This window comes from Microcebus murinus, chromosome 21 (genome assembly GCF_040939455.1).
Source record: "Microcebus murinus isolate Inina chromosome 21, M.murinus_Inina_mat1.0, whole genome shotgun sequence".
Classification (NCBI taxonomy): domain Eukaryota; kingdom Metazoa; phylum Chordata; class Mammalia; order Primates; family Cheirogaleidae; genus Microcebus; species Microcebus murinus.
The window spans coordinates 25,222,256-25,798,971 of NC_134124.1; the positions used below are offsets into that span (position 1 = coordinate 25,222,256).

General features: G+C 35.2%; 3 protein-coding genes across 6 annotated transcripts; 2 read left to right on the plus strand and 1 right to left on the minus strand.

Moving 5' to 3' along the window:
• Positions 1-21,098: 21,098 nt before the first annotated feature.
• Positions 21,099-263,156, minus strand: GABRB2 (gamma-aminobutyric acid type A receptor subunit beta2). 3 transcript variants are annotated; one of them, XM_020283723.2, is made up of 11 exons: positions 262,699-263,156; positions 261,353-261,580; positions 261,107-261,198; positions 260,000-260,067; positions 176,039-176,259; positions 140,485-140,567; positions 70,934-71,071; positions 69,059-69,211; positions 65,487-65,731; positions 60,620-60,733; positions 21,099-27,132 (listed from the first exon to the last, which is right to left on the minus strand). In XM_020283723.2, the coding sequence occupies exons 2-11, from the start codon at positions 261,427-261,429 to the stop codon at positions 26,785-26,787; spliced, it is 1,539 nt and encodes a 512-aa protein (XP_020139312.1). In that variant the 5' UTR covers positions 261,430-261,580; positions 262,699-263,156; the 3' UTR covers positions 21,099-26,784. The 3 variants fall into 3 exon arrangements, with proteins under 3 accessions (XP_020139312.1, XP_012596132.1, XP_020139313.1); XM_012740678.3 differs by lacking the exon at positions 262,699-263,156 and adding an exon at positions 262,258-262,477; XM_020283724.2 differs by lacking the exons at positions 60,620-60,733; positions 262,699-263,156 and adding an exon at positions 262,258-262,470.
• Positions 263,157-361,593: 98,437 nt separating this feature from the next.
• GABRA6 (gamma-aminobutyric acid type A receptor subunit alpha6) lies at positions 361,594-377,816 on the plus strand. Its single transcript, XM_012740668.3, has 9 exons — positions 361,594-362,027; positions 362,231-362,349; positions 362,948-363,015; positions 364,960-365,180; positions 365,265-365,347; positions 365,662-365,805; positions 366,224-366,376; positions 367,675-367,934; positions 376,720-377,816. Exons 1-9 carry the CDS (start codon positions 361,990-361,992, stop codon positions 376,993-376,995), a joined length of 1,362 nt encoding a protein of 453 aa, XP_012596122.2. The 5' UTR covers positions 361,594-361,989; the 3' UTR covers positions 376,996-377,816.
• Positions 377,817-508,380: 130,564 nt separating this feature from the next.
• GABRA1 (gamma-aminobutyric acid type A receptor subunit alpha1) lies at positions 508,381-560,056 on the plus strand. Of its 2 annotated transcripts, none has more exons than XM_012753007.3 (10): positions 508,381-508,805; positions 511,185-511,273; positions 514,598-514,710; positions 527,563-527,630; positions 533,973-534,193; positions 535,488-535,570; positions 541,627-541,770; positions 552,825-552,977; positions 557,758-557,960; positions 559,024-560,056. In XM_012753007.3, the coding sequence occupies exons 2-10, from the start codon at positions 511,200-511,202 to the stop codon at positions 559,333-559,335; spliced, it is 1,371 nt and encodes a 456-aa protein (XP_012608461.1). In that variant the 5' UTR covers positions 508,381-508,805; positions 511,185-511,199; the 3' UTR covers positions 559,336-560,056. The 2 variants fall into 2 exon arrangements, with proteins under 2 accessions (XP_012608461.1, XP_012608466.1); XM_012753012.3 differs by lacking the exon at positions 508,381-508,805 and adding an exon at positions 508,887-509,009.
• Positions 560,057-576,716: the final 16,660 nt, after the last annotated feature.

Consider the following 576,716-nt stretch of genomic DNA (forward strand, 5'->3'; position numbering starts at 1 on the left):
CAGGAGATGCCAGTGCTGCAGGTTGGGGGACCACACTTCGAAAAGCAAATCTTTCTATTCTTTGGAGAAGAGGCTGGCAGATGTCAGTGCCCACAAGGAAGTTTTTAGGCAGAATCACTTTTGTTTAATCTTAAGACTGAGATTTCACAGTTTGTGAAGTAGAGAGAAGAGCCAGGAGGAATGTACTAAGGAATGTAAGCAATACTAAGGAATCTAAGACCAATGTTAGGATTGGCCTAAGACTCAAATGACTAAAATCAGGAAAAAATCAGGTAAAATGGAAAGATTTTTAGAAAAACTCAAACTATCAAAACCAACTCTAGAAGAAATAGATATTCTGAGTAGATCTATAACAAGTAAAATATTGAATTAATAATCAAAATATTCCTATAAGGAAAGCCCAGGACCAACATTCAAAGAATAAATAATACAAATTCTCACAAACTCTTCCAAAAAATAGAAGAGGAAGCAACACTTCTTAACCTCATTCTATGAGGATAGTACTACCTTAATACCAAGGCAGACAAATACTTTACAAAATAAATAAATAAATAAAAACTACAAACCAATGTTTCTTATGATTACAGATGTAAAAATCCTCAAGAAAATACTAAAAAACTATATCCAATGATGTATAAATAGGATTATACACCATGATTAAGTGTTACTTATCCCTGGAATGCAAGGCTGGTTTAATGTACAAAAATCCATCAAGATTAGTACAGGAATTAAGCCATTAGTACATTTTCCAAAATTCATGAAAAGTTTTTAAGAAACTTCAAAGTCCAGAGTAATACTTTTTATGTATGTATGCATTCATTTTTCTTTAACTGGCAAATAAAAATTGTATATATTTATATATACAATTGATATTACAGATGATATATATACACATGATATTTTGATATATGTATACATTATGAAATGAATCAGTCAAGCCAGTTAACATATCCATTACATCACATTTTTTGTGTGTGATAAGCATATTTAAAATCTACTGTCTTAGCAATTTTCAAGTATACAATAGATTATTATTAACTGTAATGACCAGGTTGTATAACAGATCACTTGAACTTATTCCTCCTATCACTGGAATCTTTTTTTTAAATTATTTCTTTTTTAGATTAAAATTTTTTTGACACATAATAATTTTTACATATTCATGTGGTACATAGTGTTGTGATACAACTAATACATAGTGATCAGATCAGGGTAATGAGCATATCTATTATCTCAAACATATCATTTCTTTGTGTTAGGAAAATAAAATCTCCTTCTAGCTATTTGGAACTATATATTATTGTTAACTGTAGTCATCCTAGAGTGCTATACAACACTAGAACTTATTCCCCTTATATAGCTGTAATTTTATATCCTTTAACTGTTTTCCCTGTTTGTTGCTTCTGCCTGCTTTTCCCCAGCTTCTAGTATTCTCTGTTCTACTTTATACTCCTATGAGATCAACTCTTTTTTTTTTTTTTTTTTTTTTTTAGCTTCCATATATCAGTGAGAACATGTGGTGTTTAACTTCCGGTGCCTGGCTTATTTCACTTAACATAATGTCCTCTTTTTCCATCCCTCTTGTTGCAAATGACAGAATATCATCTATGGCTGAATAGTATTCCACTGTGTATATACACTACATTTTCTTTATCCATTCATTTTTCTTCTGTAACTGAAATTATACATCCTTTGACCAACATCTCCCCAGTCATTCATTCCCCTCCATCCAGCTCCTGATATCCACTATTCTACTCTGTGCTTCAAATTTTTTAGATCTGTATAGAAGTAAGATCATGTGGTATTTGCCTTCTGTGCTTGGCTTATTTCGCTTAGCATAATGCCCTCCAGATGCATCCATGATGTTGCAAATGGCAGGATTTACTTCTTTCTTAAAGCTGAATAGTATTTCATTGTGTATGTATACCACGTGTTCTTTATGTACATATCCATTGATGAATACTTGGGTTGATTTCCGATCCTGGCTATTCTGAATAGTGCTGTAATGAACCTGACAGTGCAGATATCTCTTCAACATACTGATTTCATTGACATCCAAAGAGTGATATTTCTTAAAGCTCCTTGTTTTCCATCCTATTTTTGTATTCTGTATGTCACACAGTAGCTGCCCCCAAACTGTCTCCTCCCACACAAGTCTTCCCAAATTGCCAACCCCCGAACTCAATCAAGGCAGGGTTGAATTGGCTCTTTTTTGTACTAGGTTTCTTTGTTTAATTTTCTTTTCACCTATTTCCTGGAATAAGGAGGCTCCTGAGGCTAACTTTCCATGGCAAGATTTGTTCCTCTTTGGATGTAGAGATGGAGGAGATGAGAATATCCCAGAGTTGAGTGGGGGCACTAGGAAATAGACATAAATAGAAATATGAAAAAAAAATCACATGGTGCTTTCTGTTGTTCTTTTAGGGCAATAATTATTCTACTTCATGAATGGCAGGACCTGGTCTTCAAAAGGGTGATAACTTACCCATGGTGCATAGTCAGAATAGTCTTTGACCTACACTAAAAGACTTCCTGGGAGATGGCACCTGCTTACTCCAGAAAGACCACGACCCTGTCTCCTGCTGCTCATCAGTTCTTCAGAGGCATGCAGGCTCATGGGAAATATTTTTTTTTTTATTTTAGCATATTGTGGGGGTACAAGTGTTAAGGTTATGTATATTGCCCATGCCCCTCCCTCCCTCCTCGAGTCAGAGCCTCAAGCGTGACCATCCCCCAAATGTTGCACATCTCACTCATTGCGTTTGTATGTACCCATCCCCTCCTCCCCCCTCCCACCTGCCCGACACCAGATATTATTCCTATATGTCCACTGAGGGAAATATTTTAATATCTCCTGCAGCCCATAATAATATAATAACTGGAAATAATAGCTACTATATGCCAGGATCTTTACTTAAAGGAATTTATTATTTCTCCCAGTTAGAGAAAATAAAACTGAGTTGCAAAGATCTTCAATGGATTATGTAAGTTTCCCATATAATAAGTGGTAGATTTTGATTCCGTGATACTGCATTCAAAGGTCTATGCTCATCTTACTATGTCTCACAAACTGGTGATTACAATTGAAAATGAAATTTTAATGTTGGACTCTGCCTTCAGAATTATCTAGTTCATGGTTGAGTGTGGTGGCTCATGCTTGTAACCCTAGGACTTTGGGAGGCCAAGGCAGTAGGATTGCTTAAAGCCAGGAGTTCAAGACCAGCCTGAGCAATATATGAAGACTCTGTCTCTACAAAAAACCTTTTAAAACTTAGCTGGGTGTTAGGATGCATGACTATAGTCTTAGCTACTCAGAAGGCCGAGGAGGGAGGATCACTGGAGCCCAGGAGCTTAAGGTTGCCATGAGCGAATGAGCTATGCTGATGCCACTGCTTTCTAGCTTGGGCAACAGAATAACACTCTGTCTCCAAAAGAAAAGAAAAAAAAAAGAATTATTTAGTCCTTTTTCAATGGCAAATTTAGCATCCCAGAGAGGGTAAATAGTTTGTTCATGGTCACATGAAAGTCAATAGCAGATCTGGAAGAATTTTCATCTGACTTCCTTACAAGTATTTTATACTAGTGTATGAGATATCTTTTGTTCTAGATAGAAATTATTTTCATCTGTGAGTCTCCTTCCTCAACAGGACTTCAAGATCTTTGAGGCAAGCATCACCTCTTACACTCTGCTCACTGTTCCCTTGCCATGCTCTTTCCCCACTATGTTTAGCTGCAAACATCCAGATGCAATTGGAATATTATTAATTAGCGTTTCCATGTTTCCATATTAGTTTTTAGTAGCGGTTCTCAGCCTTGACACTCTTTGACATCTGGTCCTCATTGCTCTTTGGTGTGTATGGACAAAAGGGGGCAGGACTGTCTTGTGCCTTGTTTAGCGGCATTCATGACCTTTACCCACTAGATGATAGTAGCACTTCCCTCACCAGTTGCAGCAACCAAAAGCATCTTTGGATCTTGCTAAATGTCTCCTGGGTGGAGGAGGTAGGAGGAAAATGCCTCCAATTGAGAACCCCTGCTTTCAGTTTGCAAAGGGTATTTAAAATGTTGTTTCTAGCCAAATCACACTTCTTACGCAGCCCCTGTCTTACAGGCAGCCCCTATAAGAGGAGATAGACTGTCACCATTTTATATGTCGCCATCCGCGTTTCTGGGAGACTAAGAGCAGGTGATATGTCAATTGACCCATAGGTTGTGGTTTTTCTCCTACTGATCTCCTACTATCACAAAGTTAAACACATAGAGGTTTCTGGGTAATATTATTTAACTTTAATAATAGCTAGTATCTAGTACAGTGTGTGGCACATAATTGGTGCTCCACAAATGATGAAGGAAATAAAGAAGAGAAGCAAGAAGGAAAATTGATATTTAAGATTCAAACCTAGATCCGTCTGGTTATTCTCTGTCTCCCTTGCCATTCTGCCTTACAATCTCCCCAAGGACTGTTGGCAGGGTCCTGGTGACCCAGGAGATAACTTCTGACAGGAAAAGTTTCAAGAATGGAAGGGCAGAGGCAGGAGGAAAGACACAACTTGGAAGTCCTCCACTTGGCCTGGCATCCAAAGAGGTTGCACAGCCTGTTCACTGGAGGAGGTCCAGTGAATCATCATTTGAGTTTGGAATGGGAGGAATTCCATTCAAATTGTAGGTGGGCTTTATAGCAACCTCAAGCTCCATTCCAATGGGTAGAAGGCTTGTGGTTTCTCTCATCAGGATCCCATCCTGAAAGCAGTGGGGATACACCCAAAGGCTCTGCCTTCTGGGACCCCTTGATCCCAAACTGTTGCTGGCAAACCTATTTCTGCAACTTCTTTTCTGGTAGATTCTCACTACTGCTGAGGCCAGCTGCTCACACAATATGCTTGTAGCAGCATTCCTGGCAGCCTCTTTCTCAGAAAGCCCGTCTGGTTTATGGCCTTTCCAGCTGACTGCATGCTCTCACTCTCACCCAGGCTTCAGAAGCAGGAGAAAACAAATGCCTGTAGGTATGCATCTCCAGGGTCAGGTCAAAATGAATGGGATAAAAAGCATCGTTATGACATTCATAGTTTCACATTAACACAACAATGATGACAGTAGCAGTAGCAACATCTTGGAACATTTTCCTAAAGCAGCAAACCATTGCTGAAGATCACTGAGTGAGCTGGCAGAAGTAAGGGATGTGGAAGGACACAGCTGGTTCCAGTTCTTGTTAACTCAACCTTGCAGACCAGTGAAGTCAGATGCTGGATCAAGTCAACTTAGCTCAAGCAGAAAAAGGGTATTTACTGACTCCTGTAACTGAAAAGTCTTGGGCTTTTGTAATAGCTGGACATAGGAACTAAACACTGCCATCAGGAATCTCTGTTTGCTGCCTGAGAAAGGAAAGATCTCTCTTCCAAATTCCATATCAGCCTCCTGAGAACTTCAAGTGGTGTGTGGGGGACATGTCCATCCCAGTGCAAATCACTGAGCTTAGAGAGATGGGTTGATTGCTCCACAAACTGCTATGGAGGTGAAGAATGTGAGGGCCTTGATTGATAGTCCCACCTAAACACTTGGAATAGAGGCTGTTAGGAGCCCTATTCAGTTGCTTACTCAAAGTGGAAAACCAGAGTTGAGTTGGGCCTCATAGCTTCACGGGAATCATTATAGAGCACTTTCCTCCAATTTTGTCATTAAAGGAGGGTCTTTTCCCTGGTCATTCTCTCCTATGGTTGTTACATCAATCATAGAGGCTTATTTTTCATTGTTTTTTTCCTCCTTTTAGGGACCACTCATTAGGAATAGTAGCTTTTTAAAAATTGGATCAACTATTTTTTCTTTGCAAGTGAAGGAAAATTTTAGTAAAGCAAAAAATTTCAATAACTTTGAGGCTAAGAAGCTTGCTTCCTTTGTTTCTTATCATGTTATCTGACATGAGGAAGAAGCTTTGATAGCCATTCTTGTTTCTCATCCTCCAGGCCAATAAAACCATAAACGGACCCATCAGACAATCCTATATTAAATAAGTAAAAGCTATGAATTACATGGCCCTGCATCTTGATGTTATGCCATATTTTTTGACATGGGACGTGAAGTATATTTTGATTAATCATTTCCTATCCTGGGCTGTAAGTATTTACTGAATGTTAGGAAATTTACAATAATTTTCAAATTTACAAAGAAGAATAAGTGTAAGACACATTTTACAGATAACAAAACTGGATTAGAAAGTTTTTGTTGTTCAGTTGAGGCCACAGAGCTAATAAGGAGAGAAGCTGGGATTCATATCCAATTCTGTCTGGCTCTAAGCCCATCTCGACTCTCAGGACACCACATTGCTTATTCATGAGACACTGTGTTCTTTATCATCTGTGCAACGATGTCTTTCAGTTGACTAGGTCTTATTAAAACAGCTAAGTGAAGGCACTCTTAAATAAAGAATGTTCTGTTTTTTTTTTTTTTGTTTTTTTTTGGAGAGACCAGGGAAAACTGTTCATCCAAATCTTCTGGATCATTAATAGTTAATTTGCTTCTGCAACCTGAATCTCTCACATTATGTTTTCCTTTCTCTCATTCTACTCAAATTAATGAGTGAATTAACATCATCAATGCATAAATACCACAGCTAAAACTATAGGAGGCTGAAATCAAATTTGAGTCATTCTAAAGCTTCCCCTCCCCTCAGAAAAGAGAGAGAGTCAATAATTAAATATCTTAGAGAACAGTACGCAACAGACCCTTGGGTGCTTGTTAAAAGAAAAAAAAATATGAAGCCTCTTTAGGTTCTAATCCCAGAGACCATAATTTGGTAGACAAGGAATGGGAACAGGCCAGGTGATTCAGATGCAAGTGATCCGCCAGCAGGCAACATTTTGGAAAAGTCTCTACTAACTTGATCCTTGTTAGTTATGGTCCCCCATGGCTTAATTGAAGATTGGTAATTATAGTCTATAATTGCTACATTGCATTGGAAAGGACACAGTGTAGTGATAGCAAACTGGATTAAGTGCCAAGCATTGATAGCATTCTTGTATGACTGTCGAATTTCTATTGAAAGAATTTTGACAGTAAACCAATTCTCTTTCCCCAGCTTTTCCCATTATTCCAAAACTCAAGGTGGGAATTTCAGTGCCCTCAGATACATACCTATAATATCTACATAAAATCTTTGGCAAAAGAACGATAAAGGACACCGACCGACAAAGATGAGCATGCTACTATTTTTGATCACTCCTTCGCAGGAGGAAAAAAGCAAAGTACTTTGCCAGAGGTAATTAGAAACTACAAATTTCCTTACATCTTTCAAGAAGGATCATTTGGGGGTACTGGTTTAATTGTAAGCTGCTTGTCATCTCACAGAGTTTAACCCGGTAGCCTAGAAATATGTCTGTTTTTAAATTTGCCATTTCTAGACAGCTCACAAAAGGAGAAATAAAAATGGGCAATACACATAGGAAGATACTTGATCTTCCTAAAAATCAAAGAAATGAGGTTGCTTTCTCATGAATAACAAATTGGAAAATGTTTTAAGATGAGCAAAATTGTAACAGCAGTGGAGAGAATTGGGTAAGCAGGTACCCTCATTTACAGATTATATAAGAAGCACAAAGTGGCAACGTGTATGAAATTCTCAAAATGTTCATATAATCTGATTTGGCAATTCCCTTTCTAGTAAAATACTGCAAATGTGAGTAAGCATTAACATGTTTAAGACTGATCTTCTGAGGCATGGTTGCCATCCCATTGAGGAGTTTGTTAGGAAGGAAAGCTCATGGAAAGGCTCTGTGAAAGGCACCTGTAGTCCAGTGCTTACAGCAATCAGTCCTGAGCAACTGTAAGGCTGGACTCCAGCCCCAATCATGTCAGAAGAGAGGTGTGTTTTCCCCAGTCACAAACATCAATGTAGTAAATTCTATTACATTAGTTGCTATACCACACACCTGCAAAATATGAAATTCTGAGATGCAAATTTTAGAGAAGAGGCTTTGACAGGAATATGATCAGTTAAGGAGCTCACTCTAGACCATAATCTTCTCAAGAGCAGAAAAAGGGACTGAGGTTATGCACCCTTCAATTTATAGTTCTATGAGGATATTGGCAAATGATACTGGTGATGATAATGATGATGGTATGAATTAATACCTATTGATTATTTCCCAGTGTCAGACATTCCATGTTAACTACTGCCAATAAATTCTGAGACTTTCTAAAAGCAGCAGGTGGGCTCCTCTTGTCTAATTGAACTCTCTCTTTTTACTTAAATGTATTGCCATTTATTTTGGTCTCTCAAACAATTGATTAACATCCTCCTAGCAATAATTATTAATATATCCTATACAAAGAATGTAATTTCATTACTTTCTTGTGGTTTTCCTATATTTCCTTTTCCCTCTTTCCACTCTTTAACATGCTGAATGGGACATAATTACTTTTATAAGAAATACAGGCCCCAGTGTGTATAGGATGGCCTCGTAGACAGTGTTGCTGTATAGTCACCAGTAAACATGGTCCTCTGCTATTTCACAATCAGAGCAATTAGTTTAACACCTCTGTCTCTGTTGAGCAAACGGAAGGCAAGTTAAAAGCATGGTAGACAGAGGAGAAGGGACAAAAGGATTTCTCCCTGTTACCTATACAAACAAATGAATTCTCTTCTTTGGCTTAAGCTAATTTGAGTTGGGTTTCTGTTACTTGCACCTTGAATCGCCCTAAATAATATAAAGATTGTAAAAGTTCTAAGATAAATGTTTAAGAAAGCAAACTCTAAGACTAACGACTAAGAGAGCATTAATTCTCATACAGAGTGTGCTAACTAGGAGAATGCAAAAGGAATAAAATCTGTTTTAGTATACTACAGCTGCCATAACAAGATACCATAGACTAAATAACTTAAATAACAGAAATTTATTTTCTTACAGTTCTGGAGGCTGGAATGTATAAGATCTAGATACCAGATGATTTGGTTCCTAGTGAGGGCTCTCTTCCTGGCTTGTAGATGGCTGTCTTCTCAACTATGTCCTTATACAGCCTTTTCGTGGTGCATGCATGGGGAGAACTTCTTCTTATAAAGCCGCCAAGCCAATCACAAGGGCCCCACCTTCATGAAATAACCTAACCCCCTAATTACTTCCCAAAGACCCCATAACCAAATACCATCACATTGGGGGGTATTTAACATTTGAATTTCAGGGAGACACAAGCATTCAGTTCATAACATGATCCGAACTAACTGTAATGAAACAGTAAATAACAACAGTAATAATACTAACTAGCATTTATTTGGTGCCCACTTTGTGTGCTGAATATTGTACATTAATTAAATCATATACTCCTTGGAAATAAATTCATAAAATTGGTAATGATGTTTATCATCCCTATTTACAAATGAAGAGAAGAAAATAAAAATTGGTTAGGTAATTTGCCCAAGAACTCATATCACCAGGGCTAGAACTTCAGTTCTAGGGGACTGTGGTGCTAAAGCATTGTTCTTAACCATGGCACTTTGTTTCTGTCGAAAATATTTTATATCCCCTGCCTGTCTTTGTCACTGAAGTTGTGGCAATGCTATAGAGCTCACACCATTCCATTTGAATAGCCAAGCTCCCCAAGCTTTTTCAATTTTTTTAAAATTTATTTTCTAAAATGGACACCTTGGATTTTTTAAAATGTATTTTCTGCCTTAAGAATGAATCTGAAAATGGTCGTTCAATTATTCATGTATTTATCTATTGAATACTGGTTGAGTTACTGCCTCTACCAGCCATAATGCTAGGCATCAAGAGTGCACACATAACCAGGGACTTTTTCATTGTAACTGTGCTTAGTCCTGCCAAAGTCCTAATTCTTTGGGAGAAATGCATTTCCATGAACAACAGTCATGGAGCTTATAGAAATTTAAGAAAGCATGATGCCATGAAGCTACAGGAAAAATTCTTTCCATCCTAGTGTATGGAAATGAGGGGTTATGAACTATTTAAATATCTACAATAAGATGTTGAATCACTAGATAAGGAAAAAGATGGCTATTAGGTAAAGCTGCTTCTTCTGGGAATGTCAGAGAAAACTTAAAGTGGATGACTGGGATGGAAAAAAAAACCCTAAAAGCCAAGGGAAAATACCTAGGTCAATGTAACAGCTTGCTTTTGTAAGTGTAATAATATGATACAGCAAACAACTCCTAATCCTTATGGCTTAAAACAGCAAATGTTTGTTCTTGGCTCATGGATCCGCTGGTCAGCTGAGGAAGTTCTGTTGCAGGCAGCGTGTTGAAGTCAGACCTTCTCCTTTTGCCTCTTTTTGGTATCAGTGGCTTCCAGGGACATGCCCTTCTCCTGGGGGTGGCAGGCCCAGGCTCTCTTTGAAGGCTTTAGGGAGGATCTTTCCTTGCTTCTTCCTAGCTTCTAAGTGGTTGCCAGATGTCCGTGACTTTTCTTAGCTTATAGCGGCATAGGCATAACTCCAGTCTCTGCCTCCATCTTCACTCTGTCTCTGTGTTCAAATTGGCTCTTCTTATAAGGACACCAGGGCCTGCCCAACTCAGTCTGACCTCATCATAACCTGATTACATTTATGAATGTAGTATCTCTCCTATCTCTCAGACTTCATAGTCACTCAGGCAGTTCCTCTTGCATGAAACACTTTCTCTGCTTATCTGCTGATTCCTCAAGGCCCGACTCACACTTTGCATCCTCCTTTACATTCTAAATCGATTATGGACAGGTTTTGGAAACTTGCACATTTCTCATTTTCTATACTACTTGGCGTTTTGGTGGATAGTCAAAAACAGTTTGTTGAATTTATTGAAATCAAGAAAAAATTTTTGTTCAGTTATTTCTCTGATATAGGATCAGCTATGTTGAATTTCAGTCATAAGAATTTCACCCTTTGCCATAATGTGCAGGAAACCATGTCTTTCCCTAGGAAAGCAGATGAAAGGGAAGTGGCATTGAAATAAAGAGCTCCTATTTAGAATTCTAATAAATGATGCTATTAGGTGTGATTTTTTTTTTGAAGATATCTCTAATTGGAGTCATGCCTTATTCAGAAGTGATTAAAGGTGTCATTTAGGTGAACAATCAAACTTCTCTTTTTGATTACATCTGTAATTAAAATGCATTAACAGAACAACTGTTAATACAGAAATCTCATGCTCTTTTGACATCAAAATGTAGTTGGAAATGCAATAAAAATGACTGAGCAGCCGTGGCAGCCAAAGTCATGTTAATTACCTTAGGATTTCCATATAGTCAATCCAGTGTCATAATGTGTTACAGAAATAGTGTTTTATAAGTTTAATTTATATGTTTTGGCAGGTGAATAAAGGTCCTTCTTCCACTTTGAAATCTGGACCAGTTTCCAAATCCCTACTGTGTATCAAGTTTACTGCCTGAGCTATGCTTGGAAACTTCTGGAGTTAGAAGAAAAGTTTAAATTACCCATCAGTCATATCTTTTACCTGTCTTACCTCTCCCTGTCTTCCTTTGCAGGTGGTGAAACTCAGGATCAGGAGTGAGTTGTATCTGGGCCTCAGGCTCCTTCCATTGACTGGACCACACTGCCCACTTAACACATGAACTAACGCTCGGCTAGCATGCCTCCCAGTGTCAATCAAAATCCTTTTAACAAAGCCTTTGGTCTTGGTTACCTTCTGAATGCAAGTGGTAAAAACACAGACATAAAACTAGCTTAGAACCTTTGTATTCTCGAAAGTCCCAGCACAGGTGTCTCTATGCGACCCAATGATGCTGTCTGGACATGGCCTCCCTCTTTTGATTTTTTTTTTTGCTTCTGCTTTCATTTATGTTGGCCCAGTTCCCCTCCTTGTACTGGCAGACAGCTGCCAGAAGTGTCACTCCTACATCCCACCCTATCCTCAAATCCAGCTCAAATAAAGATATTCCCTCCCACTGCACACAGAAGTCCCAGGATTGCATGCCATGGATTGGACCGACTTGGTCACTTATTTATCTTTCAACAAATCACTGTGGCCAGGTGGGCTAGAATAGATTAACAGGTTACATGTCCACTCTGCAGTCTGCAGGGGAATAAGGCCTAGAAATCACAAGGATTATGAGTGGAAGAGGGTAGTTGCCCTACGTGGGGGCAGAACAATGAGGAACTCTGTCCCAGTCAGGGGTACTATTTTATCTCTGACATTATTTATCATTGAGGTTTTATGGTGATGATAAAAAAAGACCAACTTTCAATGTTATTATTGTTTTTAAATTCTTTTTAGACAACAAATCCCCTTATTATCTACACCAGGGCCACCTCATGTCATGTCTTACCCCCAGTTTTGGTAAGCATTTGTCCTCAAGAAAGAATAGACAGAGTAATATAAGAAATGTTCATGATAAAGGTAGATCCAGAAAATGGAGATGAATATTTAATTATGCTGATATTATCTTAGCAGCATATACAGCACTTTACACTTTGCAGAATGCTTCCACGTAGATACCAGATGATTATCCCTCCTGTTTTTGGGAGGTCGGAACTGAGCTTCAGATAAATGAAGTTCTGAGGTCACATAGCAAGGTAAGGCCCACAGCTAGTTTTTCTGACTTAAGTTTTGAGCTTTTCTACGTGCACCCTAGATCAAACACCACAGATTCATCTTCATTGTTGGGCCCTTTCTTCTAATAGGTGTCAGGGTCAAAAGAAGAAAAAGTCATGAGTTGAAAATAAATAGGACACATGGAAAGGTGAGGCATAGGGTCAATAACTACCAGGATAAAATCTCTATAATGAAACAGTCTCCATTTTCAGAGAGAAATTAGAAGCATCTCCATTCTAGTAACTATGTATTTATGTTTAAATTTTTTCCATTAAGTGCTGCAGATTCCTAAGCATAATCTTTATTATTATTATTATAAAGGAGAATGGCTCAACAAATTTATTTTTCTCTGTCCAGGACACTCTCTATGTCAGCTGATGACTTACAGAGAGAATAAAATCTTTAACCAGAGCCCTAATGTGGCAACTCAGAGAGTTTTAAGAGGCACTGACATTGTTATAGTGAATCAGGACCTTGGGAGACTTTCACTATTTTGAAACCGTATTGATGACCATAACAATACTTAGATTGCTTATAAAAAAATATAGGTCACTGGACCCACCCTTTAACTAACTAAATTAGGTATTTTGCCAAGGCAGTATTCTTTTAATAAGCTACCTAATACTGGGCTTCATAACTTGGAAAGGTATACATTCAATAAATACTTGTAAAATACCTACTGTGTATATTTTTTGACATTAGGATATAGCAGTGAAGAAAGTAGATGGGACCCGTGCCCTTAAGGATGTACATTCTAACAGGGTAGACCAATGGCAAAAAAGGAGCATGATAAATAAGTTGACTATATGATAGCATGGATACATAAAATAATAGGTAGAACGGGGGTGAGGTCAGGAGTACCAGGGGTGTATAATTAGGGAGTAGAGGGCAGGTAACAATACTAAATAAGGTGGTAAGGCTAGGACTTATTGGAAGTCTAGAAAAGGGGTGAGGGAATTAAGCAGATTCTGGGGAGATGGTTCCAGACAGGGGGAACAGAGGGAAAGCCCTGGGCAGGAGCGTGTCTGGCTTGTTGAGTTGAACAACGAGGCCAGTGTGGCTGGAGCTCAGAGTCAGAGGGAGTCAGCATCAGGCAGCCAAGTGAGGGGGGCCCAGCTGTGTATGGACTTTGAGGCCATTTTAAAAAATGTTGTCTTTCACTCTGATTGACATGGTGAACTATCAAAGTATTTTGAACAGAACAATTCTGTGATCTGACTTGTCTTTTAAAGAGATCCCTCTGACTGCTGAGTTGTAAACAGTCTGGAGGGAAGCAGGAGCAGCTGGGAGAGCAGCTAGCAGGCTTCCTCATGTGCTGTTGATCAGATGACCAGAGAGGCATGCTTTCTCTCTCTGTATTGTCTTAGCTATAGTCAAAGGTTCAACCTATAATCTTGGGATGTAAAATAAAAAAACAAAAAAAAAAACATAATCTTCCACGTTGAGAGGTATTGGTTTTATAATTCAAAATTGTTGTAAGTGAAGACAGAGAAAAGATAACCCTATTTGAAGAGAGAGAAAGCAATCAAGAAAGTGAACTTCCAAAATTCTTTAGAAGATGTATTTAAATTACTCATTTGGTTTATGTAGACAGCCCTCTTCTGTCATCCAAATAAATTAAGGGGAATACTGGACTATTTCAAATTTGGCAGCTCTCAGCTTTTCAGTATAACATTTAAACATCTAAAATGATCAACATAAAAGATTTGGCCCTGTTTCTAACTTCAAGGGGTTGAGAAGTGGTCAGAGTCTTGATATATTTTGAAGTGATAAGCCACCATGACTTGCTGATGGATTAGATGAAAGGTGAGAGGAAAACAGGAAAAAAACAGGACTGCAAGTTTCTTGGCCAGAGTAACTGAAGTTGCCATCAACTTTGGGAGAAAGATTAGTTTTGAAAATTTTGTGTCTTGAATATTCATTAGACAGCTAAATCATAATCTTAATTATAATGCTTGAGGTTTAAGAGAGAGGTATGGAATGGAGATAAAAATCGGAGGCACTCCAGCATGAAGAGGTTGGGGAATAGGTTAGAACCTGTTGGGTACAATGAACACTGTCCTGGTGGCAGCCACACTAAAAACCTTCACTTCAGCATCATGGAGTGTATAAAAAAAATCTCTAAAAAAAGAATTCTGAGAAGGGGCAAAACTTAGAAAGTCCTAAGAAGATTGGTTTCATGAGAAAACATGCCCACTATTAAAAAGCATATGCTTCCATTTTTTTTCAGTGTTACATAGATATGTGATCAAATATTATTCTGAATGTTTTTGTGATGGTGTTTTTAGGATGAGATGTACATTTAAACAGGTGGGCTTTGAGTAAAGCAGATTGCTTGCCAAAATGTGTGTGGGCCACAGCCAATCAGTTGAAGGCCTGATTAGAACAGGTGACTGACCTCCCATGAGCAAGAAGGAATTCTGCCAGCAGACAGCTTTTGGACTGGAACCACAGCATCAGCTCTTCCCTGGGTCTGCAACATGCTGGTCTACCCTGCAGATTTTGGGCTTGCCAGCCGCCATAATCATGAAAGCAAATTCCTTATAATAAATCTCTCTATAGATGTACACACATCCCATTGGTTGTGTTTCTCTGGAGAACACTTACTAATACATCTGGGAAGGGGAGATTGAAAGCCAGAGGGCCTTCCAGGCTCTCGTGTTCTGTGTGGTCTTGGGAAACACCCCAAGCATTTGCTTTCCCCTGCTTACACCAAACCAGCGATCCCAAAGAGGCTGTCCCGAGTGCTCCAAGACTGCTCCTGGAACAAGAACCACGGCCAGGAGCCAGCATCCTTCCTATCTGCCAACGCTCAAGTGGGAAAAGCTCACTTCAAACTGGCGAGATCCCCTCTGTAATTAAATTTTAGATGAAGCTTCTTAAACATTTAAAAGTTTTTTTTATTTATTAATCATTTTGTACTTTGTATGCCTCAATAGTTTTGTTTTATATATTGTGCGAGGTTATCTAAATGTTCAAATGAATCCCTGGCAAGTAGAATGAGAGATTTAAAATGAATAAGTAAAGATTTGGCAAGCTGCTTCTGAAAGGTTGCCAACCTTGAATGGAGCTTTGATCCCTCCGAGGGTGTTCTCAAGCTTGTAAAGAAAGCTAGGCAAAGAAAAATTTCTTCCGTATTTTCCAGGCAGGTTTGGTTCACTCAGAGAATAAGAAATGTGGACTCTTCCCTAATCCGCCATTTTTGCTAACCCTTGCTAGGGAGAGGCAAAGATATAAAATGCAACCAAAATGTTCGTACTCTCATATTTTCTTAAAATAAATAAAAAAATAAAACGCAAAAACAGAAAGAAAAAAAAAGAAAGAAAGAAATGTGGACTCTACTCCAGGACACTCCTGTATGAATGCACCGTTTCCCTGCCACAGATCTCACACAACATTTGGGAGTAATTATTAACCTGCACATTCAGAAACTCACTTGCTCTCTTAGGAAGCTTCAGCTTCCTCATGTGCAGTTGATCAGATGACCGGAGAGGCATGCTTTCCCTCTCTTTATTGACTTAGCTATAAGCGAAAGGTTCAACCTCTAATCTTGGGATATAAAATAAAAAAACAAAACAAAAAAAAACCAAAACAAAAACAAACAAAAAAACAACATAACCTTCCACATTGAGAAGTATTGTTTTTATAATTCAAAATTGTTTTAAATGAAGGCAGAGAAAAGATTACCTTATTTAACGAGACAGAAAGCAACAAGAAAGTAAACTTCTCAAATTCTTTAGAAGTTGTATTTAAATTACTCATTTGGTTTATGTAGACAGCCCTCTTAAATAATAAATCAAGGGAAACACCAAAATATTTTAAATTTGGCAGTTCTCAGCTCTTCAGTATAACATTTAAAAATCTAAAACCATCAACATAAAATGGAAGATTAGAATAAACACTGTCTTCTTTTTCTCTTGAAGATTTGGCCTTGTTTCTAACTTCACTCTCAAGATACTATATCTCTAAAAGCTCTCCATTGAGTAGCAGTCAAGTAAAGGGGTTAAGGACCTGAGATTTGGAGTCAGCCCCCCAAGGGGCATATATAATGCTAATTGTTGCCATTTTATGTCCTCCATAGCAGAGATATGACAATAGGATAGTTCACACCCCACTCTATTGGGTGAATTAAATTCACAGTCCATTCTGGAGGGGTGGCGGATGTCAAGTGCTGAAAATATTTCTAAATTCCATTTTTCCCTCCTCCTTTTATTCCTTCCTGCCCTCCTTCCTTGTCTTCTCCCGGGACACTGAGGGTGGGACCAGGCTCCTCAGCCCGCCATTTTGAGCTAGTGATTTTCAAACTGTTTTGTTTATCAACTATATACATTTATTATTATCATCAGAACATTCTCCTTCCCATTAACAATCTTCCCTTCCCTCACTGCTGCTTCAACCCAGAAATTTCTGGGTAATTGTTTTATTACTTCTTCACCTCAGGTTCATTGGTAAACTCTAGTCTATGTGGGGTCTCTGGGGTGATGGAAATCTGTGAGTAGCTTCTGTTGCCAATTTAATCTGTGTTCCCATGCTCCTTCACCAGGGTTGCTGATGTGGTGATGAAATGCCCTCTTGAGGGACAGAGTGTCCCCTCAAGTCCTGCCCCCTGTCCCCCTCTGTCTCTTTCTATGCTGCCCCCAACAGTTCTGTGCCCCTTTGGAGACCCCCCCTGCTCCTCATCAAAGGCCTTCCTCTGAGGGTGGTTCTGTTACTGTAAGACCCCAAACTAGCCTAACCAGCTCTCTGCTTCTATAACCACGCTTGCTTTTAGAAAACCAAGACCCCACACCCCTTCCGCCCTTCCAGTAAATAGCTGTTATAGCTGTTACAAGTTCCCGGAACTAAGTGCAACCAGTTATACAAGACAAGACCAGTGAAATTTCCCCACCCTAAACTCCCTAACCACCGGCTGCGGTTTTAGCCTATAAAAACCCCCCCAAGCTTGAAAGTGGCGCAGCAACTCCCCTAGCTCGGTGATGCTGTTCGCCCCTGCGCTGCGCTGGAAATAAATCCTCCTGCTCTTTTGCATCAAGCCTCTGGACTCTGAGTCTTTTTGGGCGGTCGTCTCTCTCCCAAACGGGCTGTACATTTCTACGGCCCAACATTACTATCAGTCAGCCCCATGCCACTGCTGGGCGAGTCCAGGAAACACTGGGGAGGGCCAGGAGCTTCTGGTGCGGAAGACAGAAGAGAGAGACAAAGGCCCTCACGGTAAGCTCCTGAAAGCCCATCAGACTGTTCACATTGTGAAAATATCTGCTTGCAGTTTTCTGTACCTGTTTATACTAAAAATGTTTCTCTTTCTTGTCTTAAGAGAACACAAAAAGCCCCATTTGACTTTCTTACATGTGCAACATGTCAGCCTCCAGGAAAGAGAAGAAAACTGACCATGTCCCGGTTATAATGGCACAGAAGCTTGGTCAGTCTACAAACACGCTCCTGAGTTTCTAACACGCTCCCTCCTCAACCTCAGCCTGAGGATGGCAGCTATAGAATGTCAGCGTGGGCTGCTGGGTGTGGGACAAATGAATTTGTCAGTGTCTTCTCTGACCGTGCAGCACCTGCCTGAAAAGTGAAAGACCCAATGCTTTGGGGATTTCTTGCATTCTAAGATTAATCTGGCAATGCTAGCCTTGCAATTCCTCAAGGAAACAATTGGATAGGGCTCAATAGCGGCTAGTCCTTTAGATACAATGTGGCATCCCTGTTTCCTGTAGTTCCCAACATTCCCTATTGAGTGGCACAAGTATATTACTTTTTCACAATTCCTACTAAGCCCTCTGTATGCATTTGGGCTTGCAAGGTATAGAAAAAAAGGGATTTATTAATCCTCTACTGAAATTTCATGTCTCATCAGCCTCTGACTTTCAGAACTAGAGCCTAGCACCCCTGCCCCTTTGGATGTCTATTTCTAGGAAAAGCATATTAAATTTTGGTATCCAATTCATCCTGTTAATTCTCATATACTTTCTTGGAGTGGAAAGACCAAGAATCCAATAGGTCCCAGATGGGAATATAGTGGGGAGCTCAGCCTCTTAAACAAAGCCATATAGGAAGTACTACGTTTCTTTTTTGCTGAGTTGTCCCAGCCTATTTGATTCTTTTCCTTGTGGTCTTAGATGTATGCCTTGGGCAGTGCCCAGAACTGGCCCCCTAAGTGTCACTGTGCCATCTGCTCTGAGGGCTGCATTTCCCCAGGTCATTTCCACTGAGTAGAGTACACATCTCCACTGCCATGCAGCCTGCTGTCCTTCTTCCTCTTCCCAGTCTCGGAGCAATCACTGCTCCTCCTCACTCTTACTCTTAGAGACACTTAGAGACACTTTTGGAGCAGTGAGCTTCATCTCTGAATACACCGCAGCAGCTTCTCCTTTCTTCCCAATTAAAATCTTGGAAGTACAAAAACAAATACATAAATAAACTCGAATGACCTAGCTAGCTATTTGAAACGAGAGAGGAGAAACAACTAGAACATGCACAAATCAATACATTGATAAGACGACTAATTGTCCCAGGACTTGTGATCCCAAAATTGTTCCTTGGTTCCAGTGCACATGGTAGGGTGATGTTGTGGTGTAGGGGGCAGGGAAGGGCTTGCACATTTGGCCAATGCTCTGTCACAGAGATTTTAGTGAACATGAATGTGTTACACTATTTTGCTGCTTCCTGCTTTAGGTAATCATAGAATATGAACTGGCCATGCCCATTGTCATCCTGGAGAATTTTCCCCATTAAACTGGTATTATTCTGGGAGGGGAATTTCATGGCTCAGAGAAATATTCCACATGAAAGATACCATGGGATATTTCACAATTAGAACAAGTTTCAGAAGAGAGTAAGGATATCTAAAGTTGTGGTCCCCAGGCCCCAGGCTGTGGACTGGTCCTGGTCCTTGGCCTGTTAGGAACCAGGCTGCACAGCAGGAGGTGAATGGTAAGCTAGTGAAGCTTCATCTGTGTTTACAGCCACTCCCCATCACCCCCCCACCCCTGATTCCCCCAATCCTCCATCCAGGGAAAAATTGTCTTTTGTGAAAACTGGTCTCTGGTGCCAAAAATGTTGGGGACCACTGATCTGTAGGATCCTCTTTAGGAAATTATAATTGTTGGAATATGTGTGGGGGAATTTTCCCAACATCAATTGACCAGCTCTTTTAGGGGACAATATTTGGAAACTTTCCCTTCTCAAGGTAAGTAGTAGACCAGGAACCCCATCCACATTCTCTTGGACCTCTCACCTTCCCCCACACCTACATGGGCTTGTGTGCCACACACACACACACACACACACACACACACACACACCAAAACACACCACCACCAGTTATGTGAGCATGTGCCTTTGAGTTTACATGTGATCTCTTCGCTGAAGAGAAATGCTGACACTTAGCATGAGGGAGGTCAAGTGCAAATATAGGTATCTCACATTCCTACATTATACAATTTACAATGTAAGCTGATAACTAGCTTTTAACCATCCTGGAGGTGGGTCTTTTTGGCAGCATTTACTCCTGGGTGGCTATAACTCCCTTTAATTTGTGACTTTATTGAACAATTGTATTCTGAAAGGCTACCTGTCTCAGGTTAACAGAATCTACCAAAGTGCTGTTGGAACATTCCTAAGTCACCAAGGGTGAAAGACAATAGGCTTGCTGCCAAGTAATTCAGTGGACTCAGAAGAGTTCCCTGTGCCTTTGAGAGGTGCCACATAATCCAAGTGGGCAAGGACTTTGTGTGCTCACCTCTGTTTTCCCAATATTACCATGAGCTCTGGTAGATGGCAGGCACTCAACAAATTTTTCTCCCAAATGAGTTAGCATTGGAGAAGCCTACTCTCCCACTTTTAATGATAAGGTAAAAAGAAGTTTCAAGGATTTGTGGGTGAGTCCAGCATGGGTAGAAATCCAGGCTTTTCCATTCTCAATAGTAAAGTACTTATACTTCCAGAGCTTGAGTTTCTTCTACTTTGAGGAATACAGTAAGAGTTAAAGGAAGATCATTTGTGAAGTGATCAGCACAATGTCTTCAGCAGATATATGTGGAGTCTTAAATAAACATCTAATGTTTATCATATGTTTTCATGACTGAAACCAGATTCTTAATTATCATTAATATAAAATATCTAAATGAAGAGAACATTAACTAATTTCTGACATTTTGGATATGGTAATAGCATTTGTGAGATGTATGCTGAATCTTCTAGAATGATGGTAATTAAAAACAACAGTAGAATCTACTATTTATAGACCACTTACCATATACCTTGTACTGTGTTAAGGCCTTCTTACATGCTATTTAATTTCATTTTTACAATTACCAAATGAGAAAGGTATAATCATGTCTTTGCTTTATCGATAAGAAAACTGAGAGCCAGGTGGGTTTAGCAGCTACACAATCATAGCCTTAATAAGTGGCAAATCAGAGTTCAAACTCAACTTTGCCTGATAGTAGGTCCCAAGTTCCCAAGAATTTCTTTGGTTTTTACAAAAGCCATCATTCTGCAATATAACTCATACTAATAGTTCAAAAGTTAAATATTCTGAACACAATGAAACCACACACACTACTTTTTATTTTTATTTATATTTCTTAGTTCAAGAATTACACACTAGTCAACATTATTATGTATTTACATGCTGAAACTGGCTGCAATAAGTTTAAATTCAAGAAAATAATTCTTATGTGCTATTCATTTATAATCCTCATTTTTTTTACTGTCTCATGTATCCCAGAGATTTTAGTAGTCCTGTTTTTAGAAAGACATGAAAATAGATGCAATGATATCCACTTGTGTTTTGCATTTTCTAGCCATTGGAAAATGTGCATTATGTGCATATTAAGAAAGGCTACAAGGTAATTAGTAAGGCTGATAATCACTACATTGTGAACAAACTAGAATATCACATTTTATAAAAGGACGATTTAGAACTGTGCAGGGACAATATTCATAACAGAAATATTTAAACACCCATGCAAAGAAAAGTTAAAAATGTTATGGAATTTAAATTATAGGCAACTTTGTTTGAATTAATTACGTTTAAAATGATCATGGTTGAAGGCAAATCGTTGAACCAAAAAGAAAAAAAAAAAGATACAAGCTAATGAATTGTCCACTTGCTTCAAATAGTGCAAGGACACACACATGGGCATCAGATTAGAGGACATGTGACAGAGAAGTGACATTTGACTTTGGAACTCAAAGAACATAAAGTTTTATTTTTCATCATTTTGGATTATATTTATATTTATCACAAAAGAAACACTTCTCAAAGCAAATTAAAATTTGATATAAGAAGTTTGCATGTATCTACAGAAATGTTCGACTTCAATTTCTGAAAAAAATAAAACTCCTAACAGCTCTCATAAGAGTGCTACTTTTTAAAAATGATTTCTTTAGGGCAGTATCTTAATTTGTATTTTTTTCACTCTCTACTACTTTTCCCCATCTCCCTAGTGCATTTGGAAAATGTTTTGTAAACCTTTGGTGTGAAGCAATGTCCTTTCCCCCCCTCCACTTTCCCTCTTTTTTCCTTTTTTCTTTCCTTTTTTGTTTTTTTAATAATTCTGGAATCTTTGGTTAAAAGGAACAATACTATCTAAAGACAAAATGCTATTATTAAAAAAAGCTTGTAGAATGTATTGTGTGTAACATGTTTCTGGAGCTGGTATGAATAAACATTTTTATTTCCTGTAGTGCCATCTATACAAACTCTCACTCTTTGAGAATCGAGAGTTAAGTTGCAAACTTTGGTTTCTTGAACTCTGGCATATAAAAAAAAACCCTTTATTTCATTTTTGCTTTTCCCAATTGCCATTTCTAAGGCTGTCTCTTGGTTGTTACATTGACTACACAAACACTACAGTGTTTCCCATAGAGGGGGAGCCAGTGAGAGTGAGTGAGCAGGTGAGGCAAAGATGATTGTGTGTGTGTGTGTGTGTGTGTGTGTGTATGACTGTGTGTGACTGTGTGTGTGTGATAGCAAATTGAAACCCTTCTGTCTGGGATTCCCAAACCATTTATGCAAAAGGGTGTTTAAATTACTCTGCTGGGGCACTGCAGTAACCATACTTAGTAAAAAATAAATAAGAATTAAGAAGAAAAAAAAACTAAACAATTATTTGTATCTACTGACTATTCATTTACACCATGTTTAATTATTTACATATTATAACACAACAACTTAAGCCATAAACAGAATTTTCACATTGCCTTACCATAAAATACAAATTAGAAGTTAAAAATATTTAAGAAATCTGTTTTAATATTTACACACGCTTGGTGAAAGTTATGGTTGCTCACATTACATATATTCTGTACACTTAGCAAAATGGTATGATTGCTACAGTTGTAAGTATTTTGCCCTAACCAACGTGATGGGGGTTTCTTTTTTTTTTTTTTTTCCTCCTCCTAGAAGGAATTTTTATCATTTTCCATTTTCTTAAGACATTTTTGTTTTTATATCACCAATGGAGAATGTTATTTGTTTCCTTGAAAAAGAGAGCAATTAGACAAGCAATGTGACAACTACTTCATTTGTGATGTTCTGAGGTACAGTACTATGGTGGGGTCAAACTGTGCAATGGTTCATAAGAACTGTAGGCATTGATCTGCTGATAGAGAAATGCTCAGTACCCTGTATTATTTATTTCAATGTTGATTGTTGGCTGCCAAATTAATAATACTCATACACTGGTTTAATGAAGGAAATAAAACATATTAGCTTATTCCTTTTGTTTTCCAACATATGAATGCATATATATGTATGTATGTTTACATGAATCTGTATATACACATATATACATCTAGATATGTTGTAAGACATGTTTTTTGTTGATGTTGTTTTGCTGTTTTTGTTGCTGCATGTGAATTTCATCATAAAACTGGAACACAATTACCTACAGAAAATGGAAGTTGTCTTTGTTGCCAATTTAATGCAGGTCTTGCTTAAAATAAATGTGATTCTTTTCCCCATTATGCATTCTACCACTTTCTCTATGTGTTGTGCTTTTGTAAGCTGACAAATTTTTGTGTGTGTTCCTAATGCTAGAATGTAAAGTCTTTTGGTTCATAAACCACTTTTATTGTTATTATTATTATTTATTATTTTACTTAGCACTGCTTTTGAAGAAATGAGAAGAGAAAAGGTCTAGATGGCACTGCTTGAGTCTTTTCCCCTGTTATTAAATTTGAAGTAGAAAGAATTGTAACATTCCTTATGTTGCATGAGTTTTCAATTCTGAAGTGCATTTCATACCTACTAGCAGTCATGTACAATATATATATATACAGATTGAGATCAAAGAATTCATGTAGACTGTGTATTTTTGAGTCAGAATTTGTCTACGAATTTCACAAAGATGGAAAAACACCTTAATTGCTGGCTATCTGACTGTTTTGTAATCGAAAGAAAACTATACATATGTATAAACTGATAGTAATACCACATCAGAATTGCTGAAACACACCATTGTGGTCCTTCAGTTTAGCCACTGGATATCAAGCTAACGGGTCTCCCAAGACTTATTATTAGTCTAGCACCCTTCTCTCTGTCTGATGACCGCCTTCCAATTCAACTAGAGGAAACATATAGTTTAAGAACAAATTCTACATCTACTGTTATTTCTTGACAGGATGAGTCAGTTGTTTCTACTTGTGTGGTTACTGAGTGCCAATGTGTGGTTTTCACTCTAGGGCATGGGTTCCAAGGTCCCCTCTTTCCTCCTTTGCCTAGTTTCTTGTATCACTGAGAGCAGACATGAATTCCTGGTCATATGCTTCTGAGGCTCACGCTGTGAAGATCCTTCTCTCCGCTTTGATCTAGATTGCTCTGTTGACTTCCCCAGACATCCAAAATTCTGCTGTAACTATAAATGACAATGTCAAGGATTTTTTTTTTTTATGGCTTTTAGAGTAATTGCACATAAGAGCCCACTTCTAGACTTGGGCTCTGAGTTGTCTCTAGAAAAGCCTTTCCAGAATGGCATTTTAAAGTTGTGCCCCTGAGTTATTGGTATCCTCCTTCCTGATATTTTCCACTCAAACTTTATCCCCTGGTGACAAGGAGCAGGCACTTTATTAGTGTGATGCCCCAAAACGACTGCCTAGGAGTAAGTGTGTCCCTGGAGACACATGAGGAGTCTCTACTCCGAGCTTATTGGAAGAACCTGTGTCAGATTCTGCTCAAAGATTATACTCAGAGGTGTTCAAGTATGTAATCAAAATATAAGGGCCAGAGTTCCCTAGATGGTGGGGAAAAAAATACCACCCCATACTGGGCCAAATTCAGAAAGCTGAATGATGAACTTTTGTTGTTGCTGTTGTTCTCTGACAGCTGAGACGCAGGGCAACAGTGTTCTATCACATTCCAAGCTGCTGAATCACAAATACACATTTTTATCCATAGACAGATACTGGCTGCTATGCACAATTAGGGATGTTATTCTAAAAAGAAGAGGGTTTTCTGCTTTGTTTTGTTTTCAAAATAGACCATAGCAAAGTTATTGTCCAAGAAAAAGTTCAATCAAATTAAGCTTTGAGGAAAATTTAGCAATTCATTATTTTCTATAAGAAAAGCAAAATATGCACCTCACATTGATTGAAATAGAATACACTAGCTTATTCTCTTTCCTGTCCAGCAGATGAAAGCGTATGTCCAATTAGTATAGAAAGAAGCACAATGACGTAATTTAAAAATAGAATTAAAATAACACATTGTGCCTGCCTGATTATCAGTTATATATTTTTCTGCAATATCAACTCAGGCTCATAACGTTCATCATGTTAATGTGACTTTGTTGTTATCTTATTTTCCACTGTTTTTCATATTTTCCTTGATTAGGCAGATTGCAACATATACAACAAAAGCACCCTTAAAGAATCACACCCAATAAATCCCAAAATTACCTCTTCTTGTGCCCATACTTTCTGAAGTATTTTTTGCCTTGAAAAATACAACAGTGAATTTCATTGCACATAAGAAAATACTGTTCACTCAATCTCTCCAAAACCTTACTTTGTCAGTCTCCTAAGAATATAATCAGAATTTTGGAAGGAAGACAAGCTCGAGTGGACCATTAATTCCTTAAAGTGATGAACCCATCTTTCTTTTGAAATACCCTGTTAAATTCAGAAGTAAACTTATAAGGATGTGCCGCAGAAGCAGTTGACGTCTGAGATAAACAACCTGCTTGTTTAACTTTATGTTTTGTATTTGTATATTCGAATGACTACCAATGTAATCTGTACATCTAAGATGCTTCTAATTTCCCCAACTTTTCTATTTCATGGTTATCTTTTGATTAGATAAATGATAAAAACCTCTTTAGGTATACTGTCAAAAGCTTGTGAGGTTGAAAAAAAATTCCTCTTGCTCTACCCTTTGCCACGGGACATAGGATGTAGAGACCAGATGCTGTGTGGGCTGATAAGGGTTATGCTTGCTTGCCTGCTTGCTTTAATTTTGTTCCAACAGGCATTTCTGGATTTTCTACTCTGCTCTGTGTTGTTAACTCTTATTTTAATCACTTAGGAAATAGCTTTTTAGCGAAAATTTCTTTGGCCACCATGAATGATAATGTTCAGAAGTCTTCTAGTCTCTAAATGCTAAAATGAAAGACAGCGTAGGTGATTCCCTGTGCTAAAAAGCAAAGAGACTGGGCAAATTGGTTTCCTGAGTCTCTGTCTTGACTCTCCCTTATCCTGCTCCAACTAAATGAGAATCTTCTAGAATCCAGTGGGAATCATCTTCCCATGACACCATTATCACCTTCATAAGACAGGCATAGACCATCTTCAAGTGACGTGCTTGCATGGCACTGTAGATGATGTTCATAAGCACAGTGCCATCTCAGCAGCATGCCAATCGTAGAAATGAAGATGGATATCTAGATATGACCACTTCTCAGGGAAATGACTGACAATGCTATTGAGCCTCCCAAGAATATCTTCTAAGTAATTCCTCTCTGAGTAGGCTGCAAGCTAAACAGGTAAAGTAGAACACTCAGACTGAGTCTTGCCAGCATGTGTACAAATCACTTGCACTTTCTCTGGAAAACCACAAGGACCTTAGTGTATTCATTACTTAGCAGAAGCAACCCAAATGGTATGAAATGGACCACAGGATAGGCCAGCAACTAAGGTATTTTAGCATCACTTTTGTCCTGAATTGATGTGTTTTCCAAGTCCTACATCAGGCTGTACAACTGGTTTGAGGAGGGATCTAGTCTTTGCTTCCCAGGGGAGGCTATGTTTTAGTTCACATAGTAAAGCCAATAGACGATGTTGAAGAAGGAAAAAACCACTGGGAAGAATATGCGGGACCACCGATCTATGGCATTCACATCAGTCAAGTCGGGGATGGTGATTTTCAGTTGGGAAGCACGTCTCCTCAGGCGACTTTTCTTTTGTGCCACGTGTCGTTCCAGGGCATTCCTGCCAAAACTGTGCCTGGGCAATCCGGCTTTCCGGTACTGAATGCTGGAGGCATCGTAAGCCAGCATTGTGCTCCTGGGGTCTCCAAGTCCCATCACAGCCTCAGACGTGGCCATTTCATTTTTTATCTCGAGAGTGCTCAGTAAGATGTTCTCATGGGGGTCCATCTGCAAAGGAGAAGGATCAAAACAGTCAAAACAATGAGGCTTTATTTGAGCTATGCAACACACTACGATAGGCACTGAGGGTAGTATTTATACCAGTGGTAAAGAGAAAGTGGCTTTCTGATTGCATCACCTGAGTCTGAAATGTGGCTCTGCTGCTGTAAGCTATTTGAGGTTCAGTTTCCCTTTCTATGAAATGATATAAGACTCCAACCCTAAAGGATTGCTCTAATGATGCAATTATATAATAGACTGTTGCTAGTATAGTTTTCGTTATTTCTACTTAGGGCAGGCAGGAAATTGAAGGCATGACACTCTTTTAAAAAAAGTATAGTCTTGATATGCACACATAAAAAAATTAAACTGTACTAAGTATGGCATAGTGTTAGGAATTAATCACTGAATTGTGTTTATCATGGTAGCCTAGTTATAGATGAATTAATAACAAAACTAGAACTAAAAATAGTGGGTAACTATCAAGTACTTGCTATATATGCCAGGCACTTTTTTGTACAATTTCATTTAATTGATGATTCCTAACACCCATAGTTATGATATGTCACCTTAAATTTGCAATGTCAATATAAACAGGCTTAAGGAATAGTTTTGAAGAATATAAATCAGAGGGTACATATGACTTTCCAAAACACAAAAGAATTCTATAATATGAAGGAAGACGAGTCTAACAGCTGGATAGACTTTGGGTGATGGAGGTGTGAGTGGAGGATGGACTGAAAAGAGGGAAGGGAAGGGGCAAGGTTAGAGCAGAAAAGAGAATGTCTGGAGTTCACTGTGCTCACTTGAAGTCTGAGTCTCAAGACTACAATTAAGTGGCTGTACGGATAGTCAAATCATCTCTCTTGGATGATTTCTGCTTGCAAATCTAAAATTAAAAGATGAACACTGACATCATGATTCCCAAATATTACATTATTATATAATGTCTTTCTTGCATTAAGAAGGGGAGACTTGTGTGCTTTATTTTTAAGAGGCCTCAATTGCTACAGAGAGCAAAACCTAGCCACAACAAGTTATTCTTAATAACAAAGTACATTTATTTTGGTGGAGAATCAGGATATACTAATTTCCAGTAACATTTCTGAAATTATAAGAAACCAATGGTCAATGACAGGCACTGATAATACATGGAATTAAGATACATAACCACATGCTTAATTGGAAGATACAATGCTCTGAGCTTCATGAATTATGCAAAAGGCAAAAAAAATGTTGCTAAGGTTGTATATTAACAATTAGCTTTCAAATGTGGTTTAATGGCCCTGTATTACAAATTCAAATCTATAACCTTTTGAGCAATAGAAGCTATAAAATACACCAGGACATAATAATTGGCCAATTAATCTCTGCCCACTGATCACACTTTCTGTATGTTTGGTTTTGTACCATTTTGCTTAGTGGAAATACTAACCAAATATATTAATAAAATTAATTTCAAAAGTTTAAGATTTGGAAAGAAAACTAAATAAATGGGGAAATAAATCTGTCAAGATAGGGCCAGGCAATGCCTTTACTGATGGCTTTCCTCATCCTAGGGAAAGAAAGGAATGTTCAAAGGCTCCTGCTATATGCCAGCCCTTTGCTGCAACTGTTTCACTGAATGCTCACAACCACCCTGCAAAAAGGCAGGAGGTTACAGTTGGAGGCATTCATCAAGTTTCCCAAAGTCACACAGTTACTATGTGGTAGAGCTGGAATTCGAACCTTGAGTCCATTGGGGGAGAGTGGGGCCTTTCTAACACTCAAGGAAAGTGAAGCCAATGGAAATGGGAAACCTATTGTTCCCGTTATTTCACTAGCATGCTTATTTTCTATTCTTCTCTGAGTTCACTCTTCCTTTCACCACCTAGAAAACAGATTTTTAGGGAAATTTTGGGGCCACTATGCATGATATTGTTAAGGAGTTTCCCCTTCTCTAACTACCAGAATATTTCTTTTTCTGATGAGAAATTGCAAGAACAATTATGAGCTGACATCAGGACTGGCTGACATAAAAATGTAAAACAATAGTAACAACCATACTAAAAACTATCGGCAGCAATGGACTAATTATTATGAAGGGAAACTTGTTCTAAGTTTAAAACAAATTATCCTTAGATAATTCATTTAATCTTAGTGGGTTTCTATTTTGTTACTGAAAATTCAATAGTTGGATTAGATAGTTCCTGAAGCCTTATCATTTACTTATTTTTTCATTCATATATTTTTAAAACATTGATTGGACCCCCACTGTGTGTCTGGCACTGTGACCACTATTACACAGAGTCATGAGGAAGACAGAATTGCTGCTGGGTCCTCGTGATAGTCACAGTCTCCAGAAAAAAAATATTGAGGTAGGAGACAAAATATTGTAGTTATGACTCTTCCACCTGTTATTTTTGACATGAAAAAATTGCTTAATTCCTCTGAATCTAGGTTTCTTCAACTGTATTGGGGTCAAAGAATAGGATTTGAGAAGATTAACTGAAATAAAACATGAAAACTAGGGAGACTAAAGCACAATGCAAAGTTGTTATGACACGCTATAAATGAAGTAGGATATTTATGTACTGCAGTGACATGGCAAAAAACAATAAATAATTATGCCTAAAAGAAAAATAAGTATGTTGCCCTTGCAGTGTATAGATATGGGTAATGAGCTTTCTGTAGGTGAAACCAATCACCTCCACCCTACTAGAGACCCTGGCTCTAGTATAGTCTTGATAGAAACACATAAAAAAGTGGGAGGGCAGTGGTGGGTGAGGTATATTGGACACCTATATCAACTTACGAAGTGCTGCACTCCTTGATAATCTCTCATGTCCTTAGAATCCTTCAACCTTAAAATATGATTGCTTGAATAGACTTAATTAAGGCTTAATAGTCCAGGAATAAATTAACCTGAAGAAGAAAAATAGCATTGTTTTCCAGAAAATTCCTATCCATAACCATGGATCTGTGAAGCGGTGAGGGATAAAGTTTATAACCATCTTTATTTATACTTTAATTTCACTTGATTAACAGATACATGAAGGTTATAGTTCATTAGGTTGCACATCAGGGTGAGGCTGTAAGATACTGCTCCAATCACCCCATCATGTCCTTCTTTGAAGGATCAGTTTGCTCCACCACTTTTCCATAGTTTCTATGAAGCCTTCCATATATGCCAACCTTCTTCACTCTCCTGCTCAAAAATTAGCTTAATCCCTCCCGTGATGCCACAGCACAGTGTCCATTTGCCCCATTCTTGGGATCACCAAGACTTGAGCTTTCATTTGGGAGTGTGGAATGGTGGCTTCATCAACACCTGGAACTGTGTCTGTTCTCTGTAGCAGGGAACACATTGTGTAGTGTTTCCACGTTCTGATTCTGGACTCAATCAGGTTTTGATTCTGGGCTGAGCCACTCACCAGCTTTGAGACCTTGGGCAAATCGTTCAGCCTCTCTGAACTCAAGTTTTCCTATACTTAAAGTGGGAAAAATGCCAATACCAGTTTCCTGGGATTGTTTGAGAGGATTAAATAACACAGCACATGCAAAGCACTTAGCCCAGTTTGGTACATAGTAAGCACTCAAAAAATCATACCTGATCTTGTTACAAAAATGCAACATTCAATAAATTAATAAATTTGATTTTCTAGTGTAATTTATTTATATATTCTTTAAAATTTTTACTTTTTAGAGATGGGCATCCCACCATGTTGCCCAGGCTAGAGGCCAGTGGCTATTCATAGGTGCAATCATAGCTCAGTGTAGCCTCAAACTCCTGGGCTCAAGTGATCCTCCTGCCTCAGTCTTCCAAGTAGCTGGGACTACAGTTATGTGCCACCATACCAGGCTTTGTCATTTTTTAAAATTCCATGGCCTGGTTAACAAACCAGAACTTTGAAATGCATCAGATATTTTAATTTTGCTTTGATTAGTGGCTTCCGTAAAGTGCTGAGAACAATGCTTAGTACATAATAAATACTATACATTTTTGTTATGGTACTTAAGTAAATGTATTAAATATAATAAGTTTAGACTGAGTTATTTCCAAGTGCTCAAGCGAGATAAATAGAAGCTGCCTTTCATTTCATAAGGTGGAGAAGGAGCACTGGTTTCACAGACCTTACTACGCATCCCAGGTTCACAGACAGCCCACCAACAACCTCCTAACCACAGAGAGAAACAGAGCCCAAAGGCCAGGACCAAACAAAGAGACATATCCAGTGCTGATGTGGCGGAACAGGGAGCACCTGGCTTGCCTTTGCTGATGACACTTTGATATTCCAGTATAATGCTGGCCACAGCAATTATAATCATTCACTTTCTATCTGTGTTCTCCACCAGACTACACTTCTCGATGAGGACACAAGGTCTATCTCATCCATCATTGTATCCTTAAGCATTTGGCATGGGACCTGGCGCATAGTGGGTGCTTAACAAATAAATTCTGATTTATGAAATTAATTTTGCTACCCTTAGAAACTCACTGCACCTCTTCATGAGTCATTGATAAGATGGATTTAGTTTTGCACCACCAGTCTAAAGACTGGAACTTCATGGGGCCATGTCTTGAATTCCTTCCCTGCTCTAAGGCTTCTGCCTCTGTTTATACAGGTCTATTTCTAGAGCAGCATACTCCAGCCCCTGAAACCTGGAAACTACACTTCTCACACTGCCATTTCCATAACAGATGTCTCATTATTACACCAGAGAAGGAAACTTCTTGAGTAGTAACTAGAAGCCAGGACTGAGCATTTTCCATAGTGACCTTTCAGTTATCACGGTAGCACTCCCTGATCTCATGTTTGGAAAATAAAGCACAAAGAGTTTAAGAAAACACTGACACAAGATCACATAGTGAATAGGTGGCAGAGAAGGAATCAGAATCAGATTTCTTTTCATGTTGCCATGTTGAGGCACAGTGGCTGCTCAGACAAGCTCTGCAGCAGTCACAAAAGAAGGCTCTCTCAGCACATGGGTGGGGTAGTCATCCATCAGAAGGCTTGCAAAATTTTTTTTAATGAGGGGTGGATAAGAACATCTGGAGTTAGATCTGTCACTATAAGTGAGAGCTGTTGAAAAGTCAAGTTAACTGCAGCACTTCCAAGTAAGAAGAGTAGACATCTGTGCTTTGGCTACTCATCAAGGCACCAGTTATTCCAATTTCTGTCTGGGAAACCACACTTCCTCACTCTCAGTTTCTATGCCTCTGGTGTGGGTGTAAGCCAATCAGAGCCATCCTGACACCATGATTGGCTCAGTGATGGGCACATTGCCTTTTCTGAGACAACAGCATGCCGTAAGCATTCAGACAGGCAGACCAGAGTGAAGACTCTCAAACTTTTCCACTGGATTTGCAGCTAGAAGTGTCCCCAAATCTACAGAATCTGCTGAGATGTTTCAACTATATGAGGAGATCCTAAGTTGGAAAGGAGCCAAAAAGAGAGTTCATGAACTGATGCCACCTGTCTCTGTATCTGAACATGCCAGACTTGCTGACGCTAAGCAAAACAATATATTCCTTCTTCCTTTCTTTATTCCTTTCCTCCCTCTTCTTTCTCTTTCCCTCCTTCCCTCCCCCTCCTCTTGCTCCTCTTCTTCTTCCTTCCCGTCCTTCCTAATTCCCCACCTTTCTCTCTCCTGTCTTTCACAATAGCTGCAAAGAAAATAAAATACCTAGGGATATATTTAACCAAGGAGGTAAAAGATCTCTACAAAGAGAACTACCAATCACTGAAAAAATAATTTGCAGATGATGTAAACAAATGGAAAAACATATTATGCTCATGCATTGGTAGAATCAACATTGTTAAAATGTCCATACTACGCAAAGTGACTTACAGATTTGATACAATCTCCATCAAAATATCAACATCATTTTTCACAGATCTAGGAAAAGTAATTCTACTCTTTGTCTGGAACCAGAAAAGAGCCTGAATAGCCAAAGCAATCTTAAGCAAAAGGAACAAATCTGGAGGCATCCCCTTATCAGATTTTAAGCCACACTGCAAGTCAATAGTAACCATAACAGCAGGGTATTGGCACAAAAATAGAGACACAGACCAATGGAACAGAACAGAGAACCCAGATATAAAACCATCCATATATTGCCATGTGAGCTTTGGCAAAGCAGACAACAATATACACTGGGGAAAAGAATCCCTATTCAATAAATGGTGCCGGGAAAATTGGATAGCCACATGGAGAAGATTGAAACAGGATCAGTATCTTTCACCACTCACAAAAATTAATTCAAGATTGATAACAGAATTAAACCTAAGACATGAAACCATAAGAATTCTAGAAGAAAATGTTGGAAAAACTCTTCTAGATATCACCCAATGGCAATCACAGCAACACTAAAAATAAATAATGTGGACCTGATTAAATTAAAGAGTTTCTGCACAGCCAAGGAAACAATTAACAGAGTGAATAGACAACCTACATACTGAGAAAGAATATTCACATCCTATACATTCAATAAAGGGCTAATGATCAGAATCCTTCTCTCCTTCTGTCTTTCTTAAACTAGAATGAGTTGGGTTTCCTGTTTTTTGAGACCCAGAGGTTCCTACCTGAGATATAAATTCATCTCATTTAAAGGTCTCAATAACTCTATAATACAGTATAGGAAGGGCAGCACAAGAATTAAAGGCATTTCATTTGTAATAAAAATTTTCATAACCCAAATTAGGGCTCAGGAAATATATTAGAGTAATATCTTCAGCATGCAGAACACTGTTGGGTTTCAATCTTTTAGGCAGCTGCTAGATTTGAATGTCTGGCTGTTAAACTGGCTGCACTTCCCTTTCTTTTCCTTGTCTTGTTTATTCTTCTTTTTTTTCCTTTCAAAGAGCATGGACTATGTTGGGAGGAAAGTTACAATGTCAAGAGCAAAGGTACAGGAGATTGATAGGGTCTTTTGTGGTAAAAACACACCTATTACACCATAGCAGAACAGGATGCATATCCATTTGATAGGGCAGAAACTGAAGCTCAGAAAAATGAAGTGAGTTATTTAAAATCTTACTGCTAACAGGTAACAGAACAGTATATAACAATTCTAGGTTGTTGATGATTATCTCAATGCAATGATATGCCTTTCTGCCTCCAGCCTGTCTTATTATCAACCAGGGAAGACTGACTGAAGTAGTGGTTTGATGGGTGACAGTCTTATTTCAGTGGTTCCCAAACGTGAATGTGCATCAGCATCCCCTGGAGGCCTTGTTAAAACAGATCTCTGATACCAACATCCAGAGTTCATGAGTCATTAAGTCTGGTATGAATCTCATTAATCTGCATTTTTAACAAGTTCCCAGGTGAGGCTGGGCTACTGGTCTGGACAGCAGAAGAGGGGTATGACTTCAAATAAAAGAGCATCAGAGGCCAGAGAAATAAGGAAAAAGCTGAAGGTTCTGAACACAGTTCACAACATGGAGCTGAAGAGCAGCTTTCATAGAGATAGAACATATGTAGCTTCCATGGATTGAGTATTTACTGGAGCCAGGTATTGTACTGAAGGCTTTATACACTATCCTATTTAATCTTTTTTTAATTTCGGCATATTATGGGGGTACAGATTTTAAGGTTTCAATAAATGCCCTTCCCCCCCACCCCAACAAGTCCGAGTCTCCAGCATGACCATCCCCCAGATGGTGCACATCTCACTCATTATGTATGTATATACCCGCCCCCCTCCCCCCTGCCCAATACCCTATTACTGTAGCACCTATGTGTCCACTTAGGTGCTGCTCAGTTAATACCAGTTTGCTAGTGAGTATATGTGGTGCTTGTTTTTCCATTCTTGGGATATTTCACTTAGTAGTATGGGTTCCAGCTCTAACCAGGAAAATATAAAATGTGCTATATCCCATTGTTTCTTAAAGCTGAATAGTACTCCATGGTATACATACACCACATTTTATTAATCCATTCTTGGATTGATGGGCACTTGGGCTGTTTCCACAGCCTTGTAATTATGAATTGTGCTGCTATACCAAGGAGGTAAAAGACCTCTACAGGGAGAACTATGGAACACTGAGGAAGGAAATAGCAGAGGATGTAAACAGATGGAAATCCATACCATGCTCGTGGATTGGCAGACTCAACATCATTAAAATGTCTATACTACTCAAACTAATCTACAGATTCAATGCAATACCTATTAAAATTCCATCAGCATTCTTCACAGATACAGAAAAAATAATTTTACGCTTCGTATGGAACCAAAGAAGACCCTGAATATCAAGAGCGATTCTAGGCAACAAAAACAAAATGGGAGGTATTAATATCCCAGATATAAAACTATACTACAAAGCTGTAGTAATTAAAACAATCTTGTATTGGCACAAAAATAGGAATATTGACCAGTGGAACAGATCTGAGAATCCTGATATAAAACCATCCTCATATAGCCATCTAATCTTTGACAAAGCAGACAAAAACATATGCTGGGGAAAAGAATCCCTTTTCAATAAATGGTGCTGGGAAAACTGGATAGCCACTTGTAGAAGGCTAAAGCAGGACCCACACCTTTCACCTCTCACAAAAATCAACTCACGCTGGATAACAGACTTAAACCTATTTAATCTTAATCTTGGCAACCCTATGAAGGAGGTATTACTAATATTCCCATTTTAAAAAATATGGAGATTGGAAATTAAGGATAGTTAGTGATTTGCCCAGAGTTAGACAGTTACTAAGTAGTGGAGCTGATACTTAAACTGCTTGCTCCCAGATTTCTGTTTCTAGTTACCAAACTATCCAATAGCATATCTGGAGACTTTCCCAATTATAAGTTCTGTCTTGGAATGCCTTCTCAGTGTCAGGCTACACTTAAGTGATGACATTTTAGCAAAAGAAAGGCACAGCAATTGTCATATAAATTTAGCTAATCTTTAAAACTGAGTTTCTGCACTAGCCTTTCCAGACCTGTCCAAGTGGATTTCCTAATTGTCTTTCTCATCACTTGAGCAGTGGAGACACAAGAAAAACCACCAAACTCTCCTTTTCTTTTTTGATTAAGATATTAACAAGAGATAATTTCCCTTGAACTAATCAGAAGGGCCATGTGCCAATCTTTGTTGCCCTGGAAAACACATCAAAACATTTATCAAATGTTTCTGTCTTGGCATTTTCATCTATTTAAAGAGCCTTGAGAATTTTGTTGATAGTAGATGAAATATGGGAGAAAGGGAAGCAAGAGTAAATGAAGGGAAGTTGAAGGAAAAGACAGACTAGTGGATGAACTGCCATTCTCTGTAGATAAATTGCCTTTGCAAGAAGCTATGCTGCAGGCCTTGCTTTAGTTTTAGTATGAGGATATTTGCTTTCTAGTGTCAATCTTTAACTTGCGTGTCCTTTCCTGCCAATAAGGTTTTTTGGACTGGCTCTGTTAGGCAGACCAATGCTAACAAAGAAAGTCTCCTGTTTCCCATTCAACTATCTGCTTTGGAAATTATGCTTTACCTGGAGTTATTGTGCCTATCAATCATGAAGCAAATGCTGAAATGTTGGGGAACAGACTGATTTATTTGCACCAGCATTCCAGAGCCTCTTGTGAATGAGGGTAGTTTGCACACTGATTAAATCAGATGTTCTACTTGGTAGAGGGATGGACTTTTCTGCTGACTCGAGTTATTTTCCAGACTGACCTATGCGATGATGGTTCTAACAACAGCAAATTTGTGCTAAATATTTTGTATGAAGAGGTTTTCTTTTTCTTCTTCCTGTCCTCAACTGAACATTTTTCACAAAAAGGAAAGAAACATGCTTCGATAACAGAGTACCATTTTGCTTAAAAGTTACTGTATTAAACCCATAAAAGTGGGCCTTGTTTTTATATATTAATCAGTTAATTCTAAGTTTGGTTTCAAAATTACCTAGCATGAACTTAGTATTCTAAGAGGTGAAAGAAAGTTCACTCAATCAGAATACGAAATGGAGATTCTATGGGAGCAAGGGAAGGCCAACATCTTTGACTCTTTGAATCTCTGTACCAAAGAGAATGGTGAAATAGCAAACACAAATCTGCAAATAATTATGATTTTGATCCAGTGCTAGCATTTTTCCCCACCCTGTAGGGTATTGTCCAGTAAATTCTGCAGTTCCTTCCTTTCCTGCACCTTTCTTCATGATAGGTACACGCTCTGGAGGGTTGCCCTTGTTATAATCTATAGTCTACAGAAAATCCTCACTTGGAAAGGAGCCAACACAAAAAGAGAGAGAGTCCATGATCTGATGCCACCTTGCCTCTGTATCTGGGCATGCTCTGGTATATAGTCTGGAGGGATGTCCTTGTTATAATCTATAGTCACATACAGAACAACAAATCAAATTCCTGAGCAACCTAACAAAATCATATGTTTACCTTGAGAAGGGAGAATGGGGCTATCTTAAATCCCAGTGCTCTGCCCCACTCATATCATCAAGAGAAGAGGGAGAAATTGTAAAAACCCAAGAAATCCTAACTGTACTATTTCCAATTACTGTGACTAGTGAGTGGGTAGAAGATCCTGTTTTATCTTCCACAAAATGACACTGTGACCTGAGTGACTTGAAATGCTAAGGCAATGAACTGTTAACCACCTGGGAATATCCAAAGCACTCTTTCCAAAGGAAAAACACTCCAAAATTACCTAGCATGAACTTAGTATTCTAAGAGGTGAAAGAAAGTTCACTCAATCAGAATATGAAATGGAGATTCTATGGGAGCAAGGGAAGGCCAACATCTTTGACTCTTTGAATCTCTGTACCAAAGAGAATGGTGAAATAGCAAACAAAAATCTGCAATTGATTATGACTTTGATCCAGTGCTAGCATTTTTCCCCACCCTGTAGGGTATTGTCCAGTAAATTCTGCAGTATTCCTCCGCACTGGAAACTCCTAAATGACCTTCCGAATTTTTTGTGGTTTGGTGTCTTCCATCCCTTTTATTCTTGCAGTATCAAATTAATTTCTCTTGGAAAATGATTCCTTTATATATATGTGTTAATTCATGTGGATTTCATTATGAATGATATATGAACTATAGATCACTGATTTATTTATTTAAAGAATAATATTTGGATTGAGATAGGAAGATGAATGTTATATTTAGGGGAGAGGAGAGTACATTCAAATCACTACATTTAATATTATTAAAGCACAATTAGCATGCATGATGAATTGAATAATTTCTTTTAGAAGGTTAGTAGAATTCTTTCTGGGTGTCTCCTTTTAATTTAATAAAGTACAAGCTACTAGTTTCAATTACAGTTGAAAGTAGGGATTCATCTTCATTTGATGGAGAAAAAAGAGATCAAAATAACAACCTCTGAAGGAGGAAAAAGTGAAGAATACTATATTTATGATATATCGATTTTAACAGACATTCCTTACATTCAAAAGAGGTGCTGGCTTCAAATTATTACAGATCCTTAGGAAGTATGGAATGGAGCTATGTTTGACAATGAGCTTACCTAAATACAAAATCCTATTTTTGACAAGTTTCAGGAAGGTGGGTGTGAGAATCTGCCTACCCAACCCTGGTAACTCAAAGAAATTTGAACACCTGGGAGCTTACATCCTGAGAGGTAAAGGCTTGTTCTAGTTTAATTTTCATCTGGCATATTGACTTAAGTCCCAAGCTGGAAAGAGACAATTGATCTACTCTTTTCATTAGCTGGTTCAGCCAACTCAAAGTATTATGGGCGATGACTTGCTAAAGATTTTTATACACACCATCTAACTAGTAATTCACAATTTCACAACCCATTTTCAACCACTTCGGTTGGGTGCTCACCAGCCGTGAAACCTTGCCCACAGCCAGCACTCACTCATAGTCTGCACGATAGTTTGTGCTGTGCATTTTGCTCTTGTGTGATGAGGAAAGCTTTAAAGCACTGAAAGCTTGTTTTACTTTACAGGTAGCTTTACTTGTAATGTAAATCAGAATAGGCAACATATATGTTTTTATTATGTTATTTTTAAATGTTCACAATTTTATTTTGATAAATGAAAAATCAGAAAAGTCATATCACAGCTGTCGGCTAAAGTCGACGCTCGGCTGTGCACGCTCATCTGTGGCTGTCGACTACAGTCGACACTGGTCCTGAAGTGGTTAAGTAACACCACAGAGGACATTTGTTTTAGCTTCCTTCTGCAAGGCTGGAAACATTCCAGTCAACCATTTCTAATGCGCAGGGGTGGGGAAGAACAGCTAACTGCTAGAAGAGGAGCTATCTTTTTCCCTGAGACTAATGCATGTTGTCCAAGATGAGGACAGTGCACATCACTAAGGGGGAAAGGAGTGCCAGCCACACACCCCTCCCCTTCATAATCTGCCAAAACCTATGACAGTGAGTTTAAACATGGAAGCAGATCAAGCTGAATTTCAAGATTTACTGGCAGGTCATGACTGACATAAATGCTGTCATCAAATCTGCTTGGGTCACTGCAAGACTTGGGGTTTTCTACTGTTCACGAGTTTTAAAACTGACCCCCATTTTGTCCCATAAGGTAATATGGATGGATCTGGACATACAAAACTACCTATTGCCTCAGTTCTGGGTGAGAGGGAAGTTATAAAGCTGAAAGCTAGAAGCAGAGGAGCCAATGTTTGGTTTTTGTGCCCCTAAGCAAGGCATCAATGTTTAAATCCACCTAAAAATCTAATAACATATTCCCCCTGGAAGATATTGTAGGCTAAGAAAAAGGGAATTTCTCATCCTATACACTCCAAAAACCCCATATAGGCTATAATCAGCTCCACTAACAGGAATCAGAGACACTCTCTCTATATAACCTTATTCCTACATCCTATTGTTTTTCATTTAATTTGGCCAGGAAAACAGAAGGCTGACCTAATGCAAACCATATGGACAGGACTCCTGTGAACACAGAACAAAAATGGTAACAGAAAGATGTAGCAGAGTTAGCATCCACAGGCATGCCGAGAACACAGCCAAAGAACTTCCCTGGTATAGAGGCCGAGTCTCCTTTGGTCCTCAAATGGCAGAGGCACAAGGGCAGGGCCTTTTAAAATAGATCTCTTGAACAGGGATGGCTTGGATGGGGAGGGTACATGGAATCATGTGGATTACTGAATCCTGTGAGTAAACATTTAGACACATGTTTAATACTCAACTTGCACTTGATCCAGTAGCTGTGTTTTAAAAAAAAGTGCTGAGGGAAACTGACTCAGCAGTAATTAACAACATGATATTGTCCAAACAACTTAGAATGCATACTGGTAAGCATGTGCCCATTGTGTACAGCAAAGAAAAATAACTGATGCTAAGGGCAGTGTGATTACAGAACAAATATGAATGGCCGATAGCTAATTACAAAAAGTAATTTATAAACTCTAGATAATTTCTTAATAGAACATTATTGATACTGAATAATATGTAGCTGTTTGAATGGAACCAAGGAATTTTTAACATTTGCTCTGTCATAAAATTGAGAGTAGGAACATCCACATGCATCCTTCTTTAGTCTTACAACATCTCTCATCAGTTCAATGTTCGCAGTTCAAATGTTCTTTCTATCGGGGAGTCTTCCTGGATCTTGCTCTTATTTTATCAGGTCCCCTATTACGTGCTATCATAGCAATACAGACACTTTTTTCACTGCTCTTATTTCCATCTACAATTACTTATTATTTCTACAGGTATTTGTTTAAGGTGTGTCTTCTCATTAGGATGTGGTCTCTGTGAGGGCGAGGTGCATGTTTGCTAAGGATTCAAGAAATATCTGCAGAAACAGCTGTTAATACCATTATTCAATATTTAGTAGGCATGCATACAACATTCCAGGCACAGTTATAAGCAGTCTCTACGGATTACTGCATCTGTTACTCACCACAATCCTCTGCAGTAGGTACACTGATTAGCTCTCATATCATAGATGAACAAGCTGAGACTCTAAAAAATTAAATCACTTGCTGAAAGTAGCACTGTGAATAAATAAGGGATCTGAGATTTGTACCCAGATAGTTTGATTTCAGAGTCCTCACCCTTAAGACTGATGCTGCACTGCCTCCTAGGACTTTTTATATGTCCTCTTAAAAGAGTGAAATGTCCTATTGCTTTGAGGGGAAGCCATTTAGGAAACATGAACATCCACCATGCAGCTGTAGGAACAGTGGCAGGCAGAGTACGGGAGCAGTGGGCAAGGCAGCCAGAGAACATGGCCTGGGCACAGAGAGTCCCTGGGATTTCTAAAGATAGGGTCAGAGGGAAGGTAAAGGTAGGACTGGTCAGTCTCGGGAAAAGTAAAGGTAAGATCGAGGGAGCCCCCATGTCCGCACCTACACGGAATCAGAGACACTCTCTGTATACAACCTTATTCCTACATTCTTTTGTTTTTCATTTAATTTGGCCAGGAAAACAGAAGGCTGACCTAATGCAAGTTAAGTGCCAAGTTAGAAAACTTGAGTGCTCTTATCTTTTCCTTTTGGATCTTTTCTGCTAACTTTGTCAGACTACATTTTAGGAAGAGCCACTTTGTGAAATGAGAGGGCCCTATGCTAGAACAGTCTTTACCTCTAGACTGCAGGAACTCTCAGGGTGACCCTATAAAAAGTCACATTCTTTTGGGCTGAAGCAGTAGTATCCTGCTTAAGAACATAGGTGCTAAAGCCAGGCTAGTCAGGCTAAAAGCAGCCTGAGATAAAGGTAAGGTCACAAAACTGTGATCGTAGGTAAGATATTGAACCTTTGTGGGCTTTGGTTACCTCAACTGTAAAATAGGTATAATAGTATCTGTCTTATTAGATTGTTGTGAGGATTATTGAGATAACTCACATCTAATAAAAACCCAAGGAATATTAGCTTTTATTACTATAGAAGTATGGGGATGGAGGAATTGAACTTGTGATATGTCACAATCAGAAGAGGTTTGGGATGGTAAACCAGTTCCCAACTAAATAGCTGTAGACATGGCGACAGGGTGACACACAGCAGGTGCTCAACCTCTCTTTACAAGACAAATAAATGCATCAGTCCAGATGGGCTTCTTTTAGCTACAGCCCTCTGGCAGGGAGCTTCCTCTAGATCTTCTTAGGCTGTATGAATCTTCTAGTTTCAGTATTTCAGGAAAGTGTCTAAAGTTGAGACCTCATTATTCATCAGCCTATGAAAAGAGATTATGAATAATGTTTCTTCCTGATGCTTAATTTGGGGACCCTGTTTATTTGTTTTTATCCTTATAGAGGGCAGAGACAATAAGTAACTAAAAAATTCCATTTTGTTATATGCCAGCAGGATCAAAGTTTGGGAGGGGAGAGCTTCCACCCATCAACAGAACAAAGTTTTCAAACTTATTTCCACCTGTACTTATGTATAGGAAATAAGTCTCTCATCCTCCAAATTAAATGCATTCAGAAAGAGAATTTCATTATGATGATACTGATAATAAAAGAATCACATTGTTATATGGTCTTTTACATTAGTATTCTGAAGATTCAAAAGTCCAGTGTAAATAAGACCATTTATACAGTTACTTGAGTCTTGAAGACATGTACTTTGGAATCAGCTTTGAATTCTAGCTCCTCTACTGATCAGCTATTTGACCATGGGTAGATTCCATAGCCTACTTGAGCCTCAGTTTCTTCACCTTTAAACTTAAGCTACATCACTTCACCTTAAAAATGAAATTACATGATTTGGAGGGGCTGTTTAAAGATTGAGATAAGATATTTAAGGAGCTTACCATCATGTCTGACATATCTAACTAGGTATGTAACTATGTATGTATGTTTGTAACAAAAGGGAACCGTCACTATGATACTTGCAACTTAAAACTACAACTAGGAGAGAAGATACAAATTCACTGATTTATATAAGCAGGACTAATTCTTTATATTTTCTCTCTAGCCCCTGGCAGTGGATGCTGCGACTGAATCTATCCCATCCTTTGTAATAAAAGGAGAGACAGATGCCCTGCTCCAGATGTGACTGCTCTCAAGCCAATCTTTGTACTCCTCTTCCCTTTCTAGAGACTGGTTCAGGAATGGGAAGAATTAAGTCAACTGAGTCAGTTAAATAAAGGAAAGGTTTGTTAAAGGCTTTGAGTAAAAGCAGACCCCCATCTCTCATTATGGACATGAATGGAGAAACACAGAGCCTTGTTGCTACCAAAAGCCATCTTAATCTTGAACAAGATGCCATCAACGAAATGTTGGCTGGCTTGCTCTTTCTCTTTCTCTCTCTCTTGTCCCATGCCTATGCATCCTTTTCATAGGCCAAACACATTAAAGGTGAGCAGAAAAATCAAAAGAGGTTCATTAATAAAAATTCAAAATAGTAATTTGTAATCATTTCAGCTAAAATTCACCCTAGGACCATGACAAGGTTTTGTGTGTATGTGTATATATGTATTCTTTTCCATAAACAACAATCTTGTAAAGAAAGGTTAATATTATCCTACAGAAATTTTAACAAAAAATGCCCTCCATTTATTCAAATCCTTTATGTTTTGTCAAAGTGGTTTCCTATCTTTTACCTCATAGCTCTGTACAACATTAGAGTAAATTCAAAAGACCAGGCATGGACTTCCTCATCTCACGGATAAAAAAATCTAAGGCCCAGAGAAGTTCTTTTCCAAAAGTTGCAGAGCTCTTCAGAGGCTGAGCTAGGCTGAGTACCCTTGGTTTCCTAAATCTAAATTGGATTCTGTGCCTGGTTCTGCCAATTATAGAATGGAGGAGAGATATTTTAAAACAGTTTTTCATCTAATCTGTGATTCAAATATGCAACACACAGAGAGAAATCTAGGCTTACATTCCAGCTTTATTTAGTCCTGGATCCTCCACTAGCTAGCTTATGTGACCCTGAGCAAGTCACTGAAATTTCTGGGCTTCGGTTTCTGCATGCCAAAGGGAGACATTTGTTGAAGTAGGTTTCCTATTCTTAAGCCTGTGATAATCTCAGCTAATTAACCAGCTGGTTCCAGATGCAACTACAGAATCCTCAGTACCTTCTCCAGGCAGCAACCGTGAATCATTGTGAGTGGGTACTCAAGCTATAGCTCATTTGCATTCCCTGGGCTAGGTCCTCCCTAGCTAGTGTGGCCCATGGATCAGCCACTTTGGCATCCCTGGAAGGTCTGTTAGAAATGCAGAATCTCAAGCCTCACCCTAGACCAACTGAATAAGAACCTGCATTTTAAGAAGATTCCTAGGTCACTTTTACGCATGTGAAACACTGAAAAGCACTGGCTAGGTGATATCCTAAATCTCTTAAAGTTCTAAAAGTCAGTAACTATAGGATTTTAAAAATGGGGGAGGATTTTTCTAAGAAACTTGGATAGCTGTACAAGTCTGCTAAATGGAGCCTTCATCCTCTAATTGGTAAATAGCAGAGCAGTTAATTGGTAATATTTTTGTGCTCCTCATGCTGAATCACAATCACAAAGGTGCTGACTAAATCTTTAGGGGAAGACTAAGCTGTGGAGGGAACTAGGAAACCCACCTCAGCCAGGGATCCCTTGTCCAGCTACAGTCTGGTGGCTTCTGTACATTTGGCCAATTACACGGTAAATCACTCCAGTGAGCATTTGTCAAATGCACCATCCACCCTCGGTCCTCAACTCTCTTGTTAGAACTGCTGTTAATTTGACACAGCCTTGTCAAATATCTCTCTGCTCCATTCGAACACCAAATTATCCTTGGCTCTGAGATCTGGAGACGACGGCAGACAGTGAAAGGTGCTAAACTTTACAAGACATAGGCTGCAAGTTGAGTTGGGAAGTGAAGAAAATTATGAATCCAGGAAAGCAGGAAAGACTATCAAGCCCAGCTGACAATCCAATGCTCTGCTAAATAATAAAATTTCTCAGCTAGATTGTGGGTCAAGTATCGAAAACCCTCAAAACACAGCAAACCAACAAACAGCAGCAAAACAAACAAACAAACCTGGGTTCAAGTCCCAGGTTAGCCACTAACTAGCTGTGTGACTTTGAATATGTTACTTCTCTCTGGGCTTCAGCTTTTGTCATCTGTAAAATTTTAGATGACTATGAGAGTATCTAGTAAATCAGCAAGCTTTAAACTTTTGTGAGCACCAGAATCAATTGGGGAATTTGCTAGAATTTATATATTGGGGTGATCAGAGGTTTCGATTCAGTAAATCCAGGGTGGGGCTAGAGCTCTTCACTCTGTACTGGTATTGTGGTCTGAGGATGCCCCTCTATAAAATGCAGTCATGGAGCAGTGTATGGTAAGAGATAATGCCACTAGAGTACTTGGCTAGCTCCTGGCTTTATGTAAGCTCTTGGTAAATGCAAGCTTTAAAAGATATCATTAGCAATTCAGCTAGAGGAAGTGACTTGCTCAGTGTTACACAGTGTGGACCAGCAGGTTTAGAACCCTTTTCCACTACGCCAGAATGGTTTCCTATGCACTCACATTTTTCAGAGCTACTTTATTGGAACAATGCAAGGGACTGAGGAAAGATGCAGGTCAAGCTATTAACATACTGTCAAGTCAAGGAATGAAAGGCAGTGCTGCCCAGTGGGCAGGTTATTCTAGAGAACTGGGGTACAGTCTTGTTTTGTTATAAAACTGCTGTTGACCTAAGACTAGTCACCCTCCCTGTCTGGTATTAGTTTCTTCATTCATAAAAATGAGGGGATCCTTGAAACCTGTTTCCAGGGTTAAATTACAGTTATTCTATGGTAGATGTGTACATCCTGGCTGGACGGAGTATCTCCTTGCTCCCTTTTTATTGACATGGAATGTACCTTTTACTCTGTGAAGTTTTTCTTGAATATACAACTCAAGGTAACTTCTCCCTCCTTTGAAACTCAGTAGCATGTATTATCTGTACCATAGGCTGCCCATTCTGATTATCTTGTACTATGAAAAAGAATACCATATAGGCAGTGGACTATTCCATCAGAGAGAGAGACAATGCTACTGATTTAGAAAGGAATCTTAAGAAACAGGAAAAGTCAGCGTTCTGCCTTTGTGATTCATTTCATGGTAGACACCAACATCATGTTACTGCTCACAAATGTCAGCCACTGTTCTAAGTACTTCCTCTATACTTCCTCCTGTAATCCTTAAAACCATCTTTTCAGGGTGGAACTGTAAGCCCCGTTTTACAAATGAAAAATCTGAAGCTCAGAGAGCTTTGTCCGTGTTCATACGGAGAATGAGAGTCAGTCTTGGGGCTTGGACTCTAGGCTGTCTCCATTCCAAAATCAAGTAGGTTTGATTCAGCCAATGACTGCTAGTGCTAGTCTCTTCTCTGGAAGCATTAATTTGATACATACTTGCTGGATAATTGAAACGTTTGTGATGTTCCTTCCCAATCTGTGCCCCTTGTGAGACATATTTCATGTTATCCTGCAGCTGGTTACTATAAGGGAAGCAAAAGTGTAGCTGAAAGATTCTCAGAGGAATATAGCCTATGTCTTTGGCTTCAGGGGCCAACATTCGCAACTGTTAAACTAAATGATCCCTGATCGTGGGCTGAGGACACTTGAAATGCCCCATAAAGCAGTGCTTACACATGAGGGCTCATTATGACAGTGTATTTTCAAGAGGGGGGGGCTGGGGTTAGCAGGCTTGCCCTCCCATGACCCAGAGATGCTTAACCCGAACCCCTCTTTAGGGTACCACAGCAGGGACCTCTGAGTCAGGGCAGGAAGCCTGCTGTGGTGTCCTTGAAGCCCTTCCAGCTTCCAGAAATTTCCCGCAGTACAAGTTAGCAAAAGTGTTGAGAGGCAAAGAGACAGCTTGTTTATTGCTGAGGGAGATTTCAAAATTATGTCAAGGCCCATTTTTGTTATATCTCCCTAGGTGCCCTTTGCCAAGATTAAATAAGCATCAAGTCATCCTGCAAACCTCTTCTCAGCAGAAGCAATAAAAAATTCCTAATTTCTTTAGGAACATAACAAGACTTGCTGGAGGTATTGTACTTGTTTTGTTTTTACAAAATAATTTAATATTCACAAAAAGATGGTTAATAAAAATTTAATGCCAGCCCTTGATTCCCAAATCTGCCCATGGAAAATAGCTTTCTCTCTCTCTCTCTCTCTCTCTCTCATTTCCTTCCTTCCTTATTTTCTTCCTCTCTCCCACCCTCCCTCCTTCCCTTTCTCCCTTCCTTCCTTCCCTCCTTTCTTTTTTAAACAAACAGTTAATAATCAGTCCAGAGATTTCCCAGTAAGCACTGCTTTCATGATACTAAAACTGTTACTAAATTTCCTAAAATATGAGATTTTATCAACTGTAAAATATGCCATCAATGTATCAACAGATAGAAATGAAATAAGGAAAGAAATCAAATGTCATAGTATATGTAAGTCTTTCACTAAATTCAGGAGCTTTAGAAAGTATACTTTTGTCATAAAATTGAAAACTATTGCACATTTTTCCTAAAAACTGTCAATAATTCACTACAGATGGGTTTGACTTCCAGTAGTGATCTAGTAAATGGTAGACCTATGTTAGTGGTGTTATATTTCACATTCTAGAATGGAAATTGAGCACACAAAGAGGCAAAGTATTATTACTTGTTTGAAAAACCACACAGTATTGTATATAAACTTTTTCTGTAGTTTATTAAATTTGGCTTGTGGGTGACCTAAGTATTCTGACAGAATGAATATGTTTTCAAAATTTAACTCAATGGTTGTGGTTCTCATTCTTGGAAAAAAAGCCCAATTGAAAGAACACGAGTCATACTTAAGTCTCTGCCTCTGTAGGGCTGGAGAAGACCAGGTTCACTGAATCAGAAGGGACTCAAGAGAAACTGACCATGCAAAGGAAAAGGAAATGCAGGAAGTTTCAAGGGGCTTTGGTCCTGGGAGCCTGTTTCATCAATGACTTCCTAAGGGTCTGTTTCCACTTTCTCATCTATGAAATGGGAATTACATCTACCCTCTACATGTCTGGTTGTTACTGAGATAAATAAACACTATGCCAGGATCCATTATTATTATAATCTAATAGAGCCTGCTTGTTTGGTTACTTACTACTTACTATGCAACTTACAGAACTATTTAATTTACATTCTAAATTATCCAGTATAAGAAGCATATATTTTTATTATTTTTGTTTATTTTTTATTGCTACATACTAATTGTACCTATTTATGGGGTATGTGTGATATTTTGTTACATACATACAATGTGTAATGATTACATCAACATACTTAGGATATCCACCTATTTTTTTTGTTGGGAACATTCCGGATCTTCTCTTCTAGCTATTTCAAAAATATACAACAAGTATCATAGAAGAGTCATTTTTAGGAGAGAAATTGGGTTCAAAGTACTTTAGGTATTGCTAATGCAGGAAATTATAATATTTCTCTCTATGGACTTTTTCACGTTTCCTAAAAGAAACTTGTAAAGCAAAATCATCTTTAAGTAACAGTAAGATATATACTCTGTGTAAGTGTATACAAATTGTAAATTAATTAGCAATGGCTTGCAGTAGAAATAAATGAAAGTAGATTTAATGAAAGGAGGTAATGGGACTAATGAAACCCAGTAAAGAAGAGTCGATGAGAGTTCTAGAACTATGTGGTTTTTACAGTAGATGAGATCTTGGAGAGTGACTTTTCTGATATATACGTATTGCTTTTTAAGTGTCAGAGTTGAGAGAGTGTAATCCCAGGTCTCCTGAGCCTCTGCCTACTACACTGACTTAATTTTTTTTTTTACTTGCTTTTTTTTTTTTTTTTTTTTTGTATCTGCAGAGAGCCATGAGCAGTGTTGCCATAGGTATGTACAAGATTGGAAAAATATTACTCATTGTGTAAGTGTGTCACTAGAATCTTGAATCTCTGGTAACAACATTGACAAGAAAGGTGATCAGCAAGGGCTTGCCTATGCTCAGGGCAGGACAGCTTCTGTTCAGGCTGGACCATTTTTTCTCTCTTTACTTTTTCCTTCCTTCCTGCCTTCCTTCCTCCCTCTTGCCTCTTTGACTCTCTTCACTCCTTTCTCCTTCCTTCTCTCTCTCTTTCTTTCTTTCTTTCTTTCTTTCTTTCTTTCTTTCTTTCTTTCTTTCTTTCTTTCTTTCTTTCTTTCTTTCTTTCTTTCTTTCTTTCTTTCAGTCTTTCTTGACAGAAATAATCATTAGAAATCATTAGAAATATGCAATGTGTTATTTAGATGAGGCTGTAATTATCTTGGGTTATTCTGGTTACATGATATATGAATTGGAAAAAGTAGGAATTTTGTCTGTGTGTGGTGTGTCTGTGTGTGGTAGGCATGGTGAGTGCGTGTTTCACACAAGCAGAGAGACAATGTAATGAAAAGGTTACACTGGCAAATGAGGTGAGGCTGTGTATACACACACGCTCACACACTTCCTTAAGTTTCAAAAGTGATAACTATTAATTGTAATTGTTCAAACACTACATAAACATGTAAAGTGAAAAACAAAAGTGCCCCTACCACCCCATGCCACTCTCCATATGTGACCTATGAAAAAACAGATTCGTATCTAGAAAACCCCAAGGATTCAACCAAGAAACTCCTGGAACTGATCAATGAATTTAGTAAAGTCTCAGGATACAAAATCAATACACAGAAATCAGAGGCATTCATATACGCCAACAACAATCTAATTGAGAACCAAATCAAAGACTCAATTCCCTTCACAATAGCAACAAAGAAATTAAAGTACCTAGGAATATATTTAACCAAAGAGGTAAAAGACCTCTACAGGGAGAACTATGAAACACTGAGGAAGGAAATAGCAGAGGATGTAAACAGATGGAAATCCATACCATGCTCGTGGATCGGCAGACTCAATATCGTCAAAATGTCTATACTACCCAAACTGATCTACAGATTCAATGCAATACCTATTAAAATCCCATCAGCATTCTTCACAGATATAGAAAAAATAATTTTACGCTTCGTATGGAACCAAAGAAGACCCCGAATATCAAGAGCAATTCTAGGCAACAAAAACAAAATGGGAGGCATTAATATGCCAGATATCAAACTATACTACAAAGCTGTAGTCATTAAAACAATATGGTATTGGCACAAAAACAGGAATATTGACCAGTGGAACAGATGTGAGAATCCTGATATAAAACCATCCTCATATAGCCATCTCATCTTTGACAAAGCAGACAAAAACATACGCTGGGGAAAAGAATCCCTCTTCAATAAATGGTGCTGGGAAAACTGGATAGCCACCTGTAGAAGGCTAAAACAGGACCCACACCTTTCACCTCTCCCAAAAACCAACTCACGCTGGATAACAGACTTAAACCTAAGATATGAAACTATTAGAACTCTAGAGGAAAAAGTTGGAAACACTCTCCTAGACATCGGCCTGGGCAAAGAGTTTATGAAGAAGTCCCCAAAGGCAATCACAGCAGCAACAAAAATAAATAAATGGGACATGATCAAACTACAAAGCTTCTGCACAGCCAAAGAAATAGTCATGAAAGTAAACAGACAACCTACAGAATGGGAGAAAATTTTTGCATCCTATGCATCCGATAAGGGACTGATAACTAGAATATACTTAGAACTCACGAAAATTAGGAAGAAAAAATCAAATAACCCCATTAAAAAGTGGGCAAAGGACTTGAACAGAAATTTTTCTATAGAAGACAGAAGAATGGCCAACAAACATATGAAGAAATGCTCAACATCTCTAATCATCAGGGAAATGCAAATCAAAACCACAATGAGATATCACTTAACCCCAGTGAGAATGGCCTTTATCAAAAAATCTCCAAACAATAAATGCTGGCGTGGTTGCGGAGAGAGAGGAACACTCCTACACTGCTGGTGGGACTGCAAACTAGTTCAACCTCTGTGGAAAGCAATATGGAGATACCTTAAAGCGATACAAGTGAATCTACCATTTGATCCAGCAATCCCATTGCTGGGCATCTACCCAAATGATCCAGTGACACTCTACAAAAAAGACACCTGCACTCGAATGTTTATAGCAGCACAATTCATAATTGCAAGGCTGTGGAAACAGCCCAAGTGCCCATCAATCAAAGAATGGATTAATAAAATGTGGTATATGTACACCATGGAGTACTATTCAGCTCTAAGAAACAATGGTGATATAGCACACCTTATATTTTCCTGGTTAGAGCTGGAACCCATACTACTAAGTGAAGTATCCCAAGAATGGAGAAACAAGCACCAGATATATTCTCCAGCAAACTGGTATTAACTGAGTAGCACCTAAGTGGACACATAGGTGCTACAGTAATAGGGTATTGGGCAGGTGGGAGGGGGGAGGGGGGCGGGTATATACATACATAGTGAGTGAGATGTGCACCATCTGGGGGATGGTCATGATGGAGACTCAGACTTTTGGGGGGAGGGGGGGAAATGGGCATTTATTGAAACCTTAAAATCTGTACCCCCATAATATGCCAAAATAAAAAAAAATAATTAAAAAAAAAATAAAGGGAACAACTAAACCAACTAAAAAAAAAAAAAAAAGAAAAAACAGATTCAATAAATAAATAAATAATGTTGGTGCTACTTGTTTTATCTCTGGAAAATATAAAATTGAACAATCCTACATTAATAATAATACATTATTCAAGATGAATTAAATGTAAACCATGAAACACTGAATTAAGTATTGAAAAAAAACAAAAAAGAAACTCCCAGAAAAATTTAGAAGACCAGATGCTTAACCTGGAATTTCAAGAGGAATTTAGTCATTACAGAATACCTACAGTTTACAAAAGTACAAATAACTGGACAATATAAATACTTGGGAGGCTGAGGCGGGCATATTGCAATTAACCCAGGAGTCTGAGTCCAGCCTGGGCAATAGAGCAAGACCCTGTCTCAAAATAAATAAATAAAGTAACAACAATTACAAACTTGTTATGATATGAATGAGAGCTTGGGGGAAATATCTGAAATGTACATACTAATAAATTACTAATATCTTTATTATATGTAAAACTGTTGAAACTGAAAACAAAAAATTCTTAATAAAAATGGATAAGAATAAGAACAGGCAATTCACATGGAAGCTAATTCAAACAGTACATAAAGATATTGAAAAGATGCCCAACTGTTTAAGAAATGTGAACAATACAAATTAAAATAACAAGATTATACCCATTATTAACTGCAAAAAGCAATGAATAACCAGTGCTGCTGAAGGAAAATGGGAATGAAGGTAATATACAGGCATAAATACATATATTAAAAATATATGAGAAAACACATTAGAAAATATCACTGGTGGTTTTCTTTTCTCAGGAAAACAGTGGGATTCAGATGGGTTTTACTTTATCATATTTTAACCATGTGCTTCAAAAAATGTTATTAGAAATAAGACAAAAATCTTGTAGATCATTATAGAAAGGAAAGGTTGACCTGGTAAGAATGGTAAAAGAGAAAAATAAAAATATAGAAATTAAATATTTCTACAAGGTCAAATACACTATCATTCTTTTCTGGATTCTGTATTTTCTGTCATGTTTTACTTAATCCATGTTTATTAAAACATTTATACATGATTTCTTGCCTTTTACTCTTTTTTAGAAAAATATTTAGATCTTTGACCTACCTAAAATTTAATTTGGAGGAAGAGGTAGTTTGGCTATGTGGTACTGCATTTAAATATTTCCACATGGTTTCTGTTCTTTTAAATGCATAATTCACATATTCCCAATGATATGTGTGTGTGTGTATATATATATATATATATTTTTTTTTTCTTTTCCTGAGACAGAGTGTCTCTTTTGCCCAGGCTAGAGTGCCGTGGCATCAGGCTAGGTCACAGAAATCTCAAATTTCTGGGTCCAAGTGATCCTCCTACCTCATCCTCCCAAGTACCTGGGATTACAGGTGTGTGCCACCATGCCTAGATATATTTTTCTATTTTTAGTCACCTAGTTAATTTTTTTTATTTTTAGTAGAGACAGAGTCTTATTCTTGCTCAGGTTGGTTTCAAACTCCCAGAGTTTAGCCTCCCAGAGTGCTAGGATTACAGGTGTGAGCCACTGTGCTCAGCCTCCAATGATATTAATTATACTTTTATTAAGAACATACTTTTCTTATGTTTCCAAGTTAATTTCTTTTCTTTTACTCTTTGTATAGAGTATACTGGGCCAATGCTATGTTGCATTAATTGCTATGGTTTTATAACTCATTTATACTTCTAGTAGAGATATTGTTCTCTTATTATTTTTCATTTTCTTGATTCTTCATATATATTTTTTATTTCAAATAAACATAAGAATTATTGTTTCAAATTTCTAAAACAAAACACCAAAGCAATCAAAACCAGAATAAAACCAGAATATCCAATGAAATTACACTAAACTCAGAATACTTTATAAAGAGCTGATCTCTTTAAAATGAGATTTTTTAAAAAAATAAAGTCTTTTTTTTAAAAAAAAAACCCAAGGTTTTCTTTTATTAAAAGTTATTATTGGTAAAAGGGGCTCTTCTTCGTCACTTCCATTATGTTTTTTGTTAGTGTTTATAAACTTTTTTTTTTTTTTTTTGAGACAGAGTCTCACTTTGTTGCCCAGGCTAGAGTGAGTGCCATGGCGTCAGCCTAGCTTACAGCAACCTCACACTCTTGGGCTCAAGCGATCCTCCTGCCTCAGCCTCCCGAGTAGCTGGGACTACAGGCATGCACCACCATGCCTGGCTAATTTTTTGTATATATTTTTAGTTGGCCAATTAATTTCTTTCCATTTATAGTAGAGACGGGGTCTCGCTCTTGCTCAGGCTGGTTTTGAACTCCTGAACTCGAACAATCCGCCCGCCTCGGCCTCAGAGTGCTAGGATTACAGGCATGAGCCACCGCACCCAGCTTGTTTATAAACTTTTTATATAGGAAAGCTATGAGAACTTCCCTAACTTCTCATATTGTTTCTAAAGGTTTTTCCCAGTTAATTCCTTTATATTTTGCTTGAATAATTTTATTTTGTTTGTTTAACAATGAAATTATTTCTCCTCCCTTTCCTACATTCCTTATTTTCTCTCATGTAATTGCACTGGCCGATAGTTTTTTTTAGAAGTTAAGTAACAGTGGTGGTGGTGGGCATCCACATCCAAATCATGTTCCAGCCTTTACTGCTCCATCCTAAGGCAAGAGGCCAGAGATGGAGCTTTTGGTTAGATAGCTAGAGACAGAAAAATAGAGAGAGAGACCCATGGCAAGGAAATATTCATTGCTTCTAGATTTCCTAAGGGACTTTAAATTTATAACCAAGAATTAATACTGAATTTTTATTGCTAGCCCTTTTAGTATCTATTGAAAGGGTAAAAAGTTTCAAACTTTTATAAGATATATATGTTCCTTGTATACTTGAACCTTTGTAAATATATTTGAGAAAAAAAGGTTTTTCACTCTTTCAACTTATATACTAAGATAGATAATATTATCCTTATATTTTGAAACTTTACTATACACTTACAGTTTCATTTTCATATTCTCTGGATTCAAGTTGCTACATTTATTTAAAGAATTTCCCCTGTTGATATTCACTAGTGAAGTGGACCCACTATTTCCTTCACGTACTTTTGCTTTTTAAAATATAGTTTTTGTACCTTAATTATCGTATGTGACTTTCTAAATCACTGGAAGTTTTTCCTTCTCTCTGCTATGATCTGCAAGAGTTCAAATACCCCTTGAAGTATTTGAATTGTTCATATTTGATAGGATTATTATTGTTGAAACCTCTGGGCCACTTCTCTTGGAGTGGGAGTTATATTTTCCTGTCAATTTTCTTAAGTTTATCTTTGGTTATTGGTTTGTTTTTCTTTGCTATTTCTCCAAGGGTCAGTTTGCTAATTTATATTTTCTAAGGATGTCATGTATTTTATTCACATTTTCTAAGATATGTGCACAGTTTTCTTTTAATTTCTCCTTTCTCAATAATTACCATGCTTTTACAAAAATTACTACTGTAGTGTATTCATATTGTCTTCCTTTTTGCTTCTTAAATAAGCCATTTCTTGACAATTATTTCTCTATTTTACTTCAATGTTTTAAAAGCACTAACTTTGATTTATTTGTGGGTTAATTAATTTTCTAATTTGTTGACTTATAATTGACCTTGATGATTTATTTTCTTCTGTTTCCTGAGATATTTTGCTGTTCTTTTTCTAACTTCTTGAATTATGTTTATTTCCATTTTTAAATTACTTGTTAGAAATGTGTTTGAAGCTACTTTGACAATTTTAACTATTTTCACCACATCCTTGAGGATTAATTATGTAGTATTTTAAATTACCATTATTTTATTCAATTTAATTTTTATTGCATCTTTGACACAAGTTATACATTAAAGTTTATACAAATGATAAATATTCTAGATATACTACTTAATGTGTCCATCATTTCTTCTTTTGACTTCCTAACATTTTAACTCACTTGGATGATATTTTGATTTGAATCATATTGATTTAAAGTGATTATATCTTTATTTTGTATTATAATTATTATAATTATAACAATATCTCTTGGTCTTGACTTTTTTACCTTCAATTCATTGTTGTATAGCAATAATAATAAATTCTTAGCTTTCTTTGGATTTGGATTTGCCTCATTTGTTTCTGCATGTGACTTTAATTAGAATGATTCCCAATACCTTTACTTTAGACGAATCTCTAATAAAACGCATTTTGCTGGGTTAGTGCCTTGATTCAATCTGAGAATCTTATTCTCTTGATAGGTGGGTTGATACATAAACTAGTTTAGAAAGATAAGCTTGGTCTTAATTTTGTCATCTTGATTTCTGCTCTACATTTTCTTTTCAGTCATCCTTATCCTTATTTCTGACATTAGATTGAACTACATCATCTTTATCTTTCTTTACTTTATTTCCTTTAGGTTATGCAAGATTTTTGTAAGATGTATTGCCAGCTTTTGATTCTTCTGCCATAAATGTCCTCAGGCTTTCATGCTTTAGTGTAAACCACAAAAATATGAGGGAATAAAACACAATTTTCTCAGCTTTCCTCACTAAAAATTTTTATGTATGATGGCTAAGTTAGAACCTACTTTTAAGGAAGCATCCCAGGTGACTCTTATGTAGGTTGTCTATGTAATACCCCTTGAGAAACACTGTCATAAAAGTTATCTATGTTAATTTTAACCATATCTTTAATCTTCTATTTCTTGATTCACAGACTCTAAAAATAAAAAAATAAACACTAACTCCTTGTTATGAATGAGCAAATACTTCCTCTTTCCTCAATAACCTCTATCCATAATTTTGATTTACATTTTAAGATTATTTTTCTCATTTATTATTTTTACACATTTTCAGTATCTAGCTTTTAAAAATATTTCAGTTATTTTTTATTCAGAAACCTTAATTCCTGGAGTTGTAAAGTTGTAAATGCCATCCTTAGTTCTAACTGCTAGCATGCTGGTTTTTCCTATTCTGAAGTTTGTTGTTTTGACTACCCTTTACTGGGTGCTAGGTTGTTGTATTAAGACATTATTTCTTAAAAATAAAGACTCATGGATGCTATAGTCCCTCAAACTTTATATATTTAGGACAGAGTATCCTTCTTTTGTTTTTATACTGATAATTATATTCCTAGGTTTCATATTCTCCCCCTTGGAAACCTATAAACATTTTTCTGCTGTCTTATGAAGTTTGATACTGCTATACAGTAGTTTGATACCTATCTTTTCTCTTTTCTCTTCATTGTAGGTCAATCACTTTTTCTTACTGAAAGTTTAGTGATTTCAGAGGAATATAATAAGGTATTAACAAGATTGCATAATTTTTATCTTGGAACTCAGTGTGTTCTTTTGGAATTTATACATATCCATAATATAATTATGGGATTAATGAATTTAATTACAGGGATGTACAAATATATAATGTATCATTAAGAAAGAAGCTTCTGTAGTTGTATTTTCTATTTAACCACTGCTTGGCTATCTAACCTTGAGCAAGTTAATAATGTTCTCTGGGTCTCAGCTCATCATCTATAAAATTAGAACTATAAACAACATGGGGTAATAATGAAGACTACATGGAATAACAAAATATATGTAGGTATCTAAGCATATAAACATATAATAGACATTCAAGAAGTGTTTATTATTATCATCATTATAATTAGTTACTGGCATTAGACTCAAATATTTTTTTCTATTCCATTTTTTCCACTCTATACTTCACTAACATTAAGGTTCTGAATGTTTAACCTATGGTACCTGTCCTGTATATTTATTATGTTTCCCCTAAGTGATTTTTATCTCTACATCTTTTTTCCTCTGCATTTGGCATGAGTTTATACAACTTGGATTTTTTCTTTTTTTACCACATCGATTCTCTTACTGTTTTAGATTGATTTATTAGCTTCTGTACAGATTGCTTTGCCTTCATTTTCTCCCTTTTAATCTCCATTTATTTAATATCTCATGCTTGACCTTTTGTTTCATACATTCTTTTAATTTTTGGTGAGAAAAAATTTTGTTATGGAAAATTTTTGTTTATCCTGGAATATATATCAATAAAAGGGCCATCATAGGTCTTAGGCACATTGAGTTCTTCCCTCCCCGTGTGGTGGTTTTCTCACATTGTTGCCTCGCTGTTTCTGTGTTTAGACAGATGATTCATCTTGATGGAGACACTGTTACTGGGTTTTGCCATTTGTGCAAAGATAGCTTGGGTAGATTTCTCTGGAGTCTGCGTGCATTGATTACTGGCCCTACCTATGCATCTTTGCCTCTTTGCAGTCTCTCAATTTGAGTTTGGTGTTGATTGTTTTTGTTTTGTTTTTCTATTGTCTCTATGGCTTTTGGATGGAGAGGAGAGAAACTACACTGGATTTTTGGATTCTTCCATCTCTCCAAGTTGCCAACACTTTTCACAAGTGGGCATTTTTAAACATGTTTTCTGTTTCTTCCTCATTGCGCGGGCAGGGGACTGTGTGCATGCATTGTGTGTGTATGTGTTTGTGTGTATACGTGTGTACTGCCACATTCTCAGTGCTGTAGTCAACTACAGCAGAACTTCTCTAGGGAAAAAACTCACAATATATATCACCATGTTAAAGGCACATACTTTTGGACACAGTAATACCATTTTAAGAAATGTATTAGAAACAATAGGGTGTGAATATGTCAGCATGCTTATTTTAGACTGTTTATAATGGAAAACCACTTAGAAACAATATAACCATCTAATAACAGGTGCTCATTAAATAAATTATGATAAATATTGAACAAATAATGAGTATTGAATAAATTATATTCAATTAAATATCTTATAGCTATGAAGTATAGTTATACTTAAACATATGAAAAGGTAAGTGGAAAAAATCATACAATAGTAGTATATGATTATTTACATAAAAGTATGTCACTAAATGTGAATAGAAGGCAATATTAGCAATGATTATAGCTACGCGATTATGCGCAGGTGGTTTTCACTTTTGCACACATTTTTAAGAATGATCATTAATTTTATAATCATAAAGATAGTCATAGACCTAAAAACCTAAAAAGATATACACTGACTGCCAAGATCTCCAGAATAATTTAAAGTATTAATTGAATGCTCTTTTCCTAGTACTGAGAAAGGACCTTAAAATAATTATATCATTTAATCCTCTCAGCTGCTTCATAAGACAGAAATTAATGTTTTTTATTTTTAGTTGAGGAACTTAAAGATTGGAAAAGGTTAAATATGTCCAATGTCACACAGCTTATAAAAGACAATGCCTAAATGTGAACCCAGTTCATGACTCTAAAATCTATCAATCTTCCCAGTGCCTCTTGGGATTATTACATACATCTTGATGCTTATACAGGTTACAAGTTTAATAGAGAGCCCATTATATGGACTTTTAAATACTAGTCTTTGTCTTATAGTCTAAGTATGAACTTAAAAGAGGACTCAAAGGACAGAGTAAAGACACACCCAACAGAGAAAAGTAGCAGAAAACATGAAAATTCATATATCCATGTATAAAATTCAATTTCATTAGCATTCTCTTTGACATAATATTTTATAAAATAGAGGAAGAGTTCTTGACCAACAAGGGTTTAAAATATGGTATCAGAGAGCATGAACTCTTTCAACTCATCAACTGAAAAATTTAATTCACCAATTTCGCACGCTTTTTTCAAAATATACTCATGGTCTGAGGATATTATGAATTTTCATGGGACTTTACCCAGTCATTAGACCAATCACACAGCATGCTTTGATTTTTGTTTTGAAAAATACAACATTCTTCAATGATTTTCATCATAAATCCAAACTCCAACTTTCAAACATGTTTTCTTTTGCATGATTAACAGTCTACTCAGAATGATGCCCAATCAAATCAGTCTACTTTAATCTCAACAAGAGTTAAAAAAATATAAGAACAGCAGCAACAACATAAATGATGTAACCTGAGAGCACAGACATAATAGATGTTGGATGTTTAGGGGATTAGGACTGAAGTAGTGATTAACAATGTTTCAAACATCTCTTCTCCTGGAATCTATTACCATTTATCAGAGACTGTTACTATATAACAGAACAAGTAATAAAGTTGAAAAGTAATAAAATGCCCAATGCCAAAACAAAGTAGCCATTCAACAGGTTATGCATACCAGCCCCCTACCCCAAAGGCAACAACAAAGAGGTATGCAAGGGCTCTGCAGTTAGAGCAATAAAATTAAGGAAGAGCATGACACGTAGAAGATATCATAATGGAAGCTCATCTGGCATCAAGTCCTCATAGGAAAGATTCACCAACATTCCATATAATTCACTGCCTTAGCAAGAAATAGAAATTTAAAAACTGGAGTTGGACAAATAGTGGAAGATAAGGTGGAATGGTAACAATTATCATCTATCTTCCTCCTCCTTCTCCAATTTGGAGGGCAATACAAATGACAATTTGTGAATTAGTATCATAAAACATGAGGATTCAGAAAATAAAGTGTAAGTCTTAGCCAAAAATAGGCTTTTTTTAAAATTGGAGTTCGCTTAAGTCAAGAGTTTTGATAAGAAACAGTCTAAATTATTGCCCCTTATCTATCATTATAATAGTGCCAGGCCTACCAAAAACTACTTATTGGTAAAATAAATAATAAACCAACAAGGACTTGATGCAGGTATAATATTCTTGGACACAAATAATCTAAATATGTTCCTGAATTCTGAGTCAACCAATAGAATAAATGTCTAATTTTCCACCTACTCAACCTAAATAAATAAACAAACAAGCTCCCCAAATCAGACAAAACAACAAAACTAACAAATAATGATACTCTATCCTCTCAGTATAAATGAAAAGCAATCTCAAAATGGCCCATTTAGTTTCTTTCTCTAGCACAACAACAATTCCTGAATTGAAACTAAGGCTTAGGCTCACCATTGCTATATTGATAAAACAAACCTGGGAAAACCCAACTAGAGCCTCACAAAAAAATTTTAACTTGTCCCCACGTCTCTGTGGGATACATGTCCATAGGTTATCTGCAAAGTCACCATACATTATTTTAAAGGGAACAGCTAAACAAATTGGCTCCAACAGAAATACAAATAAATGGATTAAAAACTGGCTATCTAACCGTATACAGAGAGAAATCGTAATTGGTAGTCCGTCTAGTTGGGGAGAGGTTTCCAGTAGGGTCCCACAAGGATCGATATTGGGTCCCATTTTGTTTAATATCTTTATAAAAAATCTGGAAGACAAAGTAGAGAACGTGCTAATTAAGTCGACTGATGCCACTGGATTAGGACTGATGGTCAAAGTAAATTGGATATAGATAAATGCTACCGGTCTTTAGAAAACATTGGTCTTTCCAGACCAATGTTAACAGAGAATAAAATTCTAATAAGTTGTTTTTTCATAAGTGTATTATTTTTAAAAAATCAATTCCAGGCACTAGGAATAAATAGATTGAAAGAACCTTAGTGGCTTTGCATAACAAAAGAATAGACACAATGAATAAAGACAACACACAGAATTTCATGAATGCAGAATAAAGAACACCCTCCAATGGAGATCTCTTTGGTATAGCTTTATTTAGAAAACTGGTGGTTTTAGGTTTCTTGATGCAATAGGAATATTGGAGGCATTTCAGATATGCAAGAACCAAGGTGATGAATAGACAAAAATAACTAGATTCTCAAGTACGCATATACTCAGTAATTAGCAGAAAAGTAAACAGAGACACAAAATCAAGCTTAAAAGAAAAATAAAGAGAGTTGAAAATTTGAATTCTGAGCAAGAATAGTGGGTGAAATCAATCAAAGGCAAATTCTACTAGGACACACACACACACACACACATACACACACGCATGCACAAATAGAAGAATGCAAAGGATAACAGGAAGGACTCTCTTAACACTAGGATAGAAATTATATTTTTTTAACTACTCCAGAGAAAAAATTATTCAGTAGACCTCACGTTGGCTTGATGTTTGTTTTTTAAAATGTTAGTACTTTACAACTTAATTTGTCATGGGAAGGCAACTGTTTAAGTGACACTTGCTTATGAACTTTTATGTGCAGGTAGATGGGATTTTTCAGAGAAACTGAGCTGAATACATGGACTAATGTGGAATCAGCTTATAAGTTTTATTTCATTCCTCTCATTGGTTAGCACAGCGGAATCTACACTGGATATGTACAGGAAAACCCAGGTCACATCCCAGAATATTTGTTAACTTTGCTATGCAATCTTGGCTATTGCACCTTCTCCAAGAGGCTTAGTTTTTGCATCCATCAAATGACAGGGCAGGAATTATTTGTAAGAGCTACAAATTCCCTTCTTAAAACAAAAACTTAAGGGAAATTAGTACACAAGAGAGAATGGAAAAATGTGGAAGTACTCATTGAGTCAACATGGGCAAGCATCCCATTTTCATCCCTCCCTGACCTCAGGACAAAGCACAGTTTAAAAATCACTTTAGATGATCTGACACACTACTTCCGTTCCTAGGAAACCATCAAGTGAAGGTGAAAAATTCAATCCCTCTCCTAGTGACTGATTTTTCCAGAGCAGCCAACAATACTTAGCTGATTCTATGTGCCTGATCTTTGAAAAACAAAAATAACTTCAGAATTACAGTTGAAAAGAAGGGACATTCTTGATAAGAAATAGACCAGCATTATTCATGATATGCGGACACAAAAGAAAGCATTGTGTAATCAGAACGCAACGTGAATCTCCTCTAACCTTTCATACTTGGTAAAAAAAAAGAAATTGTGGGAATCTAGAATGTTAGCTGGCCACTTTGTTTTGTTTTAATCTAGTCAAAATGGCTTGTAGGTATTCTGTCCTAAGAAATAATTGATAAAATTTGACATAGTTGGTTTGCCATAGATTTTTACAGCTGAAACTCATTTTTGATTTCCTTGATTTGACTTTAAAACTTCTTACATACAATATTCCTCTCTAAATAACACTCTCCTTTAAGGGTACAATTGCATCCTACATGCTAACAGAGCACGTAAAAGATACAAGGAAGCATCACCAGTCTGGAGATGATAAATTTTATTTTAAAAAACTAATAATGACTAATATTTTAATATTTAATTAATATTTACCAGTTACTGAGTGTTTACCATGTACTGAGAACTATGTTGCCCTCTTTACACATTATCACTATAACCTTCATAAGAACCTTACTAGAGAGGAATTAACCTCATTTTATATATGAGGAAACTGAAGGGTCAGAGAGGCTGATTATTTTTTTTTTATGTTCATTGTCACACAACTATTAAATGAGAGGGTAAAATCGAAAAACACATTATCACTATTATCTTCATAATAACCTTACAAGAGAGGAATTAACCTCATTTTACAGATGAGGAAAGGGTCTCTCTGAAGGGTCAGAGAGGCTGATTTTTTTTTTTTTTATGTTTGTTGTCGTACAACTATTAAATGGAAGGGTAAATATTGAATTTGACTGACTCCAAAATATTTGTTCAGAGCCACTGTGCTAAATCATAACTCCTGATGTCTTGATCCTTACACATGCTGGTCAAAGAAAATGGAGATACCAATTTTGTTAAAGAGTATTCAGAACAGGACAAGCATATTATTTTGGGAGGCTTCAATTTCTTGTGCTTGAAACCATAGAGCTAGATTTGGGCTGGATGACTCTTTGTTATAGGCAGGCTATCCTGTGCACCACAGAATGGTTGGCAGCATCCCGGGCTTCTACACACTAGATACGTAATCAGAACGCAATGTAGATCTATCTCCTTTAACCTTTTATGCTGGGTTTTAACCACCAAAAATGTCTTCAGACCTTGCCAAAAATCCTCTGGGAGACAAAATTGTCCTGTTTTGAGAACTACTGCACTAGAAAATCTCTAGGTATTTTTTTTTTATCTCTCACTTGATTTGTGGATCTACCTGTAGCCAAGAGGATGGACTTTCACCACTAGGGAGTACCTGCCTAGTGAACCTTTCTCTACCTCCATCTCAGTACAATGCAATTTAAAACCATCTGAAGCGCTCCAGGCTCAGTTTGTATAAAATTTCCACTCCTCAGTCCTTAAATTTATCATTTAAATGCAAATTGGTAAAAAAAAAAAAAGAGTAGATGAAAGTGAAAAGAGATCAGATGTTATCTTATCTTATTAAGTCAGCCTTACATTATGCAATTGATTTAGACTCATTTCAAACTGCAGTACTATGAGATAGTATTGTTTATTTATTAATTCCCTTTTCTTTACTAAGACTACCATATCAAGAAAATTAGAAAAGGCACTCTTTCATTTGACAGCCTGAAAGAGCCATATGGAAGGTTGGAATCTATTGACAGATTGCAGTAAGTGAAATATTCAGCATGGGAAAGAAATTGACAATTTCTTAGATCCATGGTTCTTTGGCTTTCAAGGGCCATATTTAAAATTTGCATCATTGTGAATATCATCTTTGAGAAAGAATTGCCTTTGATTAGAGAATAGTCCAAAACCAACTATCAGACCTATGGATATGTGGAAAACATCACTGAGTTAGAAGCTTCTATAAGGTTTGTTTCAAATAAAAACCAATGGTAGAGATTATTTATGGTGTGCTATCCTCAGAATTAACTTGAAATTAGAAATGTTAAAATGCCAATGAAATAACCAATTATCATTATGGTTAATAATTCCAGATGGTTTAAAAATATCACTGTTTTCCAAGTGCCATCACTATTGACCACAGGGTGTCCCAAAAGTTTGCCATAGGCAGGGAAAATGGGAAATTATAGCCAAATATACTTTTACTTATAAAATATTCATTACAAAATTATAGTTTCCTATGTAATTTCACACTATATTTACTGAATCCATCACACTACACACTACTGTATAAACATGATTTAGGGGAAATATTAAAACCAGACTTTATTTTCTTTGCCTATTTCTAAGAGCCTAAATTTGAACTATGGGGAAATAGACACATATTTTCTATTAGTGCAGAGAGTTCTGTAACAGGCAGCCAGGTGAAGTTAATCGTGAGAGTAAAGAGGGATAACTCTACCGGGACTGCCATTGAATGCCTCAAAGTGGTGATTCTCAAACTTGGCTGCAAATCAGAGTAACCTGGGGAACTTTTAAAAATTATGATGCTCAGTCATACTCTAAGACAATCAAATCAGAATTTCTGGGAAAGGGGACCAGGCTTAACTATTTTTAATTCTTTGGAGGTCATTCCACTGGGAACCCAAGGTTGAAAACAACTGACTTAAGGAAAAAACTGAGTTTAAAACCGTGTGGGAATTCTTTGATTATGCCCTACTTAAGCAAGATGGTGGCCTGGTATAGTCCAGTACTGCAATGATAAGTGGTATATGTGCACAGCATTAAGTGTCACTTAAGGGGAAAGTTATTTCTCTTTTTTGCCCTACACTTCTCTCTGTCTGATTACTTCAAGTAGAAAGTCTCGGTTTGTTGCTGATGGGTCTGTAATATCTCTCTGTACTTGCTTATCTCCCTTTTAAAGTCAAGCAGAATGCAGATTTCATATCCAGAGCCAGTCTCTATCATAACCAAGAATTTAATAGCATGGTATTTATTTATTTATATTTAAGGTTATTAAGGTTATTGTCTAGCAAGTAATACTGACTGGACCTATATGAAGTTTACTTTTTAAATCATTTTAAATAAAATGAGTAAATTTAAAGAAATATAAAGTGCATAACAGTAGATGTTATACTCATATGTGAAAAAAAATTATAAAAGTGGTTCTCAGAAAGATAACTGAAGTTTGGGCAACCCTACTATGAGCAGAAAGGACATCCAAATCTTGCATCTTGAGTTTGGGCCCTAATTGTGCCTCCATCACTAATTATCTGTGTGATTTGGGGAAACTGAACCATTCCCTTCCCCAAGGCCTTGGTTTCCTTATTTGCTAAACAAGGCCATTGACCTATATTGCTAGCATTCTTCTATGAGCTTAAAAAGCAAGGAGAGCTTGCCATCCAAATTTACCTTGTTGACATCCAGGCGCATCTTCTCGTTGTTGGCACTAGCAGCCTTCTCAGCTGCCTTCTTTTGGCGCTGGGGGCCCCTTCCAAAGAAGATATAGTTGACCAAAGCATATTCCAGAAGGGCCATGAAAACGAAGACAAAGCACCCCATCAGGTACATGTCAATGGCCTTCACATACGGGATTTTAGGAAGAGTTTCCCGGAGGTGGGTATTGATCGTGGTCATTGTCAGGACAGTTGTGATTCCTGAAAAAAAAAAAAAAATGAGAGTGTTAAAGTAATAACGTTGCTATCTTCTTTCTTCTCTCATAATAGCTGGAAAGGTTAACTGTACTCATTTACTCATTCGTATAGGCTATAATATATTTATGGGACATTTATTATATACCAGCCCTATCACAGGCTAAGAAGATAGGCATACATTAACTTAGAGCAAATATTGATCACTTTGGAACATTTCCTTTAACTATATCTTTATATTTATAGTTATATATCCAGAGTAGGGCTAGAAATTGAATTAAATGCTATGACAGACACGTGTTTAAGGTGAGAGTTGAGAATATTAATATATGGAAGACCCTAGTTCAGCTCCGTGATGTTTCAGGGAAAAGATCGGGAATTGGAAACTTTTGAGGTGAATCCTGAAGAATGAGAGTTATTCAGGCAACCAGGGACAGAGTGGTCAAAAGTTTTGGTAGACCTAAGGGCACTGGTGGTGGAAAGAGCTTTTTATACAAAGGTTGGCTCTGGGGGACAGTACACAGCCCATTAAAAGGATCTTAGGAAAACCACTGTACTGTGGGTACATTACACAACATGATGGGAAGAATCATGAGAAAAGTGGATGTTAAATAAGGGCTTCATAATAGGGAGCCACATACACACAGCCTAAGGGGAAGTTTGAACTAAAAATTGAAAGCAATGTGGAGCACTGGCCAGCTTCAAGCAGGGAGGCATGTGGACAAACTGTATTTAGGACAATCACTCGGGCAGCAGTGTGGAGGATGGGGGAGAAGCACGTAAGGCAGGAATAACAGTGAAGAGATTTTCAGAATACTCCAAATAAATGATAAAGAGTAAGTGAATTATTATAAAACAATAGCAATGGTGCCAAAAGCAATGGCTACACGAGACAGATGATAGAAATGAAGGACTATAAATATTTGGAAATCGGATGGAGAAGCAGGAGTCATAGTCCTCCTGTTTCCCGATTGGATAATTAGGCATACAATGCCCAGATAAATAACACAGAAGTATTTCAAGATTCTTCATGGGAAATGCCATACTTGGTCAGGCTACAATTGTTCATCCAGTTGAGTGGGGGTACCTCTGAGAGTGGGGAGTAGTTGAAGGTAACAGCACAGTGAGCCCAGAGTCCTGAGTATGATAAAGTTCAGCTTGGTACTAAAATAATGATGTGAAAATAGACAAAGTTCAGGGGTCAAGATCCCACAGATGGAAAGTTGTAGAGTTGTCTCTGAACTGGAATCTTTCTTAACCAGGAACTTATACCCTTAAACACTATCCACACCACTTCCTGAAAGTTAAACCTCATTTCTATGATTTTTTTAGGAGACATAGTTATCTGATTTAATTTTCTCCCCTGATAATATTGTAATTTTAATTTCATTTTTATACATCCTCATAAAACAACTACAGAAAAAATAAATGTGAACATTTGATTCTGAGCATGCCCAGAAAAGCCTTGGCCTTGCTTTAGATATAAGTGTCTTATATTTTTTATGTCTTCTTTATAGTAATCATTTTGAAACATTTTCCAGTTTCATTTTTTTCTTCATCAGTTCAACCACAGATTATCCTGTACCATGAGTATATAGTAAATCTGTCAATGCTGATTTCACTTCTTACCGAAATCTCATCTTAAAGTATTTCTGAACCTAATAATACATTGCTCACATAAAAAAGACATTTTAAAAATTTCTTTTAAAAAGTCAATAAATTAATTATTGTTCTTCTAATAGATAGAAAATAGACAACAGATTTTAACTTTGGAAAAATAGGATATTTCCAAATTTTAGTGATTCCTTCATTCAGAAAATATTTACTAAGCACCACTCCCCTATGCAAGACACCAGATTATAAAACCAGGTATGGACCTTTCCCCACTGGATCTTTCAGTGCTGTGGGAGAAAAGGATACCACATAACTAAATAAATATAAATTATGACTATGGTTGGTCTACACATGGGAGTTCTATGGTATTGTAAGAGTATATATCACAGGGACTTTATTCTGTCTGGAAGGTCATTCCTTCTTTCTTCCACCCTTGAGTCACCATAATTTAATATTAGCACAGCAGTCCAAGCGATCTCTTTAAAACCGAAATCAAATCATGTCACTTCTCTGCTCAATGGCTCTCTACTTCACTCAGAATAAAAGCGAAGCCTTTACCATAGCTGAAGAACCCCTTTGTGGTCTTTTGGTCCTCTTTTCCCAATATTATCCTCACTACTTCCCCTGAACTCACTCTGCGCTGCCCTCCCACTGACAATGCTGGGCTTGTTCCTGCCCTAGGGTCTTTGTAGTAGCCAGGAATATTATCACCCAGATATCTACACGGCTCTTCATCTTTAAGTCTTTGTTCTCAGGACAACCTCTGAGTGAGATCTGCCCTGATTATTCTAAGCGTCACCCTTGGCATATCCAAGCCCCCTTCCCTTATTTATTTCCCTATATAGATTTGCCACATTATAGAATTTGCATGGTTATTATATTTATTGTCTATCTTCTGCTAGATATGACTTTTTGGAGAGGACTGCTGCATCTCCACTGCTTAGCTTGGTTAGCTCATATTATGTGTTCCACAAATATTTGTTGAATGAACCAATGACTGTTCTAAGAAAGTAATGATTGAATTGAGGTCTCATGGTATAGAATTTAAAGACTCAACACTTTAAAGAAAATGGAACACAAAATAATAAAGATGTGTGAAAGGCCCTATATTTGTTTCATCTGGAGTTAAAATATTCATGAAATATAGTTTGTCCTCCTCCTCTGGTGTTAGAAAAAGAATCAGGCATAAGATGAGTAATGCTGTGGATGATTTCCCAACTTTTCACTTTGCTGTCTCCTGTCTCAGCCATGCTACTCCAATATGTTAATACCACTTTAGAATTATTCCTGCTTATCCATTCACTAAACAAATCTCCTTGTCTCTTTCTCGGGGATGGGGGGGGGTGAATGAAAGGGAAAAAAACAAAACAAAATGAAAGGGCACTTTTCTAAGGTAAAGAAGCAAAGTTACAAATTTAGCAATTATGCAAGCAGTACTACATGAAATATGTTTCAATAAAAATATCAAACTGATGCAACTAATTTCATTATCAACAGCTATACAGTTAACTAATTCTGACACGGAAGAGTTTTAATTTGTGTTTAACTGATTTAATGCTGAAGCAGATCATCCAAAGTCTCATGGCTATACTCTTGTAACGTGCAAGGTTCAGTCTCATGGCGCATCATAAATTTCAGGATAAAGGAAGCACGTGCATGCACGTACATTCAAGCACACACACAGACTCAAACTCCACGAGCAGTTGGAAAACAGCCTACCTAATGCCACTCTTGCAGCTGAGGCATCGTAATTAATCCAGAAGGAGACCCAGGAGAGGATGGTAATCAGGATGGAAGGCATGTACGTTTGCAGGATAAAGTAGCCAATGTTTCTTTTAAGCTTAAAGCTGAGGGACAACCTGGGATAGGAACCTAGGAAGACAATTTTAGAACATCGTCATTATCAATCAACATTTATAGGACACCTTTCTCTAAAGGTACATAAACAGTATTCATATCATCCTTAAATTCAATTTCAGCTCTTGGTAAAGGACACTTTCTTCTGCAAAAGTAGTCTGTGAGCAGTGACTTTTTAATTAGAAGGAGTTACTGTGTGGAATGCATCTTGGACTCACCTGTAATTAAAAGAATTCCAGGTCTTCCCTGCTCAGCCTCATATACTGGATCAAAGACACTCATTCTCTGCAATTGTGATGACAAGATGATGTGGGGCAGTTCCTTTGTTCACACTCTCAATTATTTCTCAGTAAGTTCATCCTCTAAGTTTTGTCTTACACAAGAACAAGGCTGCATGTTTTGAGTAAAAGAAAGCTTGCCAAGCCACAGGATGCATTTTAAGTCTGTGATCCATGGCAGGGCTTCAAGAACTGCAAGTTTGTGTAGGTTTTTATGTGTTTTATGTGTATGCATTCTTTCCTTTTCTTAATAGCTTCATTGTTTCCATCAGAATTCTAAAGGGACCTCTGACCCATCAAAAGGTAGAGAATCACTTCTTCTGAGCAATATTTGTGGCAGGTACAACTAAAGAGCCAGAGACCTAAATCTAGGTCCTTTGATTGCAGCGATCTGTGGAATTACTCTTTAGACAAGATAAATAACACAGCACAGCCTTAAAATATAAAAAGTTCACATTGATAAATAGGGAGAAGACAGAAAGCCTTGACTAGTCTTCTTGGGCTAAGCCAAGTATCTTAATGTGAAAGTAAGAATATTTTATGGAGGAACATTTCCATAGAGTTTCATGGATTTAGAGGACCTTAAAGTTAGGAAAAAGTTTCTGTTGTTTGTTGTTATCTTATTTTTTAAGCTCTAGGAAACTTGGCATTTTTTACTAAGTCACACGGCCTCCTTGAAGTGGTTTACAGGGACACAAAGTATCCAAATCCTTGGTGAAAGGGTAATTACAGTATTAGTATTTCTGTGCCTGCAGGATTCATTTCAATAAGAAAAACATAAAGAAGGATATTACTGTGGGTTTGCTATTTTTCTCCCCTAAATGAGTGTCTAGCAAATAATTACTTTCTGAGGCTTTTCTATTTCAAAAAAATGTAAAATTGTGCTTATGAAATCCAGTGTGACGGTCTAAAATCTCAGTGCTGGACAGGTAAAGACGATGAAGGCATTAGGATACTCTTAACATCTGAAACAGCTTTTAGCCTCAACAGGAGGTAAAACTGTATAAAGAAATTGTTACCCTTTGAGGAAAATGTGAAATTTTCCTACTGTCTATAGAGAATTTCATTGTGGTTAGACTTGAATGAACTGCAACTTGGCTCTCCCCAGTATGTTTCAAAGGATTAAGATCAATGCTGTGGGAGGCATAAAGTTGGGGACACTTATGACTCAGGTCTTCATTTCTGTCTCTGTCCCTAAAATTAGTTCCTTCTGTGGCAAATGAGAGACGTAGAGATGACCCTCTCAGCTCTGCTGGTGGAGCCTTCTGGAAAATACTGGTATTGGTTCCAAATGGAGCAAAATGCTTGATGGGAAACTGAGGGTTTTCAGCAGATTTAAGACATCTAGAGTCACTGTCATGCCCTGGGCCACAGCTCTGATATAAGTGAGTTTTTTTTTTCTTTTTAACAAAATATGGATGAACATTCTTTTCCCTTAATCCTCCTCCCTGATACAAACCTGTGGAAAAAACGACCTTCTTGGTGATGAGTTTGTAATCTACGATAGAGAACTGTGGAAGCTCAATCTTTGTTACTCCTGTCACTGCGTTATCATCCCCACGCCAGTAAAACTCAATGTCGTCAGTTGTGTATCCATCTGTAAAAGCAAACACACACACACATACAAATACACAGAACAGAAAGAATATCTGTTTAGAATATGAACCATATAAATAATATAAAACTACAGCTAAGGCGTTTATGTGTTAGGAACCATACTAAGCATTTGATGTCTATTACCACATTTAATCCTCACAACAATCTCATTAGGGAAGTATAATTAGGCCCACGTGGGACAACGAAAGCTTAGAGAAATTAACAGCATGCATTCTCTTGCAACTGGGAAGTGGTACAGTTGGGTCTTAAACCCAGGTTTATCTGATTACAAATCTCATTTTATCAAACATTATCACATTACACATAATGTTATCACATAATCCTAGACTCTACTCTCATATAAAATAAGAGAAAAATCATTTAGATTATCAGTGTAGGGCTGAATTCTGTTAAACTCTCCCCCAATATAAAATATTTAAATTGCAATATGCAAGGGTTTTAAGTCAGAAGTGATTATGAAGAAATGAGTTATTTTTTATAATTCATATATATTATTTCAAAATTTGATGTTTTAACATATCTGTTTTCATAAAACCTTTCCAAAACAAAAGTCAAAACATTAACTCCAACAGTTTTGAGGGGTAGGTCTAAATTTATAGTATACATTATACATATACATTGCATTTAGGAAGCATGCTTCCATGCCTTCAACAATTATTTATCAAACACCTTCAATGCACAGTGATTGGGGATAGGATTTTGTATAATAAAGACATACTCTCTGTTATAATGATACTTTCAACCCACAGGGAAGAGTAGAATTTTACCAAATGAGCATGCATATAATCCTAACTAGTAAGTAAACATATAACTGCAATAAATAAGCACATATTAAATTATAAACAGCAATATGCAGGGAAGCATGCCATGAAATCCAGTGAATATTAACCATATTTTACAAATTCACCCTCAAAAATCCCTCAAATAAAAAGCATACATTGCCTTTGTATATACTACATATGAAGAGAGATTACATTTGTGTCTTCAAAGAACTCTTGCATCTGGATAGCTGAATTTTTACAAATCTAGGGGGTAATGGGCATTGCTCCTTCAATTTCAAAACCAACAAAATACATTAAAAAGACTGCTTAAGTCCTTTGCCTTTAAACATGTGACTAGTTAATGTGACAGGGATAGCTAGAATATCAATTTTTTTACTCTTAGCTCCAGATGATTTTCAATAAACCATCTCTCTTTCCTCCAAAGCAAGGGAATTCAGTATCTAAAAGAAGTGGAAACAAATTATTTTTTCAAAGAAGTAGGATACTCTAAATGTGAGAATCTATATCAACCATAGCATAGTTCAGGCCATGACTGAACTTTCTGAGAAATTTGTAGTTCTGCTTATTCATAAGAACATGCATCTTTATGTGATGCATGTGATGCAGAATCACATTGATTTTTTTAAAGAGTTATTGAGCATATGAACTTCTAATACAATCACTATAGGCTTTTAGATAACAGTTAATGATTTTTAAAAAGCTTGTTTATTTGCAAACACCATAAACTAGACCAGAATCAAAATCTCGGAGTTTTAACTGATTATTATACACCACCAACACTTTATTAGCATGATGTAATCTAGAGGCATTTGTTTTGCTAGAGTATCCTTGTTCACATAAAACTCTGATTTTAAAGTGAATTTCAGGCTCATAATCTTAAAGTACATTACTGGTATTAAGTAAATAGCACAATAAACAAATTCTAAGAAAACAGCTCCCTCTTCCCATTAATAGTCTCTACTCAATTAAAGACATGAGGTGACTATTCCAAAGGATAACTGCACTTTTTCCATGGTTTCTACTTTTCTAATATGGCCATGGAAACCCTGAGTCCAGGCCTCCATTTCAAATGCAATCTAATTTCTCATTGGTTCTTTGTACAGACCTCTCAGTTATGAAATAGTTCTGTCAATGACAATCCTACCTTTGGTTAAATCAGTTTAAAATGACAAAAGAAGAGCAATAGCTCCTAGAATCAAACTAAGTACTTGGAAATGCTTTGTACAATTGTAGCATATAAACATGAAAAAGGGTATCTATGAAACAGAAGGTGATCATTTCCCATGAAAGCACTCCTAACCAAGATTCTCCCTGGTTTTTCAGACATAATAATATACAGTTTATTATATAATAGAAACCGCCACTTATTGAGTCAGTCAATAGTATGTTCTAGGCACTGTGTTAGCCAGATACCACCCCTTTTATACAGAGAATTAAATCCTCAAAACCAGGGACACTGGGTTTCCTCATTTAATGTACCTAAGAAACCATTCGAGACTCTTATTTAGCTAGTCAGGGATTGGCTGGAGATCTGTTTTTTTGTGTTTTCTTTTTTTTGTTGTTTTTTTTACACAAGCATCCAGATAATTCTATGTAGGTGGCATTTAAAAACACTCAGAACCACTTGTCTAGTAAATGAAGATGATGATGATAGCAATTAAAATAACCACAGTCATTTATTGGGTGTTGCCTTTCAACTTCTATTAAGCACTTCACTTTCATTATCTCATTTAATCTTAGCAATCATTTTATAGGTGAGCAGCATTTATATACATTATTTTAATTATTGAGCACCTATACTGCAAGTTAGTGATTTTTACCTTCATTTCATGGTTGAGGAAACTCAGAGAGATTAAATAAGTTGCTAAAAATCACACATCCGGTAAGTGATTGAGTAGTGAATTAACATTTTATCTATGTGACTGACCCCTAAAATAGCATTTTTCCACTGCAGCCCCCTTTCTCCACTGCTAGGGAATATAAAACATGTACTATGTTCAAGAAACTAAATGTCCATCTTTGTACAACCAAATGCATCCATCTTCAAAAGAAGAGAATGAGAAAAAGGTCAACTCTCACTATTTCTCATAAAGGATTGTGTCTAAACTACTAGAAAGTATTTCTGGTCCTCCAGCTTCCTTTCCTCCTTACCTTCTTCAGTATTTACCTTCTTTTGCCATCACTATAAATCTTATAAAAGAAGCTATCTGTAGGCAGAGGAATGGGAATATCTATGGCATTTCAACAAGGTTGTATAGGAGATGCCTATTAGTTATCCAACACACAGAAACATAGTAAGAACTATCTAGTCAAAATGCCAGATATTTGACTATGTTTGCTAGGCAATAGTTGGTAGGGAATAGGCTTTCAGCAAATATTACTGAATTAATAAAATAATTATTTAATGCACATGTGAATTTGGGCTGGTGGTTGTTTATGCAAATGCTTTAGTCAGATGTGTACCCACTGTTAAGGTATACACTGTGCTTATACCTCTGTCTTTTGGTTCTAGCATGGTGCCTGGAACATAGCTGGCACTAATAAACATTTCGTGAGTGAGTAGGAAAACACACAGTAAGAGAGCTGTTAAGAATTGTCCAACAGTTCTTCAATATATACTTCTCCTCAAATATCATTTCTTCCTATTTTACCGTACCTCTGTTTGTACTTTATATTTTCCATCTGTAAATTTGGATAATAATAATAACAGTTGCTTCACAGAACTGTCATGCAGAAAATAAAAATTGTAAAACGCTTGAAACAGTACATGGTGGATAGTGACAACAAAATTAAACTGGTAGTTTTTAAAATAAAAATTATTAAAAATAAATGAAAAACGTATTTAGCTGCATACCATTTTGTTGACATTAAATGAACATACATAAGCCATTTGCACAATGAAATCTTAGCTGTTCAACCACACAGTCACACTTATAGAACCCTCCAAATGTTTGGAAATCGATGATAAAGCATTTGAAGGTTACTTTGATGGAAGGTTTTGGAATCTGACACAATGGAGCAGCATATTGTATATGCTTCTTGGTTACTACTAGTCTTAAAAAAACCCAATCTTCTTGACTTCATTTTGGGCTACCCAAGCACAGAATACTGCAAATGGAAAGCAAATGTATGCTCTTGCAGCTTCGGTTTCTGAAGATGAAAAGACCAACAGTCCATGACAGTGCAAGGATCGTCAAGTTCAAAGGCCAGCTCAATATATTACATAGAATTAGCTTAAAGCAGACCTAGTTTTCTTCTTTTCTTTGAATTGTCCCTGGAGAAATATTTAGCAGTCTCTCAAAATGATTAAAAACTAAAATAAAACACATGCAAATATATATGACCTGGCTTTTACAGCTTTCATAATAATAATGAGTAAAAAATAATTAGATTTCTTTTAAAAGATATCAGAAGGAAGAAATGCACTGAAGCTCTTCATTAAAGTATTGCAAATTAAACTCAACTTTCATATTTTATTCATGGGATTCCAGAAACTGAGTCATTAAATTATTTTGTATTGTTATTATCAAAAACATAACCCACATAATAAATTCAGATGGCCTGAACAAACCAAAATACAAATTCACTGGCATTCACTTGAAGGAATTAGAGCTATTTGAAATGTTACAAGCCTCTGATCAGAAAGAAAAAATATGAATATTTATAAATCTATATAAGATCTAAACAATATACATCCTTTTCCAAATATTGGTAAAAGCATGTACTGCATGAGATCCAAGGAGTAGGAATCTCATTTTAAAAACATTCTCATAATAACTAAACATGTTCTCACAATTGTGGCATTACCTCATTACATACTATGGTATTTTTTAAAGTTTTTTTTCTCTTTTTACTGTCAGTCTACATGTCCATTTTGTTATCTACTAAGTAAATATTTCATTTTAGAATAATTTTCTTGGACAAAAACATGCAACAGTGCTAAGATTAAACAGTGCTTATTAAACGGTGGGGACCAATGAGAATATATAGAAAAGGAGAATTATCAGTGCCAAAAAAATTGTTTACTTTTATAGTAGAAAACTAAAGTGACATCGTTCTCTCATTACTTATTTAAGCTCTGTTCCTCAATTGTATTGGTAAATGTTCTAGGAAAATTATCTTCCACTATAACCAACATAACAACTATCATATAACGCCTGTTTTAACCTGTTAATTCTCAGTCACCATAACCAGTTGGCACTGAATGAAAATTATAGGTCAATGTCATTGGGATAGTTCACACTGGTCACGGGTGGATTCAATTCTTTAAGAACCATCTTATCTCAAATCTTATGTCCTTTATGTGTATATCATAGCATTTTATGTACTTTTTGAATCAAACGCCTCATTGTAAAAAAGTTAGCATGTACCTCACATTAGTATTTTAAATTTTATGTGGTTGCTATCATTAGTCTTTATGTAACTATTAATAAAACCTGATTTCTGTTCTAAGAAACACTAATCCTGTAATGTGCTTCATGGAAAAGAGTTCCCTAATCAATATATTAATATTTGGGAGTAACTGCACATTTTGTCCGCCTCTTATAGAGTCACAAAACATTTACCACAGTAAAGTTTAGGAAATTCTGCAATAAAGAATCTGTTTAATTTTACTTACTTCTGTCACATCCTAAACCTATTTAACCAGATAAAAGTTTTAGCATATAAAAATACCAACACAGGTATAATCATTCCATAAAACGTTGGACTGTTTAATTATTCCCACATTTTATACACAGCTTATACACAGTGCTCTTTGGTTACGCCCCCCTAAAAAACCAGAGAAGCATGTGAGAAGGCCCATAATCCCTCAGAACCATATCTTGCTTTTTTAGTGGATTAAACACTTTTTCTCCAAAAAAAAAATTTCCAGGAGAAAAGAAAACATTTGCAATAATATGGAGACAGAGGGCAGAAGAACATTTCAGGGAAGCAGCATGACTGAAGAATGTTCAGCCAGAAGCAAGCATTCTTATGATGACCTTGACTGACCATAATTGGGAGTCTATCCGGCCACAATAAGAGAAGACTCCACTACATGCAGAAGCCCGTATGCTCTGCAAAGGTACAGGACTGAGTACGGTCAATGCCAGTGAGAAGTCATTGGGATTTTTCAAGAGGCAGAGAGAGAGGCACTTGTCAGCCGCAACTCTTACAATTCAACAAGGAAAGTGTTCCAAAGACACTCTGAGTGATTGCTCTGACTCCTTAATTGCATCTTATTCTTCACTCCACTCTTTAGATGGACTGCTAGACACAAATGTTCTGCTGTCAAATCATTTCTAGACTTCAGGCAGCTCAAAATAATCGACCTAGGAGAGGTCAGGCTTGATTACCTAGTGGTATCTTTAGTAAGGACACCATCAAGGAAGTCATGGCCCAGCATTCATCCTGCATTGAAGATGACCTATTTTTTGTGTAATTACCATTTTTTAAAATTCAAATCTTATGACACAAGAGAATAGGAAATCTATAATAATCAAGTGAAATGTCAGATTTGGGGCTTTAAAGATCATATCTCCATTCAAATTCAAAACTTTGAAGACCACATCTCCATTTCAATGCAAAACTCTGTGCTTGTCTCTGTATGGAGGCACAGTAATGGTGGCTGTTTTCACAAGTTTAACTTCATGATAAATTTCTTAAATTTCATTTCTTCTTTTAGAAAGAGTAACCGATTAATCTAATGGTCCAGATAGAAGAAAAAAATTAAAAAAAAATAATAAAAGTTGCCATGATGACAACAATAACAACAGCAGCTACCAATTATGGAGCCCTACATACCAGGCACTGCTTAAGCTCTTTATATGGTTATTTCTCTACAAAGAACTGAAGTGGGTTATGGTTATCAGGATTCTTCCCGTTCACCCAACTCTGATTTGTCCATATGCAGGGGCCCTATGTCCTGAAGTACATCATAGAGAACACAGAGAGCAGGCCAGTATTTCTCAAACTTGATGTGCATAGAAATCATCTAGAAATCTTATAAAAATGCAGATTCTGATTTAGCAGATGAAGCCTCAGATTCTGCAGTTCTAACAAACTCCTAGGTGATGCTGATGCTGTTTGTCCACAGACCATCCTTAGCACAGCAAAGGAATAGAGATTAGGGATTAGGAGATTTTGCTGAGTGAAAGTTGTCATGCCATAAGAGTGAGGCAAGGAATATCTTGGATCTAGCCAGATCTAGAGAAGAGCAATATTTATTTTAAACAAAGCCTTTATAAGCTCCAAAATTAAAATAACTTTTCCTAGTTCTACCTCTGTTATGAGGCACAAGAGAAGAGGTTTCTGATGCTGTCTGTAGCCAGGGACTTGGTTTCCTTTAATAGTCTATGACCCACAATCACCAATAAGCAATGCTAGCTGAGAATAGGGATATGGGGCTGGGTCCAAAATTTTTCTGCAAATTTGTATTCGTGCCAGTTTTATTTAAATATTTAGCCTTAGTTGGGACTAAGAATACCATGCTCTGGCATCAGAATTCTGCATCTTTTATTTATATTCCTCAGTAGACTAGTCAGCAACCTTTTAGCTTTCCCCCTTCCTTCAACTTAGGCTAAGCATGCCACTACTATTACTTTGTCTAAGAACAGTTGGTGATGCTACTTCTATGCTTTAAAAAAAAAGGCTGGGCACGGTGGCTCACACCTGTAATCTTAGCACTCTGGGAGGCCAAGGCAGGAGGATTGCTCAAGGTCAGGAGTTCGATACCAGCCTGAGCAAGAGCGAGACCCCATCTCTACTAAAAATAGAAAGAAATTAATTGGCCAACTAAAATATATATAGAAAAAATTAGCCAGGCATGGTGGCGCATGCCTGTAGTCCCAGCAACTTGGGAGGCTGAGGCAGAAGGATCGCTTGAGCCCAGGAGTTTGAGGTTGCTGTGAGCTAGGCTGATGCCATGGCATTCTAGTCCAGGCAACAGACTGAGACTCTGTCAAAAATAAATAAATAAATAAATAAAATAAAAATGAAAAACAAAAGTACAGAAGACTTCTTCATGGCCTTCCCAGTTGATCTCAAATTAAATGTAAACTCTTCAGTCAGGCAGGCATTCCAAACTCCATCATGTGGCCTCCACCTGCAGCCTCATCTTCTATTACACTTCTTCCTCTTCCAAATCTGTCATTTTCTGCCCATACTCTTCAGTAAACCCTCAGTAATCCTTTGGCCTCCAGGTCCTGGTTCAAGTTATTTCAGCAATATGAAATACTTCCCCCTCTCGTATCAAATGTGTACGCCCTTTAAGGATTCTTCTCAACTCCATTTCTCCCAAGACACTATCTCATTTTCCTTTAGTTGAGATTCTTCTCTCTTTCTTCCCTTGACGTTTTCACAGCACTCTAGTTGAATTTCTACTACTAGACTTCTCACAGCCAGTTTTGCATTAGAGGATTTGTGGATGTGTGGGTCTTAGCCACTAGACGATCCTTCTGGAGGATGAAGAACCACCTCTCTAGTCCTTTTCTGTAGCTCTTCTCCCCGCTAATACAGGCCTTAACTCAGGGTAGCACTCAGACAGCTTGCTGAAGTGTCAACATGCCAATCACTTTTCTGTGGTTCATCAGATCCACCTCTGAGAGTGTAATGATGAGCAGATGCCATTTGCTGAATTGCAAGGTGGTAGGATTGCAAGACTGAATATCATTAGTGGTTTGGGATGTGGAATTCCCATCCACCAACCTTGGAGTCATTAAAATGAAGGCAACTCTGGTACTACCAGTCTATAATAGGAGCTACCATGTTGAAGCAAAGACCCTTATGTTGAAGGAAATCTCTTAATGTTGCTGACTTTTAATGCATATTGTCATTCTTGAGGTGAACGAAAGTATCCTTTGAGTGGCAATGGTCCTCTGATAATGACTTTCTCGGGCCTGATAGATTTTGGAAACCAATCTGCCACAGTAGTCTTCAGATGTGGCTGATACCTACAGCTCAAATGGAATAATGCTTCTTGGTGAAGAGTGGATAGAGGCACACTCTTGTTAGCTCAGGAGTGATAATGGAAGATGTTTAAATTAACAAGGTCAATTGAATGGCCAAGAAGATATGCACAGCTGTGCAATAAAATGCCACCAACTATTACACCAATCCATCTGCTTTTTAATAAGGGGTGGCAGAGGAAGCAGAGGCCTAGCTGACTGATTTGGGAACTAATCTGGACCTCTCCATCTTAACCCATTTTTTTTTTTTTTTTTCAGATCTTCTCTTGGACAGGAGGTCAGCTGAGGACTTGCTTATTTAAGGGATGGCAGGCAGGATGCTCTTGCAGAAAAAAAAAATTAGTCTAAAAAAGTTGCTGCTGTGTGATATGGACTGTTAGCATGTATCTTGACTAATAAGAAAAATTTTCATATTGTCCCTAAACTCCAGAGATGAGCCCCTATCTGTGCTTATGTAATATTCCCTATTGGTACTCAATATATTTAATTTATAGTATCTCTGGCAAGGATTCTATCTTCTTAACTCAGCTGTGAGTTCTTATTTAAACAGAGAACATACATTCTTTAAATATGTAACCACGGCTTGAAGCGGGAAGGAGGCAAATATCGGATATTTAGTACATGCTTACTGAGGGGGACTGGAATTGTGTTTGGAGAGAGGGTTATGTAAACAGCAGGAAGGAAGCCTTGGAGGTGGATGGCAGACCTGCTGCTCATGCAGACATAAATGCATGGCTAAACATGGCGTTGATATTTTGTCTTGGAGGTGTCCGGAAGAATTCACTGAACTGAGCTAGAGCACGTGCTTTTAAAAATGGCCACTCGCCAATATTTTTCAAACATTTCCTGCGTGAAGCCAAGTGCTTCGCAAGCATTACCTCATCTAATCAACAGAACCCTTTGATGTACAAAGTATTTTCCTCATCTTACAGATGAAAGACCTAATATTTAAAGAAGGTGAGCGACTTGTCCAAATGCCAGAAGAATTGAACTCAATCTTCTTTAACAGTAGAATTCACACCATTAGTATTTCACACTATTATTATTTCATACTGTTAATTGAAAGCCATATTTATGAATTATTCTGTAAAATTACAGAAACATTTCTGGAATTATATCCCTCTTGGTATCTATGCCCCTTTGTAATGTGACTTGACAGCTCCTCCCACGCAGAAGAAAAATATATCCCCATACTTTGAATCTGAGCTGCCCTCGCTCACTGCTTTAATCAAAAAAAGTAATGTCAGCGTCTTTCTGACCTTAGGCTGCAGTCTGAGCTTAGGGTGCAGGAGGCTCAGCAGCTTCCTTTTACTCTTTTGGAATTCTGCAACCACCATGTAAACAGGCCTTGAATAGCCTGTTGGATGACAAGGGACCTACGACCTGGTTACACTTTCATCATAGCAGCCTGTCAACCAATACCCAAAATGCTCATCATCTCTAATCATCAGGGAAATGCAAATCAAAACTACAATGAGATATCACTTAACTCCAGTGAGGATGGCCTTTATCAAAAAGTCTCCAAATAACAAATGCTGGCGTGGATGTGGAGAGAGAGGAACACTCCTACACTGCTGATGGGACTGCAAACTAGTTCAACCTCTGTGGAAAGCAATATGGAGATACCTTAAAGCAATACAAGTGAATCTACCATTTGATCCAGCAATCCCATTGCTGGGCATCTACCCAAATGATCCAATGACACTCTACAAAAAAGACACCTGCACTCGAATGTTTATAGCAGCACAATTCATAATCGCAAGGCTGTGGAAACAGCCCAAGTGCCCATCAATCCAAGAATGGATTAATAAAATGTGGTATATGTATACCATGGAGTACTATTCAGCTCTAAGAAACAATGGTGATATAGCACATCTTATATTTTCCTGGTTAGAGCTGGAACCCATATTACTAAGTGAAGTATCCCAAGAATGGAGAAACAAGCACCAGATATATTCTCCAGCAAACTGGTATTAACTGAATAGCACCTAAGTGGACACATAGGTACTATAGTAATAGGGTATTGGGGAGGGGGGGGCGGGCATATACATACATAACGAGTGATATGCGCACCATCTGAGGGATGGTCATGCTGGAAACTCAGACTTGTAGGGGGAGGGGGGGAAGGGCATTTATTGAAACCTTAAAATCTGTACCCCCATATGCCGAAAAAAAAAATACCCAGCCTACCTGTGTGAGGACCACAGATGCATGCCTGAGCCCAGCTAAAATGAGCTTAGATTAGCAGAAACTCCCAGCAGACCTACCTGTAGCCTTCTGAGCAATAAGTGGTTTTTCATTTAATATACTAGGTTTGGGGTTAGTTTGTTAAGTAGCAAAAGCTATTGGCAAACATTAGGTTCTGTAGAAAACAGAACTTTTTTTTTTTCTTTTACTGAATGGTATGTATAGCTTTACTTCCAGGATAACATTTATAATCACAGCAAGGCACTGCTTCAGAGACTCTCCACCAGATTTTATGAATATTATAGGCTGAACCAAATGGCATATCACAAATCAGAAGCCCTATCCAGGTTCCTGTCCCAGTCCTGTCATATATGAGCTGTGAAATTTTGAGTAAATCATATATTCTTTATAGAGCTCAGTTTCTACATCTGAAAAATAAAGTTGTACTAAAATAGCAGTCCTCAAATTTTTGGTCTCAAAACCCCTTTAAACTGCAAAATTATTGAAGACTAAGAAGAGCTTTTGTTTTTATGGGTTACAGGTCTTGATATTTATCATGCTAAAAATTAAAACATAGGTTTAAAAATATTTTATTAATTAACTGAAACCAACAATAAGTATCCTCTTACATACTAATATAAATAAAATTTTTTACGAGGAATAACTGTATCTTCCAAAACAAAAAAATTGAGGAGAGTCTATTGTTTTAAATTTCTGTAAATCTCTTTAAGGTTAATGATTTAACAGAAGATAGCTGGATTCCCATATTTGCTTCTTCATTCAGTTGCAATAACTTGTTTCATACATCTTCCAGAAAACATGTACATTATACTCCATAGCAAAAAGTTGAAAGCTTTTTATCTATGATCAGGAACAAGACAATGATGTCCACTTCTGTCACTTATATTCGACATAGTACTGGAAGTCCTAGTCAGAGCAATTACGCAAGAGAAAGATATAAGAGGCATCCAAATTAGAAAGGAAGAAATTACACTGTCTCTGTTTTCAGATGACATGATTACACAATATCAACATAGAAAAATCAGGAGGGATCCTATACACACAAAACAAACAATCCAAAAAAGAAATCAAGAAAACAAATTCATTTACAACAGCTGCAAAATGAAAACAAAACAAAACAAAACAAAACTTAATAAATTGAACCAACGAGGTGAAAGACCTGTACACTAAAAACTATAAAATACTAATGAAAGAAATTGCAGATGACCTAAAGAAATGGCAAGGCAGCTCATTTTCATGCATTGAATATATTAAAATTGTTAAAATGTCCCTAGTACCCAAAGCGATTTACAGATTCCATACATTTCCTATCAAAATTCCAATGACATTCTTTACAGAAATAGAAATAACAATCCGAAAGTTTTCATGAAATAACAATCCTAAAGTTTGTCTGGAACCACAAAAGGCCCTGAATAGCCAAAGCAATTTTGAGGAAAAAATAACAAAGCTGGAGGCATCACTCTATTTGGCCTCAAAATATACTACAAGCATATAGTAAGCAAAACAACAAAATATCATGGTTCTGGAATAAGAACAGACACATAGACCAATAGAACATAATAAAAAGCCCACAAACAAATGCACACATTTATACTCAATTGACTTTTAACAAAGATGCCAAGAGGACACAATGGCACTTTCTTCAATAAATAATGTTGGAACAACTGGATATACATATACAAAAAAATGAAATTTGACCCTTATTCACACTGTACACAAAAATAAGTTCAAAATGGGTTAAAGACTTAAATGTAAGATCTAAAACTGTAAAATTACTGGAAGAAAACATAGGGAAAATGCTCCATGACATTGGTTTAAGCAATGATTTTTTTAAATGACCCCAAAACCACAGGCAACAAAAGAGAAAATAGACAAACAGGATCACATCTAACTAAAAAGCTTCTGCTGGCCAGGCATGGTGACTCATGCCTGTAATCCTAGCACTCTGAAAGGCTGAGGCTGGAAGATTGCTTGAGGTTAGGAGTTCGAGACCAGACTGAGCAAGAGTGAGACCCTGTCTCCACGAAAAATAGAAAAAATGAGCTGGGTGTGGTGGCACGCACCTGTAGTCCCAGCTACTTGGGAGGGAGAGGCAGGAGAATTGCTTCAGCCCAGGAGTTTGAGATTTCACTGAGCCAGGCTGACGCCATGACAATCTAACTAGGGTGACAGAGTGAGACTCTGTCTCAAAAATAAATAAATAAATAAAAACATTTAAAAAAATAAAAAGCTTCTGCACAGAAAAGGAGATTATCAACAGGCTGAACAGACAACTTACAAAATGGAAGAATATATTTGCAAACAATACATTTAATAAAGAGTTAATATCAAAATATATAAAGAACTCAAACAACTCAATACCAACAAAATAACTAACCCAATTAAAAGAGTTAATAACCCTTACAGGATCCTATAAATACCTGAATAGACATTTCACAAAAGAAAATATACAAATGACCAACAGGTATATTAAAATATGCATACTCAAAATAACCAATCATCAGGTAAATGCAAACTAAAACCAAATGGTATATCACTTTGTACCTATTAGAAGGGCTACTATCAAAAGGACAAAGAATAACAAGTGTTGGCAAGGATGTGGAGAAAAGGGAACCCTTGTATACTGTGGTGGGAATGCAATTAGTATAGCCATTATGGAAAAGAGTAGGAAAGTTCCTAAAAATATTAAAAATAAAACTACCTATATATGATCCAGCAATGCCACTACTGGGGATATATCTAAAAGAAATGAAATCAGTATGTCAAAGAGATAAATGTACTTCCATGTTCATTGTAGCACTATTCATAATAGCCAAGATATGGTAATAATGTAAGTGTCCATGGTTAGATAAATGGATAAAGAAAATGTATTATATATATACAATGGAATACTGTACATCTATAAAAAATAACAAAGTTCTATCACTTGTGACAACATGCATGAAACCGGAGGGCATTATGTTAAGTGAAATAAGCCAGGAACAGAAAGATAAATACTGCATAATTTCACTTATATGGGGAATCTAAAAAAATCTAAAAACTCTTAGAAGGGGATAGGCTCTCAGGGGTGAGACTCAGGAGACTATAGTCAAAAGATACAGTTTCAGTTAGATAGGAGGAATAAGTTAAAGAAATCTATTGTAAGACACTGCGACTATAGTTAATAACAATGCATGATGTTCCTGAAAATTGTTAAGAGTAGATTTTAAGTGTTCTCATCACAAAAAATAAGTATGTGGGAATATGCATATGTTAATTAGCTCTACTGAGTTATCTCACAATGTGTACATATTTCAAAACATTATGTTGTGCTTGATAAATCTATACAATTTTTGTCAATTAAAATGTTAATTAATAAAAAATGAATAAACCTGCTATCTTGGAAATAGCCACCTGGTCTAGTAGAAAAAACACTATTTTGAGAGTCAGGTGGATTTTCATTCAAATTCTGTCTTCTTTCTATTATGTCACCAAAGATTAATGCCTTTAAAAAGCCAATAATGCCACCTATATTTACATGTTGTTTTAAGAACTAGACAAAATGCTTGCAAAGCAATTAGCACACTATCTTAATGATTACTAGCTATTATTATTCTGATTACTTATATTTATAGCTAAGGTCAAGTTTCTGATTTTTATTTTACATAGTTTGACAAGCTTCCAATGCAACTTTTAGGTTCAGTTCAAATTAGAAAACAATTATTCATTTACCATTCACAAGCTACTAAGTGCTTACCTGGGGATTCAGAATTGGGTAAATAACTCAGTCTTCATTGTCAATAAATACTAAGCACATTCTATAATAACTGATAATTCTTCTTCTTCTTGGAAGGTTTGGACAGATTAGCAAAGGAAGGAAAATTTATGTAATGGGTATTTGCCTCACACAATCAGCTCCTGGGTTAAATCCTTTGGTAGTCAAATCAGGGCTGAGATTCCCAAATAATTTTAAAAGGCCAAATAAATTAGGTAATATATAAGGCAATAAGAAGTCCTGAGGACAGTGGTAGACTGGAGACTGAATCCCCCTATTTGAAATAATTGAAATTCAAATACTAACTCCAGAAATAATAATTTTATTTTGGTCAAAAAAATGTATATTCTAGATAAATCTGTCACCTGAACCCATGAGTTTATATTCCAAGAAGCACCAAAGCACATTTCCTTACAGAAATATTAAAAACTGATAGTCACCTCTGTGACTAAATTTCCAAATATTGAGTGAAACCAATCTAGTTGGAAATTTGGAATCCCTTTCCTTCCACCACTTGTTATTGACAGACACAACAGCGTTGCACTTACCCCAACTTAAAAGTATTTAGGTCGGTAATTTCAAAACAACAAATATCAAAAGCAAGCTCATAATTGTCAAGATGGTGAGGTGGTTAGGTGAGATGTGCAAGCTGTTTCTGGCCTCCTGAATTGAAACTTTGGTATTTATACTTTGAACATTTGCAACCCAGCTTGTCTAAGACAAGTTGCTTAAATGTCTAAATATAAGTAAGGCAATATCTTTGATTTGTCACCAGATAAGTTCAATGTACATAGTGCCTTTGTGCTAGTCCTACCAATCTAAATCAATGTTTTTATTAGTAGTTTTCTATATAAAACTTGGATATTTGGGGGGCCCAACTCGGTGGCTCATGTCTGTAATCCTAGCACTTTGAGAAGTTGAGGCAGCATGATTGTTTCAGGCCAGGAGTTTGAGACCAGCCTGAGCAACACTGTAAGATGCCATCTCTACTAAAAATTAAAAGATTAGCCAGGTGCAGTAGTGCATGCCTGTGGTCCCCGCTACTCAAGAGGTTGAGGCAGAAGGATCATTTAAGCTTAGGAATTTGAGGCTACAGTAAGCTATGATGACACCACTGTACTTTAAACCCAAGGGACAGGGTAAAAGTAAAACCCAGTCTCAAAACAAAACAAAAGAAAACAAACAAACAAAAAAACACCCCTTGGATATTCTTTAGTATTAAACATTAAAGCAAACTAGCCACAGCGATTTAATAAAGCAAAATAAAGAACTCAAAGTGCTAAAATTTCTTTATTTAGTCCCTAAGGATTCTGCAATTCCAGATAATAGTGAGGTTTTCAAATGAAGCAAAACTCAATTGATTTTCAAATCCAAGAGGCAGTTTTCTCCAAACCACATTATCTTTATAGAACTATGGTTTTACATTTAAATTGTTTCTATGATGAGAGGGACAAATAGAGGACTAATATTACCAAGACAGCAAACTGGTATTTAAAACAGTAGCTCTAGGATTTAATGAATGATTCACCTTTATAGTGTCCTCAAATTTTATTGGGCCAACAAATCACCTCTAGGACCTGTAAAATATGTTTATTCCTGGGCCCTACCCTAGGAGACTCTAACCAGGTAGCCCTGAGGTTGGACATAGGTGGCTTCATATTTAATACATGTATCAGCTTATTATGATACATGGATTACATTTCCATGCATACAGAGACAATCTGCTCTAGAGTTTGAAAAATTTCTTAAAAAATTTAAGAATGCTCTAGTATGTATATATATTTATACATATATTTATATTTACTGAGATCTGGGGTATCCTGGGACTATGGGACTGTATAATCTTGGAATCTCTCTCTCTCTGCAAATATGACACTTCACATGTCCAAAAGAAAATTCCAGCAACTTCTTTGAGCTCCACCTACAAAATGTATACACTTAACTCTCTCCATCTCCAACTACTAACATTATAGACCATGGCTACATCATCTCATGCCTGAAAAACTGTCATAGCTGCCTAAGTGGTTCCCTTGCTTCCACTTTTTCATCCCCCTACCACGTATAGTGGACTGTCAGCTTTAAAAGAATAACTCTAACCACGTTATCCTGCTCAAAGCCTTCTGATGGCTTCCCATTGTACTACATAAATAAAACAAACAAACCTCCTTACATGATCTGACTTTGGTCCTGCCTTCCTCTTTGAAGTCATCTACTACTACTTTCCCTTGCTCTTTAGCCAAACTATACTGACCTCTTTTCTCTTTAAACACAGAGAGCTTCTTGCTGACTATAGGCCTTAGCACTTGCTTTGCAGTCCCTTCATGAAGATCTCTACAGGGATGTCTCTCATTCCTCATTTAGGTTTCAGCTTCAATGACCTCTGCAGAAAGACTATCTTATGCTGAGCTGTCCCCCAAATCCCCCATGATAATTGATTTCTATAATATCATCTTGTTTTATTTTCTTTATAGTTGATCATTCAGGAATAATAGTCTCTATCTTGTTTATTCCATTATTTGTCCCCTGAACTAAATATAAGTTCCCATAGGGCATAAATGTGTCTAGTTCGTTCACCGTGGTATATATAGCATCTATGACACTGCTTGCTACATAGTAGGTGCACCATAAATGTTTTTGAATAAGTAAACCCTGCTGATGAATATCTATGCCACACATAAAAATGGCCTCATCATCTGTTACATGTTCAAAACAAACCAAAAACATCTTGAGTAGGTATGTAGTTTAAAAATCTATGAGAATAATAACTGACTTTTAAAAATGTATTGGACTCAAACCATATCAAACATATATAAATATACAGATAGGAAGATATCCTCATGGTTCTTTATTTAGATGGGAGGTTTGTCATTTTATAATACATACAAGAGTGTTTGAAGGCTTACTTACTATTCATCCTACAAAGGAATAGGTCCTCTCAGTTTATCCTCTATACAACAGGGGTGATGATACATTGATAAAGTCTTGTATTTATATCACAAAAATATCTTAATCAGAAAATGAACTTCTGTTATTAATATGCTGATATACCAGCTTTAGTTATTATTCCTTATTCTGTGATCAACCTCAAGTCCCTCCAGCATTACAAGGCACAGTGGTAAACATGCAGTTTTAACAAATAAAAGGAGTGAAGGTGAGATAAATTAAATTTGAAGCCATAGTTTTGAGTCAAACACATACACACAAATAGAATCAGGCAAGGCAAAGGTACATTGCTGTTTTGCTACAGTTTTTCAGATTTGCAAATTTACCCAAATTTAAGCAAATAGCTGCTTAAATAGGCTAAATGGACACCATATTTTATAATTTATTGCAATAAGGAATCACTAGAATAATTTAATGTCTTTTTTTAAATAACAACATGATGATCCACAAGGTCCTATATGATCTGAATCTGGCTTCTATCCATCCTGGCAATTTATGCTAGAGATACGGCATATGAAAAAGGATGACTACATTGGATAAATTTAGATTTCTCTGCCCATCCGGGGCCAACCTCGTTGGCACTGTTTCTCTCCACACGCCCTGCTGAAGTCCTGGACTATTCGCTGGTCCCCACCATGGCTGATTACACTTGTGTGTCAATACATACAAACAAAAAAAAATGAAGTGCAGATGCCATGGAAAAATGTGCTTTGGACTCCTGAGAAAGTCAGAAAAGCAGAGGAAAACATACACAGAATCAGTACTCTGGTTCTCAAACCCTGGTTTAGGCCCTGGTTCCCAAAGAATCCTGGATATCCTTATAATTCTGGATTTTCCCATAGAACCTTGGACATCTTTTCTTGGGATGTCTCTGATATTGCTTGCTCTGTTCTTATTCAATAAATATTTATTGAGTGCCTACTATGTGTCAGCCACTGTTCTTGGCACTTATGGCGTTTTGGTTAAAAAACAAACAAAACAATAACAAAATCCCCATAACAAAAAACAAATAATAAAAAACAAATAACAAAAACAAACAAAGAAAAAAACACATGAAAAACATTTGCCCTCATTGAGAGTACATTTTAGCAGGGGGAGACAGACAAGAGATAAAAGTCATAACAAGCAGGTAAATTATATACTATGTTGGAAAGTAATATGAGTTATATGTGCTTTGAGCATGAAAAAGTAAAGCAAGGTGAGAAGCATGTGGAGTCTTGGGAGGGCACAGAGGCTGTAATTTTAAATAGGATGCAGGCATCACTGGAGAGCTGACATATGAATAAAATCTTAAAAACCAATGAAGGACTTAGTCATGAGCCTATCTGTGAAAAAAACATTACAGGTAGTGAGAATAGCTGGTGCAAAGCACCAAAGCCAGGATCACATGTGGTATACTTGGGGGGACAATGAAACATCTAGAACAGAAGGCAGAGGGAGAAGGAGTGGGAGATGAGGTTAGAGGGGTTCTGGGGAAGGGGTCACATCATACCGAATCTTGTAGGCTATTGTTTAAATTTGGCTTCTAATCTGAGTGGAGACTTTGAGCAAAGAAATGACATGATCTGGCAAGTGTGTTAAGAAGATTATTCTAAGCTTTTAATCTGAGCATGTTCTACATGGGGGTTGGTAAAGGTTGAAGAAAGGAAACCAGTCAGAAGACTCTTGGATTAATCCAAATAAGAGATAATGGTGCCTTAGAGCAGGGTGGAAGCAAAAGAAATGGTGAGAAGTGTTAGAATTTTAGAAATATTCTGAAGTTATAGATAATAGGATTGGCAAGTAGGGTGTAAAAGAAGGAGAATGGACCATTATGACCCTAAGGTTCCTGTCCTGAGCAAAGGGAAGGATAGAGTTGGCATCAAGGGAGACAGGAAAGGGTGCATGCATTACAGGTTTGGGGAGAAGTTAAAGAGTTCCAATTTGGACACGCAAAGTTGAATATACATTGTCTGGTATTTGGGACAGATGTTGGGATTGGAGATAAATATTTGAGTGTAACCAACATAACTGATGATATTTAAAGCCATGCAAGTTTATGAGATAGCCCAAAGAAGTGAATGACAATTATGGAAGAAGATGGAGAACTAAGTCCTGGTGTACTCATATTAAGAATTCAGTTCGAAAGAGAAGGAGCCCGAAAAGAAGACTGAGAAAAAATTATAAGTAATGTAAGCAGGAAACCTAGAAAGAGGTTAAATTAAAAGAGGGAAATGCATTAAGAAGTGAGTAACAAACAGTATCAAACGCTCCTGCTAAAACAGGTCATGCAAGATGGGACCTGGAGTTTTCACTTGCCTTGGCAATGCAGAGATCACTGGCAAGCATGAAAAGCACAGTTTTGCTGTCATGGTGGAAGGGAAAGGCATCCTGGAATAGCTTTATAATAAAATGGAGACTAGATGACTAAAGTAATCTTGCTATAAAAGGGAACAAAGAAGTGGCATGGTAGCTAGCAGGATTGGTAGAAGGAAGTCTGCCATCCTCTTGAGTGAGCAAGATAGAGGAATTATATTTAGGTGGAAGCATGACAACAGCAGGGACAAGGCACAGTGTGTGGGTGTGGATGCTGGTAGGTGGGTAGATGTAGGGTGGGAGTATTCTAAGTTCTGTCATGATGATTCAGTTTTCTTAGTGAGGTAGGAGGCAAGGCCATTAGCTGAAGAGTGAGAATGGGAGAGGAGGTGTTGAGAAAGTAAGAAGAGAGGAAAGAAAGTCTGAAATAGCTGTTTAGGAGAGAGGGAGACTGAATGGACCAGGCAGGTATAATATTATTTTCCAGCAGCATTAAAGGCTTAGTTGAAGTTTGTGGTCATGAATTTAAAGTAAGACCAGTAACTAGCCTTTACTTGAGCTGGTTTAGGTGGGCTTTTTACTTGCATCCCAAAAGCCTTGACCAGAAAACAGCTTTGCCTCCTGGGAAATCTGTGGGTGGTAACTTTTTATTTTGATGTTTTAGTGTTGAAAATCTAGGGCACCACACTATGTGTGACTGTCTTGTTTTTTGCATGGAGAGGGAGAAAAACCCTAACTCATTTTAGCACATCCAAGCACATCTAAGCATACTTAGTCCAAACTTTTAAGGATTCATGGGAAAGATGTACCAGAAAAAATAGGTATTCAAACCTCAAAAAGATGATTTTCAAAGTATTTGCTTTTTTGTCTCACTTATGTCATTTTTTTGTCCCTCACTATTATGCAGAGTTGACAACATAATGTATAGTTTTAGGACCTCTATAAAACATTAATAAACCTCTATAAACCTCAGATTTGTCTAATCATTTTAAATAGCTTTTGTATCAGCATCACCTTTCTTTCCAAAAAATAAATAAATAAATAAATAAATAGCTTTTGTAGATCAGTTTGAAATGAAATATCCTTCAAGAGTGCAAGCTTGAATGATATACACACACACACACACACACACACACATATACACTCACACAGTTTCTGAAGACATATGATCCCCCCCCTCCCCAGAATATAAGGATGGAAACAGGGTGGGTATGTTGTTACAGTAATATTGATATTGATGATAAATAACAGAAGTCTATCTTTGAAATTTTACCATATGCCAAATACTATGAAATGCTTTTAATTATCTCTTAATACAAGGACACTACAAATGAGTTATTTTTATCCCCATCTTGATTTATAAACTATGAGAAATAACTGGGATTATTTGATAATTAGGATTTTTATTATACAAGAAAAGAGCTACAGATGAAAGATCAATGAAGTCTGTAAGAACTTATCCTATACTTTACCTTTAAAGAAATAAAAAAGAGTTTACATATTTCATGGAGTAGTTAGGCCTCAGAAAAGGACTCAGAAAAGGACTCAGAAATGGCCAATTCTGTAGCAATGGACATCTCTGTTGCCTAGATTGTGATCTGTGACTATTGTTCCCACTAAAAGCAAGCACAGCTACTTAGAAAAGAATGGCTGAATCCCAGTCTTGGGCAGGAAAATTATAAGATGAGCCTAGAATATCTCATCATATTAGAAGGCAAAAAAGAAACCCACTAATACTAGCGTTGTATATAAAAGGCTCAAGTGTCAATGTAAAGAGATTCCCACTAGAAAAAAGAAGGGGATAATTTGGACATCAATAAAAAATGGTATCCATAATGAATTGAAATACTTCTAATATGTTTAAATCTACAAGTTGTACACACACACACACACACACACACACACACACACATCCTTCAATGATCTACACTGGAAAATAATAAGGAACCAATTGACTATTTTGAAAACTGATAAAGAGAAAGAATTAAGCCTTATCTATTTTCAGAATAATAAAATGGATGATATGAGGGGAATTGGTTTTCTATAGAAATATTTCCAGCTAAATAAATTAAGAAAGAACAATAGAATAAAAATATGACCATTTTGCAAGCTGTAATGAAGAAATAAGTTTAGGACACTAACACTACTAAAAGAGAGGCACCCAAATATTATATATATTTTGGTGCAAAGACAATTCTCACTATAAAGTATTTTTGCCCAAAAATACAAGAACCTGAATCTAATTAAGCTTTTTGACCTAAAACAAATCAGAAAAGTAAAACATTCTGGGAAACTGAAAAAAAAAAAAAAAAAAAAAAAAAAAAAGATGAGATGGCATGCTAAAAGATACTATACCACAAAAATGCAATCATTATTCTTTCAGAACGTGGAAAACTCTAAAGAAAAATATGATTCAGTTTTTTCAACAATAAAAACTATACAAAAAAAAAAGAGAAAGAGAAGAAGGCAAAAAAGCATACATTAAAAGTTAGTTAAGAGGCAATTACAACTGTATGGACTTCATTTGGATTTAATTTCAACAACCAAATTATTTTTAAAAATAACAAAATTAAATACATATGAACCTTGACTGAATTTTTGATAATATTAAGAAATTATTTTTAATTGTTAGGTGTAACAATGGTATTTATTTGAGCCTTAAAAAGAATCCATATCTTTTGGTGTTATGGATACAATTACATGTTGTCTGTATTATTGTCATTGCCTGGAATGTTGCCTAGCACATAGTAGGTTTGTTTTTTTTTTTTTTTTTGAGAAAGAGTCTCACTCTGTTGCCCGGGTTAGAGTACTATGGCGTCAGCCTAGCTCACAGCAACCTCAAACTCCTGGACTCAAGCGATCCTTCTGCCTCAGCCTCCCAAGTAGCTGGGACTACAGGCATGCGCCACCATGCCCAGCTAATTTTTTCTATATATATTTTTAATCGGCCAATTAATTTCTTTCTATTTTTAGTAGAGATGCGGTCTTGCTCTTGCTCAGACTGGTTTCAAACTCCTGACCTTGAGCAATCCGCCTGCCTAGGCCTCCCAGAGTGCTAGCATTACAGGCGTGAGCCACCGCTCCCAGCCAAATTCTTAATAAAAGCAGAATGAATGAATACTGAATTCTCTATGCTGAATTTTTAAATGATGACATCTAAAAATATTCACACATAGAACGACCACTTAAATATAAAATTTTGGATTTAAAGAAATCTTAAAATGTATATATTCCATCTATCCCTTTCATATTTGGTTGTACTTTCTCTCTCTCTCTCTCTCTCTCTCTCTCTCTCTCTCTCTCTCTATGTATACACACATACACACACACACACACACACACACTCAAAGAATACCTTAAGGTGAGAAATAGAAAAATGATTTACGATGTAGTTTTACCTCAAATATTTACACGAGATCCTGCTGGCTGACTAATAACAAGGCACTTATATCATCCTAAAGAAAAAAAAAATCTAACAATCTATTTAAGTGTTTCTTCCTTCAGTGCAATTCCTAATTTCCATTGCAAATGTGTAGTGAACATACAAGAAGTACTAGTCACTATAATTATTGCATTCCATAAGACAGATTTCTTGAAAATTCATTTTAAGTTACAGAATATTTTTATATTATTTAAAAGACTCTTCAATTATATGATAAATGACTTGCCCAGAAGAACCATTCAATAAGTACTTTTAAAAATGGTTGACCAAGAAAGCCTTTCTTGGTTTTACTATAGAATTCCTTCACAACCAAATCTCACTCCCATGGATTCCCCCTCCAGTCCTTAGTCATTATCAAAAGGGTATGCTTTTTCAGATAAAAATAGGGTTAGACATGTTAAGACAAATTACTGTTACTAAGAGAGGCTCAAGCAGTAGCTAAAGGGAAACTTTTCAAAGAAGAATTAGTAGGAAGAGAAGACCAATGCTCTTCACCATAGACTTATGATTAGATAGCGTAGGTTTATGTCCTTGCTTTGCCTGACTCTAAGATATACTCCACTGTACAGAAAAGAAAAACACAAAGTGTCAATAAATGTCTTTTCTCACATATAAAACTTTTGGGCCCCAGATTAAATGGCTTCTCATAGGAATATTTTCTATCTCTAATCTACATTAAGTTCCCTCTTTCCTGAATAATTTTAAAAGAAAATTTGGCTTTTTTAAATAAAGTATTTCAATTTGTTTGATATTTATTTCATGCCAGTTGACCCTATTTTTTAAATATACATTTTAATAAAGTAATGCTATATGTCCAAGTTATTTGTAATATGTATATTACATATACTTAATTAAATATACTTCACTAATATCACTAGATATACTTCACTAATACTAGATATACTTCACCACCACCACCACCATGATTTTGTTTTAATTGACACATAATAATTGTAGATATTTATGAGCACATAGTAATGTTCAGTACATATATGATATAGTGATTGGATCAGGCTAATCAGCATTATCTATATCTCAAACATTTATTTGTGTTGGGAACTTTCATTTTTTATGTGCATTAAGTAACCCTGTTAGAAAATATTATTATCACAGATTTGCAGATGAAGAATTAGAAACACAAAAAGGGCAAGACATTTGCTCCAATAAACTAGTAAGTAGCAGAGCCATGATTTATGATTCTTTCCTTTGCCTGTTTATCTCCAAATTATCTTTGTATTCACTGTGCTTTGGAGCAGGCGTCCTCAAACTACTGCCTGTGGGCCACATGCGAGTGTTTTTGCCCATTTGCTTTTTACTTCAAAATAAAATATGTGCAGTGTGCACAGGAATTTGTTCACGGTTTTTTTTAAACTATAGTCCAGTCCTCCAATGGTCTGAGGGACAGTGAACTGATCCCGTTTAAAAAGTTTGAGGACCCCTGCTTTGGAGCATCTCTTGTTAACTTTCTTATATACCAGTGTAGAGAAAACTTAGATACCAGTGTAAAGAAGACTTTGCTAGCTACTAAAGTTGTCATTTTATTTCTATTCTTGTTGCACAATTGGACTTTGGACTCTGCTCTTCTTTCTGCCTCTGAAATCTGACGGTGTTACGCAACTGGGGACACCCAGGTCTGGTGTTATGCTCAGGTGGGGCTTCCACCTGCACCTGGCACGTACTATGTACTTCAAATGTCCAATGAGTTGACATTAAAAGTTCTCAACTCATCTAGATGAATTCTGTAAAGCCAGCTAAGTTGGCACTTTTATGTCAGGGAGCATTTTGTTCTGCCCAATTCCCCAGAGATTCAATGTTATAAAAAGTAACCTAGATTTTACAGAATACAATAAACCATTTCTAAAGGAAATGACAATCATAGAATGGGAACCTCTTTCAAAACTGCATCTAAAATGAAAAATATGACTGGCACAGCTAGCTCCAAGGCAGAATACTGCTGATGAAGCAATGACCAGAGAATACCTATTATCTCTCCATCATCTAAGGGTTTCTTATGTTTCCATTCCTCTTAGCTATGAAATAGGCAAGTGATTGTTCTCCATATTTAGATACTTGAATCTCATTCAACTAAATGTGCACAAAGGACTATAAATTTAGAAACAATCATTTGACATTATCTGAACAAAATCAGCAGAGATCTAATTTAACAACAAAAAAATTTCTACGCAAATGCCAGTCATCTGGGTACCTGAGAGCAGAAATAACACTCACCATTGTTCTTCTTAGCACATGGTAAGTGCTCACTTAACTCTTAACTGAGAGAATGCATGTGAGAATGCATGAATGGTGCTCTATTTTTAATAGAAATGTCAGAGCACAGTAGAATGAAACAGTCATTATCCACTCTGTTGTTGATACAGATTACTAAAATATTATTTAAAGAAAAATCTACCCTTTTAGAAATTTAGATATTGTTCTAATATATTCTGCTGATGAGGTAAATAGTATCAGAGAGACGATAATAAACACATTTCCTAATTTATGAATCATTCAAGGTCCTTATTAGAAACCTTTTGATATCTATAGTCCATGTTAAGTTCCAAATTTTATTCTTTAAATTTCTTCCAATCACCATTTTGCATTTTTGTAAAACTATTCCGAATTATACACATGGAAAAAAATTCTGTGTATGCTTTTAAAAACAAATTAAAATGCTACAACTTAATTCAAATATATGGGATTGTTGTGCAGATAAATGGGATAATCCATATGAAAATGCTCTGCATGAGGCCTGACATATATTAAAAGATTAATCAATGTTAAATATTATTGTTCTCATTGAAACTTTAAATAAAATTATAAAAACAGTCAATCTCATATTTTGAATCTGCTTAACTATTAATAAGTTAACATTTTTTCTCTCTAAAAGCAGAGAGTAGGAATTATATTTTTTTCCTTTCCAATTTGTACTTTAGAATGTCTGGCTTGCCATATTTAACTCAATTGTTCCCCTTCATTTTCTACTAACAGCGCAATTCATATGCACATACACATTTGTTACATGTTGAATCTTCCTCAATTGCACTATTTAAAGCCTAATTTTTTCTTATCTCCAAAATACCCCAAGAAATGTCACTGTGTGTGTCAGGAAATGTTACCATGTGTTTCAAAGTTCAGTGAGAATCACATACACATTCAAAGACCAAGTTTAGCTTCACAACATTAACACCAGAAAAGAGTCAACAGAATTTCACAGCATTAAATGTCTCTTTCAAAGATAAAGAGCCATTTAATTGGGAGATTTTCAAGACTTATCTGGAATAAAACTTCCAAAGTCTATCTGCAGTCATGTAACACATCAGAGATTCAGCTAACTGTACACATCGCCCGTGGAAACCTTAAATCTATTATCTAATATGCAAGGGTAAGTCCAAGTGTCACCCACAACTGTGACTTAACTTTGTGACCTCATTTAATACAAATATTCTGTTTAATTTATGATCCAATTCATACACACACACACACACACACACACACACACACACTCCACCATCACCAACACTACACTTCCATCCCGCAAAATATTTTAAAAAGCAAAGTATAGAGAAAAAAATATCAGGAAAGGTAGAAAAATTAGAGTTCTCCCAACCAAAGATAAAAACAACCACAAGATATTAATATTTTTCTTGAATTAATTTCTGAAATGTCTACTTAAGTGATGTGACAGTGAATGGCTAATAATAGGACAGTGATTTGAATAGAGACCTGTGTGTCACTGGTTAGGTGTTATAGGTTAGGGAATGGAATGGCAAACACAGCAGAAGTCTATGGTGCCCACAGTGTCTGTCTTCGCAGAACTGGCAAAGCAAAATTTCTCCAAGACTAGGATTTGGGAAACAAGTATATCAGTTCAGATTCAACTACTGATTAATAAAACTGTGGCTTTAGACAAGTCACAATCTCTTCAATACACCTTCCTCATACACAAAACAGGGATCTCAATACTTGTCCCAACTCATAAGGCTACTGCAAATATTAAATGAGAAAATGCATGTCAAATTTCTTTTAAATTGAAAAACACTACTATCACAATGCTAACTATACTGAATTTTCTGCCTATCCTAAACTTCCAAATCTTTCAGTTCAAGTTTTTCTTGCCTAAATTTAGGAGATGCATTAACTGTGCCTACAAAGTTAATTCTTAATCCCATATCATAACCAGTGCCTGAAAGCCATCCCAGACAATTAGTAGGTCAACTACATAACTGCATAAGTCACCATGTCACAAAAGCAGAAGCCTGTAAGCCTTCCATAGGTTCTGGATCACTTATTGGTCAAATCTCATATAATTTTAAGATCAAAACACACTTAGGTGTTTGGGACAGTAGTTCTGGTTTGATGTTGTCTGTTGGCCATGAAAATTATCTTAAGTTTGTAAGCAACAAGGTATGATAAAAAGCAGAGTTTTAGAACGATTTATCTCACAATGAAACTACAGGTTTAGCTTGGCCTACAGACATTACTTAATATTAACACTTAGCAACTGGAGTATTTCTAATTTTTCTTAGGGGGAAAAAGAAACACTAGATATGATGGCATTACATTCCTAGAGTTGAGTAGAGGCTGCCTGCTATAAATGTTGCCTACTCTCCACACCTGGTCTAATTGACTTATTAACACAAAGTACTTGATATTTGGAGACATTTCATTTTTCAGAGCCAGTCTAAGAAGCAATAGTGGTTTAAACAAGACATGTCAAAGGCTTAGACTAGAGAAGTGTTTGTGGGGTCGGACAAGGAGAGAAGCCAAGAGTGAGATATAATTTTAGTTAATTGTCCTTTAAGTCCTTCTAGGCTGACAGACTGGTTGGTTATTCCATTTCTATTTGAGGTAAAGGTTTCACATTTAGAAAGGTGTTTGATTGTATAATGAAGGGTCCTGCAGAGCAACTTTTACTTTTATAACGTAATCAATGTCATCACTTTTTGTTTTTTGTAGAGAAGCTAGAAATCGATCCAATTATAAATGTTGACAACTAAGTAATGCCTTTGGGCCCCACTGGATCTACATTTGGCAACTTCTAATCCTACAGTTTCCTATCTTTGGATTCCTTTAGATCTTATTATTAGAACAACTTGCCTTAGAAATTCTGATAAAAGTTCTCGTTTTCTCTCATGTGGCTGTGAGCAGATTAGCATGCCCAAATCCATACTGCAAAATAGACTTCCTGCAGGGAAACTGGCAGCTCCTGCTGTGAGACCATTGAATAGTTCTCAATTAGGGAGTTTTAAGAACAACATTTTTTTTTCTAAAAATAATATTTTAAATGGCAGTTCTATTTTTGACCCTGTAGATAAGAATATGCATTAGAATATGCATAAGTGAAGATTTCTCATACATATGAGTGAATACTTTCCCTCCTTCCTTTATAAAGATAAAATTTATATGAAATAGACTTAAACTTTTCTTTTAAACTAATAAGAAAAAAATGCTTTCTCGGGGAAGGGAAGAGAGAATGAATGAAAACCACAGTCTTTGATATGGGGATAATTAAATTCATCAAGATGCCACTGGAAATTAGAGAGCTGATATACTTAAGGGTGAGGTTTTTTTCAACCTTGGAAATGAATATGCCAAGCTACATAGAGAATTTTTATTACAGGTTTGCTATATTTGCCAGCAAGTAGAATTTAGTCATGCTAATATTGATCTGAAAACTTTCATACAACATTCTTCAGTATATTTACCTGTTTTCTTATTCATCTTTCTTCAGAGTTTAACATTAAATGGTGAATTTCTGATTGGGAACCTAATTTGAAAAGGTAATTAGTTATATCAAGGAAGTACATTAAGAAGTAGGTAGGTTTAACTATTCATCACAGTGCTGATAAATCTGAATTTACCTTCAGTTTTCAGGGATCTGGCTTGTGTAGAAGCAGAGTTGAAAATAATTCTGGGAGAACTACATGACTTGGGATGGCCTATCTAGAAAGAGGAATGTGAACAGACCTACCATCTCCATTTGTCAAAATGTGCCACTGGCTTTGCAGCCAAACTCTGTAAATCAGTCATTTTGCCTAGAGGAAACTGTGCTCTGTGACTTCCCATAGGCCGTGGATCATCCTCAAAACCTGCTCTCCTTTTTTAGTTCCAGCATTCAATTAGGCATTTTGGCAAGACCAGGTACTCAGTGTCTTCTAGCCAGGGATGAAATCTTCTGCTACTTGTAAATAAAGTAAACAATTCAGTAGTCTATACACTTTAAAAATCCTCCTGCCATAGAGGAGGCAATAAAATGTAAGTCAACAGGTAGCAGCCACCTTAATTCCTCACTGGAAAATCTAACCTGGAAGAGGAGCGAACTGGCCATTAAAAATGTCCCCTCAATTACTAGGTTGGTGGAAGAGCCACTGGTGTGAACAAGAAATGCCAGATGTCAGCTTTTGGGAAAGTCAGCACCTACTCTGCTATAAATTTCCTGGAGTGCAATAAATAATGTACTCAAGCCTATTTTCAGAAAAACCATGTACAAGTATATTGATATTATTTAAGAGTCCTGAGGTTAGTATTCCCACACTTTTTCTCACTTCTTCCTCCTCTGAGCTCTGACAGCTGGTCAGACTGGGCACCAAAGGAGTGTTGAACCATTCTTGCCTCCAAGCCTCTCTCTGACAAGAATCAATCGCCAGCTGGATACTGTTATTACAAGACAATTCTTTGTTTCTCAGCCATGATCTGGGCAGAAACTCTCTTGAAGACATCAAAGTTAAAGGACAGAATACAAATAATAACCATTCATTTAAACATATGTTTAAACCATAGACAAAGAATAGTCTTATAATAATGTCTATATGTGTACATATGTATATATGTACCTGTCATCTATTTCCATCTATTTTGGGCAATTTCTAAAATAAGTATCTAAAGAGAAGATCAGACACAGTCCCAAATCTCTTTTAATCACCTTTAATGCATGCTTGGACCAGAAATAAAAAAAAGTATATTGGTTTGAAGGTCAATGAAAAGAAAGTGCTAATGGGATGACAGGTCACAGAACCCCGATCAGCCTGTGCAATGGACACTTATCTCAGAGCTGATTGTCAGGGACAAGGGTAAGAGCAGGTAATAACTTTTCAGTGAGATATTGAGGAAGAGGAACATACATATTAATGCTGAGTCTAAGAGGGGTGGGTGGGGAGGGTGTCCCAAAAGTCTTGTTGCTAGAACCAAAGGAAAGCCAAATCTATGGTTCATAAAAATGTTTTATAATGAGATAAATTCAATAATAAGCTAGTTTACTATAGTTTTTGGTCTGTTAAATTTTTATTATTGCCATTTTACCCAGGGGTGGCCAACAGGTCAAATCAGACTTGCAGATGTGTTGTTCCAGACCACCTACAACATTTTATTTATTTATTTATTTTTAGTTACTTGGCAAACATTTCAGATACTAATATCCTATAACTGAATTTGCAAGTTTTCTTTGAAAGATTAGCAAGTGTGGCCCCACTGGGACTGTGTCCTTGCACAGGATGCTCCTGCATGGCCACAAGCATCTGCAGCAGATGCTCCCTGCTGACTTCAGGAAGGAGAAGGGTAATGTGCCCTTCTAATTCCCCCTTATTCCCTATCACCCCTTTGTTGTATGCTTGGTAAGTTTTACTTTCTTTAACTCCCTAACTTCCATAAGTATTTGAGGTTGTAATCCCTATTTTGGGCCATTTCTAAAATATGGCCTCATGTTTGGGAAACATTTTCATTTATATCTTCCTTAAGATGTAGAATAACTTGACCTCCCCTAAGGTATCATCATCTTCATAGCTCCCCCATTTTCTTATACTCTTCTGCACTGTAAGGGAAGCATTTATGCCGCTGTCTTCTATCAACACTATGTAGATAATGCTAATAGCAACAAAAGTAGTTAATATTTACTGAATATTTACTCTGATCTAGATACTATTCTAAGCATGTTACAGAATTCATTCATTCATTCATTCATTCATTCATTCATTCATTCATTCATTCATTTAAAACTCACATCACTTCTAGCTGGGTATTATAATTCCCCTTTTCTCACATGAAGCAACTAAGGAACCACTTACGAAAGCAGAGGCAGAGCCAGGCTCTGTGCCTGGCAGTGTTGCTCCAGACCCTACCCAACACTCTACTGTGCTGCATGCACTAAGATTTCCTGCATTAAAATCATTGCAATAGTGTCCCCTATTCAGGAAATGAGTAGTTCCCAGCACGTTTAGAAAGAAAGCACTAATACAGAACACTTAATTACAGGGAAAGTCAATACAATGAAGTGCTGGAGTATCAAATATTCCAAACCAAAACACTTGCTGTTCTACAGGTTGATGCCTATATGTTTCTTTTCCTTCTTGGGAATTCTTAACTATATGCAAATGTGTGTCTCACAAAGACATTCCTTGGGCATCCAACTGTAATAACTATGGGTACATAATCATTAAAAGCAAAAAAAAAAAAAAAAAAAAAGATCCAAGTAACAGTACCTTCTCATACACAAGAGAGGTATCAGTCACAGACACACAAGTTCCACCTTTCTGGGCTACATGTCCCCACAGATTCCTGCTGATTCTGTGCCTTACAGAAACATTTCAAACAGAAAACATATTTCAAGGGCATCAACCTCAGTTGAGTTCCATGTCAAACGATAAATAATACATACAACAACACCGATACTCACATTAATTCTGGAACTGTGTTTTGTTGGGGGGTCACATCCAAAGAGAACTTCATTTGAAAAATCCACCTCTCATCCATGGTTACATCGATAGAATCCGTTTTATCAGCCATTGTGTTCTAACCCTTTCTACTCTTGTGCTGCAACATTTCTCTCTCTCTCTCGTACAAATAACAATCTCCATCATTCCATAACTAAAAATGGCTTATGAAAACACAATATTGCAGCAGATAAAAGCGAAACTTTTTGAGTCAAATAGGCTTGGTTTCTAGTATCATTCCAATTACTTCTGGCTGTGGGGCTAGGGTAACTTTTACTTAAAATCTATAAAACTCAGTTTTTTCATATGTAAAACAAGAGTAACACAAGGACATCAGAAAATTTAAATGAGATGATCACTCTAACTAGTCTGGCATTTTATAATACTCAATGTGCTAGCTATGATGTCAATCATGAGGAAGATGATATTGATTATAACGATTAGTATGACGACTGGTTTTTGACCAAGCAGAAAAAAAAAATCCTACTGTGTTTAGCTTATCATTAGAAAGTACAATCATTGCTTTGGGTTCTATCATTGACCATATGATTTAGGTTCTATCATCGACACTAACCTTTCTGTTTCTGCTTCTATTTAATCCATAGTCAAGACGAAATATCTAAAAGTGTGCATCTTGATTTTTATTTTACTCTTTTCTCCATCAAATCCTCAGGATTTAGCCACTTTGGAAAAAATTCATTAAAGAATAATAATTAAATGACTCTGCATTCATCATTAAAAATTCAATCAAATCTAAAAATCTGAAGCCATTTATTGGCTATCACAAAGACACAGCCTTAATCATCTTTGAAGAAGAAATAGAAAAGGAAAAGGGGAGAAATAAAGCCTCTTTTAGATATTGAGAAATAAAATTAAAATCCTAAGTCCCCCATAAGACTGAACAGACTCCCCTCTTGGTCAGAGGAGCCCAGAGAAACCTAAAAATTAAGTTTCTGGCCATGATGTGAAGGGAGGTCCAACACATCTCCTTATACTCCCTCCCTTGTTAACCACAACTAGACTTTCTTCCTTAAGGGTTAAACAGAAACCAGCCCTTTGGAAAGACTTGCTCTAATGCTGATTTCAATAAATCGCCTAATACTGCTCCTCCCTTTTTATGATTTCCACAAACTGGCCAGCATTCTTTCCTGATAAGAAACCAATGACCATGGAGTAGTTTTGACCAGTCTATGGACACTGTGCTCACAGGGCTTTCTTGTCCTCTATTTCACCTTTTGATGTCAGAGAGCCAACAACTCCACCCTGTGATCATGCTAACACTGTCGTTACTGAACATGGGTCCCATGAAGGGGCATAAAGCTCAATTGCACGTGTGTATGTTTCTCCTTTCATAAATATTCATGACTCCTCCTGTAGCTTATTAAATATGTATATTTGGCTACCCTGCTTAGTATAAGTTTCTGTTGCTTTTGCCCCTCCCTTGAAGGGCCTGTTTTGGCTTCTAGCCAGAGGATTTGCTTCCAAACCTGGCAGAAGAGCTGCTACAGACTGTACCCCTTATGAGAAATAAAGCTCTACTTTCTAAATTTATGAGCCTTGTTATTCTTCAGTTGATAATACAAGCAATAGATTGATGGACAGAACATTAGTTTATGCTAGTAATAGAGATGATGGTAATGGAGCCAACTTTCCATATATGAAAATGGCTGAATTAGAATTAGTCATGGTATAGAGAATGCTAGGATATAGGTCAATTTTAACTTTGTAAGATCTGACCTAATGCATGGCTAATAAAGCCCAACAGAGGTAAATGTGGGAAACAAAGCCTATATGTAAAAAGATGAGAAAGAATGCTTCTTTCCTAAGTTGACTATAGTTTAGAACCAGAATAAAAGAAGATGTTAAGGAAATACGCGAGGAGTTAGGTTGCAGAAATCCTTAAACTTTTGGTCTCATTGTTATGTCTGTAAGGATACTAATAGTACTGCTGAATTTTGTAAGGAATTAACCAATAAGTTAATTGAGTATACATATATAATTATATATAACTAATGTGTAATACAGCATAATATTTCCTTGCCTAACATTAACCAATAATAAGAATATTATCAATATCATGAATGTTCACAAAACAATATAAACTTCTATGCCCTAATCCCTGCACACATTTTAATTGCTACTGTAATCATGGTCAGTTCCATGGCATGTCCAACATAAATGGGTTATGTGATAAAAGTGGAGGAAAATAAATATGTTCTGTGCATTTTAAAATGTGGAAAAAGGTAGCTTTGGTATGCATAGCAAGAAGACTTTGTATATGAACATTGTGAATGAGCAGTGAGGAAAAGGACAAAAAACAGAGAAAGAAGAATAAGAAGTACATGTGGAACCTAGACCAGCTAAGAAAAGTTATTTAAATAGACTTGTTTATGTAACAACACTCAAAAAGCTTTGCCTAAATTAAGAGAAATTGTATTTTATCTATTCCTGCTCTGTATATGAAATATAGCATTTTTTAAATTGTAAATCACAATTGGCAAGCTTTAAAGTTTTGGTAACTGATCTTTTAAAAATATATATGGTCATAAAAATCATTTAATGGATTTTGAGTGTCTAGAGAGTAAGCCTTTGTAGCCCAACGGTGTTTTTAAAAACCCCAATAGAGGAACCAGGTCTCTGTTTCTTGAGTCTGCCTCCTAAAGTTAATAACCATGGCTCATCTTTAGGAATTAGTCATAAATCTTCACAGTAAGCTTTTCATTTTCATAGAGAATGTTTATTGTGGGAGAAATATAACACATGATTCCCTTACTGAGAGATTAAACCTGTATCACAGAGAAAAGAGTATTCTCAGCAATAAAAGCAGTTGAAATCACTATACCTGACAAGAATTTTTATGCTATTTAGCTATTTGACATCTTAACAAAATTTTTTTATTATTATGTTTTCTTTTCTTCTTTCTTTTTTAAATTTCAGAATATTATGGACGTACAAATGTTTTGGTTACATGGATTGCTTTTGTACTGCTTAAGTCAAAGTTATATTTGAAGTTTTTATAAAAAGAAACAAAAACAGAGCTGCTAATACCTGCCAAAAAGAAATGAACAAGAATTGTTCTAGACTGCAAGTTCTTTGGTGGCAGGAGTCAGTTTAAGCTAGAAAGCAATTTATACAATGTTCCAGGATAAGAGCTCAATATGTTATTAAATTCCTTATTTTGGCTAAATTAAGTGTGCTGTGGGAGCCTAGAGAACTCAGTACTTATTTTTTCCCCCTTATAAAAAATCCCTCATTAAATTTATAATCCAGCTATTTGGTATGTGAAACTCATTGTCACCCATAAAATTCAGAGTGGCTACATTTCCAGATCAACATATAGAATCCTTTTAACTCATATTTTGTCTGAATATGGAATTAAAAATTACTACTAAGTATTTGACTAACATGTATAATGCTACTGAGATTGGAAATCCCATCAGAATTTCCTTCTTGCAATTCCTGTTTATATTTTATACTACACCTTATTTCTTTGGGGCTGAGAACTCTGCAAAGTGTGAAACTAAATATTTAAGACAACAGGTTTACTTGCTTTATGACCTTGAAAATTTTATTTAACTTTTTGGAAACTGTGCTTCATCATCTGTAAATTGGAAGGATAATCATAGTTAATACCATGTTGTTGCATAGTATAAGTAAGCTAAATTATATAACTGGGTAGCACATAGTGAATATAGAATAAAAGTTGTTAGTACTAATCATAAGAGTAAAAATATTCAGTCTTAAGTATACTAAAATATAAGCTATCTGAGGGAAGAAGCCATTAGTTATATATCAATCTTAATTTCCTAAAATACTTACAATTAAATATATTCCCAATGAAATTACTCCAGTCCTTAAAAATGAGCTGACGGTAAGACATATTTGATTTGAGGTAATGTGATTTTTTTTAAACATTTCTAGAAACAAACACGTTTTCACTAACTGGCTATTTCTGGCTTCAAGGTAATTGTGATCATGGTGATGTGTTTACCTCGTTGTGCAGGTATAATAGCAGTTATAAGAATTTCTGAGACTAAATAAAAGGCATTTCCCTAAACTATTCCTAATTTGTTAAAAATAACACTTGATATTAAAAGATTATAATTACTCTGGCTTGAAAGGTACAGCTATTAGTGGTAAGATACCACAAATATGTCTCAATAACACAATAAATAGTACAGTTAAAAAGCACATCTTAAAAATCTGAAGCAAAAGTAAGAGCTATTAAAATGGAATCAGTTGCAGTTTAATTTGAGCAGGTGTGCCTCATGGGATCTTGAACATATGTGCAAAAGAGCTCACAGGGCCCAGGAGAGCTGGTCAGACATCATATTTTAAGGCAATCCAGAGAAGTGGCTTTTTAAAGTGATTCAACTAGACTAGAAATTTGGTCTCCTCATTCTTACCACTCTTCACTAAATCACCCTCCTCTTACGTTCTGGTTTAAAGTACCTTGAAAAATGACATTAATTATCATTTTAACTGAAACATATAAAATGCACTTTTAGTCTTTCTAAGCCATAGAAGTAAAAACAAAATTGTGGACAAAGTTGGGCTATAATATTGTGGCCTTGATACTCATTTCCAAGCTATAGAGCTTATAGAGCTTATAATGAGCTACAAACATAATTCCTTAATATTTCAAAAATAATCACTACTGCAGGGTATGTGTGTATGTGTTTGAATGTCTTTAGTTTTAAGAATGTACTTCCCCCCCCCCCCCGATATGTGTGTGCTTGTATTTGTAAATATTTCAAATACTTAAGCAATAATAAATAATCACACAGCAATCACAATATACCTCCGAGGTGATAGCTAGCTATTAAGATACCTGAAATGATACATTCTCAAATATCACTTCATTCTTATTACATTGATTCTTCTCTTCCAGGTGCTAAAGTATTCTGGCTAATGAGTCAAAACTCTCAGGCCATAGAGCAGATTTTCATACACTAATTCTTCTATCTACTAGAATAAGACTTTACCGACTACCACTTCCAATTATCTTTTCTCTCTGGTTCAACTCAAATTGCACTATTAGAGCTTCATTCCTTTGGTTGAAATGAAGCTTGGGGTATAACACATGTTAAACTGTAAATGCAGCTTCTAGAAAGGGGAACCCTTGAAACCATGGTTAGTTATCCGTGTCACCGTGTGAAATAGCCCGGTGAACTCTTCGCAAAGTATAAGACTTGGGGAACAATCCTGCAGGAGGAAAGGGGCAAGGTGTATAAACAGAGGCAAAGGACATAATTTGCTATAGTAATAGACCAAGTGCTCAATACCTGCCAGCTTTATGGAGTTTACCTCATTTAATTACCTTACAAAGGATGTATCTTTCTGTCTTTAAATTGTTTTGCTTGGGTCCCTACCTGCACAGAATATGATTCACTAAGCTTGAAGTATGGTCCAGAAGTCTGCATTTTAAGAAAATATCCCAGGTCATTTTGACCAAATGGTCCAAAGATCACACATTAATAAACATACCCTCTGAAATATTAATATAATCTATTATTATTGGTATTCATTCTGCCTTATTCTACAAATCTCTAATAACAAAGTTACCTTCCACAAAATTTTACCTTGTCAGGGACTTAATTTACTACTGAGGGTGTGAACTGTCCCCTGAGCACTGGAAAGCAATTTTATTATTTTACGAAAAGCCAGATCACCTTCATTGTAGCTTATAAAAATTATAGACTTTACAATTTCTCGTCTCTTTCTTCTTCTTAATGACACACTCACATCTCTATTTAGAAACCAATTGTACCAAGTTTGCACCCAACTGCATTCGCAAGTAACAACTACTGATATCAGGTGTTGGAAATTGAGCTGCACCGTGACTGTCAGGGCCAATTAGCTTCCTGTGCAAAGTTTCGGGAGCAATGCTGAGTCACTAACCTTTCTGTTTAGAGCATGCAGTGCTCTTATGAAAAAAGAACCTGACTTTTTAAAATTAGAAAGCAGAGTGTTTCTGGAGCTGACTTCAATCAGGTTTTAAGTAAGGCAGAAACTTTTGCCAACACGACTGCTGTTAGCATAAGGGCAAACACTTATCCCATGGAACCAGAGTGCGGGACTGTGTAGTGAGGTGGAAACAAAATGGCTATGTGATTGGTACAACACAATGTGACAGAGATCAATGGTTCTCAAGATTTCACAATGGCAAAAAGAAATAGGCTTTACTGAATGTGGGGGTAAGAGGGGTCCAAAAGAAAGGTATAAAAATATGGTTCTAAAATTAACAGATCTCTACCTGACTTCCTATCTCCTTTCATGAAGCTTCAGAATAAAAAAAGACAGGAAGACAGATGCTTATACACAAATGACCCTCAACTTTCCCTGTACATATACTTATTCCCATTTTACTCTTTTTCAGTAGAGGAAACAAAAGCTTTGAAATCATGTAGTTCTGGGTTCAAATGCTAGCATTTGCATTTACCAAATTGAGCGAGCATGCTTAAACTTTCTGAGCCTCAGTTTCTACATCTGTAAAATGGAGATCATAATAACCACTGTTGGGACTGCTGTAAATGTGGTAAGTTCTGAGTATAGCTCCATGGAAGTATTAGGTATTCAATAAATGGAAACCACCACCACCACCACCAGCACTACCACCATGGCAGCATTATCATCATAAGGCTTTAGGATGATGAAAAAGATATGCAGTCAACTTGTGCCCTCCTCTGCAGCTAAGACAAGAGAAGTAGCCAGGGTAGGGGACCAAGGGTGGAAGGATAGTCTGCAGGTGATTGTATTGATTATCCATTTCTTATGTGCAGAGATGTATTCTGACATGGTTGATGGGTTGATGTCTTAGGATGAGGTCACATTCTTATGGGAAGGGACAGGCCTTGTTCTGAAGGGGGTGAGTGGATATTCAGGGTTTTCTTTATAAAAGGGAGGAAAAAAAAAAGAAAACCCTCTGCTGCTTGGAGGCAGGTCAGGAGCCAGCTAGGGTGATACTCTCTATGTGTCTCCTACCTGAAATAGTAAAAGTATATTAAGTGATTAAGAGCATGAGTTTTGGAGTGCATAATCTGAGATTCAAATCTGGTCTCCATTGTCTTTTAGCTTTTTTAGCAATTTAGACCAAAAGATTAACTTCTCTGAGCTCTGTTTTCTCATCTATTCAATGAGAATAATATATATTTCCTAAGTCTGATATGCAGATCAAGTAAGATAATATTTATATACACAATATAGCATTAGATCTGCATTATATTTTCAACCTATATTAATCCTTTAATATTATGAACAAGTTATATTATCTGGCTGCATCTCATGCTTCCTGTTCGTTTCCATTTTGCTGTCATCACACCTTCAGTGAAGTGCTCTTGAAACAGTCAATCTAATTTCACCCTTGCTGTGCAAATGAAGAAAATATCTCTTTTGTCCATACTTGATCAAAGACATTGAGGAGGGAAGAAGGGTCAAAGAAGGAAAGAAGGGGGAAGAGTGGGGAGATGACCCTCCCATTGGCAGAGGACAGCATATGCCAGGCCTATGTGGTTCAGCTCCCTCCAGCCCCAGGAAGAGTTCTATCCCCTCATATCAGTGCATGATGCTGGATCAACAGTTCTGCTGTTAGGAAGAAGCCGTGTATCCCAAGTCCTTTCCTCACTGGGAAAATGCACATTTAGATAGCACGCTGATTCCACGTGTCCTCTTTTACCTTTGGTTATTGTTTAAATCATCTGTCTGTCCCCTTTGATCAACATCTCCCCACTTCCCTCTCTTCCCGGCCCCTACAAACCACTGTTCTACTCTGTTTCTATAATATGATTTTGACTATTTTAGATTCCACATGTCAATGAGATCATGCTATATTTGTCTTCCTGTTTTTTTTTTTTTCAATTTTCTTAAATTTTTATTATGAACTGTTCCAAACATATCATCCAGAAAATGGTGTATATAAGGCATGTTCCTATCATCTAGCTTTAAGTATCATCAGGTCACGCCAATTGTTTATCTGTTTCTGTGCTGTCCGGTACGGTAATTACTTGTCACTTATTAATTAAAATAAATTGATTAAATTAAATAAGATAAAAATTCAGTTCTCAGCTGTATTAGCCATACTTCAAGTGCTCAGTGGGCACATGTGGTAAGCCACTTTTGGACAATGAAGTGCTACAAAACAGCTGAACACTTTTATTATCACAGAACTACTTTATTGGTGCTAAGGCATATCTACTAAACCTCTTCTCCAACCACAGATTATTTTGAAACAAATCCCAGGTAATATATTATGTCATCTAAACATAACACCAAGAAATTAACAATAATTTTTTAATAACACCAAATATGCAGTTGGTATTAAAATTTCCTCATTATAATCAAGTTTCTTAACTTGGGATACAATAAAAGCTCATATGCAAACATCAGTTAAAATATATACATGCATTTTTTTCTGGGGAGATGGTTTATGGTGGCTCTCAAATTCTGATAAAGGTCAATTTATCCAAAGTCAAGAACCATTCCCTTAGAAAGATATGTTGTCAACTACTTAAGCAAAGAGATGATGTACTTTTATTGCAAATGCCACTGTAAAACTAAGCTTATAAATATGGAATAAGGAATTTATGGATGAGATAAATTCTTGTACACATCTTATTTTCTTTAACTTGTTAGAATGTAGATGGTTGTCTGGATTTTTCATTTGTCATATGGTAGCGTGTAATTGTAGAAGGTGTGGAGTAGAGTGGGATATATTTCCCAATTTATCTTTGAAATAATTAAGTAAAGACTACCTTACAAAAGTAGAGTTTGCCCCATGCTTCATTAATAGTAACTATTTAAGTGTTAAACTTCATTCATTTATTCAGCCATTCATTTATCCAACACTTACTTACTAATAGTACCATTCATGTGCCAGAAATATGATAAATTTTCACTTTGGATATGGACAAGAGATGATCTCACCTCTTAGTGAACACTCACCTGGAATGCAAATTTGGTTTTTGGGACCATCAGTATCACTGAGGATAACTGTGCCAAAACCCAAGGACAAGAGAAGAGAAGACAGTTTTCTTAACAACAAATATTTGTCCAGTTTTACAATAAGGCAGGCCCTGTACCAGGTGAACCTGACAGATGTAGTCCTTTCCTCACAACAATTATATATATGCATATATGCTTCCTTTCCATCCTCCCAACATCCCCATTCTGAGAGTTGAGGGGAGAACTGTCTCTTGAGTATAGTATTTGAAGTGGTAAGAATGAGAAGTTAGGATTATATATCTTAGATTTGCTATAACTCTTCTTCTTTCATCCTCTGCCATCCTCTCAAAATGACAGCTTATCTATTATCCCTTTCCATAATCTCTCTGGGACCACAGCCCAGGCACCTGTGAAGTTGACTGCAGAATGAGCAATTTCGGCTGCAGATGCAATTTCCTTGGTGAGCATCCCTGACCTCGTCCAAAAAGTGCGGAGTTTCTGATTTCCTCTGGTATTTCTTTAAGCTAAGAACCTCCACCACAAGAGCTAGGATGAGTATACCCTTCCACTCCAGATGCAAATATCTGCCAAATTTATCGGTATCTCTACACACTCTACACATACTCCCCACGGAATTCTAGAACATCACATCATTTTTTGAAGTGTTTAGGGCAATATCTTTCATGAATATTTCTCTGTGAAACGTTTTCCAGAGAACTTTTCTTTCCTCTCTTTTATCTCAGTGGTGGTAACGTGGAGAGGCCCTCTCATTTGGAAAATTCTTTTGGAACAAACAGAATCAGTCTCGGTTACTGATGTGTAAAAACTGCCACTCTGCATTTTCCTTAATATTTCAAATTTGTTTTCAGGTGGGGACAAGAGCTTCTGGGTAGTGAATTGGGAGACAGGGAAATTGATCTTAGCTTGTTAGCATTCAGTGGTTTAAGAATCCTTATTCTCACAAAATCTGAAAGCACAAATTCTTTTATGAAGTCAAAAAATATTAATATTAGTTGACCATTAACCCTGTGGCATGCCCTGTGCTAACCACTAGATATGAAATATTGAGTGACATGCAAATTGTCCTTGCTCTTGTGTCACTGATATTTGTATAAGTACCTGAGTAAAATCATAAGCTTAGTCCTTCAATGATGTATTCCAATAAAAAGGCAGGGGAATTAACAAGACAGAAGGTAAGTCTAAAGAGGCTTGGTGTAAAAAACAAATTTTAAGCATGACGCGAGGTAAGTCAAGCAAAGCATTTAAAATATTTGTGACAGTACATGCCACATAATGAGCTTTTAATAACTTACCTATTGCACTGTGTGTCATATAATATGTGGAAATACATATTTAGAAGGTGAGAGTATCCTCTGGATTTCAATGACTATTTTTTGAGCACTCCCAACTCAAATTATTTCTTTTCTGCTGTTCTCCTTTCATGTCCAAATTATTCAGCTAAAATGACCACTAGAGAACCTCCATGAATTTATGCTTTCATGCAATGCACCCAATCATCATTTTTGCTCATCTGAGGTTTGCATTTATCCTAAGTGGCCCTCATAGATTTATTTAAGCTGGCCATCTCTGCCAACATTTTAAATAGTGACATGATTTCTCCCACACAATCTCCCGGTGTAGAGGACCTTTATTATGATTTAATGCTACAGGAACCACTTAAATCATTTTCAGTATTACTCAATTATCTTTACAGTAAAGACAGTGAAAATATGAAATTAGCTTTGTACCCTGACACTCGACAAATTTAGACTGCCAGCTCCTCACATTCCTTCAAGAGTACACAGACCTTATTCCTTATACATCCTGAGAAGCTGACTGGCATTTAGAATCCTGTTAAAGAACTTAAGGAGCTCAACTTGTTATGGAAATGTTGGGTTATATCAACATATTGGAAGAATATTTATAATTGTATAAGAAAATATTTTTATTATGTTGGGGTAGGAAACATCATAAGAAAAACACAAAACCCGAAAATCAAAAGGCAAAAGAGAAGCTTATTAGAACACATAAAAATATAACTTCTCTCTGATGAAATTCACAATAAACCAAATGAAAAGACAAATGATAAACATTCCTCACATAGAAAGAATAAAAAAATTAAAGAGTAAAAATTAGCAAATTATTGGCCAAAACTGATAGGAAAAAATATCCATACTAACGAATATTTGAAGAGATGCTCAAATTTACTAGTGGTTAGAGAAGAATCAGGTTAATTAAAGAAAAGGCAATAAAATCTCAAAATAATGATAAAATACACTGTGAGTTTGCAATGTACACATTCCTTTAAAGATTAATCTGGTAGTATCTGTAAAATTTTAAATGGGAATACCCCATTCAGTCAGTAATTCCAGTTCTTTTAATCTAATATCCTACAAAATACAAGAGAGTACAAAAATGGGTATACAGAGCTTTCATTGCTCCTCTGTATATGACAGTGAAAACTTGGAGAAAACCTAAAAGTTCATCAACAGGATAATGCTTAAGCAATTCATGGGCACATCTATACAATGCAATACTGTGTAAGTGGTGAAAAGAGTGAGTGGTATCTATTAGTGCTGACTGTCATGGAAGTCCGTGATACCTGCAGCATTGGTGGGAGTTCGGAGGTAAAGAAGAATGTGCATAGGATACAGTTCTTAAGGCATGTGATCTATCAGCACTGGTCATCCCTGATGAAAGGGAGACATGATAAAGAGATGTTACATTTCATATTTATATATCATGAACAAATACAAATGTAGTATTTTATAATTAAAATGAATGAATTGTCCATTTTCTAATCCTGTGGCAGGTGCTGATTGGGTCTGCCATGTTCCCTCTGTCCTAGGCCTTGTGAATTACTGACTTTGCATACCGGCAGACTGGTGGTCCTAACAAAGTTGATTTATGTTGGCGTTGCTGGTCTATGAGGCTTGTTCATCCCCATGTGGGGCTTCCTGTGTCCTGGCAGGCTTCCACTGGAGAAAGACCCAACACCAGCAAATCTCCCACGGGGACCTGAGAGGCTGTATCCACTAAAGCAATCCCCGAAGCAAATACCTTCTAGTTTTCTCTGTTGACAATGCATCCTTGGAGATTATCAGAGCACCTGAAACTTTTCTAAGGTTTACGTGTCAAATTTTAATTTTTTGTCAAACCCAGTCCTCTGGATTTCATAGAATCAAAGAGCATGCACATTAAAATTGCCGGTGTATATGTAGAGAGTACAGGGTTTGTACCACACAGAATTTATCTACTACCTAATGCCAATAACTGTTCATATTTTTCTGTTTTCATGCTGAAATAGATAATAAACCTCATGTAATAAATCTGAGTGACCCCATTTTTCACGTAAACCTGTTTCTTTAGGAAATAACTATATAGCATAACTTAATACTTAAAGCTAGTAAAGCTAAAATCAAATACAATATTATATAATAAATATATATTTATATATAAATTATATATATATTTATATATATAAATAAATATGTGAACAACTAAAGACTAACACAACTAGAGATTTTAAAAAATGTTATGCTAATTAAAAATAAACTGGACGTAATTAAATCTGGGAATATATTAATACACAAATCCTAACAGCTACAAGGATTTAATTTCCACTAAACCTTCTAAAACTGGCACACAAAGCCAATAGCAGGTTTTGAAGGACAAAGTCCTTCACTCCCCGCCCCCCAAAAAAGGTTGGTTGGAATACAGACAATAAAACTATGATTTTGGATCACAAATTAAGTACGTGTTTTTTTCAATTCAATGTTGTTCTTGGTTCACTTGAAGCAAACTTGCTGACCAAAACACTAAGAATGCATGGGAAGAATAAAGATAGTGGAAAATTGTTTCAGTACAAATTTCTCTAAAGTGATTTTATTAGGTAGACAAAAGACCTATAGATATCACATAGATGAGCTGCGTTCCCCTTGATTTCAACCTGTGAAAACATTTCTGAAAGATTCAACAGAAAAGATATTCAAAACAACATTCATCGGAGCTGTCAATAGAAGAAGGCTTTAAAAATTCTGTTAATGTATTAAAAATAACCATTTAAGGATGTATTATTCCACAAATTTATTATTTATAGCCCATCCACATTTTTCAAACTGAGAGGTATAATTTGCTTGTGATGCTGCCTTTTTATTATACAAACCACGTTTTGTTGGCACAAAAGCTGTCTCATGGAAGTACATAAATTCTTGATTAATTTTAACTCTAGGAGATGGATAACATGAAATGTTTTGGCTAGTACGCATTTAATAACTCTTAGGCCACACAACATCCTCCATTAAATCAGATGTTTTAAGGTTTAATGTTTTGAGGTTTTGTTGGTTTTTTTTTTTGTTTGTTTGTTTGGTTTTTGTTTTTTTAGATTTTTACTGTCAATATACTAACATAAAGTTTACTACATCACCAAATCTTTAGACATCTTCATATTCTCATTTGTCTTCAATAGCAACATGTTGATTAATTACTCTATTTCAAAATATAATAGCTTTGCTTTATTTTTGGTAAAAATGAAAAATATCACATACAATACCCATATGGATAATTTCTTTTTTATAATCAGATGTGAAAAATAAATATAATTGAAAAACTTTATTTTAACCAATACCTAACTTATTTTCTTCCAGATTCACAGAATATCAAGGAGGAAGAGACTTTTAACATAGATGTTCTAGCCTGAATTCTGTTATTAACCAGATCAATGACCTTGAAATATTGATTACTTATCTGTAAAATTGGATTGCTGAATTAGACAATATGTAATTCTCAATTCAGTGCACCTTCTTCTTGTAACACATCATAGGAATAACTCCAGAATTTGATGCACCCAAGTTGAAGTTTGAACCATTAGAAGTTATAGTTTTAATAGTCTGAAAGCATCCAGATGGTTCAATTTAGCAGGTGCACCCGATTTGATCTTAGCTAATTTATCATATCTAAACTATAGATAATTAAACTTCTAAAATATACTACCCAAAGTCTTTCTTCTATGACACATATTAAAAGTGTGAAAAAAATTGGACTTTGACCAATATCATCTTGGTACTGAATCATAAAACATTTCAACAATTAATGAGATTTGTTTTAAAAATACACTCCTTTATATATCTCATATTCAGTATTATATTTGAAGATAGATAAGTACACACACACACACGTGTGTCTGTGTATGTGTGTCTCTGTGTGTGTGTAGTTAGAGAAAGAGAGATGAGAAAAAGACAGAGGAGAGAAGACAAGGGGGATTAAGAAACTGGGAATATGCTTTTACCAATATTAAGGAAAGGAATCTTATTTCAAAGTTTTCACCAATATAATGACAGTAACTGGGGATAACTAAAAAGCTTCTAGAATACACTTTGATTATAATATTTTACATGAGCTCTTCTCAGCAAAGAAGGAAAAAATTACACAGGACCAAAAGTATTCAGCTTAATGAATAAATAGTATGTATGGGCTTAGGAGTCAGAAAGATTTAGGTTTAAGGATGCTTTCCATGGGCAGCATGAGCTGTGCAACTAGAAACTTCACTAAATTTTTCCTGAGCTTGAATTTCCTTAACTCCAAGATGAGAATAATAATAATGATAATGTTAATATTAATAATAGTAACACCTACTTCTTAAGAGTTGTTTGACAATAAAACAGCAATGTATAAAGCATAGTACCTGGCACATATTACTTGGCGTTATTTTCCTTTCAAGAAAGTGTGAAATAAATTTGCATATGATAAATTTACAATTCATGTTTAAACTAATAGATAATTAGACCAGTTTAATCATATTGGCCTTTACATGTTCAAATAAAAATATCTCTGCTACACCCTGCCCTCAAGTCTGCTCTGATGAATTTTGTATACTTTCCTTAAGAAGTGGACTAAAGGCCGGGCGTGGTGGCTCACGCCTGTAATCCTAGCACGCTGGGAGGCTGAGGCGGGCGGATCACTCAATGTCAGGAGTTCGAAACCAGCCAGAGCAAGAGCAAGACCATGTCTCTACTAAAAATAGAAAGAAATTAATTGGCCAACTAAAAAATATATATATAATATATATATATTTCATATATATAAATTAGCCGGGCATGGTGGCGCATGCCTGTAGTCCCAGCTTCTCGGGAGGCTGAGGCAGGAGGATCTCTTGAGCCCAGGAGTTTGAAGTTGCTGTGAGCTAGGCTGACGCCACGGTACTCTAGCCAGGGCAACAAAGTGAGACTGTGTCTCAAAAAAAAAAAAAAAAAAAAGAAGTGGATTAAAAATTTGTGGATACCAGCCTAATTACAACAAAGCAACAGACACATTGAAGTTGAGTGACATTCTAAGAAATAATTAACCACTACTTTGACAAACTGCAAAGTCATGAAACAAAAAGAAAGACTGAAAAATTCACATGTTCAAGGAGACCAACAAGGCATGACAACTAAATGCAACATCTTGGACGGAATTTTTGAACAAAGAAAGACTGGATTCCATTAGTGGAAAACCTGGAGAAATCTGGATAAAGACCAGTTTCGTTAACAGGATTTACCAATGTTGATTTCTTAGTTTTGATAACTGCACCATGGTTATGTAAAATGTTAACATTAGGGAAGGCCAGGTACAGAACACGAGGGAACTCTCTGCACTATCTTGGCAACCCTCCGAAAACCTGACGTCATTTCAAAATAGGAAAGTTAAGAAACAACTGGGTGGAATCTGCAGGCTAACACTTCCTATATGTGATCAGGCCTTTATTAATAGTTACCATGTCCTTTATTCCAATCTTTTTTGTTTTAATTTTCTTTTTAATTTCAGAGTATTACGGAGGTACACATGCTTTGGTTACATATATTGCCCTTGCACCGCCCAAGTCAGAACTACAGGCGTGCCCATCCCTCAGACGGTGTGCACCATGCCCGATATGTGCACATCCCCTCATCCCACCTCCCCCCTGCCAAACACCCAGTGAATGTTACTTCCACATGCGCACCTAAGTGTTGATCAATTAGTACCAATTTAATGGTGAGTATATGTGGTATTTGTTTTTCCATTCTTGTGATACTTCACTTTAAAGAATGGACTCCAGCTCCATCCAGGATAATACAATAGGTGGTTTGCTACTTTTTTATGGCTGAGTAGTACTCCATGGTGTATATATATATACACCCCATATATATATATATATATATATATATATATACCACATTTTATTAATCCACTCATGAACTGATGGGCACTTGGGTTGTTCCACATTTTTGCAATTATGAACCATGCTGCTATAAACACTCGAATACAGATATTTTTTTATAGAACATTTTTTTTCCCCTCTGGGTAGATACCCAGTAGTGGGATTGCTGGATCAAATGGAAGTTTTACTTTTAAGTTTTTGAAGTACTGCCATACTACTTTCCATAGAGGTTGTAATAGTTTGCAGTACCACTAACAGTGTATAACTGTTCCTATCTCTCCACATCTATTCCAACATTTATTGTTTGGGGACTTTTTGAAAAAAGTCATTTTCACTGGAGTTAAATGATGTCTTATTGTGGTTTTTATTTACATTTCCCTGACCATTAGTGACGTTGGACATTTTTTCATATGTTTGTTATCCATTAGTCTATCTTCTTTGACAAAGCAGACGAAAATATACTCTGGGGAAAAGAATCCCTAATTCAGGAAATGGTGCTGGGAAAGCTGGATAGCCACATGTAGAAAACTGAAACAGGATCCACACCTCTCACCACTCACAAAAATCAACTCATGGTAGATAACAGACTTAAACCTAAGGCATGAAACCATAAGTATTTAGAAGAAATGTTAGAAAATCTCTCATAGACATCAGCCTAGGCAAGAAATTTACGAAGAAGTCCCCAAAAGCAATCACAGCAACAACAAAAATAAATAAATGGGACCTGATCAAATTAAAAGCTTCTGCACAGCCAAGGAAACTATCACGAGAGTAAACAGACAACCTCCAGAATGGGAGACAATATTTGCATGCTACACATTTGATAAAGGGCTGGTAACTAGAATCTATATAGAACTCAGGAAAATCAGCAAGAAAAAAATCAAACAACCCCATTAAAAAGTGGACAAAGGACATGAACAGAAACTCTATCAATATTTTACAGCTAGAATTCTCCCATAACAACCCTTTAGCAGTGTCTCAAACTCATCTATGTTCTTGAATCCACACCGGTATTTCAGGTAAAATTGTCAAAAAATATACCTGCATTTAACCATGTGCATCTTGTAAAGTTTCAAATAAGTGGCAAAAATAGAAAATTTACAGTTCAGGGCCATCAGTGTTCTTGGACAGAATTCATTCTAGCTAAATTCTAAGAGCACAGCATCTTCTATTACCCTAATAAATTAACCGGCAATGACAGTTTTGTGGCAATTAGGTTATATAAACTTGTTACCATAAAGACACATCATTAGGTTATATTTTTAAACCTCCATATGTCATCTGAACTTAGGCAGAAAGAAACATGCAATGCAATCTTTATGACAGATTTTCTTAAATTCACCAGTTTTCCCCTTTCTCCTGACATTTTGTGGAAATTTTAATACACTACACTTTGGCATTTGACAGGTTTGCTTCAACTAACTTTGTGAAGCAGGAGCATATGCTTTAAAATGACAAACCATGCTCCTCCCTTTTTTTGTAAGAACGGTGGGTCAGTTCAACAAGAGAGTTTTAAAAAGTCTGTGATATCAAAGAAGTGTTAGCAGGTTATACTCTTTGCAAAGCAATTTCTATTTAGTTTCTTTAATCTCTGAGATACTCTCCTGGGGTGGAGTGGAGAAGCAAGAGCTTGAATAAGCTGAATGTGAAATAGCTTCATGGGTGGAATGGGCCTTGTTCTATCTGAAATCCCGACTCTGAATTCTCACATGGGCTAGAAAGCATAACGGTGTAGCTGACAAATAATACACAACGTTAGCATTAGGAATCATTCCCAGGGAGAAGGTGGGAACAACACATTAAAAAATGTCTCTTTTTCTCTTTTCCTACATGCAAGATCTAGGAAACATGTTTAATTATTTCTCCAAATAGAAAGATAACAGGTACTGACCCACAGAAGTTGGCTGTGAATATCAACACGATAATAACGGAAAATCCTGCTCTTACAGAGTATAAAAGGCAAGAAACAAAAGAGAACAAACCACCAAACCAAGAGATTCAGCATTCACTGATGGTTCCTTAGTTGTCTCTACGAAGTGACTGACTCACAGACTGTCCCCACACTAGGGAGCATCTCCTAGCCCTACCTCCTATGAGAAGCCTTATGCTGCCTATGCAGCATCTCCAGACCACAGCAGAAGGAATGAGAGCAGGATTGGTGACATAATTTGTGAAGTGAAAGATTAAAATGTGGGGTCCCTTGCTCACAAATGATTAAGGATTTCAGAATCATGACAACAGAATATTACATTAGTGTGAGGCCCTTCTATTGATGGCCTCTGCATGCCTGATCAAATCATGCCCATGAAGCCAACCCTGATAAAAGTTTAACTCTGGGAACAGACAGAGCTGAGCTTAAAGCCCATTTCTGTACTTACCCCAACACAAAAATGTTCATCTAGGACCTTGAAAAAAGATTTATGTGATAGTATTTATGATTCTTCTTACAACATCTTCATAGAGAAATGATCAGATATCTAAGTAAATGAGAATAATCATAATATTTTGAACAAAAAGAACATCTATTATCTGGTCTAACTCCTCCATTCTATGAAGAATTTAATTGATGCCTGGCACCAGTTAATGACACTAAGGTCTCCTGACCCCAGATACAATGCTCTTGCAGTAACATCATGGGGCAAGAGTGGTTGTTGATGGCTCAGGCTTTGGAACTAAACAGCTTGGGTCCAAATTCTGACTCCATTACTCTGTGTAACCTTGGGCAAGTTGCTTAACTTCTCTATGCTTCACTTTCCTCATCTGAAAATGGCAATACTAATAGTACTTTAAGGATTAAATTAACTACTTCATATAACTAATTCAAAACACTGACTTGGTATATAAAGAATGTTTAAGAAATATTAACTATTAATATTTCATGCTTCACCTCCAGAAACATTTTTGTTTGAAGGCCTATAGATAATCATATTGATTAGTACATGAAATGAAAGCTAAATTAGAGTTAAGTACATTTACAGCTAATTGAATAACTGTATAAAACAAATTTTTATTAATAAGTTTATGTGTATGTGGCAGGGTTATTGTGTATCATTCAAGTTTTTTATTAACATTCAGAAAAAAATTGATTTTATATAGTTATAAAATTTGTTAATAGCATGATTCTGAAATTTTTTTTTTTTCAGAATTGGGATGCAGAAATGACTCACAAAAGAGAGGACTAAAGTAAATAAGATTAATTTTATAAGGTGACCTTTTTAATGAAAAAAATATAAAAGGTACTGAATTGAAAAGTAGACTGTACAATAAATCAATACACTCCATTAATATGATATCTGGTGAAGAAAAGAGTAAAAAGTGGTCAAATTTTACTGTCATTTTACAGTGGGGTCAAAGGAATTATTAGGGTCTAAATTTTCTCAATATACTCCTTTCACAACTCTTTAAAAATGTAGGAAAGAAACATTTTTAGCCTATGAGTAGTTCAACAAGACCATGGGCTGGATTTAGTCCCCGAGCTGTAGTTTGCCTACCATGATCTAAACATTCTCATCCAACTAAAAAGCAGAGATTGTCAAAGCATATAAAAATAAGTACCCTACTGTGTGGGGCCTATAAGAAACCACTTTAAATATAAATATATAGCTACATTGAATATAAATAATAGAAAAGGATTTATCGTGCAAAAAGCATGAAAATGTTACAAGGGCTCCATTAATATCAAATAAAATATACTTTGAGATAAATAATATAACCATAGATAAAAATTTCATAATGAAAATGATGAAATTTCATTTCATAATGATGAAAGGGAAAATTCATAAGGAAGATGTAATAATTATCAATGTGTAGGCCATGAATAATAGTCTTAATATACATGAAACAAACACAGAATCAAAGAAGAAACTAAAAATTACACAAATGTAGCACACATTATTCATACTCTTTTCTCCCAGTATTTGAAAGAATTAGAAAAATGTTAATAAAAACATATAAGATGTGAACAACCCTGTTAACCATGTTGATCTAATTGTCATGTATAGAACAGTATATCTTTCAGCTGCAGTGTACACGTTTTTAAGTGCACATGATATATTTACCCAAGATAGACAATTATCCATAAATATTTGAAGGATAGTAACTATGAGAAACCACAACAGTATTGAATTAGAAATTACTAATATTATTATATCTAGGAAAACCCCAATATAACTGGAAGTAGAACAATAACCTATAAGGTAAAAATGAAATCACAAAGTGGAAAAGATTTTGAAAAGAATGCCCATAAAAATACATTAACATTTTAGGAAAGCAAATAAAGCAGGGCTACCCATCCTACCCATCCAATCATTCTTCCATTCATTCATCAGTCAACAAATAGAAACTTGTATCTCTAAGCTCTAATATTAGAATAGAAGCAAAATTTCCAATCAGTGGCCCAAGCTTTCATCTAAAAAAATCTAGAAAAAAAATGAGTAAACACAAAGTAAAGGAACAAAAAAACTAAGAGCAGAAATCAACTAAATAGAAAATAGAGAGAAAAAGGAGAAAACTCACAGATGCAAAAAATGATTCTTTGAAAATACTAACAAAATTGAGAAACATCTAGAAAAATTGATCAACAAGAACGCACATCACCCATATCAACAATGCAAAAGGATTATCACTATGGATGTTATGGATATTTAAAATGATGATACGAAAATACTATGAACAACTTTATGCCAAATTTTACCATCATAGAAGAAATGGAAAATATTCTTGAGAAACTCAAATTACCAAATTTGACACAAGAAGAAACAGAAAGCCTGATCTATTAAAACTTTGTATCTATTAAAAATATTGAATTTCTTTAAAAACTTCCACACACATATACACACAAAAAACCCTCCAGGCACAGATGACTTTACTTGCAAATTCTATAAAACATTCAAGAAAGAAAATAACACCAAGCTTACAGAAACATTTTCAGAAAATAGAGGACAATCACTGTCCCCACTCAGTTTTTGCAGCCAGCATATCTCTAGTACCAAATTTTAACAAAAGCATTTTCCAAAAAGAAAAAGTTACAGTGCAATATCTCTTATGATGCAAAAATCTTTAACAAAACATTAGAATGTTATGTGCAACAATATGTAAAAATGGCCATGCATCGTGACAAGTAAGATTCATCCCAAGGATGCAAGGTTGGTTTATTATTTAAAACCCAATACTATAATCTATTAACATAATGAAGAAGAAAAGACATGATCATCCATGGAAGGGACTAGTTATTCTCCATCTTTGATAAGGTTGAGAAAGAAGCCAGCTGATAGCTGGAACCCAATTTCCTTATAATGCAATATACTTTACATTCTTAGAGTTTCTAGTCTTATGAAACACAATAGCTTCATTTTTCCTTCCTTTTAAGTCTCTTGATAGTTTGAGGAGCTAGAGATGGTCCAAGTTGGAGGGTAAAAATGAAGAGAGTCCCTTAATATAGCAAACAAACATGGTTTGGGCTGACTATTCCTACCCATCCAATCATCCATCCATTCATTAGTCAACAAATAGTTCTAAGTTTTACAATGCTTTACACTCAGCATTTTGGATGTAATGATAATGAAAATAACCACGGCACTCTCCTCATACAGCTTATGGCAAACAGCAGGCATTTATTATAAAATGACACAAATAAATATTTCAATTGTGAAAAATGCTATGAAGAGGTGGTACATGTATTTAGAAATTAAGGAAGGCTTTGCTAAGAAATGAATTTTGACTTTAGATGTGAATTCCATAGCTAAGGCAAAAAGAGGGAAAAAAAACTTTCTTTGTGTGGGAATTTTAAACAATCATTTTCTGTGTAGCATATTGAGCTTCAGAAGTTGTTTCAGATATTTTTGAGTTATAGATGCACGCAAACAATGATTAACCAAAAAGCTTAAAATACCAGAAACTGGGCCTAGAAGAGTGATAATTTAGAATAGCCCCATAAGGAAGCAGAAGAACATAATGAGCCCAAGTAAATTCCATCCATTCCTCCCAGGTAAGCATTAGACCATGGCCCACTGGGACTTTAATATGTTAGTGCACAGTGATTAGAGGGACTGAAGATTCATCATTGCTCCAGGAATGTCATTCATCTCCTACTGGCAATGGAGAATTGGGCAGATTAAATGTCTTTTTCTTTCTGGAAAAACTGATACAACATTTCTCATTGTCTCAGATTTCCCAGAAGAGAGAGGTCATTAACATGAGAATCACAAACCCTCTTTTGCTATAATAAATCTCTTCCTTGGCTCTTGAAAGAATCTTTTTCACAAGAATCTTGAAAGAATTCTTTCCACAGTTTCACAAGCCTAGTAAGGTATCGGTAAGTATGTGTTAGTTAAATTGAATATTGGCTATAGTTGATTGTTCTTAAGCCTGTATTGTTTTTAATAACTAAATGAACAAGCACCACTAGCATGGTTAAATTACCAGACTCTGGGTGTGTGACAGTCATTTCACAATGTAGACATTGTGCATGGTAAATATATTCATTTTTTTAGTTGTCAATTATACTTTAATAAAGTTGAAAAAAAGTTCTAAAAATTGCCAGACTCTATAATTAGACTTTCAGGATTAAATTAATTTCAATCTCAACACTTCCAGATGTGCTTTAAATGCTTTCAGTTTCCCCGTTGTAAAACAGGGATGATACTATACGTATCAAAGGGGCTGTTGTTAAGATTAAATAAGATGATCAATTTAAAAGGCTTAGCTAAATGGCACAGCACAAAATGGTATTCCAAGTGGTAGCTATTGCTAGGTATTGAATATATTTCTTCAAAACTTAAAAGAGTTTTTTTAGTTAAATTTTAAGGAAATGTTTTGTCAATGTATCTTCACAATCAAAAAATTGTATCCAGTCAGATGACCTTTACTTAATGTACTAATAAGAGAGGAATTGGAAAGACATAGTCAAATAACACTTTTTTTGCATATATAAGTCATTTATAATACTCTGTCTTCTGCTGATATATTAAAGTGATTCTGATATAATTATAAATCAAACAGCCACAATTATTCAATTCAAGGCCAGGCTATCCTTATTTTTCCCATTTCAGTTCATCCACCTTTACCATTTGGCAGTTATTTTGATTAAATTTATACTCAAGTAGCACTTTCTGTAAGAGATTTCAGTATGCACAGGATGTCTCAGAATGTATAACCATGATAAATATTCATTTCTAAAGGTAGTGAAAAGAGGCATTTGAAATAATTTAATCTAACAATGAGAGTGGCTTTGTCTTAGTGAGAAATATATCTTTTTAAAAAATTTCCTGTTTATCAGAAATAAATTTACAGAAACAAAGTGACTAGCAGTGATTTAAAAGATTCTTAACCCATTTATGAATATGATAATACTAAGATACCCATACTGACAAAGTATAAATACTTCTCTTAATAACAAGGGATGAAAGGGACTAGAGTCACTTCATATCTTAGAATAGTTTAACATCTTAATGCCCAGTTTTGCCACTAGTGTTCACATGACTTAAGTTTCATCTTTCCTGGTAGACCTTTAAAGCAGATATGGCTTGGTAGTATGCTGATTGAGAGCATGATTCCTGGGGGTAGACTGACTGGGATTGAATCCTGACTCTACATTTTATTAGCTGTGTGACCTTTACTTAATCTCTTTGTGCCTTATTTTATTCTCATAGAGTTGATACAGTAAAATGAGACAAGGAACATCAGACTAATTTAGTACATAGTAAGTGGTAAGTGATCAATAAATTATGGATAGACAGCTAGGTAGATATAGATATATAAATGTGGTGATAGGAAAATTCACATAAAGTACCTAATATTTTCATTTAAGTGGCCTGAAATCACTTATCAAATGGCTTGTTGGCAGGAAGGGAGATAAATCCCAGCAGAGAGGCATATTCATTAAAGGATTCCTAATTCTCCTATTTCGTATTTTCCTTTGGGAGGACCTATATGTACAGTAATCTTTAGCAGAAACAAATGAATTAAATTGATGAATTTCTTGACTGCCTGTAATATATACAGCAGTAGAGGAGATAAAATGTAATACAGGACATAACCTTTTCTTCAAGAAGCATAGCAGTCAAGGTACTTAGCCACAATCAACAGAAACCGACTTGGGCTAAATAAATTAAATAGAAAAGGCATCCACTGAACTGATAATGAACAACTAGTAGAAAGCAAGAGAGTAGGTGTGGAAGCAACACAGTCAGCAAAAATGCCCAAACTTACAGAGCAGAACTGATGTGGTGAAGTTATCACTGCGGCTTCCACTGGGCAGAGATATTATATTTGCCACTGGACATGGCCACGCATCCACCAGCATGGCAGCTGGACATTTCCAGAGTCACTGGTTCTTATGGCACCAAAATTGGTGGTGCCTTGGTCTTACATGGCATCCCTGTTTAGCAAATCAAACCCACCTTTTAGTGGCAAGGGAGGCTGAGAGGATTAGTGTTTGGCTTTTTCAGCTTCTGTTATGGGGGATGGACTCTGTCTCATAAGGTAGGGGGATTCTTCACATATAGTGTTCAGCTGTGGGGCAAGAAAAATAACGAGTGTCTACAGAAGGCATATAGTTCAGTAGGTAGGATTTGATAAAAATTATTTATCATGCAATGAGGAATGTGTTAATCATATGGTATATAAACAAGGAAACAATATGTACAATGATTAGAGACATGGGCTGACCGAATCAGACTGGCCTGGGTTCAAATCCCAGCATCGCTGCTCTGCTAGATACTGGATACTGACTCAATAAAACTGCACTCCTCGGGCTCACTTTTGTCTACACTACTAAATGTGATCCAGGCTCTGCAAATCAAATGCACTTGCTGGAAACGTGAATTCAGGACTAGATTGAGTGGAGACAGAAGTATGGTACAAAGTATCTACTGTATTAACACAGACTACCTGAGAAGCAGTGTAGTTTTGCTCTTACTAGTGGCCACTTTATTTAGCAGATGATCACAACATCCTGGCAGGAGCAGTGGCTGGCTAGGCAATACAGGTCTGGGATATCATTTGGAGTCAAATCTAAAAGCTTAGCCTTAGAGTCTCTTTCTTCAGTCCTCCCAAGAATTCTGTAAGGCAAATAAATTCCTTCTGTTTAAACCAGCTACATTGGATTCTGCTTTCTTCAACTAAACCTTCATCAATACATTCACTTGCTAATAACATGTGTGGCCTTTTGTGAGTTATGCAACTTCTCTAAGGTCTTATGTTCTCATCTGCAAAAAGGAAATAGTAGCTGCCACATGAGAGAATTAGGAGAGATTGTGTGTGCCAGAGCACAAGCTCTGGCACAAAGTAAGCATTTAATAAATGGCATTTACTACTGGTAACGGTAAGGATGATCATGATGATCATAATATAATAACCATGGTGCTGGCTGCAGGGGAAGTACGAGCAGGGGTAGAGAGTAGGCTCATTTCCTGAAGAAAGAGGTTTATGATTTGCAAAAACTACCCAGCATTATTGGAAGGGAAATATCTTCCAGCAGGAACACAGGGACCCAAGTTCAGGATCTGAGAAACGTCAGTCTGTGCTGCAGTTCAATGGACTGCAACTATCAAACAAAAACAACAGGAGTCTTCTGGAAATGCTTCAGGGAAGGTATGTGGGTGTATTTATGCCTCTGGCTGGTGATGTTCACATCAAGTTTCACAAAGTGCTCTCCAGCCTTCCCTAAAACTGCTAAGAAATCCACCGATGTGTTATTTTTCACCTAATTAGGATCAAGTATAAAATGAAATGCAGCCAAGAAGAGAGTTTTTGCAGGATGATGACATTGCTGGCACCTTTCCTGAGCCTAAAAGAAAATGAAATAATCAAGTTTGTACTCCCACCACCCTCCCCTTATAAAATTTGCCATGGAGAGATTGGTAATATGCTGTGAGGACATAAACTGCCTTTTCAGATCTAATGGGAAATTTCAAAGCAGGGGAAAGATTAGCATTAAAAACTTAAAAGAAGGTGGCCGTCACCTTCAGAAAGGTAAATACACACAAATGTGGAGTTTTGAGTGGAGCCTCATCAAACACTCCCGTATCCTGAGACTGAGGAAATCATTTAGTCATTAGGAAAATGCTTCACCTTCAAGAACCCATAATGGGAAGCAGTATCCTTATAATTGCTCCTTGCTGTTCTTGGAGTCAAAAGCTGAGTGTTGTGCCAATATATTCCTAAGCTTCGCAGCTGTGCTCACCACATGGCCACAAGGTTGAGTTGCTTTCAGGCTCTGGGTTCATTTCCTTACCAAGTTGGCTTATTCCAGGTGAGACACGCAAGCCAGGAGGTTCAACTTACCCAGGTTTCGCACAGATTTATTTTGAAGTTCTTTCAGTGTTACCAGGGTAAGAATTTAACGGGGGATTGTGTCTATTGCTAAAAAGATTTCTCCCCAACTTCTCCCCAATCTCTCTGTATCTAAAATTCTAGACTCCAAAAGGTACCTATTGATCCATGTGAATGTCTTGACCACCACCAGGATAATGTCGTTTCCCACAGGCTGCCGTTTGGACTAGCAGTTATCACAGCACACGCATGGGCTTCACACACTGTGTACACCATTCACTGTGTACACCATCTCAAACACAGTCTGGTGTTGTGTTCAGGGAACTGAACCGAGCAGGTGGACTTTCACTTGTGAGTGTGGAAGATACTAATTTAATAGCACTATGAATTGTGCTCTTTTTTGGTTGTGTACTTAGGAATAATAAAATAATGATTTTTTTTTGCAAGTATGAAACTAACTAGTAAATACTTCAATTCAAATGCATTTTGGATACCCTTTTACTTTTTAAGTTTTTGAAATCAGGATTTATCTACCAAGAGATGAGTATATTCAATGTAGAATTTTATTATGCTTATTAATGTAGTGGTGAATCTTACAACTGATAGTAGTTAAGAGTAGAAAATAATTATTTGCCAGATAGTGATACCTTATAAAATAGATATCCTGCACTGGTATCATATTTGTTTGTGGCTGACCTGTAGTTTATACAATAATTCTAATACACCTTAAGTATTACATTTTTTCTGCACTTAGCTCATTCACTTTACTGTCCATGCAACCTGTAAGTCTCACCAAATGTCAGCACGAATGTAAACCAAGTGTGAAAAAATGATAGCATAGAACTCTCATCCTAAAAGTCTAAGCAGGTACTTTCCTACTAAGAAATATTTAAAATTTTATATTTTCTATGATGTGGCAATTCAAATTCTATGAATTCATCTTATATATCAGTGTTATTCAATAGATTTTTCTGAGATGATGGAAATGTTTTATCTTCACTGTCCAATATGGCAGCCACTAGCTACATGTGGCAACTGAATGAAAATATGTCTATTGTGACTGAGGAATTGAATTTGTAATTTAATTTTAATTAATTTAAATTGATCTTCACAAACCATGTTGAACATAGTTACATATTATATACATATATAAAAATACATATATGTACACATACAGATATACATACAAAATCATGGTTGTATTTAACGACACATCCCCAATCACATACAAATCATAACATTTAAAATAGCAACACAGTAGAAATAATGTATGTTCTACAATAGGCAACTGGTTAAATAAATTATGGGTCATCCAAATGCAGTACAGTAGGCAGGCACTATAAATTATACTATAAAATAACGTTTCAGATAATAAGATATTTGTGATATGTTCTAATTTTTTAAATGAAGTTAAATAGCATATGTGTAGTTACACACTAATGTGTGTAAGAAAGAGGAAAGATCCAGTATAAAACAGAACATTTACCTTTCCTACTCTACTCCATCCAACCTCACAGCAATAACTAAAAGGAAGGAACAGCGATTATTAAACAAGAAAGTATGTCATCAATGGGCCAGAACTTTTGAAAACTGTATAGAAGTTAGAATGTAAATGAGGTTATGTAGGCTTACAAAAAAATATATCAATAACAGAGAAGCTTCAACCTAAAACAGGGCTCAGATGGGGCAGGGCTAAGGAGTGTGAACTAAAATAAAATCTTAAGGCTCCCCCACTCCCCCACACCGGTTGACTGAATAGACCCCATCTTGGCCAAGGGGATATCCTAAAACTGAATTGCTTGCCAGGAGGAGGAAGGCCAGACATGCCTCATCATCCGCCCCCCATCTTCTTTTGAGACATCTTTTGTAACACATAAACAGGCCTAAGGGTATGCAAGACAAACCTGCACAACAAATACATGTCCAGTGGCTTGTCTCTGATTAACAGACCTCCCATATCTTAAAAAATTCCAATCCTTTAGGCAAAGCTTCATGTCTCATGTCTTCACCCAATTACAACTCAAAGAATCTTTAAATCTACCTATAACCTGCAAGCACCCCCTCCCCCAACACTTTGAGGTGGCCCATATTTTCAGGCCAAACTAATGTACACCTTCCATGTACTGATATATGACTTTTCCTGTAACCTCTCCCTGAAATATATAAAACCGAACCCTAACCCAGCTGCAGTGAGTCCACTTGGTCAAGGCTTCTTGGGTGTGGCTCTGGGTCATGGTCCTCAAAATTGGCTCAGAATAAATCATTTAAAATTATTTTACAGAGTTTGGCTTCTTTTCCTTTGAGAGGAGAGAGCCAATCTTCCCATCAAAGTCCCAAGGCAGTGACTGTCACAGCAGGTTCCCTGCACCAGCAGCATTAACCATTAGCATGACCCAGGAACTTGTTATAATACAAGTTCTCAGGCCTTACCCAGACCCACTGAGTTAGAAACCCTGGAGATGGGAACCCAGCAACCTGAGTTTTAACAAGCCTTTTAGAAGCTTCTCCTGCTCACTGAAATGGGAGAACCATGCCTAGAGCACTCATTCCCAATTTTGGCTGTGTATTGCAGTCACCCGAAGAGCTTCTAAAATTACTAATTCAACAGGTCTGTGGTGTGGTGTGGTGTAGCCTGATCATTTGGATGTTCAAAAAAACATCCCCAGTGATCTAATACACAGCAAGGTTCAGAACCTCTTCCCTAGCGAATTTCCAAACTCAGTCAGCAAGTTCACAGAGTGGGAATTTGTCGGAGGAGCCACCAGACTAGTTTTCTTCCTCTCCTAAAACTGGATGTGGTGATTGCACCCCGCATAACACTGTAAGAAAGCCCTTTAAACAAAGTGGGTGCTGCCTGGGTTCCTTAGTTAGATAAATTAGACTGAAGAGAGAATCAAGAACAGAGCCCCAGAAAGTCCTGGGCACCTCTACAAATAGAGAAAAAAAAAATGAATTGCAGTTCTATTTGTTTCTCTTAAGAGTGAAAGAGTGAAATAACGGGAAGTGGCGCAGCCTCAGATGGAAGTCTTGGTTACCTGGGAAAGGTCCCAGCCCACTCTCCTAAAGAGAGAGGCAGGTGCCTGTGCCCACTTCTCCCCTTGCCACGTCCTTTTCAGCACAGAGACTGGCTGTGGGAACAAGCAGATGACAGTGCTGAGGAAACCCACATCAATCTGAAGACCTATATACCCTACTTGTTCTGATCAAACTAGTTAGTCCTTTATTTACAAACATGAATTGACTTCAGAGATCAGCAGACATCTGAGGAAAATCATCTGGATGAAAAACAAGGACCCAGGTAAACAAACATATCATCACAAAAGGAAACAGAAAGAGGAAGGGAACAGATGAGAACTTGTAAAATAACTTCAATATTCTTAAAGTCAAAAGGACATTTCATATGGGAGCGAATGACTATGAAAAGTGAGTAATCAAATAATAAAGAAGAGTTCTTAGAAACTTAAAACATAACTGCCAAAACAAAATATTAACTAATAATAATTTCCTTAAAAATATTAATAATAGTACTCTCAAAGATAAAAGTCTACAAACTTTAGTTCAGATCCATGGTGGATAGATGTAAGAGACCCTAAATCTATCTAGTGGGAATCTCAGAAGGAGAAAATGGAGAGGATAAAAAGGGGAAATAGAAAAAATTATTTCTCTTTACTGGGGGGAAGTGAGGGAACTCATTTGACCAAAAAGGTTTACTAGTTTTATTCTTCATGCTCAATATTAAGACACAACCTTTATATCCAAGTTACTGCTTTACTTTCTAACGACAGAAGAATTGAAGGGGTAGTCTTCAAGTTAAAATATATATCAAGGTCAGCAATAGTCTCTGCAGGAGGTGCCAGAGGTTCTAAATACACATCCAGGCACTTGTCTATGGTCACCAGCCACTAATAATTGTTAAACCAAGATCACATTTCAACAAAGAATCTTCACACAGAAAGGATGGGAAGATAAATCCCTCACTTCCACAACGCTGCATGTAATTCAAGAAAATACCAAAATAGCAAAGCAATGCAAATTAAATTTGTATACAATGATACCATGGAGCATTTGCAATGCTCTTTGCTCTTTTTCTCAATAAATAATTATGACTAAGCCTCATCGGAGTTTCACAGGAATATTTTTCTGATTTGAAATAATTCTGGGATCACCTAAAATATTTGGTAGCTTTATTATTTGACACCTCTGCTTTATACTTCCCTTCCACACACAAACCTGCACAAACGCATGAATGCATAACCTTCTCTTCTGTTGAATCTTAAGAAGATCAAAAGACTCAAGAAGGTTTAGGTTATTTAAAAAGACAGGAAAATGTTAGAGTCTGAACCTTATTCCTCACAGGCATAACTGTAAGAATTCCTATAAGGAAAATCTAAGAAAAGAAAGATTGCCACCTAATAACAACAGGTCATCAGCAAAACATATACATATTGTTCTACTTTAAATTTTTGCAGCAATGTGATTTTCATCTTTTCCTAAATAGCACTGCTCCCAGAGGTATATGCACATGGGCTCTGCATCCACATATAATCCAGTGCTTGCTTAACTGTCCTTTAATGTAAGTCCTACATATTTTTGCTGGTACCAAGTAACCCTCAACACACAACTACTTAACACATTAACTGCCATGAGAGTTGTATTTAACTCACCTTACTTTTGATCCTGGGGCTGTGTGAAACATATATAATATCTTGTTGATGTTCTTATTGTTACAATTAATATTGACAATTTAATTCTAAAAACGTGGATTAAATGAATTTTCTATTTATGTTGATCTTTAAATTACACTCTAAGTTTTTATTCTATTTTCATAATAAAACACTGTGGCCCCAACAAAAAGTTTCTGGGTGTGTTTGTTTGTGTGTGTGTGTGTGTGTGTGTGTGTGTGTGTGTGTGGTAGTCAATGTGTTAAAAATCTTAGAATCTCATCAATTGCTTAGTGAAAGTATTGCTTCATTCCCAGAAAATGGTTTTACAGAATATGCCAACCCATCTGATTTTTCACCAGCTATAATTGCTATGAACTCTTTCTTTCTCTTATCTTTCAGTCTAAAATTGCCTTTTGGCATCTTTTACCATTAGTCTACTTTTGCCCTTAGGGTAGACGTAGTCCTTCTTAAGAGGAAATTCTGCAGTTACCTTAAAATAGCTATCCTGTTCAAACACTGCCACCCTTCCTACCCTGTTTCCCCTCCTCAAGGTAAATGTGTCTCCCCCACTCCAGTTTCTTCTGCTGGTTCTTCAAACTCCATGTTGTATGTATCATTCACATTTTGGTTGTTCTGATTCCTCAATATCCCTCTTAAAATGGTGTAACCCTAATTAAGCACAATATTCCAGGTATACTTTGATAATGATTATGCTTTAATGACATCAACTGCTACTTATGGAAATACCAGTACCAAGCATTACATAAAGATCTCTATCTTGGTTATGTCATTACCTATACAAATCACAATATTGTACACATGAGAAACCATAGCTTGAAGAAGCTAAGTGACCTGTTTAGTTAGCTTGAGAAGCATATACTAAACAGGTATGTCTGTATTTAAAAATATCTTCTTATCCTCTATACCACATTAGCATGAGCCCTTCCTACTCACCCCTTCCTCTATTACAAGTATTTTGAGTCCACTGTCATACTGTAAGGTGCTAATGATGCTCACTTTGGGGTAGAGGAACATGATATGCTCTTCTTTTTTTCTAAATTCTTAAAAATACTGTATTTATATTTACTGAAATGTTAGCCCATACATAGCATAACCTGGATCCACAATATATTAACTCTTTGATATAGTAAATTTGGATTCAATACCTCAAATGCTTAAATGTATACTGATCTCTTCAATAAGGATGATTCAGAATAAAATTGTTGAATAAAGAAAATACAGCCCTGATTCCAGCAATAACCCAACAGTAAATTGTCTTTATATAATATCCAAGTTGGAATTTAGTAAGACAACAGCAGGCTCATTTCTGCTTATTGCTTTCCTAAAGCATGGTGAATATCTCTAACAAGAAGAGATGCCAGTACCAAAAATCTCTTATACACTCACAGGGACCTTTTGCTACATCATTCATATAGGTGGTCACCAGGTGATAATGGCCAATTTAAATGTTAACAAAACCATGCATGGGGTATATTGACAAATTGACTGCACTTTCACTTAAGCCAAGTATAAATATCAAGGCACTTTTAAATCTCCATCTTTGGATTTTGAACCTAGTCATTAATTTTATTCCCTGTAGCATAAGTAAAATAAGTTAATTTGCATTTTATACTGTAGGCACAGCTGGCTGAAACATTCTGTGAGGAAGTAGACACCACTACAGATAATGACACTTGAATGTTAAAGCAATGGCTGGAATAAAATCAACAAAAGTTAGGAAGGGCAATGCTGTACTATGGGTCTCTCTTTGGCTAGATTTACTAGATCTCATAATTAGTATGAAATCTGTGGCAGTATTGGACTTTTTAAATATAATACTCAAAATCAGTATTATTATAGTAATAATTATTATTAATTACTTAAGCTGCTGTTTATTAGATGTCTACCACATACCAAGCAATATTCTAGATCCTTTATCTAAATTATTTCACATATTTCTCATAACAACCTTTATGGTAGATCTTATTATCCCCATTTTATCCATGAGAAAACTGAGGCTCAGAGAAGTAGGGTGACTTTCCCAACGCCACTTAGGTAACCAAGAACAGGAGTCTGAATGGTGTCACAAAAAGCAGTGTGTAGGATTTTATTTTATTTTATTTTAGATCTTAAAAGAAGATGCCTAACTGATCGTCTCAGTAAACTTTGTGTAGCCCTGTGAAGTTGCTTATGAAAGAGGTGCTGAGATGTTCTATATCTTCTAATTCCCTGTAGATCCCGGAGGATGATATTAACTGGAAAAAAACATCTATGTTAAGAATGGGAGTGCTAAACTCATTCTCGGAGACACTGAGGCTGGCAAGTCCAATGCACCCAGAGATATAATGAGAAAAAAGCACACACATGCACAAAAAAGGAGTCTTTGGGTTTTTAGTAACTTGAGCATCTTAGTAATGGGCACAACTGAGAGAATTCCATGTTCCCTTTTGGACAAGCAGTTCACATGTCCCAAATGGAGAACCAGGAACCAGAGGGAAGACTGTTTAAAGCAGCCTTATTCTCCTGAGGGAGGTAGGAGAACAAAGAGGCCATGCAGCTGATACTAGCACCATGCAGTGGAGCTGGCACAGCATATAAAAGAGTAGCTCCATGAATATTCCAATTTCAAAGATATATAAAATTACCACCACCCCCTTTCCACTATTTTTCATTTCTGGATGGGAAATACTAAGTGGCCTCACGGTATGATGGAATGCTGAGTTCTTGTGACAATGTGATTGAAACGTCATATGTTTTTTAAAACAGAGAAATCTTTGACTTCTACTAGTCTGAAATTATATTTGGCAGCATCATTTTTCCAAAGCATTGGCACACCTGGGACAATTCATTATTTCTGTACTATAACTCACTCCTAAATAGCAAGAATATTCAAAAGAAGAACTTTGTTTATTTAGGCTCGTGCATAGCTTTATTATTTGGTGCATTTCCCTAGAAAAACAGGCAAGTATTCCAGTGTCCCTTTCCCAACCTATACAGAGAGTTTCAGAGAAAGAAATAGACAAAATATATACATGGATGTGCATACATACATGCTATGTATGTAGACGAAATATGATGAGTTGCCTCTGACCACACGGATGACAGGAACATGTGGGTAAAAGGTGGCTTTTAGAGACAGGATTGGGAACGCCTAGGAATGGATTTCTCTTTTTAATTTTGGCAGTTAAGTTCCATAGTCTGCAGGGTGATAAATATTATCAGAGCCCATTTAGTTCTGCAAATCCCATTAATTCTCTGGAACATCTCTCTCTCTCTTTAAATTTAAGGAAAGTTATGAGTTAGCATAGTCCATACTAACATTTTAGAATTCTTAACACTTTATTTCAAGGCTTGCTTTAAATAGCCTTTTAGAAAAGATCTTATAGAGCTAAACACTTCATCTTGGCAGCACTTTTCACTAATGCAATTTTACATTCATATATGTATTTATTTAAATTAGAGGTTAAGTATCCCTAATCTGAAAATCTAAAATCAGAAATGCTCCAAAATCAGAAACTTTTTGAGCACTGACATGATGTTCACAGGAAATGCTCATTGGAGCGTGTCAGGTTTTCGATTAGGGATGCTCAACTGTTATGTATGGTAATATATTACTTATAAATATACTTCAAATATTCCAAAATCTGAAAAAGTCCAAAATTAGAAACAGGTTGAGTATTCTTGTACCAAGCATGTTGGACTAGGACTACTCAACCTGTATGACTCCCTCATCTTAAAAAAGGAGGCCAGGGATGTTGTACATTGTTGTTCACCATTATATCTTTAGAGATTATTACAGCACATGGTAAATAATTAGTGCTCAATAAATATTTAATGACCTAGTAAATTCTTGAGTGAACGAATGAACAATAAGCTCAATCTTAATGTTCCCTCACTCCAAGCTGCCCAGAATCAGGTTATGTTATCCTCTCTTGCTTGAACTGAACCAATGTATAATTATTTTTCATAAGTTAACAAGGTGTTGTTAATGATTTAGCAATGCCATAGTTAAGGTAATTTTCATTTGAGAGTGAGAAGGAAGAAGGGATGGAGGCAGATAAAGAAGGGAGGTATGAAGAGAGGGAAGAAGGAGAAAGGGAGAGAGAAATGGAAACACAGAGATGGAGAGGGAGAATGAGAGAATGAGAATGAATGAATGCCTAGGGTTTGCTTAAAGGAAGGGAATGGATGAATAAGGTGGAATGTCAGGCATCAACTGGGGATCTAGTGGTTTAAGGAATGGGATCCTAAACTCATTTCAACATGCTTAGTTAGTAAACAATCCTTTTATAATAACAGAGCCTGGATATCATGTACATTATTAATATAACACTATTATTTAATTCTCTATTGCAATGATTTGCTACCTTTCTAAATATGAACAAGTCCCAATTTCCCTTAAGGCCAGACTCTTTTCCTGCTTTTTCAACTAGGGGGCTTTAGTATTGGGGTCTTACAATCTGATCCCTCCAAAATCAGTGCCTTCATTACCACATCAGCACAAAGCCACGGTGCCACAAAGTGGCTAATGATCTTGGGCAAATCACTTTACCTCTTTGAGTTCCTCTCTCTAGTTGTAAAGATGGCAATACTAGTATCTACCTTATTTAACAGGGCAATGGTGAATTAAAAAGAGATATGTAAAATTGAATAATTATCATGTTAACTTTTACACATTCATGTCAAAATTATAATTTAAAAACATGAAACACTTGGAAAGTTGTCTGTGTCCTTAGACATCAGTTATTTAAAATTAAAAAAAAGTATTTGTTTACTTATATGAAATGGCTTTGGAAGGCTCAAATGAACTAACATCAGTGAAAGTGTTTCATCCACCTACAACTATGATTATTTCAAATCCCAATAAAATTTTATCTCAACAAATACTCTTATGCTTACTTTGGCAGCATATATACCAAAATTGGAACAAAAAATGCTCTTACCACAAACATTTATGAGTGGTACACCACAGCAACATAATCTATTTCAAAATGGCCTTACATCAATAATTTTAAATTATGAAAGAATTTGAACTTCAAAGAACATTATTATATTCTCTAAATTGTAATGTAAGTTAAGACAATGCAGCATGCAATATCGTCACAAAAATATTTATGTAAAATTAATCATCGAAATCCTATGGATCGATTTTATTAAGTAGTTCTATAAGGCAAAGATCTAATTTGAAAATGATGATGATTTGGACTACAAGCCTGCAATCAATTTCTTCAAAAATACATGTGAATTTAATTATCCCTGGAAACTATCTTTTGAAATGGGCAAAAATATCCACAATGTATCATAAGTGCCATACTTCTGCTCAGATTTGAGTCACGCTGCTTGCCACAGCTAAAATTTCTCACAAAGGCTGAGAGTATCCTCACAGCAGTGCAGTTACTCATTATCTCGAATCCTGGATATAAAATTGTCAGCTTCCAATTATTTGGTGGAATAAAGTATGAAAACATGGCGAAGAAGTGACAGAGAAAAGAAATTCAAAATGCTCTTCCACCTGAAACCACTTCCCTGTGTTACTTCTGATATGGAGATGGGTTATAAAATCAACATTTTAGCCCACCCAACAAGATAGGAGACTGAAATCATCAACATGGAAACTAAAACCATGGCCTAGAAAAGCAACCACATTGCAAAACAAGTCAGCACATTAAATAGCGCGCGCACACACACACACACGCACACATGTGCATGCGTACATACACACCAACCTTGCTCATCATATGGCCTTCAGCAAAGATATAAACTTTAGACACTAAAAATAGTCCCTTCAAACAAAAAAAAATCATTCTATTAAACCATACTCTATGAATGTTTTAACTAATCTGGAAGGCCACATTTATTTTACAATTACAAAAAGAGAAAGTTGATGAGACGCGAAGACAATGAGGGCATCTTGTGACACCCTGCCACCACCACCTATTCTTCCGAGCTTGCTGTAGCTGTTTGCAGCAATTCCATATTTTACATGCCTGAAATAGCCCTTGGTCTCCTTCCATGTTCTTAGCATTCTCCTTTTACTGCCAGATTATTTCTTCCCTGAACATCTCTCCCCAAAATTTAAAGACAAGACTAAGAGGCTAAAGGCACTATTGAGGGAAGGTGCGGAGAGTGCCTCCCTCCACCAACGTTAGTGTTCTAGCAGAGTCTCTGCAGGACCTCTGGTCTGAACATAACCTGGATAAGACTCCCTGCCTAAGGAGAACCTTAAAGCATAGTTCAATCTAGCAGAATTTTCAGAAAGACTTACAGCTTTCAATTTCCAAGGTGCAGTTTTGTTCATCCAGTGGGTACCGCCTTAGGTCCATCATGCAGGCAGCTGTGGTTGTGATTCTAGAAAAGAAATAGCAATAATATATGTTGGTAGTAGGTCTATAATTGGAATCAGAAATTTAAATCCAAGCATCAAAGAGGAGACTATGATTTAGCCTAAGCTCTAATGAAAAAGACTGATGCAACTTTGGATAACCATTTTCTTTTCTGTGTATCATGTTGATTTATAAAATAAAGAGATTGGACTAAATCAGCATTTCCCAAAGTATGGTCCATTAATTATTGGTAACAAAATCACCTCAGAGTGTTCACCAGGCAGTTGTCATGCTTCCAGAATGTGTTGAGGTGAGTTGTTCCCAGTACTCTATTTTACAAGCATAGCTGTGACTGAGAACATGGGCAAAGATTTACTCCTCTTCCTCTCCCATTTGTTTTCTCATTCCTTTCTCAATACCCTAAAATCTAATCTTCTGTCAATCTTAGCTCTGACCCATCATTTTTCACCTTTCTATTCATAGTATATACTATTAATACTTTACCAGTGCTTTAACACAACACAAAATCAGCCTTTTATCTACTACCTGATTTGTTCTGCCTTGAGTAATCTGATATTCTCATGACCCTTTAGAGAATTTCCTCCTATGGGCTGGCAGAGTTATATATTTAGAACTCTTGGTACCTTTATTATTTTATCACAGAAAAATTAAGTATGTTCTTTCAATTTATCTTTATGTTTCTCTGTCATCATTTTTCACTAATCTCTCTATTGAAGACCTTCTAGGAACAGCAAAAAAAACCAAACATATAGTTCTAAAAGATTTATCAATGTATGTTTTCTGATCAATAAGACAGCATAATGTTATGAAAGAACACAAGTTTTAGAACACAATTGATGCAGGTATAAATTCTAACTTTATGTAAAGAATCTAACAGAGTACCTGGCACATAGTAAACTCTTTAAAAATTTACATTCCCTGAAAGAAACTAAGAGCACAAGTTAATGATGAATTTGACCAACTTAGGCTTACTCTACTGTGAAGGGTATTATATACTACGTTTTGGGAACACAGGGATAACACATATTAATAGCTCCAGCTTTGGAGAAACTGTCTACAGATAGATCTTTTTTTATTAAAAAAATCTTAGACAAAGCTTAAACCAGTAAACCAGGTAGACTGAGTCTATGGAATTCCTCAAGTAGGTGTGAGAATCTGACCCCTCAATTGTAGAATGAAAATATGTGATTAACTTAATGTAAATAGTTCTTGCCTCTTTATTTTGATTCCTGTTTCATTAAGGTTTGTGATCTGTGAATTTTGTTTTCCTTTTTTATGGTAACTATCCTAGGGCTGATGTTGATACGATTCATTTATTTCTTTCACCAAGTCCTGCTGGCTACTCTGCATCAATTCCTGACCATTGCCACTGCCTCTCTCGGAGAACTATGTTGCCTCTCCCGCACACTCAAGTCACTGCAGTTGCTTGGTCTCCCAGCCTCTCCATGTGCCTGGCTATAATCCACCATCCACACAACAGAAAATCTTTCTTTTAAAAGCATAAATTAAATTTTATAACTCCCCAGCTTCAAATTTTCATTGGCTCTTACAAGAAAATCTAAAGTCCTGGTTATCACCTACTATGCCTTAAATATTCTGCTCCTTTTCTTCCTTCCCAGCATCATCTCATACCATGTTCCCACTCAGTATCTTTTAGGCCTCACGTTTGCTCCCTCTGCCCAGAACATCCATCTCCCTGATCTGCCCAGAGCCGTCTTCTTCTGATCCTTCAGCTCAAAAGCCTGAGAAGGCTCTTTCCAAACAACACACCCAAAGCAATTGCCTTAACTAATACTCCATGCTATCTTTCTGTTTATTTCTTTCAAGCAGTTATCACAATCCGAATTCATCTTGCTTAACTTTTTTAAGAACTGTCTATTTTTCCCAATAAAGTTTAAGCTGCTTAAAGAGCACAGACTCTGTTAAGGCACCCAACAAATATCCATTAAATGAAAAAATACATGATTTAATAAAAAGGCTAACAGTTGGCCTTACTTGTCATAAGCCTTTCCATTTTGAGGATTATTTTTATCGCATTATTTCTCTTCTTTTTATTAATTTAAAATTATAGTGTATCTTAGGTTGTAGAGGTTCGTTTTATATTTTAACAATAGACACATTTTAATCCATTTAATTAACATTACATAAACTCTAACCAGACTTTATCTTGTTATCAAATTGTTTGCTTCTGCTTTTATTGGGATTTACCAGATTCTTATCTTCTATAAATTCTATTAAAATTAATGTTCACATTTCACTCTTTACTCAGGGTTAAAAAATAATAATCTATTTTAACTCTCTGACCCCTGGCTGGATGTTTAACTGGTCCACTGATGTTTTTTATTTGTTTGTTTGCTTTTCCATGTGGATACAATCTGAATTGCCACTAACATACAGAGACCTATACTACACGCAACAGAAATTTTCAATGGAAATAAAATTAGATTCATGATAGGTATACCAAACACCAGTGCTATTAATGTAAAATGGCAGAAATAATCCCTGTCTTGAGAAATTTGAGCAAGTTAACTTCATCTGACAACATGGATATAAAAGACATGAAAGTTACAAGGGCACACACACAACAAAAAAAGAGAGAGCCAAATACAGAAGGCCTGACTGTGTAAATGAGTAAAATTTTCAATTGCTTACTAGATTGTGGTTCACACTTGCTGCTGATACCTATTCATGGCAACTAACATCTGCGAACTAGTGCTGTAAACACCAAGAACAATAATTTGGCTAATGCTATCCCAGGAGCAATGAGTTATATTCATGTTTTAAAAATAAAGTAGAAGGAACTGTTTTTATCACAATATTCCTACTTAGGTCAGCATTTTACTGGTTTTCTAAAATGGTATAATATACTTCATAAAGCTAGAACATATTCTAAATGCCTTCTAGTCAATATTTACAAACCATTTGTACATGTCTCCTATTGGATCAAAATAGGAACTTTGGAGCCATTTGAAACCATGATCATATACACAAGGATGAGTGACCTTAGATAAGTCACTTATATTTTTTTACACTTGCTAGCCCCATCTTGAAAGTTTCAATTAAAAACCATCCTAATTCATTGAGAGATTAAAAAAAAATAGGAAGAGATTTATAACATAAAATGTTCTGTAGCCTTTGTTATAGTTATTACTACATGTTATTGAGTAGACATAGTGATGATTCATTTTATCAAAAGTTATTTAGTAGTGTATGTGTTTATATACATGAAGACACATAGACATGTAGAATACGTTCCTCTAAAAGCACAACTTAATCCAATTACAAAGATTAAAAGCATCCTCTAACATTAGCAGGCATCATTATTAGATAAAAATAAAAATGCTACAAAGGTCAATTATCAAAAAATATATGAATATATATTTTTGCAAGCTATAAAACGAAACCAATTTAAAAACTTGCAGCTGGGGGAAGGATCCAAATACTGAATTTAAGCATTAGTGTGTGAAACGAAATTTTACAAAGTTCTAAAGAGCTCATTCAAATCTTTTCCTCCCGCAATGGTAAAATTAAAAATTAAAAAAGTTTGCTTTTATATTCTCCAAAAAGGCTTGTTGTTATTCTGTGTTTCACAGTCATTTTAGATGGGAAACTAAATTAATTTCTTGTTCATATCTGTCTTATAATCTGCTCTTACTTTTTGTAGAGTAGGTATAACATTGCTGTAGGAGTTAGGTGACTTTCACTTTGGTGTTCTCACTAATAACAAACATACCTCATATTAGTTGACCACTCACTAAGTCCCAGACACCAAATAGCATCATTGGAAATATATCATCTCATTTAATGCGAAGTCAGTCCTATTAGCATTCCCATTTCATAGATGACAAAATTGAAACACAGAAAGATAGAATTACTTTCTCCAAGTGTCAAAGAGTGAGTGATGGAACTGGAATTTGAATCTAGGATGTTTGACTCCAGAGTCCACACACTTAACTAGTACGCTATAACTAACTAGCTAGTTGAGCTTGATAAAGTCATTTAGCTTCTCTGGGGCACACTGGTTGACTTCTCATATAACAAACAAGCTTAGAAATTCTATGATCCCATGAAAATACATTACATGTTCTGTGACCTTGTGTATTTTGTAATTTTGTTTTACCCACACATTCAAATGCTGTATTTCACAGCTGTTCATTCTGTTTTAGTCAATTATGTAGATTAGCCCACCCCAGACATGCAAATACAGGCCTCTCCCCAAGGAGTCTACTTAATATTTTCCCCTGATTGAAGGTCTCCCTCAGCATTTTTCACCATTCTACCCTCTTCATTTACCTCTACAGAGGCCTTCTACTCAAATTAAAATCTCCAAGACTCATGCATAATTGTTTTTAAAAGCTCTTTAAAAGTCCTCATATAGAGTCACATGCACTACTAACGCTCAACTTTGTAATCACCAAAAAAAGTAAGATTGCTAGCAATCATGTTCCCATTTGATAAATCATGCATTTCAGATTAGAGCTATTTGTACTCTTCTGCAGCTGTTTGGCCTTCTGTGACTCTTTGGTTTTCTGGAATCTTATCCTCTGCAAAGATACTGTGACTATTAAAGGGCTACAAAGGTTTATGCCACAAATGCAGGCATAATTATGAAAGACATTCCCTTAAATAGCATGCCTGTGGAATCCAAACAGCAGTATATAAAAAAATCTCATTTTGTGAGTATATAAATACTACTCGATCAAAAATATTAATAGATACAGACATATCAACGTCTTTATTATTCTTCTATCGTCAGTCCCATGTTGACTAAGCTTTCTTATACTGCATTTCTGGTGGTCTAACCTACAAATCCTATGCTTATCTCAGGAGTTAGAATATCCTATTTTTTTTTTTTTTTTTTTTTTTTTTTGAGACAGAGTCTCACTTTGTTGTCCAGGCTAGAGTGAGTGCCGTGGCGTCAGCCTAGCTCACAGCAACCTCAAACTCCTGGGCTTGAGTGATCCTTCTGCCTCAGCCTCCCGAGTAGCTGGGACTACAGGCATGTGCCACCATGCCCGGCTAATTTTTTTTTATATATATATCAGTTGGCCAATTAATTTCTTTCTATTTATAGTAGAGACGGGGTCTCGCTCTTGCTCAGGCTGGTTTTGAACTCCTGACCTTGAGCAATCCGCCCGCCTCGGCCTCCCAAGAGCTAGGATTACAGGCGTGAGCCACAGCGCCCGGCCAGAATATCCTATTTTTTATCTAAGTTATGTCTTAAAGGAAATCTGAGACCTTGAGAATAAGTAATCTATTTTTGACTCATAATCTAACAACTGAAATCTGCCTTCAGATCATGATAAGAGATTTAATTGAACCAGAATCTCTTACGGACTAGAAAGATATATAAAAAAGAGCTGGCACCCTCTGGTTATTTCAAAAGTGATTATATTTTTACCATGTAAACAATGTTTCAATAGGTTGGATACTTTTTATTGCATTCATTAAAACATATCTCCAATATTTTATTTTGATGTGTGACACATCAGAGATTCATACCATTTTAGGACAAGTTCATCAGTTTTATCTGTCTTTTAATTTTTTTACAACAAATTTTAAAAAGTGGCTTGCAGATGTTGATGTGCAGCTGGCCAGTGACAGACTAAGTTACAACCTCAGCTGGGTCTCTTCACTTCTTTCAAATCCTTTCTAAATATTATTTTAAAATATAAACTGCACATGCTGATGTCCTTCTTTGCTCCCAACCCCCCAGTTCCACCTTCTACCCTTAACCACCATGCTCTGTGCCCCTGAAGATTGAGCTCTTTAGAATTCCAAACTGGCTCCGTGGATGTGGCCAATGAGGAGCAGAGGAGGAGTTTGGGGACAAGGGCAGAGTGAGATCAGTGTTGGCTTCCTGCCTACACAACCTGTTTCCAGGCTCCCCTACCCATTTTCTCCTCTTCCTCCTTCAAGGCTAGAAGACCAGTGAGCTGATGGTGACCTACACATACCATCTGCGAGAGAGAGGGAGTGCTGTTCTTCTCTTTGCAAATAGCCCTTTTATTGCACTCTCCTCAAGCTACCAGATTTGCAGCATGCCACCTGTTTCCTGTCAGGTCCCTGACTGATAGAATACATTACAGAAATGTATTTAAACAAGAGGTTCTTCTAGTTAGACTGCCAAAAAAAAATTAGAACCATTTCATTCCTGGGTCCTTTGTCTTGGGATTTGGGGGATGAGGAAATGGAGGTTCCCTCTGTTGTAAATGAATGCTCCTTTCTTATTATTCTGGTCTCAGCTCATCATAGCCCACCTAAGAAGGCTTCTCCCAACATCCTAGAGAAAGCAGCTTCCCCACCCGCCACTGTCTCACCCTCAGTTTTATTTTCTTCATCATATTTGTGGCTATTTGAAATTATCCTATGTATGTATTTGCTTAATTGTTATTTTCTGTCTCCCCTAGTAGATTCAAGGTCTAAGACTGCCTTCTCCGGAAGCAGACCCTAAAGGATGTTTATTAAGGCTCATCACCTGTGAAAGAAAAGGAGCCCTCGAAGTGCCCTGCAACATGCAAGGCTGGTGGACCCTAAGCCGTCCCAGCAATGAAATTCTGGCAGGAGTACTGCCACGAGGGTGACCTCATTGGACTGAAATAGATTTTATACCCCATCCTTTCCCTGTCAGCACATATTCACATGCCTTCCTGGGGCAGGCAGCATCAGGAAAAATGCAGAGGAAAAAATATACATGAAGAATTGTTATCTCTTTCTTGAGGTAGAGCACTTGCTGGGAGTCCAGGGGGCATGGTTTTCAGTGGTTGATCCAGCCTCTAACATGCTCTCCTATGTATGTTCCCTGCAGTATGTGCCTGCAACTGTGATACCCTTCACCACTCGAGAAAAAATAGGTTTTATTATTGTTGTTACTGCTGCTGTTATTTTTTAAACATGAAAAATAAATTACTTAGAGTTTCCTCCTGTCACATACTGTCAGTTCAGGGTGCACTTCTGACTCTGGCAAAATCCACAAATGCTGCAGTATCTGGCCTTTTTGCCACTCTGATATCTAATGGCAAATGATTTCCATCTAAATGGCGTTTTTTGCTAGTTAAGAGTTATGTCCTTTACAGAAAACAGGCAGTAAATATGTGAAAAAATGCTTAATGCCATTAGAAACCACAAATTTGCATTAGAAGTACAAATTAAACCATGACAATTATTGCTTATATAATCAGCAAAAAATTAGAGAAATTATAATATCCAGTACAACAGATTCTGCAGGGAAATAGATCCTTTTGCACATGTTGCTGGTAGGACTGAAAATTGGTTTAAACTTTCTGGAGAGCAAGTAATAAAAACCATTAATCAAAAGCCACTGAGTGTGCAAACTTTTGCTCATAAAATTCCACTTTAAGATATTAATGTGAAGACAAAATGATGCAAAACCATATACAAGGATTTTAACTTTATAATTGGGCAAAAAGGAAACATTCGATATAATTGAGAGATAAATAAATACCTAATATATAAGGGTATTTAAATGAATTTTGATCTGGTCTCAAGATGCAATAAAAACCCACCAAGAAGAGTGAGGACATAGGAAAGTTTTTTCTTGATAAGAGAAAAAAGATATTAGAAAGCCAATTATGCAATATGATATTACATTTAATTAAAAGGCATATTGAACGTATAGTTGAGTGATTAAAACATACTAAAATAAGCAGTGGAAGCAGAGTTAATTTTTATTTTCTTATATTTTTCTATAGTTTTGATGCTTCTATAATGAATACATATTGTTTTTCTCTCTGAAACATGCTTCTAAGAGAATTTTCCTTGCATTAGTTTCCACCAAGACTACACATCACCACTAACTTATTCTATTTGCAGTAGCATGTGTTCTCTATATGAGAACACGTGATAATGTTTGGGATACTTATATTCCATGAGTTGGAAATGTTGGTCCGCATAACTGTCTCAAATACAGGCACTTCAATACACTGGATGTGCCATTTAAATGTTGGTGGAAATATCATCATTTAAATACAGGTTCTCAAAGTTGAAAAGATGATTAAATGATACCTACACAAATATCTTTCTGATGATTTAATTCCTTCTGTAGGATTTCTATAATTATTGTTCTAGTAAATCTCTTCAGTGATTTGGAACTCAGTCTCCCCCTAAAAGGAGCCCATTCCATCTTTGAAAAGCTATAATTACCAGAAAGTTTTCTCTATATTTGACAGTTCAATTTTTAATTGAAAATTATTTATTCATATACTTGAAGTGTACAAATAAATGACTGTATAATTTTGTGTCTGGAGAATGTCTTTTTTCTTTAGTGATTAATGAGAATTTTTGATATTTTTTGTCATCAAAGCTATTGATCATTTAACTTTTTTTCTTAAACTCTTTCTGTGTCAGCAAAATCCTTCTTTGTCCTGAGATAAGATAAATATTTCACTACAGGCATTCCTCCTTTTATTATGTTTCACTTTATTGCACTTTGCAGATATTGCATTTTTTACAAATTGAAGGTTGTTGCAACCTTACGTCTAGCAAGACTGTCAAGCACCCATTTTTCCAACAGTGTGCACTCACTTCATGTCTCTGTGTTACATTTTGGTAATTCTCACAACATTTCAGTTTTTTCATTATTATTATGTCAGTTACAGTGATCTGTGATCAGTGATTTTTAATGTTACTATTGCAGTTGTTTTGAGGCACCGTGAACCACACTCATATGAGACAGCAAATTCAGTGAATAAATGTCACATGTGTTCTGACTGTTCTACCAACCATTAAGAACATTTCCCCATCTCTCTCCCTCTCCCTATTCCTTGGGACACAACATTGAAATTAGGCCATTTAATAACTCTACAATGGCCTCTATGTATTCAAGTGAAATGAAGACTCTCAGGTGTCTTGGTTTTTTAAATCAAAAACTAGAAATGATTAAGCTTAGTGAGGAAGGCATGTCAAGACTCGAAACAGGTTGAAGGCTAGGTCTCTTGAACCAGACAGGTAGCCAAGTTGTGAATGCAAAGGAAAAGTTCTTGAAGGAAATTAACTGTGCTACTCCAGTGAGCACAGGAATGACCCGAAAGTGAAACAACCTAAGAGCTGATAAGGAGAAAGTTTTAGTGATCTAAATAGAATAGCCACAAGATTTCCTTAAGCCAAAGCCTAATCTAGATAAAAGCCCTAACTCTGTTCAATTCTATGAAGGCTGAGAGTGGTGAGGAAGCTAGAAGAAAAGTTTGAAGCTAGTGAGTTTAATGAGGTTTAAGGAAAGAAGCTATCTCCATAACATAAAAGCGTAATGTGAAGCAGCAAGTGCCAATGGAGAGGCTGCAGCAAATTATAGAGAAGATCTAGTTAAGACCACTGATAAAGGTAGCTACACTAAACAACAGAGTTTTGTTGTGGATAAAACAATCTTATATTGGAAGAAGATGCTTTCCAGGCCTTCCATAGCTTGAGAGAAGTCAATGCCTGGATTCAAAGCTTCGAAGCACAGGCTGACTCTCTTGCTCGGGGCTAATGCAGCCGTTAACTTTAAGCTGAAGACGATGCTCATTTATCATTCCCAAAATACTAGGGACTTTAAGAACTATGCTAAATCTACTCTGCTCATGTTTTATAAACGGAAGAACAAAGCCTGGATTACAGAACATCTGTTTATAGCATGGTTTACTAAATATTTTAAGCCCACTGTTGAGACCTACTGCTCAAAAAAAAAAAAAAGTTATCTTGAAAATATTAGTGTTCATTGACAATGCACCTGGTCATCCAAGAGTTCTGATGGAGAGACGTGCAAGGAGATTATTGTTTTCATGCCTGATAACAAAACATCCATTCTGCAGCCAATGGTTTAAGAATTAATTTGGATTTAAAGTCTTATTTGTTAAGAAATACATTTTGTAAGGCTATAGCTTCCACGAATAATGATTCCTCTCATGGATCTGGGCAAGGTACATTGAAAACCTTCTAAAAAGGATTTACAATTCTAGATGTCTTTGGGAACATCTGTGATTCAGGGGAGGAGGTTAATGTAGCAATATTAACAGGAATTTGGAAGAAGTTGATTATAACTCTCACGGATAACGCTGAGAAGTTGAAGACTTCAGTAAAGGAAGTCACTGCAGATGTGGTGGAAACAGTAAAAGAACTAGGATTAGAAGTGGAGCCTGAAGATGTGATTGAACTGCTACAATCACATGATAAAATTTGCATAGATGAGAATGAGCAGAGAAAGTAGTTTCTTGAGACAGAATCTACTCCTGGTGAAGATGCTGTGAAACACTGCTAAAATGACAATCAAGGGTTTAGAATATTACATAAACTTAGTTGATAAAGTAGTGGCAAAATCTGAGAAGATGGCCTTCAATTTTGAAAGAAATTCTACCGTGGGTAAAATTTTATCAAACAGCATTGCATGGGGCCAAGCACGGTGGTTCACGCCTGTAATCCTAGCACTCTGGGAAGCCAAGGCGGGTGGATCTCTCAAGGTCAGGAGTTCAAAACCAGCCTGAGCAAGAGGGAGATGCCATCTCTACTAAAAATAGGAAGAAATTAGCTGGACAACTAAAAATATATAGAAAAAATTAACCAGGCATGGTGGTGCATGTCTGTAGTCCCAGTTACTCGGGAGGCTGAGGCAGTAGGATTGCTTGAGCCCAGGAGTTTGAGGTTGCTGTGAGCTAGGCTGATGTCACAGCACTCTAGCCTGGGCAACAGAGTGAGACTCTGTCAAAAACAGACAAACAAAAAAATCCAGCATTGCATGGTACAGAGAAATTTTCATGAAATGAAGAGTCAATTGATGCCATAAGCTTCATTGTTCTTATTTTAAGAAACTGTCAAAGCCACTCAACCTTCAGCAACCACCACCCTCATCAGTCAGCAGCCTTCAATCAATATTGAGGCAAAAACTTTCACTGGCAAAAAGATTGTGACTTGCTGAAGGCTCAGATGACCATTAGTATTTTTAGCAATGAAGTATTTTTAAACTACAATATGTGCATTTTAAAAACACAGTGCTATCACACACTAAATGCACTGTGGTATCATGTAAACATAACTTTTATTTGCAATAGAAAACCAAAAAATGTGTGTGACTCACTTTATTGTGATATTTGCTTTATTGCAGTGGTCTGAAACCAAACCTGCAATATCTCTGAGGTATGTCTGCATATTTCTGTCTATTTTACAGTTTCAAAATTTATATTTAATTCTTAAATACATCATGGATTGATATTGAAATATTTATGCACTGAGGGTATAGCCTACATTTTTCATAGAAACAATGGGGTACCATCTTTCTCCTAGCAAATTATCAATTTTTTTTCCAAATGTGCTGCATGATGGTAAGGGTGTGAATAAACTGAGGTTCTCATAATTGCTCCCACACAGGCCCAGTGGTCAAGAACAGAGTTGCTAGAATCACGCAGCGCTGGACTCAGGTCCCGATTATGCCTCTTGCTGAGTGACCTTGAGACAACATATAAAGAGGAGCCGCTGATATATAAAAGGTCTTTTTGAACTCCATAAAAATTATTTATTCAGAATTCTATGGAAGCAGAATCTTGAGAATCTCACTAAAACACAATAGGAATAACTTTCTTCTGACTCATGGAAATCATTTAGTTTCCCCAGAAGCTTTTAATTACTTAGATAGAACGGGATTTAGAAGTGTGCAGTGGAGGGTGCCACATGTGAGTCAGAGCAACTAAAAACTGAAACTGAGAGAGTCCCTTACAAATGAAGACCAACTAAAACAAAAACATCTAGAAAATGAAATCTACTTGATTAAAAATTTCCTCCAGAAACACATCTGTAATGTAGGATTGCTTAAAAACACAAGAGGAAAAGGAAAAGAAATAAAATCATCGTCAACCCAAATGATCACACATTTAGTAATAAGTTTAGTTGACTAGATAAAGAATTAAAACAGAATGAAATGAATCATAGTAAAAAGAAACTGGGGCTCCTTTAAAAGAAAAGAATTCCAAAGAAACAGAAAAGGCTCACAAAAAAGACCATAAATGCTTATGATGAAAATTACACACAATTTACAAGATAGGTCACTAAAATATTATGATAGCACATTTGCCTTTTAAGGCAAGGATGAAAACAACCCCACCTGATTCCTGGCTGAAAAAAGAAAATGGGTAACTGACATATCAGGAGGGAAAATGCATGTGACACTGTTTTCATATAAACAAGTTCATTTCATCCAAGCTGGGAGATGGGAACAAGGTTTGAAAGAATGAGGGGATGGTCAACCAAGTTAAAGAATAGTCACATTGTGATTATTTTCCATAATTTCCCATCTTGGTCTCTGTCTTTTCTCTATCTTTCTAAAAAAAAAGGTGGGGAGGGTAAAATGGCTTCATAACTCAGTAAAATGTTACTGGGGATTAAAATCTGACAATTAATTCTTTTAATAAATGGCTGGATGAGCTCTCTCGACTGTTGTAACAAGAGAAGAAAGAGGAGACTGATGGATGTAATAGTAGCCCCCATTTATATGGAGGACTCAAGTGAGTGATGATTAGCTGTTCACATTTTCTGCTATGGTCCAAACAGGAAGCTTTGGTCATAAATTCTAGCACTAACATGAAAGACAAGCAGGATTTTGGTTAAACAGAAAGATGACATGGCTGATAATGAGAGCTATAAAATAATGAAATGGCTCTCCAGGGTAGATGGTAGATTTTGCTTTCTGGAGATGATGTGTAAAGAATAGGCTCATCTGTCAGGATGATGTAGGCAGGGCCTACCCCCAGCACGAGCGTGGTCTCAGTGGTGGTCTGTACTTTCTGGTTCACTAAAGCAGCTTCTATCTTTAACTCCCAGCAATTGAAGCAAATACTAAATCCTTTGCAGCCTCAGCACACCTTTGTTAATTTGGCTTGTAATGGATTTTAGTTTAATAAAACAGATGATAACTTTAGGGATTGCTAAATGTAATTCTATAACTAAAGAGTTGTAATACAGCCTATAAACATTAAAATATTTCAACGCATGCCTAATGACAACAAGAGCTAGGTAAAGATACATTTCTGCCAGGTAATTATTGATAAAATGGTCTAGGAGTATTCTCAGAGCACTGGGATGCAACATTACATGTTGGATATAATTTTCATGCTCAGTGTTCCCATTAGTTAAGGCATTTGCAGTGGTGTAACACTACAATGTTGCTAATGAGTAATTATTTCTAGAGCAATTATTTTTAAGTGATTAAGATGCATTGTACCACTGTGACATAACTAATGGTACATTTGCTTTCTCAATAGCCTCCTTGTCTCCCCTCTGAGTCCAAAGCATACTAGACTCTGTTTTTTCCTGGGAGGAAAAAAGATAGACTAATACGTACCAAATGCATGCATTCCCTGAGAGAAATACAATGCAATAAGCTAATAGCTGCTAAATCTTTTTGTTTTGTTTGTTTTTTTAGTTGTAACTTTGTCTCTATATTTGAGGTTTGCAACATGATATTATGGGATGCTTGCAAACAGTAAAATGATTATGATAGTGATAAAATTAGCATATCTATCAACCATCTCAGATAGTGACTTTGTATGTGTATGTGACAAGAGAAACTAAAATGTACTTATGTAACAAAAATTCCTAATTCAATTTTATTAACTATCGTTCACATGTTGTACATTAGCTCTTTAGATGGGGTCAGTCTACATATCTGCTACTTTGTATCCTTTGTTCTACATTTCTTCATTTCCCCTTCCCCCTCCCCTCCCAGAAAACCTCTGTTTATTCTCTACCATTAGGAAGTTCAAGTGGGTATAAGGATTTTGAGTTGGATAACCTGTAAGTTTATGACCTAAAATTATCATAACTTGATCAATGAATTTCAGAAAGCATTAAGCTTCTGAATTGTAATATGCCTAAATGACAATAAAAGTTAACTGGTATCAATCTATTCATACAGAACCTTTATTCTGCATGGTGCTTGCTAAGCCCTGTAGAAGGCATGTGACAAAATTATTATTATTTTTAAATTTAAATGTTTAATAAAAGTGGGATGTTTGAGGACCAATTGTATCATCTGCCAGTATTGTTTCATTATGAATTTTTTAATGTATTATGGGGGTACAAGTGTTAAGATTATATATATTGCCCATGCCCCACCCTTCAAGTAAGAGCTTCAAGCGTGTCCATCCCCCAAATGTTGCACATCTTACTTGTTGTGGTTGTATACACTCATCCCCTACTTCCCCCAAAATTATTAAGATGTCGTATTTGACCTTAAGAACCTTAAAAGTAAAACCTAAATACAAGATAAACTGATATAAGAAGATATTAGCTTTGTAACCTTGGATACATTATTTAACATCTCTGAGCTTCAATAATAATAACAGCATGACGACAATACTGGTAAACCCATCTACCTCTAACTGTGGATGTAAACACCAATATAATGCACAAAAATTGTTTAGCATGGAATAAGCATTCCTACAAACTTTAGGTGTGTATGTAAAATAAGTATTTATTTTTTGTCTATGTTTATTATTATTAGGCATCACATGTTAATTACCAATAATTTGTATTATAAGATCTGCAATAAGGAAGGTGATTGTAAGACGAAGTAGCCATTGCTGAGAAAATGAGTGCGAGCCCATGACCAGGGCCAGGAAATCTTAGCAAAATGGATAGAGAAACTCGAATGGTAAGCAAATTCATTGGGATTTAAACCTGGTAAAAGATGGATGAGGGCTGACCTTAAGTTCTAGGCTTACTAGTTTATATTTTATCCACTGGAAAATGCAGAGCATGGTTATGGCATAATAAAGAATAAAAAATTCTAAAATTACAAGGTACTTAAGTCTAATCAAGGAATCCAAAACTCAAGATGCCTAGAGGATCAGGTTTATGGCCGCTGTAGTATGAAAAGTAGGCTCAACATGTGCGCGTGTGTGTGTATAGTTACCAACTTAGAAATTAAAAAAAAAGACAAAATCCCAACAGCATACTTGAAGAATGTAATACTCAGAAACTCTCAGTGCTTCCTCATGGTTTCTAATAAGATTTTTTATTATTGTTATTATTATTATTATTGGTTTTTTTTAAGGGTTTGGGGGTGGGGCAGGGTCTTTTATTTATTCTTTTCCTCTGAAATAAAGAAGCGATATTTTTAAACGAGAAAAAAAAAAAGACAAAAGGGAATGGTTGGGACTAAGGTGAACTGGAAAAAACATTATCTAAACAAGGTATCACTTTCCAGCTTTAGCTTATTAATGCATATGGGCAAGAAGGCCTAGTGTTCCTGATCTTTATATTTTTAAAAAGATAATTAGGAAATACAAATTTTAAAATGAAATGTTCTAATTTTAAAAATACCATGTTTGTCCGACAAAACACTTCTATGAATTGAATCTGTACTGAGGGCTCATGTTAAGCAGCCCTTGATATAATATGTAATTTATAAATGAGGTAAACAAGCTTCTGAGAAACTAAGTGATTTACCCTGACACCAAAAAGCAGTGAGAGGTTACCAACAGTAGCTCTATCCAAGACCGAACTAAAACTCACTGGAGGTTAAGGCTCTATTCCATTTAGTGTGGAACAGTGCGAGCACATGCCCGAGCTAGGGTATCTGTGAGGTTTCAGTGCCAACTTTCAGTTTACTAATACAATATATGCCTTTGAATTTTAAATCATTTTTCATTGCAGCCTCAAAGTGAAAAAATGTAGCCGATGAACACTGGACCAAAAAAAAATTTTTTTTTTTTTTTTGCGAGTGCTAGTCCTCTTTTTTTGGTATCAGTTCAGTAGAGAGGAAAGAACAAGTCCTGGGAAACTATTTTTTCATTTAGACTTGGACACAAACACCAATGTTTACATTCTCCTGCCATGTAACTGAAGGACGTCAGTTTGCTTCTCTCTAAAATGGAATTAATGATGTCTAGCAAGCATAAAGAATTGCAGTGAGTATATCATGGAACCAAATAGCTTGATGACATGCTGTCACTGCCAGTTGAGTGACAAGGTCATAAACCTTGGTTAAAAATCATTGATTTAAGAAAGTCTGGAAAGGAAAATTTGATTTAAGGATCAGGAAAGGATGGTCTGATATGAGCATTTATGTTCAAGTTCACTGGTAAGTATAATTTAAAATCCAACCATGATAACGACTGATTAAATTACTAATGAAGTACTCTCCCCTTCACCTAATATAGGTAGGTGAAAAATTCAGACCATATTAAAGAAGAAATAAGTAAGAATAGGTTACACATACTATTATTAAATTGCTTTATAATGCATGAAAGGGTAGAACAGTTGTGAGTTTAAGTCAATTTTCACAGTTAAAGGAAATAAGCTGAGTTACTACAAATTTTCAAGAAAATTGATGAGGTGGGGAAATAAGAAAGATTTGTAACAGGAGAGTTCTCCTGTATTTACAATTGCATTTCCAAAAAACACAGACTTAGCATTTTTGAGAAGAGGTGGGATAATATTTGGAAACAATTTTAGATTTAAACCTGGACCTGGCATTTCCATCTCTGTGACACTGGGGATATTATTAATTCATCTAACTCTCACAGTTTGCTTTTGCATAAAATGTAGATAGAAATGCCTATTTTATATCAGTGTCCGTGAGAAATCAAACAAGATGAGGTTTAGAGGCACCTAGAACAATCACTTTCAAATCCTGAATGTTTGATATATATTAACTGCTCTTACCATCACTGCTATAATCTATTTTAACACTCTGAGCTCAAGAATATGGTACATTATTTTTTAAAGAAAGAAAAGAAGCAATAAGGTAATTAAAGTACTATTGCAATTAATACTTGGGGCACATATATGCACAGATGGTATGATGACTTTTTATATCAAAAGTATAAAATTTATGACAGGTCTATAATAGAATATTCATATTTATGCCTTCTTTTTAAATAATTACCAGGAACACTCTGTCAAACAGTAGCCTCTGTAATAACAGGTAACATATTAAGTACATACACCTTTTGTACTTGTCCTAACAATAAACTATCCAACAAAAAACTAGGTAGATGAAGCTTTTAAAAATATAGAGTAGTTTCTAGATTTCCCCTGCATAATCTTTGTATTTCTTTCTCCAATGTTTTTTAAAGAAAAAAATGCAAAACACAACGAGAGATATTTAATATAACAGTTCCATCCTCAGATTCATGTGAAAATACATATATAAGATTAGTAATTTCCTAAGGTGGTTGTTTAATCAATTTTCCCAATTATGGATAACATGATTTTATATTTAAAGCATAATTAGTATAAAATTTAATTTAAGCAGATATTGAACTGGTACCATTTATAAGGCTGATATTCATTAATTATGAAATGTTCAATGAAACTTGGGGAGTACATTATCTGTCTGAAGAATTAAATCATGTGCAACAAGTTATATAAAGGTTAGGTATGTATAGAATAATATGTTGTAGAGGTCAAAGTACTGGACCACAGGCTGAATTTATCCAAGAACTTACTTCAACTGGTCAGCACATTTCTTTAAAAATGTGAGCCTCAATACCTTTCAGAAGGACATGGCTTGTCCATTTTCTCTAAGTCTCCATCCTTTTCCTCCTACCTTTCCGGACTCTCCTCACTTTGTAATCTAACAAGCCCCAGTGGGGTCTGAGTCTGTAACTCCTGCCCACGAGATACTTGATCTGCCTCGTCACAGACATCTGCAGTCATGGAGAAGAGTCAGTACAGGGTTTTGAACACACTGGTCTGATCATTGCTCTTTTTCATAGGAACATAAGAATATATCGGAATTAGACTAACACAATTTATACTGTGACCTTTTTAGCTCTTTATTGAAATATAACCTTTTAAAAACTTTTTCAAAACGTATGTCTAGAAAATGCTCCATTTACAAGTGTACAGCTGGATGAGGGTGGGGGACCCCATGAAGAAGAGCATTATTTACAGCACCCAGAGCCCTCACCATGGGCCTTGCAGTCACTACTGCTCCCCCGAGAGGCCCCACGCCACTGACTCCCATCACCTTAGATTTGCTTTGCCTATTTTTGTGCTTCCTATAAAAGGAATATCAAAGCATGCTCACTTTTTGTGTCTGTTTTCTGTTGTTGTTCAACATTATTTTTGAGATCCATGCATGTATATATGGGGATATGGTGGTGGGCATACCATGTGGTTACAGAGCCAAGTCATCTGACATGATGTGCTGAGGGCTCTAACAATGTGCCCACAGGGACTCACTGTCTGTACGCTCTTCTCTATGCATTGGCCAATCTGGAGGGGCAATAGTAGAAACCAGAAAGTAAGAAAATCTGTAGATATAAGCCATAACAGGTATTATGTGTTAAGAAGTAGTACTTCAGGGAAAAAAAAAATGTCAAAGATTTCTTCAACCATGGATATATGCATTAAGAAAACAGTTATAACATCCAGGGTGTTGAAGTAAAATCATTTTTACTAATTCATATGGAATTTCCAGCAATTCTTTGACAGATGTCACCTTTGACCATAAAAAAATAGTCAGAATTATGCTTATTACTTTCTTAATTGCCCTCTTCCCATCAGTTCCTGATTAGTTACCAATTAAACATTTCTTCAACTTTATTAAAATTGTTCCCAAAATACATTATTAATTTATTTGTAGATTTTTTTTATTTGAAGAGCCTTGTGGCGTGATTCTCTGTTGACACTCAAATATTGAAAAAATAATTTCTAATGGAATTATTTATCTTCCTATATGCTTATATGGAAGTATCATTCATGTATTTGTCAATCCTTTACAAAATACGGTTAAAGTTCATAGAAAAAGTTATAGATTTCTTTAAAACATATGCCATATCTCTATTCAAGTACTTGATATTTATTCTGATAAAAATATTACCGAGCTGTCTCAACTATCTTTTCCTATATATTTAAATTGTAGTAAGATATTTTAAAGAAGAGCCCCATGGAAGAATTTCTAAATATAAAGGAAGCATGTTGTGGATTTAGGCAAAAAGTACATCTGAATTTTCCTCTGATACAAACCTCAGAGCTAAATTCAGGTAACAAACTGAGACAATTTTAATATTATAACGTAAAAATGCTTACATCTATTATTTTATCAATGACAGTGTAACTAACACTTCAGAAAATTTTCAGTGCAGTAAGAAATGCTATTTGTAGTCAAGACCCTGAGAACTCAAAAATTCTAAATTGTCTTTTGAGTTATAACAAGGATGAGTAAATGCAAATTTGATCAGGTAACTTCTCTGATTAAAATTCTCAATGGCTTCTCTTACCCTGAAGATAAAGTCCAAGCTTATAAAAATTATCAGCCAAAAGCTTTTCTCTCTCTAACCCAACTCATTCCTCACAGTTCCCCACCTCATAGCCCACGTTCTAGCCATTCTGAAATTTTTAAATTTACCTTTCTTCATTACTCTCATTCATCATACAAGATGCTTCCTTTACCTAGAATTCCCTTCCCTCTGTTCTTTCCCACACTCTCTGTCATCCGAGTAACTCTAAGTCTTCTCCTTTGTCTCAGTTTATTGTCACTTCATTTCCCTGCATCCATACACACAAGCTGATTACTTAGAAAATATTTTTTATAATTCTTCATCTGATAGGAACTAGGTGCCCAGGTAGCCGTGTATCCTGGAGGCAGATAAGATATTATAACTATGTTACAAATGAGGCAACAGTGGCCCAATGAAATCAGATGACTTTGCATGAAGGAGCTAGAAATTAGGTTACCAGCCCATTAAATTCAGAGCAGTACAAAATTCTCTTCATATTGCCTCTCTGATTTGATCAACAAGCATATCATTCTCTAAGTGGATTGGAAGTCAGTTTACTACCATTATTATAGTGTGGTGTTACAGACAGGTCTGTGTATCAAGAGCCTAAAATGTTCACACACTTTAACTTGGTAATACCTGTTCTCGTTATTATTGTAGACTTTTTCTCTCATCTTAAAAATAGCACTTTTTCCTTATGAAAACTACATAAATTTTGGAAAATCTAGTAAATATAAAAAATGGAAAATCAATATAAAAGATATTAATGACAGCACTAAAGTAGTGAAAAGTTGAAACCCACCTAAATAAATATTCCAAAGTACAGAGTCTGCAATAAATACAGCATTACACACAAATACGATAGATTATGTAGCCTTAATAATACTGCAGAAAAATAAAGGTACATTCACATAATATTCATGTAATATTACATGAATAAAGCATAGTACAAAATGAACATAGAACATAATTATAATTTTCTGTAAAAAAATTTCAAAGAATGCTGAAGGAAAAATCCTGCCTAACCTGTTAATGATGAGGATCTCTGAAGGTATAATTATAGGTTATATTTTCTTTTAACATTAAATATTTTTTAATTCTTTACCTTCTAAATTTTCTATGATGAATATGTGTTATTTAGGTAACCAGAAAACAAACTCTTACTGTTATTAAAAGGAAGTGGGGGACAGAAAGAGAGATAGAGAGCGAGAGAGAGAGAGAGAAAGAGAGAGAAAATAAATTCATACATGATGGTGGGAAGAAGACAAAATAATTTTTCAACCTCTGGTGCCTTATATTTTTATAAACACATAATTTAACAATAATGCCAACAATCATGCTGCCAACACTGTAAGCCCATATAGTCTGTAGATACGGCAGACATGGAACAGTGATGTCCTAAATTGAATAAATATATGAGCAAAATTTCTTGGCTATAAAATATGTGGCTTGAGTTTAAACTTATGGATTTTCTTTCCTACAACACAGGAGTTATAGCTAAGGAAGCAGATCATTCACACATTCTGTACTTTCAATTATAAAGACTAATTTCTTGGTTAATTATAAGTCATGTCTTCATAGAAAGATGAAAGTGAAAGGGGCAAGACAGAGGAATTGTTATAATTCCAGAAATGAAAGAGACATGGATCTAGCATTAAGTTTCTATCACGGCCAGCTGCATGACTTTAGACACATTACTTAACCTTTTTGGGATTCACTTTCCTCTTGTGTAAAAATCCCCACCTCATTGAGTGAAAGCACATAGCACATCTATTAATAGTACCGTGACTGGCACAAAATAACTACTCAATAAATGTGAGTTAAAATGGATGACAGAAAGAACACATGAACAAATGGAAAAACTAAAGAAACAGGCAAGCAAAAAAAAAAAAAAAAAATACCATGAGTAAAGGCATCCCTTTTGCTGGCCAGCGGCCTCATGGAAAGCATAATGGAAACCCAGCCATGCTAGCCTCCATGGGGATCTCCTCTGGTCAGCACAGAGAAATGGATGTATGTGCCCATTCCTAGTACTGATCAATCTGCCTGCAGCACCACAGGTAGGACATCACTGTCCGGGGCCCCTGGGATTCCACAGATGGCAGCCATTCAGCGACTGGTGCCTGGCTCAGATTGCAAAGGATTCCCGTCCAGTGATACTTACTCTGCTTTACCCCGCCATTGCATTCCCTTTTCATTTCTCTTCTTCTTTTGATCTAGGAATCCCCCTCTATCCTTGTGACAAGTTTCCACATCTGTTCATGCAAATAGTGTTATCCAGAGATGTCGACAAGTCTAGTGTCCCCAAATCTCTCTTCATTCAGTTGGTTGTCTTTACCAGAGAGCAGTGGCATAAATTAATAAGGAAATGGAAACCACATTTTGAAGCATACATTCATGTCCAGTACCTGGTTTGAAGTGAATACTGTCTACATAGGTAGTCCTTACCCTGAAATTCTCCTGAACACCAAACTGTGTCTGCAATAGCTGACATCATCTGAGACAAAGAACCGCACCCTCCACTCCCACCTTTTCTCCCCCATCAAATCTTCATGGTCAGCAGCTACAATAATGATCTATTGTAAACTTGGTTCCATGTATATTTTATATTCTGTTCTATCCATGCCCACAGAAACAGAAAACTTGCAAGGATGAAGTAGCTTTTTGCAATTTAAAGATGTCTGTACTGAATAATGATTATTTGATTTTTCAGAGTTTTAAAATACTATGAAGAATGAAGTTGAGCTAAGCACCCCATTTATGATAAAAAAAAACAGAAGCTTGAGCATCAAACTAAAAGAATAAAATCACAATAAAGAAAAGTAGCTTGGAGATACAGCGTCTTCCTTGTCTAAGGTGTCCGGGATTTTTGCAATAAAATAAATATTAAAACTAAAACCTATTCAGTGACATAGACTTAATTCAGCTCTACAGGTGATTCCAGAACTTGAGGTTTCCCAGATCAGAATGTCTCATACTTCATATTATTTAGAACTCATCTCAGAATAAAAGCCTTCTTTTGCCTAGAATTTAGAAGTCCATTTCATACCTGTGTTTATTTTCCTCTTTGTTCTTTCAGCGCATATTTCTGTCCAGCCCCTGACCACCCAAGCAGCACACACAGAATTTTCCTCATCCAGGTTGTAACTCCACCTACCACAAGGTCAAGGCATGAGGTATGTCTCATCCAACCATCAGAGGTGGTGCTTGACTGTTTAGAACAGGCATCCTCAAACTACAGCACATGCACCCTGCTGAGGACATTTATCCCGCCTGCCAGGTGTTTTTGCTGTGCTGCCTGTCCTGCTTAGCAGCCGACTCATCCCGGGCCCACAGTGTACATTCTCCAACGATCTGAAGGACAGTGAACTGGCCTCCTGTTTAAAAAGTTAGAGGACCCCTGGTTTAGAGATTAAAGAACTTAACAAGGCTTCATGAATTAACCCTTAATCAATCATATTGGTGTAGTAGTTTGAGTCACATCATGAGCCTCTTCACGATGGTATAAGACTGAACCTCATGTTCTTTGTATCTAATTTCCCAAAGGGAAAATTAACCCAGGAGTCCAGCCAAATAGGTTCAAATACTTAAGATTTGGGGAAAAAATACTATTCTGGGCAAATGTATTTTTTCCCTGACATGGTAGTCTCTCTTCACTCCTCCCATTGTCCGTCATTCCCCCATGACAGACAAACACATCCTTGTGCATATACACAACACACAGACACAAACACACTCACGCACACTCTGAAGTACAGGCAAGATAGTCCAAATAACATAAAGACATACCCTATGCTAGGCAAAGAATATGATATCTCTGCTCTGCATTCAGTCAGAAACTATATACATTTTAGTCACATAATATTTGAGTATCATGAATAAAAGAGAACATCCCCTTGAACTTAGCTGTAATGAATTTTCTGGGACCTGTGTCTGAAAGCCCTAGCTCTCATTAGAAAATGTTTTCTCACTGACTCATTCTATTCTAAGAGGCTCATACGGGTCACCTAAATTTCACCTCAGTGCAGTTCTCTACTCCTTGGCATCTCTGTATATCTTTTAAAATATTGTACTGATTGCAAATGATAAAGCAACATAAGAAAATATCATGCCAATGGAAATTTCTACACAGTCAACTCATATTTGCATTTAAGTCACAATTTCAGAAACTGAATTCATGACAATTGCTGATCCTATCTTTGTCTTCAAAATGATTTCTTATCATCTGTTGAAATCGACATCACCTGAAGCACAATCTCACTGCCAGTGTAGTTTTCCTCACCAATAAAGGGGAATGCCACACATTGTCTACTAAACAAGACAATTGGATTTTTTCACGTCATTTGAACATAATCATCTCTGATAATTTGGTTCCAAATGATTATCAGTTTGATTTTACGCTTCTCTTTCTACTCCTCTTAATTTGCCTCAGTGTGCAAATCCATTGTTAGACCCTATTTTGCATGAATTGACTGCATGAGAGACAGTGATAAATCAATTTGAGGAAAAATCCTACAGAGGCTGCCACAGATCCCATTTAACTGATAAATAGAATCAGGTAGTTAGGCTGATAAAAATAGAAGTGCTGTAGAGAAATGGCAATTACTCATCCAACAATACACATATGCCTTCAACAGATATTTTCTAATCTACTGTTGTGGGAGTGGCACTCCTCATGATACTAGGATACCACCATTGGGGAACAAAACAGAGGTCCCTGCTCTCATAGAGCTTATATTCTAGTTGTCACAGGCTAGTAAGAATAATATTACTAAACAAATAAATAATGCATTTAGTTATACAGAACAAAAAAGGCAGTGATGTGAAAGAGAGGGAACAGAAAGTTCTGGGTAAAGTAGCACTACTTTACCTTCTTCCTGTGAACACATGAGTTTTCTCTGCCCTCGGGACTACTGTACTTCTGTTCCTAACTGGAACACTCATTCCTCAGATCTCTGCCTGTATGGCCTTTAGTAATAACATCTTGATTCAAATGTCACCTTTTTTTTTTTTTTTTGCCTTAAATATTTATTTATTTATTTATTTATTTTTTTTATTTTGGCATATTATGGGGGTACAGATTTTAAGGTTTCAATAAATGCCCATTTCCCCCCCTCCCCCCAAAAGTCTGAGTCTCCATCATGACCATCCCCCAGATGGTGCACATCTCACTCATTATGTATGTATATACCCGCCCCCCTCCCCCCTCCCACCTCCCCAATACCCTATTACTGTAGCACCTGTGTGTCCACTTAGATGCTACTCAGTTAATACCAGTTTGCTGGAGAATATATCTGGTGCTTGTTTTTCCATTCTTGGGATACTTCACTTAGTAGTATGGGTTCCAGCTCTAACCAGGAAAATATAAGATGTGCTATATCACTGTTGTTTCTTAGAGCTGAATAGTACTCCATGGTATACATATACCACATTTTATTAATCCATTCTTGGACCTTTGAAGGTAGCATTCTACCCCTCTCCTCCAGTCACTTTTTATCAGATAACCATGTCTCATTTTCTTCATAAAATTCATCACAATTTTTAAGCCTCATGTTTATCACTCAATATTCCTTTAGCCATTTCTTTATGTGTTTCCATAGCTAAGTATAAACTTCTGGAGTTAGGGACTGTTATCTGGCTTATTGACTCCTGCACCCCCTGTCTCCCACCTAGAGCAACAAGAGATGCTCTCTCAGTAATTGACTGCATGGGCTGATGCATAAATGAATTAAAGATTAAAAAATTCATTTAACTATAATACCTGCTTCACTAAACATAAATTAGAGTTACTAATATTTTTTCCAGTTTCTTTTTGGAACACTACAAAGACATTCCTAATATTTAGGTAGTCAAGATGAACAATCACATCCAGCTATTAGTCTTATGAAAATTTTGAGTATGTCCCTGCCTGCTCTGTCACCTTCTAGTCCATGCTCAGGGTCATTTCTCTGCATTAAACTCCTTACAACACCATAAAGGACACACAGGCTCTGGAGTCAAACAGACTTGGAATCTATCCTCAGCTTTGATGTGCATAATTGTGCCACTTTGAACGAGTTACTGAATTTGTCTAAGCCTCAGTTCCCTTTTCTTTAAAAATTAAATGGCTCATCATTTACTTTTGACCACATTTGTAAAAGCAAAATGATATTATTATTTTTCATTTAGAGTTAGTTGACTTACAAAAAGACCCAACGCCAGTAGGACCACCTCCCATGCCTGACTCCAGAGTTTGACCCTTACTTACTTACCCTATCCTACCTACCTCTCTTCATCTCTCTGTTACATTATTTTCTTCCCTTCCTAACCTCCAAGTTTTTGAGTCATGAAGATTGAATGTCTCATTTGTCTTTGTGTATCCCTAACACCTGGCACAAGGATTTACCACCACCATCCCCTCTTGCCACAAATCATCCCCCACTTAACATGATGGACAACAGCAGAACGGGTCAAGGCTAGGTGCATGCAGTGGTGCTACTAAAGCAACCCATCTTTATAAACAATGTATCATGTGCCAGGTACTTTACTAAATGTTGGACATCATTTCTTTTCACTTAATCTCCCCAATGATCCTATAAGTTAGGTACTCTTAAGCTCTAGTTTACTGATGACAGAGCTGAAGCTCAAAAAGAGGGGCCCCAGCTACTTTGTGACAAAGACCTTAACACAAAGCAGTCAGACCCCCAACTCATGTGCTGCACACTCTGTAATGCTGCTATTCCAATGGTTCTGTGTTCTTTGGCCTCATTACGCAATGATGTAAAATGCACAGATGCCTCCTAGTATTTTAATGCCAGAAGCATCTTTGGTCTTTATCCTTGTCTTTTCAGTAAGTTTCCCTTAGTTGTTAGCCTATTACAGCTACTAAAATATAAAGTCCTAATTATTTTCTCCATTATGGCTAGTGGGAACAATCCAACACGGAATTAGTGTCTTCCTCTAAGGATTGATGGCCATTTAGCATCTTGTTGCCTTTTATTCTGTCCATAAGAGTGCAGATAATGAGCTACTTCTAAGAAGGAAAATAGCTTGAGCATTTCATAAAATGGTGAATGTGATTTGAGTCATTAACCTATTATACTTGTTTGGTTTCCAAAGGGAAAGCTTGCTTTATGTCCTCCAAAATAAAGAGGTAGAGAAGGGCTAGAAATCTTCCCCTATCACCTATTTAGCAAAGCAAATAACTAAAACTTTTACCAAGAATCTTTTAACAATTTTTTTTAGGATATAATTTCCATAGATTAGGTAATTTGTTATCTTTTTCCTTTCTTTCCCCCAATGGGGAATAAGGCTGCAACAAATACCTATTATTTGTTCCAGAAAACAAATATAGATTTTCTTTGGTGTACTTTATGATCTTCCCCAATTGTCTGGTAGACAAAGGTTCTCTTCCAGTTACCTGAAAGTTGTAGGCATGACTGTTGCCTCACTACCCTTTGCTCTTCCAGACTGAGTATTGTCGCTAGAGTTAGACTCCAGAAGCTCAAAGTGACAGTGATGTCTGCACAGCCTGAAAGTGATAGTGTACAGGTTATTTGGATCATTTCTTCCTGAATTACAAAGGAAGAATTGAGTTTCTTCAATCCAGCCGAAAAACCTGTGAGCAAGGTAATTTTCAGGTGGCCTCTGTAGTCTCTGGGAGCCTTTGAAGTTGCACTGTAGACCACACACCAAGGGGCCTCCTTACTTCCAGTAAGGTTTGGCATACTTGGCTAATTAAACTAAGTCTTAATCTAATCTTATAGTGATCATGTTTCCCTGGTGTGTAGCCCTCTTGAAACGTCACAATATGGCTATAAAACTGTGAAATAGAACAGAATTTCAAAATTTTTATACTTCAAATTACAAACTGTGGTGCATGTAGTTTTTCTTTAAACTTGGGTGTTCAGAAAAGCGAAACAAAAATGACCGCCCATGCTTAAGTACTTGCATAAGAGAAAGCCCTTTAAGAATAAAGGATGAAAGGAGAGATGAAATTTAGTTACACCTGAAGAATACGCTGTCTATGCTGTATTGATGAGAAAAGGCCTGGGCTAGCCACCAAAAACAGTGCACAGGTCTCTATTGTGGAGTCCTCTTAAAAAGTGGCAGAGCCCTATTCATCCATTTACAAACATGATTAAGATATCTCTTTAGAGAGGAGATGAATGACTACTTAAAGTTCCTTTCAGGAGCCTTGGGAACTTAGGCTTTTCATTCTTCTCCATCCATCAATGTTTTCAGGGCCTGCTTTCTCAAGTGTTTTGCATTCATCAACCTGGAAGAGACTGCATTCTTTGGAACTCAGGGAAGGGGACTGACTGAGGTTATGGGCTTGGATTTCAATCTGAACTCCTCCGAATAGCAAGTTACATCCTTCCCAAAGCCTCAGTCTCCTCCAGTATAAAATGGAGATAACCACATCTTGCCTTCTCAAAATCGTTTAATGTAAATGAGATAATTCAAGGCTTGATGCATATAAAGTACTCAATGAATGTTACTACTACCACTATGACTATCTCAATTAAACAAGTGTTCACTTACATCTCCTCTGAACAGGGCTTTTTCTGATTAAAACTCTGTCAAAATTGAAATCACAAAATATAGAGTTCTAGTCTAACTCTATATTGCCCATTTGCCAACAAAATTCACTGATTTAGTAAAATCAGAGTGGTGCAAAAGTTACTCCAAATGTGACTGGAGAAAACCTAATCTTTAAACTAATGCTAAGAGCAATCTGCATTGTTTCAAGGTTCAATTTGTGGAAAGTCATTCTGTTGTTCTTCAGTCTTAATGTAAGACAAACAGGAAAACAATGTTGTTGCTATGGGTATTTGTATACACACACACACACACACACACATATACGTATACATGTATACAGACAGACATATACACCTATATCTCTACCTATAAATGGAGACATATACATATACATGCACACAATGGCAACAATTTTAAATATCTGCTGGGAAATGCTTTGCTCAAAATAAAACCGTATCAAACAAAATAAAATAAAGATCTGGCTTCTTTCCATATTCACATTATTCTGGTGACTCGGAGAGTTCACTCCTAATGAAATCAGAAATATGCAAGTCCTGTCTCTAAACGCGCTATGCTATGTATACTGATGCTATAAATAGATATTTTCACAAGCCTGTGAATAAAATGTCCTCAATGAATTTCAATGCTTCTCTTCTTTGTAGACAAGGTCTACTTTAATGCCACTACTGTATTCGGCTTTCGGGCCTGCCAAGATCTTGTCCTTCCTTGAGAATGCAGCTGGTGGCTTCCCTTCTTCTGAACCCCAGGAGTCTCTGGCCATTCCTCTTTGCTACAGCAGTCCCCTTCACACTTTTGGTTTCAGTGCTGCCACAGCCAGCTTTCACTTGAGAGAAATCAAAAGACAGGAGGACAACTAGGGAGGGACCCATCTAGCTGGAGGAAAGGAGAGATCCACTGACTACTGGGACATGATGAGTCAGCAATATTTAAGGGGAAAAAAAAAGATGGGAAAACTTGCTTTTCTTCTTTAAATGTTTTTTTTTTTTTTTTTTTTTTTTTTTTTTTATCTAAAATCCAGCAAAAGGTTGCAACTAAAAGAGCCCTGGATTATTTTCTATGGTTGCAAAATACATCCTGTCTCTCCATTTCTAAAGTCTGAGGAATGATGTATTTCTGATCCTACTGTTGTTGATTTAGATTTGAATTATTTACTAATGTTGGTCAGACAATGATGACTCCAAGTATAATTTTATAGGAAATTTTAATTATAATTTTATAGGAAAAATTATGGGAAAGAAATTTCTATTAAATATGAATTGCAGTTCTTTAAACAGGATGCGTTCTATAATGCTCCACCACATGTATCTTTTTCCACACAGGTGGAGGCAGGTGAGGGTGATGTGATTTCTGCATTGAAGACTGGGAAAATTTCGAGAATAGGTTGTCATACTCTGGCCAGCAGGACTAATATTCTTGATAAAAATCTCTCTTGTTCTGTTTGACACACTACATTCGCCCAATATCTCTATGAAAATGAATGAGGAAATCCAAGTTAAAAATTGATACATTAATGTTTGATGAACTACATTTCAGTGTGGGATGGCTACTCAGTCATCCTGTGGTAAAACTTCAGGAGGAGAGGGAGAGGGTGAAATTAATAAAAACCTGCCTGTCTAACTTCATTACAGGCTAACATTATCCTTTGCCATTTTCCCAATGACAGAACATACATAGCAGGAGGTGGTTGAATTGCCTTCTGCTTCCTGCTGAATCTTTCTTTAAGAATGTGAACCTTTAATCAGAAGTGACAAGTTTCTGATCTAATGTTACATATGGGAGGTGTGCAGACATTTGAAGTCATGTCCTCCCCACTCACATTAAAAGACAAACAGCTATTTTTAGATGGGACAGCCGCCACTGAACGAGTAAAAAAGCTGTTCCTCCCATAAGAACTAGTCTAACAAAATCAGCACCAGTGCATCTCCTCAGCCATTTCTTTAACTAATGAGACTATTGAATTACGACAGCATAACTGTAAGATTATAAAATTGCACTGCAAATAGCTTTGCCTGTTTCTTATCAAAATACTAGTAAATTTTAAATAACAGTCCTGAATTTTATAGCAACAACCAAGTATTTCACCTTATATCAAATCCTACATTGGATAAAGAAATATATCTTATATATGTCCTATAATGGTTAAAGAATGATGATGATGAGGGTTTTATTGACATGGCAAATATGTTTATGATGTTTTCACTGTTAAAGAAAAAAAATCAGATCACAAAACAGTATAATATGAATGTTTTTTATAAAAAAACTACATACACACTGCTAAAAATAAAAATATCTGAAGGATGATACAATAAGGCACAGGTAGTGGTTATCTCTGGGTGGAAGAATTAAGGGTAATTTTATTTTTATAGAATTATAGTTTCTAAATATTCAATTAGAAATGTATCATTTCATAACTGGACAAGTACTTTTATTGTGCTTTCTGAAGAGTTTTGAATGTGATAAAGTACTTATAATGATTTGGAATAAGTAATACAGAGCCCAATTTGGATTTAGATTCCAAGTTTGGATAAAAATATACACCGTTATGCTCATGAAAAAATGCCATCAATTGATAATTCAGGTTGACTTCTGCCTTACGTACCTGAATGTAATGATGTTTTAGATTTCTTAATGAATTAGATTGCCAAAGCACTGAAATATGTTAAATATTGCTATACACATAATGGGAGTCCTAAAAGGATATATATCATACATTAGCAAAATCACAGAATTATGGACTTTGGGGAACTAGAATAATCATTTAGAAATCATTTAAATGAGTGATTAGAAGCATCACTACTTTCAGACAAGAATGCAGGTCTCCTGAGTCCATGTCCATGTAATTATTCATTAGTTTTTGAAATCTAACAAATATCATATTTTAAGTAAATAATGGTCTGAATTATATCTATATAGCCTTATTTATGGTCATATCAACATCAGACATCAGACTAAAACTGAGTTTTACCTGCTCGTGCTTTAGCTGGGTTCATTGATAGAAATTCTATATTTTCTATGTCATTTTTCTTTGAAGTGTTGTGAAAATGACCCAATTGGCCCAATTGGGCCAATGTAATTTTGGAATAGAATACATTTCCAATCTGTTTGAAACATATGCTTTTTAAATTGCTAGGAATTCTTCTCCTTAGTTAACTAAAAAGTCTTTTGTTGCCAAATCTATAGCTGGACTACTCCCAAGAAAACTATTCTTCCCCATATCTGGCCTTATCTCTTGACAGAAATCTCTAAATAATGTAGTAAAATACAGAAAGTATTTGATTTTATGATCAAATTGGAATAAATGAGTTATCATCAACTATGACCAAGAATGAAGTTGAGTGGGATGGTCTGAATGTCTGTATGCCCCAAATTCATGAGTTGAACCTAATCACCAATGTAAAAGTATTGGGAGATGGGCCTTTCAGGAGGTGATTATTTCCTGAGGGCAGAGCCCTCACAAATGGGATTAGTACCCTCATAAAGAGTCCCAGGAGAGCCTACTTGTCCCTTTCACCTGCCGAAGACACAGGGAGAAGGTGTCTTCTATAAACCAGGAAAGAGGCCCTCGTCAGACCCCAAAACTGTCAGTGCCTTCATCTTGGACTGCCCTAGCCTTCATAATTGTAAGCAATAAATTTCTGTTGCTTATAAAGCCACTCAGTTTATGATATTATGTTATAGCAACCCAAATATACTAATGTGTAGACTCAGATCTCTTGCTGTACACAATCAGAAGCAATGGACATGCTCTTGCAGAAGGAAACTTTCACAAGGTTAGCAAGGTTGTAGCAGAAGAGCCTCTCTGGACTATGGCTTAGTGTGGGTATAGGTGGTCATAGATCTCACACCCTGAGCCGCACATCCTCTGGGATGAGAGGACTTCATCTTCAGACACAGCTACTCAAAGCAGATGTGTGTATATGATTCTCTACCTCCAAGAGATCAGAAATATCATGCTTTGGTTGCAGATCTTTTAAATCTTGAGTGCTATTTACTAGATAATAGACCCAGGGATATCTACACCTCTGAAATATATCTTTTTTTTCTTTTCCAAATTTCATTGGAAATTATTCAAACATACAGACAAGTTGAGAGAACAACACAATGAATACCTACATACCCACCATGCAATTCAACTGGGATATATTTTGCTATACTGCTTTCTCTCTTTATTACATTTTAATACCCAAAAAGTTCACTAAGGAAAACCCTAGGAAAGAAACTCACTCAGATCCTGTGAATGACTGGCCCTCCCTCACCCTCCAGCCAACCTTTGTTTGTCTCCATGAGAAGGGAGTTTAAGTTAGGTGTTGCCTTGAATTCGCAAGACATTCAGCTCAGAGGCGTTGTTCTACCCAATTTTTGGTCACTGCCCTGATATTTAAAGCGTTCCCTGTGCTCTCCTTCTACATCCAGGTTTCATGGTTGCCTTTCAATTTGCCTCATCCAGAATGATAAACTTTGCCACTACCTAGTTCTCTACAATGATCTTGCCTGTGCCCCAGAAATCCACCCAACAGAAATCACTCCCTAGTACAGTGTAACTGATATGAACCTCAGGACCTAAAGATGTACCTTCCATAGAACACTCAGGCCTACTTTTCTGTAGGGCCTTACTCTATCAATCAAGAATAAAGTCTGTATCTATGGACTCAATAAAAGTTGTTTCCATCTAACTTTTCTAATCCTGTTTTCCTGTGTGTGATCTCAAGTGATTCCTCCAATTCTTTATTCCCACCTTGCCAGCACATAAAGAGCAAGACGGAATGGAGAAAAGCAACATCTTTGCATTCAGACAACTAAGCTCAACTACGCTCTCTTGCACAATGGCTGTGGAACTTGCTACACAAGTTTCTTCACTTCTGCAGGTAAGATGCACAAAATAATAACTCATTTTGTAAGGCTAAAGTTAATATTGGATGAGATAATATATGCCAATTTCTGGCAAAGCGACAAGTGCATGCTAAGTCCTTTAATCAGTACTAGCTACTGATATTAATATTACTAATATTTTAAGTTTTGTTTCAATGCAGCCACTATTGAATACAGATGCAGTATAAATTTCTTACTAGACTGTCACCGAGAGAAAATGACTAGGGTGGGGGGTGGATAAATAGAGGAGGGCCCAAGTATTGTTGAACCAACTTTGACATGTTAATTTTAACTGAATTCTTTTTGCTTATTGTAAATGAACCTGCCTAAGTTGAGAAAGGAATATCTAGTCCGCATTAAATTTCTAGCCAAGAAACAAAGTGCTCTACTATTTATCCATTAAAACTGCACAGAGGGAAGTAAAACTCAGTGGCTGGTGAAAATCTGGTGAAAATCTAGGTGAAAATCTACCTAATGATTACAATGAACACCACCATATGGGTGATTGGCACACTTTATAACCTTGACTCTAGCATAACAAAAGCGATCTATAGAACCACAAACATTTGTACCCCTGTAATATTTTGAAATAATAAAAAACAATTTAAGGAAAAAAATGGAATGTACATTTATAATTTTCCTGAAACACCTTCCTATCAATTCTACCTTCAGAATTAACAATCTAAGTGGGAGAACAATCACAATTCATGAGCCTGCTCCATGCAGATGTGTTAATTTGATGCACGTGAGACGTGTTCAGAAATCTGCACAATCTGTCAACAGCCCTTGTTGGAAGTGGGAATGGAAAAATGATCATTTCCTACTGTCAGGAGATAAAGGCACAGCAATGGTGTCCAGGTGGTCTTACTGCTAAGAATGAGTGGTCATTACTTTTCTGTCTGATTAATGACTTAATGACATAAAGAAGCCAATATATCATCCATATCGGTCCTCTCTTTTGTCTTTGAATTCCAAAGACATTCTGATTGCTGATTTTCCCGTCCTCTCAGCTTTGCATATATGCATTCATAAATTCATTCTCAACCTTTACTGAGCTGCTATTTACGGTGCAGGTGCTTTGTTCGTGTAAGATATGCAAAGAAGAATAAGATGTGTTCTCTGCCCTAAAGATGTATATCCTAGTGAAACAGGGAGAGCTGATTTCTGCATCATTCCTGTAAAGGTGAAATGAAATGATGGGCAAAATGCATCAAGCACTGGGTCTGCTCTGGGTAACTTATCATTTTTATGTCTCCTGCCTTCTTCTAGACTTTTACACTTTTCTCTGTGCTTAACTTTTAAAAACTTTAAACTACAACCTCTTCCATTCCCCTGTTTTCCACTGTCCACATAGTCATCCTTTTCATTAAGGTCTTTGTGAAACCTTATGTTTTGTAGTTGATTCCAAGTACTAAGTTTAGTACCATGTATCCGTTGAACACAGTTCTTTCCATTACTGCTTTCAAAGTCCACCACTTTGATGGAATCTTTTTCAGACTTTACCGGTCAACTTATTTTCTTTCTCCTCTGATTCCTTCTTTCCTAAGGCATGTACGTGAGCAGTGCTGGTGTCTAATTTCTCTCCTTACCACTAGTGCCTGACACAGAGTAACAAACGTGCTCTCTCTCTCTCTGCCTCTCTTGTTCCTCCCTCCTTTGACAGCCAAATGTCTTTTTCTCTACAAATGTGATGAACAAAAAAAGCTGATTCTAAGGATCTAAGAAAACACATCAGTTAGCTCTGAACATAGCAGAAAATTAAAATGAGATAGAATAGATAAGCAAACTGCGGGAGTGGAGGATTCCCTATTAAGCGCTTGGGGGTTCTGGCTCTGAACAATGAATTGGGTTCGAATTCCATCTCCAAAGATTACTTTCTTTGTGAACTTGTGCAAGTTGCATCAGCTTCTGTTTCTTCATTTGAAAATAAAGATAACAGCAGTTCCTAATGTATGAAGTTGTTGAAAGGACTGACTATGATAATGCATGGAAAGCACTTAGCCCAATGTCTGATCTCTAACAAGTGTTCAATAAATGAATAATACTATTATTATCATCACTATTAAGAAAAGGCAAACACATATTTATGTAAAACAGAAAGCAACTGAAAGGCAACTGAAAAATGTCAGAATTTAGAATCTCTCCCCCAAAATGCAGATAAATCCTTTAAATTGTAATGTTATCAGAGTAAGATAGATACATTTTTTTTATTTTTTCCAGAAAACCATCTATTGCTTTTGATACAAAATAAACTTTAAAAGAAGAAGGTGTTTGATTTTACAAATTATTCTCACCCAAATAACAAAGCACCACAATTTTTTTCTGACATAGAGGTACATTTAAGAGTGTACATTCATATTAATAAACATGAGACAACTACTTCAATCATTTGCAAGTCTGATTGCTCCTTAGAGAGTGCAAGGGGACAATAAGCTTTCCCATCATCAGAGGACCATGACCCAGTTCAGGCAGCTCAAGAAGCAATTTATAAAACCCAGCATCTGCCGCATTCAAACAATTATTTGGCATTCATAATTTTTTTCCATACCAAAGAAACCTTGTCTCTCAGCTATTTTTATATTGTTTATCTCCACTCCTTAAAGAAAGCAGCTTTAGGATCAGCAGCTGATATTGGAAGATAATTCACTAAAACTTAGTCTTAGCTGCGGCTAAGTCCCTTTGTAAGCACGCTACCTTAAGCTCTCAGATGTCTACTGGATAGGAGGTTTAACTCCTTCTCAGTAAAATGGAAGAAACAGTAAGAAAAACAGCACAGTATTTCCCTCCAATAATAAGCAATAGCTATTTTGTTCAGGAAAAGTGATATTTTGACATGGGCACTACAGACCTGAGTCCATAAAGGACTGTGCCATCAGGATGCAGGCGGATCATGCGGTTCTTGACAGTCACTCCGTGCACAAATGACTTCTTATCATTCAGGAAGTAGGTGTCGGGCACCCAGAGCTGGTCTGCCACTCTGTTGTCCAGAGTCAAGTTTAAAGGTATTACATTATAGGACAGCCTCTTATCTCTCCAGGCTTGCTGAAAGTACATTGTCAAGGTATAATCCTGTGAATGTAAAAAGAAAAATGGTTACTCTGTATCCAAACAGGCTTGAGAGATAAGCAAACACCTCAATATTTATAAGAAAAAATTATATATGTGGCCGCATCGTATAAATATATCCTAGTCACATGTAGACAAATATTAATTTATTAAACCCATTCTTACTAAGCACTTACTATATGCCAGGTACCATGGTAGGTACTATTAATATGAATACAGAAGTGAAGAGAATATATTCACATGAAGTTTATTATATATTTCCCAGGAAAGATGTAAGGAATAATGCTTAATAATTAATTTGTGTTGCCCAAAGTAGAATATATAGGAGTGTTTTAGGTGATACCTAAACACAGTTTAATAAATAGTCATGTATTTGTTTTCATGTGTACTAAAAAATTAACTAGCACATCAAACCTAAGAGTTCATGAATACATTGTTGCAGTCATTCATTCAATAAATGTTTAATTTGTGCCTAATACTCGACAGGTATACTGTTGAAGTGCTGGGATGAAAGTAGTAAAAAAGACAGATCAAATGCCTGTTCTCTGGCAATTTATAAACAAAGCATAGATAAGTCAAGAGAATGTCAAATAATGCTACATTCTATGAAGCAAATAAAGCAAGCTATGAAATATCTAGCTGGAATGGTGAAGAAAAACCTCTCTAAGGAGTTGGCATTGTGCTGAGACCAGATAAGGAGCCCAAACCATTGGCTCTAAGGAGAACACCCCAAGCAGAGGAGCATCTGCAAATACCCTAAGACAGACATGAGCTTGGCATGTCTGAAGAACAGAAAATTAATCTGCTTGTTAGAGCTTAGTAATTAATATACAGGGAGAGTAAATAGCAGTCAAGAAAATTAGCTTCATAGAATTTACAGCTTACTAAGGAAAGCATGTTTAAAATAGTTTGTTGCAAAATAATTGATTTATTGCTGTAGTAATTGTAAAGGTTTGTGAGAACTTGATCAGTCCAATCAAGGTGAGTTTCCCAGGGCAGGTGACATTTACACTGAGGCTTACGTACATAAACAATATTAACTCAGTCAGTATATCATGATAATTTTAATGGCAGAATTTTGGATCAGCAGGCTGGGCTTTCAGCTTTTCAGAAATAGCAGGCTGGTATAAAGTGAGCACTGCTCTTCAAGTCCCAACTCTACCTTTCTCAACTCTGTTTCTAGGATGTAAAATTACATACCTTTTTTATGCTTCAGTTCCATTAACTATAATGGAGTTTTTAATACATGCCTGATCTAATCAGAAGATTATTATGAAAATTAAATGTACAACTGAGATGTAATCTGTAAACTACAAAAAGCTATATATTTTCAATACAGCATTTACGTATCTAGTGTGACATATTCTATCCATTAGAGGCCTATGGGTACAATGTAATTGCTCTCTCGCCCTTATTTGAATGAATAAATGAAGGTACAAATATCCATCTGAAAAGGATAATTACAGTTCTATTTTAAAACTAGTTCACAATGCCCTCTTTTAGGGCTTTAAAAAAATCTAGAATCATTATGTCTGCAACCTGAGAGGCTAGCGCAGTGCCTAGGACATAAATAGTGAGCAAATGAATGAATGAATGTCCGATAAGGTATGTATGCCTATTGGATTTCCGCACATATCTGGATAATTTTTTGGATAAAAATATACTTCAGTCAATAGATTCCTGAGTGTTCCTAATCTTTTTTGAGATCTATACATTCTAATTTGGTTATGTCATTTAAAAATATGACTCATAAGATATTATCTGTTATTAACACTGAACAGTTTTCATAGCAAAAATATAATCCCTCTGTAAAAAAGTAAATATTTTCCCTAGCTTCACAAACATACATTTTGACCTCATTCTGAAGTCAATGTAAAAACTTCTAAATTTATAATCAAATTTCTATTCTAACAAAAGATATAATAATATCCTAAAGGTATATTAAACAATTGTTAAAATTGTTAGTGCAATTCACTTTAGTGGATTATTTTAATGAGTGCTTTGGACTGTTCTGCAGCACTATGCTTTAGTAAACAATTAGTCTGAGGATCACTAGAGGAGTATCTTAATTTGTAATAAAAGCAACCTTGAAGATTATGTAACTAGAAAACAGTAAAAGGACTAGATATATTTTTTGCATGCATTACAAATAACCTAAAAATAGGACATAAAAAATAAAATAAGCAATTAATATTGTGCTTCAGAGTATAAATTTAGTGATATCCAATTCTTCCAGATAAAACGGGAAATTTTATTACTAACTCTATTAGAAGATGAAGCTACTTGTATTTCTTTAATAAGCCTTTTAGAGATTTAGGAGAAATAATGCTGTTTGGAAGGTGCTGAAGCTTATCAATCAGCTGAGATGTGTTTGGACACAGGAAATTATATTCTCTTTTGGGCTAAATAAATGGTAATATTGTGAGACACTGCATTACATGTTACCTCCTGTTCCTCGTCAGCATGGCAGTGCCTGCTAAGAAATGCTCCCAGACAGACCCTGGTGATTCTGCAAACTGTCACATCAATTTTCATTTCATTTATTTTTAAATTACACATCATGACACTGTCAAGAAAGGAAGAAGCTCCTGAACCTAAATAAATGTTACTGGACATAAAAGGAAAGAGTAGTCCTATGGTCAACCCTTACCCCTCGGCTCCAATCCACCTTCGAACTTTCATATCGTAAGCATATCCTGTACATTTAACAACTCCACCTTCAGGAAGCTGTCTCAGAGTTGGTTTGTTCAAACTGAAAAACCCTAAATAAACCAATTCTGGGTGCTCTACAATCCATGTCATCACCATATAAGAAAGATTTACGTAATCAAATCTAAAGCCTGCGGCAAAGGCAATATATGTAACCTAAACATTTGTACCTCCATAATATACTGAAATAAAAAAAATTAAAAAAAATTAAAACTAAAGACACTGATTTTCAATACCAAACATGATGGAGTAAGCCCACTATGATTATTGCTTCCACTAATTATAACTGAAAATTCTGGAAGTAATAAAAAAGCAAGGACCTGAGGACTTTGCAAAATATAAAATAGTAGGCAGACTGAGTATGAATCAAAATGTGAAATAGAACACTATGACACTGGGTTACATGTTTGTGTTTTTTTTCTCCTTCTTTTATCTCCTTAAAGTAACATGCATGTACACACAGACACACACACCCCACCCCAAAGCATAAAATGCTTAATAGAGAGATATGTGATCTGCCCATATTAAAATAGTGCAATATTCTTAAGATGTCAATATTCCCAAAATTGACCTATAGATAAAACTTGATCCCAGTCAAACTCCTACCTAGCAATTTTTTTTGTAAATATTGACAAAGGTGATCCTAAAATTTACATGGGGGTGGGGGGGGGGAAGGAATAGCCAAAACAATTTTGAAAGGGAAGAACAAGGCTGGAGCACTCACACTATCTCATTTCAAAAGTCACTATTAAGCTACACTAAAACAGTGTGGTAGTACTGACAGAAATGTAGATTGATAAAAGAATCTAAAAATAAACCTACACACCCATATGTTCAACTGATTTCTGACAAAGATATAAAGGCAGTAAATTGGAGAAACTATAATCTTTGCAACAAATGGTCTGGACCAACTGGAACAACTATATCCAAATAAATAGATAGATGACATACAGATAGATAAGACAGATACCCATAGTTGATACCATCCACAAAAATTATTGAAAGTTCAAATGACTCGGAGACTTAAATGTAAAATGTAAAGCTATATAACCTTGAGAAGAAAACGGGAGAAATTTTCCATGACTTTGGGTTAGACAAAGCCTTCTTAGATACAAATTCAAAAGTACAAGCAATGAAACAAAAACTTAGTAAATTGGACCTCAACAAAATTTAAAATCTTTTCTCTAAGAAAGACACTATTAAGAGAGTGAAAATACAAACCATGGACTGGGAGAAAATATTTGCAAATCACGTATCTAACAAAGGACTTGTATCCAGAATATAAAAATCTATAAAGAATTCTCACAACTCAACAAACAATGCAATAAAAATAGGCAAAATATGTGAACAGACACTTAACCAAAGCAGATACACAAATGGTGAATAAGCACATGAAGTGCTTCTCAACATTACTAATCACTGTGGAAAAACAAATTAAAAACCACAATGAGATCTTACTACACACCCTTAGAAAAGCTCAAATATAAACACCAAAAACAATCGACAAATCCAAGTGCTGGTAATAATGCACAGCAACTGAAAGTCTTATATATTGCAAGTAGGAATACAAAATTATCAGCCACTTGGAAAACACTTTGACAGTTTCCTATAAATTTAGCATACTTGGAAAACAATTTGACAGTTTCTTATACAGTTAACATATATTTGACACGTGACCTAGCAATCTCACTCCCGTATGCAAACGTTCACAGCAGCTCCATTTTAATTGCCCAAACTAGATTCCATCAGAATGCTCTTCAGCTGATGGAGGGATAATCAAACTATAGTGTATCCATAAAACAGAATACTGCTCAGCAATGAAAATGAACAACTATCAGCAATGGTTTTCAAATACAGAAAGTTAAGTGAAAGAAGCCAGATTCAAAAGAATACATATTATATGATTTCATTGGTGTAACATTCTGGAAAATGTAAAACTATTAGAGACAGAAAACAGATGAGCACTTCCTTGGGATTCAAGATGGGAGAGCAGTTATCTATAAAAGGCCAGCATGAGAAAATGATTTTGGATAATAGAATTATTCTGCATCTCAACTGTAGTGGTGCTTACATTACTGTAGGCATCTGTCAAAAGACAGAACTGTACACCACAATGAGTATATTTTTCTGTAGGTAAATTTTAAAAATGTTAAAACTTCTTAACAACAACAAAAAATCATGGTCTCTGGGGTCGGACACACACAGGTTCATATTCCAGTACTTTCATGTCTCTGTGGTGTGACCTTGAGTGAATCCTTTCAAGTCTCAGCCTGCTTCCAGCTGGAAAAACTATAGCTCATTAACTTGGGAATTGGAGGAAACAAAAGCTACTTTGACATCTGGAGGGGGTAAAAAAAGCAGAGTTGTGCTACAAATTAAGTCTCCTCTATGCATACAGGGGGACATATGTCCCCACCAGGATATGCTGACAAGACCACCCTGAGGCACTTAGACTAGATGGTCTTCCAAAGCTACTTCTAGGGGTAAAATAATTCCATTCTAGGAAATGCTCTGCTGTCCTTATAATCAAATACATGTTGTCATTTACAAATCCTCCAACTGTCTAAAATAATTTTTGTTTTACTCCCTTTATTGTTTTCTAATACCAATATTTAATTTTTCCTCTCTCTTTGGCCCGTTGTTCTAGAAAATAGTAATAATAATGATTTGTGTGTTTCTTAAGTTTATTATTTTGTGAATTGCCTATTCATGCTCTTCAAACTTTTCTACTTGGGTATTTATTCCTGTTATTGGGTTATTAGAATATATAGACACACACATATATATGAAATAGTATTTCCCTTTTTTATTGTCTTTTAACTTTCTTTTTTCACTTATTTTAACTTTATGATTCAAAATGAAAAAATAGTAGAGAGTTCCTATATACTTTTTACACACCATCCTCTAAGATTAGTATTTTGCATAACCATAGAACAATATCAAACCAAGATATTAACATTAATATAATATTTACTAAACTCCAGAGGTTATTAGAATATCACTTGTTTATTCAATAATGTCCTTTTTTAGTTACAAAATCCAATCCATGATTCCATTTTACACTATGTTCTTAAGCTCATTAACCTCCATCAACCTGTGATAGTTCCTCAATATTTCCTTGTTTTTGATGACATCAATGCTTTTGAAGAGTACTGGTCAGCTATTTGTTGGAATGTCTCTCAGTTTGGCTTTGTCTGATGTGTTCTTATGATTAGAGCTATATTTTTACAGTTGGCCAGGATATCACCTAAGCAATGTTATATCCAAGGAGTACATAATATCAAAAATGTCTTACTACTGGTGATCTTAATCTTGAATAGTTCGTTAAGGTAATATCTACTGGGCTTCTCCACTGTGAAGTTCTATTCTCCTTTGTAATTAATAGATACCTTGGAGTAGATGTTTTAGCATTATAGAAAGCAAAAATATTAATAGGCTGATATCTATTAATATAATCACTGTGTGTGTGTGTGTGTGTGCGTGTGTATGTGTGTGTGTGTGTGTGTGTGTGTGTGTGTGTGTGTGTTTGGAATGCTCTCCAAGTTTCTATATGTTTTCTTCATTCACCTGAAGCTGAATTCATATTTTCACTGTGTGTGTGTGTGTGTGTGTGTGTTTGGAATGCTATCCAAGTTTCTATATGTTTTCTTCATTCACCTGAAGCTGAATTCATATTTTCACTCAGTTGACAATGTTTAACTATTAATATGACAAACCAAATGAAGTAAACACCACCAAAAGCCATTGAAGGTGTTTTATCATTAAAAATTAGAACTATCTCCTTGAGGATCACTTTCCATTTACCCTAACTTCCCAGACAGCTCTAGCTTTTCATTTTGAATGTATGATGCAGCATCTTCCCCTGGCTTCAAGCTTGCAGTCTGCACATGGGTGGCCTCCATCCCTACCTGGATCTGAGTCACATCCAGCCACAAAGCTTCAGCCTTTCCCTTACCTCTCTCATTTATCTTTATGATTTTCCATATGCTTTTTTTTTTCTCTAGAGACCTCAGCATTTCTAATCTATGGAGCTTTTTCCAAAGCATATGGGAAAAATTATCAATAAAATTATGTCTTTTCCCCTACCATTTCTCTATTTGTGGAGAAGACTGTAGGATAAAGGGTTGGTTTCACATGTGTTTGGTCTGCAATTTGGCACCTAACATGTTTCTTTTTTTAATGATCAGAGTTTAAAGTGATAAGGTATAGGTTCTCTAATTTGCTTTACCTGTTGGAATTACATTTTCTAAGCTCTGAAAATTGTTGTTACTGTGCTAAAATCTTAAGCTTTGGTGATTAATCTTGTTTGTTGAGTTCTTGTAGATAATAGCTTTGTCTCCAAAATTATATGTTTTCAGAGAAATACCACTCTCTGCTTTATAATTATAGGCTTTTATAATTTTAAAAGAAAAAAATTCTTCTTAATTACCCTTGCTGAAAGAACAACTATGTCTAATATATTATCATTTATTACTTTCCTTTAACTTATACTAGATCAACATTGAGGTTTTGAGCTGAGAATCTGAGTTTCTGGCTTTTGTAAGAAATGGCAAATGTATTTAAGGAAGTAAAAATCTATGATATACAAACTGAGTCCAAGTTTACTTTAATTTAAATGTTATACAAGTTTCAGTGGACAAAACTCCATGATTGTTCAACATAGCATACCTTTAATGTCATTCTAGGCATAGTGTTTTAATTTGAGGCATGTTTAGAAAAGTCTTTCAGTTTTTCTGTATGGTATTTCCATTTTTGAAAAATGTGACACAACAGGACTGAATTCTAAAGATTAGAACACCAAACTATTTCACAATTAAAAACTTACAGTTTCCACCTCATGAGAGAATATACATTACATCTGCTGGATAAATTATTACCTAAATAATACCATCAGAAGACCTAACTTATACAGTGCATGTGTTCTTAACATCATAGTCTGTGACTTCCTTGAGAGTAAACATTTTACTTTATTCATGTGTATAATATTTAGCACACTTTCTGGTAAAGAGTATGAACTATTAATACAATTGCTAGTTACATGGTGTAAATTTCCTTTGGAACACTTGGAAATATGTAACGAGATCTCTAATATGTGCTTACACTTTTGTCTGATATATGCATTTGCATTATTAGAAATGTTTATAGAATATAACTAAATGGTAAATTTTGACAATTTTACTTCCAAATATTGTCACAAATCTCTTACTAATAATGTGGCTTAAGGCACTACCCTAATGCCATCATTACTGTCTCCTTTAGTCTAGCCCTTTCCCCCTACAGTGTAGTAGAAACTTAAAGCAGATCATATGTTTTTGTTGATTAATATGGTCCAAAGGCTTCTTTGCATTTACAATAAAACACAAGTTTATTACTTTCTTATTTCAAAATATTATGGGGGTACAAATGTTGAAGTTATATATATTGCCTTTGCACCATTCCAGTCATAGCTACAAACATGCTCATGCCGAGACAGTGGGCACTGTGCTCATTAGGTGTGAATTTACCCATTCCCTCCTCCCCCTCCTTCCTGCCCAACACCTGATGAATGCTACTTGCACTTAAGTGTTGATCAATTAGTAGCAATCTGATAGTGAGTACATGTGTGCTTGTTTTTCCATTTTTGGATACTTCACTTAGAAAAATGGGCTCTGGCACCATCCAGGATAATATAAGAGGTGTTACTGCACCATTGTTTTTTGTTGCCAAATAGTACTCTATGGTACACATATTCTACATTTTATTAATCCACTCATGTTTTGATGGACACTTGGGTTGTTTCCACATCTTTGCAATTGTGAACTGTGCTGCTATAAACATTCGAATGCAGACGTCTTTATTGTAGGATGACTTTTTTTTCTTTGGATAGATGCCTAGTAGTGGGACTGCTGAATCAAAAGGTAGTTCTACTTTTAGCTCTTTGAGGTATCTCTATATTGCTCTCCATAGAGGTTGTACTAGTTTGCAGTCCCACCAGCACTGTATGAGTGTTCCTATCTCTCTCCAACCATGATAACATTTGTTGTTTGGGGACTTTTTGATAAAAACCATCTCACTGGAGTTAAATGATAACTCCTTGTGGTTTTGATTTGCATTTCCCTGATGATTAGAGATGTTGAGCATTTTTTTCATATGCTTCTTGGCCATTGGTCTGTCTTCTTCTGAAAAATTTGTGTTCATATCCTTTGCCCACTTTTTAATGAGGTTGTTTGATTTTTTTCTTATGGATTTTCCTGAGTTCTATATAAATTCTAGTTATCTGCCCTTTATCAGATGTATAGCATACAACTATTTTCTCCCATTCTGTAGATTGCCTATTCACTCTAGTGATAGTTTCTTTGGCTGTGCAGAACCTTTTTAAGTTGATCAGGTCCCATTTATTTATTTTTGTTGTTGCTATGATTGCTTTTGGGATCTTCTTCATAAATTCTTTGCCTAGACCTATGTCTCTAACAGTTTTTCCAACATTTTCTTTCAGAAGTCTTATGGTTTCATGCCTTAGGTTTAAGTCTGTTATCAATTGTGAGTTTGTTTGTGTGTGTGTGTGTGTGTGTGTGTGTGAGTGAGTGCGTGAGAGAAAGAGAGATAGAGAGAGAGACAGAGAGAGAGTTAAGAGGTGTGGATCCTGTTTCAATATTATACATGTGGCTATCCAATTTTCTCAGCACCATTTATTGAATAGGAATTCTTTTCCTAAGGTTCTTGTCTACGTTGTCAAAAATCAAATTGCTATACAACAGTGATTTTATATCTGCATTCTCAGTCGTGTTCCATTGGTCTATGTCTCTGTTCTTGTGCCAGTGGCATATTGTTTTGTTTACTATAGCCTTGTAGTATAGCTTGAAGTCTGGTAACTTGATGCCTCCCCATTTTTTTTTTTTTTTTTTTTTTTGCTTAAGGTTGCTTTGGCTATACAGAGTATTCTCTGGTTCTATATGAAGCACAAAATTATTTTTTTTTCTAGATCTTTGAAAAATGATGTTGGTATTTTCATAGGGATTGCATCAAATCTGCAGATGACTTTGGGTAATATAGACATTTTAATAATGTTGATTCTGACAATCCATGAGTATTGTATCGTTTTCCACCTGTTTACGTTGTTTGCTATTTCCTTTCTCAGTTTTTCATAATTCCCCTTGTAAAGGTCCTTCACCTCCTTAGTTAAATATTTTCTTAGGTATTTTATTTTCTTCATTGCTATTATGAAATGTATTGATTGAGTCTTTGATTTGGTTCTCAAATGTTCTCAGATTGACTGCTGTTGGCATATATGTATGCTACTGATTGGTGTACATTAATTTTGTAACCTGAGACTTTCTGAACTCAGTTTATTAATTCCAATATGATCTTATCTCCTATTTCCTCTCCTTTTCCCTCACCTCCACTGCTCACTAAAACCATCCATGTAGGTCCTTCCTCTGTTTTGCAAATACCTCAAGCTCTTTCAGCCTTTAAAAACATTGTCTTAAGAACGGACTGAAAATTTAACTGAAGAGTTAAATAGCCCGAAGTGTGGCTGGCTCCTGCCTGGGACTCAGAGCTCAACTTGAAGGGACAAACCTACTCAGTACGCTCTTCCCTTATTCTCAAGCTTAGCAATCCACATCACATCTCTCATTTTTATAATGTTCACAGCACTTACCATTTTGTTTTAACTATTCATTTTCATATGTGGTTTTACTCATGTATTTTTCAACTCCCCCAACTAAAGAATAATTTCCATGAGAATGAGAAGCTTTCTCAGCCTTATTCACCATTGTATCCCCATGCCTAAAAGAGAGCTTTGATATAGTGGCAATAAAGAAAAAACTATCGATAGATATGAAAGAGTGAATGAAAGACAACACACAGACATTCATCCCCCCAAAATACTTATAATTATATTAATATTAGCAATAAAATAAAAATGAGTAAAGGCCCAAATGTTTATCAACATAAAGTTAAGCAAATAAAACATTGTACAAACATATAATGAAATACATAAAGCATAAAAATAATATTATAAAAATATTTATTGACATGAATAGATATTCTTAATATATAATTGAACGCATTCTTTTATCTTTTTATAAAGAGGTCTGTAAAAATAATATGCACTATATGACCCAATTTTGGAAATATACATGTATATAGAGAAAATGTGTCTAAAAGAAAGTATGTCTAAATATTAATAGTTGGTATCTCTGTGTAGTGCGATGTCGAATGATTTTAATTTTCTTATTGTGAATCTGTATTTCTTGTTGTTTTATGTTTATAAATTATTTCTGTAACAAAACTAAAAGAATTTTTAAATTAAATTATAAAAGTAGTATCTAACCTTACAAATATGTCTTTATTCTTTGCATATTTCAGAGGTTGGCATAAAGAAAAAGAAATGTACTCATAGTCACAAATAAATGAGAAGCCTCAACCTTTAGGCTTGCTATTAATGATGCATAAATCTCTTTTACATTGATCAAGGGGTTTATCTAGAATCACATAAGAAGAGTGCAAAGTGACAATCATTTTCTTTTTCCAAGGAAGTTCACATATAAGCCATCATTAATCAGTGAAAATCCATTACTATTTTTCCTACTAAACACCAAAAACAAAAAAGATCCCTCTGGCAGTAACGTCCATTTTCTTCACCTCACTGTTAGGAAATTTTATTTTATTTAAAAAGTAAGCCTTCACATCTGTTTCTTGCCTAATACTCAGAGGGGATGAAAACACACCAACACACATGTGCACACACACTGACTTTTTCATTTAAGTTTTAAGTCTAAAACAACCTCTGTACTGCAGCAGAAGTTTAAATCAATGGATTCTTGTGCAAAAGCTTTTAAAGAAATCCTACTGTCATATAATCCAAACTCTTTACAACTCTCCTCACTTCACTCCTCTTCATCTCTGTTTTCTCATCCAAAGTTAGCAATCTGAGACTGCATGGACCATCCCTGTTCAAGAGGATCAGATATCCTTGAGTCTCTGTCGCTACTCTTATTTTCAATCATCTTCTTGAACTTCCTGCTTGAATTAAACTTTTCTATCCCTGTAAGCAAATCTTTTACTTTCCTTTCACTCTTTATTTTTATTATGGAAAATGTGCTGCCCCTCCTCTCTCCTACTCAAACCCTACCTATTCTTCAGGTTTCCATGAGGTCTCTTTCATCCCCCAACCCCCACAAAATCTATGTTGACCCTCCTCATCCTTCAGTGCATGATCTGCAGTATCTCAAGCACTACTGAACTGAGCTGTTACTTCTATTATTGTTATTAGATAATGGGGATTATCTCCCCAATTATACTACTGTAGTCCCCCTCTATCCGGGAGGATACGTTTGCACAGCCCCAATGGATGACTGAAACCACAGATAGCACAGAACCCTATACGTAGACATATACCTATGATGAAATTTAACTTATAAATTAGGCACAGTGAATGATTAAAAACAATAACCATTAAGAAAACAGAACAATCATAACAATCTGCCAGCATCACTACTCTGTCAGCAGCACCACCCCAGTGCATTGTGGCTGTTATCAAGTAAAATAAGGGTGACTTGAACACAAGCATTGTGATACCATGACAGCTGATCTGATAACCAAGAGGGCCACTAAGGGACCAATGGGCAGGGAACATATATAGTGTGGAAAAGTTGGACAAACGGTGATCCACGTCCCAGACTGGGCAGAGTGGGAAAGTGTGAGATTTCATGAAGCTATTCAGAATGGCACTCAATTTAAAATTCATGAATTATTTATATCTGGAATTTTCCATTTAATATTTGTGGACTATGGTTGACCACTGGGAACTAAAACTGTGGAAACTGAAACCTCGGATTAGGGGGGGGACAACTGTACTGTGATCTTTGAAATCAGAAACCATGTCATCATTTCTTTATAGAGCAACCTAGCTATCTTAGGAGCTTTATGAAAATTTTTTCACAGACACAATAAAGCTTCTTCTCACTTCTTTGTGCTTCCTAGCATGGGTTCCAAATTTTGATTCTTTAATCACCTTTAACAATTATTATTCCTGAATACTCCAAAGAATTTGTTCTCCCCATCCACTGGCTTTTGAGAGTTAGTTTTCATTTTTTCCCTTTCATATCTGTTTGAAACTCCTTCAGAGCTACTAGTGTTCTCTCTGTTTTTCCTAGCTGCTCTAATTCTACCAAGAAAGGTCCCAGGGCTGAGGATAAGGATTTCTGAAGGGCACAATTTTTCTGTCAGAAGAAAAAGGAACTCAGGGAGGAATGCAAATATTTCCACAAAATTGTTTCTACACCCCAAGCCCTTTAAAATGCTCTATCTTCCACATCTGAGCCCACAAATTGCTGATCCAATTATAGGTCACGGTAATATTTTCGCATTTTCACCCTTCTAAACTAGAATGTAATGGAGTAAAACTCAGCTCCCCCTGAATAGAAGCCATCACACCAGATGTTCAATTGCAGCATTTTGGAAGAAGCACATGGTAGCAGCCCTGACTAATTGCTAGAGACACATTCGGGACATGGAAGCTGCACCTAAGATCACCCATAAGGGAGATCCAAGTTCAGAAGTGACTAATTATTTTCTTGTATGTGAAAGTAAAATACACATGGTCAAGGCAATGAGTTTTTCCACTATGCTGCTTAGTTCATTTTGCATCTTATTATAGACTTATCTTCTCAATGATAATGGGACTAGTTCTAAGGGTGGCTACAAAATTCAGCCAGTATAACTGGCCATCTCTGTGTCTTATCTTAATATGTAATATGCCCAGCAGGGGACTCAGTTCACCTTGAGATAATCAGTATTAAAAGTATACTTTGTATGTATGATTTATTCTCTATGAATTTATGCTTTTTATTACTCTATAATTTATCTCAAATTGCTTTAGAGTATTTTGTCTTCTAATTAGTCTGTACCCAATTTTAATACCTAACATTGTCCCTGGGCTCATGCTTTTTACATGAATTATTTCATTAATTGTCACAATAGCATTATAAATTATATATCAGATTAACCACTGACTAGCTGCTGTAAGGCCTTGTGCATGCTATCTAACCTCCTTGAGACATCTTGCTCTGTAAAACAAGGGGAATCATAGTTCCTATAGTAAGTAAGTTAACCCAAGGAATGTCATTAGTAGAATGCCTGGCTCAGATTAAGTGTTCTGCAAACAATTGTTATTATTATTAACATTATTTTCATTATTTCCATTTTCAAAGTAACACATCTCAGAGACAGGGTGGTAAGGGACAATTCTAATGTCACTCAGTCAATAATTTTCTAAGCCTTGATTTGGCTGTGGGGTTCTCTGACCATGGAGCCCATGTTCTTAGCACTTCAACTGCTAGTTTTGATTATGACCCATTATTTACCAACATTGCTTCTATTCTCCACCTTCCTCAAAAAAGCAAGGAAGAAAAAATATATATATACACTCACACAGAGCCATATCCAGCAACAACAACAACAACAAAAAATCAGAACAATTTCGGACAGACATAAACTATTTCTTGGCAGGGAAGGGTAAAAGATTAATGTCAGTCCCTGAGAATTGTAATTTCTCAGGGACTGACATTTGTGATTTGAATGCTGAAGTTTTGCATATATGCACATGTTCCTGAACACATATGATTTTACTCAAAAGGTGATTGCATCAACTCACTTTGTGCAAAAAAATTAAAACATATGTGATGTTGACAGAATGTATACCTTACCACTGAGAGGCCTAAATTAACTAGAGGGATATACAGTGCTACCTGGAATAATGCACTCATTCAAAAGTAATTCAATCGGAAAAATATTTCCAACACACTAAAACATGCTCAGCTTAGGTTCGCATCACTTCAGAAAGTTGTTTTCAGTAGAATAGTGACAATTATTACTTAACTCTTAGGTTGAACCATAAAAAATTAATCTTTTCTTGGTCAGTTAAATAATATTTGAGTTTTAGCAATTTCGTGGTTCAACCTATACATGGTAGCTACTATAAGGGTAAAGTTAATATGCTTATTTGATTATAATTAATACTCTCAGGTTCTAAACAATTGGTAAGACAGTATTAATTTTAAAAATAAAAAGCTTATTATTTTAATAATTGAGTTTTTAAATGGCTCTGCAATTTGTATTCAGAGTGAGAAGGAAACTCCAATTATATCCTAATGCATAGGGAATTTACCAAATTCTCTGTTAAACATTTTGCTTTGATAAAGTAACAATATCAAAGCTATGTAGATTGTGTTTCCTTTGAATGCAAACATCCTAAAGAGAAACTCAGCAGATTCTTCTAAATTCTTCTTATTATTCTTCTTATTATTCTAAATTCTTCTTATTATTATTCTAATAATAACTATCTATATAACCAACTTATTACAAAATGTGAGAAGTTAGTCAACTATGTCATGATTCAAGCTGAGGAAAAAGTATAAATATGGTAGTATTAGTTTCATGAATATAAAACATTAATACAACAACAACAACTTTTCCTGCCAAGAGAATAGGAACAAAAGTTAAAGATTTCATTTATTTCATGTGTAAGACACCAAGTTTGGAGTAATTTTTATTAAAGGAAAAAAACATAATTGAATAAGAGCTTGATTTCACTTAAAAATCAAAATGAATTTCTCTGCTTAATTTGGTGGATTCTTAGGAAAAATGGACAGTGTCATCCTCTTATCTCCTGCTGCTCTTATATGTATTGCATTAATACATTTTTATCATCCATAGAAAAATAATGACTGAATATCATCAGCCATTGTAGGCACCCTAGCTGTGTTAAAGTTGACAAATGATACCTCAGTATTTGTTGACTTTTTAAGATGTAGAGTCAAGTAAAATTTCCTGTGTTTCCATTGTGGGCTGAGGAATGTGCTAACGGCTAGATAACTCAGAGTGCAAGACAACCAGAGTCCTTGCTTTCACCAGACATCAGTCTAGTAGGAGGGAAAGATTATAAAGGAGTAAACAGAAAGGGTAGTTGAGGAAATAACCTCCAATGGGGTGATATTTGAGCAGGAAGGTGAATGCATAGAAAAACCTAACCATGCAAAATATGAATAAAGAGAGTCCTGATCCTGGGAAACAGCCAGGGCGAAAGCTCCAAAGCAGGGATGGCTTGGAGAAGAGACTGGCTCTAAGCAGGTTATAACACACTTATGGAGCATCTGCTCCTCCTTCTCAGAGGTTGGGGAAGGTCTAAAGACTGGCAAATAGATCTTGCGAGGCCAGCCTTCCAAAGACCATTAGGAGTCCTTTCCATCTCTTTTTTTTTTTATCTTGGAGATGAAGTAAAGTTAGCCACAACATTCATTCAGTCAGGATGTTTTGTTCAGTTTCCCTCAGAACTTTACTAACTAGGAAACCCTAAATGGGTTTTCTTGCTTCCCTGTGTTTCCCAGTCTTTCTGTGTCTCTGGTTTTATACTGCAGGGTATAATATTACAAACGAGATAATTTTCTTTTGCTAGTTTTTAATGTAAGGAAATGTCATAATTTAGCTTTTTCAATGCTTCAGAATCATTGCTATTTTTAGGAACACACCACTGTCTGTACACAAAAGGCAGCACTGCAAATTATTAATTCTTTTTATTATTATTTTAAATCTAGTATAAACATATTTTCAGAATAAGTGTCTGCTATTCTCCATTTGCCTTTTTGCCCTCTCTTAGAAGCATTTAGTGATTGCATTTTCCTTTTAAAAGAAACTTATTACTGAAAGAAAATTACATTAATATACAGGGGATACTATACCAGAGTCCTTAAAACATTTGTCTTTTTCCCTACCTATGCTCCAAATTAACTGTTTTCTAATCTCTTCTTAACTTAATGGTATAATCAATTATACGTCTCAAAATCCTTTTTTATTAGTACTTAATTTTATTTCCCTGGGTCCACTACTATAAAAGCAATCTCTTGGGATGCACCTGATTTTAATGTCTCTGAGAACTGATTATTCTAGACCAAAAATTGGCTGCTGGAACTCATGTTGATTTCTGTTATGCATTCAGAGAAAGCAAAGTGTCAAGGTACCAGCTGGAGAGGGTCAGAGGGTGCAATGGAAAGAATACTGAATTGGAAAGTCAGAAGCATGCTTGAGGGCTACCTTCACCACTTACTACCTGATGGTCTCCATGAAGTAGTTTACTGACTCTAAGCTTCAGGTTTGGCTTCTGTGAGATGGGATTACCACTACCTCTGTAACATGCACCTTGTAACTCTGTCCCAAGACACATACCACACATGATATGTGAAAGTTCTCTTTAATGTCTATATGCAAGAAGGCAGTATAGCCTAGTGTTCAAGTACATGGTCTGTGGAGTCCAGTGTGCTGGCTTGAAATCTAATCTCCACTATTTACAACCTGTGTAATACTGGGCATGTTATTTAATATCTCAAAGCTTGAGTTTCCTTAGCTATGAAACAACATTAACTAGCTTACTGGCTGCTGGTAAGAACAAATGAAACAATATAAATCCAAACCCTGTTGATGGCGGCACTCAATAAGTAGGCAAGTAGGTTGTGCATTCCATTAAAGCATTCATTTAAGAGTACTGATTTTTATCAACTGTCCATGAAAAAGTTAAAGAAAACACCAAGAGGAATGACTGCCTTGCTAACTTTGCTTAAAGATAACAATGATTCCCCACTTTATAGTTGAATGAATGAAATTATCATACATAAATATAATGATATAAAAAGTACATTAGGGATATTTCAGTAAGTAAAAGCTAAGGACCAGATGACTTCACTGGTTAATTCTACCACACAGGTAAAAAATTAACACCAATCTTACCCAAACTCTTCCAAAAATCTGGAGGGGAGGGAACACTTCCAAACTCATTTTATGAGGCTAGCATTATTCTAAGTCAAAAGTTAGACAAAGACACTAAAAGAAAAGAAAACTAGAGAGCAATGTTCTTGATGAATATTGATGCAAAAATTCTCAACAAAATACTAGCAAACAGAATCCAACAGTACTCAAAACAATTATACACCATGACAAAATACAGTTTATTCCTGGAATACAAAGACGGTTCAATATATGAAAATCAATGTAATATACCACACTAACAAAATGAAGAAAAAAAATCACAATTGATGCAGAAAAAAGCATTTGCAAAATTCAACAATCTTTCATGATAAAAAAATTAACAAACCAAAAATAAAACTTAACATAATGAAAGCCATAAACAGAAAGCCCACAGCTAACATCATACTCAATGATTAAAGACTGAAACCTTTTTATTATAAGGTCAAAGACAAGACAAAGATGTCTGCTCTCACCACTTCTATTTAACATAGTACTAGAAGTCCTACCCAGAGCAGCTAGACAAGAAAAAGAATGAAAAGGCATACAAATTGGAAACCAAAAGTAAAATAATCTGTATTTCCAGGTGACATGATTCTATATGTGGAAAACCCTAAATATTCCCTCCAAATACTGTTAGAACTAATAAATAAATCCAGAAAATTTTCAGGATACAAAATCAACACTCAAAAATCAGTTAAATTTATATAAACTAACAATGAAAAATATGAAAAGGAAATCAACAAAATAACTTTATTTATAATAGTATCAAAAGAATAAAATGCTTAGGAATAAACTTAAGCAAGGTAGTGAAAAACGTATACTCTGCAAGCTAATATATAATATTATGCTGAAAGAAATGAAGCAAGGCACAAATAAATATAAATATACTCCATATTAATGGATTGGAAGGCTTAATATTGTTAAGCTATCAATATAAATTACAAAGTAATCTACAGTTTTAATGTAATCCTTATCAAAATCCCAGTGCCACTTTTAGCAGAAAGAAAAATCTATCCTAAAATTCATAAAGAACTTCAGTGAACCCCAAATAGACAAAATAATTTTGAAAAAAAAATAAAGCAGGAAGTCTCAGACCTGATGTCTTATTACAAACTTATTACAAAGCTACAGTAATCAAAACAGTATGGTAGGACCATAAAGACAGGTATATAGCCAATGGAATAGAATAGACAGCCCAGAAATAAACTTTCACAAATATTAAAAATGTTCTTAAGCAAGAGTGTTGAGACTACTCAGTAGAGAAGGGACAGTCTCTTCAATAAATTGTATTCAGAAAATTGGATAAAAATATGCAGAAGAATGAAGGTAGAATTTTATCTTAGACCTCATTAAAAAAAATAATTCAAAATGGATTAAACACTAAAGGTAGGACCTAACACTATAAAACCCATAGAAAAAAGATAGGAGGAAAGTTTCATGACATTGGATTTAGCAACAATTTCTTGGATATAATCAATAGCTTGAGCAACAAAAGCAAAAATAGATAAATGGGAATACCTCAAACTTAAAAATGTTTGCATATCAAAGGAAACAATCAGTATAGTGAAGGAGCAATCTAAAGAATGGGAGAAAATATGTGAAAATATGTGAAAATCTGATAAAGTGTTAACATCCAGAATATATAAAGAACTCCTATAACTCAACAACAACAAAAAAAACAAATAGCCCAATTTAAAAATGGGCCAAGGACTTGAATACATTTCTTCAAAAGATGACATACAAATGGCCAGTAAGCATATGAAAAGATGGTAAACATCACTAATTATTACAGAAATGCAAATCTAAACTACAATGAGATATCACCTCACACATATTAAGACAGCTACTACAGACAAACAAACAAAGAAACACAAAAGCAAAAAGCAAAACAAAACCAGAAAAATAAGTGTTGATGAGGATGTGGAAAAACTGGAATCCTTGTACTGTTGGTAGGAATATAAAATGGTGCAGCAACTGCAGAAAACAGTATGGTAGTTCTTTAAAAAAAATTAAAACAGAATTACCATATGATCTAGTGATCCCACTTCTGGATATATATCCAAAAGAACTGAAAGCAGGACCTCAAAGAGATAGTTACATACCCGCGTTCATAATGGTATTATTAACAATAGTCAAGAGAAGGAAGTAACTCAAACATCCATGAGTGAATGAAAAGATAAACAAATTGGGGTATATACATATAGTGGAATGTTATTCAGTCTTAAAAAGAAAGGAAATACTGATACATGCAAAAACATGGATGAACCTTGAGGACATAATGCTAAGTGAAATAGGCCAGTGACAAAATGATTACTGTAGAAAGTATCTAGAGTCATCAAATTCATACAGACAGAAAGTAAAACAGTAGTTTTCAGGAGCTGGACAAGACGGGAAATGGAAAATTGTTGTTTAACGGGTACATAATTTGTTTTGCAAGAGGAAAATAGTTCTGAAGATTGGTAGCACACAATGTGAATGTAATAACACTACTGAACTGTTCACTTAAAAAAAAGTATATTAGGGACATTTGTTATTTAAGGTATTATGCGTAGTAAAGAAGCATTGCGCAAAGCAACAATCACTTGTTTTATAAGTTTGGACTTCTAGATAGTTATTTAGAAAACTTTCCTATTTCTTTTTCTCTATTTTTTAATTTTTTTTTAATTTCGGCATATTATGGGGGTACAGATTTTAAGGTTTCAATAAATGTATTTCGTTAAAGAGGCATTGTTGTAAAAATATAATAAAAGCTGGAGCTATTCTTTCCTTCTCCTTTTGCACAAATGCGCTGAATAAAAAAAAGTATTATCACAAAGTCTCAGTTGCCACAGGGAGCCAAGAAATTGGTTTGATTAAAGTGAAAAGTTAACTTGGGACACATATATTCTCCAGGAAAAGAAGAAATGCAAGGAAAAATGCATTTATGGCTCTCTGCCATGAAATTATTAAGTTATTTTGAAAACTTCACCTTGAATAACAGAGGTTGCACACATACCGCCATTCTATTTTCAACCCAAATAAACTCACCGAGTGATCACTGACGTAAACTGCTACTTTGACCAGATATGGACCATCTGATGATGGTGGTTTCAAAAGTGATCTTTCAAATCTGTGCCACCAAGTTTTAAGAATCTATTTTTGCTTATAGCATACTGGCCAAAAGCACATCTTAATATTAAGTACATCAAAACGAAATTATGGAGTTTCCTACAATGATCCCTTAATCTGCTAGTTACAAAAGAAATATTTTGCAAGAGATATTGGGAAAGAAGTGGGTAGACAAATGAATATCCTACACAGATTTCCACGAGCATCTCTCATAGTTAAGTACAATGCATACCATATTATATTAGGTGACCTTCTTTCAAATACATTTGTCTTACCTTATTTAAGCATACTTGCGATGGACAAAGTCCATCCCATCTTAATTTTTTTATTCAATTTTTTTATTGAAAAAATTATTTTTTTGTTTTATTTTTTATTCAATTCTAAACAGTGATTTTATAGGTAAAGTGAAAAAGTGTGAGAGAACTGACAGGGAGAGACAAGAAGTGCTATGTAGATAGACCCTTTTCAATATTTTAGATGCTTATTTTCATTCTGCTCAGCATGGGCTGGGCTCATTCTCTCTGAAGCAGCAGCCTCTGAAAAGATTTGACAGTATTATAAAAAAAGGACATTTTAAAATAAGTACATATCCCTGCTTTCATATTTTTGACAAGCCTGTAGAAGCCAAGAAGAAGGCCAATTTACAGACTCAGGCTGGAGCCAAAAAATGAAAAAAAAAATGCTTAGTCAATGCTTCCAAGAGAATACCTGAGGGCCCAAGATGATACTTAAATGTGCACAGCTTACCTCCCACAAGTGCAAAGTCAGCATTACAAAATCCTTCTTAACCTGTGCACCCTAATCCTCTCACTCTGGTCCTGTGCCTGGATGACACACAGACGTGACTCTCAGTAGCTTTTAAAAATGATGCTTATCCATTTTTATTATTATGCAATCATTACTAAAAATTTGAATACTACAAAAATAATACAAAGAAAACCACACAGTAACCATGAACATGCTGAACGCTTCCTTTATGTAACTCTGTCAACGCAGTGCTCTCAGTATTACAAATTTATGATTTTATACCACGTGAGTATATACCTGTGTGCACACGCACACACACAAACAACTTTATAACCCCTGTATTCTATAAAACCACCACGCCTGAGGCTATTTTTCCCAGGATTTCTCCACACCCACCTCCACCCCTGCCTCCATGTTATCTTTCTGAGGCCATCAAATGCCAGACCGCACAGTGTGTCACTTTCAGACTGTGATAGTCCTCTTCCTTTCCATGACCCTGAAGAATGACACAGCCCCAGAATGGAAGGAACGAGTCCCTGAGTCACAGCACAGAGGAAAGCTGCCTGCTAAAAAAAAGGAACAACTTCACTGGTCTGTTCAATGAGTGAAAAATAATCTTTTATTGTGTTAAGTCACAAAAATTTGGGGGTTGGTTACAGAAGCCAATGTTACTCTAATACCGTAAATGTTAATAAATTCACCAGATATTTATTTATTAAATGTATGGTTCATGATAGAACTAGATTTTCAATGACTAGATTACTAACTTCCTATGTGGCCTCCAATAAGGAGAATCCTGAAGTCTCATCTGCAAACTGAGAAAATGCCTACATTGTAAGATTTTTGCTATAATTAAAGATCACATGTAAGTGCTTCAGTGCCTGGTAAAAAGTTAAGTGTTTGCTATGGGTGGCTATTATTTAAACAAGTAAGTAAAATAAATCAAAACCATTCTTAAAGAGATAGCTATTGTCTTTCTTATATTAAACCAAAGAAACATATTAGCATTCCTTTAGCATTTAGCATTACTTTATATTTTGGACCTCACCTGTTTCTCAAGATGATTTGAGTCAGTTAATTTAAAAATATGTTTATTAGGAACCAGTGTTGAAGCAAATCAGATATAACTGAAAGGCTACACCTGGCCAACTCAGGGACATGAGCGCACTTCATAAAATTTGTAAAAGTGTTGCTTTTATTCATTAAGAAATGCATAAAAACTTATAGTTTGATGGTGAATGTGATAATGCTTCACCTTTCAGCATACTTAAAGGAAAACTATGGGAAAACATTCCCATTGTCAACTAAGTTAAAGGATCCTAAATTCGAGTTTTTAAATCAACAGTAAACTTATACTCTCTTTTTTGTCTCACAGATATACCACAGATGAAAAACAAACATGAACACTATGTAACTATTTAATAACATAAATATACGTCGACTTAAGCAACAAATGCATTTAACCAAGTATGTGGCTACCTGCCATGTGCAATACCAAGTGTGGTACACAGGCCCGGTTTTCAAGTGTAGTATTGCATAAAATCTAAAACTACTGCATAAAACTAAATCTAGTTTTCTCTGAAAACACTGATGAAAGGCAACTCTGTGAACAGAATCCCATGTTAAATATGGTCCTATAAGTGGAGAAGACTATTGGCAGAGTCTTTGTAATGATTAGAGGCAATATATATAAAGGCCCTGGCACAGAATAGGAACTCAATTCATGATCACTACTGTCATTTTCAGTACTTTCTCTCCAATAAGTCTCCTTCTAATAACTGTACTTACTTCTGAAAAGAAATTGCCATAGATAGATGTTCCAGGACCCATGGTAAGTAGAGTTGTTCCTTACACCAAAATGAATTTCTGTCTTCCCCAAAGTGAAGCTGTAACTGCTATAAATGACAACTTTAAAGTATGTTATCCACTTCTATACATGGCAAAAATATCACTTAGAATAGCCTTCTTTTATGAATTACTTTTCTGCAAAGAATAATAGTATCTAACCTTACCAAAAGCAGAAGCATTTTAATAATGTATAGTTTATTCCATCCAAGAACCTGGCATAGTTTTAATCTGTTCAAAAATTAATAATAAAAATATGGTAAGACTCTTATAAAAAGTTTGTGTATATCCTGATCCATGAGCTTTGAGGGAATAGTCATCAATGTGCTTTCATTACTTAATAACAAACTGAAAATTCATGGTCTATAACTAGAATGACTTAGCCAAAGGAAACATTCATTTTTCACAGGCTCCAGAGCAAATCATCCAGAAAGTATCTGAATCCCTGAGTCATCACAGGGAATCCAATTCTTAGAGCTGGAAGGTCTTTACACAGTTGAAAGTCCAATCCTTTCAATTTACAGAAGAGAAAACTGAAATCCTAAAACTTGTAGCTTGCCCTAAGATCACATAGTCACTTAAAGGCTGGCTGGAGACAGACTCCAAGGTGTAGTATCACTCAACTAAACACCCTCCAAGTTCTCAGCTTCATCATGAACAGTAAGCTTTGCTACTTTCAAATTTTCCCATGCAACATTAAAATACTTTCCAGGGATGTGGGTGGGCAAGTGGCAAGGAAAACACTTCCCTCATAAGGTGTGCACCTGTGCCTTGGTTTCAGAGATATAGAAAATGGAAGTACACGCTTTCTACAAAGGAAGACCTGTCAAAACTATTCAGTTAAATCTATTCAGCTGTCATTCCTGTTATCTTCTGTGGTTCCATGTAGTAGAGTTGGTTCTTTATTGAAAGCATTCAGATGACTTTGTAGCAAGGTAGTTACCTGTGACAATTTTTAAAGTCCAACATCATTTCTTCTCCCTTTAATTCTTCTCTTTCAAGATTGAATCAGAGGCTGTCTCGTGGCAGACAAGAGCATCTTTAAAGTCTGTTAATACTGAAGCTCCTTTTTCTATACGAGTTAAGTTGATCTTTGGGCCATTGTCAAACCTAGCTAGAGCACAGTAACTCTCTTCTATTCAGTGTTAAATCCACAAATTCTAGTCTTAAAAAAGTGGTACCTCAGGAGCATAGGCATGATCATATAATTTATTTTAAAATATATACTTTGTAAATCTGTATGTAAATCTGTATCTAAAAATTCCCCCTGGCATACAAGCCTATCGATGAAGTCTGCCCTACATAACACAGAAGTTTGCAAAGACTATTTCATTATGAGTTTGGTATTTACCTCCATGTTTAACTGTTACAAAAAGTTCTGAAAACTACGCAGCAATTATTCTATTTGACTTTCTAGTCAGTAGACATTCCTAGAATATTTCCTACCTGCCTGTGCTAGGAATTTTACATACATCATCAGCCTAGACAAAATGTGTTCCACATAATAATTCTATTAACATGTTTCTCAAGAAATGTGTGCTATGATCAAATATGTCAGGAAAACACTATATGCTTCCCATAGTTTTTCCTTAGAGATTTACCATGCACATTATTTTAATGGCTTTGAGAAGTCCTACATTAAACAAATTTCTTAACTTTGTTTAACCGAGCATTTCTCAAACTCATTTGACTATGCAATGATTAGGAACTAGTGGAATTAGAGTTCTTCAAAACACATCTTTAGAAATGGTAACACATTGTAACAAACCCATTCCCAGTCTTGCTCCTATGTATATGTGGTATCTCTATTTTATGTAGGAAGAACAAATTGGTTCTTATTTCTTCTTAGCCTGCAAGCTATACCAAGACAAGTTCCTCTGTGTTTAGCATGCTGCGTTATTCTCAGGGATGAATACAGAACTTAACACATGGTTGCCCCTTAAAAAATAATTCTTATGAATAAATGAAAGGATTCTCTTCTTTAAAAAATTAAGGTGCAACCCGCGGTAGGGGATGAAAAACAAAACAGTAGGTGAAATATTTTGTTAGGACTATTGGCCTGATCTCCTTATTGAATCAATGTTATAAAAAAGGGATTGAACTAAATTTAAATAGACTTAAGGTGAATAATTCTCAGATGCATGTTGTAATCCTGGATTCAGAATTCTGGTTCAGAAAAGACCAGAAGACTATTTAAAAAAAAAAAAAAAAAAAAACTTTGAGGAAATTTTAATGTAGTATGTTGTAAGAACAAATATATTATAATAGAAAGATAAAAATCACTACTAGTTTAAAACACAACAGAAATAGCATAAAATACATGTATTTATGGTTTTGATTAAAATCTGAATGAAAATGTTAAAAGTGATAGGATTATTATGATTTTATTTTCTTTTTTCAATCTTTCTCTTTAATGACAAAATCCTTTCTCCCAAATCCCTGACAGATGGTAACCCAAATTATGCTTGGATACTTCCAGTAACAAAAATCTCTACCTGGCAAGGCTGGTATTGCACTTTTGGATGATTACAATTGTAATACATATGCTTCCTTGTGATTTTCACCCATTGGTATACTAAGGCTGATTCTATCTTTAAAATATGTAACTAACTGATCTGGGGTTTGAGAAATGTGCCATAAATTAAAGATCAAAGACAAAGGGAATACACACACACAAAAAGGCATAGCTTTATTTTATTTGAACATGTTCTATGTCCCACCTGATTATGAATGACTATGTCTATCTTAACTGCTTTAATCCTTCAATTTATTTTTTATGGATGGCTTCAGTGACCATTGCAGGTGCTTTATAACCACTTCTAGATTAAGAACATCAGAATAGAATTATCTATAGAGATATATTTATTTCCTAGAGACATCCACATGTATTGACCATTCATTCACTCCTATAGTTAAAAAGAAGTCATTACGTTGTATTCATTTCTTCTCTTTCAGGAAGTTTTTCTTACTAACCTCCCTTCTCTGGCATGCCCTAGACTAACTGTGGCTAACTATAACTGGACACTTCTCCATCGAGAAATGACCCACCTTCCAAGTACAACAGAGGGGCAAAAATTAGATAGTCCTAGACTTGCTGGGGAGAAGGACCTCTAAAGGAATAAGTGTTAGTCCATAAATGATTCCTCCTCCTCCATTTCCACTCTAAGGAAACTAAAAATGATACTCATTGTTTTTATTATTTTATAGAAATACTAGGTTATGTAAAAAACTATGTAAGAATATCCAACTAATTTACTTTACTTTAATTCAGTGTACACAATGAATTCCCTTGTCTCTATCCCACAGCCCCCACTGTGTTTAGGCTGCTATCATGTCTCATCTGGACATGGAGCAAGGAACTGATAACACTGGTTGGGAATGCATCAAGGTAAAAAGAAAAAGGTGATCACCACACTTATCTTTGCTGGGCTGGATGTCACTCTTTTTAAGGCACACATGGGATTTCTTCCTCAGATTTCAGCTTATATATATATCACTTCTGTGAGATCTGCTCTGACCTCTATTGAATAAACAAATCCTCTAGTTATATAATACCTTAACCCCTTGTACTAATAAATTCATTTTATAGGACCTGTCCAAAGACATCCATTTCTAGTTATAGCATTCCAGTGATTCCCTTGGGAAATCAGCCCTCTCCCACACCGTGTTCATGTCCTTCAGACGGTACTGACCTCCTGCTCCTGAGATGTTCATGTGCCATATACCCGGCTAGATTGTTTTATCCTCCTGATTCATAGACGGTCATGCAATTCAAACTAAGTCAGTAAGACTTAATCCTACAACTTCTGTTTTAACAATTTGGAAAAAGAATCTGTTTTTTGTTTTTTTTGTTTTTTTTTTTTTTATTCCCTAGAATTTGGGGGAGGGAGGACACCATTTGGAAAGCACCTGCCTGGGAATAAAGGCAACACAAAGGGCGGGTATAGCCAACAGATGGAAAAAGGCTGATTCCTGATGATACTGTTGGAACACCTAGACTCATCTATGTCTGAAACCAAAATAATCCCTAGTTCATTTTACTTACTGAGATAACACATTCCCTCTTTGCTTAAGCCTCCTTATGTTTTCTTTCTGTTGTTGGCTATTTAAGTGAACTGTAACTGATGCATGGAACACTTACTTAAGGATAGGGTAATCACAGATGGATCCAAGCTTAACTTTGAAGAATAGATAGGATTAACAGGGAAAAAGCGAAGGGGAAAAGTCTTCCTCTATAGTTACACAAATATTTCTTAAACACCCATCCTCCCCTAGATCCCCTGATTGGAAATAGGCATCATAATATTAATAAGCCATTATCCCTGCCCTCAGAGGTCTCAGAGTTTGGCCTGTACATTTTATTCATTGCAATTGAACAGTCTCCAGACCTAAACATATTACCCACTAACTCTAAATTCCTGGAAAATGCACACTGGAAGGCACTTTGTCAAGAATGATGGATTACATTTTAATCTCCTACACATATCACTGAAAAAGATTCTCATCCCATCTATGATACACTCCAGCCTGGTTCACACAGGCACACTGCAGTAGCCTGAGCACACAACAGGTTAGCCTGGAAGGACGGCACATTGATTTGAAGTGCATCAGTTTGTGGCATGTGAAGTCAGCCGTGTAATGCATAAATTTATACATCAGCTTGGTAACTTTCTTTATGCCACCCTGAAAAAGACAGATTTGCTTTTTCCTCCCATTCAGTTCTATCCTCCTATGACTCCTCCTCAATGGCTGGAGATAATAAATATTCATTTCAGAGAGGCTGCAGCTCAACACTGGCACTCTACCATCTTCCAAATGCCAGAAAGGTCACTTTGATGAACTACTCGACACAAATAATTCTTGACGTCATTGTTGACAGCTCACACAGTTCACGTGCCCCTAGCTTTTCAGTATGCTTTGAATTTCAGATAGGGAGAGAATCTACCAAATCTACCAACAAGGAAGCAGAAATGAGATCTTCAATTCAGCAATAAGACTGGATAGTCCCTAAACAAAATTCAAGCACCTTGTTCCATAGTTTGTCTTCGTGCTCTCCAAAAGCCAAGAAATTGATAACTCTTTCTTGGTCTGCCTAAATTAGTGGCCCCACGGGTTCTGAAAAGGTTCCTCTCCCAATTTCCTTCGTAAAAACTACCATCCTTTGCCCCTTGCTCTCCTGTTGGATAACAAAATAATCAGAGAAATTACTCAAAGTTTGGTCTTTTTAGCTTATGATAGCCAAAAAAAAAAAAAAAAATTAAATATATATCATTTTCCTAGATAAATTATCACACAAATCTCTAATATTTTTCCCAACATGATATAATGATACAAATTGAACTGGAGCAGGTAATAAGAGAGATTTGGAAAAAGAAGTCACTGTTTGTATTCCCTGTTCCCCACACTCTTATTATTTCCAGGGGAAAATGCAATGCATGTTAAATTGTAACTATCTTACTATTTAGGTTGAAAACTATTAAACTTGAATGTTTGAAAGGGAAACACTGAAACAGTTAAGACATATGGAGTCCAATAGAAAAGTTTTGGAAAGGATCTTAAATGTGAGGAAAGTGCTTCCGATCACTTTGTTATAAGCATTTTGGAAGGTCTCTAGCAAGGGGGAAACACATGTATGGGTATGGAACTCAGGCCTGGCTCTGCTCCTTTTTAAATGGCATGAATTTGAGCTGGTCATGTATCCTATCAGTTTCCTCATCTGTAAAATAGTAACATTAATGCCCAATGCACAAGGAAGCTATGAAGATTAGACAAAATATCATGTACAAAGCACTTACCCTAGGGCCTGGTACACAGTAAGCAAAGAGAATTCTCCCACTTTTGTGTTTCTAAATTCTCGCGTTATAGTACTTTCACCATCTAAGTGTTGCAGGAGTTTTGCTATTCCTAAAACTGTAAAATTATTGACTTACCCAGTGGCATACATTAAAAATTCCTTAAGAACTAGAAGAGAACAGGGTATGCCCACCTCTATTAAAATGCATGTGAACATTTTTCATATATCTTCATGCACAAGAATAACTGACCAGCTGGAAAAAATGAACAAATTAATCTCTGTTCCTCCTCTCTGTCTATTAATAGAACTACTTCCTTAAGAGTCACAGTGGTTTAGGTGAAAAGTAGAGGGCTCTAGAGAGAGTGGAAGAGAAAAACCTGGCTTCACACAAGTGGGTAGGATTTTTGCTTTTAGTTTTGTTTTTTTTTTTACTTTCTTCTAAGGACCTTAAGACTCCAATTGCTTCAAGAGACCCTAACAAGTCATATACTGATGTGGACATTTAGGTTCAGTCCTATGAGTAATTTCAGGCCCAGTGAACCTTGTTCCTCAGCCTATCCTGAGGAAGGATGTACTATTTCTCTCATTGTGATCTTTATTATTCCTAACCTATGGCTCATTATCTCACTTGAACAGTGCAGTTTTGATGAGAAATGACTGTATAAATATGTTTTTATGGCTGGAAAGATACTTATGAAACCTTTAGGGTGGGGAAAAAAGTTATTGCCTCTTACTATTTTATGATTATTGGCTTTTGATTATGGAATGTTTTAAAGAAATCTCCCAGTTGTAAAAATGGCTGATTTTGCACATTACGGTTATCTTTTTATTATCCCCAGTGCTAAAATTAATTTCTCTTCTAAATTCTTGTAAAATCCATTCGATATTCATAGCACCAAAAAAGCTCCTCTCCAGCCTAAAGCAAAACATGTTTATCTATTTCTTTGTTACAAATTTTATGTGGTTCCTCCCCAGAACAAAATATTTACAAAAGCTATAGATTGATGTCATAGCTGTACAAAATAGGTATCATTCTGAGCTAGAAAAAAGTACTTAGCAAGCTCATGAATCAAAAATCTTTTTCATGGTTGTATTGCAAAGACCATTATTTTTTTATTAATACATTATGTTAAGTGCTTATATTTTGATTTTGTGTCAAGAGGTAAATACATTATTTGAGACCAGCGATGCCTTTGAAAGAAACGCAAGATATACTGAAATTAAGACTGACCATCATGTGATGATTGAAACCATGGACTCTAATGAAGCAGCCACCATTTTTCAAATAGATGATTAGGGCTGAGTATAGATGGGTGCTGAGTAACAAAGCTATAAGTAATAGGCTTTCTAATCACAGTTTCTTCCCTGCAGAGAAGATCACCCCAGTTTTAGTTTAAACTATTTATTATGTCATAATATGAGTACAGTAGAAGATAGAACGATCTTCCAAATTATGTGTAAAGCATTTATAGTAGCCCATGAAAAAAGACAAACAATATAAATGAGGCAGTTAATAATAGGTAACATTTATTAAGCATGCATTCTGTGCCAGGTAATTTACATAAATTATATCACTTAATCTAATTTTCACTAACGATGTTATGAGGTGGATATTATAATACTATCACGTTCCTGTCTTACACATGAGGAAAACAGAAGGCAAACACAGTAAATAAATTTGTCACGGTAGGAAATGAGGGAATCTGAACTCAAACTCAGGCATTTAGACTAAGGAGCTGAAGACTTCATTGGAACAGCATCTTAGTGAAATTGCTGTCACAGGCTACAGTGAAAAAGCTCTATCAGGTCATGTGGTTGAGCAACATTTTAGCTGCTGTATAGGTCTTTTTCTATGTACCAGATTAAACAAACTGCACTGAATGATTATGTGGTCAACAGGCTGCCCTTTGAGAAACAAAGAAAAAATGCTACCCAAAAAATGTTTAGCCTTAGGCTTATTAAGAATCACTACTTACATTAAGATTAATCGAAACCACAATGAGACATCACTTAACTCCATGAGAATGGCCTTTATCAAAAAGTCCCCAAACAATAAATGTTGGCGTGGATGTGGAGAGATAGGAACACTCCTACATGGCTGGTGGGACTGCAAATTAGTTCAACCTCTGTGGAAAGCAATATGGAGATACCTTAAAGTGATACAAGTAGATCTACCATTTGATCCAGCAATTCAACTACTGGGCATCTACCCAAAAGATCAAATGACACTCTACAAAAAAGACACCTGCACTCGAATGTTTATAGCAGCACAATTCACAATTGCAAAGTTGTGGAAACAACCCAAGTGTCCATCAATACATGAGTGGATTAATAAAATGTGGTATATGTATACCATGGAGTACTATTCAGCTTTAAGAAACAATGGTGATATAGCACCTCTTGTATTTTCCTGGATAGAGCTGGAACCCATTCTACTAAGTGAAGTATCTCAAGAATGGAAAAACAAGCACCACATGTACTCACTAGCAAATTGGTATTAACGGATTAATACCTCAGTGGACATGTGGGAATAACATTTATCGGGTGTCGGGCAGGTGGAAGAAGGGAGAGGGATGGGTATATACAAACACAATTAGTGAGATGTGCAACGTTTGGGGGATGGACACGCTTGAGGCTCTGACTCGAGGGGGGTATGGGCAATATACGTAACCTTAACACTTGTACCCCTATAATACGCTAAAATAAAAAAAAATAAAAAATAAAAATAAAGCTAAAAAAAGATTAAGAGCCTTAGACTTATTAGAGTCACCACTTGATCACTATAAGAATACAAGCTCCTTCTTTTTAAGAAACTGTACTGCTTTTACAGACTTAAATCCAAAGTTTAATCAAATGCCTTCCTAAAGCATACCAATGGGTTTCAAATTATGGAATATTTAGAGAGGGATAGGGAAAATGGTTTGTATAGCGGGTCAGAAAATCCGATGTTTGTGCAGTAATCATGGAAGATGATTACTAGACTTCAGAGGAAAAAAATCAGTTCCACCAATAAATGTTTTCAGCCGATACTAGGAAAAAATATTTTCTAAGCTGTAAATGTGTTCAGTTATATAACCATTGAAGTCACTTACCTATACTTACTGTCTCTGGCTAGGAGGGTTTTTTTATTAATCAATTTCACAACTTAATTATCACAATTTGTCTTAGATTCCAGGTGCCGTGTTTAAAAACAGTTGTAAAAATATAAACTCTATGTTCAGAATTTTAAGAGATATAATAAATATAAATCTCCAAAATATAAAAGTCCAAAGAAATCACCTATGGAAACATTTTAGAATACTGGTTGAGAGTTCAGGTTTAGAGCAAGGCAAACATGGTCCACAAGGGTGGTTTATATGGTATATATCAGCAATGTGAAATGGGCTAAGTCACATAGGCACTTCCTAAAACCTTTCATCAATTGTAAAATAGGGATGATCAACTCTACTTGTTAGAACCCTTGAGGCTTAGTTGAGATACTACTCATTAAGCATTTAGCACACTACCCAGAACAACATGAGTGCTCAACAACTATCCAGAATTGTTACTACCTGCCCATCATCCTACAATTTATCTCAATTTTACAGAAGAGGAAACATGGGTCTAAAATTAGTGAGTAACTTGATAGAGACTCCATAGCAAACATTTATAGTGTTTGACTCCAAACATTTATAGTGTATGACTCCAAACATTTATAGTGTTTGTCATATAAAAAGTTCACAATACATTTTGATAAAGAACTAACAGAATCTAAAACACAGACTTATTTTGGCGAACTTTTTCTTCAATATAGTCTCAAACTGTATATCTAGAACAAGATAGCCTTTCCTACATGCTTATGGTTCATAAGTTATTTCTAAAAAATCCTTTCTTCCGGGTCTTTCTCCAAATGGTAGTCAGAAACTGTCTCCCTCACTCTAGAATTCTCTTGCTGTTCTGAGAGGATTCTTAATACTATCACCAGCCATCAGCCCCTCCCTGATTGGTAAATCTTCCAGCATAAAAGATAAACGTTTTTAGATGGTAGAGAAAGCTAGCATTATAAAACAAAACTAATACTTCCCAAATTTACCCATGACATCAAAATTGATTTTAAAAAAAGCATAATTGTTGGTCTTGTAATTCACATAAAAGGCGGGAAAATAATAATAAATAATAATAAAAGAAAACAAGTTTCATATGTAAGAGTTTCAGCAAATTACTTAATGGTAGAAAATTGTTGTTATGTGTATAACAAAAATAAGAACTGAATGAATAGTTGTTAGACCAAAGTTGTTTCCTATGAGACTGAAGTCAATGACTCATGCATGACTCGTCATTAGTTAGTATCCCTTAAGAAAGAAATGTATTTATTTATAGTTCGTGTTCTCAATACGAAACTTCTCAGGTGCAAATGTATTCACGGAAACTAAGTGAATTAAATATTAAAATAATTAAATAAAAGCAACTATTTCCATCATCTGATAAAAAAGAGATTAGTCTTTTGAAGCTTCTGAAGCTGTCATTTGGAATCTTTTCTAAGACCCCATCAGTACTGCAAGGGATTTTCTTCATTTGGGAAGATATGTGCAAATGGAAGAGCACAGTGGGAAGCATCCCTTTCAGAACCTTCAAAACCAAGGAGGCCTGGTCTTCCAGGGATTCTTAATTATAAAGGTAAGAGAAGTACGGCTACTGAATCCTCAGCTTAAGATTTCTATTCCATATAGAGCTTGTCTTAGAGCAAGTTAAGTAAAATGACATTCTCATCACATACACATTGCATTTTGTCTGTAAAACAGCAGCTGTTTTAACTTTCGATATTGTTCAGCCTCATGACCTGAACAAGAATACCAACAGACAGTGACATATCTATCAATTCTTAATCACGTGAACAGCATCGTGTGAAGTGATTAATAAAGAAAGTGGTGTGCTACGAGGGTGATTCCCCACAACCCAGATGCAAAAACAGATTAATAACTAGGTTAATGTTCCTAGTAGAGAAAAATGTGTAGTAGGTTTGTGGATTCTATCTGATTACACTCCATATTTCAATCTTGATTTTTAAGTAAGAATTTATGCCTTCACTGCAAGACCTCAGAAAATACAAGTCATTTGTATTTCAGAACTTTCTTCAAACTGATTGTTCTTGATTTTTCACACCAGGTAGTCAGTCTCGCAAAATACCTTTTATTATACCTAGAATCCAGGCAATAGAGTATTAATTTATTAATTTTAAAAAAAAATAACCTCAAGGTGTGATACCTGGACGCTGTTGTCAGCACTTCTCTGTCTCTTCCTCACTGTATATAATCACAGTGATTCTGTCTTCTAAATATCTACAGAATGTAGTCCCTTTTCCTCATTCTAGTCCCTACTCCATAAATGATCATCTATGCCTTGAATTACTGACAGCACTCCCAAAAGTCAGTCTTTGAACCCATGCTTGCTCCACACATGGTTATCAGGGTCTATGACTTTGAATTTCCTTTCTTTTATTCTTCCTCTGGAATCTGTTTGTTGTAAGTTAGTAACAAATACTGACTGTCATAAATTCCCACAATGAAGTATATAATGTAAAAAAGGAAATGTTCTGTCGTTACCAATTTTACACTCACACTCCAAAAGGTAGCCACTGAAAAACAGCTTAATGTATGTATATCTAATGGAATCATACGACACATTTATCTTCAACAGGTATTTTCAGTTTATGATCTATCTCAGACATCTGTCAAATGAATACATGTAAATTTATTGTTTTTATTTCTACTTCATATTCTATTCTATCGGTTTACAAAGATGTATACATTCTTTCCCCCATTGATAGACTTTTATGTTGTTTTCAATGTTTTTATTTTTCTTATTACAAATTATGCTGGAACAAATATCATTGCAAATATATATTTTTTCACTAATGCTAGTATTTGAATGATTGATTTCTGAAAATAAGATAGCTATATCAACTGATATGTATATTTTTAATTTTGAAAGATACTATTAAATGGCAAGGAATAATATTTGAACTGTTTAGAATACTAATGATATTTTAATGTCTTCCAAAAAATAAGGTGGTATCTATTATTTTAATGTATAATTGCTTTAACTATTATTAAGGCTGAGGAACATTTCACAATGCCTACTCTCATTTTTTCACATTTTCCTTATTGATACAAATGAGATGCTTAAATATTAGAGATACTTCGTCCTAAGTAGGTTTTTCCCCTCAATTCTAGAAAAGAAGTAGGAGAAAAAATTCTTCTAATTTATTAATTCCAAGTTTTACCACATAGCCATTTATCATTTTAAGTATTTAATCTTTTTTCCATTGATTTGAAATGTCATTTTTTCATATGCTAGGTTTCACTGAGCTACTTAATTCACAAATTTATTCTTTCAGATGAAAAACTGTCTCTTAAAAAAATCCCATTGAGATTTTAATGAAAATTCCATTGTGTTTTCAAATCAGTTTGGGAGAACTGAGGTCTTTATAACATTGGTTTTAATGAAATAAGAAAATGTATGTGTATAAAATTATTCAGGTTCAGTTTGCTCTTTCTTCATAAATAACCATGCATGTTTCAAGGTATATTTCTATTCCATTATAATGGATTATTTCTGGTACGAGAGAAACTACCAACCTAATACACTTACATGTATCTGACCATCTTAATGAACTATTTTTTTGGTATCTAATGGATATTTTTTTGCCTTGAATCTATTAATATAGTGAATTACCTAATACATTTGTTCATGTGGAAGCATTCTTGGTTTATAAAACCCTACTAGATGTGAGGTAATGTATATTATACACAATAAATGTATACATATCTTTATTTGACAAAAATTAAATTAAAAAATCCTACTTGATATGGCATATCCTCTAACCACACTGATAAATATATATCTATAGCTACAAAAAAACCACAACCATATAAAAAGATCTCAAACTCAAGCATTTTAGGTAATGAGGTAAGGCCAAAATTGCAAAAAAACACGGCCTCTTTTAGAGTTTATAATCTAATCAGAAAAAATAATGAAAACATTACGTGAGATACTAGATTGTAACATACTATTCTAAGACTGTCTACATTTGATCACACAAAAAGAAGAAGAGTTTGGGAATGCTTACTGGATTATGCAATAGATGAGAAAAGATTGTGAGAGATGACTTAATTTCTCCTTGACTGCCTTAGTTCCAACATAAATGTAAATCATGGGTATTTTATCATATCTCAGTGAGTTGACTCACAAATTTACATTAACAATTCAAAAGGCAGTGGAGATATATTTACTGACATGTTTGTATGTGTCTGCATGTAAGATGACAGAAAACTGGTAACATTTCCAGGAGCTGCTGAGGTATAAAGAGTAAATCAACTTTACTATGAAGAGAAGCATTAAACGTGAAGGGTTTTCTAAAGTGATACCAAACTTTGCACTATAAAATACACCAGATACTTCTCCTTCTCCAGGCAGGCAATAATGTTCACAGTGGAATACTGTATATTTTCAAACTTGAAATACCACTTGGAATCTTGTTTGTTTTTGTTTTTTTAATTCTATTTAAAGAAAGTTCAGATCAGTAAGGAAATATCCCATCAACACTGGTCATGATGCTTCTTCATCAACGAGATTATATTCCATTACTTGGAAATTCTCTCTCTTTGTAAGGAGTAAAAGCTTAAAAAACTAGTCTATACAAAGTTCACTTTATTATTTTTAGCTCTATAACTATCTTTCCTGGCAGTTTGACATCTGAAATTTTAATTGGTTTACAAAATATACCTTGTTTAAGGTGATTGCTGTTGTTAATGTTGTTTTTAGTTAACACAATAAACCACAAGATGCTTAGTCACAAATTAACATCTAGTTATTCACAAAGTTATAATTTTCACCTTTTGGAAACTTTAAAATTTAACTCCCAAGTATTACTCTGTTTTTGTATGATTCCATGTTAGATTATTCAAACACTCTTATAATAGGAAAACTTTTCCTGAATATACCGTACCTTATATACTCATGAAAATTATCTATTATTTATGATATTCACAGTTATTTTAATAAGTTTGTTTAAAAAATATATAAAATAATAAAGAAATATCAATTATTATTCCATAAAAAATACTATAGGGAAAAAAACCAAACTGATTAATATAGTAAAATAACTTGAAAATAAATGAATGGTTTAATCCAGCAGTCCCCAACCTTTTTGGCACCAGGGGCCAGTTTCATGGAAGACAATTTTTCCATGGACGGAGGTGGGGGAGCGGGTGGGTTTGGGATGATTCAAGTGCATCCTATTTATTGTTCTATCAAACCTCTCTACTAATGATAATCTAAATTTCCAGTAGCTTCCCAGCACTAGCATCACTGCCTCAGCTAACCTCAGATCATCAGGCATTATATGTTCTCATAAGGAGTGCACAACCTAGATCCCTTGCATGCACAGTTTACAGTAAGGGTCACACTCCTATGAGAATGTAATGCCCCTGCTGATATGAAAGGAGGCAGATCTCAGGCAGTGATATGAGCAATGGGGAGTGGCTGTAAATACAGATAAAGATTCACTCACTCTTCCACTGCTCACCTTCTGCTGTGTAATCAGGTTCCTAACAGACCACAGACCAGTACCAGTCCATGGCCTGGGGGTTGGGGACCGCAGGCTTAATGTTATTAGGCTCTTTAAAAAAGAAATTTCCAAAATAATAATGATAATAAAGAGAAAGGCACCATTTTAATTCTGAAAGAGATGGGAACATAGCATACACTCCCTAGATGGTCCTTCCTGATGTCTTTGTTATTGACAATTGAACTTTGTTATTGACAATTGAACAATTTATCCTTAATAAAAAAAATATTTATTAGAAAAAAAAGAAGTTTCTATGTCACTCATTTTAAAGTGTTTAATGCTTTATTTTCCTGTAGAAAAATATGAACATTATTGCCCTAAATCACCCTGAATTTTCCCTATATCAAGTTACCCTGGAGAAATTAAACATCAACAACTCAAAATAGTAGATTCTGTACTCCAGAGGCCGAATGGTATTCAAGGCTCAATGATTAAAATTATGGCCATAAATGGAAAACTTCTTTGCTAGTATTTATGGGTTTTCAAGCATGTTATTAGTTGAACCAGAAATAAAGTCAGGGGCAACTCCAAAAAGAAATGTACTACTCTAAAATAGAGGCTATGTGAGATCCTCATGCGTTGGTAGCACCACAAGGAAAGGATATCATAGCTCCATATCCTTTTGTCTTCTATTAATATGAGTTGGAAAAATTAAAATACATTGAAGCAGATATAAGCTGACATATATCCTTTAATCCACTACTGCAAACCTTCAAATTACATTTTTGTGTAACCAAACAAGACTTCGCATTTCCATTCCTAACCAGACTCAGGAGAAGGCATGAACATTGCTCAACCCATATAGGAAAGTTGAAGTGTTAAGGAAGACTACTAGCAATGGTGACTACCACCATCATCCCTTTCTGAGGTTGACAAGCCATGGGCAACAGGCTACCAAACTGCCTTCAGTGAGGCAATGTGTTCACAGCAGAAAGATTCAGAGAAACCCGGAAATAATCCCTGATTCTATTCCTTACCAGCTATGTGATTTGACTTTGGACTGGTTATGCAACCTCTCTGATTCTTTTTTCCTATCTATAAAATAGTGACGATAATACCTCTATAGAGGATTTTAGGGAGGGTTAAATGAATCACACTATTGTATTGGATAGTATTTTTCTTTTCCTCTTTAGGCTTTTTCTACTTATATTGATAACTCTGAAAGGTACATCCTTAAATATTACATCTTTACACACTTGGCCAAATATTTCTTTCTTTAGGAACTAGTTTAACCACATATACACATACATTAAACTATTATATATATATTTATATATATGAATTTGATAAAATGATTACATAAGATGGCTGTATTTCCCATTAGACTCATGCCTCTCAGCTGCCTTTTGTTTTTTTCCTATTCAAAAAGTGCAAAACTCAATAATAGCTAACATTTACGGGGAGGCACCCCTTATCCTCACTTTAGAAGTTTTATATGCTAAGTGTGAAATGCTTAAAAACTGAGTTCAATGTTATTGAACCTCCCAAGACAAGTTTTAACTCAGTGAGCCCATGTATTACAGTGTAGATCTAGAACATATTGCTTAAAGTTCACAGGTGATTTTGACATAATTGCATCTCATCTTTTAGAACACAAGAGCTTCTGCACAGCTAAGGAAATCACCAACAGAGCAAATAGACAACCTGCAAATTGGGAGAAAATATTCACAAACTATATATCCAATAAAGGGCTATAATACAGAATTCGCAAAGAACTCAAACAAATCAGCAAGAAAAAAACATTAAAAAGTGGGCAAAAGACATGAACATAAGCTTTTCAAAAGAAGACAGACGAATGACAAACCTATGAAGAAATGCTCAACAATACTACCTGCCAGGGAAATGCAAATTTAAAACGAAATGAGATATCATCTTATCCCTGTTAGAATGACTTTTGTTAAAAACTCCAACAACAATAGATGCTGGCGTGGATGCAGAGCGAAAGGAATTGCTTATGCACTATTAGTGGGACTACAATTAGTACAATCTCTATGGAAATAAGTATGCAGATAACTCAAAGAACTAAAAGTTGACCTACCATTCGATCCAGTAATCCCACTACTGGGTATTTACCCAAAGAAAAATAAGTAATTTTGTCAAAAAGACAACTGCACTTGAATGTTCATTACAGCACACAATTCACAATTGCAAAGATGTGGAATCAACCCAAGTGCATATCAATTCAAGAAAGGATTAACGAAATGTTGTATATGTATACCATGGAGTACTACTCAGGTCACAAAAAAGGATGAATTAATGCTTTTTGCAACAATTTGGATGGAACTGGAGACCATTAACCTAAGTGAAGTGTCTAAAGAATGGAAAAATAAACACCACATGTACTCTCTATTAAACTGGAACTAACTGATGAGCACACATGTGCACAAGAGGAAAGTAAAACTCAGTTGCAATCAAGCAGGTGGAAGTGGGAAGGATCTACCTAACAGGTAAAATGAACACTATCTGGGTGATGGGCACACTTGTAGCCATGACTCAAACATTGCAAAAATGATCCATGTAACCAGAAACACTTGAACACCTTTAATATTTTGAAATATAAAAAAGTACACAAGGCAGCAGAGTCCCTTACAAATGGTTAGCTTAACATCTTGGAAACCTCTCCCTAATCCTGACCCTTGAAGGTTGCTATAAGACTAAACCTGAAGGACAGAGCCCAGTGTAGTGACGGTCATTAGCACTGCTCAAGAAGAAAGCACCACTGAGCCCCATGGCATTGGGATTGCCAAAGTGTTCTATCTAATAGACAGAATCTAATCTGAACTCGGCAGGGCATAATCATGGATCCTATGGAGATTCAAGCATAAATGCAGTCTTTTTATTTCATTTTTTTTAGCAATGACTAGAAATTCTCAGGGAGCCTGCGCTGGATTCAGCCAATCTGTGATAAGATCTGTGAGGCCGGGAATATGAGACAGCATAATCAAGACAATAATACCAACTTCATTCTTTTTACAAAATCCCGTTATAACCTGACAGCTCAAAGCCCTCTGGACACATTACACAAGCTAGTTCTATTGCAACCTTTCAAATTATTAATACTTGGTAGAGGGGGCAGAAAACTCATGGACAGCCATGGAAAGTCATAGAAGGTCAACTCTCATTTCATCTCCAGCTGGGATGCTGGCCTGTCCTATCCTCAAACCCGAATTGACACAAGAAGCTTCTGGTGACTCTGCCCGTTCTTAAAGTGCAGCTACCACTTGCCTATATTATTCAAGTGAAAATCTCCCTTACTTGGGTTTTTTGATCAAATGCAAAATTATTTAAAATTTTCTTGACTGGTATCAGTATGAGATATTGGGATGTTCCTTGGAGAAACATTTGGAAATAATTAACTTTAAGAAATAAAGAGAGTATAGCTTCATCCACAATTTTTGTTGAAAAGCTGCCACACAACATTGTGCAGTCATAAAAATAATACTTTATTGCATGCAGTTTAGAAGGCTTTGCATAAATCTTTCCGTCGTGTTTCAGACCCAAAGGATGCAAATGCAGAAAGAGAAAGGTGCTTGAAATAGATGCCTGAACATATATCAGAACTGGGCCTTGTACATATTCAAATATCAAAAGTGTGTAAGTGTCATATAACTGTATTAAGTTAACTCTACTGGAAATCTTTGAAGAGTCATTCCTCTTCCTTTAAAGGAGTTAAGATAGATTCAGATTCTTTTGTTTTGTTTTATGTCTTCTAACCATACTTAAAATGACACCAATACCACTGGATTTTAAAATTAATTATGGGCCAAAAATATCACATTCCTGTTTCTTTATTGACTCTGATACCCTAAAACTACAATGACCTTCTATGTTGGTTGAAAAACCAAGATCTACTTACCAAATCATTAACAGTAATCTATTAAATTCTTTTTATTGTCACCCTTCTCAAAAGCTTATGCATTCATTCTTTCCTCTAATACTAGCTTATCAATCAGTATATTTCAAAAATAATTCAAAATAAGGAAATATATATTAGTTCTCTAAAGAGAGAGAGAGAGAAAGCATGTACCCCTTCCTGAGGCCCAACTATGACCAATAATAGGCAAACATGAGAAGAGAGCACTGAGAGTCAAAATGACCTTAGGCAAGTCACTCTCTTTACTGGAGTTCATTTACTCATCTGCAAAACAAGGAAAACATACTAAACAAATTAATCTTCCGCATGCCCTTGTCAGCTGTGAAAGTTTATGGCCTTCCCCCTAAATATTCCAGGGTTCAAAATGTCAATGGACAGCTGAAATTAGTAAAATGTACAAAATGTAACTATCTCTAAATAATGGAATTATCAGCTCCTCTCTAGATAAGACCAATTTCATGCCTGCTAATGACTATGCAGAATTTTGAAAATAATCAACTAAACAAAAAATTAAAATACAACAAAAACATTTTTTCTTCTAATATGAGAACAATCCAGGTAAATATTTTCAAGCCATTTATCAAAATCACCACTGGATAGATTGGATAAACGAGAAGTATGGAAAGGCCAAACATTTTGTCCCCACTCTGAGGGTTGAGGTAGAGGGGGAAAAAAACCACAGAGAACCTAAATGCTCACTAAATTTCCTTGCTTGTCTCTATTAATAATTTTTTTAGAGAAAATACTATATCCTGTGGCCCTTCACACTCTATGGTGGGGAAAATTGATTTCATGGTTCAAATACCAAGCCTACTGGCTAGGGAGAGCAATGAAAAAAAGGAGTCATTCAAAAACAATAAAAGAAAGCAAGTGGTTTGAAGCCTCCAGGTTGTGAGGTCTCCCCTTTTGGTGCAAAACTGCAGCTTTTTAAAATTTGAATATGTGGTTTCTCTCTGAGTTCATTTACCACTCTGAGGATAATGCCACTGAGGCTGCTACAGAGGAAAGCATTGAGGATATTCAAGATCGAATACTCAGGCTATTACTTACTTACTGTGTGTCCTTAAGTATTAGCTAAGTACCTCCATCTTTCTGGGACTCAGTTTTGTTTTTTTGTGTTTGGTTGGTTCTTTTCTTTTTTTCATTCTTTCTATCCCATCCCACCCCCCAAACAAAAGTCAACATGGAATAATGGAAAAAACATGAGTATAGGAATCCAGTAAATGGGGCTCCATTTGTAAAATGGATATCATAGGATTGTTGTAGCAATAAAATGTATATAAAGTGCCCATTATTTTGTGTAATCTTTAATGGGCAGTTGATTAATGGATTTTTTGGATTGCTTGTTTCTTATTGCTGCTGTTGTCCTTGTTTTATTTTCCCTTCTCTTAGTTTATAATCCCTTTTCAAGTAAAGACTGAACTACTAACATGGATTTCCCTTATACCTTCAATGAATAGACTCTTGTATATAATATTCTTTTCATTGTGAAAGTAAAAATTCATTTACTTGAAGGGAGATTATTGGCATTTCATTGACATTTTAGGTTTTATATCATTTAAAAATGTTTCCAAACATATCAAGCAAGATCAAAATTTCCCCACATGTTTTGAACTCAAATTATTCTTCTTACTCAAATCATGCTTGATATTTTTAAATGGGCATGTATCATGTAGTTAAAGAAATGTTTTAAATAATAAACTTTCTGCCCTTAGTGAAACACCTGAAAAGATCTTGAATAAATTGCTGTATTAAAAAAACACACATTATAAACTCATTGAACAAATTATAAAACTATCTTGAAATAAGGAAACACAAAGAGCTATGCACATGTATGAGATGTGCTTTCCAAAGGAAGTCTGTACTTCTTTTTAAGAAATGTATTTTGTGTCAAGTCTTTGTTAAAAAAAAAAAAAAAAAAAAGTGCTGTAAGCAGTATTCAAAGCATGGGGAAATAATTTGCCTTTAGCAAGGTGGAATTAATTACCTTTCAACCACAGATCTTTAAACAGACAGTTGTGATTTTCCATTATCCATTTTAAATTGCAATAGCCTTTTGAGTACTTTATTTTTGAAACTATTAACTATGCTATCTTTCCTTTTGACAGTTTAAAAGACACTGACCTAATTATGCTTTTGTTTTTCAATGTTAATGGCACAGTTTTAGAGATCCACCAGCTTAAGTGTCTGGTCTTCAGTTACTACTATACTTTTTCAAAATTACACAGATTTTCCTAATACATTTTCCAAGAATAATCTAGTAAAATGTATTTGACATTGAAATTGATTTTCTTTTAAGTGTATTGTGTGTATATCTATATTTAAATATACTTCTTCCTCTCTACAGAAAAAAAAGAAAGAGTAATATGTTAGATAACTAAAATACATAAAATATAACAATAAATATTATTTTATTATTAGTTATTTTATATACACATATAAGATATATAAAATAAATACAAAATAATTTCACATACTTTAAATAATTATCATTACTTTACAAATTTATTTTATATTTAAATTTCATACTTATATATGAATTTTATATACTTGATATAAAATATTTATATTATCTTACTTAAATAGCTTATGTATTATAAAATTTATAAAATTGTTTCTACATTTCCATTATGTTATATAAACAAATGTAACTTCATTGTACTGATGGAGAAAACATAATCTAAATCAGAATATAAAATAAGGTAAAAAAAAGTTGTTTTCATACAATGAATCCCATTACAGTATAGATTTATATATATCCCAGCATAAACAATGATAAACAAAAGTATGTAGATTGTTTAAAATATCAGTACTTTCATTATTTAATATAATCACCATAAAGGAGACAAGTTGTTTATAAGAATAGTATAGAACACATATATATGTGTGCAAATGTATCAACTGAATGATCTACAAATCAAAAGTTATCTTGGATAAGCAACATGAAATGAAAACATATTTCTAACTTCTGGGTCTGCATATGAGTACTAATGAGCATTAGACTTATATTGCCAATCCTCATGTCCTTCCTCCCTTTAATGTCTGCTATAAACAATCTATCAAATTGCATAAAATATATGAATCAACTATGTTTAATACTGCACATTAGACAGCCCGGGGCTGCAATCTTTAGAAGAAAGGAAACACAGTAAGTGAGGTTCATAAGTACAACAACCTCCTGCCTGGGAGCACTATCCAAAGCACAGCAATGGAAAATGTGCCTTAAACAGGGCACAATAGTTTGGCTAGGCAAAAGAAATACAGATCCAGATTTGGGGTTAATGAGGTAGCTGAAATTCATGAGGCAAGGTATTGGGCAGGATACTGAAGAGTAGAGAGTTGCACAGAAAAGAAACTCCAGAAATCTCCACAAAGGTTTTCCACTTTGATATAGCCAAATACTAAGCAGTGCTAGAACGGGTCACAACTTTACAAAGCCTTGCCAAAAACAATTTCTGGAGATCTGTGAGTTGAATAGGAATTCCACAGGCCACACAGTGTGTGCAGAGGACAAAACAAAACAGAGGACAAAAGATATCAGAGGAACTCCTAGACTAGAAGCAGTAAAATGTGACTGATAGGCAGGAAAGAAAAGAGTCAGTGAAAGAAGACCAAGAGGTTTTTGTTGTTGTTGTTTGTTTGTTTCTAGAAATTTTGGTATTCTTAGATAAAGACTTAATGATCTAGAATTTACCTTAAGGAATTATAAAAAGAAATGCAAATTAAGCACAAACTAGAAAGAAGAAAATAATAAATATGAGTAAGAAACAATAAAATGCAAAACAGTTGAAAAATCAATGAAACCAAAAACAGATTCCTTAAACGTATCTATAAATTGATAAACCCTTAATCTCACTGGTGAGGGGGAAGGAAAAACTAACAGAAAAAATACAAACTACCAATATCTGGAATTTAAAAAAGGAATATCAGCACAGAGCCTAAAGGAATTTAAAAAATAAGAAATACTATGAACAAATTTATATTAACAAATTTTACAAATTAGATGAAAGGGGACAAATTCATTTAGAGAGACAACTCACAAAACTGACATAAGAAGAAATAATATATATGAATTGGCCAATAACTATAAAATAAATATGTTCTCCAATGAAAACCCCAATAAATCTGGCACAGTGGCTCATGCCTGTAATCTCAGGTACTACAGAAGCTGAGGTGGGAGGATCTCTTGAGGCAATGAGTTTTGGACTAGCCTGGGCAAGATAGCAAGACCCCGCCTCTATAAATAAATAAATACATAAATACAAATTTTAAAAATTAGCCTGGCATAGTGGTATGTGGAATGGAATGGAGCAGATTATACATACCGTGGAGTACTATAAAAAAAATAAAGCAGTGTGACAGACCATACATACCATGGAGTACTACTCTGCCATAAAACAGAATGAAATAATGCCTTTTGCAGCAATTTGGATGGAATCAGAGAACATTATCTAAGTGAAATATCCCAGGAATGGAAAAACAAACACCACATGTTCTCACTAACAAGTGAGAACTCACTAACAAGCCAAATGATGGGTATACATGGTCATACAGTGGTGTAAAAGATATTGGAAACTAAGAAGGACATTGGAAACATAGTATTTCTTATTTTTTAAATTCCTTTAGGCTCTGTACTGATATTCCTTTTTTAAATTCCAGAAGGAGAGGGGTGGATACAACGTACACTATTCTAGTGACAGGCACACTAAAAACCTGACTTCAGCATTATTCAACTCACCCATGTAACAAAACAACTCATACCCCCTTAATATTTGATTTTTTTAAAAAAAAAGATAATTTGATCAAAGGCAAAAAAAAATAGAATCCAGACACATACCCACACTCACATACTTTCATTTTCAACAAATGAACAAAGCAATACAATGAGAAAAGGTCAGTCTTTTTAAATAAATGTTGGAAAACTAGTCATCCATAAAGGAAAAAATGACTCCTTAGTTCAATCCATAGAAAAAAATTAATTCAAATTGGTTCATAAACTTAAACATAAAAGCAAAAACTATAAAACTTCTTGAAGGTAACAGTAGAATATCTTCATAACCTTTGGATGGTGAACGATTTTTTGAATAGGACATAGAAAGCCCTAACTGGGTAAGAAAACATTGATAAATGGAACTCCATAAAAATCTTCAAATTTCTGATCATCAAAATGCTGTTAACCCCAAAGGGATGCTCTATATAATACCTGACCAGAACTCTGAAAAGTTGTCAAGGTCATGAAAGGCAAGGAAAACCTGAGAAATTGTCATAGAATGGAGTAGACTAAGGACACATGAAAACTAAATGCAATGTGGTACCCTGGATTGAATCCTGAATTGGATCCTGGAACAGAAAAAGAACATTGGTAGAAAAATTAGGAAAATTTGAATGAAGTCTCTTATTTAACAGTAAATAGTAAGGTAGGCTATTAAATAATGTTGCACCAATGTTAATTTCTTAATTTTAATAAATGTACCATGGTTATATAAGATGTTAACATCAGAGGAAGCTAAGTGAAGGGTATTTGGGAACTCTCTGTACTATCTTTGCACCTCTTCTGTAAATCTAAAATTATATTGAAATAAAAGTACTGAGGGGAAAATAAAGGGCTGTTATGAAAGTGAGTAGGAAAGTTACAGACGAAAAGAACATTTATCTCTATATGAAAAATATATGTGTCTTGTAAGAGACTGTACCCAGAATGTGTACATAACTGCTACAATTCAATAATAAAATGACACACAACTCAATTAAAAATGAGCAAAAGACTAAAACAGACACTTCCCAAAAAGAAGATATGCAAACTGGCCAATAAGCACATGAAAAATTGCTCAACAGCATTAGTCATCAGAAAAAAATGCAAATTAAACCACAATGAGATACCACTACACTCCCACTAGAATGGCTAAATTTATAAAGAACACCACCAACTGTTGTCAAGGATGTAGAGCAACCCAAATTTCCATACACTGCCGTTGGGGTTGAAAATGAAATAACCACTTTGAAGCACAGTTTGAGAGTGTCTTATAAAGTTAAACCGATACATACACCAAGATCCAGTAATCCCACTTCTACATATTTATCCAAGAGGAATACAAACACTAAGAACACAAAAAAAACTTGAACAAAAATGTTCAAATGCTATTTTATTGTAGTTACTAGTTATTAAATAAAAATGTTTATATTAGTAAGTTCCTGTTCTGTTATTGGTACTATGCTAAGAGCTTTGTAGATATCAACCTATTTACCCCTCGCTAAAACCCTATCTAACTACAGATGGTGTGTATTAATTCATTTATTCCACAAATATTTATTAAAAGCTTATGGTGTGCCAAGTAGTGTTTTAGGCACTGGAGACATAGTAAAACAGATGTCAAGTTCCCTGTTCTCTCATAAACTTGCAGACTGGATGGGGAGACAGGTATAAATCCATTAAGACAACACTGACATGGGTATCAAGTTATCCCAATTGTATAGATGAAGCTTGTGAGATGGAGGATGGGATTTGAAACCAGTTTTTTTGACACAAGATCCAGATCCCTCGACCGCTATGCTATACTACCATACCAAAAAGAGTACCATATTTCTTGTCCCTCAACACCATGTCCCTCCTCTCTAGTTCTTGTCACTTTAACAAGTATTAATAGATGGGCATAAAAAACTTACATAAGCAATTGTTTTAAATCAAATTTGTGCTAAGGAAAATAAGCTGTCCAGGTTTCTAAAGGGCAAATAAGACTGTGTCTATGGTTTCCATGAGGAAGAGACAATTAAGCAGAGATCTGAAGTACAGAGTGGGATATACAAAAGCATGAATGCATAGTATTTTCCCTGACATTGATTCAGAATAGCGTAGGACAAATATTCTCCCCCTGTATTCTAATTGGCTTCATATGTCATGTAGATGATTATTCTTGTTCATGACCTCAGAATCATATTCTGCCAATATTATGAAAATCTGTAAATCAGCATACCATAAGGTAGAAGTAATTTGCCAGAACAACCCAATTTCTTGTACGTTATTTCGTATGTAGCGAGGCTCCATGGCTCCTTTTTTAACTAGCAATACTAAATTCCATTATAGACAGCTATATAAAGAAATGAGGCAACACTACATAAATGGAGTACCAGATCTCTCTTACTTCATTCACTTTGAATTAGTTTCAAAATAATAGATGTAAAACACGACATGGAAAATTTACCCTTTGATTAAAGTACCCCAACAACCAATATAGAATTATATACAACGCACATGCTAAATATGACTAGGTGAATAAACTTTAATGATTACTATTTACTCCAATATAAGATAAAATAGCTTTCCAGTAATATCTTTTCCAGTAATACCATTTCTTCATATTTTTTACATTATAATCCAGCAATATTGATATGTAGACGGTTGAAAATCACACTCAGTTTTAATACTTTTCACATAGGGCATACGCTATTTCTTTTGTCTGAAAAGCACTTACACAATTTTTTGCATGAAGAAAACCAGCTGAGGCATTACATCCTCTGAAAAGTCTTTTCTGACATCCTCAGTGGTAATCCTTGATCTCTTGGAATCAGCTCTATACCTTACACATCTTCATGTCCATTCCTGTACTCAGAGAATGGTATTGCATCATTTGTTTACATGTCTATCCTTTTGACTCTGTCTCATAAATATTTCTCCATCCTCCCTTTACATCACCTCCTCTCAGGAGTCATATTCAATATATTTAACACCACGAATTGTATGCAAACTGACCTAAAAGAACGAACACTGGCCTTATACAACCAGCACAGCTCTAGCAAGTGAACATGAACCCTTCACTCCACGACCCACTGCCACTATAATGGAAGCCGACATTATCTCTGCTTTGCCTCTTGAAATACTTCCCTAAAACCTACTCACCTCTAGTTTCACCCCCTTCAATTTCCTCTTTGCATTGTGAGCTACATGATCTTTCCATAAAATATGACGACTCCCCTGAGATTAGGATTGAGTTGCACCTTCTCAGAAAGTTCTTCTTTTACATAGATCAATCGTAAGAACAAAGATCTCCCACTACATCTTTTAAAAACTTCTCTTTCACTACATAGAATTTATGAATTTTAATTGTTTAAGCCTGGATTTCCATGATAGCCTTGAGAACAATGAATGGGTCTTTTTATTTGCTTACCTAAATGCCTAACATAATTATCTGACATTTAGACTTCATTTAAAAAAACATTATGGAAAAAAGGCAAGAAGAAAAAACTTTATATTCCATGATGATTTGAATGTCCCCAATTTTTTGCATCTTCTACCTCTATTCTTTCATCCCTTGAAGTTATGTTCATAGTTGCTAAAGGCTATAAACCATATTATTTCTATACAATAGTAAAGACAATGATGATCAGATTATGGGAACAATCATGATACTAACGGTATTTTGACTATTTGTACCCATATGGTAATTGACCACAGCATAGTTTCAAAGAAAATGATATGCTTACAATAACTTAGAAAGTAGAAATTTCACATATGTACTGAATACATCATTATATGAGTATTTCTCATTAATAGATTTAGTTTGATAGCAAATGTGATAGTACTATCCCACATCAAATCAGAGAAGGAGAGATTAAAAAGACTGATTGGAGCAACAAAAGAATCTTGCTATTTTCTTCAATAAACTGCATAGGACTATTTTATTTTTATATTTTAAAGTTTATCCTTAAATTGTTCTTTTCAGCCTGTGAAATATACAATCTTTGAAAAAAACTGAGAAATACGGAGAAGTATACAAACTAAATATGCATAAATCCCTATTTCCCAGTTCTACTTTACATAAGCTGTTCTTATTACGCTAGTAATTAAGACAAAACAAAACTTGTTCATCACTCAAACTGAAGATGCAAAATAATAATATTCTTGGATAAGGAATACATTCAAATTCCATTTTTAACCATATGTGTATTATATATCTCTTGTGTTCGTAAAATGATGGTTATATTAGTTTGCTACATATAAGCTACATAAGTACTACATATAAGCTGGGTGACTTAGGCAAAAGAGATTTATTGCCTCACAGTCCTGGGGGCATGAAGTTCAAAATCAAGGTATCTGCAGGCTGGGTTCCCTCTAAGGGTTGTGAGGGAAGGATCTGTTCCAGACCTTTCTCCTAGGCTTGGAGATGGCTGTCTCTCCCTATATCTCTTCATGTTGCCTTCCCTCTCTTGAGTGTCTCTGTGCCCAAACATCCCCTTTCTATAGGACACTAATCATACTGGATTAGGACCTACCCTCTTAACTTCACTTTAATTTGATTACCTCTGTAAAGACCTTATTTCTAAATAAGGTCACATTCAGAGGTACTGGGAGTTAGGACTACAACATACACATTTTAAGACACACAATTCAACCCATAACAATGGTTAATATCAAGACAAATTTCAACTGCAAAACAGAATTTTATAACAATAGGCTTGGGTTTTAGTAAAGTTCTTCTCCTGTGATTTCCTGTAAGAAAGTATCCATAGAACTCAAATAAAACTGACCATTAATAGAAATTGCAAATGAAATTATACGCAGTGGAAATGCTAACTACAATGAGGCGGGAGATGAGCTATAATATTACTAAAATTTAGCTTCCTCGTCATTTTGTAGCTTTTTCAAAAACAAATTTATTTCAAAGTCAGGCATTTTTGGCCACATTTCACTTGAAGCAAGAAAGCAGATGTTTTTCGTATAGTTGTACTCGTCCCATGCCAAAAATATCAGCTAAGTGTGATTTCATTTCAGAACTTCATGATCACAGCTCTAGGGAGCACAGTGATATGCTCATCACCTGACTTTTGTTTGAATGGTTAGAAATATGTTTGCTGATTATCTGACCAGAGTGCAGACACTCTTCTCTCACCTCTTCCCAAGGGTGTTTCCCTCCCATCCTTCCCAGCCTGGCTCAAATGCAACCTCTTCAAAATGCCAACCCCTTATTCTAAAACAGTCCCTCCACCTCTAAGTTACTCTTTCATGCATCTACCTGTTTAGTTCCTGCAAAGAATACTGTAATTTTCTTAACTGCATGTTGACTTGATTATTATTTGTCTCCTGCACTAAAATAAGCATCATAAGAGAAAACATCTGGTCTGTCTTATTCATCTTTTTATCTCCAGATATATTGTCTGCCCTAGAGCAAATGCTTAATGAGTCTTTGTTGAATAAATAAATGAAAACAAGAATGAGACTTGTCTCTTCCTAGCCTTAAATGTACATATATTTTAATGGAGTCATTCTTATAAGGTGTATTGCCCAAAAATGGTCCACACTGTGCATGTGAAATGATGTGCACTAATTATGAGACATGCACAGTGACTCCACAGTTACAGGAGATTCATGGCCTTTAGACAGCTCTGTAGTGCTCTGAATCTAAATCTATCTCCCAGATTCCTCAGCCAAGATTAATGTCTACACACCACTTCAAATTCCAGTCATCTCAAACCTGTGCTTGAATTTTGAATCAAACCAGTCTCCTCCATTTATGATACGCTAGAGTTTAGGAGATTGCTTACTTTTTCTAATCTGTACTTTCTTCACATTAAAATATACTTTCCTCTCAGAATTGTTAATGACTTTTAAAAGAGAAAATGTGCTCATTTAAGGAGTAGCTATAATATCATTCATCAATATTTGTCAATATTGTCATGCATAATAATGCACAACAGTATATACAGGTCAGTTAATGTCAACTGCTAATGAGTTCACTTGAAATATGGCTTACATAGGTAGGGAAAAGGATCATGTTATACAAGATTGACTCAGTTTCTAAAGTTAATGTCTTTGTTGAGTGACCTTTTTAAATTAAAATATCCTTATCATTTTTGCATTAAAATTTTCAACAGATTTCTTTAAAATTGCATTGAACATTTTGACTAAATATAAATAGAAGGGGAATTAAAAGTTTTTAATAATCAAAAGAAAAAAACTGATTTGTTTTCAGCAATATGCGTCTATTATTGGAAAATATGTTCTTTTTTACCTAGGCAATAATTTGCAAAACAGATCCTTTTAATTTGGAAAATGAAATGAGTACATTATTGCATACAACTGTAGCTGTTAGAAACTCAATTTTACTAGAGAATTTTCTGTTTTTATTTTTCCTGCGCACTTTAATTAGCTAAAAAGAAAAAAAAAAGATGCTTAAGTTCTGGTATGCTTCACATATCCCATTAATTCCACAGTAGATTTAATTTCCTTTAAACATCACTAAATTTTAATTACCATGCAAATGTATTAACTAAAGCTTCTTAGAGTTAAAGGTTAGAAGCACATGTAGAAGAGCTGATAAAAGAAATTTCCCCCTTTCCTGTTAATAACAAAAAATAATTTATGAATTGCTACTGTGTGGCTGGAGCTCTTTAAGATTATTTCCAATACACAAAAAATGTAATTCTCAAATAGCTTCACAAGATACTCATTAGCATATTCATTTGAGAGGTAAGAAAGTATGTTCAGTTTCAGTCGATGAACCACACAGGTATCAAAACAGACATAGTGATATCGGTGGGACAAAAAGACAAGCAGCATTCAGTATTAGAAAGGTATGTGAAGAAGTCAGAGGCAGGATTAACCTGACATACAAAGGTCAGCAGATTCCATGGCCACTTTTCTGCCTGCTACATTAGGGAGATTTGTGAAGTGGCAGCTGGTGTAGAAAATGAGTATGAACTTTGGCGTATCACTCGCAAACCTTTAAGTCTCGACTCTGACATTTACTAGTTGAGTCTCCATAAATATTTTACGTTATCTCTCATCCTCATTTTCTTCATCTGCAAAATAACACCTCCTAGAAAATCTGAATATAGTAGGACTCAAATAAATTAAGGACTTTTTTATTGTTGTTGATTAATCTTAGCTCCTTTGGCCATTTATATTGGCTATCAATATTTTAGCTGTATTTGTTGAGTGTTCAGTATATACCTGAAACTGTGCTAAGGGCTTTGTATAGATTCTTCTTTTATTTAATGTTCAGATTTATTTATTTACCAACCCCATGTAGAAGGTATTATTGCCAGCCCTGCTTTGCAGATGAAGAAACTATTTGAACTGGCCTTGCTCGCAGAGTTGGTAAGTGACTGCTTACCGACCATGTAAGCTGCAATATAAGCTTCTGAAAAGGACACCTGATTTCCTTACAGCAACTGCAGGTTATCACTTCTATGCCCACATTATAGAAGAAAGGTAAGAAAGGAAGAGAAACTTCCTCAAAGATAAATAATAAGGCACTAAAAAAATTTTTAACTTGACATTTTATGACTTCAAGAGTAATGCTGTCTCTAATATGCCATATGCTCCTAAGACATGTGCTATAGGGTTTGCAAAGAAAGTGCAGATCTGTTTCTGGTCTTGGAGGAAGTTTTTAATGGCAATGGATTTTATTATTTTGAGTGCCACTGCCCAGAACATTTCATCAAATGTTCATATGGAGAAATTGTGAATTTATTTTGTCCAAAAATTGTTTTGTTCAATCTATGTTTAAACAAGCAAAAAGAGTACAATGGACTCCTACGAACAGCCCAAGTGACAGGAAATAAGTTGGAAATGAAGCTATGAGCCAGGAAACTAAAAAATATTTGTAGCCATGACTATTACTTCCTAGTCCTTCAATCCACACTTTACTTAGAAAGAATTAGTAAACATCTCACTTCTTTCGTGTCTTTAAGGCAATGCAAATTCATCAGATAGGCCCCTATGCCCTGCTCTGCTTTTTTACTGTATTTTGATGGCTCAGGGAGTTCCTATGGTATGAATATATGAATTACCAGGACAGATAATGTCATGATGAAGGATATTATACAGAATATTCATTAGGTGTTTGGGACCCAAATCTTTTACGAAGACAGCTGTGATCAAGGTGAAATTGGGGCAAGATGAATAATGTCAACTGTATATGATTGTAACTATGATATCTTTGGGAGGAATAAAAACTCCTCTCTTATATTTCTCCTGGGGTTTCCATTAGTGACCCAGAGGAAAGATCTCACATCATTCTGGGAGAAATAAAATGGTCACACATGCCAAAGGCATCATGAAACACATGTGATCTGACAGGATATACTGGTTCCTCTGGGCTGGGGTTAATTCAGATTTGAGTTTTCCTCTGAAAATAAATTTGTGTAGCAAACAAAAAGTAAGGTCATTTCAAAATGAATGTGAGTTAAATTTATAAGGGTTCATCTTGGGAAGAGAACTTTATACAACCCTTCCTCCACTATGTGTGTAAAGCTTATTATTTTCTTAACAGTTTATACAAAATAAAAAGTCTAAATAGAAAGAATCCCTTTGAGAATAGGCAAAAGCAGTCATTTTTCAGAATTCCTGATTTATTATAAAAAATGAATTATAAAGAAAATAAAGATCTAGTTTTAATCCATATGGTAGCCTCATGCAAACCTCTGCAATTACTAGCATTACCATTTCCTGTTGACATAACTTAACTGAAAAACAGGTGGTCTGGATTGACTTCTAATGCTTCATATGGTAAATTAAAATCCTCTGATTATCCTTGACTTTTATAAAAGTTTATAGTAAAAAAGTCATATTTGACTGTAAAAATGAGACATATACCTATTATTATGATCCCATCACAAAACAATCTTTTATACGTAATGCTACTAGACTATACAATTTTTCTTGATTATTGAGAGTTGAACATTGATAAATACCGCCTCCTGCATAAGTCAAAGATGTTTAAAAACTGCTCTACATATACCCACATATCAGAGAAATGGTTTGATTCATGTAGGGTAACAGAAAAGAGACATTGATAAAGTCACCAAGTATATTGAGAAGTCACCTTAAAGCAAGCTCACTATTTTCAAATGTAGAAAAAGATGCTGCCAACTGCAATTTATAAATTAAAATCTGAACATTTTGTGTCATACCTATAACACAAGCTACTGAATTAAACTCTAATATGGAATTTTAGCTCAAAGTGGAATTTATTAACTCTTGAAAACAAACTGCAGTAGAAAGCAATAGTGGCACCAAAATAATAACAGATACCTTTAGAGTTTTATAAGGTTAACAAAGAACAGTAAGTAGCTTCAGGGCAGAGTTTATGAAGTGGTAATGAACATGTTCAGTGGCCATTTCAGAAGCTGTAAAGAAAGGTTAAGTTTCAATGTCACTATTTTAAACACCACTATGCCCTTTAGCAGATACTAGAAAAGAGATGAACAGGCAGGTCAGAGGTTCCCTTGTGGGGACTATGAGCCACAGCTGAGCTGATAATACATTGGAAAGCGAATAGGAATCGATCCACGCACATATATAGACTCACAGAATGCAATGACCATGTGTTCATTATGTTCGTTTCAATTATCTTGCGGTTGAAAACTGCATTTGTTTGGAAGTATAGTAATTACATTTGGCCTGCACTAAGGCATTATCCCTTGTTCGAACAGAAACTATCTTCCAGAAACACACCCATGAATTTATGCAGAAGGCTCTATGGAGCTCTCCTCTAACTCCTTACCATTCTAAGAATCATTCTACCATTACAGGTGGCCACACAATCTGCCGATGAAGGGAAAATCAACAAAGCCTCACATTGAAGCTTTTAGGATTTAACGAAGGTACTTAAAATAAAAAGATTTTCACATTAGAGAAGCTATTTTTGGAGAATCTTGTTACATGCAAGTGTCATTAAAGATTGAGGTATTTAAATGAAATGTACAGACCATTGACAAATGGCTCATAATTACTAAAAGGAATGCAAATAAAATAGACAGGACTAAATTCAGAAAAAAATCCCAGTGGCATTTTTATAGGAAACTAAAATAAAACCTTAGGTGTGAAACTATTAGAATTCTAGAGGAAAATGTTGGAAGTACTCTTCTAGACACTGGCCTAGGCAAAGAATTTATGAAGAAGACCCCAAAGGCAATCGTAACAGCAACAAAACTAAACAAATTGGACCTGATCAAATTAAAAAGCTTCTGTACAGCCAAAGAAACTGTCAAGAGAGCAAACAGACAACCCACAGAATGGGAGAAAAATTTTGCAAGCTACACATCTGATAAAGGGCTGATAACTAGAATCTATTTAGAACTCAGGAAAATCAGCAAGAAAAAATCAAACAACCCTATCAAAAAATGGGCAAAGGACATGAACAGAAATTTCTCAAAAGAAGACAGAATAATGGCCAACAGACATATGAAAAAATGTTCAACATCTCTAATCATCAGGGAAATGCAAATCAAAACCACAATGAGATATCACTTAACTCCATTGAGAACAGCCTTTATCAAAAAGTCCCCAAACAACAAATGCTGGCGTGGATGCGGAGAGAAAGGAAGACTCTTACACTGCTGGTGGGACTACAAACTAGTTCAACCTCTGTGGAAAGCAATATGGAGATATCTCAAAGTGATACAAGTAGACCTACCATTTGATCCAGCAATTCCACTGATCTACCCAAAAGATCAAAAGTCACTTTATGAAAAAGACACCTGCACTCGAATGTTTATAGCAGCATAATTCACAATTGCAAAGGTGTGGAAACAATCCAAGTGCCCATCAATTCATGAGTGGATTAATAAAATGTGGTATATGTATACCATGGAATACTACTCAGCTTTAAGAAACAATGGTGATATAGCACCTCTTGTATTTTCCTGGATAGAGCTGGAACCCATTCTACTAAGTGAAGTATCTCAAGAATGGAAAAATCAGCACCACATGTACTCACCAGCAAATTGGTATTAACGGATCAACACCTAAGTGGACATGTAGGAGTAACATTTATCGGGAGGGTGGGGGGGAGAGGCATGGGTATATACAACCACAACGTAAGATGTGCAACATTTGGGGGATGGACACGCTTGAAGCTCTGACTCGAGGGGGGAAGGGGGTATGGACAATATATGTAACCTTAACACTTGTACCCCATAATATGCTAAAATAAAGAAGAATTAAAAATAAAGGAAAAAAAGACTACAAAAAAAAAAAGATTTATACTGAGCAAAGGTGAGGAAAGACGAAATTTTGCAAGTCATTCTGCAGTTTTTTTAATCTACATATTTTTTTATATAAAATTTAAGTCGAAGAAGGCATTACAACAAGCAAAGCAAGGTCAAAGTGGAATAGAAAATATATTTTGATTTTTAAAATGACATCTAACACCATGATCATTTGTTCTTTTTCTGATTCTCTTTTCCAATGTTGGTTTTCCCTCGTTAGCCAATGTGGATACTGTATTAGATTTTGCATTAAAATAGAGTATAAAAAGGGCCATGGGTACTTTCTTTTAAGATAATATAATGCCAAGTGAAATATAAGAACATTAAAGGTAAAAGGAAAAAAGTTCATAGCAACTTAAAAAAAAATCCATACATTCCAAACAGACATGAGATTACATGAGTTGTATTAATATACATTGTATAATAGACTAATAAATAAACTGCTAGATATCAGAGTGCTTGTCTTGTGTTACCTATAACCTTGAACCTTTAGCTGACACTCAGTTATTTTGTCGTAAAATAAAGGTATTCAAACTTGGTGAACTTATAAGATGCCTTTTACTTTAATAATAATTATTTGTAGACTTTAATAAGAACAAATCTTCATGAAACTATGAGTTATAAAATAAAAGGGTTTCCTTATTTATTTTAGTCTGTTCAACTTCTTAATATTCAATTACTGGCTACTCACTATTTCATCTCTTTTTTCAACTTCTCTGGGAATGGTGTCCCTTTTGACATAATGAAATACCATTCATAGGCATCAAAGCTTATTTTTAATGAATGCTTATTGTACACAGGAAATATTCTAAAAACTATGGATATTATCATATTTAATCTTCCATTAGCTCCAGGAGGGAGATTTACTTCATTTTGTGGTTGAGGAAATTAGGGTTCCTAGATATTTAGAATTATCACCTAAATTCACATGTGCTTGAGCTGGCCGTCTGGGTTCAGACCACGTAATACTGTGAAACTGGTTCACAATAGTACATATAACCTATGCCAGTTGGTACTCTGGTTAATTCTGGAGAAGAAGTTCTGTTGTTTCGGTGTGGCTCTAATACTATGGATAAAGCATATTTGCTTTTGTGAAAGGAATGAAAAAGGAGCAAAATTTCTCAGCACAATTTGCTGCATTAGAGAGCTCAATGATCAATAAAGCTTGCCAAACAATCAATAGCTGCTGCAATACGTTGCCTCAGGAAACAGATATAAAAATCATATTTACTGATTTTTAGGGTTATCTGCAGGAGATCTATGTCTTGGCTGTGACTAAGAACATCTACTATTTCTTATGTAATGCTGGATTAAGTGTACCAATTCTTCAAACCTAGACAAATCTCCTGTGGACAGACAAGCTGGAGGACCATTGGTTTTACTGGTTTCCCGAGTTTACCCAAGACATTAAAATGAAATGATGCTTAGCAGGTCTATGCTGGCCCTTTAGGATTTAGTATTTAGGTTTCTCAGCTCTTTAAAGGAATGTATTTGGAGCTTGCTCCATGTACCTTATCCATGATCACCAAACCCTCCAGCACTCCTTAACCTTTAAAACAATTTTTTTTACCTTGATTATACTCCCAATAACTTGCTTCCTGAATTAGTAAGTAGAGCAGAAGATTTTGGTTTATAAAATCAGAATTTAAGTTGAAATTCTACTATTTAGTAACCATGTAACTTTAAGTATTAGGAAAGCACTTATCTCTGGATTTTATTTTTGAAAAAGAAAAAAGGAAAAGAAGAAGGAAGGAAAGTAGGGAGGATGGGAGGGAGGGAGGGAGAGAAGAAACACAAACACTAGTTATGTTCATCTCCCAGAAATGTTGGGAGGATCAAGTGAAGTAGATTATATTGAGATAATTTTTAAATCCTCAAATGTGGTAAAAATATTAATGCAGTATTATCATTATTGGAAGTATTTATACTCAATCAGGAAATAGCATTGGTAAAACATAATAAAGTTCAAAAAGGGATGAGTCTTAAAGCACAGCAAAAGACCACATCTAACCCAAATTATGGTGGTTGAGATCAGACAATTTTTTTACAATGTCAAAGTTATAAATCTCTGCCTCAATAATGCAGGTAAATCAAATTTCGAAAGTAGAAAGGGCCATGTCTTCTGAACATTTGGATTTTATTATACTATTTGTCACACTCTGAGAATGACCTTGACAACTACTTCCGAACGAATTCGAGAAGACTGAGTTGCCTTTCTAGCATTACTCAGCTGCACAATCAGTTCTTTTATTTTTCCTTTATCATAGAAGTCAAATAGAAGGTATAAAGCCATGTATTATGGCATCTGCATTTCCCTAGGTGAAATCCCACGCTATTTATAGTAAGAAGAGTGTCATTTTCTGTACGTGAACTTTGGATCTTTGCCTTTTGAATATAAAGTTCTTGATAGCCTGATGTACATTTAATAGCCCCCTAGGTGGTATCACACTTTTAAGATTAGACACATTTCAAACAGAAACAAAACTATCTCTGGAAAGAGCTAAGAGTAGTCAGTGCCCTGTTTCACATTTAGCTTTTCAATAAAATTCTTCTCCAATATATGAACAGAGATTAGTGTATAGAAATATTAACATCTAAAAACCCTACTGCAGACTCCTGCAGGCACAACACCTTGAAAGGATTATTCTCCTAAAGCTCTACAGAGTGAGCAAAGTACTTAATGCTGAAAAACAATTGCAAAATATTTGGATGGAAAGAAGCACACTTTCTGATACACAACACAACTCCTGTTTGTCAGCTCTTTTTCTAGCCTAATAAGCAATGATCTTTTTTTTTTTCCCCTAGTTCTTTCCAACTTTGGTTGCAGATTTAGAAATAAAAGTCTTATGTTGTTGTTTTTTTTTTAATCTCAAAGATTTTCAGGATTTAATAACTGGGAAGATATATTAACCCAATCGTTTTCTTCTCCCCACTGAAATGGAACTAGGTGCTAGAAGGTAGAAAATAAAGAAATTAAAAAGATTTACTCAAGGTCACACACTAGTGAGTGGGTGTCTGATTGAGAATTTATGCCTCCTGAATCCTAGCCTAGTATTCTAGGATTCTTGTTTAATACGCAGCTTTTCTGAACATATTTACTGTTCTGACCATATTTAATTTTCATGTGCTTTTTAAAGTTATCATTACCTTTGAATTGGTTTCGTTCTATACAAACAGAGGTCATGAGTGTGTCAGAGGTTGTGTGGCATGAGGCAAAATGAAATGTGTTAATATTATTAACAGATATTATTTACTGAGATTTATTACATGCAGAGAACTTTAATAAGCCTTCTACATATATTAAATCATTTAATTTTTGGTATAATATTTTGAAGTTGATGCCATTACTATTCATGGTGTATAAATGAGAAAAATGATTTAATAAAAATTTAGACCACATTATGTAGGTAGTAAGTGGCACAGCCAAGATTCCATGGCCCAGATCTTCAATCACTATGAAATGTTATTAGTGATTATAAAAACAAAGAAAGGAAAAGTGTGCACCCTACAAATTTCCCAAGTAAACCTGTTTTTATCGGTCTTAAGAAAGAAAACTTCATTTCCACCAGTTGGAGAAGTAACAACCAAAATCATTTAGTACTAATCAAGCAGTAAAAACTAGATTGTGTTGCATTCTAGTTTTTAAATACATTTCAACCAATTTCAAAGACATTCAATGTTAAAAGATGTTCAACTCAACTCCATCTCATAGGATAAATTACTTCATTGAGGACTCCCCTTGCTTTTCTTACATCTGAAATATTATGGCACATTTCCTAATTGTTAAGTCACAACAATAAACACCTCATTTTATGTACAATCTGGTACTCCTGCTTAGCTCTGCTCTTTGGTTTAGTTTTTAATCATAGCCATATTTTAGTCTACAAACTACTGTCTGCTTACAGAAATCAAGTTGCATCAGCTGGCCAAGAAAAAAAATAATCATTCTTTGAGGAGTCCCGCATATTCTCCTGTCACCCCTATTGATGTGTAGATCCTTACATATCAGCACTACTGTGATACAATACAATACAAGCAATACAAAGGCTTCCAGAGAAAATTTCAAAAATCAACAGAAACATCCTTGAGTAAAAACTACAGGTTGAATGGAAGCAATGATATAAATTTATGAACACAACTATGATTTTGTTATACTATAACTTCTTTTTTATTTTTTTTTTTTTTTTTTTTTTTTTTTTTTTTTTTTTTTCACCCTCGCCTTCTGCTGTGTAAATAACTTCTTAAATGGAAGAAATACTATTGAAAAAAATTAAAATTATTCTAATTCTTTTCCTATGTAACTACCACAAGTCAGACCATTTTTGAGCTGTACCTGCCGGTGTTTGAAAACAGTCAAGAAAACAATGGTCCTGACCTCCTGAAACATAGTCTAATGGGCTATGGGATTATCCTATAGAACAAAATTTCTAAGGAACAAGAGTAGAAAAGATTTTATGAATTCTAATTCTTAATCAAAATATTAATCTTCCCCAAAGCATTATTAGGTCATACAACTTCATAGTTTACTACAAATCAAACTGGAACACAAGGTACAATCACTGTACAGCAGAATGGTGAGCATAGTACATGCAGCACTCTTCAAAGCATGGTTCTTATTTGTTGGCCAGCAGATGCAACCTGACATCTTTAAACTGAAAACATTCATTTCTGAAGTTCATACATAGAAATTTTGGCTAAACCAAAGGGGAGAGCTAAGCAAGAGAACAGTTTGTACATACAATGAGGTCTAAATGTTGAGACTTAAAAGTTAGTAAATGTACAATGTGTTAGATGTAAATATAAGGGAAGCAGAAAAGTTAATAACGAATGAATTCAACCTATCAAATAAAGTCAAGTTTTATCTGCAATCTTTGAGTGTCTTTATTAATACAGTATGCCTTTGAAATTGGTTAAAATGTATTTATATTTCAGTATTGAAAATCTCAGACTAATTAATATAAGGCAAAGAGTCTTGTGTTATTTTCTATAATTCTTCCACTTTTAATACTAATGATGTTTTGCTTCTTATACTTTCTGTAACATTAATTAATAAAATGTATTTCACTATGAAATCACATACTTTCAACACAATTCTTATTTAATTTAAACAATTTCTCATTCATATAGTCATAGCAGATATATAAGCAAGAAAACCAAGTAATAATATGCAATTTAATATGCTACATTTTCTATTTCTGGTTTACATGCAGAGTACTTCATCTTTTATTCAGTACTTACTGCTACAAAAAAAAAAAAAAAAAAAAAAAAGACTAGAAAATTGTTTTCTGTAATGACCAGGCAGTAAATATTTTGGTCTTTTCAGGCCCTATGGTCTCTCTTTGGCTAGTCAACTCTGCCTTGACAGTACAAAGAGCAGACATAGACAATATATAACCAAATGGGCAATGAGTGTGTTCCAACAAAAGTTTATTTATCAAAACAGGCAAGTGGCCAGATTTGGCTGGCCTCTGCTCTAAAACATCAATAACATTTTGGCCAACATTACTCAAGTAAAGATGAGCATGATAATCAAAATCATATCCTGCTGAAATCCAGTTTAAAAAATAAAATATAATGTATTAATGTGCCTTTGAAGATAAAATTCCATAATTATATTTTAGAAGGAGAAATAAAACCTATAGACTACTAAGAATCAAATAGTCTTTAAATTGTGATTTTGTAAGTATTCTATTTATGAGAATTTTGTATTTATAATTTTTTATGAAAATATTAAGATACAATTGTCAAAAGACCAAGCTTCTCTCGACACATCAAATCAGAAACTTAAAATCGTTCAAGTATAGTGCATCAATTCTTTAATACAAAATCATCAATCTAGTATGGATATTTCACTTTGCATGAAAAAAATGTATATTCAGTAAACTCATGCATAATAGCATAGAATGCCAGCTTCATTCTAATTGGCCTAGACTGAATTACAGAGAGCACATTTTCTTGTCCAAGGACATAGTCTCTTCAAGCTGAACATGCCAGTCTCTTCAGCTGGCATTTTTATTTCACATTATATCTCATTCTACTAATGAGGCTAACTTAAGTGTACCAGTTTTATTTCAACATGAGGGTAGTTAGTTCTTATTTAAACAGAAAAAAAACATTTCATACTCCATTATGTGTGTGTGTTTGCATGCATGCACACATGTCTATGTAACTGCATGCTGTTGGCAACGCTGCACTAGTTTATACAAATTCTTTTCTTCTACAATTTCTTCTACAATTTTTCTCTTTTTCTCAAAGGCACATTTGTCTTAACTAACACAAAAATTAAAATTCAACTAAAGAGTTTCTAAATCCCCTTAAATGTATATGGTAGATTTTCTCTAAACTTCAGTAACATATTTTGAGATATTTTCTAGAAATCTTGAACTTCATGCACAATAGAACCATTCTTTGCTGAATGAATGCAAATAATTAAAAGTGTTCAGTAGAAGTGATTGACAAATCTATGTATTCAAAACTGTCAAACCAATTATTAACTGAGGCTATTATAACAGGAGAGCTTTTATGGTCCTCAACCTTTAGGTGATCAAGTCTCTGGATATAAGTCACGTTCTGATTTAGTATGGAATCCAGCCAAGTGTCACCCTGAAATGGGTATATGAGGCAATAACCACACACAGTGTGTTGGTTACACTGTTTTATTCTTTGGCTATAACTTCTCCCAACGATAAATATCTCTTCTTTATTATTGGGAGTTAAATCATTCACACTTCAAGTGATGGACAACAGAGTTTAGACACAGCATGTGACGACAATTTGGCTTACTACATTCAAAAAAGTTTTCCCATTTTTGTAAGGTTTATAATGTGCAAGATAAAAATGGAATAGCCAAAGCAGGGACTACTGCTTTAAATCTAAATTTTACTGGATAAAGTTAAAGGAATATAAGGGAGCCTCAAGACTATGCCCTCAGTGGTAATTCATGTTGGTCCTTGGGGCCAAGTAAGTAAATCCTATGCAGGAAAAAACTGAAATTGAAATAAAAAAACCACTTTTTACATGTTTAAAGTGCTCAGCAATATTTAAAAAAAACTTCAAAAATTATAAAATGTTTCTATGTATTTTAAGTATGTGAGTGATAGCAAAAATACCTCATACATATATTGAAACAGAAATGGTCACCTAAGCTGTAAAGTTCTAAGACAACCATATTCAGATGGTTATATAACATTTGTTCATTTGACCAAGAATCAAAAATAATCATTGAATATAAAAATCCCATTCACAATAACCATTAAAATTGTAAAGTACTGAGGAACAAGTTTAACAAGAATTATGTAAGGCCTATGGGAATAAATTTAATAAGAAATGTGCAAGACCTACATGAAGAAAACTGTAAAATTTTACTGAAGAGCATAAAAGAATATGTATAAATGGGGAAACATGTCATGTCCTTCAATAGAAAGAACCAATCTTGTTGGGAAGTAAATTTCCTTCTATATTCTTAAATAAATTTCAGAGCAATTACAACAAAAATAGTAGTAGCATGTCTTTTACTTGCCAAAATTTAAAGATTGCATGAAAATATAACTATTTCATAATGGTTAAGTATAATTAAGTGGAAACATAATCAGAAGAGATTTGTCTTATATTTAACATTAGAGTAATTAAAACCACATGGTGCTGGCACAAAAATATAGCAATATATTAAGAAGCAAATTACAGAGTAAAAACACATATCTAAGGGCATATGAGATTTCCTATATGGCAAAGATCTTTTCAAATCATTAGCAAGAAGGATGGATCATTTTCATTAAATTTTATTGTGACAATTATCTGTCAATCAATTTACCTACCTACCTATTAATGTTTCTGCTTTAGAAATTACCCCAAAATACATTTCAACTGGATTCAATTTTTATGTTGAAAAGTTCCATACAATACTGTAAGAACACTGGAATATTTATTTTTTAAAAATCTTGTGCACAAGACTTTACAAAGTCTGAAAAGCGAGATCAAAAAGCCATAAAGTAAAAGATGAACATATTTTAGTATATACAAACATAATGCCTCTGGACAATAAAAGATACTATTCACAAAGTTATTACATAAGGAAATATGTGTGTAATATACAAAAAAGGCAAAATAGCCTTAATATGTAAGGCTTTCTAACAAATCAGTAAGAAACAAATGAATCTTCCAATAGAAGGGAAAAAAATCAGTAAATGACATGAAAAGACAATTCAGAGAGAAAGAATACAAATGGCCTATAAACACAAAAAGGTGTTTGAGATGGTTCACTGGCAATAAAAGTTAATTAATCCACAGAAATAATCAATTTTACCTATCAGATTAGTAAAGGTGGAAAGAAGGTATGTACTGAGAAAGATACCCAGGACTGATTGGTGTGTGTGCAAATGGAACTCTCATACACTGGTGTGACGATAAATTAGCACATGTTTAAAGAAGCACAGAATGTATATGGCTTTTGGGTCCAGTAATCCAGCTCCTAAGAATTTATAAGGGGAAATAATTTCACAAGTACATCAAATATTAACATACAAGAGTACTTAACATATTTTAAATTCATAATAGCAAATATCCCCCAAATGATTAAAATGTCCACTAACATTGGACATTGGACAGAGGATTGATTTAATAAATATGATGCATTCATACAATGAAATTCTATGCAGCCATTAGAAGAATTATAGATGGCATCAAAAGATGTTCACAAAATATTAAGTGCAAAAATCATATTTCAAAACATGATGTATGATACTACCCTACTTAATTTCATGTTCATGCATGTGAATTACCATGTAGTCTGAAGATTTTGTGTTCACTTTGCTAACAGCACTAAGTGATGACATTAATAGAGATCTTAAATTTTCATTATAGTTTATTATATTTACTGATTTTTCTATAATGGATAGAAAGAAGTAATAATTCTGTCAAAAACATCTCAGAATATTAAGAAAATTGTATGACAGAGAAATTCACCTGCTTTACAAAGTAAATATAACAAACAGCTGGAAGCTACCTTATATCTTGCATTTAATTTCCTTAACTTCTGAACATAGAAACTTCTTTCCATAACTTAAGAAATTTGTATAAGACTTAAATGTTATCAGTAACAGATCCAGGACAAAGCCAGGGCTGCCCACTCTCCTGCTTTTGATATGAATATTGACCCTTTAACAATAACTATAGAAATAATATATTAAAAATGGAATAGCATCATTTAACCTAAGGATTTTTTCCTTTCAGCAGAAATACAGAACTTGGTAATTATTTGAAAACAATGTACATATATAGTATTACATATACCTAGCATAATTTTATTCTTAATTTTTGTTAACTCAATTGAATATCTGATAAAGTTAAAAAAAAGACATTAGAAACATTTTGTTTGAACAAATTTTTCCCAAATTTGAAGAACATAAGTATATTCAAACTAAAGTCTTTTAAATTCACCTTGAAACACACCACAGTTATTATTTCACACAAATGTTAATCATCAGTTTACTCAGTATTCTGAGATAGGTACCACCTCATTAAAATAGCAAGTGTCACATGAAGGACTGATATTTTCTAGGTTATAAAAGTCTCTTATAACCTTTAATCAAAATATAATTTTGCTCTTAATTCTCGGGATTAGTATAAACTTTTTTTCAGAGCAGATTTTTGTTTTGAGCAAGAATTGAATTCATTCCCTGGTAATGAAAGATGACTTACAACAACCAAGAGAAGAGAAGATCATAATTTTCAGTCTATCCAGAAATTCTAATGATGCTTAAACAGTTTTAATTACTAGATAAATTGATCTCTAAATGACTTTGTCTACCTTTCCAATATTACAGATTTTATTATTTATGTTCTATTTGGTTATTTTGAGTTTCACAAGTTAACTGCGAAGCTCAAATGTGGACTATTAACACTTGGGAGATTACAATCAAGGCAGGCCCACTTGACTTTTCAAATTCTCCTTGCTTTAACTTCAGAAGAACACAAAATAAATGGAATAGGAGAAAAATGGGACTCTAATCCCAGTTTCAGCACTTTCTGGCAGTACCATAAGGAATTTTGATTGCCTTGGTTCTAATAGGTTCTAGCTTCACAGATACCTTTTACCTCTCAGTTTACCCATTTGCAAAATGTGATAATGCTTCTTATTTCATGGAGTTTTTGAGAATAAAATGTGAAATGATTTAAAACTTACACTTCATAGAAGTTTCTCTATAAATGGTGGTAATTTTCAGTAGTGTTAGTAATTATAATCCAGTATATCCCAGTTATATGTCAAAGTTATGATGAGATTTTTCAAAACCTGTTTTTCATTGACCCTTTTAAATTAAAATGTTTGTTTACAAACTATTAAATGCTTCAAAGAACAGAGAGAATTCACATGTACTTTGATATTTTTGAATCTATATCATCTAAATTCAAAAGAATGGTACATTCTTTTGGTACATATTTTCACATGGTAAATCCTTGTTATTTACTTTTAATATTCTTTTATACTAAACAAAACCCAGTACATTGTAAAATAGACCTCCTGCTATTTCTCAAATATTGAAGACACATTACATACTCCTCAAGCGTAGGTACCACATTTATCCATCCCTCTCTCCATCGCCCACTCTGGGCCTCTCTGTTTCTGTCTCTCTTTAAAGTCCAACAATATAAGCAGTGTTTGATTTAATCAGGTTTATTCCTACCTTGAGTATACTATGCATTAAAACAACAACAAAACAGGAAACCCAGAGCTCCAGGATTATGGCCATTTTTAAAAATTAGAACATGAACAATTAAGAGGTATTTCATCCAAATCTGGGAATTTTAAAACCAGGATATATTTATCATATTTACCACTTTGACTAAGGCAACTTAATTAAAGAAGTTCCATTAAACAACAAATTTATACCAAACTGGACTACCTGGGGATGATGATAAGAGCTAATGACAAAGTAACAAGATAGAGCCATTTAAAAAAAAACATGGTTCTCAAAACAGGTCCATTAACTAGAAAGGAAGAGATTTCCAATCTCTTAGAACATGTGCAATTAAGATATTAAAACAACAGTTGATCTTTCCAAATAACCAGTGATATTAATTAATATATTCACCAGAAAATATTACTCTATAATATGCAAAAGCAACTGGCATATTATGTTTATTCTGATTTCTTCTAGAATAAATCTTGAACTCTAAAACTTCAAGTCTGAGATAAAGCATCCCCCAAAATATGAAAGAAATAAAGAAATTTTTGTTTTCTTGTGGTCCATAATCTTATACCTCTTCAATCTGTAAACTTAGTGAAGACTTAAAATACTATGACTTTTAAAATGACAAAGGTGTTATTCTTCAGTGAATTCCGTTTAAAAAAAAATGGCTTGGCACACGGGTATATTAATGGAATTCAAGTAAACATCTGTGAGCATTCTTCCAACACGTACCCCACAAGCAAATGCACACAGCCTCCCAGATCAGCCCCACCAGCACCAAAGCAAGCTGGCTTAAACAGTGCATAAAAGAGGACTGTGCACCCAGCCCTTCAGAGAACACTTCGAGAGATCTTGGTCTGTTAACTCAAATATTTATTTGGCAAAAGAATCGGAAATACACATTGGCAAAATAAGTACCAAGGTTTCTTTGTCTGTAAGCCAAGGAAAACAAAAAGAAAACAAAACAAAACAAAACACATTTCATCTTGTGGAGTATGGTGGCTTCAACAATAATAGGCACACAGAAATGGTGATTAGATTTTACTACCTCATAATTGGCACCTGCTCACATATATTTAAAACTCTTTGACAACCCTCTAATTCTTATTTTATGTTATTCTTTAAAATGATGCATAAATCCTTTCATTCAAGATTAATGTTAAAAAGTGTTACTTGAGAAAACTACAGTTGATGAAAAGTCAATACCCTTACAAAAAACTGACAATTTTAAAAGATGACCTTTGTATATTTGTTTAAAAGCCAGCTGTCCAATTATATAGTCCTTTGGTCAATTTGGTTTACATGCTGTCCCAAGAAGCAGGAGAATTCAATACTTATTTTAAAACAAACATTCCCTCCTGAGAATGTTTTTACTATGCTGATGCTTTAGAGGTTTCAAGAATAAATGTGACTATATTCATAGAAAATAGCAATCATCTTTGAATCATTTATATTAAAAGCCTTATGATCCAATATTCCTGATTAGCAGAATAATATAAAGAACAAAACAGACTTTACTTTTCCATTATTATTCACTCTATTCTTACTTTAATAAGACATGGAAAACTCTAAACCAGTGTCAAAATGAGTATAAGATGAAAATATTACAATGTGTTTTCTTTTTATTAAATTCTCTTTAAATTTCTATTTTGAATATGTTTGATAATGTACATTACATATTACCACATACATAAATAAACAAACATCGAGCAGGTCAAGTAGACTGAGGCTCAAGTCTGAGCAATGCAAGTATGTGACCTTGAACAAGTTAACTACTAAAACCCTAGTTTGCTCATGTCTAAAATGGGAACGGTAAGAGTCGTTAAGTTATAGAGTTAATGTGAGGTTTAAGTTTTACCTAAAATGTGGTATACATCTTGACACAGGGTAGTTAGCACAAGGTGAAAGATTGACAGCAATTAGCTATTCCTAGACACATACAGGGATGGATGTTTGAGAGGTCAAAATTATTAATTATTTTTCACACTTTTGGTTCACAAATCAGAAACATATATGTAACACACTCTAGGTACATAAGAATTTGAACACGTGTGCCTATATGTATTATATATGTATATATGTGCATACCTGTGCATATATATGAAACATATCTATTTGTCTGTATGTGTATATTTGTATGTATACATATAAACACACATACATGTATATATACATACCTATACACATATGCACATATAGATGAGAGTTACTTATAAAATGAGGAGGCTTACTTATAAAACTGTTATATTCCACTAAAAGACAAATATTAGCTGTGATTTTTACATGAAGCACATTTTCATGACACTACATTGTAAAATGGATTTTAAAAAAATTTTGTTACTACATAAGATGCAAAGCTCAAATAAATATCATGGGTCAAATCTTCCTATATATCTAAAGTGATTGGGTCAAAATAATAGGATGTATTAAATAGACTTATATTTATATAACCTTTATAATATATGCCATTAATATATGCATCAATATATTAGTATATATTGCATATAACAAATGCATAATTAACAAATAGATTTGTCTCTCTAAGGAGCTTCAGTCAACAAAAAGTCAAAATAACAGGATCTAGATAGAAAAACATCATTTTAATCTAAATTTAAAAATAAAACAGCAGAGTGAAAATTGACATTTAGAGACTACCTATTTAATTAAAAGGGTTGGCCAAATCATATAATCCTAATGTGCATACTAAAATGTCAGCATTTCCTTATATTTTTCAGACATCTTAAACTAAATAGCTGATGCGGCTACTATTTATATTCATTCACAGTACCAAACACTTTGCTATGTGTTCATTCCTCCCCCTATGTCACCAGCTTTACTGAACCTTTCTAAATTTAGGATTATGAGTATTTTCAACATCTGTGTCAAAAAATTAGTGTGGATATTCTAAATGGTACTTTGAAAAATAACAATAGGAGCTGGAAAATGTTTTTCGTCCTTCTTATGCTTGCCATTAGTAAGTGTCCCCTGCCTCCTATTTTATTCCTTGTGAAGATGATTAAGACACTTGCATCACGTCATAGCATCCACGGTCTCTAAATGTCTCCTCTGCACAGCTCTCAAGGTACTAGACAATTAAGCTTCGCCCTACATATGCATCTTACCATTTCTGTCCACTTATTAGCTGTGCAATCTTAGGAATTATATAACCTCTCTAGTCCTTAGCTTCTAGATTTGTAAAAGGGAATACTGCTACCTAGATCATAGGATTTTTTGTGAGCATGAAGTGAGATAGTCATACACATCCTAAATTTTCATCTTTCCAACATTATTATTGCTACCATGTAATGGCTTTCTTCATGCTGTCCATGCCCCACTGCACTCTCCCACGGGACTGTTCTTATTTTCCATCCATTCAAATTGTACTGCTACTTCTTGCCTAGTTCAAGCTCTCTCTCCTCCATCAAACCTACCCACCCAGGCCACTTGGATCCTACCCACCGAGTCCACTTGGATCTATATTGTTGCAAAAGCTCATATTGTAACTAGAGATTGGTCAACTGTTGTCCAATTCCTTTATCAGTGATGATATTAGCTTTTAACTTCACTATGAAACTAGTGTCCCTAAAACAGTTCTCTCTCAGGAAGTACCTGTGTCAGTCACCTAGAGAGCTTTTAAACACACAAAGTCCTGAATCTCACCCCAGACCCAATGAATGAGATTCTGGGAATACCTAGGCTTAGAAATATGAATATTAACCACTGCAGAGTCAAGTTTTGAGAATTACTGTAAAAATGCAATTCTTAACCTTTTATTTCAAGTCCTCTATTAAGGGACACAACATTCTCCTGAAACATTCTCACCATCAACCTTTCATTTCTCCCCTCAGGCAATTAAAATTAATCATTCTAGATTCTAAAGAAAGCCTTAACCCCTGTGTAAGAACTGTCTGGTATCATTCTACTATACAGTCTAATTGTTATTTGACAGTTAATTTAGCACTTGATAAATATTTCCTGGTAGACTGATATCTGACAGTCCTTCAACTACTCCTCCAACAAATTCATTCCATATTTATTGAGCATCTACTAATTGTCAGACATGTGCTAGCCACTGGGGATGCATGCAAGCACTGGCCACACATTTGTGCACCTCAAAAATCTCTGCTCTTCCCCTGTGGCTGATTCCTGTATTGCTTTACTAAGATACATGCAGATTCACCCTAAAAATTTTCATTAATTTAATGGTTGCTATTACGTTAAGAAAGAAGTTATTTCATCTTCGCCCAAGCAATTACTTCTAAGTTAAGACCTCTTGGCAGGTAAATAGGCAGTGGGTGCCAAGTCATAGAGCAAGGAAATCAAACTTGGCAATAGATATACGGATAGAATGTTAACAAAAAGAACACCAGCAAGAGCCAACGGGCTAAACATATCCTTCATGTTTTTCCATATAAATCACAGCATGGTATTACAAACTCATTTCTCTCCTTATTTAATAAAATATATATTTTGAAAATAAAATGCACTACTGGAAGGAACATATAAATCTTGTTTTTGCATCTTTTAAAACTCATAAGCATCTTATTTCTTCTTCCTCTTTTAAGAGTCTCCTTCACAGTATTTTTATGTCATCCAAAAAATGTAAAGTGATTTTGGAAAAACTAAGTAATATCAGGATAGAAACAGAGTAAAGAGTAGCTGTGTAAATATGAGTGAAATTAATATATAAAACTTAAAAATAGATTTTGATGTATATGCCATTTAGACTGTTTGCTATTTTGCATATAATATCCATATTATTGGTAGTGGTGCATAAGTAAAAGTAAATAATGTGTTCCTTTATTTCTAATTAGTCTGTAGCTAAAATTTTGGCTAATAATTTACAAACTGTATTTAATAGGATTCCTTTCTTGAAAAAATACATAATGAATAAAAAAGAAATTGTTAATATGCTCATATGTCTGTTTATGTTTGTAAGATCATAGAAAGGGCACAGGAAAAACACACAACACTTCATGTTGGTGGTGGGCCCACTATGCATTTTTTAAAAATAAAACTATAAAAATATTCATGGCCTGTTAAGTGAAAATGTAGACTATAATATTCTGCCTACAAAATAACTAAAGCAATGTGTAAAATATGAATAAGGAAATAGACAAGAATTAGAAGGTAATACAGGGAAATTAAAACAGTTTTAATGATGTGATAGGGATGTGAATAATATTTGCCTTTGATGTTTGTTGGTATTTTAAAATTGTTTTTCCCACAATGTGCCACTAAACAAATGAAAATGGCAATTAAGCACAAAAACCATTACTCAATATGAAAATCTCCTTTTCCCTACTTACGTGGAGACAAACGCCTAACACAGTTCTTTACAACAGTGATTTTCAACCTGGGACAATTTTGCCCCCAGGGTGCATTTGGCAATTTCTGGAGACATTTTTAGTTTTTACCACTCTGTAGGTGCCACCAACATCTAGCAGGTAGAAGCACGGGATACTCTTAAACATCTTACAAGGCACAAGACAGTGCCCTACAAGACAGAATCATCTGGCCCAAAATGACAATAGCTTCAAGGTTAAGAAATTCTGCTATAGAATGACCATAAAACAAGTCAGCGCCTCTCTCACCAAAATGAAGCCATCCTCCCCAAGAAACATACCTTCTCTGACTCACTTCCAGGGAAGAGAGTTAAAATACACAAGATTCATTTCATCTCTAAAATATGAAGCTAAAATACATGATATGTTTCCTTTCCAAAATATGAAACTTATCAACCTCACTTGCTTTAACTCTTGCAGGGTAAGCACATAGTCAGGTCATTACTTCATGTCACAGCTGAGCAAGAACATTGTTGAAGGTAAAAAGCAACACTAAGGAATTTTCTCTAAGAATTAACCAAGAGAAACTGGCACTATCAAGTGGGTATTGTTTAAAAATAGATGAAGCAATTCTTCTAGAGATGTAATCTGTATAATGAACTGCATTTAGATTATGTTGGGGTGGAGGTAGGAAAGATTGGGGAAGAAAAAAAGAAATTCAGAAAAGAAAAAAAACTCAGCCACCTTTAAAAGAATTATTTGCAGAAGCAATTTATCAGTAAACATAAATATTCATTCTATAAAAAAAAGTTCCATCAAAAATAAGGTTTTGATAATATAAGGACAAAAAGAGAGGAGGACAAAGGGTGTGGTCTCTTCACATAGTGCCTGCCCACAACCTAAAACCATTGAGATAGTTTATAGTTCTTGACATACACCAAGGCAACCCTGCCTAATAACTGCCTGTTATAAATTATTGGCCTTAACGGTTACCTGACAGATTTTGTTGAAGCAATGGAAAATTATTAGACAAGCTAACAAATGGCATCCATTCACAACGAAAGAAATCATGACACAAGCAACATCTTCAACTCTTCAAGAGCTTATATAAATCTTCCTTTATTGCTTGGTTTAAATTGTGCTCATAGATGTATTATAAAATATAAGTTTCTCAAGGACAGGAAACATATCTTATATTTAATACATACTGACTGAAGTATCTACTGGAAAAATTCATTTTAATAAAATTAAGATTTTTTTCCAAGTGGAGTAGAGAAACAGTAATAACTCATGAAGGATTCATTTATTTGATCCACCCACTGTTTCCAAAAAAAAAAAAAAGAAGAAGAAGAAGAATAAAAACAAAACAGGGTATTCATGGAATGGAAACAATTCAAAAATGTGACTTTGCCACATTTAAAAGCGTAGTATATCCAGATGGCTCTAAGATTGAGAGATGTGCAAGCAGCCATTTGCTAGCTGTGTAACCTTGAACAAGTCACTTAACCTCTCTGTGCCTCGGGTTCCCCTTTAGCAAATAGATGGACAGTGGCTATCTCAGTCTGTATAGGAGGATTGGTCGACATAATGCACATTAACACACACAAAAAAATACCTACACAAGTTAAGTACTCAACAAACAGTACTGCTATGATTTGGATGTTTGTTCCCTCCAAACCTCATGTTGAAATGTGATTTCCAATGTGGCAATGTTGGGAGGTGTTTTGGTCATGGAGACTGTTTCTTCATAAATAAATGCCCTTCTTTGGGGGAGGGGTAAGTTCTCACTGTTAGTTCCAGGGAGGCTTGGTTGTTAAAAGGAACCTGGCGTCTTCCCCTCTCTTGCCAAATGATCTCTCTCCGCACATGCTGCAGTTTCTCTTTCCACTCTGTGCCCTAAGTTGAAGCAGCCTGAGTCCCTCAACTGAGTAGATGCCTGATCTTGAACTTTCCAGCCATCAGAATAAACCTCATTTCATTATAAACGACCCAATCTTAGGTAGTCTGTTGCAGCAACACGAAACGGACTATGACAAGTAGCTATAATTATTTTATTAGTTTATTATGGTGATGATGATGGAGAATGTTGAACACGGCAAGAGGGAAGGAGGAGGAGGAGATGGAGAGGGGAAAGAGAAAGAGGAAAAGGAGAAGGAGGAAACAACAGCTTGCTAAAACTGAGCAGGAGAGCTTCTAAGTATAATTTGTTTAGAATTAAACCTGCCTGTGGTCACTAAGCGTTCACAGCCCTTCACCCTGTTTCATGCTTCCTGACCTCACCTACTCTCCACAGCAACCAATTTTACCCTCTAATCTCAATAGGATGTGTCTTCTACATCACAGAGAATACACAGGTATTCAGGCAAGAAAGCCTTTAGCTTCTGTCATGCTACCCTGACCCCACCTCTCCCTTTGTATTTTCGATCTACTCCCTTCTAAATATTATCTCTCCTCCAAACTAAAAATCCCCACCCACCCACCCACCCTTTTTTTTTTTTTTTTTTTTTTTTTTACAATTTCCCTCTCCCTAGTTCCCATCAGATCCAAACGTTACAAAAGCATAGTCTTCAACCATTAAAAGACTCCTCGTGCTTCATTATTTCCAGTGAGCTGCAGATACTGTATCTGGGAGACGAGTCTCACAACTTACTTCAATTGAACACTGTGGCATTCAACCAAGCTGACCATTTGCTTCTCTTTTAACCCCTCTTGTGTCTCAGCTTCTAAGACATTATTACCAGAGGTCTCACACTAACTCCCTGACTGCTGCTTACACATCTCTTCCGTGGGCTCCTTTTCTGTTTTCCAGCAATTACATTCCAGCCCTCACCAGATCTCCATTTTGGCTGTCTTCTCATTTTTCATCTTTCATTGTATCTATTCATACAATTATAAGCACCACGCATACACTGACAACGTTCAAGTCCATCTCTAGCCCTGACTTCTTCCTCAGCTGTACACCTGTATTTTCCAATCGCCCACTGGTTATCTCCACCAGGAGATTCCGTGTGTATAGAAAAATCAACGTTTTCCAAACTGAATTTACCGTCTGCCCACTTGCATCACCTCCCATGGCCCTGCTGCCCTCCTTCTCTTCCCATATCAGTAAATGGCACTATCAGAAACTTAGAGTTCACCAAGTTCTGTTACTTTCATTTTGTAAATACGCTGATTTTGTGTCTTATCTTTTACATTCCTGACTTGTTTTGTCAATTCTTCCTGCAGTTTTGCCATTGGTTTTCATCTCATCTCCCAACCTTTGGTTTTGCTCCACTTCAATCCACCCCACACACTTCAAAACCATAGGAGGTGTGAATGTATTCAGGCAATTCTATTGACATCCTTTTATGGGTCTCTGTCGCTTTGGGGACAAAAATGAAGTTCTTGAGCAAGACATAAAAATGGTCTTCATGATTCAATCACCACTTTTGGCTTCAACACCAACATGAGACCTTCCTCACTCCCACTCTAGCCTCTCTAAGCTACTTGCAAACCCCTAACACTATTTATTTTGCCTATGTAGCACCCTCCTATATGCCATTTTTTTTTCTAGTTGGAACATCTATGCACACACCTTTAACTCCCTTCTTTACCTGGAGAATCTCTATGTAACACATCAGTATTCTGTATTCCCACTACACCCCGTGTATTTCCTCCTTCGAAGCACTTAGAACCTGACATTGTGATTCTTTCTCCATTTGTTAGTTTAAATGGTGAGTGCCTTAATGTTGTGGATGATGGTTCTAGGCTCTGTTTCCCTACATATATCATATAATGTGTAGTGAATAACAATAAATTACTGCTATGGAAATGAATTCTTCACGTGTAGCATTCATCAGGAGTCAAATATCCATACAACCATTTGTATATGGAGCAAAACCATGCAGGCTGAGACACTATGACCTTGTCTAGATGTAATTTATAAATATGACAGAGGAAGACAGAATAAATATGTAAAATGTGAGACAACTGGAAATACCAAATGAATGATGAAATCAACAAGTGGACAAAGGAACTTAGAGGAGACAGAGACCACAAGGCACTTCCTTGGCTACTCAGAAAAGGTGTTAAAGAAAAGATAAGGCATACACTAGGCATAAGTGCAGTAAGAACCTGACATAGAATTTGAGAATAGTGAACACCTAGGTATTAAGTTTCGTGAGGTTAGGAGACAGGGTGGTCTTATTCACTGCTATGTCCTTAAAGCCTAACACATGCCTGGATCATAGTAACTGCTAAATAAGTATTTGTTGAATGGAATTTTAAACTGTGCAGCTGGTGATTCAAGAAAACATCTGTTTAAAAAAAAAAAAAAAAGCACTTTTCTCCATTTGCCATTCCACAAAAAGGTAATTTGTGTATGTGTTTACTAGAACTCTTTCCTCAAAAGTGAAATATTGCTTCACTCTTTGGTTGGCAAATGTGTTGTTTTATGATGGAGAAGAATCTGCTTTAAATGAAGCGAAATCTATTTCAGTCCATAATCCTCAGAGCCAAATTTGAATCTTAAAACGCACTTTTCATCAAAGAATCTTAACAAAAAGATTCCTGCCAATTTAACCAAGACATCTAAAAATATTTCATTCTGAAGCCAAGCTTTCTGCTCAGGAGCATTTTTATTGAGATCACATTTTTCCAAAGATCTTCTATTGGGCTGATAGTCACCTGAGTACATGGCACGGACACCATCACTACCTTCAAAAGCACTCACAACTGTATGTCATTTAGGAATTATGCATTTTCCTCATGGTTTTCTAGATTTACAAGTGTTCCTGGATATTCTTTTTATGAAACAGAGCTACTATAACAAACCAAGCCAGAGATAGGAACTTTTGAGTTGGAAGCCAACTACACGTGCCCCTTCTCATTTCAAACACATTGAAACTGAGACCTAGAAATTTAAATTACCAACCCAAGCACACTCAGGAAAGCAACTGGAGTGCACATTGGGTGCTTGAGTGCTAGCCTGGTTGGTATTCAGTCTTCACTCAGTATGTTCATAGAACACACATGCGTCTACATACAGGCATTCCTTAGCGATACAGCTGATTCAATTCAAGCCCACCACAATAAAGTAAATATTGTACCAAAGCATGTCACACGAATTTTGGGTTTCCAAGTGCATATAAAAGTTATGTTTACACTATACTGTATCTATTGAGTGTGCAATAGCATTGTGATAAAAATGTACATTCTTTGATTTAAAAATACTTTATTGCTAAAAAATGCTAACCATCGTCTGAGCCTTAAGTGAATTATAATCTTTTTGTGAGTGGAGGCTGTTGCCTCAACATTGATAGCTGCTGACTAATCAAGTTGTGATTGCTGAAGCCTGGGGTAGCTGTGGCAATTTCTTAAATAAGACAACAATGAAATCTGCCAAATCAATTGACTATTCCTTTCATGAAAGATTTCTCTATAGCATATGATGCTGGTGGATAGCATTTTATCAACAGCAAAACTTCTTTCAAAATTGAAGCCAATCCTCTCAAACCACTGCTTTACCAACTAAGTTTATGTAATACTCTGAATCCTTTCCTGTCATTTCTACAATGTCCATAGCATCTTCCCCAGTTGTAGATTCCATCTCAAGAAACTCCTTTCTTTGCTCATTTACAAGGAGCAACTTCTCAAGCATTCAAGTTGTATGAGATTGCAGCAAGTCAGTCATATCTTCAGGCTCCACTTCTAATTTTAGTTCTTTTACTATTTATACTACATCTGCAGTGACTTCCTCCCCTGAATTCTTCAACTCTACTGTCATACATGAGGGTTGGAATCAACTTCTTCCAAACTCCTGTAAATGTTGATATTTAGCCTCCTCCCATGAATCATGAATGGCATCTAAAATGGTGAATCCTTTCCAGAGGTTTTCAACTGACTGTCTAGATCCATCAGAGGAATCACTATCTAAGGCAGCTACAGCCTTACAAAATATATTTCTTACATAATAAGAATTGAAAGTCAAAATTACTTCTTGAAACATGGGCTGCAGAATATTGTGTTAGAAACATGAAAATATTAATCTCCTTCTAATATCCATTGGAACTCTTGGGTGGCCATATGCATTGTCAATGAGGCATAATACTTTGAAAGGAATCTTTTCTGAGCAGTAGGTCTCAACAGTGGGCTTAATATAGTCAGTAAACTGTGCTATAAAAGGATGTACTGACAACCAGGCTTTGTTGTTCCATTTATAGAACACAGGGAGAGTGGATTTAGCATAATCTCAAGGGCCCTAGAATTTTGGTATGATAAACGAGCATTGGCTTCAACTTAAAGTCACCAGCTGCACTAGCTGTACTTTCCCCAGTGAGAGAGTGAAGCTTTGAAGCCAGACATTGACTTTTCCTCTCTACCTATGAAAGTCTTCAATAGCATCTTCTACCAATATATAGGGTTGTTTGGTTCACAATGGTTGTTTTGTCCACATTGCAAATATGTTATTTAGTGTAGCCACCTTCATCAATTTTCTTAGCTAGATATTCTGGATAAATTTCACAGCTTCTGTAGCAGCACTTACTGCTTCACCTTGCACTTTTATGTTATAGAGATGCTTCTTTCCTTAACCCTCATGAAACAACCTCTGCTAGCTTCAAATTTTTCTTCTGCAACTTCCTCACCTCTCTCTGCCTTCTTAGAATTGAATAGTTAGGGCCTTGCTCTGGCAATCTGGCTTTGGCTTAAGGAAATGTTGTGGCTGGTTTGATCTCCTTTTCAGACCACTCAAACTTTCCCATATAATAAGACTGTTTTGCTTTCTTATCTTTCATGTGTTCACTGGAGCACATTTAATTACCTTCAAGAACTTTACCTTTGCATTTACAACTTGGCTAACTATTTGATGCAAGAGGCCTAGCTTTCAACCTATCTCAGCTTTTGACATGCCTTCCTCACTAAGCTTAATCATTCCTAGCTTTTGATTTAATGTAAGAGACATGTGACTCTTCCTTTCATTCAAAGACTTAGAGGCCAATGTAGGGTTATGAATTGGCCTAATTTCAACATCATTGTGTCTCACGGAATAAGGAGGCCTAATGAGAGGTAGAGTGACCAGGAAACAGCCAATCAGTTGACCAGTCAGAAAGCAAAAGACATTTATCAATTAAGTTTGCTATCTTGTATAAGCACAGTTCACGGCTCATGTTACACAGTAATATTAAAAGATCAACGATCACAGATCACCATAACAGATATAATAAAAATGAAAAAGTTTGAAATATTGCAAGAATTATCAAAATATGTCACAGAGATATGAAGTGAGCACGTGCTGTTGGAAAAATGGCACTTATAGACTTGCTCAATGAAGAGTTGCCACAAATCTTCAATTTGTAAAAAAAAAAAAATGCATTATCTCCAAAGCAAAATAAAGCAATAATAAAATAAAGCAATAAAATAATAAAATAAATAATAAAAAATTTAAAAATAATAAAATAAAGCAATAAAAATGGGGTATGACTGTTATCATTCTAATAATTTTGGTAGTCATCTGAGATAGGTTAAAATGAGACTCTTAATCCCCTTTATCAAGTAAGGATGTTGAGTCCGTCTGAATACCCTCAGGGTGAACTAAGTATCAGAAGCAGAACTAGCATCTAAGACTCTTGATTCAGTTTAAGGTCTTTCCATTGTTGTCTTTTATCAGGAGCATCACATTGACATGGATATTTATTCATTCAGTACAAATGAGTCAATGACAATTTAAATGGTCTGGGCCTACCACTCTTCAAAGCAAGGTGTGCTAATTAAGAGAAAGTTACAATTACCAGAGGCTGCAGTCCACAAAGGGAAATGAGGCAAAGACTTGTCTGCTAATCAATTGAGAAGTTTCACTTAAATAATCAATCAACCGTTCTTTCAGAACTGAATCTAATCAAAAGATCTTAACACTTTTAGGCCTTTATACCTGGAATAACGTACCATAAACATTTTCTTCTTTTATTTAGAGATCAGTGATGGAATTTCCCATCTGTTGCTCCAAAACAAGTAACCATCTTTTCAAAAACACAACAACAACATACATCATGAAAAATTTTCTTTGAAGGATTAAGTTTAGGTCATTAAGATTGCTAGCTGAAATAAATGTTCATTTTTCAACAAGTCAAAATGTGGCTTGGCAAATCCATGGGTGTTAGCATTAGGCTAAGAAAGGAATCTGGCTCGGAATTTTCAACACTTGGTTCTTCTAATCACTAATGCTGCAATGCTGTCCCATTTACAACCTGACATTTATTTTTGCACTTTCAACATCCCATGATTTTTCAGTAACAGTAAATAGCTTTAAGTGATGACACCTTGCCTTAGCTGGATCTATATTTTGACTAGCAGGTCTTGGCATTGTGTCCACCTCAGACACCTCTCAAAAATGTTGCATGTGGGTAAAAATGAACAAAATTTAAAGGAAAAGAAAACAAAATCTCTACCACTCTAAACAGCTTTAGGATATAATACACCTAAGTTCTTAGCTAACCTATTATAGCACAACCTCTAGCCATCTCATGATTGTATCTTAGGATTCTAATTTTTTTTTCCCCACAAAATCCCATTTTTGTGACACTCTAAAGAAGGAGGCGGTAAAATAAAACTTGGGACGAGGAGAAGAGTATAAATAAAGCAAAATGCAAAAGAGAACAGTTTGATTCAATCACATGTAGGACACACAGAATCACCCCTGATTACTGCATTACTTTGTTTTCAACAACAGAATGTAGATTCAAGTTCCTAGGACTTAGGAGTTACCCACATTGGAGAATTTTTTATTTTTATGCTGAAATTCAAAATATAAACTAATGAAAGGCCTCTAAAATTCCACAAAAGTGAATATTTGCCTATGTGAGGAATTAAATAAGAAAGAAATTCTCAATCACAGGATTGTCAATCCACATAGGGTATTTTCATAATGTGAGGAAAATCTATAGTTCTGAAACATCCACTACTATCTTTAGACTGTGTTTTTATCCCATATGATAGAAACTTTCCCAAAACTGGAATAAAGGAAGATTCGTATCACTCAAACATTACTGAAATCATTGAATATTATCTTGAGTATTCATGAGGTATAAGTATTCATATGCTTTAGAATCTTCTGATACCTCAAGATTATCACTTATCTCTGGCCACAGAGTAGAAGGACTATGCTGGTTATTGAGCTTTCTTTTGGTTTGAATTCTGGGAATATGGAAATTTGTGTAATGTTGACAGCTAACTTTCCTGCCCCTGCTGGCTGGCTTAGAAGTGTTTTGCATAAAAGCTTACACACTATACTTCCTTCATTAATAATTTATCCAATTTCTAGACAGAACTATGCCATAACACAATCTTCTAAAATGTACTGTGTGCTATAAGAATTCAAAGTGGCACTGGAGTTTTACATTCAAATGTAGTCTATCTAGAGGAAATTTTCCAGGGGGTAAAATGTTAAAAATACAGAGTAAGATAGTCACTGGAGAAATGTCCCAAGTAAGTGGGGGTATCTGGAACACTTGCCATAGTCTTGCATGTCTGCAGTGCTTCAATATGGGCAGCAGGGGTCGCTCCTGCACGAAGCAAACCCCCTACACGTGTTTCCTGGTTGGGAACACACAAGCTTTTTCTCTTAGCACTTGCCCAAAGTCCAAGGAGGTAGCCACTAAGGAGTGCTGCTGTCAATAAATTGTACAACTTAGGACATGAGGTGAATACCACTGCTGAAGTAACCAGAGATGACACATGGATCTGAGCCTACCTCTTGGAAACTGGGTAGTCAATTTTTATTTTATTTTGGTGGCAAGAGGGTTAAAAGAGGCAGCAAGTAATGGGGCTGGGACATGGAGGGGAAGAGTGCCATTAACTGTAAAGACGTGATCTCCCAAAGCAACAAGTCAGCATCAGTATTCCAGGGTCTGTTAGTTTAGTTTGTAGGTTATGTTCTCTTAAATGTCAAATCAAAATCCTCCCCTCTTCTCCTGACTTGACCCCAAACCCAGAAAATCACGTGATGAACTGAGTTTCCCATTATGCCTTAGGAAATGTGGCTTCTGCCAGGGTCTCCTGCACGTGGCTGCATTTTACACATGAATGTGTGATGCATTTACTCCCTCTATGCCAAGTCCCAAGTATGTGAACCAGGCTGAAAAAAAAAATCATTAGGAACAAGAAATAGCCTTCTCTGTAACCTCAAACAAAAAAATCTTGCCAGGGGATTCCAAGGCAAAATCCTCTGCTCTAGCCCCCACCTCATACACATACTCACACATACCCTACTCCAACAGCTGGCTCCCTCCTCTTCCCTGTCCCCAAATGAAGGTCTGCAGAAACAAAGGCATAAACCACAATACTCACCATATTCACTTCAGAAACCATATCGATGCTGGCAATGTCTATGTTCATTCCCACAGCCACTGGAGGACCTGCAAACCAAGTCAGCCACGTGATTCCTCAGAACTTCATTCATTCTTTGCAAGAGTTGTCCCTGGGCATAGGACACTCTGTCCAAAACCCCTCTGCATTGCTCACACTCAAATGCTTCAATTTCCTGATCATTTGTATAAAAGGTGGCAAGCACTCACTCCTCTAGGAAATGCTCTATTGAATATGCACACACGTGTGCTGATAGAAAAGGGATTCCAGCTCAGTCTACATTATATATATGTTTCAGCATGTGAATACATACAACACACAGAAGCACAAGAATCTTTCTAACCCAAGGGACTTTAATACATTGTTTATGTGTTGCTCTGCAACCCCCTCCTCCTCATTCTTTCTCATCCGCCCGCCCTCTGCGTTCAGGTTTTAACTCTTTGAGCTTCAGAAGAGAATGAAGCAAAATTAAATTAGTCTGTCAGCATATCTAGGGCTGCAGCCAGAGGTCCTTCTCTTCTCTCTTCGGTTCCCCTCTCTCCCTTCCCATTTTTCCCCCTAAACTCCCATTCCCCCATCCTCCCCTCTTCTGTGAGGCTTGGAGAACTGGATAAGATCCAGACATGAGCCACTTTAAACCGTGGACAGAAGTACTCTTCCAAAGTAGGCGGGCACAGGGGGTTAATGCCACCTCTCAACCAATTGCCTGCACATCTTGTCCTTAAAAATGTTCAGGATGGCCTTCTGTAAGGCAGGTTCTCTCTGCACACCATTAACTAAACTTAAGAGGTTTATATCTCAAGGAAGCACAAAACAGTGAAGCTAAGGATTTATAATAGTGAAGCTGAAAGACAACAGTCACCAAATTTGAGTACGCCCTAAGAGGGGCGCCTTGAAAGACCACCCAAGTGCTGGATAGTAACAAACCAGCTTAAGTTTGGGTCAGTTTCTCCATATGGCAAAACAGAGACACATTCAGTTCACCACATGCGCCCACAACTAGGGAGAGGGAGGAGAGCGCGCACAGAGCTCCAAAGACAGCTTCGGCTATAGCTGGACCGTTTCTTATTTACAAGGCAATCCCATTACCTCCAAAATCCGGTCTCAGACGAATGTCATAGCCTTTCAGGAGTCTATCCACCGTCTCTTTAACCAGCGACATATTACTAGGGTCATTGACACTAAAGAAAGAAATGACAATAAACAGGCATCAATAAGAAAGCCGGCGCAGCGTCTTCAACATCTAATCCCTACTACATTTCCCTGCTCACAGAGGTATGCAGAGAGCCCTTCAAAATGAGAAAGGAAGAAAGAGAAACGCTGAACACCACTTACCTCTGCGCACAGACAGCGGCGATTATCAAGGGGAATGACCAAATCCCAAAGTAGCCTCTTTTCCGGACTCTCCACATCCCTTTAGTTTTTGATGGGATTGAGGGTTTCACTGAAGAGAGGAGATCCAACTTAGTCTGCCCAGTGCAGTAATTCTAATGTGAGGCGCATGCGCACGGCGTACCAAAACATCAAAGGGGAAGCGCGGCTGCCAGAGACCGAGCAGATATCCTTGTTTAAAAAAAAAAAAAAAAATTAAAGGGGAAAAAGGAAAGGCATATATATGTATAAAACATACATATTTGAGTCATATAGAAAAGTAACCCCACAGGAGCATCTAGAGTATATTCTTTGTTGTCCTCCCGTTAAGACAAAAACAACTACAGCGTCTGGTAAGTTTCGGTAGTTGCAGGACGCAGTTTTGCACCTCGCGGGTTGTGGGTTTTTGGGTGTGTGTGTGTGTGTGTGTGTCCTCTTAAATATGCAAAACCAGATTAGGATTTTAAGGAGAGCAGGTGTGGGGTGCGAGCGGAAGATGGGTGCCGGGAAACCCACTTCTGGTCTCAGCGGGAGACCGGGCAGGGAGTTTGAACTTTATTTCCTCGGCCAACAGCATCCCCTGCCTGGGGCAAGACGGGGACGGGGGTGGCAGGGGTTGGGGGCAGCGGTGGTGCGGCGAGGCGCGGGGGAGGGGACTTTGCAGGAGTAGCGGGGGGAGGAAGGGAGAAAACCAATGGGAGGAGTGCTGAGCAACCCGTTGGATTTGGGGCGGGGGGGGGGGGGTGGAGAGGCGGGTGGAGAATAAGAACGAAACGGAAAAATAAAAAAAGAAGAAAGGAAAAGAAAAGAATAAAATGATTCCTGGTCCTTTTTAGGAGTCAAGGAGCAAGCTTTTCTTCACTACTCACGAGCAATTTCTTTCTCCTCTCCTCACCCTTTTTGCCCCCTATTCCCAGAGCAGAAGACCTCGGGGTCCTGGTCTCTCGCCATGTGACGTTCCTGACCCGCTAGTCAGGGTTATTTATAGCAGGGGGGAGGGGGAGCGGCGAGGGGAGCAAGAAGGCAACGCCGTCTCTCTCCAGGTTTCGGTCTGATTCTGCAGTGGGGAATTATCAGTGGGCAGGGTGGGGTTCGGACGAGGGGGAGACGACGGGACGCGGAGGCGCGAGAGACGCGAGTGGCGAGCGCCCCGGCACAGGTGCAGGGGACGAGAGGGCGTGGGCGGCCGCGCGGCGCAGGCAGGGCAGGTGGCCGGGTGGGACGCGCCCCGGCCGGGCCCCCCACGCCCCCTCGGCCGCACGCGCCCCCGCGCGCGCACACACGTGCCGGCCCCTCCCGCCCCTCCTTACCTCGCGGGCCCGCGCTCGCCGCCCACTCCCGCCGCGCGCCGAGCTGGCCCCCGGCCCCCGGCCAGGGCAGGGGAGCGGACGCGCGGCCGTTCCGGGGTTGCGCCTCTGGATACCGGCCCGAGCGAGCGGCCCCTAGAAGGCAGGCGAAATGAGGGGCCCCCGCGGCCGGCAGGGCACCGTGTTCTCCCGCGGTCTCCGCGCCACCTCGTCCTCTCTTCCTTCTCCCGAGCCCGGGGGGACTCGCGCTCCCGGAGGCTTCCTTTCCCCGCCCGCTCGAGGCTCCGGCCGGCTCTCCCGGCACCGGAACCCGGAGGAGGCTGCAAGCCTGGGCTGGAGGGCGGCTGGGGGGGGCGGGGGAGATGCTCGATTCACAAAAGAAATCTTTCCTCCGCTGGAGGGAAAAAGAAGTGCCACTGGCGCTGGGAGGTGCTACGAGGTTGGGGGCACCCGGGTCGTCCCGAGGAGCCGGATCCCCAGCGAATCTCCGGGTGCTACCGAGTTTATCTCCGCACGCGGGAAGGGGGTGTAGGGCAGGTACTCCCGCCGCCCCAACCCCCAACCCCCCCTCCACCCCCGGTGGAGAACTGGGAAGGCGAGAGCTCAAATCTTTATTCTCGGCACCAATGCTTAGCCTGTAACCACTACTACTAATAATCATTGTCACCATTAACTGAGCGCCTACTATGTGCCGGAGTGCCGCATCAATTTAATCTTACAACAGTAGCAGCATTTAGCTATCACTTGGGTGCCCCCTTTTATGGATTTAGAAATTGGTGCACTGAATCTAAAGCACTTGCCCAAGGTCACTCAGGTGGCAAGAGGTGAAACAAGGCTTGCACTTCAAAGCCAGCGAGCCTAACCACTGGAGGGGACAGCCTGGGCTCCGGACACCACCGCGCCCCCGACCTCGCCCGCTTCCAGCTTCTCGCCGCGGCGGGCCGAGCTCTCCGAGCCCGCGGCAGCTGCGGGCGGAGCGGGCGCGCACGGAGCACGAGGCTCGTCCCGGCCGATGTCTACGGAGAGGAGGGACGGCCAGCCGGCAGGGTCGGTGGCAGGCGGCGGGCGTCGCTCCGCGGGCTCCGAAGCACCCGGGGCTCTTTGGGGTCGCGGCTGCACTGGTGACCCACTTACCTTCCAGTGACCTTCCCTCCCCCCACCCCCGGCCTTGGTCAGAGGGTCATTCTGGGGCAGCTTGGGGGACGGGGGCGTGATTGGAGGCGGGAAGTGTGGAGGCGGGAGGGCTGCGAGGGGGAGAATCCGACAGCTCCCCTGGGGTGGATGACAAGCGGGAGGGGAAAGCTACGTGCCTTCTCCGACCAGGGGAGTTTCTAGGTTAGAGGCAGGTAAAACACAGCACCATAAACACAGTGCAGAGCTACATCGTGGCGTCTTACCCGACTCCGAGGCTCATATGAGCCCATCCAAAGTCTCTCTGCCTCTCTCTCTCTCTCTCTCACACACACACACACACAGACACACACACACACACACACACACACACACGGTGGTGGGGAGGGAAAGATCTATAAGTCTCCCATCTGTGGTTACTCAGGTCGAGTTACAGGCATTGGAATATAGACTTATGACCACGGAAAACTGCTCGTTTTCTTATCTTTTTCTTTACTCTTACACACGATCGGAATCTTTTGCACAAGCAGGGGGAAAAAAAAGTTTAGATTATTATCATTGTACTTAAAGGATTTCCAAAGCAGTTTGAGGCACTAGTAACCAAATGATGAAGCCCTAGAAAGGTCCTCTCAACCTGGAAAACGTCTCAAAACAGGGTTTTCCTTCTGACCTAGTTACCCATGTTGTACTTTCTGAACTACCAGCCCCTGTCTACTTAGGCCCATGTCAGTGTGATTTGAGAGAACAGAACGCAGTAAACAGAACAGACCACAAATACCGTCACCCATCTAGAATAATAATAATAGCCCAGTGAATGATTAAACAATGATTTATCGAAGGCGTATTAAATACAGGAGATTAAAGAAGAGAAAGGCGAAGAGTTAAAATAAAAGTAGCATCCATCTCAGCAAGTAAAATGGCATAGTTCAAACTGAGTGCATAGAGGAAGGGAGGTAATCCTTTTGAGTTCAAAGTCCAGCTCAAATACTTAGTAACTTTGTAACTTGGATAAGCCATTTAACCTCTCTAAGCCTCAATTTCCTTTTCTGGAAAAAGGAGAAGAAAAATGGTACCTTTTCCATGGGATTGTAGTAGAATAAAGTAAATTTATGTGTAGCATTTGACATGTGATTAATACCTATTAGCAATCTTTTAATGAATAAGCCACAATGAATGGACAGAAAAGGAAACAAGGTGTAGTGGCATTCGATTATGAAGATGGAGTAAATATAAATTTGGTGCAATTATTATAGATTAGCCTAAGAAGAAAGGAACAAGAATTCAAGGAAATTAAGGTAAGGTTAAGAAGGAGCTTTATTAAAGACCAAAGCAGCAATCAAAATGAGAAGAGATGTGAAAGAATACTTGTTTTCTCTATGCAGTAACATCTCAGAAATATCTCTTACCAATAATTGTCACTTACATAATTAAAAATATATTCCTTCTAGTTACGAAACCTAAGATCAACTTATGCTTAAAGTGGGTTTATATTGTATAGCAGAATCAACACTGGACATGACTCTGGAAGAATTTGCTGATAAGGTTGCCTAGTGCAAAATCAGAAAAATAATATAGAATCTGGAGGATTGTCTGTTCCTGGAAAGCACTCTAAAGATCCCAAATGTACATTGGGAAAACAAAATGTAAGTCCTCTTAAGGGATCATATTTCAAAGTTATCTCTTAATATGAAACATATAAATGCAAAGTAAAAAGTCACCAACCATCTCCCATTAGTCTTTACAATAATATTTATTTATTATTCTGTAAATATGATAGTGGGTCCCTACTCTTTGTCAAACATTATTGGATAAGCATAAGCATTGGGGATGATATGTTGAAACGGCAGGCATGTGGTCCTTATCCTCTTGGAATTTACACTGTAGTGTGGGAAAGAGCCATCACAGAAGCAATTACATGTGTAGCAAGCAAAGTGGGAAAGATTGGAGATTATGGAATCCGTACATGTGGTAAATAACTCAATTTGAGGATTTGGATGAAATGATACTTCAGCTGAGATCTAAAAACTAGGATAGACTGAAGAGTTGGGGGAAGAATGGTCCAGAGGAAATATGTGCAAATATCCTGGGCCAAGAGAGAATGGCATACATGAAGAATGAAGGAAGAACAGTCAGCCTAGAAGACGGGCGAGCATGACTGTTGCCATAGTTGAAGACCTGGGCTGGAGCCATTGCGGCCATTGATGGGTTGAAGCAGGAGAGCATCAGGTTGAATTTTGATCACACTGGTGGAGGACAGGAATGGCTGTAACGGACCTGGTAGAAAGCTATTGCAGGAATCCAGGTTAGGATGATGTAAGCCTGAATGAAGATAGTGAGAACAGTGAAGATGAAGAGAAGTGACCACAGTTGGGTGGAAGAACTGGCTAACCTTTGTGACAGATATGATACAGACAATGAGAGAGAAGAAGGATTTAAGGATAACTCATACATTTATGGTTTGAGCAACTAGGTGGAAGTGATAAAATAAAGTTAATGGGGATGATACATCCAGTTTGGATCCTATTGAGTTTAAGGTGTCTGCTCGCTATCCAGGGTATGCTGCATGTTTTGATATATACACCTGAAACTCAAAACTGAGAGCTGGGCTGGGGCCAGTCCAAAATCTCTGTGTTCTCCCCTGACATTATATTTCCCTTTCTTAATTTAATTTTTGTCTTTAGAACTTATAACCATGTAATCATAACCATATTTTACCCATTTCATTTTCATTTTCCTGCATAGAAAGAAAGTTAAAAAATTGTAAGTTTTGTCTGCTGTGCTCATTGCTGTATTCTAGTACATAGTGCTGGATACCTAATACATATGTTTTGAGTAAATGAATATATATTTGATGATCCTGACGGTGCAAGCAACTTAAATCACAGGAGTATATGAGACTAGTCCCTGGAGGATGAAAAAGGTGAGAAGGCTGGAAGATCTAGATGAGAAATTTGTAGAAAAGGACAGTTATAATCATTGGAAGACTCAAATCGAGATTGACCTCAATGATTGTGGGAAAACCAGTGTGGTGTGATCAAAGCCAAGGAAAGAGAATATTCTGATAATGGAAGGACTAGTTAACCATTCAATTCTTTCAAAAGTTTTTGAATTTTTGGATAGGTATTACATGTTTATGGTATAAAATCCAAACAGTAAATCACTCTGTCTGTCTGCATTCATGATTCTCTCCCTAGAAACTTACACAATTTTTTTTTTTTTTTGCGAGGAGAGGGGAGTAATGAGCTATTCTATGCCACAGCCTTTCCTGTGTTGATGAACAAGTATGAAATATGTTCACAGGTGCCAGAAAGACTTCTCTGTCCTCCTGCTACTGAGTGATGATGATTTTGGAGGAGGTTCTCATGGAAGGTGGGTTACCTGTTTTGCCAAATTGTTTAAACTTTTGAATTTTTAATTTTTTAAAAAACGAGTAAAGGATCTCTTAGCTTTGAATATTGATTGTGGTCTTTGGAAATAGTGTGCAGAAAATCCAGTAGTATTGAAAAGTGGGGAGAAAATCTGAAATAACACATAAAAAGAAAATATATGTTTATTACCTTCAATACATACAACAGTGCAAATTTGACAATTATTAATAAAATGCTGTCAGGAATATGGCATCCTGGACATATCATAATATACAAGTAAGAACTCTTTTAAATAACTTTTTCATATATCTTATATATAAATGCATCTTTATTAATTTTTATATACCAAAGGATATGCCTAGAGTAGTTTAAATTTTATTAAATATTGTCCCTTAGGCTGGTCAAAAATACCCTTTATTTATTTGTCTGGCAAAACTTGCCTTCACAAATACTAGAAAAGAAAATTCTCATTAATTACTGTAAATTTCATGTTACAGGCTTACAGGTTAATGAGATTTTACTGTGCAGAATTAGATGTGTGAATTTCATGCCCACTGAGTCCTGTTTCTCCTTCAGTATGTAAAACTAATAATAAACCAGAGTTTCTGTAAAATTTTTGGCCACAGTAAACCTTATAACATATCAATCAATTTAAATTATTTAACTAAAAATAAATATTAGTAATAATATTAATAATAAAATAAGATCAATCTGTCAGACACTGTTCCAAATGCTTTATACATAGTATTCTATTTAATTCTCACAACATACCTATAATAATGTTCATCATTTTATCCTACTTTATGTATAAGGAAATAGAAGTAGAAATTAAGTAGCTCCAAGCTCACATAGTTTATTGAAAAATGTTAAAGGGCTCAGGCCTTTCCTGATAACTCTGTGACTTTGTAAGTGAAACTCCTATAGATTTGTCTCCTCTACATTCTCAGCTTGTCTCATTTACTGAGTTAATATCATAGAAATAAAATCTCTGCCCAGGCAGAGGATCTCTGCACTTTAACAATCAAATGACTAATAGGAAATTTTGAGACTTGAGTTACTGGATGTCTTTTGAAGGAAGCCCTGCATCAGATTAATCGATCTTCAAGAGTATAGAAAGAAAAATGTTCCTCAAACTACAAAATGAAATTAGTGATGCTTCAAATGGAGGTAAAATTGTTATATGAGGAAATTACCTGTGTTCTGACACCATGGGGGTACTAATTATATTCGCACACAGTCTCGGCAGTAATAAAACACCATATCCCCTGTGCTATAAGAGAATAAAATGGGAAGAAAGCCGTCTTCACCAAGTACTTCTCACAACCTGAAGGGGGAGAAGAGGTGAACCTCATCAATGTAAGGAAATGAGCAAGACGGATGTATGAACAGACATGTGGAAAAGCTTAAGGAAGAACTTCTTAAATTCTCTTTGAGGTTGGTTTCTTAGGAATGGCCATTGAAAGATGACCAAAGATAAGTCACCCCATGTGTAAAACAGAGTTTTTCAGAATGTGGGTTACACTTCTCCCAGGCCTTTCCCACTGTTCCTTTACCAGAATTATTAATATTTATCCACTTAGATACCATAGTTATAGAGTCTAGGGTTTATAAGCCTTTCTAGGGTCTATAAATATTGAAATTCCAAAAAAAATGTACCCATTGGCTCTACATTTTAAAAAACAAACTGTAATGTTGAAATTAATTAAATGTCTATAAAATGTAATACTATGTCTATAGTTATACAAAATTAAATTTAACACAGGAAAGACATATTTTAATATGCTTTATATTGTGTGTCAAGGGGCCTCCAAAAGTTAGAGGACTTGGATATGTGATAGTTTGTTTTAAAAAGCCCCAGGTATCTACAGCCTCAGGCAAAGTTAATCTCTTCTGACTTTTGTACATCTAAAGCCAATTGCAGTGTTTTGTTCTTTCTTTTTTTTTTAAGTCCCCTTTGGAGGTATGTCCTTTGCTAATTCTACAAGATAGATGACTGTGTTTTACTCTTGTTTTTCATTATTCAAAGTAGTATATACAGTCCATTTACCTAACTTGTATTAGGTTCTCCATAATTGATAAATTACAGTTATAATTATTATTTATAGGAAATACTGAGTGCTTGCTTGCTTGCTCTGCGATGAATACCACAGCTCATTACTCATCTAATTCTTCAAAGATTATGTATAGTGCAGTATTTGGTGCTTTGGGGGCTGTCAGTGACAGAAATCAAACTCAAACTTCCTTAGGCAAGTGAACACTAGGTCAAGTAACTGAAAAGTCAAAGATGTCCCAGCTTTCCTTACGGGTGGATTCAGAAGCTTAAACTATTTTGTTTCTCAGTTCTGTTTTATGAAAGTAGGCTTCATTCTTAGGCGGGGTCTCTTCAAAGATGACCAGCTGTTCCCTTTTAGCAATCTTGAGAGGATAAACAATTTAGTAACTCCAAAATCACAACATACGATCCTCTGTGAGGGGTTGGATCATAGTCCTGTCTTCCACCAATCCCCTGCTCTGGTTGGTGGGCTTGTGCCCACCCCTGGTCCTGACGCTTGGAGTAAACCATGCCCAGACTATGTGGACTGAGAGTGGTTGAGGTGTGATTACCCAAAGAAAGATCATTAACATGCTGTTACCAGAAAGAGGAGGAACGGATGCTGAACGGCAAAAGCCACAGATGTCTACTATGGATAGAATATTATCCATATTAGTCATTATTAACCACATCTTTTTGATCAAAAAAATTGTGATATAGGGACTTGAATATAACTCAAAGAGACACTCAAACTCATCATATCCATCTTATAAGAATGTCATGGTAACTGGCCAAAAAGAATGAATGGATGAATGAATGAACACATCAATCTAGGACTTCTGAGATCTCATATTCATGTCAAGTGTGCATAATTGCTACTTACATTTTAGCAATTCACATAGTCATGCGCGAACCAATCACTCTGAAGTCTGTCTGAAAATAGTCATGGTATAACTGAATAAATATAAGTAAATATATGCAGGAATTCCTAGAAAAATTTAATAATGTTATTTGCAAGAATGACTAGGGATAGAATACCCAATAATTGAACATTCTAGTAACTGAGAACTATTAATAAAGTATAATAATGTTAATGTTACTAATAAATAATTACATTAACTGCACTTCTTATGTAATAAGACTTTAAATATTGTTGAATAAGTGAACTTTTGAATGAATTAATTCACAAGAAACTGTTTTACTCTCTAAGCATTTAAGTAAAATATGTCTCATATTAAAAATCATAGGATAGTTTCCAAATTTTTAGCATATGATTTCTCCTTAATAAAAATGTAGCATGGTATATAATATTTAACATGTAAGTCATTGCTGATACGAAATGACCTCTTCTGATACTTATGCTCTCACCTTGCTACACTTCATTTAATTCTCATAAAATACTGTGAAGTAAGTTCTAATATTATCTGCATTTCACAATATTCTAAAAGTGTTAAAGGTTTTGTGATTAAGAAAAGCTTCACTTCGGAAAAGGAAGAATGAAGAATAACTAGTCAAAGTCTGTCAGGATGAAAATTTTCTTTAATTGGAAACCTAATGAGTAGGTGATAATAACTACTATTTTCTTTCATTTGTTTTAGCATCATTCTCCCATAATAGAAACTGCATGAAGACATGTTTTGTTCCTAGTTCCTGAGAAGATGAATTTGGCTTTAGCTTCAAATAAATGATTAAGAGCTGTAAGTAGAAGTGTTCTTCCTGCAATGTGGTATGTCCTGCCATAGAGCAAAGTCACCGGTCGATGAGATAATGTCTCTTTCAGGCAAGCAAACCCAACAACCAATTTTTACCAGTGTTTATTTTTTTAAATGTAATTTGTATTAATGGGAGTTAAGAATTAAGTGATAAGCTGTTGGAACCATTGATACATCAACAAGAAGCAATGTGTGATTTGGAGCTTTGTTTTGGTCCAACCATGCATTTTATCCAAAATTGGGTATGTGGATCACTGATGGTTCAAGAGATGATTTTGAATATTACATGGATATGTGTTATAAATTTAAGGAAAATAGATGAAGCAGCAAAAAATGTGGTACTTGGGTTTGACAAAATAATTTATGTGGTATGCAAACACTTGGGAATCTTTGACTAAACAATTGAGGCAGGAATTATTGGCCAAAGTTCTGTAGGGGAAATTTTCATAGTTTAAACTGAAATGAGGGCCTTATAACTCTTAAATATCTGTGATCACTACAAGTCACCAGTGTGGGTGATGAACAGTCAGGATATGTAAGGTGAACCTGCACATCTTCAGACAACAGGGCATCTTTCTGATATGGCTATCAAATCTAATTCAGCCATTCAATGAATATACTGAGCCTCAATGTATGTGAAAATATTGTGCAGGGAGTCAAAAGATGAATTCGATAATACTTTTTCCTTCAAGGAGCTTAATTATAGTATGGGGAAGAAGATAACAAAAATAATTAAGCAACAGAATATTAATGACACAAGAAAGGCATAAACTAATAAAAGCATAATCCAAAGGGATTGCAGGAAAAAAGATCAGAGCTGGTTGGAAGTAAATGGGAAAGCCATTACTAAAAACATGCTATTTGAAATGGACTTCAAAGGATGGGCAAGATATTATTACAGTTATTAGTGGGTGACAGGAAAGTTTGAGATAAGTTTCTGCACAAATGTAGCATCTGCCTAAAGTAAAAAAGATAAGCAGCTACAAAGTTGGCCAACTTGTGGATATCTTTGATATCAGGAGGAGGATTTCAAATTATGTAAATACATGCAGAATACCCTGGGATCCAGTCTTCCTTCCAACATTGATCAGCTGTGTTGTAATTGTTACATCATTTTGATCAGTGATCAGCAGAATTTTATGATAATATATATTTTAGGCTTTGCAGGGTACTCAGATTTGCAGTGGTAGTTTGAAAGCAGCCATGGACAAATCTAAACCATAAAAGTGAGTCCTGTTTTAAGGAACAATAGAGAAGAAAAAAAAAAAGACATTACTAGAAAAATCTAGTATTTTACCAGGAAAGAAAACAAACAAGCAAACAAGCAAAACACTTCTCATATAATGTAAACAGGCCTTAATGATTTGAGAGGGTCTTTAAAATCATCTCCATAATAAAAGGGGCATAACAGGATCTGGAAAGAATGGTGTGGCATCATAAATCATTTTAATCTTCTTATGAAGTTGAAGTGACTGGAGGAAGAAATCTTAGATCTCAAATTCTTTTTAAAATTAGACTGGAAAAGCACTTAAGAATTTACAGTAAGGAACCTGAAGAGTAAGATGGATGTTTATCCAATTGTTTTATTTTCTTGTCTTGAGAGCTGGGGGTATGAAGTACCCACAAAGAAGCTGCCTGCCCCCTTCCATTCTTCTATAGGAAGAGGAAAGTATAAATGGGAAAGGAGAAAAGAAAACTACTAAGATGTTATTTCAAGTAAAATTGAATTTCTACTAGTTCTTGGGAGAGTAATGGTAAAAAAGAATAAAAGCTAAGATTTAAAGATTTAAATAAATCATGTATCAAATAAAACAACTTTTGAAGACAGCAAATCAAACTCATAGATTTGGAAAAACTCTCAAGCAACCATTGATATACTAAGGTAAAAACAAAATTTATATGAACCTTCATAGATAAAACAAAAAACTTCAAATAGAAATTTAGGTTGCAGCAGGAGCCTCTGATCTATACTTTTAAACAGGTTAAGCTATGTAATGTTTTCTGTTATTAAGGGAATGCAGAAGACTGTTAGTATAGCCTCTTAGGATGCCCATTACTAATAATTATAAGATGAAGAATAGCACAATTCTTAAGAAACTTACACTCCAGAGTTCAATCATAGGATCAGACTCAGACCTACCCTCTGCATGGCTTTTTCTTGAAATCTCCTCTTTCTTGGCTTCCTCCTTTCCCTGTCTTTTCTTTAACTGCTTATCATTTGCACAGGAGTCCTTCTCTGAAGATCTGCTTCTGGGAACTGAACCTAACACCACCAATGGAAAGTCTGAGTTACTTTCTAGGGGAAACCTTTATTTTTGGGAAATAAAACATCATTATTGAAGCTCTGCAGATAAGAATGATACCATGATTTGTATAAGAACAATAGTTGTGGCAGGGTGCAATGGCTCATGCTTGTAATCTTAGCAATCTGGGAGGCCGAGACGGGAGAATTCCTTGATGTCAGGAGTTTGAGACCAGCCTAAGCAAGATTGAGACCCTGTCTCTACTAAAAATAGAAAAAATTAGCCAGGCATGGTGTAGTCCCAGTTGCTCTGGAGGCTGAGGCAGGAGGATCACTTGAGCCCAGAAGGTTGAGGTTGCTGTGAGCTAGGCTGATACCATGGCCCTCTAGCCCAGGTGACAGAGTTAGACTTTGTCTCAAAAAAACATAGCTGTATTTTTCTTATTGTTGTTGTTTAATGCTAGCTGTATAATTTTTTTTTTTTTTGGTGGAGGGGCAGTGGAAGTTACATCCTGTTCCTTACTTTCAGTTGTCTCAAATGTAAAATGAGGGTGTCAAACTAGGTAATCGCTAAAGCCCCTTGCAGATGGAAAAATTCTATGATATAAATCAGGGGTTGGCAAATTACAGACCACTGGCCAAATCTACCCTTGCCTACTGTTATATTAATAAAATTTTATTGGAACACAACACTGCTTATTAGTTTAAGTATTCTTTATGCCTATTTTCATGCTACAGCTGCACAACTGAGTAGCCTATGCTACTCTGCAACCTTATGAAATACATATCATTATCATTCTCAACCTTTTTTAAACTGGTGTGGAAATTGTGGCAAAACACATTCAAATAACTTGCCCAAGTTCACAGGAAGAGTAATGGCAGAGCTAAGATTCATATTCAGCCAATTTGTCTCTGGAATTGGTACTTTTAACCACAATGCTAACCTGCCCTGATTTGGAAAGCCCACAATGAAAATGGATGTTAAAACCTTCTGACTCATAGTAACTACGTTGTGTTTGTTTTGTTTTTAGTAGTGAGGTTAACATTAACAGGAACATATGTAGAAGCATGAATGGAGGATGGCAGGAGGGAATCTGCAAGATCAACAGAGTTAGAAAATAACACCGACAATAAGATATAGCCTGCTTATTTTTTTACCGTCACATGCAGTCCTAAAGTGTGGTTTCTTGTTCCCTTCATTTTTCCTCATGGTGCAAATCACAGACACATTTACAAACAAATTCACAGCTAAGATGCTTGACTCGGTCCTCAGCACGCCAGCATCCTGCGTCTGTGGAGCAGAACTAATCATTTTATGTCACTTCTCACTTCTCATCCCCTTCCCACTTCCTTCGAGATTGCAATTCTGCTTAGGCAATGTGAGGAATGACAATGCCAAAAGCAGATAAATTTGCTTTTAACAATCCACAGTGTTGTAGTACATCAGCACAATGTTTTGTAATATTTTTGGGGTTTTAGTTCCCATTGACATTAATCTCCTCAAAATATATTTGTGTGTCCTTTTCCACTGAGGTGAAGACTCATTCAGATGGAACAAGTTCTTATGCTAACGTGAATTGAAGAAGGAGGAAACATCTCAAAGAGGAAAGAATGGAGAAGTAATTTTCAATCTATTTTCCTTAAATTATAACTAGAATTAAGATCATAAAGGAGTAGGGATAGCTAATATAAATTCCTGTTCTTTTCTTTTTCTATTTTCCTTTGTTTTTTGGTAAGTATTTTGTCACAATGTTTTAACAATCACACACCATATGAACTCATCCCAAGTTATTTTTCTTCTCCTAATGCATGTAAAGTGGCTGATAAATTTATTATTCCGCACAGGTCAGACTTCCTAACATTACCATTTTTAGCAATAGTTGGATCTGTGATAAGATTGAACTAATCTTTCTCTGTCTGTCTCTCTCTGTTATATATTGCCATTATTGCCTGAATTCTTAATTGTGCTAGCCACTGTGCTTAATACTTAATATGCCTTACTTCATTCAACCTTCACATTAAACTCTGAGTTTAGGATTACTATCTACTATTTTCTGATGAGGAAACTAAAGCTGTAAAAAGTTAAAGGACTTGCCCAAGGTCACACAACTATAATAAGAATAATAGATTATTATATTAATATAATCATAATAATGATACAGTCAAAATTCCAACTCAGATCAGTCTGACTGCAGGTGGTAACCTTAAACACTGTACAAACCTCCCCCCCCCAGAACACTGTACAAAAATTCAAATAGTAAAAGTTCAGAAATCCTCAAACATTAACGTGAATCAAGAAAGCTCTAGGTTGCCAAGTAGAGACCAGACATGGATGATTCTAGATCAGCAGGGTGAAGGTGAAGAACAGACTGATGATATTAGTCATCCAAGTAGTTAGAGAAATAAACCTTTAACTTAACCAGGACTTGATAGAGGTCAGAGATTTGGGATAGTTGTCTGATGCCCCGAATAGTACTTGGGTTAGAAACCAGGGCAGAAGAACCTGTAACTGCAGAACCTTTTATTATCTCATAAGAGATAGAGAAACCTGGCTCTGAGGCAGACATTTTCTGAACTTGGAAAGGTAATCAACAATTAATAAGTACCTACTCTGTGTTGAGCATGATGCATAGACTAATATATGTCAGCGTATTTAATGTTCTTCACAACCATACAGGAAACAGAGACCAAAGAGGTCAATTGTTTGTCTATAGCTGCACAGGCAGCAAGACAGAATGTGCATATGGGTAGCATTGGGAAGCTTGTTTGCACATGACTATGAACTAAAAAAAAAAAATAGTCATTATATGGTGATACTATAAGCTTATAAAAAAGAATTTTGATAACTGCAAAAAGTTCGAAAGTTTTGTTTATTCTTGTAAATTAAAGGGGAGTGGGGAAACAGTATCATGGTTTTGAAAAACACTTCCATTTATTATTTAAATAATATTTACCTTGAAAGACATGTATACTGTTCTTCATCAACATTTTAATGCTTTGTATATTTTTTAATCTAGGCATATAAACCACTGAATCTGCCAGGGACTGGAAAAATGTAAGGAAAATCTGTAAAGGAAAAAGAAAAAATAACTCTAATATCTCTTGATGAGTAATGTAAAAAGTTAAAAACAGGCTGTATAAAAATATAAATTGTGCCTCCCTAATACTTTATTTTTAGGAGGCTTCTCCATGAAGAATATAATGCAGTTAGAATCTAACCTGATTTGTCAAAAAATTTTCACTAAGGTTTGACCAAAAGGAAAACTGAATCCAAAATGAAGAAATAAGCCCTGGAAGGTGTTAGAATTGGTGATGAATTCCTGTTGACAGTCCACAGGTACCTTTTAAGAAAAACTAGTAACTATGGCATCCAATTCCCTTTGCTTAAATCTAAACCACTATTCTGAAAATTTTTACAAATGATGCCTTTATATTTCAGCCAGGCTCATTTTTATTTGTCACGTTTTTAGGCTGGTGTTTCTTTCTTCTTTGGTGGTGAATTTACTTGTGTTTTCTTCCTGCTCAAATTTGGGGAATGTAGCATGTCATCTAATAAAATCCTTTTGCTCCCTGGTCTTCTAGACACTGTACATTACTCCTGGAATCGCACTTGGTTCACTATCTCCCTCCATCACTACATTCCATCAACACTGGCCATCCACACCAAGCAGGCTACTCTGACCCACTCTGGAACTCTGTTCACCCTGATCTTCCTGGATCTAGTTGCATATCCAAGTCTCATCTCACGTATGACCTACTCAGAGGGGCCAACCCTTTGCCTTCCCCTCTGCCTTCCCAGTATTGCTCTATTACGTTACAGCCTTTCAACGTCTTCTTCACTGAGCAGTATTTTTTAATGTGTTTATTGGTTGTCTTCTCCCATTAAAATATAGACTTCAAAAAATTGTGTCAACATTAGTATCCAAAGGATCTGACTATAATAGATCTAAAAGAAAATTTATATTGAATCAACTACTAAATTTCAAATCTCTCTTTCCATGAATCTTTCTTCTTTGACTGAATATTGTTGTTTTCTTCCTCTAACCAGCCATAAGAGTTACACATTTTTGAGAATGATTATGTGAGACATTTTGCATCTATTATATATTTTTATCCCTACAGAAACTCAGTGGGATAACTACTAATATCCCCATGGAAACCAACAAAGGTAATAAAAATCAGAACCAGATTCCAACAAAGGTCAGATAATTTCAAAGCTGATTGTCTCGTCATTAAGCCATGTGACTATTTGCTATCTGAATATTAAAGTGAGACTCTTGATTGTGCTTAGTAACTAACTTTATCACATGCAGTGTCATCAGATTTTCTACCCCTCCCATCCCTTACCTAACTGTGGGTTTAATTTTTATAATCTGGATATGATTGGGAGTTCCTTGGATACTTTGTTATGAGTTTCTTTTGCATTGCAACAGCAACAGAACTCGTGTAAGGCACAGTTTTAGACATGTTATCAGTGCTTGCTGAGTTGACTTGATTAAATAGATAGGTGGCACAAATAAGGAAAATTTAGGAAGCTCTTGAAAGTGCATGATTGTTCTTCAGTGAATGGAATCTACAGTCCAAGCAAATGTGGAGTTGGAGTCATCACTGTATATCCTTTAAAAAGAAACACTGGAAAAGTACAGTTATATGTAAAAATTAACAAGCCTATTCAAAATTCACTGAAGGAAATTGACTTCAGATAAAGTATTTCCCTCCTGGATAATAGGTCATATCACAAAACTCTCATCTCAGAATTAACTCTTATCCTCAGGTTACTTTCAGCTTTGGGGAAATTTTATTGAATTTACATTGATTCTCAGTGACTTCTTGCAGGTAAATGGCTTTCCAAAAAACTAGTAGGTTATTGAATGGGAACCGTGCACATTGTGTTGGTTATTTATTTTTAAGCATCAGTTGAAAACACTGAAGTGAGGAAAAGCAACAATTATATGTGCGTTAGATAACTTAGTAAGAATGAGAATTAGGAAAAACCAATGTATTCTTTTGGAATTAAAGCATCTTATACTTAAAAACACTTAACATTCAGTGCTTTTAATGAGCATCTACTATGTGTTAGGAACTTTTTAGGCGCAAGAAATGAAGTGGCAAACAAACATTATTTCTTTGTTCAAGAAAGACACATTTTAATGGGAAATCAGTTAGTGAATAAATAAAACTACAAATAGATACATTGTAAATTGTGATATGGTGTTTTAAGAACAGAAGGAGTTGTGAGGGAAAATTGCCAGGGCTGGGGGAGGCAGTGGTAGAGTAGGGTGGTGGAGTTAGAGGTCAAGATAATGATCCACCAAGAAATTACATTTAAGTTGAGATCTGAAGTGTTCCCCAGGCATAAGGTGGTAGTGATGGTGTTCTGGTGGAAGGAGATGAGTAGAGTAAGGGGGAGATAATTCTAGAGGAGGGAACAGCAAGTGTGACATCCTCTCCCATTCTGAGATAGGAAAAAAGACTGAATTGAACAATTCCAGTAAAGTGAGTATAATGAGCATGTAAAGTGTGCATAAGACCTCAAATAAAGAGAGTGGTCCACATTTGGTGGGCAACCCAAATGAGGTAGAGTGATTGACAATGGCTGTTAAATATCTTGTCATGTGTGCTTCTCAGTGATAGGCCTGCTTTAATCACATGACTTGTTTTCTTTTACACACTCCTCATGAATTCACTTATTTCGTTATTTAAAAAGACATTACCAAATGCCTGCTATAAGCAAAACACCACGATATACACTGATGGCATCTAGAAATGACCAATCACACTAAAGCAAGTTTGAACATTTCCAAACTGAGTCACAGAATATATTATTTTCGAAACATTAAAAATACTGTGTATTCAATAGCTTTGGGTTACCATAGAAAGGATGAATGAATCCACAAATTATTCTCAGAATTTGTGATTTTGACCAAGTACCAGGCTGTATGTCTCACTCTCTTAGGTTGAATCTTGGCTTGATTACTTCCTAATTTTGTAAGCGTGGCCAAGTGCATTTCTTCTGTTGAAGTGCATTTCTTCAGTTTACTGTTTCATGAAGGGAAGATAGTGCTAAAAATCTTACCTAACACTCAGGTTATCTATGGTGAAATGTGGAGAAGGGGTGGCTAAATAGATAATGCACGTGAAACACAGGTTCAGTGTTTGGCACATAACACAGACTTAATAAGTAGTAACCATTATATTTTACTCCACACAAAGAACCAGAAAAGTTTTTTATTGTAATTCTCAGTTTGGGGGCATGTGCTTGACTCTTGTCATATCTGTCTGATTGTTGGAAATACCAGAAATAATCATTTGATTGGTCTGGGGATATGGCTGGGCAGCTGCTCCCCAGGTGATTCTAATGCACAGCGATGCTTGCAAACCACTGACCTAAAGGCTGTTGGAGGAAGATGACAACATCCTGCTCTGCTCTGCAGGCTGACCTACCTCAGGTAAGAATTCAAATAAGTGATGAAATTGCCAAAGGGCAGGTGAAAGAAGGCACAGGCTGTGGTGTTAAGGAACCTGAAATATTCATATAATGTGCTCTCAAGGCCTTGTTTGCACTACATTTTCTGTTTGTTTGGTGACAGTTTCTAACTGGCGATGAACATTCAGTTTCTCTCATCCCTGGGATTCTAGTTCACACTACCTCTTTGCAGAGGCCAGTGACACCAAGAGCTAAAATTACTCTTTAAAGTCATTAATAAGAACATCTTTGCATCATAAGGTATTAGTGCATTTAATAGTCTCCCAATGGCTTGAAAAAGTCTATATATTTCTGAAAATCTCTGATGGACTTAAAGGAGTATCTTACAGAGATTTGAGACTTTAGATGCCTGTGCTCTTTCACAAATATTCCCTTTCCCCACTGTTGCTGGATAGATCTTCCTAAACCATCCCATTGGTGATGTCATTCACCAGCTTGAAAATGTTTCCAGTGGCTCTCCACAACTACAGGAAAACACCTATTCCCTTGAAAATGATGTTCAAGTCTCTTGACTTTCTAGACCAGCCATCATTTATAGACACGTCAACATTTTTCTCTTGCACAAACCCTGTGCTTTAGTCGAATGATCATTTACTGTACTCTGAACATACTTTGTGCTTTTTAACCTCTATTACTGTGGTTCTCAAACTTTCATATGCATACAAATAACCTGGGAATCATGGTGAAATACATTCTTGTTTGCATTAGTCAGGGGTGGAAGCACAAGGAGTTTCTTCATTCCTAACAAACTCCCAGGTATCTGGTGCTGTTGCCAGGATTCTCCTGGGGAAGTGAGGCTCTACACATAGGCTAATCCAGTGTCTCAAGTGAACTAGAATACGTTATCTTCTCTTTGCCTATTTTATTCCTATTTGTTTTCTTTTCTTTTCTTTCTTTCTTTTTTTTTTTTGAGACAGAGTCTTGCTCTGTTGCCCAGGCTAGAGTGCCATGGTGTCAGCCTAGCTCACAGCAACCCCAAACTCCTGGGCTCAAGCAATCCTTCTGCCTCAGCCTTCCAAGTAGCTGGGACTACCAGCATGCACCACCATGTCTGGCTCATATTTTGTATGTATCTTTAGTTATCTGGCTGGTTTCTTTCTATTTTAGTAGAGACAGGGTCTTGCTCTTGCTCAAACTGGTCTCAAACTCCTGATCTCGAGCAATTTTTCTGCCCCAGCCTCCCAGAGTGCTAGGATTACAGGTGTGAGCCACCATACCCAGCCGATCCTATTTGTTTTCAATGTTTACATCACTGAGTTATTCCTTGAGATAATATTATCTTTTTCCCCTCAAGGTGTCTCTCCTTTCCCATCCATCCCACAAAGATACATGGTCTTGTGTGATACCTACCTTATCTCAGGAGAGATTTGAGTTTCTGGGCCACAAGGAACGCGGCTTGCAAGATACATACTAGTCTGGTTTTTATTTTCCTATAGCCTAAGCCATTGAAAAAAATTGTGCTGAAGTTTCTGTGGAAGAAGAAATAGCCTGGCTCTTTGAGGAGCAGCCAGCAGTGAGGAGAATTCCCTGCTTGTGAAAGAAATGGAGGTCTAAGGAGGCCACACCACTGAGGAGAGGGCCGTGTGAGGAGATGGCTTAGGGTACTGGAGCCCTAAGAACATGGCCCTCCACCATGCCATAGAAGCAGGCACCCCAGGCTTGACACATAAACTAGAGAATCTTGGGCACCTGAGGAGGGAAGCTGCTTCCTCCCTGTTTTAATGCATACTCAGAACCTCTGTACAAAATATGGTGAACTAAAAAATGACGATATTAGATGGCCCACATACTGGGGAATTGGAACAGATTTTATGTTGATTTATAGAGAATAAAGTTACACTATTTTTAAGGCTCAATATTTGAATTAGGGTTCATATATGTTAAACTTATTTCTGACCCAGTGTTACTCTGAAGCCTACTTTGGTGTACATAAGGGCATCATGACTGAGGGAAGCGGCACTAACTTTGGAATCCAGTGAGTCTAGGTTTTAATTTGGGGTGCATGTGGGCATCAGATTTCTCATTTGCAAAAATGTGCCTAATGAAACTTATTTCACTGAATTTTTTAGAGGACTAGAAAAAATGTTATTTTGTTTTGTTTTGTTTTTACCATGTGGCATGTAGTGTATAGTCAGTAAATGCTATTCTTATGCTTACTGCTTCTGCTACTGTTACTACTACCAGTAACACTTTTACTTTATCAAGTTAGCATTTTATTCTCACAGTTTGAAATGCTCAAAATTCCTAAAACTGTACTGTGTACATCATTAATTTGAATCTTATTCAGAATCCTGTATAGCGAGCAGGCACTAAATAATACACCCTTAATCATAATGATGCTTGTGAATGTATTACCTACTCTCAATTCTTATTTTCCTATTCAGGTCAGTGCCACACCTGTGACATAAACTCTGAAGGCAGAGATCATCATTTGTACTTCTTGGTAACTCATTAGTGATTAGTCCAGTGTTTCATAAATAGTAGATACTCAGCAAATACTTGGCAACTGGATGTTGCAAAATTATGGGTTGTGACAATTTAGAAGAATAGTAGGATACAAAATTTTTCAATATAATTTTGCCAATCCGGGGCTAAAGGATTGCATTTTAATCTGCATTACCCCCACATTGCTGGAAGAACTACAGCACATTCCCATTCTGAAGCAAGTGAGCGCCAAGCTTCATCATATCCAAAGCAGCTTATGTTTTGTTGCTTACCAAGTAGGCTGAATATAAGGTACATGAAACTATGGAAACCAGAGTGGGGACAAACAGACCAATGACACTTTTTCTTCATCTGTTATATAAATATTTTTTGCAAAGATTTTGAATCCAGAGTATCAAGGCAGAAACCATGATGCTTTCGGATCAGTTAAATAGCTCGTCTTTCTGACATGTCCTGAGGTACATGTCAGCAAAATATAACACAGAATCAATGTCTTAGAATTCAGTTAGCTAAGGGTTAAATTCTACCCCAGCAACAGAAACGTTACAGCTGCTGTCAGAAATACAGTAATTACTCTGGTCAACATTCTCCAAGAAACTCCAGCTGTCTTATCAAGCTTGCTTTGTCAGAACGACTCCTTTCCTGTTAGAGGGCATGAGTTGTAGAATAACCATGATGGTGCCGTGAAAGAGTGGAAAAAAATGTTCCCTACTTGAATTTAAGATTCTGATAATATCTACTGTGCTTTTAGACAACCTTCTACTTAATTTTAAAGAGACTGCAAAAAATGACAAGTTTTTTTCTTTGAGACCAAATCCTTAGAAATCAATGTTAACAATGTCTTTCAATGCAAATCTCAATCCACCCAACAGAAGTGAAGATAGCAGTAATGTATATCCTGTATCCTCTGAGACTTTGTCACCGCAATGTCATATCCTCTAAATTGGAGCTTAGCTCTAGACCTAGTAAAAAGTCAAGAATAATTCATTTTATCCATGTAAGCATTCATAGAAGTTCTCATCATTCATGGAGCCAGGGTTATTCAGAGATGACTTTTAGTTCCTCCAATTACTTATCATGGCATTTCCCCTTTTCTCCTGTGGGGGAAGATTTAGGAAGGAGGAAGCTGGGACTAATGAACCTACATTCAGTTGATAAGGAAGGGATATGTGAGGAAAGCAGAGGGAAGGGTTGATGTCAATGGGATTGATTAAAGTACAATTAGAGTCTACACCAGGGGTCCTTAGACTACGGGCACGGGCCACATGCAGCCCGCCGGCCCACAGGGTGTTTTTGCTGCTGCTGCCTGTCCTGCTTAGCAGCCAACCTGTCCTGGGCCCACAGTGCTCATGGGTGGAATGTGCGCTGCACCCTCCAACGACCCTCCAATGGTCTGAGGGACAGTGAACTGGCCCCCTGTTTAAAAAGTGTGAGGACCTCTGGTCTACACCTGATGTTATGGCACTTAGCAGTGGAATGTTCCAGTGGAAAACAAATACTGCTTATCATTATTCCCATTTTACCTAGAATAAAACCCAAACTCTTTGTCATGACTGACTCTCCAAGTTAAGGTGCCTTAACACTTTTCCAACATCATCTCATACACTCTTTGTTTTGCATGCCATGCTTAGAAAATGAGACTTTTTGATTCTCAAACTTACCAAACCTGTTCCTAGCTTAGGGACTTTGTACTGGCTGTTCCTTCTGCTTGCACTGCCATTCCCTCTGCCTGTGTTGTCACCTCCTGATCCTTGGATGGCTGGCTTCTGCTTATGGTTGCAATTTCAGCTTAAATGTTCCTTCTCTGAGCAATCTCCCTTGATTGTCATACGTAAGGTAGTCATGCACGGTTTTTCTATCTACTTTGATTATTTGTTTGACACTTAACATTACCTGCTGGGTTTTTTTTTATTATTATTTTTTTATTTCAAGATATTATGAGGGTACAAACATTTTGGTTATATTTTATGACTTTGCCTCACCCAAGTGAGGATTAGAGGCATGTCCTTCCCCTCTACAATGCTCACCACATCCATTAGTTGTGACTTTACCACCCACCCTCACCCCTCTAATCCCTGGAGAATATTACTACCGTGTGAGCACCGTAGTGTTGATCAGTTAGTGCCAATTTGATGGCAAGTACATGTGGAGCCTATTCTTCCATTCTTTTGATACCTCACTTTGGGCATGGGCTCAAGCTCTATCCAGGAAAATATAAGAGGTGCTAGATCACTGTTGTTTCTTATAATTGAGGAATATTCCATTGTATACATATACCAAATTTTAATAATCCACTCATGAATTGACAAGCACTTGGGTTTTTTCTACATCCTTGCAATAGTGAATTGTGCTGCCATAAACATTCGGGTGCAGATGTCTTTATTATAGAACGCCTTTTGATCTTTTGGGTAGATGCCTAATAGTGCTATTGCTGGATCAAATGATATTTCTTTTTTTATTATTTATTTTTTTCAGCATATTATGGGGGTACAAATGTTAAGATTAAGTATATTGCCCTTGCCCCCATCCCCCCTCAAGTCACAGCTTCAGTGCGCACCAACAAGGGGATGGACACATTTGAAGCAAATGGTATTTCTATTTTTAGCTCTTTGAGGTATCTCCAAATTCTTTTCCACAGAGGTTGCATTAATTTTCAGTCCCACCAGCAGTGTAAAAGTGTTCCTGTCTGTCTACATCCTCGCCAGCATTTGTTGTTTGGGGATTTTTTAATAGAGGCAAATCTCACTGGGGTTAGGTGATATGCTATTTTTTTAAAAAAGCATTTTATTCTCATCTTCCTCTACCTGAAGACAAGCTCCACAGTGCAAGGATCTGGTTGGTTTTACTCACTCTGATGTCATCAGGAATTATGATGATGCCAGGTATCAGTAGACACTAGACTTTTTTTAAAGAAGCAAATGAACTTAAGAACAGAAGTTACCTTAGATATTCTTAGTCAAGGGATCCTTAAATTGAAATCCATAGATTATATGAATATTTTCATATGAATGATTTTGTTTTCTAAAGATAAACCATGGTTTTCAGTAGATTCTCAAAGGAACTCTGATTCCCCAGAAGTGGTTCTGGGATGAGAATTCATGTGAAAGTGATATATTTTGAAGTGTTTCTGGGGAAAACAGGTTGTCAAGTAGGAAGATTAGGAAGGGGAGGAGGCCAGGCAAGGATGAGGTATCAGAACAATTCTTATAAAGGAGCTCTGGGGACTGAGTAGGCCTCACTCAGAGTTGTGGGTATCGAGGGCCTGAGAAGCTAAAAATGTTTGCACCTCTACATCCTTAGTCATAGTTTCCCTGGAAGAGGGGAGCATATAATTCTGGCTCCTTCAGCCTGCAGGGAAAGCTGTCTCAGGAAGGCAGAGGGCAGCTCTCCAGTGAAGGGAGGCAGGTTGTAGCCATTGGGAATCAAACACCTGGGATCTCACATTCATGGAAGTGGTAAAGAGATTCAGGGGATGTAGATGGAGTACTCCCAGTATCTGCTACAGCTCCTTCAAAAAAGGAAAAAAGTTTAATAATTGTCAATCAATCTATTCTAATTCCCTCATTTTACAGATTGTGAAAATAAGGCCTACAGAGATGAGGTGGTTTTCTAATAGTTACATAATTAGTTGGTGAAATTTGTTTGGATCTGGTCCAAGATTGAAAGATTAGCAGCATATTTAGATATTCATTTTTTAAAATTAAATAAATAATTATATGTATTAATATATATACAAACATATATACCTATATATGTACATGTTATTAATGTAAGATTCTCTCCCTGAAGGTATGGAAAATACAAATATGAATAAATTATTACCTCTGTTCAAAGTGATTCTATAGTATAGTAGAAGATAAAAGATGTGTATCAACAAGGAACACTATAAATATAACATAAGAAAGAATACATTTTTAGGTAGACTCAGAGCAGAGGTAATCACTTCCAGTTTAGGGACTCAAGGAAGATTTCATTGAAGTTGAGACATTTGACCTCAGTGTATCTTTCTTGTTAAAAGAAAATATGTTCACTCATTTAGAGATATTTATATTAGTATCTACTCTGTTCTAGATGTTATAAGCAGTGAGAATATAGTGGCGAATGAAAAAGGCAAAATTCCTATGCTCATCTAATTTTTATTCTATTTGGGTAAATACCAATGATAACTAGAAAGAGTAACCAATAAATAAGATAATGTCAAATACTGGTAAGTACTATGAAGACCATGAAGCAAAGATAAATGAAGACAAGTGAAAAGAGGAAAGTTGAAGCTAGTTTAGATGTAGTTATTAGAAAAGACTACATCTGACATTTGAAATTTGATTTGAGACCTGTAGGATGAAATGAGCCAGAACCAGAGAGGAAGACACTCAGGAAAAGCAAAATTCAATCAAAATGAAGGGCAAGTGCAAAGGCTCTGAGGCATGAACAAGCTTGGAATAGTCACAAAATAAAAATGACAGAAAGTTTTGACATCAAGAATCAAAGGGCAATGTGGTATGAGATTATTTTAGGGAGATTGACTGGGTCTTGTAGGCCAGACTGAGGAGTTTGCATTTCAAGTGCAGTGATTAGACGTGACATTGCTTATGTTTTAAAACTTACTATGTGTACCACTCATAAGAAATTTGAATTTGAAATTTTAAAAATGCTATTTAATTAGCATTAAAATAGTAATTAGTTAATTATAAGTCTAACAAAATATGTACAAGATATGTAGGTGGAAAACTGAAAAACATTGATGAAAGAATCAAAGATCTTGATAAATCCAGAGGTTTGATGTGTTCATAGAACAGAAGAGTCAATGTTGTTAAGATGTTAATTTTTCCCAACTTGCTCCATGCTACCCTAATTGAAATTCTAGCAAGCTATTTTGCAAATATCAACTAACTGATTCTAAAATTTATATACAAATGCAAAGTACATAGAATGGTCAACACAATATGAAGATGAAAAACAAAATTGGGGGAATAACACTACTTTAAAACTTACTATAAAGCTACAGTAATCACAACACCTTGTTATTGGTGAAAGAATAGATACATAGATCAATGTAAAAAAAAATCTCAGAAACAGACTCACACAAATTTTGTTACCTTATTTTTAACAATGCAAAAAGTCAATTCAATAGAGAAAAGATAATCTTTTTCAACAAATGGTGCTGGAACAATTGAATGTCCATATATAAAATATGGACTTAATCATATATGTTACACCTTACACAAAAATTAATTTAAAATTGACTATAAACTTAAATGTAAAATGAAAAAATGTACAACTTCTAGGAGTAAACATAGGAGACAAATCTGAGTGATTTGGTGATGACTTTGTAGCTACAACTCCAAAAGCATAATTCATAAAAAATGATTAATTAGACTTTATTAAAGTTAAAAAACTTTCACTCTGCAAAAGAACCAGAAGAGCTTACAGAAGCTCTTGGTTTCTAATATTGTTCTCTAGTAAAAAGATACAGGGATCTTTGAATTCAAAAGCCAGATTATAGGGCTAGAGAAAAGCATAATCAAAACTATCCTGGAGCATACTCTAGTGCCACAAAGTAAGGAAGTGCTAAACACAAAATGTCCTACCCAATGATGGAGTATGCCAAAGGGCACAGAGGCCAACTGAATAAGCTCCCAGTGGCCACAGCTAGATCAATTTCAGGGGCAAAATAAATAACATAGTATTAGATTATAATACAAAATATAAAATAAATATCAATGAACCCATATTTACATAAATAAGTGATCACATAGATAAATGAATGAAGAAGAAGAGATATATTTCTCCTGCAGATGAATTCCAAATAATTCATGTAGATAAATGCTGTAAATACCTGTGCAAATTGACCTCCCTGTCAGTAGGTGGTGCTTGCTGGAAGGCAAAAAACTGCATTGTTGTTTCTAGGACCTGTTACTGGCTCTATCCCATCAGGAAGAGCACTTGAATGCCCCAGGTGGTGAGTGGGGCCCTGGAACTTTGAGATGAGTCTTTATTATCCACCACAGCAGAGATGGGTGGGGGAATGAGGCTGGGAATCATACAGAGTGTGGTTGATTCTTACCCACAAGCACCACTTACTGTCTCAGAGATTAAACTAGGCATGCCAATACAACTCACACTGTTAAGAAGACAACAGGGTGGGGAAAGAGTGGGGAAAGAGAAAGGATCTCAAGACCTCCATGTTCTCTCATCAAAGAGAAATAGGCAATCTGCCCACACACATAGCTCACCACTGCTACAGCCTACAAATACTTAGCAACTGAGAAAACAATCACACTAAGGGTACCTATAACCAAGAATCCATCTGGAACCTAGACCTCCATCAAAGCACCCACAAGCAAAGCCATAGATTTTACCCAACATATGCTACAGACACTCCCTTATGAGTGAGGGGGGAGAGGAAAAAAAGCCCCATCTAAACAAAAGAAAATCCCAAAATAAGAAGTGACAGCTGCCTCAGATGAGAAGGAATCAGCAAAAGAACTCTGGAAGTATGAAAAATCAGAGTGAAATGACACCCCCAAAAGGAACACCAGCTCTCTAGTAGTGGATACGATCAAAATGAAAATATTGAAATGATGGATAAAAAACTCCAAATATGGATTGTAGGGAAGCTCAATGAAATCCAAAAGAAAATGGAAAACCAAGTTAAATAAACAAGAAAAACAATTCAGGAAATTAATGAAAAATTCACCAAAGAGATGGACACATTTTTTTTTTTTTTTTTTTTTTGAGACAGAGTCTCGCTTTGTTGCCCAGGCTAGAGTGAGTGCCATGGCGTCAGCCTAGCTCACAGCAACCTCAAACTCCTGGGCTCGAGTGATCCTTCTGCCTCAGCCTCCCGGGTAGCTGGGACTACAGGCATGCGCCACCATGCCCAGCTAATTTTTTATATATATATCAGTTGGCCAATTAATTTCTTTCTATTTATAGTAGAGACGGGGTCTCGCTCTTGCTCAGGCTGGTTTTGAACTCCTGACCTTGAGCAATCTGCCCGCCTCGGCCTCCCAAGAGCTAGGATTACAGGCGTGAGCCACAGCGCCCGGCCGACACATTTTTAAAAAATAAAATTTTTGGAAATGAAAAATTCATTTAAGTAAATATAAAACACAGTGGAAAGTTTTAAGAATAAACTAGACCAGGCAGAAGAAATAATCTCAGAGCTTAAAGACAAATCTTTCAAATTAGTTAGTCAATAATAAAGAACAAAGAATTAAGAGAAATGAACAAAGCCTATAAGGAATATGAGATTATGCAAAACAGCCAAATATAAGAATAATAGGTATCCTTGAGGGTGAAGAGGAAAATGCACAAGGGCTGGAAAATATATTTGAGGGAATAATTGAGGAAAACTTCCCTGGTCTTGCTACAGATTTAGAAATCCAAGTACAAGAAGCTCAGTGGACACCTGGGAGATTCATTGCAAAGAGGCAATCACCAAAATATATAGTCATCAGACTGGCCAAAGTCAACATGAAGGAGAAACTCCTGTGAGGTGAAAACATCAAGTAAAGGAAAACCCATAAAGCTAACTACAGTCTTCTCAACTGAGACCTTATTAGCCAGAAGGGATTCAGGCCCTGACCTGAGTCTTCCTAAAAAGAACAATTGCCAGCCTAGAATTTTGTATGCTGCAAAACTATGTTTTATATATGAAGGAAAAATAAAGACTTTTCCAGATGAGGAAACATTGAGGGAATTTGTCAAGACCAGGCTGCCCTGCAGGAAATATTCAGAACTGCATTATACATGGTTCAGCACAATAGACACCCACCAGAGTAAAAACACATAAAAAACTAAAGCTCTGATTTCATATAAAACAATAGCACAAGAGGTAAAAGAAAGCAATGATGTACTACCCAGCAGGATAAATAGAACAGCATCCCACATATCAATGCTATCAATCAATGTGAATGGTCTGAATGCCCCACTCAAGAGACACGGGGTGGCTGAATGGAGGACAAAATACAACTGAAGTATCTGTTTTCTCCAAGAAGCATATCTAACATACAAGGACTCATACAGACTCAAGGTGAAGGAATGGAAAAAAATATTCCATGCAAATAGAAACCAAAAGAAATCTGGTGTAGCCATTCTCATATCAGATCAAATTGGCTGTAAATAAACAGTATTAAATAAAAACAAAGATGACCATTATATAATGGTAAAGGGATCAATTCAACATGAAGGCATAACAGTCATAAATATTTATGCACTTAACAAGGAGCACCCAGATTCATAAAGCAAACCCTGCTAGATCTAAGCAAAGAGATAAACAGCAGCATCTTAATTGCCATGGACTTCAAAAGCACACTGACAGAACCGGACAAATCATTTAAGCAAAAAGTAAATGAAACATGGGACTTAAATGGTACTGTACAACAAATGAGCCTAACAGACATTTATAGAACATTTTACCCAAAAACTATTGAATATATATTCTTCCCATCAGCACATGGAATATTCTCCAAGACTGATTATATCTCAGGCCACAAATCATGTCTCAATAAATTTTAAAAAATCATATTATATATCTTCTCAGACCACAGTGAAATAAAACTAGAAATCAACTTCAACAGAAACACTCAATTCTATACAAAGTCATGAAAATTAAATAAGCTACTGCTAAAATATTATTGGGTAAATAATGAAATTAAGATGGAAATCAAAAGATTCCTTGAACTGGATGACAAAGGAGACACAAGCTACCAAAACCTATTGGATTCAGCAAAAGCAATCCTAAAGGGAAAATTCATACAGTAAGATCACAAATTAACAATCTAATGACAAGTCTCAAGGAACTAGAAAAGGAAGAGCAAATCAAATGCAAAGCCAGAATAAGAAAAAAAAGTAACTGAGGTCAGGGCCGACTAAATGAAATGGGAAAAAAAATACAAATGATCAAAGAAACAAAATGTTGGTTTTTTTTTAAAAGACAAACAAAATTGATAGACCTCCTGAAGAACAGAAGGACCCAAATAAGCTCAATAAGAAATGAAAAAGGGGATATTACAACTAATACCACAGAAACACAAAATATTATCTGTGAATACCATGAAAATCTTCAGGCACATAAACTCAAAAATGTAGAAAAAATGGACAGAATCCTCAAAACACACAACATCTCAAGACTCAATCAGTAAGAAATAGAACTTTTGAGCAGACCAATAATGAACATCATGACTAAAGCAGTAATAAAAATCTTCCAACCAAAAATAAGCCCCAAACCAGATGGATTCACAGCCAAATTTTACCAGATCTATAAAGAAGGGCTGGTACTCATTTTGTAGAAATTATTCCATAACAAGAAGGAGGGAATCCTCCTCAGCTCATTCTACAAAGCCAGTATCACCTTGATACCAAGCCAGAAAAGAACAAAACATAAAAGAAATCTACAGACCAATATCCCTTAGAAATAGAGATTCAAAGCTCCACAATAAAATACTAGCAAACTTAATTCAACAGCACATCAAAAAAATAATCCTCCATGACCAAATGGTCTTCATCCCAGGGATGCAAGGATGGTTCAACATACATAAACCAAAAAATGTGATTCACCACATAAACAGAAGCAAAAGCAAAGATCATGTGATCATTTCAATTGATGCCAAGGAAGCATTTAGCAAAATTCAGCACACTTTTATGATAAAAACCCTGAATAAACTAGGCATAGGAGGAACATATTTCAAGTTTATAAAAGCCATATATAACAAACCCACAGCCAATAACATACTGAATGGGGAAAAGTTGAAAGCCTGCCCTCTAAGAACTGGAACAAAACAAGGGTGCTCACTGACACCCCTTCTATTTGACATAGTGCTGGAAATTCTAGCCAGAACAATCAGGCAAGAGAAATAAATAAAGCATATCGAAATCAGGAAATAGGTGGTCAAACTATCTGTTTTTGCGGACCATATGATGTTATATCTATAAAACCTCAAACACTCCACCCAGAGACTAATGGAATTGGTTAGTAAATTCAGCAAAGTCTCAGGTTACAAAATCTAATGTACACAGATCAGTAGCATTTCAATATACCAATAACAGTCAAGCTGAGAGTCAACTTGAAGACTCAATATCATTCACAATGGCTAGAAGAAAATAAAATACATAAGAATATTCTTAACCAAGAAGGTGAAACATCTCTACAAAGATAACAATGAAACACTGAGGAAAGAAATTGCAGATGACATAAACAAGTAAAAACATATTATGCTCATAGATTGGTAGAATCAACATTGTTAAAATGTCCATACTACCAAAAGTAATTTACAGATTCAGTGCAATCGCCATCATAATACTAATGTCATATTTCACAGACCTAGAAAAAATATTAATGATAGTATGCTTTGTTTGGAACTAGAAAAGAGCCTGAATAGCCAATGCAATCTTAAGCAAAAAGAAAAACAAAACTGGAGGCATCACATTACCAGACTTCAAACTCTGATACAAGGCTACTGTAACCAAATCAGAATAGTATTGGCACAAAAATAGAAACATAGACCATTGGAGCAGAACAGTAAACCCAGATTTAAACCATCCACATACTGCCAACTGATCCTTGACAAAGCAGACAACAATATATATTGAGGAAAAGAAGCACTATTCAATAAATGGTACTAGAAAAATTGAATAGCCACATGCAGAAGACTGAAACAGGATCCATATCTTTCATCACTCAAAAAAATGAATTCAATATGGATAAAATTCTTAAGTGTAAGGCATGAAATCCTAAGAATTCTAGAAGAAAATGTTATGAAAATTCTTCTAGATATTGGCTGAGGCAAAGAATTTAGGAAGAAGACCCCAATGGCAATCACAGCAACAACAAAAATAAATAAATGTAACCTTATTAAATTAAAAAGCTTCTGAATAGCTAAGGAATTAATCAACAAAGCAAACAGACAAATTACAGAATGGGAGAAAATATTCACAAGCTATATATTTGATAAAGGGCTAATAAACAGAATCCACAAAGAACTCAAGTTAATCAGCAAGGAAAAACAAACAACCCCATTAACAAGTGTACAAAAGACATGAACAGAAGCTTTTCAAAAGAAGATAGACAAATGGCCAATAAACAGATGAAAAAAATGCTCAATGTCACTAATTATAAGGGAAATGTAAATTAAAACCTCAATGAGTTATCACCCTACCCCAGTTAGATTGGCTTTTATTAAAAAGTCCAAAAACAATGGATGCTGGTGTGGATGTAGAGAGAAGGGAACCCTTATACACTGTTGGCAGGACTGCAAATTAGTACAACCTTGTGGAAAATAGTATTTAGATTCCTCAAGACACTAAAAGCAAACCTATTATGTGATCCAGAAATTCCACTACTTAGTATTCAACAGAAAAGAAGTCATTACTCAACAGAAAAGAAGTCATTTTGTCAAATACGCATTTGAATGTCTATTGCAGCACAATTAACATTTGTAAAGATGGGAAATCAACACAAGTGTCCATCATTTCATGAGTAGATTAAAAAATTGTGGTATATGTATACTCTAGAATGCTACTTGGCCATGAAGAAGGATGAATTAGGGCCTTTTGCAACGATTTTGATGGAACTAAGACCATTATCCAAAATGAAGTATCTAAAGAATGGAAAAACAGACATCACATGTACTCACTATTAAAACTGGAACTAACTGATGAGCACGCATGTGCACAGAAGGAAGTAAAACTCAGTGGAAATTAACAGGTGGGTGAGGGGATGAGGGTTCATTGTACCTAACACATACAATGAACACTATCTGAGTGACAGGCACACTTATAACCCTGACTAAAGCCTAACAAAATCGATATGTGCAACCAAAAACATTTTACCCCCTTGACATTTTTAAATAAAAACCAAGTTATGTAAATATTCCACTTAAATATTATTACTTAAGACTATTAAAATACCTCTTAAATATTAGCTGTGCATGGTTACTTCCTTCCAAAATGTACAGTACACTATAGAAGTGAGGAAAAATAGGACATTTATGATGAATAAACATGATAGACCATTCCTCAGCCAGGTAATCATGGTTTATGCCCACAGGGATGTCATGTTGGTAGTATGAACCCTTGCCATGGTGTGAGGTCTTCTGTAGTCCTTACTGCTGTAGTCCTTTTCCCCAAAACCCACAACTCCTGTTGAATCATAAGGAAAAAAAATAAGACACTCCAATTCAGAGTTATTCTACAAAATTCCTCTCCAATACTCCCCAAAACCCTCAATGTCATCAAGAACAAGAAAAGTTTGAGATACCCACAGCAACTAAATGTTGATCCTGGATAGAATCCTGGAACTAACAATAGGTAAACTGTAAAGAAATTGAAATAAAATATGAACTTTAGGTAGCAATTGGTTTAGTTGTTATGGTTTAGTTGCAATTGGTTTAGTTGTTATGACAAATCCCCATACCAAGATGTTAATGATAGGGGAAACTGGATGTGGTCATATGAGAACACTTCACTATCTTCACACCTCTTCTGTAATTCTGAATGAAACTCTTCTAAAAGAAGACTTACTAAAAACTTACTCTGTCATTATAACCAAATTAGGAAATAGCTCAAAAGTCCATCAAAAAGTAAAATGTATAAACAAATTTAAGTCCGTTATGACTTAATTCCATATGTCATTATTATGGAATTAATTCCATAATTACATTTATGACTTAAATTCCATAATTTAAGCTTATTATGGAATATTACACTGAACAAACACTGAAGTTTGTTAAAAATAACAAACTTCCGATGCATGCAAAACTATGGATGCATTTCAAAAATATTTTATTGAAGAAAGAAGCCAGAATGATAAGAGTACATACTGCATGATTTCATTTATATAAAATTCAAGAACAAACAAAGGCAATCTATATGAAATAAAACAAAATAGTGGTTGCCTCTGAGGGGTGGGTATTGAAATAAGGTTGAGAGAAATTTCTGGAGTGTTGGAAACATTCTACATCTCAATTTCAGTAGTAGTTGATGAAGGATTAATGTATTTTTATCAAAACTCATGGAATTATAATTTTACAATCTGTGCCTTTCATGGCATGTGAATTTTACTTTATGCTTACATTAAAACTTTTAAAATGTACTTGGCTACTGTGGGAAGAAAGACTTGTAGGGAGCAAGATCATTGTCAAGGAGACTATTCCGAAAATTAGTGCAGAAATCTGTAGGAGAATTGATGGTGGCTTGACACAAGTGATAGAGTATGAGAAAAATATATGGTTTTATGGATATATTTTGGAGCTGGAGGCAACCAAGACATGCTATTTTATTAGAAGTGGAAAGTTCTTATGGAAAGAACACTGAATGTAAACAGCAAATACATATGTGAGTTTCAGCTTCACTATTTTTCACTTGTGTGGTCACACATAAATAGCTTAATCTAGCTTAGCCTTTACTATCTCATTTTTTAAATAAGCTAATTGGACTCAACCTACCTAGCTTGCAGGTTGCAGAAAGAATTTAATGAACTAATGTATGTGGAAGCAGTTTATAAATTTTAATATATTGCATATATTACAATTATTATTAAGTACATTATATAAGGAATGCTTCAGTACTGGAAAATATATCATGAGAAATTCAATCAACCACAAGCAGATTAAATATTCTGGCTTAATAAACAGCTCTACTTCTCTGCTAGGATATCACAATTAAAAATCTCAAATATGAACATTAAATTAAGAATCTGACATTATAAGTCAGAAAATAATTTTGAATATGTGGGAGGAAATTGAGGTTGTAGTACTGAGAATATTTTGTTATATGGTGTCTAGTAGAAGAGGCTTCAGAATTCCACACACAGATATTACTGAAACAATATGACACCTCAAACTCAGTATAGTTTGAGTCTGCTTGCAAATAAGCACAGAGAGAATTGTTGCATCTTCAGAACAAGTTATCTAGGGCTATGCTACCCTAACTCTATGCTCAGAACTCTCATGATAAGTTCAAGATGACAGCCAATCAAATATTAGTCTACTAAGGTTTCCTAGGCAACTGACACACAGCTAGAGAAGTGGATTGCACACAGTTGAGAAAAAAAATTCTGCAGCAATTTCACCTTAATGATACTTTTCACACACACACACACACACACACACACACACACACACACACACACACACGTAGGACTAGTTTAAAAAAAAAAAAAAACAGAGCAGCAGTAAGGATGAGGATAACAGTAAGGCAAAGGGCCCAAGCATCCTTTTTAGAATCTATGAATACTATTGTCTTCTAAAATATGGTCCAGATGACAATATTGCAAATAGCGATATGAGTTGCAAAATGTATTTAACCTCTTAGGAAAGATTTTTGGGATGACATCCTCATTCTATCCTCAGTGTAAACTTAGAATTGTTTACATTAAATTTGTCCAAAAACCTGATTGGGTGGGTATTCTGAAGCATATATTTCATTTGTAGAGTGTAGAACATGTTCAAAACACAGTAGGTGCTCAATAATGACTGATTGCTCTGAAAGAGAGAAAGCATTGAATTTGCTGATTTTATCATGGCCCTGTTCTGTCCTCAACTCAAGGCACACTCTTGAGTAGCACAGTGGGACACCAGCATGTATCAGTATTAGAAGGCAAAGCAGTAGTTCTCAGCCATTTTCCCTTTTCTAATTTCTCTCCACTGTCTGCATAACTAGGATGCAATCATTATGTCTAGCTAAGGTCCAAGTAGACAAAATGAATCCTTTCCTCTCTCCTTGATATTCCAGTATGTGGCTTTAGCACTTTAAGAAGAGGTGGACCCAAGTAATGAATTCATTTAACAAACATTCGTTAAGTACTTACTAAGTGCCAGGTACTAGAAATGCTGAATGGTATCCTAACTAATTTTGAACAAATACCTACCACCTAAAAATTCATTGGAAATTGGGCCTATCGAAATATAACAGATTTTATATCTGGAGAAGAACTGTGTTGGCAGGTGGCCAGATTCAGGATTTCAAGTTTATGTGTACGTATAATACAGTGCCAAATCATCAGCAGCCGCCACAATAGATTAGAAACTAAGTGATGCAGAAAACAAGCAAGACATATGCATTTTCTTTATCACTAGCCATGCTTTAATTCTAAATCCTACCTGTTTGACCGTGTGCCCTGGTATACCACAGGTGTGCCTCGAGAATTTCTAAAATTAGCCTGAATTACTTTCAGATATAGACTAGAGGATAGTTGAAATCACCAAAATATAAGTGTCATTACGTGGAGTTCATATCTGCTTGTTTACCTCTATGTCTTGAGTGCCTAGCATTGAAGCAGAGCTTGATTAAGTTTTGCTGGGTGAGGGAATGATGATGAGCTGCTTCCTACCTCTTTCTCCCATGATCCCATTTTAGGAGGCCATGGGAGTAGGGGGAGGGTGGAATTTGAGAAAAAGCCCTGACCTCCAAGAAGGGATTAGATAAATTCACTAAGATTCAGGAGTCATTTATTGTAATTCCTTCACTGAATAGACACAAATATAATGAATTCTAGAAAAGGGTAACATTTGCTGAAGGTCATATGTCTAGTTAGAGGGAGCATTTCTAAGCTTGTTCCATCTTCCTACTGTGCCTCAGCGTGATTGGAAGGAATTAATGGACTGATTGTTGGATGATGAAACTCAGTGCAGCCCCCTTAGAAGCAAATACAGTTGATACTTCAGAGGGCATGGTCTGGACCACTGAGAGTAATCGTCTGCCTTGTAATGATAATACAACTGAAGAAAAACAAAACACTCATTCTTAGGATTTTTAAATCACACTACGCTTCCAAATGGTCTGTGGATCCCATATTTGAAAGTTTTCTGTATATGAAAATGTAGGGAGAAATATATAGAGTGATCTAGATCACTCTGTCAGAGTGTCAGTGCTGTCAGAGATCTGCAGGTAGCAGAACTTTTGGTCATCACAGAATTATTGAACGACGAAGTTGATTCTATGACCATACTCCACAACACGTCCACTACTTGTATGAGGTCTAAGATAAATATATGAACATACATCCTTATGCTGAGTTTATGTATAAGTATAACACAGTGCCTGGTATATAGCAGGTGTTTGATGCATTTTTAGAATGCTTTCTATATAATTAGGCAGATACACAAGTATTTATGCACATATACAAACAAGCTGTTTATGATTGATGGTGTTTCCTTCAGGGGTTTGGGTTTTTATGAAACCTCAAATCTTTTCTGTGGTTTTATGCCTGCATAGAACGATATCCCAAGCTGAATACTCTGAAAGGGAAAACAAGCCTGCAGATGAAAAGGAAGGCAGGCCTGCTTCCCTTCCGAGTATAGCTCACCAACGCAAAAATCACCAAAGTAATTTTAGTTTTGATTATTGTCTTTAAACTGTCAAAATATTCAATTCCAAATACATTCTATTTTCCCCTGTTTGAGGGTAGCCAGAGATAGAGGAAAAAAGATAGAAAGAAATACTGCCCCAAACAGCTATTCTTAGATGATTCTCTCAGGTGGTTAATCACCAGGATTAATTAGCAAGCAGCTACTGTGAGAACTTGATCTTTTTCCTTGATTCGTAGTCTTACATCACCAGGTACTTTCTAAAATCAGCCTGAGCACGTCCATAAATTAAGTGTTGAAGCTTGCCCCTGAGGAAGGGATGCTCACAGGTACCCATTCTGACGGTAGGAGTCGCGCTCTGTGTGCTGAGCGAGCCGCTGACTCGAAAAATACATTTGTTCCCACCCACACCTCTCCCACTGACAAATGCTGTGCCTCTCAGGGCCAGAATTCTTTAATTCTATTCCAACAAATAAATTTACAAAAAAAAAAAAAAAAAAAAAGAAGAAGAAAGAAAGGAAAGAAAAGAGGAAAATAAAATTTAAAAAAACGGGCTATCAGAGATGTAACACCTGCCTGAAATTGAATATCTAATTGATTTCCACCCTCTACCCCAAAATAGTACTCTCTAAAGTAGCCAAGTGTTGCTGTCTTAAAACCAGGGCACGTGTCTAAATGGACGCATATAGTTAAACACATCTGTTCATGGGGCTGGTAGACAAGGCAATATGAAAACACTTGCTGGAACTGAATAAAATATCCATTCTTTTATAACTCCAAATGCTCAGCTGGTTAAGAATACCACCTACTTTCTGCCACCCCAATCTGGAGCATCATATTCAAGAAACTTGCCTAGACTTTCAACACATACGAACTAGATACCTGAGTTGGTATTAAAACACCACCATGGTTTTGTTTTGTTTGTCTTTTTTAGAGACAGGGTCTTGCTATGCTGCCCAGGCTGGAGTGCAGTGGCTATTTGCAGGCGTGATCATAGTGCACCACTGCCTGAAACTCCTGGGCTGAAGTGATCCCCCTGTCTCAGTCTCCTGAGAAGCTAAAACTACAGGTCTGGGGGCATCATTTGCTTCTTAATAAACATTTTGAAGACTGTGCTGGAGCTGTGTGGAGGGGGTGAGGGAATGAGAGATGTGGCAGGCACTACCAAATAAATGTGACTCATTTCTTATATCATGCATCTTACAGTGAAATAAATTCATTATTTTTTATATAATATTATTAATGTATATATTCATGCTATTGTACAGGATACCTTCATATTGGATATAAAAAATACAGAGCCTGGATATTCATTCTTACATGATTTTTAAAAGCCTGAATAATTAACATCAAATTAAAAAAAATAATGGAGTACTGAAAGACAAACTAAGAGGTAATATTCACACCACCTAACTAAGAAGAAACAGACAGTGAGTGCATATGTACAAGTAACTGTGCGAGTTACTCTGTGAGAGCGTTTGTTTTCCCCATTATTTCTTCCTCTGACTTGCTTATCTGTAATTGTCATCCGGATTAGAAACTTGGATATTTTTGGGATCACAGAGAGTCAACCTGAATCACAGTCTTCATGAAGAATGGAAGAACAGTCAGAGGGCTTCCAGGGAAAGAACACAAAGTCATTTAAAAAGCAAGATCTGTTTGCAAGTTTTATTCCTTTTTAGAGGCATCGGGAATGATGGCTCTGGGGTAGTTCTCAATAAAATAGATTCAATCTGTGTTATACATGTATCTAGATACTCAAAGTGCTTGGCAATCATCGTATAGTATTTTCACATAGTCACAATATTTCTTTTTGCTATTTTTAAGGGAGAAAATAAGTATTTAAGGAGGAGAGAAATTATTATCCTGTATCACAGAATAACTTAAGCAATCAAGTTTCTGTTAGATTTTCCGTCCCTCTGCTTCATTTACCAAGGTATTGAAAGTGTAGGTTATGAAAACCTCTACATTATTTTGGGGTTTAAAACACAAGCTAACTGAAATAATGATAGTACAACATAAAAAAAAATCATCGTTGAATCTTTAATATATTTGCCAGACACTTGTGACCAACATTTTATATTTATGTAATTGTGACAATAATTAGGGCTGTCCTTCAAATATTTCTAAATCTCCTCCAAGACATATGATTGGATTATATTCTTCTGCCCCCTCTTGAAGTTGGGCAAGGCCATATGACTTTCTTTGGCTCCTGAAATATGAGCAGTTAAAGCTGAGTCAGGGCACAATTAATTATTCTCACTTTTCCTCTGCCCTCGTGATCAACAACATTTTATATGGTGGCTACTCTATCAGCAAAGACCCCTGATTGAGAAGAAATAGAGCAGAGGACATATAGCATGAGTGAGAGGGAAAGAAACAAACTAAGCTTTGTTGTATAGACCTCCACAATTTTGGAATTGTTTGTTACCACAGTGTAACCTGTACTAACCAATCCTAAAGGATATGTTATCAAATAGATATTATCTGCATTTACTGATGAGAAATTGAAAGCTCAAGTGAATTTTTATTTTGTTCCAGGTCAAATAGTCAATAAAAGAGATAACTGTGATTTGGACCCAATTCTTTCTGACCTTAGAGTCCAACTCCTACCATTACACTTATTTCACTAATTTTGTGCGTAATACATTTACTTTTATGAGATCTTTCTTAGAGTTAGTGGTTCTAGTGTTTTTGGTACTGTTTCTTTGAAATATATTTTTAAGGCTAAATCAAAATACTAAAAAAATTCTTCTATGGAATTTTATGATTTACAAAACATTTTCACATATATTAACCCATTATGTCCTCACACTAAAACTGTGACTTAGGACAGGTATTATCATCCCATTGTTACAGATGAAGAAAATCTAGGCCCAGAAAAATCAATAGTCAGTTGACATGCTTAAGGTCATATAGTTAGGCAATGACAAATTCTGGGACAAGAATTCCTGTCTCAAGAATTATTCTCCAATGACAGCAGCAGGAGGGAGGTCTGTAGAGAGCGATTCCTGGCAAAATAGAGAGAAGCCTGTTGTTAAACTCAGCTCTGTAAACAATTTGCAATTTTATTTTGCAATCAGGATCTTTGATAATGTCTTCAAATCATTTGTCATTGCAATCAGATCTAAAAATAGAACTGATGACAATTCAAGTTTAGGTTGCAAGATGATATCAATTAGGAAAACAACCCCAACCAAGTGATCCAAGAGAAAATACTTCAAAATAGTTTATTTCAGATACTTTAAATATCACTTTGAAATTTCTACAAGAAAGATTATCAAGAAGGAAAAACTTAAAATTGTCAAGAAAACTTGCTGGATCTATGTGTAAAAGAAAACATGCCAGCAATTTGGCAATATACAATTGGCACCGTGCAAACAAGTTTAGGTTTACTTCAACTTAATAAAAGCAATTTGTTTCCTGTTGATAATAATTTTAAAGTTTTATCTCAATAGAGATTTATTGATCACTCATTGAGAATATGCTTGATTATATATTTCTTTTCATAACTTCATGTTATTTTTATTTTTTGTGGTTAGGACAAATTTTTTCAGCCTTCAGTTTTTCAATGTGGTATAATAAAAATTTCTGAAAGTGGCACATCAACATAGGCTCATTTCATCATGAGGGTGCTTATCCTTTTGTAGAAAGCCCACAGAATAATTTTTATAAGTGTTATCTGGAAGGGAAATGAGAGGTTTTTAGGGAGTTTGGGGAGAGGAGGGTTCTTGACCCTTTATTTTAACCAAGAGGAAATGAGCAAACGATATTGTTTCACTAGGGTAACTTTGCACAGCAAGTAGCTGAGCCAGGGCTAGAACTCAGAACTATTTACTCAAAATATGAGCTTCCCTGTCATTGCAGCTCACACTTTCAAATGGTCATCTGTCTCTTATATTAGGATGCCATGGCTTACCAGACCATCAAGATAGTTGTCAACATTTAGTCTTACATGTTAGAGGAAGAAGGCCAGAATACTTTATGTAACAACCTCATTTTGCTGCACCAGTGGAATTTCAAATATCATCTGAAGACACAATCAGATTAGATCCGGAGATAGCAAAAACTTAGCTCTGAGGCACATATTTTGCAATTCTCTTGAATAAGGAAGTTTGTATCCAAATTTCAAGTGTCAGACACGTTGCTAATTCTGATTTTAGCACATCTCTGACAGAGGGAGTATAATAACTCTGGTAGATGCTTTGAACTCATATGTTGCATGATTTTCCTTGGCATCTTCGGATTTGCAAAAGTCTTAGTATTCAGGGCTTTTGACCTTGTTTTTGACCTATTTTTAAAAGACATTTTGAGCCTTCATTTATATTCTTAAATCTATATTCTTAAATGCATGTGTTTTTATATATATCTATATGTCTATGGACCTAGCTAATCTATATCTACATCTCTATCTATATCTTTATTTATATATAAATACGGATCTATATACATATATACACAGCTATTATATATAGATATATAAATATAGATATCTAGATATAGTTCTATATCCGTAGATATATACATCTGTATACTTACAGAGACGTATAAGGACACAGTATGTGGATGTGAGACACTGGAAGTAAATATCTTGAATTAAATATCTTCCATCTCTCAAAGAATACCTCAAATACTAAATCCCTCTAAAACATCCCTTCTACACGTGAAAATTGTTGCCGCCCCCCTTGAACCTCACAACAGCATATTCTTCCCAGGAAACTTTTCTCAGTCAACCTTGGGATAATAATGAGAGCTCACAAGAGTTGATGTGCCAAATGGTACCTAATGAACTCAATCTCCAACTCAAGTTTGAGAAGTAGCTATTATTCTCTTCATTTTAAAGAGGGGATAACAAGACAGAGAAGTTGAGACAGAGAAGATCAAATACAAAAGAATATATAGAGGAGATATCTGAAGTAAAGTCTATCTGACTCCAATGCCTCATGTTTGGTTTAGTCTCATTTATTCATTAATTTCACAATATTTATTGATGCTTCAGTTAGTAAGAGATATATCCACATGGCAGGCATTCTAACATGAAGCCAACACCAGAGGCCTTGAATTCATCTATAGCACGAGTTAAAACTCAACCAGAAACTCAGGAAGTTATTGATTAAAATTATTATTATGTTTCTTGGGGGGTGACTCCAGCAGCTAATAAAGTGAAACAGGAAATCTCTGAAAGAAAAGTTACGAGGATGTGTCCCCAAATCTGCATATGGCCTTCAACCAACTGTCTGGCTAGCCATTAACTATGCATGTGTGGAGGAGAATCTAAGCTTACCAACTAGGATAAATGAACTGAACAGAGATTTCAGAGATAGCAGTGTTTAGAATTTGAGTATAGTAACCTGATTTTTTTAAAAAAGTAATCATTCTTGAGAATAGAGAGCATAATAGAATCCACAGTCTCCACAACAAATTATTGACAATATCTGGGATATAATCCAAAGTACAACATATAAATAAATTGGAAAACTTGTCCCGTATTTAAGACAAAGGACAATCAATGGAGATTGAGCTTAGATGACCCAGAATTTGGAATTAGCAAACATTTTAAATTAGCTATTATAACTATAGATATAAATGAAAATAAGATTATAAAAGACATAAAATTTCATCAGAAAAATAGAAACTGTAAAAAGAATTAAATGGTAATTTGAGGAATGTAAAATACAATATCTTAATTACATAATTAACTGAATATATTTAACAGTAGTTTTGATATGATAGAAGAGTCAGTTAAGATATATCAATAGATATTATTCAAGCTAAAAAACAGAGAGAAAAAATATTGAAAAATGATGAGAAGGAGCTCAGAGATTTGTGAAGTAATACCAAAAGGTCTAACATATGTTTAATTGGAGTACTAGACAGGGAGAAGTGAGAGAATAAAGCAAGAGAAATATTTATCAAATTTGATGAAAGGCAGAAATTAAGTTCTTTAAAAGCTCAGGAAACTCTAAGAAGTATAAATACAAAGAAAACTGTATTTGTCATATCCTAGTTAAATTACTGAAAAACAAAGATGAAAAAAATATTTAAAGCAGCTAGAGAAAAATGACACATTATATACAAGAGAACAATAATACAAATTATTGCTGAAATTGTATCAGAAACAATAGTGTTCAGAAAACAGAGGAATAATATATTTAAAGTGCTAGAGAAGGAAAAATCTCTTACCCAGAAATTTATATCTATGAAAAATATCACTACAGAAGCAATATGAAATAAAAACGTTATCAGATAAGTGAAACTGTATATATTACTTGCAGACAGGCACAAGAAATACTGAAGGAAGTTCTGGCTAAAAGGAAATGATTCTAGATGAAACTTAGATCTTAAGAAAACATTAAAGATCACTATGAGTGATAAATATGCAAGTATAAAACACTGTATTTTATATTTCTCCTAATTTCTTAAAATTCAGATAACTGTTTAAGTCAAGGATATAACATTGCATTGTGGTGTTTATAGAATATGTAGACATAATACATAGGACAACTATATCATAAAAATGGAAAAAAATAACATTATATGATACATGGAACTTATATTTTACATAAATTAGTATAATGCCACCTTCAATTAGATTGTGAAATTTTAAAAATATACATTGTAATCTCTGGAGGAACTATTAAAATAATAGTAATATTAAAATGAGGAACAGCTAAAATCCAATAGAGAAACTGAGATAAAAATAAACCCAAAGAAAGGCAAGAAAGCAGAAACAGACGGGGAAAAACAAAGGATAGGACACACAGAAAGAAATAGCAAAATAGCATACTTAAATACAACCATACCATTAATTACATTAAATGTAGATGGACTAAACATTTTCATTAAAGGCAGAGACTGTCAAGCTGAATAAAAAAGCAAGACATTACTTTATGCTTTCTACAAGCATTTCATATTAAATGTTAAGACATAGGTCAGTTGGAAGTAAAAATATAACAAAAGATACATGATGCCAACATTGATCATAAAAAAAGCTAGCCCAGCTATGTTAATTAACTCCAGGTATAATAGATTTCATGACAAAGTGTGCTACTATAGATGAAGGAAGACATTTTAAATCAATCAAAGTGTCAATTTATTGGCAAAACATAACAATCCTATGGTAGATGCATGTAGTAACAAAGCTTCAAAATACATAAGGCAACCTTTGACAGAATTAAAGGGATAAATAGATAAACACACTTGGAGATTTAACACCTATATCAGTAATTGAAAAAGCAGTGAGACAAAATCAGTAAGGGCATAGAAGTTCTGAACAACACTATGGACCACACTGAGTTAATCGACATGTATAGAATACTATGCCCAAGACCTTCAACATACACACTCTTTTCAAGGACACATGGCACAGTCACCGAAATCCTAGTGACTATAATGGCTAACACCATGAAATTTAATTAGAAATTAATAACAATAAGATATCTAGAAAATCTCCAAATATTTGAAAATTTAGCAACACCAGACACTGTTATGAAAATAATGATGCAAAAACATATATCTGACAAAACACAAAGAAATTCTAAATTCAGTAATAAGAAGATAAGCAATTCAATGAAAAGTAGGTAAAAGGTATGGATATATGAATTGCCAAAAGCACAAAAACAAGTGCTGAACATTCTTAGTTATGAGGGAAATGTAAGTTAAACTACAATGAGACACTACTACACAACCCAGCAGAATGGCTAAGGTTAATAAAAATTTGACACCTCCAAATGTGGTGACAATGTGAGGCAACTAGAACTCTTATACATTTTTAATGTGAGAATAAAACATGACAACTACTTTGGGAAGATGCCTGATAGTTTTATATAAAACTAAACAAACACCTACTATATCCATCAATTCTGTTTCTGGATAGTTAAACAAGAAAAATCATAATATGTTGCACAAAAAGACTTGTACAATAATATTTACAGCATCTTTATTCACAATAGACAAAGACCGAAAACAATCTGGGTACCCACCAACAGAGTGATTTAAACACAAACACATACACACACACATGCACACACACACACACACACACACTGACATACGCATATAATGGAACACCATTCAACATTAAAAAGAAAGGGACTGCTGATATATTCAAAAACATGGATGAGTCTCAAAAAAAAAAATACGCTGCATGAAAGAAGTCTTACCCAGAAGAGTACATACTGAATGATTTAATTTACATAACATTTTAAAGCAGGCAAAATTAATCTTGGTGCAAAGTAATCAGAAAGGAGGTTGCCTCTAGGGGTGACAGGAACAAGATTGATTAAGAAAGAACATGAAGAACTCTTCTGAGGTGATGGAAATGAAGTATACTTTGTTATGATTTGGATTCTGTGGGTGTCATTATTCGCTAAAACATACTGAATGGTACGCTTAGGGTGAGCGTTGTTGTAGGAGGATGCCTTCTCTGTGATAACAGACGAGAAGGAGGGTATTGAACTGTTTCTCTTTTATGCAGTAATGTTCAGGGATTGTATTTCATTCAATTTTGATTCCTCATCATTGTGGACAGAGTGCTCTCAGATACATCTTCCTTAGTGACTGTTAGTTAAATTGATATGTTTCTGTGATTCCCTCTTGCTGTTTTGTTCTTTGTTAAATAGTTTTTAAACTACAGTCACAGTGAACTCATTTATACCATTGTCAAATATTTTAATAGACACATTAGTTTTAATTCTCCCCACATGTATGTGGTTCACGTGACACACAGTCCCAGCTATATAGCTTAAAGAAGGTGAAATCAATAGCTTACACTCTCTACTTGCTCACATGAAGAATTGTGATAATGAAACACAAGGTCTGAATGAGAGTTTCCTTGATCTGATTTCCACCTATTAATTAAAACAATATCAGTCTGGTCTTCTGCAAATGATCATATTTAGTAGCTATATGAACCCAAGTAGCTTTGCGAAGGAATTTGAATGTGTTATTTCCTGAAGCAACTGTTTTTAAAGTCAGCAAACTGGCCATAGAAACATCTATTTTAAAAAATAACAAATAAGGGCAAAGATGGGGAGAAAAAGGAACCCTAGTACATAGTTGGTGGGAATGTAGATTGGTACAGCCGTCATGGAAAACAGTATGTAGGATCCTAAAGAAATTAAAAGTAGAGCCACCATCTGACTCAGTAATATTTCTTCTGGATATATACCAAAAGGAGCCAAAATCACCACTTTGGAAATATATCTGCACTCCTATGTTCATTACATCATTATGCACAATAGCTAAGATACAGAAATAACCTAAGTTCCAATCTATGAACAAATGGATAAAGAAATTGTGGTATATATATGAAATGGAACATTATTCAGCCTTAAAAAAGGAGATCCTGCTGTTCACAACACATAAATGGACCTGGAGAACATTACGCTTAATGAAATAAGCCAGACACACACACAAAATATTGTAAAATCTCACTTTATGTGGAATATATGCATATAGAGAAAATGAATGTAATTACATGCTAAAACATACTGAATGATACACTTAAAATGAGTGTACCATTAAATCAGAGAACTCTTGAGATGGAGAATGGAATAGCGGCTACCATATTCAGGGAGTGAGCTGGGGGTGGGGGCTAGGGAGAGGAAATGGGAAGATATAGGTAAAAAAAATACAAAATAGCAGATATGTAAGATGAACAAGTTTAAATATCTAATGTATAACATGAGGACTAAAGTTAATAAAATTGTTTTGTACTAGGGATTTTTGTTAAATAAGTAGATTTTAGCTACTCTTATCACAAATATAGTAACCGTGAGATGATAGATATGTTAATCTACTTCACAGTAGTAAAAATTTTTCTATTTATATGTGTCCTATAACATCATATCATCAGGTGGTATACCTCAATGTACACAGTAAAAGTTATTCAAATGAAAAAAGAAAGCCTAATCATTGTAACAATAGAAGCTAACAAAAGCAAGGAAAAACCAGCTGACACAGCTCCTTGCTTTAAATTCCCCTGCCTGATGCCCTCTTTGGGAAGTTGTCCAGGAAAGATGATAAATCATTCCAGATCCTCATCAAGAAAGGTGTTTGGGTTGGAACATGATTTTCCTTGCTTTCACCAAACTCCCAACCAAATGAAGTGAAATATGTATAAAAATAAGAATCGACAGATCTTCACTTCAAATATTTGTTTGTACATTCAAAATGACAGTAACTCTGACTGTAGGATCTAATTTGTTGTCATGTACTAACTGATAAATCTTGTCCCCACATTCTTCATCTATAAAATATAAAACCTTTCTTTTGTGTATGACCTCTCTGGGCCCCCTACATTTTATGCATTTAGCTTTATTTCTATGCCTATTCTCAGAAATCACACTTGAGGATCACTCCTGTTTCAGGTATACTTAGAAATAGGGAAATAAAGTGACTTTTGATCTTTTGGGTAGATGCCCAGTAGTGGAATTGCTGGATCAAACGGTAGATCTACTTGTATCACTTTGAGGTATCTCCATATTGCTTTCCACAGAGGTTGAACTGGTTTGCAGTCCCACCAGCAGGGCAGGAGTGTTCCTATAAATACATCCATGCCAGCATTTATTGTTTGGGGACTTTGTGATAAAGGCCATTCTTACTGGAGATAGGTGATATCTATTGCAGTTTTGATTTGCATTTCACTGATGATTAGAGATGTTGAGCATTTTTTCATATGCTTGTTGGCCATTATTCTGTCTTCTTTTGAAAAATTTCTGTTCATGTCCTTTGCCCATTTTTTGATAGAGTTGTTTGACTTTTCCTTGCTGATTTTCTTGAGTTCTAAATAAATTCTAGTTATCAGCCCTTTATTGGAAGTGTAGCTCGTGGAAATTTTCTCCCATTCTGTGGGTTGTCTGCTTGGTCTCTTGACAGTGCACTCGAATGTTCATAGCAGCACAGTTCAGAATTGCAAAGTTGTGGAAACAACCCAAGTGCCCATCAATTCATGAGTGGATTAATAAAATGTGGTATATGTATACCATGGAGTACTATTCAGCTTTAAGAAACAATGGTGATATAGCACCTCTTGTATTTTCCTGGATAGAGCTGGAACCCATTCTACTAAGTGAAGTATCTCAAGAATGGAGAAACAAGCACCAAATGTACTCACCAGCAAATTGGTATTAACAGATCAATACCTCAGTGGACATAAAGGAATAACATTTATCAGGTGTCAGGCAGGTAGGAGAGGGGAGGAGGGGATGGGTATATACAAACACAATGGGTGAGATGTGGAACGTTTAGGGGATGGACACGCTTTGAGACTCTCACTCAAGGGTGGAGGGGCACATAGGCAATATACGTAACCTTGACATTTATACCCCCATAATATGCTGAAATAAAAAAAGAACAGTAAAAAAAAAAAAAGAAATAGGGAAATAAGACACCATTTATATCTCAGACTTGACACTTTCAAATTGCAAATTAAAATCAAATCAGGTCTAGAAAATTTCCACAGGTGAAACAAACTCAGGCAGTATGAACTGAGCCAGCAATTTCTAATTTTAAGGTTTCTGAAGCTGTGTTTGTACCTGTTTGTGCTTGCGTGTGAGTGTTTTGTTGTAATCAGGGTGACTCAGCCATAAATTGCATCATACTTTGTCATTGGATCAATTTAGCTTTATTCTTTAAAAAAAAAATTGTTTTCAAAAGAAACTATGTTACAAACCTAGATTCCTGGACTAGTTTTAATAAAGCTCTTATTCTTTAGCATTATTTCAGTAAATATAATAGTCTATACATTTGTGTCTTAAAGATGAGGGCATTGTTAGCACCAGTGCTATAGGTTGAATTGCACCCTCCCCTTTAATATGTTGAAGTGCAAACCCCCAATACCTCAGAATGTGATTTTACTTGGAAATATGGTACTTAGATATGTAGCCAGTTAAGATGAAGTCATACTTAGAGTGGCTCCTAATCTAATATGAATGGTGTCCTTATAAAAGGGGAAATCTGAACATAGACACACATATATGGGAACAATATCACATGAACATAAAGACAGATTTTGGTTAAGGAAGGCCAAAGATTGCGAGCAAACCACCAGGAGCTAGGAGAGGGGCAGGGTAAAGGTCTTCCCTCATGGTCTTCAGGCACAACCAAACCTGCCAACACCTTGATTTCGGACTTCTAGCTTCCATAATTATTAGACAATTAATTTTTGTGGTTTTAAGCTACCAGCTGGTGGTACAGCAGCCCTAGGAAACAAATACTCAGAGAAATAAAAAGATCAGTTACAAAGTGACCAGGAACTGGGGGAAAAGAAGTTAGATCCAAAGAGAGGAGTGATTGTTGATTTTTGCCAAGATTGGTGATTTTTGCCAAGTCTGTCCTGAATCTTGCTGACAAGCCACTTCACCAATGAGAAATGCTACCTGCACATGTCTGTGTAAATGGCCTTTGCTCTTAGTATTTTCAGGTCTCTCTCTCAGCTGGTACTGTACGTGCCGCCACCACGCCTGGTTGTTAGAAACTTAGAATGATCTCTGCAAGAGGATTCCCAAGTCTGCAAAGACATTGGACAGCAAGGAAATCCTGGATAATGTTGGTTTAGGGTTTTTAGTGACTTAAGTTTCTGAAGTAAGGAATTTGGGGCTATTTCCACCTGATGAAAACTCTTCTATTTTATTAATACATCCCTCTCTCCCTTAACACTTCTCTAAGCATCAAACTTTGATTCCTACAATTAATTAAGACTTGATGTCTTCTGTTGCTCTTGCCATTTTTCCTGATCTGCACGACCCTGAGATATTCTGAATAATTTAATTGTGTCGTTTGGAATTTAGGTTTGTTTTTTTTTTTGCTTTTACAAGTGGCAGAAAATCCAACTTAAATAAACCTTTATTTAAAAATGTAAAATGGCCAGGTTGTCATGATGGATTCAGAAATGTCTTGGTCCAAAAATTTAAATAACATTGAAAGAGGATTGTGTCTACGTCTCAGCTCTGCCTTTTCTCAGGTGGGAGTTTTAAAGCAATTGGGAAGCATAGTGAGAAGCCCCTCCTCCTCTTGGTTGCTCTTTAGAAAGTCCTGGCATTCACTCTGATTGAACCAACGTGGGTCATGTGCCCATTTGTGAACCAGTCACTGTGCAAATTGTTCATACTGGCTTGGGCTTAGGTTACACATACTTATCTGAAGTTCTGATGGAGCATGGATTAGAAGTCAGGGGCAGATGCTTTCCCAAAGAAGTTAAGGGGCTGTAATCAGAATAATGGGTAAATGATTCTATGCTATTAAATATAACAGAATTCTATTTAGCTTATTCAGTAAAAAAAAAAAAAAAAGGCTAACATGAACTACTACTCTGTGGGAAGTATCATGCAAGGTACTGAGTATTCAGAGTTAAATAAGACATACTACTACTTTTAAGAGATTTATAGTCTACCAGAAAGATAATTGTATAAGCCAGTAAATATACTAATGTGTCATGTGTTGTGTAAAGGAAGCAGGAGTGAAGTGTTTACTAAGAGAGAGGAGGTAAGAATCTTATACTTGGTCTGTTGGGGGCATGGCATATCTTGGAGTAGGTGGAGGGGATATTTGAAAAGACTCCATAGAATGAATTGTTTGAACTGGACTGGAGAGATAAATAAGGAGAGGGAGAAGTATTTAAGCAGCAGAGCAAAGTATTTCTCCCAAATATAAACAAGAGATATAGCTTTTATGAGCCTAACTTGCCATCTCTGAACTAAAATGATCAGACTTTAAATCTTGACTTTAAATCAGACTTTAAATCTCTGGCAGTTTGTGTGCCTGTCCAATCCATAGCTCATGGCTCAGTTTTCTTTGCTTCTTTTTCTTTTTTTTGAAGAATTATAATCATATATAATTATGAAGCATATTACTTATTGTAGGGGAGTAGTTAAAACTGGAGTCTGACAGAACAAATATGTCTACCGGAACAGGAATTATCTCATTTAATACTTACAACAAAGCTTTCTCATGAAAACATACAGAATAATTAATTTTACCCTAATGCCATTTTGTGGTTCTATATTATTTCTGCTTCATGTCTGTGGGAACATCACTTTTTTGTAGGAAAACACTCAAATTCACTGGAACCTTGAGATTTTAAGTGGACAGTCCTATTCATATTTTGATAATGTAGTAGTTAATGGAAGTACCTTTAAACCAGATGAGCTTGTGTTTGAATCTTGGATCCCCAACACCAACTATGGGATCCTGCAAAATTACTTAAATTCTCCGAGCCTCTGCTCTATCTTAAGGTGATTATAATAGTATAATTCCTTATAATTTTATCATGATTTAAGGAGATAATCTATACAAAGTGCTTAGTAGAATCTCTGGCACAAAATAAATGTTTAATAAATGTAACTGTTGGAATGACAATAAAAACGATTTGATGGTTTAATAATGAAATCCCTTCTGAGAAGGATTAGCATACACCCGGTTTGTCCAGAAATCTGATCTTTAGTATCCTAATTAAAGGTGGTACGGTCATATGATCCCATTTTAAAAACCAATTTTTACTTCCAGAGCCTTGTTCATAGGATTAGTTGTAACAGGGTCCCAATCTTAGTTCTGTCATGATTAGCTTGAGGCTGGGCAGGAAACCCAAGCTTACTCTCAAGACTTTAGTTTTTGCATTTGTAAAATGAAATCAATGACCTCTATTGCCTTCCAACTAAAAAATTCTAAAATTTTGATAACGTAAGGGGTCCTTTATAATAGCCCTTCTTGCTCATCAGTCTGTAGTTTTATCAAAAAAATTTTGCTACATATAGTATATTCAAGCATTAAATTGGAATATGAAATGTTGATTCAGCAAATGTGTTATAGTTCCATTTTATGATGATGCATTTTATGGAGATATGTGCATTAAACGTCAAGTACAGCATGCACATGCCCATTTAGGTGTAAATATATGTGTATGTGACATTTATAATCCTATAAATAAGCCAATGGAATATACAAAAAGCAAAATATATTTAAATATTTATTTTCTAAGCCTGGCTCCAAAAGATTTCACTTCCAAGCACCATGAGCCTGTCAGACAAATTCTGGCCTAAACTAAAAACTTTGAAACGTGTTTTGGGAGACAGGAGATTTTGATTTTATAGCAAAGATACAGTGGGCCAATGTCAATGTAGTTCTCCTTTCAGGCTGCTTTCATTACTGTGGTCAATTTTCAGGTATGATTCTGATGACATTACCTAAGCTGAAAGGGATACTTTTCCTATAATGCACGATCAATCCAAATGCTTTTGATAGTCTTCACAAAAGAAGAGCCAAGCACATTAAACAGAGTGAGTAGCTGGGAATTCAGGAATGTCTTCTAGTTTAAATTCATTAAGAGGCTGTCTGAGGACAATGTTAAATTTCAACGGCTTTTGTACATTCCAACAGAAGCTACTACTCTAGTATCCTGGCAGACGTGTATATTTAGTTTTGATGCTGATATATATCATTCGTTATTATCCATCAGTGGACAAAAGGATTAGATACCACTAGTGTACAACATCATCAAAAAATAAAAACAACAAAAGAAAAACCTATTTTACTCAAAGGTTATCTGAACTCAGTATATTTTAAAGGAAGAACACAGAAACTTAATACCCTGGAAGTGCTATTAAAGTATGGCCTAAGTGTTGTGAGGGAAGTTCTGCCATAGTTGGTGAAGGACTAAAGATGGACACAGGGTAGGTACTAGGAAAATTCTGATTACCTGAGGTACTCAAAGGAATAGGAACAGAATGTAAATCAGTACACCATTTAGAAAAGACCCCTGAACAATGAACTGGCTGACCCAAGATGAAGCTCTGAATTCTCCACTAATTATCCAAAACTTTGGCCAATTCATTTAATCTCCAAATTCTTTGAAGATCAATCTTCAATCAATCTCCAAAAACTTTGGCCAATTCATTTAATCTCTCAGAGATTCTTGGATAAAAGGGAATCTTCTGCATTTGTCTAGCCTACCCCATATTATTATGACACAAACTATATAATGTGTTTAAGTGTTTTTTAAACTTTGTTAATTCAAACTTTAATTCTTCCACATCCATGAGGACCTAAAACACAGCAAGGAATAATCAGATAGAAGACAAGTTATCTTTCTTCAAATTCTTCCAGTGTAGTTTACAGAGAAATCACATGAACAAATCAGGTAGAGCATGAGAAAGTATGAGTTGTGATATCTTTTCAACTATTTATACATAGTAGCTAAAAGCATTGAGTATGTTTATTGAGTTTTATTTTCCCCTTTTATCAGCATTTTCTCCCTGGACTTTTGTTTGGCTCCACTTTCAATAGCTTTTTATATAAATGTTCTTCAAAGCTTTCTACCAACCCTCTTTGCTGAATCCTTTCCCACTGGATGAATAACTTTCCCATCAATGCAAGGTGGATTTTGAAGGGGTCTACACTGGTATAATTAAGCCAGGTACTTAGCAGCCAGCAAGTGTTTTGATTGTCCAATGCCCACACCTTATTGCTGATTGCCTGCGCCATACTAATTTTTAACTGTTATATTTGCACTGGATAACCTCTGTCCACATGTCCATCCTCCTTTTCAAAAACTGCACCTGGAAGTCTCACCAACTTGTCAAACATTGTCGCTAAACCTTAACACGTCACATCGTCTGCTTTCCTGAAGTTGGCTTTCTTCCCACTAGTGCTTACTTGCATATATAGCATGACGATGTTCTTTCCACTGAGGCTTGAAAAGTTGAGTTTATTTTTTTTAGCTGTCTTTCTTTATCCAATACTCTTTAATTGCTCTGTCTTGTTATTTCCATTTTGTAATACCTTTTGTACATTCCTTTTTTCAATTCTCACTTCCTGTACCTGAGTTGAGGGCCATTTGCCTGAATCATTGCACTTATATTCTTGCTCCCAGTTCATCTTCCCTCCATTTCTCTTTCACAGCAACATCTCCAGATTAACCCTGAGTATATCATTGTTTATTAAAAAAACTCCTTCAATGCTATTTCACTATTTAACAAAATCATTATTCAAAGGGCTTCCTGTTCTGAGCCCAGTATACTTTCTCTTTCATATTTTCATTCATACACTCCATGCTGTGCTCAAATGCACTGAGATTATATTCCACTGTGTTGAATAAGAAGCTACCTTATGAAAGAAATAGTGTTTGATAAGTATCAGGACCCCTGCTTTCTGCTGAACAGATCTCTCATAATACTATTGTCATCACTAGATTGAGTTTCCAAACCCACCCACCTCTGTGGTGCCTTTTCTGATTTCCACACAGTGGAATGCAACTTTCTCCGTTTGGAAACTTTATAGTATTTTGTTCTTGTTTAAATGTGACTTACTACTTTCTTTATAGTGACTTTTCATTATAGTGACTTTTTGTACTTGTCATTCTCCCTTATTAGATTTCAAGCTCTTTGAGAATAGGGACTTTATTTATCTTTGATTCTCTGCAGTATGTTCATTCAATATCCATTGAATTGAAAGATTACAACAGGCAAAGCATGCTTGTTTTGATTCTCATTTCCAAGACTATAATTAAGATAAAAACATGAAACACTATATATGATATCCATTATAAATAAATATATCCTTACAACCACTGAGTCAATTATCTGAATGAATTTTTCCTCTTATAAATAAATTTAGAAGTGATAATTGCTACTAGTTGTATTTTCTTGTCTGACATATTTTAATATATTTTATTTCATTGGCAAGTAAAATCAATGCTTCTATGGAAATGAAATTTTCTTTCTCCTTCCTTTCTTTCTTTCTTTCTTTCTTTCTTTCTTTCTTTCTTTCTTTCTTTCTTTCTTTCTTTCTTTCTCTCGCTTGCTGAAAGACACTTAATAGGGCTGTCAATTCACAAACTTCTCTCTCTGAAAATAATATGGCAATTTTCCCAAGAGATGGTGTTTCTGTAGCTGTTTAAATCCAGTTAAAATTTTATGTGCGATAATAGAGTCTATCAATCATTTTAAAAGACAGTCACTTTAAAAGACAAAACTGTTAAATGAGAATAAGCATGATAGTGCTTCATCAGTACATAGAGTGAAACCAGAGGTCTCTGAAATATGTCTCCACCCACAGAGGTCACTAACATGAAGATAAACTATCTTCCTTTCCCACAAGATGGCCCTTGGTGACACTGTCTGAACCAAGATATAATAATGGATACATCTGAGAAGTAAATTATCATGAATTCAATTTTAATATCCATTTATTCTTCTACAAAATTGTATTAAGTGGCCACAATGTCCTGGGGATTGTATGAGAGGCCAAACCTATAGAAAATAATTTTTCTAAATGTATTGTACCAAATATTTACTGTAATAGATGCTGTTTGGGGGAAAATAAGGTCCTCTGTTCAAATAATGTTGGAAAATGTCTCTCTGCCTCCCTCAGAAATGTAGATGCATATTAGCATTTTAAGATTTCAGATAATTGTAGCACAGAAAACTTTGCTTGACTTTGTGTAAGATAGCTTCTCCCATACTTTTTAGACCTAGAAATTTTTTTATGCTCCCTCTTTTCTAGTTATATCAGTTACCAATCAATAATACTCTGTATAAACCTATAGGACATGTCATCACCCCAAGATAGCTCATAAAGTCTTGAATAGACACTGACATACACATCTCATAGGAGAATTGTGCCCTGTTTGGAGGATGATTGGGATTTCAGTTTTCACCCTCTCTCACAGTCTATCTTTGAGAAAGTCTCTTCACTCTCTGGGCCAAATTATTGCCATTCCATTGCATAAAAGTGAAATAACAATGGATTTGCATTCTCCAGGTGAGGAGCAGAACTTATGATTGCTCTTATGATGATATCATGACCTTATGATGCTATCATTGCCAACTTTGAGAATGGGGATGTATGCTTATAATAGTAAAAGGGTAAAATATAAACTATAGAGTACCTAACAAGTTATGAACATGTGTTTGACAAGTGAACACATGTTGGGTGTGGCTAACATCCAACTCATATAGTTTATTGAAAGAGATAGGGCTCTCCCAAAGAGACATCTGGAAATTTTTAGTGACTTTTAGTTTTCACCAATATAGCACCAATAGGCTATTACCTTTTGGTTATGTGTTATTGGATTTGGCTATGTGTGTTGCTTAAACAGTTGGCAAAGAAAATACATGATTGACTTGAGCAATTGAAAGAATGTATAATTTAATAATAAAGAAAAGTTGTTAGATATATATTTAAGAATCCAGTGAACCAAGGGAAAATTGAATGATATGATGATTTAATGTAAATTTGATCGAAGAGACCCATTTTTTGGAAACTCAATGAATTAACACAATTTCAAAGTTTAAAATGACAAGGGCAAGAGATTTCTGCTACTTTAAGAATAGTCTTTTTTATACTTTCCCACTTTCTTTTTAATATAAGAATGAGTTTTTAAAAATTACAAACAGAGGTAAATTAGTTACATGGGTTCTAAATCTGCCACTAAAGAGATGTATGACATTAGACGATGTCACATTATTTCTGTGGTCCTCATGTTTTTTACATACACAGTAAAAGGTTATGTATATTTTCAGGGGTGAAGTCTTTTATCCTATGAAAGAATGCAGACATGTCAGATGGAACTATGATGATAATGAAGGTGAGTCAATCCAACACATATTTTCTACTTGCCCTAGTAGAAAATGTGCCTTTAGTGTGAGGTTATTTGAGAATACCAATCACAGGTAAACTCAGTGTATAAGCCACTTTGGGTTAAGATTCTTTGAGGAAGTGAACAATTAAAATTATATTAAATGTATATTTGAGAGATTGTCATAATCTGATGAATTACTGTCTATAAGGAAGTCACAAAAAGACATTATTTCTCAAGTGGTACAAAAATGCAGTTGTGTGGCACTTCAGAAGAGCAAAAAGAAATGTCCCGTTGAAAATCTTATAGAAAAGTTTGTATTCGAGCCCAAGAAATAATAAAATAGGTATGTTTTTAATCACCTTCTGATAGTAAAGGATAGATCCAATATACAATGGTCATTAAAATCCCAGGCCAGTGGCCTAGCTTTTACCTCCACCACTACTACCTCATGGGCATTCCTTTCAGTTACACGCTTTGTGGAAGAAACCCTCATTATCTTTGCTTCGGTTTTCTCATCTGAAAAATAGAAATGATAATAGTAAGTATTTTATAAGACTTTTCTGGAAAATAAATTTTAAAAATGTATGCAAAACATAGTACCTGGATCTTATAAAAATGTTTAATTAGCAATATTTCAAGTTAATACTCAAAAGTTCTGATTTCAATTAAGGTAGAATAGCTTGATTCATACTAATCATTCTGCTAATAACAATTGCAATGTGACCTTAACCCAATGGGACAGTCTGAATTGTTTCCTAAAAAAAATAAAATTATGTTTAAAAAATAAATAAATAAACTTTGAATGATTATTAAAACAACTACTTTGAATAATAGAAAACATTGTTCCTTTAATAGATTATTCATATACTGAAACACAGAATAAAAATATAAAAATAAAAATCAGAACACAGCTTTTGAAACCTGTATCATAATACCAAATAATAATATGTAATTGTGATCCATCAATCACAGGAAAGAGAGAATAGGAAAGAAAATAAATATTTGAAGAGATAATAGTCAAACTATTTCTAAAATTGATGGAAGACATTAAACCTCAGAACCCAAAATCTCAGCAAATCCTAAGCAAAACAAACAAACAAACAAACAAACAAGAAACAACAACAAACAAGAAAAAACACACCTGTGGGCATTATAGTCAGACTGTTAATTAGCAAGATACAGTCTGGGCATGGTGGCTCATACCTGTAATCCTAGCACTCTGGAAGGCTGGGGTAGGAGGATCTCTTGAGATCTGGAGTTCCAGACCAGACTAAGCAAGAGTGAGATCCAGTCTCTACAAAATTGGCCAGGCTTTCTAGCACATGCCTGTAGTCCCAGCTACTCAGGAGACTGAGGCAGGAGGATTACTTGAGCCCAGGAGTTTGAGGTTGTTGTGAGCTAGGCTGATGCCAGGGCACTCTAGCCTGGGCAACAGAGCAAGACTCTTGTCTCAAAACAACAACAAACAAAAAACTGAAGACACAGAAAAAACGCTTAGAAACAATAGAATACAATGTTGCTTTCCATTTAACAATAATAGGAGTTATGACTCACTTGTTATGGGGGGGGGAGGGAATGAAAGCCAGAAGAGAATAGAAATATCTCTTCTAAGAACTAGACAGGAGATAACTGTGAACTTAGGGTTCTATATGCCCTCTCCAAATATCTTTTATAAAAGGACCATAAATCAGCATTTGGGGGAGAGGAGGGAAAAAAAAAACTGAAATAACTTTTCATGAAAGAGCTAATGAAATTTCTTCAAGTGGAAGAAAAGTAATCCACTAAGGAAACCGAGATGCAAGAAAATATTAAGACAACTGTAAAAGGTAAATATGTGTGAATATAAATATATATGAAATGGGTGATTATCTTTATTTTTATTTAAAAAAATGTCTATTGACTAAAGCAATAAATGATATTAATAGAAGTTAAAAATATGATAATATTAGCAGAATGGGCTAATGAAACTGTACATATTAAGGTATAATATTAATTTGATAATTGAAAATTAATGATTCAGTGTAACCATTGAAAAATAAAACAAAGAAGTGTAAATCAGCAGTCCCCAAGCTCTTGGGCACAAGGGACGAATTTCATGGAGGATAAGTTTTCCACAGACTAGGGATGAGAGAGAGATGGTTTGGGGATGATTCAAGCACATTACATTTGTTTGCAGTCGAACCTCTCTGCTAATTATAATGTTTATTTGCAGCTGCTCCCTAGTGCTAGCTTCACCACCTCAGCTCCATCTCAGATCATCAGGCATTAGATTCTCATAAGAAGGTGCAACCTAGACCCCTGGCATGCACAGTTTACAGTAGGGTTTGAGCTCCTATGAGAATCTAATGCCCTGGCTGATCTGACAGGAGGTAGAGCATATGCGGTGATGCAAGCAATGGGGAGCAGCTATAAATACAGATAAAGCTCTATATGCTCACCCATGGCTCACCTCCTGCTGTGCAGCTGGATTTCTAACAGGCCACAACTGATACTGGTCCATGACCATGGGGTTGGGGTCCACAGGTGTAACTTATAGATTGCAAAGGCAAATAAAATGAAGTAATATAAAATACTCAACTAGTACAAAAGAAGGAAGAATAAAACAAAGTATCGGACAAGACACATAGAAAACACGTTACCAGAAGATAGACTTAAGCCCAGTATATCAATAATGTCATTTGATGTGTATGTACTGAACATTCCAATTAACAAAAAGAGATTGTCACACTGGGTTTAGTAATGAGTCATACTAAAATTATATATTAAGATATAGGTTGAAAATGAAAGGATGGGTAAAGATAGACAAAGCACACCTAATCACAAAAAAAAGTCATATTGATAGCAGACAAACTGGGTTTCAGGAAAATGAATATTATCAGAGGTAACGAACATTTTATAATGATAATTATTTCTCAAACATTAATAGAACACAGAGAAAAATATCAGTAAGGATGTAGAAAATTTGGGAAATAGTAGTAACCAATGTGACTAAATTGACATTTACAAAATACTCCGTGGAACATATTTGGATATGTATTCATTTTAGGTTCACATAAAACATTTACTAAAATAGACCATATACTATAAATCAAGCTTCAGTTGATTCAAGATTGAAAACATATAGCATGTATTCTCAGATCTTAATGAAATGAAATTAAAAATAAATAACAAGAAAATTAGAAAATTTTGAAATATATGAAATTAAGCAACACAATTGTGAATAGTCCATGGACCTAAGATGAGATAACAAAAGAAATTAGAAAATATTTTGACATATTATATAAAAACTTTAAAAATCAGGTTGAGAGGAAAATTTATAGCCTTAATTTCATACATTAGAAAAGATCAAAGGTTTGAATTAAGGTGATAATTCAAGAAGAATTAAAAAGATGAGCAACTAAATCCAACCAGAAGAAAGTAAAGCAAATAAAAATAATAGCACGGTGCTAGCATAAAAACAGACACATAGATCAATAAGAACAGAATAGAAAGCCCAGAAATAATTCTATGCATTTATAGCCCTCTGTTTTTCAACAAGGACACCAAGAACACACATTGGGGGAAAACCATGTCTTCAATAAATGGTGCTGGGAAAACTGGATGTCTATATTCAGTAAAATGAAACTAGATCACCTATCTCTCACCATATACAAAACTAACTCTAAATGAATTAAAAACTTAAATGTAAGACCCCAAACTATGAAACTACCAGAATAAAACATAAGGGAAATACTTCATGAATTTCAATTGGGCAAGGATGTTTTAATAAGACCTCATAAGCACAGGCAACAAAAGCAAAAATATAAAATGGGATTACCTAAAACCAAAAAGCTTCTCCACAGAAAATAAAGCAATCAACAGGGTGAACAGGCAACCTACAGAATGGGAGAAAATATTTGCAAACTATGCATCTGGAGTGTGATTAATATCTGGACTATCTGAGGAACTCAAATAATTCAATAGTAGAAAACCAAATAATCTAATTAAAAATGGACAAAATACTTAATAGAGATTTGTCAAAAGAAGACATATAAATGGCCAATGCATATATAAAACAAACCTCTCAATATCACTTTTTGTCAGGAAAATGCAAATCAAAACCACAATGAGACTGTACCCCAGTTAGGATGCCTATTATCAAAGACAAAACATAACAAATGCTGGTGAAGATACAGAGAAAGAAAAACTCTTATGCACAGTTGGTGGGAATGTAAATTAGTATGGCTATTATGAAAAACAATATAAAGTTTCCTCAAAAATTAAAAATAGAACTACCATGTGATCCAAAACTCATTATTAGGTATATATCCAAAGAAAATGAAATCAGTATGTCAAATAGATATCTGTACTCCCATGTTTATTGCAGCACTATTCACAATAGCCAAGATTTGGAATCAAACTAAATGCCCATCTACAGATGAATAGATAAAGAAAATGTGGTTCATAATAAACACATGCGTGTATACACACACACACACACACATACACACACACACACTGGAATACTATTCAGACACAAAAAAGAATGAAGTCCTATCATTTATGGCAATATCTGTAAACCTGGAGAACATTATGCTAAGTGAAATAAGGCAGGTACAAAAAGACAAATACCACATAGTTTTACCCCTACATGGAATATAAAATAGTTTATTTCCTAGAAGTGGAGAGTAGAATAGTGGTTACCAGAAGGTGGGGAGGGTTGGGGAATAGGGGACTAGGAGATGTTGGTCAAAGGATACAAAGTTATAGTTAGATAGGAAAAAATAAATTCTGGTGTTCTATTACACAATATTGTGACTATACCTAATATCAATGTAGCGTATATTTCAAAAATAGAAAAGATTTAAATGGAGAAAAACAGAGAAAATTAATAAACCAAAAGATTAAAAAAAATAATAAAATTAATGAAAGCAATAGCAAGACTTATGGAGAAAAAAGAAGGAAGAAATACAAATTACCAATATCCACAAAGAAATAGGGAGCATGACTACATAGCTTGCAGAGATTAAAAGAATAATGAAGGGATATTATAAAAAATGTTAGCCTAATAAATTAAATGATTTATATGACATGGACAATATCCTTCAAAATCTAAGTAATTTAAGTTGTGTACTTAAATTTTGATGTTAAAGACTCTAGATTTCTTTTTAAACTTTTCTCCACGCTGTAGAAGTATTCAGGATATATTTAGTGACAAATTTACAAAGTTTTCAAAATAGTATTTAGGTGTCAGAAAGAAAACCATTTATCCATGTACAAAATGAAATCAGAGCAGTGTGTGCTTCATATGTATGGTCCTGACATTTTATGTCTATTAGTCTGAGTTATTAAAGCAGATATTTGCATCATAGCACAGTTGTAACCATTATTTTATTTTCTCATTGCCTATACTTTGCTCAGCACTGGATTAGGTGATTTCACGTATTTGATAAATATAAAATACTCAACTAGTACATTTAGTTTAAGAAGAATTTTGCAGAATACTCCAGTTCTGGCCATCACTTAGCAGTTATTTTCTTGTCTTATGTCTTCCACTCATGTGGCATATAAGCTTTAATAAACTTTTTTCCTGTCTAATTATTAGTATTAGTTTTCCCATTCCTCAACTATAGACAGAGATACTGTATCCTTGTTTCAAAGCTGAATCTCCATTTTATAGTGCAATGTCTGGAGTGCAGAAGGTGATTAGTAAAACTTTGCTGATTACATGGATAATACAATGAATTCAAAAGCTCTTCTTCACCTTAAAGCCTTTGCTAGTAATTCAGCACTGACCTCTTCTTGCTCTAATCACCAATGGTAAAATTACAGGTTTTGAATAGCAGTTTTGTTCTAATAATTCTATTAGATGCTTTACATATATTATTTGTTCTTCATAACCTTATGAGGGTCAAAATTTCTTTCATTATATATGTGACTCTATTTTCTACTCCTGCCAAAAAAAAATACATTAGAAAATGATTTCTTTTAAAACATCTTGAAATTTGTGGATCATAAAATGAATGCTATGTTACTTATAAATGATAATTTTGCATGCCCAATTAAACAAAAGTGCTGTGCAAATAAAAATCCTATATTAGTGCAAATAATATCTATGTTTCTAATGAACATTTTTGAAGACTTACAGATTGATGTTATTTTACTGCCAGTTATGATTTTTAGCACAATTAAATTCAAGATAGTTTCTACTATAGTACAAATGTAATTATTTTGGGGTGGCTAAAGCTAAAATAAATTAGTAACATTGATTTATATTACAGTTAACTCCAGGGACAAATAATTCCAGTCATAATTATTTGTCAAAACTACAATGCTTTCAGCATTCATTATACAAATCATTTTTCACATGTTTTCATAATTTAACCATATTTACTCATCTAAATGACTATAAAATACATGGACAATAATCAGGAAAAAATGCTTTATTTTAATATGTTCATAGATATATTCATGAAGTTGTGGCACATGTTATATTAATCTATAATAACATAAACTTCTGTAAATCAAAATTATTTTTATCAGTGTAATTTTCTTGGAATATTATTTAATAATGCCATTATCATGTTCTTTCCAGATTACTAGACCTAGACTAGGAGCATAATGTTTTAATTTACAACCCAAGATTATTATTTGTTTGTTTTTAATTGGCTCCGGGAGAGTTGTTTCTATTGTGACATAATGTTCTTTCCACTAATAAACTTCCTTTTCAATTGCAAAAGTCAGATTTCCTGCAAATCGCCCCCGACAAGATTTTTAAGCAGTTTTAATCCCATAAGCAATAATTATTGTGCCATTTATAAATAGGGAGTCATGGAATAATAGAGTATGGTGGTAAAATACCATCCCACTTCCCACTCTATAGTTTGTTAGAATAAAGATGTTATAAGTTAATTTCTTCTAATTAAGTCAGAGTATATGCTCCTCCCAAGAACAAAGTATTAGTCACTTTTTACAGTATCACAGTTGTTAGAAGGGAAGGAACTGCAAGTGGCAATATATTGTAGTGTCTTTTAAAAGGTAAGATATTTTGGTTTATACATAATAGAGGCTACATTTGAAGCTCAGAGGAGTGTTACATGCTGGAACTAGCAACATAGCTAGTAAAGAGCTAGTGCCCATGTTCCTGGATTTAGAGCAAAGTTATGTTATTATATTAAGTCAATTTGTTAGAGGAAATGCTTGTTCCCTTCCATTTTTGTGCTTCTGGAGAGAGGAAGAGACTTTCTTTCCTAAGGAAGAGTATGAGTCCACACATTTCCAGCTCCTCTCCTCAGCTCCTCACTTCCCCCTTTCCATGGAGTCATCAAACAATCTAAGGAGGAACGTTAACAATAGGTTTCTCAAATGGAAGGTAGATAGAATTCGGTATATTTTTCTTTGCTACATTCTCCAATTCTGCTTTACAGTAATATTGAGAACTCTGCTTCATTTGACTAATTAAGTCTATTTATCAATGTGTTAGAAATATTAGGAGAGGAGGAATGAATCTACATCTCCAACAATTCGAAGAAAAATTCACCCATTAATTTACCCTACCAATCCAGATTCTAGGGTGCTTCCCCATCCTTGCCACATATAAAATGTTATTCTTTGGCACACTAAGGTAAACAGAGAAGGCTGCCTGACAACAGGCAGAAGAGGAAGCTGGCTGCCCTCGACCTGGACCCCTGGACCATTCTTTCCCAGCTACAGACTCTCTCTTATTGCATATTTACTAAATTATTTCTTTTTCTTTTCTCTTTTCTTTTTTTCCTTTTCTTTCTTTTCTTTTCTTTTCTCTCTCGTTCTTCTTTCTTTCTTTCTTTCTTTCTTTCTTTCTTTCTTTCTTTCTTTCTTTCTTTCTTTCTTTCTTTCCTTCCTTCCTTCCTTCCTTCCTTCCTTCCTTCCTTCCTTCCTTCCTTCCTTCCTTCCTTCTTTCTTTCTTTCATTCCTTCTTTCTTTCTTTCTCACAGGTGCTAAACAGTAGTAATATTAAGGGAAAGGTACTGTCATTTCATGCACCCCAAAGATAGTCATGGTGAACTAAAATCCAGCCTATTTTAGTGTTAATACTAATAAAGGCCAAGTATACTTAACTGGTAATTTGATATGCCAGTTATAGCTATTTTTGTATCTTCCTTAAAACAGACTTCCACTAGGTAACATTAGAGAAGGGTAAGATGTTGCCATTACTTGTCTACTTTTAATAAATAGTACTTTATATTTTAAAACATCTATATCTCAAATGAGTCCTAATTAGACTGAAAACATAAGAGAAAACAGGCCTGTCTTCTGATTGTTTATTCATTTGAAAAGCCTTTTGTCATTTACTCAGAAGGAAATGTTTCCTTTTTGCTTTGCTTCTATCCTCCTCTTCCAATTAAGTTATCAAGTATTGATTGATTCAGTTGAAAATGTATTATGGACTCTCCGTGAGCCTCTATAATTCAGTGTATGACCTTGGTAAGTCAGGGTCATGATGTCTTGGTTTCCTTGGTCCAGAAGAATGTGAATAGTGAGGCTTTGGAACTATGGAAACTCAAGGCAGAAAGTTCTAAGTAAGCATCTAAACCACTGATTGGCAAACTTTTTCTGCAAAGTGTCAGATGAGAGGCACTTTTCAGCATTGCTGATTAAACAGGTCAATCTTGGGACTACTCGGTTCTGCTGTGGCAGGGCAGTCAGGAAGGTACAGTGTCTGAATAAATGGGCGTGGCTGAATTTGGCCCATGGACTGGAGTTTGCCAACCTGTGATCTAAATTTGCCTCCATTTGTAGGTAGGATATGACTTGTCTGTAATTTCAGATTCATGGCAGGAAGCCAGGATTCTAGGTCTCCTACCTTCCAACTGTTCACTCTGTGTGTGCTATCATATTACTTCCTCTTGAGGCCCTAACTAGGGAAGCAGATGGCACTAAAATGATAAACGGTGTTTTATTTTTGGTATGTGAATATAAAAAAAATTAAACAGGAAAATACTACTAGCTAATATTTATTTATACAGTGCTATATATTACATGATATGCTAAATTTTTACATATACTTTCTTATTTAAACTATACCCAAATGTATGAGGTAGATACTTTTATTATCTCTAGTTTGTGCATAGGAAACTGAAGCTCAGAGATTTTAGATAAATTGCTGAGGCTGTAAAGTTTGTGAGAGGCACAGCTAAGATTCCAAAGCTGATACACTTACCCATATCCTATTGCCTCTGTTTATAAATACGGCGAATGTGATGGACATTTATTGTTTAGGACCACTGAGCTCCCATTTTATATTGTTTGGTAACTGGGATAAGTTTATAATAGACACACAAAGACATCCATTCCTAATTCTTAGAACATGTAAATTATATCGTATTTGAAAAAAGGATCTTTGCAAATGAAATCAACTTAACGCTTTTGAGATGAAAATATTACCCTGGACTGTCTGGTTGGGACCTAAATAAGTGTACAGGTATCCTAATATGAAAAAAGCAAAAGGAGTTCAGAGAGAAACAGAAGAGAGGAAACAATGTGACTATAGGGCAGACATCGGAGTGATGCAGCCACAAACCAAGGAGTATCTGGACCATCAAAATGTGAGGGAGGCCCAGATCCCATTTTTTCACTAAAGCCCCTGGAGAAAGAGGGCTCATCCCAGATTTTGGACTTCTTGCTGCCAGAACTGTGAAAGAATAAATTTTTGTTGTTGTAAACCACCCTTAAAATTGTCTCAGGAATAAACACATAGCCTAGGCATCCAATTAAAGTGAGTTATGAAGTTCATAGCTACTAGAAATACTTTATCTTTCCTGCCAGATTGAAGGAAAACAATAGGGCATGTAGTTTTATTACTTGGAAGCCATCCTACAAGCATGACAGAAGAGATTGCTTAATTATGGCAGCAATCAGAAGATGTCAATCCAGAGATAGGTAGATTTGAGTTCAAGTGGTTTCTTTTGAGCCCATGCGTGAAGCCTGTAGTAATATTAATAAAAGCCCTACTATTGGACTTTCTGATTACATGAGCCAATCATTCTCTTTTATGAAAACAAAGGTAGATAGAACTGGGTTTTCTATCATCATAGAGACTTCTAATATACAATGGGCTGAACTTTTTAGAAAGTTCCTTTAAGGCCAAATTTATGTTAGCTCACGAAATACTTATTTCATAACTTTAAGAAAAATCTCATCAAAAATGTGGAATCCACGAGATAAATATTTGGCATGTTAAAATATTTTGTGTCAAGACCTAGTTGATATTTTATGATAGTGCCCTCGGCAGAGGGAAACAGACTATGGTTCCTTTTCATTCTTCATTCTTTATCTAACTGCTGAAGTGGTATCACTACTTTAAAATCATTTTTATCACTTTCTTCATATAGCAATTTATTACCAAAATGATATCTCTTCATAGTTAGGATACAACTAACAACTTAAAGCCAACTGAAAATGTTCATTCTGCAAGTCTGAATCTTTTTAATCCAAATCATCTTTTGCTGTATGGAACAGCACATTCAAGAGGGCTTTTTCTTATTTAATAAATGTCAACTGGTAGTCTATAATTAAACAACTCAGTTTAATTAATTTTCCAAAATTTAAATGTTTCCAAGTTTGTTTAAAAAATTTTTTTTCAACCCCTAAATGTAGTTGAACAAATGACATAAACCTTAAAAAAATGAAATGAAACAATACAGGCATTGGATATGCAAATATGACAATAATTATAGTATAGTGCCTTCTTTCATTTAATTGGTGTTTGAGTTGTTTGCTAAGAAAATTACTGAACATAGGAAGTTTCTCAAAGAGACAGCAGAAAAGCAATGAATAAATTAAAAACGCTTTGTGGTATTTGGCATACCCATATTGTCATGTAAAGTAAAATTGACTGCTTCATAATATAGCATGCTTGGGTTTCCTTACATCTAAAAAATGTCATCACAGCTATTGCTAATGCACGAAAGAAATTGAAAACATGATATAATATGACTATATAAAATATAAGAAGTTGAAAACTTTGGGTAATTTGATCATGTAAAACATGATTCCCTGATGCATTTGCTAGGTTGTACACATGGTGGCTGAGCTAATTGTGTGTGTCATGGTGCTCATCATTTTATGCACAGCTGACTGAGTTGATTCTCTGGTAAATTTTGCTTGATTGTTTCTATGTCCAAATCACCACATCCAGAATTGTTCTGAATTTCAGATTTCCATGTGGAAATGTGGTTGAATTCATTGTTTTGGGGTCAAAACATTTTATAAGGCTCCTTGGAATATTCATCAGGATGGAGAATTGACAGCACATTAGTGGTGGCAAACTGGATAATGCTTTTGCACTGACATATTCCCCATTCCTGTTTTACAACCCCTGTCCTGAAATCTGGCTCTCTGGGATTAAGCTCAGAAACCAACAAGACTGGGATTTGAATCAGGCTAGCTAATTAATATGCCTAATCGTCAGTTTCTTTATCTGCAAAAGAATGATAGAATTTTTGTGAGTTTAATGTGATAATATTATAAATAGTAAGTGTAAAATAAAAACTAGTGACAACTTTTAAAGAACAGGCCGGTCAAGAATTGGAAAGTAAAAATAAAGCCCTTTTATATCATGGATACTTAAATTGCAGTAAGATATATTTAGATTATACTCAAAATACTGTTAATTAGAGGCTTCACATAAAGAAGCTGATAAAACCATAAATGTCTGTTGTCATTCATGACTGTTGGAATTATTTGCCAGATAGAAAAAAATCAAACTGATACAAATGCAAAAAAAATTTACCACCGATCATTTTCATTTCTTGTCTACTGTGTATTATAATCCTTATTATTAATAATATCAATAAAATAGAGTCGATGAACAAGAATGCTGTCTTCTCTATGTTAGGATTTACTTAGTAAATTCATTTGTTAAGGTTCCTCACCCCACCAATATCCCTAACATCCCTTAGGGCAAGTTCAACATCTCTAGATGGACATATTGGCAATATTTTTGCAGGTGCTAGAGAAATATGTGATTGATACCCACTAAAATATTTTTTCTGTGCTCTTTCAGTTTCACTTGTTTATAAGAACCATAGAATAACTCTTAAAATTGATGTTTGGTTACTTATTAGGTGGCCTTTGTAAAAAAATAATAAAATTTCATTTTTGATGTAGAAAATATTTTCTAAGGACAACTAAAATAATGCTTCTAGTTCTTTGTCATATTGAGTATACATTTATTTCTATTTGCTATAATATTTATTTCTCCTACTCTCAAAGCACGATATGCTTATAGACAGTGCTAAAGCACATAAGACTCAGAAGATATATCAAAGAAGATTTATAGATTTGGTTCCGTAAGTTATTCCACCATATCCATTCACTTTTCTCAATGATGTGTTCAATTGCTAATTTGTCTCTAAGTAAATTATAGTTTTTGTTAACGTGTCCTAAATTCCATATTTATCATTTTCTGCTAAGTTTCTACTTTTTGGTTACAAAGATGTTAAAAATGATTATAGCACTTTTTGGATGCAGCAGACTAATAAAAAGATTGTTGAATTTACTTGACTTCATAGTTCATGAGTATGGAACTTGCAACCAAAATAACTTCAGATCTGAGACCAAGCGCAGAACAATAATTTTGTGCTGGCCTTTTGCTGGTCTATTGAATTTTCTTTTCATTTGTGCTTTGAAACTTAAATCTTTTCATAATTCTGTTGGTAAAGAATGGTATCTACATTTTTACATACATTGTTGCTCATAAAGTTTTAAATCAGTTATCTAGATAAGTAGAGTAATATAGACTTACAATCCAGACTTTGATGAACAATTTGTATGTATGTCATTGAAAAAATGGACTAAATTTTCTCTCTTCTATGAATTTATTTTCCTATGAATTCAGCATATACTTGCATGCTATAAAATTCCAGCCATTATTCAAATATTTCCATATAGAAGGAAGTAATTTTATGTACTTTAAACTCATCAGACTTAATTTTTATGTTGGATGAATGATTTTATGAAAGTATCATAAACAATATCCAGACCGAACACTGTTGTCATGATTCCCATATAGGGATCAACATTTTAACATACCAAGGGTTCGTTTTGTTGTCAGCTCATCTTCATCAACAATATTACACAGGATATTACAGTCTTATGAAATGCATATTTTTCTTTCTTTCAATAATAATCAGCCCACTGAGACAAAGTCCATATGGTCAAAGATACAGAAGAGAAAAACATCCATTGACTGTTGGACATTTCAGTTCCTATCTTCAAAGACACAAAAACCACACAGAAAGTCAATATAAAGCAGTTAATTTGATGTCATGTTTTATAAGAGGTTATGTGGAAATTGCCAGTATGAAAACTTATAGGTGCAGAACTGAGCAGTGAAATCTACATCTTAAGAAATTGCTTAACCATAAATTCCTCCTTTGTCTTGCCTTCCAAGGGACTTCTTTAAAAGAGATATTCCTTTTTAGAACTTCAGTTGGCCATTTTACTGTCAAACAATAGTCATCGACAAGCCAGAGTTGGGCTGTGAGGTGTGAAAGTGGAGTGATAGCTGTAAAGAAAAGTACTCCTAAATATTTATGCAGGTGTTAACTCAGCAGTATTAGAGGAGTACTGGTCTCCTTTTACACTTTGGTGATACCTCCTTAGAATGTATGTCCAGTATCAAGGGCTATTCCTTATCAAGGACATCTTTGGATCAAACTTAAGTTGGGTGACATGCTTCAGGCTGCACAGATCTGTTAAGATGACATTTTCAGGAACAGGAAGAGCACTGGAATTTGAGGTTCTGAGATGAGAATCTATTTCTCATGCTTTCAATACTCAAAGGACACAGACTGTACTGAAATATCTCAAGTGTCATCACTTCCTGGAGACACTGGCATGCATTTCAGTGATTCTAGACATTACTAAGACACTTCTCTTGATGGAATTACGTGGGTGAAATTAATGGAGAATCTAGTTTTTCTCATGTAAAAATCTCATTTTAAAATCAACGTCTTTTCTCAAGTGCAAAAGAAAGAAGTTTTCTAGCCAAAACACATCCAAAAGTAGAGTGAGGACAAATCAAGTGACAGAGTGCAGAAATTCCTCTTTTTCATCCTTTACACTCTTTCTTTTCACACAACTTTCCTTTCCTATGGCTTTCTTCTGAGGCAAGCAGCTTCCTTGAGATATTGGCAAGAATTCTCCTCAAAACTACTGTGAACTAGAAAAAAATGGGATTTGTAGATATTTCAAAAGTATCACTCACCTCTCTGCCAGACCAAATGTGTCTCTTTCCTTCCAATTTGATTTCCATCCAAGTAGAATGAAGAACTATATGCCAAACTGCTCCAGGCTGATTTACCTGAGCTGCCTCATTGTAATCAGTTCCCCAAAGCTTTTTCAATGTCAAGCATACAAACTGTTTAATTGCTACCAGGTAAAAGATGTTGTATTTGTTGTTAAGATCTGGGAGAAAAGTACCGAGTAACTGAAATATATTTTACAAGGGTTTGGGAAATAGATCTATTTGAATGCAATTTAAAATACATAGGTACCCTAGTGATGCTTATCACATAACTCTAAAAGAATACTATATTATTAGTAAATTTTGTTTAAAAAAAAAAGAAGAAAATGCATTCAACCTGAAGGAAGGAAATGGTTTGGTATTGAATTCTGACAGCTGAAACACTGAATTTGCAAGGAAGCACATACCTGTTATAGGTAAAGAAAATAGCCTTTTTTTCTCTCTGTTTTCCTGTAGGTAGAGAAAATAGACTTTTTTTTTCTCTCTGTTTTCTAGAACAGATAGTATGTGGCCTGTAGGCAAGTGGGAAAATTATTCACTGGCTGTATTTTTTTCCTCTTTTCTTTGCCCATCCAAATAGCAGTGATATGATTTGAATTAAATTCTGGAAAATTTGCATCTCTGCTTTCTGCATTTGAAACTGCCAATTAAAAATACCTCAATTGAATTTATTTTTCTTGTTAGGCTTTGACCTAAGAATTCATTTATTGTTATCTTCCAAGATAGACAGCTAATACTTGTTTAAATTATGGGATAGAATTTAACGGAACAAAACTGTATGGTAGTTAAAAAGCATGATAGAATATAAAGTAATGAATTTAGGAATTGCCAGTAGGTTTTGTTTCTTTTTCTTTCCTTTTGTTTTCTTTTATTTTCTTTGTTTTTTGGCTTTCTAAGACTTAAGAGTGATAAGATATAAAAAGGTAGTTGCAAAAAAAATCTTTTTTTACACATGACAATCTATTATATTGGATAATCTCTTATCATGTTACTATCAACATTAAAGAACCTTGGAAACGTACTTAGGAGAGAAGGAGGTGAGGGGAAGGTCACCCAAGGAGGGTGCAACAAACTCTAATAAAAAAAGGATCAAAATGATTTCTAGTCCACTGAGAGACTATATCCCAGCAATTTCACTACTAGATATATATTCAAAAGAGGAGAATTCAGTGTATCGAAAAGATACCTGCACTCCTACATTTATTGCAGCACTATTCACAATAGCCAAGATTCAGAATCAACCTAAGTGTCCATCAATGGATAAATGGATAAAGAAATTGTGATAAATATGCATAATGGAATATTATATAGCCACAAAGAGAAAAGAAATCTTGCTACTTCCAACAATAGGGATGGAACTAGAGAACATGGTTGAGTGAAATAAGCCAAGCACAGCAAGACAACTCTCATATGTTCTCACTCACATATGGGACTTAAATATTAAAAACAATTGATCTCATGGAGACAGAGTAGAATGGTGGTTACCAGAGGCTGGGAGGTATAGCAGGGAGAGGGGAATAAAATGGGGATGGCTAATGGTTGCAAAAATATAGTTAGATGGTTAGATAGAGTGAATAATATTTGATAGCACAACAAAGTGACTAAAATCAACAATAAGTTAGGGTATACTTTATTCTTTTTTTAGTTTTTTAAAAATTAATTAATTAATTTTTTTAAAAGAGGTGGCAGCTGAGGGTGCCAGGACTCAACCATGCAACACACCCCACCAGCAAAATGACTAAAAGAATGGAATTGGGATGCTCCTAACACAAAAAAAAAGTGATAGGTGCTTGAGGTGGATAGCCTAATTATCCTGACTTGATTAATTTATGTTGTATGCCTGTATGAAAACATCACATGTGCCTTATAAAGGTATACAACTATTATGTGTCAATAACAATTAAAAATAAAAAAAATAAAAAAATAAAAATAAAGATCTATATACATAAGAATTAAATTCGGTTTAATATGGTATACAATCTATAATTCATGGATCAGGTAAGATGCTCCCATGCTAAATATAAAATAGCAATTTTCATAGCCATAATAGAAACTTGTTTCTGTCCTATTTTATTGTCTAACCATAGATGTTAAAAACAATAAAGTTTAAATTTTAGTCATGCAAAATATTGTCAAAGAACTGAATATTACTTCTAGCAATCCGAGTACTTTCAAGGAATGTAGGACACCTGAATGGTTTGAGGAAGTTGCTTAATTTTTTTTTCACATCTGGATATCGTATTTCCAAAGTAATCAATCAAATGATAAGCAGGAACAGCTTTTGACAATAACTTTTAAAAAACATTTTTTCTCACAGTTTCCCCCTTTTCATCTTTTTCTATTTTCTTGTTAAGTAAATAGAGAATAAAATAAACTTACAAAAAATCCAACTACTTAATCATCCAACAATCAACAGGTTTGCTGTTTTAAGTGATTTTATAAGTAGTTTTAATTATATTGAAAGGTACATATATCATGTAGCAAAACATTATCATTATTTTTCATTTGGTTTTCTTTTATCAATTTTTATGCCAAGAATATTTGTAATTACTCCTCACTAATTTATTACATAGTCATTTACTTATCTATTTACTTAGATATTTATGTATCCTTATTTTGTATCAATGGAAAAAGAAGAATTTTGATTTAGAAGATTAATTAAAAATATAACTATTATTTAATGTTTTCCTATGTAGTTTCTTTTAAAATCTCATTTTAATAGATAAGATAAACTTACTTATTTGACCTTTCACTCTTCCTTAAAACTGTTACTATAAATGAACGTACCTTTTTGTTGCTATGGAAAGATTTAATTATGAATGTATTCTCTTTTGCTAAAATGAATCACAATTTTACAAATGCAACTAAAATTAATTGGCATTTTGTTAACATTATTTTTTTATTTTTACATTTTACAGTTTCAATCTTGCAAAATTAGAATATTACCCATTAAAAGCTCTCATTTAGAAGACATAATAAAGAGAAAAATGATAACAGCTTCTTTCCAGAATAATTCATATAATACAAAAAAAGAATGAGTTTGGTTATTTGCCTAGGTAATCTTTATTCACTTAATTTATGAAACTCATATTCATTGTATTATAGTATGTTACAATGATTATGTTGCATTGCAAATTGGTCTTAAATTATTTCAGTGGAAGAAAGCTTTTATGGACTATAAAGTATTAAATTCACAAATACAATTTTTTGCCATGCAAAACACTGAAGGTACTTTTATAGACATAGTGATAGTGCTATGGTAAGAAAAAATTATCAGTTGGTTTCTTGGAAATGACTAAAACAAACATTTTTTTTTGCTCTTTAAGCCACACAGGTTTGAATTTCTTGGTCTGCTCAGTCCTGGAGTTTTGCTGGCAGCATAGCTCCTAACCATAAACATCATACCTAAAATATAAATAGCAATAAGAATAGGCTATACAATGTTAAAAATATAGCCTTTTATTAAGAAATCTTTTCTACATTTTAAGATTTTAGATGACAACCCTAGCACCATTGCCAATTATGGGATCTCAGACAAGTCAATTCTTAATTTTGAGTTTCAACTTATGTATCTACAAAGGAAGAAATGGAGCACCTATTTTTTAAGGAGAGACAAACAATATTGCAAAGTTGTAAGATTAAGATTAATTTGTAGTCAGGCTGATCTGAGAGTGAAACCTAACTTTCAGTTTGTGAAGCAGCATGATTTTGGTCAATGTACTTTACCCCTGTAAACTGTAACTTTATCTGTAAAATGGGGATAATTATATTTGCCACACTAGGTAAAGAGCTAATGCAACAAAACATAATGTCTTGTACCTAATGTAGGGGCTGGGCCTAGATGAAAGGATGGACGGATGGATAATGGATGGAAAGAATGTGAGCAAGGTGAATGAAGGGTCATGCAAAACGCCTGCCTGAAGTTGCTTGTTTGCTGAGTGCAAAAGTCAGCTGAAAACATACTGAATGAGCCATACTGAATGAGGGAAAGTTGAAAGCATTCCCCCTAAGAACTGAAACTAGACAAGGATGCCCACTCTTACCACTCCTATTCAACATAGTACTGGAAGTCTTAACCAGGACAATCAGACAAAAGAAGAATATTAAAGGTATCCAAATTGGAAAAGAAGAGGTAAAAGTATCACTCTTCACTGATGATATGATCTTGTATCTAGAAAACCCCAAAGATTCCACCAAGAGTGTCTGGAATTGATAAATAAATTCAGCATTCTCAGGATACAAAATCAATGTACTTTAATCAGTAGCATTTCTATATACTAATAATAGTCAAACCAGGAGTCAAATCAAAGACTCAATACCATTCACAATAGTTATAAAAAAAATAAAATACCTAAAAATATACTTAACCAAGGAGGTGAAAGATATCTACAAGGGGAACTATGAAACTCTGAGGAAAGATATTGTAGAAGATACAAACAAATGGAAAAACATATCATGCTCATGGATAAATAGAATCAACATTGTTAAAATGCGCATACTACCCAAGGTGTTTTACAAATTCAATGCAAACTCTATCAAGTCATACTTTGAAGATCTAGATAAAATTCTGTGCTTTGCTTGGAACCAGAAAAGAGCCCCAATAGCCAAAGCAATCTTAAGCACAAAGAGCAAATCCGGAGTCACCACATTTCAGGACTTAAAACTGTACTGCAAGGCCATAGTAACCAAAACAGTATGAGATTGGTACAAAAATAGAGACATAGACCAGTGGAAAAGAACAGAGAACCCAGATATAAAACCTTCTACCTACAACCAACTGATCTTTGACAAAGCAGACACCAATGTACACTGGGGAAAAGAAGTCCTACTCAATAAATGGTGCTGGGAAAATTGAATAGCCATATGCAGAAGAATGAAGCAGTACCCTTATCTCTCATCACTCACAAAAATTAATTCGAAGTGGATATAAGACTTAGATCTAAGGCATGGAACCATAAGAACTCTAGAGGAAAAAATGTAGGAAAAATTCTTCTAGATATGGGCCCAGGCAAAGAATTTATAAAAAAGACTACAGGGACCATAATGCAACAACAAAAAAATTAATAAATTTGATTAAATCAAAAAGTTTCTGTATAACTGAGTAAATAATCAACAGAGCAAATAGACAACCTACAGAATGGGAGAAAATATTCACAAGATATGCATCCAATAAAGGGCTAATAACAAGAATTTACAAAGAACTCAAGCAAATCAGCAAGAAAGAAAGAAAGAAAGAGAGAGAGAGAGAGAGAGAGAGAGAGAGAGAGAAAGAAAGAAAGAAAGAAAGAAAGAAAGAAAGAAAGAAAGAAAGAAAGAAAGAAAGAAAGAAAGAAAGAAAGAAAAAACAACCCTATTAAAAAGTGGGCAAAAAACATGAACAGAAGCTTCTCAAAAGAAGAAAGACAAATGGCTAATAAACCTATAAAAAAATACTCAACATCACTAATCATCAGGGAAATGCAAATTTAAACCACAATGAGATATCACCTACCCTAGTTAGAATATCATTTACTAGAAAGTCCCAAAACTACAGATACTGGCATGTACAGCTGACTATACTTAATGATGATATGTTATATTGTTGAAAATGTAAGGAGAGTGGGTGTTATGTGCTATTACTACAAAAATGATAACAATGTGAGGTAATTATTAATTTGATAGAGTTAGCCATTCTACAATGTATATATATTTCAAAACACCATGCGGTACATGAAAAAATGTGGCACAAAATGTTATCAAATTAAAAAAACAAAATAAACATTTTTAATCAAAAAAAATTATAACTGCAAATCACAAATGAGTACCCAGAACTGCCTGACAATCCCACTAAATTTTACTAGTAAACTCACTTTCCCCTTTTCATGCAACAACTATTTCACATTTCCACTGTGTCATTAAACTCCCACTTCTGTTTTCTCTCTCCTACTGGCATGGCTCACTTCTATTTTTTTTTTATTTCAGCATACTAAGAATTGATCAGATAAGTACCACTTCTTCTTCCCACTACCTGATATTATAGTCTCCTCTCATCCATGGTTTCAGTTACCTGCAGTCAACTGCAGTCTGAAAATATTAAATGGAAAATTCCAGAAATAAACAATTCATAAATATTAAATTGTACACTGTTCTGAGTAGCATGATGAAGTCTCACATTTTGTCCATCCCTGGACATTTATTCAATGCAAAGACTGCAATTTTGAAGTAACTATTTATCAGTTTTTACAATTCCTGGAGATAACTTATTCTATCCCTTTCTGAGACTAGATTGTTCAGTAATGTATTAGTTTTCTAGGGCTACTATAACAAAATTGCCCTTAGATAATCCCAATTGACTGCCTTAATGCCATCTGAAAATAAAATTGTTCAAAACTGGATACATTTTCTTATTCTTCTGTCAGACCTACTCTTGTTTCTATTTTTACATTTACTTACTTTTCTTGTTTTTGCATGTACTAAGTATCCAAACTAAGGAACCTGCAATCATTTTGATTTTTTAAAAATCTTGGACTTATTCAATCACACAGCAACATCTATTTCTCTTGGGTTACCACCCCACTCTCAGTCCATAAGGATACATGGCTGTATCATCCAGTTCTGAAGCATCCTGTTGTACTTTATTATAGTGGTAAGTGATGACCCCAAATAGCTTTTCCAGTGAGACTCGATCTCAGAAATTGTTTGGAGCTATTAAGAAAGGGTAGCCATATTTTCTAGAGATGCTGTTGAGCCAGAAGAATATAAATGTGGAGCTGCCATTAGTCACCTTCCATCATGAGGTATAAGCCTGTTGAGAATAAAGCCAAGAAGAATAAATCGGTGATTAACTATAGAGAAACACATGTATGTAATGACATGTTTCAACTACTAGTTCTGTTCATTTCTGATGTTAGCAGATATCTCTGAGCTTTTCAGTTTCTTGAACAAATACATTTTTCTTTGTTGTTTCAGTATGAGTAGAGTTCTGTGAATTACAGTGGAAAGAATCCAGACTATTACAACTCAATAAGTGAGGAATTATTATTTTAATATTTGAGAAGCTATTTTCTAAACATATTAACACTTATAACACTTATGATATTCCCTGCTTTCATTAACTCTGCTTGATTCCCCTCTGGCATTATTTAGATTATTATTACAACTTTTATTCTCTTTACCCCTTGGCCCAGTTTATAAAAGTATCCACATTTGGACTTTGGTTGTTCTTTCACTGTACCAAAGGAGGAATGTCTGTGTGTGTATGGTGTGTGTGTGTGTGTGTGTGTGTGTGTGTGTAAGCAGTGGAGAGTTATGCTTCATTTCCTTGAGATTGGAGTACATACATAAATTATTTAGACTTCTTTTACATGGGAAATATGTCTATTTTCTCCCAGTTATTTATTCTTTCAAGTTTTTAATATTAGCATGGACTCATGGATATTTACTTTATTCATTGGGTTATATTACAATACTAAATTATTGATTTTGTTGCTCAAGGAGCTCTAGACCTTTTGTTGGAAAATAGTAGAAGCAAACAAGATCTGGGTAATAGGTATGCTCATTGTCACTGGGCTGTCACTTTCTTCTAGGCCCGCTTAGCTGACAGAATAAGAAAACGATATATATGGTAAATATTTTAGTATTTATCCATAAATATCTATATTAAGTTAAACATGATACAATGCTGATGTCTCCAACTCTAAACAACTATTACATGGATCATCCTAGCCTTCTTTCTTTCATTGTTTGCAACCTCCCACTCCAATAGTGAGAAACCTGGCTTCCAGACCTCACCAATAATTTTCCCTATTATTTCATTCTGGTATATATGTATAACAGTTTCCAAATTGTTCATCATAGCCTTGCAGGGAAAATACTTTATAAACTGCAGTGATGTGCTTATATGTAGTTCCTTTTACTTTAGTCTTACAGACTACATGCATCTCCAAAGTTATTTAGGTCAGCAATATTTCCCCCGGCTCCTTCAACGATAAGTTGTTTCAGATATTTGTAATATAGTTTGACTTTTTTTTTTCAACTTAATTCTGTTCTGAGTCCTGTCAAATTCCTAAATAATTTAATTTAATTTGTGTATCCTAAAGTTCACTCTTTGAGATATAAATTCCTGTGGGTTTGAAAAATGCATAGTGTCATGTATCCTACATACAGTGTCATACAGAATAATTTCGCTATCCTAAAATAATCCCCTGTGCTTCAACTCCTCGATCCATATATCCTGTTTTTCATGCAAGGCATTGCTTTATTAAAAAATGGCATTTTAAATTTAGCATAGTTTTAGATGTATGCAAGAGTTGCAAAGGCATTATGGAGAGTTCCCATATACCTAAAATCAATTTTCCCTTGGTGGAAATTCTTTGCATTTTTGACCTTGATAGTTTTGAGTAGAAGTGGCCAAGTATTTTTTGTAGAATGTCCCTCAATTGGGATTTACTGATGTGTGTCTGTGTGTGTGTGTGTGTGTTTAACTCATGATTAGACTAAGATTATGGACTTGAGGGAAGAAGATCACAGAGTTAAAGTGCCATTTACACCGTATCAAAGTTGCCGGGGAAACCCTGGCAACCACTGATTTGCTTACCATCTCCATACTTCTGCTTTTTACAGAATAGTATGTGAATAAAATTATACACTATATAGCTTTTTTTTAGACTATCTTTTATGAGCAGTTTTAGGTGCATAGCAAAATTAAGAGGAAGGTACAGAAATTGTCCCTATACTCTTTTGCCCCTACATGTACATAGCTTCCGTGATTATCAACATCCCCCATAAGAGTGGTTCATTTGTTACAATTGATGAGAGCAAGACTGCGATGGAGTGGGAGCAGGTGAGGAGTTGTGGTGTCTGCAGGAAACACGGCATGAATGCCGCTCAGGGCTGTGCAGACCCAAGGAGTCTCCAGACCTCTTCCCTTCTTCTGGCCCTGTTCCCATTCCCGCTCTCCCAGCCTGTGCGGGCCAGTGTGTCTCAGCAACGCCAGAAACGCCTGGCGCTCATTAAACAGGCAAATCCCTGAGCACTATCCTCAGCTTGCTGAACCCAAATCTTTGGAGATGGGCCCCGTGTCTATATTCGAAGCCAGGGCCCCAGTGGTCCTGGCCTTAGTGGGGTTGAGAACCAATGCTTTGGTAGCATCGACTTGCTTCGAAAGGGAACCTTTGCTTAATTCTCTGCTCTGGGTCCTATCAGCTACTTGGTTTAGAGAAACTGCCTTCTCATTAGCATTGCAACTAACTTTCTTTTTTGTTAAACATTTTTATTTCCTTTCCATCCTGACAAGCTACCACTGAGCACTGCATTTCCAGTGGAAATGGAAATTTTTTTTTTTTTTTGAGACACAGTTTCACTCTGTGGTCCAAGCTAGAGTGCCATGGCGTCAACCTAGCTGACAGCAACCTCAAACTCATGGGCTCAAGCGATCCTCCTGTCTCAGCCTCCTGAGTAGCTGGAACTACAGGCATGCACCACCATGCCTGGCTAATTAAAAAAAAAAAAAGAAAAAAAAAAGAAAAAAATATATATGTTTTAGTTGTCCAGTTAATTTCTTTCTATTTTTTTTTTAGTAGAGGCAGAGTCTTTCTCTTGCTCAGGCTGGTCTCGAACTCTTGAGCTCAAACGATCCACCCACGTTGGCCTCTCAGAGTGCTAGGATTATAGGCATGAGCCACCACTCCCAGCCTGTGGGTCTACTTTTAGTATTTACTATTTCTTTTGGATTTTTGTCATTTTCTTCTTTTTCAGCATGCTTGGAAATTTATGAGTGTATTTTTCATGTTAAATATGAATAAAATAGAATTGCCCTGGGCAATGTTATTTTATTCAAAATTTAATTTAGTATTTTCTTTGCAAACAGTTACTGTAAGCCAAAAATGAGTTTTAAGGTATTATTAGAAATTATCTTTCTCTGATTTGCTCTTACTCCTAGGCAATATCTTTCATCTAGGGTGTGGCAACTTATGATCTCAACTGAAAATCTAGGGATTTTTTCCAGACCTCTAACACCTTTGTAGAACCTGAATTCCAATTTTTTTTTCTCCCTAGTAATGTGAGACTGCTTAAATAATTATTTAGCTTTTTAGATTTCCATCTATTGCTTTACTTAGATTATAGGTAAGGGCTCCTTGATCCCAAAGGCATCCTGGAAGAGATGGTGGTGCTTCTGTTTAGTGTTTTTAAATTAATTAATAGAACTTACTAAAAGAATATTGAAGTACAAAATCTGTAAAGAAGTTGTGGGAAGCTATATCTTGCTTCTATAAAGCTGATGTCACTGGCAGAGATTGCAGATTTTAGGGAGTGAGTTTTCATCAAAGGTAGGAAAATCATGGACTGGGATGTAAGAACCAACGCTGACATATCTGTAAATTTTTATGTAGAGCTTTTGAGAATGAATTCTCCACCAAAAATATCAGTTTAACAAAGTAAGTATGTTTTATTGTTGTTGTATTTATTGTTGTTTTAATGAACTCCAGCTGCCTCTTCTCCACTGTACTTGTTCAAGATGATAGGTAATTCTGTGTATGCATGTGATAAGGATTCACAAACTTGACATCACCTAGAAAGAAATCCTTTTAAACTTTCATACAGATTCTATATTAGTGTGTGCATGATAGCTATATGAGGGGTATACTACTGGTGATTATTATCAATTTGAAAATTTTTTTTCTGTTTGTATTAGACTCCTCTTGCCAATCCAAGATTTCCAGTTTCACTTGGCCCTATACTCTTTTCTAGAACATAATATATCAGTTTACCTAAGAAAATGTCAACTATAATCCACTCCCTTAATCAAGGAGTTTCTTCCCATTCTTCTAATCAATGTCATCATATCTTTCATATAGCCTTTCAGTTGATATTTCCCTACTTGACTAATTTCTCCTTATTGTCCATTCACAAGAAAAAAATTGACAAAAATCTACCCCAAGAAAGCTCAGACATCACATTTACTAGACAAAGACTTTAAATCAACTATCTTAAATATATTATATAACTCAAGGAAACCATGGCCAAAAAAGTAAATGAAAACAAGAGAATGATGTTTCCACAAATAGAAAACATAAATAAAAATATATAATTTATTAAAAAGAATCAAATAGATTCTAGAGTTTAAAAATAGAATAATTGAAATACAAATTCACTAAAGAGACTCGATAGTAAATTAGAGCTAGAATATTAAAGAATTATTTAACTTGAATATAGTTCAAGTTAAGATTATCCAGTGTGAGGAACAAAAAGAATAAAGAATGAAGCAAAACCAACAGAGTTTCAGAAACCTGTATGATATTAACAAGTATATATATAGTGAAAGTTATAGGAAGAGAGGAGAGAGAGAGATGGGAAGTCAGAATATTTGAATAAATAATGGTTGGAAACATCCCAAATTTGATCCACACATCAAAGAGGTATAACAAACTCAGAATATTATATATATATTAGAGTATATTATATATAGCTATATATAATATATATATAATCTATACCTAGACACATCATAATCAAATTATCAAAAGCAAATGACTTAGAATCTTGAAAGCAACACAGTATAAACAATTCATCATGTACAAAGGGTTAGCAAGTGATTTCTGATCTGATTTCTGGTATGCAGAGACAAGAAGATCACACATTTCAAGTGTTGAAAGTGAAAGACTGTCAAAAAAGAATTCTATAAAGAGAAAAACTATTCCTCAAGTATGAAAGAGAAATTAAAATTTCTCAGGCACAAACTTGCAAAATAAATCTCTAGCAGATATGTCTTGAATAAAATCAATGAATGTATTACATTACATCTATACAATAAAGAGCAAAAACTACAGTCATTTCAATGAATGTAGGAAACACTTTTGACAAATTCCAACATACTTTCATGATAAAAACTCAACAAAGTAGCATCAGAAGGAAACATTTTCAATCTGTGAAAGGGCAGCTACAAGATCCCACAGCTAACATCATCATTAATGGTGAAAGACTGAAAACCCCCTCTGAAGATCAGGAAGAAATAAGACAAGGGTATCTGCTCTTGATGTTTCTACTTAATGTCATAATGGATGTTTTAGAGGAATTAGGCAAGAAAAATAAATGAAAGGTATCAACATTAGAAAGGAAGAAGCAAAAATGTCTATTTGAAAATGGTAAGATCTTGTATACAGAAAAATCCTAATGATGCCATGAGAAAGCTATTAGAACTAAAGAAATGAGTTCAGTAAGGTATTACCATACAATATGAAAACATAATCTATTGTGATTCTATAAGCTAGCAATAAACCATATATAGTTGTAATTAAGAAAATAATTCTATTTACAATAGCACCACAATAGGAAATAGGAGGATGAAGTAAAATCAAAGAGAAAATTGTTGAAGCAAAATAAATCCAGGGTCAGCCAGTTATATGGACAGTCAAATATCTCATACTTATGATAGAAATTCTGGTGGAGATGAAAGCTGTGCAACATGTTTGTAGATGAATAAGTCTAAAGGACTCAAAGGAGAACAGCTGACTTTAGATTTCTTGTCATTTCTCTGCGCAAATATCTGAACTTCTGGATGAGACTTCCTCTCTGTGGCAGTCATTCACACCATTTCTCTAATATCTCTGACTCTTTGCCCTACAGGTATATGGTAGGTTTGCACATTCACGCCCTATTGAGTGCTAAGATAGTAGATTATAGATGTACTTAAACCTTTATTATTTCTATTAATTTAAATAATGGTAATAGCAGCTAATATTCATCTAGTACTTTCCTTTTAGTTCTGCTCTCTAGCAAGCAGTTTAAATGTATCATCCCATTTAGACTTTACAGCAACCCTAGGAACTGGGAGCTATTATTATCTCTGGTATACAGATGAAGAAGTGATGGCACAGAATGTTTATACCTGGAAAGGAGTGGAGCTATTTTCAACCCAGGATTCTGACCACAAAGAAATAAAAAAGTGAGTGTGATGGTTGATTTTATGTGTCAACTTGACTGTGCCATGAGGTGCCCAGATATTTGGTTAAACGTTTTTTTCCTGGATATGTGAGGGTGTTTCTGGGTGACATTAGCATTTAAATTGGTGGGCCAAGTAAGGTAGATTGCCCTCCCCAGTGTGGGGCATTATCCAATCCATTCAGAGCCTGAACAGGGAAAAAAAAAAAAAGCATATAGTAAAGCAGAATTTCCTCTCTCTGCCTGACTGCCTTCCAGCTGAGGCATCAGTCTTCTTTAACTCTCAGACTGGAATTTATACCTTCATCTCCTATGGTTCTAGGGACTTTGGACTTGGACTGGAATTATACCACCAGTTTTCTTGAGTCTCCAGCTTGCCAACTACAGATTGTGGGCTTTTTCAGTTTTCCTTATAATAAAACTCTCTATATACCAATCTATCTTTTCTATTGGTTCTGTTTTTCTAGAGAACACTGACTAATACAAGGAGGTAACAGAATTTAGATAGATATGCTTCCCCCAGTACAGATTTCTGCCCTTTCCTAGCCTCTTAATCCCTCCCTTTCTACCTTCATGCAGATTCTAAAACATCATTATTCCTTCTGTTGATTTTCTAATGTGTTTATCAGTGGATACTTATTGGAAATCAACCAAGTAGGACTATGATCTAATTAGAATGCTTGAGTTTTGATTCTTTCTGGGCTTTAACATGACATTGCCTGTAGGCTTCTAGGCAGTTTTTCAGGGTACACAGGGGCTTCTATGTCTAATTCATTTCTATATTTACCTAAGAACAAGAATCCACACTAAACAAAATAAGCACATTTCTGGCAAAGCAATATTGTGATATCTGTTGAGAAGATGTCCTTGTAAATAATCTCAAGTAAGAAACATTAGAAATAGGTATACATGTATATCTACCTTTCTATTACAGAAGAAAAAATAAAAGTACTGATAAAATATCTCATTTATTTAATAATATCCATGTAAGCTGATATTCTAATAACTTAGACATTGGCACTTATTAGTGTCCTTGAATAACATTCTATGTTACCAAGTAAACATTTTTATAGCTCATTAAATAAATTTTAAATTTAATACTCAAATCAAGCATTACACTTTTGCTATTTCACTGATGTAGGCAGTAAATAAAAGTAAAATGTAGAGGAACTATATCAATGCATAAGGCAAGCTAAGGGCCTTTTAAAAGTTGTTTTTTAGTCTTGTGCATCAGAAATAGGAAAACAACATAAATGACAAAATAACTTAATGCTTACTTTATATTTATTAGGACAACATACTTAGTATTAAGTATACTGGCATTTCTGATTCATGTCACATTATACAGAAACAAACTGTCTGTTACTGGGTTTCACCTCTGAAATAACTTTTTTTTTTTATTAGCGGCTAAAATGAAGGCACTACTCTTGAGCCATAAGATGCTGTATGCTAAAGTGATACTATCTTTTATCTGTCACAAATTTCAAGGTGCTTGTGTTTCCAGGATCTTCAAATATAACTGATTAATGTGATTTGACATATTACAAGCATTTTTAATGGCTTGATTTGGACACTCTAGGAATTGCATTTCTTTTGCCATATTCACTTTTGTTCTTGATAGTGCTCTCTGATGTTAAGATTCTGCTACCAACACTCTGAGGGTTGGAGGCACATAATTAAATTTTTTCTTAATGAATTCTTAGCATAAAAAGCTAATCTGGAACCCAATAAATCTCCCTCAGATGTGCAAATACATGAAGAGCATTTGAGAACTAATAAAGCTGAATAACAACCTTGAATTGCCCATTATATTATGGCTTTCATTTATTCACATAGATTTCCCTGAGTATGTTAATACTTTATTGGAATAGTATGCAAGCTCGATCCAACAGCAAAGCCTGCAGAAAGGAAAGCAACAAAACCTTTCATTCAACTTACATATTTCAATCTACTTTAATCTCATGGTAAATGTTACCACCTAAGAATTTTCCTATCCATCATAAAATGACAAATTTATTTAAAATATCACCTTTTCCTTGAATATATGTATATATACACACACTCAAAAATGAATATATGTATACACACACACATACACACACACACACATATATATATATACATACATATATAATGGAAAGGAATTGAAACAAACTGAATTTTATTAAGTCACATGCTCACTCAAGAAATATTTATTAAATATATATTATGTATCAAACATTGTGCTAGGTGCTATGGAAGTAACTAACACATCACCTTTCATTCTAATTGGGGGAGCATGAAACAAAGAACTCAAGAAAAAAAAGATTTAATTATAATTATAAGTACACAATAGAAATGCTATGTTCTGTGAAAATACATAATTGAAGAATCAAAGCTAGTTATTTTTGGAAGTTGTGAATACATAAATTTAGCTGTGGAATTGACATTTAAACTGCAACCTGGAGTACGAGAGCTGCAAGATAATGAGAAATAGCAAGCAATATCCATCCCAATAGATTTATTCCTTAGATAATAAATTCAGAAATTTCTCATGGATTTGCCTCAGTGGGAAAGATTTTAAGTAATGAATGAAAGCTTAGGCATCAAGTCTATGAATATTTAGCAGTAGCCTCTACCACCCTTACAAATGAGATGTTATTTTGTAGCTAGAGACTGAGGCCAAAAAAGTTTTTTTTTTTGAGAAGAAAACTAGATCATTGCTTCTATTTCTCTGTTCCAGCTCTTGTTTTCTCCTTTTCTTGTTTTTGACCCCCGCAGAGTCCTGAAAAAAGATTATGAAATAATGAATGAAGCAGTATTTGAACAAGGCAAGTAATAAACAAGAGACCAGAATATTATACTTTTGTTGCAGACATAAATCTTAGTTGACAAATCCTGGCATGCGAGAAATGAAAACTTCCTTCCTTCCTGATGGTACAGCAATAGGATCTTATGCAGTGCCAGGACATGGATTGAGGACAGGGCATCTGTTCTTGAGCACCCGTCCACTGAGTTGACAGTGAAATATCATTCTCCCTATCTGCATGGCCTTGTGAGATCTAGCAGTTCTCATGGCTTCTGAGCTATTCCTGAGGGACAGACATCTGCTTGTAGTCGCATTTGCCTAACCTACCATGCCACCATTTCTACTCTGGTCCCTAGTGTCCCAGTTGGTGTAGCCAGGAAGCATGACACAGCTCCCTTGTGCTTTCCAGATCTACATCTATTTCCATGTTTCTCCACTCCTCTATCTTGGGGGAATCTTCTTTCAGTCTGAGTGAAATGTTTCCTCTTTCATGTTCCTTCAAACCACCTTGTTTATGCCTACAACTTTAGGTCTTTCTGAAAACAGAATCTAGAAACTAGTGTATTTCCTGCTTTCTGCCTTATCACACACTCTCCTGAGGCAAGAAAGAACTTGCCCTCTGCTTAAAGGGGGGAAATATTATATAAAGATAAAATGAAGGGGAAGAAAGTAAAACATAAATCAGACTTTCAATATATTTTTACTAACAAATATAGAATAAAAGTGGTTGAAATAGATGATTAAGAATGCCCTAAAAACAGATAATCTGTGTAATAAGTGGAATAAAATTAAGTCTTAAAGTGAGATCCCCATAATCTAAATTCTCACTGCATTCTACACCTTTCCATCACTCTGAGAGTAGCCTGTTTGCATTATGACATTGCATACTTGTCATATTCTTTCTTGAGATAGGTACAGTTTCTTGCTTTTCTTGTTGTCCTTTAAAAAAGCCACTTCAGTACTTGGCACATTACAACTACCCACTGAATATTTTCTAAAAAGTAATGAATATGAAAAAGGAATTTTTTAATTACAGTATTTCATATATATTATGGTCAAATAGAAATATTGGCAGAGTGGTTAAAAGAGAGGCCAATGGGTGGGGAATGAGCTTTATGATGACATTACCAAGACTTTTTCTTTGAATCTCTGGAGTCACATGTAAGGTCTAACACAAAATAGACATAAATGCTTGTCAAAATTTTGAAAAAAAACATAGAGTACAAGTTTTCATAATACAATCTTTCAAAATATTGCCTAGTGATCTTGCTGAAATTACATGTATTATTTAAACCCTAAGTCTCCATTTTGCCACATCAACAGATCTTAAGAAGAGGTAATATATTACTTGGAAACAGAGGACATAAAAATTCATATATATTTACAATTCTGTGCTGCAGGCCACAGACTGGCAAGTTGTCATTGAAATTTGAATTGAACCATAGGCTGCATTCCTGGCATAAAAACAGACACATAGACTAAAGGAAGCATTCCTGGCATAAAAACAAACACCAAAGGAACAAACTAGAGAACCCAGAAATAAATCCACGTATCTATAGTGAACTTAACCTTTGACAAAGTGCCATGAACATACAGTGTTTCCCCAAAAATAAGACAAGGTCTTATGTTATTTTTTCCCTCAAGAAGACACCCTAGGGCTTATTTTCAGGGGATGTGTTATTTTTTTAAAGTACAGTACAACAATCTACATTTATTCAAATATAGTTAAGTTGTCTTCTTCTGCAACGTCATCATAACTCTCCAAACCTTGAATTCCATCCTGAATTTCTTGGGACTCTATTTCCTTTAGAACCATTGGCCCAATCTCTCATGTCGAGCAATAGAGCTCTCATGGGGCAGATGAGAAGAGCTGTTTGTCTTTTTTACCGCTCCTCAATGAAATGAATGGGTTGTGCAGATATGCTGGGTAGGCGCGCCCATCACTAGGTCTTATTTTCGGGGTAGGGCTTATATTGTGCAAATGCTTAGAAATCCTGCTAGGGCTTATTTTATGGGTAGGTTTTATTTTCGGGGAAACACAGTACATTGGGAAATGACAATCTCTTCAATAAATGGGAAAACTGGATGTCCATATGAAGAAGAATGAAACTACATGCTTGCCTCCCACAATATACAAAAATCAAATAAAATAAATTAAAAACAAATCTAAGACTTCAAACTATGACCCCTGCAGGTGAGGTCAAGTGGGCTGGGCTGCTGGATGGCTAAGACTCCTCACACAGGTCCTGCTGGGCTGGCTGCTACTGTGGAAACTTTCAAGTAGTATCAGTACCTATTCCTTTCTAAATCCCTGGTGAGAGTGTGCCTGGCTCCCAGTCATGGGTGTGTGAGACTGTCTGCTCTCCCTGCTCCTTCCCTTGCCTGGCAAGGGGTGATTTTGGAGCAGTTGCAATGAAGCCGATACCTGTGTAGACCAGGATCTCTGGACCCGAGAGCTCAGAGTGGCATTAGTGGTAGCAACCTGGGAACAGAGGTCAGCAGGTCCTTTATGAGCCTGCTGTCTGATGCAACATTACCATAAAGTCTCCAAGCAGTTCCCTGATCAGTATGGAAGCCTGTGGTGGTGGTGCCCCCCTCCCCTGTTTCAGTGGCCCTGTCCACATGGAGAGTGTGGGGCCCTGGAACTCTCTCCTTTATCCCTTCCCCACATGTAGGGGTCTCCTTTAGGTACCTTCCTACCTTGGTGAATGGAATTCCTCATCCATGTCTCTCTCACTCTGAATGTCTCCCATTGACTCTCTGATAATTCACAATGCTCTCCCCAAGAGAGTCTACCCATAGGTGGACATCTACTTGCAAATTTTGGTCTTCTCCTTGAGAGCAAAGTGTGAGGGCTGCTTCTAGTCCACCATATTGACCAGTTGTTTATTTGAAGCTTTTCCGCTTTTTTGATTTCCATCACTTATTTCTATAACTCTCCTCTTAGTACTGCTTGTTCTGTATCTTATAAGTTTTGATATATTGTGTTTTCACTTTCATTTGTTACAAGAAGTTTTTAATTTTCCTTCTTAATCTTTTCATCAACCCACTGGTCATTCAGGAACGTATTGTTTCATTTCCATGTGTTTGTATAGCTTCCAATATTCCTCTTGTTACTGATTTTGAATTTTATTCCATTGTGGTCAGAGAAAACACTTAATATAATTCCAATTTCTTTGAATTCTTAAGACTTTTTGTATGGCCAAACATATGATCTGTCCTTGAAAATGATCTATTGGCTGAGGAGAAGAATGCATATTCTGCAGCTGTTGGTTCTGTAAATCTCTGTTTGGTCCATTTGGTTTATAGTGCAGGTTAAGTCCCATATTTCTTTGTTGATTTTATGTCTGGATGATCTGTCCAGTGCTGAAAGTGGAGTGTTGAGATCTTCAACAATTATCATACTGGGGCCTATCTCTCTTTAGTTCTGATAATATTTGCTTTATATATATGAATGCTCCAGTCTTGAGTGCATATATATTTAGAATTGCTATATCTTCTTGCTGAATTGACCACTTTATCATTATATAATGACTTTATTTGACTCTTTTTACAGTTTTTGTCTCAAAATTTATCTGCTAGAGGTATAGTTATTCCTATTCTGTTTTGGTTTTCATTTGCATGGAATATATTTTCTCATCTCTTTATTTTTAGTCTACGTGTGTCTTTGTAGGTGAAGTGGTTTCTAGTAGACAACATATAGTTGTGTCTGTTTTTTTTTTTCTCCATTCTGTTGCTTTATGTCTTTTGACTGGAGAGTTTAGTCTACTTACATTCAATATTATAAGTGATAGATAAGGAGATGCTATAGCCAAATAACTCTTGTTATTTGATTTCTGGTATTTTTGTGATATTCTTTTTCTTTTTTCCTTCTTTTTTTCCTGTCTTCTTTAATGTAAAAGTGATTTTCTCTGGTAGTATGCTTTAATTTCTTGCTTTTTTATTTTTTGTATATGTCAGTTTATTTGATTTGAGATTACCCCAAAAATATTTTGTAACCAATTATTTTAAACATATGACAACTTAACTCTGCTTATGAACAAACAATAAACAAGCAAAGAGAAATATAAAAGAAATTCTATAATTCTCCAATCCCCCTGCTTTTTTACTTTTTGTTGTTTCCATTTATATCCTTTTATAATATCTCTCATAAAGTTACTGTAGTTATTATTTTTGATAGGTTTATCATTTAGTCTTCCTACTCAAGATGTACACCACAATTTATACACTACAATTGTGGTTTATGCTCCACAATTATAGCAATAGAGTATTCTGTATTTGTCTACTTACTGTTTCCAGTGAGTGTTACACCTTCAGATGTTTTCTTATTATTCATTAATGTCCTTTGTCTCAGACTGGATAACTCCCTTTAGCATTTCTTGTAGGATATATCTGGCATTGATGAAATTGTTGGCCCAAAAGCTGAGTAAGCAGTGGCAGGCTAAAATGCAGGCTGCACTTCAATCCCTAAGAAGTCAGCCCAGAGAAAAAGGTATTTTGCTGTAATTAATATGCCTGGAAGGAGTTCCCTGACTGTGACAAATCTTCTATAGATGACTAATTTAATATTCATTTCCAATCTTCATCATCCTTGGCCACCTACATTATAAAGAAAGAAAAATTTAATAAGACTATCCCTTGGTATTGAAATTTGTTCCATTTTCTAGGTTTCAATAGTAATGAAAGATTTTTGTAGGATTCATCTGAACATTTTTCTGTATATATTCATTTGCTAATTCAGAAAGGAAAGGTTATCTTATATTTTCCTAGCTTCCCTGTAGCTAGAGATGGCCATGAGACTCCGTTCTTTACTTTTCTTCTTGAATGTAGAGATGATGACTGAAACTGAGGCAGCCGTCTTGCAATCACAAGATAAGGCAACATGAAACATGGAGATGTCAGCTCTTATATCTGTTAGCTGCCCAAGCCAGGGCCTTCCTACCTCCATACTTTTTTCTAAGTGTAAGATATATAAGCCATTTTATTTCACCACTGCAAGTTGGATTTTCTGTTTTTATATATGTAACAGATTCATTACTGACATAGTGCCATAATAACAAAAAGGACCACAACACCAACAATAAACTCATTGCAAGTGCACAGTTATATCCTTCTTTAATTCTGACAGTATCAGACATTCTACTCCTAGCATACTCTCTCCAAAGCCTGTTAAAAATCTATTTTCAAATGACCCATTTGTTTCTTTGATGGATTTGTTAGAGGGAGAGCCTTTATCAACTTTTTTTTTTCCTGGTGCAATATCATCAATCACTGGTAAGTCATTAGCTCCAAATTGTGCATCAAACATCTCTTACCTTCATCTCCAAATAGCCCCTCCCACTTAATTTATTTTCTTCCTTCTCTGAGATTGAATCACTCATATATAAATGGAAATTTATATTTTATGCTTATAAGAAATACTAAGTCATTTAAAATAACAATGTGAAAAACACAATTATTCCCATAAAGGCCTCTGACCTTTCCAAGGCACCTTCAAAATTTTATTTTTATCACTTGCTCTGAGAATGTCCCTTTGTATGGCAGTAGGTTTGGAATTTACATCTTATCCAAGTCCAACAGAATCCATGTTTAATTGACTTCCTTTCTGCTTTTGCTTCTATAACATTTCCCCAGAGCTCATCACTGGGCTTGAACCCAATATTCTGTCCTCTTGTTCCTACACTCCAAGCACTTGATAAATAGGCAAACAAATTCTAGGGCATGGGTAGTACTGCCAGAAGACGATGTTCAGTAGTCCCCTAGTGGCCTGAAGGAGTTCATGCAGTTCACTAATGTGCTTATTCTGTTCCATGGAGGTGTAAGAGATTCATTAAACACCAAGTTCATTAAGTAACTGCCAATTAGCTTGATCCTTTACAGAAGGTGGAGGAAGCAGGCCCAGGATCCCACTTTTTCTAGGTTTGCTCTCCAGTGGTTTGTACAGTCTATACAATTGTTATACTGTATAGTCACATCTGAAATGTTTTTGCAATTGGCATACAGTCTTTCTTTTAAAAGCTTATGACAGAAACACACTTAATTTGCCTTGAACAAAGAAACAGAGAAATTTATAATAAGGATACGGTGCTTTCTTGGGGAAACTCAAAAGCATGAATGACACCTAGATGATGAAGGAATGAAATCAGGGGGGCTGTCAGAAATCCAGGCAAGTTCTCTGTCTGAGTTTTGGGTTGCAGTGGCTCTTGTCAATGCTTCTTTCTGCAGAACTGCTGCATGTCTGTTTCTCTCTCCGTAGATCTTCCTTTGCTGTTGCATGAACTCAGCCAAACATGCCCTGCCCCAACACTAACAGCCTTACTAAATGACACAGACCAAATTTGAATTTCTCAGCCTCATTTTTTCCTACATGCTGGAGACAAAAGATTTGATTTGGCCAAAAATTATGATACCAGTGATGATTAAGGTCATGATATTGTTGATGGTAGATGTAGATGCTTTGTTTTTTTATTTACAATGGCCATGCTCCATGATAAACACCTGCATACATGTTTCATTTCCTCCTCTTTATAACCTTATAAGCCCATTTTATAAATGATGAAGATGATGCCTAGAGATGATAAATAATTTGTCTGAGTTCCTTGCCTGCTAGTCAATCTAATTACCTGATTCCAAAGTAGTCTAATCCGCAAAGGGTTAAGATTGGATCAAGTACACTATCAGTTATTATTATATTATTATTACATGATCAGTTATTTGTTGTTTATAAACACAGCATGTATTATCTCACTTCTGAGCTCATAATACAGTCTGCAATGGCCTTTTCTAACCTACTAACCATTTATCCAATTTCCAAATTTCAGTCCAAGGTCATCTCTTCCATGAAATAATCGCTGATTCCTACTCCCTACCACTGAAGCCCTCACTCTGGGTCTCCATAGCACATGGCTAATAATTCTATTTTTTAGCACTCTGTATCTTATCATTTCTATTAATGTTGGTCATGAATATCTAGAATGAGAACTTTCTTGTAGTGAGCATGGTGTCTTTTTAAATTTTCTATATTCTCAGCATATGATAAACACTTGATAAATAAAAGTTAAATTGAACTGTTACAAGTGGGGCAAACATAAATCATAAATTCATATACTTGTGCTTTTTAGACAGGGCTTTTTGGTGCCTCGGTGTTTTTGTGTTTTGAGGTGTGAAACAGCTGTTGCCTGCCTATACTTTTTGGGGGCAACAGAGTACCCTACAATGCACTTGATATTCCATTCCTCACCAAGCGAGAACAATTTAAGGCTGCAGTGCAGAGAATGTCCCTTTATTGTCCTTTGCATCCCAGAGCAATTTTATCCTTATTGCACTGGCTCCCCAAAAGGGATCATATGGGGCTTTTGTGCAGCATCCACCGAGATGGCGGGTATCATCCAACAACAATATAAAAATATTGTTGGTCCAGAGAGTTTAAGAGCCCTAACTTTAGAAAAAGGAATCAGGTCTGACACATATAAAAATGTATAATTTGGAGTCAGAAATACTAACTAGCTCTGGGTCTTTAGGGTAGTTACATACCTTTTATGAGTTTTAATTCCTCTTTTTGTAAAATGAGTATAAAAATGGTTACCTTATAAGGCAGTAGCACAGATAAGAGATAATATCAATGTATATGATTGAAATATAGTAAGTGTTCAATAAATGCTTATTATTATATGATCCACTATTTTTGCTTCCTTCTTTGGTACAACTGAGTAGGACCTTTCCTTTTTCCTCTTCCAAAATACATTTTACCACTAGGAACCTCTTTAAATTCTCTTTCTCAAGTCAGTCCAAAGAAACTCTTTAATGGAATCTTTTAATCCAGATATTCTCTTGAGATCTTTATCCAATAGATCTTCCTTAGAATACCTCCCCCCCTCCCAGTGGCCTCAGTGTCCTGTCGAATGTTCTGAGGGATCATGTAAATTCCTTCTGAAATGTACATCCTCATCCATGATGTCCTGTGCTCTAGTTCAAAACTGTTGTTAACAGAAAACTCATTATTTCCTAGGGTAGTCCATTCTGCCATTGGATAGATAATAAGAGAATTTTTTCCTTTAATAGAACTGAAACTTACTTTTCACTAACTTCTGCTCACTGGCCTTGGCTTCTATCTAGGTGCTTTTGAGTCAGAATGATCTGGTTTAGCATCCTTATTTCCTTATTCTTCCACTTATTAGCTGTGTGGTTTCAGGCAAGTTACTTACCCTGCTGATCTAGCAAATGGCCACCAATATACGCAACTCATAGACGTTTGTGTTAGCAGTGAATGAGTTGGAATATGTAAAGTTCTTAACATAGTTCATGGCACATGGTAAATGTTAAATATTTGGTATTATTAATTTTATAATAATTTCTACTTAGCAGCCATAAATTGTATTTATTATTTTTAGACTGACTTGCTCTTTATCATAGTTTCTAAGGCAGGCTGAGTAAAATGTCTCAGGTATATTGTCATGAGGTAGGAAGTAGTTACATGAATACTGAAAACCTTTGGTTCAAGACCCTCATATTGATGAGAAAACTAATCTTCAGAAAGCAGTTACTTGACTAGAGTTATTATTGGACAATGCAAGGGCTTCTGGTTTTCTGAAGCTCAGTGCCATTCTCTTTTGTCATTAGGTGAAGACTGAAAATGGTTTCAGTCAAAATGAACTTACTGGCAATAAGAGGCCAGCATATTGGCTCAGCTGGCTCAGCTAAAAATCACTTGACTGAGAATCTAAAGACTGCACCCAGCTTTGCCCTCTACTGGCTTTGCAATCATGGAGAAATTTTTATTTCTCTAAGCCTTCCATGTACCAAGTTATGAGAATAATAACATCATTCTGCCTGACTCATTTGAGGAGGAAGAGCCAAATGAGATATTGTACATACAAATTATTTGTGCATCTCAATATGCTGTATAATGAAACTAATTATGTCATATGTTTATGCAGCCCCAATCTTACATGTTACCAATAATTTTAGCTATGATAAATATCTCAAAAGAAATATTTTAATTCAGTTTCCTCTTAGAAACTCTGTTAAAAGCCTAGTTCCACTTACTTTTTGGCCTAAATATCATTGATATTCTTCTTCCCAGCCATCTCCAAACAGGCTTTAAAATATTTGAGGATTATTGTTAAGCCATACATGTTTAAGGAGGAGCCAATTATAAAATACAGAATGTATAGAACATAACTGGTGAGATTTTGCCTTTAGCCAATGCAAAGTTTATCTGTAAATGTCTTTCTTTGTTCAGACTTCGATGCCACATAATAATGTTGGGAGAAAAGGGCCTGTTCAAGAAAATTGCTTCAGAAGCAGAGAAGAAATTGCTGTTTAGCGTTGCTCTAGCACCTTCTGCAACAGGTTGGATAGATAAAATGGCTTCCAATCATTACATACCCCCAACACCGTTTTCAGAGATGGGCCTCCTCTTACTTGGTCTGGTGGCTACCTGGATGTCATTGCTACTACCCTTCCACTTGCCTCTCTGTTCCTTCATACAGAGCCACATGAACCACTGGAAATCTACTTTTGCATTCATGCAATTCTTCCTAGAATTGGAATGGAGAGGGTCACCCCACTCTTTTCTCAACCACTACATCACACTGTGTTCAAGCCCCACTAAAATTTGCTGCTCTGGGAGGCCTTCTGTCTATAGAATGGAAGGTAGACAGACCAGTCTATATGTTCATGTACATTACTGTTCTTCAGAGGAATAATGTCAAACTCCCCCTTGTTACTCTATGGTGCTATCATGTGGGCCTTTTGCTTTTCTCACAGCAAGTGTATTGCCAAGAAAGATATCAGTGGTTCTTTTTCTAGGCATTCTCACTTTTTAGCAGTGAATGACTCACAGTATCCCTCACTTGTCAGGGAGGGGTTGCCTCCTCCTTCCTAGAGAAGATGATAGGAACCTCTCCCTAAGGTGCTGCTTTCCCCCAAAGATCTAGTTCTCCTTTCCTCTCCCCAATTATGTACTTAATTTGGGATGGGGATAGGTTGAGGGGATTAGTTTTGCTAATCTACTGTAAACCTATCTATGAGCTTGTGGATGCAGAAAGATGGCTGACCCAAATACTAGACATTTCTTTGAATTTAGCCTAAGGAGCCCTTAGAATATTTTAGTTTTAACTATGAAATCTGGTCTAATTTCAGTGTGCTGCATTCAGAGTAGCTTTCAATCAGGAGTAATAATTTCCCTCTAGGAAGCATTTCAAAATGTTGGGGAGTATATTTGAATGTTACCAGGTACGGAGAATACTAGAGACATTTAGTGGACTGAGCAAGAAATCTTAAATATCCTGAAATTTGTAGGACAGTCTCACCTCATGAAGAATTGCCCTTCCCCAAATGCAAATTACATATACCATTGAAAGCACTGCACTGAACATCAACCTACAAACATTCTTAACAATCTATGACTGACCATAGAATAAATGTATAAAGTTTTGTTTAATTACATTAATGATGACTATCTTTCATCTCTCTTGACCATTTTTTATAATGAATCATACATTTATATCATATATCCAGATGTCAATTTTTTGCCTGATTTTAATTTATTGCATGTTTATATAGTAATTCTTTCATAAATTTGCAAATACACTCTTTCAAAGTGTTGCTTCCTTTAATTTCCTTAATTGTGTGTCCATTTTATATCCTTATTGGTTTCAGAAATATACGTATGCTTGTATGTTTTCGGAAGTGCCATGCTCAATATATCATAAGTGGGAAGTGAAGACTTACAGGAACATTATGCTGATGGAGATATTTTGGAGTGGTAGAATTTAAGAAGCTAAACCATCCCATCCAAGATCATTTTAGCCAAGTTTGAGTGGTGTTATTTTACAGCAAGTTCTCTTAACCCTGGTACTACTGATATTTGGGCCAGATAATTATTTTTGTGGGGGCTGTCCTATGCACGGTAGGATATTTAGCAGCATGCTTGACCTCTACATAGTGGATGCTGGTGTATATTCTCTCCTACATGTGGGAGGAACAAAATTTCTAAGGAAAGCACAATCCCGACATTGTTTTTTGAAAAGATCAATGAAGATTTTCAGGGAGATGATGCAAGTTGGTGTTGTCCAAGAGGCAATTCTGTACCTACCTTGAATATTTTTTTTGTTTATATATGCACATATATATGGGTTATTTTGTACCATGGAAAGTACCATTTAGTGTCTGTTGTCAAGCTTGCTCTTTCTGTGCAATAATTTCTCGAGTTTCCCTGAATCTTTAATAAGTCATTTTATACACACAAATATTGTGTTAGTGATGGTGGTGTAAGAAATTAAAGTATAGGGTACAGAAGAGAGATACGATTTTTTTCATGTTGTCCTCTTTCAGAGTCTTGCATTTTAATAGCAGTTTTGTTGGGAAGGATGGTAGGTATAGACTTGCCAATGAAGATAAAAAGCAAGCAAGTGGTTGTCGAAGGTGGTTCAGAAAAGAGAACATATTTTGGAGAAAAAGTTGTAAAATGGACAAATATGAGATATTTAGTCTCAAATTTGCCAGAAGAAGGCAATTCTTTAAATGCAGGAGCTCTGCAGCTTGATTTGCATAGTCAGAATACTACATAACTGACTATACATCTCCCAGAGTTATAGTGACTGTCATGATCTTGAACTCTCTCTTTTCTTGATAGTTTTATAGGAAAATAATAATTGTAATCCAATTAATAAGGCTGCTAATAGACCTTGTCTGCCCTAGTTCTGACAAGGATGTGTGACCAAGGGACTTCATTACATATATGTGTATATATTAACATAAAATTCAAATCCAAAGAATTACAGAGCTCAAGTCCTTTAGATATTGCCAGGTCTACCACATTCATTTAAAAATGAGGTCAACAGTGTTGAAATGACTAAAATTGTATAAATTATTATCCCTTCCAGATCTAGTAATTTTTTTTCTATTGAGAGTAGAGAAGATCTTCCTTCTCCTTTGTTAATTGATTACTACTTAAAACCTATGAAAAAATAGAATCAGTTGTGCTAATCTTTTGTTTAGAGACAAATGTAACTTAACTATTATTTGTTGCTTATTTAATAATTTCAATGAGAAACATGCTTATTTTATAGGAATATATGTAAAAATGCACAGTATCACCTATGATCAATTGTTACTCACCATGTGAAAAAAATTCAGTCCTAACAACCTCACTAAGTTTTCTGTGTGATGACACAAATCAGAGATGGGTGGTAAATATTTCGAAAGAAAAATGATACAAATCTAACAAGGTAACAGGGATAAAGGTAGAATTTGTGGTTGAATATGGTTGAAAAAAACTAAGTCATAGTAAAAGTGAACAGAGAATTATTTAACAGCATAATATATACCAGATATTCAGGGGGTGAAAAGAATGAGAAGAGATAAACTGGATCCTATAATGAACAGGAAAGAGTTTTAGGATCATTTCACTTAAATTAGAGGGCACATGGTAGGTATCTTGGTTTAAATGTCTGCCATGCAGTCTTTCCCTGAGAAATTATTGTGTATGGCTTCAGAGGTGATAACTAGGACTAGGATATGGTTTTACTTGCAGCACAAGTAAAAAGAAAAAAAAAGTGAGAAAAAAATGTGCCATAAAGTACTTTCTAGGTATGTTGGAGGGTATTCATGTTTTTTGCTGGGTAATCAGAAAATTCCATATAACTGTGAGCTTGAGTATTCTCTAAATAATCTACAGGAAATTTTATAATCTTCCTATTTTACATTATTTCTTCTTGGCTATAGCAAATTTATTAATATTAAAATGCTCCTCAATTTATTTATATCATGTGTTTCAATATGACCCTTAAGACTGTGCTGTGTTTCCGTAACAGTTACCATGGCCCTTGTCCAGTTAGACTCTGAAGATACAGACTGTGAACTGGATAGGTGATAAGTCGAATTGGAAAGAGGATGATGAATTGAGACATTTGATTCCTTATCCTATATTCCTGAATTTAAATATTTATAGGCACAATATTTTTAATTTGATTTTCATTATTTTTATTTAAAAATTAAAATTATAAGGCTCAAATGGACTTTTTATCCTAATACAATTTCCTCCTACCAGAACTGGGTATAGAATGCTATTTCTTGGATGCAGACATTTTGCTTTGGACTTGTGACAAGCCTAGTAAAATAGCCCAGTAGCGTCCTCATTAACCATGTGCTATGGATGCATTATTCTCGCAGCATTTCTGTATAGGGAACCTTACCCTATTATGTCTCCGAGTTTGTCTCCTATAGACAACATTCAAAAAACTGACCAGTTTTCTAAAGATAGTGGTAGAACCTATTTCTGTCCCAGTGTGAAATGACATACCTTTGACAGAAAGGATCAGCAAAGTACTTAAAAAAATACTTAATAGCAAGATGCCAGGAGTTGTTCCATTGTGTCACCAGAGCTAGTAAATAAGTAGTGAGGGAAATTTTTAAATACAGAGGAAAGGTGTGTCTGAAGCTAATAAAGCTCATGAAAACCACAAAGAGAATTCAAGGGGGTTTCAATATTGTTAGACTTTTTCAGACAGTAAGAGCGGTGTAGGAATCCTTCTGTGAACCATAGAAATAATAAATGCTGAGCCCATTGGAACATAATCTCAATCAGCAAGATGCCACTGCTTTCCAGATTTCCTCACAGGGGCCTGCTAATTCCATGCCAAAACTAGCAGTGGATTTCTTCCTTCTAATCTCGCCTAATGCCTTATTTGATTATTGTCACTGCTCTCTGACCATGCACTGTCCCTTCAGACTCTCATTTCCCAACTGAGTCATTCAGAGGAGGCTGGTGCCTGCAGGACGTAGTCTAAGACCATAAACTACCTCGTTCCAAGTGAAAAGACACAAAGAAGAGACCCAGGAGAACCTTCAAAGTTTTTGACAACTTCTATATCGATCTGTTGGATTACTGATTGAAAGCAAACAAGGAACAGGAATATGAGGGGTCTGGAAGATTTCTCTAGTTGATCAGCAAAGGAGGGCTAGTTGCAGGGGAGAAACCAGGAGAAGGGTGAACGGGGCATTTCAGTGCACCCTAGCATGGCATCGCCTCTGCCCTGGCTGTACATTATTCTATGGTGAGTAAGATGTTTTTCCCCTGATTTTTCTTTTCAGCTCAGAGGAAATAGAAAATATACATTCATTGGGTGACTTCTATATCAAATCTTGAAAGTAGCCAGGGGTAATGTATCATGTATTCGTGTTGGGGCAGACTAGGGTAGATTAAACAAAACATGTTATCTGAGGCTGAGAATGAGGATCATTGACTTTCTACTTACAGGATGGAAAATGCCCTAGGGAATGTTGAAGATGAAGGCAACTTCTACTCAGAAAACATCAGCCGGATCCTGGACAACTTGCTTGAAGGCTACGACAATAGGCTGCGACCAGGATTTGGAGGTAAGAAGCTGCATTTTTGCTATATCAAATACCTTTAGTCTCATTGCCCCCTTAACTACCCTTCCAAGACCCAGAGGAGTCAGAAAGGAGGTGATATGTCAGAGTGGTAAAGTGCAGAGATACTGGAGGGAGTCTGTGTTTTCTCCCATCTAGCCTCTACCTCTTCCTCAGTTAATGACCTTATGCAAGTTACTTGGACTCTCCAAGCCTCAATATCCTCAATTGTAGTGTGGGTGTATGATCAATGCGTGCCCCATAGAGTTGTGTGAATGTATAATGAGATTCTCCATGTAAAACAATTTTCTTAACATTTACCCATGAAAGCCATCAATATACATTAGTTACTATCATTTTTATTAGAACTAATCTAGTTCTCTTTTATTTCTGAATGTTCCCCCAATTTGACTAGAATGAATTCAAAATAAGGCAACTGATGTAAGTTTTTAGAGTTGAAAGACCTGAGGACTCCCACTGCTGGAGTGTAATAGGATGGGTTGCAGATTCTGGCCACGAGAAGTGGTTTTATGGTAGAGTCACTAAGTTCAGTCCACTTAACATTCCTGGTGATAATTGCCCCATCCCTCTGGGCTAATTTCAGGTGCTGTCACTGAAGTCAAAACAGACATTTATGTGACCAGTTTTGGGCCTGTGTCAGATGTGGAGATGGTGAGTGAGCTCTGAGTGAGTTGGGTATTTTTACTTAGGGGCGCAGAGTGGAGTCCCAGAACTCATGATAATGGGCACTGCCAACAAGCTTGGCTGCAGATTCCTGATACAATATGTGTGTCCCTGCTGAGAGGGCATGACCATTAGAGTAGATTATTGGCTTAATGTTCAGCTTCACTTAGGGCTCTGCTTGAACATTTTAAGCTTAGGGACTTTTTAAGATTATATCCTTTCTTCCATCCACATATTATGCACTGATTCCACCCTTCAAAGGGAAGATTTTCCCTTTGTGAAGTCCTAGTAAATTTTTTGGAGTAGGGAAAAAAACACAAAGATCCTATGCCATGTAAGAGCATATTGATGATATCTATGAAACTTAAAACATAACTGTCTTTTGTAGCAACATAATTATCAGCATATTTTATTAAACCAGTAAAAGGAGTCATTTGGAAAGGCTAATGCATTCCACCTTTTACATTGCGGATGGACCAGTAGGTGTTCTGGGGACTCTGTTCCAGGTACAGATGGCTGTAGGATTCGTAAGAATGTATTTATAGTAAGTGGCAATGAAAACCTGAACTAGTTTTCTAGAACAAAGTGTATCATGTTATTCTTTCACAGTTCTCAGGTAGCATTTCCATCTGAAACTAAAACATGAATACTAATGCTGAAATAAACATAGCTGTCTTTAAATAAATGCATCATTAGATTTTGTTAAGAAAATGTAATTCTGGATAAACAGTTATTGGGGATTTTTTCATTGTCTGCTTTATGAGTTTACAAGAATAGAAGAAAGAAAAATACGGCCGATAGAAAGAAAGGGAAAAGGAAGGAGTAGAGGAGGAAGAGAAAAAAGGGGGGAGGGAAGGAAGGAAGAAAACAAGGAAGAAGGGGAAGGAGGGAGGAAAGGTTTTCTTTATTCCAGAGATAAATATCTTAAGACTTAAGGGGAAAGCAGAGTCAGCATTATTCAAAATCCTGAATTATTTTGGTGTCATATTTTTCAGTTGAGTACTGAGTCACTCAAAGTATAAACAACCACTACCATTTTCTACTATATTACTAAAATCTGGGTATACTTGGAATATATCTTATGCCTATGTTTTCTTTTAAAGTTTATTTGTATAATAGATCTCTATTGTAGCCTGGATCATTACTGTATGTGTATATTGCATGCCAAATTATATTTTAAAATATAATCACTACAGTAATAAGTCTCATAAAGGAATTTATAAAGCAGGCAAAGCAATTTTTGTCAATGTTTTGACATAATTACAAGTTGTTATTTGTCATTCAATTTTTCAATAGTCTTTATCATAATTCTTAAATATTTAATGTTACATCATAAAAGCCACAAATTAAAACTCATAATTTTGATTATGTATAGTTAAATGATAACTCTCTTTAGAATAATCATGGTAACATTTGTTTTTATGTTCCCTGAGAGCAATAGAAAATAAATATGATTTGCAGCCATAGTGTGTTTACCAAGTAAAGTTTATCTGTCCTTGGAACTTTGTGCTAAATGGTACTGTGAGGCACTGAGATTTCTTTCAGGGTGAATGAGGAACAGAGGGGAATGGCTAGACTAGCTGATAGTAGGAAGGTCAGCACAAAGCCTAGGCTAAGTGTTTTCATCTATTTTATTTTTTTTTCTAAATTAAGGAAGGAGATTTTGGTAGGTGGAGAGCTGGACAGATAAAGAGGAAGAAAGGTGAGGAGAGTGGAGGTGGAGGAGGGAGAATTATGCAACACAGCACTAAATTTTATAATAACACCAAGTTTCTGAGCTCAAGAAAGCTAATAACTCATGAAAATTGTACTGAGAAGTTATTGCCATAAAAAGCTGCTTTATTGCTTGAGTTTGGGGATTAGGTTTATATACGCTAGTGAGTAAACTATTCTTAACAAACTCAGCCTGCGTGCATATTTATTTTTTCTTAGGAGTATACAATGGATGTTTTCTTCCGTCAGACTTGGACTGATGAGAGGTTGAAGTTTGGGGGGCCAGCTGAGATTCTGAGTTTGAATAACTTAATGGTCAGTAAAATCTGGACCCCTGACACATTTTTCAGGAATGGCAAAAAGTCAATTGCTCACAACATGACAACTCCTAATAAACTCTTCAGAATAATGCAGAACGGAACCATTCTATACACCATGAGGTGAGGTTTCTCCAGTTCTGTTTTCCCTGACTAAATGATACTTCCATCATACTAACTCAGAACCTTTTATTTCAATGTCCCTAGGCTTACCATCAATGCTGACTGTCCCATGAGGTTGGTTAACTTTCCTATGGACGGGCATGCTTGTCCACTCAAGTTTGGGAGTTGTAAGTTACAAAAAGCTTCTGAGAGTCAAATAATGCATTTAAAATATGTAATTATTTTGTTTTAGTCAGAGACTAGAAAGCAAGAAAGAAATGTTACCATGACACTTTTAGTGTGCTCCGGAAATAGACTTACTTAATCCTATCTGTCAGTCTCATAAATGGAGGTTTTAGTCACTAAGATTAAAGAAAAACATTAAAGAAAATTTGTTTATTTTTATTTCTTTTTTTATATAGACAATACTTTGAAGGAAACAAAAAGACAACTAACATCTAGTCATATTTACTGCTATGTTTAATTTGTATCAAAAATTTAGATGCTTACCCCAAAAGTGAAATCATATATACATGGAAAAAAGGACCACTTTACTCAGTAGAAGTCCCAGAAGAATCTTCAAGCCTCCTCCAGTATGATCTGATTGGACAAACAGTATCTAGTGAGACAATTAAATCTAACACAGGTAAGATTTTGATCAATGCATGCATGTCATCCTGCAAGGTGACCCCAGTGCACATTTTCAAAGCATCTATTTTTTTTCCTTTACATTAGCCATTCTCAGGTATGCATGCTGTTTTGAAGTGATGAGTAGCTTTCTTTCAAGTTGATTTCACAACCAGGTGCATATAAAGATTTGTATATTCCTGAAGTGGGTAGTTTTATATGTGTATGACACAAAGAACCCCACTGAAAACAATGAATTGGTGTGTTTCTTTGCTATATCACCTGCTGATCAAGTTGCTTTTTCATACATTGAAATGTGCCTTAGCTTGTTTCCTTCCATTTCATGCTAATTTAAGAATCTTCAAGATTTATATTCAAGTGTTTTCTTTTTGCAGACTGTCAGCAATAATAATACTGATGTACGTGTCATCCAACAGGTGAATATGTAATAATGACAGTTTATTTCCACTTGCAAAGGAAGATGGGCTACTTCATGATACAGATATATACTCCTTGCATTATGACGGTCATTCTTTCCCAGGTGTCTTTCTGGATTAATAAGGAGTCTGTGCCGGCAAGAACTGTCTTTGGTATGCCTCACACTTCATGCTCCACTTCTATTCATCCTCCACCTCTCATTGTTTGTGTATTTTGGGTGAATATTCACACCGATGCACTTTTCCAATCCACAAAAGAAATAGACTCCTGTCTCACTCAGACATATGTTATCATTTAAAATGACCCTAATCTTATTGCAAGTTATGTGGAGCATCAACAAAAAATTTGTTTCAGCAAGAATTTTGGCTGGCTTCCTATGACTTTCATGTGCCTCATTTAGCAGTGTTTTATCTTGATTTGCTTTTTCATAACTGAAGAAAAGCAGAAAGGTTAAAACTGACAGGTAAATCCATGAAAGAAAAGGCTAAGATATTGAACCCATTAATCCATAAATTGTATCTCGCTTTTATTAGATTGAACCATAGAAAATTGTCATTTTTGCAGCTCTAAATGTAGTTAAATATCACCAATTTCCTATGTTTTGACCTAAATATTTAATTCCACTTTTGATGCATAGAATAACTACTAGTTTTGATGGAGCAAAATGAAATTATAAGAAAAAGAGTTATAATTGAAAATATTACCAGTAACTAAGTCCAATTTTTTACTGGGTTCTCATGATTGTACATTTAGTAGTCTACAGGAAGGGAGGACTTGAGTTAAACTGAAATCTCAGGTGAATCTTGATTTTTAAAATCTATTATACTGAATAGATCTCTTTTTGCAAATTATAAAAGAATGTCTACATAATGATATTGACCATCAGTGTTACACATCCCCTAACTGTATAAATTCCCCAAGTCTTAGTTCAAGAAGGAAAATTGCTAGAAGATGAATGATACAATTTATTTTGAGTAAATATTTTGCCTTAAAACCAGACTAGAAATAAAAAAAGAGTAACCTAATTTTATGCCAATATTCACACCAGATAGAATTCATAACTATAATGAAAGATATGATTAGCTAGTGAAATTGATCAGAAATTGAAGGTGATTTTGTTTTACTTCAGTGATAATAATTTGTTATAAGTTTTCTTAAGCACTAAACAACTAGAACTATTTATGACTTAAATTTTACAATAGTTAAACTACTTCAATTCAGGAAATATTTTTTGAGAACTATAATATAAAAAGTCACTGGACTAAATATTAAGGTGTACAAAATAAGATGATACCGATGATAATAATTATGAGCAATTATAGTAAAATAAAATAACAAAAATTACTTAGCCTTGATAAGGTATGTCCTTCCCTCTACTAATATGTTTTCATTTGATCTTGCTGTAGCATTCCCAGTGCTTACATGCATTTCCTATTCTTTCGCATTGCAGGGATCACCACTGTTTTAACCATGACCACTTTGAGCATCAGTGCCCGGCACTCCTTGCCAAAGGTGTCCTACGCAACTGCTATGGATTGGTTCATAGCTGTTTGCTTTGCTTTCGTCTTCTCTGCTCTTATTGAGTTCGCAGCTGTCAACTACTTCACCAATCTTCAGACACAAAGGGCCAAGAAGAAGGCACAGATTGCAGCCTCAACCCCAGTGACAATATCGAAGGCAACTGAACCCTTGGAAGCCGAGATTGTTTTGGTAATTGTTTACTTTTTCTAATGTCGCACACCATAGGACAACGCAGCCCCAACAGTGATCACAAACAACTACAGAGTCTAAAAGTAATGTTAGTTGGGCACAAGTTACATAACTCCAGTTGCAATAGCAAAGGCCAATTTCTCTTCCAACTTCACAGATAAAAGCTAAAGAACAATCTTTCATTTATCTTTGCTCTAAACTTTTGGCATTCTTCTTTCATCACCCTCACTTGTATTAGCAGACTCCAGGCTCTCAGAGGAGACTAGAAAATTCTTCTTAGCCTTTAGATGTTTCCTTTGAACAGGATCACTTATACCAACTAAGGAGAAGAGAGTAAAAAAAAAAAAAAAAAGTCCTAATGAGGCTTCACAGTCTGAAAGAAACAGAGAAACAGAAACTTTTATGGAATGGATCATTTTTGCTAGAAATCTGCTTGCTGCTTTATTTCATGAGAGCAAGGCTTCTGTGAGTAGCGAATAATAGGGTCTCTGAATTCCGAGTCATAACCTAAGTATTCGATTCATATTAAAACATTCTATATTCACATTTATATGTTAAATATATGTATATCAATGAATTTATATTCAATGGTTTATATTCAGTGAGAAATAGTTATGAATTTCTGTTAAATTTTCTGTGGCTTATCTTTGGTCCCAAAGGTTTTTGTATAAGAAACAAATGATATCATTAATAATTCAAAGGCCATAAATGTGCCCCCGAATTTCCATTTCATGTAATGGTAAATTCTAACAATAATTAAACTGAACATACTTTTAAAAATGGATTATAAAACTCGTTGATAGCATACAATTTTATTTTAATACAAACTCTAAAGAGTAAGTCTTAGAAAAGAGGAGAATTTTGCTCTGTAAAATAGAGTAATACAGATACTTTGAACTGGAAATTCCTCTCTAATTGATCAATTCTAGTAAACATTTTCAGATTTCAAGACCACATGCAGCCCAGTAATCCTCAGTTAAGCTTTATGATAAAAATTATAAAGCTTTGTGTGTTTTATTTCTCCCAAACCGAGGGATTTATTGATTGGCTAAAAAGGTGATCATTTTCTTTTGAAAATTTTCTCTTTGATAAACTAAGAAACTTGTTTGAAAATTTACATTTCCTGCAAGAAATAAGAAGCCATTCTCAAAATAAGTGGAAATACAGAATTTAAAGGTTTTAAAACATTTTCTCTCATTAAAAAAAAAAAAAAGTTTGCCATCCAGTGGTCCAGCCTAATTATATTCTTTTACAAGTGGGAAAAGGAAGTTCAAAAGGGAAAATATTAGTTATTAGTTGGTAGGAAAACTGGGAATTAATAAAAGAACTCCTGATATCCACAACATTACAGAGGCTGAACCTACCCGCACCCCTAAAATTCTTCTAAAGACTGAAATATATCAGGCTGCATATCACTGGAAAATACATTTTGAAAATGTAGATAATTCCCAAAATTCTTCCGTTGATTTAATGATGTTTTCTTCATAGACATGTGGTTTCAAAGGTCATCAAAATGTAAATCTTGTAACAAAAATATGCTAGTTTGCAGGCTTAGTCCAAAACATTTGAAGACCATTTTCTGAGGCAAGATAAATTCCAGATGTTTTTGAGATTCTTTTTATGATATGATTCTGTTATAAGCTGTCTTATATATTAATAAGTATATAATCTGTATATTATCCAAAGGTCATATATTATCTTAACATATACCCTCAAATGAGGAAAAATTGTTTATTGGAATTCAGTTTATCATTACTTATTATTTGAGAAATATAGAAAAAATGAAGAGTGAAGTCTGTTAAAAACAGAATGATTTTGAATATGCTCACTTGGCAGATATTGAAATAAAAAGAAAGACCAAGTTATTTACTTCAACTCTTTGGAAACATATAGTACTGAGAGGATTACGATTGCAAATCCTTAGAGAAAATGTAGAGTAATCATCCCCTCAGGCTATTATTCTAAAGGCATAATTTATTAATAAGATGGAATTTAATATACCAGGTCTTTATATAAACTATCTCCTACGATCCCAAAATAGTAACATATAAGTAAGTCCTTTGGGAAGCTGGATAAAAAATTGCATTTAAATCATCTCCAAGTACTTTTTTCTTACAAGTTACTTTTTTTTTCTTATGAAAAAATGTATTTCTGAACTTGGTTTTATTGAAAATATTTTAAAGCAATAAATAGGAAAATTTTGCTTCTAAAAGGCCAGCATGTAAAAATAAAAATAAAAACAAAAACAACCAAACCAAACAATGTAAACCTTGAAAGTATCAAAAATAATTATAGGAGATTACATAGACCATTTACCTTTTATTTGTTCATCTCAAAACTTGGCAACTCGTCTTACATAAAATACAGGAACAAACATAAATTACACATTTGCAATTTATACTATACAATGGTATATTATGATTGCAAGACATTTCTTTAAAATACCATGACATTTAAAAATACCTATTCAGTTGTAATCAAAACAACATTACTTGAATAAGTCAGATACTGAAATAGGAAACTAACATGATGAACTTGAAACAAAATTCAGTGTGTGCATATTTTATGTGATTCTAAGTTGTATATTTTAATATGTTCATTGCTTTTCATAGGAAACTACTTAGAATGGATGTGGATAAAACTTTATAACTTTACCTCTTTGATTTTGACCTTGGAATTTAATATAATAATGACAAAGAAATTCAGGCATTTAGAAGTTAGGACTCAAACCCCAAGAGATACCTTAAATCTAAATCCTCAGAAGTGCTCTATAGACTAATTATCTTTCTGTTTTTAAGGCCTGTGGAATTTGAGACTTATTTATTTTTAGGTTTTGAAAAAAAATTGTGAATAGCTTCTTTCCTGTTGTATTTTCTTATTATTTTTTTATCTAGTATGCTACCTTAACATTAGACAGTTATTCCTGCCTTCATGGTTTCAGAGCCTATCGTGTCTCTGGAATATACCTACACCTATACCACTTCTAAGACCACTTTGGTCCTTGACGTCTTTTTGCATGTTTTGCTGGTTTCCTTGTTATTTTAAAGGTCTAACTCCTCATCGCTGTGTTGCTGAGAATGAATCTCCCACCCACTCCATCTATACCTCCTTTTAGGTATTGTTATTACTCCCAGTGTGGCTTCTCTTCACAGGGGTGTGACACTTTTTGTAAATGACCAAAATTTCATTAGTCAGGACAATAACGGTATTGATAGTGATTACATTGTTCATTCGTTTTCTTCTTTTTTCTTTTCATCTGGCATGCATCGAGTACTTATTTATTCATTGAATTATGCATACCATAAGTATTTGACAAGTGCTTTTATGTGTCAGGCTCTCGTAGAAGGCTGAGATTATACTAGTGAGTGATGTCAGGAGGGTCCCTTCCCTCACGGAGCTTCTTGTCTGGCAGGAAGAGAAACAAATCAATGAGCTGTAACAAAACACTGTGAAAAAGGCTGTCGTTAGAGAAGAATAGTACATGCAAGATTGTGTAACTCAGTCTGGAAGGGTCTTTACTTCTAAATGAGTGATGTCTATGCTGAGAACAGAATGATGAGCCTGGCCTTGCTCTTGAAGCGCTAGGCCAGTTGCTAGAAAAGTGAGCATAGAGAGGGAAATAAGATATATATCCTCCTGTCCTTTTCTTCAAGAAGATCTCATGTGGAGATGTGTACTGGGCCATTGCCATGCTGTCCTTGCCTATAGAGAGAGATTTGAAGGATGGAATACTGAAAGCCTTACCTTACCAGTTCCAAATATTGCAAAGACTTTTTTGAGTTTTGTCCTTATTCTCTAGAATTAAGGGTTAAATTAAGAACATTAAAGACTCTAAGCATTAGAAAGATCCTGATGTTCCTTCTTGATGGCTATGCCGTTGTATGGTTTACGGGTCAGATGAGGGATGTAGGTGGTTAACTCTTTCCACATACCTTCTATTAAATTTCTGTGCAATACTTCATTCTGAACCCTCCAAACATTCTAATGTGGTTTCCAGACACATCTCCTAGCACCATGGACCAACTAGATTGCTGCCAATAAGCTGCTTCTCTGTAGAAATTCTGGGTTTGTCTCTGCTCTCAAATCTACCAATTATAACATAAATGCAAGAAAATTCAAAGGAGTTCTAATTTTCCCCATAATGATTATGGTGGTATTGAAAAATATCAAAAACTAAATATTTTCAATTTTTTTCCCCATTTTTTTGGTGCCTTTATTATCTGGTTATAAAAATAGGTGCTTTATTTAGCCCTTCACTAGTGCAGGTCTGGTTCAAATATATCTAATGAGAGATCATCTATTGCCTCCTCCTTTAAATAATATTTGACTCACTGAATGATGTATCAAAATGGATCTAAATATGTCCCAAATACCTTATCCCTATATCGAATAATTGATTGTCATAAAGTCCAGTTTGACTCAAAGAACCTTTGCAATATGGCATTACTTAAAACAAAGCAGTGCTCTATAAATACCTAAAGCAGGATGGCACTCAGCAGCAGGGGAGCCCTGGAAAAATTCAAAACCACAGGTGTTCCACTCAAAACAGTGACAGCCCCAAGCTGAGCCCTCATCTGGACTCTGACAAAAGCCTATTTTACCATCAGCTGAAGCTGCTAGGCTTACAATAGAGCAGGCGGAACCAAGGCAAACCTGTAGCTTGAATGGCTTGCAAGATTGGCTTTCTTCGCATATCAGAAATTCAATGTGTTCCTTCTAAATTGACGTCCAGTCTCCTTGTGCTGCCAGTTCCCAATTATTCAACAGCCAATGATCTGGTGTGCAGGGTAGCCAGACCTCTTGCATTTCCTTTAGCCTATCACATTTGCTGCCTGCTAGAAATCCCTCCTCCCCATCGGTCACTGGGCAGTGGGACAGTTGTAACCCTAACCTAGTAATTCTCAGTTGGAGGTTATTTTACCCTGAAGGACATTTGGCAATGTCTGGAGATATTTTTGATTGTTAAAACTTGAGGTTGGGAGTGCTACTGGCATCTTGTTGATAGAGGCCATGGATGCTGCTCAGTGTCCCAGGAGGCACAGGACAATCCCCACAACAAAGAATAATCCAACCCAAAATGTCAGTAATTCTGAGATTGAGAAACTGTGCCCTAAACCATAAAGTTGATGGGGAAAATAGCATAATAACGGTTAAGAGTATGTTCTTTTACTTCTGAGAGGGATTGAATCCAAGGCCTGGCACTTATTACCTGTGTGAGTTTCTTGCTTCAGCTTTCATTTGCTATCCCCTAAAATGAAAATAATTACATGACATTGTAGATTATTTTCAATGGGTAAGTGAGATAATGCTTGCATATTGTTTTGTAATGCTTGTCAATAGTAAGCATTTAGAAATGACACCTGTAATACATAAATAATGAGTGAGATGTGTACCATCTGGGGGATGGTCATGCTGGAAACTCAGACTTGTGGAGGGAGGGGCAAAAGGGCATTTATTGAAACCTTAAAACCTGTACCCCCATAATATGCCAAAGTAAAAAAAATTGTTGCCAACATTAAAAATTGAGAAATTTCATACACACACACAAAAATAATATAAAATAATATATTAAAGTGCAATGTAACCATAATCATAAAACTTTTTGTTCCCCTCTTTGCCTGCTTCCTCCACCAAATCTTGGAAATTATTTAGATTTTCTTTCATTTGTTGAGTCAGCATGTGTTTATCAAACATATACTATGTTCTATGCACTTGCTAAGCACTGTGGAGCATTCATACATGATGATAACGTTTCCTCTACCACTAGGGAGCTTTCATTCCAGGAAAGAAGATAAGCTTCAACAGAAATAATTATACTTACAAGAGAGCATATAACAGCTACAAGAGTTATAATAGCTAAGTAGTCAGAAAAGTAGATAAGAGCTGGGATAATCAGTGATATTAGGCGGTACATAAATTTGGTATCAAAAGATGTGAAGGGAAGATAAAAGATAGGGTGGCAAGTGGATGTTAATACAGAAAACAAAGAAATGAAGTAAAAGTAGGTGAGAGGTGAGAATGGAAGCAGATATATGTTGCAAAAGTTGAAAAATATAGAAAGAGTGAAGATTTGCTGTGCAAATGTGTATATGTATATATGTGTGTATGTATCTATATATTATGTATTATCTCAAATTATTTTAAAAAACAGGAAAAAATTATGAGGCAAGTCATAGTTGTCCTTACCTTGAAAGATAGTCACTTGAAGCTTTAAGGAGAATTAAATTCTATGAGACCTATGTCTATGTCACAGAACCTATGTCTATGTCAAGCAAATAGTAGATATGGAATTGTTAGCTAGGGATTTCTGATTCTCCTGTTCTCTTAACTCCTGGGAAACCCCCCATAGAGATTGTTTGGGTAAATAGATGAGGAAAAGGGAAATCCAATTATAAGGGTCTTTAACTCTAGGCTATTGCCATTTTACTTAAAATTTCCGTGGATTTTTGGTTCTGAATGATGTCTCTTAACTCTGAACATTGGTTATTTGGCAATACTCATTAAGTCTTTTGTGATAATGTGACAGAGCCCAGAGAGGCACAAATATCTTTTCTCTACACATTTCTGAAGAAAAAGTTGAGAATAAACATTGCTTTTCATTTTTATGGCACTTTATGTTTTAAAGTCACTTTTTTGTACCAATGAACTAGGCATGTCTATCCTTCTGCCTAAAATAGAAAGAAAAAAAAAAAAACAGGTTTTATACAGGTAATGCATGCTATTAAAAGTCAAGATGCATCTAGAAAGAAAATCTACCCTGGAGGCTTGCCCTCTTTCTACTCCATCATGGTCCTTAGAAATTTTACTAGAGGAAAGTATTTTAGTGTGGGAGGAGAATGATTATCTTTGGAGGATAAAAAGTTGACACATTTTACTCTTCAAGGTAGAGAATGTTTTTTATGACATTCAAATTAGAATCTAAGAAACATGATAGCATACTGTTGTAAGTCAGTGCTTTGTTTATTCTGTTAGAGAGGCAACAAGCATTCAGACCAAAGTACTGTTACTCTGGTCCTAGCCACAGATAGTCTGGTGACCCTCGGCACAGTAGTCATCAGCTGTCATCTATTTTTAATAGAACGTGTCACTTATTTCATCTCTAAGATCAGCATACTAAGCCCTCTAATATTTTAAACAGTCCTCTATCTCCAAGGCCTATGAATTATTTAATTCTGTCCACAGCGCCTACCACAGTTCCAGGCCAAGAGATAAGAAAGATATTCTTTGCTTGAATTTCACTATGGTTATGTCAAATCAGGCTTGACTATACTATTCATTTTTGTTTCTGGTGAAGAAACAGATTTACCATATCCCTTAAAAACACTCAGAGTTTAAGCTCTCTCTGATGACTATTATTATTTAGATAGTAACTTCTACAGAAAATCAAATAGCAAAACTCAGGAGGGGAATCAAGAAAGAAGCTTTTGGGGTTGTTGTTCCTGCAGTCCAAATGTCACCACATCGGCGGGTCATTTTGGTCCTGTGGCTCAACCAGCACAGGGTAGGCAGCTGTCGTATCCTGTTGCCGCAGGGTTGCTGGCTGAAGCCACAGGAGTTTGCCCACGTGAGTAACATACCCTGCCAGGCAGCAAAGTGGTAATTTTGCTGCCAGAGAGGAAACAGGCCATTTTATAAGATCAGGGGTAATGTACAGCAAGTGTTTGAAGTCAGAGACCCAGCAAGGACAACCTGGCCCCAAGGAGAGTGATTGTTACAGGATGTGGACAAGAAAAGATAGGAGTCAGAGGAAGGCCCCCTAGACTCCAGCAGCATGAAAGGAGTCTGAATCAAACAAAATCCAAGTCTCTGAACTAGGCCCAACACTTTACAGAAAAGATGAAAAAATGCTGGGATAAAACAAGCACTGAAATTGACCAGTGGAATCTATTGCTACCAGTGCAACCACGGCCAAGGTGGTTGCCATATCTGGCTCCTAGCCTTTTTGCCAGTCAGTTAAGGTGTGAAACACCCCTTTCAAGACTAAAGTTGATTGTTGTATGATTTCAGTGGAATGGAAAGGCTAATGATAGAAAAGAACATAATAATTCTGACATTAGTAAATGAATTGCTTTTGGTGACATAAGATACAGGGAGACCAGTGACGAAGTTCTGAATAGGAATTAGGAAGTTCTCAATATAGAACTTCTGGGCTCTTAAGGGGCAGGTATATATCAAGGTATGAATATTCATCCTACTCAAGTTAAGAATGTTCTTTGTCACTGGTCTTAGACATACATGGGATGATTTTTTTTTTTTAATTCAACTAGTTCAAATGTGTGTGTGAAGATAAGAATGTAGGCTGGGCATGTGTACAGAAGAGTGAGATCAGGGGACCAAGTTGTGCTTTTCTTGTATTAACTAATTATCCACGTATTCCAAATTGGAATCCACTCCCCTCTCCAACACACCATTTCCTGCATGCATTGCCCTACAAGCTTATGCATAACCAGGAATGGGTATACCTCTGCAACCTGGTGCATTTTTCCTAGCTGTACAATGCCCAATACAGTTTCTGGGCCATTGACCAATGCTTGTTATTAATTGCTGATATATTGAATTACAGGATGTTGAATGAGAGGGAGCAAATCAATTCTTTTAAAATGTGTTTTACCTTTTTTTTTTTGAAAAGAGGAACTATCAAATAGTATTAAGAATATTCAGATGTTTTACTTTAAATATTAAGTAAATAGTCAACAAATGTTTGTCAATGGTGAAAAAAATGAATGCCTAAATAAGTGATCCCTATTCCCTTACTTAGGTTGAATATTTGCCTTTTTTTCTGCAGCATCCTGATTCCAGATACCACCTGAAGAAAAGAATCACTTCTCTGACTTTGCCAATAGTTCCATCCCCTGAGGCTAATAAAGTCCTCACTAGAGCGCCCGTCTTACAACCAACACCTGCCACGCCCCCACCACTCTCACCAGCCTTTGGAGGCACCAGTAAAATAGACCAGTATTCTCGAATTCTCTTCCCAGTTGCATTTGCAGGATTCAACCTTGTATATTGGGTAGTTTATCTTTCCAAAGACACAATGGATGTGAGTAGCACTGTTGATTAGCTTGCAGCCAGGACAACCTGTGTTCTATAGGTTCTTATTTTCTGTATTTTTTTTAAAATAGCATTGAGACTTGTGTAGATACTTTTCAGAACATGAAATCATAATTGGAAATTTGTAACACATGTCTTTGAGTAAGCATGTAGGAGCCAAAAAGCAATAATGTTATCCCTCAAAATTGAGAGTTGAAGGTTACTGAAAAACATGACTTTTTTTTTGTACATTAGAGAAAATTTTTATGAGGATAAGATAGGTTCAAGATGAATTCGCCAACAACCTTTGTCCTTGATTGCTCGATATTTTTAATTGTCACTGTGAATAACATTTATCACAAGGCAGATCAAAGAAGAAATGCTGACACTTCCAAAGGTTGCCTTAAATACATTTATTTTGGCTTGGTTTCCAATAGAGGAAAATATAAATACAGTCTAAATATTTATCAGTATGTTAATACAGCATGTTGGAGGCCTTTATGCTAGTAAGTGACTTTTCAGTGGCATTGTAAAGCCTACATTGAACTTAGCCATTTGTTTTTAACCTCGCTGCGCTCTTTTACCTCAGTAAAATGTGCTGTTTGTATACATATAAATTATACATGTCTCATAAATTATGTATGCATATGTACATAGCTTGGGTTGGACTAAAATACAATGTTGTTTCATCACTTTAAATTACCCTTTAAAGATAATATGTTTACCATAATTCCATGAAGTTGTAGAAAAAAATTAGTGATCATAAGAAAGCCTTGTATACTATGACTATGGTTATCTCTTGTGTTTTCCATTGTTCTAAGTATAATGCTAAATAAAACAGCTTTAAACATGGTTCTCTGGATCTGTTTCATGAAGCTGAGAAGAGTTTGTTTAGGTATGGGGAAGTGACATGGTTACCTCTCCCTCAATGTTAGTGCCTTGGTGATTCTGCGAGGTAGAAGGGACAGGCCAACCAGGCTTAGTCACCTAGCTCTGAACAAAGATTTGATTTTATAACATATTCAAATAGTCAATTGTTCCTCTCCCTCCTGCTCAACCAACAACGAAAAATGAATGAGACGATCTTCTCCCTTTCCACTATTCCAGTTGTTCCTGATGCTTACTCTCACATTGTCTCTCTCACACAGGATTGTTAGAGGAAAACAAGAACTAGGAGGAGGAGAAAGCACACAGTGTTGTTTAGACAAACCTTTCATTAGATGTCCTAGGCCTTATACATTATGGGGATCACCTTGAGCCCTGAACCGAGAAAACAATATTTTGGTCCTACTACTCTTGCCTTTATCCAGAAAAATACAAGAACTGCTACAGCTAAATGACTTTGAGTTTAATTGAAATAGCACTTTAGTAAGGGTGGAGAGACTGAAGTCTCTATCCAACTTCCCTATTTTTTAGCTCCTTAACCAAATATAGTGTTTGGGAGATTCAGCTCTATCCTCACCTACAGAATGAGAGGGCTGAATTAGACATCCTCTAAAGACTCTCCCATTTTGAACAACTTATGTTTGCTTCATAACTGTTCTTTTCTAAACGGAATCAGTGTAATTATACAGGTATACCCTAAATAATTATTAATAACTATCAAGTAGTTGTCAATCACTTTATAGACTATGTCATATTTAATCTCCCCCACAAACCTGTAAAGTATATACTGCTATTATCTCTATTTAAAGATGAGAAAACCAAGGCTCAGAGAAGATGGCTAATTTTGTTTAAAATCAAATAGCACTCAGGTGCTATAGGTGAGAATCATACCCAGCAGTGTGAATCCATAGCTTGTTCACTGAACCATAAACCTACATATCCTCATCCTAATGCAACATGACTCTATGCTTTCATCCCCTCTGGTATCCTCTCACCTTGTATTTCATTTTATTGTAATAATTTTCCTTGGGTTCTTATATTTTCCATGCCCCTCCTCAGCATGCATTCTACATCTCACTGCAAAGAAGAATACTTGTAGTCAGTATTAATGCTAAGAGCTGAAACAGATAAATTAAACCAAGGAAAGAATTGTAGGCATTAGATTCTTCACTAGTAAGGGGATTTTGAAGAAAAAGTTCATAAAATTATAAAACACTTGAATTTCTCAGTATTCCAGAGAATGCCATTTCTCAATGTATGTCATGGCATAGTCATAGAGGTTAACTGAAAATAAAACAGTTTTCCTAGCCAAATAATTTGGGGAACGATATTGAGTCAAAGTGAAACATGTTTCTTTTTTGCTGGAGTTCTCACAACCTTTATTTGCTTATGTGCACAAGTGTCTGATAGTTTGTTACAGTATTATAACCTTTCCCAAGTGTATATAAGTATCAGTATCATTTTATCCGGAGGAAACCTTGGGAGTAGCATTCCCTGGAAAACAATTTGGAAAACAGCACTTTAGAAGTACTAACCCTTCTATTACCCCCTCCCCAATCAAACAGATAGGGAATTGAGTCTGAATGAGAACCTGATTTACTCCAGTCCTCACAGCCATGAGACACCAAATGATAAATGTGTAAAATAAAAACCAGATTAGATATTTCAATATGGAGAGTTTAATATAGACTGAACCATTACATAAGCAACAAAGAGATGGTAACTGTCGGAAGCAGACACCAAAGAAAAGAGAATTAGGTTAATAACCTAGAAGCTCGGGCAAGAGATCTTATAGAGAAGGACTCAGTCACTCAGTCATCCGAGGAGGGGCCACCACGTGGATGGTGATAGTAACTTGGTATTTCACAGAAAGAAACCGCCCCCCCCCTCCCCCCCGAGAGCTGAGAATCAGACCTCAAAGGACAGGGTGGCCCCTGGCTGATACTGGTAGCTCAGATGATCGACGGAGGACCTCCTGGTAGCTGAGTCTCAGACCTCTGCGGTTTGCCCACCACTGCTAGACTCTCAGGAGTGGAAGGAGAACTCTTATACATTTGGGATCCCATTCCTGAAGCAGTGCTGTGGCTGGGCTGAAACTGATGCCTCTGGGTGGACCCATGAGACTGGTTCTAGAATCACAAAAAACTGGAGACTGGAGACAACTGTTGTCTCAAGGTGAAAGGTAACATGGAAAGGAAAAGCAAGTCAACAAAAGAGATAACATTCCTTGCCCTTTCCTCCATTCTTCCTGTCTCTCTCTAACATCACCAGTGGAACCTCACAGAAATCCTTGATGCAGAAAAGAAATGAAAATTACTGAGTTCTAGCCCCAGCATCACAAAATAGATTGTAGAAGATTAGATATCATGCTGACTGATAATTGCATACAAACTAGCATTATTCACTCCTTTGGTTATTCAGTACCATATACACACTTCTGTACATATTTATACTGTTTCATAGTAATAATATGATGCAGCTATCCTCCATACAAACAAAAATGCTCTCATCATTTGTCCAAAATGGAGATACATAAAATTCTACCAATTATTGTATCCATCTCTAAGCAACTATCATAGTACCTATTTCTAAGCAGTGATATATGTTCCACCTGAATATCCTGCTTTTATAATTAATAAAAGACTTCATTATAAAACTATCCATGATGAAAAAACCCTTTATTTAAAATAGCAAGGGCTGCCCAGCAGAGTGACGCAGTGGAAGCGTGCTGGCCCCATAAATAGTAAGGAAATGGGGAGAAGGAAGGTTAAAAATAAGCCTTCTTAATATATATAGATACCTGTATATCTAAATGTCTATATGATATTTATGTATATGTGTAGCTGTGTCTATATCTATGAAAACGATAACCAGTAAAGAATAATATGCATAGTTGCTATAGTCCTCATTTCTGTAATTAATTACATGACTGTAGTTGATATGTATTAATTCCTTCTAATACCCTTTTCTATCAGTCAGTGTCTTAGCTGGTTGAATTGGAGCTCTTTACCTGCCAGAGATACTGAGGTGTCTTAATCCGAGAGTAAGGTAGCCTTGTCATGCCCAGGAAGATGGATTCCTTTCACTAGCAAGACAATCTTAGAAAGCCTTGGGGCGCTAAAATGCTCAGTATTATCCGATTCGGATGTCACTGTACAAGTTTCAGCCTCACTTTCCTTCCCAATTAATGTCCTGATTTCCTCCGAAGTGATATGGCAAGTATAAGATTTCAATTTATATCACAATTCTACAATAGGCACAAATAAAATATGCCACTTGTTTTTAAGAGAAGACAGCCCTGCAGCTACAAAAGTAACAAATTCTTCTGACTGTCATAAAAGCTCTTTGGTTCTCTATTATTTGAACTGAGAATTAAAAGTGCTGAACTTAAACTTTTCTGTCTGTAGATTCTCCAGTTAAAAGAGATCATCCCACCCACAGTTCTTGTAGTCGTCATATGTGCTACAATAATTAAGTGTAGAAGACACTTGTTTCTCAGGGAACTTCATTACAATCAACTGGAAGGAATAATTGTAATTAACTGTGATGTGACTTCATGTCATGAATTACTAGTATCTCATTTCCCATTGACAAGGAGATCAGGATTTCATTAAAAGCCACAGACACAACCAAATATATTGTAGAATCTCCTGGTATTGAGTAGAGTCCAGACAGAAAAACAACTACCAGTCTTAAGGCTAGGAGGGGAAGGAGAAGGGCTAAGGTTATCTTCTTAAAGGAAAACCCCTAAGGAACTGGGGCCCACAACTTTAAGAATGAGGCCATATCTGGGGCACGATGAGGCTAATTCTAGAAATACAATAAGAACCTACAATCTGAGCCAACTTCTGTTGCCAGGCTGAAGGACCATTGCCCAGACAGTCCTTATAAGGAAACAGCAAAAAAGACTGAAGCAAAAAAAATTGAAGAAGTCCCTTCTTCCCTTTTCCTCCTTTCTTTTTATCTCCTTATAAGGCCTCCTTTTCTCAGAACTGAGTAGGAAGCATCCTTAAAGAAGAAATGAAAACTATGCAGTTCAGCACCAGTATTACAAAGTAAAGTATAGATGGGTGAATTTGCAGCTAAGAGACTATAGCTTAAACACAAATACAACCAGAGACCTAAACTATTCTGGTATCCAGTTTCAACTTTTTAAAATACTTCTGTAACGGTTGGATTTCAGGAGCTACAAGGAGCCATTGTGGGAGTCATACAGGAGAAGAGAGATTTTTTGTGTGTCTTAAAGTATTATTGGTAAAAACCCATTTCTATATGTTACATCAATGAGTTTATACATGAAAATTGCTTAGAGCAGTGTCTGACATATATAATAAGTGATTGTGGTATGATTATCATCATCACGATATCATCTTAAATCCTAGCATTAAACATTGATAGATAATTGATGAAATTAAAGTTAAAAGTATTCCATGTCAGGTCTGTGCAATGTGCAATCATGAATGAATTTGCTTATGACAAATATTAACTATTACAAAAATAGTATGTGTTATCCCACCAAAAACAAAAACACAAATCACTGTTGAAAAGTTCGAGTAGTATACAGTGCTAGTAACCAAAATGGTACATTTTCAAAGAGCTTTCCATGAAGTTTCACTATTTGTTTATGTTTTATTGTTTAATAATGTCCCTAACCCATGATTTTGGCAGTCTAATGCTTGTCTGTCCCAGATAAATCGATGACAATGACTGTTTTAAATCCTCCAGAAAGGGTCTTCATTAGTCTTTCTGACTGCATGTGTTAGCATGTAAGCAAATACTGGTGTGGGAGGGGGGAGTTCTACAATTACATAATGCTGGTTTGAATGGGATTCTTCCAGACTAGACTCATTGCATACAGAGTCAGAAAGATAATGTGCAAATAGACCATTCCTGCATTTCTAAAATTAGTTTGCTTGCTTCTTAATTATCACAAAATAAATTGACAAACTATCTTCTTTGTATAACTTCTACATTTTAGTTCTAATTAAGCACAACAAAATCCCCTAATTTTGCTACTGCTCTTGGGTTGTTTTTTGTTGTTGTTTTTAGTGGTGGGTTATTAACCTGTTTTCAATGTCTAATTTTAACATTTATCCAAATATTGATGTAGCAATGTCTCACTGTAATCTGTAGTCTACTTTCCTAGGAATCATAATTTTTCAGAAAACCAATAATATGATGCTTAGCCCAGAATTCCCCCAACTTTCACCACCATCTCCAACTGAAGAATATAGTCAAAATAAATAAACCAAAATAAAGGCATTGAAAAGAAACATTTTACTCACGGTAGTCACTATATCTTCATTCAAAGACTGCTCGCTCATCTTTTAAATCGAGTTCAGATTAGTTGATTTGTTTCTTAGCCTAAAGTATATGAGAAGAGTAAAATATGGAGAAATATGGGGGCTTTAGAGTCAGATAGAACAGAAATAGAAATGACTGCATACAGAAAACAGTGAGACAAAAGAATATAAACATCAGGTTCAAAATTATGGGTTCACTGTGCATTGGGAACATATTATATTGGAAACCCCATTATATAAGTAAAGTGGTGCCATCTTAGTGGCCTTAAGCCATCAGTGCATTGTAATAAATCCTTGGTCTAGGACAGGAGACCCATGGCGAATGACTTATATCTCATGACCTCCATCTCTACACCTTTATACTTCAAGGATTTAATCTGATGATTTCCAAAATCTTTTAAGAATCTAATTTTCTGTTATTTCATAATATTTTTATAATAAGTTTTCAATGACATTCATTTAAAATGTCAGAAGAGTTTGTGACACCTTTTCAAATATTTCTACCAAAAGTTATTGAAATTGATAATATTGGTTTGGTCTAAATATTAATAAATACTATTGATTTAACACATGTCTAACATTTTTATGTGTTTATATGTCAATATATTATTTGATTTAATCTTTATGATATTTCTATGAAGTAGATTCTATTTATGCACATTGTACAAATGAGAACACTGAGGCTCAGACAAGTTATGTTAATTGCACAATATATTGTGGTGAGACAAGACCCAGAACCCATTTTTTCCTTCTTTAAAATTGTATGCTATCTCCTCAAGCTACACAAATGAGCTTCTGCTTCAGACATGGGTCTCAGGCAACCAAAACTTCTTTGTTTTCAAATTGGACATATAGTTGGTGCTATTCCAACGTCAAGTCATTGATTAGGAACATTCCCCACCCTGTCCACGTGCAGCTGTAGATTCTGCTGGTGCACTAGGTGGCCCAAGTTTCTGTAAGAATATTCAAGTGATTAAATGTGATTTCCAGTCTATGCTACCACATGACTTCAATACCCACTTATCACTAAGAGCATGCTGAAACATGGAGAGTCCTCTCTCTCTGAAATGACTATATATTCATTAATTTTTAAAAATTTGTCATTTCTATGTATTTGAAGCAATGAAGTATGTACAAGCATGCCCCATGACATCTTGACCAGAAGTTATTATCCCCTTTCTCCAAGCAGTTATTTGAGAGTGAAATAACACCAAGAGTCAATGTCTCATAGCAGAAAGCATGGACTCTGAAGGTGTTCTTGTAGAGCTAAATACATTTTAAATATGCTATCTTAGGCAAGTTACTTTAACAAGATGATTTTCTCATCTGTAAGCTTGCAATAATAATAGTCCTTAGTTTATAGAGCTGTTGAGAGAATTAAATGAATAAACACATATAAGTATGTAAAATAGCCTCTGATGGGGGAAATGGGCACTTATTGAAACCTTAAAATCTGTACCCCCATAATATGCTGAAATAAAAAAAAAGGAAAAAAATAGCCTCTGACATGGAATAAGTTTTGAAAAAAAGTTATTTGCTGCCTCAGAAGCATCATTTATTAGCCTAGTGATAATTATAGACAAGTTATGCATTTATTTATGCATTTATTTCTCTTTACTTGCCTGGTGCCTATTGTAGTACTTGACATTTTATAGATATGCCATAAATTTTTGTTGAATAAATGTCACTTACTCCTTCAAGGCTTTATTATTATTTTTTAAAATCATTTGTGGACCTAAAATAGCAGCTTTTCCTTCTGAAAGGGTTATTACAACTTATGCAATATCTTGAGGAGGAAGCTATTAAGATATGTCCCCCATACTCTAAAAACAAAATGAGACATCATGTAACTTGAATCACAGACCACAAAGAAGGACAGTACCAGAATTTGAATCTGGGTCCATCTTGGATCTGAACTAAAATGCTTTGCTGCTTTTCTCTGCTAGCCTATATATTATAAGTTAGTTTGTGAGAAAAGGCTTAAAATACTGAGAAGCATTCCACCAATAGAAGGTATTTGTGTATGTTAGTGAGTTTGTAGTATTGACCTGTTAACAATCAATTCTTTTCATTGACTCATGCACCCTCTTTCCCTGTTCATGAGGCTAGTCTGGTACTGAGAAGCTATTTGTAGGAAAGAATAGATGAAGCTGGATTGCTCTTGCCATTGCCCCACAGATAATTCAAATGAGTCTATTATCCAGTATGTGCATTATTCATCCCCTTTCATCTTTCTAGTAATTGTCCAATTCTTGGCTCTTTTCTCACTGTTATTAATAAAAACAAATTCAGATCAGACCATATGAAATTCATTAGCAGGTAATAAATGTCACTTGGAGAAAGAGAGAAACACTAATATTTTTGTACAATTATCTGCAAATTTAGTATCATTTTTCACTGCCATGCTTCAAAGTACTCATTTGTAAAGTAAGGATACCAAAACACCTTCACTATTATTGTAAGGAGTAAAATTCATATATAAAGATCCCTTTACAATGCCTGGCACATATTTGGAGATCAACAAGCTGTAGTATGTTGGGAATAGCAAATGGGATGAAGGTTGTTGGTTTTTTTTTAAACCAAAATATCCATAGAATAATCAATGTTAAAAAAAACTGTGGCTCATTCTTCATATATTATGAAAATATTTCTAATTGTGGTCTTCAGGTTTAAAAGAGAACCCATATAGACAGGGCTATGCTGAACACACACAAAGTTCTAAAGTATTGTGACTATAAATTCTATATGTCAAGCTCTCTCTACTACATAGATTGATTTCTAATTCAATCTATATTATATGTATGGCTTTCTGATTTGCTCTTTTTAGGAAACTATTTCCCATTACTATCCTAAAAGGTAAACTTCATATTAACCTGAAATACGAAACATTCATTCATACTGAGCCCAATTCTATCATATGCTAGAATTGTCCTGAAATTACAAAAAAAGAAAGAAAAGAAAAGAAAAGAAAAGAAAAGAAAAGAAAAGAAAAGAAAAGAAAAGAAAAGAAAAGAAAAGAAAAGAAAAGAAAAGAAAAGAAAAGAAAAGAAAAAAATAGTATATGCCTTGTGCCGGCAAGGAACTCAGTCTAGTGAAAAGAAAGAAACATCAACAGATAATTACAATTCAGTGAAAGAAGTGTTAATAGAGATATTTACAACACAATATGGCAGTATTGAAGACAATGTGGGTAAGCCAGTGCCATGCTCTGCTAGGGGCAGTAAGTAACACAGGAAGAGAAAGTGATTTTGCCAAATTAGCTCACTCCCCAAACTTGTTTATTTTGTTTCTCACTGGAAACTACTGCAATTGAAGATAAGAGAGAGGGTAGCAAAGTAGAAATACCCCCAGGCCTATGCCTATTCATTCTTTAGCCATGATCTACTCCAGCAGAGGAGGAAAAGGACAATTAAAAACCAAATCAAAGAGGATTCATTCTAGTTGTCCAGAAAGAAACCACTTGGTAGCTCTGTAAATAAAGAAGCATCTCACACCATCTCTTTTTTCATCTCCTGTTCCTCCTTCATTTACTCTTAATATATTGATTAGTTTGAATACATTGCTTTATTTAACACCAACAGTTTGATTAATTAGAAATTATAACTCAGTTATAAAACTAAAAAAAACAAAATCGATGTCTAGGTTTTGGCCAAGTCTGTTTATAGAGCTCTTTAGTGGTAGAACCAGTAGTCAATCTCAGGTCTGTCTGTCTCCAAATTCTTTTTCTTTTTTTTTTTTAATTTCAGCATATTATGGGGGTACAAATGTTTAGGTTACTTGTGTTGCCTTTCCCCCCCCAACCTGGCCCAGAGTCAGAACTTGAAGTGTGTCCATCCCCTAGATGGTGCACATCGCACTCATTATGTATGTATACATCCATCCCCTCCACCCCCCTCCCGTCTGCCCCATGCCGGATAAATGTCATTCCTATATGCACACTTAGGTGTTGATCAGTGAAACCAATTTACTGGTGAGTACAGGTGGTGCTTATTTTTCCATTCTTGTGATATTTCACTTAGTAGAATGGGTTCCAGCTCTATCCGGGAAAATACAAGAGGTGCTACATCACCATTGTTTCTTATAGCTGAATAGTAGTCCATGGTACCAAATTCTTTTCCTTAATCACTCCTCCTACACAGCTTCAATACATTGAAAATGATAGAACAGGACCACATTATTGCTAGGGTCACTGCCAATTCTGGCACTCTATAAGTCTGTAAATCCCAGATACTTCTAAAGAACGTTTCTAACCTTATTTCTGCCCTATCCACGATTCATTTGTTCAGTGAAAAATAAAATAATCAGGAATTGAAACCCACTAAATGTATGCTTTGTATATCTACTGTCAATACATACAAATGTATGCTTTGCACATACATTTTCATAAACTTGAGGAAGTTTTAAGAGCATTGGGGTTTAAACATCTTCTCATTGTTTCCACAGCATTTTCCCCTTTAATGCATAAAGATTGATATCAGCCATAATAACAATAAACTTATTTTGAATTTGTATAATTTATCTAAGAAATAAAAATATTGACAGAGTAATTAAATTATCAACCTTTTTTAAATGAAAAAAAATGAGGAAGAAAAAAGATAAAGATCTGGGGCAATAAACACAGTAAATTAATGGAAGATAGAATAAACCCATGAAGGCTGGTTGAAGAGCTTGGAATTCAATCTCTGATACAGAATTACATTTCTGGAAATATCAAAGTCATGAAATAAACCTGTAAGATAATCTATTTTTGATTATGGGGAAACAATATATGTGTTGCTACTTCAATACTTCCTCATACTCTAGGCAAAGAGGAAATTAGTGTTAAGATTAAAGCTGGGAAAAGTACCTCTTAAGAGTAAAATGAGCATCTTTATTCATCTAATAATACCAGAAAATTAATTCCTCAAGGGGATATTATGACCACAAATTGGATCATGACTAGAAAATGGTTTGCAAAAGGAATTGGTATTAACAAACCAACACTTAAGTGCACATATAGTAGTAACATTCAGCAGGTGTCAGGCAGGTGGGACGGGGGAGGAGGGGATGGGTATATTCACACCTAATGGGTGTGGTGCCCACCATCTGGGAGATGAACACACTTGAAGCTCTGACTTGGGTGGGTCAAAGACAATATATGTAACCTAAACATTTGTACCCCCATAATATGCTGAAATAAAAAAAATAAAAACCTATTTACTACTAATATTTCACCACAATTATTTCCAATTTTTTTTTCCTTTCTTGACTTAAATTTGAATAGCCTTTATTGTTTCTTTGAGGAAAACGGACAATCACTGGATGCTAGAGGCACACTCTCTTTTCAGCAGATATGGGAAGAATAAAAAGATGCAAACTTTAATGAATATCTAACATTGTGTAGTTTTACTTCTCTGAACAACTGCAAGGAAGTAGATTTCCACAATTTAGCTGCTGTACCTCAAAAGGATGCAGCAAAGTTTTAGACATGTTATGGAATGATAGTACAGGAAGGAATCAGAGAGAGTAATTAGTCTAACACTTCTGTTTTATATGAAAAAAAAAAAAAAGAGAAACTATGCAAGCCAGCACATTAAAGTGACTTGCCCCATGAAACACCATTGCTTAGTGCATGAGTTACTTCTAGACCTTTCATTTTTCTAGTCTATTGTTCAATGTTTTTCTCTTCAGTCTGTGGGTATTTTGGGTTTAGGTATTCATAGAAGGATCAGGATATATTTTACATAATACTTTCAGTATAACGGAGAGATGCTTCCAGGAACAGATGTTTCTGACATCTGGGAACAAATACCATTTAGAGTAACAGTTGGTATGTGCAGCAGCTCACTAACTCGAGTGTTTATCTCTATAACATGAGATTGCTCAACCAGTAACTCTTGACCAGCAAAAGTCCATAATTAGAATCATACCAAGAGGTTGCCAGTCATGAATCCACTCACAGAGATGTAAAAACCATTCTGCACTATGGTAGGAAAACAGAAAATATACTTGGTAAAAGTAAAAGTCATCAGGAACCAGCCATTTGGGGCTCAAAAATCAGTGACATCAATTACTTCTTTTCAAAATTATGTAAGAAAGTTTACATTTGATATTTTCTATGATGTCACATCTAGAAAATTCATGTTTAAATAGATTTTAGAACTCTTAAATTGACGGGTGAAAATGTTACTCCATTCCTGTCTTAGGTAGGGCAGCCATAACAGAATACCACAGACTGGGTGGCTTACACAACACAAATTTCTTTCACAGAGTTCTGGAGCCTCCCTCCAGTAAGTTTTGGTATGTTTTATTTCATTGTCATTATTCTTTAAATATTTTCTAATTTTCTTTGTAATTTCTTCTTTAACTTATCCGTTTCTTGAGAGCATGTTAGTTAATTCTCATAATTTTGTAAGTTTTCTAGTTTTACTTCTGATACTGATTTCTAACTTCATTCCATTATGGCCAGAAAAGATGCATCATATATATATATATCTTTTAAAATCTATTGAGTCTTTTGTGGCCTAACATATGGTCTATCCTGGAAAATGTCTCATGTGCACTTGAGAAGAATATGCATGCTGTTTTTGTTGGGTAGAGTGTTCTATATCTGTCTGCTAAATCTAGTTGGTTTATTGTGTCGAGTCCTCTATTTCCTTACTTATCTGTCTGGTTGTTCTATGCTTTATTGAGAATAGGGAAATCTCCAACTATTATTGCAAAACTGTTTATTTCATCCATAAATTCTGTCAGTTTATGCATCAGATATTTTGATGGTCTGTCATTAGGTGTGTAAATGTTTGTAATAATTGTTATATCTTATTGCTATATTGAACCTTTTATTAATACTTAATGTCTTTGTATCTTGCAAAATTTCGATTTAAAGTCTACCCAAAGGAAAAAAAGAAATCCTATCAAAAAAGACATCTGCAGTTGAATGTTTATATCAGCACAATTTCACAATTGCAAAGATGTAGAAACAGCCCACATGCCCATCAATACATGAGTGGATTAATAAAATGTGGTATATGTATACCATGGAGTACTACTCAGCCATAAAAAATTGTGAACTATCTCTTGTATTATCCTGGATAGAGCTGGAGCCCATTCTACCAAGCAAAGTGTACCAAGAATGGGAAAAAAAATACCATATGTATTCAGATCTATAGGTGTGTACATATGAAAGTAACATTCATCAGGTGTCAGGCAGGTAGGAAGCGGGAGGAGGGGAGAGATAAATTCACATCTAACAGGTGTGGTGTGTTCTGTCTGGGAAAGGGGCACACCTATAGATCTGACTCAGGCAGTGCAAAGGCAATTTATGTAACCATAGTACACCCCCATAATATTATGAAATTAAAAAAAATTAAAAAAAATAAAGTCTATTTTGTATGATATTGCACCCTTACTCTCTTTTGGATACTATTTGCATGGAATATACTTTTGGAATATATTTTTACTTTCAATCTATTGTGTCTCCGGATGTAAAACGAGTCTCTTGTATCTCTTTTGTTATCTATTCTGCCAATTTCTATATTTTGATTAAATAGTTTAATTTATTTACATTTAAAGTAATCACTGATAAGAATGACTCACTTCTGTCATTTTGCTATTTGTTTTCCATATGCTTTATAACTCCTTTGTTCATCATTTTCCTGTCATACTATCTTCTTTGTTGTTCAGTTGATTTTTTGTAGTTAAGTTTTCAAATTCCTCTCTCAATTCCTTTTGTATTTATTCTATGGCTATTTTCAATGTGGTTATCATGGAAGTTGCATTTAACATCTGAAAAGTATAACATTTTAATTTGAATTTATAGCAGCATATTAACATCAAGGGGGAGGTATTATTTTTTAAGGTCAAATTGAAGATATATTCTGAAAACAAATTTTTTTGAATAGGAGGAAAATCTTTACTTTCTTATCTCTATTTTACTGGTAATAACATGAGGCATACTGGAAAGGAAAAGACTTCAGAGATTTTTCTTTATTCAAGTATTTTTCTTAGCTCTCAAATACTGCAAAATTGTTCAAAGTCTCTTTGAAGAAGGAAAAGTAGGCAGATATTATTATCTCATTTCTTTACATTTTGAAAACTTTTTTGCAGTATTTTTTCAAAACCAAATGTATAATGTAGTTAGAGTTGCTCTGTGTCTTCTGTAAACTTTAGGAGAGGCAATAATTTTATATCAAACTCCAGTTACAGTGCTGTGATGCAGATTTAAAGCTATTGTTCAAAGCTTCTCTTGATGTGTTTCTTGAGTCACTGGGCAAAATTAAGGAGGAACAAAATCTGTAAAATGGTTTATACTGCATTCAATTTATTTACATATTTTTGAGCTTATATGTTGTGAGATTGGGTAAAATCTTAAAATTGTAATAAGTACTAAGAGGAACGCTGAAGCATTTTAATAGTTGATTGAAAATGAGGGGATTTGAGAAAAAAAATCATTAGGTTATTTATAGATATTTTGTTCCAGTCTTCCTCTTCTGTTTGTCTGTCTTGAAGGCATATTTAAAATTCTTATTCTCTTTTCCAGCGGAGCAAAAGGCTTACATTATTTTGATATAGATTGTTATACAAGGACTTTTATGGAACTATTCTCATAGCAGTGATACTACTTCTTTAGTTGCTATCTACTGTTTCAAAATACTGAGTTAAATTAACTCACTATTTAGTCTCATAGGTAATGAAATTTACTGGGTGATTTTTTTCAAAGGGGTCTAGAATTTATTTTAAAGGACCTGAATAGAAAGTATTTTTCACATTTCCTATCTGACCCTTAATGATTGAGTGGAATTTTTTCTCTGTTGATCAAAATCTTTAAGTACATGCAAAAGGGTAGTTAAAAATAACACTCAGAATTTCTATCACTTCATGTCTCTAATGGGCAGCTTAATTGTTAATATTCAGGTAATGGCATCCTGGGAAGCACAGCATACAGCCATGCTTTTCTTGACAGATTGGAAAACTCATCAGAATAAAAGCTTTATAATCACTAAGATGTTAGTCTGGAAGTAGCTGCATTTCATCCATATCTGAGATCGTGATTTCACTTTCATCATTTTTATAGCAGTCTTCTTTTTCTTCCTTTTATTATTATTATTATCAAAGTGGTAAATTTGGAAATGCACATACATACACACAATTATACAATTATGTTAGGACGTATAATAAATGCCCTGACAGTTTAAACAATTTTGGTGTTGGATCCATTTTTGACTGAAATAATTATATTGTAACTTGGATTCTGGACATTTCTTGAGTGACTATGATCAATACAGAAATATGTTTACTGAAGACATATTAAAGTGTCTGTTCCTATCACAAAATGTCTCCAAATAAAGGAGGCAATGTGAATATTTAATTTCCTTCTTTAAAACTATAACAAAGTTAAAATTCAGGTCTCAAAGTAGTTTTTTATTTTCTGTTGATCACATTTTTTTATTTGAATAAATATGACTAGTTGTAACTATCAAGTATCATCTTCTCAACAGATGAATTTATCTGGAAAAGGGAAAATAAAACAAAGCAAAACACAAAACATGGAATTAGAGTGATCAGGTCCCCAAACTCAAGGAATCTTTGAAAACATTATTTGGCAATATTTGCTGTCTACATTCCCCATTTATATTGCCTGAAGTTAAAGAGATATTAAAAACTCCGTTAAAGCCATTGCTTTAGTAATGTAATTTGATATTGAAAGATTTGACTTTCCATTTCTAACTTGTATGTCTAGCTCACTATTCCAACTATATCTTATCATTTTGCTACAATTTTAGAAAGACATCACGCTTTCCAAAGATTCCTGTCAACCAAATGAAAAACAAATATTTTTGAAAAGACTTCTGGGAAGTACAATAAATCTGACAGATTAAATTAATTGAGAACTATTACTTTTAGAAATCAGTATTTTATAGTAAAACAGATGTCAGATATCTTAGCTATTATTCCTTTGAGAAGTACCAATTTTGAAGACAGATCTTTGTGTCTATGCAGCTACTTCAACATTTTTCATTTTCTTATATCTATAATATAAAATATCATGCATTTAACTTTTCTGAAATTAGGATGTATGCAATGGAGAAACATAGTATATGGGATTTGCTTTCAAAACCAGCATGTAAAGTAAGAATTATATACTAACAAAAATAGATTTTACCTTTTAAAAATGTCCATGGAGAATAATATGTATATAAAATCTATAAAATGTCCAGTTGAGTTTAGTGCCTACTAAAGGAGGTCATGTGGTTAAAATTATATATTTATAAATCCTAGAATCCCAAGCACAACACAGATATACTCTAAATACATGGGAATGAATGAAAAAAATGCAAAATTCACTTTTGCCACTTCAAGTGCACTCCAGCCCATATAGTTGTAGTGGGGGAATGGCCAATGAAATCCTCTCTCTCTCTCTACTCTGTGTAGGTGTCTCTCTTTTCTCTATCTTTCTCTCTCTTTCCCCTCTTTTCTCCTCCCTCCTACTCTCATTCTTTGTTTTCTTTCTCAGCTGAAAAAAGAAGGTTGAATTTGTGCAATTAGAATATGATCATTGAAAAATGCTAAAAATATATTAATAAGAAATTAATATAGTAAAGCTTTTTTAGCAGTGTAACTGTGAATTAAATCTGTAGACTTAGAATCACTCGCATAGAAATACTTCGGGATATGGGTTAGTTAAGGATTTATTAAGTTTCTGCCAGGTGCATAAAAACATTGTAAAACCTATACACTAGAGGAGAGTGATCTAAGAGCATTATAAATCAGAAGTGCATATTTAGGCTAATTCCTTAATTTCACTCAATTACTAGATGAAATGAAGAAATCACAGGATTTATTGCAACACATAATTTAATTAGTGAATGTAATAGAATTATTGGGGGTAGTAGTAGAATGAATTATAAATATTAATAATATGTTGAGCATATTAATATTTGTAATACTTAGCACCTAATATGGATAATAGCATTCTTTTAGATGGCAGATTTTAGAGGCACATACTTAAAGGGATTAATTGATCTGAATCATGTCCCCTGAAATTTATAGGTTGAAGTCTTAAAGCCCAATGTGATTGCATTTGGGCCTATACAAGGTAATTAAGTTTAAATGATATCATTAGGGTAGGGTATTACCTCTAGGTATTCTAATACCTCTAGGTATTCTAGAGGATTAATGGTCTTCTAAGAAGACACAGATCTCTACCCCTTTCTCTCTCTAAACACACACACACACACACACACACACACACACCCACACACACTTAGGAAAGGCCATTTGAGGATATAGTAAAAAAAAAAAAAGACTACTGCCCACAAGCCAGAAAGTAAGGCCTCACCAGAAACCAGTCCTGCTAGACCTTGATTTGGGGCATCTAGTCTCCAGAACTCTTAGAAAATAAATTTCTGTTGCTTAAGAAACCTTATTATGTAGCTTGACCAAGATAGGGATTAACAGAAGCAAAACAACCTTAAAACTTAATCAAGAATTATTACAAGGCCGGGCGCGGTGGCTCACGCCTGTAATCCTAGCTCTCTGGGAGGCCGAGGCGGGCGGATTGCTTGAGGTCAGGAGTTCGAAACCAGCCTGAGCAAGAGTGAGACCCCCGTCTCTACTATAAATAGAAAGAAATTAATTGGCCAACTAATATATATAGAAAAAAATTAGCCGGGCATGGTGGTGCATGCCTGTAGTCCCAGCTACTTGGGAGGCTGAGGCAGAAGGATTGCTTGAGCCAGGAGTTTGAGGTTGCTGTGAGCTAGGATGACGCCACGGCACTCACTCTAGCCTAGGCAACAAAGTGAGACTCTGTCTCAAAAAAAAAAAAAAAAAAAAAAAAAAAAAGAATTATTACATAATCATTATGTTTTATAACATATCATTGGATAAATAAATCTATCCACTTGTCATTGGTCAGATCTTAGGCCTGTCTCACCAAGTAGACTTGCTTTTTTCCCTGATGCCATTTTCTTATACATTCAAGAGGTAAATTCCTTTTTTGTTTTATGTTTGTTTGTTTTTCTCGTCTCTTTTTTTGTTGTTGTTAATTGACAAATAATATACATATCTATGGAGTACAATGTGATGTTTTGATATATGTATACATTGTGGAATAATTAAATCAAGCTAATTGACTTTTCCATCACCTGACATACTTGCCAATTTTTTATGGCTAGAACATATGAAATTTACTCTCTTAGCAATTTTGAAAGGTACATTATTATTAACTATAGTTGCCATGCAATGCAATAGACCTCAAAAAACTTACTTATACAAGAGAGAGGTTCTATTGAAGTTTATGCATAAAGTTCCTCAAGAATAGCACATTAAAGTAGTAGCCAGTAGATAATCCATGATAAATAGATGGCTTTTTAATAGCTTGGCTACATAGTAGTCTGGTATACCCATCAATCAACAAGTATGAATCAAGCATCTACTATATACAAAGTGCTATGTTAGACATAATAATCAACAACATTTGTTGCCTTTCTTTTACAAAGGTGGCATCTTTATTATGTAAAAATATTTACAGTTTTTATTATCAGCAGTGTTTCTTGTGTAACTTGAACTATAAACTCTGCAGAAAGTGTATCACTGCTACAATCACCAGTATTCATGTTCATTAAATGTTATTTTCCTCAACATATTCACCTACCTAATGAGTGTGTATATATATGGTTTTGTGTGAATGATACTTCTGACAAGTGCTGGAGTTAAAACGTAGCCCAGCAATACAGTCATATTTCAGTGTCATAAAAGACAGGTGATAGTTTTGTTCCTGAATTTAAGATACATAATATGACTTTCTGTGCTCCATTATGTATTCTAAATTTATCTGTACATCGAAAGTTATGTGCAGGCAGGATGCAACTCATAAATTTAATGAATATACTGTTTTCTGGGAGGTCAAGCTTTATCATAAGTATAATTATAAACTTCTGCACTGGTAACAAAACCTCAATGCCATTACTCATGAATGATCTTATTTGCTCATTTCTGTGGGATAAGATCAATCATTGGGTTGTTTGTACCTAGAATAGGTAAAAAAAGACTTTGTAGAGAGCATATCATAAGAAATAGAAAATTAAGGGCAAAAATTATTGGGTGCTTACCACAATTTTGTTTTGGGTCTTTAAAATATTTAATAAACAAATTTAGCAAAGTATCAGGTTACAAAATCAATGTACACAAATCAGTAGCATTCCTATATGCCAACAACAGTCAAGCTGGGAAACAAATCAAAGACTCAATACCCTTCACAATAGTGATAAAGAAAATAAAATACCTAGGAATATATTTAACTAAGGAGGTAAAAGACCTCTCCAGGGAGAACTAAGAAACAATGAGGAAGGAAATAGCAGAGGACATAAGCATGTGGAAAACCATACCATGCTCATGGGCCAGCAGAATCAACATTGTTAAAATGTCTATACTACCCAAAGTGATCTACAGATTCAATGCAATCCCAATTTAAATACCAACTTCATTTTTTGTAGAAAAAATAGTTCTATTTTTCGTATGGAACCAGAGAAGACCCTGTATAGAAAAATCAACCTTAAGTAAAAAGAACAGATTGGGAGGCATCAATTTGCCAGACTTCAAGCTATATTACAAGGCTATAGTAACTAAAACAGCATGGTACTAGTACAAGAACAGAGACATAGACCAATGGAAGAGAACTGAGAAGGCTGATATAAAACCTTCCTCATATAGCCATCTAACCTTTGGAAAAGCAGACAAAAACATACACTGCGGAAAAGAATCTTTATTCAATAAATGGTGTTGGGTAAACTGGATAGCCACATGTAGAAGACTGAAACAGTATCTGCAGCTTTCACCTCTCAGAAAAATCAACTCATGGAGGATAACAAACTTAAACCTAAGGCATGAAACGACAATAATTCTAGGGGGAAATGTTGGTAAAATCTTACAACATTGGCCCAGGCCAAGAATTTATGAAGAAACCTCAAAGAAATCACAGCAACAACAAAAATAAATAAATGAGGCCTGAACAAATTAAAAAAGCTTCTGCACAACCAAGAAAACTATCATGAGAGCAAACAGACAACCTACAGAATGGGAGAAAATATTTGGATGCTATACATCCACTTAAGAGCTAATAACTAGAATCTATACAGAACTTAGGAAAATCAGCAAGAGAAAATCAAACAACCCCTATCAAAAAGTGGGCAAAGGACATGAACAGAAACTTTTCAAAAGAAGACAGAATAATGGCCAACAAACATATGAAAAAATACTCAACATCTGTAATCATCAGGGAAATGCAAATCAAAACCACAATGAGATATCACTTAACTCTAGTGACAATGGTCTTTATCAAAAAGTCCTGAAACAATAAATGTTGGCATGAATGCAGAGAGATAGAAACACTCATACACTGCTGGTGGGACTGCTAACTAGTACAACCTCTGTCGAATGTAATATGGAGATACCTCAAAGAGCTACAAGTAGAACTACCATTTGATCCAGCAATCTCATTACTAGGCCTTTGCCCAAAGAAATAAAAGACATTCTATATAAAACAAACAAACAAACAAACAAAAAAACTTCTTCACTAGAATGTTTATAGCAGCACAAAAATTGCAAAGATGTGGAAACAACCCAAGTACCCATCAATACATGAGTGGATTAATAAAATCTGGTATATAGATACCATGGAGTTCTACTCAGCCACAAAAAACAATGGTGATCTAGCACCTCTTGTATTATCCTGGATAGAAGTGGAGCCCATTCTACTATGTGAAGTATCACAAGAATGGAAAAACAAGCACCACACGTACTCACCATCAAATTGGTTTTAACAGACCAACACTTAAGTGCACATATAGTAGCATTCATCGAGTGCCAGGCAGGTGGGATGGGGGGAGGTGAGGATGGGTATATTCATACCTAAAGGTTGTGGTGTGCAGGGTCTGGGGGATGGATGCACTTGAAGCTCTGACTCAGGTGGGCCAAAGGCAATATATGAAAACTAAACATTTGTACCCCCATAATATGCTGAAATTAAAAATTAAAAAATATTTTAAAAAATAATAAAGACTACTAATGATAAATTCATGTATTTATGGAACAAGGCACAAATTATTTTAAATTGTCATATTCATTTCTATAAAGAGAATGTAAACATAAGTATGGGTTACTGTATCCTTCTTCAAGGTTATAAGTATGGGTTACTCTATCCAGTCTAACCTGGATATAGGTTAGACTTCTTACCCATGATTTCTATATTATAAATTTTTAAATTCATGCTTATAAAGAAAAACTTTGTTGGAAAATGTGGTTGTCTCAAGGTAAAATTATCCCTATTACTATAAAAAATAAATGCCAAGACATGCTCCAATAGCAATTTCATTATGGAAAATTATTGTACAAATAACACCATGTTTTTAACCTACAAACAATGGTGGTTCCATCATAATTTCTCAAAAATACATTAATATATGTAAAATAAGAGTAAGAGAAAGCATGATCTTTATTCTGAAAATATAAAAGAGAAATATATGTGGTGAGATAGGTAAATATATATGGTGAGAAAGGTAGATATATATTTCTCAAGAATGAAATTGATTAGAAAATAAGGATTTCCTTAGACTCCATTTAAGCAATCAGAATACTTAATTATTTTCAAGAATACCATCATGCCTTAAATATACTTTCCAAATTTTTTTTAAAAAGTAAGCTTTAGTGTAGAAATTAGTGGACTCTGAAGGTATGTCAACACGAGGTAAAATAGTATTTTATTCTTCAGAAATTGATGGGAAATAATACATATCACTAAAGTGACTTCTATTTATTTTTTAAAATAAAATTATTTTTCCAGTTGGATGAAAATATTTCTATAATACATCCCATATAGTCATATTAGCCAAGCAGAATACCAAGCATCATTTAGGATTTTCTTGAGGTCTCACTGACATTACTATAATATTGATGTTTTTATTACATTGCCATATATGGAAATACTGAAGGACTATTGAAATGTATTAGCAAGGCTATTTTCTGTATACTGAGAACTTCCAAGATGATTTATTTTGTAGCTATTTATCAATTTTTTTAAATTTTCTAAGCTGTTCTATTCAATAATCAAACATTTATTTATCTCCATGCTATCAAGAATGGTGCTGGTCACTGAAAATATAAAAACAGTAAAAGATAAATTTTCTTTTCTTGAATATGAAAAAATTCATTTTTCTCAAATATGTGTGCAATTCAGAGTAACATAAATAAGAAAGTGCAGAGGCTCTGGGAAGGGCACAAAGCTCAACAGGAAGAAAGAGGGTAGAGGGATAAAGTGAAAAGAGATCAAGCAAAACTTGCTATAGGAGGTACCAAGATGACATACAAAGTCAAATCTTGCAGTTTAAGAAGGAATTAGCCTGGTTTGGGAATAGGTGGTAGAATAAAAGCAGAAGAATTTTTGAGTAGAAGAAGTGACAGTTGTTAAGTCTTCAGACCTTGTTCTATTCACGTTGTGCAAAATATCTCAGTTTAGTGGGGTCGCCAAGTAAAAGAGATGGGAATAATGAAAATATATTAGTTTGGAACAATGTGCAGGTGTATCTTTATTATGGGAGATATATATGCATCTTTACATTTTTTACCTACCCCTAGAGATATTCGAATGATCCTGAAGGGGGTTATGAAGGGATGTAACATAACTAGATTTGTGTTAAAGAAAGATCACACTAATGGCAAGGGCAGTTATATGATTAGATGGGGTCAAATAGAATTAGGAAGATTAGTGAATTATCTGTTATACATAGAGAAAACAGTGTTCTGGACCAAAAGGCACAGAATCCAGAGATTTTATACAGGTTAAATTTACTCACCAAAAAGATTTGGTGAGTAAATGTGAAGGAACATAAAGGGAAGGATTCGGGATGACGCCCAGTTGTCTAGATTGCACACTGAACAATTCGAGCTGTGCTTCCTTTCACAGAGATAGGAACAACCAAAGAAAAATAATATTTTGTGTGGGAAATTAAATGTTTCATGCAGATATTGAGAGCTTGCAATATTTGAAGGATACCAAGGTTTAGTTCTCTAATGGCCTGTGTCTTCCATCAAGAGCTCAATAGAGAAATTTATGTACAATATTTGTAAGTGTCTATAGGAAGTTATAAGCCAAGAGTTAATTTTAGCAAGGGAAAATGAGCAAAGCTACAAAGAAAGAAAGATGAGAACTGAACTGTGGCGAGAATTAATTGGAAGAGGAGGAGCAGCTTTCAGATAATACTAACGTGTTACTGAGTGATAGAAAAACAAAATGTTGGTATGTTTAAAATTTAAGAGAAAAGTTTCACAAATGGAAGAATGTTAAACCATCTCAATTGAGGCAGAGGGTTCAGAAGAGGTAATTTTTTGGCGGTAGAAGAGATGAGTAAGCAAAAGAAAGATTATTAATATCCTGATGAGAATGTTTTTTAATGAAATATAAGAAGTGGACCCATAGATGAATACATAGGATGAATACATAGGGTATGAATAAACAGAGCAGTGGCTGTACACAGTTCTACTTAAGTCTTCGTTGTAGACAGCTGGCATGAGAGAGTTTGCACATAACACTTCTGCACTGATGACTGTTACTAAGCCCAATTATTATAGTGGTCCTTACTCAGATTGGTCTTCACCATGCATCAGACCTAGAGCTGTTGCTCCTCATTCAATGATTCAAAATCTAATAAAAAATAATATCTTGAAACTCATGTTACATATAGAGATTTTCTTTTAAAAAACAGGAAACATAAAACAAAGAAAGGCAGATGGCAATGTAGAAATTAGAATAATAAGTCCATGAGAGAGCAAAATAGTTCAAGCAAATATGTATCCATGTTGCTAGAGAAGATTTTTGTTTAAACAAAGACTGGAATAAAATCTCAAAGAAGACAGATATAGATGAAAGAACAGAGAGTTCAGAAGAAAACAGGACATTGAATATAAACTGACTACAATTAGGAACATGAAATCATAGTCAAAATACAAGGTAGATCAGAAATAGCAACATTATTATTGAATTACTAGTGATACTGGGGGGAAAAAAGGCTTGGGAAAATTCAGCAAAACAAAATGAAAAAAGGATAGGCAATAGCCTTTCAAGAGGAAGCTATGATATAGAATAAAGGCAAATGAGATTGAACATGTTCATGTTTGATATATTTGATGTTCTTAAAGGTAGAGGATAGAAAAACTAAAAGAGTAAAATAGTGAAAAAGACAAAAGAAATCCTGTTCTACAGTAAAGGAAGATCTAAATCTGGAGGCTAAAGGACAAAATAATAATAATAATAAAGTACTGAATGGTGAAAACAGAAACATTTGCTGATGAGTTTCTTAATGTAAAACATTTTTCAAATCCAATGAAAATCCAGCCCCCAAATTAAAAAAATCATAAAAATAATTCATTTTATTAATACCATTAGCAATATTTTCAAGATAAAGAAGACATTAAGAAGGCATTTAAGAGAGGAGACAGAGACTGAAATAATGGAACTAAATAAATCACATTTGTATTAACAGATATAAATGTTGTAAATTGATTATCAAAAAGCAAATTTCCGAATGAAAGAAAAATGAAAGTTAAAATTGGGTGCAGATCAAGCAGGAATCACTATGTTAATATCAAGCAATGTTTAATTAAAGGCATGAGGCATTAAACATGAAAAAGAAGGGTAGGAATGACGATTTCTGTGTCATACAACTTTATGAAACAAAATTTATAGGAACAGAATTCCGAGTATAAAATTGATAGAAAAAAACTAAGGAAACATTTGTAGAAATAAGATAGTAGTAAGACTAATATTTCTTTCAGCTCATAATATTTCAAACTGATTAAAAGTAAATAACAAGAAAAAAGAAATAGTGAGCCAATTCAAGTGAATATAATAGATATGAGAATACAGAAAAAAATATTTTCAAGGACCCATTGATCATTTATAAAAGTTGATCACATATTAAGCTTTAGAAAAAACCTCAATAGATGCTATAAACATCTACGAAGGGGTTAGACATGTCGTAAAAATCATTCACTGTTCAAAATGAAATCTAGTCAGAAGTTGATGTAAAAATGGAAAAAAGTCTGAGTGGAGAAAGAAAACTCTCTATTTAACATTTCTTAGTTGAAAGAGCAAACTTAAAACATAGTTTCTGGTTATCTATAAAAGATAAATAATAACAACACTATCTAAATTGGTATCACCTCTGCTGCTGGGGATACTGGAAACATTCCTACTAAAAGGAAGAGGCTGGGTGTAGTGGCTCAAACCTGTAATCCCAGCACTTTGGGCGGCTGACGCAGGAGGATTACTGAGGTTAGAAGTGTGAGACCAGCCTGAGCAACATAGCAAGACCTTGTCTCTACAAAATATTTTAAAATTTGCCTGCAGGCCTACCTATGCAGGAGGCTGAGGTGGGAGTATCACTTGAGCCCATGATTTTGAGGCTCCAGTGAGTTATGATTGCACCACTGCACTCCAGTCTGGGGACAGGGAAATATCCTATCCCTTTTTAAAAAATAGGGACCTCTCTTAACATTATTGCACAGTATTGTCTTTGAAACACCAGCCAATGCACCTAAGTAAAAGAAAGATACTAAGTATAAACCATATATAACCCAAAAGAATGATCTTAAAAGCAGTTATAACTATCTAACTCCTAAAAGTCCTAAAAGCTAACATTAGAGAAAAATCTAGATAGTCTTTTTAGAACTCCAAAGGCATGATCCATGAAAGAAAGAATTGATAAGCTGGGTTTCTTTAAAATTACAAATTACTGCCTGGCAAATGATGCTGTCAACAGAATAAAAAGACAAGCTACAGACTGGAAAAAATATTTTCAAAAGACATTTCTGATAGAAGACTCTTATTGAAAATGTACAAAGAGTTCTTAAAACTTAACAATAAGGAAAGAAACAACCCAATTTAACAAATGGGCCAAAGATCAGGCAACTCACCAAAGAAGATATAAAAATGGTAGATAAGTATATGCGACGATACTCCCTGTAATATATCAACAGGGAAATGCAAATCTTTTATAAACGAGCAATGAGCTACCACTACGCACATATTAATATTAGAATGACCACAATTCAGAACACTGACAATACCAAGTTTTAGTGAGAATGTGAAGCAATAGGAATTCTTATTTACTGATAGTATGAATGCAAAATGGTATAGTCACTTTGGAAGACAGTTTGGCAGTTTCTTACAAAACTAAAACACATCATCACCATATGCTCCAGCAATCAGGCTGCTCCTTGGCATTTAGTCAAATAAATTGAAAACGATTTCCATACAAAAACTTCACATAGATGTTTATAGCAGCTTTATTTATAATTGTCAAAACTTGGAAACAACCAAGATGTCCTTCCATAAGTAAATAAACTGAGATATGTCCAAAGAATGAAATATTGCTCAGTGCTAAACAAACTAAACTTTCAAGCTATGAAAAGACATGGACTTTCAAGCTATGAAAAGACATGGTAACTTACGTGCATATTACCTAGTGAAAGAAGTTAATCTGAAAAGCCTACATACTGCATAATTCCAACTATTACATTCTGGGGAAGGCAAAACTATGGGCACAGTAAAATGATCAGTGGTTGCCAAGGACTGAGGTAGAGGGGGGATATGAATAGATTTTTGAGGCAATGAAACTATGTATCATACATATTAAACTATGTATGATAATATCATGGTGGATACATGTCATCGTACATTTGTCCAAACCCATAGGATGTATTAACACCAAGAGTGAACTCTAATGTAAGCTATCACTTCAGGTGATGACCATGTGTCAGTGTAGGTTCATAAATTGCAATAAATGTACGACTCTGGTGAGGGATGTTGACAATGGAGGAAGCTGTGCATACATCAGGGCAAGTGCTATATGGGAACTTTCTGTACATTTGACTCAATTTTGCTGTGAAGTTCTGAAGTCTATTCTTATAACTTTTTATTTCCTTGATGGCATATATTGGGGAACATATTTTCATATGCTTATTCGCCGGTTGTCTATCTTCTTTGGTGAGATGCCTGTTCAGGACTCTTCCCCATTTTTAATTGGGTTGTTTTCTTACTGTCAAATTTTATTATTTCTTAAAATAAAAATAATAACAGGTTTTATTTACTGAGGAGATAATCCACTAAAGAATGGGGAAAATGATATAGGACAGAACTATTGGAAAACACTTTTAGAATATAAGAAAGACTGTGTATTATGTCTAAGTTTCTTAATTATCCCATCACTGAATTTTTATTGTATTATTTTCCCATTTTATACTTTCCAGGATTGTCCCTCTAATCTAACATACAGACTTGTATTTTTGTGGTTATAAAAGAACTGAATAAACTCATTTAGATGCAGTTATTTTTTATTTCATTTTGTCTTTCCTTTCATTTTGTGTTTCTTTTTAGTACTCTTAATTTTCCTACTCTTTCACATTATCCTGACCTTTCTATTCTGAGGCAGAAATAAAAATAAAAGATGCTTGGCTTTTAAAAAGTTTTTAAAGAAATCAGAGAATTCTTCCAAAGTGCAAATCCATTTAGTTGGCATCTACTGATCTAGCTTCTACCTTTCAGTTGTTCAGTCTTGTAGAAAGACAATAAATAAATAATTATCATAAAACAAAAGAAGAATTACGATCCAAACTATACAGGGATAATAACAATATCTATCTGTTGTGAGAAGATACTCTCTTACTTAATACTGTTCTTAGGATCAAGTGACATAACGCATAAAAATTGCTTAATTCAGTACCTGTTACAAAGTAAGTGTTCATTAAATGGTAGTGCTGGGAATTATTGTTTCATTACTCTTTATCTGGGTTTGGGATTTTTAGTACCAGATACTAAGACGAGGATTAGAGCGTAAATAATTTATTGACTAAGTGATCTCAGAGTACCCACACAGTGTGTACATATTATCAAACTAGTTACCACTGTGAGCAGTTGGAGCATAATCCTGCTGGAGAAACTCAGGGAGATGGTATAGATCACAAGATCACACCTCAGACTTGTTCTTCACCCCCACTCCATGCGTTCAGGAAACTAAGGGTATTTAGCCAAATCATTGGCTACCATGAGTAGTTAAAAACTGATTTGGGACCTTAATTCCCTTATGCTTCTTATTTGTACTAAATGTGGGTTCATTGCGCTTGGGTCCTCCCACCAAAAGTCTTAGGTGGAGAATTATTCATGTTTACAGCAAGAGGCCCTTTTTTGTTTAGGTGAATGCCAAGTACCCACAGTGTCTGCTGTACTCCGTTGTGCTTGTGATTGCTATTACTGGATTTGTTTAGGACAATAAACATGTGTCACCCAATTTAATTCATGAAAGTAAAGGCTTTCCAAATAAAGGATAATCCATGCTAAATATTTGAAAGACATACATGTGGAAGTCAAGTGTTTGCCAGAAGAAAGAGGGAATAAGACATAGAAAGGTCTAAAGGCTCTAGAGAACATGGTTTTTTTGAGAACCAAAAACAGTGTAGTCTGCCTGAAGTGCAAGGTGAAGATTGGCACTCAGAGGGATAAAGACAGAGAGATTCATAAGGGCCAGTTTACAAACTGCATGCCATGCAATGTGACAGTATTTGGATCTGGTTACGAGAACAACAGTGGTCCACAAAAGTATTGCCTGATTTCAGTTTTAGACAGATTACTTTTGCTGCTGTAGCAATATAAAAAAGAAAGTACTAATCAAGAATGAGTAGAAAAGTTTGGCCTACACTCCAAAGAAATTATCATTAGTGTTTGATAAGGAAGATAAAAATCTGCCACAGGTTTCTTCTAGCCACAGGGTCCACCACTAAGTGGTCAACTGAGATTACTGGGCTGTGAGGGTTTCAGAAGCCAGGAAATTGTTCCCACAGGGAACCAGCTTGGTGTCCACAGTTATAAAGACCCTAAGTTGTCAGATCACCACCTCCTTTCTCAGAGAGAAGACAAGAATTGTAAGAATGTGATCTCACATTGGAAAAAAATAATCAAAATGCCTTGAAAATGGATCATGTGTATCTGTAGAACTTCAAAATAAAGAATGCTTGCTCACCTGTGTGATACAAAAGTTTTGTTTAGAAAAGTTGAATCAGAGCATGTTTAAGAAAAATGTAGCACTATGTAGAGAACTAAAAAAAGAAAGAAACTTGTCAAAATATTAACAATAATAGTTATCTCTGGCTGTGGGATTCATGCTGATTATTATTCTATTTGCTTGCTCAAGGGTTTTTGTTGCTGTTGTTTTGGTGTTTTTTAAATGCATGCCTCAACTTTGTATGAAAATAACATTAAGAACTAAAATAAATACAGCACTCCATAGAATGAGCCTATCTGAGGATTATTAGCAGCATAAGAGGCATATGAGATCTGGTTTATGAATGGTGAGTAGATTTTATCTCATGTCCCAGCTGTAGTTGATTCATGGTTGCCCAGAGCATTGTGCTAAGAATGATTCTGAAGTTGTACTTGACTTCAGTAGGAAAAAGAGGTGTGATTGATTAGTGATGTCTGTCATGGGTGCAGAATTTGGTAATAACGGTTATTTCACAGGTGTTTGAGGTGTTTGTCATTTGTTATCTTAATCTTAATCAGTTCCCTCATTTTATAGATGGCAAAACTGGAGCCCTTTGAAATGAAGGGGTTATTGCCTTAGATCATATAGAGTTCTTATCATGTATAAATTATATATACTTCAAATTCAGTGTAGAAAAAGAGGTATGTCTTGAAAGTTCTCACTCCTATACTAAATGATCCTTGTGAACATGCAGATCTGAGGATCCTTTAAAAATGCAGAATTAAAGAATGAATAAAAATAGTTCTCCTAAGTTGTCCTAGGACCTGAATCATTTTTCCTATTCAGAATTACAGAGGTTGAGCTAGCTAAGTCCACCTGACTCTGAGATCTCACATTTATTTTTAAAACCACAAACTAGCATGTCCAGACATGAGGTATCATTTTCTCTAAATTGAATAGCAATCAAGACTCTGTCACTTTCCTAATGAGGACTCGTGCATAGCACCTAGGCTTCTGAAGGATATTCAGGTGAGGATGTGTGATTTTAGCATTTAGACTTGCCTAAGGGACTCATTTAAAGACACAGTGTCCTGAAAGGAGCTCTTGAGATTCAACACATGATTACACAAGCAAAAGCTGGCAGAACTCTATATTTTTCTCAAAGGAAAGCAAAAGCACAAGGTTATCCCTTTTAGGATGAAACCCGCCACTGACTCATTTAATAATGAATATGGCAAATTTCAATGAAAGTGGGAAGTAAGGATGTTTAGGATTAATTGTGACTATTTGAGTGCTTTGTAGACCCAATATTTCAGATTGCTTTTCCTCTCAGGACTCAGAACTAATTCTATACACAGATCTCTAAATATCCATCTCTGCTTACATAACTTAGGTAACGAGGTGCCTCCTATTTCTCTCTAGCTCTCAGCTGAGTTGTCATTTTGTTCAGGAAGTTTTTCCTTTATTTCTCAAACTGGGTCTTGTACCTTTGCTATACATACACTTAGTGTTCTTTATTTTTTGGGTCACAGCACGTATTGCCGTATTACCTTGTCAATTTACTTGCATTTTTCTCTTGCTCTACAAGCTCTGTGCAGGCAGAGAGCTGGTCTTTCATTTCCATTGAGAATGAAAGTGCTATAACCATGCCTATTCTTAGTGATTACTAAATACATATGAATGAAAGAACAAGTGAATGAATTAAAGACTTACCTGTTATATTTTTAGAGCAAAATTAGGAACATAAATAACGTAGGTTCATCTCACCACTGGTTCTAAGTCTCCCATGCAGTTAAGTATATCACCTAGGTGAAAGATGATACAATAAAACCTAACCTGTTTTTCTGATCTATCAAGGGGATATTTTATTGATTTTTGAGTGCTAAAATTTGTAACAGTCAGAACAAGTAAAACAATAAAAATTGTCAGTGTACAAATCTCATTAACTTGCACATTTTGAATTTGCTAAAAACAAGTAAAATTGGCTTTGCTTCATTTCAGAGTAATTACTGTACTCAAAACTTAGAAAGTCAATAAATGCATTCCAATGTATATGATACAATAATCACGCATTATGGTCCATTTTCAAACAAATCATAATTACTGTCTGAATATGACTCAAATCAGCAAGGAACTTTCATAAATGCTAAATTACTTGCAATTTGAACATGCTAAAAATGCCATGCCATTTACCACACAGAACAGATGAGCGGCAGGCCAAACTTAGAAAATGCAATTCACTCTAAGCGATGTTACTAAAATTTGTAGCAGATGGTATGGTCACTGAGGTTACAAAAGGCCTGTGTATTAAAAAAACAATTTCTGATTTTACATAAATTCAGGGATTTTTAATTAAGATTCTCTTAAGTAGTCTAAACCTTCTCTGTTCTGGGAATATTAACACAATCAATCCCAAACCTGATTTTTTTTCCCCCACAAAATGCAGAAATCTCTTTTCTGCTCATGTAAGTGGTTTGGTCTCTTTAAAATCTCTCCTTTGGGTACAATTTTTTTTTTCCCATTTATTTAAAACATTCTAATTGAGAATCCACTAAATGGGAGGCCCTGTCCTAGGGACTGCTTAAAAAGAGATGAGAAATACATCCCTACTCTGAAAGATTCATGATTTAGCGCAAGATGACCGTTAGTGGCTAAAGATTGAAAGTATCAGTTTTAATCTCATTGACTGCAGGGAAAGCCTCCTGAGCTATGGCTGGAAGAGTGAATTGGGTTCAGTCAGGATGGAATGGATTCGACAAAACACAGAATGGTTGGTAAATTTCTAGAGGACTGGCAATAGACAACTCAAGACATTAGGCCTGATCACATGGACCTTGAGTGTCATGTAGAGTGTGGACTCTATCCTGCTGGCAAAGGGAGTTAATGGAAGAATTTTAACCAGGGCAGCAATCCTTCAGATTGACACATTAGAAGGACTCCTTTGGTGGCAGTGAGCTGGACTAATTAAAGAGAAGCAAGACCAGGCAAAGATTCTAGAGTACAGGCTAATACAATAATCTAGGTGAGATACAAAAAAACTTGATTAAAGATATTTATTTTTCCCTGGGAGTCCCCCTGCCTGAATGACTAGTGATATAGTATTTCCTTATCTTGGGCTAGGTGGGATAAAGTAAGTCTTTCTTATAGCTAAATTGAAACTGGTCCAATATAAATACATAAGTATATTTCAAAAGCCCCGTAAACAAAGAGATGTGACAAAAATGTCCAAACATATTTTATAAATAATATTTTTATGCATTTGTAATTTATTTAGGTAGGCAAATATTTGTTGCACATGCCCTGTGTGTGCGGTACAGTGGGGGGCATACAAAGAATACAGGCATAATCCCAATCCTGAAATATCTAGCATTCCTGTTAGCAAGATACAAATTACAAAAAGAAATGTATTTTAATATAGTTGAAGGCAAAATTTAATAAAATGTCAATGTATATAGGAGAATAGATGTTTTGAGAGTAAGGAAACCAGAGTAGGGTCCTACAGGAAGATTTTCTTGTATAGATGGGATACAAATTGGGCTTTGAATAAATGGATAGGAAAAGACTAGAGGTCAATTCTCAATTATGCAACACAAATAAAGGTATAGCAAAGAAGAATGAGTTTGGGACATATGCAGGGACAGTCTGGTATAAATAGAGATCAAAGTGAGCTTGAGAACTTGGCAGTTCTGCCCCTTTCCCATTCATCTATATTTATAAGGAAAGTTCAGCCATGGAGCCTGAGAAGCTGAAAGGGTTAGTCAGAAAAGAATAAGGCAGAAATGTGGGGATGACTCATGGCAAGAGGCCTGTCAGATTTCAATATTATATTCTGGGTTCTTCCTGGGGCTATTAGAATCTTTCCTTTGGTTTCTTTGACACACCCTGTTAGCATCATAATTAATACTTTATTCTTTTACTGGAGGCACTTGGATTTAATTTTATTATTATAATAAAGAGTCATACAGGTAATCCACTAGGGACAAAAAATTTAAAATTCTTACTGTGGCCTTACTGATTTCCAGCTTTTTTGGTGCCAACTTCCCGAGTGCTCACATTGCCTTTTATCATTTCCCTGGGCACAGAATAAGTGGTAACCTTTTGAGGGTACTTCTAGATAAAGTTTCCATTTTCTTGGATTGTACTTTATCCCTGTCTTCTATCTCACCCATTTTTACTTCAAAGCTTAAATGCTACTTTCTTGGACGGGACTTTCCTGAAAGTTCTCCACCTGTTTGTTTCTTCTGCTGTACTCATCAGCATGTGTGACTTAATATTTGTGCGATATTTTAATGCCTAGCTTCCTATACATTTGTGGACAATGTATTTTTAGTTCATTTCCACTTACATAGTACCTAAATAATTGTGGGAATACTCCCACATATTTTTTAATAGAGGGATGAATGGATAGAGAGGTGGATAAATGTATGAGGAGAAGAAAAATGTTTTGTTAGATTTATATGTTAAGTATTGCTTTTTAGGACTGTTGTAAGTGGATTTTGTTAACATTCAATTTTCAATTTTTTTACAGTTGGTATATAGGAAGGCAATTGACTTTTTATATATTGTTCTTGTATCCTGAACCTTTGCTATATTTATTTGTTAATTCAAGGAGATTTTTTTTTTTTCTATTTTGGGGAAGGAAAAGCGCTTAAATTTTCTACATAGACAATACTATAATTTGCAAATAAAAACAGTTTTATTTCTTCTTTCCAATTTATATACCTTTCATTTGTTTTTCTTGTTTTATTATCTTGTCTAGAATTTCTAGTACAATATGAAATGGGATTAGTGAGAGAAGACATTCCTGCCTAGTTCTCTGTCTCTGGCACTTAAGTATGATGTCAACTCTACCTTGTTTATAGGTGTTCTTTATCAAGTTTATCAAGTTGAGGAATTTCTCCTCCACCTCTAGTTTGTTGAGAGCCATTATCTTGAATCGGTATAGAGTTTTGTAAAGTATTTTTCACTGTTAATTAATTCTGTAATTTTGCATTTTTAGCCTGCCAGTATGGTAGATTACATTGATTGATTTTTGAGTATTGAACCTGCCTTTTATAACTGTAATAAATTCCACTTGGTCACAGGTTATACTCTTATGATACATTGTTAGATTTGATTTGCTATATTTTGTTGAAGGTATTTACATTAATGTTCATGAAAGATATGGGTCTGTGGTTTTTCTTTCCTGTAATGTCATTATCTGGGTTTGGTATTATAATGTCATTATCTATGGCCTCATCAAATGAGTTACAAAGGGTTCTTTTTGCTTATATTTTCTAGAAGAGGTTGTAGAAATTTGGTATTATTGTTTCCTAAGTGCTTACTAGAATTCACTGATCAAGTCATTTGAGTTTACTTCCTTTTCAGATTATTATATTTGATTAAATTCATTTAGTTGGTATACAGTTATTGAAATTATATAATTCTCTTTGTGTGAGTTTTGGTAGTTTCCGCCTTTCAGGGAATTTATCCATTTAAGTTGTATTTTCAAATGTGTGGACATTCAGTTTTTCAGAATATTTCTATATTATCCTATGAATATTTGTGTGATCAGTAGTGATGATGTCTTCACTTTTAATATTAGTAATTTGTGTCTTTTCTTTTATTTTCTTGGTTAGCTTGACTACATGTTTATCAATTTTATTGATTTTTTTTCTAAGAACCAAGTTGTGTTTCATTTATTTTCTCTATGCCTGTTTTCAATATTATTGATTTCCTCTCTGTTATTATTTCTTTTCTTCTGCTTGCTTTAGGGATATATCTCTCTCCTTTCTCCAGCATCCTAAAGTGAAAGTTTAGAATAGAAATTTTAAATATTTCTTCTTTTCTAATGTAGCCATTCAATGATATACATTTTACTCTCAGTACTGCTTTTGTAGCACCACCAATTGTGGTGCATTGTATTTTAATTTTCATTTAGTTCAAAATATTATTTCATTTCTTTTGAGACTTCTTTGAGCCATGTGTTTTTGGAAGTATACAGTTTAATATTAAATATTTTAGAATGTTCTAGCTATCTTTCAGTTTTGATTTCTAGTTTAATCCATTATGGTCTTAGAAGGTACTTTGTGAAATTCCATTCTAAAAAAATGTTAATCTGTATCTTATGGCCCCAAATGTTATCTGCTTTATTATATGTCCATTGAGCTTGAAAAGGAAGTCTACTCTGCTGGTGTTGATGGAGTGAGTATTCTAAAATGTCAATGAGAACAAGGTGATTGATATTTCTGTTCATTTTATCTCTCATCTCTTGTGACAATGCTGTATCAATATGCTATAATTACTCACTACAGTTTTACTATAATTATATTTTAAATGTTTTTTATTTAAAAAATGTAGGGGGTACTAGTGGTTTTTGTTAGGTAGATAAATTGTGTCATGCTGAAGTCAGGGCTTTCAGTGTGCTCATCAACAGAATAGTGTACCTTGCATTATATATTAGATAGGTAAATTTTATCCCTCACCCTCCTTACTCCATTCTTAGTTTCCAGTGTCCGTTACACCTCTTTATGACCATAACTTTTAACTATAAGTGAGAATATATAGTATCTGTTTCTTATTCCTGAGATACTTCACTTAGGATAATGGCCTCTAGTTCCATCCACATTGCTACAAAAGACATTATTTAATTAGTTTTTATGGCTGACTAGTACTCCATGGTATACTATAATTGTTTTAAGCAAAGAGTTGTTTTTGGATGAATATTTTAAAAATAAGGGATTTTACCTTAATTTATTCCTTGTCAGATGCTTTTTTTTACCTTTGTGTAGATCCCAATTTTTCATCTATATCAATTTCCTTTTCTCTAACCAACTCCTTTTATTTTTCTTGTAGGGAAGATCTGATGGCTGTGAGTTCTCTGAGTTTCTGTTTGCCTGAAAAAGGTTTTATTTCTGCTCCATTTTTGAAAAAAATTTTTACTGAATATAGAATTCTAGGTTGGTGGAGATTTTCTTTTAATACTTTAAATATTTCACTCAGCTCTCCTCATTCTTACATTGTTTCTGATGAGTAGTCTATAGTTTTTATCCTGTTCCTTCATATGTAAAATATTTCTTTTCTCTAGGTACATTTAAGATTTTTTTTTTCTTTGTCTTTGGTTTTCTCAAGTTTAAATATGACATGCCTAAGTGTGGTTCATTCTGTGTGTGTGTTTGTGTTTGTGTTTGTGTGTGTGTGTTGGTGTTCTCTAAGCCTTCTAAATTTTCTAAGCCTTCACAATATTATTCTGGTCTGCTTTGTTCTTCTGTCTCTATTAAACTACTACTGGATCCTTTTTGGTGCCTCCTGGGCTATGGAAGGCAAGTCCTTGGGCCATCTGTTGTCATTAGGTGAGGGTAGGGGGATGCTGGGCCTATAGGATGGTAAACATTTTCCCTGGCTCGTTTTCCACCTACCTGGTTCTGGAGGACTTCTCAGTCTTTGCCAGCACTTCCAGGGGAGGGAAGTGTCTGCCTGTATCTTGTGCCATTGGGAAAAGAGTCAGCATCTATAGGAACTCAGTGACTCTCTTTTCCTGGGTTACATTAGTGAAAGTTCAGGTTTGGTTTGCCCTTTGCTTTTGGGTGGAAGACCTGGAGATAGCTGGGCCTAAATCATCTTCTGCTGTTGAGTGGGAAAAAGTAGTCACTGGGACTGGGTGATTTTCTGTTATTGAGTGGAAGGCTATCAGACACAGGTGGCCTTTTATTGCTGGTTGGAGAAGTGTGAGACACCAGACTTGCTAGCACTTGTTGTGGGGCAGAGGATGAACCAACTAGTCCAGGTTCTATTATTGCCACTCCTACTCAATAGTGATGAGGCCCACAGTTGTCAGCAGGTATGGGTGAGGTATGTGCTGATGACTGAACTTTGCTGGTAACACTGCTATAGGCAGATGTGTCTTTTGTTGCTGGCAAGTGTTGGGCATGGAGTGGATCAGCTTATCTGGTTTTTACTGGTGCTATTGCTGCAGGCAGATCAAATCCACCACTGTCACCAAGCATAGATCTCCTTGTTAAGAACCTTCTGGGCATCTCCTTTGTTGATCCTTTAGAAAGAGAAAGCAGAATTTTCTTCTTTGTTTATTTTCTATGCTTGTTGGAGTTCTGGGTTGCAGGCCTCTCTGGTGTCCAGTTTGTGATACACAAGAGAAAAGAAAATCCAGGGAATTCATTGTGTTATCATTATTTAAGCTCCTGGTTCCTAGGCCCTGACCAGCCTAGCTTCTTTTTGTCCACCTTTAAGAGTCCTTTTACAATTGATTATTTAATGTTTCTAGAGTTCAGTTGTATTTAAAGAGAAAAATTCAGGGTAGCAGGAGGAAGGGCAAAGGGTTCTTCTGAAGGCATTTGTGATAGATTCCAGGAGTGCAATTAGAATTGTGGATCAAAGGTTTTATATATATTAGCAGATTGCTTTAGAAAAGACCATTTTTAACATTCAACATATGAAAATTTCTCTCTCTATATTCCTGACAGCAATGGATTTTATGGATATTTTTTATTTTTTACATATTTTTCAGTGATAAAACACATTTTTAAAGTTTAATTTGTATATTTTCTCACTATTAGTGATTTGAGGCATCAATTCATGTATTTTTTGGTCACTGGATTTTATCTTTTTGAAACTGTCATTTATATGATTGGATTATTTTTCATCTAGGATGAGTTGTTCTTACTTATTTTATGTTCTTTGTATATAAGAGATACTATATGTTGTCTCTCATCTATGTTACATATTTTCTTCAAATCTGTTATGTGGCTATTTATTGATAGCATCTTCTTCCACAAGACTTTTAAAAATTTGTTATAGTCAAATATTTATCTTTTAAAAATAAATATTATGGATTTCCAATTTTGGTAATGTCTCCTTGACCCATGGATTGTAAAAAAGATATTTATAGCTTTTATCATTTTATTTATGTCTTTGAAGGACCTAGAGCCAACTTTTCATATAGAGTACTATGGGACTCCATTTTAATTTCATTTCTGCTGGATAATCATATGAATCTTTCCAATTTATTAAACAATCTATTATTTTCCCATTAAATTGCATAATTTCTGTCATATATTAATTTCTCATGTACACAGTAGTCTAATTTTAAATTTTCTGTAAGTTCCATGAATATATTTGCCTATTTTTGTGCCAATATCATACTGTGTTGTTTTGTTTTGTTAAGGACATTTATTCTTTCTACTAGTGCTTATTCTTCTTTATTTTGCTAATAATCTTAACTATATTAAGATACTTAAATTTATATATGAATCATAAGTTCATACTGTACAATATAACTTTCAAAGACATACAAATTGAAAATCAATGTTGAAAGTCTATTTGAAAATGCCATTTGATATTTCATTTTTAAGGCATTTTTTTCACCCAAAAACATTGTAAAGATTACTATTTGTTCAGTAATTTTTTATATCTTCTTACACAACTTCATAGTGTTATATGAATTCTGGATCATTCCAATTAAATATTAATATGTTCCTAATCATCAGTTGCTATTTTTTTCTTTTGTTATTTATCTTTTGTGTCTATAATTGTTATATGTATTTATGTTTTATTCAGCTATAATAAACAATTTTTTCATTAATTCCAATAATATTTAAATTTGATTATGTGGATTTTGGATTTTCTTTTTCTTTTTTTTTTTTTTTGTTTCTGAGACAGAGTCTCACTCTGTTTCCAGGGTTAGAGTGCCATGGCATCAGCCTAGCTCACAGCAACCTCAAACTCCTGGGCTCGAACAATCCTCCTGCCTCAGCCTACCAAGTAGCTGGGACTACAGGGGCACAGGCCACAATGCCAGCTAATTTTTTTCTATTTTTAGTAGAGAAGGGGGTTTCACTCTTGTTCAGGCTGCTCTCTAACTCCCCACCTGAAGTGATCCTCCTACCTCAGCCTCCTAGAGTGCTAGGATTACAGACTTGAGCCACCAAGCGAGGCCATATTATGTGGATTTTCAAGGTATAAAACAACATCCTCCATAATAAAGAAATAAAATTTACTTCCTTTTCTATTGTATTTGTACTAATTACTTTATTTTCTTCTCAGTAAATTTTTTATAGACTCTAAGTCAAATTTCAATAATTATTGTGGCCATCCTTGATTTTTTTTTATTTTTACCTGAAATAGTTTTAGAATTTATTATTAAAGATACTTTAATTTACTGGATTTTTTAAAGTAAGGGAAAGTTACTATTTTTAGTCAAAGGAATGTTCAACATCTATTGATATATTTTTTGCATCAGTTTATTTATATAATGGATTTTTGACTGATTTCTTGATATGAATTGCACTTTCATTACTTATGAAATTTGTCATCATAACCTATTATTCTCTTGACACATTATGAAATTCTATCTACTTATACCATATATTTGTTTCATTCATACTAACTTATGAAAAAATTAAAATATTTTTGCCAAGTTTTAATATTGAAGTTTAGTTTGGTTCAGAAGATGAATTAAAAGAGCATTCTATGCATTAAATCTCTTTTGAATTATCTATTCGTTATAGACTATATACAATTCAACTCTGAAGACATCTCTTTTTGCATCCTTTTTAATTTTGGAATTGTAACTATATGTCTCATCATTTTTGAAATAACCCAAGCAAGTTTCCATTTCCTATTAAGTCAGTTTCAGCAAGTTACATTTTCCTAATAAGTCCTCGATATCTTCTAAGACTTCAAATTTGCTGAAAAATGTTTCATATAACGATTTCTTAGAATTAAGTGCCATTTTTGATCTTAACTTTTGCATAATTTAACTTTATTTTGATCAAGTACAAAGAGATTATATTTTTATTTTTAATTGTTATGGGTACATAACAGTTATATATCTTTATGGGGTACATTTGATGTTTTGATACAGGCATACAATGTAAACTAATCAAATCAGGATAATTGGGGTATCCATCACCTCAGGCATTAATCATTACTTTGTGTTAGGAACATTCCAATTCCATTCTCTTAATTATTTTAAAGCATATCCTAACTTACTGATGATCATAGTCACTTTGTTGTGCTATTAAATATTATTCATTCTATGTAACTAACTATATTTTTGCACCCATTAACTGTCCCTACTTTATTGCCCTCTTTCCACCACCATTCCTGGGCTTTGGTAATCATCATTCTGCTCTCTGTCTCCATGAGTTCAATTGTTTTTAATGTTTTGCTCACACATAAGAGTGAGAACATGTGAGATTTGTCTTTTTGTGCTTGGCTTATTTCACTTAACATAGTGTTCTCCAGTTCCATCCATGTTGTTGCAAATGGTAGGATTTCATTCTTTTTGTGGCTATGTAATATTCCACTGTGTATATATACCACACCTTCTTCATTCATTCATCCATTGATGGACACTCAGGCTGATTCCAAATCCTGGCTATTGTGAATAGTGCTGCGATAAACTTAGGAGTGCAGGTATCTTTTTTGATATAATGAATTTTCCTCCTTTGGCTTTGAGCCAGCACAGCTGCAGGAATTGACCAAGGACTGCAGTCTTTGTGGCCTGACTGCCTTATAAATTAGGCCAGTTTACAGGCTGTGCCAGGGAAACGCTGACGTCCAGTGCAAAGCTCCACAAGCACTTAACTTTCTCTTCCCTGGGTCCACAGGGTCTCCGTCCACTTGGCTCGCTGGTGCAGTGTTGCTGGGGAATGGGGAGGGGTGAAACAGGCAATGCAAGGCTGTCTTTTCTGCCCTCTTCAATGTCTCTTTCCTTGATATAATGTTAAAACCAGCTCACTTGATTTTGATTTCTCTGAAGGTGCTTGTTTGCATAGAGTGTTGTTGAATTTGGTGTCTGTGTAGAGGGATGATCGCTGGAGGTTTCTATTTGGTCATCGTGCTCCTTCCCCTCTCCTTGTCAAGCTTCTCAAACAGTCTTTGTGTCTTGTTGTATCCATTTCATACTTTATTACTATTAATTAAATATTTGTGGATGTTTTTGTTAGTATTTTTTTAATTTTCTTAGGAATACTTACTTCCCTTATGTGTCATGTTTCTTTATAAAAAATGCAGACATTTATGGTTATGTATTCTTCATGTTCTTCTTTCAATGTGTCCAATAGGTGTGGTATAAAGTGTTTTCATTTTTATTTATATTTATATAGTTTAAATTTTTTCTTTTATTTTTCTCTTTTAATCAAGTATTCTAAAAGTGTGATTCCTACTTTCTAAGTTAAGATTTTTGTTGCTTTTTATCATTTATTTTCATTTTATTACCTTATTAATTCATATTTAGTTAATATCAAAACATATTCATTAGAATTTCTCTTGAAATCAAATTTATGACCAAATATTTGTAATTTTTCCTGAATGTATGAAAATATATTATACCCATAACAAAGGTTAAAGTTATCTCTTTATAGATAAAATGATACCATTGTTTAATTTTCCTATGTCAATTCTTATATGTTTTCCATTAGATCTAATTCTGAGAAAAGTATAACAATAACTTCTTGCTTTCCTAATATTTATTGTTTATTCATACAGAGTTATTAATATTGTGCCTTTTCATAAATTTTTTGAATCATTATATTATTTTTCTTTGTTGTTTGCTGTATTAACTTTAAAATTCACCTTGTCTATATTAATATTGCCACTTCCGTGATTTTGTTTGTTTACATTTGACTGTGATCTCTTTGCACATTCTTTTAATTTGAATCTTTATATATATCTTCACTTTTTCTGTATAATCCTATGAGAAATTTATAGCTAGACTTGGTTTTCAGAGTCTCTCTTACTGGAAAAAATCGGTACCTGGTTTTTAACATAATGATTAAAATAGTTACACTTATCCCTTCAATCTTACAATATGGTTATTATTTCTTACCTTTTTTTCTCTTATTCTGTTTCCTCCTATTGTTGTTTAATGAAGCTATTTTCCTCCTTAATTTATAGATTCTATACTACTTTTCATTTTCAATATTTGCCTTCTATTTCTTCTTTTTATCTTAAATATGCCTCCCACTATGATCAATAATGTAAGCATCTGAGATACTATACTTTTTATATAGTATCTTCCTCCTCCTCCTCCTCTTCCTCCCCATAACAAAACTTTGAAATGGTTTTATCTCTTCATCTTCCTGCCAATCCTAATTCCTTCTATCTTGTAAGACAGTTTAGGTGTAAATAGGATTTCTCTTACAAAGTATATCTTCTCTTTCTGAAAGTCCTTACTTTGCAATTTATATCTTTTGTATTTTATTTTTTTTTTTGCTCTATGCTTCGAGATATTTATTTTTTCTTATTTGCTCCTCCATGTAGTTCGCAACTATAACCATTGTTTCTTTTTAATTTTGCTAATTTTTAAATTTTGAAAATTTTTTAAAGCCCTAGGAAGTTAATAAGTCTTTTTCTTCTATATTGAGTCTTTTAATGTGCTTCTATTGTTATTATTATTATTATCACTTTGCTTCAAGTGTTCATCTCATTCCTCCCCAGTTTACTTCCCTGAGGATATATATGTGCTGTGATTTGACTTTTTGCTCCTGCTCTCTCTTGTTTGCTCAGTACCTGTATATGTATGGATCTTCTAATTTGGCTCATTAAGGCTCAAGTCTGGTTGTTGGGATACCCTTAATGGTAGGAATCCTGTGACTTGAGATATTCTCTGACCTGATGTGTCATGGTGTATATGTAGGTAGATATTTCTCTGCTGAAACACCTGGGACAAGCTTCTCCACTTTGTTTTTCCTGCATAACCTTAGCCTCAGACCATTGCTTTAGCTACTCATGGCCTCTGGGGAGTAAGTACGACATAGCACATTCCTGTGTGATGACAGCAACCTCTCTCTGGAGGTTCATACATTCGGCAATCCTATGCTCTTCATGTAGCCTCCAACTTTTGGTCCTAGCCCCTGCACTCTAGTTCTGATTTGCAGCCCATGACAAGGAGGAAGAACTCATACACTTTGTCCTTAACTAATCCCAAGGCTTTACTCACATACAGTTACTCTTAGGTTCAAGCAGTACTTTGGCTCAAAAGAAGCAAAAAGCATGTGAAGGAAGGAACCTGGATCCAAGCACTATGTTCTGAGAAACTCTCTGAGCTCCTTGTGTCAACTATCACATTTTTGTATCCAGTATTCTACTTAATGCTACTTCATAAATGCTTCTTCCTGCTTTTGTTAACAAGTCTTTGCCTTTGAGAGGATATCTTATGCTTATTTAAATTTATCAATGAGTCTGTTCTATTGATTTTTCTTTTACTACCATCAGATGTGAAGTGTGTTGGCTCCTTTATTGCCCCTGCCTTCTTCAAATATCTGGTTATTTTTGCCTGAGTTTTCAGTTTCCCCCAAAAGTATTGGCTGTCTTGCCTGGAAAAGTGCTTGAAATAGAAATAAATACCAAGGCTCTGGTTTTTATCATACCCTGTGGCAGTGTTGTGGCTATCATGGATCAAAGAACTTGAGGTACCAAGGTCTAGACATGACCATTTCGGTTGGATGGGACCCTTTTGGAAATTTCTCTATCCTCTGCCACTGGCATTACTCTCTTATAATAACTTCTTTTCTTAGATTTTGTATCTTAGAGTGGTCTGGAAGCAGAGGTAGGAGGGGAGAATGCTCATAGACCAGTAGGTACAGCTGCACCTGTTGTCATCCGTTTCACAGTCTAATTGAACTCCTACAACTCCCTTATGAAACACTGTTGATCCTAGTAAGCCTGGCCTGGAGCTGCTATTTGCAACTAACATTGCAAAGACATGGGCAATGATCTAGTCAGGGGAATATGGCACAGAAGAAAAAGTACAACTCAAAAGCTCAACCATATGCGAAAACCAATGGTGGATGGGAAAATATAGTGAATGGTACAGGCTGACAATACCTAAACTCACCAATCACCCTTGGCATGACTCAGGTGGGACAGCCAGGCCTCATGTGCCTCCTGATATAATATAATAAAAGTTGTATACTACCACCTCAAAGTTGATTTTCTTTTTTCTTCTTTTTGCTCAAAATAATTAAACATATATGTGAGTCTCAAGAATTAACTACTAGTTTTTAAGAAATATAGGAGATGGAGAAACAACTTAAACAGCATCATATGTCTCAATCAGACAAATCAAGAATGGGAAACTGTCTGCAGGACAAATAACTTGACTTCTTCAACAAATATATATCATCATTAAAGTTGGTAACTCTTATAGGTTTAAGATCACTTAATCTCTAGCCAAAGGAATAGGAAATGGCAGCCCAGCAATACAGAAAACTTTTAGACAACACTTGCTTTACTCCAGGCAAATACTAAGGAAAAATTATGACATGACCCGCACTTACACCAAGAAAGGCTGAGTTGGGAGCCTAGAATTCCATCTCACCAAGGTGTAATGATAAACCAATCCTTCAGCCTGGGAGTCTCAGAGAAAGCCAGGTAGGTAGCAGGGTCAGTAACAAGCACCCTTTCTTGTTTTGCCAGTGACAATCCCTCCATCCATCCCCACTGAAATGATGCCGGAGGAGGCCTGGTGGGAAACTGGAATTTTTGCCACCATTCCATACATGTAGATATTAGAACAAAGAATATCTCAGAGCAGTAAACCAAACTTCCATCTCAAGATCTTAGAAAAAGAAGAGCAGAATAAACGCTAAGCAAGTAGAAGCAATCAATAACAATAAGAGCAGAAATTAGTGAAATTAAAAACAGATGAACAATAGAGAAAATCAATAAAACCAAGAGCTGTGTCTTTGAGAAGATCAGTAACATTCATTAATATCTAGGAAGACTGACAAAAAGGAGAAGACACAAATTACCAACATCAGAAATGAAACAGGGGCTATCACTATAGACTCTGCAACCATTCAAAGATAATAAGGGGACACTACAAGCAACTCTATCCTCATAAATTTGACAAATTAGATTCTTTAAATTCTTCAAAAAATTATTCAAAAAACACAAGCTACCATAACTCATCCTCTATGAAATAGGCAATTTGAATAGCCCTAGAACTAATAAACAATTTAAAGTTTTAATTAAACATATTCTCCCCAAAAGAATCTTCAGGCAAATAATTTCACTGGAGAATTCTATCAAACAATTAAAGAAGTAACACCAATTTTACACAATCTTTACCAAAACTTTACAAAAAAAATATAAGAGGATTGAAGACTTACCACTTTCTTTTACCAAGCCCAGTAATATACCGTGAAGAGAAAGAACACAAAACAAAAAGGAAAAAAAAAAAAAAACAAAAAAAAAACAAAAAAATACCTACAGATCAAGATAACTCATGAATACAGATGTAAAAATCAAATATGCTTCCATTTGAAACCTCTCTTAAAATACTATAACATAAAATTATATTTTCGAGTGTTGAGTTGCAAAGTGAGAGCAACTATCATGATACATGACTATTCCTTGTATATGAATAAAATTTTGTCTCAGTAAATTCTGGGACTAAACTAAAAAAAAAAAATTAGCGATTTATAAAAGCATGCAACACCATAACCAACTGGGATATATTTTAAGGATGTAAGGTTGGGTTCAATATTAAAAAATCAATGGATCACACATGTAATACTAACAATTGAGGGAGTCAAGGTGGGAGTAATGCTGGAAGCCAGTTCGAGGTTGCAGTGAGCTATGACTGGGCCATTGCACTCTAGCCCTGGCAACAGAGCAAGGTCCTGTCTCAAAAACAAACAAACAAACAAACAAACAAACAAACAAAACCCAAATCAATGTAATCTACCATACTAACAGCCTAAAGAAAAATGATCATATTAACTGATGCTGAAAAAAGTCTTTCTACAAAATCCAACTCTCATTCATGATAAATGTTCTCTGAATGCAGGAATAGATGGGAAATTTCTCTACGGATAGAGAGGATTTATAAAACAACTTCAGTTAACCTTGCTCTTAGTAGATTAAGACTGAATGTTTTCCCCTAAGATGGAGGACAAAGAAGAATATTTGACTCACTACTTTTATTTAACATGTTGATGGAAGTTCTATTCAGTGCAACAAAGTAACAAAAGGAAACAAGAGACATACAGACAGGACAGGAAGATAAAAGACCATTTCTATTGCCAGATGACATGGTAGTCTATTTAGAAAATCTCAAGGAATCTACAAAAATAAATCCGATAAGTGAGTTCAGCAGGGTTACAGGTTGCAAGATTAACATGCAAAAAACAATTGATTTTTAAAAATATAATAGCATTTAACATGAATACAGATGTTAAAAATATAGTATCATAATTGATCAAAATGTAAGTGCTTAGCATTAAATCTAACAAAACATGTACAGGACTCATATACTGAAAAGCACACAATTCCGAGGGAAGAAATCAAAGAACTCTATATGTAAAGGAACATAAGATGTTTATGGATTCGGAGACTTGACATAGTAAAGAATTAGTTCTCTCTAAATTGATACAGAGGCTTAACACACATCATGCCAAAATCTTAGCAATATTTTTATAGACATAGACAAGGTCATTCTAAAATTTATACAGAAAGTAAATAAACTAAAATAGCTAAAGCAATCTTGAAGAGAAAAAAAAAATTAAGTGGGTGAAATTGTCTACCTGATTTCAAGATTTAATGTGTAATTAGAGTAATAATTACCATGTGAAATTGATGGAGAGAAAGACACATAGATTAGTGCAACAGACTAGGAAACCCAGAAATAGACCCATACAAATATGGCCAAATGATTTTTGAAAAGGTGCAAAAGCTATTCAATGGAGAAAAGATAGCCCTGTCAATAAATAGTGCTGTAGCAATTGGACATCCGTAGGTGAAAATTGAAACCTGACCTATGACTCATGTCTTGTTACAAAAATTAGTTCAAAGTAGATCACACACTGAAATGTGAAATGTGAACCTGGAAAACTAAAACAAATAGGAGAAAATCTTCAAACCTAGAACTAGTCAAAGAGCTCCTAAATTTGAAACCAAACACTCAATGTACAGAAAGAAAAATGATAAATTGGATTTTATCAAAATTAAAAACTTTTTCTGTGCAACAGTGAGCTATCACTACACATCTATCAGAGTGGTTACACTTAAAAAGTAAAAGTGACAACACTAAATTTTGGTGAGGATTCAAAGCATCTAAACAGTCATACATTACTGGTAGGAATGTAAAATGGTACAGATAGACACTCTGGAAAACAGTTTAGTGGTTCCATTAAAAAAATAAACTACTATACAACCCAGCAATTGCATTCCTGGGGCATTTATCCCAGGGAAATGAAAGCTTATATCCACATAAAAACCTTTATGTGAATGTTTATAGCTGATTTATTTGTAAAGGCCACAGGTTCGATGCAACGCCAATGTCCTTCAACTGGTAAATAGTTAAACAAGCTGTGATACACATAAATTCTGGATTACTCCCTGGCCATCAAAAGAAAAAAAACTATTGATAAACCCAACAACCTGTATCATCTTCAGAAAATTATGCTGAGTGAAAAAAAAGCTAACCCCAAAAGGTTACGTGATCTATGGTTCAATTCACATAACAGTCAAGAAATGACAAAATAATAGAAATAGCGACCAGATTGTTGGCTTCTAGGTGTTAAGAAGGGATGGCGTTAGAAGAAAAGTGGGTGTGGCCCCCAAAGGGCGATATGAGGGATCCTGGTGGTGCTAGAAATGTTCTATATCTTGATTTCATTAATGTCAGATTTGGGTGATATTGCACTATGGTGTTGCAACATGTTTCCATTGAGGGAAACTTGGGGAAGAGTATACAGGGTCTCTCTCTATTATTTCTTATAACTGCATGTGAGTATACAATTATCTCAAAACAGAAGGTTTAATTTTTAAAAAGCCCCTTGAAAGATATGGCCCTCAAATGTAATATAGGAATGGTTAGGATCCTGACTAAAAAAAAAAATGCCAAATCAAAAAAATCTCTCAAAGGATCTCATGACAATCAAGTAATTTGAATATGGACTAATTATTATATTTGATGATACCAAAAAAACTACTGTTATTTTATTAGGTGTGGAAATGACTCTGTGGTTATGTAATGAAAACAAAAGGGATTATCTATTCAAGATTCATACTGCAGCACTAGGGTAAAATGACAAGAGACTTGGTTTGAAATACTCTAGCAAAAATTATAAAAGTAGATGAAAAAAGATTGATAATATTTGCAATCCAAGGTGGTGTATAAACTATTTTATCCAGTTTTCTCTATTTTTGTGTGTCTTTCAAATTTCTGAAATTAAAAAATGGTAAAAGACAAGACTCACGGTCAATTCTCCAATCCTTCTGTGTCCCAGCTGACCTTCCTTTTCCATGGCAGAATACAGCTTCCTTCTCTCTCTCCAGTGCTTTCAGATCCTTTATGTAAGTTCTTCAGATCCATCACTCCTTACAACATGCTTGTTTATTTGTTTTAAAGCACTGTAATCGCTCTAGAGTTGAACTGGGGCAGGCAATCAGAAGCCTGTATCCTCTCCTTTATTCCTGGACTCTCCTTCTGAAACACTGGATAAATGTAAAATTTTTTGCACTTCATCATTCTTAACTTTTCTCTTACATTTTGGTTTCCTTTGTTTAGTGATTTTTTTTCCCTAAAAGATTTCCTAGCCTCAATCTTCAAGGTCACAAATTATCTCTATTATCAATGGGCTTCAGTTCATCTATTCAGTTTTTATTTTAATTAAAATCTCTTAATGTGATTTATAGCTAACTGCATTTAAAATAGCAGATAAACAAATAAGCAATACATAAATGCAATAATAAAATAATATCTCATTTTAATTTTATTGCTATAGTACCTTCTATTGTTTTTCTGAGGCTCTATGCCATTTAAAATTTTCTGTGGTTGTTGGTATTTAGTAACAGTTTCCTTAACTTTCCATTGTTGTATTAATCAGTGAATTTTTTTGTTATTTCTGTTTTTCTACCTGAAAATGTGTTTTTATTTCTGCTGGTAGGATCACTTTTGTATTTGAGATTCCATTTCCTGCATCTGGTTTCAGTTTCTGTTTTCAAAATCCATAATCTTATCTCATTTCTAAATTTCAAGAATTTCTCAAAAGTTTTTACTTGCTCCTGGAGTTTGAGATGGAAGCATACATGCACAGACTACCTTAACTTTGATATCTTGATGCCCATTGTAGAATTCTCTCTCTCTTTCTTTTTTAACCTTAGATATAAACATTTGGCCACAAATTAAGGTGTGCAAGAAAGCTTTAAACTTTTTCTACCACTAAACTAATTTCCTCTTCAATTATGCATTTTACCAGGTTAAAAAAAAAACAAATATCAATAAAGTCAGTCTTTATATTTAATGAAGTTATATCTAAATTACAAGGGTTTGGGATAGTGACAAGGCTGAGAAGTAAGAGGTGGAAGGTGAGCATCTGGCTTTTCTCCCATTTACTTGGGCTCTGCTGCACTGCACTTTGGTTTATCATATCCTTTTTTGTGTGTGTATCCCAGTACGGTTTGCTAGAATTACAATAGAAGCCAAAAATACGAGCCACATGTGTGCTTCAGAATTTTTTTGATTGGTACCCTTAAACAGTAAAAAGAAACAGATGAGGTTTGTTTTCATCATATACTTTATGTAACTCAATATGCCTAAAATTTTGTCATTTAAATGAAAAATGGATATGAACAATTATTAACGAGGTACATTATATGTTTGCCATACTAACTCTTTGAAACTGGTATGAACTTTATAACTTTCAGCACTTCGTAATTTAGGCTAGCCACATTTCAAATGCTTAGCAGTCATATGTATTTAGTGGCTCCCGTGTTGGACAGTACAAGGTCTATTCACACAGGCGGAACCTACAGTGCATCCTTTTTCATCCAGGTCTGCTCTCCCCTACAAGATATTTGTAAGTCCTTCTTAGACATTTAGGACTTTTTTTTTCTTGTAGATCAATAAATCTACCTTAGGGCTTGTCCTTAAGACAAAAGTTTGATCAAAAGATGATAGAAACAGAGGCATAAATACATAGAGTCAGATATAGAATTTTCTACCTCTGTTTATATTAGGATAGACTATGGTATGGGAGATTCAAGGAAATAAACTCGGTTGTGAGCATGGCTTGAGGCTCTCCTGAAAGAGGTCCTGATTTCTGACTTTATAGTCCAAAGTCTAGTCATTGTAACAAGAGTTTTGTGCTCTCATGAGAGATTAGGAAATATGGAGAAGAAAAGCCCATGTTCCACAAGCGAATATTGGTGCAGTTTCCCCAGCCTACTGAAGTACAGAGAAATGCTTTCCATGAGTCCACAGTGATAGGAATATGGCTGAGACTTTGATTAAGAAGCAAGCTATGGCACAAAAACCTCTGGCACCAATGAACAACAGAGGACTGGTCGGAGTGATACACATCACAGCAAATGCACTGTTGGAAACATGGTGCCACCCCCACTATCTTGTCATTAAGTGAGCCAGCCAAATCTTAAGCCCATGCCTGGTAAAAACGTGGAGAGTTAACCCTGAATGAACTAAGATTTTGGTATCTCTGTATGGAGGGATGAGAACTCTAACTGGAAATGGAGGATAATAGAAAAGCAAAGTTACTGTAACTGTATTTTTCTTTATATTACATATGTGGTGGCTGGGTTTCACAGATCACTCCTGATGAATTACTATGAAGCTTATACTTTTTAAATAATCCTCTCCCACATTGAACGTGGACCGGACTGGTGCCTCGCTTTAGCCAGGGAAATGGGGAAAAAGTAACCCTGTCTTGGTTCGAGGGCTGAACCTAAAACAGTCTGAAAGCCTTTGCTTTAGTAATCGTGGCAACCCTGAACTGCTAGGGAAGAATTCTGGCTGCCCTGCTGGAGGAACCATGTTCATGTCCATATGATTAGGTAGAGTCCCTGAGAACACGTGAAGGATGACCAGGAGACCCAACATATAGTGAGAATTGAGGCCTCAGACATACGACCTAGTGAAGGTTTTCTAGCTGGCTCCTAGTTTATTGAATCATTCTGGCTGCAGTTCCAGACCTGTGAGTGCAAAAGCCGTCTTGGAGATGGCAGTCATGGCAGGAAACACATGGAATATGCTGAGCTACCTCTGATGAGCCCTGTCTGAATTTTGAACCCAGGAATCCTGAGAATGATGAGATGGCTGTTATTTTTTATAAATAAACTTTGGGATAGTTTGGTTATAAAACAACTTGTTTTGAATATATTGTCATGAGACAACAAGTTTATATTAGAACATTATAATCTCTCTAGGGTAAGTAATACTATCATCCCTGAGTTCTTTTTTTTTTTTTATTTCAGCATATTATGTGGGTACAAATGTTTAGGTTACATATGTAGCATTGCCCCCTCCCCAGTAAGAGCTTCAAGCATTTCCATCCCCCAGACAGTGCACATCATAGTCATTATGTAGGTGTATACACATCCCCACTTCCCCCCTCCCATCTGCCCAATGCCCAATGAATGTTATTTCCTTATGTGCACTTAGGTGTTGGTCAATGAAACCAATTTGCTGGTGAGTACAGGTGGTGCTTATTTTTCCATTCTGGGGATACTTCACTTAGTAGAATGGGTTCCAGTTCTATCTGGGAAAATACAAGAGGTGCTAGATCACCATTGTTTCTTATAGCTGAATAGTACTCCATGGTATACATGTACCACGTTTTATTAATCCACTCATGTATTGATGGCTACTTGGGTTGTTTCCACATCTTTGCAATTGTGAATTTTGCTGCTATAAACATTCAAATGCAGATGTCTTTTTAATAGAATGTCTTTTATTCTTCTGGGTAGATGCCCAGTAAGGGGATTGCTGGATCAAATAATAGATCTACTTGTATCTTTTTAAGGTATAGAATATTTTTTTTTCAAAGTAATTGAGAAGAGCAGGCAGAATTGATAGTTAAGGATGTCTTCTGTCTTCTCATTTGTGCTACTATTATCTTGGGACCAACATTTAGCTCAAGTGTTAAGTAATATTAAAGCTAAGATAAAAGTAAGCTTATCTACGTGTAGCCCTTGGTAAAATAATCACCAATGATGATTGCAATAAGGATAGATGAGATACCATACTTTTGTAGGAAAGTTGTCTTTTATGTCCTGTTCCTCTGAAGAGTTGATCTGTGGCTCCATAAGGTAATCAGGGACACGTGCACTCTGTGAGAAAGAGCCTGTCCCTTGGGAGAAGGTTCTCTGATGTTTCAGCTCTGTCTATACCCTGATGCCTTCATCACTTTGTCATTCACTATTTAGCTTTTAAAATTAAATTCAATTTTAATTAAACTTTAAAATATTATTTGTACAATATGTCAGTCTTATAAAAACATATAGAAAATAATGTAGCATAACTTTTTTATACAAAATCAAACTAAAATTTCCAGCTTCTATAATTTCCCTCTTTTTATCTCCCTAAGGAAGCACTCTACTGAAGATTATCCACCCTAGATATATATATTTGTAATTTTACCACACAAATAGAAATCTATAAAACCATATTCATTAGTATTTTGTGCATTTGAATATATTAAATAAATTGTATATTATGGACTCATGTAGATATAGTTTACTTAAGCTTTTGTTATCATTTCATTGTATGAATAAACCATATTTTGAATTTTTTCTGTCTCCCACAGAGATATACTTAATGTGTTGTCATTTTTCAACACATCCAACAATGAACTTCTTTGTACATGTCTCATTTTACAAGCTTTTGAGTGTTTTCTTAGGGTAGATATCCTTCAAGTAGAATTGTTATATCATACAGGATATTTATTTCAAAATTATTTATTATTAAATGTCTTTTAAAAGAAGTTGTACCAATTTACCAGTAATGTATAAGACAAATTTACCAGTAATGTATAAAACAAATTTTTTTCCACAACATTCTCCTCCAAATTTGGGATTCCAGAATTATTCATTTGTCAAACTAATGTGTGTAAAATTTTTCTTTAAATTGCCCTTTTTCTGATTTCTAATGTGGTTGAACATAATTTCATATTCATTAGCCATTTAATATCAATTGTATGTTCACATAATTTATCTATTTTTCTATTAAATGCTCTCTTTGATTTGTAGTTATCCTTAATTCTGAATACTAATTTTTTTTAGTTTAATGATTTACAAATACTTCTTCTCTGTATGTGGATTGAATTTTCAATTTGTTTTGACATACAGACATTATTTTATGGTTTATGAGTTTAATCTCTTATTTACAAATCTTTTTTCTACACTGAAAGCATAAAGATTTGCTCCCATGTTTCTCAAAATTAATCTGTAAATAAACTTTCTTATATAATGATGTTATTAATCTATCCATAAATAGTCATTGTGTTTGGTGAGAGATATAAAGCTAATTATATCCTTTTATTCTTTGTGTGTTGCATTTTTCTGTGTCATTTCGTGAATTCTTTATGCTTTCTCCACAGATTTTTAATGCAATTTTTCTCCTACACCAAAGGAAATGGGTCTTGTTTTATGGTGTCTGGCTAGGGACCTCCTTGTGGTTCAAACGTCACCATGGAACCACTTTGATTGGACTGTTGGAAGCTGCACGACCTGAGTCTTAATACACATGTGGGTTCTAGGACACTTTCCAGGTACTATGGTACCTATGCTGCTTGGCTCATGGGCTAGAGAATCCTCTGCATTCTTTTGGATCTGGCAGGCCAAGTTCTGATTGGCAAAATCATAGGATGTTCCCTTCTACCCCAGGTATGGCAGTTGCCTGAGACAGGATTAACTTGAGACAGGACCAAGATGGGGTCTAGGGGCCCAAGGCTATCCTTCTTCCTGGGGCAATTGTACCAAGGCAACAGCACCCACTTTCATTCCTAGGAGATCCAGAATTCCTCACTATCTACCTAACAAGTAGATTCCCCAAACATCTGAAAGCTTGATAAAGTGACAAAGAAAAAGAATTAGCATTTGCTTGTTTTGGTCCACCTAAACTGAACGCTTCACATCCCACAGATGCTTTTATTTAAGCTGGATTAAATTGGAATTCCAGTGGAGGTACTCATGTCAGAAAGTTGTGTGAATGACTGTGGGTAAAATTGAGTTTTTCTTTAAGGGAATGAAATTTTTCATTGTCAAATATCTTGGGAATATGTCAATCTTGTGGCAGAAAAATGAAAACTCGGGAGGCAAGCTTTTTGCTCTAGTGAGAGAAGACTTTCTCCTCTCTATGAGTACATGGTAAATTATAATCGCAAACATGTAGATTCTTAGAATATTTCCCATGGTTGGGGAGGGGGTTGAGCATCCCTGGGTATGTGGAGACAGCATGGAGCAACACAGAGAAGCAGAAATGCTAAGGAGAAGCTGAAACTTAGTCTATGGGCTATGCTTCCTTGCTATTATCTCAATCTTTCAGTAAATTATCATGAGAAAGGAAAGCCTGGGCTCTTTCACAATGTGGTGGATGGAAAGAAAGAAAGAGCTTCCTCCGTGCTTGGGATAAAGTAGAAAAGTGGAAAAGAGGGTCTCTCCCACTGATTCCTGGAGGGAAATGATGGATGGTCACTAAATGATGCAAATCTATGCTTTCAAGTGGGGCACTCTGACAACAGCAACAGCTTGGAGATATAACAAGCAGGTCATAGGAAATGGCCTGCTTCCTGAGGACAAGTGAGTACAAACTTAGGACCACTCAGATATAGCATAAATTTAGAGGAAGATGAATTTTAGCCTTTAAGCAATTGGAGCTTGTGGTATGAAAATGTAGTTTTCATGAGATTTTTCTGCACTGGACTTTTCCCCATACTGATTTATTTTTGTCTGGAGGGAACCATGTCTGGGCAAGAGTTTAGCAGACTCATTTCTGAGTTTCCTGTAAGTACCATCTTCTCTACAGAATCTTCACACTGCACCCTCCCAGTCTACACCTGCTATTTCTTTCCTTTCAGCAGCTCCTAACAGCTCTCCAAGTGTGAGAGGCATCTTAACACACTGGTAAGTGGCAGAAAGAGAGAAATTCCAAGTTTGAGAATGGGGAGGAGGGAGGAGAAGAGGAAGAAAGGGAGGGAGGAGATAATCACATAGATTAGCCTCTCTTACTAAAAATAAGATGTGTGATACTCTGAAAAGCAGATTTTAAATGCTGAATCCAAATTTCTAAATGGAATGTGTCTCTCTAGGACATGAGATTTTGCAAAAGAAATGACTAACAAAAAATATCAAGGACCCCAGAGTACATGGGTCCATTTTATGCTAAATGCACCCTGTATAGAAGAAGTGAATCATCTATCCTAACATGAATGAACAAGCACCATAATCTCTTTTCCTTCAAAACCCCAGCACTTAGGCATTTAAGGAGAAAAGGGTCATAGTTTTGTCCTTTGTCTCTCACCTGCCACTTTCTGAAGAATCTCTGCTTTATTGCTGGGTGTTGTGTTAAACCGCTACACACTGAAGCGTGAGGCTACATTAATTATATTGGCCAGTAGAGTAGGTACAGAGTTACACTCGCCTGTTACTCGGTCTGTGTGTGTTGGGGGTTGGTGGTGCCCTTTCTTCATCAAGTCGTTACATTACAAAAGACTTTCTAATATATTTATACACAGATTCCACATAAAAGTTAATTTAAGGAAAAAGCAAATTCAAAGGGCATATGAATAGCCCTAACCATAGTTAAGAGGTTTTGTTTCCAAATGAACTGAATATTTCCACTCTTAAGTGAGAAACTGGTATGTTCATCACTGCTTCTTTGTTAGAGCTGTGGTCTCCAGTGGATCCCCAGTGTGAGCTGTAACAGACAAAGGTAAAGCAGGTTCTTGGTAATTTAAGTGAATGTTCTGTTCTCATGATGTCAATTCTGTACAGAAGTGAGCATTGTGTTGTCTCTAGTTTATCTCAAAGGAGTATGTTTAAACCAGGTAGTGAGAATCTCTGGAAACTGTTTCATTACAGGAGATAGCAGGAAGAGAGGATCGTGGAATCTATATTTTCACGAGTCACATATGCTTTAGAATATTCAAGAAAGAGAACATCTCTAGCTGTTTGCTTTTCATCTCAGTATCTTACTACTTAGGATCCCAAGTTGTTGAATTTTGAAACTAAGGGATCTAGATCTTTATGAGAACTATAAAATCTTAGAAGCAAGAGAGACATAAAAATTAGTGGGGGTGCCCCAAAGTAATTGGCTCCACTAGTGGTTTTGAAACATTTTTCATTGTGACACACTATAAAAATGTATTTTATATCACAATCCAGTATGCACTAACGAATACATGTATATTTATCTTTACTATGACTGCTGCGCTCACATATTCCCTTTCTTTTCTATTCTATTTCTTTTAAAAATTGCTTATGATCTATTAAGTTACTATAATATACACTTATGGCCCTCAATAAACTGTTTGGAAACTGTTTTACTAATGAAAAAATGCCCCCTCAAAAAATAGGTTATTTTATACATCTGGGTATGTATGGAATATAAAGGGGGTATGCAGAAAGGTGTTCTGACTTGCCTGCATGATGTTAGCCATTAATACTTTAATATTATTAAACTTCCGTAGGTACCGCAGAATAATGACAGGCTAATTTGACTGGTTTCTGTGGGAATAAGGCATGGGTTTGGTCACAAAGAAGATCCCAAATAAAGAGTCTACCCTTCAAGAAAGAGTGATTGGATAAGACATAAAAAAATAGAGAGAGAGACCTGTGGAATTACTGGGTTTCCTAGGAAATGGAGGAAAAAGTTATATGGCACATATTTATCAGGGCCAGGAAGATGAGGGATCAAAGGTAGCAAAGGGAAGATTGTGCATTGTACAAAGGCATTGAACAGGCTGCCAGCTCCAAGGATGACAAACAGGAAACAAGGTCTCTCTCTTCACACACACACACACACACACACACACACACACACACACACACGTACACACCATGCAAGAGAGCATGCACACACACAAAGAGCTTCTTTCAGTGGATTTTATTGGTGAAAAGATATGAATGAAATGAACAGTAACTATGTTTCAATCAAGGAAGAGAGGAGTTCGGAGGATTGGACAGGATGCATAGTTAGATGATACTTTGTAGGAAATAGTAAAAAATACCAAATTGGGATTTTACTCTTAGTGAAGGGGGAAGTAATTGGAAACATGCTTTTAATTAGCTTAAGACAAGTATTTTCTGAGAAAAATAACTTTTTAAATCATGGTTTTACTGTTTTGTTTTGTTTTTTCTGATTGAGTCCACTAAATAGTTCATGAAGTCTTTTGTGTAGAAAAGGATAACACATTTTTGTGGTTCAACGGAGCCACTCTCAAATCAAAGAAGGACTTGATCTTTTATGGTGGTAGGAATTGAAGATTATTGATATCTTCTCAAACTGTGGGGCTCTGTGATTCCAAGTTTTGATGGAGAAAACCTGAGAGATGCAACATCAATATAAATTTTAACGTTCCCATAAAGTTGCCTCCTTAATGTTTGCTCTGTTAAGGGAGACAAAAACGTGTAGGATGTCTTAGAACTATAATCTATACAAACGAATATTGTCAAAGAAGTTTCAGCTTTTATTCCAACCCAGAGGAATTGGCACTGGCCTCCCATGCTATACTGATGTGCAGTCTAAGGTCATACTCGGGATGAGTGAGGAGGCTGACAGTCAGTCATGAGTATAGCAAATGGGACATTAGGTCTTTAAGCTTAATTTCTTTGTCCCTTCTCTAACTCCTAATTTTGAGACAATAGAAGCAATGCATTTATCTTCTAAAACAATAAATGACAGAAATAAAACACATGTTATAATTTCATGAGTTTTTTTCATAATATTTCATACCCATTCAAACAAAGCATGTAAGCAATTTTGAAAATCTACATTTGAACTCAACATAAGCCACAATTCTAAAAGAGAACAGCTTTAAGTCAGAAGACTTAAGTCTGAGCTCGACTCCAAACCAGTAAATTGATACTGAGCTCTTTATTTAACAATTGGCTTAACATGACCACTGTAAGGTTCTTTTTTATATGTATGTTATTGATCATCCAAATTATGGTTTTTAGTAACAAAAACTATAGAAAGGGGAAATGAGCCTTAAAGAAGTATTTTTTCAATTTACATCCTATTATTTTGCAAGCCAGGAAGAATTCTTCCTTTTCTTTATTTTTATTGAGGTAGAATTGACAAGTAAACATTGTATATATTCCAAATATACATTAAGATGTTTCAATATATGTATACAATATAAAATGATTGCCACAATCAAGTTAATTAACACATAGTTATCTTTTTTTTTGTGATCAGAATACTTACAATCTACTTCCTTGGCAAATTTCAATTATCGAATACATTATTATGATCTATGGTTACCATGCTGTACATTAGGTCTCCAGAATTTATTTGTCTCATAACTGTAAGTTCACACCGTTTGACCAATATCTCCATATTCTCTCTATCTCCAGCCCCTGGAGTCTTCCTCTTAAGGCCTAGGATACAGTGCTGTTTAACTTGGATTCCTTTGCAAATCACCTGAACTTTTCCAGGTTATGAATTAAGCAGTAGTTTGACAGAATAATTTACTGATTTAAATAGTAGCTTAGGTGTAATCTATTTGTTTGCCAAAGAGTTCATGCTATATGATCTAAGGAATAAAAAGGGCAAATTGAATTCAGAGTATTCTAGCAAATGTAGTTGAGTATTTTGGTGTAGTCTTAACAGACAGAAACCTGTCTGCTGCTTGGATATCAATTGTAAGTAGCTAGTAAAAAAGAAATTTGATTTTTTATTTAAAAATGGTAGAATATTAAGCACAGTAATTACAATAAAATATATAGAAATCTTAAACTTTTTGACTTTCCTATATTTTAAGAAATTAAAACATCATTCAATAAAATATTATTATAATATATTTGTACTTAGTTTGTTTTCATATCCAGATGGTAAACTCCATGAAGGGGAAAAACTATTTATCATGTTTGTCATTGAATCCTTTGGGTCTAGGAAAGAACATAGTAAGTTTTAAATAGTTGTCTATAGAGTAAATGGATGAATGGCCCTGATAGAATTTAAAGCAAAGGCAAACAACAAGAAACAACTTATATGTTGGCAATACCTAGACATCTTCTAGAGCTTAGAAAATAATCTTTAATTTTAAGCCTATTGAGCATGAGACACCAAAAATTTCTTAATTTTTGAAGATAGTGTTAATTATAGGATCATTAGGCTATACTTTCTATGGTTGAAATACAAACACATCTAAATAGAGATAGATTTCTGATTTCAAATCAGTCTTAGCTGGCTTCAAGTACCCACTCAGTTATCTCTGTAAATTACCCACCTTTGTATTGTTGGACAAGTTACATAATTTCTATAAGCCTCCATTCTCTCATCTATAAAATGGAAATAAGAGTATCTACCTCATAGTTGAGAATATAAAATGAAACTTTGATATATCTATGCATATATGAATAGATATATAATGATTAGAAGATGGAAGATGATAATACATGATAGCTATGATTCATATGCTAAAAATTCAATTTATTACTAAATTATATAACTAGGCTTATTGAAAATTTAGAAATTATAGTTATTTCCTGTTCTGATAAATAGTTTTTAAAAACTTGGTTTATTAAACACAAGTAAGTGGATCTTTTTGATGAATTGAATTATTTGGGATCTTTTTGATAAAGGCTTTCCTAATTTAATCAAAAAGCATTTATAAATTTATATCAAGACATTTGATGTACAAAGGAAATGAGTTTGAAATATTAGATGTTATAAGGAATAGAAAATTATTTAGATTTATAATATCTGAAATTATGATAAATAGGAAATTAGAAATGCATTTATAAGTCATAATAGATGTATTTTTCAAAAAGCAAATAACAAGCTTAGAGTAAGTGGTCCTTAGTCTTTTGAGTAATGAAGTCTTAGTTTTCTTATTTTTAAGTGAAGATAACAATATCTACTCTCTCTTCCCCTACCCCTCTTCCCAGTGAATAGATATGTAAACATGAAAAACCAGAAATAGAGATTGGCATAGCAATTAGTACAATACTCGGCACATTACTGACAAGAACAATAATGAGTTTGATAATAAGGTACACCACAAATGTGTCTAGCCAATTAAGGCTAAAAAAATTATCAGAGTCCAGAGGTGACACAGTTATAAACACCATAGGGAACCACTACATTAAGAAATATCATTGATTATATTAATTTATCATCAGGGACTCATTTTAATTTTAAGATGATGAGATCTGTTTCTTTGCAAAGGTTAATTGAGAAAAAATCACAGAATGGGAGTTATAACTTAGCATAACCTCCACTGCATCAGCTTAAGTGAATTTTATGGTATACTCATGCAAGGACAATTTTTTCCCCTGTCTTTTTCCCCTTTCTGTTACTTTGGGAATTTTCTTCACGAGAAAATAGTGACTATATAAACTTATGCCATTATGATTACTTTTCTTGCCAAACATCTGCAACATGAGGTATGCTCACATAATGCACATTTTCCATTATTAACATGATATGACCCCCTCACACCATCACATTTTTATTGGACTTTAAGAAAAAAGACACTTTACCATTAGGATTATAACATCTTATTTTGTTTTTGCTTTCGGTCTTGCTTAAGGTAGAAACTGACAGAAAACAATGCATGATAAATTGTATGTACTTTGTTTTTACTTTGTTTTCTGAATGTAAAGGAACACATAAGAAATGGAGCTTACTCTCTAGCAAGTTTCCCGGAAATGGAAGCCTGGAGTAATAAAACCTGAAGGAACACTTTAACTTTTCTTATCCCAAGAAAAACTTTAGATATTGTGAATCATTTTGAAAGAGATGAAGTCTCAGTCTGGAATTGCTGGAAATATACTAACACCTTGGTTTGCCCCAGTAGAGAATCTTTGACTTGAATTACACTGTACCGCTTATTGCTTTGCCACAGTGGGACCTATGACAGGTGGGACCTTGGTAGTCTAAGGTGTATGAATTAATCTGGTTTGTGGCTTAGAGCAGAGAAAGAAAATTGAAGCCAACCTCAATAACTGATGACATCCATTACAGGTCTGCTGACATTTTAAGACTTTGGTGCAGGGCATGAAAAAATTGCAATGACACTTCTTTTTTTCACAATTCAACAAAAAATCCCCCACTGATTTCACTTAATGCAACAAACTTTTTTATTTTTCCTTGTTATATATACACTACCAGCATCAAATATCCCCTATTTTTGTGAACCCCTTTTGGAAACTGCAAAGGAAATTAAGATTTTTGTAGTGATGAATAGTTTCTTTGCCAAGCAAAGTTTTGACTGTAAGAAAAGTGTATGCCATCTGTGATCTTGGCAACAGATCTGGTTTGCTACTCTTGGACATGAAACTCTTCTGTCATCTTAACCTGTGGGTATCAGCTGATATAAAGGATACTGCCAGCAATCGTCAAATAATTCTTACCCATAGGCTTAAAAGTCTGCCAATTAAAAATTTGGCAAACTTTTTGTTGTATTCTGCTATATAGAACATCTATGGATTAATGGCAAAAATTTTAGAAGTATTTGAATAAAATGAAGGCATATGTTTCACTTTTTTTTTGAGAAGAGAAGAAAGATATTCAAGGTGTTGAATAGTTTGACAATATTCAAGGTCATGCAATCAGTCACCTCATGTGATACCTAAAGTGGCTACTTCACCAATCTCCCATTTAACAATAGAGTACAAATGGCAACCAACAATTGGCTTTTCCTATATTGTAGAAAGTTCTTAATAGCAAACCCTGTTGATTTCTCTTCAGTTAAAAACTGTCATATGGGAGTAGTGTTAAACTTATTTGAAGGTTAACTAATTTTAAGTGACTTAAAAGTTGATTTATGGATTTCTCTTCCTTTAATACATCTACGAATATTAATGCCCTGAATCCTTCCAAACATGATCTTGTAAGCAAATGAAATGCTCCAGTTCAAATTTCATCAGTGAGTCCTATAGAATCATGTTGATCACTGATACACGAATATCAATGTCCAACAATGAAACATTTTTTGTCAATTTTTTTTGCTAACTTTGTAAACTATGTTTTCATCACTTTGTCATCGAGAAGATAAATTGAAATCAAATGGATATAAAATATTAAATGCATTATAGCCAAAGGGAAAACTACCTCCCCAAATTTAAATTTATTTTTAAAACAAACAACATTGACTTTCAATAAAAATATACTTTCTGGCAGAATTGAGCTTTCATTTTTGTTACGTTTTCCCCATTTAATTGTATTTAAGCCCTATAAAAATGGGAGCTATAGAGGTGTTGATGATTGTACAGAGAGCTTTCAATTCTTGTGAAGGAAATTAATTTCTAACTCAATAAAATAAACTGCACATCTATGATCCCTGTGCTTAGAAAACTTTTACTCTACTCTTTGCCTAATTATTTTATGTAGATTTTAAATAAATTGTTCATTTCTGGAGAAAGCATTCCCTGATCACCCTTATGCAGGCAAATTTGCCTATTTTATATTCTCACATGACCACATAGCAGCCCTTTATATTATAGAACTCATCATATACACAATTTTACATGTTTATGTAAATTCTTTAAACCAATGTGTCTCTCATTGGCCTGAACCTTCCGAGATAGCAGAGGTGCTTCCTGTTTTTCTTCACCATTATCTTTTCAGCACCTAGAAGAGTGCTTGCACCTGGTAGGAAGCTGTTAAATCTTTGTTAAAGAATGAAGATATACCAAATTATAAGATTCTTATGCCTGAGGAAAGAGAGGCGTAGTTTGGTGGTGGAGAAGACTGTGAACTTCAAGCTGTTAGACAATCCATTTGCTCAGGTTCTAGAGAGTTTTAGAGAAAGAGAGAGACACACCTAGAGACAGAGAGAGAGACAGAGGGACACTCATGAGAATTGTATAGATCATTGTTTGACTAGATAATTTTGTTAAGCCCTTAAAAAGAGATGCATTGTGTTCTTATATATTTTACTATTATGCACTCACACAAATACATATTCATAATACATATGATATATACATTTCATTGTTCTACATAAATTTAAAGACACAAATTGTCTTTGGTCCACCATTATTTTTATATGTATTTTCTAAGCACCTGATGAAATAAAGTATTCATGCTTGTCACCTGCTCTTCACATATTCCTATTTCAGCGACTCCTAAGAGACATGTCAGTTTTCCAGCTATTTACCAGGGGTCATCAAAGTTGGAAAACTACCTTGTTAGCCAATAGAAAAGTGTTTATTTTTTTCCCTAAAGTTTGAAGAGTCAAAATTTGTTATCCGAGCTTGTTAACATGAACAGATTTTTCTAAAACATAAACAAATACTTTGTGACAAAGTATTTTTTTTTGTTAAACTGAAAGTATGAAGCCACTAATAAATAAAGTGCTGGGATTGGAAACATCACTAGCAACTAATTACTTTGATAATTTTGCTAACTACATGATCTTACTGTACTACAAACAGTGGGTGATTTTGTCAGTTGGACTTCTACAGCATGTTCAAGTTGTTCACTTGCTGGAGGAACTATAATGAATCAATAGGACCTGGAGACATACCACGATGTGAAATAGCAACCTGCACCTTGTGTAAGAGAGCCTGCAACCTGTTTAGTCTGAATGCTAAGGTAACTGCCACCTTCATAAACACCCACTTCATGCTGATTTGACTTAAACACAGCTGTTATTAAAAGCAACCTCAGATCATGACTAGCTCTTATGGATGCTTAATCATGCGGTGCAGGGCTGAGATGGGAATTCAAGTGACATTCTAAAATCTACTTAATTGCTAATAATAGAAAATGCGCCTCAAGGTGAAAGCCTGGAGATATAAGAAGAAGTAATTATTCCTTTCTCCTCACAAGCCATCATAGTTGATTCACAGTTCGTATCAATAGTTTCTTCAACAGAACAGAATTTTCAACTCTGGTTTCTAAATGACTGTTCTGGTCATATGAGTATACATTTAGTCTGAGAAACTAATCGGGCCCCAGTTTCTAGTGGCAGAATACATCTTTGATTAGGCACAGCAAAGGATATGGTGTTTTGGATGGACCCATCTATGCCAGCTTTATAAGTTCCTATTTTTAATAAATTTTAGTTTATTTATAAATTTACCATTCAAAAGCAATAAAAAATGTTATGAGATATCTCCAGATCTCAAAAATTGCGTATATTTGCATGTGTATGGAAGAACATATAATCAAGTGCGTTTTTTTTGCATTTACTCTATGAAATATCATGTAGCCTGCTAAAGTTTATTTCAAATATCTATTGCTATTTTACTAAAAATAGTAAGGTATACAGTAGGATTAGTGAGTATAATGGGGACAGCAAAAGGTGTCACTAACAAGCACTTAGTGTGTCTATTTTAACATACTTTCTAATTTTATTTAATTACATTGGGTGAAAATAATAATGCATTGTATAGTTGTTATTATTCACTTGTTCTGTCACTTACACTAAATGCTGAAACCATAAGGTTTCAGAGACATACCCAGTTTATTGCACTCATCCAATGTGGGTGTTCTTCACCAGTCAGTCTTTAATCTCATGAACTCTTTTTGCAAGTCCTTGGAGTATTCTGCATTCATTCAACAAACAGGGACAGGGAATGGGTAGATGACTATGGGACAGTATCTTATTGTACAAGCCTGGAAGTGGCCATCATCACTTCTACCCATAATCTATTGGACAGAAGGCAGTTATGCGGCCGCTCTTACTGCAAATATAGAAGGAGAAAAGTGAGATGTTTTTGGTGGACACATGAAAGTATCTGCCAGATTCACATTTATCAGTGAGCAACATGATAATCAGAGAATCATATCATCTTCCCAGACCAAACAAATAATTGGAACTCTAGGTGTTGTTGCCAGTTAGGCATGGCATTTCTAGCCATGATGAAGTAACTCAACTAGACTTGATGTCCCATAATAGAAAATTAAAAAGTGGACAAAAATGTGTGAATCAACTGCTTGCAAACATTGATCAATGTTCTGGTTAAGATTGTGAATCCTGAGAAGACAGAAAAAAGTGAGGTGAACCCTAGAATTATCCTGGCTTTCTGGAGGCACTTTCTAGACAACAGTACAGGAGTAGGGAAACCAAGCAAAAACCAACAAGTAGACAGATTATTAGAGTTTGGTGAGCCTGAGACAGCTATTACTTGTGATCAGAACACCATAGAGGAGAGAGCTACACAGAGAAAAACAAAAATCATAAATCTACAAAGGGGTCCATTGCAGCTGTTGCTGATATTAAATTTTGACTACCTTGAGGGAAACTCTTCAAGGCTGGGCAAAGAATGGGGTACTGAAACTAAAACATTCTTAGTTCACTTCAAAGTGAAATAATTTAAGTTCAAAGCAGTCAGAAGAGAAAAGCTTTATTGAACACTCAGGCCATTAAGCAAAGACCACAAAAGATCATGCCTTTTGACCAGGATCAAACTAGCCCTAGAGTAGAGACTATAAGAGATCTGCTTCCATAAGACATAACACAGGTTTCAGAAGGATCCAGATGTTCTGCAAGTAAATTAACCACAAGCAAGAATCAAGCATTGATATATAAAGAAGACAAAAATTACAGCTCTCAGTAATATAATATTCAAATTGTTCAGCATCTCCTACAAAATTATCATGTGAAGAAGCAGGGGGAAAGCTGAGCTAACTATAGCTAGATATAAAGGATATATATTATCTGTATGTGCATATATATAGCTATATATACTCATGTATATAAGGAAAAGATGAACAGAATGAAGAGATGAATAGTTATAAAGTAGAAACTAATGGAATTTCTGAAGCTTAAATATTCAATATTATAAGTCACTGAATGGGATTGAAAGTACACGGGACATTTCAGAAAAAAGAACAGGGAACTTGATGAATCTATGTTGAATCTATACAAATTGAGACAGAAAAGAGAGTGGAGAATGATGATACAGTTTACTAGGATAAAGGCAACTGTGAACTTGACAAATCCTTATGTGCAAAAAATGTGAATTTAATAATAAGTTCAAATTTGGTTTTATTCCATTGCATAAGACCTACTAATGACATTACAACAAATTTTAGTTTTTCTGTAAATCATTTTTAAAGAAACTTTTTAATATAATTTATATGATGTAAATGATATGCATATCATAACATGAAGAATGGTGATTTAGAGAGATGTTATATAATAGATTATATTCTCAATTCATGAATTTTTCAAGTAGGTAGAGGAGGCATTTCTAATTTTTTTCCTTCTTCTAATTACCTGACAGTGAATGACACTTTCACCTATATGGTCAGTTGCCCAAGCACAGGAGTCACCCTTGGCTTACTGTTTTTTTTACCTGCTCCATGTAATAAACTATTCCAAAACCAAGGTGTTGATTCTCTTCCTTAAAATATCTCCATTTTCCCTCTCCAAACTATACTGTCTGGAATTGCTTCAAACACATCCAAGTTGGTCTTCCTGACTTAGTCATGCCATTCTTTAGTCCATTCCCCTCCCTGTTGTTGGACTGATCTTTGTAAAATACATTTTTGATCATGTAAATCTTAATTTAAATCCGTTCAATGGCTCCTCATTGATCCAAATATAAAGTGTAGTCTCTTTGCCATAGTTTAAGATGTCTTATATGACAAGGATCCTAATTACCTCTCCAGCCTCATCTGTTACACATGTTTTCCTTTCATTTGAAAGGGATAAGTAAATGATGAGGTCACACTGATAGTGGTTTTTAAGCAAAGAGTTTATTGCTATAATATTTTAGAATACAGTCAATCAGATTCTGATATTAGTCTGTATAAGTAAAAATTTATACAAAGATCTTAAAATTTTACAATGGCATGTATGATGTGGATTTTTTGAAGTGCTGTTTGTACAAGAAAATGACAATAAAATGCATGATACTTAACAGAATTATTCTCTACTTTATAATTGTAAAATTTCTATGACAGTTACCTAGAATTGTAATCTGTTTTGTGATCAAGTTTAGGATATTTGTACGTATCATCTGATTGGAAGTTTTAGAGAAAACTTCTTACTCAAGGAAATGTTTTAAGCTTAAAATGAGAATTTTTTTATTTATTTAAAAAAGGTCTATAATTACTGACTTGAATTTTAGAATGTTTCATTTTTATGTTTGTCTGTTTTGGGAGAGTCTAATCAAACATTCAAATCCTTCTTTCCAATATTAGATCATAGACTGACCTGTAAATCATAATGTTAGATAGACACAGCTAAAATGCTAGTTAACATACAAACATATCTACAATGATAGCAGTTCTGCTTATTTTATTTTTAATATAAAAGTTTATATTTTGCTTTAATGTTCATTGACATGTACTACTTTATTTTTGTAAAATAATTCAGTTTTGAAAAGTTGAATATTTTCTATATACAGAAATATAATAATTCGTAGGCTGATAAAAAATCTTTCAAAGCAGTGTATAATTTAATTATTTTTGTGCCTGTTTTCCACTATTAAAATTAGCTGATTCTATAGAAGACATCAAAAGAATAGTTTCATTACAATTGTCACTGAACTTTCATCTTCACACGTAAACCCACAAGAAAATTTTTGAGTGCAGAGTTTTTGTCGTCCATTATATTTTTACAGCTTAGCACATATGAGGTGTTAGTAAACATTTGTTGGATTCATGAGTCAGAACAAATTCATCTGCATTTTATGCCTATTTAATAATTATAAATATTTAGTATGAGAAATGTTCTATCTTATGCAGTGGGACAGATACAAGGCATAAGGCTAGCTTAAACAAATTCTCCAATTTCATTAAAATGGTGGCACGTATACAAATAGAGTCTATATCTCTGAATACGTTCTTTCAATTTTCTTTTGAATAATTTTTCATTGTAGAGTAAGTCATCTTCTGAAATCTCCTTAGTTCTGAGAATGCTCTATCTGTACCTTTTTTGTACTTGTCATTTTTTATTCTATTTTAAAAATATTTATAACATCTATTTTTTGACAGGTGTGGTGGCTCATACCTGTAATACCAGCACTCTGGGAGGCTGAGGTGGAAGGATCATTTGAGCTCAGGAGTTGGGGACCATCCTGACAAAGAGCAAGACCCTGTCTCTACTAAAAATAGAAAGAAATTAGCTGGACAACTAAAAATATATAGAAAAAGAATTAGCCAGGTATGGTGGCACATGTTTATAGTCTCAGCTACTTGGGAAGCTGAGGCAGAAGGATTGCTTGAGCCCAGCAGTTTGAGGTTATGGTAAGCTAGGCTGACACCACAGCATTCTAGCCTGGGAAACAGAGTGAGAATGTCTCAAAAAAAATATATATATATATATATATATATATTCTACTAGATTATAAACAAATTGAGGCTATGTCTATGTTTGATTCACTGTCAATTCTCTCAGAGTTTTTAACAAAAGGAAGAATTTCAAAATATATTTATTGAAATAATGAATGACATAACTACTCTATCAGGCAGTATACAATGAATGCATATGAGTGATCCTATGTGATTCAGAGAAGGAACAAACTTTTTCCATTTGGAGATTTTTTTTTTATTCAATAAGCATGTACCTTTTTGTTCTATGTGTCAAGTATTGTATTGGGTGCTGGTCATATAGAAGTGAACAAGATAGTTACGATCTCTGCCCTTGTGAAAATGAACATTAACTATTTAATAACTTTAATTAATATGAACAAGGTGGTGAGGAAACGACAGACTATTATGAAAGCAGGCATTAATAAGCTCTGATGTGGTGAAGGAAGTAAGGAAGGTAAAGGGTCTGTTAGGGAATGCCTTCGCGGAGGAGGAAGATTGGAACTGTGTAGGAATATGGGTATATATGGAGAGGTAGAGGTTGAAAGGGCAGGATAGAGGGTATTTGGGAGCAAAGAGATGAAATCAGAAAAAGATGGGGTGTGTTTGGCTGTCCTTGAGTAGACCAGGAATTAGAGGAAGTGCTGATGAGGTTGAGGATGCCAAACTCTGGAAGGGCCTTAGATATTTTAAATCTTAGCTTCACCGTGCAGTGGGCCAGGGGTAATGGGAGCATGGGAAGTGTTAGGGGTAACACTGGTGACATAAGCAAAGAAGCTTACATGTTGGATGCAGAATCCATTTGGGATGGAGAAAAGGGGGAAGAAGAGAGAACATGGAATAGGAAAGTCAATAATTAAAGATATTTGTTAAAGCAATACTGCAATTGCCCAGTAGTAAGCCTAAACTAAGGTGAGGAAGACTTGAAATGGCTTTCCATAAAAGGTAAGAATTCTATAGCTCTTCTTCGTAAGGTCAAATCTCTGAAGCCCTATGATGATAACTGCTGAAATCTCATGATTAAGTCCTGACTTTGAGAAAATCTTCTAGGAGTTTTACTTTATGTATACTAAACAAACAAATAAAACCCCCAAACTATTAAAAGTCTAATAAAGCTGTCATTGTTTTAATACCAAATGTTTTCTGGAACAAACAAAAATGAAAATGGTGAAGGTAAAGGCCAAAGGCAGTTGAAGAAACAAACTATTATGAATATATAGGTAAGTACAAAGTCCTTGGACATCTTGATAGTCTCAATTCTAGTAGTACATATATTTTGATCACTTATTGCACTCGTACATACAAATGCCCACACTTTTAAGAAAAAAAAATTTTTGACATTTTTCTTCTTCTTAACCTTCACAAAATGTAAACAATTTTTGACATAAGCTAGAAGGCAGACTATATTTCTAGAAAAAGTTTATTTCTAATATGATAAATGAAAACAATGTATCCTAGTAAATGAACACACCATAAGAATGTGTGTCATAAAAATTTATTCAGGAGAAAAGGAAATGTTCATTAATGTTAACTCCATGATCAGTGCCACTTTAGCATTGCTCTCTCCTGGAAGATCCACTAGTCTCTGAAAGTGTTATTCAAAGTTTTTCCCAGAATCTAATGAAAATAATTTGCTAATGGATGTTTTGTTTGATTTGTATCCAAAGGCAAAGGAGGACATAAATGATTAGCATCTGAATGTGAGATACACAAGAGAATTTCCTTTTAAAAAATGATACTCTCATAGTACAAACAAAAGGCATGATAAATGTTTTTGTCAAATTCGTAAAAGAGAGAGAGAGAGAGAGAGAGAGAGAGAGAGAGAGGACACTGACTTCCTTTATAAAAGATGTACAAGGATGAGAACAATACCTTGGCAGATCATTTGTGCATTCCCTTTGGATGTGGCACTAGCTCACTCTTTGTAGTCTCGAGTTGTAAACAACTGAGTAAGCCTTAACGTTTTGATCAATATTTAGTCCTGTCCTTGTAAGTTCCACATTTGTTGAATTTATGGTTTTAGGCTTGTGAAATACAGCAGCAAGTTTGAGATAATATTGTGCCTTTGTATATTTTTGGAAAAATATTTTTAAAATAAATTTTCTAAGAGAGGTAGGTATAACATAGAAGATTCATTTGTGTTTTTTACTATCTCTACTCAAATTGTTGGCTTTTGCCTCCCAAATAAGAAATGATCCATTGCAATTGATAATATTTCTAAATATTACAAATCATGTAAGATGTGCATAGAATTTCTACCTCAGTGTTTCTAAAAGTGAGCACAATCGAATATAGATCTTGTAAGATGCTTTAAGAAAAAATCTGTGATTACACAGATTTGGGATAAGTGGTGAACCATATTCTCTGTCCCATCCCTTTGAAAGTTACAATGAACATGAAGATATTAAAAGCTCTGTAGATTCTTAAAGAATGGAACACTGTTTTATATTATTTATGCTAGTTTTCCTCAAATTTATTTTTTCCTTGGTCCCATTGTTGAAGTCATACCATTAACCTCACTGGGCACCATTTTAAGAAATGCCATCTCTCTACATGGATAAAGATTTGGACTGGAAGTGTGGCAAGTCAGTTAAAGAAATAAAGGACACTGTCCATCATCTGTCCTTTTATACCTTATTCATGTTCTCAGTTTTATAGACAGTGGCAAATAAATCTGTGGACACTTTGTTGAAAACTTTCACAATTCCATCTTAGACATATATACTCAAGAAAATTCGATCCAGGGAAGACATTTTTAACATTCCATTGTTCATACTGTGGACTTCCTTCATAGCTGAATGGATATAGACAATCAATTAATCAATCAGCACACATTTTCCTTGCTTACAACGCATTCTTCAGGACAAATGTGGAATTTGCCTCAAGGAACTGGCAATTTAATTGAAGTGGCTGGGCAGGGATACACTGGCAAATTATATAACTATGCAATGTTAAATATACATTATCAGAAATGTCACAAGGTAGGCATGATTAATTACTAAGTGAGTGTCATGCTGTATGCTCAAAAGCAGTGAGGTCACAGTGGGGTGGTTGTGACCTGCGGTTGTGGTGAGGGTTGTGAGATTTATACATGATGAAGCATATATTTATTGCTGAGTTCAGGCACAGTTTTAAAAATGGCAGAATGCTAAAAAGCAGGCAAGTACACTAACTCATTTGCATATTTGAATTAGAAAAGACATTTGCTGGTAAGAAAAAAAGAAAAAGAAGTTAGGAAATTGCCTACTCTGTAGAATTTCAAGAAGGTAGCTTTTGAAGGAAAGCAGTAAAACAAATGAAATAAAGGCCTAAAAAATGTGTATTAATTAATTGAACACATCACTCAATCGTATTTCATTATCTTTGCTCATTTCTTAAAAAATAGACACACAAATAGGTCTCCATTTGGGTGGGGCTAAGGTTTTGGGTAGAAAATGGAAATTGCCTAGTGAGGCAATTCTAAGTTTTTGTTCAGGGATTTTAAAGTAAAATTAGACATTAGCAATTTATACAGAAATATTTCTCTGAACCTATAGATCAGTATTTAATTTGGTTAACAAAATTGCTTGGAAAGATGTAAAGTATATAACTAGATAGAATGAGTATAAGTATAAAATGCAGAATTTGCTATATTATTTATATCTGGAAGTTGATATGCATTTATAGTCTCATATATGTAGGTATCATTGCTTGGCATGCTTTAAGGAAATGTATATTTTTCACAAATATGAGTATAAGCTGCACAGGTTTTTTTTTCAGAATTTTAAAGCTTCAAGGAAATCTACATCTCATTGAGTCAAGCATCTTCAACTTCATATAACATATGAGGGAACTAGGCAGAAATAACTCTTGTATACAAATAGTTCTCCCAATTCTGCCTTCTAAATTATTTTCACAATACCACATTGCAAAAGAGATAGGCATGAAGCCCAAAAATAACGCATTTGAACACATATCCTTATATAAAACATAAGATATATATATACACACACATTTTTCTTATGTATACATATGTAAGTTTGCTCTAAGAAGCATACTGAAATGTAGGCTATCACTAGGGAACTTAATCTGAATTGTTAATTAAAAACTGAACTCCTTAAACAATCCTCTTTTACTGTATCCCAAACCATATCACAGTTTGAGATATTTTATTTATGTATGTATTTTTAAATTTTATTTTAATAGATTTAGTGGGCATAGTTTTTTTTGTTACATAGTTGAATTGTATAGTTGAGAAGTCTAGGCTTTTGGTGTACCCATCACTTGAACAGTATACATTGTACCAAATAGATACATTTTCATCCTGCACCCCTGCCTACCCTCCCTCTTCTGAGTCTCCAATGTCCATTATGTCACGCCTTCAAAACATTTTTATGGGACCATTAAAAATGCTTGTCCAATATTAATTTGCCAAATCTAAACATGATCTAAGTGGTTTCAAATCTATTCTGGACTGAAACCATCTACAGTGAGTCAGTAGCTCTAATTTCCTTGCTGAGTGCAAATTACTCTGAGCCATGTTATTCTCACTCATGAGAATGAGCCAGACTCCTCAAGGAACCAGCATCACATTGAAATAAAAGAACTTAAATTAGGCAGTCAAATGGTCTGATTTTTGTTTCCTCTGAGAAAGTTGATAAGATGTCTTATGTATTAATTTTTTCATTTAAAAAATATTTGTTGAACACCTGCTACATGCTCTGCACTGAAAAGGCACTGAAATTTATAAGGGAAAAGTGGACAATGTTGCCCTTGTGGAACTTACTAGGTTAGTAGGAGAAAATGGGCATTAAGCAAATGCTTTCCTCAAAATTAGGGCATGCAATTGTGGCATGTGTGCAGAAAGGGACATAGAAGCCCTTATAAGAGTAGATAATACTGGGGTCTCCTAAACAAATGTTGCAGTTAGAAAATGGAATCTGAATCCAAAAGCTCTCATCTGTTAAACTAAATTTGGCTGGTGAGTAAAATTTTTCTGGATGTGTAAGTGATGCAAATTTATGCAAATACTTTATATCCTGACTCTTCACACCCCTTTTCATATAATTTCTTTATTGGGCTCATTGCAGTTAAAATAATGTTTATACTATAGAGAAAGACTCACAACTGCATGAGCTACAGAATGATGAAAAAGTTCAGAGTCAGCTTTTTGTGTTGACACCTGTACAAGTCTGTCATTTTTCAGATTGTTTGAGAAAATGTGCATATATTCATTTTAGCAAATCTATTATTTTAAACTGATACAATCCCTGGGTTTTATTTAAGTTAATTCTGGTTTAAATAATTTGGCAGTATTAAATTCATGTCTAATTTATTTTATCTCTTAGTTTGGTGGAGATGGAAATATGTATTATGAGAGACACGGTAATATCATTTTTAGAGAAAAATATACAAAGGCAAACTAAGAAAAACATAAACTTGAACATCATTCTATTTTGTAAAAATATAGTAATAGTAAATTTGAAACCATTTGCCACCCCTATTATTAATTTCAAGAATTTATATTTATATATAATTTAATATTTTAAAATATATAGTTATAGGAAGGTACTTTGCTGATGCATTCTACATTTGTTTGGGTTTTCATTCTTCAAAAGTGAATTTTTCTTCATATATGTTTCTTCAATATATTTTATATTATACCTTACTTTGTAAGGTTTACAGAAACAAAACAAAACAAAACCTTCACCACAACATAAATATAAAGGGATGTAACTTGTGAGGTTATAAATGGCATCTTTTTACTGTAATAAAATATACAAAGAATAAATAAAATTAATTAAACTAAAGCCTATTCATGTCTTTTGCCCACTTTTTAATGGGGTGTTTGGTTTTTTCTTGTTAATTTTCCTGAATTCTATACAAATTCTAGTTATCAGCTCTTTATCAGATATATAACATGAAAATATTTTCTCCTATTCTGTATGTTGTCTATTTGCTCTAATGATAGTTTTCTTGGCTGTGCAAAATATTTTTATTTATTTATTTATTTTCAGCATATTATGGGGGCACAAATGTTAAGATTACATATATTGCCCTTGCTCCCTTCCCCCCTCGAGTCAGAACTTCAAGTGTGTCCATCCCCCAGATGGTGCGTATCACACTCATTGTATGTATATACCCATCCCCTACCCCCCACTTGCCTGACACCTGATAGATGTTATTCCTATATGTCCATTTAGGTGTTGATCAGTTAACACCAATTTGATGATGAGTACATGTGGTGCTTATGTTTCCATTCTTGAGATACTTTACTTAATAGAATGGGTTCCATCTCTATCCAGGAAAATACAAGAGGTTTGCAAAGATGTGGAAACAACAGAAGATTTTTAATTTGATCAGGTCCCATTTATTTGCTTTTATTGTTGTTGTGATTGCTCCTGGGGTGTCGTTTATAAATTCTTTACCTAGGCCAATTTCTATAAGACTTTTCCAATGTTTTCTTCTAAAATTCTTATGGTTGCTAGCCTTAGATTTAAGTCTGATATCAATCTTGAGTTGATTTTTGTGAGAAGTGAAAGGTGTGGATCTCATTTCAGTCTTCTACAGGTGGCTATCCAATTTTTCCAGTACCATTTATTGAATAGGGATTCTTTCCCCCAGTGTATATTTTTGTCTGCTTTGTCAAGGATCAGATGACAATATGTGGATGGTTTTATATCTGGAATCTCAGTCCTGTTCCATTGGTCTATGTCTCTGTCCTTGCACCATACCCATGCTAATTTGGTTACTATAGCCTTGTAGTATAGCTTGAAGTCTGATAAACTGGTGTCTCCCAATTTGTTCATTTTGCTTAAGGTTGCTTTGGCTGTATGGGGTCTTCTCTGGTTCCATATGAAGTGTATAATTATTTTTTCTAGATCTGTGAAAAATGATGTTGGTATTTTAATAGGGATTGCATTGAAGGTGTAGATCACTTTGGGTAATATACAGACATTTTTTTTTTTTTTTTTTTTTTTTTTGAGACAGAGTCTCGCTTTGTTGCCCAGGCTAGAGTGAGTGCCGTGGCGTCAGCCTAGCTCACAGCAACCTCAAACTCCTGGGCTCGAGCGATCCTTCTGCCTCAGCCTCCCTGGTAGCTGGGACTACAGGCATGCGCCACCATGCCCGGCTAACTTTTTTATATATATATCAGTTGGCCAATTGATTTCTTTCTATTTATAGTAGAGACGGGGTCTCGCTCTTGCTCAGGCTGGTTTTGAACTCCTGACCTTGAGCAATCCGCCCGCCTCGGCCTCCCAAGAGCTAGGATTACAGGCGTGAGCCACAACGCCCAACCAATATACAGACATTTTAACAGTGTTTAGTCTGCCAATCCATGAGCATGGTATGGTTTTCCGCCTGTTTACATCCTCTGCAATTTCTTTTCTCAGTGTTTCATAGTTTTCCCTATATAGGTCTCTTACCTCCTTAGTTAAATATATTCCTAAATACTTTATTTTCTTTGTTGCTATTGTGAAGGGTATTAAGTCTTTGATTTGGCTCTCAGTTTGACTGTTACTGGTGTGTAAAAATGCTACTGATTTCTGTACATTGATTTTGTAACTTGAGACTTTGGTGAATTTGTTTATCAATTCCACTAGTCTCATGCCAGAATCTTTGGGGTAATCTAGATATAAGATCATATTGTCAGCAAAGAGCAATAGTTTGTCCCCATTTGGATGCCCTTGATTTCGTTCTCTTGTCTGCTTGCTCTGGCTAGGACTTCCAGCACTATGTTGGATAGAAGTGGAAATAGTGGTCAACCTTGTCTGGTTCCAGTTCTAAGCAGGAATGCTTTCTTTCAATTTTTTCCCATTCAGTATGGTGTTGGCGAGGGGTTTGTCATTTATGACTTTAAAAAATTTTTAGGTATGTCCCATATATGTCTATTTTGTTAAGAGTTCTTTTCAAAGACAGACTAATGGCCAACACACATATGAAAAATTGTTCAAAATCTCTAATCATCAGGGAAATGTGAATCAAAACCACAATGAGACATCACTTAACTCCAGTGAAAATAGCTTTTACCAAAAAGTCCCAAAACAGCAAATGTTGGCATGGATGCAGAGAGATAGGAACACTCATACACTGCTGGTGATACTGCAAATTAGTACAACCTCTATGGAAAGTTATATGGAGATACCTCAAAGAACTAAAAGTAGAACTAACATTTGATCATCCAGCAATTCCACTACTGAGCATCTACCCATAGGAAAAAATATCATTCTATAATAAAGACATCCATGCTAGAATGCACTAGATAGCAGCACAATTCATAATTGCTAAGACATGGAAACAACCTAAGTATCCATCAATACATGAGTGGATTAATAAAATGTGGTATATGGGTACCATGGAGTACTACTCAGACATAAAAAGAAATGGTGAAATAATTCCTCTTATAGTATCCTGTATGGAGCTGGAGCCCATTCTTTGAAATGAAGTATCAGAAGAATGGAAAAACAAGCACTACATGTACTCACCATTAAATTGGTACTAATAGATCAACACTTATGTGCACATATGTAAGGAACATTCATTGAGGGTGGGCAGGTGAGGCAGGGAGAAGAGGATGGGTAAATTCACACATAATGGGTGTAATATACTCTCTGGGGGATGAGCACACTTCTATCTCTGACTTGGATAGTGCAAAGGCAATATGTGTAACCAAAGTGTTTTTACTTGTGTAATATTCTGAAATTAAAAAAAAAAAAACGAAGCCTGTTAGTGAGATATAAAACAACACAAAAAAGGAACTCAGAAGGATGTTTAAGTAGAGAATCTTCAAAGACTGTTATTTTGTGCAATAAATATTTGACTAAGGTAGAGAGCCTCCTCAAAATACCTTCAGCATACCAGGTTTTCCACTATCATTGGAGCTAGGTTGGGGAAAATCATGTTTCACACATGTATAATAGTGGCTCCCTGTTTCTATTTGAATTCAGAAAAGGGAGAAAAACTGGAAAGCATTGAAATAAAGTCTAATTCTAAAATAATTCATTTGTAATCCTTTCAATGGCTTTCATTATATAGACACTAGCTTCTCTTTGTTCTGGAATTCAATTCTCATGACCTGGGTTTTGCAGTCAGATGGGATGTGGAGACGGAAAAACTGAGGAAGGAAGAAGGATAGTGAGAATGTGAAAGCTGAAGTCAGCTAGTCAAGATCACATCTTCTCTCCATCACTGACTTGCTGTTTCAACTTAGCAAGTTACATAACTTTCCAAACCTCAGTTTTCACATCTGTGAATGGATATAACAATAGTCCCTACTGCATGAGGTCTTTTGAAGATGTATTGAAATATAGCATGTAAAGTATTCCACACAGTTCAGCATACAATAAGCTGTCTATAATGAGAGAAATTTAAAAAAAGAATAAACTATATGCTAAACACTAAATAAGTAGCAAAAACAGACACAAGAATTGAATAGAGGCCAAGAGAAAAGAGGGCTATAAATGTGGTAGCATTTGATATATTTTGTGGTTTGTACACATAAATGAAGAAGACATATTTAATAGTCTTTTGAAGTCAGTCAGATTTTGGTTTCAAAAGATACATAATCCAGAGTCTATTTCCCCCACCACACCAAGTTTTATATTATTGTCTTCATTTAAGAATATGCTTTATAGTCTAAGAGCTTGTTTGCTAAAAGGATCATATGAGTGTTGCCAGTCACTACCAGGTACTAGAAATATTGAAGGAGGTTTGGAAGCACCCAATTTGGGATTGAGACTGCAATAGTTTCTTAGTAACTGTTGTCATGCATAATATTCTGTGATGGAAATTAATATTGTAATTAATACTAGAGACAGACTCAGAAATTCTGGTGCTAAAACTTCTCTGCTCACAGAATTCTTATGTTAAATATTTTTGAGAGTTTCAGGTCCAAACATTTTAATGTATATGAACAATTCTCATTACCTAACCCAGTGCTGTCAGTCATTTTGGGTAAACCGGTAGTCATCAATTGAATGAGAAGGTACAAATGAATTGTTCTGTTCACCCTGAACATAAATGCAGCTGACTCTCCTTAGTGACAGAATATAAATAGATCATGTTATATAAGGCACATTGAGGTTTTTTTTTAACCTTTCAAAGGAATTAGCATTGCACATAGCATTACTATTTAGGAATTTCCTCCACATAGAACATGGTGTTTAAAAGGCTACCCCCACTGACACCCATCAAAAACCAAGAAAGCAAACAGAGATTGAGAATCTGTATTTTGAAGAGTCTTTATAAGTGAACATAGATTCCTGTAGTCATAGACACAAATGCCTTGCACAACATTGAGAATGGGCATCTAGTTAAATGAAATTCCTACTTAATAGAGAGTCTAGCACACACTATTCCCTTAGTAGCCTGTCAGGTGGCTATTTTTACTGACTTAGTGAAAAGACAGATGGCATTTTTTACTGACTTAGGAAATACAATAGTACATAGTAGAGTCCTTAAATTTCATAACTACTTTGTAAGTCCTAAATTCACTGTTATATGTTTCTTGTAGCAATGAAAGCCAAGAGATATAAATCTGGTTAATTCGCAGGTGGAAGGCCTGAGGATAGACTTAAGCCACAGCCAGCTGAGGATGAAATATTTTAGAAATTCATGATTGACTCAGAAATTTGCTATTCACAGTGATATTAGTGGTTCTCCATTATTTTCCCCAATGAGCATTTCTGTAAGTGTCTCAAAAGAAACTGGGAGAGCCAGAAGAGTATAATCCTCATTTACTTCATGCCAGTCAACATGATAATGACAAGACCAGGCTTCTAAAGGAGAAGACAGGATCTTTACACTAATCTTGTGGTATCATTGGCAACTGAGAACCACGTTGTACAGTTGTGGACCTGGGCAGTTTGCCCTGCAGACAGGGGTGCAGCTCTCCCTGCTCTATGTGTGCTTTGTGTGAGCCAAGTTGTAATCTCATGCACATAAAAGAGCATTTGATCATTTCCTTATCTCTTGGTATCTCTCTTTCTGTAAATTTATTTCAAAATATTAAGGGGGTACAAACGTTTTAGATGACATGGGTCGATTTTGTAATGCTTGAATCCTGGCTATAGGTATGCCTGTCACCCAAATCCAAATCCTGTTCATGGTACCCATTAATTTGTGGTTGTTGTTGTTGTTGTTTCTATTAATCACTCTCGCCATTGCATGTGACAATTGTGCATTATCTGGAAACGTTGATGGATTCCAGATATTATATTCTGCTTGTATTATCTTACTGCGTTGGCAGCACCACTACTGTGAGAGACAAGTATTAATTGTGAATGCAGAAATATTGTGAACTGAAATAGTTATATTTTCTCATCTGAAGCACATTTTAATAATATTTGCAAATGTCTGGACATATTTTGGCTTCATATTTGTTCTGCCAGAAAATAAATTGAATAGTGTTTTTAGAAAATATGAGGCCAAAAAGGGGGCAAAATGAACCAGAAGATTGAGTGAATCTCATTTTATTATAAAATCTGGGGCTGATTGGCCATATAATTAGGTAACTAATTAGGAAAAATAATTAGCATCTTAAGACTTTCAGTTCATTATCTGTACTTTAGAGACTTTATTTCCCTGAATAATTTTTTAAAGAATTTTTAAGTCCTAAAAAAAGTATATTAAACAGACATTTGAACATTATAAAATATCATCTTGTAAGAAATCATTAGCATAAATTATTTATATGTACATTAAGAATAAATACTCAATAAAGAAGTTAATGACATCATGGTCAGGTTTAATTTGGATAATTTATCAAGTGTAAATACATTTATTTGTACATGACACAATGACTCAGGAGGATAAAATACAATGGAAGTATGCTATATTTTTGCTAATAAAAAATTATGTTTTACTGAACTTATTCTGAGCAAGAGCATGATGAGAAAATAACTGGTTATTGATTACCACAGGCTTAATATTGTTGATCCCAAAGCTTACTCTCTCTTTTCAAGACGTTACAATAAAGGAGAAAAAGAAAAAAAAATGAGTGAGTTCTCAAGACTAAAGTGAATATATTTTTGATCAAATCAAAGGAAAGATCAATATAGAGACGAAATTACAGAACTACAAAACAATAGAAGAATGAGTTAATGAGTAAATCATTGCATTTCCCTTTGAAAAGTGTTTATTTTAATGACCACTGCAAAGCATTAATCTCAGAAGAAATAAAAATGAAATAATTCATGAAAAAAAGGTGTTTTATGTGCTTTTTCTCATTATTCTTCAGCCACCACAAGATATAGCGTTTCTGAAATCACTGGAAATAAACATCACTAATTTATCTGGTCTTATTCTTTGCTTTTAGCTAGTATTCATCTCAAACTATTTTATCTGTCAATATAAATTAGATTAAAAAAATTCAGAGAAGGGTGGAATTTCTTTAGAATAGATGTCTGGATTCATTTTTGTAAATCTACAGATGATGGAAATGAGGCCTGGAATGTTCTGTGCTTTCCCTGAGGCAAGACTCCTGACGTTGGCTGTTGTTTTTCTAATATACCAAGCTGTAACTTTTGAAACTTAAAATATTCATCAATAAACAATCTAGTAAATTAATCAGTGATTTTACTAGAAATTATATATGGTAATATGGTTTTCTAAGGAAATAGGAAAAGAGTATACTATTGAAAAATACCTTTTTACTGATATTCCTATTATATTTTATGTTTAAACACAAAGCAATACATATCTGTTATGTGTTCATAAAGAAGTATATAAAATAAAAAGGAAGGAACTCCCTTCTCTTCTCCCAGTCCCACTTTTCCATGTTTCCTTTCTTAATTGTTATGTGTGCTTTCAGTATGTTTTCAATAAGTCGACGTGCCCTTACACACATACCCACATATAAAACCTGAGGATGATTTTGAATGCAACCAGCTAAATATACAAAAAGAACCTATTTGCTTCTAAGAACAGTTATTGGCTCACCTTACCTAAAAGTTTAGATATAAGTGGACTTTAAGGATGACTTTATCCTATAATCTTTCTATGGAGATACATGTGACACATGAAGATATGTGAAGTCTTCATGATGATTTGGATACCATTAACAAGAAGAAATGAAGGTATGGATACTAGGTAGATAGTAGCCTTTGTCTATGTTTTCCTTGTGATTTTCTGTTTAACTCTTTCTCCTCTGTGCATTGAAGTTTTAGCAGGATGACTTTAGCAGTTCTGGGTTTTACATGCACATAAAGCAACATCCTGAAAAAGAGAAGGCTGCTTTGAGAAATTAACCCAGAAAGGAAAGAACTTTCCCAGAAGACTCCCAAGGAACTTCTTTTCATAGCTCATAGGCCTATTCTGAAAGAAGATATTTTTGGAGAGTCTCGAGAGGGGCCACTTTCTATGGAGATATATGTGATACATGAAGAAATGTGAATTTCTTAATACAATTTGGGTGCTGTTAAGAAAAAGAAAGTATGGGTGCTAATTGTCTATTGACAATTTGCAATATTCACTACACATATAAAAATAAATAGTTCTGTCTCTGTCTCTCTCTCTCTTTATATATGCATATATGTATATATATAAATATACATGACCATAATAATATTTCTTCAACATCTTTTTGCCATTGTATACTACTATACCTTATTCTTTGTAATTGATTCATAGTAGGTTATAGTTCAAAGATATTAAAATGTTAAAGCAGTCCCCTAGTGAAATGACACATTTTACACTTATCAATTATGTCTCCTAAATTTGGAGGATACTGGAGTTAAAAGGCTTTTAATAACCCTCATCACAATGCTAAAACCAAACAAACAAGAAAACACAATTCTAGTTTACATCTTATGCATCATGTGAAACTGCTGTGGGGAACAGCAATGTGTGCCTTGCCCTTTGACCTTAGTGTGCAGAATCTCAATAGTATAATAGTTAATGAAGCCTCATACATCATGTTTCTCTGGTCTCATGGATATAAAAATGGAAACTCTTTAACAGTGACAAAAAGAAAAGTGAGAGTGGCAAAACTCTTTATTCAAAAGGCATAAAGATTGAAATTAGGCGTGATGGCAAGTGCTGGTAATCTAGGCACTAAGGAGACTGAGGCTGGAAGGCCACTTGAGCTCAGGAGTTCAAGTCCAGCTTGGCTAGCATAGTGAGACCCTGTCTCTTAAGAAAATCAAACAAATAAAAATTCAATTGAGACAGAATTTCTTCCCTGAATTTAATTTTAAATAAAATATGATGGAATTGGCTTTGAAACATTAAAAAAATGTCTAGCTTTCCCAACTACTAAATGAACAACATTTAGTTTAGTCTTTAATTAATGCCATTGCCTAAAATTTATTTCCTTTCACTGGATTGTAAATTCCATAAGATCAGAACAATAACTGCCTTGTTAATTATTATATCCCCAGAGCCTAACACAGTGCCTGGCCCTGAAAAACAGTAAATATTCAATAAATGCTTCTTGACTGAAGAGAGGAATGAAATAAAGAGCAGTAAAGAGTGGCACAGACATTGTCCTTTACTGTGGGTGACAGGGTAAAATAATTGTAATTCAAGGTCAAATATCCTAAGAGTTATAAGAAAGGGCCAAAGTACTATGTGACAAGTGAAATTAATAACTACAGGTGAAATCAATAGAAAAAATGAATCATTAAATCTTTTAATGGCCGTACTTCTATATAATACTATATTAACTGTCAAAGCCTTATTTTACTTAGAGTTATTTGGTTGTAAGGAACAGTGACACACTCAAGTAATCTCAAATAAAGAGAGATAATTTATTATTAAGAGACATGTATTTCATGGGGATTGAGGTACAGAGATCACTATACAGCTGAGAATCATAGGCACAGGAAAATTACCAGAAAAAGATTCAGCTGTCTCCCTCTGTCTTAGTAGCTGCATGGTTATGCAGCCCAGCTATGCTTGCCTAGTCATGTTCTCTCCTGACAAATTACTGTCTCTGCTTTCTGTACTCTTAATATAGGTCATTAACTATGCAATATCTGATTTTGAATCAAACGTGTTATTATATCTCAAACAAGAAGCAGTACAATTAATAAAAGTATACACCTAAACTATCAACACAGTGTTGCCATTTTCATGGTAGCTTGTTTATGGCAGCAGTGAAGAAGCCTGGAGAGTGAGTGGCAATAAAACCCTGAAAGGTGTTTTCCACAGGTGGTGGAGAATGTAATATTTTTCCTTGCAAGAAGTGGCCTAAAGCCTGAAAGAAGTGGTAGTCAGTTGGTGCAAGGTCTGGTGAATACGGTGAATGACAGAGAGTTTCCAAGTCCAGCTGCTGTTAATTTGAGCAGCATTGTGTGTACGACATGTGGTCAAGTGTTGTCTTGCAAGAAGATTGGCTTGTCTCTATGGACCAATCTCGGCTTCTTAATCACAAGCATCCTCATCATTTCATCCAGTTGGTTGCAGAAGACATCTGCTGTAATTGATTGACCAGGTTTTATGAAGCTGTAGTGGATAATACCAGCACTGGACTACCAAATAGACACATTAGCTGTTTTTGATGAATATCCGTTTTGGGGATGTGTTTTGTCACTTCATTTTTATCTAACCATTGTGCCAAACACTTGCGATTGTCAAAAAGAATCCATTTTTCATCACACATAAAAATATGGTGTGGAAAGCAAGCTTCAAGATGATTTCTCTTCTGACACTTGTTTAATTCATGCAGAACCCATCCACACAGCTTCTTTACCATGTCCCTTTGTTTCAAATTGCCCAATATTGTTGGAATAGTAACATCACACCTTGCTGCTAATTCATGCACAGGTTGAGACGGATTCATTTCCACTATAGCTTTCAGCTCATCACTATCCACCTTGGTCTTGGGTCACCCACACAGCTCATTTTCAAGATTAAACCACCAAAATGGAACTTCTCAAATCATTGACATATTGTGCATTCATTAGCCACATACTTCCCAAAGTCTTCATTGATATTTTGAGATGTCTGTTCGGCATTGGTTCCATGACGAAACTCATATTCGAGAAAACACGAATTTTTGACTTATTTGTGGTTTCACAAAAATTGCTCTAAAAAAATTGACAGTTAATCTCAATCCCAAATGTGAATTTGCAAGACTGAGGATGTACCTTCACAATACAAATAAAACAAGAGTGTCAAAATGGAATGTCAGAGACATTAACTGTCCAACTTAGCACTTAAGGAAATAGGACCTTTCATACTTAATAACTTAATATCATGGCTGTAGATTCCTTTTCTGTTGTTGGGTTCCTTTGCCCCTTTCTTTAATATGGTGCTTGAACTTTGTTCCAAATCTTAACTTATTAACATCTTCAATAGCCTATTTTTAAAATCCCAAGTAAAGTATCTTGTTTTTTGAGGTCCTATTTTCTGTTCAGGTAATAAGTGGCTAGCCATCCTATGTAGGCCACATCTAGGGCAATTTATGGCTCAGGGTCATGTAGCATGCTGACCTTTCAGCAGGGCTATAAACTGATGTTTTATGAAAAGAGACAATGGGAAAGTGAGTAGGCACAAAATAGATTTAATGCAAACATTTCCTTATTGGCTACATTTTTCAGATTATAAAATCAATATATGCTTTTTTAATGTTTCTAAATCATTATATGCATTCCAGTATATTTTCTTCCAGTCTATTTTATGTATATATCTCCAATACTACATACATTTTTTTTAAAAAAGAGATGTGGGATCACGTTTTGCTTATTTTTATAGATCTCACTTTTCTGGTTGCTTATTTACATTGCTTATTCTCCTAAAAACATTAATTTAAGTGACTATAATATTCTTTCTAGTGAATGCATTGCCCTTATTTACTTACCTCTCAATCCTCTACCATCAGACTTGTAGACACAATAATCTTGTAAGAAATATCTTTTTACTTAAATATTTCTATGAACTATACTTAGGTCCTTAGGACACATTCCTGGAAATAAATTTCTGAAAAAATTGGCATGAACTTTTAAAAGGCTATCAAAATATATTGCCAAATTGCTTTTGTAAAAGTTTGTGTTTATATTTACTCCCAGTAATTGTGTAAGAAGCTATCATTTCATTCTCAATAATTATCCCTGGCATTAGACTAGAGATCTTACCCAGTAGACTATTTCTATAAAACACTAAGAAGGAATTGCTAAACAATAAACTAAAGTGTTGTTAATGCTTGAAATATTGAAATCTAGGCTTAATTGAGAATATATTTCTTATTTTAGAGTTGCTATCACATTTGTTTTCATAATTTGTAAATTATATGGACAAATAACATAATCAAAATTATCTTAAAATACTAATGTCATAGAATATTAGACCACTGGCTATCAATACAACCCTCCATATTTTTTAATTAATTGATTTAGTTGTTTATCTATTTTTTTCTCAGTAAATATTAGACATCCACTGTGACCCGGTGGTAGGTACTAGTGATGCAAATGTGAATAAAATAGTTTTCCAAAACCCCAAATTCCAATGTAGGAGACAGACATGGACACATATGTCGCAATGCAGTAAGTGACATAAACAAGGAATACACACAGAGCTGTGGGTGCCAAAAGTCAGAGATGGTTAACTCTGCCATAAGAGGCAAGCTAGAGAGGCTTCCTAGAGAAAATGACATTGCTCTAAGAATTAATCTTGAAATTCATATTATAAAGCAAATAGAAAGTGGTTAAGCCTGTGACTGGGGAAGAGAAAGAAAAGACAGATTTGGCCAGACAGTAGAGTGTCTCTATGTCAAATAGCTGGGAATTTATCACGAAAGCAAGAACAAGCCACTGAAGGTTAAGGCAAATTAGAGGTTGTTGGAACTATCCACAGAAAGATGAAGACATACTGATAATGCTGAGTTCCTGGAAAGTGGTGAAGAGACTTGGAGATATTTAGGAGATAAAATCAATGATGCTTATCGACCAATTAGATGTGGATGTTGGGGAATGGAGAGCTGAGTTTTTTAAATGGGTTTATTATGAGATGGTGAATCTGTAAATATGAGGCAGTCAGTGGGGGTCAGTTTAGGTTTTATTAAGTTTTAAATGATTGAAGAATATGACTAATATGCATTCCTGTGTATAGATTTACAGCTCTTATAGAAAAGTGGAAACTTATGATAAAAATATGAAAGTCAATAATAGAAGAAATAAGACCTTGTGTTTGATAGATCAGTAAGGCGACTATAGTTTACAATAATCTATTGTATATTTCAAAATATCTAGAAGATGATAATTTCAATATTTCTAGCATAAAGAAACGACAAATATTTAAGGTGATAGATATCCCAATTACATGGATTTGATCCTTACAAATTACATGAATGTACTAAATTATCACATGTGCCCCCCCAAATCATACATCTACCATGTAGTGATAAAAAATTTAAAAACAAAAAAATTTAGGAGTCGAAAGCATATACATAGATCATAAATCATATTGAAAAGTATCAATGGGGGAGAAGGCTAAAATTGCCCAGTAAATTTTGTGATTAGTGGTCATTGCTGTTCCAAGTCATTTACAGTGTGTTTTGTGAAGAAATAAATCAGATTGCAGTGGACAAACTAGAGAATGGGTAGGTAGAAATTAGACATTAGAAATATAGACTACCATCTCAAAAATTGGATGGTAGGGTGTATATTGCAATAGGTATATAGGAAATTTCATTGTGGAATAAAAGTATAGATTAGGAGCATCTGTGAGGATGAAGAGGTTGAAGATGAAGGAAAGAAGTTGAAGAATTAGTAATGAGAAATGAATGGGAGAGTTTGGAGCCCCAATGCTTTAACTTAAAATGACAATATTAGGGAAGATTTTGATTCTAAATTTTAAAAATTCTGTATTGTTGAGGTTAAGTACTTTTACATAGTATATTTGATTGATAAATAATTATTCTTTCTGACCAGTTCAAGGATACAAACCCCTGGATGTCAACTTACCACCACAGTCAATATGCCCAAAGCATTAGATGAATCCCGTCCACATATACCTTGTTCATTTCACATTCCATCACCATGGATGGCCTAGAACACAACGTAGAAAAGTATACTATTCACTTGGGTAAAACTGTCTGAATAGATGCAGCCTGGAAACCTACTGGAGTATAAAATCTGAGTGGAGAAATCATCTCTATTTTTTCTGTTATTAATACTTTATCCCCAGAACCCAGCACAGTTTCTATTACATGGTAGACATAATAAAGTGCAGTTAGCAGTGAATTTGGGGAAGCAGCAGACTGGGGAGACTAGATCCATGGAAAACTTGAGTTATTTTGTCCTCAATGTATGTATTTTAACAGAGAACTGGAAAAGAAACTTAAAGATCAACCCATGTAGTTGGGTTTCTCCAATAATCATGTTATTGATAAAGAGAGGAGAGATGAAGCAGATGTGGAGACTTTTATATTTATAATCATTGACCTGTTTCATCTGCTTTTCTATATCTGCTTCCTATATCACCTTCCATACTCATAAATCTATTACTCCACCCCTTTTCTCTTCCTGCTTTTTCTCCTTTCTCTCTTGCTAGTGAACGTTTAGCATTTATTTTGTCTATTTTTGCCAGAAAAGTAACAGCCTCCTACTTGATACCATTCTATTTTATTAGATAAAGAACAACCAGCGTCATCTTTCCAAATTGTAACTGGTCTCCTGTTCTACACTGCTGTCAAGAGCAAGTCCAAATTCTTTAGTTTTGGACTTAATCTGGCCTTACCTACCTCTCCATTTTATTCTAGGTTTCTTTTTCTTCTTCCTCACCATGTTTTTCAATTCTTCTCCTTTTCCTGACTGGATTCTTTTTATTAGCAATGTCTGAAATGCTTTTACCCAACTCACTTTTCTCCTTCTTACAATTAACTGCTGCTGCCTACATAGACCATTACTGTTTCTGTAATTCTACATGTTTACTGCAGGCTGTGTTCTTTGTAACAAATATCATATATTTGTTAATTATTTATGTGTTTTTTTTCTTGTGTAATATCCTTCTGCCCTATAGAATACAAATTTCAAAAGGTTAGGGATTTGCCCACTTGTTTATCCCATTTTTGTATTACCTGGTAAATTGTCTGAACATAATATACTCTCAGCAAATATTTGTCAGAAAAATAAATGAATGACATGATGAATGTTGAGAAAAAACATATATCGCTCATAACTAGCTCAAAAAAGTATTTGAGATCATAGTGCAAAGAAGGAAATCCAATTCTTCCTCAATCTCTCACACATGTAAGGTTGATAGCCAAGATGGTGATAAGAAAGATGTAAAATTAAAATTTTGATTACCTGAATCCTAGCTATCTAATTTCACAACGTTCCCAAGTTAATGATGCCTTAATGTTCAATGTTAATTAAAGAACCAATTGTACTGTAAAAATATTGGCAATCATCTTAAATAAGTGTTACATGATTGCAGGTTTTGTCCACATATCGGTATATAATCTACTATAAATTCTTAGATTTAAATATTTTATATCTTCACCACTTTATATACTGTAAGATGAATATTTATTTCTTTGATGACTGAAAGTTTCAGTTAGCCTCTGAACTCTCAATTTGTATGCCAGGAAATACAAACAGTGCTGTGCTAAAGAAATCAGGAAAATGAACTAATAAATGTCCTTTTCAATTGTAAGATCTGGGACCACCCACGGGGTTTTCTTGTTGTTCAATATATTTCAATGAATCAAAAATTTATTGTTTTTGAAGGTCTTATTCCCCTAACATTTTTTTATTTTGAATATATATATATATATATATGTATGTATATGTATATATAATGTTTTACTTTATCCCCAAATTTTAAAATTAAATAAGGTGTAATGAACATAGTAGAGACTGGTTAGCTGTTCTCCAAGTCTGTTTCTTCTATTTCCTGTACTCACTACTATATTATTAAATCTTACTACATTTCCCAGCTGTTTTGTTATTTCAGTTTGGCCATATGGCTGGGTTGTAGCTCATGGGATATGGAGTGTGAGCAGAAGTTGATGTGCACCCTGTCCACACATGCTCCATAGAATCCTTCCATTGTGAATTCCTCCATGCCTTTTTCTCATCTAGTGGTTGACTGAGAGGAGTCTAGAGGATAATAGATTCACACGATGGAAGGCTGATAGTTTCCTGAATGACCGTTTGGAAGGTGATGTGCCACACTGGACCACTTCTGTTCACTTACTACGGAGTGTAATTTGGAATTTGTATGCTTAACAGTTATAGAAACTGGCATTACCCTTACAAATTCAGTGTACTTTCCATAGCAGATACATGTACTGACTAATAGCTTTTCCAGGTATTAAACTAGTGAAACATATGGTAGGTGCATTCTTTCTTTTGTTTATTTGTTTTCTCCTAATAGATCAACATCTGGAAATTGATGGCAACAGTTGGCAAGACAAACAAAACTGCCCTACATTACTCATGGCAGGAAGACAGGCTACGGTAAGATGCACATCCTTTTGGGGATGGTACGGCTCTCCATAGAATGCCCAAAGAAGTCCTGAGTTCACATCAGAGTGTAATGATGGTTGCCATGACAACAGCTGGTGGCATTTCTGCTGAAACCATCTGAAGCACATGCTACACCTTTTCCAAGTATAATTCTTTACTCAGAGGCAACTTGCACATACTCCCAATCTCAAACTGCTGTAATTCCTGCTGAGCGCCATCCTTTTACTATAAAGAGCAAGGGACAGGACGCCAGCACAGACTTGCCATGTCACTGTTGGCTCCCTTTTCATTCCATCAGGAATATGAGAGGGTAAGATGGGATTCCTGTGACTAGGGAGAACCTGGACCATAATAAGATTATAGGGTAGGAAGTATTTCTTGTGAGAAAAAGGGAGGAAGTTATTGCCTTTGTTCCAAGGTATTTGGTCTCATAGGAAGATCCACTATGGGTTAAATAGTTAAAACAATGCTGTTAAGAGGACTGGTGGGATGGAGAGACATTTAAGTTAGTGAAGCTTACCTAGAATGATTCTTTTGCAAAGCAGCCCAAAATACCAGGGAGTGATGATCTCACCCCTTTTGCTTAAAATAATTGAGTGTCTCCCCATTAGGATAAATGTCCAAATTCTTGAAGAGGCCTACAGGGGACTAAGTAATCTTGCCCCTGATCACTTAAGGCAAGTGCTCACAGATGTGACTTAGGACAACCTCCCTATCTCTGTCTTTATTTCAGCCAATTTATTTCAATTCTCCAAGAAGACCATGCTCACTTGTATCTTATGGTATTTGAATCTGCTGTTCCTACTATATAGAATTTTCTCTGTGGACCACAATTTTCAGTTAACCACATCTCATTCATGAGAACACTACTGAGACAGTGCTACCCTAAATTTCCTTGACTCCCATACCAGGTTAGAAACCCCTTTTAAATGTATATTCTGGACCATATTGTATTATTTCTTCAAAATATGATCTGCTTTCTGGACTCATCCTGGTGGGATCTCTTCCTAGTGTTTCTTCTTATTGGAGAAATATATTTCCTGCTCTATTGGTAACTAATTTTATTTTGAACCTTCCTTTGTATAATAAAATGCTGGTAGAAGTGATGATGTCATGTCTGGGAAAAAGCATTAAGGCTGGTATAGCTATGGTGGGATTTGCTCTTTTAGCTTAAATTTCAGAAAGAAAAGGACGTGGAGCAGAATTGCAGCTGACCCATGTAGGACATTAACATGAGCAATAAATAAATGAACCTATATTATTATAAGCCTCTGAAATATTGGGCATGTTTGTTACTTCAGCATACTATAGTGCATGATAATACATTGCCATAATATGCTTTTTTTGAACATGAGAAGAAATATAACATGGTAATATTAGATAGGCTCTAATGTCAACTTCCTTTAGTCAATGTCTACTCTACCACTTAGTGCTATGTGTTCTTAGATCACATTATTCAAACTTTCTAGCCTCAGTTCTTTACCTATAAGATGAATATAATAACGGAATAACCTCAGAAGGTGGTGATGAGGATTAAATGAGTTAATACTATTAATGTATTTATACTAGTGTCTGGCACAGAGCAAGTCTTTAACAGATATCAATTATTAGTATTCACAGGACTTAATAAAATTTTTAACTATGTATTTTTTTTTTTTTTTTTTTTTTGGAGACAGAGTCTTGCTTTGTTGCCCTGGCTAGAGTGAGTGCCATGGCGTCAGCCTAGCTCACAGCAACCTCAATCTCCTGGGCTCAAGCAATCCTGCTGCCTCAGCCTCCCAAGTAGCTGGGACTACAGGCATGCGCCACCATGCCCGGCTAATTTTTTTTTTTTTGTATATATATATATATTAGTTGGCCAATTAATTTCTTTCTATTTATAGTAGAGATGGGGTCTCGCTCTTGCTCAGGCTGGTTTCGAACTCCTGACCTCGAGCAATCCGCCCACCTCGGCCTCCCAGAGTGCTAGGATTACAGGCGTGAGCCACCACGCCCGGCCATTAACTATGTATTTTTTATGATCATATGATTAATGTCTGGTTTCCCCATTAGACTGATAGGATCCTGAGAGCAGAAACTTAACCAACTTTGTTCACTTTCATATCACCAGTGACTAGCATAAATCTGACACATAGTAAGCACTAAATTAATATTTTCATAGTGAATAAAGAAAATGAATGAATGAACAAATGAATAAAGGTAAAATCCCCAAACTAGCATCAGTAATTAAAGTAATAAAAACTATTAAAATTGTAAATGACTTATAGGAGGAGTAATATTTCAAGTAATGCTAGCTTTGTCAATTGAAATTTTATAAAATATAGACTTATGGCAAAACCAAATCCACAGGATACAAGTTTTTATAGTGGTTTGCACTGACGGCCTAGTGTCAACATCATTTCTGTTTTATAAGGCACAATTGTGTGAGATGCAAAAAGATGACCCTTTCTCAAAATGTTTCATTCACAAAAAAATTTTGTAATCACACATCTAATACTTGAAATTCATGATGGACAAAACCAGTTGCAATATTATATAATACTTGTTCTCAAATTCTCCAATTTCCATGCTTTTCCTTTTAGAATATATTTCCTGGTGTGCAATATCAGTCATTATTTTTCAAATCGCTTGCCATGACAATATCCTACTGTCCATGCCATCCCTTATAACAGGTCTCTATTTTTCTAGCTATTATGCTTCCCAGTTCAACATTGTGTACTTAGCAATGCCCTCTAACAGAGGCTTATTCAAGAATTAAATTGCACTGTGTAACATACATGTCTGGATTGGTAAATTAACTGTATATATACTCAAGAATAGACAAGTAATCTGGGGGGAAAAGACTGGGGTACAAATTTAAGACTTAATAAAATTAGACTCATTGGAAGTAGGATGAGAGCTAGATGAGATTAAAGCTGTCAGCAAGACCATCTTGGTGTTGAGAGACACGTAAGCCAGGGTACTCACTTCCACCAGAGACAGCGTTAATAGTAGAACCTGGCAAGGGACTGATCCTGAAGAGCAGAACTTGAGAAGGTGGTTTCAAGTATGTTGAATATAAATAATCCATTTGTCCAAACGATTTTACTTAGAAGTCATGTAGACATGACACTATTTCAAAACACTGGCATTTGTGCAGAGATTGGAAAAGCTGAGAAGTCCTTGACATTGAAAGCTGGGAAGAATCTTGGTGGTAGACAGATAAAATATATGCATATTCCATTATGAGAAAAAAGGAGATGTTAGTTTATGTTCTTAAATGCTTAAAATTTTTTTTTTCTTTTTTTTTTCTTTTTTTTTTGAGACAGAGTCTCGCTTTGTTGCCCAGGCTAGAGTGAGTGCCATGGCGTCAGCCTAGCTCACAGCAACCTCAATCTCCTGGGCTCAGCGACCCTACTGCCTCAGCCTCCCGAGTAGCTGGGACTACAGGCATGCGCCACGATGCCCGGCTAATTTTTTATATATATATCAGTTGGCCAATTAATTTCTTTCTATTTATAGTAGAGACAGGGTCTCGCTCTTGCTCAGGCTGGTTTTGAACTCCTGACCTTGAGCAATCCACCCACCTCGGCCTCCCAAGAGCTAGGATTACAGGCGTGAGCCACAGCGCCCGGCCTTAAATGCTTAAAATTTATATTTTGGAGTTCAGAATATCCAAGAGAAGTTTAAATTATTGGAGAAAAATTATTCAAATTAATGGCGTTAGATTCATAAAATATTAGAAGAGATATGCAATTATAAATTCTTGTGCCCTACTAAACTCCCAGTATTTGAAAGACAGAGACTTTCAATAAATATAACCCTTCATGTTATTTAAAGTTCATTTTTACTTTCATATCTTCCTTTTATTCTCTTTTAACACCAAGGTGATAATCTTAATCATGGTAAAACTACCTAAATCAAGAGGTGATTCTTTTTACAATTTTTTTTAAAGATACGTGGAAAGGCTGTATAGAAGTTCTTTGTTAAATACGTTAGTAGTCAAACCAATATCTGTTGTAAAATATAGCCATGGAGATAGCTTGGGTAAAGAGCAGAAACTGTTTATAACAATGGATGTTAATAATTATGAAAACAAGGGAAGTCTAGAGGTGTGCTAACCTTGAGAGTCTAAATTCTATGACAGGCAATTCCTATCAATACAGACCTGACTTCCTTAGAAAACTCAAGCTTTTTTTTACCCCCTCAGGTGTTTGCTGTATTATACTTTAATCTTTCTAAAGAAAACTTTGATATCTCAGATATATCATGCAAGCCTCTGGCGCTGCTATGTTTTGTGGGCCACAGCTTCTTATGTGTTTGGATTGCATTAGGCCTGTGCTGATTGTGAGCATGCTTACTATGGGCAGAATACCAAAGGGACACAAGCACATTCCTGAGCCTTCAACATAAAGCACTCCATCCGTGCAGCTCTGGCGCCGGAGGATGAAATATCAATTATTACAAACATATTCTGGGCACTTTAGAGGCATTATTCATTCTTCAATGTGGAATGGGAATTTGTGTTTTCAGAAGAGAGAGAGTTGGCAGGTGTAATGAGAAGCGATGCAGTAAAATATCCCCTAAAGAGAGAGATGTTGTATATAGAGAGCCTGTGCAAAACCTCTTGCATTACTTGATCCATTTTCTTGGGGTGGGAAGCCAGTTTACATTTTCCAGTGAACCATATCCATCGACGATTGCTTTGATTTCATTGTACAGGAGGCTTAACAAACAGCCAACGGATTTATGTTTTAGTGGAAATCACGACATAACCTTTAGCAGAAAACCTTCTTCAGAACGAAACTATGTGCTTAGACTGCCAAGTGCATTTAAATGTTGCAAAGAGTCTAAGAAAACAGGACATCCATGTGCCATGTTCGCCAGGCTGAGTGTGCCGTGAATTATCCCCTTGCGGGTGAGTCTATGCATAGTAGCACATATTTCTTGACCTCAGCTCCTTGTGCATCTCTCTGTCTGGTGCCATAGAGGATGGAGAGAGTCTATTTGATAGTGAGATTTTTTTTTTCTCTTTGAGAAATTTATGCATTTGAGAGATGCTCTTATTTAATCCACACATTTTTTTTTCTCTGATGAGGACAAGAGCAAAACAATAATATGCACAAAAACATGCCATTAAAAAATTCATTTTCTCTAATTGTGAAATTAAAATTGTGAACTATATAAATTTGGAAAATATATAAGAATATAAAGAATAACCCTCAAACGTTACCCATTTCACTACCAAGGATAACATTTTATTTCCTTATATACACGATTGCATCTATGTTTGTATATTCTTATATATGTGCTCACATGATTTCTTCACTTATTCTTATATCTTGCACATTTTCTCTTACTAACATAAGTTCTTCTAAATTTTAATTTTAAATGTTTTTATGATATTGTATCATATGATAGGCACAAATGTATTTTTCTATAAGTCTTTCCTAGGAATTACGAAATCCTCGGTTCCTTTGTTTAGGAATCTGTGATATAAGGCATAAAAAACAGCATGGGATTGCGGGGAAAAATTTTGTATTGCTTTTTACCCTCCAAATTTATTTATTTATTAATTCACATATGTACTTGTATGTATTTGTGGTGTACAACATGGTGTTTTGAAGCATATATAAATTGTGGAATGGTATAATCTAGCTAATTAATGAATATATTGCCTCACATGGTTATCGTTTTTGTGGCGAGAACACTTAACATCCACTCCTCTAGCATTTTTCAAGAATACAAAATATTGTCATTAACTATAGTCACCAAGATGTACAATAGCTCTCTTGAACGTATTTCTTCTATCTAACTGTAAATATGGGAATTTGTAGCTTTTAGCCAACGACTCAGCTTTTGTTAGGCATCCAGAGTGAGAGAATATAAGGCAGGTAAGAAGCTAGCCTAGCTCATGGTTGGCTAGAACAAAGCCCCTACCCTGAAGTCTCCTCCCAAAACTGTTCCCCAGTGACCAAGAAAACAAAGAAAGATTAGTTCCTACCTTGGGTTTTGACCTCCTTAGAAGAGATATTATTGAAAGTGCTCCTTTATCATTTCATTGTGAATAACTTTTCAGGGAGTAAGTTTAGATGCCTCCTGAGCGATCAAAGCCAGAATTGACTAGGGAAAAAACGAGAAGTGTGTGCAGTTCAGAGATAGCAAGAAAGGGGATTCCACTGAGGGTTAACAAGGAGGTTCCAACCTTGGTTTTTAACAGAACAAGGTGATCTGGAAACCTGAAGCCTCTTTAGGTTTATTTGCTACCTTGACTAAGACATGAATAGTTGTTTATTTATCCAGTGTTACTAAGTGAAGAGACAGATAGTAAACAAAGTTCTAGCTTTGTTCAGTTTTATAGGGAGAAGAGAAAACTGCCAAGGAAATGACCTGGCTAAGTTATCTTGGCAGTTCAGACTAATGGGCTTTTTTGCTTTTTGTGTTGTATGGATGGCATCATGATGGGCTGTTTTATTTTTCAAGCAGGGATACTATTTTGGAACATATCAAGAAAAAATATGGGATCAAATATGATATCTGTGGCTGGTTTTTATTGAGGTCAATACAGTAGCACATTATTTTATGCAATATAGGTGGAAGGGGAGGAAAGTTGAAGCCAAAAACTTGTTCCTTGATCTAATTTATAAGCTTTTTTCTCAAACCTAGATTCTGGCAGCGTGACTCCAGCTTTGCTTCTTAGTTGATGAGTCTAATTGGAGAGTAACTGTTCTCTGTCCCCATGCTGTTCCAAGGTAAACTCTGGGGTTGGAATGACCTATACTTTAATTTTATATTTCTGCAATGTATGAGAATATTGAGGGAAATATATATATTTTTTCTCATTTGAAAATGATCTAAGCCACTCATTCCTCACAGTGCACTAGAAATTTGCTTGTAGTGTTGCTCCTACCTGGAACACTCCTGAAACTGCCAGAAGACATTCTCCCCCACTTTTTACAAAACATTGCTTGGATATCATCTTCTCAGTGAGGCCTTCTATATGATCACTCTATTTAACATGTCACCTCATTATCTAAACTTCCTATTCCCCCACCTGGCTTTATTTTTCTCTCTAGCACTTAACCCTTTATAACATAGGATATAGATTTTATAGCATTTATGTGATAGCTTTCCAGTTGGATGAAAGCTCCTTGGGGGCAAATATTTTGGATTGCTTTTTCACTGGTGCTAATAAGCACTTAGAACACTATTTTACCCATAGTAGGAATATATTCATTTATGTTGAGTGAATGCTATTAATACAAGATATTTTTATCAATAGATAAATGTGACTGTATGTAGCTTATATTTATTTTAGAAAACTGCCTTGATCAGGGACCCTAATAGAAGCAATAACCTAGGATGTCTGTCTAAATATTTATAACGTTATCTTTCCAGACTTGGATTATTTTTTAAAAATTAAACTGGTTGCATTCTTTTTTTAAAAAAAATTTAAAAATATTAAGGGCATATAAATGTTTTTGGTTACATGGATCACTTTTGTAATGTTTGAGCCAGGGCTATAAGTGTGCCCATCACCCAAATAGTGTTCATTGTACTCATTAGGTAGGTTTTTGCCTATCCCCTCCTCCCCCTTCCCCCTGATTGATTTCCACTGAGTTTTACTTCCCTCTGTGCACATGTGTGCTCATTGGTTAGTTCCAATTTAATAGCCAGAGCATGTGGTGTTTGTTTTTCCTTTCTTTAGATACTTCACTTAGGATAATGGTCTCCAGTTTCATTCAAATTGTTGGAAAAGGCATTATTGTATCCTTTCTTATGGCTGAGTAGTATTCCATGGTATACATATACCACATTTTGTTAATCCACTCATCAATCCATAGGCACTTGGGTTAATTCCACATTTTGCAATTGTGAATTGTGTTGCAATAAGCGTTCAAGTACCAGTATCTTTTTGATAAAATGACTTCTTTTCCTTTGAGTAGATACCCAGTAGTAGGATTGCTAGGTTGAATGGCATATTTACTTTTAGTTCTTTGAGAAATCTCCATACTGTTTTCATAGAGGTATACTAATTTTCAGTCCCACCAACAGTGTATAAGTGTTTCTTTCTTTCTGCTTCCACACCAGCTTCTATTGTTTAACTGAAAAAATTATCACTGATATGACATTAGCTCCCCAAGTCTTGCTTTCAAAATTTCATTTTTGCAATATATATTTTAGCTTAGAGGACATTTTTGCTTTCAAAATATTTTCCCAGTAACAAAAGAAGACTTCTTTTTATGCTTTAAAAGAACACAAAAGAAATTATGATAGAATTTTACCTAGTTTCAGTCTTTCACTGAAAACACCTAAAAAAGGAGAGAGTAAATTAAAAAAAAAAAAAATACATCCTGAGAAAAACAACGGCATTGCTGTCTCAGATTTCATGGCTTTTTTTTTTTTTTTTTTTTTTTTAGCGCCCTCCCTCCTACTTGTGTTTATCTGCCTACATTTACTGGCAGAGGACACAGATTCATAAAATGTTTTCAAAGAGACGTTACCGACCTCAGAAATTAAACTTCATATATGAGTTTGTTTTGCACTTTATTTTTTTTTTTTTTTTTTTTTTTTGAGACAGAGTCTCACTTTGTTGCCCAGGCTAGAGTGAGTGCCGTGGCGTCAGCCTAGCTCACAGCAACCTCAAACTCCTGGGCTCGAGTGATCCTTCTGCCTCAGCCTCCCGGGTAGCTGGGACTACAGGCATGCGCCACCATGCCCGGCTAATTTTTTATATATATATCAGTTGGCCAATTAATTTCTTTCTATTTATAGTAGAGACGGGGTCTCGCTCTTGCTCAGGCTGGTTTTGAACTCCTGACCTTGAGCAATCCGCCCGCCTCGGCCTCCCAAGAGCTAGGATTACAGGCGTGAGCCACAGCGCCCGGCCTGTTTTGCACTTTAAATCTGAGAAGGAATTAATTGCCAAATAAAAGATTAAGCATTTCATTTATCATTCATTTATTTATTTGGTATGTATGTATGCATATATTTAGTGACTGCTTACTATATATAAAACATTGTGCTGGGTTTTGTATTACCTTCAATATAAACAAATGAGTCTTTTGTCCCCAAGCAACTTATAGTCTACAGTAGAGAACAACTGGAAAATCCAGTCTGTGTGTTACTGTCCTTTGGCAACTCCCACAGACATTCTTCAAGGTGTTGCTCTCTCCATGGTAATTCGTACCATGTAAAGTGCATGGTGTCTGTGGCCATACGCAGCAGCTGTGATGGAAACTACTTGTTAAATAAGGCAGGAGACAGTAAATGCTATTACAGAGGTGTCATCAGTGCACTGTGGGAGTAATGAATTCTGACTTGACGTATGGACGGTGGGAAGGGGGTAACAAGAACTGAACTGAAAATGGTGTGATGTGATTTCTTCCAAAGTTAGGAAGATCATTTGGCTTAAGTAAACTGTTAGAATAATTGTACATAAAATGCAGAAAAGTTTTTATAGATTACTTCTAGTTCAATATGTTTGTTTTATTGATCAGGAAACTGAAGCTCAGACTGAGCAAGTAATATGTCATAAGTTACAGGGCTAGTCAAATGTAGTGTGGAATTCTGATCTCAACAACTAGCTGCTATTTACAATTAGATACTATTTTTAGTCCAGAATTTTGCCTTACTTTTCTTTGATAACATGGTCTTAGATCAAAGATAAAAAAAATTGCAAGGTGATATAGTATGTAAAACTTTCAGATAAGATAATATTTAAAAGTATACTTCAAGGAAGAAAATTATTAAAATAAATCTTTATGTAGTTTTCTTTATCTATAGAAACTTAAACTTATAATTTTATATTTTTACTTTTCTTCTCACGCTTAAAAAAATTAACCATAGCAGAAATAGAATGTCATAACAATACTAACTGGGATAATTTGAGTTACTTAGAGATTGTAAAAAACAATAGTTTTTAGAGTTATAAAAAAAAATTCAACATGACTAGGAATTTTTTTTTAATTCTTTTAATCCACTGTGGTAAAAGAATTAGACTTGGAAAAGTTTTCCTCAGGAAAAATTAGAGCATATATCAGAAAGTGTGGGCCTCAAATTGGTCCAGTTTCTGACTTCATCCCACCCATTTCTTCCCCACATGGTGGCTCTCTTCGGAGAAACCATTTCATTTAAATATTATACACTTAAAACCGGAAAAATACTCATAAAACTAAACAACATTTAAGTTACCATTTCAATTAAAAGAACATTGAAAGTTCTGAGACCTTCAAATAAACAGCCATTAAATGAATCTTGAATTTACCTTTAGCTATGTCTATAGGAGCTCAGGAGGACCCTTTTCCATAGGCACAGTCATTTTAGGGTAAAATGTCATCAGTTCAATACAAATAATAGCCATTGATGTTGTGCATACATTTTTTTCTTTCTAGTGATCAAATAAATTAAAAACCTGGTTCATTAACTCATTCAAAAAATACTTTTGAGTATCTGCACTGAAGAGAAGCTACAGAGTATGTAGTGGTGTGCACACAGGTGAGTTCTTTCTTATAATGCACCTTGCCTTCTTCCTTCCTTTTCATTCACTTGTCTCTAAATCCAGCTTCAGCTCGGTCCTTAATAGTATCATTTTTTGTTGCAAAATTATATTTGCCACTCTTTAGTTTGTACACACAGAAATCCACTATGGACTACAGAGCCACAGAGCTGAAAATTCTGTGAATGATGGCTCTTCTTTAGAGATTATCACTGACTTCGCGCAAAAAAAAATTCCATTTCTAAGCTCAGCAATACACTGTATGTACTGCTGCAGGTGACGGGAGCAACCAGGTGTGTGTTTCATTTATTTCTCACCACGTCTAAGTAATTTCATATTCTTTCACCCCCCTCTATAGACGTACATCTTGCCTCACCCACAATATTACAGGCTTACAAAAAAAAAAAAAAAAGGAGCATGTCTTATACCTAATAATTTGTGTCTCCCTTGGCAAGCAGTTAGATTTTATCTACTAAACTGAATTGAAGGTGCCATTTAAAATGAAAATTAAATCAGAAGATTTTTTTAATCAAGTAAATTTGTATACATGAGGAAAAGTTATGAATCTGTAATGTGACTGATAGTAACTAAAATCTTAGAAAGACAGTAGTTCTGATACAGCACTATAAAATCCAGAGACCTTATGAAAATATTAACTAAATAAAATCTTTTGTCAATCTGTTGTAAACTCTTAATATAAATCTATCCAGTTTATGGGATTTTGTATTAACCTTATTGCCAGATTAATGTGTTCTTTTACTAACCCAATTCTGGATTTCCAAAAGTATTCATTATTGTAAGGCATATAAGAGGAGGAAAATAGATTATTTGTGTATATGGGTATTTGTTTTGCTATTTACAACAAAAGTTAACTGAATGAGAAATAAAATATTGTCAAACAAACTCGAAGAGTGAAATTACCTTACATTTTCCCCCATGTTTTAGGTTTCTAAATTTTTCACTATTTTAGTTTGAGTATGTGTCATATCTATAATTTGGAAAAACAACCATGACTTAAAAACCAGCAAAGCAACAGAAAAAAAAATTAAACAAATGACTTCTCATAAGATCCCTTGGCATATTGTTTACTTTTATGTAACTTAGAGCTGTATAGAAAGGATTAAAGGATATCTTGTAAAAGAAAAATACTATAACATATTTAAAAATTTATAATTTAGTGAAACAATTGTTAAAGATGACTTAATAGCTTGAGGGTGCCACTGAAAGGATGCCTGATTCACCAGACCTTTGAGTTGTATAGGATACTGATGTACCCCACGATTTCATGCTAGAGGTTGAAGTCTCGAAATTTTTATCTAAGTGATATACGAAGTGTAAACAATAATTCAGCAGATGGCACTCATGTCCTTAAGTCCAGACTGTAACCTGATCTGAAGTTGTTGGCTTCACACCTTAGTATAGAAATAGCACTTAGATACCTGTAAAAACTCTTTATCATAATACTAGAGTGGGCAGCAAGTGTATTTGGGGTGAGGTGGTAGGGAATGGGCTGAAGAAACTCATAGTGATTCTCAGTAAAGGCATGATATGGTTGAATCTGTAAATAACGCTGAGTCTAAGAATATCTCATACCATATTCACGAATAACTCTTCATTGCCTTTTCTGCAAAGCCAGCAATGATCATTATTGGAGAAACTACAGTTCCCTGTAGTTCAGAACTTTTAAAAAGATGTTCACACTTCAGAGTCACACGTAGTCTTCTTTCTGCAGAAATATTTGACAAACACCCATTAAGGAAGAACCATGTGAAATGATGTTGAGAAGTGCTTCATGGAGGGCAAGTATTTTCCTCTTTTTATACACTTGTTTTGGTGTAAATAGAGAGTGATACGGGGTGGAATACCAACAATGCTTCATTTTAACTCATCAATCCTATCACACTAACTCAATTTCTCATCCAATATATGGTAACTATAGGAAAACCCTGTGGGAGAAAATCAGAATTAAGGGTATTTCTAAAATACATGTTTTGTCTTGCCAAGGCTCAGTAGTATATATTCCTTTCTTTTGGCTTTCATGAATTGCACAGAGTTTTAAATTATGTGGTCAGAGTCACGCAGAATTTAAAGTTTTTCCATTCATGTTTGCCTGAGTAAAACTGCCAAGGCACACAATTTGTCAGTGGATTGTGTTCTAAAAATATTCGAATAACTCTGGACATTTGAAGTCTGAAAGCTTTAAAGAAAAGTACATTAACTTTCTGTGCCTTAATGCCACTCAAATTTACTAGATGGTTATGGAAACATTTCAGGAACAACAGTTGAAAGTTGCATTTGTATTCTAACAAAATATCAAGTAACCTTCAAAATCTTAGTCATCCAAAATGTTTTGACTATACAACACTCAATATATTGGACAGAGTGGAAGATATGGTCAAGATGCTATTTGAAGAATAAGAGAAATGCTCTATCCCCTTACTCAAGGGAAGAATTAAGGGAGTCTGAAGGGTATCTACATAGCTCATGGTAGCCCTCCAGTGACTGTGATTTTGCGTGTCATCCTTCTTTACTAAAGAGATCCACATTTTCAGCATTCAGAAATTGCCACATGAATTCCACAAGAAATTGGTACATGATTTGTGGAAGTTCCCTAGTTTAAAAACCTTGTTCTGCCACATAATATCTATGTGACATTGGGCGAGTTGCTTATTATCTTCCCTGTGCCTCAGTCTCCTTACCTGTCATTAATAGAACTTATCTCACAGTGAGACATGAGAATTAAGTTAATATTTGTGAAATTTTCAAACATTGGCTATACATAGTAACTGTTACCTTAAATATTTTAAATACTGTAAATTGAAGAAATGTCCATGTTACAGCTCCCTGCTTAGTGCCATGATGCATAGTATGTTAAAAGCTCCAACAACAAAACAGATGTGTTGCAGTAATGAAAAATTCCAAAATATTAAGCGCTTACAACGGCAAACATAACTTTAACTCATATTATATGTAGACTGGTTTCAAATATTGGTTCTGACAAATGAGGAAATTAAGTCTCAGAATGATGAGATGATTTAAACAAAGGCCACACAGCTATCAAATAATAAATCACAGACTCTCACTAAGATTGATTTGAATTAAATCACTTTTCTGTTATTTTTTACATTAATTCCTGTGAAATTCTCATTGTTAGAAATGCCTACCATAATAATATTAGAAAATGTGATCAAGAATTTGTAAAGAAATAACTTTGTCCCTAGTGTGTTGTATTTTGATGAGACTTAAAACTTGCCACATTTATATGCACAGAGTCGGAATGTGAGAGAATATGAGATTGCAAAAATAACAGTGCTGGTCAACATAAGCATGATTTTATCTCTTTCCCAGATGTCATTGATCTCAGAGAGTAAAATGGGGGATGAGAACAGAAGGGGAGAAAACTAACATTTACCAAGTACCGATTAGGCTTTCTGTGCTGTGCTGCACACCCTATATTTCACATATTTCCCAGAACAGCAATGATGTAAAATAGGTCTCAGTATCTATAATTTTCAATCCTTGAGGCTGGGTGCAGTGGCTCATGCCTGTAATCCCAATACTTTGGGAGGCCACGATGGGAGCATCACTTGAGGCCAGGAGTTTGAGACAAGCCTAGGCAAAATAGCCAGGACCTATCTCTACAAAATTAAAAAAAAAATTGCCAGGCATGGTGGTGCATGTTTGTAGTCCCCAGCTACTCAGGAGGGTGAAGCAGGAGGATCACCTGAGTCCAGAAGTTCAGGCTTGCAGTGAGCTATGATTGTGCCACCACACTCCAGCATGGGCAACACAGCCAGACTCTGTCTCTTAAGGGAAAAAATAGTACATTGGTACTTGTTGATATTCTCTTCATCACTAATTTCAGTTTACACAATAGTGTAAAGCTAAAAATGCCATTTTTCACTTAGTTAAAATGCCATTTTCTGGGAAAGAAATTTCTTGATAAAACTGTGGAAAAGAGGCTCTCCCTTAGTCATATCCTTCATGTCTTCCTAAAATTATAATGTATATCTATACCCTTAAACATTAACAGAAAATTCATAAATGCAGGGGTACTATCTGTCTTGTTCATTGCTTAATTCCCAGTATCTAGAAAAGTGCTTGAATGAATGAATTAATCTGTGAATGCAAAATAGAATGAAAGAGGCTAAAAGATTTTTAAGGAACATATCCAAGCATTCACAGCTGGTATATTGTACAATTGGAATTTCCACTACCTATTTGAGCCCAAACCCTGTGGGCATCCCATTGTGCCAACTGTTTCCACCTTGCTTCCAATGGTTAACATCACTGTGGCTGTTGAGAGCAGCACGATGTAGTATTAGGTTAAACCATATGGAAAGATTTTCCGAGTTGGGTGGCATTTAATCTATAACATGAAGTATATAAAAAGCCACCTTGCTACTAGGAAAGATATTTTGTGCAGAAGATCAGTAGGTTCAAAGGTCCATATGTCAGGGAAGAACATAGGTTATTTTAGAAGCTGACAAAAGGCCAAAATGTTTGGAAATTAGCAAGTGACAAGGAGAGGATTTGAAAAGAAATTGGAGAAGTAGGCAAGGTGTTGATTGCATATAGCCCTGTAGGCCATGTAGAAGAATTCATATATTATTCTAAGTCCAGTAGAAAGTTACCGGAGATTTTAAATAGAAGGATAGCAAGATCTGATTTGAGTCTTTGAAAGGTCACTCTGGCTACTTTGTGGAGAATGGACTAGGAATGGGAAAAATTCAAATACATCATGATTTTGTCTCTCTCCATCATTGCCCAGCTGCCTGTCCTCTGAAGTAGCATGAATGACCTCACACGAAGGGACCCTATCCTACAGATAGCAACGGTGATATGAGTAGAACGCTAAACTAGGTATAATTTCATATACAAAATTGTCAGTATAACAACTTACATATTTTCTATTGTTAAGATGCATTTTATCCTATACAGTATCTAGTTGATAACTCTAGTTTTATTTTTTTTCTATAACCATGTAATTCTTCCATTTAACATTGTCTTTCACTTTTATTTTGTAGGATAAAATTCAAGCGCTTAAAGTTCCTTGTGATCTGGTTCTTATATCCCTCTCCATACTCAACTTTTCAGCAATCCCTTTTCACCTTTCTCTCTCTATATATATATACACACAGCTGTACACATGCACACGCACACACACACTCTTTATGGTGAGACAGTAGTGGATATATTTATAACGTTCTATGGTTTTCCCATGCTTTTGTATCATTTGAGACTTTTCTTTTTAAATTTTTGGTCTGGAATACTTCTTTTCAGTCTTAAAACCTCAGTTGTTTCTCTCTTCCCGAGGAAGCCATCCCTAGTTCTTCCTTAATTGGAGGCAGACACATTTTACTCTAAATTTTCTCTACCACTCATTCATGGATATATCAATGGATTTGTTTATTTAATTATTATTTATTGCCATAATTACTTTCCTATTGAGGGACTGCATTTCATTTGTTTTGTGTTTCTTAGGTGTGGTAGCACTAGACTTGTGATGGGTTAGCCTTTCAACAAATATGTTCTAGGTTAAACTATACCTTTCATACATACAGATATTCCAAATAACTAATATGCTTGTAGAAATAAAGCAAATTCAAATTGTGCATAAATAGTGAGGCCAAGATAATTATATTAGCCCTTTGGAAAAATCCAGTTACAAAAAGTATTGCAGCTTCACAAAATAAAACAAAGCAAAGCATATATTCTCAGTGGGATTGCCAATATTCTTAGGTATTTTAATATTTATTTATTTGTGGGTTTGCTATATTTCTGGCATGTATAATATAATGGATAAATTAAAATCAATAAAAAGCTTTATTGTTTAAAAAAATCGAATTTGGATGGAATGTGTCAATGTATCGTGAATATCACCTTCTTTATTTTTTTGATTTAAACACTTTAAAAATTATGTTTCCACTGAGGGCCACCACCAGAATTTATGAAAGTTTTCAGTCTTTATTATTTTATTTAGAATGCTGTTGACCGTTGCAATTCAAAGAACTATGAGGTGGAACAAGAGAACACAGTATTTATTACTTGAGAAAACAGTGCACTATCAGACTGCTTTCAGTTCTGACAATGACATCATACTTGTGAAGGCACATGGAAAAGTTTTTTTAAAATCCCTATTCATAATTCTGGTAATATAAAATACCTCCCACACTTGAGATCCCAGAAATTAGAAAACAGAGTATACTTTCCATAAAGAAGAGGCCACAGTGAATATTTTCATTATTCTTTTAAACATCATCATTTCCTCTTCTGCTTTCTTCACCTCTTTTCACAAGGCTACTGGAATCTCTAAAAATAACAAATGAAAGTAGTGTTCTAATGAATGAATTCCTTCAGAAAAGGGATCACAGATCTCAACATGATTAAATAAATTCCACTAGAAACTCAATATTTGTAGACATGGTCCTTGTTTGACTTGGTCTCCTCTTTAAACCTTACATTTAAACCAGTGCAGAAACCTGGTGGAATTTCAGCATTTGTTGAATTAATAAATACTCTATTGAATAATCAACTTAAAAAAAAATGGAAAAGATTGTGTTCTTTTCAATGGTCACGTTAACCAATATTGGTAAGAGTGTGTTCGTATGTGTATGTGTGTATTTAAATTTCAAAAAAGTCTTTAAAAGATCTCTTATAATTATCATACCCAGATTCTCCAATTGTAAAAATTTTGCCACATTTATTCTATTTTCCAATCTGTCTTTCTCTCTAAAAATATAGCCATTATCTTTCATCTTTTCCTGAACTTTTCGTGAGTAGCTATGTCCCCTTACCCCTTCATCCCAAACATTATGGTATTTATGTTCCCCATGCAAAGACACTTTCTTGAATAATTATCCTACATAACCCTCCAAATCAGGAAATCAAAACTGGAACAGCATTACCATTCAAATCTAATTCCCATTCAGATATTGGCAATTGCTACAACAGTAACACTTTTTCCTGGCTGGTTTTGGTTCTTACTGGGAAACCATGTTGCAATTAATTGTCAGGTCTCTTCAGATTCCTTCATGCTGAATAAGTTGCATGGTGTTTCCCAATATTTCATGCTCTTGACAAGTATGAGGGAAACAGGCCTTCTATTCTGAAAGATGATCATCAACCTGGGTCCACCTGATAGTTCTTCATGTGCTGACTCAAGTCATGCACTTTTGGCAGGAGTTCCACAGAAATATTGTGGCACATTTCTTGGTGCACCACCTCAGAAGGACACATGAGAAAACCAATCCTTCCTCCGGTGACTTTAACCTTAATAACTTTGTGATACTCGGGTCTACTAAGTTCTTCTACCTTACAATAAACATCTTCCCATTTTACGTGATCAGTATATCAGAGGGAAGTATTTCACAATCATGCCATAAACTTGTTCCTCATGATACCACCACCAAATGTCTTTAGTTTCCATTGACAGCACCTGTCTTAATCAACCATTATCTCTGATTGTAGCCAAATGGTAATTCTCTTATTTACATTATTCCTTCAAAATTTCATTGGCATGCTATTGTAAGGAAGAATTTTATCTCTACATTCATGTATTTATCTACCTATAATAGAATATAGTCTCTGTATAATAATTCTATCAATTAAGTCATCCATTTATATCAGTATACAATCATGGGTTCCTATTTTAATCTATAGGGTTGCAATCTATTGCTATCATTATTTATTTTGATGACAAAATAATCCCATTCAAATTAACTCTTCTGTACTATTGACATCTTCCCAACATCCATTGAACATCACCTTAATGTCAGGTACAATATGATTTTCATGACTCACATCATATTTTCCCTGCTCTCATCCTGGAATGAGTTATTCCTCCAAGGAGCTCTGGTTCCTTTTAGTGAGGATGGCATTTAGAAACCACGATCATGGCTATAAGAGTGTCCTTGTGTCTAGGCTCTCCCAATGGGCAATATCTTTGAAGCATATGTAAATGAATGCATACACAACTATAACTATTTCTGTACATAGCTGCATATGTATATTACAAAATCATAAGTGCACACTGAAACCCCTAGCTTCAATCCAATACCTCAGGTTTCTTTCCATTCTTTTTTCTTTCTTTGTCTGTTAATATCTTCTTTTGCTTTGAGAGCCTCCATATTCTTCTCAATACATTTAATTATTTGCTAAGTATAACCATCCTCTAGCCATGCAGTCTATCCCTTTTGTCTTTGCCAACCCCCTCCCATCATTCTCATTGTCAGTCCCCAAGTCTTTCAGGCTCCTCGGCTTTGTGGATCTATACTTCTCCCCCAGTGCCCTACATCCCTAGTGACCATCCATCCTACCAGTCCACACCTTTATGTTTTTCTCTATCTTTCTCTCTCTCACCACCTCACATGCTAGGTCCCATATGTTCTCCTCTACACAGGAAAGAGAGAGGAAAGAAAAACGAGTAAATACATTTTAACAGTATTTTTTGCCCACTGATGATTATTTCACAAGTGATTCATTAAAGATAGTTCATGCTGTGCTTTCTTAGAATACCAATAGAAAAAGGGAAAAATCTAGCTCTTTGTTAGATTTTTTGTGTCATGCTAATTTGAGTCATCTAAAGAAATAATTCCACAGTTGTGCCTAAGGGTTTATTTCTTTGCTTTTCTAGCCACAGGAAAAAAAAAATACTAAATTCAATGAAATAAAGAAGTCAAGACATCTGTCATTTGTAACACCTGGTTTTAGATTTAAAAAAAAATTCTGATGCAAATTCTAGTTATGTAAATACCTCTAAGCTTCTTTTTATAGAATATTCATATAAGGTTTTATGATTTTTAAAAATTAAATAAACAGTGACCATACATATTGCATGCAAAGCATATCATAGTCCTTACATAGATAGGGCAGATTGACTGTCCCCATTCAACAAAAGAGAACACTGAAACAAAGGGATCACATAGTTTCCTAAAGTCTCAAAAATATCCACTGTTCCAATTTCACTACATCATGCTGCTGACTTTAAGATAACATGAAGCATACATCTAGAGATTATTTTCTCTTTTCTTCCAAAAATATGTCATATTGTGATGATATCTGGATAGAATGCTTTTATTCATAAATAATAGACAATCCCATGAAAGGAGGGTTAATCATTCAGGGCATATGGTATATTACCTTACACAACAGGAAGCTTATTTTCAGTAAGTGTGAAGGGTCTGAGATTTTACTCAGCCTGCAAGCTAAAAAATTAGCTTGCAATAGTTTCCTGAATGCACATAAACACAAGATTCCACATCAGAAACACAAGACTTTATTACCTGCCACAATAACCATAGCCAGAGTGTCAGCTTTCACACTGATTTTCTGAGCCCCATTCCTAAAATGAAAAAAACAAAGGGCCGTATAATGCCCTTCCAATGTTGGCTGCATTACAAGATAGAAACTTCAAGCTTAGGGAAACAAAGTTTTTAATAATAGGCTGTAAGCTTGCCTACACTGTGCCTTGGAGGTAGACATTATCTTTCTTTGTCACACTGAACAGTGAAAAAAAAAAAAACAATCTTTTGTTCCAGAATGAGTCGCTATTCCTATCTTCCAAACCTGTTCGTTATACAAACATTCTTGAAAAGATAATCAGAAGCAAAGTCAATGTCTGTGTCTGCTAGATTTATAGAAATCCAAGAGATGTATGGACAATTGAAACCCACTGAGGGTTGATTCCGGAATTGGTTTAGCAAGTCAACAATAGCATCATGGACCCAAGCGCTCAGTACTTTTCTCTTCTGTTCTCCTTAGCACATTGCCAAAGTTTTTACTCATGATTGAAGATATTTGCGGCAGTTTCTTAGTATCACATTGGCGTATGGCTACATCTACTGGAAGAGAGAGATGTTGGTAAAGTGACACTGATAGATTTTCCTGCACAACCCTGTGGTCAGAATTGGTTCACACATTCATGCCTAATCACTGACTACCAAAGGGTATGGAAGCAATCATAATTCCCCCCTGCCCGCTCTATTTTCTTTTCTGAGCCATGCGAAAGTCAACATCCAGACAAATTGATGCTCTGCAGCAAAGAAGTAGGCAGATGAAGCAACTGAGACTTTCAGGCTCATGGATTTCAGAAACATTTCTACTTCCCTGCTCTGTCAATTTTAAGCATTTCTTTTGCAGCACAGCAATAGAAAATGGCCTTTCTCCTCCACATAGACTGATGGAATTTGAGCAATTGCAAAACCTTTACACTTTTGGAAAATCATACCTAGAGAGCTGGGTAGGAGGTAGACCTTCATTCTAGAAGATGAGAGTTTGGGATTTTTACCCAATTTATAAGGCTTTAATTCGCATTTCCCTCCTTTTTACTCTGAGAATGAGGGACAATGTATAGCAGCTTTACTATCCCTTTAAGGAATCTTTCTCCATCTTCTGTTCTAAAATTTTCTTTTTATTTATATCTCTAAAAAATGTGGGTAGGACTTCTTTTCCTTGTATTCCCTTGCGAGCTAATCATTATCTTCTTCATCAAGAAGTCATCTCTTGAATTACCAGAGAGCCAATTAGCATGATTCTGAGAGCAGTTTATATTTGAATGGTCTCTAAAAATGTGTTTTATGGAAGGAAAGTAGAAAATATCTATTTGATTAATTTAATTACGAAAGGTGAAAATTGGAAAAAAAAAAGCGAATACTTCCCCTCCAGTAGATTGGCTCCTCTTTTTCCCTAGGCTAAACTTTTATATCCAAGAGCTCTCAAACACATACCCTGCTGAGATATAATGGGATCTTATGGAACTGGGTTACTAAGTATTTCTAGAAACCTAAGGAAGCTTCTTTAATCTTTTAACTGGTAGAACCTCAACAGAGTATGATAAAGGTCTTTTTTACTATTTGCTCTCATGTCTCCTTTCCTTAAGAGAAGTACCTACATAAAGGTGTTCTACCTAGTTTTGAAATTCAGATTTGATTATGTTACATTTAGTTTCTAAACAGAAGACCTTTAGTCTTTGATCTCACCCACTAGTTGAAATGTTATTTCTTTAGCTAGTTTTTGTTAGATTTTTTTAAAAATCAGGTTTGTACTTTCTACCAAAAAAAAAAAAATCAGAAAATAAATGTGTCCTAGTTCACATATTCACCTATTTACTTTGTGGAGGGAAGAAAACTAGAATCCTAACAGAGGGCTTTCCCATAGAATAAGTTGCAGTGAGAGTACATCACATAGTAATTATTTTGAAGTTGGGTTCAGAAAGCCCCACTTAGCCTCTGTTACTGGGTGACGTTGAAAAAATTACTTAACTTCTCTGGGATTTTTGTTTCCTTATCTTTGAAGCACAGGCACTAAATTGAATGCTCTCTAATCAGTCTCCACACTGACTGAACTGATTCATCTCAGGATCTGTGGGGATTTTATGATTTTTATGAATTTTATAAGGCTGTAGTCAGGATGTTTCCTAGACATGAGGGAATGCCTCTAGTTCTTAAAAAGTTTTATTTTATACACATTTAATGGTTCAGTTCCATGATTTTTATTCCAGTATTTTCTTCTCCATTTATGAAAAACAAAGATTGAGCTTTATAGCCCATCTTCCTAATACCCAAGGTATCTATTACTGCCTTTTTGTCTTGCTAAATCTATTGCTCTTATGAAAATAACAAGTGGAATTTAATTGGAGTAAAAGAGTATAAATTTCTACCATATTCAATAATGTCCTTGTCTATTGAATTAGTTCTCTAGGAGACCAATAAAACTTTTAATAGAATAATAATATTAAAGCAGATGTAGTTAGAAATACTAGCAATTACAAATTATCTTTGGGAATGTGTTGGAGTTCAAATAAAATAAGCACAAAAATATACTTTTCTATAATAGGCTATTTTAGAATAATACATATCTAAGATAACTAGTAATTATTTTCTAATTAAAACATCTATTTATTGAGCTTACCAGGTATGCAAAACTGTCACACAATTCCCCACCCCCCAAATCTGTTTACTCAGCATCTGTCATATCAGATGAAAGTGGTGATGCTTTCTGCCAAAAATCCTTGTGAGTACTAGTTCTTGGATATATTCTTTAGCATACAGAGATGCATCTCATGGGCTTGAAAAGAAAAATGTTTCTAAAGGAGTAAAGTCAGAGGCAAGTCTTTATAAAAGAATATAGATGGTGGTCAAAACTGCATGGATGCACTGGAGTACTTATTCTTCCCCCATTGACTAATTTCTCTGAGAAATCCAGTTTGCAGAGTGGAGATGATGACAATTGTGGCTAGGATGTAAATGATAGCGAAAGCATTAAAATAAAGAAGACAAATTACTTCCAAACATCCCAACAGGAAGACCTCAATAAAATCTAACTCTTCAGCTAGGAAACTCATTCAGAAATATTTTTCAGCCCTTCTTAAAACCTTGTAAACACTCCATACTACAGAGGTTGGATAGTTCAAAAGCTCAGAATCTCCTCAGAACTTGGTATGGCAGAAGGTTGGTATATCCAGCTAATGAAGCTGGATATGGAGTTTTCATTTTATTTTACTTTTAGAGATGCTAAGGAATCCAGAAGATGCTACTGTTTTCTAAGGAAATTATTATTTCCTCTGAAATTGGGACTAGGCAAATTTTCACTGATGCCACAGTGATTGGCTCTTTAGTGTAAGTGGTACTACTTCAGTGAAAATGACCTTGGCTTTAGTCATACTGCACAAACCGGCGTAATGATAAATGTACCACTGTGTGCTGTCTCTTCACCAGCTTCTAAAAAACAGGAAGGTGGGCCTTGAGGAAATGGAGGTTCTCTTCACTGCAGATATGAAGAGTAGACTTGATCTTATCCTGGGATACTGACAGAGAGGTCTTCAAAGTGGTAGAAATATCAAAACTCTCTTCAGCATAGAAGCTGCTGAGTGTTAGTTGGAAAATCAGATTAAATCAAAGAAATCTCTACATTTGTGTGTACTTAAGAAAAAGTGATTCTTAAAAAAAAATTGAAGAATAGAAAGATTAAAAAAAAATTGTAAGCCAGAACAGTGGCCCACACCTGTAATCCTACCACCTTGAGAAATTAAGGCAGGAGGATTGCTTGAGGTCAGGAGTTCAAGATCAGCATGGGCAGCATATCAAGACTCTGCCTTTATGACAATAAAAAATGTAGATAGTCATGGTAGCACATACCTATAGTCCTAGCTACTTGAAGGCTGATTCAGGAGGATCTCTTGAGCCCAACAGTTTGTGGTTGCCGTGAGCTATGATCACACCACTGTACTCTAGCTCAGGCAACCATGTTAGAACCTATCTCAAATAATAATAATAATAATAATGTAAAAAAAATACAAAAAATTAATTAATGGAATCAATTTTATCAAATTTGAGCTTTCTTTTGGTGTAAGAGTCAATGTTTTTTAATTTCCTGTCACTGTTGATTATGTTCATAGAATCGGTGTTGTCTTACATAACTAAACACTAGGGGCCCTTTATTAATCAAAGTAGTTGCTTCTGTAGTGCCTTTGGCTTTCTCATGTCTGTTTCTTACATCCCACAATCAGCCTCTCTTATCTATCCTCCATATTGATGCCAGAGAGGTCATTAAAGAACACATAATCAGTCTTGTTTCTCCTTGCCTAGAACTGCTTAGTAGTGCCATGTTGCCTAGACTACAATGTCTAAGTTCCTTGGATTGGTGTAAAAAGCCTTTCACAATTTGGCCTCTGTTTACCTCTCCAAATATGTAACTCTGTCCCAGGACCACATATTTACCCACGAGACCAACTCACTTCTATTCTCCAGCTATAACAAAGATGTTGAAGTTCTTGGGAAACATCATATTTATATCTATTTTAATTTATTATATTTTATACCTGTATTGTATTTCATTTTTTTTTCTATTTAGAAAACTTATAATCTCCCCTCAAAACTTAACTAAGTTTCTTCTGGAAAGCCGACCATGACATACTCAGGGTCAATCACTCTTTTATCTTTCCACATCCTCAGCATCTAGTGCAATGTCTGGCACATGATAATTTCTTAACAGTTGTTTTATTTATGAAGCACTTTTCAGGGTCTTTAATCATCAAACATACCTTCAAGACTTAAGAAGCATGTGGAATATACAAATATATCACGAACTATATCCATTTGCTGTTAAGTAGCAGAGACCTGGCTTCAATGGTTTAAACACACTGGGGTTTTAGATTATCACCCAAATCTAGTTAAGGTGTATGTACACCAGGGCTGAAATGTAGTGCCATAAAGTAAAATGATGTTTCATCTGTAAGTTTTATCATGTTAACTTGTGGATTTTATCCTGAAAACAACTCAATGTCACAAGACTGGCTGTTGAAGTTCCATCATTACACATAACTTCCAAGCAGAAAAATAAAACAGGAAAGTGGCAAAGCACATGCCCCTCCAAGCTCATTTAGAGCCCTTTAGAGGAGCGGTCCTGATCTTTTGGGCACCAGGGACTGGTTTCATGGAAGACAATTTTTCCAAGGGCTGAGGGCGAGGGCAGGGTGGTGGAGCTCAGGCTGTAATGTCAGCAATGGGAACCCCCACCGCTGTAAATAAGGACCAAGGCCATTTTAAATAAGGTCCTGTAAATAAGGACCAAGCCTTGGCTCACTCACCACTCACCGGCTGCTTACCTCCTACTGTGTGGCCCCAGGTTGCTAAGTTTCATGGAAGCCAATTTTTCTGCAGACAGATGAAGGTGGGGGTGGGGTGGGGGTGGGAGTGGGGCAGTGGGCCATCCACTGCACACAGCTCTGTGGCCTGGTCCCTAACAGGGGTTGGGAACCACATATTTAGAGAACGTTTTTCATAGTACAATCCAAAATTAGAACTACATTTCAATGGATTCCCCTACGAAATATAAACCTAGAAATATATTATAGATGTATAGAAATACACTGTAGGGTTAGGTTACATTTCTTCTCCAAATAAAACTAAATAGGGTTCAGTTACTAAGATGTGATATGTATAAATTCTGCTAGAGGTTTTTTAAATTATGAAATCTTACTTTCATATAATGTTACTATCTCTGGAAACATGCTTTTTTTGCAACACAATTTTGGAAACATTGGCTTAGACAGTCTTTGTTAGACCTAATTTCCTAGTGTAACCACATGTCATTGGTTATTAATTACCCAAGAAGTGAATTTCAGATCCCCACATATTTGATACTCTGTTAGATCAAATCTGCCATTTTAAGATAATTTTACGTGTTCCTTTTGATTATGTGCATTTATGAAGCATTTTCTGTAGGATAATAATAATCTTTTTTCTTTAGAGATATCTTCCAGAAACTCATTTTTTTCCAAAAGACCAAAGTCTGGAAGCACCTGGAATAAAGCATGGGTCAGCTATTATATCCTCAAGCTAGATGATCGATTTAGGCACTTCTACCCATCTTATTGTGTAGACATGGTACATCTGTTGTCTGCTATGACATCCACAAGAAAAAAAAAAAAAGTTACGTGCTATATTTCAGCTGCTGTATAGAGCCAGACTTTTCAAACAATGCAGATAAAAACCACCAATCATTTTGTCCCATGACTGAACCTAACAATCTTTGAAATACTACAATTCTCTATCAACTGATGACAAAGCTGCCTGCTTCATAAGGGAAAGAATATCTGCAGCATAAAGATGGTGCATTAAAACATGGGCTGCATATTGTGAAAATATCTGACTCTGGAACCAGACAGTTCCAAGGTTCAAATTCTGACCCGGACATTGACTAGCAGGGAAAGCTCCAGTAAAGGACTTTACCTCCTTAAGCAGGAGTAGTAGAAAATTTAACAGAGTGATTTTGAAGTTTACAAAAAGTAGATAAAAAATTTAGCTCAGTTCTTAGAATATAAGAGTCTTTCCAGAATTTGTTATTTTTGTTGTTTTCCTTCTTTTCCTGTCCTTCCTCCACCTCTTTCCCTTTCTCCTTATCCTTCTCTTCATCTTTATATTATTATTTTTAGTAATATTAGAAATATTCATGTTTTAACAGTAATAGTAACAGTAGTTAGTTGGATTTATATTGAATTCTGTTTGCCAGAAGTTTTTAGGTAAAGACATATTTATTCTCATTTTTGTCCAGAAATTACATTTCTGCATTCCACATTGCTAAATATATTCTTTACTTTCAGAATACTCATGGCATCAATAAACTTTATTTATTTTCAAAAATTATCAATTATATTATTATAAAATTATCAATATTATAAATTATCAATTATATTTTTTAAAATTATCAAGTGAATCAATTAACTTCATAAAGGAAAAAAGATGCTATCAACCCCATCTGATTGACTTACTGTAGTCTATAATTCCCAATATGATCTAATTCCTGCACAAACTGTTAAATTCATCCAATATCCCCTTTCATATCACCCATTATGTTCCAGCCACACACTGATTTTCTTTGTCTTTCTGGAAAATAATCCAACTTTTTCAGTCCTAAAGTTCTCTACTATTGCTGTTTTTTTCTCTGTCTCTGTCTCTGTCTCTCTCTTCTCTCTCTCTTTTTTTCCTTGCTTCTCACTTCCTTTTATTTCTCATTTTCTTTGTCATCTGGGATGTCCTTCCCCCAAAATCTACATGGAAGACCTTACAACAAATATTAATATTATCATTTTAGAAATAACTTCCCTCCCCACCCTAATAAAAGAAGTTTTACCTCATTACATCATTTTTTGCTTATTTAGCATCATAGCATATATAACCATCTGGGATTAAGATATGCATTTATTCACTTATTTGTGTTTGTCTCTGCTCAGTAGTAGGCATGCAGCAGGAGAGGATGGAAATTGTTAGTCATGGTCAGTACTGTATTCTGGTATGTAGAATAATACTTGTCACATGGAAGGTTCTCATATATGAATAACTGAATTAATGTTAAGTAAGTCCTTATTAAGCATGAGCAAGTGAGTCTCAGGTTAATTTTTCCATATTTTCCCTTCTTCAGTTCTTTTATCTTCTGGACCATTTTATTTATCTACTATGAAGATACCTTACCCTACTTACAGGCTAACACTTTATCCTGCTGCAATTTTATGGACATTGGCAGAAGATGTAAGACTTCTGGGTCAGAGACAAAGGATTTCATTATTCAAGGCACAGCAAGCAGTATGTACATCATGTTTGCATCGGTGCCTTGACCCTAATTTCTAAGGAGCAACATGAAGAGGGCCAAATGACAACTACACATAGAGTAGGATGCATTACAAGAGAAAACTCCTCAATTTAGGAAACCCACTTTTCCTATTATGACAAGTAAATATTCTTGCCTTTTGCCACAGAGGGAAACACTATCATTACTTTCCAAGGCTGTAAGAAAACCTGTTCTTCGCTCTGGAGATAAATACTGTATTTTCCAAGGCTATTTACTAAAGAAACAACTTTGAAAAGATAATCTGGAGAAAAGGCAGTCAATGTCTCTGCTCATAAGCTATGTAGAAATGCTAGATATACACATAGAATTGTCTCCCAGTAAGTCCCTCTAACTCCTATACTTCAGCCCAAAGTCTATTTTGCATTTCAAGATTCAACGTTTTATATGTCTTTCAAACCATTTTTTTTGCTTTGAATGCTTTGGCCCTCATGGAACTTAGAATCTAATAATAGTGATTAAGCAAACTCAGATTCTCCAGCTCCAAAACAAGTATTGCCTACCTCACCCACCCTCATGAGCACAGCCTCTTGGTAGTTTAGGTCACCATCGCCATTTCTTAGGCTGATCTCCTAAGTACAACAGATAGGAGGTGGTAAAGTAATCCTTTTCAATGAGAATGGCAGACTGGCTATCCTCTGAAGCATTTAGAAATATTAAACCCAGCAGGAGAAATTAAAGCATCATTGCACAAAGGAAAATCCTCTCATGTGAATAACTATTATTGGTATTTGTAATAATCAGAATGTTCCTCATCAGCATGGCTCCAATACTTGGGAGCTAGAAATGTGCCTCCCATAGTGTGCAAGGCAGTCACAGTTTATTTTTATGGTCAGATTTGAGGAGAGAAGATTTAGTTCAGTAGAAACTTAGGCACTAATACCTGAGCTGTCAAGTTTTTTGAAATTGCTCAGTAAGGTCTTTTGCTTAATTAATAATGAGTGTATGGGCTGATGTATAGTGAAACAATTTTCTTGCTTAATTTCTGCAATAACCATTGGTAGTTATCATAGAAATGGTGAAGGAGAGGAAGACATATAGAATTTGCAAACTTTAATATTACATATTTTTACTTGTGCAGAGATTTATAGAATCCTGGAGTAGAAGTTTGTGCCTTCTGACTGATATATCAGTGTTCCTATTAGTTGGATCTTTCTAAGCCCTATGACTGTAGAGTCTTTGGAGGGGTCTTTAAGATATTGTTATCTATTGCCTGTAATGATTGTGGATGCTAGTACTCATAGAAGATCATATTGAATTTATCTATTCAATCCCAAATTGTACAGTGCATTCAAAGAGACATTCAAAGAGACATCCGTTCCTTGATGTGCAGCATTTACATGGGAATTTTGTATATTCTCAAGTGAATGTGACATAATTTATTCCCTAAAGAAAAATATTATAATGTCAGTGTCTCCAGTAACAGTAACCACAATGAAGTTTCCCTGGGATTATTGATTTCTAACCTCCTTGTGAGGAAAAAGTATTAACCTTCATCTATAGATTTCAAAACTAAATCTCAGAGAACATTTCTTAGAATAGTGATAATAACATTAATAAGAACATAGTATCAGAAATATTTTAAAATATGTGTAATGAGCATTAATCATGTGCAGACAATGTGCTAACCACTTTATCTGAGGTATATAATTTAGGCTTCATAAGAAAACATTTGGGGTAGCTATTATTTCTAATATTCAGGTGAAAAAGCAAAGATTAGGAAAGGTTGAGTAGCTTGTCTCAGCTCAGTAATGAGCCAAGACAGGACATGAACTCATGTTTGCCTGAAACTGCTCTGATATGCACCACCACTTGGACATTTATTTCATTGTTTTTGTTTTGGATAAAACCTCTCTGCTATGTTTATTCCCACAGAAGACTGGACATTTAGCCTCGACCTCCAACCTCCACCCTCATTTGGTCTTAAAAGCAAAAGAAATATCCTTCTCTGTGTGACCATCTAGAGAATGATGAATGCCATGCTTCACTGAACACACTACAGGACTATCTCCCCAAGTTAAGCTCCACTTAGCTACTCTTCTGCAATGCAAGCCAAATTAAGCTGGGTGACAAATAACAAATGCTAACTTCATCGACCAGTAAAATGTAATGGCAAAAGTTTTAAACTTAGAAGTGTTTCAATGAAATCCTGAAGAAATATTTATCAGTGACTGAACCTGAGTTTTTCATCCTTTAAACAAAAATCTATACTTACAATTCATAGAAAACAAATGTCCAAAATGTACACTCATATACGGACTAATAGTTATCTTCCTTTTTACAACGATGCAAGCAAGAATTGTATTTTTTTCTTGACCATAAGGTTAACTGTTTATGTCTCCATAAATACTGAATCCATGTGGTACATTTTGTAGGGATGAAGAAAAAAAAATTGAGACATTTACATTTATTCTTTATCTTAAAATTTATTCTCCTTGATGAGGGTGTGTGGGACAAAATATTTGCAAATGAGAGAAAAGAACATCCTTGGTGGGAATTTGGAGCTGTTTACTCACATAACAGTTTTGCAAAATCAGAAAGACAAACTTATATGTCCTTCAGCACAGGAGATAAGAGGGGGTTCATTTGAACAATCAGACTATGAGAATTACGTGACTAGTAAAGAATTCCAAAGTGAATAAATAGACAGGGAAATAGGCGAAGAACTCTGGTCCCCATCAATGTGATGCTAACATACTTAAGCATATGTTCCCTAGGGTATTTAGCAGATACAAAATGATTTCTCCCTGAAACCAAAAAAAAAAAAGTGGCTGTAAGTCTCCATACTGGGAATATTGCAAAAAATGATCCGGTATTTATAGCATGCACTGAAATGTTTTTCTTACTCAGATATATCTGTTAGGTTGATTGAAAGTCTTTATTTTCAATCATTTGTCGTTGAATTTACAGTAGACCTCTAACCATGTTATTTGGAGGAATGCCCAAAATTCTTAACTATCTTCCTTCTGAAGGGAAGTGTTACTCCTGGATGACTATATAATTAGGAAGACAAATAAAGTGTGTATGAGCTTCTAGCACAATGCTGCCACTTCCTCCTCAACTTCTAAAAGTGAATAAAATCTCAGCAATTTTGAGAACCCAACTCTTCCTGGGTGATAATTATAACAACCCTGGCTTTGTAAACCTACAGTTCAGACTTTTGGGATTTTAAGTGAACTCTGAATGTCATTGATTCATTCCTTCTACATTTACAAATTGAAATCATATTCTTCCCTTTTTTTGTTATTATTTTATAAAATATTATAAAAGATATATACTCTCACCAAAAATAATATACCATAAAGAAAGGATAAAATAAAAAGGAATAATTCCTATCAACAGTTTTATGTATCTGGAACATGGACCATTTCAGATCTATATTTTATTTGTATATTATATATACTTCATAAAATGGGAATCATACTATTTAGGTTTTTACTTTTTGAATCAGCAATACATTGAAAGCATCTTTTTGTGTCATAGGTAAAGATTTATTTCATTTTTAAAAATGCTACATATAATTTTGTGATATGAACATACAAAAATTTATTCAATTATTCTCTTAGTTTAGGACATTTAAGATGCTTCTAATCCTTTAATTTTAGAGGCACTCACAGATAATCCTACATTAAATTTCCAACTACATATATCCCTTCACACGTGCATTGAGATATCTACAGAGTGCATTTCTAGAAATATGATGCTTATTTAAATTCTGTATACACTGTATTTATCATTTGATATATGCTAACAAATTGACTGCCATATTTATTACCAGCACGTGAGATAAACACTGAATACTATCAATTCTTTAACAAGTTTTTAAGGCCGGGCGCGGTGGCTCACGCCTGTAATCCTAGCTCTCTAGGAGGCCGAGGCGGGCGGATTACTCAAGGTCAGGAGTTCGAAACCAGCCTGAGCAAGAGCGAGACCCCGTCTCTAGTATAAATAGAAAGAAATTAATTGGCCAACTAATATATACAGAAAAAACTAGCCGGGCATGGTGGCGCATGCCCGTAGTCCCAGCTACTTGGGAGGCTGAGGCAGTAGGATCACCTGAGCCCAGGAGTTTGAGGTTGCTGTGAGCTAGGCTGATGCCACGGCACTCACTCTAGCCTGGGCAACAAAGTGAGACCCTGTCTCAAAAAAAAAAAAAAAAATTCTTTAACAAGTTTTTTATTAATCTGATAACCATCACATCATAGTGTTTTAGTTTTCATTTCCATGATCACAAGTACAGTTGAGTTCTGCTTCCTTACTGAATATTTCATCCTCTGTTCTCATTTTTATGTAGCTTGTGTTTTTTTGATTCAATTAATGTATAGGATATTTGTAGATTCCATCCTTCACCAGAGATCCATTTTTATTTTCAGTTGGAGCTGAAAACCTAATTTTAATCATTTTTCATTCTAACATATGGTCTGGAATCCTGTTCTATGTATTAAATAATAAATTACTTTACATTGATTTGGAGATTTATGTTTTCATATAGAATTTCTCATAATGCATGGGTCTGTTTCTTGACTCTTTGTATTTATAGCTATACAAGTCTTTCTATGCCAGAACTATCGAGTTTTATTTACTATAGCTTCATGTATATTTTAAATCTGATATAACAATCTCAATGCCTCAATTTCCACCCCCAAAATTATTGATTATTTTGTTTATATTTGCTGTTTCATAGAAATCTGAACTGATTTAACTGGTTCTAAAAATAATCTGATTAGATAGTTCAGTACATTTAAGATTTTTTTGCAAATAAGTTCTGTACATTCCAAGGCAGTAAATACATATATAGATATAATTTCTGCAAACAAGCATGAGAAAGTAGGCCTAAACTCCATTCCTTTTAATATAGTGTGCTGGTAAATGAAGAAATTTCAAATTGGGATTTGGATTTTGAAAATATATAAAAGCAATGATCTATGCAATGGATGGTTGCTGAGGCCACTTCAAATAAAAATGGCATAAACAGATAACTGTTTATATTGTCCAGGAATCATGTTTTTATGAAATTTTATGTAAAATCTTATTTTTCTATGATATTTGACATGCTGAATTCTTAGAACTATACTTCTTTTTTTATGTCTGAATTGATGTGTTTTAATAGAGGAGCAACTTTAGAGTAAGAATGATATTTCAAAAGAATGACTGGAAAATTGTGACTATAGTTTCAAATTTTCCACTGTCATGACCTGAATCCATGTGTTGTAATAGAGGAGCTACTGCAAGATTTAAACAAATCTAGTCCTAAAATGTTCTTTACTTGTTCCTCTACATTTTCCCAGTGCCTCACAAGCTCTTATCAAGAAATGTATCAACTTGTCTTCTGTTTTTATTTTTTAATTTTCTTTTGTTCTTTTGTATTGCTCAGAGTCAAATTACTGATTGATTTTAGGAAATGTGAGGAGAAGTGGCCTCATTTTTAATTTTGTTGTTGTTGTTGTTTTTTGTAATTTATGGGGCCTTCCATGAGCATATATATGGGAAACAGATGTCATTCTGTCGGAAAACAGGGGTTGCATTTGAGTCTTCCTTAAGCCTTTGACAAAGGCTTTCTGAACCTTGACTGACCTTCCCCAATTCACATTCCTCCAAAGCCACAGGGCAATTCTACTGAATTCGCTGACTTGTTTGGGAGCCTGACAAAAATTTCTCCAGGCACTGAAATCATGATTTAAACATATGGCTGTCAGACTAACTTAGGACAGCTCAATCCGTGAAATAGCTAGTTTTCCTAGAGGTATCAAGTCTCTCAAGGTCAATGGAAAAGTGACTACAATATTTTAACATGGTTCACAGAGCTAATAATGAAGGATAAGAACAGAGCATCAGTCTAGTTAAGTTACTTTACAGGCACTGTTTCTAAGTTCCAGCTTTATTCCACTTCAACAGGTTAGGAGAACTACAAACACACTTTTAATTCAAATTGTCTATATAAGGAATTGTAAAACAAAAAGAATGTTTGATTCTCAATGCAATCATAATTGTTATTAGTGCTTAATTTGTATTTTACTTAATTCATCATAGAGTCAATTTGCCCGCTAAAATATTCCCACCCAAACAGATAAAACACAAAAGTTGGTATAAAAGTCCTCTGTAAGAGTTTTCCCTGTTTCTTTTTTTGTGTAGTAAAAGTTGCTTTTCAATTTCAGAACTTGCTGAATCCAAACTAAATGGCTTGTATATCAGTGTTCCCTTCTGGAATTTTGTGAATTGTTTCCCGCTTTAGTGATATTTACTACAATTATCAGTAAACATGTAAAACACAGTAAGAGTAGGTAATTTCCTTAGCCCATTATTTATTCATTATTTTTCATTCCATTTATTTTGTATTCAGTTTTATTTGATTTTAATATTAAACCACCCTACATTTTAAAAACCAAACCTACATTGTACTATTGGTAAAATAGTTGAGCAGAAGTTAGATAGAGAATTTTTCACCTTCTGTTGTGTGGTTATGGTTGAGTTTTGTAGTTGCTTCAGCCTTAAGCATTTTATGTCATATGTCCTATCACCTGCTGAGTTGAATTTCTCTGAAATAATGAATTTACTTTTCTTGTGAAGGCCAATGCTTCCTTGCTTCAAGCTACAACTATATGACAAAAAAACAAAAACAAAAACAAAACAAAACAAAAAAAAACAAGTGGTCAATCTGATATTTGATAAATTTTGCCTAAGTGTGTTAGTTCAACTAAAAAGCCTTAACTGAGTTGATAGTCATGTACAAAAACTGAATTTCAATATTTGAAAAGCTACAAAATATTCTAGGAGCTACCAATTGTCGAGAATTTTTTAATGTGTTCACTACTTTTCATGTTATCTCATGAATATTTCATGTAAAATGAAATTATTAACCACTTACCAGAAACAAGAAAACTGAAATTCAGAAAAGTTAACTGGTCAAACTTCACTTCTCTAAATAATTTACAGAGAAAAAAAAAAAAGAAAAGGTCTGTCTCCAAACTCCTTCCTTAAATACTGCATTAGATTGCTCTCCTAAATTTAATATTTAAATTTTTAAAAATTCATAAAAACTACATTTCATTGTTTCAGATATTTGTGATCAGAAATAGTGTCACCAGTCTCCCATGACAGTTCTAATTCTGGGCTATATAGAAGGAATTCACTGTCACTGCTTTATAATGATGAATTTTTGGGAGCCACAAAAATCTATGCTTAGATTCAAATCCACCTGACTTATAAGCCATATCTCTCTAGGAACATCCATTATTCTTTTTTTAATTGATCTATGCAATCAACACAGAAATGCTGATTATCCTTACTGAACCTAGATTCTCTATAAATACCACTATTATAAGAATACAATTATGAAGATTATGTGGGGGAAAAAAACAAATACAGTATCTGATACATTGTAGTTACTAAATAAGAGTAATCTCCTTTATGAGGGAGGGTCTGTTATTTGGGAGGTCATCCTTTCATCCCCCTTTCATCCCCTTAAATAAAATGTAAGAATGGCCTACTATATGTTGAAATTCTAGCATTGAATGTGATTGTTGGCAAGCAGTAAGCCTACTCAATTGCTTTCAAAATCTCACTTTACTTCTTTCAAGGGCAATTATATGCTGTCATTTATAAGCAGTTAAAGTATAAGACAAGTAAATACATTTGCCATCTTGAGTCTTTTTAAGTTGGCCTTAAGCTATGGTTTCTGATATCGCATCTTTTCACTCAATCAGAGCAATGCTTTCTGGGCCAAATCCCAAGTTCTCTTGGGGGTGGGGCGGTCTACATTTCTGAGATTTGTATGAGTTTATCATCATTTTATAAATAATTTTATTCAATAGTGATTATCACTCATCTTTAAAACTCTTGAGTTCCCCTTCACTGAAGCAGATAAGTGTGTGTGTGTGTGTGTGTGTGTGTGTGTGTAGAGAGAGAGAGAAAGAGAGAGAGAAAAGGAGGGAGAGAGAGAGAAAGGGAGAGAGGTTGTAGAATTTTCTCTTAAAAAATCTTGGTGAATATTATTATTAGCAAAATTGGAAGTAGGTTGGGTTAAGAGATTCTTTTGTATAGTTATAAATTATAAAGTATAATTAGTGTCATTTTTACATTTAACACAAGGGCATTAAGTACATTTGGATATATTTATCTACAACCATAATAAAAAGGGCATCCATATCCACAAATTCCTTTTCATTTCATTCCACAAAACACAATATTTATAAATATCAAGAATTGGTAGCTATTGAACAGATGGGGTATTAGTGTCTTAATTCTTGATCTTTGTTCTAGTAAATCCTTCCGTTTCATATCCTTTCCACAAATCCTATGGCCATTCTGTGCATGATGAATGTTTTTTTTTTTTTAATACAGCTTTAATGTTGGTATCATTTTTTGTGTTTTATGATTTCAAACAAATATGTAAATGTAGTTGTCCAACAGGATAATGAGACCACATTAAACTCTCTAAATATTTTAAATAAGGCATATCCCAAGCATGCTAGCAGATCCTGCATAAACTAAATACAGTTTCTTGGGAACAACATGCCTAGTGTTTTTTATTATTTCTAGTAAGTAATCTCTCTAAATGGATTCTCTAACTCTGATCTATTTTCTCTTTCTGCATGCTAGACACAATAAATGTTACTGATTGAATTCATTCTGTTCACCTTAACAAAGAAAAACAGAAGGAAATATACATTTTTATGGTTTAAAAGGAGTTTATACACAGACTTTCTCTCTCTCTCTCTCTCTCTCTGTGTATATATATATATATATATATATATACACAATTTAAATTTACCAAGGGAAGCACATATACATCCAGAACACCTTAATATTGCTATAAAGATAGAGAATGTGTGTTTCTTCAACCAAGTCACAAAGGATATAGTATTTTAAAATATATAACCTATAGTGTTCTGACAGCATTTTAATAAATTACATTTATTTTCTTACCTCTATCCTGACTTATATTACAGTCTTCAGATTACCAATTGAATTATACAGAGTTAAAAATCCTTCAAAGTTTTAAAAATTATTGATATTTTATTTGAATTTTTAAGATAAATAATTGCTTCAACCCATTAGGGTACTATCATTTTCCCTAACTCTGAATAAATCTGCATGTACTTGCTTGGATTGATGGATTTGACATAAAGGAAATAAAGGTGAAAATAAAGGTCCTTGAAAGAAAATGGGTGAATCTGGGTTACATGTGAGTTGCTGATAAACTGAAAACTGCCAACAGAGGAAAATTGGATAGTGTCCTACTTACATAACTATTAAATATACTCTGGCTCCCACATATATATTTTATTCCTAATGATTATTTGTTGGGTCCTTCTTAAAAATTATGGAAAAATAGTGCTGTCAATGTATCTTGGAGGAGTCCATGTTTGATTGCCATAGCTGTGGTTAGAGCATTTTCTGTAGTTGGCTCTATCATGAATCACGTTCGCTTCAAATCTTCCTAGTTTGATGTACATCAAAATACTTTATGTTGAAGTTAGATGTAATGAGAATCGTTCTTTTTTCTCAGAACACTTTAAAAATAAGTACATGGGCCTCGGATTAAAAATAAGTACATGGCATCTAGCTTGTTTTAGTACCTCACATGATAACTGATAATTTTATGTTTCAGTTATATGTAATGCAAAATGTGTATAATACAATCAATATTGTGAGTTATATGAATATTCTAGATAATGCACAAAAGTGCTAAGAAAAGAATAAATTTATGGGGATAAAAAAAGAGAGAGAAGGAAATTGCCATTCATTAGATATCTACTAAATAGTGTCATGTGAGAAGGCTATTTAATTCACATTTATTTTCCCATGTAATGCCATAATAAGCTTATGATGTATCATTATCTTATGTGAAAACTGAAGAAAATCATGTTCAGAAAAGTTTAACAATGTACCCTTGGCCATGCAATTATTAAGTGCCATTGACTTCAGGTATACATTTATGCATAATCACTTACTGTATCATGCTATCTTAGATTCTAATTCTGCCAAGATCATGGGAAAATTAGATAATTTTTATGATCTAGTAAAGTGGTTGCGGCAAACTATCTGTAAGTTCCAGTAGAATTCCAAACATTTATGACTCAAATATAAAGAAACTTTGTTTTTAATTTTGCTTTTACTCTTCTTAACATATATGTCAGTATGCTAATATGTCAAAATTCCAGGCCCTGCATCCTGGGAAAAACGACTTGTATGAGTAACTCAAATGGCAAAGGAGTCTAGATTAAAGTACAAAAATTACTATATTATGTTTAAATCACATTTCTTTTCTCTTTTTTTCCAATTGAACTATTATTTCAATATCAGTTGTAAAAGAAGGGGTATCCCTCTTGATATACTAGTATATTAATGATATATTAATATATTAATGGTATATTAATGATAGTCAATTAAACAAGGTGGTCTGTATATACAGAAAAATTAGAAAAGTGGGACTAATCTAATGAGTGTGATAAAATATTCCATATAAATAATCGTTTATATATACATAAATGTAGGTGAACTCAGGTTCAACCGCAACTTGTACATTTACCATTGCAGATTGGTAAGCATGTTTCACAGTATAACATTAAACTATATTTTCAGTATAAATATCTGAACCATGAAAATATATTTTAAAAGATCAACTTATTCTAGGTTTCAATTGAAGCTTATTTGATATTTTATCATTTTTACCTATTTCTTCTCCTTCACCCCAAATTATTTTACAAATGATAAAAAAAAAAGCCACACTGAATAAGGGAGAACAACTCTTGCTATTTTTTTTTTTTCTCATTTAGTTCACATTTAGTTGAGGGAAGTGAAAACATTTTTCTGTTGAATAGAATCAGCACCACTTCATCAATTAGGTCAGGGCTTTCTGCAATTTAAAATTGACAGGAGAAGCAAAATGTATCAGATGGCAGCACTGGAGACAGAGCTATTAGGCCTCCCAGGTTCCCTGGTCCTAAGTTTGACCTCAAATCTCTTCTGCCAGGAACCAGTAACTTATTAGAAGGGTCTTGGTTACTGGCCTCATGAAACAGAAGAAAAGTAGCAGAAACTTCTGAAATACTAAAGCAAGCCTGACACTATGTTACAGTTTGATGCAGCAGAACATCAAAAGCAAGAATCTTGTCATGAATAAATCATAAAAAATATTCAGAGATAAGTTTTATGTGACTGATATAAAGATGGTCAAGCATGGATATAAAATGAATGAAAAAGATTTTAATATAGGCTCACGACCTCATGGTAAGGAAATAGAGCAATGCAGAAATGTGGTTAAGAGAATAAGCTTTGAAGTCAGAAGATTGGGGTTTGGATACTCACTAGCTGTGTGACATCAGGCAAGTCTTATGATCTCTCTAATCCAAAATTTATTGAATTATTTGTAAAACAAGGATATTAAGACCTATCTCTCACAGAGACTTGCTTTGAGAATTAAATTGAATTATTTATACAAATATGTGAGCACATTACTTGGCACCAAGTAAACACTTCAAGAATATTAAACACCTTGGTTATTATTGCTTCAAGAACTTACTGCAAAAAAGTGCGCACACCCTTTGAAGTGATTTATTCTCAGTAAGAGAAAAACAAAAATATCAACAATTATTTAAATTAAATTAAATTAATTATTTAATTTAAATTAAATAAAGATTAAATATAACAGAACAATGAAGTAAATTATAAAGTTATAATTTATAATATATATTATAATTATAAAATTTGTTATATTTTATTCTCTGGTAATATGTGCATATGCTAATGCTATCATCTCAAATGCAAATTAATAAACACACTCCTAATTTAGAGTATCAATTCCTCCTTTTGGAGTAGTAAAATTATCAATATTTTCAACATCTACAATTTACTTATAAAATCACAGATGTCACAAAGCAGATTTTATATATCCATATTTGTATAAAATCCAAGATGATAGCCAAAGAGATTCATCTAGTAAAATCTACCTGTGGGCACAGTATTTTAAAGAGAATATCACAGTAAAAGCATGTCCATTTCCACATACACACTATAGATCCAAAATTGCTTATAAGTATTTATTTGTTTTTAAATGCATGGAAATGCTGTGCAATTGTTTCTTGTTGCATAGTCACATAACATTTTTGGTCTGAAGCAAGGTGTGATTGGCATTGTTCTCAGAGACTATTGTTCAAATGATAAAGTTTCAATGACTCTGTTTGCACAAAGTTAATCAGTAGAGTGATTTGACTGTGTTATTAGATATAGGATATAAAGTTATTCTCAATTTGTAGAGGAGGAGTAAAAGGAGCTGCAACAATTTAGCCAGGAGAAGAAAAAAAAAAATCTAATAGATCACATTTTTATGACTTGAGTTTTCTTGAAACAAATCTATGAAATTCCATTATAAATGAAGAGGCAAGAAAATATTTTTTGTAGTTATTAACTCAGGATTTTAAAATTTTGTTAAAACTAATTTTATTCTCAAAACCATTCAATAAACAAATTAACAAATTGATAAGTAAATAAATAAAAATTGGGTACTGTCACGTGGGGAAGCTGTGATTTTTCCTTTAACAGATATCTTGGCATTTTTTTTGTATCTAAACAGGGTAGGCAACTAACTACTGCCCAGAAACAGGGATATTCTAAAATAATTTCAAATCTCCCTTCCCAAAAGTTAATCTCTAAAATAATTTCCCAGTGGAAAATTCATGTCAAAACTCCAGTGGTAACCAAGACCAACACTGAATTTGGTCTTCAATTTTATATTCTTTATTATTTTAATCACCTAAGTTTTAATCATATAAACTGAGTGCATTGAAGCACAAGGTCAAGGCACACTTGTAGAATCAAAACCCCAAATGTGGTATGGACTGGCTATTTAGGTTCTTATTTTGCTTGATCAAGCTCTGTCCCATCTGAAACATCCGCTAAGCTAAAAGTCCACTTGGGGAAAATGGCCAGTGACCTTACCAAAGCTCTGACCTTATCCACCAGAAACTTTACATGGGGGGACCTCATCTTTCCAGCACCCCTTGCCGTATCTGGGCGAAAGTGCTGAAGGGACAGCTCCCAGTGGTTTAGATCTTTTCAGTAAGCGCTCCCAGGAAGACAGCACCCATCCCCTCTCTGCTACAGCCATTCACAAAATCCGAAGAGGGAACCACAGTCATCTCTGATTCCTTGAAAATTTAGTTAGATTGGTGTTGAAACACACCCTCCTTCCCTCGTGTATAATTATACGAAGGTGGAGAGCTACCAAGGGAAGGTAATAGATGAGGGCAGAGGGGGAAAAAAAAATAGAAGCGGATTTTGTCCTGACTTCTCAAAACTCCTCCTCCCCCTCTCCCATTTTCTTAATCCGAGAATGATGGAGCTCGAAGCAAAGGAATAATTCCGGAAATGAAGATATGACTCTCAAACCTAGAAAAATGATCAGGGCGATTTATTTAAACTTCAATATTCCTCGTCCAAGAATTCAGTACAATTCGGAGTTAAAGACACCTGCGTTTTCTCCATGATAACATACACAGACAACCAGTTGTCTCCAAAGATCAAAACCCAGTTCCGAAGGGTGTTCTCGCTGTCCTCTAAGCTACAGCCCAAGGTGGGCTGGAAAGCAGCGCTCCCAACCTGAGAAAGTGCGAAAGACTCTCTAAAGCCTGTGGCCAATTCCCTGCCGGCCAGAACTCTTCCTACCATCCCTTCGCCATTCGTGACTCTGCAAGACTCAGGGACTTAGACATACGTGTGGGAGCGTGTGTGAGGGAGAGAGGCGAGACGAGAGTGCGCTCTGCACATGTGTAACCCTGCATCTCCCAGTTTCATCGCTTGCGTTCATTCATTTGTACGCAGTCGTGAATATTTGATCAAAGGTGGAATAGTTACGCTGATGGGTTGTATTTTTCATGGGCACACCTTAAAATAGGGTGATCATAAATTGCAAGTGTGAAAAGATTCTAAGTGTAGTCCCTATGCCTCTTCCCGTTCCACCATTCCCTCCCCCATTCCCACTCTCCCCCCCCCCAAAAAAAAGGGAAGCTTGCAGCAGATTGTAGAAGGATTTGAGCCTGCAGCTAGAGAGAAGTGGATTAGGACCAGAGCGGTGCAAGTTAAATTGTGCTGCATATAAAATATGGGCGGATTGGTCTCCAGATCCAGAGGCTGGTACCACCTTCCTTTCTAAAATAAAATCTCTCTGGCATGAAGTCACCGCCTATTTCACATCCGGTTTGCCCTGGGACGTATTACTACTGTCTTGGTAAAGAGAAATCTTTTGTTGTATAGCTGCAGATTGGATATTGGGAAGCAAATTTGGGTGTGCAATCTTCAGCGAAGGAGCACGCAGAGTCCATGATGGCTCAGACCGAGTGAGTGAGCGGCGGAGCGAGGACGCCCCTGCGCTCGGCGCGCCCGGACTCGCAGACTCGCGCCGGCTCCGGCTCTCCACAATTTTCTCTCGCAGACTTTTCCCGGTCTTGAGCGATCCCGTGCCCAGAGGGGGCCGGAGGTAAGTGCCGCTTCGGACCGCGATACGCTGAGATCTGAAAGTGGCTTTTCCTAGCTGGCGAGACAGGAATGCAAGAGAGGAAAAGGCAGAGAGAGAGACAGAGAGAGAGAGAGGAGAGAGAGAGAGAGCGCGAGGAAGAGAGAGCGCGAGAGAGCGAGCAAGGAGCGAGAGAGCTAGCAGGACAAGAGCCTGATCCCATACCAGGTAGAAACAACGGAATGTTTTTCTTTTAGGGTGAAAACCGCAGCAGTATAGGGGCATTATTTTTTTCCGCTCTCTTCCCCCCCCCCCCTTTCTCGGGCATATTTGATTTTATTCCAAGGAGTGGGTGGTGACATGTTGTTTTGGATTTTTTTTTTTTTTTTTTTTTTGCAAGAGGGAGCTAGGGTGAGTTGGGGAGGGGCGTTGGGGGCCATCACCTAAAGTTAAGACGCTGAGACAGAAAACCTGTCTCTCAGTTCCATCCTAGGGAAGGCACTCTGTCGTGCTGGCTGCAAAATTGCCTCTTTCCTCCTTTCTAGTGGATGTTGCTCAAATGCCCTCTGGTGTAGGGGTCTCTCCCTTTCTGAACATGAAAAACTCAACTTATTCTCTGATATGAGTGGCATGGGATAGTGGTGTTTGGAGTGTGTGTCTGAGGGGGGTGGTGGGCAGGTTGAAGGTGGAAAGTGGTAAGGCAGTGGTTTAGCTTCTTTTAAACTATTATGTTTTTATTTGCAAGAAACTTTCTCACTCAACAACTGAAGTGCCATGATAGGTTTGTTTTTCTCTTCTTAAAATGTCAGAGGAGGGCAAAAAGCTATGGTGCTTTGCCTTAGGGTTTTGTTGTGTTTTGTTTACCCCTTCAGGAATTCCACCTCTTTATAAAGATCAACAAATATTAATAGGGCTAAGGGAAGTTGTTTGCTGCTCATAACAGATGTTAAAGATTAATCCAATGATAAATTATAATGGTGCAATTTAGATGCAATATTTTAACATGATAATATTTATCCAGGATTTCTTGCCATATTCAAATCATCGGTGTCAAAACCAGTCACTAAATTAAGTGAAAGCTATAGTGAGGCTCGCAGTTTTTATCTCCATCATTTCACTCTAAACATATTATGTTTCATTGCTTACATGCCTCTTTGTAATGGTTTTTACTTATTTAAATGACTCCCGAGAGTGTGGAAAGCATTTTATAGATGGATTTGGAGGAATATCACATTAAACTATAGACTGCTTAATGAAAAAATAAGCTTTAAAAGACGTGCAATCCATTAATCACTGACCCTCCTAAGGAGTATAGATTTAGGGAAGTACTAACAAATATATTTCTCATATTATGACTGGAATTAATTATAGCATATTAAAGTAAAATGTTGCCATATCTGCTCCCCAACCAGGGAGTGCACTGAATTTCAAAAATCAGCTCCACACAGACCATATATATTTTCAATTCTCTATGCCTTCTGTACTCCATTCTTGCACCACCCCACTACCAAGTCTAAATTCGACAATCAGATGGTGATTGATTGCACTTTACCTAAGAGGGAAAAAAGATCCCTTTATTCATGCAAAGCAAAGCACTCCAGCTTCCCATCTGTTTCAGATGAAACATTTTGTAGCAGCAACCTGGCAGAATTTGAGAGGGCTTAAAAGATATGTGTAGGCATGTTTGTGTGCATTTGTGTGGTGTGGTTTGTATATGAGAGGGAGATCAGCACATGGCTTGACTATAAAGTGTGTCCTTTAGCCTCACAGAAGCTTTAGGGAGCATATTTAATAAGGCAATCACAAGCACAGAATATAAGCACGATTCTGGCATTCAACAGTGTGTCTCCAGTGTTTTTTTAAAAAGAGATCAAAACAATTGCTTCTAAGATAAAGGTACATCCAGAATTCAAAGATAAATTCAGTCAACAGAGCATGTTATCCTAACTCATCCCACTCCCAAACATGTTCTCCCTGTTAGAGATACTAGCTTAAAATTTATAATGCACAGTCAGTTGTGGGAACTCAAATCAGGAAGGTCAAAATGTTCAGGTGATAAACAACAAGAAGAGTATAAATCAAGCTATATGGTAAATAAATATAAAACGTAGAGAAAAACAACTCACAGTTTTTATGTTGAACAATATTGTCACCTGAAAGCGTTTCAACTTATATTTTTTACAGGAGAAATTAAGACACTGATAACATTTCTGAATGGAGAATTGGAAGGGAAAGTGGAGAATGGATGGTCCAGGTTCCCATTGCTTCCAATGAGGTGTCATATCCCAGTGAGGTCATTTCCTGACTTCAAAGCATTCATCTAAACTGCCTCAGTCAGCCCTAGTGGTTATAACCTGATGTTTCTTGCAAGAGACATTGATCTATACTTATTCTACTTTACAGCTGCTCAAGCCCGCAATGAAGAAAAGTCCAGGTTTCTCTGGCTGTCTTTGGGTCTGGACCCTCCTTCTGAGCACATTGACTGGAAGAAGGTGGGGACACTTTATTTTAAATCTGCATGAGAATTTCTGTAACTTTTCATTTATTCCATCAGGGGGAAGAAAATTGTCCTTGGATGAATTCATGACTCAGGGAATTCAAAAAAACTTAACTGCAACAAAATTCCAGCTAAGAATAAAGAAGAATAGTATGAAAAAATAATCATCTTATATGCATGTTAGTTAGAATACACTTAATGAACCTTTATTAAGGAACGTGTTAATTCGACATTTAAGCTTTAAATTACACTTTTCACTGTTTAGTTGTGACTGAACAAAACATGCGGTTAAGTAATTCATAGAAAAAGTTACCCCAATTAATGTTTGCATATTGTGTGAGATGATTTTCCTACAAAAAGATTTCTAGTCAATTGTAAAGATCATAGAGTAACTTGTGAATATATAGAAGTAGAATGTTTAAAATAATATTTGTAATTTGAAAGTTATAAGTCTCTATAAATGTATGTACATATTATATTTTGAAACCATTATTTTAAACCAATGGGGGTAGACTATACTATCTAAATATTTAAGAAACTTGAGTAGATAAAATCAAACTTCTCTAATTAAGCCTAACTATACTGAAGACAAGTTATAAAAAAATTAATAATAAGCTTAACCATTATTTAAAATATTTTCTAATGGTTGAATCAAGCATATAATTTTTTTATGGTAGTAACTATGTAAATGACTAAATATTTTGGATTCTTCTTTATCTGCTTTTATATTTATTGTGTATCCTGTTCCTGTGGTCCATAAGAAAGCCTTAAACATATTACAAAAAAATGGGTTTATTCAAAATGTAATAGAAATTGAACTCTTATGAGTTAAGGTAGACAGAATAGTCTGGAAACATATGAGTTTAGGAAGCTTTTTCAAAATTGAAAAGTCATCTGTTGTTATTTTTTGCTATTTTGCGGGGCAAACACTGACCACCAACTGAACAGGACGTGCATTATTGTCAGATAACCTTAATCTGAGAAGTTAAATGGTTTTTACTGCTTTTGAAAAATTATGTGAAGTGTTACTATTGTAATGACCTGTAGATGGAGTTAGTGCACAGTGTTTTATTATATAGTGGTTCATATGGAATCAAAATCTGGTACTGTAACTGACATTTCTCTTCAAAATATATATTCAGTTTAGGGAGCAATACCTTGGCATGAATGTTTAATTCCAAATAAATAGTCTTGATATTTTTCCTAGAGTTCTTCTCTGGCAATTGCAATTTGTCATAATAAGTTAGAAGTAAATATGAAGAAGAACCTGGTCAGGAAGTCACATAAAAGAAAGATTTCCATTCCAATTGGGGTAGTAGAACTGGTCTTGTTGGTGAAGAGTCAAGGGTCCCTTTTGATATTTTCATTATTATGCAAACAATTGGTGAAAGCAGTGTTTATAAGATAAAACTGGGGAAAAAGCATCTCCTAGATTTCATGTAAGCTGCAAAAACATAGGGGTTCAGGTAAAGATAATAAACATACCATATTGTAAGGATAGTATTAACTACGTAATTGTCTTTGTCTGATTACCCTGTCTTATCTTTTCTCCCCTTCTTACTTTATTGCTTTCTTCCTTAGAGTTCTTGATCAGGACCTCCTCACAACTTAGGGTGTGCTAGCATTTCTTTTCCATCTTTATCAAGATGACCTTCCAACATCCTTGAAAGATGCATGCATGGCAGTTGGTTTTGTGACAATGAGTTTTTATAAATAATTGCATTCAGAACACTATTTTTGCCTTACTGCTGTCATCCGCCAATGAGACATACTGGAAGACACAGAGCTTGCTGAAAATTTGATTTAAAAAGCCAGCAAGATGCTTAATTTTGCCAAAGAAGACTAAACCCTCAATCTACATAGCATGGATGCTGAATTTAGGAGAATAAAAATTAGTTTCATAGAGGCAAATTTCATATATTTAATATTATGGATAGCCTTTAACTATAATAACTTTATTAAATTAAAATTTTATCAGAAAAATGGCCATTGCATTTTGCCAATACAAAATTAATTACCTGCAAAACAGTGTTTGTTTTTGAAATGATATCATGATTATATTTCTTGCTGCTGTGAAATAGTGAATTCTGGTTTCAAATATTACTATTTTCTTATATTTTTCAATAGTATAAACACACAAGCTGAAAGAATATTAAGTAGAAAGCATGAAAGTGATAGATTTGTGGCAGTCTCTTAGTTTACACCCTATATTCATTTTATTTTACCCAAGGTCAGAGCTATTATTTAAATATATTAGTAAATGTGATCCATCCTAACATAGAATATGTTTCTCTTAAAGGATTTTGGAAGTGTCATGCTAATTATTAAATAAAATATGATTCCAGGAGCAATGTCATTGATGTAAAAAATGCATAATTTTTGAATTGCGGTCACTATGTGGTTGAAATGCAAAGGCTAATAACAGTAAGGGATACAAGCTACATCAGCAACTAGTAACATTTAAAAAGAAACAATTATTCCAATACAGAAGAAAGGAAATGAAAATTTTAGATTAAAAGTTGGAGAAAGCTAGATTCTAGGTTGACCTTGCTCACAAATAGTTGTGTCTTCTTAAACGAAACACTAAAACTGTACTACAGTTTAGTAAATCATAAATTAAGAATATTGAACTTGATCTTTTCCAAGGTCTCTTTTATGTCTAAGATCAGAAATGACAAAAATCCAATTAATTGGATGTTCGAATAGACAAATTTTTTAAATTAGCTCATAAATCTTAAGGGGAATTGACATTTGCACACTTAATGTAAAATATAATTATCAAGAAATATTTTATCTGTGTTTATCATCTAAATATTTTAAAAGAACATCAAAAGAAACAAAGCACAGATCTATATGAAGTGGAAGAGGGGAGGGATATTTGGTAGGTGAAAAGTTAAGGTTTTGTTACATGTTAAATTAAAAACAAAACTATCAATTATTTTGGTAACTCTTTAATTTGGAAAGAAGTTTCTCACATCTTTTGTGTATCGTGTATTAACATTTTTGCTTGCTCAGAGAAGACGTGCATTTCAAATAATATACATGTTGAGAATTCAAAAAGTAAGGAGATAGAACTCATTTTATGAGATTTTCCTTTTATATTTAGAAATATTAGAATAAAGAACTTACTATCAGTGAGGACAAATATGAGAAAATGGCAAGAGTTAAAATATGACTTTTTTTACTTTACCAAAAATAATTTTCAAATTAAGCTTCAATAGAAAGAAAGGGAAAAAAATCTGGAAAAGGTTTTATTTGTAAAGAAGTTTTGGTAGAAATGTACAATTTAGCCATTGCTTCTCTTTATGCTTTGCTTCAGCTATGGACAGACTTCATTACAAGATGAACTTAAAGACAATACTACTGTCTTCACTAGGATTTTGGACAGACTCCTAGATGGTTACGACAATCGCCTAAGACCAGGATTGGGAGGTGGGTTGCATTATTGTATTTTTGTTTTAGAGAATAATATTAAATCTTTACTATTAAAAGATTGCTTTCCCTCTAAATAGTCTAGTAATAAGAATGGAAACATGTAGTTTAATAATGAATTCTATTTTTAATAGGTCACTCTATGTTAATTCAATTTACTGTGGTAGTTTCATGTACATACCCATATGTAGTAAAAGGCAGACAGGAAATTCTCATAATGGCATGAAGAAGTTGTTACATTTATTTGACAAGCAAAATGTTTTCTGTGCAATGATTTGATTATACAGGGAAAAATGGGAATAATATTCTCCCTTCTAGCACAAAGACTGCATCTACCTCACCTCGTACTGCTATGTCTGCATTGAATTCCAACAGGAAATCTCTAATTCTATTGTGTTAAACATTTATTTTGGAAAATTACATATCGATTCACTATTTTGTGTTAGATTACCATCATCTCTAGGATAATAGGTGAATGAGAGAGATGGTAGTGTTTTTTTTTGTTTTTTTTTAACCATACATTTAAACTTACATCCTAATTTTTGGTAATAAAATTTTATTTTATTTTATTTTTGGGTATATCAATTAATTGGTTATACTGATGAATTTCTGCTTAGGAAGAAGATAGCACTTAATAAAACAGTCCGTATAACAATAAGAATAAATAGTTCTAGAAATTGAACACTATTTGAAGAACCTTTGAATAAGATAATCAAACTATTTTATTTGGTTAAACAAAGACTAATGAAGGCAAATCAAAATATTGATCTTAGAGTAAAAACAAGTGAAGCAAGGAAATAAATTATCGTTCAAAGTCACACAGGAAATCAAGGTTAGAATCTATGACTCCCAGCTATAGCTGGTACTGTACTTTTTCCAAAGCATTCATAGAAAGCATTCAATAGCAATATTTAAATAGTAATTAAACAGCAATATTATCAATGCCACCTCTTCTTTGTTTAAATTTCACAGATAAGCAAAGAATAAAACTGATTTTGCAACACAATGGTAGCATGGATTTCGAGTCACTTAAAAATATTTGGCATAGTGTAATCACATGGATGTGCATCATGGGTCTATTTTGAGGCTGCTAAAGGTCATTAGTATCTCAGAGGTTTAAGGGGAACTGCTTTGTTAAAGACACAACTCAAATATATGTCAAAGGTTTCACAAGGTGTCTTTTCTAATCAATTTCAAACATTCCTTTCAGGACATGCCATAGAAATTTCTTCAGGTTTAGACTCCACCTAATTTACATTTATGTTTTTAGAAAGAAATCTTTACGTCAATATAAGGTAGTCACAAAATGGAGAGCATAATCGTGTACATGCTGTAAAATGTCTGTGTACATTTAAACACCTGGATTGGCTTCAAAAATTATTCTTGATTTAAAAAATATATAATAAATTGTAAAGACTGGCTGGAGGAGGAATATATAGAAAGAAGAAGTAGGCTAGTGATATAACTTTTAAAAAGCAAGACTTTTGAAAGTACTGATCTGAATGTATCTGATTCCTGTACTGAATCTCCTTCCTGCTCTGTGATTACATTCCCTATAAAATCAGCAGAATTTCATAACATAGCTCAACATTCTCATTCCTCTGGTTTAGAAAATATTAATTAATATTCTGACATGTGAATGTGAGTATCCCTGGAAATATCTGTCCATAGTTTTCAATTTATTAAAGAATTTTTTGTATGCAAACACATACTTTCCTTAATGATCAGCTGTGTGGTTGTATTTTGTTCGGAGTACAAATAACAACCCATGACTGCTCATTTTCATTTAACTGTATATAATAACTTTAATAAATGTATATATTAAATCTATAATCAAGTATAGTTCAAGCAAGAATCATTTTGACTAATCATCATATGCAGACTTAGACCATGGAGAGCTATGGACCTTGAGAATGTATAAATTAGACTAAAAGTAGTTAGAAAAGCTAATTTCCAATACTTGAGATACTGGTAGATTTGCTTACACAGATAATTACATTAATTAATACTGTAGCTTTTTTATTTTTGTAGAATCTACTTTATTATCTGTTCAATCCCAGAAAATAACAAATATAGACCTGCATTTAAAGAGCAGAAATAGTAGTTAGCCAAATATAGACAAGGTATCTTCTTTTTAATTGAAATGAATATGATGTGCTATAGTGGTAAGAGAATTCCAGGACTTGAGTACATTAAAATAGTGGATGTACTTTAGATTTTACTGAAGACAATTTTCTGATATTTCTGATTCCTGGTAACACTAATTTTGAGAATATGATAGACATTAAAGCAAAAATGCAGCTCAAATATTTTCTCCTTTTATTTTAAATATCCTACTGGAATGTGGTGCAATTAAATGTGATAGATTTGAGATTTATGAAAAAGCTTTAATACTGACTAAAGTTTTTTTTAAAATAATTTTTGGAGCACATATTTTAATCTTTAAGGGATAGAATGGTTTATGTTTATCACTTATATCTACAGAATCATCAACATTTTAAGTACATTTTGAGAATGTCTCTGTCATTAGAGAACTATAGTTTAAAATACTAAATATAGTTTTCAGAGCTTATTTTAAGACATAATCAGCTGTAGAATTAGAGAAACATATTAACACCATGATTGCTAGCTGCTACCAATTGAAATTATTTTTTTATTTCAAGTTCAAAGTATTTACTTTAATTTCTTTACCATAAATTTCTGGTAATTTAAGTATGACATGCATTTCAGTAGATCCCCTTTGCAAAATGGATCATCCCCTTTTATTTTTTTACATGAGCCATTTGCTTTTAGATGAAAAGACTATGTAAAAGAAATACTTGAAAAATTATCATTAGCGTATAAGGGGGTAAAATTTTTCTCTCAGTAAGTTCATGATCATAGCTAGTTTAATATCCTCTTGTAAGAGAAAGGGGACTTCTGTCTTCTTTATTATGACAAAAATCTGGCTTTATAAAAATAATAACATTGTGTCAAAGGCAAGGATTTGGGGTTTCAAATGTCCTCAAATATGTGAAAAGCTGAGACTTGAGACTAATATAAGAAACTCTTGTATGTGCAAATTCATCACGATCTGTTTTTCAGAAACACACACTGCATCAGAAGATATAGCATTATTTTTGGAAATATACATCTTGAATCCAATAACTAGGAAACAAAATATATAACTTGGTTTATCTGATGATAGAAACCAATTTTCATATATTGTAACACTATTGACAAAGGCTCCCTTATCAAGACCCAGTGCAACCCTGAAAAAGTGAAGATAAATGGATAATTTAAAGAGAGATCTCTTGGAAGTGATTTTTTTTTTGTAGAATGACTAAAACAAATTAGAATATGTAGAGCTCTATTCAGGATCATAAAGAGAAAAATGAGTTGGACATGTTCATATTTTAAGCACAAAGTAAATGAAGAAAATTTTAAATAGGATTGAATTAAAATATTCGTTATCCAGAAAATACAAATCAAAATTGTCAGTAATTGTTGAATTCATTCTCATCTCTAAACTCTTTCTTTGGTGGCAAGATATGAGGGGCTGCTTCTTCCTTGCAACTAGGGGCTGAAGCATGTTTTGCAAAGAACTCTTGCCTTAAGCATGGTCAGTATAGAAGAATAAAATACTTGGGGGAAGAAAGGTAAGAGTCAGAAAAATTGGAAGACAAGAAAGAAAAGATTAACAAAGAAAGGAGAGCAAAAGAGAAGTATGGACAATAAGGAGAGAACAGAGGGGAATGAGTGGGATTGAGAAGGTGAAGGGGAATGACAGAGAGGAAATAGTAAAGAGAGGAATAGAGACCTTATGAACACAGAGAGAGGAGAGATGCAGGTGTTCCCTTGATTAATCAAGACAGCTCTTTTTATTTTAAATCTGGACCATACCAAAAAATTTTCTAAGGAAATTCATTTTCCTGAGTTTTCTCCTTTTTACCTATATTATAATACATGAACGGGGACTGGATGTACTCTAGCTTCCTAAAAAATTAAATAATGCTCCCACTGAGCTGCACCCATTTTGGTGAAATTTCAATCACTTTCATATTGCCTTCTCTGTAGTCTGGGAGTGATTTTGAAAGGAGGTTTCAGGCTTTATGGACAATTAAATCCCTTTCCTTTTGCTTCACCATACAGGCAGGCTGCACTTTGTTTATGATATGCTGAAATTCTAGTGTGAGCTAGGCTGATGTTCAGCGTACTGTCTAGGTGGCATGCCACCAAGCTTCTCCTTTCCCCGTCCACAGGCTCATTCTTACCCATCTGGTTTACAAAAAACATTTTTCTTCGAAAAGCAAAATCATTTCACTTTTTGGAAAACAAATTAGGGCAAATCCTTAACTGGAACACAAATGGTTTAGAGCTGAAGGAATTGTTGTGTCACATTTTGAAGGAACTGCAGAAGAAACAACTTTCTACCATCTCTCTCTCTATTAACGGTAGTTCCTGGAAATATTGTTATAATTTCTAAATGCGGCCAATTATAATCTCAATCAATAATGTACAGGGTGATGGATGCCTCTCAAATATTTTACATCAAACCACATAGATAAACATGGCAAAGGAATGAGCAATGAGTGTTTACTCCTAATATGACAAACCCAGATCCAGATGGGTGTAGAAGTAGATAATAGGTAAGAGTGTAGATGGTGACCGGACTTTATGTTTATCCTTGATTATTAGTTAAAGTTTTCCTCATTTCCATGTAGGTGTTGTAGATTTGGATATTTTGGCGTTGGGGGCTTTGTTTTGTTTTCATTTTTGTTTTTGCTTCAAAGTATCAATTAGAAGAGCGTTCGTGACTGGAGCTTTCTCTTGAGGTATTTTAACAGTAATGCATTATTTAAAAAACAATTTATGTCTGAATGCAGATTTTTCTGTTGTCATCAAAATTTTCCTAATCGCGGATTATTTATGCCTGTATAAAACAATTTAGTTTAATTAATGCAAGGGATCTCAGCTTTAAGATATACGAATTCCCAAGTCTTAAAGCAAGGCAACTGGGTTGGAAATTACCTGCAGCTGGCAAAATGGTGTCGGCTTCTTAGGGAATTAACTTAGTATCTAGGTTGTTTCTTTATGTAAAAATAAGAAAAAGTGGAAAACTAAGAATGCTGTGGAAAAAAACTGATTAATTTTTGTGAAATTTTGTGCAACTTTATAACGTTTAGATGACTAGAGAATAAGAAAAGCAGTATAGTTTAATATTTTTTAAAATTTAACTTTGATCTATCTCAAGATTGTAAGTTGTCTGATATTTATATGATCTTTCATTTTTTTATATCCTATGTGACATTGAGATCAGAGAGAAACATTTTATTCTTGTTCAACTAATCTTAAAACACATATTTTGTATTTATATTAAAAAGCCAGAATTCAAAACATAGAGAGGATATTTCTGTCACAATGTGATAGCTTTAGATAAAATAAAATGATTCTAAATTACTGACAATATAAATAAAATAAAATAGTATGAAGTTGGGTTTATCCAATCACTTTTTGTTGTTGTTGCATTTACTGTACTAGAAAATGGCCTTAATATTATCTGTTGCAATTCTACCCCAGAATCCTTCCTTTTGAATTTGTTGTGGTTTTATCTGGTGTTTTTAATGCAAGGTGTGGAACAGATGCTCAGGTTTTGGCATAATGCAACTCATTTCTACAGAAATACCATTCTAGACATTCCATAACTCAATTAAATTTCAGAAAAAAGGCAGTTATCTAAAAACAAAGAGAAATTGGTAAAATGAACAGTGAGCACCTTTCAACCTTTAGTACCCATCTTCAGTCAGCTCATGGAGACAGCTTCTGTAATGAATTCAACCTGGATGCCAAAGGAATGTTCTAGCATGTTCAGAAAACTTTCTACTCTCATCTTTCCTGTTCTATATGAATCACCTACCTGACCAATGCCAAGAATTTCCACGGATAAAGTGTAGCCACTGAGATTATGTTCAAGTTATAAAGACTCTAGTTATTAGTGAACAACTGCAGTGTATTTTTTATGTTAGCTACTCTTGATCTTTTTGCATAGTTTCCATTTCCCATCTTGATTGAAGTACCCATGTGGTATCTTTAAAAAATGTTGCCTATATATTATGACTTTTTTTCTGGTGGAATCTGAATTCTATATTTGAAAAATAATGTAGCGTTCCTGAGATGTGTATCTATCCCATTGTTAATCGTCACCAACAGCCATTTTTTGGAAAACTTAAGAGAAAGCAAGGTCCTAAAAGATAATGTATTCCTCCAAGATTGTTATATTATTATTCTCATATCACTAAAATACTACCCTGGGAACTGGAGATATGATGTCTCACTGTTATCATGGCCTGCACAATGTTGATCAAAACTTATACAGACCGAAAGAAACCCAGGCCTCTAACAGCACATTGCACACTCTTCTTGAAAGGTTGGACCTCTCCCAATAGAGGCTACTCCTATTATAATATAAGGAGGGAATTTTTCAGTGGAAATAAGATATTTACTGCAATAAAAAAATGACCATTCTTCCTAGAACATGCTTGTATCATCTGAGTTCTTGGAATCCAAAAACACCAAAGGATTGGGGGTTGGTTAAACATCTTGAAACTTGGGTGTCTACTTACTCCACATCCAGATTTTGTAGCTGAACACAGCGCAAATTAAGTAGCTCTATGCATTAACTAGGGGAAAGTTGCCAATTTTTCTAATGCATTAAGAGAATGGAAATGAAAGACAGGGAGCAAAAATGTTGGTCTAGGCAGGTGGGCAGGGAGCTGGAACACTGCCTGATCCAGAAGTGTGCATTGATGTGTATGTGGGAGCCCAGGATATTTTCAATTTCCAAACAGGACCCTTTTAAAGTAAGATTTTGAGATACATTTTATTACGATGACTAATGTTAGCCCATTCAGTCTCCATGTAGTGTCTGCCTCTATGAATTAATTGACACGAAGTAGCTTAAAGGAGGCACTACACCTCCTTCATAAGTTATGAGTCCATGGGGCGAGGGCTAGTAAATATTATTCTGAGTTCCCCAGAGACAGAATTTCCAGTGAAAACACGGTTAATGCCATATTAAACAAGCTGTTGTGAGAGCCATTCCTAAGAAAATATCACGTACCATCGTTTTTATTCATTCCCTCCGCCGTTTTTTTTTATGACAGTCACTTTTACAATTCGCTATTCACACAGATTCAGCTATCTTCTTAAATTGCAAGTAACATCATTTCATTTCATTACCCAAAGGTTTCCTACTGTGTTAGAATAAAGGTCAGCTGCTTACTGAAATGCACAAGGCTCTTCAGGTGTAGCCCCACCTGCCTCTAGAGTGTCATATTCTACCATGATCATCAGAATCGCCAGGCTCCGTATAAACTGGGCTTTCTGTTTCTTAAACATAACTCATTTATTCTCACCTCAGAGCCTTTGCCTGGTTTTTTCTTCTCCTTGATATTTTTCCCTGGATCTGGCTGTCACTACATTTTTCTCATCTTAAGGTCTCAGTTCAGATTTTATCTCTTTGAAAGATATTGTATCAGAGCATTATAGTGACCTGAATTTAATTAGCAGAATTTCCATATATGTGTTTGTGAATAACTATATCTACAAATACATCTATCTATCTACTTACCTATTTATCTATCATCTCTAATATATCTAAATCATGTTTTTAATTTTAAAAAAACCTACGAGGTATATTATAAAAGAGAAGAATTTTCACTTTTGCTCATCGTTATATTACTGTTACTTAGAATAGGGACTAACTGGCAGATAGAAAATGCTCAATAAACATTTACTGACTAAATCAGTGTACCCAGTAGATACCTCTCAATGTGCTTTTGGCACCACAATCTCATCTGACCCTCACTCCAATGCTATGTCATCAACTCAACTGTGCAAGTATTATTTCTTCTTTCAAAACATGAGAAAAAGCACACTCAGAGATTTAAAGGATTGTGACTTTAGGTCAGAAATTATTCTTGAGAAAAATCAGAGTTTGTATCTGAGTGTTTAAATTCTTGATCCAATGTGCTTACTACTTATTTTACTACCTTGTTTTCTCATTTCTGCCTCCAGTACTAATTGTCTTTTTGAATTATCACTTCAAAACGTCTCTTATTTCAATACTTATCAGCAGGATATCAACATTGTAGGAAATTCCCAGTAAAAATGGATTAACTGCTGTCTGGCAGTTAAAGTATATAATATAGTATTTGCATACATGTTCCCACACATGCATGTGTGTTGGTATATATGGACATACACCATTGAAGGGCATGCTTGTTTAAATACAGTTCAGTGTATTTATTTATCATCAAATACTTCATTTACATTGATGCATTATTTTGAGATATCCACAAAACTATAATAATAATCTTTCTCTTTATCATGATCCCATTTTAAATAATGCTACTCCATGTCTTTCCCTTGAAAACTTGAACATATATGTATATTTATACTCAAAGAATCCTTTGACTTTCTTTCTACACTGAATGTGGAAAGATTATTCTGAAGAAAATATGATTGAAAGAAGTATTTTATTAATTGGCTCTTTGAACATTTCTTCCGATCAAGTTATTTCTTCTGATCAAGTTATTTTAATTGATTTCTGTTTTTAGACAATTTTCTAGTTACCTAAGGAGTTCACTCATGTTTCTCTGGCTAGCTATATAATTATTTTAGGTTATCTTCGTTAGCAGTTCCCAATTCATGTTGTGTGCTCTTAAATAAAATATATTGAAACATAAAAATTTGTTGACTTTTTCTCGTGTGAGCAACAAAAAGGCCTTGAGTACTTTCTAGTTATTTCTAATGACACTTTAGAGTCTGCTGCTAAGTCAATAAATTTGTATTAGAGCATATTATCTAGACTCTAATGTTCCTTAAATAATACATACATACATACATACATACATACATACATACACACACGTGTGTGAGTGTGTGTCTTCTATGAGTTCTCATTTGTGGGAGGGGCTGAGGTGACTAAATTTTCTTAGTACTTGGGGAAAAGAAGGTTTCTTAACAATTCCCTTAGATCTTAGCCAAAACATATAGATAGGAGCACACTTTCCATTTAAGTCTGGTCCTAGGCCTAAAGAGATCTTGATTTCAAACCACTACTTTTTTGCCAAAAAAGTGACTTTACTATGCCACTCATTGCAATTTGGCTGAAAGTCATTCACAATCATGCTCTATCTTAGGCCTTTGCACTTGGGATTACTAAAACTTCTGTCCTAAACAAGAATGACTTCACCTACCACTCAGGAAATTCCTGGTGAGCTATGGTGAAGAATATACCTTTAGTATATTCTATACTTCCTTAGTCAAAGGAACCCATCCCCTGTTGTTGAAATGTATTGGACTGCATGAGGGTGTGGTTTGTGGAAAATCAAGTATATATTTGAATAGAAATTGCATTTATGTGGATGGTGGCATTGTCGGGATTTTTAAAACTTTTTTCACATTTTGCTAAGTTTTCTAAACTTATTTTATGAAGGTTTTTTTTTTTTTTTTTTTTTTTTACCAACAACACTTTTATATTGACCTCAAGCTTATCCTAAAACTTTTGTAATGTCTTGAAGTAGCATTTTCAAACAATTTTGGGAAACACAAAAGTAAAACATGATTTCTTATAGATGTTAGGATGTTAATGTTCATTGTGAATCTTCCACAGGGATAGATTAGAAGTGGAGTTTTCCAGCCATAAAAACTTTTCGTTCCATTGGACACTCACTAACAGGCTTATGACAAATCAAAGCAAATTGTTTGGGAATGTGGCAAGGAAGATATATTAGAAGCGAAAGCATGGAGAGTGATTGTTCTTCTCCACTACTCATCCAATAGCCCTGAGTTCCAGATGGTGTGCAGAATTTTATTAGACTCTTCTTCCCCCTCTTATGCCTTCACTTACCCCTTCCATTTAGTAGTTGACTACTCACTGCAAATCCTCACTGGCATTCTTCAGTTTTGAGATTTGGAAATTCTGCTACCTGAAGTATAGGGATATGCATATGTTTGGAGGAAAAAATATGGAAAACAAACAGAGATCAAAAATCAGAAACTCTTTAAGGACATGTCTATGATTAACATACATGATGTGAAGGTCATTCAAGAGATTCATGATATGGGGGCTCATGGTCAGGGTACTTGCCTTGGAATGTTGCAGTAGTGAGTTTTAGGGAATCTCAGAAAGGGAGATCTCACTAGCAAATGGCTAGTACAAATAAGATGAAATACTTATAGATGATGCACTCGCATGATAAATAAGTTTAGGGGAAAGAATAGTTGAAAGGTAAAAGCAATATACTTAAAAATATGGTTATAGTCATTTATGTGAATTTCTTTCCATTTATGTCTAATGGCACAGTAACAATTATGCATGGCAATAAATGTGTGTAAACTTAAACATATTTTGTGTTCTATTTTATGGGTACAATAATCTTTATAAATAGGCTTTTAGGATTTTAATTTGTTTCTTATGTAGCATGGGCATCTACTAACAACCTAAAAACAACAGAGGGAAATGGCCCATATATTTGAAAAGTGGGCACCTCACTTCTTCGGGAATCTTTAGCATGCTAAGTAATACAGATTGGTTGCTCCTAAAACGTCTGGTGAACCAATTTTGTAAAACTAGCTACCTTAGGGAATTACCTTAAAGTGCAGAAATTATGCTCTCTCTACACTCAAGAATTATATAACAATGATAAAGGACTCAAGGAAAGCTGACCTTGCCTGCCAAGTGTATTCAAGTGTGCAGATGGGGATTAGCAGATATTCCCTAAATGAGCATGCATCCCAAAAATATAAATAGAAATGAAAAGAACTAACATTATTTTGATTTCATGTTACTAAGTTCCATAAGATATTCACCATAAATCTTATACCTTATAATATGGAGAGAACCAAAAATGAACCTTGGAAACAAAGTAAGGCTGAAAAAGCATAACAGTAATGTATGCCTATATCCAAATTTATGTAGAAAGATAATTTAGATATTGATTCTCCTTGATCACAGAGTTTCGAGAGTATTTGATTACAAGGCATAGATATATAAATAATAATAAATAAAATTATTTCCAATAAGGAACATACCTGATACACAAAGAATTCAGGGTGAAAATATGCTCAAAGCTTTACTATTTGTTGTCTTTCTTTTTGTACTTTTTTCATGACAATAAATATATATTTTATTATATCAAAGAAAATCCAGTTAATGTCTTCTTTGCTTGATCCAGAAAGGGGCATACTGATAAAGAAAAGCAAAAAGTTAACTTATTTAATATAACAAATTCTAGCTTTTGTGAATAGATAGAATTTTCTTTTTATTATTGTTTTTAATGAAAAGGTAGTTCTGACATTGTAAGCAAGTGTCAGCTCTTGATGAATTCTTAAGAAATAACAGGTGTTTTAATTTAAAAAAAGAATTAGTCTAGTAATTAGTCTAGGAGAGAGAGTGTGGAGGAGAGAGAGATGGATATATTATAGAAATGGCTGCTGGAAGTGATGAGAACAGGCGCGTTATAAGAAGAGTATTATTAAAACAGCTGAGACTTAACCACTGTCAACTATGTCTCTTATTCTACACACAGTGGCTGCAGCAATTTAAAGCTGAGGTTGGAAATGGATCCTAAAAGCACAATTTTTCATTTTCTTTTTCGCCAGCTATGTCCTTATATTGAACTTTTTAAAGGGTAAACCCCTGATAATTCTTATGTCAATGGAATCATTTAAGCCTTTTGGAGCCAATGAATTTTCTTGCAAAAACAACCCCTCAAAAATTATATTGGCTAGTGAAGGGAATATATCCAACTCCAAACTACTTTATCAACTGAGTTACATATTATGTGTAGCATATAACATGACCCCTTGAGAGAAATTGATATGAAACTATTAACTATTGAATTGCTGAGAGAAAAGAGCCAGCTCTTGATTTTCAAAGGATTTTATTATTGCATATATTGGGTCACCTTTTTAGTGTACTGTGCCAGAGATACAAATGCCTTGATGAATGAAATAAACTTCTTAAGATACTGGACTGCTATTTCTCAGAACTAAAGGTGAAAACTATAAAGTCACAATTTTTATTCTCATCCCTCAACAAATTGTTTCCCATTCTGCAAGCAATGTTTTTCTATTTCTTGGTGAGTGGCTGTATTTATTTGAAGATGTCTGTTAAATTGTCACAGAAGTACAATAAATATGTTTTATTGGTTGATATATATGCCATCAGAGGCCAGTATAATAAAATGACGTTAAACTTGAAACAGTATCTATTAAATGGCCTTTTCCTATGCTGTAATATGTCCTCCTCATCCTCAAAATTGAAGATACTGATATAGGTTGTCATATTTTTCCCAGGGAGAAATTTGGAAAATTCAGTTGTGATTTAGTATAAGAAAACAAACATTTATACAGCATACTCTTGGGTCTTTAAAGAGTTAATAAAGCTTGCTCAAGCATGCTACATACTTCCCAAGAGTAGCCTAAATACCTGGAGAATCTGCCTAGCTGTGTAAAAATATTTAAGCTTAAGCCATATCCTTATGCTAACACATTTTATTATAATGTGAAGTGATGTAGTATGATTTAGGCAAGTGTGTCTAGTCTTGAAGAATTCATTAAGCAGCAGCTGAGTTTTCCATAAAGTCTTCCTCCCAAGGTGGCATATTTAGGCTCCATTCTCCATTGAAAATATTAACTGTGAAATTTCATGTGTAAGCAGTAAATTATCAGAACTACACAGTAGACCAATTTTAGAAATAGCTAATCAAAGCCAATAAATTTCCCATTTGGATATGAGTATGTAGTGGTGAGATCTAATAAGGGCTGTTGATAGACACTCACTGGCGCAATTTCCTGCTTCATCAGAGCGTGTAACCGAGGTGAAGACTGACATCTTCGTCACCAGTTTCGGACCCGTTTCAGACCATGATATGGTAAGTGACACTGCATCTTTGGTTTCCTTGGGATATTTTTTAAGTTTAACTTTAGAAAGAAAAAATATGGACTCAGTATTTGGGGAACAACGTGAAAAGGCTTGGCCGTACCTTTGTGTCTCTGTGTGTGTAACATGTGATATAACATATATATATAATATTTATATAATAGAAAACTACCCATTTGCTTTTCAGATCAGTCTTATTTCTATGGCTATCAATCACTGCAGTCTTCTTTTTCTCCATCCCTAAAATGATTGCTGTGCCATGGTTTATGTTCTGCAAGCCATATAGTGTGAGTTACCTTTCATTTTCGCTAGGAGGCCATGTGGATTCAAGGATGCTAGGTTTTCAGGTAGCCAGAACTGTTATAGAATGGCCATAAACATTGTGATTTCTAAATTATTTTTGGCTATAAATAAGAAATGAGTATAAAAGTTGAGCGAACACTTGACCAGAATAAGAGAAATAGTTAAAATAAAATGCACATTTCCAATAAAATGGGAAATGTTCTGATTCATTGCAAAAGGCATTCATGAAATTATTACCAAGAAAAGAAATAAAGTGAAGACGTATTCTTTCTTTCCCCAACCCTAACAAATTAACCTGAATTTATCTTGTAGCTGATGGGAGTTGATAAATCAGTTGAACTCTGCAGATATTCTGTATTTCTGAACTCCATAATAGCCAAGCATCTATATAAGCAAGACATCATAAAGACATGATAACCATCATAAAGATGGTTAAAGACATGCCATCATTAATATATTTCAAAGACATATTAAATGAATATCAGTTTTGAAATTATTTTCGTTAATATTATCTTAATGTAAAAGCCTTTTGATTTCAAAGTAGCTCAGAGTGATTAAGGATAAAAGTTACAGAAAAATATGAACTTAGGCCAGCCTTTTCAAAAGTGAGGAAATTCACAGTACACCTTCTTTGGCAGAATAAAAGCTCTGACAATTCTTGAGCTAAGGAAAACTGTTCGACTTTATTTAATATAGTAATCATATTTGTAATATGTAATTTTGTAATCATATTTGTCCAAAACCCTTTTTGTCATCAATACTGTTAACATTCTGTAGAACTAGTATTCTGAGAATTAGATATTGGGAAATATAGGCTCAGGGGATAATTAGATATTTTAGATCTTCAGACAAACTTTGAAATGTACTAATTGGCCAAATAAAAATTGGTGTTGTATTTGAGAGACAGCAGGGTGCTGGGTAGGAATGCAGGTTACTGAACCAGGTTGCCTGGATATATAAGTCCAGCTTCTCCACATAGAAGGGCATGTCCTTGGAGAAGTTACTTAATATCTCTCTGGATCAGTTTCTTCATGTATAAAATGAGATTAATAATAGTACCTCATAGGGGCATTACAAATATTAAATGAATTGATACATTAAACTGCATAAAACAATTCTTGGCATCTAATAAGCACTCAACAAATGTTAACAATTACTACTATGCAAAAAATAGAAGATGAAAGGCATCCATACTTTATTCATCTGACAATTTATTTTGTGGTTATGATCAGTCTGTAGATCACTTTATTGAAGTGCTGTGTGATGCAACATTTTTTGCTGAATTGATCACTCTCTGAGGATCCATTGTGAATTTCCCATGTTGGAAATCAATCTTCCCACAAAACTGTTCTCTCATGGTATTTTTATAATTAAGAATATTTACTAGGGCACTGTCAGGTTTAGTTCAAATATTTCCACAGAGGCCCAAATCAAGACCCAAATGCTTGATAAAATCAATTTTATATTAATCCAATAACAAATTAAATTTCCATTTTTGCATTCTCATCACATTTATTGAATATAAAATACAATTTAACTTTTTACCACATTTATAGTAACTGCTTTGTAAAGTTATTTTTCTTCTATAAATAAATGTCTTATTTTTCTAAATTGTTGCCAAGAATTGTAAAGACATCTTTGTTTCACATCTTGCAGGGTATCAGTCCATTGTTGGCTAAGAGTAAGTGTTATATTACTACTTACTAAGGTATAGTTTGAGGAGCCTATAGCATTAAAATATTGAGGTATTAGGGTCCCAATAGATGACACCCTCTTTTCTATTGAAGTCCTAAACCTTTGGAGAAATAGGACAATAGAGTAAGAGACATGGGAAATAAGAATATCATCTATGTTACTAATAAATGATATTGTAGAATGTGGCTTTTATGTGTAGACAAGTGGGTTTGCAGTGGGTAAAAACCAGAATTAGCCAGATTAACCCACCCAGTCACAGGCAGTCGGGCCTCCCTCTGCTACAGCGTAGATTGTCCACTGAAAACTTCTAGCGTGGAGGAGCACTGCAGACTTTTTCTGTCTTATGAACAGCCAGTATTCCAATGGAAAAGACAAGAGGAAAGGGCTGAAATAGGTGAGACTGAGTTCTTCCCCAAATTCACCTGTCAGGTAAATCTCCTCCCTTCTCCATGCTTCACCAGGAGAACAGTGTGAGGAAATGGGGAGCATTTAGAAGTTTCACATTGATGAAGCTCTTTTCTCATTGATGCAAACATCATGAGAAGGGATGAAGCATTATAAACACCACACACTGATAACAGTACTCCTTCACTTACTGCTACTGTTAATACTTTAAAAATAAAAAAGAGAATAGCTGTTTTATATCAGTTGCTGGCACCTAGAATGTGCCTCATAGAGTATATGTTCAATGGGCATTGTTAAGGGACAGTCCCCAAAGGAACCCACATATGATCAAAAGCTTTTCTCTTTCATTGAAAACTTTTTGGTATGCCTTTGAGTTAGTGATTCAGACTAATAGTGATTTAATGAAGCAATGCTGGATTTTCTTCATCTTAGGATAAAGGTGCACAGTAGGAATTTTGATACACCATCAACCCCATGGCTATCATGACCTATATTTTATATATGATCTTTGGTCAAATATCAGATAGGAATTATGGATAGAATATCCAAGCCAGCAATACTCCCTATTGCCTAAAACTTCTGAACCAGATAATGTTTGAATTGTTCTGTCAAAGAATCCAGTTAGCCATAGGTCTACACCTGATTTTCTAGTGGCTAGTGGAAATTGTACCTGACAACCTTGCTTTAGAAGATTAATCATTCAAACCATATCGTGAGAGAATTGTGTCTAAGAATGAGCAGTGTGATTTAGAGGCAATCAAAATTAGAAGACAGAATGACAAAGCTGTTTTTAAAAACAGGAAAAACTCTGTAGTTTTTAAAGTGAGAACTAATACAGTATATATGATTAATAATAATAATCATAACAACATTTATAAATGCTTACAATTCATTAGGCACCATGCTAGTGGCTTTCTAGATAATATTTTATCTATTCCTCATGCCAAGCCTTTTAGCCAAGTGCTATTCTTATCTACAGTTTCCAGAGAAGGAAAGTGACCTGCTAGCTAAGTGTAGCAACTTGAACCCAGGCCATTCATCCAGAGACTCCATAGCTCCCAAGGCATCTGACTCCATCTGGAATAGAAAACAAAATTAGGACAACTCCAAAAACCATTAATTGGCAATCAAACAGCACATTCCCAGGGCACTAGGTTCTGACAGAAATATCCAGGCAGCACAATCATAAAGCCTTGTTTTCCACAGTGCTTAAAATGTATTAAGTCAAAGCACACACAGATGGTAATAAATGGTGCAAACAGGAACACTTCAATATCATATTTATTTAGGAACACAGTGGATGTTTTGTCCTAGATCTTCAGAATAAGGCTCCCATTCTCCAGGGACCTACTCTATTGAACAGAGTAACTCAGAGAGACTTTTCACTTGAGTGGTGCGGGCTGGAACCCTGGAACTTGAACAAATTCTTGAGCAAATTCTTCAGCAGAGCTTTCTCTCTTCCATGAAGTTCCTTCTTTTGCCTCCTGCTTTTTTTTTTTTTTTTTTTTTTTTTACATGTATTGCATCCTTCTCACTTTCCTTAGATTTCCTGCCTGACAACCCTTCCAAAGAAATAGAACATTTTTTAGGCCGGGCGCGGTGGCTCACGCCTGTAATCCTAGCACTCTGGGAGGCCGAGGTGGGCGGATTGCTCAAGGTCAGGAGTTCAAAACCAGCCTGAGCGAGACCCTGTCTCTACCATAAAAATAGAAAGAAATTAATTGGCCAACTAATATATATAATATAAAAATCAGCCGGGCATGGTGGCTCGTGCCTGTAGTCCCAGCTACTTGGGAGGCTGAGGCAGGAGGATCGCTTGAGCCCAGGAGTTTGAGGTTGCTGTGAGCTAGGATGATGCCACGGCACTCACTCTAGCCTGGGCAAGAAAGCGAGACTCTGTCTCAAAAAAAAAAAAAAAAAAAAGAAATAGAACATTTTTTAAATGATCAGCTACATAGAAAGCTAATATAAATTTATGTTGATAAGATAATAAAAGCTGAAATTAAAAAAAGATAATAAAAGGGAGGAAATAATAATTTTTAATGTTTATTAAGAGAGCTTTCTATTTTCTAAACATTCTCAGAAGCTGTTCACAAGTATCAATTCGCTTCATTCAAGAGCCAAGTGGATTATCTCAATTTATAGATTAGGAAACTGAGGTTTAGTGAGGGTAAGAAAATTACTTAAGGATCTTCAGCAGGTAGGTTTAGAACTTACACCCATAACCACTGTGCATAGGCTCTGCCCCTCTTCTGTTCCAATGCCCTGAAGAAGGAGCTCTAGCCCATTGTGGTCCAGATGCTCGTTGGTCTAATGAACCTAACTGTGATCATGGGGATAAGGACACATTGTACAAGTAGCTTCTGGGAGGTGCCTGCTGCTACCATGGCAACCACACAGAGGCCTTACTCAGAAATAGAAGACCAAATATTTATATTCTTGGTTAGCTAGAAGCTGATCATCATCGACTGCCTTTATTTTAGTTTTTATTTCTACTTCTAACAGAGGAGCAAATGAAAATGAAGCTAACCTAGATGGTGTTGCTCCTTTTACGTGTGTAGTTTGTGTGTGTGTGTGTGTGTGTGTGTGTGTGAATGACTGTGTGTATGTGTGCTGAATGAAGGTGCTCAGTGAGCAATTAGCACTGTGCCTGGTGCAGTATATACCATCCAATAATAATTGTTAGTTACTAGAACAGTAAGGGTTTAGTGATGCCAAACGCGTGCCAGAGGACATACCTTCATTCAGTATTTACCCAGTCTTGTTTAAGCCCTGGGAAGGAGACAGATAGTTAAACTCATGCACATCATATCTAGAGACAGACACTATTTATTTTGCATGTCCTAAAGATAATATATACAATATTTTAAAAAACCTCTGCTTTCTCCTGTAATAAGGCTTAGCGGATTAGGAAAACGTAGCATGATGCTTTCAAGTTAGTCCTCCTTCTGGTGTGTAGCATGCTAAGATTGGTAGAGAATGTGGTAATATTTATTTCAGACCATTGAGTCTCAAATTTAGTGCCAGTGTAGCAAGTACGGCAAGGAAGATGGATTTTACCCTTTTCAATTTTAGGAGCTAGTAAGTCACATTGCTTGTTTTCAGATTAGCAGATGTTTGTCTCTGGGTATAGCCATAAGGAATGCTGTGTTTATTCAAATAAATAGATTCCCTGGCTGTGAATGAGCATGAGCTTCACACGTTTCTCCTGTGGCTTTTACACACATACAATCACAAACACACACACATATACCCATGCACTATGCATTATTATTTTTTTTCCTTTTCTTTTTGGAAACGATCCAAATTACCAGTAGAAATAGATTGTTTATTTTCACAATCTTCTTTATTGTGTAGGAGAATTGAAAGCCTGTATACATTATTTGTAAAAAAAATATGTTAGCCTCCCCCCATCCCAGCAAAAGGGCAATTTTCACACCGACAGTAGAACCATGATCAGCTTGGGTTGGAGTGTGAGATTTTCAGAGACCATGAGAGGGCCCCCAAAACATTATGCTTTATCTTTATGGCTGGAATTGTCTAATTTAAACATGATCATGTACATAATACCATTTAACCTGAGCTTGTTTTTTAATCGTTGTGTATTCTATTTCTAATGTTGGTGTGGTAGGGGTGGGTTTGTGGGTGGGGTGTCACTTTCCTTTCACGTATCTGAGGTGATAATTGGCAAAATTTTTCTGACCAAGAAATATGTCAAACATTTTCGATCTTTTTTGTTTTTAAATGATTAAACCAACTAATGATTCACTTGACACCAATACACACAAACTACTACAAGTTTACTTCCAGAAACATCGCCTAGCTCACATTTTACTTACAAAGGTGCAAAAATTATGCATTGTCTGAGTGAGATATTTGCATTGCAAAATACAGCACAGTGAACTGTTTGTCATTTTCTAAAACTATCTAGGAATATACAATAGATGTATTTTTCCGTCAAAGCTGGAAGGATGAGAGGTTAAAATTTAAAGGGCCCATGACAGTCCTCCGGCTAAATAACCTAATGGCAAGTAAAATCTGGACACCGGATACCTTTTTTCACAATGGAAAGAAGTCAGTGGCCCACAACATGACCATGCCCAACAAACTTCTGCGGATCACAGAGGATGGCACCTTGTTATACACCATGAGGTAAGGAGGGTTGATCTGTTCCTGAATTTCTGTATTTCCTTTCCACTTGTAGGCAAGCATAAAGATGATGGGTCGTGGTGGAACATTTGGTTTCCTGTTTTTCTGTTTTTTCAACCTTAAAAAATACTCAGCTGTGAAGCATAACTTGCTGAAATATCATGCAAGCATTAAATGATTATTAAAAATGAAAAATACTATATATTAAGCAATACAACGTATCACAATATATCTCTCGACCTGTTCTAATGCAATATAAAGATCTTTTTCTCCCTGTTACAAAACATATTCCTGCATTCTGGTAAGGTCTAGATTAAATTTCTAGAAGCTATCTAACAGTGTCTATCTGAAAATGTCTCTATTATAAACAAAGGAAAAAAAAAACCCAGAAAATATGGAAAGTCATACATTCTTAAAACACAGATTCATGTGGAAATATGCATTTGAAGACGTATATGAAATTACAACAATATTGATAGCTAGATTCAGAATAAAGATGTCTTAATTTTTCTTAAACTGAAGACCATGTATATATTTCTGTTTTATTAACATTTCCCTCTTTTCAAGGTCACTACAAGGCCCAGCATTCTATAAAGTGCTAAAAGCATTTATGGTCGAATGAAGGAAATATGAATCAAATAATGTTTTGAACATTTTTTTTTTAAAAAGAGGTGTTTAAAAATGTATCTAATTTATGAGAAATTAAGAATTGTTCAGGAATCATTCTTGAGGGCAGTAGTATTTTATTACCCGATGACTTGTTAGATGCTATTTTTTAGGTCTGATCAGGGTTTGGTAACTCAGACGGTTGTGGGTCTTGTTATTTGTACTTTCTTAAGGAAGGAAGTAGAGACAGCTGCACTTAAAACAGGAGAAATTCTCTTCTCTTCTTTGCTATCTGTGTCTTTCTCTCAGCCAAGGATGAATTAATATTTATACAAGTATTTATTTGCTTGCATCTAGTTTTATTCTCAAAGATTTTGCTGTAGCTTGGTGAATTTGTTGACAGTGCTTGTTTTGGAAAACATTAGTGATGCATACCCATTGTACAAAATCAGGTGAAGCATATTTTCTCAAAGCAAACGAACAAAAGATGGATAGAATCCAATCATTATTGTAAATAGTTCTTTGTAGATCATTTGATTATTAACAACTCAGCATAGCTCTGCAGTTTATGCTTGTCTCTCATGCTTGTTTAATATTAATGTATTTGCTACAGTTAATAATATCCTGCTTCTATTTATCAGGAGGTATCTAATCTATAGGGCACTTGTTTATAATCTGTATTTCCTTTAAGGTTGACGGTGAGAGCTGAATGTCCAATGCATTTGGAAGACTTCCCTATGGATGCCCATGCCTGCCCACTAAAATTTGGAAGCTGTAAGTAAATTTATTTTAAATTTTCTTCATTTTTGATGAGAGATCTAAGTCTTTAAGCAAGAGACCTCCAATCAGTTATGTCTATTAGAAAGACAGATACATAAGGGTATCAAGGAAATTTAAATAGCAATATACTGCTAGGACCCTCTATAGGTAGTATTCCTTGACTTCCCTTTTTAATGTTCTTTCAGGGAAAGGGTTATCCCCTATCTACCGGCCCAGAAAATATGGATTAAACTACCTAGTGGAAGAATTCTATTTTCGTTGAAGTTGTATTTATAGAAAAAAGAGTAGAGTATGGATGTTTATAACTCATGAATAACATTTTCCTCCCAGTTAATGGAGATCATTGTGTCTACTTTTTATCTTTACTGACACTTATTTGATCTTAAGAATAATTCAACTTATTTACTTGATGAAAATATTGGTAGGTAACAAAGGGCAATAAGTAAGTGTTTTTTCATAATGAAATATGTCTAAGAGGTATTGCCAAAAAAAAGAAAATTTAATCATAGTTTTAGAAAATTTCTATATCTATCTGGATACATCAAGGAATTCATGTATGTATTAATGCTTTTGAGGGTATCCTAGCTAAATGCCCTTTACAATATTTTTCTGGGTGTCTGCTATTTGAAAATATTCAGGCACCCTTCTGAGGAGCCAAGAGAACAGCAGCCAGGAGAATCAAGGTCTCTGGTCTTTTTTCTACCCTTCTGCTTTTGACTAGTTTGCACACGTTAAGTGAGTGGGAATAATATATTCTTGGTTTCCTACAGGGGAGTTAACATATAAGGACTGAGTCAACTCCTGGACTACCTAACCATCTTTCTGTTCTCACTAGACAGGCCGTCTGAGTGACTATTTTGGTGAAGATATGATTCATAGAAGAAAAATAGTGGTAGTGTAGGAAGACGGCAAGCAAAGAAAATAGCAAAGGGCCTTCAGGCTCCTAGCAGCACTAGGCACGGAGAGAAAATTTTCTCTATTTATAAATCTAATTCTATACGGAAGCTCAAGGATAAACTACTTCAAAAAACTGTCAGTTAAACGGATCTTTGTTGATAACTCCCTTCTCCCCACTCTTTTCCTAATTTAATATACATTGTATATCAAATAGACTATTATCTTTTCTCCTGATTATCAGATCCATTTTAAACAATGATAGTATGTATTTTATATTACTTGCACGTTAGGCAGTATATTAAATATTTGTACATTCATAAGCTCATTTAATCCACAAAATAACTTTATAGTTAGGAAGATCATTCACCATAGTTTGATTGGGACAGTACTGACTTATGCCTAATATTTTGGTAAAATTACTAATAGTGCCCTTGTTTACCTTAAAAAATGTCCTGATTCCTGATTTTGACAGTGAATTACATTTAAAAAAATGGCCATGTTTTCAGCAGTGAGGATAGCTAATAAAAAAGAAGGGTTTATATTTTTATATAAGACATATGAAGGTTGTTGAAGATTGTTGGTTGATTGCTGAGTAGTTCAACATCTTACCAAAGCAGATATCTTACGATGTTCTTAAATATTCTTCCTCATTGCAAGATGGCTGCTGCATCTCCAGCCATTGCATCTTCTTTTAATATAAAGGGGAATGGTTGGTAAAGAGGAAAGGATTAGTCTCTGTAGCAAAAATGATAAAAAATTTCCCTAAAATCCTAATAGGAATCTACTCACATCTCATTGATCAAATGTATATTGCATTGCCAATGCTATTTGCAAAGGAGTCTGGAAAGTAAATATATTTAACTGGGCATGTTGTCAACCTGAAGAATATTGGAGATATTTTAAGAAGAAGGACATAGATAGTAAGGAGAAAACAAATAGTGTCTTATATAAGAAGACTGAAGTCAAAGAAAAATAAGTAAGCTATTTTCCATCCCAGAGTCTTTGCATACTCTCTTTTTTCTGCCTGTATTACTCTTCTCTTGTTCCTTCATATGGCTTGCTGCTTCTATCTCACCACATATCAGTGAAAATATCATGTCCTAGGCCCTGCCCTGATGAACTTATTGGAATTTGCATGTAGTCCCACCAGTCTTGTTGATCACAACATACATTTCTTTTTAAATATTTGTCACGGCAGTGATTATTAGTTGTGTTTATTGGTTAACATTTCTTATTGTCTGGAGACTGTAACCTGCATGAGAGCAAAGTGTACGTTGTTCATATTTCCTCTGGAAGTGGCTAATACAATGTAGGCATTTAATAAATACATACTGAATGGATAAAGATCACAATAACAAGGCCTTGAATGTCCCTTCAATGTTTAAGCTTCAGAAAAGAGGGTTTAAGACATGTAGGGAATCAGACAGAGAAGACTTGACATTGACATGCAGGCTCAGAGGGTCATGTTCCGTGGAAGTGAGCACCACGACTGGTTCTTCCGCCTGCTGTTGGCATGACAAGAGGCAGCAGAGGCCCATCTGTGGTCCAGTCACTTCTCTGACATTATCAGCACGTTTCAAAGGTGAAGAAACTGAGGCTAAAGCAGGCTAAAAATTCTTTGACTCAATTTTTGGAGCAAACATCTTGCCGTAATATCAGAGAGGATGACAAGCAAGAGGAGTTTCTAATAATTTAGTGGAACAATTTGTAATAAATGTTTATGAAGCTTCTGAAGCAACCCCATTCATGTGTTGAAAAGAACTAAACTCAAAAAAAGTTTTCCTTGTCGCGTTCCCTGTTAGATTCTGATTGTCAGTGCTAACTTGCATTTTGTGCTGGTCAGGGAGACAGCCCTCTTCATGAGGCCACATGACCCAAAGACAAGCTGTGTGATACTACTGTCATCTTTTAACTGCTTTTGAGAAAAATACAACATAAGGCTTTGATTCTAAAAGAAGAGATTTGGGTTACAGATTCTGATAGTGAAGATCTAAGCAAGTGCTGGATGTTGTAAGGACTTAGTAAATGATTGTTTCTGGCCTAAATATCGAGTACAATGCCTCGTAAGCAAGGAGGAAGGAATGAGTCAAAATTTAAACAAATTCCAAAGAAGACGTAATTTTAGAAATTATTTATTCACCTGCCTCAAGCAAATGGAGAAACAGAGACCTATAAAAGTGAAGTGATAGTGTCAACTAGCACCTGCTCTTCTGATATTAAATCTATGCTCCCAGGGTTGTACTACTACAAAGTTCCACTACCAACCCAAAACTTTTTGTCTTATTTAAAAAAAAAAAAATTAGGTAATGTGATTTATTTTAAATCGTAGTTTAACATTTTTGACTAAGTAGTTGAAGTGTCTTTAACCTATTTTTCTTATCCTAAAGTCTCAGATAATGTAAGTTTTCATAGGAACTACTCTCCAAATACTGAAATTTGAGGAAAGAATAGGATATATCACCTATTCCAAGGCCTTAGGTACATCTGTCTTCCTCTTAAAACACCAACTTTCATTATGTGAAGCTACTGTTCATTTTGGAAGATTTCCACTGAATGATACAAATGAGTAATCTATACCTTCACGATGATGTCATGTTTGTGGTAGATGGTCTAAACATTTTCATATACATTGGTGTTTAGAACAAATTGCAAGGAACGAAGACACCAAAATTAGGTGAAATGAGAAATCAATAGTAACACATTTTTCTCCTCTACAACTATATTAGTGACAACATATGAGGAAGTCTATAAAGATAAGGTGCAAGCACTGTTGCTAAAGGTGGTACAATCTAGTAGCAAGGTGGTTAATTTGTTGTGAAATAACACAGATTTAGAATGGGCTTCATCAGTAATTATATGACTACTAAGTAGCCTTGCTTGGCTTATAAGCATATAACATACAGTTTTTGCCTAGAATAACCTTAGAAACAGCAGCGGATTAGAATGAATGGCATACTAGTTTTTATCTTGGTTTTCCTGCTAATTATTGATATTCCCTTTAATAAGTCTTTTTATGCCCAATGCCTGAGTTTAAAATGTGAATAAATTATATGACTTTTGAGGTACTTCCAAGTTAGCATTCAATCTTCTCATGTTACCTTAAACTCAATATGTCTTCCTAGGTAACACATTTCCATTAAAAAACAAGAATTTATTGTGAACAAAAAACCATTTTACCTAATGTAGGTACCTACAAATTGTCAGCAATATCATCCTTCTTAAATTAGTGTGCTCTGCTCTCTTCTAAGAATTTTTTTAAAAGATCAATTCATACACTCTTGACATGCAATACTCCTACCATATACAAGGCTGAAGTGCTTCAATTTTTTTCTGTCTGTGAGGAAGACCACAATTAAAAAGGAAAAGTGAATGAGGACAAATTCCAAATTATCCATGTGTTACTTTTACATGTCTCATAAATCACTAAAGTGATTTCCAGTTCATTCTCTCAAACTTCCGGAAAAATTTATTTAAAAATGTATCTGATTGTAAATTGATACAAAAGTGATGGCAGAGCTGGCAGGATACCCACATAACATCAAGGAACACTGACTACATTTTTCTGCATCACTTACCTCAGAGAAAAGCGATCACTTCAGAAGCTTTGTTTCAGAGAAGGAGGGACATGGCTTGTGTCTTTTTTTTTCAAGCAGCCTCATTTCCATGTAAAAAGGGAACCATAATTTTACATCTCATAATATGTTAGCTTGAGCAAATATGGGTTTGGACACAACACCCAAGCCTAGTCACCTAACAGTGGGGATCGGGTCAAGCTGAGGCGCATCATGACTTTTCTGGGCCCTAGGCCTTTGGAGGCCCTGCCTTCAAGGAAATAATTAAAATCATATTTTATTACTATGTTTGTATAAAGATGAATATAATTCAAGTTAGATTATATTCATTTTATCTTCTGTTTTTAAAAGAAATTAAAACACAATGGAAGTATTGTGGGCCCTGGGCACTGTGCCTAATGGAGAAATTGGTCATTGGCCAATGAGTCAAGTTCATATCGCAAGGCCAACTTTTGCTATCCTGCCTTCCCCTCGAAACCTCTGGAAATAGCTTGTTTTTTCTAATGTGTTATTTCCTAAATTTTTAACATTATCCTGCATCTCAACATAGGAGGGTATATACCATCATTCCAAACTATACAAAGTGGATGTTTTGTGACTAAAAAATCAGAAAACCTATGGAATTCCTTCTCCTTCTTTTTCTTTCTCACTCTATGCACGCTCCTCCTCCAACCTGCATGAGTTTAAGGTCAGGATTATGACCTAACCTCTCATATAGGAGAGAGCCAGATTAAAAGTGACACGGCAGATGAAAATGATTGAGAAGAGCTTTATAATGTAACTCCTCCTCCTTCTCCTTATCATCATTACTATGATGGTCAATATCTATAAAGAGGACAATCAATAAAGAAGAAAGTAAACTCAGACTCCCTTTGCAAATGGATGTGCAGCAAAATTTCCACTGTCACTTTTCACATTATCATGACTTTCTCCTGGCTAGACATAATGTGGGCCCAAGTGACTACCTCTAACCTCACTTCATCTCTCATGTTCTCCACTCTAGTCATTTTGGTCTTCCTCGAACTAGTCTAGCATTTGCCTGCAATAGAAGAAAAAAACCTAATAGTTTGTCTGTGGGGAAAACTCTTCCCCAAAACTTTCACATGGCTCACTCCCTCATTTCTGCATGCATTTGTATAAATGTCACTCCTCAAAGACTCTGTCAGAGTCTCTTACCTAAAATGAACCCCCATCCCTTCATTCTCTATCTGTTTACTAGGTTGTGTATGGCTTTATTGCACTTTATACTACTTGAAATTATATATTTATTTGCTTATATGTTTTTGTCCCCACCACTATAATGTATGCTTCATAAGGTCAGGAGCCTTTTTTGTTACGGTCACTGCTATATGCCCAAGACAGCCCTTTCTCCTTTGTAGATACTTAACAATATTTGTTGGAAGAGTGAAAAAATGACCTAAGGAATCAGGAAAACATGTTTTAATTTTCCAAAATTAGAGTTGTGAGCTCTCTCCTTTCCTAGCGTACCTGCTGGAACCATAAGTAGAAAATATAAAGCTGATTAATTAGGAGACTCAAAATGGAAAAACGTATGGATAGTTTTCCATTCTTTCCTTTTAGATGCTTATACAAGAGCAGAAGTTGTTTATGAGTGGACCAGAGAGCCAGCACGCTCCGTGGTTGTAGCAGAAGATGGGTCACGCCTAAACCAGTATGATCTTCTTGGACAAACGGTAGACTCTGGAATTGTTCAGTCAAGTACAGGTAAGTTTTGGTTACATCCAATATGGAAGAAGGAGCAGAAAAATATTTTGTGAGGATGTGAGAACACAGTGAGTCCCTCACTAACACAAGTAAAGGAGAGAGAAAATTGCACTAAACTGGAAATCAGTTGAGCTGGGAACTAATGTAACCTTTGTAGACCTGTGACCTTGGACATATCATTTAATGTCCTTTGGCCTCTGCTCTTTTGTTCACAAAACAAGGAGCTGTTTCTGTGTGATCACAGCAGCACAGCAGGTAGATATGTGAACTCTTGGGGATGAATGTCTGAATTGACTCCTTATTCCTCCACCTTGCAAGTTGATTGTAGTCACCTTCCAGGGATGTTGGAAGGAATAAATTAAATTCATAAAGAGTATTTCTCACAATTCTTGGCACATAAAAAGCTTTTCATAAACATCAACTATAATATTGTCTAGACCCCATTTATTGCCATGAGTCAATAGATCTTGCTGAATTTATAGCAGTGATCATTACATATGAGACATCAAAAAGCCAGTTCCTTCTACAGACCCATTTGCATCTCTAGCCAAGGAACTTCCACAGCTAACACCGACAGAAACGTAGCCACATTGTTGATTGCTCCCTGTATGTTGGAATTAAAAGTAGGTAGGGTGCCATCCTTTTTAGTGTTGTGACTGATTTACTGATATACTCAGAACTAGATCAGATGCTTTCGAACAGCTGAACCCAAATGTTTGAAGTTATTTCTAATACCAAGAGTTTTGTTATGCAAGTATTTATTTTGCACTATCTGAAATGCGATCATCATATCAGATAATTATAAATAAAAGCTTGACTCCAACAATTAGAAAAATGTATGCCTTCCAAAGCCCGATATATTTCATTATCTTCAATTACTGAAAACTTTAAAAGGGCCAACAATTATTTTTATGGATGTCTTACAAAACTTTAAGTTGATCTTGTTCACTTAGGTTTGTGATTTAGTAATAAATAAGGGCAGTGGTGCTATTTGTCTCAGAAAAGAATTTCTTCTTTAGGTTTTAGACTTTATTGGCATTCTTGTAATTCTAACACTTTCAAGTAATAGGTCAACATCTCTTACTGTGATTATTGGGTAAATTCTGCTTAATAGGATCTATATTTTGCTTATTTAAAAGCACCCATAGCTAGCCTAGAAGATGAAATGGTTGTGCTCCTTATTTTTAAAATGGAGAAGATGGTTCCTTAGCTTTACTCGTATTAGAAATGCAAGTGGCATAGTGGAAAGGGCATAGGCTTTGCAGTGAGAAAAATGTGGACTCAAGTCCTGGTCCTGTCACTTAGAAGCCTTGTGACTTTGGGCGAGTCATTTATCCTTTTGGAAAACTGGTCTCATCTAAGGAATAGAAATCCTATAATTTTGCATTCAAGATGAAATAATGTTCATGTCCTTTGCTCATTTATTTATGGGGTCGTTTGATTTTTTTTTGTTGATTTTCTTAAGTTCTATATAGATTCTTGTCATCAGCCCTTAATAGGATGTGTAGAAAACAAATATTTTCTCCCATTCTGTGGTTTGTCTATTCGCTCTAATATAGTTTCCTTGGCTGTGAAGAAGCTTTTTAATTTGATCGTGTTCCATTTGTTTATTATATCCTGAATTAGAAGAATAAATAAATAAATAAAAGATGAGATAATGTAAAATACTGCAGAGTGTTATATAGTAAGTGCTCAAAATGGTATATAATAGCTGTTGCTGTAGTTCTGAAAATATCCCTAAATATGAAAAATGCTGAAGATTATTCTTCCTCACAATGTGTTATGTGGGAAAAGATACAGAAATGATTCGTGTTCATTTTTAAAAAATTGAATGTTGTTATGAGCTGGATATTATGTCAGGCACTAAAGATTCAATGACAGACAAGGCACAGATCTTGCTGTCATGGAATTTGAAGTCTAAGAGAGGATGAACACATAAACTATAATTATCAAAATGGTTGGTAAGTGCTGTGATTAACATCTTTGTGAGGGCAGGGTCCATGTCTGTGTTTTGTATCCCTGTTATTTTCTGGAATAGATGAGACAAAGTAAGCACTTATAAATATTTTGAATTAAATGAATAGAAAACAAATGCATCCCGACTTGGATGGTTGAAGAAGGGTTGTTGCAGGGGTTGACTTTTTATTTTACTTGTGCATATCTGTAGGGGCCAAATAATCACTGTTCTAGGCCAGGACACTCAGTGTAATTCACATAAACCTTTCCTCAGGAAATTCTCCATCTACTATTATGTTAGAATTGAAGTTTGTGGATTTTAGGGAAACAATTTAAATGCAGTAGCATGTATATAATAGTAGAAGTATATATGGAACCTCAAAAGTTGTCTTCATTCTATTTCTATCCCTAATGACCTTGACCATGTTACTGTAACCCTCTTTTGGCCCCAGTGCCCATGTCTGCAAAATTAGTGGCATAGTGAGAAGAGCTTGGAGACCTCCTCGCCTTTGGTTTCCTGAAGATTCAACCTACCTTTATTCCGGCTGCCCAGAAAAGATGTGCAGTAAAAAAATGGCCAGTGGGATAAGAAACAATGGCCCAAAACACTGCCACCAGGCCGGCTAGACATCATGGGTTGGAGTCATTAGAAGTAGTCATTCTGTGTCAAGCAGCAAGGTTATCTTAGAATAATGAGAAAATTCTCAAATATGAATTTCAGTTTGATGTACATTTTCAACTCCACAACAAGACACAATTATACTGCCTCTGGGTCTGCTTTAGCTCATCAAGCATTGACCTTGATAGATTTCAGTGGAAAGAAACAAAGATCTTTTTATAAAGTCTGCAATGCTGTATTTTGTATCTTTTTGTGTAGTCCTGAAAACAGTAAGAGGAATGTCATTGAGTGCTAGTACCTGTTTCTGCTAGGAGACTAGAGAAGGATGGCAAGAGAGAGCACATGCATTGAGAATGATTAAATTAAAGAAATCTTCTTCTCCTTTAAAATTCTCCATCGGGACAGAATCAGTCAGAGAACCTCTTAGTAGTTTAGAAGGTCTTGCCCTACTTGCCTGCCACCAACACACAGGTGAACACACAATCCCAGTGACCTCTTTCATGTCAAAATATTTCTAGATCATTCCATTGACGTTAGAGGGAAAAATATGGGGATCCTAACACAATATTTAAAATTTTTTAATTCAGTTCAAACACATTAGAGAGACAATCCCTTCTTTGAAGTCTGCCATTAAATTTAGGGAAAGATTTAGTTAGAGCCTTAGTTGGAAGTGCACTTACTCGCTTGGCAGAACAAAACCACTACAGGCACATGGGAAGAATGAATCCAGTCAGCTTTCAAATTCAATATAATTCTCTGTTATTCATTTACTTTTCAACTTCTTCCTTCAATAATTTGCTCATTTACTGTATCTGACACTGCGACTAGGCCTGGAGCATAGAGATGAAAGGCACACAGCCTGTGCCCTCAGAGAGCTCTTGGTTGCGTGAGACAAGTAGCTAATATGTGTTGGCGCTGTTCTAATCTTCACATTCAGTTCTCAAAAACATCCTGGGATGTAGGTATGATTATTCCCATTTTACAGATGGGATACTATTTGGGGCTCATACTGGGAAGTGGCATATCTGGGATTTGAACCCGGGTGGTCTAGCTCCAAAGTATGTACCCTCAACTAGGTGACATATTAGTAACAGGCAACAGGCTAGGGGAGCATAATCGTTAAAGTGTAGACTCCACAAGGGTTTAAATGCCAGTTTGCCACATACTAACTGTGCAACTTTTAGAAAGTCTTTCAATGTATCTGCTTATCTTTTCTCACATTTCTACTTCATGAGGTGCTGTGATTTGGAAATGAGAAAATATATGTGAATTTCTTAGAAGGGTATCTGGTGTGTAAAAGCTATGCAATAAATGTCATATATTACTATTAATAATGATGGTGCTAGTACAAGAGAGATATATGATAGCATGAAGAAGAAAGTGGTCATTTCTGTTTTAAGTATCAGGGAAGGCAGTTCGGAACTAGATCCCAGGCATAACTCCCTGTCTCTTTCCCTCACACCACATTATGCTTCCTAAGCAATTATTTAAAAAGACCCCATGCAAAAATTACCAAAGTGATTTAAAGACATGAACTATAACTTATAAGAAAAAGATAATTAAATTGATTACTAGGCACAAGGACAGTGTCAGTATCCAGAAAGCAATAAGAATGTAGTAACTTAGAAAGTTTTTAAAACACATAATGATGACTGGAAGTTCTCCATATTTACCTAAGTAAATCTGGTCACAGGATATTTGCGTTAGTTTGGTGAATAAGACTGTTTCTTCTGAGTAGCTATTGTTAATCCTTAAAACAGATGACTAAGAGACATTGTGGGATTCTCTTTCCTAGACACAGAGTCCTCTCTTGACGGTTTGATTTAAGGATGCCCCTGCAGGGTCGAGAAAATGAGAAAAGCAACTCCTTTGACTATGGGGTGAAAGCAGTGGTCAACATTCATCAAAGGACCCTAAAGGCTTCCATTTATGAAACCTATTTCATTGTCTCCCGAGAAATAATTATAACTGTAAAATGTGAGATGTTTTAAAAAGAAAAGACTTATATGGTCATCTGGTGAACCCCTTTGTATTACAAATGAGGAAACAGATCCAGAGAAGCTAAATGACCTAGAACTATGATCATTGTCTCCTTACTCCTATTTAAATATCTTTGAAGCAGTTATAAAAATACAACCATCACCCTTTCAATAAGAATTTTCTTTAAATTTCAGAATATCGGTGCAGATGTTTCAGTTACATGGATTGCTTGTGTACTGCTTGATTTAAAGTTATAAGTGTGTCTATAACCTAGATAGTACACATTATACCCATTATGTGTGATTGTACCCATCTCCTCCCACCTGCATGTTTTCCATTGACTTATACTTCCATCTGTGCACATGAGTGCTGATTGGTTAGTTCCAATTTAATAGTGAGTACATATGGTGTTGGTTTTTCCATTCTTATGATGCTTCACTTAGGAAATTGGTCTCCAGTTCCATCCAGATTGTTGCAAAAGGTATTAATTCATTTTTTTGTGGCTGAGTAGTGCTCCAAGGTAGACATATACTGTATTTTATTAATCCACTTTGAATTGATGGGACTTGGGTTGATTTCACTTCTCTGCAATTGTGAATTATGCTGCAATAAACACTCTAGTGCAAGTGTCTTTTTGATAAAGTGATTTTTCCCTTTGAATAAATACCCAGCAGTAGTAGTGAGATTGTTGGATCAAATGGAATGTTTACTTTTGGTTCTTTGAGGAATCTCCATACTATTTTCCATAGAGGTTGCACTAGTTTGTAGTCCCACTAACAGTGTGTGAGTGTTCCTTTCTCTCCTCATTCATGCCAGCATCAATTATTTTGGGGCTTTTTGATAAAATCCATTCTTATTGAACTTAGGTGATATCTCATTATGGTTTTGATTTGCATGTCTCTGGTGATTAGTGACCTTGAACATTTTTTCATATGTTTATTGGCCATTAGTCTATCCCTTTTGAAAAGCTTCTGTTCATGCCTTTTGCCCACTTTTTAATGGGGTTGTTTGATTTTTTTTCTTGCTGATTTTCTTGAATTCTTTGTAGATTCTGGTTATTAGCCCTTTATCAGATGTATAGCATGTGAATATTTTCTCTCATTCTATACATTGTCTATTTGCTCTGTTGATTGTTTCCTTTGCTGTGCAGAAGCCTTTTAATTTAATGAAGCCCTGCTTACTTATTTGTTGCTGTGATTTGTTGTTGCTGTGTTTGCCCTCCAGGTCTTCTTAATAAATTCTTTGCCTAGGCCGGTATCTAGAAAAGTTTTTGCAACATTTTCCTCTAGAATTCTTATAGTTTCTTGTCTTAGATTTAAGTCTGTTATCCACCTTGAATTAATTTGGGGGATTGGTGAGAGATATGGATCCTGTTTCAATCATGTGCATGTGCCTATTCAAATTTCCCAGCACCATTTATTGAATAGGGATTCTTTTCTGCAGTGTATATTGCTGTCCATTTTGCCAAAGATCAGATGGCAGTATGTGGATAGTTTTATGTCTGGGTTCTCTATTCTCTTCCATTGGTCTATACCTCAATTTTTGTGTCAGTGCTCTTCTGTTTTGGTTACTACAGCCTTGTAGCATATCTTAAAGTCTGGTAAAGTGATGCCTTCAGATTTGTTCCTTATGCTTAAGATTGCTTTGATTATTTGGGCTCTTTTCTTGTTCTCAATAAAGCATGGAATTATTTTTTCTAGATTTGTGAGACATGACATTGGTATTTTGATAAGGATTGCATTGAATCTGTAACTTGCTTTGGGTAGTATGGACATTTTAACAATGTTGATTCTTCTGATCCATGATCATTTCAATAAGATTTTTAATATACCTTACATTTTGAAATGGTAGCATCTATGGAAAACACTGAGTTTAGACTACTTTGAAGGAAACTGATAGCTTCACATGGAATCAATCAATGTTCAATACAATTGTTGAATGACTGAATGGTTGATTTCCTCAGCTGGAGAAAGAATACACTTATCTTTTCTACCTTTACATTGTAAATCAGCATAGGGCTCTGATTTTTTAAGATACTTTCACATCTATTATGTAATTTTATCCTCACAGCATCCCAGGAAATAGTTAAATTAAATACTATCATATTAAAAATTGGACAAATCAGGAAACTGAAGACAAATGAAGTTAAGCAAAGTATTTACCTTAAAGTAACTAACATTTGAGAAGGCAAAGATTGGAAATCGGGTCTAAACAAACCCTTAATGCTGCTTTGCAAAATTATACCACTCCTTCTTTTCTTCCATTCTCCTTAATTTTTGTATTGTAATATATCAGAAATATTGTCATATCTAATTTACAAGTTTCCCTCAGGGTTAGATAATGTGCAAGGATATTTGAATTACAATTCTTTTAGACTGTTGAATTAGAGGAAAAGAATTTGACATGCTTAATGCATAAGCACTTGATGTCTAGACACTCTTTCAATCCAATTTAGGAGACTGTTTTTGTTGTTGCTGTGTTTTTCTTTCATTTTTAAGCTAATTCAAAATGATTCTGATATCTCTGCCCTTTCCTATCCTTATTTAAAAGTTGTGTGCCAACAGTTTCTAGATTTTATTTAATTTAGGAAAACAGTTTCAAAACATTGAAATTCCTCTTATTCCTCCCGTAATCTATTAGGAAATAAGTTGTTTATAAAACAAATATAATGTCAAATAATGGTCCTTCAAATCTCCAAAAATTATATTCTTTTTACAATCTTTGCAAAAATGTCACATTGCAAACAACAAAAGATAATGGAATACATATAGGCACTCATTTTTCTGACGTTATATAAAAGATGGATTTTTTTTTTTTTTTGAGCTGGTGACATTTTGCAGGCCACAATTGAATGAATTGTTAGGAATAATGTGCACCCCAGGGATGGTGAAATGTAACATATCCACACAAGGCTATATTTTAACACAGTTCTGAGAAAAATGTTTTTCTGTATTTTTCTAAATTTGGACCACTTCTTTCTTATCAAATGACCTTGGAGATGTCACCAAAGGAATACAAAGAAAATAAAAAGAATTAGCATTTTGTTTATCCTTCAAAAGAAAGATGCTTATGAATTTTATTTTGATTGATTGCCTTTAAGCCTCAGTGCATCCATTTTCACCATAGGCAAGAATTGAACACTGATGATAGGGAAGGTGATGCTATATCCAAAGGATATTCTTCTCCCTAATTAGCTTGAAGTTTGGTGGGAAGGATATATTCATATAAATAACTCAAATACAAAAAAGTATGATATATTACATTAATATAAACAAGAACTAAGAAGTTGAATGCATTAATAAGTGCTCACTAAATGGCAGGTATATCATTAATAATAATTAATAATGAAAAAACATGCATGGATGATTCTCTGCTGTATAGACCGAATGTGTTTCTTTTACTAATACTTCTACCAATACTGTTTAGAGAGAAGAGTGAAGAAAATGAATAAAAGAACAAAAATTTATTGTAACGTTCTTATGTATTATCATCTTATTTGGAGCCATTATTCTTTATTCTCCTCATATTATATTTCTTACTATTTTATAAACAAGGAAACTGAGGATAAGAGAGTTTAAGTGAGTTTTCCAAGGCAACATCTCAACAAACTTGTAAATACATTTGCTTCCCATGCAAATATATGTTACTCTACAGGACATTTCTTTTTATTCCACTGAGGACCTGGTATGTGGGCTGGAGCAAAACCTATACATGAACAAAATAGTCAGCCACAGAAAATGTCAAATAGAGGTTTTTAGGCAACATATTGGGATGTAAAAGCATCTGGAGAGACATGAGAATGAAACACATATTAAAGCTATGACATGGATAGTTTGAGGAAAGCAGGTTATGGAGTTTGCTTGTTATTATGTAGGATTGGAGAGAGTTTATATTGTCATGGGTGAGAGCAAAGTGTTTGCTACTGGCATCTAGTGCATAGAGGCCACAGATGCTGCTAAAATTTCTGCAGTGCACAGGACAGCCCCATACAACAATTATCTGGTCCAAAATGTCAGTGGTGCTCAGGTTGAGAAACTCTGATGTAGATAATGAGAACCCATTGAGCAATATTGTGAGTTAGAAAATGAGTGGTATGATCACATATGTGAAAGATCACTCCATGTCAAAAATTAGGGAAAATTGGAGTTAAAATGGGAAACAAGACAGATAATAGGTTATTCTAATGAATCCACAAAGGAGATGAGTGCAGTGACCATGAGGTAAGAAAGGGCAGAATCAGAGATACTGCATAGTTGGAATTGAAATTGTGATGATCAACTGACTCCTTCCTCTTTCTTTCCAAAGCACTGCCTAACATCCAAGGACTAATTCTAGGTTATTAGCCTGAGTACACAGACAGATGATAGTGCCATTAATTAAAAGAGAACCCCAGTGGAGAAGCTGCACTGCCGTGTGCTGGTCATTCTTTTGTGAGAAGAGTTAGCTAAAGAGAGTTTTGAATAGATTTAGTTAGTATCAGTGAAAAATCAGTATCTGTGAGATAGATATTGTCTAGTCTAGATTTGGGGATCTAGTTCTTAATTTTGAAGATGTGGTCACTTACAAATGCAGATTTTGCAGCCATTTACACATCTAGATAAAGATGACACTAAGAACAGTGATAAGATGGAGAATTACTTGTTAGAGTCGAGAAAATGTAAGGAAGAGAGCTGAGGACAGAATTGCACCTCATTTTTCTTTAGGAACTCTCACATTTACATTAAAGAAAGAGGGAAAAAAGCATTTGACACATATGAAAAGCTCAATAAACAATTTCTCATTGAAATAATCAATGAGTGGAAAAAACAAATAGAAAATGAGCGGAAAAGGGAAAATGAAAATTGAGGGTGTGCTGTCAGGAAAGCAGGGGCAGTCATTATTTGATGCTATGAAGAAGGTGAGCATCTTGCTGGAAGACTGAGAAAGAGGCTATAGTTACAAAGATAATGAACTCTTCAGCAGTTATAGTCACATTATAGGGGCTGCAGTCAGATATCTGTGGTCTGAGATAAAAATGTTAGGCTCCCCAACTTTGGAGGGGAAAGGAAGGAGACAAATGGAGAAAGGTGAGTTCTAAAGAAAGTGATATTTTCTTAGCCAGAGCATATCTGTTTCTCTCCTCCCCACCCACAGTTAGCTAGCTATACATTCTGAGTGAATAAAGATAAAAACTGCTAACATTTGTAACTGAGAAAATACAAAGCAAAGAAAAATTTTGCAATTTGGGTTGTATGTCTATTGCTTCACACCTCTAAATGAAGTCAGAATTTGGATTATATAAAAACCATGCAGAGTGCCTGAGCCAGCCACTTTTTTCCCAGACTATGTTAGAAATGGGGAAGATCAAGACTGATTATAAATACAGATTTTCTTGGGAATTCAAAGGAGGTTTGTGAATCTAGGTGGGATTTGAAGAATTGCATTTTTCAAAAGCTTCCTAGGTGATTCTGAAAAATAAATTTTGAGACACTGTTACTGAAAATGTGGTATTTGTATCCTAGGCCAAATCAGTGAGAATGAAGTCTGAGGACAAGTGGTTTGAGGAAAAGGAAAGAGAAGTTTATTAATTTGCCGGCAAATGAGGAGGGCAGTGGACTTGTATCTCAAAGACTGCCATCCTACCTCTAATCACAAAAACAGGGCTTTCTAAAAAGGTTTTTTTTGGTAGTTGGGCTCGTCTACATGACAAGTGTCACATGTTGTGGCTTCAGGCTGTTGTTAACTATAATTGGTGGTTTCAGGTGACCTTATATTGGGTGACCCTTGTTGGACAATTCTGTTGAGCCATCTCCTGTGGTTTAAGATACTAGAAAACAAACAGCAAAGAACATTTTTCTGCCTGTTTGATTACTGACCTTGGGGAAGGAATGTAGGTTTTAATTCCCCAAAAGGGTGAAGAGTTTTAGAGAGACAACTCGTAAAACATTTCATTGCCCTTTTTTTCAACCTTTACCTCTGTTACAAAACAATGGATTCTAGCCTACTCTTGTTATTTTGTCCATCAGGCCAAGCTAAATTACTCATCTGAGGTCAGAGAGATACTTAAAGAAGTGCTGGAGCTAGAATTAAACTGTCCCGACCTGCACACCAAAGCTCCTTCAGAAGACATTGTGAATTTGCCCTGTAATGGATACACTGAGGATCTGATCTGTTTCTGATCCATTCATATATGTCAGAAAATTTAGCACATTGTCCTCTCAGTTAGTAAAGCCAATCTGTAAATATATTTTCAGATTTGTCCCTTACATGATGTGTTAGCATTAGAAGGTAAAAATATCCATGAGGACTCTGGCACCTCCATCTTATCCTCAGAGCCATTTCCTGTGTGTTAAAAATGTTTCTTTTCTCTTTTGGATAAGGTTTCTTTCTAAGAATTGGGTGTCAGGTGGAGAAAGAATGTGTCTAACCTCCAGGCCTTTACTCCTGAGAGTAAACCTCAGAGATAACATTTATTTTCAAGGTCAAATTGTTCAACCTCACTGTCTCTTTCACTCTCTAGGAGAATATGTTGTTATGACCACTCATTTCCACTTGAAGAGAAAGATTGGCTATTTCGTTATTCAAACATACCTGCCTTGCATAATGACGGTTATTCTCTCACAAGTCTCCTTCTGGCTCAACAGAGAGTCTGTTCCAGCAAGAACTGTGTTTGGTAAGTGCCAGTCAAGATACCATTGCAAGGATATGGAGGACAAGTTATACCATATCTGTGACATTGCAAAGAGAATGAAAAAATCATTATACATTCAAATATGAAGTTAGTACAATAGAAAAAGGCTCAAGGGATTGTCATTCTTCTGGTATACTTTCTCTAAATAGCATGCTGTTTTAGTGCATGTGAATAGATATGTTAATAAATATTTGACTTGATATTTGGGGATAAAAATGGAGTAAAGTAGGAATAAAGTGCATCCTACCAGATCAAAAATGCATACACAGAAACTTTAATATTTAAATCATATATTTAGAATACATAACCTGTATCAGTGCATTTTTTTAGAGATCTTAGAAAATAGCAGCAAAAATTCTTCCTTACATATGTAAAAGTTGGGTTTCTTTAAGTAGGGAGAGCTAAGTGATGACCATGATATCAGCATAGGAATATCTCACTTTACCTAATTTGTGCACTCTTGAAGAATTACAAATATATGTATTTTCTATTGAAATATTGTCAATGACCTAAATTTTTCAAGGTAAGCTAATCTAGTGGGGAATTGTTTAAAGGATAAAAACAAACAAACAAGCAAACAAACAAACAAACAAACAAAAACTCTTACTAATAGGAAAACTTTCCTTGTAATTTATTACTGTAGAATTTGTGTTTCAAATAAAGAGATATTTCCTACCTGTATCCCAGTATCCTATCTCAGTTGTACTTTACAGACTGATAAAAATTCCACTATCACAAATCTATTGATTCATTCATTCAATGTATTTTTGTTTGAAACCTACTATGAGGCCCTTCTACATTCTAGGCACAGAATACAATAGTGAGCTGAACATAAACACAATCCCCTCATGATGGTTATAGTCTGGAGATTAACAATGGAATAATCATAAAATTATAGATAACATTTATTGAGTGCTTTTGTACTAGGCTCTGTTCCATGCAATTAGTCTGTATTATCTTATTTAACCCTATTAGCTGTTATACTATAATTATCTCCATCATATAAAAGTGAAACCTAAGGAACAAGAAATTAAGTCATCTGCCCAAGGACAGAAGCTATTAGGTGGAGGAGTCTAGAAGAAGACCCGAGCACTCAGCTCTGTGCTCTTAGTGATGATGCTGTGTCATCACGTCTGTGCTATCCTACTACAATGACAAGACATGGAATGAGGTTGTTGTAGTCAACTTCGTTCATCTAGAAATAACAAGCAAATATTTATTGGTGAAAGGTCCAGTTATCAAGGTTCATTCCACAAATACCAACCAGGCACTTGCTTTCTTTAAGTCCTGAGACATTCTTATGGTATCATCCTGCAATAATAATGCAACATAGGAAAAATCAGTAATCTCAGAAATAAAGCAAGACTCTGCTACAAGTGCTCAGAAAAGTATCTTTTCTTCTGAACTTGGCAAGTTGCTTGCAGACTGGAAACCACCAAATCTTTGCTCTGACAATAGCCAAGCACATAGTTAAATGAAGAGCCAGAATAATTCTAGCTTTAGAGCAAATGAGCAGTTCATTTCAAACACATTTTTGCCCATTATCATTTGTCAGTATTGACTAGTTTTGAAGTCACTAATGACTGAACTCCCTGTTAAGATGCTCACTTCTATATGTATATGCCATTTGAGCCCTTTGTTCACTAGGAAATAAATTAAAAAAAAAAAAAAAAGAACACATAATATACTTATTTTGTGTTTTTTTTTTTTTTTGTCTTGTTTTGTTTTTGTAGAATGAGCCCAGAAGTATAGTGGAAAAGATTTTTTAAATCATGACTTTTCCTACTCCCACCCCAACAAATCCTACTCTACGTATTTGGAAATTCCATAAAGTGTTTCAGGATGTTTTATAAGTGAAAAACATTGCTATTAGCATTTTCAATGTTCTTGTATCTCTACTGACACATGCCATTTTAGTGAATGTAACTACATATCTATAAACTCAGCTGTGGCAGGTATTTCTGTGTTGCAAGTTGTTTATATATAATGTTTTAAGTTCAATAGAATCACAAATACAATTTTCCAGACCTTTAACCTTTTAACATTTATTTAGCACACATGTTTCTATTATTTTTAGTCTGAACTCAGCACATTTTTCTGAACTCTGTGATATGCCTGAGGGGATCACAAATATTTTTTAAAATACCAAAAGAAAAAGAAAAAATAAATCCTATACTTTATAACAGTGTATTAAAAGACATCCAGAATGCAAAAATGTTGAAATCTATTTTATGCTTAAAAAGATCATCTTCTTGTCCTTCCATGCTATTTGTAGACAATGTGGTCATGTAAGTTTGCTGCCAAATGGATCCTAGTTTTAGGTTCAGTCTTACCACCTACCAGTTATAGGACATGGGCCAATTTACTTCATCTTTCCGAGCTTCAGTTTACTGTAAAATGAGAGTACAAGAAAAGTGAAGTAATGCTATTTTAAAAAAAATGAGAACAATAAAGTAAATATATAAATTGTATAGCTTAGTACTTAGAACTTAATAGCTGTTCAACATATTTTTGTTCCTTTCCCTTTCCCTATAGCAGGAATTATAATACAACACACACACACACACACACACACACACACACACACACACACACATATGCACACAAACCCCTTTCTTTATGTTATTCTTAACTGCTCTTAAATTATGGATACATTTGGCTTAAGAATACCTATTCTCAAATTACTTCTGACAGCTGCCTACATAAACCACAATTTGGAAAAATGGAATTCACTGTAGCAGGAATATATCAAAAAGGACTAATGTTGTCAATTTAATAGTAATTAATTTTGTCCTTAGTAAGTATCAGGCTCAGTGCTAAAGGCTTATTGCATTATTTTACTTAATAAATACAAAAGTTCTCTGAGTTAGACTTATTAAAATAAATTTATGGGGAATTTAAAAAAAAAAAAAAACAGAAGAAAACCAAAAAAACAGACAGCTCAAGATTTTGAGGCAATTTTCCCAAGGTCATTTAGTAATTATAGAACTGGAATTTGAAACTAGGTTGCTCTGGACTTTTAATTATCGTATTATTTGCTCAAGTTAATATTGATATGTGAATTTGGAGGCAGTTTTCCAGCCAATATTCCTCAAACCATTTGTTAGTTCTGTAATATGGATAATACTCCAGAACTTTCTATAACATCCCCAAAGCTCAAGGTCAATTTTTTACAACTCTGAACAAGTGTCTAAAATCCAATTTAATAAAAAATCTCACAGTATTTCTCCTTAATAATATCACTTTCTAATGTAGTTACAAAGCCCATCTACCTTGAAATTCATGGAAAAACTAGGGAATACTGGTTGGTTTAGAGCAGCTTACAAAAATTTGCTACCTACTAGCTAAGTGACCATGCTGACTTTCTAAAATTTGTCAAAAGAGAGAATCATAGATGTGAGTTTTAGATACATGGAATGACAACAATTTCTACAGCAATACTTTATTTATAATCTTTAAAATACTTTCACATATTATTAAATTTAATCCTAACAATAATCTTGACAGTGACTGGGTAGAAATTTCTCTTTTCTAGAATTTCAATGATGGTATAGACAGTAGAGAGAAGGAAAGACAAATTATAGCATTTACAAATGGGGAGTTTGAAGTCCCTACAAGTTAATTCACTTACTTGAGGTCATAGAGCTAATAAGTGGTGAGGTTGAGACTTGTCCTTGGAAGAAGTCCAGCATTTCCATAGCATGTAGCCTGATCCACCCCAACTGGCTTACTATGAATTGTTTCTTAAATATTTTTAAATGGCTTAAAAGGAAACTTATAGCATTATACTTCTGTACCTAGTATAGTGCATCACATACAGTGGGTACACAGCATTTATTTGTCAAATGAACATTAAAAGATATCATCTTTCACATATTACCTCATATAATTATCTAAATAAACTAAACAGGGCCAACTTGAAAACTGCTATGGGTAGATTTGAAGAATAGGGAAGATGAGGCAGCATTAGCAGAAAGGGAAAGATTGTGAACATTTAAGTCAGACAAACCTGGGTTGATATGTTGGTCTTGCTAATTCTTAGCCATGTGATCTCTAGCAAGTTACATGAAACTTAGTATTGTGTGTGTATATATATGTGTGTGTGTGAGTGTGTGAGTATAATACATGTCTATATGTATGTTGACATACACATATATGTATATATGTATATATATATATATATGTTGGCTTCAGGAATTTCTTCAAAATAATAGCTGTTTTAGAATCAGAAAAAAAAATACTATAAAAGCAGATGAGTTAATATAGAAAATTATCATCCCTAAATTGTTCAATTATCTATCAATTACCAAGAAGTCATTGGCTTCCTCACTTATACATTTGGGGTACCTAGAATATTAAACAAACTGAAGATTTAGAGATTTCTTATGGATCAGAAGTAGTGGAGATATATGTTTTCTACAATATTTCCAGAGTTGAGTACAGTGAGCAGTATTATTTCCTATCTTACCCAGGACACTATGTTCAAAGTGTCTATTTAATGGAGTTCACTATCTTACCGATAGTTCCTAAATAGCAGGGTAGTTTATCCCTACAAGATATTACCCTCAGTACTGCCATACTATGAACCACAAACTACACCAGGGTTAAATGAAGACTCATCCATACCAAACCAAAATGGGGTGAATTAGAACCCTCATTCTGTCATAGTACTGTTGATTTCCCTTCATTCAAGTAGGCTGACCTCCAGTGATAAAATTTTGTAGTATGGACCTACATATCTATTTAATATTTTTCTTTACAGGAGTGACAACTGTGCTCACCATGACAACTTTGAGTATCAGTGCCAGAAATTCCCTCCCTAAGGTGGCTTATGCAACAGCTATGGATTGGTTTATTGCAGTGTGCTATGCCTTTGTGTTCTCAGCTCTGATCGAGTTTGCCACTGTAAACTATTTCACCAAGAGAGGTTATGCATGGGATGGCAAAAGTGTGGTTCCAGAAAAGGTAAATGCTTTCCTAGTCCCCATAATACATAAGTATTATGTCTCTTTAAACCTATGAGAAGGAATGTTTTAGCCTGGAGGATGACACAAATATACAGAGAGAGGAAAAATTAAGATTCTTTTTTTTTTCCTTATGTCATAAATAATTAAGTGCTAAGATAATTTTGATACTGCTAAAAGGAGAGGTTGTTTGGGTGGATAGAAGTGCAGAGTAGAGTGAAAGAGATAAAGAAGACACATGAAGGTAAAGATTTGTAGTCAAATATGCTTTCCTGTTATCTCTATTGATTTGAGAACAGAGACAAACTGTTAACCAACCTGAAATTAGGAGCAAATAAACTCACACAAATCCATTATTTACCAAGTCCTAATTTTTGTAACTTCAAAATTATAGTCTTCCTGTTATTTTTCTGAGACTAATCACTTTGATCATAAATTTATAACCATAATACTTCCATTGAATTGAGATGGCAAATGAAACCATCCACAATTTTTAGTGAAATCAAAGGCAGGCACATTTTCTCTTTCCAACATAGACAATTGCTTTAGGGATCATAACATGCAGACATCACCAAGAAATATTTTTAAAATAATCCAGGAGGATTCGCACTACAGCAGTTTTTCTCAAATTGTATTCTACAGAATACTGGTGTCTTGGGATAGTCCCTGAAAATTCAATTCTGTCATCAAATCCACTTGAATATCGCTGCATTCTATATTGCATGGTCTAACTATATTAAAGAGGCTGAAAGGGTTTATAATAAAAAATCTGACTGTATGTCATAGTTACACAAATGCATTAGATTAAATAACACTTTGTTGTGGTAACATCTACCGTATTTAATAGAATCTAAGGTGCTCCACCTCTTGATGGCAAAGGCTGTAAGATATTATCCACATTTTAAATTTATCCCAATAAGACAGTCATCAATTTTGTTTCTTAGATTTTTAAATAAAGCACAGACTTGGACTCCAAAATAAGGGCTACTTTGCTTAACAACTGATAATTTTTACTTCTCACAGTTTTACTAAACAAATGCTTTACTGTTTTCTTTCTTCCACAGCCAAAGAAAGTGAAGGATCCTCTCATTAAGAAAAACAACACTTATGCTCCTACAGCAACCAGCTACACCCCGAATTTGGCCAGGGGTGACCCTGGCTTAGCCACCATTGCTAAAAGTGCAACCATAGAACCAAAAGAGGTCAAGCCCGAAACAAAACCACCAGAACCCAAGAAAACCTTTAACAGTGTCAGCAAAATTGACCGACTGTCAAGAATAGCCTTCCCACTGCTATTTGGAATCTTTAACTTAGTCTATTGGGCTACCTATTTAAACAGGGAGCCTCAGCTAAAAGCCCCCACACCACACAAATAGGTCTTTCTAGTCATCTTCCATTGTTCAGTCCTCTGCACTGGGAATTGCTTTATGTTCTCGACGCAGTAATTCCTATCTGCTTTATTGCCTCTGTCTTAAAGAATTTGAAGGTTTCCTTATTTCCATATTCCTAATAACAACAAGAGACCCCTGTCTGGCAGTCCAGAGCAGCGTGGAATACACAGTTTGGAGATGGGATTCTGAGAGAGGAAGGTAGAGAGCAAAACCATGTCAGAAGGAGACAGAATAAGAGAGGAAAGGAGGGGGAAGAAGGTTCAAAGATAAGAGGAAAAGTAGAAGAAAAATAAAACTTACCTATCATCCCAAGCTCATTTGTAGATATATATTTCCAAATATTCTAAAAAAAAAAGAGATATTGTATATGTCAAAAATATTTTTATGTGAAGGTGTTTAAAAGGATAAATTATAAATGTTTCATGAAGAAAAATTTTAAAAGATCTATGTCTTTATTGCACAAACTATGGCGTGCTTATGTTTTTGTTTAGTTTTTTAAGCTGATGTATAGATAGCTTTAACATTTTGTTTCCAAAGCTAAAAATCCCCATTTTTCCTCTTAAAAATGCCAAATGCATTATTTTGTCATAAAATGCTATTTTAAAAATTCGTGGAAATTTCATAGGCAAAGGTGCAGCTGTTCACTGTAGAGCACATTTAGTCCAATGGAGAGAAATGCTTTAAATAGGCTACTTCATTATCATCTGAGCTTCTACCACTAGACTCAAAGAAGAATCATTTGAACAGACACATACACTCAATAGAAACTAAAAAGAAAAATTAAAATAGAATAAAATAATTTAAAAATATTCCCTTTTCCATCCTATTTCCTGATAGCACATGGGCCCAATTATCATTTGATTCTCATTAAAAAGATGTTTATAGAAGGGCAAAAATATTTTGCAAGCTCTAGAATTGTTGAATGTATTCTTTTATATAACTAAATTAAAAGCTGTAGATTGAAATTTATGACTAGCAAACAAAAATAGAATATATAAATTATATATGTAAATATACAGCATGAGATTGTACATTTTTTACTTTTTTAAAAGTTGTGTTCTTAAAATATTGGGTAGGAATCGCCACTCTTAGCTGTTACAATGCTGTTAAAGCTATGGAAATGCATTTGGAGCCTGCATTTAAGAACAGAACAGCTGATAGGAATCAGATGGAACTTAAAACATATGGATATGAAGTCCACTTATGTAGAAAAAGCTTATAATTTAAAACGTTGTCTTGTGTACAGTAGTAGATCAGTTGCTATCTGTTCAAGTCATGCCACACTACATTTCCCTATTTTAGACTATTGTAATATAAAAAAAAAATGGGAAGCATTAGTTGGAGCTAGAAAAATCTACTGTACATTATTGCTATATTTGCTGATACCAACTACTTCAATAAGTGTTGTACCATATGTAGCATTAAATATAAAATACATAAAAGAATGTACAGAAAATAGCTTTTATTGAGTAATATTATTACATTTCATTTATACTGTAGCAATATATTTGTAGGTATACTATGTAAGGGCTTTAAATTACAGAGGTCCATTGATATTCTCGATAAAAATTCTAGTCTGTTTCATTGCTGCCCAGATGTTTTAGAGATAAATATTTATGCAGAAGGTATTTTTGAAGTCTACTTTTGTCTGAAAGAGTTTCACAGATATTTAAATTTCATGTTCAGAATCCACAGGTCATGGTCTAAACACATTTAGAATACTGCAACATAAACCTGTTAGCATAATTGCCAAATAAGGCTGTTGGGTTCCATACCCAAGTTTTGAGCAATGTTTTTTTTCAAAAAGCTGCTATCCAATGATGTAGGAAAATACACAGTGTTTTCCTCAACAAACTCTGGTTTTCTTTTTCAATGTGCTTCATTGTTTGATTTGGTCCTGCCTAAATTTCATGAGCTAGGCCAATAAAGGCTGAACCAAGGACATTTCATCCTCTGCTATCATGTATAGATATTATGTATAGAAAATAAAATAAATTATGGCTCTGACTTCCGTGTTGCTGTTTTATCTTGTTATTTTTCGGCGTTAACCTAATGTGTTTATTGAGAGCTTTTTACCTTTCACACTCCTCATGGCTAACTTTTGGTGTGTGTTTTGTTCACTAGATGTGAATATTTCTTATTAGTCTGCTTTCTGCTATGCAATGACTGCATTTCTATCATTTCTTAGTTTGTTAGTATATGTGGATGGTATTCTACTGTATAAATTGATTGCACAGTTTATCAAAGACAAATTATTCTATGTAGCTTTTCTACAGTGCTTTGCTAAACCATGTAATACTAGTTAAGTCTTCCTTGAAAATAAAGATACACTCTTATAGGGAACAGTTCCTGTTTACTCCCAGGAATTTTTTTTTTAAAGATGACACTGAATGTTTATTGCACCTAGTGCAGTGAAGTGGCAATAAAACTTAACATGAATCAAGGTTGTTTATGGCAGATGCATGTATTGCTTTACAGAGTTTAGCAAAAGCTCTTAATTTTATGTCATACTGTATTCTATTATAATAATAAAGCTAACATTATTCAATAGTAAAGTGGAATTCTTGACTCTCTTTTCACATTACTAAAAGGAACTTCCATTGTCCTGTTTCAACACATTTTTAGGGTTAGAAGCACCTAAGGAATCTAAGCACCAAGGAATCTAAGCTACTTGAAAGATTTCTGAAAATGTCTCAATAGCATTATCCTAAACTGTGATTTTTTTAAAATATAGAAATTATTTGAAATATAGAAATTTACTAGATACCTGGTATCTGACTGGTGTTACTAGTAGCACCTCAAAATTTTAAAAACATAAACAGAACAGAAGCAAAATGCTGAAATGATATTAAAGTTTGCTCATATCTATTGTTTAATATAGGGAATTTGTTTTTTGATATGCCCCCAGAGACTCTGGTTTAGTTGTTTTGGGGATGGAGTCTGAGCATTGTAGCTTTAAAAGCTCTCCAGATGACTCTTACTATGTAGCCAAGGTTATTGCATTGTTAATATTTTTTATTACATTCCTTCATATTTCTATAACCAAATAGTGAGATCAAAGTATATAATATTTATAATCACTTGAAAGACAGTAGACAAATTATTTAAATGATAGGCCTAAAACTACCCAGTTTCTACACAGCAGACCACAGTAGGAAAAATCTTTCCCTGCCAGATAGTGGCCATGTCAAAATAAAGTAAATTGCATTTTAACAAATAAAACATATATTCTCCTTAAAAAATAATTTATAACTTAAAAAAAATAATTTTAAAATTCTCCAACAAAATGATTTAGCCTATAAAACTGCCCATGTAAACATGTTGAACCATCACATTCATTGATTTCTGGGCTCTCATACTAAAAAGAATATAGTGAATGATGGTTATTTTGGCTATCAAAGCAAACAATGTCAAGGTTTACCACATAATTATCAAAGGAATCAAAACTAGAATGGGCTTGGCATTATTGCTGACCCTCTGTTTGAAGTTCATTGTACCAGTTATAACTTTCTGGTGGAGTTTTCTAAAATCTATCCAGGTCTCATGATTAAGAACAAATATGTGACTTGATTATATTATCCTCACAATTCAGTCAAATAAGTTAACTTCAAATGTTGATTTAATTTATTTAGATTAAATTCTACTAACTTTGCTGAGTCCCTTCCCTGTGCTAAGGACTGTGTTCATTGTTGGGGATGGAGAGGTAAATATGACCATTTTCCTTAAGGAAAGTTTTGGTGGAGGAGGAAAAGAGAAAATCAGACAAATATAATAAAATGAATATTATGATAAAAGTAAAGGATGCTAACAGGCACAATAAGAGAAGTACCTTGCCACTCTTTATAAGGTTAGCAAATCGAATCTGTAGGAATTAATGATGTTCAAGGTGACACTTAAGGAAATATTATAGGAATTGAAGCCATCCTGGACCATGAGTCAGTCAGTGGATCTAGGATTTAGTACCAGCTCTGTGAGTTGCTGGTGATTTAACCACGGACTAAATGTTTGTGACCTCTAAATATCCTTCAGCTACTAAAGTAGATACCGAGATTGCGTAGATGAAGATGACAATACGGTCTTGGAAAGTTCATCATTTCATAGAGATTCAAAGTGAACCTAAAATTATAATATTGCCTATAATAAGTATAATTACTGATAAATGTAAAGGTACGGGGAATTTACACATGGGGAGTGATATAAGGGAAGTCTTCAAATAAGAGCATTAGCCAAACTAGTTTTTGAAAGATGGTTAGACGTTTATCAGGCACTTTGGTGAGGGGATGGCTGCTGGTGATAAGGAACAGATCTTCTATTCAAAGGTAATAATATGTGAATCACCAAAATGTCTGTCGAAGGATGAATGGATAAATAAAATGTGAGATATACATATATTAATATATATAAAACAATGGAATACAATTTCACTTTAAAAAACAAGGAAATTCTGTTCTTTGTGAAAACATGGATGATCCTGCAAGCCATTAAGTGAAATGAGCCAGGAACAGAAAGACAAAAACCATCTGATCTCACTTATATGTGGATTCTAAAAAATTTCAACTCATAGAAGTAGAGAGCAGAATGGTTGCTACCAGGGACTCTGAGTGGGGATGGGGGTTGTTTGGGGAGATGACTGCCAAATGGATACAAAATTTCAGTCAGGTATGAGGAATGACTTCAAGAGATCTTCTGTATACCTGGATGACTGGAGTCAATAACAATGTATTCTATTCTTGAAAATTGCTAAGAGATAAGTTTTTTTTTTTTTTTTTTTTTTGAGACAGAGTCTCACTTTGTGGCCCAGGCTAGAGTGCTGTGGTGTCAGCCTAGCTCACAGCAACCTCAAGCTCCTGGGCTCAAGCAATCTTTCTGCCTCAGCCTCCCAAGTAGCTGGGACTACAGGCATCTGCCACTATGCCCGGCTAATTTTTTCTATATATTTGTAGTTGTCCAATTAATTTCTTTCTATTTTTAGTAGAGATGGGGTCCTGCTCTTGCTCAGGCTGGTTTCAAACTCCTGACCTTGAGCGATCCTCCCACCTTGGCCTCCAAAAGTGCTAGGATTACAGGCATGAGACACTGCGCCTGGCCTAAGAGAGAAGATTTTAAATATTCTCAAAATGGTATGTGAGGTAACACATATGATAATTAGCTTGATTTAGCCATTCCACAATATATACATATTTCAAAATAACAATGTATATAAAATTTTATCTTTCAATGAATAAATAAAATTTTTAAAAAGAATATGACTTAAACATATTAAAAACAAATTAAAATAAACAAAACATCCAAGAAGTTAAAATGATTCACTAGAAAATGTCTATTTAAGCCAAAATACATAATAAAACAGGACTAGAAGAACAAAAAAGACATTAGACATATAGAAAATAAATACACAGTTATCCCACAACATATACAAAAATAAGGCAAATTGAATCATAGACCTAAAAGTAGGACCCCAAACTATAAAATGTTGAGAAGAAAATATAAGGGGAATCTTTCATGATTTTTGATTCAGACGACAATTCTTGGATACATAAAAATCAAAATCTATAAAAGAATAGTCATGACAAATTAGAGTTCATCAAAATTAAACACTTTTGTGCTTCAAAAAGCATTAGAAAAATTTTAAAAAACATAGTCTTGGAGAAAATATTTATCCAACTTATATGTGAGAATAAACATGACCCAGAATATATAAATATCTTGTAGAACTACATAATAAGACGATCAAAAACCATTGTAACTATCAGCTAAATGTTTGAATGGATATAAACAAATGGCTAGTGAGCATGAGAAATGTTCAATATTTTTAGTCATTAGGAAAATGCAAATTAAAGCCACAATGATATAACACTTTATATTCATATGATAGATGATACTCATATACTTAGATGATAGATCATAAAATGTGTCGAAGGGAATATAGAGAAATTCGAACCCATATACATTGCTTGTGAGAAATTAAATGGTACAGCCACTTTGGAAAATGGTTTAGCAGTTGCTTAAAAAGTTAAACATAAACTTGCAATATATCTCAACAGTTCTACTACCAAAGAAAAATGAAAATGTGTATCTTCCTAGAGAGGCGTATGTGAATATTCAATGAATGAACCTCTAAAACACTATAAGTGAAAGAGGCCAGACAATAAAGACTACCTATTGTGTGATTATGTTTATACAAAATGTCCTGAAATATAGAGTCAGAAAACAGAATGTGGTATCTGATGCTGGAGGAGAAAGTGGGGATTGATTGGAATTAATTGTGAGGGATCTTTTTAGCAAAATGGAAATGAGTTAACATTTCATTGTAGTCATGGCTGCACAATTTCATTAATTACTAAAATGTATTGAATTATACATTTAAAAATGTGCCTTTTATGTTTTATAAGTTATATTGCAATAAAGCTATAAAGCATAATGATAGTTAATGTGAAGAACTATTTTGAGGTATCACTGATATCAGATCTGTGTAAAAGAATCAGGTATACTACCAGTCCTCACTTTTGTCTTGCACAATTGGATTATCTATTAAGATAGGTCCCTAAGGTTGCAACAAAGAGTTGCAACAGAGTATCAACAAAGAGTTGGAATTGAGTCTAAGGAGAGAAAAAATTACCAATGGGCCATCCACACAACAAAATAAAATAGCGTAGGGATTTTTTTTATTATTATTATTTCAAAATATTAAGGGAGTACAAATGTTTTTGTTACATTATACCTTGTATAATAGCTAAGTCAGGGCTTTTAGTGTGTTGGTCACCTCACCAGAATAACTTTCCTTGTACCCAATAAGTAAGTTTTCATTCCTCAACCCCCTCCTAAATTCCCTCCTTCGTGGTTTCCTTTGTATCTCTTTGCAAGTGTTCCCATCATTTTGCTCCCAATTATTAGTGAAAACATATGATTTCTTTTCTGTAAATTGAAAGGAGAGTTAAGGGACAGTATGGACCAATATGTCTAAATAATCTAGTCCACATGTATGAGCCAGGTGACTTATTCAAAACATTTATAGAAAGATTGGACTTTCCTTCTTACACACAATGTGCATACTCCCACACATGCACAAAGATAGTCTCTGTAGGGAATAGGAGAGTATAGCTCCTGGGATCCTGGAATGCTGTAAACCACTGGTCCTCAAATGTTAGCATGCATTAGGGTTTCCCAGAAGAGCTTGTTGAAACACAGATTGCTGAACTTTACCTACAGAGTTTCTGATTCAATAGGTCTGGAATGGTGCCCGTGAATTTGCATTTCTAACCAGTTCACAGATAATGCTGATGCTGCTGATCCACAAAACACACACTGAGAAATTTACATGTGACACTAACATTACCCACTGCCTATGTTTGTGAATTAATCAGTTTCATTTCAAAATGTAAAGTCACAATCCATATGGGTGAGGGAAGTGGGAAGGCAGGATTTAAACAATGAAGTATGGTTTTATTATAGAAAGCATATATATTTTATTGTTAATGCCAAGGAATTCAATGTGTTATTGAAATAAATCTTGGAGATTTTGCCTCATTCCGTATAAAACTGGTAATTTTAATATATTTCTCCCACAGATGGAAAAATGAGTACAAGTATAATGAGAAAATACAATTCAATAAACCTGTTAAAAGAGACTTTTTTCTTACATAATAAAACTCAAATATTTTTAAAAATTAAATTACTTTGTCCTTTAAATAGGAAACTCAATTTCAGACACTATAACTGAGACTATACTCTCCTGTCTACATTATCACACAGCTATTTGTAAGTCAACCAGTAACATTTGCTCCTCTTGTTTATAGCTATGGATACTTTGCCCATTAGCTCTAGTTTTCAACTGATTTAAGAGCATGGGAAATGTCTGTGAATATTACAATTATTATAAATTTTTATAATCTTGAAAGATGAAGTCTAATTTATGCCTAGAATGATCTGGTTTTAGAGGATGGCAAATGTGCATTCAATAATGAAGCACTGCCTGGATGTTTATAATATTGAAGTTTGTGAAACCACATTGCTGAATATAAATTTGAATTTCTGGCATCACAATTATCTTGGGGTAAGGAGTACAATAAGACTCTCCTCATAATACGGTTGAGTACTTCTCTTGAACAAAGTTATTCAAGTACTAAAAGATAAATACTTAAAATGGGTTATATTAATATTGGTGGTTTTCTCTTCCTCAGCAATCATATTTCTTTACCGACTATCATTGGGAGTTGGTAAATTGACATATGAGAACTGAATCCATCTACCTGGAGGTCAGTTGTCCTCATAATTTCAGCTTCTATCCTTCAGGGCCCCTGCAAAAATAGAAATATGAAAACAGCATTACAGAACTGTTTTCCAATTCAAACCTTATGTAGTATTCTTTAAAGTAGAATTCTCAGGAATATTTTTTGACTTAAAAACCATTTTCTTGAGTAAGGGATTATTCAAAGGTGTAAGATCGGGTAGTGAAGGAAATGGGGAGATGTTGAGTACAATACTTAAGTTATAAGCCAGACAAGTTTAGAAACAAATGTAAAGCGTAGGTGGTGATAGATGTGTTAATTAATGTGATATATATCAGAACACAATGTATATGAAATCACCACACTCTATACCTTAAATATATACAATCTTTGTCAATTAAATATTTTAAAATTAATTTAAAGAAACAAAGTTTCGATACATGACCCAAAGAATGGTCCTTTGTCTCCTCAACAAATATTGGCTAGTGCCCAGAAAAAAAAGTTAAATCTTGATGTTCTAAAAAGGTTCTATAATTGCTCATTGCTCTGTAACTGTAAAGTGCCAAAACTAAGATTAGAAAAAGGACTGAAACTGGGTTGCTTTTTAAGAGCTTAAATGAATTTAAAAGGTTATCAAAATTGATTCTTACTTTATAAGTAAAAAGCAAATTAAACCATAATGGATAAGCTCCTAGTTAAAGGTAGATCTGAGATTATAGAACACATTTCTCAAATCTCAAGATTTGAGATTTCTCAAGATTTGAGAAATGTGTTCTATAAAGAACAAGAAATAAAAATGTGAACTTGTTCTTTTATGTTAGACTTTTCACTCTGCTGTCTTAACTCTTAACTATTATACTCTACAGAGAAGAAGACAGGTGTTTAACAAAAGTGACAACAAAAGAATATTTAGACCAAGCAAGATGTAGCCTTCAGTCTATGGGTATTAAAAGAAACTCATTCATTGAGCATATATGTATGATGAGTTGACTTATGTGTCAGGAAATGTGCTAGACACTAGGAATGCAAAAATGTTTCTAATGTGGCTTTTATATGTCTATAAATTTCATGGATCTTAAGTATAACTTTCCACAGGAAAATAAACTATTGCATGACCTAAAAGTGACAACAATCACTACTAAGAGCTCACAGTCATGTACTGTTTCCTTAGTGTCAGGAATTACACTATGTAATTTTTTGTATATTATTCATTTAACTCTCACATCCCCATGAAGTAGGGGTGACAACCCCTACTTTATAGATGAGAAAACTTAGCCTTAAAAAGGTTCTATAATTGCTCATTGCTCTGTAACTGTAAAGTGCCAAAACTAAGATTAGAAAAAGGACTGAAACTGGGTTGCTTTTTAAGAGCTTAAATGAATTTAAAAGGTTATCAAAATTGATTCTTACTTTATAAGTAAAAAGCAAATTAAACCATAATGGATAAGCTCCTAGTTAAAGGTAGATCTGAGATTATAGAACACATTTCTCAAATCTCAAGATTTGAGATTTCTCAAGATTTGAGAAATGTGTTCTATAAAGAACAAGAAATAAAAATGTGAACTTGTTCTTTTATGTTAGACTTTTCACTCTGCTGTCTTAACTCTTAACTATTATACTCTACAGAGAAGAAGACAGGTGTTTAACAAAAGTGACAACAAAAGAATATTTAGACCAAGCAAGATGTAGCCTTCAGTCTATGGGTATTAAAAGAAACTCATTCATTGAGCATATATGTATGATGAGTTGACTTATGTGTCAGGAAATGTGCTAGACACTAGGAATGCAAAAATGTTTCTAATGTGGCTTCTCCTTCTAGGACCACCTCTCCCTTTAAGAACATGTAGGTAGCGTTACACAATAAATAGACCAAAGAAGGTTTTTTGAAACATATATGAGCAAAACTATAGTGGGTTGAATGGTAGTCCCTCAAGATATATGTCCATGCCCTAGGTGGAGTCGGGAACCTCTGTCTTTAAGGCCACATATGACCTTCTAGGTCTTTAAGTGTGGCCTTTTGACTGAATCCAAGTTTTATAGAACAAATCCTTTTATTAGAGGGATGCAGCAGAGAGAGATAAAGCTTTCTTTGTCTCATTTGGTGCTTACAAAAGGACAATCTTGAAATAAAAAAGCTGAAGGTTCCCCACCCCTGATAGATGTAATTAGGTTAAGGATCTTGAGATGAGATTATCCTGGATTATCTAGCCCTAAATTCAATAAATCCTTAAAAGTCATTATAAGAAAGGCATATGGAGACTTGATGTAAACAGAAGAGACCACACACAGAGCAGGAGGCCCTGTGAAGGTAGTGGCAGAGATTGGAGTGACGCAGCAACAGGGAACCACTATAATCTGAAAGAGCCATGAAAGGATTCTCCTCTCCCAAAGACTTTGGAGAGAGTGTGGCCCCGTGGATATATTAATTTATGACTTTTGTCTTCTAGAACTTTGAAAAAATAAATTTCCATTGTTTTAATCCATGAGGCTGTGATAGTCTATTGTAACATCCCTAAGAATCTAATGTAGACACATATATGGATTTTCCTAGCCCTGCATGAGGAGGTATTCTCTCAAAGCAAGAATTTTTAAAATAAATTTGCCATTAAGCATCTTCTAATGTGTCAGTGGTCTAAATAGCAACAGATACAAACCTTTCCTATATCAAGCAACCAAGAGTGAAAATCTCCAATTTAAGTAATTTACTAATTATCTTATGTGTTAATTAAGGGATCCTGAGTCTTGAAGTACTAAAGCCTATGACTATGAAACATGGTATATTTCTAAGATTTTATCACAATAATACATAAGGGTTTAATCTATTTAATGGTATTCGATAGCTCTTCCACATTTGGAATCAAATAATTAATTCTCATAAATTTGAAAACACACATAGTATTATTTATAAGTTTAAACATCTAATGAGGATGCAGCAGAAAGCAAGCATAATTTTCAGTATAAAACTGTGGCTTGCTGAAGGGAAAATAATATTCTTGCACCAAACTAGCACCATCATCTTCCTCCTAAAGTTCGTAATCTAAATTATCATCCAAAAAGCCTTTATTAACTAAGTTCCTAAGTCATGGATAGTGCTGAATAAAAATATCAACATACAGAAAATACTATTTACTTGTAAGGAAAAAAATGACGAATTTTAAATAAACCTGAATGGATTGTTTTTAAACATTTAAATACTGGGAATCAGAACCACTTATTTTAGGAATGAAAATTCAGGTCACGGAACTTGAACGATACATCCAGGGCAGAGTAGCCTCATTTTACAGATGAGGTCACAACAGCACCGAGAAGTGAATTACCCAATTTGCACAGGCAAAGGTATCTGAAATGTTATCTCAACTCCCTAGCCAATGCTATTTCCAAGACACCTTAGTCACATGTTTCTATCTAAACAGTGCATCAGTATCAATGTTACCAAAAGAGCTGAAGATTTATTGCAGGCATTGACTTTCAGAGGGGAAGCTAGAGACAGTCTTTCTATTGTATGAATATCAACAAATCCATATAGGTACATTTTCCATGCAAATAATGACCCAAATTATATTTGGTGATCATGGATACCTGACAGTTATTTTGTTGGCTTAAAAAAATAATGTGATGTCCCGATAAGCAACATTTTCTAATAGATGGCATTAAGGTATTACTAAATTCCCACCTCTTCCCATTGAAAGCTCATAGTAGGATTTCCAGTCAAAAACCCTGGCATCCTAATGCCTACCATGCTATGATGAGATCCTTTGTTTAAATTACACATCCTTTTCAAGTCACACAGAGGTTTGTGTTTATTTTATGCACTCTGTCAAAAGTAAAATTACAATCCTAACAATATCCTTAACATAAAAAACACTTAAATTATACTTGTTTGAATATAAATATTATACCCATCCATAAAATAAATTGGGCTATATTCCTCATGAAATGTCAGTTTACTAGAGCAGAGGGTAGAATGAAAATAATAAATTAAAAGAAACAAATTCCTCTTCATTATTCCACTTACGTGTGATATCTAAAATAGACATACTCATAGAAGCAGAAAATAGAATGGTTATTGCCAGAGGCTTGAGGGAGAAGGAAATAGGAATTGTTCTTCAATCAATATAAAATTTCCGTCTTGCAAGAGGAATAAGTTCTAGAGATATGCTGTATAACATAATACCTATAGTTAATAATATAATATTGGGCATTTTAAAATATATTAAGAGAATAGATCTCATGTTAAGTGTTCTTGCAAAAACTAAAAAACACTCACGGGCACTTTTTGGAAATGATGAATATATTTAGTGTCTTGGTTGTAGTGATGGTATCACAGGTATGTGCATATGACCAAATTCATCAATATGTATACATTAAATTATTTGCATGCCAATTATACCTTAGTAAAGCTAAACATGAATAAATTATTTTTTTTCTTATGGAGAAGAGATTTGCTTTTGATAAACATTTGAAATAGGCCTTGAAGATGGTTAAGTCTATAAACAGTCTTAATGCCCCACTTAAAAGAAACAGACTGGTTGAATAAAAAAAAAAAAAAAACAAAAAACAACATACCTCAAGTATATGCTGTCTTCAAGAAACACATTGAATTCACAAGGACTCTTACAGTTTCAAGGTAAAGGCATGGAAAAAATATTACATGCAAATGGAAACTAAAAGCGAGGAGGTTTATCCATTCTCATATCAGATAAAACACACTTTAAAGTAACAATGGTAAATAAAGACAAATATGGTCATTATTTAAGTGTAAAGGGATCAATTTGCCAAGAAGACATAATAATTGTAAATATAGATGCACCTAATAAAAGAGCTCCCAGATCTATAAAGCAAATTCTACTAGATCTAGGAAAAGAAATAAACAGTAGCATTGTAATTGCCAGGGAATTCAACACCACAGTGACAGAGCTGAGCAGATTATTGAAGCAGAAAATCATTGAAGCAAAAATACTGGATATAAAAGGGACTTTAAAACAAAAGGACCTAACAACAGTTATAGAACATTTTACCTAAAAACAACAGAACATGTGTTCCCTAATTCATTATATGCACGCAGTATCATTTTGATATCAAAGCCAGAAAAGTACACAACAACAACAAAAAAAGAAACCTGCAGACCAATATCTATTATGATTATAGATGTAAAAATCCTCAACAAAATACAAGCAAACTGAATTCAACAGCACATCAAAGAGATAATTCACCATGATCAAGTGGGTTTCATCCAAGGGATGCAAGGATGGTTCAACATATGCAGATAAATAAACATGATTCACAACCTAAACAGAAGTAAAAACAGAGATAATATGATATTCTCAATAGATGCAGAAATAATATTAAATAAAATCTAGCACATTTTCATGATAAAAACCCTCAACAGGCATCGAAGGAATATACCTTAAAATTATATTAATAAAAGCCATATATGATAAACCCACATCCAACATCATACTAAATGTGGAAAAGTTGAAACTGTGCCTCTAAGAACTGGAATAAGACAAAAGTGTGCACTGTCACCACTTCTATTCAACATAGCAGTGGAAGTCCTAGCCAGAATAATCAGGCAAGTCAAATAAATAAAGGGTATCCAAATCAGGAAAGAGCAGGTCAAACAATCTGTGTTCACTGATGATATAATCTTGTATCTAGGGGGGACCCTAAATAATCCACCAAAAGATTCCTAGAATTGATAAATAAATGCAGCAAAGGATTACAAAATCAATGCACACAAATCAGTAGTATTTCTCTATATTAATAACAGTCAAGCTGAGTCAAATCAAGAACTCAGTACCATTGAGTATAGCTACAAATAAAATAAAATACCTAGGAATATACTTAAGGAAGTGAAAGATCTCTAAAGGGGAACTATAAAACACTGATAAAAGAAATCATAGATGACACACACAAAAAAATGGAAAAACATCCTATCCTCATGAATTGGTAGAATTAACATCATTAAAATGTCCATACTGCCCAAAGTGATTTATAAGTTTAATGTAATCTTCATCAAAATACCAGCATCATATTTCACAGAGCTAAAAAAAATAATTCTACACCTTATTTAAAATCAAAAAAGAGCCTGAATAGCAAAAACAATCTTAAGTAAAAATAACAAATCTGGAGGAATCACATTACCTAACTTCAAATTATACCACAAGGCTATAGAGTAACCAAAACATCATGGTACTGGTATAAAAGTAGAGATATAGACCCATAGAACAGAATAGAGAACCCTGAAATAAAACCACCTACCTGTAAACAACTGATCTTCAACAAAGCAGATAACAGCATATGCTGGTGATTGAAGCCCTATTCAATAAGTGATGCTGGAAAAACTGGATACCCACATGCAGGAATGAAACAGAACCACTATTTCTCACCATATATAAAAAAATTAATTCAAGATAGATAAAATATTTAAATGTAAGACTTGAAACCCTAAAACTTCTAGAAGAAAATGTAGGAGTTCTAGACCTTGGCCTTTGCAAAGAATTTGTGACTAAAACCCTAAAGACAAATACAGCAACAACAATAAAATAAATGGGCTTTAATTAAACTAAAAAGTTTTTACATAGCAAAGGAAATAAGAGTAAATAGACAACTTACAGAAGAGGAGAAAATATTCACAAACTATACATACGACAAAGGTCTAATATCCAGAATCTACAAAAAACTCAAACAAATCAGCCAGAATAAAACAAATCAACCCCTTCAAAAAGTGAGCAAAAGGCATGAACAGATTTTTCTCAAAAAAATGTTTAATATCACCAATTATCAAAGAAATGCAAATCAACATCGCAAGGATATATGACTTTACTCCCATCAGAATGGCTGTCATTAAAAAAAATAAATAAATAAAAATAGATGATGATGTGAATACAGAGATAAAGGAATGCTTATTCACTGTTGGTGGAACTGCAAATTAGTACAATCTCTATAAAAGGTATAGATTCCTCACAAAAATAAATGTACAGGTACCATGCAATCCAAGAATTCCACCACTGGATATCTACCCAAAGGAAAATGAGTCATTTTATCAAAAAAGACAACTCCACTCTAATGTTTACCGTAACACGGTTCACAATAGCAAAGATATGGAACCAACCTAAGTACCCATCAATTGATGAGTCGATAAGGAAAATGTGCTCTGTGTGTGTGTGCGTGTATACACACCCCCTGCCCCCCCAACACAGACATCATGAAGTACTACTCAGCCATAAAAAGGAATGAAATAATATCTTTTATAGCGACTCAGATGGAACCGGAGATCATTATTCTAAGTGAAGTATCTCAGAAATGGAAAAACAAACGCCATATGTACTCTCAAATAATTGGGAACTAAATGATGGGCACACGTGAGCATGAAGAGATGCCATTTTAATCTAGGTCACTTGAATCCTAGAACTGGGAAGGTGAAAGAGGATGAGTGATATAAATTTACCTGTCAGGTGCAATTAACACTATTTTGGTGGTGGGCACACTAAAAGCCCTGATGTAAGCATTATACACGCATCCATGTAACAAAAACATTTTTATCCCCTTAATATTTTGAAATTAAAATTAAAAAAATGAGTGAAGTCATCTCAAGGAAAACAATTAATAGTATTTATTTCCAATAATCAGATTTGATCTTTCAAGTAAAAGATTTGTATAACTTAGTGAGTGAACCAATATTTTCCAAATGACTTGTACATAAAGGGAAAAAATTGTGCATGGGTAAAATCTCCATTCACTGTCCAGATAGACTATTGGATTTTATTACAACAAGGTAAGAAAATTTCATGGATATTATTTTAGTATCTACATTAAAACAACCCTTTAAGAAACTAATGTTTGTTAATTTTTGAGTAATATAAGAGAATATGCATGATTATCTTAAAGGATTATTTAAATACCCCTCCCTTTTCAACTATATATCTGTGTGAGAACAGATTTTCTTCATATACTGAAACCAAAACAACATATTGCAACAGAATAGATGAGAATTAGATGGAAGAATCCAGCTGTCTATTAAGCTAGACATTAAGGAAATTTGTGAAAATATGAAGCAATGCCACCTTTCCCCTTATTTTTTTTGAAAGAATAACTTTAAATAAAATATATTAATTTTATATTAAATGAGTTTACTAGTATGCTTTTAAGTTTAAATAAATATTTAAATATTTTCTCTTAATTTATAAGACAGTAAATATTGACAGGTACAAGACATACAAAAATATTTGAAGTCCTCAATAATTAATTACAAACCAAAAGGGTCCTGACAATAAAATATTTGAGATCTAGTGTATAAGGTAACAGATACCACTTTTATTACATATTGCATTAGGTAAATGCCTAATACTACCTCAAATCCAAGAACGAGAATCTCTATGCTCCTTTCCTTAGAATTTGCTCCATGTTCCTATAGTCCCATAGAGATTTTTAAGTTATTACCCAGAAATTTTCTGGAGGTAGTCAATTGATTTCTTTGGCGAAAATTTTGGGAATAATAGCAGCAGCTGTTATTTATTTATCCACTGTACTGCCAGACTCTCTGCTAGTTGCTTTGCATGTATGACCACATTAACTCTTACAACTTTAGTATTATTTATGCTTGTTATGTATTTAAAAAGAAAAGAAACTTAGGTATAATAATTTTATGAGTCTTCATATAATTATGAGTCTTCATATAATAATTTTATGAGTCTTCATATATTTTTACATGAGACAGAGACAGAGAGGGAGACAGAGAGAGAGAGAGAGAGAGAGAGAGAGAGAGATTTTCTCTAAGTGCCAGACACTGTTTTAAGTACTGATAATATCAAAGTGTACAAGACAATACAGGTTCCTGATATCATATCTCATAAACTTACATTCAAGTGCAACACACAGATAATAGAAATGTAATTAAATCATTAAGATAATAATTACAATGAAGAACATAAACCAACATAAAGAACACCTATGCTGGTCAAGGATGATCTCTGTGGAATGTAAACACAAGCTTTAAGGGATGAAAAGAAGCCAGCAACTGATAATCTGCAGGGCCCTGTGGCTGGGGTAAGCTGGTTGTAATTTTAGAAGAGAAACAAAATATGCAGAGTTGAAGTATTGTGCCTGGGATAAAGAGTTGTAGGAGATGCTGGCAGG

Coding starts and splice junctions, on each gene's coding strand:
- GABRA1 (XM_012753007.3), top strand. CDS start 511,200: ATGAAGAAAAGTCCAGGTTTCTCTGGCTGTCTTTGGGTCTGGACCCTC. Junction 511,274..514,597: donor AGCACATTGACTGGAAGAAG/GTGGGGACACTT, acceptor GCTTTGCTTCAG/CTATGGACAGACTTCATTAC. Junction 534,194..535,487: donor ACCTTGTTATACACCATGAG/GTAAGGAGGGTT, acceptor ATTTCCTTTAAG/GTTGACGGTGAGAGCTGAAT.
- GABRA6 (XM_012740668.3), top strand. CDS start 361,990: ATGGCATCGCCTCTGCCCTGGCTGTACATTATTCTATG. Junction 365,806..366,223: donor GACAATTAAATCTAACACAG/GTAAGATTTTGA, acceptor GTCATCCAACAG/GTGAATATGTAATAATGACA. Junction 366,377..367,674: donor GCCGGCAAGAACTGTCTTTG/GTATGCCTCACA, acceptor TTCGCATTGCAG/GGATCACCACTGTTTTAACC.
- GABRB2 (XM_020283723.2), bottom strand. CDS start 261,429: ATGTGGAGAGTCCGGAAAAGAGGCTACTTTGGGATTTGGTCATTCCCC. Junction 260,068..261,106: donor TCTGAGACCGGATTTTGGAG/GTAATGGGATTG, acceptor CTTGGTTTGCAG/GTCCTCCAGTGGCTGTGGGA. Junction 60,734..65,486: donor TGCGCCTGGATGTCAACAAG/GTAAATTTGGAT, acceptor TTTGTCTTCCAG/ATTTTTTATAAAGATATTAA.